At 45.6% G+C, this 576716-nt stretch overlaps 1 protein-coding gene and 1 pseudogene across 1 annotated transcript; one reads left to right on the forward strand and one right to left on the reverse strand.

Annotated features, from left to right (window-relative positions):
• The first annotated feature begins 6512 nt into the window (after nucleotides 1–6512).
• LOC147666124 (mucosa-associated lymphoid tissue lymphoma translocation protein 1-like) lies at nucleotides 6513–322112 on the forward strand. Its single transcript, XM_086949286.1, has 13 exons — nucleotides 6513–6686; nucleotides 74454–74550; nucleotides 89936–89977; nucleotides 127828–127854; nucleotides 146347–146370; nucleotides 148641–148844; nucleotides 202436–202613; nucleotides 205861–205935; nucleotides 277256–277383; nucleotides 280217–280366; nucleotides 308522–308679; nucleotides 313419–313544; nucleotides 319833–322112. The coding sequence occupies exons 1-13, from the start codon at nucleotides 6513–6515 to the stop codon at nucleotides 320292–320294; spliced, it is 1845 nt and encodes a 614-aa protein (XP_086805412.1). The 3' UTR covers nucleotides 320295–322112.
• Nucleotides 322113–334941: 12829 nt separating this feature from the next.
• Nucleotides 334942–336434, reverse strand: LOC147666125 (succinate--CoA ligase [GDP-forming] subunit beta, mitochondrial pseudogene; annotated as a pseudogene).
• Between the last annotated feature and the right edge of the window lie 240282 nt (nucleotides 336435–576716).

A 576716-nucleotide genomic window follows, 5' to 3' on the forward strand; every position in this document is an offset into this window, starting at 1 on the left:
TACCCCCTGCCACCCGCTCTGTCCTAAAACTTATCAGGTTCAAAGCTTGCTGTGCTTCTCCCCTGCCCCCGCTCTGTCCTAACACTTGTTCAAAGCTCGCCATGCTCACTCCTATGCCCCCGCTCTGTCCTAACACTTATCATCCGGTTCAAAGCTCGCCCTCATGCTTACCCCCAGCTCCCTGCTCTGTCCTAGCACTTATCAGGTTAAAGCTCGCCGTGCTTATCCCCCTGTCCCACGCTCTGTCCTAACACTTCTCATCAGATTCCAAGCTCGCCGTGCTTACCCCCTGCCCCCCGCTCTGTCCTAACACTTATCATCAGGTTCAAAGCTCGCCCTGCTTACCCTTCTGCGCCGCTCTGTCCTAACACTTATCAGGTTCAAAGCTCGCCGTGCTTATCCCCTGCCCCCCGCTCTGTCCTAAAACTTATCGTCAGGTTCAAAGCTTGCTGTGCTTCTCCCCAGCCCTGCTCTGTCCTAACACTTGTTCAAAGCTCGCCATGCTCACCCCTATGCCCCCCGCTCTGTCCTAACACTTATCATCAGGTTCGAAGCGCGCCGTGCTTACCCCCCTGCCCCTGCTCTGTCCTAACACTTATCATCAGGTTCAAAGCTCGGCGTGCTTATCTCGCTACCCACGCTCTGTCCTATCACTGATTATCAGGTTCATAGCTCGCCGTGCTTACCCCCCTGCCCCCTGCTCTGTCCTAACACTGATCATACGGTTCAAAGCTCGCTGTGCTTACCCCCCCTGCCCCGCTCTGTCCTAAAACTGATCATACGGTTCAAAGCTCGCCGTGCTTACCCCTGCGCCCCGCTCTGTTCTAACACCTAACACTTATCATCAGGTTCAAAGCTCGCCGTGCTTACCCCCTGCCTCCTCTCTGTCTTAACTCTTATCAGGTTCAAAGCTTGTCCTGCTTATCCCCTGCCCCCCTGCTCTGTCCTAACACTTATCATCAGGTTCAAAGCTCGCCGTGCTTACCCCCCTGCCCCACGCACTGTCCTAACACTTATCAGGTTCACAGCTTGCCGTTATGAAGCACAATATCCTTGGTGCAACAACATCAACTGTTGCATGGCTAAACACTTATAGGGTCCCAAAAGCGAGACCTCTTGGCTATGCCAATGCTTGTGTCTTTAGTATCTGCATTTCATGGTGTGTTACCAACTCCTTGTGGCGGATGCAGTCTACTATCACGCCCTTGACCATGCCATGACACAACTAAGAGGTGGTTGCAGCGTACTGATAATCATGGGGTACTGGGCATTGTACTCCTCTCAATTCGTGGTGATTGCTATCTACATTTAATGTTACTGAACTAGGAGAGTTCGACTGTAACCTTACATACCTGGAACTATGAATTGAAATCGATCAATCTAAATGAGAAATAAACCTGCAAGGCCTAAGCATAAAAACATTTAAAATTAATTAAGTAGGCGTCTGTAATGAGAGATGTGTAGTGTACAAGGATGCTCAAAATCAAACAGACCTCCCACATTTCGCATAATTGAAGTTTAGGCAATAATTTCTTGGTAATGTCTAGTCTATACCAGAGTCGAACCCTGCTCATAATGACTGATTAAATGAAATACTGTTTGGGTGATATACACAAATTCAGTGGACATGAAGTTTGTATAATTTTTGCGATACAGGTTTCCAAAGAACTACAATATTCCTGCAGGAAGATGTAGCTGGCAAAGATTGGATCCCAATCAATTTTCATGTGCAACTTGCAACCAACTGCCGCTGTTTCTGCATATAAGATGCCCTTGTGAACTAGATGTCAATATCATCTTTTACTTTAAGGAGCTATATAAAGCTGTATGGAAGAGAGTAACTGACCATGGGTAGGAAGTTTAGCTCTTCTCCCCGAAATAGTAGTGACCATGTGGGGACGGATGAAGAAAAGCCTGCTCTGCTTGCAAGTGAAGAGTAGCTTGAGCAGGCTGAGAGCCTGTTTTATTTCACCTGAAGAACTAGAAAGACCCTGTTGTTCCGTGAGATTCCAGAAGGACTAGACAGCTAGCTGAGGATTGAAACTTAAAAAGAGGACCCTTCGGTTGTTACTTTTGTCCTATCTGACTTTCTGTCTACTCGAATTTACTGACTGTCAGGTGCTAAAAAGGGTTGGTTAGTGCTCAATTTTGGGTTCTAGGGCACAGTTAAGCTCACAATGGCACCAAAGGTGATAGCCTTTCATTATTGCAGTTTGAGCACAGTGAATGAGCACTCATTGTCTTGGGACTCTTGAAAATGCCTCCACAGACGGCAAGAAAATCCTCAGTTTTGGGTGGAAACATTTGAATGTAATTCTTTGTATGGTCTTTTTATTACCCAGAGGAAGTAAAGAAGAATAAAAGTCCAGTGCTTTTTAAAGGAGCCATCTGGTGATGTCACAATATTTCTCAAAACCGGAGCAGACGTCATCAAACAAAGTAACATCCTGAAATACCTATTGTTGGTTTTGTTAACTATGTGGGGCGGGGTAGTAAACTGTTATTCTCTACACTGGTTGGCTCAAATAAATAAGAGAACGGATTGGACAACACATTTTTGTGTGTTTTTAGTTTGTGCTCTATCTGAATTTCTATTACACACCCCCATCCAAATGTTGGGGCCTGACATTTTTGTGATCTCATTGTAGTACCGGGATCAAGAGGTTTCAGGGACAACAGGCACAACTTTTTGCAAGAATTGTTCTGTACCCCTCTGGCCCTCGATGACCACGGGAACTCGCCTGAAAGCTGTAATCGCTGAAACAAATGGACCTGCCACTTTCAGAGACTTTGGCTGTTCAACCATGTGGACCCGGTCTTCACTTTTTGAGATTTACCCGCAATTGAGCTTTATTAATTGACTATAACTTTAGTGACACTTTAGTTTTTTTGCGTGTGCTTTTTTCTGGCCGTTCTGGATTGGTGTGGGAAACATCTGCAACAGATGGAGTGCCTAGATTTTTGGGCTAGTCGTGATTCCTCACCTAAACTAGATACATTTTGTCGAATAACCACAGTGTTGCAACCTGGGTAGAATGGCTGTGCCTTTCCTTATTACACAGCGCCTAGAGGCTCTCACGGGTGATTAGCGGCGCTTTACAAATCCTATCTAATTGATTGATTGATGACACGTCGGCAAGATGAGTCAGTGAGTTAAATGCTCGCCGGGTTTCCGGGAAGGCTCTCATCCTTCCATCCTTCTGAGGTCCTTAGATGATACCAATAGATAGGGTATTATAACACTTGTTGTTTGCATAACTTAGAAATTGAAAAAATTTATTATGAAATACTATATAGAAACAAGTTATTAGTGATGTGAGGGCAGTGACTCTCTTACTTACCAAGATATAGTAATTTTTGCTCAGAAATGGTTGGCAATTTTTTTCTAACAAAGAACGAATATTGATTATTATCATGTATTTGTTATCACTGTGGCACATGTTTGACAGAAGGAGATTCTGCAAATGCCTAGTTTTTGCTTTAGAAAGTGGTCCATGGTCCTTACTGTGAAATGAGCTCTCTGCATGCATTCAAGCTATGCTTCCATTTGATTAATTCAGAAAATGTAGGTTTTTTGGGCAATTAGCAGGTGTGATTTGCATTATTTACGTTCGTTTGTGGTCTATATGTGGTTCACATTGCGCACCTCACAAATTAAAAATTGAGAGAACAACCCCCCCCCCCCCCCACTGTTTTACAGCAACATTCAATTACGATTTAGTCCAGCGCTGCAGAACACAGAAAATGATTTGTGCGCACAAGAGAAAGGCGAACTGTTTTCATTGAATGTTGTTATTGTGTGAGGTTTTTGTTTTCCCTTTGAGGAGAGCAGCTGTTACAAAATTCTTGGAGTATAAATGTCTTGCAGAGTTATGGTGAAACGTTCCCCATTGTCTTTAATTTCTAACCTGGGGATTAGTTGGAGAACACAGGGTGGATTATTTCTGAAATGTGTTGTGGCTCAGTTACTGTTCTATGGATAGCTTCCACGCTGACCTTGGGCCAAAGTGACCTTTCTCTATGGGAGACAGAATGTAGTGCTTTAATAATAGGAGGATCAGGTGTTCTTCAGTTCCAGGAGATGGACAGTCCGGCCCTTTATTTCTAACCGCTCTGCCTGTGATTCCTCCGGCTATACTACATTGCTGTTGTTACTTTACGTCCTGGCAAACTGCTCATACTATACAATTAAAGAACATTGGCATGCTAATAGGTCTGGGCATTAAGGGTTCTCGCTACAGACATTATTTTAATGATGCCTAATGGAGTGGGGTTTGGGTCAGCACCTTGCTCACAAATGGGTGATTGCCTTGTCTGTCTGTTCCCTGCTCCTTATTGGATGGCTTTCACTCTAATTTTGCGTTGGTCCCTCCTCTGAGGAAAAACAAAAGCATGAAAGTTGGAATTCTTAAGTAATCTCAGTCACTGGTAATTACCGGGGTGCATTCCAGTTTATTGTATGTTTTGACCGCTATGGTACTCTAGGCAGAAACCGACAATATGCAAATGAGCCTTGTCCCAGCGTATCCCGAGCCGCTAGGCCAGGTCCTCTCTAGACAGGGCGAGCAGGAACCCCAGACTAGTTCTGGCCTATTCAGGTATGATCAGGGGGATATAAATTGCATTTTTAACACAGTGAGCATGCTGCTAATCTCAGGCACCGGTAAATACCTGGGGCAACACTGCAGTCTATCTTTTTTCCCCAACTATACCATGCCATAGACTGGCCATATGGAAATCAACCTTGATTCTTCAGCAATGTGAAGAGTCCACCCAACCCCCAGGTCAGGTCCCCAGTGGATGGGAGCACAAGCAACCCCGGGGTAGTTTCAATCGGTGAGATGTTTCTTATTTTTACTTTGATTGACTTGAGTTTAGCCTTTCTCTGCTGACGTTAGGGAACCCTTTTTTTCTCTTTTTTGTTTTTTCTATGCCATTTTGATTTAGCACTCCATGAGAGTACATGTTTGGTCATGCCTCTTGTTTCTATGTCTTTCCACCCCTCGCTGCTACATTCTGAAATACTGAAAGTACAGGTAATAACACTTTCTATATATTCAAGAAGACTGTGGTGTTGAGTGGACTCAACATTGCCAGCGTCTTAAATGTATACAAAACATTATTTTCTATTTTTTCATGGGGAAAGATGCCCAGCCTGGGTTTTCCAAGTGTCACAATTTTAAAATCATCTGGCCTGACAAAGCCAAAAGTAGTGAACAGAGAGCATTTGAAAAGGTAGACTGACTGGCTTTACAAATGTTTGGTTAGTACTGATAGCAAATCTATAATGTTGCTCACACACACACACTCTAGCGCTGAGGCGCCGAACCCCTTTTCAGTGAGTAGCATGCTACTCGGGAACCCGAAGAGGATTAGTGGTGAATTAGTATAGGGAAATATGAAATGAATTTGAGTGATGGACATGTGTGAGTTTTATTTGGATTGAAAAAGGATGGTGGAAGGATAAAAGAGGGAAGGGTTTGCATTTATATAGGCCATCGTACCCCTGATGATGCGTCAATGCGCTTTTCGATGAGTAGTACACTCCTCCGGAACCCAAATAGGATAAGTGGTGATAGGGCAATATGAATTTCATTTGAGCAGTGGACATGCCAGTCTGTTCGCTGGATTGAGAAGGACAGCGGAGGGATAGAAGAGGGAGGGTGTAGAAAGTGTTTATTTGAAGATCATAGCAGCAGGAGGAGGTTTGGGGAGGGGGAAGAGTCAGAGGGAAGTGTTCAGAAGGCTTATTTGGGATATCTGAATGGTAAAAGTGTTTTGAGATGATGCAAGGAGGGGTAGATGAGGGAAGAGTCTAGAATGATGTCCTTGACTTGTCTTAACACTGACGTCAGGAACTAAAAAAGTAAAGGGAAAGGATAGAAACATGTGCCATTGACACCTCATCTCTGGCTGTGCAGGCGGTCAAGCTCTGCCTGAATTCCTGCATTGAGAGATCATCACAAAAAGCTGTCTGTTGTCTATTTGTAGTGGAGAGTGAAAGTGAGCAGACTGACATGATTTATTTTGTCACAGACTGGGAACGTGCCAATAAATTAATTCTAGCACTTGTCCAATGGAACACTGTGGGGAGGATATGACGTAACATCAAGAGCTGCCAAATTTTGAACTGGAAAACCAGGTTTGATTCTCCGCTCCGGGTCAACATTTGTGAATCTGGGCAAATCACTTAACCTCCCTTGCCTACCAAAAAGTCAATGTGTCCTTGTACAATCTAATTGTTGCTCATGTGAAGTGCTTCATTACCTTCAGGTGGAGTTTGCACTATATAAAATTGCAAATAATGTTGAAAGATATTTTATGCATGCTTAACGGCACAGGTATGCGATGCATAGAAAATTAAAAGGCAAAAATATATAATACTTGCAAAATAAAGTATTAGCATTGGATACAAGAAACTATATTTTTCTTTTAATGTATGAGGAGATAACAGCTAGTCAATAAGTAACTGGTGCATTAGACTATTGACATTTGTTCCTGTTGTAGGGAGCATGGCTGGTATTTCTGACAACAGACTGGACATAGTCGTGCAGCCCCAACCTCAGAAGCTGACTGTGGGGGAGACGCTGGTTTTCGAGTGTGCGGCGACTGGGAAACCCCTTCCTAGGTACCAATGGTACAGAAATGGGTGCTTGTTGAAGGAAGGAAACGCCAAGCTCTATAAGGTAGGATGTTGTACAACTTACCTTTTCAAACTGGACTACATCTCATGAGCACAATTAAGTTTGCAAAGTATCAGCCCAGTCCAAATGCACAATAAATACACCGCTCCACTGAACCAGTGACACTCGAACCAAAACATGGGGTTTTATGGTTGATAATTGTCTTTGAAATGAAGGTAAGCTACTGAAGGATTTGGTTCATCACTCTAGTTTTGTGGAAGTGTTCATGATGTGTTACTACTGGGGTATTGTAGTCGTATCTAGGCTGGGGTTACATTTTATTTACACCAGAGTAATTAACGTAATTTTGTGTAACAAAATCTATGTAAAAGTATTGGGATTACTAGTTACTCCACATTGAGTAATTTTGGGGAGAATTTCAACATGATATATACCATTCGGGTAATTTATGACGGCGAAAAGCATTTCATATAGAAGTGCTGGACAGTAGGAGCGACCTCTGACCCTGCTTGCAGGCCAGGTCGCCCCCCTACTGCCAACAGCTCCACCTGTCTGCCTGCTCGACTACTCCACGCCGCTCAGAGCGCGAGTTCGAGCCTTCTGTGCCCGAACTGCCCTGACCACCGCTGCGTCTTGTCCTGTTCCTTGGTGTCTTCCTCCCTGTATTTGTAGCCCTTCTGTTGTCCCCCCCCAACGTCCCCTCGTGCTCCTGCACTCCTTATTTCCTGCTGCTTCCCCCTTGCGGCCCCGCCGCACCGCTCCTGCCTCCCAGCTGCTCCTCCCTCCCTCCCGCCTTAAATGACGACCGTTGCACGGCGCGCCAAAGGCAAGCCCGTCTGCGCCAGTCTGTGCCTGGACCCCGCCCAGCGCCAGGACCCTTGAACCCTGCGAACACCAGAACGCACTGCGACGCCAGCTGCCTCCACGCACTCAATGCCGGCTGAAACCCCACCTGCTTCCAGGCAGCCCCGAAACGGACCCACTGACCCTTCTCCTGCCGCACCTGCAGCTTCACCTGCAACAGAACCACGAAACCTCCAACGACTGGACCCAAACACCTCCGCTGCAGACTCCTCAACACCCGCTCCACACGCAAACACACTGTCGAGCTCTGGGATCTGCTCAACACCTCTCCCCCCCCCCCCCCACGCCACTCCCAGACTAGGCCTTCCTGACCGAGACCTGGTGGGACGACTCCTCGTCGTCCAACTTCGCCATAGCCATCCCGGACGGCCACAAGATCAACACCAGGGACCGCGCCAATGGAATCGGAGGAGGAATAGCCATCGCCCACAAATCCACCCTCAAGATCTCCACCCACGCAGATGACACCCTCAAAGCCGCCGAACACCTGCACTTCCAAATCCAAACCGACCCAAACACCACCCTCAGAGGAGCACTCGTCTACAGACCCCCCGGACCACGGGCCCATTTCAGCGACACCATTCCCGACCTCGCCAGTACCCAGGCACTCGACTCACGGGACCTCAACTTCCACCTCGAGAACGACGACGCAAACTCCTCAACCCTCATCGACAACCTAGCCAACCTCGGCCTCAGACAACTCGTCACCGCACCCACCCACGCCACCAGACACACGCTGGACCCCGTCTTCTCCACTGGCTCCCATGTCACCTTCGACCACACCACCGAACTCCACTGGACCAACCACCGCTGCATTCATTTCACCTTCAAGAAACCAACCACACATCACCGCACACGAAAGCCACCTCGCCGCTGCTGGAGTAAAGTCACCAACGACCAGCTGAACACCACTCTTGCCCAGAACCACCCCCACTGACCCTACCAACGCAGATGTCGCAGCCCGCAACCTCAGACAGTGGATCGAAGACTGCGCCAACACCCTCCCCCCGCTCAAGAAACCACCACACAACCACACCAGCAAAAGAGCCACTTGGTTCACAGACTAGCTCCAGACCTCCAAATGCGCATGCCGGAAACTGGAGAAGACCTGGCTCCACGATCGCACACCGGACATCTACGCAGCCCACAAGGACGCCACTCGCAGACATCACCACCTCATCAGACTAGCAAAGATATCCTCCTTCAGAAACCGCCTAGACAACAACGCACACGCCAGCAAAGAACTCTTCAGCATCATAAAGGAACTCTCCAACACCAACGACATCCCGCCCTCACAAGAACTGTGCGACTCACTAGCCATCTTCTTCCACCGCAAGATCGCTGACATCCACGAAAGCGTCAACACCATGACTGCCCCCACCACGCCAGTCGCCACCCCCCTGCGAACACCACCAGCGCCAACCGCCTGGGCCATCATCAATGACGATGAGACACGCAAGGTCATGAACTCCATCCATTCAGGATCCCCGTCAGACCCTTGCCCACACCACGTATTCAACAAAGCAGACGCAGCCATCGCACCCCAACTACGGCAGGTCATCAACATCTCCTTCGAAAAAGCGACATTCCCGGAAAGCTGGAAGCACTCCAAAATCAACACCCTCCTAAAGAAGCCCAAAGCGGACCCCAAGGACCTCAAGAACTTCCGGCCCATCTCCTTGCTCCCGTTCCCGGCAAAGGTCGTCAAGAAAATCGTCAACATGCAACTGACCCGCCACCTGGAAGACAACACCATCCTAGACCCATCCCAATCCGGATTCAGGCGCAACCCCAGCACTGAGACAGCCCTCATTGCCACCACAGACGACATCAGACTCCAACTAGACAATGGTGTCGTGAATGTATCTAGGACCCTAATTAAATATTCCTGATTCATGCCCTTATGCGGTTATGAAAAATCATGTCCTAATGAAGGCATACGAATCTTACCCATATTCAGCCATAGCCCACGCAGCCCAAATACGGCAAGGCTACTTCCTTAGATTCCTAGAAAGCACAACGAGTTCTTTCGATACACCAAACCTTCAGCAGCCGGGGAATTCCCCATGTCTTTGTTTTGATTTGTCATTGAACTCCTGCGAACACTAAAGGAACAGTCAGTTCTTAGTGACCTCTTTTATTGACGTCTTATGTCCACCTTCCAGGTATAAATATACCAACACTTGCCTTAAGCACACACGGTGGTGTGGAGCAGAGCGGCTATCTACTTATCCGAAGCCCAGCTGATGCGAGAGCCAAAGGAAGCCGCCCCTCCCTTTTGACACACTGGAGAAGCTGACTTTTCTCACGCCGAGAAATCCAGCTCCGGTGTTTTCCAGTCACCCTTGCGGGTTACTGGCAGATCGAGTCCTGAGAAACGAGATACAAGACCTCCTTCATTCTATAACGGAGCTGATTTAAACCTTAAAGAGAATTCTTGATTCAGATTCTTGGCAAAAACCCAACTTAACTTAAAACTGCAACTTACTTACTCCTTCCCACGTATTAGGCTTAGGTCAGGTACACCGGGGTAGGTGTATCTTAGGAGCACCAGTTGAGTTCGTTAGTCAATGTTTTTATGTATGTAGATATTTTATCAGTTTTAAAGTATCATATGGCTAAATTTTTCCCCTAAAATGGAAGATGGTGTGGCACACCCTATTTTAGAAGTAGTTTAAAACTAGATATTTGTTAGAAACTCAGTAAATTGTTTCTGGGCGCCGCAGGGGTCGTCTCTTTGGCTGAGGAGAGACGCAAAAATTGTATACAAGTGACAAGGGAGAGTGGGGGCTTCCCACACTGAGTCCTGTGGTGCTCCAAATGAGGTGACAACCTCACACTTATTCAACAGTAATAAAGTTCAATTTGTTCAGAAAGTTCATCAGAATTGTGTTTAATCCATGAGAGTCATATATTTAACATCATATACACTGTGGTACCATTCTTTCAATGACTCAATTATTTCAGCAAATATATTTCAAGGAAACCAATATCCCAATGCATTTCGGGATTTATATCCCTTCATCAGGGGAATAAGGATCTGCAGAGGAAATAAACATTTGTTTTAGGAAGGGGACTTCACCTTGACCATCGTTATCAAATCGGTGTATAAATAACAGAAAGTAACCAAAAAGTGACACTTGAACCAATTGGAAAAGTGAGCCGGAAAACGTGACTGTGCACTAGCGAGCGCGGTAGAAAATACCAATACTAGATTAAAGATCCCAAGTCCTATGTATCAGTGCAAGATAAATTAAAACGTTTCTCTGAAAACGTGCACCTCATCCTTCTGATTGTAGAAGAACTTTCCAAAGTGATCAATGACCTCGAGAAAGAGATTGGCCAGATTCAACAAAACCTGGAGAAAAATATGAATAAGGACGAGCTAGATAAAGCTCTGGAAGACATCAATGTCCAGCTGGACAAACACACAAAGAAATAAACGACAGAAAAATCAGAAAATATAAAAGAGATACTATGGACTACAAATTAGGGGAGGTGTACAGTTGGGGGGAAGTCTACGCCCAGCGGAGACAACAAAGACCCTCTACCTACCAATCATCAGATGACACCTCATCTGACGGATCTACAATTTAAAAACGGGGCCCACCTCAGGGTAGGACCCAAAGAACAACCCCTCAGGACACAGGCAGCGACAACATCCAGAACATTCCCACTACCTCTGGTGTCCCTTTTTTAGAGAAAGGTGCAGCCGCAAGCGTAGAACCAGGAGGGGCAGAAACCGCAAAAACAACAACAACGTCCATAGCCCAGGCAACCAGGAGCAAAAGAACCTAGTGATAAACATCTCTCAGATACAATTATCGACAAACCAGATAAACGTACCACAAAAAGGGATATATTTTGTTCCCACTTACCATTCTAATGAACTTGAAACGGAAATTTGCGTATTCAAATTCATGCGCAACTTACGACTACGACATTTTTTCACGAATGTGAATCCTCCAACTGGTCAATCGACATCACATGCCTGCAAAGAGTTGAGAAGCAAGAGTTCCTTCATGGCTCCAGTGAGCCACAAGATATTGGATTCTTATGAAACTATCACTCTTAACGCTTTAAGAAAAGTCTTCAAAGAACCACCGCCAAACATCAAGAACTTTAACCCCAGTGAATACAGAACTCTCAGGGAAATCATCAACAACAAAAACATCACTTGTTGTAAAGCGGACAAGGGAGGAGCTATAGTCGTATTGGATCAAGAGTTTTACAATGCCAGCGTAACTACCCATGTGCAAGACAGTCAGCTTTACATGAAATTGATCTCTGACCCCACTGAAGCTTTTGCTAAGATTCTACGAACCATCTTGGAAAAAGCCATGAAAATGGGAACTATCACTGAGGATTTGAAATATCTAATTCATCCACATCCGAAGTGTCCTAGCATCCACATGCTGCCAAAAATTCACAAAAGCCTGCATCAACCACCTTTCAGACCCATAGTATCCACAAAAAATTCCATTCACGAACCAACTGGGAAGTTCGTTGACATGTACCTACAATCTTTGGTGAGAAACATGTCTACTTATATACGAGACTCCACAGATTTTTTAAATCAATTGCATAAAGTGACCTTAAGACCTAATCTTCAGTACACTCTGGTGACCATCGATGTGTGCGCCCTATACACATCCATACCACACAATCGGGGTATTGAAGCAATGGAATCCTTTCTACTGACCAGCCCAATGGATGATGATTTGAAAGTGCTATTACTAGAACTGATGCAATTCATGCTATATCACAGTTATTTCTGTTGGGATAACGAGTTCTACCTGCAACTAGTTGGTACTTCCATGGGCAATTGCGCAGCTCCCAGCTACGCAAATCTGTTCATGCATCGTCTGGAAATCGACAATATTTTGGAAAACGACCAATGGCGGAATAAAATCGTTACCTATTGGAGATACATAGATGACATTTTTCTAATATGGTCTGGTTCTGCTACAGAAATCAATGAATTCATCTCCTACATCAATCAGGTAGACGATCATATCCAATTTACCTACAACACAGATACTACTAGTTTACCTTTCTTGGACATTCAAGTTACCTTGGAGAATACCTGCATAAAGACTTCGTTATACACCAAAAAAACGGATCGGAATAATGCTCTATTATACACCAGTTGTCACCCAATTCCGTTAAAAAAACATTTACCCTTTTCGCAGCTACTCAGAGCCAAAAGGATTTGCTCGGAACCTGATGAATATACACAAATTGAGGAAACCATCCTACAAAAATATCGGGAAAGGAAATATCCTGAGATGTTTGTATCCTGAGGGTTTTTCGACAAAAGTACCCGTGTTGCCACATATATAGGCAGGGATTGTGAAACAATAATTGACTACATATTTCTTTCTTCAGGACTTTTAAAATATGTTATTTCCTATAATGCTATACCGTCTTCTTTTAGTGACCACAATCCAATGGTAATTGAGTTGATAAATGGTTTTTCTCTTTTAAACAAAATCGTTCTGCCACTGGCTGTAGTGGAAGTTAAAGCCAAAGACCAGGGGAGGAGGTTAAAATGGAGTAAGGTGGTCCCAGAGGACTTTTTTAACACCATCATCGTTAAGGCTGCTCATGACTTAAACATTTGTGGAGATCCCCTCTCAAATGGGGTGGAGGTAATAACCTCTTATGAAGCTATCTGCTCCCAAGTAGCCAAAGAACTTACGCCCAAAAGTCGACCAACTAAAAATAAACCGGTAAAGGGCTGGTTTGACCATAAATGCACCAAATCCCATAATCTCCTTAAAAAAGCTCTTCAGGAGCTACCAAGGAACAAAGCTCTGGTTGCTCAGCTTAGAAGAGAGTACACAAGAGCAGTACAGGAAAGGAAAAAAGAAATTAAACCTGATGCGTGGGCTGAGCTTATGGATAAAGCAACCCTAAAAGATAGTGCAAAATTCTGGTCTATTATTAATACGCCCCTGTTTTCCAACACTCAAAATAATGTTTTAGAAGTAAATATAGCAGAAGAGGACTGGTTGAGCCACTTCAAACAAATATATGGAAGTCATTTAGAGCTAGAAATCTTCGTGGACCCAGCCTCAGAACCTCCTGTCATGCCAGTAAGATTTCATTTAGCGGAAGTTGTTAAAGCAATTGAATGCTCAGCAGGACAAAAGGCACCAGGCCCTGATGGGGTTCCCTCAGATATGTACAAGGCAAACCCGTTGTACTGGGCAAATATCTTGACTAACATCTTTAATACATTATGAGACACGCAAGGTCATGAACTCCATCCATTCAGGATCCCCGTCAGACCCTTGCCCACACCACGTATTCAACAAAGCAGACGCAGCCATCGCACCCCAACTACGGCAGGTTATCAACATCTCCTTCGAAAAAGCGACATTCCCGGAAAGCTGGAAGCACTCCAAAATCAACACCCTCCTAAAGAAGCCCAAAGCGGACCCCAAGGACCTCAAGAACTTCCGGCCCATCTCCTTGCTCCCGTTCCCGGCAAAGGTCGTCAAGAAAATCGTCAACATGCAACTGACCCGCCACCTGGAAGACAACACCCTCCTAGACCCATCCCAATCCGGATTCAGGCGCAACCCCAGCACTGAGACAGCCCTCATTGCCGCCACAGACGACATCAGACTCCAACTAGACAATGGTGTCGTGAATGTATCTAGGACCCTAATTAAATATTCCTGATTCATGCCCTTATGCGGTTATGATAAATCATGTCCTAATGAAGGCATACGAATCTTACCCATATTCAGCCATAGCCCACGCAGCCCAAATACGGCAAGGCTACTTCCTTAGATTCCTAGAAAGCACAACGAGTTCTTTCGATACACCAAACCTTCAGCAGCCGGGGAATTCCCCATGTCTTTGTTTTGATTTGTCATTGAACTCCTGCGAACACTAAAGGAACAGTCAGTTCTTAGTGACCTCTTTTATTGACATCTTATGTCCACCTTCCAGGTATAAATATACCAACACTTGCCTTAAGCACACACGGTGGTGTGGAGCAGAGCGGCTATCTACTTATCCGAAGCCCAGCTGATGCGAGAGCCAAAGGAAGCCGCCCCTCCCTTTTGACACACTGGAGAAGCTGACTTTTCTCACGCCGAGAAATCCAGCTCCGGTGTTTTCCAGTCACCCTTGCGGGTTACTGGCAGATCGAGTCCTGAGAAACGAGATACAAGACCTCCTTCATTCTATAACGGAGCTGATTTAAACCTTAAAGAGAATTCTTGATTCAGATTCTTGGCAAAAACCCAACTTAACTTAAAACTGCAACTTACTTACTCATTCCCACGTATTAGGCTTAGGTCAGGTACACCGGGGTAGGTGTATCTTAGGAGCACCAGTTGAGTTCGTTAGTCAATGTTTTTATGTATGTAGATATTTTATCAGTTTTAAAGTATCATATGGCTAAATTTTTCCCCTAAAATGGAAGATGGTGTGGCACACCCTATTTTAGAAGTAGTTTAAAACTAGATATTTGTTAGAAACTCGGTAAATTGTTTCTGGGCGCCGCAGGGGTCGTCTCTTTGGCTGTGGACAGACGCAAAAATTGTATACAAGTGACAAGGGAGAGTGGGGGCTTCCCACACTGAGTCCTGTGGTGCTCCAAATGAGGTGACAACCTCACACTTATTCAACAGTAATAAAGTTCAATTTGTTCAGAAAGTTCATCAGAATTGTGTTTAATCCATGAGAGTCATATATTTAACATCATATACACTGTGGTACCATTCTTTCAATGACTCAATTATTTCAGCAAATATATTTCAAGGAAACCAATATCCCAATGCATTTCGGGATTTATATCCCTTCATCAGGGGAATAAGGATCTGCAGAGGAAATAAACATTTGTTTTAGGAAGGGGACTTCACCTTGACCATCGTTATCAAATCGGTGTATAAATAACAGAAAGTAACCAAAAAGTGACACTTGAACCAATTGGAAAAGTGAGCCGGAAAACGTGACTGTGCACTAGCGAGCGCGGTAGAAAATACCAATACTAGATTAAAGATCCCAAGTCCTATGTATCAGTGCAAGATAAATTAAAACGTTTCTCTGAAAACGTGCACCTCATCCTTCTGATTGTAGAAGAACTTTCCAAAGTGATCAATGACCTCGAGAAAGAGATTGGCCAGATTCAACAAAACCTGGAGAAAAATATGAATAAGGACGAGCTAGATAAAGCTCTGGAAGACATCAATGTCCAGCTGGACAAACACACAAAGAAATAAACGACAGAAAAATCAGAAAATATAAAAGAGATACTATGGACTACAAATTAGGGGAGGTGTACAGTTGGGGGGAAGTCTACGCCCAGCGGAGACAACAAAGACCCTCTACCTACCAATCATCAGATGACACCTCATCTGACGGATCTACAATTTAAAAACGGGGCCCACCTCAGGGTAGGACCCAAAGAACAACCCCTCAGGACACAGGCAGCAACAACATCCAGAACATTCCCACTACCTCTGGTGTCCCTTTTTTAGAGAAAGGTGCAGCCGCAAGCGTAGAACCAGGAGGGGCAGAAACCGCAAAAACAACAACGTCCATAGCCCAGGCAACCAGGAGCACAAGAACCTAGTGATAAACATCTCTCAGATACAATTATCGACAAACCAGATAAACGTACTACAAAAAGGGATATATTTTGTTCCCACTTACCATTCTAATGAACTTGAAACGGAAATTTGCGTATTCAAATTCATGCGCAACTTACGACTACGACATTTTTTCACGAATGTGAATCCTCCAACTGGTCAATCGACATCACATGCCTGCAAAGAGTTGAGAAGCAAGAGTTCCTTCATGGCTCCAGTGAGCCACAAGATATTGGATTCTTATGAAACTATCACTCTTAACGCTTTAAGAAAAGTCTTCAAAGAACCACCGCCAAACATCAAGAACTTTAACCCCAGTGAATACAGAACTCTCAGGGAAATCATCAACAACAAAAACATCACTTGTTGTAAAGCGGACAAGGGAGGAGCTATAGTCGTATTGGATCAAGAGTTTTACAATGCCAGCGTAACTACCCATGTGCAAGACAGTCAGCTTTACATGAAATTGATCTCTGACCCCACTGAAGCTTTTGCTAAGATTCTACGAACCATCTTGGAAAAAGCCATGAAAATGGGAACTATCACTGAGGATTTGAAATATCTAATTCATCCACATCCGAAGTGTCCTAGCATCCACATGCTGCCAAAAATTCACAAAAGCCTGCATCAACCACCTTTCAGACCCATAGTATCCACAAAAAATTCCATTCACGAACCAACTGGGAAGTTCGTTGACATGTACCTACAATCTTTGGTGAGAAACATGTCTACTTATATACGAGACTCCACAGATTTTTTAAATCAATTGCATAAAGTGACCTTAAGACCTAATCTTCAGTACACTCTGGTGACCATCGATGTGTGCGCCCTATACACATCCATACCACACAATCGGGGTATTGAAGCAATGGAATCCTTTCTACTGACCAGCCCAATGGATGATGATTTGAAAGTGCTATTACTAGAACTGATGCAATTCATGCTATATCACAGTTATTTCTGTTGGGATAACGAGTTCTACCTGCAACTAGTTGGTACTTCCATGGGCAATTGCGCAGCTCCCAGCTACGCAAATCTGTTCATGCATCGTCTGGAAATCGACAATATTTTGGAAAACGACCAATGGCGGAATAAAATCGTTACCTATTGGAGATACATAGATGACATTTTTCTAATATGGTCTGGTTCTGCTACAGAAATCAATGAATTCATCTCCTACATCAATCAGGTAGACGATCATATCCAATTTACCTACAACACAGATACTACTAGTTTACCTTTCTTGGACATTCAAGTTACCTTGGAGAATACCTGCATAAAGACTTCGTTATACACCAAAAAAACGGATCGGAATAATGCTCTATTATACACCAGTTGTCACCCAATTCCGTTAAAAAAACATTTACCCTTTTCGCAGCTACTCAGAGCCAAAAGGATTTGCTCGGAACCTGATGAATATACACAAATTGAGGAAACCATCCTACAAAAATATCGGGAAAGGAAATATCCTGAGATGTTTGTATCCTGAGGGTTTTTCGACAAAAGTACCCGTGTTGCCACATATATAGGCAGGGATTGTGAAACAATAATTGACTACATATTTCTTTCTTCAGGACTTTTAAAATATGTTATTTCCTATAATGCTATACCGTCTTCTTTTAGTGACCACAATCCAGTGGTAATTGAGTTGATAAATGGTTTTTCTCTTTTAAACAAAATCGTTCTGCCACTGGCTGTAGTGGAAGTTAAAGCCAAAGACCAGGGGAGGAGGTTAAAATGGAGTAAGGTGGTCCCAGAGGACTTTTTTAACACCATCATCGTTAAGGCTGCTCACGACTTAAACATCTGTGGAGATCCCCTCTCAAATGAGGTGGAGGTAATAACCTCTTATGAAGCTATCTGCTCCCAAGTAGCCAAAGAATTTACGCCCAAAAGTCGACCAACTAAAAATAAACTGGTAAAGGGCTGGTTTGACCATAAATGCACCAAATCCCATAATCTCCTTAAAAAAGCTCTTCAGGAGCTACCAAGGAACAAAGCTCTGGTTGCTCAGCTTAGAAGAGAGTACACAAGAGCAGTACAGGAAAGGAAAAAAGAAATTAAACCTGATGCGTGGGCTGAGCTTATGGATAAAGCAACCCTAAAAGATAGTGCAAAATTCTGGTCTATTATTAATACGCCCCTGTTTTCCAACACTCAAAATAATGTTTTAGAAGTAAATATAGCAGAAGAGGACTGGTTGAGCCACTTCAAACAAATATATGGAAGTCATTTAGAGCTAGAAATCTTCGTGGACCCAGCCTCAGAACCTCCTGTCATGCCAGTAAGATTTCATTTAGCGGAAGTTGTTAAAGCAATTGAATGCTCAGCAGGACAAAAGGCACCAGGCCCTGATGGGGTTCCCTCAGATATGTACAAGGCAAACCCGTTGTACTGGGCAAATATCTTGACTAACATCTTTAATACCTCGGCCTGTGTAGGATTCCCTAAATCTTGGTCTCGATCAACAATAATCCCAGTGTTCATGAAAGGCCAAAGGGGAGACCCTAGATGCTATAGGCCTATATCCTTGCTGGACTCCTCCATAAAAATTCTGGGGAAGGTTATTCTAGCAAGGATAACAGGGTGGGCTACGGACAATAACATACTGTCAGATGCCCAGTATGGCTTTAGAGCGGGAAGGAGCACGGAGGACCAACGTCTGAACCTACACCTAATAATAGCTAAATACACAAAGGCGGCTAGGGGCTCTATTTTTCTGGGTTTCATGGACCGGTCCACGGCTTTTGACCTAGTCAATAGGTCAAAGCTGTGGACAATGCTCCTGGAGCTGGGCCTTGATCGGCCTCTTGTGTATTTCCTGGCCGAGTTGCACAACGACTTAAATGCCTCAATTAGGATGACGAATGAGTGGAAATGCACGTCAAGTTTTAAGTCCGGTAGAGGGGTGCGACAGGGATGCGACAGGGATGCATCTTGGCCCCCATGTTGTTTACGCTGTATGTACACTCGTTGGAGGTCAACGTGTTAACAGCAACTCCAGACATCCCACGCATGGGAGGTACACCGGTTCCGGTGCTCCTATATGCGGACGACGCTGTTCTATTAGCAAGGACCCAGCTAGGCCTGCAAAGATTGCTGGACTCATTTGGGGATTTTATGAAAAGCCTGGATCTGGTGGTAAATAATGGCAAATCTCACGTCATGTCACTGGGTGCCTCTAAAAATAAAGTTAAGTCCTTTTACTGTGGCGGAGAAGTAATCACCAGAGTGAAGGTATTTACCTATTTGGGAGTAGTTTTTGATGATAGGGGTTCATGGTCCCCACAGCTCTCAATAAAGGTAAATGCAGTGAGAAGTTCTTCAGCCGCAGTGTTAGGTTTTGCTAAAAGGCTGGGGGGGAAATCTTATGAGGCGATTTTGGCAATCTATAAGGCCAAGACCATATCTATCTCAAGGTATGGTGCATCAATATGGGGATTTACCAAACCCGACCCCATCCAAACAGAGGAAAACAAATTTCTACGGTCCCTCCTAGGCCTCCCGCAATCTACAGTTGCCCACTCTGTTCATCTTGAATTGGGGATAGGTTACATAGCAGACATAATTAAAATAGCCCCCATTCTGCTATGGATCAAAATCTGGCTGAATCCGAACCTTTCCCTAAATCAAAAGATCCTAAAGGACTGTATCAACCTTGACAATAGGAAAGAAATCCAGTGGTTGTCTTATATAAAAATGTTAGCCATGTATATGGGGCGACATAAGATCTTTTCCAATCCAGAATCTCTATGCAAGGCTGACCTAGAGTGGGTAAAAAATTAACTTTATTAAGTTAAGGGAGGCAGAGCGGGAAGCAGTAGAACTAGGTAAAACATCGGTTAGGGCCCATGTTTTGGTTGCCTTGTCAGCAGCGATGTCACCTTATCTGTCCATAGTGACAAATTCTTTTCATAGATGGCTACTGACAAAATTCCGGCTCAACCAAATACACACTGTATTTTGGGATTTGGAGGGCTGGAGTAGACCTGAAGATGCCGCCCCGTGTAAATGTGACGATTTCTCTCCCCAAGACACCATGCACTTTATGATTTTTTGTCCTTTGTACCATGATGCCAGGAAAAGGTTTATCCTTCCATTACTAAAGAAAATGAATTTTATCCAGTGTAAACTTGCTTTATTGTTTTTACAACTGTTGGAATCCCCGGTAATTATGTTTTGTGTCACCAGCTTTCTTCCCGCGTCTGTAAGAAATAAGAGGGATAGACAGAAAGCTGCACATGAAATCCAACCCTCTTAGTACTATGACAATGTATTCCAATCAATTGCTTCAAATCTAGAAATGATTGTCAATGTTGTTTTAATGAATTTGTACTGTATTTTTATCCTGTATAATACATTTTTAACTAATATTTTTAATGTTTTTCGTACATGTATAGCATACTTTTATGATTTTAAGTAATCGAATAAAGTGGTTTGAATTGACTTGACATATGGCTAAGAAACCATATCAATGCTTTTACAGTATTATTTTATAATACTCCTTTTACTGTACGCACTTTACTTCATGATAAGTATTGCAATTGTAGCAATTCATTTCTCTTGCATGAGAAAGAAGACTGCTCAATAAAATAACACCTTTTATTGAAAACGCCCGTCTCCCTATTCCTCTGCACTCTAGTGAAATAAAGCATGCATGATTGACAGAGTGAAATAGCTGTCTATTGTTTTCACACGACTCTGGAGATACACTCCTTACTCTGGGGGAGCAAAGTTGTCATGTTATATGGTTGTCAGAAGCTAATCCTTTCTTGTCTAAATTAGGGAAGTTAACCCCTCCCTATTCATTCGAGTAAGTTTCTAGTGACCTCTGAGCTAGCTAGCAAAACTAATTTAGTCTAACATAGTCAGTAGAGACCTAGATTACCTTAGTCCTACGTCTACACTGCTGTTTGTTATTCCATTGCGCAGAGCCTATTGGCAATATAGGAACTACACTACAGTGGCGAAACATCAGCCCTCATCCTCCTGGACCGGTCGGCCACCTTTGACACGGTCTGCCATCGCACTCTAAGAACACTCCTCCTAGAATCTGGAATCCAAGAGAAAGCCCTGGAATGGACCACATCCTTCCTCACCGGCAGAACCCAGAGAGTCTGCCTTCCACCCTTCCGCAGCCACCAACATCATCTGCTGCGTCCCCCAGGGCTCATCCCTCAGCCCGACGCTGTTCAACATCTACATGGCCCCCCTCGTACAAGCGGCCCGCCATCACAACCTCAACATCTACGCCGACGACGGCCAACTCATCCTCTCCCTTACCAAGGACTCACTCACCACCAAAACCAACCTCCACAACGGAATGAAGGCCGTCTTCGACTGGATGAGGAACAGCCGGCTGAAGCTGAACTCAGACAAGACGTAGGTCCTCATCCTTGGACCCACCCCCTCAGCCTGGGACAACTGCTGGTGGCCGACCACAATGGGAGCAGCACCAACACCCACCAACCATGCTCGCAACCTAGGCTTCATCTTCGACTCCTCCCTCTCAATGTCAAAACAGGTCAACGCCATCTCCTCCTCCTGCTACATCACCCTCCGCATGCGCCGCAGGATCTACAAGTGGATCCCGACCGAAACAAGAACAACGGTTACACATGCCCTCGTCAGCAGCAGACTGGACTACGGCAACACACTCTACACAGGAATCCCAGCCAAACATCTACGCCGACTACAACGCATTTAAAACGCCTCCGCCCGACTGATCGTCAACGTCCCCCGCCGCAGCCACATCACCCCCCACCTGAGAGATCTACACTGGCTCCCCGTCGACAAGAGGATCACCTTCAAGCTCCTCACACACGCACACAAAGCACTCCACAACGCTGCACCAGCCTACCTGAACAGCAGAATCAGTTTCCACATCCCCACCCGCCTGCTCCGATCCTCCAGCCTCGTCCCCGCATCCATCGCACTACCTCCTGAGGCAGATCCTTCTCCTACATCGCCGCACAGACCTGGAACACCGTCCCTACCTACATACGACAGACCCAAGACCTACTCGCATTCAGAAGACTCCTCAAGACCTGGCTATTCAAACAGTAGCAGCTCCTCCCCCTCTCCCCCCTGCGCCTTGAGACCCTCACGGGTAAGTAGCGTGCCTTACAAGTGCTCTGATTGATTGATTGACCATGTGAAACTACAAATTTGAACATGAACGGCAGTGTTTTGAAAACAAGTGGCAGGTGGTTTTTATTGTGGGTGATCAACAAATATTTCAGGTATATATATATATTTTTTTTTACCCAAGCAGACGGTTAAGGTAACTTTTAAACGCAAAACTGAGAATCTGAACTCGAGCAACTGATAATCAACTTGAAATTACATTTCAAAGTTGAATATTTACCTGCCTGGATTGTTCAGTTCATTTTTTCAGTGTATGATGCACTTAACATCCTTTTTTTTTTTTAGTAATGTCACAGAATTACACTTCTCAAAAGTAGGGGTATGCTGTGCAGACGAGTGATAGACGGAATGCTGAGCAAATCAAACATTCCCCACAGTCAAGAGATTTGGGTTAAATCTATTCTTTTTCTCACCATGCCAGCCCAGTTTGGACCCAGCCATAAGCAATCAGCGATGACCCTGCTCCCCATGGGAACAGTCCAGCCCAAAATGTCAATCAAGGTCCTCCCTGGACCAGAAGCAAGCCTCCTGGGACCAATTTCGGGGTACCGCCTCATATCAGCCAGGCTAGCATGAATCTAGTAGCACAGGGAGCAAGGGACCCACTTCTGGGCTTACACATCCCACTTGGGGTAAAAAATGCTGCTCAAACATATGATGAACAGAATGCTGAATGAATCAAACATTCACCCCCATAAAGCGATCTGGGTTAAATCCATTATTCATTTGCTCACCATACCACCTGAGTTTGGACCCAGTCACATTCAAATCAGTCTTGACCCTGCTTCTCATGGTAACAGTCTAGCCAGAGCAGCCAAGCTTGCATTGGAGGACATTTAAAAAGGTGAGGCCTTTAATGTATTCTAGCTGCTGTGGGTTGTCTGTGCCAGTCGGAGCCACAGTGCAAGAAAACTCTAGGAGCCAATACGTTGCAGTGGATTGTCAATTTTCGGATCACAAAATAAGTTGGAACAGTCATTGCGGCCTAAATGTTATTCTGTCCAGGTTGCAGTCAGAAACATTTTGGGAATCCTGCTGACAACCCCAAACAGTTTTTGACAGTGGTATCCCAGCAGGTTACTAACTGTTTCTGCTTCAAGGCAGGAGTTGGACGGAGTCCCCCCACCATATTTACAAATGGGACTCTGCTCCCCTTAGTACAAGGCTGAGAGATGTCACCTGTGACTTAGCCCGGAGCTGCTTACATTTTTCAAAAGTGTATGTCTGCAACCTGGACTCAGGATGTTTGTAGACACCCCCTCCGTAATCCCCCCCCCCCCCCTCCCCCACTGAGAGCATCCCTTTTATTTGTGAGAACAGCCCAGCGGGAGTTCTGATTTAATCTCTTGTCTGAGGCACAGAGCACTTAAAACCATTAAACCTTCATTCGGCTGCTTAACGAACTGCAAATGTGAAGCACTTCTGGGCTTTGAAGCTGGAAGCTAGATAACGCCAGCAGGAAACAAAGCAGACATTAGGAGAAACTTTAATGTTAAAAAAATACACCCAACACATTTTCCTCGCTTTACGAAAGCAGTTCAACAATGTAATTACCAAGTTACACGTCTATTAAAAACAAATATGGACACTTTTATTCATTTTCAAGCTTAGTTACACAATAATGTTGAAAATTGCATTTGATTTATAAAAAGTGAAAACATAGACGTTCTTTATGATTGTTAATTTGTTGTTTGTGTAAAATAACCCGTTAACTTTTTAGGTGACTATGAGCATAACACCACTTCTTGTGATGCCACTTTGCATGACGTCATTGTGATTTATAGATGATAATAGGTCTCCCCATTATTGTCCTTAGGACTTGTGCACTGTACATGATGGGATGTATTCACAAAGCCATATTCTTAAGTGACTTTGTGAACTGGCCCAAAAACCTCTACAATGGGACTATTCAGGAAGTCTTCGTATACAGTTAATGCAAACAGAAGGGGCTATGCCCCTATTAATAGGGAGTTAAACATTCAGGGCTGATTTGCAAGGAATGCATCGGTGTGCAGAATAGCACTACTGTAGTTCTACTTCCCACGCTCCTAAATATTCTTACGAATCGGCCCCGATGTGTTTGACTCTGTCATGCGCAAACACCTTTTTTTTAATGACGGGAGATGAGGTCTAATAGTTGGAGCTGGCTACCTTTGAGCTTTGGGACCAAGGTTCGAATCACACCTTCTTCAGGCGAGGCCAAGTATTGTGTGATTCTGGTCAAATCACTTACTCTCTCGGTTTCTAAAAAATGTAATGTGTGAGTGGTAGGTGTGTAATCTCCCACTTGATGTACACAATCGAAAATAGTCTCTCACCCCCTCCATACCCCCCCAACAAGTAATGTGCAGCACTTTGTTGCTTCCTAGCTAGACTCGCGCTATATGACTACCAAAACATACATAGATAGATACTTTAGTTTCTAGCGCGGTTACTCCTAGTATATCCGTATCCTGAGAGTACTTTTTGTAGCATTTCCAATAAAAAAAGCTTTCTGGTATGGACGCACTACTGTTAAGGACACACAAACCTTATCTAGTGTAGCTAAAACAGTAAACAAAACTTTTTTGAGATGGTGACTTTCTAAAAGATATTGTTCCAGTTTCATAGTAAGACACTCACTAATTATTTTTAAACACAATCCATCAAGTAACTTTGAATGCGGTAAGAGTTACAATAATTATGACTGAATTGCTCAAAATTACCTACCTGCGGAGCACGTTTGATGATACTTCTGGTGTGCTCCGTGTAGTGTTCTGTAAAAATCCTGAATAAATACATTTTGTTCAGTGAATCTGCAATGGGAATCCTATTCACATCTGAACCTTTCGGTATTCGCCAATATGAGTCAGCTCGCTTTTTAAATTTTTAGTTTATAACGGCCAGATTCATCAAGGTAAGGAATTTTAAGGATTCACTATTAAGGACTCGCAAAACGGGATTCATGTAGGAATCGCAATTGAATTTGCGATTCCCACCGATTCCTTATTTGCGATTAGCTAATTGCTAATCGCAAATAAGGAATGACACCCTGTAGCACCCCTGAAATGTAATCTACATTGGTGTATCGTACACACATGTCCAAAGGACATGTGTGTGTGTAACATGCAACTTAAAAAATTGCATTTAAATGCATTTTTCTAAGTTTTCGCTATTTACCACAAGGTTTGACCTCGCGGTAAATAGCGTCCCATAATTGCGATTTCGCAATTTTAAAAAGGTTCATGAATTGCATTTAAGGAATCTCAAATAGAGATTCCTTAAATGCAATTCCTCGCAAATGTGCGAATTCTTTAATAGCGATTTTTGCATTTGGAATGATGAATCCCAAATGCAAAAATTGCACTCGCAAAGGGCCAGATTCTCAGAATCTGGCCCTTTGCGAGTGCAATTAAGCTTGATGAATCTGGCCGTAAATTGGCAAGCAAAATCTTGTAGTGGCCCTCTTTTTTGTTTTTTTTTGTTTTTTTAGCAGCCAATGTCAATGGTATTTATAAAGCGCAAACAATCATCCCAAATAGGATATCACAGCGCTGTCCTGACAGTAGTGAGCGGTTGACAGAGCCCACACTCATTCATTCGTCTTATCTGAACCACGAAAATATTTATTTTAACAATCTGATGTCTCACACCTTTCATGTTTTCCTTTTTAATTTTATTTTTTATGCTGTAGTATTTTGCATCTGTGGTTCGTTCTAGTCTTAATTGTATAATAGATCTGCCTCGGGTTGCAAGAAAACCCCTGACTTCGCATTTGCACTCTGACCTTTGCACTTTAGTGAGGTCTGGGGCCAATATGCCTGCGTCTATTGTCCCTCTTGTGTGCAGCACATACCTTAAATCACTGGTTTTGTTGTCAAATTAGCATTTGGGGAAATGTTTGACTTCAGGTAACCTCATCTGGTGCAACAGGGCGGGTGTTCAACCCCGGGTCGCTTGCTTAAGGTGCTACAATTTGTGAATACTGCATCTGTCACACTTCCCTAAAATGTATGAATAATGGAAAAGTGTCATTTTTTTTAATAAGACCACGTGCATTTGATGATAAACATTTTTAATGAAATGACTGAAGTGACAAGTTCTACATGGTGGCAGCACATATTATACAGTTGATGTAATTTGCAGTGAAAACGAATTTGAAAATCATTTTGTTTTTTGTTCAAACTATTTTATTGTTATTTAAGAGAGAATACTTTTATAATACATTGCAATACAACATAGCATAAAAAAAATATGCTAAGTTAAAATCGAAGTGTTACAGAATTAAAAAACAGATTTCATATCAAAGATTAATGAACGGGGTTGAAAAAGGAGTTAAAGCATGTCGTTATATAGGCTGAGTTATAATAATATATAAATGAGTGACAATTGTTATATGTTCTAAATTGCATCAGATAATGTTACAAAACCCAGGTAAAAAAGAATAAATAAGATTGCCAGTATAAATATGTTGAGGTCATAGCCAGTCGTGTTGCTTAATAAATAGTATCTCGTAGTAAAGGTAAGAAAATAGGAAAAAGAAGAGAAAGACAGAAAAAAGAAAAGAAGAAAGGAAGAGTTGGGGACAACTGCTTCAATATAAAAAACAACTTAAAGAATAGAAATAAAGGGATACTGAGCTACAATCCCCTGAGAGGACAAATTCATTTAATTGTCCAGTGACCGCCAAACATTACTAGAAATGGAAGGTGAGTAGTTTTTCTCCTAAACAAAAAAGTATGAGCTCCACAAAGTTATGATACCCATGCCCACCAGGTATGATAAGATATAAGATATAAGATGAAAAGATTTCCATTCTGTAAGTATAACTGTAACAGCAATGGATAAAAGTAAATTCAATAACTGCATATCCGTATTATCAAGGGGTAAAGGAATAATTGTAGCCCATGGACCCAATAGAATCAAAGGTAAAGCAAGCTCTAACTAAATGTAAAGATTAGTGATAAAGGTTTCGGGGTTACACCTGAAAAGGATTGTAGTGATGAACATTCAAAAAACATATGTTGATGAGTGCCTACTTCCAAATGACAATTCCAACAAAAAAGCTATACCTTAGTTTCAATATATGTAAACGATCAGGGGTCCAATGTAGGAGATTTATTGTAAAGAATGTAGATTGGATAAGATGAGGACCAATCTTATTACGGAGAGATAACTTCCCAATCAATTGCCAAGTCTTTTGTGAACTATGTTTAAAAATATTTTCAAAATGATGAGACCATTTATCATGTGTGATTGTAGACTGTGAATGAGATGAAGCACATAGGAACTTATATATTCTCGAAGCTGTATGGCCTGAGCGAGACCACATATAGAGAAGTGAGACTGGAATCGAATCTATAGAAAGGGCTACCTTGGAAAGAGCAACCTTTAATTTCAGAAAAGAATAAACATACATATTATTAAGATTACATTCTCTATCAAGAATCCACTTCTTCCGCAAAAGCAAAGCTTCTTTAAAGGCTATCTTAGTCTCCTGAAGTCGAACAACATCGTCAGATAAGCTCTTGCAATAATCTAGGATCTTAGCCCTTTTGACAGGGTGATTCAAAACAAGTACATTAAATAAGACTACATTTAAACCAGTCATAGATAAGCATAAGACAACACAGATAAACTATCTGATATAGAAAAAAGAGAAGGTTAACCAAGAGATCTTCAGATATAGGGGGAAAAGAAGGGTACAAAAATCATAAAACATGAACCGAAGTAGAAGTACCCACAGAAGGAAAGATAGAAAGAGAGGAAGAAAAGACTAGAAAGAACAAAAGAAAGAACAAAAGTACTCCAAAGAAACAGGGAGCATAAAAAAAGTAAAACCCCACCATGGGGTGTCTGTAGTAGACAGTTTGCATGGGGGAAATAACGTGGAGGAGCAACCGTAGAGGCAAACAAACACAATGCAGAACGCTCAACAATAAATATTTCATTAAGCGACGGAACAAATGTAAAAATATTAATATCTACTATACTATCAATAATACATCAATCAGAATAAATACATGTTCCAAAATATATAACATATTTATTCAGTGATTAACATATCATATGCTGACCAAAAAAGTGAGACCACAGTATCGGATAAATATCAAATAAAGGCATTATAAATAACAATATCAGGTAAGTAACTTGTGCAACAGTCTAAGACATAATAAATACTAATAGATGGTGTAGCAATTTGAGGCAATATAAATATCAATATTAAAAATTATAATTCGCAAACCGTTAACGTACCAAACACTACAAAATTGATAGCATCTAGGAATATAGTACATGGATAATTAAGGAGTAAAAATCAAATTCTACATAAGATGTAATTCATGACAAATACATATATATAATGAAAGCAAAAATAATAAAATACATATATAAACAAGCATTTACAATGGAATAGTCTTGTCTTTGTTAAAGTTAGAGCTATTGGCATTGTAAACGTTATTGTTCATTTTTTTTAAACCAATAAATATATGATATTGTCATTTACAATTTCAATAGGTAAGCATTAGAGAGTAGTAGAGAGTATTAGCAGTTAATAGTAGAGAGTGACTAGTTGATTAATAGAGAGTGTACTTGAATAGAGTAGGAGTGAGTTGTAGGCAAAAGTAGTTAGTGAGTAGTGTAGATTAGTGGAGAGTAGTATAGAGTGAGTAGTAGATAGTGTGTAGAGAGCGTGTAGGATTTAGTGAGTAGTAGAGACAGAGTAGTAGTGAGTAATGAAAAGTACTAGATCGAAATAGGTGTAGTGAGATATAGATAGTATATGGAGTAGTATATCTATTTAGTACAGTGAGTAGCGAATGACTTTTAAAATAGAGTATATATTAGAGAGCAGTAGTTAGTACTTTTTAGTATTAGAGTGTAGTAGAGAGTAGAAGAGTGAGTTATAGTGAGTAGTAATGAGTGAGTATTATTTTGTAGATATAGTTATAAGAATAGTTTGAGTAGGGTATTATAAACTGAGTATTAGAGAGTTAGTAGTAGAGAGTGAGTTGTAGAGTGAGTAGTAGATCGTTTTATATAGTGTGTAGTAGAGTAGTAGTGAGTACTATAGAGTAATAGGTATTAATATTGTAGAAAGTTAGTAGTATAATTATTTTGAGTTGTAGAGACAGTTGTAGTTGACAGAGCCACACACACAGAGCCCCCCCCCCCACACACACACACACACACAGAGCCCCACACACACAGCCTACGCTAGCCGAGACCTAAAAAAAATAAAACACACTGAGCCTGGCAGATCGTGTGTTGGTTGCACTGTATTCCCTAGAGCACAGACTTCTGGAGACATCCAAAGGGGCTGGGCTCCTTGAGAACAGAAACAGCTCGACGGTAGGTAGATATGGCCTGTTCATCAGGTAGGTGTCTGTCTTTTGTGTGTCTACTCCTCGAGGCACGGCTATCTCCGTCTTGGGGCACCGTCTGTAATTAGGCCTTCAACCCTTATCCCCCCTTATCCCTCCACACATCTAAACCAAAACAGCCCTGTTTGCACTTCTTTCTTTGGGGATAAACAGGCTTAGTTTAAATCACAAATATCACCTGCTCCACTTCCTACCTGTGTTTTCCCGCCTCCTCCGCTGTTACTGGGCATGAGCAGACAAACTGACTCTGGTGCAGAGAAACAAAACTGAGTGCACACCAAAAAAGCAACAGAAACACACAGCCGGGACAGGGTGAAGACAGTGTATGGAGGGAGATCGAGAGAGGTGCCAGGCACTTTCTGCTCACAGAGCGGTGTATGTAGAGGGACGGAAGGCGAAAGAGGTGCCAGGAATGGTGTGCATGTGCAGAGACACAGGGGAGGAAATGCGGATACCAGCGAACAATGTGTCCAAAAAGAGGGGCATGGGGAAGGGGAGCCTGAGAGTTACCACATACTAAGTGGGTACACGCAAAAGGTCAAAGGTAGAAGAACCGAGAGGTGCCAGGCTCTTTTTGCGTGCATTGCATGACCTCCGACAACATAACTTATGATAAAAAGAGGATATGCAGGATCCGTTACATCATCCTTCATTGCCACCCCAGCCACCCCCCCCAACCCCCAATTATTTAGTAAGGAAAATGCTCTGGGATAAGGTTAGGGATGAGAAATTGATCATCATAATATTGTACCATTCACTATTACTAAGTGCATTAGACACTCTACTGGGCATGGATTGTCATGATAAAGGGAAGTATGCTCTGCCAGAAAGATTTTAGATTGTGCACATTGTAACATTGTGTTAGGAGATGTTAACATTTGCTGCCAGTACTTGACAGTACTGAAAGGACTAAACTGCTGCGGATATAATAGTTCAAGGAGACACTTTAGAACACTTTCCAGTAAATGTTGCACTTGAGAAACTACACATATATGCCCTTCCACACCATAGGGAGATGCACACACATATATCTGTCAGGTTGCAACATCTACATTGTATGCACTCACGTATTTATGTTTTAGTATTTATGCATTATTAGCTCACATGTACATCAGATTCTGATTTCAACATGCTACTGTGTGATGACAAGGAAACCTGAAACATATGCTTTCGTTTTTCTCTCAACAACCACTGTATTGCTTACACAGTGCACATCGTTATAAATATTCTCTATTCCTTATGAATAAAAATAACAAATGGCTTTCCACATATTTCCTGACCGAAACCAAAACTGTTAAATGTGTGCAGAAAACGTGCATGAAATACGCGAGCAATTACACATCTCTTTGCATGACTTGAAGATGCAAACATTTTCCAATCTTTTGACATGCTTTTATATGTGAGCTCATCACTTCCTCAATACCAAGGGAATGGCAGGAGGAGTCGTCGCCACGTAAGGTCAATGCAGCTGTCTGGGAAGTGCTCATACCTCTCAATTGTACAGCTTTAGTCTATGGAGCCAACAACTGGGGCTGAACTGGGAGGCATGTGGTGCTTGCTGGACTGGGGCCTTTACCAGTCCCTGATCTGACAACAATTCTCTACTTTACTTTCCATAGTATTAAAAGCACACCTGAATGAATAGATGTGACCAAAGGCACCGAGGTGAAGGTCGCAGTCAGCGAATTAGATATATTTCCATTCTACTTCTGTCTAAACAGCCTGTCTTGCTGCTGCGGAAGATTCTCCCAGCCTTGACACCCAGGTTAACATTGTTACTGTAACATACACTGCCACCGTGCCAAGCAGCAGGCTGCTCTCGGGCATGCAGGACCTCCTTACAACCCCTGATGCTCCATCGGAACACAAGCGGTGCTGCTCTGTACAAAGACATATTAAATCAGGCCCGTCGTTTAGCACTAATCGGTTAGAACAGAGCCGTTGTTTGGGGCTATTTACTGCATGGGCGCCCATGCCAAAGACAGGGGTGCTCCTGTAAGAAAGGCTTAGAGGCAACGCCGCGAGATTTCTTCGTCTTTCTTTGACATGCATGTGCGGGGGCATTTAGAATTAGGGACAGTGCACATATTTAGGAGACTTGGCTACTGGAATACACATCTGGGGGAGTGTGGCACCGGACTCCTATTTAAGGACTCTAGCATATATATTTACAGGGTTCTAGCACCGTACCCATATCCCAGTAGACCATTTCTTACAGTGAATGGGAACACCAACTTTGCTTGAGCCTTGTCCAGGCTCTGATCTTTTATGGCCATACACTGGTGAAGTATGTCTCCGATGTCCTGTTTCCGGCCATCGGCCTGGTCGGTCCCGTCATGCCTGCCGTGCAGCGGAGGCGGGACACCCCCCCCCTGCACCGAGTGGCCAGCCAGGTTCACTCCAGCCAGAGTCTGCAACATCCTGGACTGCTCGTCCATGCTCTTTCGGCTGCTGATGCTGTGCACCGCAGCCTGATCAATCGCAAGGGGTCTGGGGAGTGGGGCAGTGGCGTGAGTGCACAGGGATCCGGGGAGCATATCTTGCAGTGTCTCCGGGAGAAAAAGAGGCGATCAGGAGCAGCGATGGCAGACCAGACTTGAAGCAAGAAAGTGTGGCCGTGGATGTCGGGGAGTCTCGTTTTAGAAATAGCTTTTGCGAACCTGGCAAGAAGTTGCTTTGAACCCGACAGCGAGAAGCGGTGAACCCTACCGAGAAAATACTTTTTGGAAAAAAAAACATGTGACTCGCACAGGAAAAGCCTGCGTGAATCCCGACACATAAAAAAATCATATGGATCAATCGTGGCACAGTGTGCGAGGCTTTCTGAGCCCCTTTGATCCCTGGCTAGGAGAAAAAGAAAAATCAAGTGAACCCTAACAGCAAAGGTCAGCGAACTCTGACAGAAAATCCGTGCACACCTTGAAAGGAAAATGTGGTAAAAGCGCTGCGACGGGGAAAAGTGAAGCCGAGAGCGGTTTACTTTGTTCGGAGACAGGTGGCCTCCCGCGTCCCCCATTTCCTCAAACGTAAGCACAGGGAGACAATCCCCCATGATAAGACTGGAGGTTTGCAAATGCAAAGCATGATGATGATTTACCTCTATTTTGTCAACGCACCACCTTCATGCCATGCTGGACGAGGAGCTGGGCCACCGCTGCTCCAGTGCCCACGAGGCGCCGGTGACCAGGTCCACTCTGCCCTTCCAGCGCTCCATGGCGGGTCCGGGGATGTGAGAGTGGAGGGACATGCATGAGCCGGGGAACGGCAGAGAATAAATCCCTCACGAGCGCTGGAGTGAATGGATTCCCCTCGCCTCATTTGGAGCCAGCAGTCGCTGCAGCGCCCTCTCCTCTCGCAGGCCAGCCTTGCTAAAACTGTGATGAGGGCCGTAGATGCCTTCTGCTGGAGTATAGGGGGTTGAAGAGTAACGGTGGTGCAAGGAGCAGGGGATGCAACAGAGGGCAGCAGGGGAAGCCTTCTCTGTCTTCCAGGGAAGGGGTGAGGAGGAGCCGGCGGAAGGCGGGCACACAGAGCCCAGCGGCAGCCAGGGAGCGCATCGGCCGGGACTGGAGAGCCGAGGAGGAGAAAGGTGAGAAACGCCATCTGTGTCCCCTATAGGGGTCTGCTGCTGCAGGGAAAACAAGCAAAATGGTGGCAGCAGCTGCGGATGTACGCGTGGTGCGATGCGGTGGCAGTAGACTCTGTAAGCCCCGTCCTTTTGAGACTGGGGGACGTGCTTTGGACTGAGGACGTCACTGAGGGACAGAAACGAAAAAACAAGCCCCCCAATCCGAAAAAGAAGGGGCTTAGATGGTCACTGGGACTTCTCTAATGGCTGGCCAGCATTTAGGCCAGCCAATTGAGAAGAGGGGCGGGGTTAACCCTCGCTGCTAAGAAACATAAAATCTCGCCAGCGAGACTGCGCAAGCTCAACCTACGCTAGCCGAGACCTAAAAATTGTACGTACAAAATGCAGATGTGTATAAGAAAAACAATAGGGGATAAAAACACAGAGCAATAGTAAACACACACAAAAATATGTCATCAGCATAGAATCATAGAAAGACAGGAGGACAAAATCAAGCATTAAGTGGAATAAACGAACAGCATGAATAAAAGAAGAAGCATAAAAAGAGAAAAAGTGAAAAGTAGAAGAGATACTTATTTTATCATAAAAATAGTGAGGAAGAAAAGCCAAGAAAAGACCAACCATCTACAATTTTATACCAAAAAGACTTCATCAATATGAACTTGGAAAGAAGCAACTGAGTAGAAAACAGCAGGAACGAGATTGGAATAAGTCAGAGACATAAAAAAATGATAAGAAAGAGTGAGAAAAAGGGAAAAAAGACACATTGACAGTCCAAAGTTAACAAGATAAAACGGAAATAGTACCAACATATTGTTTTTTTTTTTTTTTTTAATTTTTATTTGGTGATTTACAATTGCAGATACATAAAGAAAGAGAGAACAAAGATTTAGATAAAAACAACAAAAAAAAAGAAAAAATACAACAGTATTATAACAAGGGTTCATAAAAAAAATCATACACATTTCAAAGAAAGAGAGATGTTAAGGATAAAACATAAAGAATAAACAGCAGATGATTAAGGCAGTATAATCTTGATTACATACTTTTAGCCACAATCACTATTATTCATACTCCAATTTTCAGTTGGTTTCCAAATCTCGATACCACGTGCTCTAAGCTTTATCCCTTTACATGCAAAAATCGCCTTTTCTTGATTGTACGTACCTAAAAGCCTAGACAACCAAATCTGAAAGTTAGGGGGATCAACATCCTTCCAGCGGGCTGTTAATATGATTCTATATACAGCTGTACTCAAGAAGAGTGATACTTCTTCCGCCTTAGTATGTTTCAGAGTGTTATCGTAGCCCAAAATATAGAGGGTTGGAGATACGGCTACTGGATGCCCAAACACCTCCTGCCAAAACTCAGCAATCATTATTCGCAGTGCTAGCAATTTATCACAATCATAGAGCATATGTAATAGATTTGCCGCTGCTTTGCCGCACCTTGGACACTCTGAAGTAGGCCTTATCCCCCAAGCGAAAAGTTTAGCGGGAGTGAAATACAAATCAAAAATAGTTTTATATAGTTGGGCTTTCAAATTGGAGGACATAAATAGCTGTGACGATAGTATAAGAGACATGTCGATGTCTACATTGGGATTATTTAGTTTCCTTGACCAGCCCACTTCGGTAGATTCTAAGTCATCTTTTTGGTTTTCAATTAATGTGTCGTAGATGGTACCTATCCTAGTTGAGGCATTAGACAAACGATCGATTAGAGGAATATTATCCAGACAGATATTAACAAGTTTTGAATTTATGATTGTGTTGATTTGTATAAATTTGAATACACTGTTATTAGTGATAGCAAATTTAGATTGAAGTTGTTGGAATCTACTACCATTATTGGGGAGCATAAAATCTCCTATTGTTAATACTCCTAAAGTTTCCCACCGTCTGGAAGTAGCGTCATATGTTTGAGGTGGTAGTATTAAGGAGTGACACAATGAGATATATCTATTGTATTTGGGAATTTTCATATATCTCGAGATTTTCTTCCACGCTACCCAAGCATTTGTTATAACCTTAAATTTAATTTTCTTATAATATGAGGGTTCAATCTGTTTCAGTAGCAAGCCATTAGCAATATCACCGATAGACAACTCGTAGATTGAAGGTATGTGATTGCCCCCCACCTCATATCCCAGTGGTTTAACATGAAATAATACCATCATCTGTTGCAGAAAGGCAGCCCATGAATAAAATCCTAAGTCAGGCAAAGCCAAACCTCCTCTAGTGATGGGTAGGGAGAGCTTCCGGATAGATCTCCTAACCTTACCATATCCCCACACAAATTTACCCATTTGACATTCCAATCCCCTTAGAATACTGTCTTCCACAAGAAGAGGAATCGCTCGAAACAGATATAGAACCCGGGGTAGAACATTCATTTTGGGAAAATTGCCTCTTCCGATGATTGAGAGATGTAGTCCATCAAACCTTTTAAGTTCTTTCTTTATCTTTTGGAGCAGTGGTTCGTAGTTAATTTTTACAATCTCTTCTATTTTGGCCGATATTCGAACTCCCAGATACATAGCAGATTCTACCCTTCTAGGATCAGTAAAGTGGATATTATTTGTGCAAATTACCATCGTTTTATCCCTGTTTAAAGAATATCCTGATAATTGACCAAAGGCTTGAGTAATTTGTTGTATTTCTGATATAGCCTCTGTTGGCTGTGGTGTTATTATAGCCACATCGTCTGCGTAAGCTACTATTTTGGTTTCGTAGGGGCCCAGTATAGCTGGTTTAATTGCCTCAGCCTGTAAAAGTTTAAGAATAAGTGGATTTATGTAGAGGGCAAAAAGAATCGGAGAGCAAGGACATCCCTGCCTAGTCATATGATATAGATATGGTAAAAAATCCAGATTCCTGGCCCATTACCAACACCTTAACCTTGGGTGAGAAATACATTGCTTTAATTGATCTCATAAGGCAAGGTCCAACATTATTCTGATCTAATATTGCCCATAGGAATGCCCATGAAACCCTATCGAAAGCCTTCTCGGCATCCAGGAGGACCATCGACAACTGGCCCCCCGTAGCATTTGCGGCATCAAATAGTGCAATAGCGCGTCGGGTATGGTCCGTAGTATCCTTACCTGGAATAAAACCATGTTGCCAGGGGGAGACCAGACGTTCGATGATCCCCCTGAGCCGATTAGCCAAAATCTTTGAGTACAGTTTTGAGTCAGAATTTATTAGAGAGATAGGTCGATAAGATGAGGGCAGCTGAGGAGGTTTATCTTTCTTTTGAAAAATTACAATATTAGTTTCCTGCCAAGACCTTGGTGAAATGCCACTAGATTGAATCCCAACAAATAAATCATGGAGTAGAGGCGTTACTATATTACCCAATATTTTATAAAACTCGAGTGGTATTTTATCAGGCCCTGCTGTTTTTCCCGCGGCTAACTCTGCGAGAGCAGTTTCCACTTCTATTTGAGTTATTTCTCTTTCTAGATCAAACCTAGTAGCATTATCCAATCCTAGACCGTCTTCGTGCTCGCTTGCCCATTTTGATAGTGTTTCTTCGATTACATTTGATTTTAGAGAGTCCTCATTTTTGTACAATTTCCCATAATAATTTTGAAACACTTCTAAGATAGTTTCAGGTGTTGTAAATACTTGGCCTTCTGATTCAATGCGCGTAATTGAATTAAGAGATTGACTTATAAATAAAAAAAATTAAAAAACTTTGTCGGTACTTTGACGGTACTTTGATGCATTTATTTGAACCAAAGGCAATAAGGAAAGAGATTACATATGGGTCTATATATGGGACATCAGGCAGTAATCCGAAACGATATATGGCCTCTGTGGTAGAGATAGAAATACGTAAAAGTGCCAGGATCTCTCGGACCAAAGGAGAAAATATAGGGGCTTCGTGTTCACTCACTGCTCTAAAAAGAACTGGGGGAGCTGGAATATTTAAAACTAAAACAGATGCCTGGACATTACAAAGAGCTCCCACACGAGTGTTAACCATAGCTGGAGCTAACCTAAGACCTAAAGGATACAAGGTGCGAGCAGTGCAGCCCACAGGGCAATCTATTCAATTACTACCATTAAAACAGACCCGACCCTCAAAGCTATTGCTACTTCCAGTATTTGCAGTCTTTATATCGACAAGAAATATGGCTGGCAATAAATCAAAGACAGGTGCCACAACCTTTAACAGCGATGATAATGGCCCGAAAGCTGCCGGAAATGGAGCATCTGGGGTGTTTGATGAGTCAGTCGGACTGAATATCAATATGAGTGAAGCTACATTGAATACATTAAATACATTAGACTCCTCAGGATCACTAAGTATAGCAAAGCAAGCGCAAACTCAAATTCAAACCCAAGAAATAAAAGCCGTGGCTCAGGGAGATCAAGAGAAATCTGAAAGTCAAGAGAGCTCGAATACTAGAGGAAATCTTAAAGATAACCCACAAGGACTGCAGAAAGTCAAAGAGACACAGCGACGGCCCGAAACCAGGGGTTACAAGGCAACGGAAAACTACGATGAAAATGACGAAGGCAGCATGAGAGCAAGTAAACCAGATGGGAGAGCTAGAGTCGTCAATGAACAGAAGCCCCATAATGAGACCGAAAAATCTAAAAAGAAAACAAAGGAAAAGGAGATAATAAAAATGGTAGAAAAAGAACCAATATGTAGGGAGAACCTGGATCTCCTGGAAAAAAAGGCAAAAAGATTACAAACAATCAAGAATTTAAAAGCTGCAGCCAAAAATACTGGTCACTCAATGGATTCACAACCAAGAATCTCAAACATATTCAGTCCAGCAATTAAAGATAGATTACAGCCCTACTCTCCTAATGAAATAGCTACAATCATGATGGACCAACTTGGTGCCCAAAAAGATGCGGATGCTATTGTAGCCTGATCCAGTCAAGCATCACTTTCAACAGTATCATCAACAGTAGACCAAGAGCAGACCGACGCAAGGAAAGAATTCAATTCGGTTTCTAAAATGGTCTTTGTCTCTAATACAAAATCAGCGATGGAGGGGTATCTCCCAGCAGAAATTTCGGATGGCTCCGAGTCCGAGATCTATGAGACTGGAGTGTCAATCTCCAGTGAATCCAGCGAATCAAGTGAAGAAAGTGTTCCGAGTGAGGAGCCGAGCGTGGAGGAAAATCCCACAAAGGAACCGTATTCACCAGATATTGAAACTAAAAAAGCTCTGATACATGACTCTACATCACTCAAAAAACAGGGAAAAAAAAGAAGTAGACATAAGAGACACCCAAAAATAACTAACGACGAAACAACTGACCCTGGAAGCAACCCAGAATATTTGATAGGGAGAGCTAAACTATCACGCAAAAGTCCCCACCGAAAAGCAACCTTGGAATCCGAAAGGAACAAGAATATTACTGACACTCCAGGTGAAGATGAGAATTTGAGGCACAGGGAGGCCAGGGAGCCCTCACTGAGTGAAGTCCTCAACTCAATTAGAACTTTTCACCATGATGTGAAAAAAGATAGTGAAAGGAACCATGCCGCTATCCAAAAATTGGAAGGTGCTATCAATAAAGTAGGGAGTACATGTTTGGAGATCTCAGACAGAATGAGCTCTATGGAAGTTAGGGCGGAAAATCTGGAATCAGACGTTAGTAATTTACAAATGCAGGCTAAAGACCATGAAGGACTAATCAAGGACCTAATGTCAAAGGTCGAAGATCAAGAGAATCGAGCAAGAAGAAATAATCTCCGATTTCTTGGAATTCCCGAGGGCTCAGAAGGAAGCGACCCAAGAGGCTTCATGTCCAATCTCTTAAAATCATCTTTTCCGGAACTTAAATCTTGGGATATGGACAAGGAAGTGTGTCGTGCACATCGCTTCCCTTTGTCATTACTTAAACGTTTGGATAAATCACCTCAATACCCCAGAGCATTTCTAGTCAATTTCGGAAATTATCTAGTACGCGATACTATATATGACCTGGCTAGACCCACAGCTCAAAGAGAATACAAGGGATATAAATTTTTCACAAGACCGGATTTTGCGCACGCTACTGTAGAACGACGATGGAGAATGAGACAACTGTTCGCTCCCTTTGAAAAACTAGGAGCGACGGTCTTTTTGCAAAATCCGGCATGATTAAAAGTAATTTATAAAAGTATAACATAGAGCTTTACAAGCGAAATCCAGGCAGAGGCCTACCTCAAGGATGTCACAGAGAAAGCGAAACAAAATAATGGCAAATAAATGGAAGAAGAGGATTAGAACGGATTGGATATGATTCAAACTATCTAGTAAAAAATATATGAACACTTTATAGATCAAATATGACTTAAATAATTGGCAATTGAATATAAAGAATATGATAGTACTGATTAGTTATTCACATTTGCTATATGGTTGACTTTTTCTAGGATTGTAAAATAACAGGCAAGGTTCAAGCTCAGGCGTACGGACCACACTGCCATCAACAACTGGGTGAGGCAAAACCCAGGTTGCCTCTAAGGGCGGTAAGAGGGGGGGGTTAGGGGTTGGGGTCAAGAGGTAGGGTGGGGGAAGAAAATGCAGAAATATGGTGATTACAGTTCCAGATGCATTATGAGGAACATAAATGATGACACAAATGTCAATGATGTTAAGGATTTGTCTGATTTACTTCTATTTTTTTTTCCGTATAACAAATGTGTCAATGATGTTAAGGAGTTGATTGATCTGTTTCTACTCTCCTATATGCATAATAGATGTGGAGCTAAATATAATAACACACTGATATGGCTAAGATAAAAATGTGCTCCTGGAATGTGGCAGGACTTAATGATAGGAGCAAAAGGGAAAGAATGTGGGGACTAATAAGGGCAAATGCATTCGATATAATATGTCTTCAGGAGACCCACATCCCATGGGCAGAGCGGGATGTATTGAAGATCTCAGGGTTTAATTTACTGGTATGTACTAGCCAAACTACGAGGACAAGGGGGGTCGCTATAGTAGCAAGATCCTTTTTGGGGGAGGCAACTCGTAAACTAGCTGATCCACTAGGCAGATGGGTGATTGTGGAGCTCAAGTGCGGAATTACTATATGTTCCATCTACGCCCCTAATCAAGATGACCCCGCAATCTTTAACGACTTGGAGATAGAATTAGCATCCTGGCCTCAGGTAATGATCCTATGTGGGGACTTGAACATTTCTTTACCCAGAGCTTGTGCACCACAAAAACAAGTGCGATTTAAATATACTGGTCGTAAGCCTAAAGTTTTTAATGCTGTCTCCCAATTAAAAGAACGTTTAGGTCTGGTTGATTTATGGGATCTAAAACCAGGTCAAGACCCTGGCTATACATATTTTTCTCACCCCCACAATAAATATGTCCGTATCGATTATATTCTAATGTCGAATAACCGGGCAAGCTTGGCTCAAATAAGTAAACTACCAAAAATTATATCGGACCATAATCCTCTATCTCTCACTCTTTACTTAAATGACATGGCCAGACCTCGCTCTAGTTGGTCTTTCGACAAAAGACTGCTTGTAAATAATGAATACGTAGAACATATGAAAAAATGGTCACAGGATTTTTTTTACTCTAACCGATATAGCACATCCAGAAATATGGTATGGGATTGCTTTAAAGCTGGAGCCCGTGGGGAGACAATCAGTTACGTAGCCAGACAGAGGAAGGAGGTGACAAGGCTTAATGAACTACAACTACAAAAATTAGCTGAACTAGAAGAGAAGCATACTAGGCTAATAGCACAAAATGCGGATGGTGGCTCAATTTTAAGAGATATGGCGATACTAAAAGCAGAGAAACAGTAAAATCTCCCAGAGTACGGCCGAATTATTTCAATCCCACCGGAACAAGATCTACGAAATGGGAGATCGGGTGGGTAAACAATTGGCACTTCGAACTCGCCAAAGTCAATCTCTTAATTCAAGTACCAACATATTGAATGTAAACACCAAAAAACATTCATAAAAATGATAAACAGTAGCACCTTTAAAGGAGAAATTAGTTAGTAGAGAATAACTAATATATACCTAACAGTGCATAATTACCAGTACAAAAAGGAACACAAAAGAGCAGTATTAATCACACACTTTATGGTAAGGCACAAAAAACATGGAACCAAATTATCATAAAATGAAGGTCATTAAGGGCGAGTAGTGACAGGAAGAGAATCGGAGTCCATCTGTGATTCAGAATTATTACCCAAGAATGTGGAAAGCTCTGAAGGTTCATAAAAGATCTGTGGGCAACCTCTGAAAGTTATTCTAAAACGTGAAGAACCTGCAAAGCAAAATGCAATATTCATATCTACGAGTCTTCTGCGTAAATTCAAGAAAACTTTACGACGAATGACAGTGTCAATGGCAAAGTCCTGTGATAGTAATATTCTGTGACCTTCCCATTGCAAGGTTTTAATCTTCCTCATTTGGGCCAGAATCTGCTTAGTGTGTTCATGGCGCAGAGGTTTAAAGATCACCGGTCTTGGAGAAGATAACGTTTTATTTAGGCTTAAAAGTCGGAACTCTATGAGCACGCTCTATTTCAAAATCCTTGTGAAATGAAATGTTCAGAACAGTCAATTCATTTTATTGCTGTATATCTAATGCTACACATTATATAAGGTTTTAAAATCGTGCTTAAAAATCCTTATTATTCCAACGAATAGTAAAATATCTGGATAACCTTTAACTATAATGGGAAAGTATAAGTCTATAGCACTTCATACTTTGGATTTGGAGCAGAAAGAAACACACATCCGTTAAATGGGGTGAATATGTTTTTAATTGCATAAAGCCAACGAAAGTTGCTTGCTCCAAACTCTGCATGTAGGCGTCTCACTGCAGGGAATTCACTGGAAAGCTGAACACACTAAATCAAAGAGACAGGAGCTCTTCTGCAAAAGTTAAGTTGTTATCCATGCTATATTTATATCATGTTCTTTAGTATTTCATAAGAGCAGCATAAACTGTAACTCTGATGTGCAAAAGTACTAACAGTGTACTGAAAACTAAACTGACTAGCAAAGAAGAGTATGATAAATTCAAGCTTTTTCAAAGTGTCGAATTTTTAACTGATTTCTGAAAGTGCAAGTGAAGTTTGTGAACCTAAGACTAGTGCCAGAAGATTCTACTCTTTGGTTGTGGAAATTCACAAAATTGATGTACATAAGCGGCGTTCATTTGTCTTTTCCCATTCCCCTCCCTGTACGCACCACGAATGTCGTGAGACGTTGACCGCATCACTCCGCCAGTAAAGGCCCGTGCCCGCATGTACCTGACAGCCATTTTAGGCACCATAGCCTCTTTGCCCGCCCATTGAAATCCCCGGCTTCCCTCCTGCGCGCATTTGAACACCCCCCCCCCCCACTCTCAAATGACCCTCTCCCTCCGCGCACCCTGGCTGCCCCCTCCCTCACATGCACAAGTCCGCATGACCCTGTCCTTGGGAGTCACGGCCGCGCCTGACCAACACCTCCTTTCCTTTCATGAATAACCCCTCTGTTGGTAAACCCTCCCTCCGCGATTGACTGTCCACTCAGGTCCGAAGCCATCGCCTAAGCCGGGAGATACTGTTTACTGCCCCTTATTGTATGGAGTCACTCCTCTTCAAAGGACCCACTATTGATCCTGGCCTCCCCACCCCCTGGGGTACGATCAGGCGCACATATCCTAAGAATCGGCGGAACACTCAGCTGCGTGATTGCCCCCTCCTCTTATCGGCAGGTTAAGGGCCTCTATTGTGGATTATATGTGGGGTGGGATTGACACGAGGATTACGGGGATGTCTTTTCCTTGTTTCACAATGTCGTTATTGTAATAAGGAATGTTTTGTGAGGTATAAAAGGCGATGTCTCAGAGAACTTGTTAGAGCACCTCCCGAAAGACACTGTGTTTCGTGTCCGAAATGACAGGCTCTCCTCATGAGTAATAAATCCTGTTCTTGTGATTCCTGCTTCCAGCGCCCGTCTCTTTATTTGGTAACTATTCAGAATGGGAACTAAGAGGCGTCTTGCGCCAGCCGCCCGGGCATCGATAGTAATATGGGCTCACTTTCAACATGGTAGCCCCTAAGGAAAAGCTCTGTTACTAAACGTGTTAGTCCAAACTTTTTGCTATTAGAGCGTAGAGATGGAGATGCTGAATGAATGCAAAATATATTAACTAAAAAAGAAGAGACCTGTCTATAAAGTTCCTTATGAAGTATGGGTAGACACTTGAAGCAGATGCTGTATTCAACTGGTAACCATTGGGATTGAAATAGAACAGGCCTAATATGCTCCTTGTAAGTAATGTTGGAGATTAAGCGAGCAGCTGCATTCTGGATTAGTTGAAGCCTCCTATTCTTTTTTTTGGGGGGGGGGGGGGGGTGGGGGGGGGGCGGAATGCTAAATAGCAGGAATTAGTGTAGTTCCGATGGAATTGAATTAGTGTAGATATCACTAGTTTGTGAAGACTTTTAGACATAAACAGAATCTGGTTTTAGGAACTTGAGGTGCCAGAAACAGGCACTGGAAATCTCTGCTTCTTAGGTGTTCTGAAGATAAACTTGCATCTAAAATTATGCCTAGATTTTTGGCAATATTTGCTGGGAGGGATTGGAGACACATCCAAGGAGGTCAGAAATTAGGGCTGCAGTTTTCTGTGTAAATCGTGGTAACCAGTAATTTCATTTTGGTGGGGATTCAATTTAAAAAAATGTATAACCTTCAAAATTGAGAATTCGATGCATGCTGGTATTCAGGTTAGTTCAAGTTTGAAAATAATCTGATTGCCATAAGCGTACACATAAAGTTATTAAAAAAAGGGAGAGGGTTAACGGAGAAAGGTCTGGCGCTCTCGCCCCAAGCACATCATTACCTTCTGATGCTATTCAATGTGGAAATGTCTTAGCAAATGGGGGATCTCCTATTCATTGCTTTATTGGAGACCTTCTACATATTCACACAAATAGAGTTCTTTAGTATCTTCTTTCATCTTTATTCAAATTTTAAAATTCTAAACTGATACTTATTCTAAACAACGTCATAGAGTTCATTCAAATGCTACATTACGCTGTCCACAGATGCAGCCAGCACGTGTAACCAGCTTCCTCAGGCTTTATTTTCAATATCTCTTGCTCAACTTCATTAGTGTTAATATTGTAACCCAAATGACATTCTATTATTCCATTTTCCTACAGGCTCTTGTAGCCTATGATATGAATGAATGCATGAATGCGTCTTATAAAGCGCCCAGTGCTGACATGTCGAAACTACTGAGAATAGACACAGTACTCAAGGAGGCCGCCTATCAAAAGAACCGGGTTTTTAATTTTTTCCGAAACAAAAGTTCTGACCTATATAACCTTAACTGAAGCAGCAGATAGTTCCATAGCTTAGATAGCTAAAAGAGCTCCTGCCAATGCGAACGTTCTTCACCCTCGGAACCTACACTAACAGAGACCCTTGGAAGACCTAAGACATCTCTGAGGGGAGTATGGTGTAATAGAGATTGCAGATATGCCGTGCCTGTCTTTCTGAAGATCCTGCAGCAAAAGCAAAGGGCCTTGACGGCAATGCGTTTCGTCACTGGGAGCCTGTGCAATTTGTGAAGTGCTGCGCCCATGGATGCATGTTTCAGAAGGTTTAACAGTAACAGAGTCGCTGAATTTTGAACACAGAGTCTCATAAGCCTAGTCTGAGATACTCCCAGATCTAAGATGTTAGTCATCTAGCAGAGAAATCACTAAAGCTTGGATTATTGTCTAATGAGCAGATACAGGTAGGAGGCTAATAATGTTTTTAAGAGATTTCAGAATTACAAAACACGTTTGCTAAGGCTTTGATTTGACTGTCCAAAGTGAGTTTCGTGTCAAACCAAAAACTCTGGTTATTAAACTTAGGTTTGGCTGTGGAGAAGAATCCAGCGACTCTGGCCATCAAACCGTGGACCAGATTGATGGCTGTTTGCCGAGGATAAGGACCTCCTTTTGACCTACGTTTACCTTCAGGCAGTTTAAATCCATCCACTAAGACACGTCTCACCAGCAAGCCCTCAAAGAATTGGCCCCAGTGACAGAGTTCTGTGAAAGGTGTCATTCAGCTGTGTATCACAGGCTTATGAGACGATTTCAAAACCATAATTCACAATGTTATCTTCTAGGGGGCAAATATATAAGTTGAAAAGAGTAGGGCTCAACCTGGAGCCCTGTGGCGCCCCCTGCGACAGTGGAACCACCTGAAAGGTACGGCCATGCAAAAAAGACACCAACCACCTAAAGGCCTTATGACTGACTTCATACCCCCACAACTGCTCAAGTAAGCAGCTGTGGGATACGGTGTCAAAGGCCACACTCTGACCCAGCAGCAGTAAGCCGCAGTGTCCCCTCCATCCATAATACAATAGCATGTAATGTTTGTGGGCTGTGATTTAATGCATATTGGTACTTAAGGAAAGACTTAAAAATCGTAATCTAGGTTCTCCTGCCAAATTAAATGACATATCTGTGGGTTGGAATATGGGCTATTCTGTTTCAACATTTGATTAAACCACTGAGGAGGATGATTATGTAGAACATTAAATAGGAGAAATCTATATGGGTTACAATTTGTACACTAATGAAGTTTTTCCAGAGCCATAAAAAAACCTTGTGCTCCACAGTGAAGAATCCTTGACCTTTTCTGGTAAATAGTAACATCTTCATTATTCGCCATTATCGCCATATGTCTTGTTGTTTTATAATGCCTCTGCTTTGCTTCTAATGCACAGACATACAAAAGTCATCATCCATGAGATACAGAATCACACAGCTTCTTTCTACCTCTACAGAACACCCCCTCTGAAAATAAACAGCTGGATGAACAAAATCCCCAAAACACGTATCTGTGCAGCGCAGCGCTTCATAACCTCCAACACGACCTGCCCACCGGGGTTTCGTGCCGTGTGCAGTGTGCGCTATGCCAGATTGCGTGATGAGGTCACATAGAACGTAAGAGTGAATGAATGAATGGATGGTGCCGTCTATAGAAGAGTTGAAGACAATAGTGAGAGGGACTGTTGAAGGAAAAATGAGTCATGAGGTGAATTACCTGGTTTGTGATCTAGAAATTGGAACTACGAACAATAATTAAGGTTTGCTCCTTACCAGACACAGACGAGGTTTGTTTACTGAAGATCACCACGTAGGATTACATTTTAGAGATGCTTTAGTTCAAAGTATCTGTGTGGACATAGAGGGGCCAATGGCACACACAGGTTTGATCTGGCTGTGAAAGTAAGTACCAGAAAGGACTAAGAAATATGATAACTACAAATCTGACTAGCTCTTTCCATCAGCTCTGCGGGCACGTGGTATCAGTACCTGCTGCTGAACTGAAAGAGCCCCTTAAAAACTAGGGGAGCCTGATAATGACAGACGGGCAGGAGAAGCTGAGGACACTCAACAGTAGACTGACATTAACAATGGGCATTTCGGGCAGGAAGCAGGTGCGTAGTTTTGGATGGGGGAGTGTTAACCCACTAAAAAATGTATTCTGTGGTAAAAAGTTAGGAGCAGGCGATTCAGTCGGGTATCATGAGGTGTCTGTCAGATTTCACCTAGGATTCTTACATGCACACACAGACTAAAACAAACACACATGCTATATCTCTCTCTTGAAGTTCTTTAAAAAAATGTAGTTATTTTACAAAATATTTTGCTTTAAGTACCACTAACAATCCACACTGCTTTCCCTTATCACTGCTCCTTAAGCCCCTCTCATGTGCTGCTTCTCAGATGTATATTGGGGAGAGAAGAATGTGTTCTAACGGCTAGGGCGGTCGACCTCAAATATGGGGAACCGAGTTCGAGGCTCGGTCCCAAGGGAAACATCCTTTACAATGAATGTTTTACAACGCGGTACCATTACCACGCAGCTTTTACAAAGAAAGTCGTTACAGGATAGGGAATAGTTTAATTTACTATCCACCACCTTCTCTACTATCCAAGGGGACTGGAGTTGGAATAGTAAATTAAACTACTCACTATCCAGCACCCCCCCAATGCAGGTCGTTGTAACGACTTGCGTTGTAAATCCTGCGTCGTAACGGTACGCGTTGTAAAAGCACGCGTTGTACCGTCATACATCTGGTCCCAAAGCTCAACATCCTGTGATCCTGGGCAAATCACTCCCCATGTCTAACAAAAAAAATTTAAAAATTAAAGTGGAAGGAACTGGTGCTCTTGTAAAGCACTCTGATACCTGATACCTTAGGGTCAAGTTTGCGCTATATAAAACTCCCCCCAAAAAAAGAAATTTAAATAGAAGTCAGAGTGATTGTTGGGAAATCTAAAGCACCACCCCACCCCACTCCCCCTCTGTCAACCTTTCTTAGCAAGCTACGCCACTGGCTGGACCTACCAATGGATTTTACCAATTCTGGGTCTTTGGGGAATGCATTTATAATACTTTCCAGGTAGGAACTTTATGGCAATTAGTTCCCTTAACAAGAAGTGGTGATGGGTTAAGATTTGCTCTGGGCAGAAGCAGCACGTGAAGGTAAAGTAACCAGACTGCGGTCCTTGGTTTGTGGTGCATTGAGGCGTGCATCAACTAGTTTACAATACCCAAATGCAAGATTTGATGCTTAGTCGTTTTGCAAGGATTAAAGGCCTGCTCTTGGCGAACCAGTGGTCAATTTCACAAGGATATAAAATATAGATTTTTGTATTTACAGTGTGATGTGGGTAGCATGTTTTTTTACTTTAAAACATAGTCAATTTGCTTTTGATGCAAGTGTCAGCCACTTATAAGTGTGACTGGAATGACATAGAAACAGTGGTGGCCTACTTCAGAGTTCACTGTCCTTTCTGCCCTGAAAAGCAGGCGCTGAGGGTGCAGCCAGGGGCAGCTCCTCCGTTAAGGCAGAGGAGTATCACTCCACAAAATAATTGCCCCTAGATGGAAAAATTAAATTGTTATAAAAGTTCCTTTATTACCCTTTTATTTTTCAAAACCTCAACCCGAGTTGAGCGGCAGGACGCGGGGCGGGTCCTTCCGATTTCTGGTGCTACCAGTCAGGCAGCAGCGGAAAGCAGTGACAGGACACTTATGTTTAAAATACGCATGTCTTTTTGGCTGGCCGTCTTGGGCAGGCCAGCCAGGCGTGCAGTTTAAACTTTTCTAACCCAGTTTAGAGACCGCATAGGGCTCCATTGTCCTCAGGCGCGGTGACAGAGGCCGCTCCCTCCAATCCTGTGCTGCTCTCCTGCAGCATGAGAGCAGTTCCAGGGTTGGTTACTGTAATTTCCTGGAGCCTGCCTGCATTTGGAAGACCCAAACGAAGAGGAGGACGTTGCATCAGGAAGATAAGTGGGATATTTTTTAACTTGTTATTTACTTTGTTTTGTCTACCCCCAACCCCTCCACCCACCCCCCCCCCTCCCCCCATCCTTACATGACAGCCGGCACTGGGTGCAGCCTTTGTTCTGGACTGATGAACCAGCTGTGATTGTGTGGTTATTTGGAATGCAACACATGCCTTATGTTTGTGGTTTGTTGTTACTGTGGCGCGGATGTCCAGGAGCAGCTTGAGCCGTGGTGCACCCTAATGTGCTTTGTAGCAGTGAGACTAGGTTGCCGATTGAATGCGTTCCAAGCCTTGTTATGAGGCAGGTCTTCCTTGGAGAGCACAGCAGTGTAAGGAGGCCCATAGCGAATACATGTTCTACATTTGTGGGAAAGGAAAACTGTTCAATATAATTAAATATCAAAAGGTAAGTATAGACTTTCTATAGCTAACTGCACATATATGTACATTGACAATATATTTCTTCCAGGTGCGCAGAAGTCAATTTAAAAATAGTACATTTATACTAACTTTGGATAGTTTGTCCCTCAATGTTCTGTACCCAATGTTTGTGCATCCTGATATTCCTAGCGTCGATTCGGTAGTCCATTGCAGCCACCATCTACCAGATGGACTGCACAGATACAGGACTAACGCAGACTGGATGGAGACATAAGTGTTCGTTTGCTGTTCATAGGTTTTAAAAAGAAACTTTTTAAAATTGCACTCATCGTAATTGCAGCCAGTTAGGCGTATTTTGAGATTATAAAGTGAGCACAGTATGTTTCAGATTAGGTGCATTTTAAAGGTGGAGCATTACTTGGCGATATCTAAGGTGCTTTGTATATAAGGTGTCTGATCCATGTATGTGCAAAGTCTGTGTTCTGCAAAAATGTTCTAGTGAGTATGGGAAAACATTTAATAGCTGCATTTGTGTTTAACATCTCTTTCCAGTGACGTCACTTCTGGGGTAGTGCCCAGGTCCAGGTCCAACTTTTGAGCTTTTTGGCAGGTCTTAGCCCCTTGGATGACTAGCATGGGGCAATGTTGTGGACTGGTCTTCTATTGAGCAGGAGCCAGTTTGGGCTTGGTTCGTCAGGGGTTTCCTGATGAGGTGAGATTAGGGTTAACACTCCTGCTGCTGCTGCTTGGGACCTGTTGCACTCCTCACCCCCCGCCCTCCTCCCCCATTCCCAAATGCTACATTCATCAAATCCTCTTCCCCACTCTTTGGACTTGTCGGTTGGTCAGCCTAACCTCTAATGCAACCTCTCACAATAGCAAACCAGCTGGCATTGTTTGTATTTGCTCACCGCTGGCATATTAACCTTTTGTGGCTATTGGTGGGCATCCATTTAATCATTTCAAATGCCCTGCTTCCTCATTGTTGTTCATCAAGCGGGCCTATGTCTAACGCTTCATTTTCAGCACTGAATGGTGTACTATTCATTAGAATTGTCTCATGTCTTTTAACAGACCCACAATCATGTTCTTCAGGTGCGGTCTATTATAGTGTTTTTGGAGACATTGGTCCAGTAGGTGTGCAGTGTTCCAGCTTGGCCATTTCCTCCCCAGGTACTTTTCCAGGTTGCCATAGAAGCAGAAGTTCTCAGGTGCCTCCTTTCCTCATTTCAGAGCAGACATTTGGATCTGCTGGTTGCGGTACTCCACATCTCAGTCAAAGAGGACTAAGCTGGGGCAACAACAGTTTTGCAGTGAACATATTTGGTTCTCCAGCAGGCAGCCTCGTCCACCTGTTGAGTGCTGCTGATAGTAACACTGGGTCAATCTCCTCCCTGATTCTTTCCTTGTAGGACCAGTCTGGAGATACTGTCATTGTTGTATGAACCCGTGTGTATTTGCATTTATGTAAAGAAACCACAGGCCCATTTGCAGATATAAATAAGACACACACTGCACTTGACATTTGGCCTGGCAGCCACAAAACACAGCAGGAACGGTAACTAGGAGTGCCCGGTCGGCTGATTTAAATTTTGCACGGGGTCCACATAATACAACATCTTCCTGTTCATTGCTTCAGCACATGGGCACCGTTTCAGAGGAATGTGGCATAGTAAGACGAGTGAGTTGGCTCCTACATACATATGGATATGAAGGTGAGCTCAGTATGCCTGGTGATATACAATTATTACTTTTATGGCCAACCTAGACTCTTCTGTTCTGCTTCAGAACTACTTGTTTTTAGGTTTAGGGCACCTTGAATTCCATCTCTGCTTACAATTTTATGCAAGATTTGTGGCAACATAGTGCATAAGAAATCCGTACACTCTATAAAGGTTGGCACAGGTCTCCAGTCAAGATATTAGAAAGATCTGTTGCTCTACCTCAGTGAATTGTGATGAATTGGTCTGCACAAATGAAGTCTGTGTATAGGCTTGCAATAAGGACAAGCAAATACATTTTGACGATATGCCAGTGGCGGCTGGTATTTACCGGTAGTGAGGGGTGTGGGTTGTGGGGATCAGGGGGGAAAAGGTGGGGTTGGAGTGAAAATAACATTTCTTTTGCTCTCTTCTGCCGCCTCCTCCTCCTCTCAGTCCTCTACGCCCGCAGGGCAGGAAACACCCGACTCCCAGCCTCCCAATAGCCTATCACAATGCTGCAACGCAACGTTGGGATTGGTCTGAGTGCTGTGGATCAGCACTCAGCCAGAGAATGGGAGGCTGGGCATGTTCTCCATGCAGGCTGTAATGCAGCCTGCATGGAGAACATACAAAGTACTCAAGATGGTTTGACCGGCCGAGTTTGCTGGCTAAAGTGTCATGCGCACTAGGAGTGGGCAAACCACTCCTCCCCTGCTCTGTGAGCAGACAAGCCCCGCCCCGGCTGAGCAAGGAGGTAAAAATAAAATGATAATTACAAGGACTTATTATCATTTTATTTTTACCTTTTTTACCTTCTCAGTGGGGGCGACGCCATTGCAATATGCACTTAGGTGTTTCAGAGAGCGCACAGGGACAAGTGTTTATTAATAAATGACACCCCCAAATCGAAAACTAAGCATACCCTTGGATCAAGGCAGTGGCAGCAGAGCAATCCTAGGCACCACCTGGGAGGGGGGTCATGTGGGTGTAACCTCCTTCACGTAGTTAACACTCAACACATCATTCTCAATCTTTCTCAAATTATTTTTTTTATAGGACAGAGAATCAAATACCACACATAAAATCACAAGTATTGACACAGTATAACAGGTAGAAACATAGTATACCAAAAGAAACCTAGTATACCGAACACAAGCCCCAATTACAGTGAGCGAACAAAGCAAAACCAAAGGGGATGATGGACGGAGTGTTGAACATTGCAAGCACTCTCCCCCCAGTCAAATGATCTGGGTTTAATCCATCATCATTCTTTAGCTCACTCTGCCACCCCAGTTCAGACATGGCCATATGCAAATCAGTCTGACCCTGTGCCTCATGGGAACAGTCCAGCCCGAACTGCCAAGCCATGTCTTCCCTGGACCGGAAACGAGCATCCTGGGACCGGTTTCGATTAATCAGCCGTCATCAGTCAGGCTAGCTTGAATCCAGTGGCAAAGTGAGCAAGGGACCCACGTCTGGGCATACCCTGCCGACTTAGGGTGAACAAAGCAAAACCAAAGGGGATGATGGACAGAGTGTTCAACATTTCAAGCACTCACCCCCAGTCAAATGATCTGGGTTTAATCGATCATCATTCTTTAGCTCACTCCGCCACCCCAGTTCAGACGTGGCTATATACAAATCAGTCTGACCCTGTGCCTCATGGCAACAGTCCAGCCCGAACTGCCAAGCCATGTCTTCCCTGGACCGCAAACAAGCATCCTGGGACCGGTTTCTGGCTCATCAGCCTGGCTAGCTTAAATCCAGTGGCAAAGTGAGCAAGGGACCCACATCTGGGCATACCCTGCCAACTTAGGGCGAACAAAGCAAAACCAAAGGGGATGATGGATGGAGTGTTGAACATTGCAAGCACTCACCCCCAGTCAAATGATCTGATCTGTCCATCAACTGTTGTTTTTGCATTTGTCACCCCGAGTGCGACGGGTATGCTCAGTCGTGAGTACTGTGCTCTCCATGCCACTGAAATCAAGCTATGTTGGCTGAAGAGGGGTGAAACCCCGAAACCGGTCCTAGGATGCTTGTTTCCAGTCCAGGGAGGACCTGGCTTAGCAATTTGGGCTGGACTGTTCCCGTGAGGCACAGGGTCAAGACTGATTTGCATATGGCTGGGTTCAAACTGGAATGGCATGGTGAGGAAAACAACAAGGGATTTAGGCCCAGATCTCTGTACTGGGGTGAATGCATGACATTGTTCTGCTTCTGTCCATCAACTGTTGTTTTTGCATTTGTCACCCGAGTGGGACGGGTATGCACAGACGTGCATACCGTGCTGTCCATGCCACTGGAAACAAGCTATCCTGGCTGAAGAGGGGTGTAACCCCGAAACCGGTCCTAGGATGCTTGTTTCCAGTCCAGGGAGGACCTGGCTTGGCAGTTCGTACTGGTTTGTTCCCATGAGGCACAGGGTCAAGACTGATTTGCATATGCTGGGTTCAAACTGGAATGGCATTGTGAGCAAATAACGATGGATTTAGGCCCAGATCTCTGTACTGGGGTGAATGCATGACATTGTTCTGCTTCTGTCCATCAACTGTTGTTTTTGCCTTTGTCACCCCGAGTGGGACGGGTATGCACAGAGGTGCATACCGTGCTGTCCATGCCACTGGAAACAAGCTATCCTGGCTGAAGAGGGGTGTAACCCCGAAACCGGTCCTAGGATGCTTGTTTCCAGTCCAGGGAGGACCTGGCTTGGCAGTTCGTACTGGTTTGTTCCCATGAGGCACAGGGTCAAGACTGATTTGCATATGCTGGGTTCAAACTGGAATGGCATTGTGAGCAAATAACGATGGATTTAGGCCCAGATCTCTGTACTGGGGTGAATGCATGACATTGTTCTGCTTCTGTCCATCAACTGTTGTTTTTGCCTTTGTCACCCCGAGTGGGACGGGTATGCACAGAGGTGCATACCGTGCTGTCCATGCCACTGGAAACAAGCTATCCTGGCTGAAGAGGGGTGTAACCCCGAAACCGGTCCTAGGATGCTTGTTTCCAGTCCAGGGAGGACCTGGATTGGCAGTTCGGGCTGGACTGTTCCCATGAGAAACAGGGTCAAGACTGATTTGCATATGGCTAGGTTCAAACTGGAATGGCATGGTGAGCAAAAAAACAATGGATTTAGGCCCAGATCTCTGTACTGGGGTGAATGTATGACATTGTTCTGACTTCTGTCCATCAACTGTTGTTTTTGCATTTGTCACCCCGAGTGGGACGGGTATGCACAGACGTGAGTACCGTGCTCTCCATGCCACTGGAATCAAGCTATCCTGGTCGAAACCAGTCCTAGGATGCTTGTTTCCAGTCCAGGGAGGACCTGGCTTGGCAGTTTGGGCTGGACTGTTCCCGTGAGGCACAGGGTCAAGACTGATTTGCATATGGCTGGGTTCAAACTGGAATGGCATGGTGAGCACAACAAGGGATTTAGGCCCAGATCGCTATACTAGGGTGAATGCATGACATTGTTCTGCTTCTGTCCATCAACTGTTGTTTTTGCATTTGTCACCCCGAGTGGGACGGGTATGCACAGACGTGCATACCGTGCTGTCCATGCCACTGGAAACAAGCTATCCTGGCTGAAGAGGGGTGTAACCCCGAAACCGGTCCTAGGATGCTTGTTTCCAGTCCAGGTAGGACCTGGCTTGGCAGTTCGTACTGGTTTGTTCCCATGAGGCACAGGGTCAAGACTGATTTGCATATGCTGGGTTCAAACTGGAATGGCATTGTGAGCAAATAACGATGGATTTAGGCCCAGATCTCTGTACTGGGGTGAATGTATGACATTGTTCTGCATTCTGTGCATCAACTGTTGTGTTTGCATTTGTCACCCTTCGTGGGACGGGTATGCTCATATGTGAGTACTGTGCTCTCTATGCCACTGAAATCAAGCTATCTGGCTGAAGAGGGGTGAAACCCCGAAACCGGTCCTATGATGCTTGTTTCCAGTCCAGGGAGGACTTGGCTTGGCAGTTCGGGCTGGACTGTTCCCATGAGGCACATGGTCAAGACTGATTTGCATATGGCTGGGTTCAAACTGGAATGGCATGGTGAGCAAAAAAACGGTGGATTTAGGCCCAGATCTCTGTACTGGGGTGAATGTATGACATTGTTCTGCATTCTGTCCATCAACTGTTGTTTTTGCACCAATTACAGTGGGGACATCTTTTTCGAATCTCTCGTTAGAGGATCTGTCTGAGAAAATGTCTTTCTGCAGACTTTGACTGGCTGATGCACAAGTGATAACCAATTGCACTGAATAATGTGTTAGACCATAAGTCTATTGCCTTTATCACAACAGTATTTCTCCTGGCTTAACAAAGACCAAACCTGAACGAATATTTCAATATGAACGCAGTCTGCTTTTACACTCTGTTGCTAAGCACCTTCTCAGATGACAGGAAAAAAGCAGTGCAGAAGGGGCTTCTCAAATATGTGGTAATCATTATGTCCTTGTGTAACATAACTGGTGCTCATGTAAAGTGCTCCAATACCTTTGGGTCGAGTAATTGCTATACAAATCTGAAAATAACAAATACTCTAATCTTGTCCACAATGCAAGTAGGGTGCCTTCTCCTTGGGTCAAATCATTTACGGTAACGTCGTAAGGGGTATAACGTTCATAAGAGCTGTCCCATTTAAATGACCGTCTCAATTCTCATCCCTTGGTTCTTGCCCAGGATCCAGCTTATCACTGAACTCATAATATCAGTCAGTATAAGAACCACATATAAGAGGCTAGGCAGCATGGTGGCGTGGTATAATAGATGCACTGTGGCGAGCGGTGTTTGACTTCTGGCACAGATTCAATGAAGGCAGTTCAGTTCTGCTTAACCTTTTCGTCCTCAAGGTATTGATATCATGCTTACTATTTGTTGTGGCAGCAATACAAGTCTTCGAGATCACACGTGATGTTTCCGTAGGCACTGAGCCAAGTGTGGTGATCAGTCAGGTCCTTGACCAGAAGATAGCCCTGGAAGATTCATAGCAAAGCAGACTGCAGTTGCTCACTCCCATCAGTGCACATTTAGAAACACCTTTGCATGGTTCCATTCTCAATGGACCCTGACGTCACAACATCCAAAGTTTCTTGTGACACTTTTTTCTTATACTGCACATTTACATTACTAGTAATTTAGCTATCCTTATTGTGGTGGCAGCAAACACCATATCTATGCTTCTAGGATGCACTTTCAGTTGAAAAATTGCCTTTCGCATAGGGATAAGTCATAACTATGTTTGTGCTAGTAGTAGACAGGGGCAGAGGGGGGGATTCCTGCAATATCAGACCACCTTCTTGAGCATTCCTAGGAGCTTGACCAACATTCAAATTGCACAGCGCTCAGTAAAGAGAAGTGTCATTGGGCTATTATAATCCACAATCAACTGCTGTATTGGTGAGGTATTTGACAAACCCCTCGACACCCAACCAGTAGTTATTAGGATGTACTGTACTTCCACTCTGGGGGACTACTAGCTTAGAGATAAGTTGAGCCCTAGAGGCATGCCACATTAATATAAGGTGCATCTGATTGTGCAGCACAGGTGGGCCAGACAGTGTGAGCTCTGTGCAACCCCCTAAAGCAGTTCTTGGTTTGCCTAGAATTGATTGGCAGTGGAACCTTGAGAGGACACTTCAATAAATGGAACATCTGGCACTGATCATACTGTACAACACAGTTTGCAGTGGCTAACTTGTGCAGGTCACTTGCTTTAAAACACCCACTGATGGCCAAAATGTATATATTTGTTTAGACTCCAAAGGTGTAGCTCAACTATGGTTCGTAGCAAGTTGACGACAGATGGAAAAGGAATGTCCATAAGGGGGCTGCGCCAAACAAGGATGGCATAATTGTCAGTGATGCGCCAGATGGGCGTTTTAGCACCATAGATGTTCACATAATCCTTGTGTCTATATTGATGCAATATTTGTATATATTGAGCTATATGGTTAGCAGCAAGTTTGCAGCGGGGTAAAGGAAATGTCAATGGCGATTGTGTATATATAGGAGGCTGTGTGCCAAACAAGGATGGTATAATTGTCAGTTGCAGCCAGATAGGTGCTTCAGCCTTCTAGTATTTGGTGTGCAGTGGAGGCACCTTTTTAATAGTTGTCCAGATACTCCTTGGGTGTATATTGACGCAGGCCATAGGACATACACTGCACAGTGCGGTCATTTGAAGTTCTACAAGTAGACTAACTAGTGCTGGCAGCTTATGGTGTACACTCAGAGGTACAACAGTGGGGTGCACCTTTTCAATATTCAGCTTGAACCAGGGTGCCCTTTAGAAGTATAAGCCACTAATGATTCAGAGGTTTCAGGACCACTTTTAGAGGGCCAGAGGGGCTCGCAGGGGTTACTGGGCTCAACTGTGGTGGTTGAGGCCTTTTAATCCTGATGTCTCGAGGCCCAACCCACTATGGATCACACTCAACTGGGACAACTTCCACTTCTGGGCTCTTAGTGGTAGCTGTGGTTGAGCAGTCAAGGTTTCCTCTGGGTTGATGTAGATACAGGTCAGTGAACTCGACTCATAGTGCAAACGGTACGAACAATGAACCGATGCCCTGTCAAATTCTTGCTTTTATAAGAAAAAGTAGTATTTTATTTCTAACTCTATTTCACATTTTTAACCTTCACTTGTTGCTATTTCTCTTGGCACAGAGAACTTGGAAGCGCTCTTCTTGATATAATTACCCACACAAGTTCCGACCCATATTTCCTCCTTGTAGCGCCTGCCACACCTTTTCGCTCTGTCATTATGCACTTTCCTGTATTGGTCCTGATACCTCAACTTTCACTCTCATCTTGTCATAATCAACATTTCTACAACTTAACCTTGACATCCATGTAGGAGCAACTATTATGCACGGTATTCCACCTTTCATCAGAAAAAATTGAGTCTCTCCTGTGACCCTGTGGGGAGTGGTGTGGTAACGTATCCCGGTTTTGAGTCTACCAGCACAAATTACTGGACAAAGCCATTTGGATACAGTGACCCAACACACAGTTAAAGCTTTCCACGAGTCCATTCCCCCAAGGATCATAAACAGTCGTTCTACACTGCTTAATACCCCACCTCTCCAAGAATTACAAAACTCCTCTGAAACCAACTGGGGGCAATTGTCGGTGACTGTCTGCCACACACCCTTATCTGCAGAACACATCCTCAAAAAGAGCTATCACACCACTAGTCTTCACCTCCCTCACAAAAGCCACTTCCAGCCACTTGGAAAAATTATCACAATCACTATGGCAAATCTTTCATTAGCTCCCAAATAATCAAATGGGCCACAGGTATCAATTGCTACTTTGTCCCAAGCGCATTCAGGCAATGGCACAGGACATATGGAAGTCTCCTGTACGTGATGGGACTTATTGCTACAAGTGCAGGGAATGCAACCCCTAACAAATCTCCCAATCTACCTGTCCATCCCCGACCACCAGAAATCAGCCCTTGCTTTCATCTTCATGGCTGACATTCCGCCATGCTCTTCATGTAGTAATTTCATCAACCTGACTTGCATACCCACTGGTACAACCAACCTTTGGCCCCTTTTCACCACTCCATCAACCACCGACATTTCCTCCCAAACATTTCAAAGCACTGCCAAATACCCCTTCATTTTGCTACGCTGGGCACGGGGCAACATCCTCACTAATTTGCACATAACCGGATCATGCATAACTGCCTCCACCCATTCCGTTTTGCCAATGGCCTTATGTGCATTAGACAGTTCCGCTACACTCCATTCATCCTCTTCCTCTTTTTCCTCACTCTGCAAAGGCAGTCTTGACAAACAGTCAGGATTGATATTTTGAATCCCTGCAACCGATAAAACCACGTAGCAATGCAGGCGTAGCTTTTCCAGCTCCTGCAGTGGAAAACAGATAAATAAGTGGCCGGTGATCGGTACGCAGTTCAAATTCATTTCCCCACACAAAAATCCAGAAGTCTTGTACACCTCCCAGCATGCTAATGACTCTTTCTCCACAGTGGAATAAGAGCTGTCAACACCTTTTAAAGTGTGAGATGCAAAGGCCACCACTCTATCATTAGCCTCATTTTCTTGAATCAAAGCTGCCACCAGACCATAGCATCTGTCATCTGTCACAATAATGGTATGATCATTAGGATCAAATGGTTTGAGCGTGACTGCTTTTACTATTGAATTTGTGACCTTGTCCAGAAAAATCTTACATTCTTTTTCATTATTTCACGTAACACATGTACCTTTTCTGGGAAGTGAAAACACAAATTTGGTGTAGTATTCTGCCAGTCCTAAGAAGGACCTCAGTCGGTCTTTGTCTTGTGGTGACGGAGCCTTCTCAATTGCCTCCACTAATTTAGTTTCAGGTTTAACCTTATTACAATTCTGCATGTGGTCCAGATATTCAACTTTACAGACACTAAATGTGCATTTTTCTCGTCTGATGGTAGACCTGCACCTTCCATTCTTCTCAACACCCCATCAATACATCATCATCGTGTGTTTGTTGAATCTCACCCCACACAAGAACATCATCCTGAAATACAAGGGTACCAGGCATGTGCTGTAAAACTACTTGCATCACTCTCTGGAATACAGCTGTTTCCAAAGCCAAACAGAAAGGCCTTCGAATAAACTGAAAAGCACCTTCATGCATGATGAATGTTAGAATCCTCATGCAACATTATTTGACAATACACATTTGATAAGTCAAGTGTTGTGAAACATCTCCCTCGCTTTTCAATTGTCGAGCATCTCATTAATACGTGGAAGAGGATGCCGATCCACCCATATACCAGCATTGACATCTCAAGTCAACACACATGCAGATCTTTCCTGTAGGTTTCCTCGCATTGACTGTGGGGCTTTACCCTCCAGAAGCCTCTATAGGCTCAATCACACCCTAATTGCACCATCTTTGGAGTTCTTCCTTCAACACCTCCTCAACACCAAAGGTACATTCCACACTTTATGCACCTTATGGGATGTCCCCTCCTTTAGAATTATTCAATGCACGAAATCCTACAAGCAACCTAGTTTTTTCCCTTATAATTCTGAAGTTTGGCAACCTACCCATCACCATTCATGCATCCTGTTGACAGAACTTGTTCAGGATGATTAGGATGTCAAACCATCCCAAGAGCACGTTGCTCTATCCATCCTAATGACTTTCCCTTTCCTACCACATAGATCTTTCCAGGTGCACTTCTACCCTGGAACTCTAGACTTGCCGTAAAATGCCCCAATAGGGGTAATTTCCTCATCAATACCCTTCAGGTTGTACATCAGGAGGATCAAGCTTATATCCTCCCAACCCATTCCACGCATTCTTGTCAGTCAAGGTAAAAGGCGAGCATGAGTCTGCCCATACTTGACCATCTTTGCCTAAAATTTCCACCACACACTTCGAAGGGCAATATTGCAGCTATCTGTCTCGACATTGTCTCGTACTCCCACACATGTAACCTACTCTGACCTTTCCTTGAACTTTCATATTTCCCTTGTTGCTAATGCTTGTTTTCTCTGTGGTTTGCTTTATTGATACACTGTGACAATCCCAATTCTTTATCTTTGGATTCTGACCCCCAAATCTCTTCCATATCATGAGGTGTTCTCCATAGGATTTGCCACCTCCACAGTCTCTTCCAAAGAGGGATATCTGAGGCCTAATAATTTCTCCTGCACCTTAGTACTGTGTACCCTATTTGTTAATTGGTCCCTTATTATTTCATCCCTAAGTTCCTTGAACTTGCACAGAGTAGACAAATGCCTCAACGCTGCCACGTATTGATCTATTGATTCATTTTGTTTCTGTCCCCGAGAAACGAACTTATGTCTCTCCACAACTAAAATAATTTCTTACTAAAATTGCTCACCAAAGCTTTCACCGCCCACTCATATACATCTCTTCATCAGTATAATCACCCTCTGATAGCATAGGAGGAGTTTTCAATATGTTTCTCCCTTCAATTCCTAAGCAATGCTTTGAAATCACTAATTTCCTTTTAGCCACATATATATAACCAAAAAGGCCTCTAAGTAGGTTATCAAAAGCTTCCCTCCAACCCTCCCACATCATACACGATTCACCTGGTTCCAGTAGAAACGCAGGTGGAGGAGGAGTGTTTTGGGAAGTCATACTGTCAATTTGTTAAATGCACCACTTATACTATAAGGAAGTTGAATCAGAGGTGAAAACAACGTCTGAATATTAACCAAATTTCTGAAAACAGATGTTCATACTGTGTGCATCATTGATGCACAATGAAGGGTAACGGCATCACATTCTATCGTGCCAAGGTCCAAAAATATAAGCTGTGCGCATTAGCATTAAGGTTTCAAACCACCTCCCACAAATGCACTGTCCCACTGAATTTCCTGGCGAAACTTGTCAAACATAGAGGTTGTTTTGTTTCAATTAATGTGGAGTGAACAGGTAAGTTTCTTTAGTCAAGCCCGTCGGCTCCCATACATCAGGGCAAAAACATCCAATCGCAGAAGACCGTCCAGTAACCAATGACTTCTCAGTAGGGAAACCTTCTGTCAAACAACAAGAGCTCCCGTGATGACAGCCTTCACAGATGAAGTTCGACACGTCACAGAGAAGAAAAGGAATCCTGAATGCCAATTGACCTTGTGTCGGAGAGAAGCGAATTCTAAATATTTGAAAGACCATGACTGCAGGTACCTATAGTACACTGTACAGGGGCTCATAAGGTGACCCAGTATCCAATTGGAGATGTACCTAGGGTACATGGAGTCCATTTTAAAGAGAAAGCAGATAGCCTGGGGCCCTGATTAGCAGGATCCCAGGCCAACTAAGTCGAAAACCAGCTAAACACTAGGCAAAAAATCTGGGGCAACCATAGTCAGGTATCCACCTTCCTACACAACCCCTCCCCCCCCCGCCCCAAACGAAAGGAGATAAGGCTATCCTTGACCAGGTAAGCCTATATTGCCTAAGTGGCCATATAAGGAAGTACCTGTACTAGCATGGTTACCCCCTGTCTCATGGTGCACTAAGCAATCCCTTACCCTAAGGGTATTATAGGGTCTCCACCATAGGGAATCTCTACCTGTGGTGTGTTTTGGCAAAGTAAAAGGCTGGTGTTGAGATGGAGTACTGAAGTGAGGCTCCTCTAATGTAGGGCTCAGCTTTCTCCAATCACTTTCCACCATATCTGACTTTCTTTCCTTGACTGAGTTGCACTGTGCTCTCAGGGTCAACCACTGGCTACCTAAAGCTGGAGGCTGGGTCCCTTTTGTTGGCCTACTGGAGGGACAGGTCAGGTTTGGGGCCCTTCGGTTCCAGGTTTGGCTGTGCCCAACAGAATCCATCCGGGGGAGGTTCCTAACTAAGTGTAAGGGAGATCCCTCAGGAGTTTTTGAAATGTTCACCTTGATAGGGCTGCTAGCTTTGGTGCCCCTAATCTGCTGATGGGGTGGTTCTTGTGGACAGGGGGGCCTTTGGGGTCCACCACTGGCCTCCCTGACCTCTGAGGCCCTGGGCTGACTGAGGCAGGGTAGAGAGGGGCAGGTTACCTGCTCCAGACTGGGTCCCACCTTGGAAGGGTCCACTGACATCAGGGGCTCTGCCAGGCTAGGCCTGATTACCTCTGGGGCAGTTCCTTTACAAGGGGTAGGGTCAGTTCCCCGAGGAGGCTGACTCTCACCTAATGTCTGGTGGGAGGGGGACTTTTCTTCCTCCCCAATGCTCTCTGTCTGAGTGGAGTAATCCATAGTTTCAGGCTTCACAATACTAAAATCTGTTTGAGTTTGGGCTGTGACCATCACAGCCCTACCAACTTTTTCAGGAAAGAACTCAGTTTGGGTGTGGGCTGTGACCATCACAGCCCTGCCAACCTTTTTAGGGAAGTCTGCCTGAGCTTGGGCTGTGATCATCATAGCCCTTCCAACCTCTTTAGGAAGGAATTCTGCTTGGGCTGGGGCTGTGGCTATCACAGCCCCAATAACCTCTTTTGGAAGGCCTACCATTTTGAAATGGGTTTCTTCTTCTACCTCAGCCCAGGATGAGATCTCTAGATTATTCCCCAGTAGACAATCAACAGGCAAGTTTGTAGACACTGCCACTCTCTTGGGGCCAGTGACACCTCACCAGTTGAGATGTACTACCGCCATGGGATGATCTTTCTGCACTCCATCAATGTTGATCACCTGACAGGTGAACCCAGGTAAAAGTTGTCCTGAGGGAACTAGACTGTCAGTCACCATAGTGATGCTAGCCCCTGTATCTCTGTAGGCTTCAACTTTCTTGCCATTGATGTGGGGCTCCTGCCTGTACTTGTCCAAAGTGTTGGGACAAGCAGTGAAGTTGGCAAATCACATGCCATTTTCACAGACCGGAGTAGCTAAGTTAGGGGACCTGGTTAGGCCAGAGTCCACCTGAGCTCCCAAAGTAAACCCAGCCAAATTCTTGGGGGGACTCCCACCACCTGGGGGATTACTACTAATAGTAACAGGAGGTCTGGGAGTATTACTTGGGGGTATGTTCTCCTCTTATTGTTGGCCTTTGGGCAACTGCTGTCAGTCTTCCAGTATCCAGGCTTTTTACAGTCATGGCAATAAGGTTTCTTCTGGTTAGAGGAAGTGTTTTGGGACCCACCCCCACCACTGGAGTGTTGGGGCCCTGGGGAAGTCTTGTCTTTAAATGTATCCCCACCTTTCTCTTGAGGCTTGGTGGAATCTGTCTTCTGGTCACCACCCTGATTTCCAGGCCTATTCCTGGTTCTGAGCCATTTATCTGCTCTTACCCAATTCCTGGGGAGAGGTCAGATCTGACTCCACCAGGTGCTGGTGTAGAACCTGGTTTTGTCAATTACTTTGGATCTGCTCCCTCATAATCAAATTATACAATCCTGTATAGTCATGTACTTTGCTGCCCAATAACCAGCCCTCCAGAGCCTTAGTAGCACAATCTACAAAATCAGTCCAGTCCTGAGTCTGTCTTCTGGGTATCCCTGAACATCAACCTGTACTGTTCAGTGGTTAAGCCAAACCCATCAATCAGAGCACACTTCAGGACTTTGTAGTTATCAGCATCCCCATCACTAACTGTGAGGAGCTTATCTCTACCTTTTTCTGAAAAGGAGAGCCACAAGATTACTGCCCACTGACTTTGGGGTACCTGCTGTACTTTGCAGGCCCTCTCCAAAGCAGTTATCCACTTGTGGATGTCATCCCCTTCTTTGTAGGGGTGCACAATCTTACTCAGGTGTCTATTGTCATAGGACCTGTCTTTATCCTTAGAGATATTGCTTCCACCAGTGGGCTCTAGCCCACCTAACTTCCTTTCTCTCTCAAAAGCAAGTTTTGATTTGGCTAGGGCAAGTTGCTCTCTCTCAAGTCTGAGATTGACATCCCTCATCTTAGCCTGGTGTTCTCTCCTCTGAGGAGATGTCATTCCCCTCTGAGAACCCCAAGAAGCATTGGAGTGATGGGAATCTCCTGAGTGAGACCTATCCCTCCTATACCTCTGACTAAGCCTACTGAAAGGAATGAATGGGTCTGTCCCATTCTCAGCCCCAAATTGGCTTAGGTTAGCCTGGCTAAGTCTCCTAACTTGGACCTGGCTACCATCCTCTTCCCCAGATTCTTCCTCTACCTCTTCCTCTTCTTCTTCTAGAACAGGGAGGTCAGTAGTATCATCTGCATTCCCTGTAGGATCTGTGCCAGAGGCTTTTAGAGCTTCAGACTCATCTAAGAGCTCTAGGAGTTGCTGAAGTGTAGGGTTAAACCCTTGTTTCAGCTTTCTTGTGGTACACAAGTGTCTCAGTTCCTTGAAACTGAGGATAGCAAATCTGGATGGTGCCTTGGGAGGGTCACTCTCCACAGGTTGGAGTCCACTGGGCTCTCCTGTGCCAGACATTGCTCTAGTTTGTATAACTTTCTAATAAGTGCAATTGTCGTTTTTGTATAAAATTGTTAAAATCAGTCAGGATCTACACTGTTACTATGATGTATTTGCTTTTTAATGAATGTATTTGATGTTTTTTTGCTCCAGTAATATATATGTCACTGTTTTATTGCATCATATAGTTTGACTTGTCAGTTTGAGTCTCTATATGATTTTTATCTATGTTTAATTAAATTTATAATTTTTTAATATACACGTTATCTTTTGGCAATTCTTTTTCTCCATTGGTCCCAGCATGTATGGTCACTTATTGTGGATGGCCTAGGTTTTTGAATTCACATTGGTGATGCACCTACCTACACTAAGTTTTTTCCTACTAAACCTCTCTAGGAGTTGTAGTCAGGGCGTGCTATGCCCTTTTCTCTACAACCACTAAGTTCAGTAGAACTTAAGTATTCTAATCTTGTTTTATATGTACCTATAGGTACCTGTATGATCTTTCAAATGATATTGCAAAGATTACAATTGGTAAAACAGCAAGCTCAAATCCCAACCTCTGCACACCAATGTGAGAAGTTGGCCTGGTATATGATGATCACTATTCTAGTGAGCACCTTGCACCAGTCCAAACAACCCTTATGGTGATGGTTGTAAAGTCAACCTTATAGACCAGCTATCCTAGGGGTAGCATGGACAAAGCAGTCTTAGGCTAAACTCAAGAGGGCATGTGAAGCCAGCTGTTTTACCATATGTAACCCCTTTAATATCAAATGAAAGGACACCACACAGGATATATATATAAAATATATTTTATTTATTACTAGACAAACCCTCTGAACTCTTTGAGGTCAGAGACACAAGCACAATACAAGATATTCAATTAAAATACAATAAGTTGCACAAAATACAGTAGTGCCCTAGGGACACGCTAAACCATATACTAAAATAGTGGTATATGGACCACTACACAAAAAGTGAATAGGCATAGGGCCTAGGGAATCGCTGGGGCTACACTGAGATACCAAGAGTTAGGAAGCAGGAGACCCACGGGAGGCGTGTGCAGTGTCTAATCCAACATGCAATTTACCATAGAGAATGAATGGGAACGTACATGTTACAAACTAGTTCTTTTAGGGTACTTCTGACTGGACTCGGTGAAAGTTACTTGAAACCTAGACAGTTGGATAGTTGATACCCACAGGAGCACCAAAGTACTCGTGTTACCTCACCCACAGGAAGCGGGTGCATAGGTGTAAAAGTGTGTCGGGTTTCGTTGTTGAATCCTATGGAGCCTGGAAGAAAGAAGCTGCGGGCGACCAGGAGAGAAGTGTCCGGAGGTGGTGGATCGAAGATGAAGAGGACCTGAAAGCAAAGGGGACAGAGTCTGGGTCACTAGCCAGTGGCCAGGAAGGAACCAGGAAGGAACCAGGCGATGTTGCGAAGCAATCAGGTGCTGATGGGAAGCTTGTCTCTGCAGCCACGTAGACCAGGAGGCGTTGATGACGACCAGGAGTCGGGCACGGACTGTCCCACGAAGGCTCTCGCTGTCAGCGCTGTCGGCTTCAGGATTAAAGTCAACAAGCCATGGCAAAGGCAACCCACGCAGGAAACTAAGTTGGCTTCTTACTCAAACCAGCAAGATCTGAGGGGCTGCTTCTTTTGAAGGAAGCAAGGGCCAGTCTGGAGCAACCAGACCAGCAGTGTAAATTCAAAGGATCGTCGCCAAGATGGCCACTAGCCAACGGGCAAGTGACCGGGCAGATGCCTCGAGCAGGAAAATGCAAAAAGGCCCCACGCAGAACTCGTGGAGGGTGCAGGGCTGATCTTTGGTGCAGATGCTACTCGGGCTGGGGCTTCTCAATCCCAAATGCACAGCTTCGAGGAGGCCTCGGGGGCTGCACAGTTAGCAGGTCGCAGACTTTTCAAGATGGCCGGCCCCACGTCTCTCGTCGCCTCCATGGGTCTCAGCTTTGCTGGGACTGTGGTTCGGGCGGTTGGATGTCTGGAAGTCCAGTTCTTGTCAGGCTCTGTGCTCGGGCTCCGGCGGGAGGCAGCGACAAAGCAAGCCGTTGATCGCTGGATGGTGCCTGCTTGTGCCGAGAGGTCACTCCTTGACCACAAGGGAGATTCTTCAGTCATCTTCTTTCAAGTAGATCGTCGAAGGTCCAGTTTCGTTTCAGAGTTTCAGTCCGGATTACTCTAAAGTCTTGGGACTCAGCTCCTACCTATATACCAAATCTAGGGGCTGGATTACCTGCTAGGTCCCTCCTATGGGTGGGACCAGGGAAGGGGGTGGTTACACCCCTTTCCCTTTGTCCAGTTTCGTGCCAGAGCTGGGGCTGGAGTGCCCAAGCACCGGTTTGAACTGGACCATGCATGGGACACCTTGTGTGCCCCAGGCAGTGTCTCATTTCTTTCAGCCCTCCCTGCCCCAATACACAAGAGCCTGTCTGGGGTGGTGCTAGCACCTCCCAAGGCAGGAAACCTATTGTCCAAGCCTCCCTCGCTGGAAGGACTCCTAGCAGCAGGAGGTCAGACTTGTTTCTGTGGCAGCAGCATCCATTTTGTGATGCTGAGGCTCTGGTTAACTTTGACCAGGAATAGTAGGAACAACATGTCTTCTCCCTCTAAAAGGGTGGAATGCTACCCCCATCGCCAGAACTGGCGAGGGGGTAATATTCCAAATCGTATGACCCCTTACTCGACATGTTTTGATAAAGCCAAACCAGAGTTAGCATTTAACCGCTGGGTTCATAATGCACCTAAGAGTATATGGTATGGCAATATCCTAGAACAGATATAAGGACATGGTTCCGAAATCTGCAGACAGGCTCAGCTCATGCTAGAGCACCATCTCACATGAAACCAAGCACTCTTCCTCCAGGATTGTTAAGGCCAGCCATAGGAGTGACTTATAGGTATATATGTACCTAGATATAAGGTTAGATATAGGTATACTATATCTAAAGCAAAGGGTGATTACACCACCTTGCCCCAGCTTAGTGATCAGCCATTTGTGTCAATGTGGGTGGCCAGCCAGGGGTGGCATAATACATGCTGCAGCCCCTGGTAGGCCTTGGATGCACCTAAGCCCTGGGTACCTATAGTACACTGTACAGGGGCTCATAAGTCGAAAACCAGCTAAACACTAGGCAAAAAATCTGGGGTAACCATAGTCCGGTATCCACCTTCCTACAGTATGCAGTTCCTCAAGCGGTCACCAAAGGGGGGTAGGGTAACAGGGAGGAGAAGGAGGACGGGGAATTCCTCATGTCGGAACTAGGACCCTCGCACACCCAGCCAGCTAGTTGTCCTGCTTCATCATTTGGGTCTGCTCCTCGTTGGGTCAGCGCTGCAATACCCGATGGGCACCCAATATTGGGCTCTTAAGCGGAGATCTTTAGTTCCTGACTGTTTGAGGTGTAGGTGAGGGGTCTAGGTAAGTGTAGATGTAGTGTAGGGAAGGTGAAGCAAATTGAAGTAAATAACATCGTACGATGTACCGGTCGAGAAGCAGTTGAAGCCCAAGAAGAAGAGACGTGACGGCTTGAAACATGTCTGCTTGTTCTAACCTAAATGATGGCGGTGATGGATGCAAGCAGCAACGAGGCGAGGAATCCTTCATGGTGGTGAGAGCAGGAGTGCTCCTTTGAATGCTCCTGGGCATTTTTGGTTTCTAATATTACACAGTGACCTGGCCATGCAATGGAGCACCATTTCTGAAAAGAAAAGCTGTGGAGTCACACTGTGTTCTCCGCCGAGCACAGCGGTCCCAATGCAAATTCCAGCCTGCAGCGCCATTGCCAATCCTACTAAGGAAGAATATTGCTTTTAATAAATGCAAACTGCCACCGGAACTTAGTAAAGTGAATAATATGATTTACTTCGTTCGACCAAAAGTCCCATAATGCTTACAGATACTTATCTCACAAAGCCCACTGGAGGCAAATTCAAATAAATAACATCTTACGAAGTGACCAGTCGAGAAGCAGTTGAAGCCCAAGAAGAAGAGGCGTGTAGGCCTCGAAACGCGTCGGCTTGTTCTAACCTAAATGATGGTGGTGACGGATGCAAGCAGCAACGAGGCGAGGAATTCTTCACGGTGGGGAGCGCTGGGACCTTTGAATGCTCCAGAGCATTTTTGGTTTCAATATTATTACTCTGTGGCCTGGCCGTGCAAAGGAGCACCATTTCTGCAATGAAAAGCTGTGTAGTCACACTGTGTGCCCCGCCGATCACAGCGGTCCCATTGCAAATTCCAGCCTGCAGCGCCATTGTCAATCCTACTAAGGAAGAATATTGCTTTTAATAAATACAAACTGCCACCCGAACTTACTAAAGTGAATAATATGATTTACTTCGTTGGACCACAAGTCCCATAATGCTTACAGATACTAATCTCGCAAAGCCCACTGGGGGCACAGCGGAGACGCTGTCAGCTATGCTGCGCTTATGTAAAGAGTGCTGCTGCGATTTTGGATTAGAATTCTGTTTTAAATTTGTTTTTAAATCACAATACTTACTTACCTGTACACTCCTTGGCACTGGTCTGATGCGGCTGGTGCTGATTGTTCGGAGGGCCCCCAGGAGATGAACACAATTTCCAGTTGGGTTAGCGCTCTAGCATACGCGCGCCCACCAGTATTTAGGGACCACCTAATGCACACGCGCAGTGGGAGCGCGCAGCTTCAGCGCCGGCGGCAGAGATCGCCCTTCATCATGGGCAGGAAGTGAAAATGACAGCCACACAGGCACTAACCAGCATCCCTCTTTTATTTCCACAACCTGCATGTTGATCATCCTCAATGCATTATGGGACTGGTAATATCCAAAATAATCCCCCAGCAGGGGCGCCGGTAAAGTCACTTGTTACATCAATCAGAATTATATTAAAAGGGGATACACATGTCCCACATCACCACCCTGTGTAGTTACACTTGGCATCTCCTGTTCTGCTTCAGTTGTACATCCAAACAGCGAGCATACCTGCCTGACTCCTTGGCGGTTGAGACTCCCTTGCAGAAATAGTCGCATAGGAATCATCAGCTCAGCGTGACTGATTCATCTGAAAGTCACGCGGACCCCCGCGTTGCAGGTGATGGTGCCTCTCCGTGTCCAAGGGCTGGTCACTAGTTTATTAGATCAAGTTACCCCTATGTGGAGGACACACCCAGGATTGCTCGAACGGCACAGGTAGGTATGCCAGACATCTCCTCCTTAATGGCAGCCAATGGGTTTCGGGCGGAGATTGCCCTTCATCATGGGCAGGAAGGTAAAAATGACGGCCACACAGGCTTTAACCAGCATTCCACTTTTATTTCCACAATCCGCATGTTGATCATCCACAATGAATTATGGGACTGGTAATGTCCGAAATATTCCCCCAGCAGGGGCGTCGTTAAAGTCACTTTTTACATCAATCAGAATTAAATTAAAAGGGGATTCACATGTCCCACATCACCACACTGTGTAATTACTCTCAGCATCTCCTGTTCTGCTTCAGCTGTACATCCAAGCAGCGAGCAGACCCACCTGACTCCCCGGCGGTTGAGACTCCCTCGCAGCAATAGTCACGTCGGAATCATTGGCTCAGCGTGACTGATTCATCTAAAAGTCACGCGGACCCCCGAGTTGCAGGTGATGGTGCCAGGCTTATCTCAGAGGCAGTGTGTAAAGCATTTGCACATAACCAAAAGTAATGCAGTGAAAACACTACAAAAGGAAACCACACCAGTTTTAAAAAAATAACCAATATTTATCTTATGAAACAAGACCAAAATTATAAAAATCCAACATACAATAATCAGAATATGCACTTTATTTATTTATGTATTTATAAAGTTTTATATAGCAAGACTAACCTTTATAATAAAGTTCCTTGAAGTCTGTAGCTCCACTAGGTGTTACCTCGGTGCTGAAAACAACCAAATCCAGCAGTTTTGGTCAATCGCTTCAGTGCGGACCAGCGTCGGTGTCAGAAAACTTGTAAACAGTACATTTGGTCCTGGCCGACTGTGGCGGTGTGGGCTGGTGGCAGCATGCAGTGCCACTTGTCGTGGTGCAGGCAGCAGCTCTGTGGCAGTCGTCGAGTGGCTTCTGTGAGATCCGGTTTGCGGCGCGGGCGGTGCTCGGTGCTGTGATGGCAGTCACGTTGCAAGCTGCGTCATCTGAAAATAGTCTGTCAGGGTCAGGGTAATAACCTGCCAACTAGAGACCCCATTTCTAACAGTAACCATCTCTTCTGTATCATAATCCTCCCTGCCCTCAAATACAGACGACCTCCCAATATTGCTCACATCATTCGCTTTTAGCATCATGAGTAAGACTGTTGAATTTTTCTAATCTACCTGGTAATGTGATTTTTTTTTTAATTTGCTGGCCACCTTTTCTCATGTCACTTAACGCTGTGTATTTGGACTGCTCCTTTTAACCCTATAGATCACCTTTCCTAGAGACATACTGTGATGCAAATAAGAGAAATTGGATTATTAATTGGGGTTTTTGTGTGACCTCGCCAATTATTATTGTCACTAAGCTGGGTCTGGTGGCTTAATGGACTAATGCATCCCTGTAGGTCCTGTGTTCGCCCTTTTGGTCACAGGTTCAATTCCTGTGGGTCCATTCACCCTTTCATCTACCGGAGGTCGATAAAATGAGTACCATTGAGTTGGGTAACAATAAAAATCTGTTATTCAGCACCTTGAGACCCTAGCTTGGGTTTTACAAATACATATGTTATGTTTATTCTGTAACAGGTCCATTTAGGTTACTCTATTCAATTCATTTCGTGGTAACTGTAGTACATAGCAGTCAGGCTTACTTCAATGGAAACAATTGTAAATCATTTATCAGTACAAAATCGGTTAATAAATCGAAAACAAACAAAAGAAAAATCCCACTTCAGTTTTTAAAATTAGAATAAGTTGTACCAAAATGACAAAAATTAGATCGGGGGAACCAGGGGGTATCTGGTCACGGTAAACAGAGTCAAAGTCCAAATTTAAGGCTGATCTCGATAGAACATGGCTTGGGTACAGGGACCAGGTTCTTCCCAGTGAAACGTTTACCTTCTGAGTAGTCTTTTTTTTTCTGAGGGAATTTTCTTGTCCGTGGGCGGGGGTTGGCTGACTCCAGAGGAAGGCTTAACGACGCTCGGGGTGCTGCTCAGCATAAATTATGGTGAAGTACCCCACATTGGGGCTTAGCAACTTTGCTGTAAATGTAAATGTAAATGTATAGGCATTTATATAGCGCACTACTTACCCGTAGGGTCCCAAGGCGCTTCGACCGCTGCGAAACCCTTCCTGGCTTCCCTGAGAGATGGTCCCTTAATGGGTATCTCCAGGGTGAGACCAGGCATCCCCGGCGGTCTGGTGGGGCCGTTAGTGAAGATGAGGCAAGCTAATGCCCAGAGTTGCCGAATGTGATCGCTGATCAGAGTGGGCACCGAGGCGAGAGAATTATCGAGTCCGCTGACCCTGGTCCAGAAACCTGCCGCGCCGGGAATCGAACCCTGGACCCGGGCCGTCCTCTGCTCTCGGGTCTGCCGCCTCTAACCAGTGAGCCACACTACTTCACTACCTGGAAGTTGAACTAGTCTCAGCAGAGCAAACCACCAATGGATGCAAAGTTGGCAGCTGCTATTTGGCGGCGGTCCTCTCGTAGCCTCTGCTTCTTTTATTAAGCAGTTAGAAAAAAAAAGTCAACGTGTTCACTTTTGCAATCTTGAGGGGACGATAGTGCACTCTAACACCAGCTAATGGTCTAGGACCTTTTAGCCACCATTTGGTGATGTCAGACTCAATCTCCCAGAGGTCACCAGCAGGGTCCAGGGCAAATCCAGTTAGTACTGGTCAGCTAGACTCTTCTTTGTTGCAGGCCTTGTGCAGTAGCTTGTTGAGCCCACTCTTCTGCCCAGGGTTCAAGTGGGAGAAGGTCTAGGGCTTAGGCTTCTCTCCACAAGAAGAGCAGCAGGCTCAGTTCTTCTGAGTTCAGCAGGTGCAGTCCTCCTTCTGTTTTCCACAGGTCCAGCAGTGTTCTGAGGAAAGTGGTAAGTGGTGCCACTAGCTCATGGTTGGCGGTGACTCCTTAACAATAAGGGAACAGTTGGCAGGGTCAACCTCACCCACTTTTACATCATTTCCTGGGGGGATTGGCACTAAACAATTCCACAGTGCATGTCTGATCAAATCCAAAATGTCAGAATTTTTCTTCAATGGGTCAGAGCTATGGGCACACCCCTGAGAGGTGTCTAGGTAAAAGAGGAATTTCCTCTGTAAAATCAATTTTGGTTAAGTGCTACCGCCGACTGGGCATGGAGCCAATCTGTCTATTTAGTCAGGGGTAGGGTTACATCTGTCTGTGACAGTGGCTGCCCCTCTGAAACCTATACAGTTGGTGGCCACATACCCCAGGACATCCTGTCAGGACATCCAGGCCCTGGTGTTCCCTTTCCTGAATGCAATTCATATCTCCCAGCATGCTGCATTGTGACAGTTGGAGACTATCTCAGAAAGGGCTACTAGAGGTCTTAGGCAGGAAAATGCCAACTTTCTAAAAGTGTTATTTCCAAAATAGTAATTTAAAATCTAACTTTACCATCAAACTGGATTTTAAATACCTATTAATTTAAGAACTAAGATAATGGATCTAGTTGTTCCCAAACAGAAGTTATACATTCTACGGTGTTCTAATGTCAACCCAGTGCTTTTCTATTGTAGAGCAAGCATTGCTACAGTGAAAAACAACTTTGGACATTTTTAAATGTCAGAACATGAAAAGCTTAAGAACACATGTCCATCTGTTTAAGTAACAAGCACACCAGGCGCATTTAGGGCCTACTTCAGGGGAGAATTTAAAGTATCAAAACGACAGGTTTGGGTCTGGCAAAAGGTTTATTTTGCAGAGAAAAAGCTGCACAGCTAGGCTGTAGTGTAAGGCATAGGGATAGTGTTTCACCAGTATTAAATTTGAGCTGGTGGTTGGTGGTGGGAGGCACTAACCCTTATTTTTGGATACAGGCTCGTATTTTTCGCATGAGATACTTTGTCAGTGGAAGAGAGGGAAAACACAGATCTGAAAGACTGAGGAAGAAAAAGATGGCAAAACTGTCACAAACAGAAAGCAGGGACATGCATGAGTGAGAAAAAGGTTCAAGGCGGGTCTAGTTGTGTATTAAAGACTATCAGCCCTGGAATGCGGCTTGCCCATGGTTAATTGCATTGGTCACTGTCTTTTGAGCAGGCCTTCAGACACCCACCCTCTTTCTTTCTCAAACTAAGCACTGGTTTTCACTTGTGACTTTAGTGTTGGCACATTAAGCACTAGAATCCACTGGTGACATTTAACTTAGTCTCTGGGTCCACAGAGTACCATACACTGGGATTTACAGGTAAGTTAATTATGTCAGTCAGATATTAGCCAATTGCACCTATTCTTTAAGGGTCAGAGCACTTACACTGGACATCGGCGCCCCGGTGTTCAGAGTCTGTAAACCAGTACTAAATCTAACAAAAAGTGGGGTAAGCCTGTGAGGTCCTTTCCTCAAACAATTAATAGTCACACAAGTTCTCTCTTCCTTCCCCATCTTATCAACTCTTTTCCAATCTAAAATGTCAGCCTGTGTTAGTGTTACCCAACACCGAATGCCTTTGCTTTCTTATGCTCAATTCAACAAAAATAGAAACTTCTGCCTAATGAATACTCTCTCTACCATCATGGCCTTCTCTCCTATTCTAAATGATTGTTTCTTCATGAAGACCAGAGGGAGGGTAAGGAGCTACAAATCTTTAAATGCATATATATTTCGCAGTGTTTTATGAATGCATTCCATTTCTAATGTAGTAAATGTCTTTAAACCTGCTGTTCAGTTTTATTAACATTTATTATGATCAAAATAACATCTGTATATGTGTTTGTCTTATTTCCCTATAAAACACGCCATTTTATGTTATACGTACACAGATTGCTTATGTTGCAAAGGATGATCAAGGAGTATACCAGTGTCGTGTATATAATGACCATGGGCACCAAGACAGCAAGGTGGTGGATGTTACCATAGGTAAGTATATGCACACTTATGTCAAATTCTTTCTACTGAGACAACATGTAGGTCTACTTCTATTGGAAAGTTTTCAACCAGCTTAAGGTCGTTGCATTCCCTAGTGTACTGTACAGATTACAAGACCATAGTTGTCATGAACTCGGTTTGTGTATTTATGGACTTATATAATTATACATCCACAGAAGACAACCATCGCTCCCCAGTTAAAGATATGCTGCTTTAACCCAAATAATAAAAAAAAAGAAATGTTAAAGTTTGTTTAAAACATGGGCTTCAAAATTCCTAACAGAGAACAAGGTCTGGGCAATTGACTTGATTTAACTAAAACGAAGTACGTGCAACCCTTCCAACGTTCAGAGGATGTGGTGTTCTCATTGGAAAACAGCAGTTTGCAGCGTCATATGTGGAGTCTGGCTAAAGAGGAACTCGAGGATGCACATTTGTCTCTTAGCATAATGAGTACATCAAGTAATATATTACCTAGATAACCTTCGCCCAGTTGCAAACAATACTTATTGCTTTGATCATGAATATAGGGAAATCAGATCTTCAGTAGTTTCCTCACTATTCACCACTGGGAGGGCCAACCTGCATCTCCCCCAGCTATATGTCCAGGCTTTTCTTTTCATGGACCAAGCTTTTCTATGTTCAGGAAAATGAAGACATCGAGGAACTTGAAATGAAGTCGAAGACCGGAACAACATCCTAATCTTATATAAAATACATGAAGGCAATTGATGGTGGAAGATATCTAATCCTAAAGTAAAGTTAGTATTCAGGATTAACAAAACGCATATGTGCTACCCTTGGCGTGTGTATGCCACGAGACACACTCTTACTGGCACGAGATAACCAGCGTATTGAAGGGAATGACTGAATGTGAATTACATGTGAAATCAGTTATGGCCCGTTGAGGTATTCATCAATCAAGCCGTACTTTACAAGTACCAGGTGACTATCACTCATGAGGGTATCCTGGCGCTAGGCTTCTGGGTTCACTAGAAGAGCCAGGTCTTTAGTTTCTTCCTGAAGTCTGTCAGAGAGGGTGAAGTTCAGAGGTGGAGTGGGGTGGGGATCTTGGACTTGGTGGCGAGATGGGTGAAGGAGTTACCTCTGGTGGGGCTGCAGCAGATGCGAGGGCGAGGTAAGCAGAGCAGAGGTTCCTGAATGGTTGGTGGAAGTTGATGTGCAGTCCTTGTTCGTGTAGGGCTTTGTAGGCATGAGTCAGCAATATGAATTAGCATATTTTCTGGATGGGGAGCAAGTGGAGGTTTATCTGGTGCTGGGTGATGTGGGTCCTTTTGGGCAGGTTGAGGATTAGTCTGGCTGTATCGTTCTGTATTGTCTGGAGTTTTCTCTTGAGTCCACTGGTGGTACCTGCGTAGAGTGGGTTACCGTAGTCCAGGCGGCTGGTGATTAGGGCCTGTATGTTTTTCTGGTGCTTGTGGGGAGTCATTTGAATATTTTGCGAAGCATGCAGAAAATGTGGAAGCAGGCTAGGGAACCGCCGTGAATCTGTTTCATGGAGAGTTTGCTGTCCAGGGTGATGCGGAGGTTGCAGATTTGGTCTTTCTGTGAAGGGGTGAGTCCAAGTTCCACTGGCCACCAGATGTCATTCCAGACAGAGATGTGGCTGCCAAAGATCAGCACTTTGGTTTTGTCCGTGTTGAGCTTGACACAGTTGTTCTTCAACCGGGATTGGAAATTCTTCATTTAGTTGTGAAAGTTGTTCTTCGTTGTGGTAGGGTCTGCTGAGAGCCAGAAGACGAGCTTCATGTCATCAGCATGGGATAGGATGTTGATGTAATGGGTTCTGATGATCTCGGCTTGAGGCGTCATGTAGATGTTGACAAGAGTGGGACTGCGTGATGAATCTTGAGGGAAGCTGCAGATGGTGTTCTTGGGTTGCGAGGTAAAAGGGGAGACTGATTCTTTGCATGCGTCCTGTGAGGAAAGATGCCATCCATCTGAGAGTGTCTTCTTTGATTCCAATCTGGTGCAGTCTTGTGATAAGTGTGTGGTGGGAGTTGTTGAAGGCTGCGGAGAGGTCGAGGAGGATCAGGGCGGACAATTCTCCTCTGTCTAGTAGGGTGTGAACGTCATCTGTCATGTCGATCAGGGCAGTTTCGGTACTATGGTTGGTACTGAAACTGGATTGGGAGGGATCTAGCAGGTTTTATCCTTTCCAGATGTTTGGTGAGTTGGAGGTGGATGGCCTTCTCCAGTACTTTGTCTGGAAATGGGAGAAGCGAGCTAGGGCAGTAGTTCTGGAGATCACTGGGGTCTGTAGAGGATTTCTTGAGGGGAGGTCTGACCTCTGTGTTTACAAGCGTCAGTAAAGGTGGCTGTGGCAATGGATGCTTTGAGGATTCTGGTGAGTTGGTGGCTGATTGCCACGCTTCTGAGGTTGAAAAAGCAGTGGGCATGGTTCGGAGGGAGCCATTTCTGATTTCCCCTCAATTTCATCATACGTAATGAGCTGAGAAATGTATTTATAAAGCGCAAAAATACCCAGAAACAGGCTTCCCGGCAATGACAGACCTCATAACTACTAGGGGTTCTCATTGAAGTATCTAAAAGTCTCTGAAATATCCAACGGTTTTCAAATCTCAAAAAAATTATAATAAAATATAAGACTTAGTGATTAGCTAAAAAGAGGTCTTTTAATTGTTTCCTAAAGCTTAACAAATTGTTATTGGACCTGAACTGTACAGGAAGGGAATTCCATAACTTGTCAGTGAGGAAGAGAAATGTTCTACCTCCCCCGCTTGTGGCTGTATGGGAGGTGATAAGGTGTTGTTGGGCAGGCGGCCTGGATGCATATTTCAGCTTGTGTGGGTTGCATAGGGCCTTGAATTCTGTGCATCTCTTTATGGGAAACCAATGCAGTTGTTCGATAGCCTATTGTCCTGCCGCATTGTGTATTTCCTGTACTTTCTTTATTACATAGGCTGGACTGCCCAGTTGTAATCGGGGTGTGAAAGTATCAATCCTTGAACAACCATCCTACAATACTCCAGTTGCAGCCATCTCAGCGTCTTTCTCAGGGATCTAAGCAGGCCAAAACAGGTGCCCGCTATCTTCTTGGTTTGGGATTTCATTGTCAAATCTTTGTCTAGCATGACTCCTAGGTTCTTTACCTCGTCTTTGGGAGTGGGAGAACCACCTAAACAAGTAGGCCATGTGCTTTGACCCCAAAGCGATGGGTTATTGCCCCCCACCCACACCTCCATTTAGCTAGAGGCAACTTGCCGCCATTCAATTGGCCACCTGTTCTAGACATGTGTTAAGTCTCCTGGAGGTGGAATTAATATCTGGAGACATTGATTTGGGTATTGTGCGCATACGACACCATGGTGAAGCAATGCGCATCAATAATGTCGGACAATTGTTTGACATAAATATTGAAGAGCATGGGCTCAGCGCAGAGCCCTGCGACACTCCACATTCAACTTTCAAAATTTCTGACTGTTTTAGTTTCCAAAAATCAGGGGAAAGATTACTTTAGAAGGCATAAAGTGCGCTGTCAGGTGCTCCTATGCCAACTACGCACAAGTCATTCTCTCCTTCACAAACTAGACTCCTAGTACCTGGATCAAGTTCAATGCCAGCATGACTGTAATCATCCACTGGATGAAAACAAACTGTCGAATGATTTTCAAATGGCTCTCAATCAGAAGCTAGAATGGCGTCCTGCACCTCCTGGTCACAAGCAGGCTGAAGGACTGGAACACTGTCTACGCCGGTATCAACAAAAAACGGACCGGCCGGCTACACACCATTCAGAACTTGGTGGCCCGAATCACACTCAACCGCCCGCGCCACACTCACATCACACCTATAGGAGTGCTACTGGCTCCCTATTTCCAAACGAGCACAATTCAAAGTCCTCACCAACACGTTCAAGGCACTACATTACACTCGCCCAGCATACCTCAACAATCCCATCTGCTTTCAAAAACTTTCAGAACAAATCTGCTTGTCCCTACTCCTTGCAAAATTGAAAGGCATACAGAAAACCAGTTACGGTGGTCGAGCCTTCTCCTACATCGCTCCTAAAGTATGGAACGACCTGTCGCTTGAAACAAGTCTCCTCCTCGACTCTTGAATTCCAGAAGAATCTGAAGACCTGGTTTTTAGAGTAGTCCTCCTAGGCCTTAGGTGTAGCTAGACTCACACCTGCTGAGCTCAAGGACGCCCTCCTGTTGATAGTGCACTCTATAAATCTGTGTAACATAACCAAGTGTTCTCCGGGTTTTTCTTCAAAGAGGTTTTCCTGATGGATCAGCAGTGACCACCTTTTGAAGTAGCCTTTCTTGTCTAAGGATTTTGTTGTTTTATTGGTATGGTTGGTACACCTATTGGATCTACCTCTCAGGTGAATTGAGCTTCATTCTTCTTCGACATGAATGCTTGTTTGAATGTTTGCTTAGCGAGGGTGGCTATGATGTTTTTTTTTGTGTTGACACAAACTGTCCTGTTTTGTGTCCTGTGATTTAGTCGAAGGTCATGTGGGGACCGGAATTCCCTCTAGAACCTGCTGCCATGTGTCCTGATGTGCTTTGGGTGTAATTGTGTGGGGGTGGGGGGGAGGGTGTTTGGTACAGGAAGGCTGCTGTTACACTGATATATTTTATCATATGAAGATTAGTATATGGTTTCATGATTGTAGGGTTCTACCACCCCCAAACCATGCCAGGAGTAGGCTGGAAAGTGACCTGTAAGAGGATGGCGTGGGGTTGTGGTTATTGGATTTTGGTGGGATTATGGGCAAGTGTGAATGTGCACTCCTGCTGTTGAGGCCGTTGTGGTTTAGAGGATACTCTGTACAGAGTATATGAGTACAACATAATTATGTGCTATTGCTGACGTGCATCAAACTGCAAATTGGTAACTCTTCACGATGGAAATACCAATGAATGTAGACACTTCACAGATTATTCATACTAACCATAATTTCCCTCCATCACTGTCACCATTTCTAGATGATTTTGTTTTTAAAGTTTATTGGTATACCAATGAATATAATGGAGAAGTGAAGTGAACTCCCATATAGGTATGGCCATTGCACTCTTATTCAAGTTTCACTTGTGTGCTGCTGAAGATTGTGAAGTGTGTGTGATTTCAGCTACATTCACAAACTTTGAGTAGGATCTGCGTACATGCTTCCTTCTAAAGACCAGGCATGCGGGCAGTGGTGGCCCATGCAGTTAAGCGTGGTAAATTTTACATTCCCTATTCTGTCGTTGGCCACTTTGACCCCGCTACTGCCCCGCCCCGCCCTGCTTAAATGCACAGGCCCCTACTGCATCTGAGAAGTCATAGGTTTGTGTTTAAACAATAGTCTAATACAGTGGTTAATTAGATTATTTTTTAAAGTGCTGGTGCTCTCATCAGGAGGCAGCAGCCACTATCCCATTTCTCCTGTTAGTGCTGCCTAAAACAGAACCAACTACTGGCTATTTTATTTATTTGAAAGTGGGGAGAGGATGTGGCTCAGCGGCCAGAGTTGCCGACTTTGGAGCTGGGATCGAAGTTCAGTCTTGTTGTCTTCTCCACATCCCGTGATTCTGGGCAAATCACGTAATCTCTCCGTGCCTACCATAAATAAATGTGTCCTTAACTGGTGGTCATGAAAAGCGTGTTGATGATGAAGTGCCGGTGCTGAGCACAGGAAACCGCCAGTTCAAATTAAGCACCAGTCTGATATCACAATATCCTTTCAGGCGAATGTGGTAAAGCCGTGAACTGTACAGTTGTCATGGACTGTATGAGAGCTGAAAATGAAACCTTACCGTTGGAATACATTTCATTTTACAGCCGCTCACTTTTATTTGCAATGGCCCCTCTAGCTATGTAGGACTTGACAGACTCCCCTGAATTGGATTTTTTTTGTGCATAGAATACTGAGTAATGCGTTTGTAAACAGTGAGAGTCAAGGGCACCTCTGCCAGAAAATCGCTCAAGGCCGGGCTTTGAAAATTGAGCTTGGACGTTGTGAAAGAAGCTTCAACCTCAAGAGAAACGCACCACAGCGAAGAGCGAAAAGAAATAACTGTAAAAATCTTAGTGTTAAGATAACATTTTTGTTAATTTAAATACTTCTACTCATCTTTATCTTTAAATAAGGGAATACATTATGTCTTGAAAAAAAAGCAAGGCCAGGAAATATGAATTATTGAGAATGGGAGCTGGTACGGTTTTCAGTGATCAATAGCTGTTTTTTTTTCTTTATCCGTAGGAGATCCCTAATCAGGCAGTTTTATTAGTGACACTTGCCAAAAACCTTTCTTCTGCAAGATCGCATAGTTATATTATACAGACCGCATATGCGGTCTGTATAAACCTGCTTGTTTGATTTACACATCCATTATGATTCAAATTTAGCAAAGTTAATGCCCATTTTTTCATTCAGCAGTCAATGCACCTTAATTTCAGCAGATTGAAGAACCCTGGTCAGAGTGAAAGTATCCTCACTCAATCGTTTCACTCGATGTAGTAAATACTGACACCACAAAGTAATTTCAATCTGCGCGACAGAACCTTCCCTGTTCTGTCTGATGGTTTCATGGATTGTAGGGGTACGGCCGGTCTCTGCTTGTTCGTTATCTAAATGCTTCTAGTTTCCACGGCAGTCTGTTTTGCAAATTTCATAACCGGAAATGTAATATTGATTCTACCAGATGCAAAACTTGTGCTCAACCCGGTCCACACATGTGTGAGCTCTGCGAGCCTTCTGTTCCCCAGTTTCAGCCTGTGCACATACCTGGACGCACATGGTCAGCGACTGGCTGCCGCCCCCTCCCATATGGCCACACCAACCCCCGGACACATGAACATGAAACATGGTTATCTTTGGAAGGCGGGGGGTCGCAAAACCCCCCGGCCGTATTTATTAAGGTATAAAAATTAATAAATTTTAATTGCATGGTAAACAATGTATACAAAAAACAGGACATTAGATACAATATTGTCAACAAGTTTGAGAGACTAACCTTAACAGAAACTCTAATACAGATTGTTTCCTAACCAAGTCTAACATCCTAATCTAGATTTTTGTATACTACATTTCTGGCCATATGGCAAGGTCGCTAACCGGTGTCAGGTCCTACTAGCTGCGCCTCACCTAGAGATGTGCGCATGCGCAGCCGGCCCTGATAATTACCCGGTCCACGCCGTCCTACTAGCTGCGCCTCACCTAGAGATGTGCGCATGCGCAGCCGGGGCTGGTAACAACCCGGTCCACACCGTCCTACCAGCTGCGCCTCACCTTAGAGATGTGCGCATGCGCAGCCGGGCCTGGTAATTACCCGGTCCATGCCGTGAACTCCATTTACCCACTAAAGGAGGGCCCTTACTCTGCGCCATCCGGTGACGTCATGAGTATGCGCGCGCGGGGTGGCTACCAGCCTAAGGAAAGCGTGACTACTCCAACCCACGCTCCTTTGAAGCACCAGTTACCTTGCCCCTGAAGTTCTAGGAGGGGCCAATGCCCTCCTCCCCCTGGGCGGGAACCTCCATAGGATGATGCCCGCCCCCTCAGACCTTAAAATAGCTGCTCACCGGTCATGACCGTCCCGTCCATGCCTCCAGTTATGTCCCGAAAAGCACTGGTCTCCTCTCCACACAACTGCTGATCGCGTCGCAGTACTCCCAGCGGTGAGCCCCTGCAGAGGAGAAAAAGAAGAAAATTAAACAGCCCCACGGTGGGGCGAGGAGCGAAACAAAACAAAAAGCCCCGAGCGCGGAGCACGACGCGATATGGGGGGGGGGGGGGGGCGTCCAGGGAACAAGAGGGTCTCCCGGGCGCTCCCCGCCTCTTTATCCATGAGGGGCCGGATGTGGAGTGCTACCCCCCAACCCAGCCCCTCCTGCGGCCCGCCCCCCTGACCCGGATGTCCTATACTACCATCCGGATCAGGGAGGGCGCCAACCAATCGGTGGTGGGGCGCGCCCAGGAGGGCACGCCCCACCACCGAGAAGCATGTAAGGAGGAGGCGGTCGCTGCGCCGCCATGCGGGCGGGGGGGCCAAGGGCCCCCCCTTTTCAGAAGAAAGAAGGCAGGGAAGGAACCCTACCACTGACCGTGGAGTTCAGTCCTGACACATCGCAGAATTTTACATTAGGTCAATGCTTCTGTCGTTTTGCTCCTTAAACTCAAGACTATACACCAAAGGAGGATAGTGATATTTTTTTACAGCAAAATAAATAGGACCAGGGAATTTTCAAGTGTCTGATTCATTCTAAACTCAATTCCCAAAAGAGCGGAGTTACAATACTACTGATTAAAAATATTATTTGGATTACTGATAGTAGCAATCTATATTTAGACAGAAAGAGGGTGGATCAAATGACCTAATCGAATCCCCCCCCCCCCCCCCCCTCCCCCCCCCCCTCTCCAGTGTGGCCTAAAAATCTCATGGGATGCGGTTCATGATGATTGCAAAAACCACAGGTGATGGACAAAATGCAGAACAATGTCATACATTCACCCCAGTACAGACATCTGGGCCTAAATCCATCGTTTTTTTGCACTCCACTCCACGATGGATTTAGGCCCAGATCTCTGTACTGGGGTGAATGTATGACATTGTTCTGCACTCTGTCCATCACCTGTGGTTTTTGCATTTGTCACCCCGAGTGGGATGGGTATTCTCAGACGTGAGTCCCATGCACTCCACACCACTGGATTCAAGCAAGCCGGGCTGAAGACTGCTGGGATGCCAGAAACCGGTCCTCGGAAGCTTGTTTCCGGTCCAGGGAAGGCATGGCTTGGCAGTTCGGGCTGGACTGTTCCCATGAGGCACAGGGTCAAGGCTGATTTGCATATTGCCATGTCTGAACTGGGGTGGTGTGGAGTGCAAAAAAACGATGGATTTAGGCCCAGATGTCTGTACTGGGGTGAATGTATGACATTGTTCTGAATTCTGTCCATCACCTGTGGTTTTTGCAGCGGTTCATGATGATGTCATAGTTTAAAATCAAGTGCCTCTTGAAGAAGAAGCTATTCTTAAAAGTTAATGCCGCATTCTGTGCAGCTGGTTGACCATCATCAATCTCCCCTTTGAAAAACACCAAACTTAATTACCACACTATTTCTGCACAAGTGACTTTCACAATTTGCTTGCTGTTGGTGCAACTGTACAAAGCATTCGAGCTTGCGTGCAGTTTTCCTGTGATTATATTTGCTTGTGAACCGGTTAGATTAACTCTCCAGCCATTCTGTGCCACTGACTTGAGATGTCTGTGACACTGATGGCTAGAGTTTTGGGTACCTGAGCGCAGATGAGCGGCAATTTGTGAAATGATACCCAAATGCTGCTGTCCCATTGGCTGTCTGCTGACACACCCCTGCACATTGACTCATTCTGCAATGTGAGGGGATAAGGCACACTCCTCAACTGTTAAGGTAAGATCACCAATAGCAGGTTGGGCCTGGCCTGAAATGTCCATGATGCTGTGGAGTCAAGTGTTCTTTGACGGTGATCCTTCAATGGAACTGGAGGGTTAACCTTGTGAACAAAATTTTGAACCAATCTCTGAACTTTGTCTTGCCACTGGCCACTTGCTACCCCTTCCTCTCATGATGACAGCTGAAGGACAAGTACATATTTCCACTGTTTAACCTCACTGTGTGGATTTGATAAGCAGTTTAAAGGTTCCTGCACCATCAAGGTCTGCCCCAAGTAGGGGCCTAACGAAAGCTCCTTCAGCGCTGAGGCTTCAAAGCCACCAGGGGCCCCCAACCTTTAAGTGGTAGCCCCCTTCAGTCCAAAGCCAATGATTGTTTGTGAGGTGTGAGAAATCCGGGGACCCCACTTCATATTCTGCTGGTTTACTCCACTTTACCTAAGGGCCCGGTGTTTTTATAATAGCAGACTTGAAGGCCTGGAACCCAGGTGGCTGTCTAATGAATATCATCATAAACGTTCATCAACCCGCATAGGTAATTGTTGACCGTTAATGACTCCCCATGAAAATAATCGCTGCCTTGTATTTTGGTGCAATTTTATAATTGCACTGTGATTGAAATATCATTAAAGAGTTTGTGATTCTGACTAAAGTGGATTTAAAAAAAACGGTTCTTTTCTCATGAACCTGTTTTTCATAATTCTTCCAAATCAATCAGGGCAAAAGACCATCCCAAATGGCTTCTGCCATTCATTTTTTAATTAAAATAACCCCTGGGGTGGGCCAGGGCCCCGGGGTCAATCACAATACATTATGAGGAGGGGGGCATTCTTGGGGCCCCCCTGCCTGAGTTAATTGTAGCCCGAAGGGCCCCATCACCTGGGGGCTCACCAAATTTTGCAAATGGAAAGGGATGTGTGCTGCTCCCCTCTCCAAGCCGATTACAGCCAGGGGACCCCATCCAATGGGGCCCAGCTTACTTTTGAATGGGGAGGAGGCACACAGCCCTTCTCCCCGATCCTCCTTGGGTCCTGGGGGCCACATATGCTGGGACCAGCTCCTTTGTCCCCCCCCCCCCCGACACAATTCTCTGTCTGCAAGACTGCAGGCAGGGAAAACCTGTCTGGTCCAACCCAGACGGTGCTCCAAGAAAAGCAAAAATGCTCCCAGCTGATGGGAGCAGACATTTGCTTTCAGTCCCATTCTTGCGGGCTTGGATACAGAGATTGTTTCCCACCTAGCGATAGCATAGCAAAGAGCGTGCTCACAAGGGGTGAGGAATACCTGCTCCTACTGACCCCAGGATGTGTGCATGCAGGGAACACAGGGGCCACGGGGGTCCTCCCATGGCCCCCAACATTGTGTTGTGGGTTTTCTGGGTTTTCTGGGTGGGCACTGTGGTGCTCACATTAGGCCCCAGGGCATGGCATTCTCCTAGCCACTAGGCTCGGGAATGGCTCGGAAAGGGGGGCCACATGGTCCCTGGGGCCATTTGGGTTCATGAGGGGGGCCACGCACCCTCATACCTTGGAAAGAAGATACTGTCCCAGGGGAGGGGGCCCCTGGGGCCCTTAAATGCACGAAGACTGGAATGCTTGCCCCCTTCACTTAATAAATCAGTATGCCCAGGGTGGATCGGTTCACCAAGTTATTGAAATTCAATTCAATTCAATTCAATTAATTTATATAGCGCGCTACATACCCAGAGGGTCTCAAGGCGCTTGAAGAAGGGTGGGGGATTACTTGTCGAATATCCAGGTTTTAAGTTGCTTTCTGAATGCTAGGTGGTTTTGAGTGAGGCGAAGGTGAATGGGAAGTGAGTTCCAGGTTTTCGCCGCCAGGTAGGAGAAGGATCTTCCTCCCATGGTGGTTTTGTTGATGCGAGGTACAGCAGCAAGGGCTTGGTTGGAGGAGCGCAGCTGGCGGGAGGGGGTGTAGAAGGAAAGTCGTGTGTTGAGGCATTCGGGTCCAAGTTCGTAAAGTGCTTTGTGTGCGTGGGTTAGGAGGCGGAATGTTATCCTCTTATTGACGGGGAGCCAGTGGAGGTTTTTCAGGTGATCAGAAATGTGGTTGTTACGCGGGATGTCTAGTATGAGTCTGGCTGATGCGTTCTGGATGCGTTGGAGTTTTTTCTGAAGTTTTGCGGTGGTACCGGCGTATAGGGTGTTTCCGTAGTCCAGGCGGCTTGTAACCAGTGCGTGGGTGACCGTTTTTCTAGTTTCGGTGGGATCCAGCGAAATGTTTTTTTGAGCATGCGAAGAATGTTGAAGCAAGATGAAGAGATGGCGTTGACTTGTCTGGTCATCGAGAGTGAGGAGTCCAGAATGACGCCCAGGTTCCGTGCGTGGTCTGTTGGGATGGGTGCTTTTCCAAGGGACTCTGGCCACCAAGAGTCGTCCCAGGCAGAGGGGGAGGTACCTAAGATAAGGACTTCTGTTTTGTCGGAATTCAGTTTCAGACGGCTGTGCTTCATCCACTCGGCTACTTCTTTCATTCCTTCATGTAGGTTGGTTTTGGCGGTGTTAGGGTCTTTGGTGAGTGAGAGGATAAGTTGAGTGTCATCAGCGTAGGAGATGATGTTGAGGTTGTGTTGGCGTGCAATGGCCGCGAGGGGGCTCATGTATACGTTGAAGAGGGTGGGACTGAGTGAGGATCCTTGTGGCACGCCGCAAATGACTTCAGTGGCTTCTGACTTGAATGGTGGGAGGCAGACTCTCTGGGTTCTTCCGGCAAGGGGGGCCTTTGCCCCACAGAAATAATTAATCTAACAAGGGTGTCCAGGGGTGGGCACCGGGATACCCAAAATAAAAGTAGAAAAGAAGAAGAAAGGAGCAGCAGGAGCTACTCCTTTATTATTCACAGTCCATTGACGTAGCACCCCATAATGCCATGCGAGGGCTCTTCATATTGTTTTTTTGAATTTGAGCTTGTTCATTTCCTTAAAAAGGGCTGGGGCACCAAAAATCATTTTTAATGTTGCTTAGGGGCTGCTGGGAGTGCAGAAACCTCAAAGCATCCTTTAAAATAAAAAAAACAGTAAGTCTCCTGGGACATTGAATCCAGGACCCCAAGAGAACTTAACATATTTTTCAAAAACACTCCTAGCTGCAGGTCTATACTTTTCAGCTGGAATGCAAGGCCCTGTGGTTATAGTTTTTATGATTGCATTTTTTGTGGGCTGAAATTTTTCAAAAGAAAGGCTCAAGACATGATCTTGTTTTTATTTTTAAAAAAACAAGTCTCTGATTTGTTTCTTTTAACATTTTTCAGCTCACACAATACAACAATAAAAACGTTAAAAGAAAGAGTCAGACAGGTTGAATTTTTTTGTTATTAAACATTGTTATAATCACTATTATCAAACTCTGCATTGTGTGATCTACTAAATATACATCTGAGTAAACATATTGGTGATTTTGGAGGAAGATGATAGATCTGTTTTATATACTGATATTCTCACCCCCTTGATAAAGCTTAAAGGCCCACCTTTTATATTTTGATATTGCGACTCTTTGACAAATCAGTAAGTCTGCCTAAGTATGGCCAGGACTGGTGAGACCAACTACAGGCTATGCATGCCAGAAGGCTGTAAGCAGTGTGGAGTTGCTTGCCTACCAGGGGGTGGATGCAGGACCGAAACCTGTGCATGGCATGGAGTTGGCGTTGTGTGGTAATAAATTGTTACCTTTTTACTTTACATTAAAAAAATCTATAGAAATTCACAGAAAAACCCAAAGGTTAAAGTGAAATTATAATTGGGTATGGTAATAATATCTATCTTTGTTTTTTTTTTTAAAACTCCTAGAAATTCTCTGAAAAAAACAAAGGTTGAAGGGACGTTGTAGTTAGATGAAAATATCACTTAAAACAAACTCATTTGAACTAACAAAACCACTGATGTTCACTAGTTTTATCTCCAATAACTAGAACTTGTGCCCTAAGGTAAGTGCCCTCTCCATGCACTGATAGCTAACCCCATGAATTACATCACTTATGACATATCTATGACATAACTGATATCACTGCTGCATTCAAAATAACATCATTGATGACAACCCTTTCATGCTGACGGCTTGAGTTATAGTTACCTTAAGGCACAAGTTATAGTAAAACAGTAAACCAGCAACAATACACACCCACTATTTCACTACCACAAGTTCACCAAGCATTGAACAATCGGGATAATAAACCACACAACGGCTATTGAAACTTAAACACTTCATAGCCAACTACAACCTTACGAGAAGTGCTACATGGTAAAACATCCCCGTTAAATAGAATCACTAAACAAAGACACTGAGTAATAGTATATTGAGGATGAACAGATATACCATAATACACCCTATCACCTTAAAGCAAACAGTTACATAAACACCACCATATTGACACAAAAGTAGTATTAGAAGCCCATAAATCCATCTAAAAATATAATCATGCACAGTACATCTATCTATGTAACTAATATGTAGACATACAATTACTATTATTGTTAAAGAAACCAGTTCTTACAAAATAACAAACAAGTCCATTACAAATGTAGTCAATATGTTTTCCAAATCAATACTGCAACCAAAGCACTAATTACAAAATAATTAATTATTGTAACTATTTGTTCATATTGAATGTGCTGTTAATAAAATCATCATTTACATCAATAGCAAAATAAAAAAATGTATGTCTACAGGACTATCGTATATCAATCATGTCATCTGAGATGTCGTCAGTGATGGCATAAATGATGTCAGTTAACTTGCCATCCGTCATGTCATGTGAAGTTATGAGCAGTGCATCGAGAGGTCATGAGTTATGGTTAGTTTACCTAAAGATTATTAGCAAATTTCAGTGGTTGTAAGTTTTATTTTGTAAATATAACTTTAAGCATGGATTTTGTTTAGTGAATTTGAGTTTTTTTTTTTTTAAATGTAAGGTACAATAATTTGAATGCTTTATACCCATACCTTCATTTTCACTAAGTGTTTCAGTGAATTTCAGGGCTTTTATTAGATTTAAGTTATGAAAATTAAACTTTTCAAATTTCTTGTATAAAAAATGAGTTAGGATTGCCAAATCTTTGGTCATAATGTGCCTGGTTTATTGCAATATTATTAAACTCAAGAACCAGACCCGTGAGTTATCCTCTGGGCCTGGACGCTATTTGGTTTAGGGAGATTTGGGAACACTGATTTACTCAGAGAATGTTGCAGTCTTTTCTATCCTATGTCGAAATACTAGATGATTTGGAAGTTGGTGCCCTGTGTGCAAATTACCCTTTACATTTATTTTGAAAACCTTGTTCTATATTTCATGTGTTAGGTTTATGCATAACAAGAAGAAATTAAAGTTTTTAACTTGCACTGTCTGTCGATTTTCTATATGCTTTTCAGAAAAAAAATCTCAACGAACCATATAATTTCTGTCCTACTAAAGAACAACAAACACAAAGCAAACTGCAGAGTAGAATTTCTTAATTGTACCTTTGTTTCATTAAGTGTTGAATCCTTCAATTATTTCTGTTACTGCGTTTTGTCGCTCTCTCATTTTCTAAAATTACTATTAACACTTGAGGCCAATATAGCCAAATTAGCTGTTCTTTAACTAACCATGTGTCACATTCATTACAAATCTGTCATCTGATCACATCTGCTCAAAATTGACTATGGTCCAGCTCATCCGGACTGAGCATGCAATGAGTTGTAGTTTCCCTTGCACTTTACTTGTCTTTGCCTACAAGTTCCAGCATGACTAGCGTTCTTTACTGAAAACAGCAAACTGATTGAAAGTCGCTCTCATGACATGAAGCTGCTGCTCGCATTGAAAACATTTGCTCTTCAGTGTACCACATAGTTTTAAACGCAAGATAACTACTGCAATACAATAAATGCTTAATACGATACATCACAATTTATTTTGTTGACTCTTTTGTACTATTTCCAATGAATCATTTTAAATGTTTCTTTCTCTTAACGCTAAGCGGACCACACAAATGCAAGAGCAGCAGTGGAGACCAGCGAAGGTAGTGTAACTCTGCGGCCTGTGGTATGCTCGTGGGCTTTCCATGCTGGCAGCTTTTGGGAAATGGCTTGCATTGGATGAGAGATAGATTTGTGTCACTTTTCCACATGCACTATTGTAAACCAAAAGCATACTGGATAACAGCAAGTTGCTTAGTAAAAAGTTACTTTTTAAAACTCAAGTACAGTTCCTCACACTTTAGTTTTTTTGTCTGGCTAACATGCACAGCTGGGACCAACAATGTGTGGCTGTATCTTACATTTCAAGCAAATAATCATGCCATGTATGTCTATACAGGTTCACCTGAACCTCATGGATTAAAATGGCATGGTTATTTGAAGCTGGCTATGGTGCTTTGCTTGCATTTAATATCTACATTTTTAATGAAAATTTATAATTGTGTGTTTGGGTGAGTTCTCGCTGGGTATCTGACATGTAAGCTCTCAGCTGTATTGGCAGGGGCTCAAAAATGTTGTGTAAAAATGTTCTAAATTTAAGCCTATAATTAGGCTTTCCGGTTTTCAGTTTCTATGTTTGGCAAATTCTGGTAGGGTTTTTTCAGTTTTTTCAATACCTTGACAAAACAGTGGTTATCAGTGGATATACATTTTTGTGCCATTAAAAACAACAGAAACAGTGTTTTTCCGGTGTTAATGGAGTGTTTTGCTTTTAATTATTGCTTCTTTCTGCACTGATAGTGCATGTCTATAGATAGAGTGTGTACTGGGTATATGAGGTACAAATACATTTTTACAAATCAAACTTATTTTAGTACACCATACAATACTTCTTTAGTGAGTCTTTGGTCATGCTCGCTCTTTCCTTCCTATGTAAACGTTTATCTTTGAAAAGGCCCTCTCAACATTGGCACTTTAGACCGGCAAGGCCAAAACAGCCAGTAGACAATTTAACTCTGGCCAATGACATAGCTTTCCATGCCAATACTGGTGCACCTGAAGATTGTGATTGTCCACAACATGTTCTTCAACATATGCGTTGAATTGGGCACATATGCCCTCAGTTATTGAAGTGGTCAAAAATGAAGCAGTACTTTTCAAAGTCTGGAGAAAATTCAGAAGGGATCGAGAACTTGTTAAGAGTACCTCAGTGAGGCTTCATTAACTTCAAATGCCATCATTGGTGAAGGGACATTTCTATGCATCATTTCAAGCCATTTCCAATAGACTGTAAAATAAAATTTCCTGAATTGCTCCTCAACATTATTTTGCCTACCAAGTGGCATGAATTCTAACATGGAGCATTTTGCAGTGCCAACGTCACTAAAAGTGTTGCCCAGCCTATTCTCAAGGAGATGTTTCACATCTACACCAATTTCACTGAACACTTGGTAGACAAGGGTGTTTTCAGACTCTAGTACTTTGATTAGGTCCACTACAGCAGTCATGATTTCCTGTAATAACATAAACATGCAGTAGACTGTACTTTTTTCACATAACTATCAATATGTGACAAAAGTTCATCACAAATCTTGCCTTTGGCATCCTCACCAAGCAAAAATCGCGTTAACGGTTGCCACATGGATAATATGCTATTAAAAGCCTCTAGGACTGGAAGAACTGGCTAAATGACACAGTTGGAATGACTTTCGTTGATGCCACACTAAGCACAAAATGAGAAATATTTGCTTTTTAGTTCCCGGGCATAACGAAATAGTGTACCTGAATAGACTACAAAGTCAATAGCATTCTTCATTAACTCTGAAGATTGTAAAGATGATTTCAGGTTATCAGACAACTTTTTCATATACATAGCTGAATTACTGCAAATACAAACAATATCACTTCAATCTTTAATTATCTTGGTAGGTTCGTTTTCCAGCAGCATTCCAGGTGGCACTGCATTCCATGTTTACCAACATCTGGTGACATGTTTTCACCACTATCTCAGATGCTTGGTGAGAACATTCTTTTCACATACACCGGTCAGTATACCTTGCATTGAATGTTTAAAGCCTGGGGTGTTTGGCAGTTCACCTACAGTCAAAACTGACTCACTAGAACAGGGGGCTGATGTTTCAAGGGGTTTCACCCATTCTCTGTCTGTGAATTGAATTGAATTTGAATTTAAAATACTTGTAAAGCGCTACATTCACCATGCGGTTTCTTGGCGCTATGGAGGCTAAAATAGCAGAGGAGAGGCAGTAGGTGCTGGTGCAAATAAAGAAAAATATGAGGACAATTTACAGAGGGAAGGCCTGATTGAATAGGAAAGTTTTGAGGTCTTTACGGAAAAGAGGGTAGTGCTTGGCCAACCGTAGGTTGTCTGTGGGTAAATGTGATGGTACATATTGGGAAAGATTCTTATGAAACCCGTCATTTTACCTATCAGTGAAATCCAATGTAGCCAAAATATAATTTTGATATTTCCGGTTTCTCTACAGTTTTTAAAATAACTAAATAAAACCTAAAACATGCTTCGAAACACTGCATCTTAAGACCAAAGACCACAAAACTGAAAAAAGCAGAAGGAAGAAGAGACAACATTTTAGTGACATCCCTAAACAACAAATCTCAAGCAGCTTAATGTTAGCCCAGTTTTTCTTGCTGCTGCCTTGTATAACAAAGTTTCATTGCATTGGCCCCTTCAGGAAGAACAAAAAATGACTCTTACACACCATTTCCTTTCTTTAAATGGCACTTAGTTTGTGGTTGCGAAGGTGTTTTTTCCGTGTGTATATGTTTACACCGGTGATGGCTTTCTTCCTTTCGGTGGGATTTTAGCAGTTATTGTAGGTTTACACCTAAAACCAGATAGCCTACCTATAATTTATGAACCTTTCTACTCTTTGATGGCTCACAGAGACCCTTTACAGTATGTGTCAAAACTTGTACAAGCAGTATATTTCCATGCGACCTCCTCCTTCATGTGTAGCCCACATTATTAACCATCATTACAGTCCGTCTGCTAACATAGCCCGCGTGGAAATGTGCATTTGCAATTATTTTCATTTGATTTTTATTCCACATTTTGTAATACTTAAAATGGACTAGTGCCTGCTGGGCTGTAACCGAGTGATTTAAAGCAGTTGGTTTAGGGGTTCCAGGCTGAGAGGGATCTCTTCCATTGGTAAAAAAAAGACTGAGATAATATTTCAGGTACTGTCAATATATGTTCTATGTCATGTAACTAAAACATGTGTACAGTAAATGTCCAGATTGGAGATCAACTTGGAATGTTAAGGGATTTAAGAAAGCTTTCAGTGTAATAAGATGAGACCTACTTTGAAAAGAAATAGATCAGTTGCTGAAGGAAAAGAAATTACAAAACTGATTTTGACATTACAATCAAGCAAATGGGTGTTAGCTAGAACCAACAGGTATGAAAAGTTAATAATAAAATAAAGCCTGTAAGAAACTGGGTTACTGGTTGGGGGCTGGGGAGATCTCGCACCAAAGATATGTTGTGCAGCTGAGGAGATGCATCGGTTTGGAGCAGCCTCGATGCGAGGTCCTGTGTTGTTGTTGAAATTCCCGTCAATGAGGGCCAGCGAAGTCCGGCGTCGAGGATGCATCGTGCATTTGAGGCGATGCGTCTGTTCCAAAGAGCTATTAGGCTGTGATGCAAAAACCTGCTTTGTCGTTGTGGCAGCCTTCAGCAAGAGATTTGCGATGTGATGGCCTGTGTCAGGAAAGCTTCACACAGCAACGTTTCGGATGCCGTCTGCGGGGTCAATATGGAGCCGGTCTACTGAGAGAACCCTTGCAGCAGAGTGGCGATGCATTGGTTCTGCTCGGGTTTGTGCTGCGCAGCAGAGGAGAGGAGTCAGTTCTGCTGGGTCCCCAGATAGGCTGGAAGAGCACCTTCAGAACCCACTTAAAGAGTCCAGGACTGGGGTAGCACCGCTTGGTAGGGTAGGACTCAGAAGTTGCAGAGTCCAGGTGCTGGGTTCATGGTTGTTGGAGTCTTCTGTCCCACCAGGGTCCAGTCAGCAGCCAGACACCTATACCTAGGAGTCAGTCTGGGGTGATGGGTTCAACAGATGCAGGTGTGTAGTGTAGTTCCTATATTCCCATTAGGCTCTGCGCATTGAAATAATATATCCTACGCATTTGACATAGGACTTATGTCTACTAGGTCACTATCGAATATATTAGACTTAATTGTGAGTGGCAGCTAGCTGAGAGGTCACTTGAAACTTTCTTGAATTCACAAGAAGGGATTAGATTCTGATAACCGCATAACCATGACAACTTTGTCTCCCCAAGGTAAAACTGATCTTCAGAGTCGTGGAAACAATAGATAGATATTTTACTCAGTCAATCGTGCATGCTTCGTTTCACCAGAGGTGCAGAGAAATAGAGAGAAGGGCGTTTTCAATAAAAGTATTTATTGAACAGTCTTGTTTCTCATGCAGAAGAGATGAACTGTTACAATCGTAATACTGGCTGTGAAGTATAAAGCGTACAGCAAGAAGAGTGTTACAAAATAATACTGTAAAAGCATGGTATGGTTTCTAAGCGATAACATACATACATGAATAAATAAAGACTAATAGTACTCAACTGATGCTTTAAAATATGCCTACCCCGATGTACCTAACCTAAGTCTAGTACGAAGGAAGAAGTAAGTGTGGTGTAGCATAAGTTTAGTATTCTCTTGCCAAGAATCTATCCAAGATTTCTCTTAGGGTCTAATCGGCTCCGTACCTTGGTATAGAATGAAGGAGGTTTGGTATCGCTCTGTCTCAGGACTCGATTTCCCAACACCCCGCAAGGGGAGCTTGGAAACACTGGAGCTGTATTTCTCGGCAGGAGAAAAAACAGCGTCTCTCTCAGTGCACCTGCTGGAGGGTCGGCTTCCTTCTGCACTTGCTGTAGCAAGATGTGTCGGGCAAGCAGATAGTCAAACTGTTCCAAACCACTGTCTGTTTGCTAGGGCGAGTGTGGGCATATTTATACCTCGAAGGTGCCGAGTTTGACGTAAAGTTGGACATAATAACGTCATGAAAGAGTCTCAGTTCTTTGAAAACTCCTTGAGTTCTTGGAAAAATCAATATTCAAGCAAGGTTAAGTCCCTAACTGGTGAAGCAGAGTTTTCCAAAGAATCGTTGTGGATTTTCGGAACTAGTGTAAGTAACCATGCTGTATTTGTACTGCATGAGCTATGTCTAAATATGGTTATGATTTCTATTCCTATAAAAGGATATGGTGATTTATACCTATTTAAGGGCATGAATCGGGAAAATTACACTAGGGTCCTAAAATGCTATACAACACCCACTCCACTTTATTATGTTCGACATTACTAGATTTTTAAGCACTAAAACATATCTAAAGCATGTGTTTACATTCCCACCTAAAAATACATAAAATGCATTTGAAAATGGTTGTACACTTAAAATGAGCATTTGTACAGTACACATTTAAAAGCAATGATTTCATTGTAAGCATATGATATTAGCAATGTTAACCGAATGAATCACGGAAATTACATTTATGAAATGGCTCTTAGTTACAAAAGAAAAAGTCGAGGCCATCCCATAGCAGAATAAATTAACCCTTTTTTTTTTCTTTTGTGGATTAGGTCAATATTGTTTCTAGGAAGTATTCAAACAATTCTTGTTCTCTAAGAATAATTCTACTTTAAGCAGATTACTTTGTGCCAAAGTTCAGTTTTGGAAAAAAGTCAAATGAATCGTAGAAAAATAGAGTTCCAAAGCTAGACGTTTTTGTTTTGAAAAACGAAGGTCGAATTCAAAGCTGGTAGAACGCTGTGTGCTAATGTCAAAAGTTATTTTCGGTGTCAGGAGAAAACATTAAATCTTCTAGGCTGGCAAAGAAATAGTTTACCACAGTAGGTGAAATTTGAACCACTTCATTAAGTAGATAAATCGTACACAGATAAGAAGCATCGCCGTCAGCGTCAGTTGCATTAGTAATGTTCGCAGGAGATGGTACCTGTGTGCCTGTTCATCCACGTATCTCACCCTCAACTGGAATTACCGGTGAGACCTCAATGAATGCTGTAATCAGGATTGGTAGCCGTTGGGGGAAACACAATGCATGAGCCGTTACCGAACCTAGCAAAGCGTCAACATCCGTTGGCAGAGCTGATGGAAGTGTTAGACAGATGTCCAACATGCATTCCTCTCCACAAAGCAGGCATCGTAGAACAGGTAAAATGCAATCTTGCCAGATTGGTCTGAATGATAGGAACCACGTGGTATTCAGATCTCTCAAACGAGCCAAGCCAAGAACCTGTGTTATGCGTTCACAATACTGCATTGCCAGAAGAGTGTTCTCCATGGTAATCTGGGTATTGCTGGTGACTGGACTTGCCATAACGGAGCAGAAGGAACAAAAATAGTATCCCTGCTACGAGTCCCAAGATGAGGCATGCCGCCGAACACAGAGTGCACAAAGTTTTGAAACATGCCTAGGCTAGGACTGCTTCAAAGGGTGATAACAATCCCGAAAAAAAATCGTCTTAAATACATGTACAATACCACTGGTATCAGACATGTTTAAGATACGACCTAAAATTTCTGCGAAAAATGTATTGGGCAGTTTGTTGATAATAGGGCATGTTTCTCTGTAGAGGACCTTGCAACTTGCAGATCATGCGTCTCTCTGGACGAGGTCAGTGGCACAGTTTTTTGTAAAAGAATGGCTTTCATTCTGCTTAAAGTATCAATTCGTATAGAACAAATGTTCAGTGAAGGCCATAGTGGCGACTCCCTGTCTGCCTTAGTTTTCGGAAACAATACTTGCGTACAGCAAGTGACCCTGGCTGACACACTAACGAGATAGGCTATTCCTGGCATCATTCAACAACAGCTGTGATCATTCAACATTATGTAGCTCCCATTGGAAAGCTGCCTAAAAATTGGATCTATCACTGCTGCCGGGGAACCCTGCAGGTGGCATGATAAGTTTTTTGAAGAACCATCGCAGGCTCCTTGCAAATTAATGCCCTGACATGGAAGTGTACCAGTTAGTGTGATTTTGCATTTTTTACCACTAAGGAATACTTCCTTTTCCCCACTCCAACATTTGTGTGTGTATGGTAAATCCCAGGTCGACTTTATGTATTCTTTACCCAACCTTTCATACAGGCCTGCTGGTATGTGTTTTAAGCAATACTGAAACTGGAAAATCGTCACTGGTATCGTGATGGTGCCATGTATTATCCATTTAACTGCTGGTTTCTCAGAAACGGTTAATGGTAATCTTTCCAGTTTTTCTATGCTCAGCACCGTATAGTCTGCTCCCCTCTGTGCCAAAGAGGTTTGTTTATCTGTAAGGTTAAATCCAGTAAACCATGACGTGGTGTTGATTAGACGCCAGGGCACATAGCCCGAACGCATATTTTGCAAAGTCCAGCCTAGCAGCATTATAGAAGGTAGTTGAGACTGGCCATGTTGTAAAATGAGCAAGTCCTGTTCCATTATGTCTATGGCAGAGGATACAATGCTGTCCAATGAATAAATTCTGGATGACAGAGTTGTTAATCCATTGTCAACTACAGAGAGAGCTTTCTCTAAATTAATACGATCAATTTCTTGTATTCGTTCTGCAGTTTCCACTTGCGTGACTTTCCATGCTTCATTATAAGCAGTGTATATACCGGCGTATATGAAACGTTTGACGTTGTTTGCGAGGTCCTAGTAAGAATTCTCTCAAATCAATGCCATCTTTAAGTAAAGTTAAGTGTTGCTTTATATCTGTGAGTGCGGATTTTTGTAGCCACTCAAGGCACATTTTTCCGATACTGTATGTTGTTGTTATCCCTGGATGTTGACTCTGGACATATCTTGGATCTGGCCTAGTTACTGTAAACCTTTGTATCTTGTTCAGGAGTCTACCTCCTCATCTGTAGTTCTATTACTATCAGGTGTGGGCTTAGGTATGGACAGTTTGTTTAAGTATTTTATCTTAGCCAGGCCAAGACAAGATGTCTATTGAACAGTTTCATTTAAAAACAGAATTTGTTCTGGAATGATGCAGGCTCTAAATAAGGCTTCTAAACCTTGCATTTGCCAGTCTTTTGTGCCCCAGACAGTTTTTGTCTCAATGTTGTCCTTCCAAAAGTCAAAACCTAATGTGGACAATTGAGTATAAAAGGCCGCAAAATAAATTTGCTTAGTATTAGTCAACATACTTTTCATGCCTGTCTTATTAACAAATTTAAAGTAAAATGTTTCTGGATTTGTGATATTAAACCCTGAGAAGTATGGAAATTTTTCATAAAAATTTTCAGAGCTACCCTTTGGTCGCGTTGGACAATGTTCCCATTGATTATAAGTTAAAACATTTTTGGGGTTTGTAGATTTGTGCAAAAGGGATGACCAAAATGATTAAAACAATACATTTCTTCATATTTGATGAACCTTCTAAGTATTCATGTTTTGTAAATTTTGCTGACATTTCTAAGTTTGCCATCATGTTATTAACAGTCTCAAAGATCCAATCATCAGAAAATGTGCTGGGTCAGTCAAGGAAACCTTAAATTGGTGTGGAATCTTCAACAGCTCTACAGGACCATAAATGTCAGTCAGTTCTGTCCCATGCTATACCACCAGGTAGAGGAACGGCTATGATGTTTACTGATGACAGGTCTCTTTGTTCACGATGAGATGATTTTTGTGGCTTCAGGAGCAAGTTGATGTTCTTTTTTGCTGTGCCCATTTTACTATATTTTCTATCTATCAGCTTTCCCAAACTTAAAACAAGAATGAGCCATAGTAGGAAAAATGTACACCTAGCACAATAACTAACACATAGATATGTATTTACAAGCTGGTGAAAAAGTTCTGTTACTTGTTCCTTGAAAGTTTTATTTGCTGGCGTTGTTTCGGGCTCAATGGGATCCTCAGAAAATGTATCAAAGTTGATGAAATAGCCAGAGGCAGTTCTATCAATTGTTGGTATCTTATCCGGATTATTTGAAATCCCTGTAGCTGCTTGTTCCCTTGACATATTAGTATAGTCAGATGCTACATCATTGTAGACGGGAGGTTCTTGACAAACTATTATTTGGGTTTCAAGAGGCACAAGTTCCATGGCTTTGTTGCATAGTCCTTCTTTTCTTACTCCAGATTCTTCAACGGTAAAGAGTCTTTCAGTTTGAACCTCTTGGATAGTAGCAAGATTTGGTCGTCTGCTACATCTTTGGAGTCCACTGGGCCTACTACTTATCGGCCACATGATGTGGTTTTACCAGGTCAATTGATTCAGACCGGTTCTCCTTTCTTGCAGCAAGGGGCGGCAGTAACACTGTTCTTGATCCGTGGACTGCTAGTACAGGTACTGGTTTTCTGTAAGAAGGCCCAAATTCCTTCTCATCTGCTATTTTCTCTCTTGAATAGATCCCCAATCTTTGGAATCCAGACAGGTCTTGCTGGGACAGGTGATTTTTCTTCAGTGGTTGTTTGCTTCTGTATGGTGTTGCTTGGACTTCTTATTGTTTCATTTAAGTCCTGCAAAACAACCAAACAGTCTTTGATATCAAAGGGTTTTTGGTCTACCACTGAAGTATGACGATCAAGGTCTTCGACCATCATTCTAGTATCAAAAAGGATTTCATATGGAGTGATTCCACCCAGAGAATTTCTTGGTAGGTTGTTAAGACTATGTTGGACACTTATTAGATGTTTGACCCACCCGTCACCCGAGCCTAATACCCTAGCTGTTATAGATTGCATTATGTCACTGTTTTTTCTTTCCACTACAGAATTTCCCTCAGGATGGAATGGACTTGAAAACCGCAATGCAACACCCAAGCTGGCCATGGCCTCTTTGTAAGCTCGAGAGCTAAATGCAGGACCCTGGTCAGAATGTAGCGTGGCGATTGCGTATGTGCCGATAAAGACTCGCAAATCTTTTATAACAGTTCGGGTGTCAGCCAAGCGCTGAGGCCACATCCAAATGAATCTTGTGCTAATAGTTGTGGGACCGCTTTTGTCCATAGGTACGTCTGAGTGTGGATAGTCTAATGCTATCTAACAATGGTGTCTGTACTGGGCTGGCTACACTGTAGTCGGGAATCTGGTGGCGCGCTAAGCTGTGATCTCTGTAACAGATATCGCAATTAATTCCAAATTCGTAAATGTGGGCACTCATCCCTGGCCACCAGTACATCTCTTTTAATTCTAGTAGAGATTTTGAGATCCCTTGATGTATCAGACCCTTTCCCATATGTGCTCCTTGAATCAAAGCACCTCTCCGATTCCTGTTTGGAATTACCCTATCCCCCACTCCAGGGATTCGAGCAAAAGGAACGGAGTTGACATTAAATATGTATGTATATTCGAGTGGATAGTTTAGAGGTAACGTTGCACCGCTGCACTTGCTTTTGGCATTGACAGCTAGCATCGTTTCGCCATCTATTTTTGTTTTTGAACGAGTTTACACAGCTGACTTCGCAGCTTCATCAGCCAATGAATTCCCTGCAACGTGAACGCCATCACGCTGATGATTCAGTGTATGAATCACATGAGTCTTTTGTAGTTCTTTCTGTAATAGAACTACTTGTTCCCAAAGCAATTTATGCTTGATTGTGCCACCTTTTGCATCTTTGAAACCGTTTTGAACCCAATTCTGCAAATATTCATTGCAAGATTGGACGCAGTAATACGAATCACACACTGAGTGTTGGGAATTCGTGCTCGGTATTTTCAAGCGTCATCTTAAAAGCCTGTAGTTCAGCTCGATGAGCTGTACAGTCTCTGAGTTTTTGTGACCATAGGTCTGAATTTACCATCGTGCCAGCGACCTTTTAGAATTGCGCATGCAGCACTATAAGCTTGTTTACACCCAAATGCAGGCTGTGCGATCCGTCTGTATAAATTATACATCCGTAATGTTCTAGAGGCAGATTCTCAGTGGGCAGAGGACATTCTTGTTCGTATTGGAGAAATTCTTCAGTCTTCAAGTAGGAGTCAATGTATTCAACGTCTGTTGCAGCAAAAGAATTAACCCATTGTGTCCATCTTGCTTGGATGTAAAGCTTTTGCATTCGGAATGCTTGCCTTTGTCACTGCCTCTAAGGCAGGTACAGGAGTAACGACCTTTATGTGTTTTCCATGCGCGAGGGCTCTCTCTTTTGCTACTGCAGTTTGAATCAATGTCAGAATTTTTTATGTTGAAGTGAATTTTCTTTCAGCTTGTATGTACAAGTGTGATTTGTAAGCTATTGGTACCTTTTCACCTTCATTAAAGGTCAGGTAGGTGAATCCGCATCTTCCTGGAATGATTCGGATTACAAGGTTGCGTACGTTTTCGCGTGTTTGTAAATGTGTTGTTTCAAACATGTCTGTTTGCACTGAACGCAACATTTCTGTGTTTTTGAGTCCAATTAGTTGATTTGAAATCAGGTTTGATTAGTTCGTAGAGAGATTTAACCCTCTCTGCGTATTTTAGAATTTAAGTTCTTCCGAAATTCAGGAATCCTAGTATCAACTAAGTTTTTCAGCGTTTTTGGAGGTTGCAGCATCGCACATTTCACTAAAAAGTTTGCTGCCAGGCTTTTGCGTTCACTCGGAAGTTCGTATCCTAAAAATAGGACGTTGAGGTGGGCAATTCTTGATATCTTAAAATTGAATTTGTACCCTTCAGTGGCGAAGTAAGTATTATGGTGTTCACCCTGTTCAAGTGCATGTCCAAATCGTCTGTAAGATAGATGCCATCGACATAAGATAATGCCTCATCATCATATGTTTGTAGTAACTCTGTTACTCTGGCTGAAAATAACCCTGGACTGTTCTTGAATCCCTGTGGGAGACGACAGAAGTGACACTGTGTCCCCATAATTGAGAAAGCAGTCAAATACTTGCTTTCAGGTGCAATATTTTGACAGAAGAAACCGTTTGAAATATCTAATGTGGTTTTATATTTTGTGCGCACAATGTTATTCATCAGTGCTGCACTGTGTGCATTTTATACTGCAAAGGTTTTGCAACAAGAATTTAAATGTCTGTAATCCAAAACTAGACGATATGTATTGTCTGGTTTGGAGACAGGAAACAAAGGATTCTTCATGGACTAGGTGCATGTTTCAATCACCCCTTGGTATTCAAGTTGATCTAAGATCTCCCTGACCTGTTTTTTAGCTTCTTGCTTAACTGGATACTGCCTCTGAGCAGTAGGTTGAATTTTTTTATTGGATCTTATGGTGAGGAGAGTCCTCATCCCATCCCACATGATTTTTATATAATGCTGGAGCCTGGGCTACAGCTCATTTTCGGGCGTAGGTTTATTTTTTATGAATAGAAATATGGCTTGAGAAGGCTGGCATAATAATGTTTTCACCATGTGGGCACTCCCTGACAAATTTCGGTAGCCAGTATTTTTTAGCTGGAAGAATGTCATAACCCTTTGATAGCTTCTCCCAAAAGAGTTCTCTTTTTTTTCTAGTTATGCCCCCCTCTATCCGGAGTGTTACTTCGTATAACTTATGGGGTACACTAACCCTGGTATCAGTAGTTTCAACCTGAATGTATTCATTCAGGTCCACTGTCTCCAGATGATCCTTCAGGATCCTGCGAGCTATGTTAACTTCTGCTGCGCTGTCCAGCATTGTCTCGGCCTACTCCCCTTTCTTGAGTTGTGTCCTCAAGATCCTCGTTATGTCTGATTTTTAGACTTGCTACCTTCCTTTTGGTGAATTGAGTTTTCTTATTTTTTGGAACGTGTTGATCGTCTTTGGACTTCACACGTTGTTCCTTGTGTTCTGATCGTCCTCTTCTTTTGGATTTCTGCGAGGAAGTCTGAAAGGTACGAGAGGAACGTGTATCAGTATCCTTATCTATCAGGTTTTCTCAAATTATCCCTATTTCTGAGATTATATCTCTTTTCAGAGTGCTCCTTTTTAGGAGACCTAACTCTTGATTGAGAACGCTTCTCTTTAGGAAGTGTCTGTCTAGTATTTTCCCACTTCCTTTTAGGAGTAGTGAGTGTGTTTTAAAAAAACTTTTTCAGGATTTTCTGTCATTTTGGGGTTTACTGGTTTCCTGTAGTGTAGTTCCTAGTTTCCCACTAGGCCCTGCGCATTGGAATAACATAAACAGTAGTATCGACGTAGAAGTGCGGATCTTCCAGGCCTCTACTGACTATGCTAAACTTAATTGGGTTTGTTACCAACTAGCTCAGAGGTCACTGGAAACTTTCTTGACTGAAATAGGAAGTGATCAGCTTCCCTGGCACAGACAAGAAGGGATTCAGTTTTCCAACAACCGTGCAACATGACAACTTTGCTCCTCAGATCAAGAGTCGATCTCTAGGGTCGTGTGAAACAATAGACAGTTATTTTACTCAGTCAGGTTGGTGCAGTTTACTTTCACAATATGTAGAGAATAGAGAGACGGGCGTTTGTCAATAAAGGGTTAACATTTATTGAACAGTCTTTCTTCTCGTACAAGAGAAATGAATTTCTATAATTGCAAGACTTGTTATGATAAAAAGTACGTGCAGTAAGATAAGTATTGCGAAATAATACTGTAAAAGCATTGATATGGTTTCTTAACCATACAATGGTTTAAAAGTAATAAAACATATATACATTCATATATACATTAGACTAAAATACTCAACTGGTGCTTCTAACTACGCCTACCCCAGTGTACCTGACCTAAGCCTAATACGTGGGAGGAGAGTAAGTAAGTAGCTTCAGTTTAAGTTGGTTTTGCCAAGGTTTGCTTCAAGAATTCTCACTAAGGGTTTAGTCAACACCATACCTCTGAATAGAATGATGGAGGTCTGGTATCTCCTTCAGGGAAACTCGGTATCCCAGTCACCCGCAAGGGTAGACCAGAAACACTGGAGCTGGATTTCTCAGCAGGAGAAAGACAGCGTCTCTCTTCAGCGCGTCGAGGAGAAGGAGGGGGGACAGCGTCCGCGGGCAGCTTGCATCTGCTGGGCTCTTGCAGGGGACGGCTGTTCAGCTCCTAGGTTCACCACACCATCGTTCGCGCTTTAGCAGCGATAATGGTATCAGCAGCTTGCAGCGAATAACAGCATACAACGGGCAGACAGCAGCACAGCGTACTGAAGACAGCTAGCAACAGGACCAACAGCAGCATAGCTTCTGAGGAAATAGAAATTTTTAGATAGCCAATGTGTCCCCCACTCGCACCCCATTCATGCACACGTGCCCCATGTATGTCCTGTAATTCCTTTTCCGTGCCTGCCAGGAAGACGCATATGCATTTGCGTCCAACGTTAACATGTCAGTTATACAGTTCTCCAAGAAAACCACGTTAATTAGGCTTCTAGGCCTATGGTGCCAACGTCTTTACATGGTGCACTTTTGAATAAAGCACACGTTTTCTCCATGTTTTTCTGGCTCAGTCGAGCCAGGCCCTTAATTGAGGCTCCGAGTCTCTTCTGTCTCTGAAAGCTGCAGTTTAGGTATGCATCCCTGACCTCTACCTTACATCCTGCCCAGACGAGCGGTGCCCGGCTCGGCCTGGCCTGCCTGCCAAGACGGTATTTTGCCTACAGTTATCTGCTCAGCCTCTGCGAAAACACATTCCAGTCTAGTGAAATAGGTAAACATATTCCCGGCTGCAGAGCAAAGGGCCCTGCCTTCCTGTCTCCATGCAAGTAATTTACTGCACCCGTTACCATGGTAGGCCCATGGCCCCCGTACTTTGCATGAAGATCCATATGCACGCACTAGCATTCAGTGATGAACGGCCTCTGCCCGGGAGACCTTTTACTTCAGATAAAACATCCTCTAAACACAAAATACCAGATATGCTATAGGTGCAGGTCGTTCTGACATCCCAGACATTAGTTTCCTCTACTAGTGCTAAAGTCAAAGCCCCCAGCTCTCCCCAGTTACACGTCATGCTCAGTTGCACGCGCATACGTGCCAAAGGTTTCTGCTGATCCTGCAAACTTTCTCTAAGCATCCACCCACTTGTGACGTTTTCTCTGACTTGTCAAGTGCACGCCTATGTGTTCGCCTTCTTACACGCCTCCTGTTACGCACATGTGTTCTTATCTCTCTCTTTTCACCTGTTACGCCTACTGTATTCATTTCAATTATATGGTTTTACTATATATAATGTGTGATGTTAATAAAATGTTGAATATCCCTTCCTGAACCTTAGTGGTGATGGAACCCGATGTCCAGTGACTCGAGCCACTTAATTAAAGCCCGTATGACTCAGATACCACAGACTCTGCCTCTCATTTGATTGAGCTATCCTTATTGTCATTTAATGTATAGAAAAATAGTCCGGTAATTTTATTTACCACATAAATCTGGCGCCCGAACAGGGACCCCTCCCCTTCCCCACTCGCTGGCGATGTAACGCAGGCCCCTGACCCCTTCTACAGCCGTGACGGATTCCGTGCACACCTGCGGGTTTTCCTGCTATCTCCCTCAGGCCCACGGAGGAGACGGAGACTGCGACTCGGCATCCAGACGAGGCGGTGAGGAATGCGGAGGATCCCGACCAGAGCCCCAAGCCGAGAGAGCAAGGTCCGAGGTATCCGGAGGCCCACCTGTTCCGAAGCGCATGCGTAGTAGAAGTCGTAGCAGTCCAGTCCAGTCCAGTTTCCGAGGCCTTCAGTTTCTGCTTCCCGGTGAGTACCGTTGTTGGGAACGCATCTAGACGGGTTCATTAATTTGTACCCGGTCAAGACGGGTCTGGGTACACAGACCTGGTCCAGACGTGTTCACTTAGGTGGATACGGTATGACGTGTCTCTTTATGAGACCGGTATGTCTGTACTGTTTTAGCAGTGCATCTAGTAATTCAGTATTCTAGAATCTCGAGATTTCCAGAATTGTGTTTTCATGTACTAGGTAGCATCTGTTCGAAAATGTTTTAATGTGTTTAATGTCGTGGTATGAATGATCGTTTGCAATTCATTACTGTGTTTATTGTGTTCACGTTCAAGTCAGTTTAAATATGCCACTGTTCTCGAAATTACGTCAGATAGGAACCAGGAAAGGGATACTCGAAGAAGCAGTTCCCGTCCCGCCTAGGGACACTCCCGGACATTTTATGTACCAGAAACATGGCTTAGATGCCATACTGTACTTAGACTTATGGGTGGACTATACTAGGGATCTGGAAGAGAAGTTTAGATGGCCTGTCTCAGGGACATGGGATGCTGAATGCATCATGAGAATAGAAGAAGCATTATGGAAAAAGAAAGCCAGACAATCCCAGAAAGATGCCATAGAATTATGGCGTAAAGAAGCGCATAGAAGAACAGAGAAAGAAATCAGGAAAGCAGAGAGAAGTAGAGAAGAATCCGAAAAAGCTAAAGAAAGAGAGTTACTAGAAGAAGGTGAACGAGTCAGAATAGAACAATTAGACAGACAAAGAAATGCCCTTATTACAGGTCTGTATCCTGTTCTCGCCGAGGGCCTACCCAAGGCGACCCCTGAAGTACCCCGTAACTTGCCACCACCATTGGTCCCGACTAAACTCCGTCATAAACAGACCGCAGCGGACATTTTCCTTTCTTCCTATTTAGATGATGTTGCTCCAGAGTATACCAATGCACGCGTACCACCTGCTAATAATAATCTTCAGCCTGTTCAGCCTGTTCAAGACTCGATTCCCCCCATTGTCACTTCCCCCACTGTCTCTCCTGCCACTGGTCCTGGCAATCCTTTTTCTACACCTGCAACCCAGAGTCTGCCTACATTACCTACACCTACTTTACCAGCTATGACACCAGTAGCGACAGCACAGCCAGTCGACGGACACGCTTCAGCTTCAGGAGGTCTCCCTATCACCCCGCCTCAAGTAAAACGACTAACACTTAGAGAAGCAGCATTACAACGCACACCCAAAGTAACTACATTCGCAGCCCTTAGACAGTACCTTACTGATTGCAGATATGATCCAGTACCAGGCGAAGACCAGATGATACTATTCTCAATACGTTTACGACGAGTCACAAACTATTTGTCTATTTTACCAAATATGAGAGAACATTTAGATAACATATATCAGTTCATTAGAACGGGGGAGAGACCAGAATGCCTTCACGAGGCCATGGCACACAATAAGGTGGAGACGCAAAATATGATCTTACAGTTTTTGATAAATTGTTTGATAAGGGAACAAGATCGGCCAGGTAAAAGCAAAGAAGAGATGGAAGTCCTGATAAAATGGAGTAACAACATAGCTGATGGTAAACATAGTAAACAAAGTTGTATAGAATCCATGTACAGGAAGATCCGTAAAGAAATTCTAGACATACACGCAAAAGAAAAAGCAGCTAGGGAAGCCGAGAAAGCGGAGGAAGAAATCTCAGAGGACGACGATATAGATGATACAGAAGACACAGATAGAATAGCGTACCTAGGTAGAGCAAGACCTTTTGACAGACCCATACGCCCAGAAAGTAAGAAACGTTTTCTTTCTCCCATACCAGAACAATGTTCTCTTGAGCATTTATTTCAAGCCACTGACAAAGTACTGAAACAACGAATAGGTTACAGTGAACTTAGTACCATGCAAGAACAGGAACTAGCACGGTCAGCAGTTCAATGGGCTGGAAATACTAGCGTATATAAAGATGATTCAGTAGCGCAAACATTTTTTAATCTTTCCCCAGACGAACAGCGGTTAGCTGGTATGTACATGATCCAATATCTCATTACACTATATGAGAGTCAGCATTCTGATCCAGGTCCCCTATACAATATATTGGATGAGTTACTTCTAGGTAGATGGAGAGGCCTAGGTACCGATTTAATTAACGTCATTCTAGAACAACGACACAAATACAGAACTTTCCTGACTCCACATTTCGTTCCTGTTCCACCCCCAGTAAGGAAAACATTTTACATAGATAGACAGAATCCCTTACGAGAAGTTCATCCTGTCCGGAAAACAGACGGTGAGCTTGAACGAGTATTCGTATATACACCCTTGACCAAAATGGAATTATTGGAAATGAAAAAATTAGTGCCCTGTCATGATAAAGATCCAGCAGGGTTCCACCGTGAATTAAAAGACATGCTCCTCATGGGGGAGTGTACATATCCAGATATCCTTAAAATGTTGCCTGCCAGCATTTACGAAAAACTTAAAGAAAAAGAATGGGAGGTGGGAGAGAAAAAGATTGATTGGACGGTATTAGAAAACGAAGAAAATACACAAGTCTCAGGTACTGGTCTCGGGGAAAAAGCCAAAGCATTACCCAAATTATTAATACAGGTTTTGCCAAGATTACTAACTACGAAAAAGGAAGACTGGGATGCAATCTCAGCCTGCAAACAGAAACAAGACGAAGACACTAGTGATTTTTATTCCAGATTCGAGAAATGTTTCATCATTAATAGCGGCTTGAAAACAAGTAGTGAATCATACCCACATCTTTTTGTGACCAAATTAGTTGAGAATTCCTTACCACAGGTTAAAAATAGAGTACTGAAAGTCGAGAGTACATGGCAAGCTAACACCCCTTCTCAAATGTTACAAATGTTACAGTACCATCAGAACCGAATTAGAGAGGAACACGATCATGAACAGAGACGTATTAAGGACACAAAAATGAAAGTACTAGTTGCTCAGTCTGTCCCAGCTGACGGTCAGAAAAAGGGTACAGCACAGCCAGGTCATTCTGCAGTTCCCGTTATAGGGAATTGCAACTACTGTAAGCAGCCAGGTCACTATATAAACAAATGTACCGTTCTGAAATACAATATTGCAACAGGCAGGACGAAAGAAAGACCGCGTCCTCCTAGACAAGAACATGTTCCACAGCATATTCCACAGAACACGCAACCTCCACAGAATGCACAACAGACAGTAGCTGTACCCCAACCCCAACCCATCGCTGCCACGCAACATGTCACGCAACAAATGTACCAGTATGCACAGTCAGATTACCCCGATTATCAGCAGTACTCATGAAACAGCCTAGAGAGGGAGGTTGGCTTGCCCCTTATCGAGGTTCCTGTAGATCAAGAGGGTCCCTATGTACATAGTCAGGTATTACGGAAAGACAGAAAATTTTTGATTGACACAGGGGCGAGCAGAACTACCATCAGTCATGATGAGGTTCCAGGGGCACCCCTCTCAGGCTCACAGAATGTTTCCCTGGGTTTTTCAGGAAAGCCTATTGTTATCGAAGTGTCAAAGCCAGTTTCCCTAGAAGTTGGTCCATTGTCCCGTACTACAGACTTGTTACTTACGAAAGCATGTCCTGAAAATCTGCTTGGTATTAAAACGTTGAAAGCATTAGGAGCAGTAATATGTTGTTCTCCGGAAGGAGTGAGATTGTTTTTACGTGATTTTAAAGGACATTATGTGTTGAGAGATTTTGATCCAAGATTGCAGAATGTACCACAGCATTTATGGGCACAAGGTCCAACTGATGTAGGTTGTATGCACATTACACCATATCGTGTTACTCTCAAGCAAGGAGTTGTACTACCTCGTATCCGACAATACAAATTGTCACCCGAGGCTGTAGCAGCCTTACTGAAAATTATTGACGAGCTGATTGCCCAAGGAGTAGTTGTAGAAACTGACTCCAATGTATGCAATTCTCCAATCATTCCGATTCTTAAACGAACTGACCCAAATGCACCACCAGTCTACAGATTGGTGATCGACCTTCGAGAATTAAATAAATGCATCATTCCCCAGTACCCAGTAGTGCCAGACATTTCTTCCTTATTGACTGCTATTGATTCCGAAGCAGCGTTCTTCACTGTTATCGATCTCAAGAACGCCTTCTTTAGTGTCCCCATTCATCCGGAAAGCCAGTATCTTTTCGGATTCTGTTTAAATGGCCGAAGCTTCAAATTTGCACGTGCACCTCAAGGGTTCACGGAAAGTCCTAGTATTTACAGTCAAGCCCTGAAACGACAACTAGACAGTATTCACATGCCTACTGACACTGCCCTACTCCAATATGTCGATGACCTGTTAATAACAGCACGGACCGAACGTGACTGCGAGCGCGCGTCACTGACTGTCTTGTATTTCTTGGCTGAAAAGGGGCATAAAGTGTCCCCTTCGAAGCTACAATTCTGTGCCCAGCAAGTGGTATACCTTGGACACTTGCTGTCCAAGTGGGGTAGACAGTTGACACCAGACCGCATCCAGTTAATTGCACATCTGCCACAACCCAAGACACAAAAGGAAGTACGGGCCTTCATTGGCCTCACTTCGTACTGCAGACAATGGATTCCTCAGTATGCATATCTAGCCAAACCACTCATACAGTTGACAACACAGGAGGCAGCGACTTCGACTGTCCTCCCTTGGACTCAGGAACATACACAAGCTTTTGACGAATTGAAGAAAGCCCTATGTCAAGCACCTGTTTTAGCGACACCATGTTACAGTAAACCTTTTACACTTTTTGTTACTGAACTCGATGGCACAGCATTATCTGTCCTCACACAAGATCAGGCAGGAAAACACAAGCCTTGTGCTTATTTTTCTAGTACATTAGATCCAGTGGCCCAGGCTCTGCCTGCGTGCCTCAAATCAGTTGCAGCAACAGCTCTAGCAATCAGACAAAGCGACTCAATAGTGTTAGGACATCCCCTGACAGTACAAGTTCCACACTCCGTGGAAGTTCTTCTGAACCGAACCCAGACACAACACCTGACCATAGCAAGACTGACAGGATATGAATTGACATTGTTTCAGCCACACATAGAGATCAGACGTTGCAACACTCTAAACCCTGCCACATTGTTACCCTCGAGCACAATTGACCCTACACCACATGACTGTGTGGAAGTCATCAATACTGTAACAAAACCCAGACAAGACTTGACAGACATTGCATTACCCGACCCAGACCTGACACTTTACGTGGATGGTTCATGTATGAGAACAAGCACGGGAGAGTTAGTGGCCGCATATGCAGTGACCACTGAAACTGAAGTCATAGAAACACATCGTATTGACACATTGTCTGCCCAAGCAGCAGAGCTCATTGCTCTGACCCAAGCCTGCATCCGAGCCAAGAACCTGAAAGTAAACATATATACAGATTCACAGTACCCATTCGGAGTTGTTCACGACTTCGGTATCCTCTGGCAAGAAAGAGGTTTTTTAACTTCTCACGGCGCCAAGATACAACATGGTCCCCTCATTCAAGCTCTGTTAGAAGCAATACACTTACCTGCATCCATTGCTATCATGAAGTGCAAAGCACATACGAAAGTTACTGACACCATTTCCCAGGGTAACGACCTAGCAGATCGAACAGCTAAACATACAGCTCAGACTCAAACAGACATACCGACTGATCCGACAAAGACTGAAGTATCATCACAGACACATTGTATGACAGTGAAGGATCCCACTCTAGATGTACTCGATATACAGACACATGCCACTCCAGACGAAATCAAGAAATGGACTGAACAAGGAGGGATCCAGACAGATCAGGGTTGGATGACGAAGGGAAGAGCCACATGGTTCCTCCCCGAGTCTATGGTTCAAGTTATCATAAATACAGCACATAGTCCAGCACACTTAGGAGAAAAAGCCATGTTAGACAGCATACAGAATCTCTGGTCCAACAAGCATTTACGTGCAGCAGCAAAACAGAAAGTGCGTACCTGCATGATCTGTTGTCAGTTCAATCCAGGCAAAGGCATTCCCGTGGAACAAGGTGGATTCCATCCTCCTGACCATCCTTTCGAAGTCCTCCAGATGGATTATATCCAGATGGACCGAAGTAGAGGATTCAAATATGTCCTTGTAGTTGTATGTGCCCTTTCCAGATGGACAGAAGCATATCCAGTCCCAGATTATACTGCCGTGACCACTGCCAAACAGTTGGTCCGTGAATTTTTCCCTCGATACGGCTTGCCCCGTGTCGTGTACTCAGATAATGGACAGCCATTCTCGTCCGAACTCATGAAACAGGTATCACTCCTGTTAGGTTACCAGTGGAAATTTCACTGTGTACGACACCCCGAAGCAGCTGGCCTCGTCGAGCGACACAATCAGACTCTGAAAACACGATTAGCGAAGGTCTGTGCAGAAAAAGGTGTAGATTGGATAGTAGCCCTGCCAGTTGCCCTCTTTTACATGCGTATGGTAGCTCATTCCAGAACCGGACTATCTCCCTATGAGGTAGTCTTCGGCAGACCTCCCAATATGTGGGGTACGCCTATGCCTCGTAAAATTACAGATGTCGATAGTAACATGCTGACAGATTACCTGGCTTCCTTGATGTCTGCACTTCTATCTTGTCGTTCACAGGTCGCGGCTGCCTTCCCGGACAACACCCAAGTGAAACCGCATGAAATCGTTCCAGGGGACCTGGTTTACGTCCGCAATTTTGATCGCACAAGCCCTCTGGAGCCCAGGTGGAAGCAGCCGAAACTGGTGTTGATGACCACGAGGACCGCGGTGAAAGTTGAAGGAAGAAAAGGGTGGCTCCACTCCAGCCACATTAAGCGATTTCATGGACTGTGTCCAGAGACTGTTTTCAAGGACTGCCCAGTTTCAGACACTGACTCTAAACTCCCCCTGTTAGAAAAAACTCCGCAACAGGAGTACAGAGCTAAGCTAAGGTCTAGTAAGTCAGACAGCGTTTAATTGTTTAAGTCCCCCTCGGGTGAAGCGGTTAGACAGGTTTCTGACATGTATAAGATAGACCCAAGTAGTCAGAGAGATAGGCGAATCGAAAAGAGAGAAAAATATTGCAAAAACCTGCATAGCAGATGCGTCATTACGTTAATTTTTATGTTTATTCTGAGTATCTCGATTATATGCATAAGCTTGATGCTACATGTTTTCTTTCCTCCTCTTGGTTCACATGTACATGCTTTCTCTAATGACTCCGTAGAGCACACTTTCAGCGACCTGCCCCCTCATGAGCTGTCCTATCGATTAGCAATGCGCAATAATACTTTCATTCGTCTGTTACACCATACTCACCAGACCAGCAACGCCACAAATTGCTGGGTATGTGGCCGACTCCCACCTTATCAGAAAAACAAGGGAGCTCTGCCCCTCTTTCCCTACCCGTTTACACATAATGGTTCGTGCGGAGCATGGTTTGCTTTAATGTCTTCCTTAGACAGTAAGTCCAAAGTTTCCCAAGGCAATTGGATATGGGGGAACCTGAATACAGTCATGAATAAAGCATGTTTCCCAGACGCAGACGGTCTTCCCCAAAGGATAGGGACCGATCTAGAAAATGAAGTATATGAATTAGGTAACTTTTTCCTCAATCTCATGATCCTGAACGTCCAGTCCGAGACTAATTCGGACTTGCCGTTTATAACAGTGTTACCAGTGAAAGGCGAATTATGCGTTAGAAAGAATGGTTCAGTACATCTAGGACACAGTGATTGTAATACTGTGGTCGAATTCAGCGATAAAGGAAAGTCTACTTTCAAAGCCTCTCGCCATTCCTATTTTATTTGTGGTCAGACAGCTTATGTACATCTGCCCCTTGATTGGGATGGGACGTGTTATATTGCGTTCCTATTACCATCTGTTTTTCTGGCCCCACCTGATTATCATCGAAATTCACGTCTTGTACATGTAAAACATAGAAGGGAGATCAAGTCCCCAATTGTCGATCAGACTGAGACAACGTGGGAACAATATACAGATTTCAATAAAGGATTCTTTTTCTTTGTAGGTCCTGTCCAAAACAGTAAATTGATACGCAAATTAACCAGAACCTTGGAAGCGGTAGTGAACGAGACTACTTCTGCTTTAGGTAACCTGACCGAAGAGCAGTCTGCTATGAGACTTGTTGTTCTTCAAAATCGCCTTGTCCTTGACGTCATCCTGGCCGATAGGGGCGGGGCTTGTAGAGTGATCGGATCCAGTTGTTGCGTGTTTATTCCTAATAACGCGCCATCCGTGTATGAAGCCATAACAAGGCTCCACGAAATTGCTCACCTGATACACCAGAATCCTGGCACCTGGACTTGGTCCGGTTGGCTCTGGAGTGTGATATCCGCCTGGGGATGGAAAGTGTTATCATTCCTAGGAATAATACTGCTTATTCTATTCAGTTGTTGTCTCTGTCTGCAATGTGGGCCAGCGATTTGTGGCTTGTGCGCCACAGCTTGTATTCCCCGTCCAAGTTCACGTTCCCGTTCCCGAATGAAGAAAGAAGAGCAAATGATGTTATATGAACAGATGGTCTCATGAGAATAGACATATCTTAAAGGGTGAAGTAGGGGCCAAGGGGGGAATGAGGAAATAGAAATTTTTAGGTAGCCAATGTGTCCCCCACTCGCACCCCATTCATGCACACGTGCCCCATGTATGTCCTGTAATTCCTTTTCCGTGCCTGCCAGGAAGACGCATATGCATTTGCGTCCAACGTTAACATGTCAGTTATACAGTTCTCCAAGAAAACCACGTTAATTAGGCTTCTAGGCCTATGGTGCCAACGTCTTTACATGGTGCACTTTTGAATAAAGCACACGTTTTCTCCATGTTTTTCTGGCTCATTCGAGCCAGGCCCTTAATTGAGGCTCCGAGTCTCTTCTGTCTCTGAAAGCTGAAGTTTAGGTATGCATCCCTGACCTCTACCTTACATCCTGCCCAGACGAGCGGTGCCCGGCTCGGCCTGGCCTGCCTGCCAAGACGGTATTTTGCCTACAGTTATCTGCTCAGCCTCTGCGAAAACACATTCTAGTCTAGTGAAATAGGTAAACATATTCCCGGCTGAAGAGCAAAGGGCCCTGCCTTCCTGTCTCCATGCAAGTAATTTACTGCACCCGTTACCATGGTAGGCCCATGGCCCCCGTACTTTGCATGAAGATCCATATGCACGCACTAGCATTCAGTGATGAACGGCCTCTGCCCGAGAGACCTTTTACTTCAGATAAAACATCCTCTAAACACAAAATACCAGATATGTTATAGGTGCAGGTCGTTCTGACATCCCAGACATTAGTCTCCTCTACTAGTGCTAAAGTCAAAGCCCCCAGCTCTCCCCAGTTACACGTCATGCTCAGTTGCGCGCGCATACGTGCCAAAGGTTTCTGCTGATCCTGCAAACTTTCTCTAAGCATCCACCCACTTGTGACGTTTTCTCTGACTTGTCAAGTGCACGCCTATGTGTACGCCTTCTTACACGCCTCCTGTTACGCACATGTGTTCTTATCTCTCTCTTTTCACCTGTTACGCCTACTGTATTCATTTCAATTATATGGTTTTACTATATATAATGTGTGATGTTAATAAAATGTTGAATATCCCTTCCTGAACCTTAGTGGTGATGGAACCCGATGTCCAGTGACTCGAGCCACTTAATTAAAGCCCGTATGACTCAGATACCACGGACTCTGCCTCTCATTTGATTGAGCTATCCTTATTGTCATTTAATGTATAGAAAAATAGTCCGGTAATTTTATTTACCACACTTCAACAGCAATTGCTTAAGGCAACGTTGGTAATATTTATACCTGAAAGGTGCCATGTTTGACGTAAGTTTGCTGGACATAAGACGTCAATTAAAGATGTCACTAGGAAGTGATAGCTATCAGTTGCTCATTAGAGTTCCATTACTAATCAAAACACAGCAAGCGGGGATTTCCAAGTTTGCTGAGTTTTTATCTTGTTGTAGAACTCGGAGTGTTAATCTAGGAATCTCAGATAGTGACTTCTGCTCTGTCATTGCACTAATTGGTTGCAAAGGAAGTGGCAGAGAACTATTCTGGAATGTGGCTCTGTTCGTGTGAGGCCAGAGATGACTTTCTGAATATCGCACTTGAACAGTTATGCCAATATAGGGAATAAATGGATTTATAGCCGAATATGGGCATAAGGTCACAGTATCGATCAGGATCCTAGATAAGCACGCAACATTCCCTCCCAAACTATCTCTACCTAGTTCTTCATAGGATGTTTCTATTATTCTGGAAAGTTCATATGCTTGCTCTGTTACATCGTTCTTTTAATTTTTGGCGGATTGCCACGGATGCTGCTTCACCTTTACTATTAGCTAATATTATAGCTGAGACCTGCTTGAAATCTTTCAGTAATTTCATACCAAGATTTAAAGCAGGCTCTGCCCTGTATTCATTTTGAATCTGTTTCAGGACATCTAGTATCACCGCCATGGATGGAACACCATGTGTTTTTGTGTAGATTGCAGCAAAGACTGTACCCCTAGTGTCACAGTCCTCCAGGTGTGGTGCGATCCCAATTGATAAAAAGATTGTTAGAATCCTGTGTTTCTCATGAGGTGCACTATCGGGAAATACTGCCTCGATCTAAGTAATTTTTTCAGCTAACCAGAATGGAATTTGTTCCCTTTTTGAGGGTAATTTACCAATGACCAATTGAATAGTCTGTGGTGTAATTTTATTTGTGCTCCCCTGATGAAGGGTTTGCTGTGGAATTCTAATAGTCGGTTGGACTGTAAGAGTCCGCATGACATATTGAACCAATTGTCAATGTATTTTGATTAATTGTTTTAACTGAGCTAACAGTTCTAGACCTGTCATTCGTTCTATGGCAGGATGTGGTGTATAGCTGGCTAGTACCGGCCATGTTGCTCCTGCTCTACCTAATGGACCGAGCCTAGTGATTTGATTTTGATGTTGTAGGGCGCCTTTAAACCAGAGCTGATGCTCTTGGTAAGTTAATGGAATTTCAATGTCCTCGAAAGGAACGTATTCCGCTGGATATTCCTTTATCTTATAGAAGTGGAACAAGTGTTGTTGGATTTGCTTGTGGAAAGATAATCCATGAATAGAATACCTCTGTCTGCCGATATTTGTGTGCCTCTATGACAAATATAACTCTACCACCTCTTGGTGATAGGCCATTTTCTATAAGGTTTATAGCTATTGTTTTCCTTAAGTGTTCCAGGATGATTATAGCATCCGGGTCATCTTGTTGGAGACCTGTAATCTCTAAACCCGGTCCAGTATTATTTCCTGCGGATCCACCGTTCTCATCGTCTGTATCCGACATTTTGATAAAAATTTTGCATAGCAGGTTTCAAGGAAACAAAGATAAGGTGCACAATATTTTGGAACACTGTATCCTTCAACGTTGAATCAAACCAAAAACTAATACATAGGATTTTTCATCCTACTTAGTTATGGCGGATGTTTTATCCTTTTACCCACTCCAGATGTCTATTGGAGTATTTTACGGGAAAAAGGGGTCTCTGTGAAAAGCACGACTGAGTTACTATAGTATCTAGCGTTAAATTAGTGCCTTACCAAATGTTGGGCGCCATGTAGTGTAGTTCCTATATTCCCAATAGGCTCTGCGCATTGGAATAATATATCCTATAGATTTGACGTAGGACTTATGTCTACTAGGTCTCTATTGAATACATTAGACTTAATTGTGAGTGCCAGCTAGCTCAGAGGTCACTAGAAACTTTCTCGTATTCACAAGAAGGGATTAGTTTCTGACAACCGCATAAACATGACAACTTTGTTTCCCTAGGATTCAACTGATATTCAGAGTCGTGGAAACAATAGATAGATATGTTACTCAATCGTGCATGCTTCGTTTCACCAGAGGTGCAGAGAAATAGAGAGACGGGCGTTTTCAATAAAAGTATTTATTGAACAGTCTTCTTTCTCATGCAGAAGAAATGAACTGCTACAATCGTAATACTGGCTGTAAAGTATAATGCGTTCAGTAAGAAGAGTATTGTAACATAATACTGTAAAAGCATGGAATAGTTTCTAAGCCATAAAATACATTATGAATAAATAAAGACTAAAAGTGTTCAACTGGTGCTTCTAAAATACGCCTACCTGGATGTACCTAACCTAAGTCTAGTACGAGGGAAGAAGTAAGTGTGGTGTAGCACATGTTTAGTATTCTCTTGCCAAGGATCTATCCAAGTTTTCTCTTAAGGTCTAATCCGCTCCGTACCTTGGTTTAGAATGAAGGAGGTCTGGTATCTCTCTGTCTCAGGACTCGATTTCCCAACACCCGGCAAGGGGAGCTTGGAAATACTGGAGCTGGATTTCTCGGCAGGAGAAAAGACAGCGTCTTCTGGAGGGTCGGCTTCCTTCAGCACTTGCTGTAGCGAGATGCGTCGGGCAAGTAGATAGTCGAACTGCTCCAAACTATTGTGTGTTTGCTAGGGCGAGTGTCTGCATATTTATACCTTGAAGGTGCAGAGTTTGACGTAAAGTTGGACATAATAACGGCATCAAAGAGTCTCCGTTCTTTAAAAACTCCATGAGTTCTTGGACAAATCAATATTCAAGCAAGGGGAAGTCCCTAACTGTTGATGCAGAGTTTTCCAAGAAATCGTTGTGGATTTTCGGAACTAGTGGAAGTAGCCATGCCGTATTTGGACGGCATAGCTATGTCTAAGTATGGTTGATTTCTATCCCTTTATATAAGGGCATGAATCGGGAAAATTACACTAGGGTCCTAAAATGCTATACAACAGGTGAAGTCGTTCTCACCCAGGCAAGAGGGAAGCAGCCAGCTGGTCAGCAGAGCAGCAGTCCTTCAGAGCAGCAGTCTAGCATAGTGACAGCCACCCTTCCTAGCAGTATAGTCACAGGTCCAGAGGTGTACTGACGGGTTGGTGACTGAGGTCCAATATTTATACCTGGACCTTCTTTGAAGTGGGAGAATCTTCTAGCGGTTTCCCTTTGAAGTTCACAAGCTTCCTTATTTCCATGCCCGGGCCCAAGACTAACTATAGGGGGTACACAGTCCTTTGTGTGGAAGAAGGACACAGCCTATTCAAGTGGAAATAAGGCTGTGCCTGGCTCTACCCTTCCATCCTGCCAGTGATGGCCTATCTAGGTTATTGTGTGTGGCTGTCTAGAAAGAATACTCAAAGCACAGCAATCAGCTACACCCTCTAATGTGACCTATAGACATGCTGCAGGCGTTAGGGGGGGAGGGATGCGATAGCTGCAATTCAAAAGCGGCCACACATAGGTCATGTGTGACCTATTTGCCTGTAAGGGGTGAGGGGAAGGTTCGGGGGTGGGCTTAGGGGGGGGCAGGAGGGGTTGGGGGAGGCGAGGGGAGGGATCCAAGGGGGGGAGGGTGAAAGGTATGTACAAGGTTGGCTCACACAGTACATCACATCACAGCACAGCATGGTACAGACTGGATATGTTTTGGTATATATTTGTTTGATAAAACTGGCAATAGGGTGGCAGGAATGCAACACAATATTTTTTAATGGTTATTAAAATTGCTTCGATAAATGTTTGCGGCCTCAACGATGGGAATAAAAGGCAGAGAGTGGCTGCACTTCTAAGAACAATGAGGTTGGATATAGTATGCATGCAAGAGACCCACATTGAAGGGGCTAAAAGTTATTTTTTGGAACAAATGGGCTTTACAGTATTAGCTTTCACAAAACAGGGGACTAAAACTCGTGGGGTGGCCATGTTAGCCAGAAGGGGAGTCACCATCGTTAAAAGGATCTATGGGGGAGGTGGGTACTTCTTGAGTGTTGTATCAAGAATGAGTCATTCACATTGGTTTCCGTTTATGGATCCACTGAGGATGATCCAGCTATCTTTGAGTTTCTGGACTCTGAGCTTCCCCCTAGGCCAGAAACCTATAGTCTGCTGTGGCGATTTTAACATCAGCGGCCTGTCTGGTTTAGGCACCGAGGACGGGCAAGTCTATACTGGCTGCAAGAGGCGGACCTGCCAAGCACTGCTTAATCTGGCATATCACAATTCACTAGCGGACCTATGGGCACGTTGAATCCGGTGATTTCTGGCAGTCGTTTTATTCAGCGCCCCACAGGATTGCCGTTAGATTAGACTACTTCTTGATCTCAAACTCCTTAGTCACTAAGGCAAGGATAGATAAACAACCCAGAATTATATCTGACCTCAACCCTCTAATACTTCCGCTTTAGCTGGGGAGAGTGGATGCTTAAGAAAATATCTGGACGTTTGAGAGGGCTCTGTTGAAAGACGAGAACTACGTTAAGCATATGCTCGGATGGTTCACTACGTTTTGGGAGGTCAATAGAGGTAGTACCCCCCCGGGGATCGTCTGGGACGCCTGTAAGGCTGGCATCAGAGGGGAGACATTAAGTTACACACTACACAGGAATAAGCAGGATAAGATTAGGGTAGAAAGAATTACTAAAAAAGTAACAGAACTGGAGGAAGAGCTGAATATAGCTATAGAAAGGAAGGCGCCCCTGGAGGACATCCTCCTCAGGATCACGTTAAGCAAAGCAGAGGCCTGCAAGTGTATCTCTAGTAAGGCGGCTACAAACTATTTAACCAAAAGGGAAAACTGCTATGAACTCAGTGAGCAAGTAGAGCATATCCTCGCGATCCGGACAAGGCAGAAATTGGCGGCTGGGGGAATCAAAGAGATCTCGGATGGCAAGGGAGGCGTGACTTCAGACCCACTGGAAATAAGGGAGGTTTTTAGGTGTTTTTAGGCAGATCTCTATGATCAAGATCAGATGGCAGATATAACACTTATTAAGGAGTACCTTGAAGGTATTCCACACCCGGTTGTTTCTAAGAGGAAAAAGCTGCACTGGACCTTCCTATAACGCTACAGGAAATAGCCACAGCCCTGGAAAATCTCCCCTCTGGGAAAGAAGCCGGCCCGGATCAGAACCCGGCCGAATTTTATAAAGTTTTTAGAGAATCGCCAAGCAAGGATATTTACACCACACTGGTACAAGCACAACAGGGCTTATCAACTCCAAAATCCTGGGGGAGGGGGGGGGAGAGGTTGATATAATAGGTATATTAAAAAAGGGTAAAATTCCCTTGGATCCGGGTTCTTACAGACCCATTACACTCATGAATGCAGACGCAAAAATATTTTCTAAAGTACTAGCAACAAGGTTAGGCAAGGTGATTGGGAGTCTGGTCAGTCCCACACAGCACGGCTTTATCCCCGGAAGGAGCACAACACAGCTTATAAGACAGATGACAACACTGTTCGATGCAACCGAGGTCTCAGGGGACCCTGCCGCGGCCATAATGTTAGACGCAGAGAAGGCCTTCGACAGGGTCGCCTGGGACTACCTTTGGAAGGCTATGAGGTGGTGCGGAATAGGAGAAGGGTATGTAGGGGCGATGCAGGCCCTGTATAGAGATCCGTCGGCTAGAGTAAAAATTAATAGAGGCTTCACCAACTTGCTGCAGATTAAGCGGGGGACCAGGCAGGGGTGCCCCTCCTCTCCATTACTATTTGCCCTATATGTGGATCCACTGCTACGTAGGCTAGAATACAATTATAAGATCCCACCCATCCTTATGCACGGAAAAGAGTATAAAACTCTTGCGTATGCAGACGACGTCGCCATCATTACGTGGTCCCCATCTGAGGCAGTCAAGGAGATTGAACTGGAGGCCAGGGGTTTTGGGGCAATATCAGGTTACGCGATCAACAGGGCTAAAACTCAGATAGTTAAGAACTTTGCCACCCCTTGCAATGAGGATAGAGTGGTTCCGTTGGCTGTCTATTTAGGGATAAGGATGACATCGGACTTAAATAGCCTGGTAGAGCAGAATATGGAGCCATTATTAAAGAAAGTTAAAGGGGACCTCGAAAGGCTACATAATTTACAACTAACATTAGTGGGCTGTACAAATGTAATAAAAATGCTTATACTGCCGAAATTCCTCTACCTGTTTAGGGCAATACCGCTGTTGTTGGAGCCCAAATGGTTTTGCAGAATAGAACACATACTGAATAGGTTTATCTGGGCCCATGGCAAAACAAGGAGAGCTTATGGCTATATCACTCTGCCTATGGAGAGAGGGGGCTGGGGGCCCTAGATTTTAAAATGTACTACTGGGCGGCGGCCCTCCAATATATGCAGGGGTTAATAGGTGGAGCAGGGATAAGAGCAGGGGACCTGGGAAGTAGCCCCAGGTATACCAACCTATATGCTATCCTGTTGGGGAGTGAAGCAGGGAACGACTTTTTAAACTGCATTGATTTTAGCTACTATAAGCACACAAAGTTTAAGACATTACAAGCGGCATATGAAATCTGGGCTGCTTTTTCCAAGAAGTTCGGCATTGGGAGGTTCAACAGATACACTCATAAGTTAACAAATGTCTCCCTGCCAGTGGAAATATTTAGCGACTCAGTGATGTCGGATTGGGGGATGTGTAGTATTCAGAAAGAAGATGATCTCCTGGGCTCTGACGGATTGCTTCAGTTCTCGGAACTACATTCTAAGTATGGCATAGATAGCAGGAGCTTCTTTAAATACTTACAGGTCAGGAGTTTTATTGATAGCAAAAACGGTGGACCCTTAGAGTTTGGACACAATTGTCTTCTAGATAATATTGAGGGCAGGGGGGACTGCACGATACGCCGGTTTTATGCAGAACTGATTGAAGCCAAATCAGACGACCTTGAGAAATATGCTACAAAACGGGCAGAGAAATTAGGCATCACTCAGGAGGGGTTTCCGGTGTCCCTGGGCTTGGGTTGAACCATACTGTGCTTGGCCCCCCTACAAGCACAACATTACAAGACGATATATTCTTTGTATTACACACCTGCAAGGATAGCACAGTGGGGGGAACTACCTGCCCACGCTGTGACTCCAGTGAGGCGGACATAATTCACATTTTTGCAACATGTCCACAGCTCTTTGCACTTCTTAGGCGATTGAAAAATGTATGGACACCTCATTGGGGATCAAGATCACCCTCGCAGCGGATTTAATCATACTGGGGGTTAATGCAGAACCTGGGGACCCGCATGCAGAATTTCTTTTTATGGCTATGGCGGTGCTACGCATATGTATAGCCAAGTATTGGTTAGATAGGTACCCCCAACTCTTCATCATTGGCTAGCCAGGTTGTTGGCTGCTTATAACCTGGAAACAGCAATCTATGCCAGGAAAGGTCGCAGGGGCAGAATACTAGGGGGGGAAATCTGGAATCCTATCGAGCAGTGGAAAAAGGGATTGAACAGCATACCGAGGTTGGGATGTTTATCTCTATTTATCTGGGGGTTCTGTTGTGCAAGATATGCCGATTGTGTTAAACCGTTCCTGTATTTGTAATTTGTAATTTTTTTTGCCTTGTTTATAATCTGCATCGACCTATTTCTTCTTTTTTTATATTTTCCCTTTTTTCGGTTTGCTGTCTTACTTGATTGAATTTGCAATGCTGTGCCTAAATTACGTAAATTGTGCTTAAATTGTACGTAATATATGTAAAAAGAAATTATAATTTGAATGCACTGTTAAGTATTCTGCTGTGTGGTGTGCTGTGATACCAGGTGAAATAATTATTTTCAGTAAAAAAATTAATTAAAAAAAATAGACACGCTGCATACACTACTAAATGACTAAGCCAGGAAAATGCCAGCTTTCTAAAATTGTCATTTTTAAAACTGTAATATAAAATCCGACTTTATGATAAAAGATGATTTTTAATTGCAATTCCAAAGACACCAAACATGAACTGCTTACCAGTTCCGATTTGGGAGGTGCAGCTTATTACATGTAATAAGGCAACTCAACTGTTATTCTATGGGAGAGGTAGGCCTTGCTGTAGTGAAAACTGGATATAAGGGTGTTTCACTACCAGGACATGTAAAACTTCAATTTAATTATACTACATTTTAATAAATTGCACCATGCCCAATGGGGATATTTAGGGCCTCCCCAAAGGATAACATATATTTATTAAAAAGGCAGGATTGGGCATGGCAAAAGGTTTATTTTGTCAGGTCGAAATGGCAATTTAAATTACCACGTTCCCAGGGGCTTACAAACACATTTAATTTGTCAATTGGAGATAAGCCAATGTTACCATGTTTTAAGGAGTGAGCACATGACCTTTAGCACTGGTTAGCAGTGGTAACATGCACAGAGACCTAGGGCAGGATAAACTGGATCATCAAAAACAGTAGGGGTGAAGTCAAAAGGTTTGGGGGAACAAAGACAAACCATCTTCATAAGCAGGCCTTTTCTGCTTCCTATATTAATTTATTCATGCGGATTTGACAAAGTACACTATTGCTTCAATGAAGTTAAGGTAAAATCATTATTCAATTTCCTGGCATCAGATTTTGACAAGTGTTTTACTATGTTTTTTTGGAAGTTTGATAATGAAATACTGTGAACTAGAAGCATCATTTAGGCCATCAATATGCAAAAGTGTCTGTTCATGGCTTTTCTCATCTTGTTTATTTCCAAGTGTTCATGTCTGTAGTTAAAACCGCAAGCAGCTTTTATAGCCTTAGCTTGTCCAGAATAATATGGCAGAACCTAGGTGTTGGTGATTATCATGTGTTTTCCAAAATGTTCTGCTATTTTGTGCCATTTGCTTTGATATGAGCTTATTATTGTCATCACTGATGGTAGATAAGAGTTTCATTTGAGAGCAATCCGAGCTCGATTGTAGTTCCTAGTCTACCTAAATGTTGTGTAATAGGTAAAGAGATGTATGTTGATTCAATGCCCTATTTTATATGATCTCTTCTCAGTAAATTCTGTATTTGAGGAAATGTATCAAATATGAAATATGAGATTAAAGAAAAACAACATTTACATGGGTATTAAAACATGTATCATGATCTGCATCGGAAATTGGATATGCCTGCAGCTCTTATGAAAATTAGTCTCCAAAGATTTTTTCAAAATGTGTCTCTCTCATGATCAAGGTATTTAAGGGGGTGAATGGGCGAATGTGTCCAAGTTCAAGTGAATTTGTCTTCAATTTGACTTTGGAAATTGTATACATTTTCTGTAGTCGATCAGCGTTTTGGTGAGTGGCTGATCTGTTAATGATGTTCTCCACTCTGTGACTAAACTAAAACTTGAAGAAACAGATATTAGTGCATAAGGATGGCACATAATGAAGTCTGTCAAAATGAGCAAGAAAGAACAATCCACAAAAAGTAATGGACATTGAAAAGATTATTAGTATTATTATTATAACATGAAATATTTTCTTTTCCAAAAAGTACATATTTTGTTTCAAATTGTAAAAGGTATTGTCTTGTAGTTGTCTTCTATTTTCATTTTTACCTATCCATCGTAATTTGCAAGCAATCTTGGTGGTGAAAGTACAGTTATGCTTTTCTGCATCCATTTGTATGCAGACACTACCATAAATGTAAAACATAATGATCGTGTATGTAATTGTTTGCGATGACAGTATATGAAATAAACTGTTGTTTGTATGTGATTCGAAGTCCCCCCACTTAAAACTACCAATGTGTGGTTCAGTGCAGTACCTTTAAAATAAGCATTGGGAAATCCTATAATCCTGGTTTATAAATGAAAGTGCCTCCTCATTGATGGTGTGCATATGAAGTATTGTAGATGGGCGAGTGGGTGTGTACATGAATGAATCACTTGGTGGATGAATGGTTGCAAGAGGGAATGGATGCATGAGTGATGTGTGATTAAGTGCTTAAACTCTTCAATCATTGATGAGGTACTTCCAGTTATAAGCCAATCATGATGGATTTGCCATTGCTCGTTTAAGGCTGATGTTGTTGCTTCTGAAAGGTTAACGTTTTTTCCATGGAGTGAGACTGAGGGGGGATTCTAGTAACATTTACAAACCATACGCCCTTAGTTTGGTCTTGTGGTGTATGAGGTCTCCAGACCTTCCTTGATTGCTATATTGGACCATATTACACAATTACTCGATACAGATACTCACATATATTGTGTTGACTTGCTAAAGCTGTCTGAAGCTGTGTCTAAAGGGAGAATCAGCTCGAGATTAAAAGCTGCAAACTGGCTTTATGTTCACTAAGATCAAAGTAGCAAGGCCTATATTAGGGTTCAGATATTTGCTAACTACATTTTATTGTTGCTGCAGACTATGTCAAAGTAAGTTTATTTCAGTTAATAAAAACTATAATATATTGTACAGAGAGGCCGATAAAATGTTAAAATAGCAAAGTGACTGGATACTAAAATAGACTTCTTTATAACTGATCATAAATGATATTTTCGAGAAAATTTCTTTTTGAAATGTGAAATATAAAGACTCAGATTTGTATACAAATGCAAATAACAGTATGAGCCCTGGCTTTTTCTTATTTCCTTAGCTTTAAAGCAAAACATTTGTATAGGGATAATACCGCAAAACATTAATACAGTAATCCAGTAGAAATACATTGTAAACTAAGATCAGCTAACTCAGAATAGCTTTGAATAGTACTTGTTAAAGTGCATTTGGCAAGATATGACATTTGGGTGATCTCCATAGCTATACATTTGTTCACATACATATACAACGGCAGTGGAAATAAGGTGTTAGGCAATACTGCATTAGGGAAAGCAAAAGTGATGATATTATCATCTATTTAGAATGCTTATCATAAAATCTCCCAGTGTCGTTTGATGCACCCTTATTCCAAGATAAAGTGCAGAGATGTATGTGCCTTCTGGCTTAAGGTTTCTGAAGACCTTATTTTTCATTTGGTTATTTTTATTCGTGATTTGCACTGAAATGTGGCTTTTATTTTTTTAATGTCATATTCGTATTTATTATTTTATTGCACACACATATCGATCCACAACTATTTTGTTATGCCTATTGATCACACCATTATATCTATATTATGCATCCATTTACTTTCGATTGTGCTCATTTAGAAAACATTTCTGTTATACAAATCAATTGGGCTGTCTTACTATTTACCCTCATCGGAGGAGGTGATATTGTCCTCTGAATCTGTTGTGCTTTTAATACCTCTCCTTGTTCTAAATTCTTATTGTCTGTCATATAGAATGTTAATAGAGTTCACAAAGTCTTGCACTTGGCCAGTTACATCTCCTTCCAAGATATTAGTGAGAAATAATATATTTGATATGCTGGACTGTGTGAGACATCCGGTGGTTTCTCCAGTAGTGTGTTTAATAGTGTATATAGTTATTTGAAAATGTCAATAAAACTAATGATGTCTAACATAATCATAATGCCATGTCTCTCTCTTATTCACTCTTAACACAGACCTGCCAATCTCCAAATAAAACACACTGTGAGAGTAGGTGTGGTGGGGTGTTGAGACCATCACTGAGCTAGCTATGAACCTGCTTCTAAGGGGGTGTGGTGTATGAGAGGGGGCAGAACTTTATGCGGGTACCTGCTGTGAGCCACGCTAATCCCCCTTAAACAAATAACAAACCAAGGCTTCAAAGGCAGCCGCTCTTGTCCTGGGGAGGTTGCAAAACAATGATGGACATCACCTGTGCTCAGCCTTACACAGAATTGAGTTTGAAAAACTCTCTGCTGGAGTTTTCAATGTACATGGTCTGCCACTGTGCGATATCGGCTCCTCATTGGGTGGCCATGTGAAAGGAGCTAATATCATGTGACACATGATGGTGCCGTGTGAGTTGACATTTGCTTCCACAACTCCTATTATATCTGATAATTGAGAGAGAAACACTAACAATAGAAATGAAACACGGACAGAAGTGTATTGTTTACTTTTGAGGGACACTTGAATTACCTTATTTATTACTTTATTTTCTAATATAACCAGTAAAAAAGCAAATAGTGAAGATCACTTATTAATACAATGCTTGCAATTGCAATTTTAAGACATTAGGCTACCTGCAGTGGGAATTAAATTAATTGCAGTTATGTAGAATTTCACATTATTATTTGCAGAGTTATTTATATGTGCGGTTTGTGTCTTGAGCACAAATGAACATCTGATTGAGGTGTAAGTCTGGAATTAAAAATTAGAGCTAACAGATGATATTTATATTACTTATGTAGATTTGCTAATTCTTATTTTGTGGATAGATGGTCTGTCATATATAGTTTTTAAGATCATACATGTTAATCTGATTGTACCTAAAGTGTGTAAAAAGTTACCATCCACCATCATTCTGCTTGCTTGCATTTTTTACATTTCTAATGGCAACTGGAATAATTGTCTTGCTTTGGGTGGTTTCTTTGGTTATTTAATGTACCCCATGGTCATATTATGGGAAATATAATTTCTCTTTTTGTGTTTTGATAGATGAATTGACCTACTTCACAAAGATTGGTAAGTAATAAGTTTACATAATTGCTGCGACTCTTCACAATGCAATTGAGACCAATCACACTTGAATTTCTGCCTTTGTTAAAGTGATTTCCAACTACATGCAGTTATTACCTTTATCAACGGGACATAATAAGTTTGTGCTCTCACCATTTTCCAACTGCCAAAAATAAAAATAAAATATATTTTTAAAGGCCTTTTCAGGGAATTGAGGTTTAGTGCATCCTTTATTATGTATACATAAAAATGTCTCCTGTGCACGCAAGTGACATCAGATCATTGTTAAATGATTTACATTTCGAAGTTCAGTTCTTATTTGTTAAAGGCAGTTCAGAAAAAAAGTGGATGCTTCAGTTTGTAAAGGTGAAGCTCATCAGCATACCAGTGAACATTTTCCACACAGAAAATTCTGAAAATATATAAAAATTCGCAATGTCTGGTATTCACTTTGTATATTCATGTACGATAAATTTAGCACAGAACACTCTCCATTATCGCACAGTAAACTCTTCAAATGTACTTTTTTGAACGCTCCATCTCTACTGAAGTAGCATATAGAACCTCAGTAGATGACCTTATAGTAACACTGCATCCTTGGGGTTTATGAAGGCAGGTCCTTGATCAGTCGACCTAGGTTTTGTCTATAGCCCCAAAGCATGTAATCTTATATGGTTTAGATAGGACTGTCAGTACAGTAAGTGTGGAAGGGACCACAAACCTGTGGACTGGCAATCAAGATCTTCTTCAGACCACCTGAAGATCCTGTTTTTAACTGTCTGGTTATGAGATTCCCAGTGTGGATACAACGTTTAAGAACTATTTGGAGATCTGGGTGCCTGGATTGTTCTTGCATTGCCAGTATAATGTTATGACTTTGCAAGAATTGCCTGAGGATTTCAGATTGTAGAGCATGCTAGTAGGACAAGACATGAACTGTCTGACTCCAGACCAGCACTTTCTCAGGCTGTGTGATCTAACAGTTTAGGGACTATTCTGACCCTTTGCAGTCCACACATCTCTCTGGATAGATGTTAAGGGACTGTCAGTAGAACATTCCAAATAAGAACTTTGAGAAATTACATTCTTCTGAATAGATGAGGACTGTTTAATAATTTATTTTACAACAGACACGTTGTGTAGGACCTGTTCCGTGACCCTGACTTATGCAGTATACCTAGATAATTGGAAAGTTTTTGTGATGTTGCTTTATAGACTAAGCATTTCAAGAACTTTTTATTATTTTTAAGGTGAGTCTAAAGCAGCCCAGGGTTAGGGCTTCATGAAGAAGTATAGCAGTGGTTTGGGAACAAGAACTGCCTGTAATTTGAGCTTGCAAAGATGACCAGCTTTACTAGTACTGTTTGTATGATCGGAATAGTGACTGAAGCAGAATGGGGACAAAGGTGTGATTCTCATTACTTCATGGTCCCTCTGAAAGGTGAAGGCTAATGTCTGATTCTGATCAACAGAGTTAAACTTATTCCTCTAGGAAGGAGAAATTCAAAATGATGATGTTGTCCTTGGTATTGGACAATAAGGACTGGATTGCGTTCTTGGACTTGCATGAAACACACTTTCATGTAAAGGTCCTTCAGGAAACACCTTAGATTTGTGCTGGGCCTTCTTTTTGGTCTTATATCAGACCCTCTGCTTTTACCAAATGCCAGGACTTCACAGGTCAGTAATTCATGTATACTTCAACACAACTAGTATCTGCCCACTTGCAAAGCTTACTGTCACTGCTGTTCAACCTGGGGTATGCCATCAATCTATCCAAATCCTGCCTCCAATCAACATAGAGACTATCCTTCATTAGAACAATGCTGGATATTGTTGTTTTGAAGGCCTTTCCCGGCCCCTCAGTGGACCTTAGGCAATTAGGATATCTGATTTCTTTAGACTGAAGGCTGTTCTTTCAGCAGTTTTGTGGTTGTTAGTCTCACTAGCCTTCTCCAATTTACAGGTGCCCTTCACTTGGTTGGATATATGGAGTTTTCTATGGAAAATAGGACTGCAGAGTGCTCAGCATTGGTAGTTCTTTTAGTCAGGGTCTGCAATTCAAAAGAGATTTGGAGTGGTAGATGACACAAAACAATCCTATGGGCAGCAGCCCATTTTGCTCTGTCCCCCACCATTGGTGACAATGGTCGGAGATGCATCATCCCTCAGCTGGGGCAATAACCTGAATATGGTAGAAATCTAGGATGTCTGGTCTCTATTGGATCAACACTGCCACATAAACCTGTTGAGACTCTGGACCATAGAGTTGGCTCTGAATGATGTATTTCTACTTTTAAGCAGGGCTAATTGTAGTCATGTACTCACTGACACCATGATCTCCCTGTGGTACTACAACAGTGAAGGTGGCTTGGGCTCGATGCCTCTCTGTGTAGAGGTGCTTAGGCTCTAACTAGTGCTAATAGGATCTTACTAATGGCTAGTCCTCTAGCAGGGTTCTTCAGTAAGTGAGCAGATGATCTCAGCAGGTGTCATCTTGACTATAACAAATGGTTCCTACACCCACAAATGGTTCAAGGGCTATTCACCAAATCTGGCATGTCCTTGGTAGCTCTTTTGTCCAACTCTAAAAACACTCAGTGTCCTGCGTCTTGTGTGACTCAGATCCCTCCTCCATGTTCCTTGGGAGATGCATTCTAAAGAACGTGAAATGGAACGGAATACAGGCCCTTGAAGGACTGGGTTATTTAGAACCCAGCGGTGCCAGGGCACAACACCTGAAACCTTCGTGGGTAACCTGCTCCGGCGTACAAATCACAGAGACACGGGACACTTCCTTCAGCGTCAAAGATTCAAGGTTTATTTGCTGCAGGGAACACAGAAGTCACAGGAAGTACAACGTATGTAGTTCGGGGAGACTGCTTCAAATTGGTTCTGTGGATCGCTCCTTTTATACAGTTTTTACCCATAAGACAACATGGTACAAAAAAGTTTACAACCCGGTTCCCACCATCATCCCCCAGAGGGGTCGCTTTGGTCACTTTGAAACACATAAGGCCCGGAACATAAGTGCGGAAAACATTTGGCGGTTCCCAACTGTAAAAACCCATCTTCCCACCATTAGCGAATTTCCAATCAGTGGTAAAACAGATCGAAATAGGAACAGGGACAGGTGCAGAGGAAGAGGGAAACAGTGGGGAGATCGGAAAGGGTGTAAAAGGGGAGGTATCGGGAAACACGAGATACAGGCATCAAAGGGACGTGCCTAATGAGATACACGGCTGAGACAATAAGTCCGCGCAGCAAGATGAGCCTCGAGCGGCGCCATCTGCTTTACAGTAGCATCCCCCTCGTCATAAAGACACTTACAAAGAACATGTGTCTTCCGCATATATCTTGGGAGCCCCAGGGTCGCGAAGCGGACAACGTCCGTTCGCTGGCTACTTGAGGGCAAGAGACAAAATGGATGCCGTATCTAAGATGGAACCCGTGGGTACAGATAGAAATACCCACGTAGCAAACGAACAGTTTGGTTTAGCACAGCGAAACTGCGCACACCCACTAAACTCGTCATTTGCGGTTCATAGATACCAGACTCGACTATATTCGTGCGAGTCCAATGCACCACTTACAATTGTCACGGAACCTCAGACGCTCCTTTTGCCCTCATGTAGGCAAGCACTAGTCGGAATCATATTCGATATTCATCAGACCATCGAGATGTTGCTGTAGCATAGCTCTGTCCAACTGAGTCCCCTTGGTAACAGGTGGCTGTCTCATACACGTTGTAGCACAGAGGCCACATAAGGCAGGACCACACTGCACACAAAGGCAACACGTGAACAGGAACACCACAACAACTCCGATAATCATCAGAATTTTCCAACCCCAAGTCGACATCAGGCCCCAAAACCATCCAAGTAGCGTCCAATCCCCTACATCCATGTGTATGGATTCGGAGATTTTATGCAACCTCGAGATGGCTTGATAGACAGTCGGAGCGTTATCTGGAATAAAAATGCAGCAGCTCGAATGGATCACCTTACATACCCCACCTCGATCTGCTAAGATGACATCTAAAACCATACGGTTTTGTAACGTCATAAGTCTATCCGCCTGAAGTTCTGTGGTGATATTACCAAGGGCACTGGCGGTAATATTAGCTGTCGATTCTACCACTCGAGTCAACTGTCTCAGGTTCCTACTATTAACCATAGGTCCCCAAAACGGGAGGAAACCCTTGAAAAAGTCTCCTGCCTCTTGACCGGCAGTATCCTCTTCGCTAATTACGCCTCGCACAACTCTAGTCTTATGATAATCGGCATCTACAGTGAACGTCGGAGGCAACAGATTTGCAATAAAACATGAGCCCATGAAGTCAGCGGGCAACCATGCATATGCGCGATCATAGCAGATAAAGTATGTACCCTTGGCAGCCAGAAACACAGGGGACGAGACCATCGGCAGCATGTAATTTTCAGTGCAAGCACTCTCTCCAAGCCGGGCTTTCGATCTTCGGCCACGACCCATGAGACAAAAATTACCAGTGTGGGGTACGACCCATATTGGAGGCGAGCTTTTAAGCTGCTTTTCGCTGCTGAACGCACTATATTCACCTCTACTTAGGACCCTATAGGCTTGTACCTCTTCTTCGGGAATAAGCGAGGGATCATAGATATCGCTATCTAAATCCTCTATTGCTATCGACAAAGGTTTTTGATACGAGGTAGGACCAGAGTAGGGAGAACGTGGTTCTCGAATGGGGTGGAAACCCAGTGCGCTTCGAAACATTGTCTGAAATGCTCGAGCTGACCCTTGGGAACTATACGGTAACACCAGATATGGGATTCCCTTATCCGTGGTATGTGGCATCAACCCACACACCCAACAATTAGTAGTGTTAACCACTAACTGATGCTGATGAAGGAGCTGAATAAAGGAATTGTTGCGGAACTCTACACGTCTAGCCTGCTCGTGTTCGGGTAACATATGAAAGGAATGGGGAGAAACAGTGGAGGTAAGTTTAGGGTCAGGAGTAGGAGTAGGTGTAGCAGAAGATAAGAAGTAAGACATCGTGTAATACACCCCACCCGCCAATAATGCAGAAGCAGTCAAGAACAATACAAACAGTTGGAATATAAAACATTTGGTACGACTGAGTTGCTGCAGCTTGAATCTGTGAGCCTGAGCTCCTTCCAGATCATTCAGCTTCGAGAATGCCATTCCCTACGACCGTCCGCAACGTTTCTTGACGCACTTCGTTCTGTGTAGCAATAGTCAATCCCTAGGAGTTCCCAGGAACCGACGGCCTTTAACCTAGCGTCAAGACCTACTATCCAGAAGGAAGTACGCGCGCGGCCCTACGGCCTTCAATGCACAATATATATATATATATATATATATATATGCAAAAACAAAGTCTCTCAGCTGTGAAAGCAAAAAAAAGTGTAAGAAATGAAGCTCAATATATATATATAGGAATAACCACAATAATACGAATGTTCAAAACTGATCACGGAAAACGGGATAATGCAGATGTCAATACAGCAAAACAGGATCTTTTATTAGTCTTTAGTGCTAGATCGCAAAAAGTATCGGGTTTTCCCAGGACGTGTCTGCTCGTCAAACAAAGGAGCCGTTGAAGAGGCAGCGTCCTGCTGATCAGTTGAGTGTTCTGGTCTTGAGTCTTTTGGTGACAATTGTTCAACAGTGTCTTTCTGCTGCGCTGAGGATTCTCCAACAGGCTGTGCGTCGCTGAAAGGTACAAACGCCGGCAATCCTTCGGTTTCAGTTGATGCAATGCCTCTCCTTACCCACGGGTCTGCCGGCAAAGGGATAGGGACCCTTTTCGTGTGGGTGGCGTGCACCCAATTCTTACGTCCCTCGAGACGAACAGCAGTCCTCGTGGCCAGGAGCACCTGATAGGGTCCAGTAAACCTCGGGTCCAGATTATTCTTGCGTGAAAAATTTCGAGTCACCACCCAATCTCCGGGCTGGAGCTGGTGGCCTGGACCCTCCGTCTGCGTCGGCAATGCGTCGTAAACCTGTTGGTGAATTAACCTCAGTTTAGCAGTCAAGTCATGAAGATAATCGATCAACATCGGGTACTCAAGATCAGAGAACATTCCTGGCCTAGGAACCCCCCACACATTCGCAGGACGGCCGAACACTATTTCATAGGGACTAAGCCCTATTCGGGAGTGTACAGTCGCCCTAGTTGACAGTAATGCTAAAGGTAAGGCGTCAGGCCACGAAAGACCAGTCGTAGCCTGAATCTTTGCTAGTTTCAGTTTAAGGGTACCATTATACCCCTCAACCAAACCAGCTGACTGGGGATGGTTGGCGCTATGGATTTCTGATTAATTCCAAGGCCCTTACACACACTCTTCATCACACTTCCAACAAACTCACTTCCGTTATCTGACCACACGACTCTAGGCATTCCATACCGAGGAAAATATTCCTTCAGTAGGATTTTCGCAGTAGACAAAGCAGTATTGTCTTTGAGAGGATAGGCCTCAATCCATCGGGAGAATGCGCAAACCACAACTAAAACGTATTTCAGGTTATTACATCGCTCCATATGGATGAAGTCCAATTGGATCACCTCAAAGGGACATGAAGGGGGAGCAAAACTGCCAGGAGGAGTTGGGGTTCCTTTGCCAGGATTGTACATCATGCACACCATACAATTCTTCACCAAACGTTCAGCGCATTTCGTGATACCATCATTCTTCCATACAGGAGACAACAATTTGCAAATACCTTTCGCACTAATATGTGCTAACCCATGCGCCATTGTCACAACGGCCAGCACATACGCATCGGGCAACAACCATCTTTTCTGATCCGACAAATCAATCCAACAACCATTCACATCCAACTTTCCCGTGCTTTCTTTCCACTTCGCCTTTTCAGTCTCGGTGGCCTCATTCTGAATTTCTTTCACGCTTTCAATAGTGTCTTCACACATGCTTGATTCTGTAGGCCACCTAACCGAACTCGTCACATACATTCGAGTGCTAAGGTTCCGGGCAGTCTCCTTAGCAATCTCATCCGCAAACGCATTACCACGACCAACATCATCCGTCACCTTACGATGCGCACTACATTTAACAATCGCTACTTGTTTAGGCAACGTCAGTGCATCCAAAAGATCATTCACGAGCTGGCCATGCTGAATCTTCGTACCATGCGACGTCAAGAAACCTCTCTCTCTCCACAATCGTCCAAAACTATGTGCGACACCAAACGCATATTGGCTGTCGGTAAACACATTCACACGTTTCCCTTTCGCTAACACACATGCTCTAGTGAGAGCGATCAACTCTGCAGCTTGGGCAGAATTCTGATTCAACCTTGCAGTCTCAACAACAGTATTCAACGTTACAACAGCATAAGCAGTAGTCACATCGCCATTCGGCAACTTAAAACATGACCCATCCACATACAATGTACCATCTGGATCTTCCAATGGGGTGTTTTTAAGGTCCACTCGACCTTTTGTTTCTTCCTCTGTCCTCAAGTAGCAATCATGTTCTGCTACTTCATCTGACTCTGCGCTAATTGGTAACAAAGTTGCCGGGTTCAGAACATTACAACGTTTTATTTGAATATGACTTGCCAACAGCGTCAACTCGTACCCAGACAACCTCGCACTCGTCAAGTGCTGAGTTTTCGTACGATTTAAAAGAGTGTCGACTGCATGCGGAACCATCACCGTAAGCATATTATCCATAACCAATCCTGCTGATTGTCGGATGGAGACCGCAGCTGCCGCAGTTGCTCTCAAACAACTCGGCAATGCTCTAGCCACTGGGTCCAAGGTCGAGGAAAAATATGCACATGGACGCTGCTTACCACCAAAAGGTTGCGTCAGGACACTCAAAGCACAACCTTCCCTCTCGTGAACATATAATGTAAACGGCTTACTGTAGTCAGGAGTACCCAACACAGGAGCCGAACACAATGAATCACGCAATTCAGAAAAACTTTTCTGACATTCTTCCGTCCATGGTAAAGGAGTTGAAACATCCTTGCACGTAAGAGCCACCAATGGTTTCGCTAGCAATGAAAAATTAGGAATCCATTGCCTGCAGTACGACGTGATACCTAGAAAGGCACGCACATCTCTTTGGGTTTGTGGCACAGCCATTCGCGCAATCGCTGCAATCCTCTCTGGGGTCAACCTCCTTCCCTCCTTTGACAATAAGTGACCTAAATAGGTTACTTCTTGACAACAATATTGGAGTTTAGAAGGGGACACCTTATGATTCAACTCACAGAGATGTTGCAGCAACGACACCGTAGCAATTTTGCAAATGTCCTGAGTATCAGCAGCCACCAATAAGTCGTCGACGTATTGGATTAAGGCCGCACCGACTGGCAACCTAAACGCATCCAGTTGACCCTTCAAGGCTTGACTGTAAATCGATGGACTTTCACAGTAGCCCTGAGGAGCGCGTTTAAACCGGAAGCTGCGTCCACCGAGAGAGAAACCGAAAAGGTCTCTGCTCTCCTCGGCAATCGGGATGCTGAAAAACGCATTTTTCAAGTCAATCACCGAAAACCATGATGCAGAAGCTGGAATCAGAGTCAGTAGCGCCGTGATGTCAGGCACAACAGGGAATTGAGGAACCACAATTTTATTCACCTCCCGTAAATCGATAACAAAGCGATAAACAGGTGGTTTGGAAGGATCAGTACGTTTAAGAATAGGCAGTACAGGGCTGTTGCACACGTTTCCCCGAGTCTCTTCAATAACATCTTTCTCGATCAGATCATAAATGATCGCTAACAATGCTCGTTCACCATCAAGAGAGATACGATACTGGGGAATACGTGGCAATCGCACATTAGATTTCAACTGAACAACATATGGTGAGATATCAAGTAGGCCCACATCGTTTGGACCCGCTGCCCACAAAGACGCAGGAAGAGAACTCAATTCCGGTGGGAGCTTATCGAGAGACAAATACATGGGAGAGACAACCCTCTCTCCTAACGTAAGCTTTACACCCGCAGGAGAACAATACAAAGTTGCATACAAACGTTTAAGCAAATCCAGACCCAAAAGATTCTCACCACAACCAGTAGTCAAAATCAATGGAGCTTGAAGCTCACGTGGCCCAATTGTAAGGGGCAAAGGTTGCGAAACTGGATTGCTAACAGGGGCGCCAGAGAATCCAACGGAAACATTTGTTAAGCCAGACAAAGGTGCGCCAGGGAGTTTCGAATGCATGATAGAACTTTTCGCTGCACCAGTGTCCAACAGAAAAGGCTCAACGACGCCCGATGTAGCAACTGCGACGTAAGGCCCTCTCTGATCAACCGGAACTGATACCGCTCCCTCTCCTTGTCTTTGGCTGTCCTAGTAATTACTGTCGTCAGTTCCCTGATCGACGTAATAATCGTCTACATTGTACTGCGCAGATCGGCCTTGCGATGATCCACGTTGATCGAAACAATTATTGGAATTAGAGGAATTATCAGAACGATCATTCTGAGCACCGCGACCCCTACCACGTGATACCTGATGTGAACCACCACGACCTCCTTTGGACGAGTTACCACTATCGCGGTCATTCAGAACAGGGCAATTGAATTTAATGTGTCCCTCCTGTCTACAATAAGCACATTGATTATACCCTAACGATGATCTTTGGGAGGAGGAATCATTACGCGGCTGCGATCGATTCGATTGCGACTGCGATCTATTCTGTTGAGACGCATTCTGATTTGAACGCGGAGGATACGCTTGTTGCAACAACACTTTAGTCTTTAGTTCTTTCGTCTTTTTATCAGCACGGTCATTCTCCTCTTTCTCTCTATTCTCATAATATTGTGCTGTAGCCAATATCTGAGCTGAGGTAGAAACGGCCCATGCACTTTCTGAATTCTTTAATTTATTGCTCAAATCGGGCAGTAAGTTCGAAACAAATTTATCCACAAACAATCGCTGACCACCCTCGGTACCCATATCCTGTCCACTATGGTCAATGAATGCTTCCTCGAACCTCGTAAAGAAGTCGGAAACACTCTCGTCCTTCTTTTGCTTACAAGCTGACAATTTGTCCCAGTTCACCCTCATGGCTGGCATAAGAGTTTTCATTAATGTTATTATTCGTTGAGGAAGAGCAGTAATCAGCTGTTCAGGTTTAGCCCCACCAGTCTGTAAACCATCTGCTGCTACAATGGCAGCCCAATCACCACCTAATTCATTCGGATGATTCTCCTGCCGAATCTTAGCCCATACCGGTTGCGGCACAACATTGCCGAATAACATATCGATATCGGCGAGATTCATTACCGTAGCATCTACGAGCTGCGATAATTCTTTATAGTACCCTGTAGGATTTTTGCGAGGGTCAGGCAAAGATTGCTTCACCTGTAACACTTCCGAGCGTTTCCATGGAAGATGTATCCATACCCTCTGAAAATACGGCAAGATAGGTGGAGCGTGAGCGGGATCACCTGGCATCAACACGGGAGGAACTTCACGCATTGGATATTGGCCAGACTCGTCCGGCTATCTTTCAATATCCTCAACAAACAATGCATGAGGTATCGGAGTGGGACGAAAAGATAGCAACCGCTCAACAGCACGTCGAACGTTGGTATCCACTATCAGTCCATTCGAGAACTGGAGCTGAAGATCAGACAGGGCGGTCAGCACCTCGTCAGGCGCATCGGCTGCTATCTGATCATGAAGGAACTTACACATTTCATTAAACACATATCTCTGGGTTGGTATATTGAATTGACAAAATGTTTCGAGAACAACACGGGGTGGACTTCTAAGAGGATTTACCATCCAACCCATCGCCATATTATATAGCGCAACGCGTTCTCTGTTTCCAGGAAGCTGACTACGTCTCTGAGGACCATCGGAACCAGCGGACCCATGAACAGGTCCGAGTGAATGAAAGAAGCTAGCCGCAAGAGGGGTAGTACGAGAACGAGTAGAGGGAGAAGTATAGGACACAGGACTAACGAGTGAAGGAGTGGAAACAGTAGCAACAGCAGGAGTTAACAAAACAGGAGCAGTAGCGGGAGCAGGAGTATGTGGAAGCGGAGGAGCAGTAGGGATAGCAACAGGCAACGGAGCAGGAACAGTCAGAAGAGTGGGTGCAGGTTGAGGAACAGGCGGAGGAAGAATAGGCGGAAGAATAGGTACGGCAGGAACCACAGGAGCTGCGGTACCCTGGACGTACGGAGGTGGCGACTTCATAAGATAAGACATTAAAGGATCCTCAACTGCCTCTTCCTTCTTTTCTGACTCCGTAGGCAAAGCAGGATAACATTTATCTACGGTCATACGCTGTAGTCTATCAAACACTTCCTTATCCTTAACCTCCTTGTCACGCTGAAATTGCTCCGCTTTCTTCACTATGGTAGCAACATTATCTCGCTGATTACGTTTAGTCTGTCTGATTTCTTTCTGTCGGGCTTCTTTACGCCACAACCGAAAGGCATCAAACATGGCCGGCCTTGACTTTCTTTCGAACAATTTAATCTCTAGATTATCTAAGATCGGGGCCTCGAAGCTACCATGTGTTGGCCAACGAAGGTCGCCGTCCTTCTTCGTGTATTTAATCCAATAATCGTTGAAGGTAATTGGGCCTAGCCCATGTTTACTGTACAGTTCATAAGTGGGAGTTCCAACCGGAGGTATCGGACACGAGTCCTCCAGTCGGGAATCCGTACCACAAGGTCTGAAACAACTAATCAAAGTACTACGACCAGGCATCTTGCACACTAGCCGAGTTTCACAAACTTCAAGGGTTACGGGATTTACCAAGTCCCAGCAAAGAACAAAACCCTCGGTTTTTGGCGGCTGCAGTCGTCAAACAACACAACAAAGTACCAAGTACTACAAATGCAATGGAACCATGCAACCACTAAGTAACCACAACCAAGAACTCTGGGAGCGACCCACAAATACTTAACTCAAAGATCGATGGCGTCACCAGGAAGGCCCGTCAATCGTCTCGCTCTACTAAGGTCTACGCCAGGCGCCAAAACAGGTCTACAGTCAGGGCAGCAGTCCGTCGCAGCCGTCAGGAGGCGGGAATCTTCGCGGGAAAAGTCTTCGGGCCACTTATTTCGACAACAGGATCGATGAAGCGGAGTGCACCTTCCCTCGGAGATTTCACACGAAGTTCCTCACGATCGTCGGGCTTGGACCGGTACCACTGATGCAGCCCCACGTTGGGCGCCAACTGAAGGACTGGGTGTTTTAGAACCCAGCGGTGCCAGGGCACAACACCTGAAACCTTCGTGGGTAACCTGCTCCGGCGTACAAATCACAGAGACACGGGACACTTCCTTCGGCGTCAAAGATTCAAGGTTTATTTGCTGCAGGGAACACAGAAGTCACAGGAAGTACAACGTATGTAGTTCGGGGAGACTGCTTCAAATTGGTTCTGTGGATCGCTCCTTTTATACAGTTTTTACCCATAAGACAACATGGTACAAAAAAGTTTACAACCCGGTTCCCACCATCATCCCCCAGAGGGGTCGCTTTGGTCACATTGAAACACATAAGGCCTGGAACATAAGTGCGGAAAACATTTGGCGGTTCCCAACTGTAAAAACCCATCTTCCCACCATTAGCGAATTTCCAATCAGTGGTAAAACAGATCGAAATAGGAACAGGGACAGGTGCAGAGGAAGAGGGAAACAGTGGGGAGATCGGAAAGGGTGTAAAAGGGGAGGTATCGGGAAACACGAGATACAGGCATCAAAGGGACGTGCCTAATGAGATACACGGCTGAGACAATAAGTCCGCGCAGCAAGATGAGCCTCGAGCGGCGCCATCTGCTTTACAGTAGCATCCCCCTCGTCATAAAGACACTTACAAAGAACATGTGTCTTCCGCATATATCTTGGGAGCCCCAGGGTCGCGAAGCGGACAACGTCCGTTCGCTGGCTACTTGAGGGCAAGAGACAAAATGGATGCCGTATCTAAGATGGAACCCGTGGGTACAGATAGAAATACCCACGTAGCAAACGAACAGTTTGGTTTAGCACAGCGAAACTGCGCACACCCACTAAACTCGTCATTTGCGGTTCATAGATACCAGACTCGACTATATTCGTGCGAGTCCAATGCACCACTTACAATTGTCACGGAACCTCACCCTTCTGCTGGACCCAGATTGGGCTCAGAGGGTGTGGAAGTCTAGACCTCTGGCCCAGAACATCTGTATTCCACTACAAGGGAACTCCTGTCCCAGCAAGATAACTTCTCAATCTATACCTGCATGCATCAACAATGAGTGAAACCAACTACGAGGTTTTTACCTTTTAGTGGAAGTGGTGGATGTCATACTGGCTGTATTCAGCCCTTCCACCAAATCTGTGTACTCCGGTTGGAGGGCTTGCTTTGCTATGAGGGGAAGCTTGTTGAACTATTACAGGCAAAGGTTGTCTGTCATTGCCTGCCATTTGCCTTACCTTTGGCCCAGCAAGGATTTGTTTTGGGAATAGTTAAAGGTTACATATTGGCCCTGTTGGCCTTTTACTGCATACCCGATCAGCCTGCATTAATCGAATCAATGGCAATGCCTTCCTCACTCAAGGAATCTTCCCAGAAGATCTCAAGAAAGGCCAAATCACTCCACTTTTTAAGAAACTTACAACAGACCCCAATGACCTGACCATCTGTCAACCCATCGCTCACCTACCAGTCATTGGGAAGATCATAGAAAAAACAGTCTTATGTTCAACTCCAACATCACATGAATGCAAACTATCTTCTGCTAGGCTACCAGTCTGTCTTCAGATCACACTGCAGCATGGAGACTGCAACCTTATACATTGTAGGCAATGCTCTTCTGACCACAGATGAAGATGAATGACCCCTGCCTCCTGATATTGCTGGACCTCTCAACTGCCTTTGAAAGTCAACCATCCCTCCCTCCCTCATATGCACCCTGGAGCGTTCATCAGCAATGTCCTTCACTGATTCACAGCTACTCCTCTTACCTTTTCAGTCAACCTGCCCCATAAGATTCTCATCACCATGTTTCCACACTGTCCCCCCAAATTTTCAAACTCTACAGGCAGTTGCTTTGTGATCTGCTCACGGATACCAGCATCAAGGTTCACCAATACAGTTCTCTTCTTGAAAGTCTCCTCTACTTCGGACATCCATAGCCTCAAACACCATCTGCACTTCACAAGACCTCGATGTCCTTCACCTACCTGAAGGATTTCCAAGAACAATAAGCCAGAAACTCAATTAGCAGCTAAATGACATGAACCTTGAAGGTTTTGAACCCCAACATTCACCAAATACCAAGTCAGTTGGATTCACCTTGGACATCAACCTCATCCTCAAGGAACACTTTGCCAAAAAACACAGACAGTTTGGTACCAGCTCTCTCTTCTAAAAAAAAAATCCAAACAGTTCCAGAAAACGACTTCAGAACTGATTTTAAAGCCCTCATATTCTCACATTTAAATTGTGATGAGGCCCTGGTGCATGGTCTCCCAGATTCAACACTGACTTCCCTTAATGGCAATCTACATGCTGCAGCAGGTTTCATCCAAGACCTGAAGAAATATGATCATATCACATTCGTCTTGATAGAACTTCATTGGCTCCCCTTGCCGGCCCACATCCTCTTCAAAACCAGCTTCATTGTTTACAAGTCCATTATGACTAGCAGTCCTGCTTCTCTTCTGGACAAGCACGCAGTCTCTTTTGCTTTTCAGCACACCTGTGGCAATTACACTATTAGACTACCGACTAAGAAGAATAAGCATGAAAAATCAACGCAGCAGGCCTTTTCCATCTGTGCACCGAGGATCAAGAACAAAATCCCATATCCATCAGGAGCCCCTTAATACTGCTTCAATTTAGTAAAGAGTAGAAGATGCACATATTTAAGGAACTTCAATCAATAATTCATATGAATCGATTTCTGAATTCCAGGCAACAATGTTACACATACGTGACTGGATGAACAATAACCAGTTAAAACTGAACCCAGATAAAAAACAGAAAGGATTCTGATAGGTGGTTCCTTGAACCCCTGGAACGCATATTTCTGGCCGAGTGACCTCCTCTCCCCACCTAACCCTTCTTCCTCAGCTAAAAGTCTGGAGTGATCATCAATGGCGATCTAACTATGAAATCTCAGATAGGAGCCGTGACCTCCACTTGTTTCTTCCAGCTGAGGACGATAAGGAAGATTAAGAGATTACTCACTCGGGAAGCCTAAATCCAGGTGGTTCTAGCCATGGTGATATCTCACCTGGATTATGCCAATTCTCTTTACTTTGGCATTCCGCTCTATCTTACAAAAAAAGTGAAGATGGTTGAAAACCAGGCAGCAAGGCTGATCTTCCATGAACCTAGATGGAAACACATCTCGCCCACTATGAAAGAGCTACACTGGCTCCCCATCTTGCAAAGATGTGCGTTTAAAGTTGGCTGCTCATATTTAAAGCCTTGCATGGTGCTAGCCCTAAATGTATATCCAGACTTGACCAGAAATAGCTACCTGCACGGAGCTTACGCTCTGCCCATAAGAACATTTTAACCATCCCCTCCTGTAAACGAAAACTAATAGACATTTGCAGGTTTGCAGTATTGGCCCCAGCTTATGGAATAATCTTCCGTTAGACTTTAGAACTTGCACGGAATTTGTGAGATTTCGTAGACTTCTTAAAATGTGGCTATTTATCAAAGCCTAAAATTAGACTTGTTGACAACTAATTAAATGAGGTCCCAGCAAAAAATGTTAAGTTCAGCGCCAAGAAACTATTCGGTGTACGAGCACTTTATAAGAAATGTTTAACATAACATAACACTGCATCACTCTGTTTAACTATCCACAAACCATCTACGTCTGCTATCAATCATTGGATTTATACTTGTCTTTGATCCTGTACAGTGCTATGCTGACTTTTGGCAAGGTTTGCATGGTAGAAATACTGCAGACATACATACAAATATCCCTTTCTAATGTATTCCCTAAAAGGACTATCATATCTGTTTTCTCCTGCTCCTGGTAGTATGCTGACGTGGGACCTTAATCTGCTCTTGAGCTTCTTGATGTGTTCTCCTTTTAAGCCTCTTAATAACTACTCTTCAGCTTCCAAAAATAAAATTGTGTTCTGTATTGCAGTCACTTCTGCCTGACACATTAGCAAGCGTCAGGTTTTGTCAATCCATCCTCCATATCCACCCTTTCTTTCACTGGGCACTACTGCATAGACTCTTGGGATCGCAGGCAATGTTGTTTTGCTCGTTCTTTCCTGCAGGACGTCTTGGTGTAAGATAACTCCCCAGAACCACCATCCTCTTAGGAATGGTACTTGTTTGTTATAGATTCAGTGGGTGAAGCATTTGCTTGGTAGACTTATCCATCAGACAAATTACTGACATTTGCGGGGAGGAGGGGTGGAATCACAATGGAGGTCTGCGGTGCCACTTACCAATGTGTAGGAGCTATGGAAACCTTTTCTAGATTCCGTTCAGGACCTAGGAGAATGAGGCAAGGACTCCACCAGAAAAAGCATTACTGAAGATAATTACCTAATTTTTCTGGATACCTGCTGCATAGAAAAAGCCGCAATAGGAACTGCTGGGATATCTTTGCCCCAAACACTCTGGGGTTTAGGTTCCATGTAAGAGACTATCACAAAAGCAACTGATCAGTGACCAGAATCCATTGACATTTCTTGTGCAACATTTCAAGAAATGTGCAGTCACCTAGCTCCAAGCAACTATGTTGGTTTCACATTTCAGCGTCTAGCATTTTTTAACGGGTGAAAACTCAGTGTAATGAATTGAAGCACTGCAGAGCAGTTGAAAGATATGAAAAAGTATAACATAAAAAGGGACAAAAAGACTGCGCTTTATCTACAATTGTAGAATGTATGGCGAGTGACGAGTCTTACGTTGCCAATATTCAGACTAGAAAGAAAGAGTATGATCTATTAATTATATGGCTTCATGGTCTGAAGTCTAGACAGGAGATGAAGGAACATCAAACAACTTAATCTTGTGGAGCTGTAACTCAGAAGGGATAGCCGGACCATTGCTTGGAATAAACAATCAGCAGTGCACGTTTGTTAATGGAATCAAAATTATGTGTAGTTTACTTTTCCATCTCAAAGTGATGTTATTTCATTGTCTGTATAAAGTCAATTTTCTGTATTATGTTTTGCAGTCTGCATGGCCATCCCTTTCTACCCTTTGTTTTGAACCCTCTAGTAACTTAAAGTAACTGTTCACTTGTTGGAACGAAGAGTCTCCTATGTACTCTGCTTGCAGTAAACCCATCTCCTTCTGTGTGTTACTAAGTAACATGCATATCATTATGATTTATTGAATAATGTATTGTTTTGCATTTTCGTCCTAATTACTGGTTGTACTTCTTCAATATTGATTAAATCGTACACAGGACCAAAGCACCTTCTATAGGTTAAGGTTTTAATTAGAAATACAGTTAATGTCCTTGAGATTAAAGTTGATGAATGGTAAACTGTTTAGTTTGTATTTTCCATTCTACAAATACTTTGTTGTAGTAGTGCCTTCAGCATTGATGTTATCCTTCATATTATTTTATTATTGGAATTAGTAATTTTACGTACATCACTCCATTCATAATTTGATTTTAAAAGGAACACCACCATGGTTTATATATGAAGAACTCTAACTTATTTAGGAAAAACTGGTTAACATAACTTCTACCAGTTTATTCCATTTGATAGTCTGGACCATGGTTATCTTGAGTATGGTTTGACAAAAAAGGTTATTTTAAATAACATACTACTCTTAAAGGTCAAGTGTCTAAACTGGTCGCAACCATTTAACCATTTAACCATTTAACTAGTATATTTAAAATTATCTAGCTAGTATGGTATGTTGACTGGCGCTTGGAAAGATAAGTAACCTAAGACTTTTGAGCTGCCCATTAAATCAGGAACAGTTAACTTTTAAAAAATATTGTGAATATAGACTTCTATGTGCGAGTTGTTCTTAAGTGTTTATTTGTGCCCTTAAACATCAGGTGTGACCTAAATTTATTATGATTGGAATTTTTTTAGCTGACTTTCTCACACTAGAAGCGTTTGCTACCCTACAATGGATGGTACAAAAATAATGCACGTTTAAGCTGTATATGTGGTTGTCTTTATTTACATGCAAATAGAAAGAAATATTTGAAAAAAACATCTTAGTTGGACAGTAAGTTTAGGACTGAAATTATAATCGTCTTTAAGTAGAGTAGATTTATAATTAACAGGAGCAAATGTTAATTTTGGGATATGACATTTACGAACCTTAACATGTATTTTTTCTGTTTCACGTTGCCAGCATTAAGCACTGTTCTAGAGTATGGCCATATATTGTACATATTGTTTCAAGATCTTGTTTTACTGTCTGTTTTAATTCATGAATAATTTGTTATTTGAACAGTAAACCTTTAACCTAGAAGCTTTGGTGTAACTTTGATATTTGACAAAACACTCCGTGGATATTTATATGCTGAAATATCATATTTTAAAATTTTCTTTTAGATGAATCAAATGACAGACTCTTTGGTAAGTATTCAAAAGCATGTGTTTCTTTTCCCATCAACATGTCCTACAAAGTGTATGTGGATTTCCCATGTGTAATTGTTCAATGGCTCATGGGTGTTGAACAATTCGATCCTATTTGTGAATCAATAAATGATCCGTGACTAGCACCGCCCAACATAAGTTGAGACTTGAACACCTGATTTTATTTTTTTCAGGCCAACTTCAGCATTTTAGTTTGGCATCCTGTGGCAAGGATGTGTCTGATCCCTACCACTAACTTCTCTTACCTTTACTATGACTCACATTTCTTAATTGGACTTCTAGCGTCCTCCTGGTTCCCTGTTCAATCTTATTTACAGTGCAGTTGTCTTTCAGACTATTTATTCATTCATTCCTTCTCTCCCACAGTATGCCTGTGACACTGCCTATCCTATTCCCATTGTCCCCATTTCCAACATCTATTTCACTGTATTGTGTCTTCCTGTTGAAGTCGTTGCCCATCCATGAATTTCCTCACTCTTTTCTCTCTACATCCGTTTCTGCTGGCTTTCTTTCATGTCTCTGTTTATGTCCTGCACACCTAGTCACCTGTTTTGTTTATTCTTTCTGTTGTCTCTCGATATATTTACCTGATCTAGACACATTCAAAACAAAATACTCAACTTCATCTAAGAGGCAATTGATGGTACAGCTGTGAAATTATGAAACAATTTATGCAAACACAATAGAAAACTAATTGCAAATACTTATAGTATCTTCTCATCCATCTGTTCTAGAACCTCTGCTATCTTGGTTTCAGTTAGTGGTCATCGTGATGTACTGCGCCGACTCATTGAGCAATAAAACCCAACCCTTTCTTTTGACTTATTGATTGACTTGATTTGCTGGACCGCTTTCTAGCTGCAAATATTATCATGCTATTATAGGTGGTGGAGGAACATTAATGACTGGATGAGAGGGGTGAGGTGCTTGCTATGAAATATAATTTATAATACAGATGTGCGTAAATATACTCGATGAGGTCATAGGGTCTCCAATATCTGCTAAATATTGACAGAGTATTTTTTAAATTCTCAACAGAGGAAATGCTATTGAGGATTATTTATTTCAGTGAGTAGCAGAAAAATCATAAAAATGACCTCATCGGAGGCTTTGTCATGGAGTTCTTGACAGTAAAATGATAGAATAAAATATACTCAAGAGAATTCCTTTTCATGCTTGTCTTCTCTATTTTCCTCTGAGCTATTTTCTCCCAACTCAGTTCAGCTGTGCCTCCGCACTACTTGCGCTAATGTAGATAGGCCTAATGCATTGAACTTCACAGCTACTTTAATAATACAAGAACCAGATTACAAATATTCTTTAGTTTACAGAAAGATGAATGTGACATTTCTTGCTATCAATCAAGAAAAATGCGTTCTGGCCAAGACATTAGACATCCAAGCTTCAGAGATGACAATGACAATGACAATGACAATGACCTTTGAAAAAAACCTTCTTGTTTGGACGTTTATGGACTAATCCGGATAAAGTTCTAAGTTAACACCACCCAAGCCTATGGAGAACCATCTTTCAAAGCAGGATATATATTTCCCTCAAGCTTAAAATTTGTCGAGCTCGAAAGCTCTCTCCTGTAATAAATATAGGCTTGATGTACACAACACTGGTCACAAAATACTGGCTGCAAATTGTTATAGAAAAATTTGCAAGATAAGTGTTCAATTTTGTGAACCGACTGATATATTAATAGGTTGGGTTGCAAAATTTCCATTCAGAATGGGTGGCAGTCCACCTGCCTCATTAATATTAATTAATTATGTCGCAAATTGCTTCTATTCTGATGCCTTCTCTGGGATGGTGACCTGCTGGAGTCAGCAGACCAACAAATCTGTGATCCCATTAAATAAAGTACATTGTAAGGAAACGGTAGTCGGTTTAAAAATAGGCTTTTTGTCTGAAAAAGTGGCAAAAAACACTTTTTTTTATTTTTAACATATGCTTCCTTTTTTTAAACCATTTACCACCCAAGCTAGGGAATCTGTACATTTTCAATGTATTACAACTGGATTTCAGTTGCAAAACATTGATATGTTTGATACCAAATTGCAATTTGGAACGGATGCCCTAAAGACATCTCTTCCAAGTTGTAATTTGCTATGTATGTCTAAACCCATTTTGTGACGCTTTCAATATATTTTAAACATGACAGTATTCAGTATTACAGTCTTTTCAAATGGTTTGTTTTCAATGCTTAGTGTATCTGATAATACATGTTTCGGTATTCTTTGCAGCTACAGACAAAGTAGCTTTATTGATTGGAAATATGAGTTACTGGAACCACCCTCAACTCCAGGCACCAATGGTTGATGTATATGAGCTGACCAACCTGCTGAGGCAGCTGGATTTCAAGGTGGTCTCTCTTCTCGATCTCACAGAACCAGAGATGAGGAATGCGGTGGATGAGTTTTTACTTCTGCTGGACAAAGGAGTCTATGGTAAGGAGCCTTGGTGCAGAATATGTGTACTATATGTATGAACATTTCTGTATCTGTGTCCCACTTTTGCTGTATTCACTGTATATAAGTATGCACGCACAGGTATTTGGGTGATAATTAGGAATTGGGGGCCTGCAGGGGCTGCCTATTGTTCTCTCATAGATCTCTTCAATAAGAGCTGGGATACCCAGGTATCACATATTTCCAATATCAATACATATTCAGTTGAAAGCTTGTATAAACAGATTAGATTATAAATATTTGATAGAAAGGAATTAGTTTCTCTCTGCCTTCAGGATTAGACTTAATGTACCAAAGAACAGAGCCTTTAACTTTAGATTGTTTGTGTGCATGTGCAAGTCTGAATCGGGTGGGCGTAGTTCGCGAAGTAGCGGTACGCGAAGCTACGCGAAGTGCACTTCGCACTACGCGAACTTCACGTAGCACTACGCGAGCTGCGTAGTGGCATGTTCGCACTGTGCAAGAAGTGTTTGCAATGATTGCACAGTGCGGACAAGCATCCAGCACTGTGCAATCATTGAAAACGGCATCTTGCACAGTGCGAGCTGTAGTTTTCTGCAGCTCGAGTAGATTATTACTCGAGCTGCAGCTTTCTCAACGCGAACTGGTAGTTTCTCATTGAGAGCGGTCGCTAGCATGCGCAACCACTCACAATGAGAAACCTTACCTCCCCGCGTTGAGAATCTCGCCGGGATGTCATTTTGCTTGCTCACGGTCGCGAACATGACGTTTAGGACCGCGAACAAGCAAAAAATGAGCTCTGCACTACGCTACTCTGCACTACGCGTGTTCGCACTGTGCTACGTGCAGCTCGCGTAGTGCGAAGTTGCACAAACTCCGCGAGCGTAGCGTAGTGCTTTGCCCAGGCTTTACCCAATGCACAGGCCATTGTATGTATTGAGAGAGTTAACAAATGTAATTTAGCTGACCTCAGCTGAATGGAACTCCAAACAGGACACTGCATTCTCCCCTGAAATATATGTGTCAGGCCACAATATAAAGTAGAAGTAAAGATTCTAAGAAGAAGTTGGGGCAGATTTTGGGTAGTCATCATCTGTACTTCTCACCTGCCCAACAGTTTCATCCAGATGGGAATTTGGGCCTTGAAGTATGCACAAGTGGTAGTGTTCCTTTACACAAATGTTACCATGATGTGTGCCTGCGTGCAAGGAGTACTGATGTACCTTTGCAGTAAGAGCTACACTGTCTGTTTTTATGCCAAAGAAGATTGGACAGCAGATACGCTGTCACCAAGCAAAGCTGACTTCATTGAGGGAGAGGTAAGCATCTATTCTCTTTGCTCACCTCCATGCTTTGTTATCATTGTATGATATAATGGATGTGGCTTTGCCCTGATGATATTTGATCTCTCTGCAGTATTATACCTCTTTAGCTACCCATTTTTAACCCCTGAACATGGTGCCCGAGTACTGGCTGTAAATTGGATAAATTAATTGTTGTCCAACAGATTTCAATTGGGTGTCTTATGTCATTGGCAAAGCCACTCTGCTGAGGGGTCTGCCTGTCTTCGACCAGTCACCCATCTTACTGAGTCTCTACCTAGTCCCTTTGGCTCATCGCTTTGCGTGTACACTGCAAATTTCTACATGTATGCTGATGCCTATTTGATCTTGAATGTAATTAAGATAAAGACTCCGCCCAGCTGTCTTGTATATCATGCATTGGAGGGTGAACCTAAATTACTGTAACCTCAAACCATCCAAGTTGGAATTTTTCTTAATCTACACTTTTAGGCCAGGCTGCAATGATCGGCTCTGAGGTCCTTTTATGGGAATGTGCACTTTGCCATATAGTCTATGTATAATGCATGATCAGACCCAGTGAGAGTATTTCCATTACTTCTGTTTCTGCCAATCATGGTAGTTGATGCTTCCAGCCACACAAGAGTATAATTGGGCAACACTATAAATGTTGTCCTACCTCTGTGCATTTTTACCCAAACGTCAGTCACAATGCTGTCCTACCTGGAGTTTCTACAAATGACCATACGGTTCCAAACTTTCTGAAGAAAAGTGTCATACATTGTGCAAAGGGGTTTTCTTCTAAATACTGTGAATGATACACTATGGTTTTATAGCCATGGACCGTCTTTTATCAATGAGAAGCATTGAAATAATATAGGTGCAATCTTTTTGGCATTGGTAAATTATTACACAGTATTCAATTGCCTCTAATGGGTTGAGGAGATCTGTGGCATAATGTAGTCCTCCTAGTTTAGTATGTAAGCTACATTACAATTCTGCTTTTTAAGAGATAGTTTCGTTCTGGCCTGCTCCGTGCAACAAAAAAGTATTTTATCTGAGAGCACAGGTACAAATGTTGAAAGCAGTGATCTGTAAGCCACACACTCCAGTCATGGCTGAATTGGAAAAGGAATCCAAAAGTATTGTTGGCATAGCCATGCTCTTTCCCATAGTGATTCTGTTAAATCCATGTCTTCATAAGCAGCTTCTTTTAGGGAGGGAGAAAGGCCGCAATCTTGCTGGAGCTGTAATTGATTGAGCACCATCATAGCCCGTTCAGTCAGTAGAGCAAACTGGCTCCTGTAAAGAATCTCTCGCTCACTCCTGGTAGCTTTATAAGACAAAAGGAAGGAGGATCACATGTAACCCTTTGGAGACTGGGCTACACCATAAACATATGTGAACAAGGGGAGAAATGGCTCCAGCAGGGTAGATAAACACCAAACCACAAGAACAGTGAGGTTAATAATTTTTGGCCTCTGGTGGAATTGCTTGCCTAGCATAATTCATTCATTTTTTCATCGAACCTTATGAAATCGATCAATAAAAAATTATGAAAGTATTGTTGGGCAAATTAAAGGAAAACACGGATTAGAAGTTAACTTTCTTTTTCAAAGCATTTATTTAATCAATTAATATTTCTAAACAAATAATGATGAGTCACAATACTAGGCGAGCAATTTTGCCAGAGGCCAGAAATTATTAAGTTGGCTGTTATTGAAGTTTGTTGTTTATCTAGCCTGCTGGAGCCATTTTCACTCCTGGTAGGTTGACACATGCAGCTAGACCTTTCACTTAGTGAATAAATGCTGTATGTGTTTAAAGACTAGCCAACAACGAAACAGAAAATAGCAAAATTAACTAGTTTAAATAAAGTTAGTAGAAAAGATAACATTTCGTAAAATTAAAATCGCACAAACGAAGAAAATTGTGCTTAGGGTTCAAAACTTGAACAGGAAAAACATGACACAGCCAAGCTGTGGGGAAAAAGTGTTTGATTTCTATCAAGCCGGAAAGACTATTTAAAGTTGAAAACATATTTGTATTCCTCACGCTTGACCTGGAAGACTACACCTTTTGCAACAGACCTGTGAGTGACTACACGTGGGTAAAGGTTAATGGTTAATCCTGCTGAACGTTTATAACTTCCGACTTAAAAACGTTTTCCTTTTGTTGCTGTTTTTGAGAGACCTCTAGCATACCATTTTGTTAGATTATGAATCCAAAACTATATTGGGGTTCCATAAACATTCCAAAAGATCTCCAGTAAAGAACCCCTTCGCGGGTGCCCGTCAGACATTGCAGCGCCAGTCTGACGAGGAGCAGAACCCATATGATGAAGCATGACAACTAGCTTGCTAGGTGTGTGAGGGTTTTAGTTCCAAAAAGGGAATTCCCCCTTTTTATCCCATTGCTTCCACGCTAGCATCGCAACACTTTTTACCCTTCCCGGGTAACTTTGTACCCTCCTTTGTGTTTTAGCTGTTCTGGGCTTGTACACTGGACCCCGTTAAAAATTGCCCTGTTACGGTTCCCCTCTTTGTTGATAATTACTTAACCCCTTCCATGCGGCCGCGATTCTGCGCCTGTGCGGCAGAATCGCGAGTGGACGGGTTTATGACGGCCCCCAGCCATCATCAGCACACGAGCGCTGTAGTTCATGACGGCTGGGGGCCGTCATCAGCATGGAAGGGGTTAAGAAAAATGTGTCATTTGTGTGGTCACAACATCAGAGATTATGTTTTGAAGCTGTGAAAAGGACATTTCTGTAACTCCTTGTTTGAAATTCTTTATGCCTTTAGCTGTGTGTGTGTTGTCTGTGGATGCCTTTGGGTATGGAATCTCTCAACGTATGAAGAATGAGAAATGGGTGGTGGCGTATGCCTCTCGAACATTAACGTCCTCTGAACAGAACTATTCTGTGATCGAGAAAGAGTTACTCGCTGCAACATGGACTGCTGAGGGATTATGAATGTATGTGTGGGAGAAAAGGTTCAAGATTTGTACTGAGAACAAGCCTCTGGTGAATATTTTGAGACCTGAAGGGGGGGCGGAATTTTATTCCTAGGTTAGCCCTTTTAGCTTCTAAATTGCAAATGTTTTGCTATGAAATTGAGTATATTCCTGGGAAGGAAAATTTGGTTGCTGATGGTCTTTCACGGTTGCCTAATATGGACGTGAATGATATGGTTATGAGGTTATGACCTTTGGTAATATTTCCCCAGAGTGGTCTCCTACATGGTGGCCCAGTCAGATGGGCCCTCCCCCGGTCCCAGCTACCAAGGTCAGGAATCTTGGAGTGATCTTCGACAACAAGCTATCCTTTAGACATCACGTAAACAAGGTAGTTTCAGCTGCATTCTTTATGTTGAAAAAGATCAAAAAAACTCCTGCCGTATTTACCAGCATCAGCAGGAAAAACACTGATTACCACCCTAGTGTTTTCCAAGCTTGACTATGGAAATGCTCTCTTTTTCAACACGCATAAATACATCCTGAATAAGCTTCAATCTGTCCAAAATATGGCAGCACGGATCCTGCTCAACATTCCCAGGCGCCACTACACTTCGGCAGCCATACGCCATCTCCATTGGCTAAGAGTGGAGAGCAGGATCAAATTCAAAGCTTTATGTATCGCCTATAAGGCCATCCATCACACTGGACCGAAGTTCTTAAAAGAGGCATTTCAGGTGTACACCCCTAAAAGGAATTTAAGATCAGCAGCAAGCTGTCTACTGTCTGTTCCCCGTACAAGAACGGCTACTTGGGGTGACAGACGATTTTTGGTAGCAACTCCCATATTGTGGAACTCACTCCCCTCAGACATTAAATCTGCGCCAACCCTCATTGGCTTCCGTAAGGCTTTGAAGACCTGGCTCTTCAATCAATAAGTTCATGTCCTGACTACTGTATTTTAGAGTATCTCACTGCGCCTAGACACCTTAGGGTAGTAGCTGCGCACTAAAAATCCCATAAATAAATAAATGGTGGAAGTTGTAAGCGAATGTGAAGTTGCTTTTACTGTCAAGGATATCTTGTCTATTGAATGTGGGGAGAAGTCAGTGTGTAATCTATTGTCTGAAGAGTCATGGTTGCATGAAATATATAAGGATGTGGTTCTGAGAGAGGTAGAGAAGTATATTGTAGGCGGTTGGCTGAGGGCGTCATCCTTACGAGGGATGTTCTGCCTTTTGGAAGGTGAAGGAAGAGTTATGTATGTCGAATGGTATCATTTTGAGAGGGGGCAAGATTGTGCCTCCATTGGGCCTGCGTAATGATATCATTGAGAAGAGTCATAAGGGTCATTTTGGCAAATCAAGTACCAAAAGACGAATAAAAGAACATTTTGGATGGCCTGGTGTTAACTCAATGGTAGATAATTGGGTCAGGAATTGTGAGGTATGTGGTGCTAACGATAAGGGAACTAAACCTTTGTGTATACCCTTGACCATGGTAGAGTTACCTGAGGGACCGTGGCAAAAGATTGCTATTGATTTTATGGGTCCGTTTTCTGTGGTATCGGCTAAAGATTGTTATGCTATCGTTTTAATTGATTCTTACTCCAAGTGGCCGGAGGTAAGGAAAGTCAGCGTTAAGGAAAAGGTATGCTATAATGAAGTCTAGTGAGAGTGTAATTGATGAGGAGATTAAATCTAAAGACAAGGCATTCCGGGAGCAGACTGTTAGTTCACATGGTGGCAATTACCGTTGGCCTGTTATTGAAGTGGGTCGGATGGTTTGTGTGAGTAATCCTAGAGGTGTATTGAAGGGTGAAGCTGTTTGGTCAGAGCCTTTGAAAGTGCGGAAGGTGTTAGGTAGTGCAGTGGAGCTGGAAGATGAAAGGAGATGGAATCTTCGCAAATTGATTTTGTGTAACGGGCAATATCGTGTTCCTGGTGGAAAGGTGGGTACATGTTGGGGAAGGATTGTGTTATTGAATTTTGCAGTGGTGATGTTGGGTTGGAAGAAGCTACCAGTCACGAGTCTTGTGTTGATATTAATGCTCTGCGTGGAGGTGGCAGGTTGAGTAGACTTCCAGCTGGTTGTGCCGATTTCAAGTTGGGATAATTGTTGTTTGTTTTTCCTTGTTCCTTTTTGTTGTTTTCATTTTCTTTTGTTGTTTTGGTTGTGTGGGTTCTTGTAGGGGATAGGTGGGTAGTATTGGGTCTTTCTGTGTGGGTCGTGTGTTGAATGTGTGCGGGCAGAATGTTGAGGGTGAAGGTTTGGTTAGAGAACGGTTGGGAAGGACGATGAGGGTTGATGAATCTGGTGCTGCTTCTGCTGTGTATGTCAAGTAAAAGTTTATTGACCACCACTAACCGTCTGAAGACCATCTTTCCCACAAAGAGGAAGATGGGTCTTCTAGCAGTCGCGTCCCTAAAGCCTCCAGGAACCACTCAATCTTCCCGCCAGCCACCCAATCTAACCTCCGTGGCCCGGTAAGTCTTTTTTAATGTGGTGCATGTTTGTATGTATGAATGTGTGTGTGTGTGTGTGTGTATATATGTGCGTGAGTGTTTGTATGTGCTTGTGAATGGATGGTTGTTAATGAGTGTGCATGTTAATAAGTGTGACTATGAGTATGTGTCTGTGTGTTGGCCTACCTGTCCCTTGCTCAGGCACTTTACCGGCCACCACTGTTGACCCTGCTGCCATTTTGCGTATTAAAGTAATGAGAAAAGTTTTGGTAGACCGCTAAAGCCAGACCTAAGAATGACACGGATATGCATTAAAAGGAGACACCTACAGGCAAAATTTCTAACATCTTGTGCACAAGCAGCAGACTTCTATTAATCCTTTTTAGCTGCTAAAATAGAACCCGAAAAGAAAAACAAAATTGGCTTTTTGATTACACTGTTTACGAAGGTCAGTGACAACTACTGTTATTTTAAGAATGTGTTTCCTACATGAAAAATACACTGGTTTAGTAAAGGGCATGTTTCCTAATGTAGTACATATTACTTTTGGATCTATATATTTATTACATTTACTTATTTATTACTTTTCTCCTAAGTCAGCATATCCAATGCAGTATCCTATTTTCATCCTATACCGCTTTCAATATATCCTCCTGCTCAACTTTGACTCATCGCAAACCTCTTTCAACTACTCTTTCCAGTGCACTACCCTATCTCGAACCCTATACCTCTATAAATGTATCCATTACTTCCACTCTCTCATTCATACCATACCACTACTATGGTCCCAAAATAACCCTTTCAAGACTCTTCCCTACTCCACCCTTCCTTGCATCATCTAATACCTCTTTTTACTAGTCCGCTCACCCAAAACAAGCCTTTCTAATCCCTCCCTCTAAACTTTCCCCCTCCACCTCCCTTTTACTCATCCCCTCCACCTCCCTTTTACTCATCCCCTCCCTTTTACTCGTCCCCTCCATCTCCCTTTTACTCATCCTTGCCTCCTCCTATAGCTATTCGCTCCAAAACAAAAAACATTTTTACAATTCTTTCCTTCTATCCCTCCACTATCCTTTTCAATCCAAATAACAGACTAACATGTTTACCACTCAAATTTCCTTCATATTTCACTATACTAATTCACCACTAATCCCTTCTGGGTTCCAGAATAGCGTTCTACGCACCACTTCAACCCCCATCAGGGGTGGCAAGCGCTATATAAATACAAACCTTTTTACCTCTTGTACCGTTTCGCTATCCTTCTCAATCCAAATAACTGCCTAACATATCCACCACTCAAATTACTTTCTTATTTCACTATAACAATTTACCACTAACACTGTACAGGTTCCAGAATAGCATTCTACTCACCGAAAAAAAGCACTTTAACCCCCATCAGGGGTAGCAAGCGCTACATAAATGCAAACCTTTTTCCCTTCACTATCCTTCTCAATCCAAATAACTGACTAACATAACCACCACTCAAATGACTTTCCTATTTTCACTAAACTAATTCACCACTAATCCTTTCTGGGTTCTGAATTAGTGTGCTACTCGACGAAAAAGCGCATCAACATCCATCAAGAGTAGCAAGCGCTATGTAAATGCAATCCTTTTTCCCTTTTCTATTCCTCCGCTATCCTTTTCAATCCAAAAACCTGACTAACATATCCACCTCTCAAATTACTTTCATATTTTCACTATACTAATTCACCAGTAATCCTTTATGGGTTCTGGAGTAGTGTGCTACTCGCCGAAAAAGTGCTTCAATGCCTTGTATGGAGTAGTAAGTGCTATATAAATGCAATTACAATACAATACATGTGCCTCCCTGGAAATAGATATCCGCTTTGGTATTTTCAACAAAAATCTTTATACATGGTAGTAATGTAATCGGGGAAAATCCACCTACAGCCGTCCTATTCTTGTGGGCAACGGGTTGATTGAATCACTGGGCGACAGCCAAGCAATTGTACACTAACCTTATTAAATCGTTTTTCCAATTTAGCAAATTGATTTTGCTATAAAAGACTTGTTCCCTGCGTCGTTGATGCCCACGGGGCACTTTATCCTGAGGGCATACAGAGGTGGTGCCATAAGGCGGCGAGATTTACGTAGAGTGACCAACCGTCCGTAAATTTCACAGACCGTCCGTTATTTTAGTATGACATCTGTAAGACCTCCGTAATTTGGGGTCTCAGATGCCTTACGGACATCATACTAAGATCAAATTGGGGCATTTCAGGAGGGTATGCTTTTCCCGTTGGAGAGGCCCCGTGAGTTTAAAGGTTTCCACTCGGGCCTCTTGCACTTATCTTTTAATCTGTAGACTGAGGCTGCCTGCAGCGGTGTCTCCTGGACGCATAGACAGTGGACTGGCGCATTGTGATTCTGAGACTGCAGACGATTATTACTGTTAGAATGAGAATGGGCCCTATTATAGGGACAGCATGTGGTGTGCCTTCTCCTGCACAAATCTTGATTGCAGAAAGGGCCTGATGTCGCTCTGTAAAGCTGCACGCATACAGAAAAACTTTGAAGTGCATGATTGTCTCAGCCTTACATAAACTTATTTTGACATGTACTTAATTTGGTTGTCTATTTACTTCTATACTATTGTGCGACCTCCTCTGATATGTCTATAAAACGTACGTTTTGTCCCAAATGTTTGTCCTGAATTTTTACACTGACCGTCCTGAATTTGCACCCATGTCAGTTGGTCACCCTAGATTTACGGTGGAAGTTCACAGGAGTGTGCAGTTCTTATTTTATGTGCTGTGAAACGGAGCGTGCGTCACGAACCTGGACGACTCGAGTTGCAGCAATCTAGTGTCTGCTGACTTTTTATAGGCCCTGTGTTCACCGGAGGTGTTGACAAGCAATTTAAAACAAAAAGATTGATTCGATTGGACACACAAATCTGCCAGGGCATTTCACGGGCGTTAGGTTTCTGGAATCCAGTGTCTGCTGCTGTCTTTTTTACTGCCCGCTTATGTTTTGTTTTTAACTGATCCAAAGAGTAAATCCCACACAGGGCTCCTCTTTTTAATAAGATTATTATGAGTTGATGTCATTGTGAAAATGCCGAGTGATGTATCGCCTCTAGCAGGCTGTGCTCGGTGTAAGGGGAGCAGCTGTCTGCGCGTTCTGGCCCTCGCTGCACATATTTACCATACCTGTAATAGCACACTCTAAACACACTTGACTGCCAGGAAAGTGACTTTTCAGGCGCCCAGCACGAGGAATGCTGCCGGGAAACAGCGCTGATATGTTAATACAATTAATAATTCTTACAATAGCTGTAAAATTGAAAACAATCAAAAGGTATTTCTTAAAATTAAGTAAGCTGATTTTCGTGTCATGCTTTCGAAAGGCCCACGAAAGTAGGACATTCTAAAACAGTTGCTTAACAGCGATAGAGAAGACAGGAACTCGGCACTGCGGAAGCTGTCTGGCACCAGGAGATAGAGGTTACGCGCTGGAGGATGTTATTGGCTGCTCCGCCCTCAACATTCCAAAGAATATGTTTACTTTCATTAGTAAAAATGAATGCGCTTAAAGGTCCTGTCTGCTTCAGTTATCAATCTGTGGCAGAAAACTCTCCGGATCAGTTCCGACGACTGACTGGCTTGATGTGGTGCTCTTTTGTTGCCGATTCTGGCTTCCAACTTTTACCACAATTTATGTCGCTGCTAGTATTTTTTTGTAAAGGCGCTATGTAGCCATCGCCTCAGGGTCCAAGGGGTACGGTAATATTGGGGGTGTCCCTGAAGATCCCTGAGGCTGCAAGGACCTTCCTAGTGTCTCTCCTGCCTGCCTCCTACAGGAGGCACCAGTACATGGGTGAACGTAGATGGGTGGCGCGGATGTGGCATAACGGCCAGAGCTGCCAACTTTTTGAACTGGCGAACCTGGTCCTAGTATCTGTCTTAGATCAAAACCCTGTGATTCTAGGCGAATCACTTAATCTCCCCAGACCTTGAAAAACCAGCACTGGCAAAGCCAATAGGCCTCGCCTTTCCCAGAGCTATTTATTGGCTTTCCCAATGTCTTTTAGCCATGTTGTACGACAACCTTGCTGCTTTTTAGCAGAAAAAAAGTAAGTGGCTTAGAGTAATGTGGCAACGTGTGGGGTGTCTTGGAGAGAGAAGTGTCATATAGTGGAGGGGTGTGGAGTAGAGTGCAATGTTGGAGTGGAGTGTTGTAGACGGAGTTGCATACAGTAGGGTGAAGAGTGTCGTAGAATGGAGTGACATAGACTAAATTACAGTGTTGGGGAGTGTCATGGAGGGAGATTAGTGTCCGAGTAGCGCAGAGTGGAAGGATGCAGATGGGAGTGGAGTGGCAGGGAGGAGAGTAAAATGGCATAGAGGGAGTTGCATAGTGTGTCGTAGAGTAGAGAGGCATAGAGTATCAAGGAGTGGCATAGAGTGGAGGGTCGTGGAGAATCCTAGAGTAGTGATGTGGAGTACACTGCCGTAGAGCAGAGTGGCATAGACTGGAGTGGAGTAGTTTTTCATGGAGTGTGGTAGAGTGGAGTGGCATAGAGTGGATTAGAGTGTCCTAGAGTTTAGGGGCATAGAGTGGAGTATAGTGTTTAAAGTGGAGGGGCGTAGAGTGGAGTAAAGTGTTGTAGAGTGGAGTACAATGGAGTGGAGTAGAGGGACATAGAGTAGAGTTGTGTGTCAGAGTAGAGTGGTATAGATTAGATTAGATTAGAGTGGAGTGGTGTGTTGTGTTGTAGAGTTGTGTATCACAGAGTGGATGGGCGTGTCATTCAATGTCGTATAGTGGAATGGAGTAGAGTGCAGTGGCATGTTGTGGCGTGTCATAGGGTGGCGTGTTGTGGAGCATCATGGGGGCATAGAGTGGAGTAGTGTGGAGTATACATTGTGTGGTAGAGCACTGCCACTACAAACATCACATTTTCAATTGGCACACAACACGTTTTCAATTGAAATGACCATTACATTTGCACAGACATTTTGTTTTACCGATAAAAATATACAGCAAACAAACTGTAATTTGCGGAAATGCCATCATATAGGGTATTGATTTGTTTTAATCATAATAAAATGTTTGGTTCCACCACGCTTCAAAATTACTTAATTTGTTCTTTCCTAATTCTGAAATATCTGCACAGTTCATGTACAAACGTCTAAATTTTGCTGTGTGGTAGAAAAAAGCCTTTCCTTTCACAAACCCAGCCAGACTTTCACATAAATCTTCTTACTTTGAAGTCAGCAAAAGAAAAGTAAACACCAAGTTGCCTCAAAGAAAGAACCTGACCTTTGGACTCTGTCTTTCAAGTCAAGTCAAGTTTAAATTTGTATAGCGCACTACTCACCCAGAGGGTCTCAAGGCGCTTGAGGGAGGGAGGGAGGGAGCTTTACTTATCAAATATCCAAGTTTTTAGTTGTTTTCTGAAGGAGAGGTGGTTCTGTGTGAGGCGGAGGTGGGTGGGGAGGGAATTCCAGGTCTTGCCTGCTAAGTAGGAGAAGGATCTTCCTCCCATGGTGGATCTTTAAATGCTTTGAATTGCGGCGAGGGCTTGATTGGACGATCGAAGTTGGTGGGTGGGGGTGTAGAAGGACAGGCGCGTGTTGAGGTATTCTGGTCCTAGGTCATGGAGGGCTTTATGTGTGTGAGGAGGCGGAACATTATTCTCTTGTTGATGGGGAGCCAGTGGAGGTTTTTCAGGTGACCGGAAATGTGAGCTTGGCGGGGGATGTCTAGGATGAGTCTGGCTGAGGCATTTTGGATGCGTTGGAGTTTTTTCTGTAGTTTGGATGTGGTTCCGGCGTAAAGGGTGTTTCCGTAGTCTAGTCGGCTTGTGACCAGTGCATGGGTGACCATCTTTCTTGTTTCGGTGGGGATCCAACGGAAGATTTTGTTGAGCATACGTAGGATGTTGAAGCATGATGATGAGACTGCGTTGACTTGTCTGGTCATTGAGAGGGAGGAGTCCAGGATGAAGCCCAGGTAACGTGCGTGGACCGTTGGTATGGGTGCGCTTCCCAGGGCCGGTGGCCACCATGAGTTGTCCCAGGCGGAGGGGGATGATCCTAAGATGAGGACTTCCGTTTTGTCCGAGTTTAGTTTTAAACGGCTGTTCTTCATCCACTCGGCTACTTTTTTCATCCCTTCGTGTAGGTTGGTTTTCGCAGTGTTTGGGTCTTTGGTGAGGGATAGGATCAGCTGAGTGTCGTTTGCGTTGGAGATAATGTTGAGGTTGTGTTGGCGTGCAATGGAAGCGAGGGGACTCATGTATACGTTGAAGAGGGTGGGACTGAGTGAGGATCCTTGGGGTATGCCGCAGATGACTTCGGTGGCCTCTGATCTAAAAGGGGGAAGGCGGACTCTCTGGGTTCTTCCGGCGAGGAACGAGATTATCCAGTCCAATGCTTTTCCTTGTATTCCGACGTTGCCGAGGCGTTGTATAAGGGTGTTATGACAGACTGTGTCAAAGGCTGTGGAGAGGTCAAGAAGGATGAGGGCAGCAGTTTCTCCGTTGTCCAGTAGAGTTCGAATTTTGTCTGTTGCAGCGATGAGGGCGGTCTCGGTGCTGTGTTTGGCTCGGAAGCCGGACTCTGAAGGGTCAAGGGATTTGTTGGATTCGAGGAAGGCGGCAAGTTGACTGTTGACGGCTTTCTCAATGACTTTGGCAGGGAATGGCCGGAGCGAAATGGGGCGGTAGTTTTTAAGTTCAGTGGGGTCTGCTGTAGGGTTCTTCAAGAGGGCGCTGAGTTCGGCGTGTTTCCAGCTTTCCGGGAAGGTGGCGGAGTTGAGGGAGCAGTTGATGACGTCTCGAAGATGGGGTGCGATAATGGCAGGGCCGTTTCTACCACTAGGCAACACTAGGCAACCGCCTAGGGCGGCCAAAGGGGGAGGGCGGCAAAAAAAACAAGCATTGGAAATGCAATAGGTCTCGCATTAGAAAAGTTGGAGTTATTGGTATTGTAAATGACATATGTTATTTATTTGTTGGTTTTTAAAATTGCTAAATTGATGGCTTTGTCATTTACAATGCCAATAGTTATAACTTTTGCGAATGTGACACCTATAGCATTTGGAATGCAACATATTTTGTATTTACGTGACTTAGATGGCAGCTCTTGTCGTTAGGCCACATCTCTAGAGAGCAGGAGAGTGCAGCAGGGGAGAGAAGCACAGCAATGCAATAGGTCTTGCATTAGGTAAGTTTGAGCTATTGGTATTGTAAAGGACACATTTTTTATTTGTGCTTGTTTTGAAAATAGCGAATTAATAGCTTTGTTATTTACAATGCCAATAGTTTTATCTTTTGCAAATGTGACACCTATTGTAACACAATATGTGTTGTGAGGGTGAGTGAGGGTGAGGGTGAGGGGTTGAGGGTGAGGTGTTGAGGGTGAGTGAGGGTGAGGTGTTGAGGGTGAGTGAGGGTGAGGTGTTGAGGGTGAGTGAGGCTGGGTGAGGGGTTAAGGGGGAGGGGTTGAGGGTGAGAGGTTGCGGGTGAGGGAGGGTGAGGGGTTGAGGGTGAGTGAGGGTGAGGTGTTGAGGGTGAGTGAGGGTGGGTGAGGGGTTGAGAGTGAGTGAGGGTGAGTGAGGGTGAGGTGAGGAGTTGAGGGTGGGTGAGGGTGAGGCTGAGGGGTTGAGGTTGAGTGAGAGTGAGGGTGAGTGAGGGGTTGAGGGTGAGGGGTTGAGGGTGAGTGAGGGTGAGGGGTTGAGGGTGAGGTGTTGAGGGTGAGAGAGGGTGAGGGTGAGTGAGGGTGAGGGGTTGAGAGTGAGTGAGGGTGAGTGGGTGAGGTGTTGAGGGTGAGTGAGGGTGAGGGGTTGAGGGTGAGTGAGGGTGAGTGAGGGTGAGTGAGGGGTTGAGGGTGAGTGAGGGTGAGGGGTTGAGGGTGAGTGAGGGTGAGGGATTGAGGGTGAGGGATTGAGGGTGAGGGGTTGAGGGTGAGGGTGAGTGAGGGTGAGGTGTTGAGGGTGAGTGAGGGTGAGGGGTTGAGGGTGAGTGAGGGTGAGGGGTTGAGGGTGAGTGAGGGTGAGGGGTTGAGGGTGAGTGAGGATGAGGGTGAGTGAGGATGAGGGGTTGAGGGTGGGTGAGTGAGGGTGAGTGAGGGTGAGTGAGGGTGAGTGAGGGTGAGTGAGGATGAGGGTGAGTGAGGGTGAGTGAGGGTGAGGGTGAATGTGAGTGAGGGTGAGGGTGAGTGAGGGTGAGTGAGGGTGAGGGTGAATGTGAGTGAGGGTGAGGATGAGGGGTTGAGGGTGAGTGAGGGTGAGGGGTTGAGGGTGAGTGAGGGTGAGGGGTTGAGGGTGAGTGAGGGTGAGTGAAGATGAGGGGTTGAGGGTGGGTGAGGGTGAGTGAGGTGGAGGGTGAGTGAGGTTGAGGGTGAGGGTGAGTGAGGGTGAGGGTGAGTGAGGGTGAGGGTGAGTGAGGGTGAGTGAGGGTGAATGTGAGTGAGGGTGAGGGTGAGTGAGGGTGAGGGTGAGTGAGGGTGAGTGAGGGTGAATGTGAGTGAGGGTGAGTGAGGGTGAGGATGAGGGGTTGAGGGTGAGTGAGGGTGAGGGGTTGAGGGTGAGTGAGGGTGAGGGGTTGAGGGTGAGTGAGGGTGAGTGAGGATGAGGGGTTGAGGGTGGGTGAGGGTGAGTGAGGTTGAGGGTGAGTGAGGGTGAGGGTGAGGGTGAGTGAGGGTGAGTGAGGGTGAGTGAGGGTGAGGGTGAGGGTGAGTGAGGGTGAGTGAGGGTGAGTGAGGGTGAGGGTGAGGGTGAGTGAGGGTGAGTGTGAGTGAGGGTGAGGATGAGGGGTTGAGGGTGAGTGAGGGGTTGAGGGTGAGTGAGGGTGAGGGGTTGAGGGTGAGTGAGGGTGAGGGTGAGTTAGGGTGAGGGGTTGAGGGTGAGTGAGGGTGAGGGTGAGTTAGGGTGAGGGGTTGAGGGTGAGTGAGGGTGAGGTGTTGAGGGTGAGTGAGGGTGAGTTAGTGTGAGGGTGAGTGAGGGGTTGAGGGTGAGTGAGGGGTTGAGGGTGAGTGAGGGTGAGGGGTTGAGGGTGAGTGAGGGTGAGGGTGAGTTAGGGTGAGGGGTTGAGGGTGAGTGAGGGTGAGTTAGGGTGAGGGGTTGAGGGTGAGGTGTTGAGGGTGAGTGAGGGTGAGGCATTGAGGGTGAGTGAGGGTGAGGTGTTGAGGGTGAGGGTGAGTGAGGGTGAGTGAGGGCGAGTGAGGGTGAGTGAAGGTGAGTGAGGGTGAGTGATGGTGTGGGTGAGGGGTTGAGGGTGAGTGAGGGGGTTGAGGGTGAGTGAGGGTGAGGGGTTGAGGGTGAGTGAGGGTGAGGGTGAGGGATTGAGGGTGACTGAGGGTGAGGGATTGAGGGTGAGAGATTGAGGGTGAGGGGTTGAGGGTGAGTGAGGGTGAGTTAGTGTGAGGGTGAGTGAGGGTGAGTGAGGGTGAGTGATGGTGTGGGTGAGGGGTTGAGGGTGAGTGAGGGTGAGGGGGTTGAGGGTGAGTGAGGGTGAGGGGTTGAGGGTGAGTGAGGGTGAGGGTGACTGAGGGTGAGGGATTGAGGGTGACTGAGGGTGAGGGATTGAGGGTGAGAGATTGAGGGTGAGTGAGGGTGAGGATGAGGGGTTGAGGGTGAGTGAGGGTGAGGGGTTGAGGGTGAGTGAGGGTGAGGGGTTGAGGGTGAGTGAGGGTGAGGGGTTGAGGGTGAGTGAGGGTGAGGGTGAGTTAGGGTGAGGGGTTGAGGGTGAGGGTGAGTTAGGGTGAGGGGTTGAGGGTGAGTGAGGGTGAGGTGTTGAGGGTGAGTGAGGGTGAGTTAGTGTGAGGGTGAGTGAGGGGTTGAGGGTGAGGGGTTGAGGGTGAGGTGTTGAGGGTGAGGCATTGAGGGTGAGTGAGGGCGAGGTGTTGAGGGCGAGTGAGGGTGAGGGCGAGTGAGGGCGAGTGAGGGCGAGTGAGGGCGAGTGAGGGCGAGTGAGGGCGAGTGAGGGTGAGTGAGGGTGAGTGATGGTGTGGGTGAGGGGTTGAGGGTGAGTGAGGGTGAGGGGGTTGAGGGTGAGTGAGGGGTTGAGGGTGAGTGAGGGTGAGGGTGAGGGTGACTGAGGGTGAGGGATTGAGGGTGACTGAGGGTGAGGGATTGAGGGTGAGGGGTTGAGGGTGAGTGAGGGTGAGGGTGAGTGAGGATGAGGGGTTGAGGGTGGGTGAGGGTGAGTGAGGTTGAGGGTGAGTGAGTGAGGGTGAGGGTGAGTGAGGGTGAGTGAGGGTGAGTGAGGGTGAGTGAGGGTGAGTGAGGGTGAGTGAGGGTGAGTGAGGGCGAGTGAGGGTGAGTGATGGTGTGGGTGAGGGGTTGAGGGTGAGTGAGGGTGAGGGGGTTGAGGGTGAGTGAGGGTGAGGGGTTGAGGGTGAGTGAGGGTGAGGGTGAGTGAGGGTGAGGGATTGAGGGTGACTGAGGGTGAGGGATTGAGGGTGAGAGATTGAGGGTGAGGGGTTGAGGGTGAGTGAGGGTGAGTTAGTGTGAGGGTGAGTGAGGGTGAGTGAGGGTGAGTGATGGTGTGGGTGAGGGGTTGAGGGTGAGTGAGGGTGAGGGGGTTGAGGGTGAGTGAGGGTGAGGGGTTGAGGGTGAGTGAGGGTGAGGGTGACTGAGGGTGAGGGATTGAGGGTGACTGAGGGTGAGGGATTGAGGGTGAGAGATTGAGGGTGAGTGAGGGTGAGGATGAGGGGTTGAGGGTGAGTGAGGGTGAGGGGTTGAGGGTGAGTGAGGGTGAGGGGTTGAGGGTGAGTGAGGGTGAGGGGTTGAGGGTGAGTGAGGGTGAGGGTGAGTTAGGGTGAGGGGTTGAGGGTGAGGGTGAGTTAGGGTGAGGGGTTGAGGGTGAGTGAGGGTGAGGTGTTGAGGGTGAGTGAGGGTGAGTTAGTGTGAGGGTGAGTGAGGGGTTGAGGGTGAGGTGTTGAGGGTGAGGCATTGAGGGTGAGTGAGGGTGAGGTGTTGAGGGTGAGTGAGGGTGAGGGCGAGTGAGGGCGAGTGAGGGCGAGTGAGGGCGAGTGAGGGTGAGTGATGGTGTGGGTGAGGGGTTGAGGGTGAGTGAGGGTGAGGGGGTTGAGGGTGAGTGAGGGGTTGAGGGTGAGTGAGGGTGAGGGTGAGGGTGACTGAGGGTGAGGGATTGAGGGTGACTGAGGGTGAGGGATTGAGGGTGAGGGGTTGAGGGTGAGTGAGGGTGAGGGTGAGTGAGGATGAGGGGTTGAGGGTGGGTGAGGGTGAGTGAGGTTGAGGGTGAGTGAGTGAGGGTGAGGGTGAGTGAGGGTGAGGGTGAGTGAGGGCGTGTGAGGGCGAGTGAGGGTGAGTGAGGGTGAGTGAGGGTGAGTGATGGTGTGGGTGAGGGGTTGAGGGTGAGTGAGGGTGAGGGGTTGAGGGTGAGTGAGGGTGAGGTATTGAGGGTGAGGGGTTGAGGTTGGGTGAGTGAGGGTGAGGTATTGAGGGTGAGGGGTTGAGGTTGAGTGAGGGTGAGGGTGAGGGGTTGAGGGTGAGTGAGGGTGAGGGGTTGAGGGTGAGTGAGGGTGAGGGTGAGTGAGGATGAGGGGTTGAGTGAGGTTGAGGGTGAGTGAGGTTGAGGGTGAGTGAGGGTAAGGGTGAGTGAGGGTGAGTGAGGGTGAGTGAGGGTGAGTGAGGGTGAGTGAGGGTGAGTGTGAGTGTGAGTGAGGGTGAGGGGTTGAGGGTGAGGGGTTGAGGGTGAGTGAGGGTGAGGGTGAGTTAGGGTGAGGGGTTGAGGGTGGGTGAGGGTGAGTGAGGGTGAGGGGTTGAGGGTGAGTGAGGATGAGTGAGAGTGAGGGTGAGTGAGGGGTTGAGGGTGAGTGAGGGTGAGGGTGAGGGGTTGAGGGTGAGTGAGGGTGAGGGGATGAGGGTGAGTGAGGGTGAGGGTGAGTGAGGGTGAGGGTGAGTGAGGGTGAGGGTGAGTGAGGGTGAGGTGTTGAGGGTGAGTGAGGGTGAGTGAGGGTGAGGGGTTGAGGGTGAGTGAGGGTGAGTGAGGGTGAGGGGTTGAGGGTGAGTGAGGGTGAGTGAGGGTATGTATGTATGTATGTTGAGTTTGAGGGTGAGTGAGGGTGAGGTGTTGAGGGTGAGGGGTTGAGGGTGAGTGAGGGGTTGGGGGTGAGTGAGGGGTTGAGGGTGAGTGAGGGTGAGTGAGGGTGAGGGTGAGGTGTTGAGGGTGAGTGAGGGTGAGGGGTTGAGGGTGGGTGAGGGTGAGTGAGGGTGAGTGAGGGTGAGGGGTTGAGGGTGGGTGAGGGTGAGGGGGTGAGGGGCTGAGGGTGAGTGAGGGTGAGGGGTTGAGGGTGAGTGAGGGTGAGGGGTTGAGGGTGAGTGAGGGTGAGTGAGGGTGAGGGGTTGAGGGTGAGTGAGGGTGAGTGAGGGTGAGGGGTTGAGGGTGGGTGAGGGTGAGGGGGTGAGGGGCTGAGGGTGAGTGAGGGTGAGGGGTTGAGGGTGAGTGAGGGTGAGTGAGGGTGAGGGGTTGAGGGTGAGTGAGGGTGGTTGAGGGTGAGTGAGGGTGAGGGGTTGAGGGTGAGTGAGGGTGAGGGGTTGAGGGTGAGTGAGGGTGAGAGGTTTAGGGTGAGGGGTTGAGGGTGATAGAGGATGAGTGAGAGTGAGGGTGAGTGAGGGGTTGAGGGTGAGTGAGGTTGAGGGTGAGTGAGGGTGAGGTGTTGAGGGTGAGGGTGGGTGAGCGTGAGGGTGAGCGTGAGGGTGAGTGAGGTGTTGAGGGTGAGGAGTTGAGGGTGAGGGGTTGAGGGTGAGTGAGGGTGAGGGGTTGAGGGTGAGTGAGGGTGAGGGGTTGAGGGTGAGTGAGGGTGAGGGGTTGAGGGTGAGTGAGGGTGAGGGTGAGGGGTTGAGGGTGAGTGAGGGTGAGGGGTTGAGGGTGAGTGAGGGTGAGGGTGGGTGAGCGTGAGGGAGGGGTTGAGGGTGACGTGTTGAGGGTGAGTGAGGGTGTGGGTGAGGGGTTGAGGGTGAGTGAGGGTGAGGGGTTGAGGGTGAGTGAGGGTGTGACCATATCCATTCCAGACACTGATAATTAATTGGCGACAAAAGTTATTATTTGACGTGGCATATCTTAATTGCTAGGTTTTTTAATTACTAGTTGATTTTTAATTTTTGTAATAATTTTTTTAAGTATGCACCTCTTAAAAAATAAATAAAAATATTGCTTGTTATGTATTTCCATTTGTAGACCTAGAATAGTTATGGTGCCTTGTATGTAGCTTTAAAAAATAAAAATGTAGACTGCTCAATGTATTTCCGTGAATAGATGCAGGTTGCCTCTTTCTGTCAAATAATATCCCTTGTTCAACTTACTATAGTGGCGCGGCATACTATGAAGCAGAGGAGGACTGACTGTCAGAGTCTTGCTCTTTCCTCTCTTGCCAACAGGGCTACTCCAGAATAAGACCACGAAAACCATAATTTGTGAAACATGGCCATTTGACTCGCAGCCCGGTCAGTGGAGGGGCTCCGCTTTCTGATCCATAGAGGCTGATGCGCAGTCACTTTCTTGAAGAGGAAATGGGGAATAAAAACTTTACTTTTGCAGTGATGTCGATGAACCTGGCTTGATGTCACACTGCTGCATTGTGCTGATTTTCTAAGTAAAAACATGCATAGTGAGGAGCACTAATACGGGTTTGAGATGGTGGAAGAGCTGCTTATCTCTTATGGAGATAGATTATCTGGGGGGAGGAAGGGCTCCTAATGGGAAGTGTAGAGGGGGAGAAATTGAGAAAAAAAAGCTGAGCAGGGAGGGTGTTATTGCGGCTATCTGTTTTCCCGAGGGGAGGAGAAATGCAGGCCTGAGGCAGAGCACACGCTGAGAAGCTTGTGGGAGGGGGGCTGGGCTGCCTTTGATCTGGTAATGCGAGGCAGGCAGGCAGGGGGCTGGTGGCATTGTGCACGAGCTTTTTAGGGCTTGCGCTTGCGCAATGACCTAAAAAGCACATGCACTTGAAGAAATCGCCAGTGGAATCGCCAGTGGTGGATCAACACTGGATAAGCCGTAATAGAGCTTCGCCAGCGATGCGCAGAAGCGCATCAGCAGGCGAGCCCTAAAAATGAGTTTGGGAATCAGAATGGCCTTTGAACTTGAAAGCACATTGGGTAGCGCCTTGCGCCTTGTACAATTTGACGTGACGTCACGTTCGGCGCCACGGGTGTGGGGCCGTGCACGCACAGCTGGCGGAGGCAGAGAGTTCCCACCTGAGGCCCAGCAGGCCGGGCTAGGATCCGGGTTGGCCAACTGCCAGGTAGTTGATAAGTGTATTTTTTAACTAACTACCCTTGCTATTGGAAGACCCAGAACGATCATGGCGCACAGACAATAAGTGTTTTGCAGAAGGGATGCACAAGGTAAGCGGTTCGCATGGAGGTGGTGGGGGTGGAGAGGCGAGGGACGTGATGTAGCTTGATCTAGTTTTGATTAGAGTCCCCTCCCTCAACCGTGCCCCCTCCCCTGCTTGGAGGGGCCTGCGTTATGCCCCTGGTGCCCATTTGGTTTGGATCGTAACTCACGATGTAACCTGCGTTAGAGTGGCTCCCTACGTCTATTCTTCAGGACAGATGGCCCGTTTGAGTTAATGTGTGTATATGTGGTTGTATCTGTAGTTGTGAATGTACGCTGAATGGCGCGGAGGTGTACGTGCGTACGTGTGCATCCATCTCTGGATGCGCGCAGGAGCAGAAATGTCCTCTCTGTATGTGTGCTTCAGTGCCCAGCCACTACTGCCTTTCCAGAGGACCCGTGGATTGCCTTGTGTTGCATTGACGGATTAAACTCACTTCTAGATTCCGGGAATGCTAGGTGTTACCTGCGCTTTCTCAGGCAAGGCCTTTCAAGGGATGGGCTCCGGAGCTCATCTTTCTAACAACACGATCTGGCTGGAGCAGCTGGGACGGCTGAAGTGCTGAGAGGACTCGGTGCTTCAGAACATAGACCCCATATGCTGCAATGCAGGTTTTCTCTGGGCACTTACAGTTCTGGTCACAACCGGCTTGCATTTTCACTGTTAATAGAACATATTTCTTTTACAAGTGGGTTTAAAGTGGGTAGGCAGAGGGACAGTGTTCGACGAAAAAGAGGGGACACATATTGCACGCAATCCTCCAAAATTGGTTACAATATACAATATGCTGCTCTGATTAGAAGCCCTGTTGAACAGCTTCAACATTCCCCAGACATCATTTCCTTCATGTAGAGACATGTAGAATGGCAGAGAGAGAGTTTTGCATACAAGGGAATATGTTAGTGTAACCAGGGCTTAAAGTACACCCTGCCGTCCCTCTGGAGCAGGGTGCCCTCAAATCCTCCAGTGGGCCCACACTGAAGGCCAAGATTTAGAGTGAGATATGGGAGACTCAGTGGCCCTCTTCAAATTCTGCCTGTTGGCCCCACCCTTTTGCATTGCGTCATTGAGTGTAATGCGCTGTAGGGCACGAGGCGGCTGTGTGCTGCACATGGTACCTTTGTATATTTCCTTGTCTAGAACTAGGTATTCCCCAATACTTCCTGGAAAATCCGTTCTTGTCGAAGGAGCAAGTGTGTCACCAAACAGGTTGTGATGCAGGGGTACAGGAGCAAGGGGATTCATAAATGCTATTATGATGGAAGGGCCTTTAATGGTGCAGATGTGATGATGGAATACCTTTCTGCACTTACATTGTTTACGGAAATGTGCTCCCTGTGCTTCCCAGTGAGGAGTGTTGAGTGCGCGGTGTAGTGCAGAAAGATGAACATTCATCCCCGGAGCAGATTGTGGCAGCTTAGAGATGCAGCACAGGTTCGCGGTCACTCGCTTCCATTTCTGTACATTCATGCACCTTGGACCGGAAAACGTGCTTGTCCCTAATGTAGCCAGCGCGAGGCCAGGTGCTGCAGCAATAGGGCTCCAACGCTGTAGGCCCAGAGCGATGATCCAGGTTTAAACCTTCTCTAATCTCAGTTCCTTCGTTAATTGGATGCACCGACCAGAGCCGTAGCCTCCATTAGTGCAGCAGGAGCATTGGCGCTAGGGTTCAGAGGCCCTATGTAGACACCTAAACACACACAAACGATCTCCCTATCTAGACACACGGATTCAAACACACACACACGAACTCCCCATACATCCAAACACACACACACAACTCCCCACAGAGACATCTTCGCAAACCACTCGCACACAACCTTTCTGTAGACCCCATAAACACACATTCACGCAGACACACCCACAAATGCGTGCACACCCCCACACATACACAAACTCCTTTCTAGACACTGAGGCACACACAATGACACACTGACAGACACACTGGTCCAAATTGCAAATAAAGTAAAAGGGAGGGGGCGGCATTTTCCAATTTTTGCCTAGGGCAGCAAAACACCTAGAATCGGCCCTGGATAATGGAGTCTGCTTTGTTGAAAATGTGGTGGGGACATGGGTCGGTTGGCGATCCTGAGTGAATGGTGTTCATCAGGCGGATGGTGTCTTCAGTGGTGATTGGGTTCCAGGCGTAAAGGTTGTTGGAGGGGGGTTTTAGTTCGGAGGTAGGTGGGGTGGGCTGGTCTCCAAAGCTGTTATGTATGTCAGCGATTTTGTTGTGGAAGAACGAGGCTAGAGAGTCGCAGAGGTCTTGGGATGGAGTGATGTCGGTGCCGGCGGTGGGGTTGGTAAACTCTTTGACGATGTTGAATAGTTCTTTGCTGTTGTGGGTGTTGTTGTCGAGTCGATCCTTGAATGCTGATTTCTTGGTGGATCGGATCAGTTGGTGGTGTTTGCGGGTGGCGTTCTTGAAGGTGGCCAGGTTGTCGGGGGTTGGGTTTTTTCGCCAGGCTTTCTCTAGGGTGTGACAGATCTTCTTGGATTTATTAAGGTCATCATTAAACCAGGGGGCTTTTTTGCTGCCTTGTTTGATTTGATGGCTTTTCAAGGGTGCTAATTCGTCAGCGCTGTGGGTGATCGATTGTGTGAGGTTGGTGGCTGCTTGGTTTGGGTCCGATGATTTTGCAGGAGGGTTTTGGTGAAGCGATGTGAAGAGCTGGCCGGTGGTAATTTTATTCCAGTTTCTCCGGGGAATTGGCTGTGGGTGGATGTGGGTCGTAGTCTTTTTGTAGTTGAAGTGAACGCAGCTGTGGTCCGTCCAATGGAGAGCTGTGGTGTGATTAAAGGAGATGTGCTTGCTGTAGGTGAAGATTGGGCCGAGCGGGTGCCTGGCATAGTGGGTGTGGGTGTCAACAAGTTGTTTGAGTCTGAGATTGGCGAGGTTGTCCAGAAGGGTGGTGGTGTTGCTGTCGTTGTTCTTTTCCAGGTGGAAGTTGAGGTCTCCCAGTAGAATGTAGTCCTCAGAGGGGAGGGCGTGCGGGCTGATGAAGTCTGCGATGTCGTCACTGAATTGTGTGCGGGGTCCGGGTGGTCTATAGATGAGGGTGCCTCTGAGTGTGGTCTTCGGGGCGGTGTGAATCTGGAAGTGAAGGTATTCAGCGGTTGTGAGGTTGTCATCGGAACTGGTCGTGATGCGGATGGTGTTCTTATGAACGATGGCGATTCCTCCTCCTGTTTGGTAGATGCGGTCCTTTCGGATGATCTTGTAGTCGTCCGGGATGGCTATGGCGATGTCGGGCGCTGATGAGGCGTTCATCCAGGTTTCTGTGAGAAATGCGACGTTTGGTGAAGTGGTGTCGAGTAGGTTCCAAAGCTCGATGGCGTGTCTGTGGACCGAGCGGGTGTTGAGTAGGATGCACTTCAGGTGGTTAGCGTCAGAGCTTTGCTTGGAGTCTGTGGATTTGGTGTGGGTTCTGATGCAATCGAACTTGCAGGAGTGGCAGGTGAAGGGTCCATGGGTGTGTCCTGGGGCGGCTTGGTAGCAGTCTGGGAGACGGCTGGAGTTGAGTGCTGAGAGGGTTGCGGAATCGTACGTTATGCGGGTGGAGAAGAGTTTGTGGGGGCCATGGGGTCTGGCGCTGGGGGGCGCGACCGCTGCGCGTGAACGCTGCGCGCAAATGCGTTTGTCATAAGTGGATAGAGGAGGGGGGCGGAGCGAGGGAGGAGCAGCTGGGAGGCGGGAGCGGGGTGGAGAGGACGGGCTCCGAGGCACAACAACAACAAAATGGTAGCAAAAGCGAAACCGGAACAGGTAGGGGCACCAATAGGAATTACGCTGTGGGCAGAGGCACTAGCACAATCAGGCAGTAATAATTAAAATCTATCAGGCAATGCAAGCGCTACGATCTAAACTGGCCCAGACACTCATAAAGGCAAAGTGGGCAATTTACACAATGGCAGGATTATCCAAAGGGGCAATGCGAGCAATGCAGGCACCAGTTCAATTAAAGGCAGCAAAGCAATGCGAGCAGCACAACGATACCCAGGAGAGACCAGGGGCCGTGGGGAGCGACCGCTTCTGATGGAGTCAGGATGTGACAAATGTGACACAATATATATAAAATGTAAAGACATGTTTACGGAGCTCGAGCACTCCTGGAAAAGTACAAGAAGCCAGGTAAAAAAGCTACGCTCCACGGGAGGGACTAACTCAAGCTGGACAGCCTAAAACAAATACAGCCAGCAAATAGAAAGCAGGAAACTGAGTTACCAAACAAAACCAATGGTAAGTGGAATGCATTCCCAGAGAAGCTTTCAGATTTCCCTAAGAAGTCTTTAGCAAACCAGACAGCTCTGCTGTTCGGTAGGATTCAATCTAAAACATGACCTTTGCTAATGTAACTGGTGCTCATGTAAAGTGCTCCATTACCTTGCAGTCAAGTTTTCCCTATATAAAACTGCAAACAACAAAAAAGTAACCAATACGGGGGTCTTTTGGAGTTATCTGACATGAATATGATGCAGACAATGATTCCTGTTACATCAACCAAACTAACTGCCAAAAGGGATAGGGGTATGATGCTTCTGTGACCCCATTTCCTAATACATGTGTTGGAAAGGAAATGTTCCCTGCATGGTGACCCATGTGCACCCCTAACCTGAGTGCCCCAAGCTGCATGGATATCTGGATTTCCAGTACTGATTTTTAGTCATGGGCCAACACGAGTCATACATGTGTGGTTTGGCCTAGGCCTGCCTTATGGTAAAGAGGTCTGCTTAGACCGGGAAGGGCGCACCAATCGTTACCCTCGTGAAACTAGAGGGCTATTGCCCTTACCTGAAGTTAAGTGATAAGGTCATGGTGGTGGCAGCATACCAGTTTTGTGTTCACTAGAATCACACATGAACAGGCCTTTTCACCTTTGACATTGGAGTGAGGCCTTCTGGCCCATTTGCGTAAAGTTCTGTGGCTGTGCACTTAATCCTTGGCATGCATGGATGGTGTGCAGTGCTGGACAACATGTGATACTATCGTGCTCTTGCTGAGAAAATGTGTTATACTTGCATGTATGTGCTGAGTTGCACATGTGTGCCTGGGGATGGTACATAACATGGAGGACTGTGGGTTCCATTTTGGAAGGACAGGGCCGGCAGAGGCTGGTGAGGTGACAATTTCATCCCACAGAAAGGTATGGCCGGGATGCCTGTCACCCCCTCCCAACACAATCCCCAAGGATGGGAAGACGGACGCAGTCCTGAACTTTTGGAAGGCGGGAGGGAGTTACCCTCCCGGCCGTATTTATTAAAATATGAAACAAAATTAAAACATTAAAATAACAGTTTCATATCATGTACAATTTTTCATTTATTACATTTACGATGCAGACACGTTCATTGGCTAACCTTAACAAATCTCTAATACAAAGGTTTTCCTAGCCGAGTCTAAACATCCTGCAAATGCATACTTTCTAAATAAAAATTGTACATCCTAGCATTACGGGCCAACGGCAAGGTCGCAACCGGTGTCAGATCCCTACTACCAGAACTCCCCCCTCATGGTGTGAGGGGCGGGCGCACAGAGGACTGTACCTCTGTGCCAACTCCAATTTCCCTTGTCTTTGCGGGGGCCCCCTATTTAACTCGACGCCATCTTAATGGTCGTCCAAGGACTCGTGTGAGGTGTCTAGAAGGTAGCATGGACCCCCCCCACACTGTTTATCATATCCGCCGTCGCGGATATCCTGGCCCCGGGAAATTCGTAGGAGGGGCATCTAGCCGCCTCCTCCCCTGGAAGGGGCCTATGACCGCCTTCCCTTAGGCGACCCCATACTTAGTGGGTGCCGCCTCCCCGTGTGAGGGGCCAATGGCCGCCTCCGCCCGGGCGCTCCCATCCATAATGGGTGGCGCCCCCCCTCTAGGGACCTTGAAATTACTGCTCCCCGATCATGACCTTACCGCCACAGGCCGGATAGTTGACCGGCTATCCGGCCCCCCCACAACTCCTACTAAAGGTCATGCTTTTACAAACCCTTTAACCATGCTATGAAGTCTCCTATGAGTAAGACATTCCCCTCCCGGGACAAATGGACCCCATCTTCGAGATACATGTGATCCCCCCCGAATACATCCATGCGGTATACAGTGCAACTGCGCCGAGCGAAACAACCTACCAAGCTTGTTATTGACCTTCTTTACTGAATGGTTCAGTGCTAATACAGAGAGGCCCCCCCGCCACACCTTCCTGGGAATCATGTGGGACCATGCTATCGTGCACCCCGGGATCCTTCTCGCCAACCAGCTAACAGTAGATAGAACTCGCTCGAGTAGTACTCGCCGACCGAGTGTCACCAAGTCATTGCCTCCCAGATGTACTATGATTACAGACGGCGGTGACCTCGTCCGCCCTAACAGTCCCTCAATAAAACATTGAAATTGGTCAATACAGAGCCCGCCCCTTCCGTGGAAGGTCACCCTGTACCCGTATTCCCCAGCCATGTGAATCATGTCACCTGCTTTGAATACGTCCCCGGCACGTCTCACGTATGAGTGGCCAACGACCCACACCACTCTTTCCTCAGCCGGTGATCTTTGACCGCTGGTCCCCAGGTGTCGGGTCAACTGCACAGTCCGCCCCGCATAGCATGCTTGCGAAACTGTAGACCAAACAGAAGACCAGAAGCGTGAGTGCATGACATTGGCTTCACAACATGTGTAACCGCACATACCTTTTATAACAGTTCGAGGACCATCGTCCCAATTGTTTCACCTCCTCAACACTCTGACCCCTGGCTGTAGCCTCTGTAGCAGCCCCTATCCTAAAGGAATGGGTCCCGAAATCGCCCGGGTCCAAGCCCGCCACTGCGATTGCCATTGTTTGCACCCGCTGAAACTGAAACCTTGTCAGTGGGGTGGCGTCTGTGTCTCAGCAAGCTTCCCCCCCATGCTTCTGCCCTTTGCGCTAAATATTCCTCAACGCACTTCACCGAGCACATGGGGGACCCTCGCATGCGCTGGACAACAATACTGTCTCCCATAGCATCCTGATCGGTCTTGGACCTGGCTATTGTGACCACCATTGAATCACCCTTGATCAGAATGTGTTCCCGACACAGACCTCCCTCCACATCCTTCTTATTTTTTGCAACCAGCTCGCTCACCCGCATAGCCCCATGGAACGCTAATGCGAAAGCGGCCTGGAACAGCACTGCCTCGGACTGGGAGGAACATGTCGCGGGGAGTACCGACATCAGCAGGGACAACCTTTCTAACCCAATCGGGCGCCTTTCGCCTACTCTACGACCCTCAAGGCGTTGCCAACCACGCAGGGCCTTCCTCACCAAAAAGGACGATGTGGGATCCTTGATGCCATGCGCCTGCGCCATGAATGCAATGGCGGCCCGGTGCCTATTGGCCGTTGCCGCTGATCGGCCTGCCCTGTGTAGTGCTACTAAAAACTTTAGGACATACTCCTCTTGCCCCCAATTGTCCCCTCCTGCTGGACCCAAAAATGCACAATAGGAACGAAACTCTCCTTCGTATGCCTTCCTCGTCCTGGGGGCTAGGCTTGCTCCCACGAGGTCCTGTAATCCGGGGCACCGAGTAACCAGAGTGCTTCGGGAAATGGCGCCGCCACTAGGTCCGCGGAAGGGAGATAACCCCTGAAGGCCTGCATGTGAGAACGAGAGAGTGCATCAGCTGCCTGGTTCAGCACACCCGGCACATGCCTCGCCCTAAATTGAACGTTCAATCTCATGCAAAGTAGTACAATTTCCTTCAGTAATCTCAATATCCACTTGCAGCGTGCTGCCTGATTATTTATGCATTCGACTACGGTCATGTTGTCGGACCAAAACACCACTGAGCGATCACGAAACTCATCCGGCCATGCCTTCAGAGCCACAAAAATGGGGAACAACTCAAGAAACCCAATGTTACCTGTGAGCCCACTGGTGTGCCACCACGTCGGCCATGTTTGCGCCGACCATTGATTACCGAAGATGGCGCCAAATCCTACGCTCCCTGCCGAGTCGGTCCACAAATCCAGCTCGTCCGAGGACGCTGGTGGCTTGCCCCACACCACTCGACCGTTGAAATCCGCCAGAAATACCAACCATATGCGCATATCCTGGCGAACCTCTGCAGACAGTCTTGTGCGGTGGTTCCCTTCCTTGAGACCAACCATGGCTTGTGCAATAGAGCGGGAAAAGGGGCGGGCCATTGGTATCACTCTAAGGGCAAAGTTAAGCTGGCCTACTGCTTGCTGTAACTGATGGAGAGTAACTTTCTCTTTGCTAATGCACAGTTCCAGAGAGGCCCTGAATTTCGCTACTTTGTCCCTTGGCAAACGGAAGCATCCCTCCACCGAATCGAGCTCAATTCCAAGAAACTCGAGTGAAGTAGATGGCCCCACCGTCTTCCCCGGTGCCAATGGCACGCCGAACCGCTTCATGAGAGTGCAAAATTCCAGTAACGCCTGCGCACATTCCGTGTCACCGGCTGCCCCCAAGAACAAAAAATCCTCTAGGTAGTGCATAACCTGGGTATAGCCCGTAGCTTTGGTGAACGCCCATTGCAGAAAACAACTGAATTTCTCAAAATAAGCACAAGAGATGGAGCAACCCATTGGCATACATCTATCCATGTAGTAGCGTCCTTGAAACACAAAACCCAACAGACGCTGATCCCGTGGGTGTACCGGGAGCAACCGGAACGCTGACTCGATATCTGACTTCGCCATCAGCACTCCGGGCCCCAGGCGATTCAACATGGCGACGGCCTCATCGAAGGATGCGTACCGCACCGAACAAACTCCTGGGTCAATCGCATCGTTCACCTAAAGACCCCTAGGGGCCGACAAGTTATGAATCAACCTAAACTCACCTGGGTCCTTCTTGGGGACTACTCCCAATGGGGAACAAATGAAATTAGTGACTGGCGGGTGCCTATAAGGGCCAGCGACCCGGCCACGGGCAACCTCCTTTGCAATCTTTCTTTCTACCACCGCCGGATTCTGCTGAACCGACAGTTGGTTTTTACACAGTGATTCCCCCCGAAAATCCCCCGCCGGGATGTGGAAACCATACGAGAAGCCGTCCCGCAACACCCCAGCGGAGACATGATCAAGGTATTCATTTAGCCAGGGGATCATTGCCATGATATCTACGGGGGTAGGTAGCGGTACCCCATGGTCGACATTAGACCTGTTTGGCCCCTCCTCTACCCCCTGTATCACCATTCTTGGCTCTGCACGAACTCTCAGGGTGTGAAGAATGTCCGCACCCTGCACACTCATGCCTGAACTTACATGTCCCTTGTGGCCTCGTGCACTTGCCTCTGTTAAAGTTCCAGCAGACCCCTTTTCTACCCCCGTTCCCACCACTCCTCGGTTGGTGGTCACCAGCGGGGCCTGCTCGAAAGGGCGCCGCCGATTGATGGCGGGAGGGCACCGACCCATTCCCGCCCAGCGAAGACGACTTCGTCGCGCCCGGCAGAAGCTGCTTCTGCCAAGAGATGGAGTCGAGACAATCCTACGTCCGAGATGAATCGTGCTCCTTGGCCTTACGAAACTTACTATCATAACCCATCCATTCATCGCCCTCATACTTTTCATAGAAATCCATTATACGTGCCTGATAGCAGGCCAATTCGGTCAAAACCTCGGGCTTACGTTCCCCAATGATTGCAGTAAACATCGCAAAGGCCTTGGCCCAATTTGAGATCGTCTCATCAACCCTGAACCCCGCCATTTTGGCACGCCACACACTCGGGTGCCACAAATCCTTCTGAGTTTTAACATACTCCATCTCGTGATGGTCAGTCAGGAGAGAAAACATATTCACATACTTATCAGCCCAAATCAATTCTTTCGTGGCCAGCGGAATATGTTGGACCACCTTTTCCCTTCTTGAGGGTAAAGACCCCTCCCTTGCCATTGGCAATGGCTGCTTACCCGATTCCATAGCTGGTCCCGCTGTTTTTCCAACGCCAGCCGCTGGTCCTTCCGAGGGAACCTGTGGGGGGACAAGAGGGAGATTCGCCTTCGCGGCATCTCGCGATTGCTGCAACTGCTTTATTAGTAACTTGGCCTCTTCGGCCGTGTCTCCTGGTGCCGTAGCACCCCCTGTATTTTTGCTGAGCCATGCGGCCAACTGGGCGGCCAACTCCGGAGGCATATCCTCCTCGTTGGTGGGCGTAACTACAACCGGAATCGGTTGGCCCGCGTCCGGGTCGGTACTGGGGCCTCAACTGGACTAACCGGGCTTGCTGGGGTGACTCGGGGACTGGGACCTCCCCCCCTGCCGCCCTATTCCTGACCCTTTTACCTCTCCCAGCGGGGACGACTCCCGGCAATGCTGGTCCTATGACTTTCTTCGGTCTGCCCGTATTGTTCATTGCCGCCATCTGTTTTTTCATGCTCGCCATATCCTTTATCAGCATGCGGAGCATCTGGTCAGTCCCTGACTTCTTTCCGGCCTTCTTGCCAGGCATCGTTGTCGGATGTTCGACCCTTGCTCAACGCGGTCCTGGATCCGAAGGTTCGGAGTCGCTGAAAGAGAAACACAAAATTACAAGTTCTCAAAAATTGCTCCTTGTTCCGTCGAGGGCTCACGTGCAACGAGAAGGTGCAGCTTCCAAGCACAGGAACAAGAGGATGCTTCTTCGGATTGCTGCTCCTTTTATTCCTCTTCGAGAGGGCGTGTACCCTCCTCCGGTACGCCTCCGGGGCGTGGCCAACGGTGTAGGTGTCTAGGACAACCCTTCTTGGGCGGGAAAAGGCGCGCCCCGGCTACGCCGCTTCGGGCATACCAGCCGAGACACGCCCCCCCGCCCAAAATGGCTTCCCGGGGGGATCCGGGCCCCCTACCATATGTTCGGGGGGACCGAGTGGTCGCCCCTTTCCAAGATGTATGTTGCTGACCTTTCTGAGAGCAGTGATGGGATCGGGTCACACACGTTGAAGGGAGAGGAGCAGAGCATCCTTTTTGCACATCAAGTATCTCTTTGATTCCCGGAAGAGATATTGGTCAGTGGGGCATGGGCTCATTGTTAGGGAGATGGTAGGGACTGATAAGGATCTCACTACCAGGGAATCTGATAGCGAGGAATGCTTAGTCCTATGAACTTTTATGGTGCATACTTTAGTGGAGCTTGACAGCCAGGTCTAATCCCCGGTTAATCTCTTGACCTGTGTGGTGGGTCACTCAGAATTTGAACCACTCCCGCTATGGCTGACTGTCCCTTACACAAAGGGCAGTTCATAGAAGAGAGCGCTTCAAAACACGAGTTTCACTATGTTCGAGGCATATGGGCTGCAGATGGTACATTATGAATAGATCGCCATCTGGTGTTGGGCTCGGATGATTGCACTTGTTTTTCTCTTGGAGAAGTCTTTTGTAGTCACAAGGCTGGTGACTCCTCCCTTGGGTGATAGTGCGCATGGGCATCGGCTCCATCCTTAGATTGTTTTTTTCCACCATCGGGTTTGGATGAGGATCGAAGCGCTCCGGATCGACTTCGAGAAAAAGTTATATTTCGGCACGTATTCCCTTTCTAATTCGACGGTATTGTTTACGATTAGAAACCGTCGAACCCGAAGACACGAGATGTCGAGGAGGGAGTCAGATGCAATCCCAGAACTGTTCAAGGTCGAACACTCCGAGGAGGAAGAAGATGAGGACGGGTCGGGCCAGAAGCAGACAAGTCTGATGTCAAAGAAGTCGACGTTCATCAAACCGTGAGTGACGACGTCCCTTTGCCAAAAAACCGACCATAATTGGTGTCGACCCCACCTTCGAGACCGGTCAGACAACCGAAAAAAGTTTCTGACGCTCCGCCTTCTGGCTCGGCAACAAAACCAAAACACTCGGTCTCCCACTATGTCGGATCCGAGAAACGATAGACATCGACATCGACACCGAAGCTCCATACCAAAGAGAGCTGGAAGTCGAAACATTCCATGTCGAAACCGAAACATGCTTCGACGTCGAAGACTCCCTCTACACCGAAAAAATCGTACTTGAGCAAACTCTCGGTGCCGAAAACACATAACACAGAGACACAGAAGCAAAAGCACCTATCGGACCCAAAGGCTTCGGTACCGACACAGGAGCAAGAGATAGATCCAAAACAGAAGACTTTGTTCATTGATCCACAAACTGGCAAGGTGGTGACAAAACCACCTAAAAAGAGGAAGACTCAACCGTTGGAGGGAAAAGCTCCTCCTCCTAAGAAGAGAACAATGGGGACAAATACAACTCCTCCCCTTTCTCCACAGCCTATGGTCACACCCTCTTCTCCTCTTCCTCATACTCTGCCAGCTATCCCTCGACCTTTTACACCACGCCCATCTACACCTCAAACAGATGTAGAAAGTGACACAGGAGATGGGGACCTTCCTGGGGATGATAACAATACTATCCCAGAAGACAGATTCATGGGAAGATTATGATGCAGTGACCGATAATGATAATGACCCTGACCTGTATCCCTTAAAACCCTCTCCCCCTGATGATAATTCGAGTTTTGCACAATTGATTATTAGGGTAGCAAAATACCACAAGGTAGATTTACATACAGAACCTCAGATAGAAGATTTCCTTTTAGAAACACTACCAGCTGCACAAAAATCTTCAGTGACCCTACCATGGCTTAAGGGTCTCCTCACTCACACATCAGATATATTTAAAGATCCTGTGATGGCTAGGGTGTTAAACTCAAAAATTGACAAAAAGTATAAGGCAGCCCCAAAAGAACCAGTATTTATTAAGGGCCAAATACCTCTGGACTCGTTAGTAGTCTCAAATGCTCGTAAGAGGGCGAACTCACTAACAACAGGAGAAGCTCCTCCTCCTGACAAGGAGTCTAAGTTAATAGATGCCTCTGGCAAGAGAGTAGCATCTCAAGCAGCAAACAGCTGGCGCATAGCAAATACTCAAGTACGCTATGATAGAGCTCATTATGATGAGTTAGAGAAACTCATTACACATCTCCCTAAGGAACATAAAAAAAAAGCAGAGCAGCTGATACAAGAAGGGAAGATAATAACCAACACTTCCATTAAGTGCGCCTTAGATGCAGCAGACACTGCGGCAAGATCTATAAACACCAGTATCATGTTAAGAAGACCTGCATAATATGCAGATGTTTGAAAACAACATGGTTGAAAGTCCTAAATATATTTAAGCTGCTCTTTTAATGATAGTTCATACTGAGTTGTGGAGATTTATAGCTTTTACTACTTCCTTTTATTTTATTAGTCATGTGGAGGGATTTGAGTATGATAAAACATCTCCTGGCATTGCTGTCAGTAACCCCTGTTATGCTTTGGGGTTGTTGATGTTCTACTACAATATCACATTTTACATATATTCCCGCCAACATATTGTATCCAGATAATAACTACCACAATATAATGAAGTGAAGATTAGAAGGTAAGTATAGATTTAAGTTTTCAACTCCCCATCTGTTTATCTTGAAAACATACAAATCTTCAAGGTATGTAGATGTTGAATTTAAAATAGCAAATATCTACTAACCTATATGTGCCTTCATGATATTGTATTACTCAACATACGTTCTCGTACTCGAGATACATGATGGTCTGCGTTGCAGACAAATTCGTCTCTAAACAAGTGATTTGGGATCGTACGAAGATCTCTCATAAATATGGAGCTGGATATCTAACTCTGAGAACGGATATTACTCTTTTCTCATGTGGGATGGAATTATCACCACATAAGAAAGGTCTTTACCAAAGATATTGAAGCCTTGAGAAAGCCGCAGGACGATTTCCAATTGTATGCGATGAAACACCTGTTGACTGACAAAAGACATTGTGTTGCCCCGGCATGTGGGCGCTTTAGTCGATGATTCAATGCGCCTGTTGGGGTCCACGTTGACGTGTGGGCCATTGTCTCTTGAAGTGCTGTAGCCAGTGCCCCTGTGTGCCAGGATTACGCCATCATGAAGGATAGGCCATTGCCTGTGCAAGTGTTGTAGACAATGACCCTAAGTGCCAGGACGGGGAAGTTGCTGTAAAGTGTAGGCTGTCGCCTGTGGGAGCACTGTAGTCTGCGATCCATGTGCCTGGACTGGGTGACCATGGAGATAGCACCATTATCTTGGTTGTTGTGCCAGGAATGCACAGGGAGTCTGCCACCAACGTGGGCCCTCCTGGGACTGAGAAAGGCCAAACGCGCCGTTTGGGAAAGGACCACAAGGGTTTGCAGACCATCAGAGGGGGACATGGGACTGGAATCACAGAGTTCCACCCTTGTCTTCCTGTGATTGCTGACTGCCACTGGGTCATGTAAGACTATTCCTGGCCATTGACGTTGCTAAGGACTTGCACAAACTTAGAGCTGATGCGTTGGTGAACTCTTAAGGCAAAGTGTAAACTCTGGGTGAGTGAGACTAATGTGGGCTTCATCTTGGAGTTGCCTCTATTACCCCTCCTGGAAGGTACAAAGGCACTTATGCATCTCACCCCAGATAGTGCTAGCATGCTGACCTTAAAAGGACTGTGTGGATTTTTTAGTGTGCCATACATGTTTTGTGTGCTTACATTATTACTCTTTTTTTCAGAAAGGCTAGTATTTGACTGGATAGTCGTCTTACTGTTGCTACTCTGTGTGTTGAGTTATGAGCCATTGTATGCATAGCACCTAACTTCTCTTAAAGAGCCTTTGACTTCCCGACCCGCACTACCACAGAGTCAAGTGCTGGATGGAGTAGCACATCGTACCACACAAAAGGTGATGGGAGACTGCTTGGAATAAGTCTGAGCACTGGCAAACACTCGTGGTAGCACCTCAACCCATTGTTTTTTTTGCTGACCATGCCACCTCAGTTTGGACCCAGCCATATCCAAATATAACTTGCCTTGCTCCTCATTGGAACAGCTCATCCCAGACTGCCGAGCCAAGTACTCCCTGAACCGGAATCAAGCATCCAAGGACCCGGTTTCGCCCTAGATATGGGCTCCTCAGTTGGGTACACCTTAGCACCAGTAAAACAGTGAGCACAGGACCCACATCTGAGCACACCTATGTCAATTAGGGCAGTACATAAAACACATAAAAGGTAATGGTAGGCTACTTGCATTAAGTCTAACCACTGGCAATAGCTGGGGTAGCACTCTAACCTATCGTTCTTTTGTTCGCCATGCCACCTCAGTTTGGACTCAGCTATATGCAAATCCTGCTTGACCCTGCTCCAGTGGGAAAAGTCCAGCTTGATCTGGCAAGCCAGGTCCTCCCTGAAATGGAACACAAGCCACCCATGACTGGTTTTCCCCTAGTTATGGGCTCATCAGCCCTGTACAGCTTGGTTTAAGGGACACAGTGAGTTACGGGACTCGCGTCTGGGTAGCACATTGCCGAGTTACTCATGATGAATAGTAGGTCAGGCCCAGGGGCATCAGTAGTAAAAGGCCTCAGCATCAGTACCTTCTGCTTGCCCCGTGGCCATCTGTAAGGGTTTCTGACAGTATGGTAGGGTAGTTGGCCTGTAGATGGGCATCCTTTGAGTTTGGAAGTGGGAAAAAAGGGCACCTGATTTAGAAATCTCTCTCTAATCTGGTATGATCTATAGTTTTCTGTCAACGATTGCACCTTTTTACCAATTATTATAAAAGTAAATAATAATTAACTGTTGTGTGCTTTAATTTACCTTTTGAGGGGGAGAAGACCATGGCTATGTTAATCTGTAGTTAATTTTTCGATTGTGTTCTTGAATCTGTGGCAGAGTAACTAGTGATGTTTGCTTTGTATTTAAGTGGACCTGAAGGTAAATAACCCCGGAAAAGTTCGGCCCAGTTTGTCCTATTTATTTGTATTTTAATTACTTTTATTTTTATTTTGTGTAGTTTTTAATGGAATTTTGTTCTCAAAGCTTCCCATTCACTTCACCAACTACATTCACTTTCAAATACAAACGAACATGGAGGAGTATCAGTTATTATTATAAAAATGATCGGAAGTATCTTTATCATTTTAAACCCATAGTGTATACCGTTATGTAATTATTTTTGGGGGGAGTTTTGTATAGCGCAAACTCGACTCCAAGGTCTCAGAGTGCTTTACATGAGCACCAGTTGCATTACAGACTGACACATTCATTTTGTTAGGCATGGGGAGATTAAGTGATTTGCCCAGAATAGCAGGATGTTGAGCGTCTGTGGCATCTTCCGCCTCGGGGGGGGGGGGGGGGGGGGGGGAAGCTCTGCCACACCGGTTCACCCTCGCCTCTTCAGTCACCTTGGAACGCACCGCCAGTGACATCATTTAGAATGTCACAGCTGTGAAGGTTCCAAGGTGAGCGCCAAGGCAGATCAGCTTGAGGAGTGTTGGAGTCAGCTGTGGCTGGGGTCGTCTCGTTCCTACGCATCTTGTGAAAATAAATGCCATCTTCATTTCACCCTCTATCGTTGTCCAACAGCTTACTGAGCCATGGCAGAAGCGAAATTGGACGGTAGTTCGAGAATATGGATGGGTCTAGGCTAGTTTTTTTAAGTAATGCCTTGACCATGGCGCATTTCCACATTAGGGGGACAGTGCAGGTTGAGATGGAGAGATTTAGAACCTCTAAGATGGTGGACTGAACAGCTTCCAAGGCTGCCTTAAGCTGTTGAGACGGAACAACGTCTAACGGGGAGCCCGAAGTGACTCTGCTGACAACTTTGCCAAGCGTCTCGATGTTCAGGGGCTGTAGTTGATCGAGCCCTGGTACATGAGCTAGGTCTATTGTGTCATAGTCCCCCGGTTCGGACTGATTGGAAGGAAAGGCGGTGTAAATGGCCTGTATTTTCTCTTTAAAGAACAACGCCAGTTGATTACAACGTTCAAGGGCCCCTTCCTTCGAGGGAGGAGTTTGTGAAGGGGTGATAAGGGACTTTGCTATTTGGAAGATTTCTTTGGGGGAGTTGGCTGCGGTACTAATTCTGGTAAGATAAAAATTTATCTGGGCCATTTTTATCTCGACTTTGTAACTCCTAATCGCCTTCCTATAGGAGTCTTTTGTTTCTTGCGAGGGATCCTGTCTCCATAGCTTTACCAACTTGTGGCAAGATTGCTTTAATGCTCTCAGTTGGGGGCTAAACCAGGGGGCTGCATTTTTCCTATGGTGTTTTTGGACAATAGCTTTGGGAGGGCCCTTTCCAGTGTTTCCTCAATCCACCTGTTGAAATTGGAGTTGGCCTCCTCAATGTCCGTTCCCATCAGTGGCTTTGCGGCCTCAAGGGATGTCATCCATTCCCCCAGAGGCAGCCTACACCACTTCCGGTCACACACTGCGTTGGAAGGTTGTTCTTCCTGGGTAGTTTTTGTAGCCCAAAATAGGGGAACTAAGAGATGGTCGGACCAAGGGAGGGGAACGGGGTCTCCTGAGGTGAGGTTGTCTAAGTTACTAAAGACTGGGTCCAGAAGATGGCCTTGCGTGGGTAGAAGGCACTTTAGAGTTAGACCAAGGGCCTGAAGGCCAGATAGGAGATTATTGGCAGCAGAATGGGTTGCATCCTCAAGGTGTATATTGAAGTCCCCTAGTGTTGTGAAGTTAGCCATTGCTAACACTCGCTCTGAGGCAAGATCAATGAGTTTGGGAATTAATTCATTTAGCGCCCCAGGGGGGCGATAAATCAGTATGCCCGATAGGCAATCAGTTGAGGATAATTCAAGTGAGAAGGTAAGATTTTCCCCATCTTTAAATTGAGATGGCAGTAGTCGGCATCTATGGGTGTCTTGATAAATAATGGCCAGGCCTCCTCCTCTTCCTGAGCTACGATCCATTCTGCAGATTCCATATCCTGATGGTAGGGCCCGAATAATATCGGGCTCATTTCCTGATTGCAACCAAGTTTCCATTAGGAATAAAGCGTCCAACTTATGTTCCTCGATTAGAAGAGCTAGTTCGGTACAGTGTTTAGGCAGAGATTGACAGTTTAAGAGGGCCAGGTTGTATTGTGTGGTGGAAGTGCGATCTCGGTCTAGGTGATCGTGCGGTTTGAAATGCCCTGGCAATGGCGACATAGTAGCGGGGTCTTTGCGGGATTAAGGGTGTGGTCGCACTCTGTCCTTAATCTAGGCCTTAGCCTATGTAGGGTTGTGCTGCTATATTTCAGAAGGCTTTCCTTGCGCGGACCAGGGATTGTGGCCCCTGGTACCGGCCGGGTGCGGACGGGCGCAGACGGGCTTGCCTTTGGCGAGCCGCCGGCGCGCCCGCTGTGCTGCCGGGGAGGTATGCAAATCATATGCAGGCAGGGGGTGGGAGTGGCCGAATTACTGGAACGGTGATCCCAGGCTTCTCCTAAGATGGCAGCCAAAACTAGCTCTCCCCGCAACAGCACCTACTCGGCTGTACGAGAGAGTGACAGGAAAAGGGACGGAGCATGGTAATAAGCGTCCTTAGCAGATGTAAATTTTTAAAAGCGCCAACACAATTTTTTAAAAACGGCAACACAATTTTTTAAAAACAACAAGTCTCCCGGCTGTGCCTCCGGTGGTCTACGCGCAGCAATTGATCTGTGCGCGAGGCTAAGGGTGGGATTTAAGTACCTGGCAGGGGTGGGAGTGGCCGAATTACTGGAACGGCGATCCCGGGCTTCCCCCAAGATGGCGGCCAAAACTAGCTCTCCCCGCAACAGCACCTACTCGGCTGTACAGGAGAGCGGCAGGAAAAGGGAGGGAGCGAGGTAATAAGCCTCCTTAGCAGATGTAAAATTTTAAAAGCAGCAACACAATTTTGTAAAAACAACAACAAGTCTCCCGGCTGTGCCTCAGGAGGTCTACGCGCAGCAATTGATCTGTGCGCGAGGCTAAGGGCAGGATTTACGTACCTGGCAGGGGTGGGAGTGGCCGAATTACTGGAACCGCGATACCGGCTTCCCCCAAGATGGCGGCCAAAACTAGCTCTCCCCGCAACAGCACCTACTCGGCTGTACAGGAGAGCGGCAGGAAAAGGGAGGGAGCGCGGTAATAAGCGTCCTTAGCAGATGTAAATTTTTAGAAGCAGCAACACAATTTTTTTAAAACAACAACAAGTCTCCCGGCTGTGCCTCAGGAGGTCTAAGCGCAGCGAATCACTTTGTAATTTTGTGTTGAACTGTGTGCTCAAAGTAAATTTAATCATAGGTATGAGTTCCTCTTTTATGAATGTTTCTTTTTTGACTACAAGCTTTTTATTGATTGCGATTTGGAGGTTTCATGTCATTCAAAAGCACCATGGTTTACATATTTGTTGTCCTTGTTTCACGCTAATGTTTTATTCATTGGTCAAGTTGTGTTGTGTATTCACAACAAAGAGGATTCTGGTAGTGTAGATTAGTTCTGGTACAGGGAGGAAAAAAAATCAATTCCATTCATAGACTGGAAGTAACAAATCAATATTGTCAGGTTAAATAACTTTAACTTGCTTTTCTATTTTTTGTATAACAAGATGGATAGACAATACAGAATACCTCACCTACATCCACTTGCTGGTGAGGACCAAGAGCAAGCGAGGGGAAGAAGAAACAGATGGGGACAGTGATAGAAGAGGATTAGACTGTAAAGAGATGGTAAAGGGGGCAGCAAACACCACTGGTCCGGTAGACCTCTTCCACTTAGTGGAGCGGACGGGCGCAGCGGGCGCGCCGTCAGTGCGCCGAAGGCGCGCCTAAGGCAAGCCCGTCTTCGCCCGTCATCGCCAGACCATCGCCTCTCGCCACCCCCCCTGGCTCATCCAGGCCCTGTCAGCGCATACGCTACGACGGTAAGGAACTCCTACATTTGAACCCTTACCAAAAATGCTCTAACACCACTGGCAGTCTAGGTCTTACGCATCTCCACTGCAACCACTGCCACTTCTCTACCAATGCACCCACCAGGGTACGGTGTGACCTACCAATTACCTCAAACCCGCCACTGAGGATACTTCAACTTAACTGCAGATCCCTCGTTAAACATCACCCTGAGGTGAATACGCTTCTTCAGGAGGAAAACCCTGATGTACTGTTTCTATGCGAAACATGGCTACAAGATGACATTACCACCATCCCCAACCTAACGCTCCCAGATGAGTTTAACCTGGTCACCATTAACCGCGAATCTCGCGGTGGCGGCATCGCAATTATCTATAAAAAACAGCTGACCTGTTCTTTTATCAAGGAACCTCTCCAAGACTGTGAATGCGCCCAATTTAAAATTAGTGTGACCCCCCAATTTATGCTAACAGGCCTATACATTTATCGCCCTCCAGGCCAGGCCACTAGATTTATTAATGCCCTCCTCGAAACGGCCACAGTGCTCACCACTAAATTCGCCAACTTCACCATCTTAGGCGACCTAAACTTGCACTTTGATGCGACTGGCGATAATGTCATCACTAATCTTCTCGCAGACCTCTCGGCACTGCAATTTAACTCCCTAGTCCACACCTCTACCCATATAGCTGGACACACTCTAGATCCGATCTTCTCCAACATACAAGAGGCAGCTGCAGAAACCCCCCACCCCAATGGGATGGACGGATCACTATCTTGTTAAACTGAGCGTCCCGGCACCCCAACGTCAAAACAAAACTGAATCCATTCAGCGTCTAAAAAGACCCTGGCACAAACTCTCCCCATCTGCCTTACATGAAACCCTTGGAGAGTTTCAAAACGAAGTCAACCAGGATATAGACGCAACCTACACCTCATTTACCAAACTGGATCAGTAACGGCCTCGACTCTCTTATTCCGGCTAAACTGACTAAAGGACGTAATATACCCTCCAACCCATGGTTCGACGACACCCTTAGGGCAATGCGCAAGGAGTGCAAAAAGGCTGAGCGCCTATGGAGGAAGCTATATGATAATCAGGATAAGGCTAGATATCTATCTAGTCTTAAAACCTACCATAAAGCTATTAGATCCTCCCGCGCTTCTTTTTACTCCAACAAAATTAACTCCAATACAAACCCATCTAGAATCATTTTTAAACTAGTGAAAGAGCTCCAAAACCCTAGAGCGCCCCCTCCAAAAATCTCCTCCCACCAGCAATGTGAGCAGCTCGCAACCTATTTCATTGAAAAAGTCCAGAAAATCTATGCAACCTTTCCACAGACTGCCCCTCCCAATGGAGTTTCTATGTCCACAGCCCCTAACATCCTACCTCTGTCCCAAATTCCTGCCATCACCGCTGCAGACCTGATCAGATTGGGCAAGAAAGTGAAGACTGGTTCCCCAGCCGACCCCATGAGCCCTGCTCATTTCCTGGCCTCGATGGACTTTTTTCTACCCCCCATGCTGAACATCCTCAACCTCTCCTTTTCTACAGGACTTGTACCCATAGCTTGGAAACAAGCATGGGTATCACCAATAATTAAAAAACCTACCCTTGACCCCACCAAGCCTGAAAATTTCCGTCCCATATCCCTTCTCCCCTGGATGTCCAAAATTGCCGAAACCCATGTTAATAATACTCTATCGAAGCATGTGGAAAGTCATGGAATTCTTGATCCCTCCCAAAATGGCTTCCGTGCAGGCCATAGCACGGAGTCCGCCCTACTGGCCACTACGGAGCATCTCCGGATGATTTTGGATTCCGGTCATAGTGCTGCGCTGATTCTTCTTGATCTCAGCGCGGCCTTTGACACGGTATCCCATGACATCCTTTTGAATCGTCTGGAGATGACCGGTGTGACTGGCCTTGCACTTGCATGGCTCCGTTCCTTTCTTAAGGATAGATCCTTCAAGGTGTCGGCTCCTCCGTATCTTTCTAAACCTCACCCCACCGCTCAAGGTGTTCCCCAGGGCTCAGCGTTGAGCCCCTCCCTCTTTAATCTTTACGTCCAGCCACTCACGGACGTGGCTAGAGAGTGGGGGCTCACGCTTGTCTCGTACGCAGATGATACCCAGCTGGTTGTCACCCTATCGGAAAGCCCGTCCCTTGTGGCATCCAACTTTAGAGAAGGTATGACTGCTGTGGCCCGATGGATGACGGACAACTACCTCCAACTCAACGCCGGGAAAACCGAGGTGCTCCTCCTAGGCCGTAACACCAGCCTGTGGAACGAGCACTGGTGGCCGTCATCCCTAGGCGCCACCCCACTCCCCAAAAACTGTGTCAAAAATCTGGGAGTCTGGGTCGATGCCAACCTTAGCTTCCAGTCCCACACAAAAAAGGTGGCCACTACCTGCATAGGCCTTTTAAGGAACCTCAGGCCCATACTTGGGCTCTTCGATTCCAAGGCCCGCCAGCTTATCATCCAGGCTACCATCTTATCACGCCTGGACTACGCTAACGTCCTCCTTTTGGGAGCTAATAAAGCGGAAATTGCTAGGTTCCAACGCATACAAAATGCGGCAGCCAGAACGCTGGTTGGCCTCCCACGCAGATGTTCAGCCAGAGCTACCATTCGTAAGCTCCACTGGCTGCCCTTGGATCGCCGAATCAAATTCAAGGCCTTAGTCACGATCTTTAAGATCGTGAAACAAGGAAACCCCCCTCTACTTCGCAGCCTTGTCAAACCTTACGTTCCTGGCCGTGCCTTACGCTCTGCCAACCAACTCCTCTTAACAATCCCAAGGTTTCGACTCTGCCGGACAGGAGGCCGCTCATTTAGTGTCCTTGCCACCACACTGATCTCCCCCTTAGCATTCGTTCCATCGACTCCCTCCCTGCCTTCCGCAGAGCAATTAAGACTCACCTCTTCCCCGCTCCCTAGTTTTCCTCCCTCCCCCTCTATCCTCAGTTTGCACGTCTGTTCTCAGCGCCGGGACACCCCTTTGCCGGGGTAGCTGTTGCGCTTTACCAAACCCTGAAATAGAAAAATAGAAATAGTGAACTTATGTTGTTGCCTGTTTGGTTATTTGAGGGTACACGCAATATGCATCCGATACATGATCACGTAGGTACACCGGGCATGTCAATTCTTGGAATTCCTTTGTAAGGAACTGTAAGCATGGACCTAGGCTTTGTCAAATTGGAATAGTCTCTGTTCAGACACAGCTGTCAATTTTTACATGCCCAGCACGTCCCAAATTTAATGAAACCAATCGGTGTAATTTGATATTTTGTACGCGCCTGAGCGGGCCAGGAGGGACTGTTTGGCCACACATAAAGTTAAAGTGATAGCCCTTCAACGCACTGATTTCAGGGGATAGGTCAGGGCACTAGGGAGAAGGAAGAGGACATTGTTTGTGAGCCTAGGAAGCACAGTGTCATGGCTTAGATCAATGGCATGAAAGACTTTGCTCCAGTACTGGTGTATCTTAGGGAAGTGCCAAAAAGATGTGTCCGGGTCCCCGCCTGCCCACAACCTCTCCACCAGCTTGCATCCCCTCTGCTTCCACTGAGCTGTAGGTGCTGGAGTGTTTTGCCAATAATGCACCAGTTTGAGGAGTGTCTCTTTGCCGGGGGCACTGCACGACAATGTGTTCGGCCTCTTTCTCGATATCTGACCACTCCTTAGGAGTGAAGGGGCTTTCGCATTCCACTTTCCATCGCAGCTGTGCTCTTTATTTAGTACAGGTTTGCGGGGCTTTGACAAAGTCATAGATATCGGGCAGTAAGTGTTTGTGCGTGTAACGAGTGATAAGCCATTTTTCAAATGGTAGCAATGGGCTGCTAAGGTGTGGATGTATAGAGAGCTGTGTGACCCAGTGTCTAATCGCCGTGTATTGCCATTGTGCTGTTGAGGGTAGTCTATAATTATGTTGGATTTGGTGGAAATCCATTAGCCCTGCATGGTCGAATAGGTCGCCTATTCTCTTGCAACTAGACTGCTTCCACAGTAGACATTCAGAGCCCTGACAACCTGGGGGAAAATCGGGGTACCCAATAATCGGGGTTTGGGAAGAGATGCTGGTGGACCGCTTCTTTGGTAATTGCACCCTATCCCAGGTACCTATGGTAGCCCGAAGTACAGGTGAAATGTTAATTCCAGGTGGCCGGTAAAACTTGGGCAGCTAAGTGCATCTTCCACATATGAATGCTGGCAAATGCCTGATCAATGAACCAGCAGTATATTTCTGTAGTGGGCCTGTCTCATTCCACTAGATAGTGCAGTTGTGCAGCCTCATAATAATGTATCTGGTGAGGGATCTCAAGGCCTCCTTCCGTGGAGACAAGTATGCCTGTTGCTTGGCTATGCATGCCCTTTTCCCCGCCCATATGTAGTTCTCTATAAAGTGTTTCAGTTTGCCTGGAACTTGTGGTGGGGGTTGTAGAGGGACAGTTTGCATAATATGCAATATTTTAGGCAGGAATGTCGTTTTCATTGACGCAAGTCGACTCAACCAGGACAGAGTGTAGTTCTTCCAGTTCTACAAGTCTGCGCGTTTGAGAGAAGAATGTCATAGTTGCTTTCAGCTGTCTGTGTGGGGTGGATATGTAGGGCCAGATACACCACTCCCTGTGTGGCCCATGGGAAGGAAAAGAGGCCCTTACAGGTGGTTTAGGTGGTTCGCAGAACTGTGAGGTTGACTATCTGCGACTACTGAAGGTTGACTTTGAACCCAGGGGCCTTCCCAAAGGCCTCTAATTCATTCATGAGTGAAGGTAGAGAGCTGAAAGGATGTGTCAAAGCTGTCATAGCATCGTCCGGGTAAAGGCCTAGTTTGGGGTCCCTCCCTCGCATGAGAATACCCAAAATTGTGAGGTTTCTATGGATACTTAAGCAACGGGCTCCATATAAAAGGCAAAAAGGAGCAGTGACAAGGGGCATCACTGCCGAGTGCCGCGAGCAGTATCAAAGAGAAGAGATGTTAGGCCATTAACTTGGAAGGTTGTCCTGGGGTCCTGTGCAGCTGCTCCATATTCATTGTATAAACCAATGGCCAAGGCCCACCCTTTGGAGTACCAATTGTAGGTAAGGCCAGTGGACCTGGTCTGATGCCTTTTCATAATCAACTGAAAATAGGAGTGCAGGCACTTGAAATTGTTGAGTTTTGTCCAGGAGGTGGCAGAGACGTTTGGTGTTGTTGCTACAGCCCCTTTCGGGTATAAAACCGGTCTGATCTGGGTCCACAAAATACTTCATATAGGTGGCTAGGCGAGCCGCCAGTATAATAGTGAAGATCTTGATATCTATATTCAAAAGCGGGATTGGCCTATATGATGAGCAGTGCGCTGGATCTTTACCTGGTTTGGGCAGGACCATGATGGTGGCTGCTTTCATGGTATCTGTTAGAGAGCCTGTATCACTGAAAGAATTATACTATTGCGTGAGGATAGGGGCAAATGATGAGGCAGCAAGTTTCAAAAGTTCAAGGGGATAACCCTCCTGCCCTGGGGTTTGCCTAGTTGGAGATGGGAAATCGCTGGCAGAACTTCTTCTATTTGTATGTCACGATCCATATTTAAGTCTTGTTAAGACTCTAGGGCCTAGATGTAGGTAATTTTATTTTACCACTTCTTAAATACTGAATTTTACTGATTCGGTATTTAAGAAGTGGTAAAATAGAGGGGGGGATGTAGGTATTACAGAATCGGTAAATACCGAATCGTTAAGATTCAGTATTTACCGATTCTGTAAATACCGATTCGGTAATGCCCATTGATTCCTATGGGCATTGAAGCCCATAGGAATCAATGGGCATTACCGAATCGATATTTACCGATTCGGTAAATACCGATTCCAGCAAGGGTGCAGGGGGTGTCACTTTGACACCCTCTAGCACCCCAAATACAGGCATGTCTGTCTGTCACATGGCATAGGTGTGCATGCACACCTGGATTCGGTATTTTACCACCCAATTGGATTGGGTGGTAAAATACCGAATCTAAAAGGCCTTTGGGACTCAGAAGAGTCCGACCTACATCTAGAAGTTACCGAATCGGTAAAAATACCGATTCAGTATTTTACCGGTTCGGTAAATTTACTGGTTCGGTAAATTTACTGAATCGGTAAAATTGGCCCCCTACATCCCAAACACCCATTTACCGGTCGGTAACGGCCGAAATCGGCCGTTACCGGCCGGTAAATGGCCACCTACATCTGGCCCTAGGTGTTCTATGGGAGCCTACTCTAAATTGGAAGAAGTAACCCTCTCTGCTAGGTCTTCAGCTGAATATAGATGTACATAGAAATGCTAGGTTAAATGACGTTAAAGATTGGAAAATAACTTGTCACATAATTATTGGGGTGGTTCAACAATGTCAATCTCTGACAGACTTCAAAAAGATGCAAAGGCATACATCTTTGCAACAAGAGACGATCTCAAAGAAAAAGTGCAGCCAGTAAGTCGGAAGCTCATGCTTCATCTCAATTTACAGGGGACTATATCGTATGAAACACCTGTGATGTATCCCTGTCTACAACAGTGTTTAAATTGTCATAGCTGAAGACCAAACCTAAAACCCTAGTTTCAATGAATTTATATTGTAAAACTTCAGGTTGTTGTGGAAAATGAAAGTGGAACGAGATACCCTGTTTGCCGTCGTGCAAAAAACATTGTTGGCATACGACATTGTCTCTCCCCAAAGAGATGCAAGATGCCTCCCCAACTGGTCATAGATTGTCACTGAACATGCCCTGTTCTCCATATTTTAAGCCATTCAGATCACCGGACGGACTCATTACCTGAGGGTGGATGTAGATGGTTTCGGAATCCACAGCTTTATGTGCAAAATAAACGTAAAGATTGTCACAATTTTAGATATCTAAACCTCTGCCCTAGTGTGTTACGATAGTTCCGTGGGCATACAGTGACTGCAGAAGAAGCAGGATCGGGGTAAAAAAAGAGAATACCAATGTATTGGTCCACATCGCAGGAAGAATCTATTTTAGGGACAAACCCCAGACTGAGCTGTCTGTGGACACTTTAGTTAAAAGACCTATGGATATCAAGGACACAGACTGCTCTAGGCAACATGCTGCACTAAACACGACCAAACACAGTTTTCATTAACTGAAGTTTGTGGCCTCTCCAACTTTTTCGATTAGTGATGCCTATTCAAATCAGACACCAAGGACAAGCCACTGAGAAAAGAGAAGAGTGCACCACCTACTTAGACCATAAATAAAACTTGAAAGGAGACAGTGAGCAGAGGTATGTATACCCCAAAACTCACCCCATGGACCCTTAAATGATGGATGATTGTATTTTGGACTCTTTGGTGTAGAAAGTTAGGCCAAAATCAAATCTTCACAACAGGAAACTCTGCGCTCATTATTGGCTACTTATTAATAAAGCACCACTCTTTGACAAGCGTAATAGTCAGCAGGCCGTGGGAGGAGAACAATCTCAATAGGCACGGGATGCCCAAAACCCCCCATTGATAAGATGCCTGGGGACAAGAAACAGTTGCATCCACCTCTGCCGTAGGGCTACCAGAATTACAGGAAAAGTTTGGTAAAGCATATATGAAGTACTGCAGTGGACAAACAAGGGATTCCACCCCCTCCCAACAACACCCCTCAGCTTCTGAAAGCAGTGGAAATGGGGATTAGAAGCATTCTACTTTTCTGCAAACATGTTTCCAGCAAGATTCTGAAAATGATTTCAAATGTAATTGAGGGAAATCAGTAGACCTGAAATGAGGACTATCTCCTAGCGAGTTATCCAATCCCCTAAGGTGGATAGTAGGTATGTTGTCCAGCAGGATTACCATTATCTAGGAAGAGATTGGACCATCCATCTCTTAGTGCTCAGTGATGCATGTTCCCCTATTTGTTTAAGGAAGCTTTCAATAGTGTATTGAATATGCAAAGCACAATGACCTTGATCGAGGATTTCCGTATTGAGAGACAGTTGAATTGATGACAATTTCTTGAGGTTCAAAGATTTGTTTGATCCCTCCATCGACCTTGGGAGAACTTACCAACCTAGCCCGCACACATTGTTTTGAAATGTCTGTTGTCAGAATTATTAGGTAAGGAAGACTTAAAGATCTGTTAGCCCTAACCACTATCTCTTTCTGAATCTTTCTATATCTTCTGCAGTATCTCCAGCAATCCTCCCATAGAGTCCATAATGGCATAGTCAAGCTGTTTGCAGATGCTTTCAGACAGCAAGAGGAATGATGACTTTTGATAGTTCGTCTGGGGGAGTCCTCATTATTATCCTATTCTTACACTGCTCAGACCACTTTGGACAGCAAGATTAAAAATCCGGTGACTAAGATGAGGAAAATGTTTTGGCTTTGATGAGGGCTTGTAGTTGGTGAGTTAGGCTGTGTTTCCTTTTGCTGATGGACAGATTAATGAGTTTGTGGATTTTTTGTATCCAAGTAAAAAGACCACAACCAGAAAGTGGATAATGAAATTAAATGGGCAAGAAACATTCACAAAGCCTCTTTCATTTTCAATAAGTGGAATAGTGTTTCACTTATGTGACCACTGTCACCCGAGGGATGCCATGATTGTTGAAACGTTACTGTCAACGTCCTCACCAGAGGAAATTAGTTATGGCCAAATTAGTGGACATTTGGGGAAAAGCAAGAATTAAAAACCAGAAAAGGTAAATTTTGGCAAAATCTTGTACAAGTTTTAAAAAGTTTAATGCTCCCTGCCAAGGTAATTGTTTAAATCCGATGTTTCATTAATGTAATCAATAATGTGGTGTACGAAAGCTTGAAAGGAGAATAAGAGGAAAAAAAGGAAAGAGGAAGAAAAGAATGAACAATGGTTATAGCAAGATATTGTGGCAAATCCCAGCCAGCTTTCAATTAATTAGATTTCTCTGGACCTTTTTATTCAAATATGTATTCAAGATTGTAAGTCGATGGAAAACATTAGGCAGTTGTAAGCAATTCGGTATGGCACACATTCATTGCTGAAAAAAGTATTCTTTTTAGGCTACGGCAAATATTAATTGCTGAAAATGTGAAACCTTGTGACCTATGATAAACACTAATTGCTACAAATTGTGACCTGTGTAGAAAAGCTAGAACAGCGTCTCTTAAGTTTAAGTAGGATCAGGCCATGGTTTTGGTAGTTGTAAGATAAGGCCTCCTTTTGCCTAACTGTCACCTTGCAGCCTACTAGGAGTTGTGAATGGCTTCCAGGAAAGGGAACAAAAGGGCTTGGATGGGAGGAGGTGTGACCGTCTCCCGACCGAATGGCCTATGCGGATGTGCCCACCAACAGTATAACCTTTAAAGGAGTATTTCCTCTCGCAGGCAGATATACCTCACGCTTAGACCATTGCCCAATTAGTCAGAATGACATCAAACCTTGTGAGAGGAAAACCTGTTCTAAAACTGGTTTCCTGGGGGAATTTCTCATTTCCCTAGACATACCTCAGGGGTGTGCTGTGAGCTCTCACCAGGGGAGGAAACGTTCTGCCATGTTGGATTTTGTCAGAGCAGGGCACTGTGGGTTTGCTTGGGCCCAAACCCTCCAGAAATTGTCAATGCTGGCGGGGTTGCCTCTGTGATTTTTTTCCTATTGTTTAGGCAGCCAACTCCCACCCACAAGCTGGTGGCAGGCCACAAAATGGCACTCCTGGATACCCTTTTCAGAACACATTGAACTGAGGAAGACAGAAGAAGGACTATACCTGCTGAAAAGCGGACATAAAAAAGATGAGTGCATCAGCTGTAACCTGTGCAGAGAAACCCCAACTGATGTACCAATTCCCACCTGATGTACCAATTCCCACTTTAACCAAGTAAAGAAGACCTTTCTGACCCGGTGTAGTTCCGCCATATAACCGCAGTTGGAGCTGCTTTTGTGCTTTTGGAGCTAGATTCATCTAAAAAATTTAAAAAACGTATCTCGGGTTATCTAAGTCAATTTTTTGTCATTTTGGTGTCTATTTGAACATAGCATTTTAACATTTTACTTGTTTTTTTTTAATATAAATTGGAGTGGAATGGTTTTTGTGGTGTATTTTTGACTCATCAAAAGTTTTGTTCTGATAAATGCTTTACAATGTTTCTTCTTACTTAAGCCTGTTTGCTTTGTGTTACAGCGACCTAATGTTTGAGCTCAAATTTAAATGACTGAAACCTAACTAGCCCTAGTAAAGGATTGTTCCATTAATACTTGAAGAGGACTACCATCCACTTCAACGAATAATCCACTTTCTCACAATAGTCATCGGCATTAGATTTGATTAATACCAATAGCTTTTTTACACTATCTGTAGCTTTTGGGGGGTCGCAGGCACACAAGCTGGGTTAGTACCTCTTTTCATGGTATGTACTGTTTCCTGTGTTCTTAAATCTACTAATATGTTTTTAAATACAGTTTCCAACCACTAAAGTTAGTATTGAGACTGTGACCTAAATGAATTTGAGATTAAATAACTTGTGTAAAGTTGCCTCAAATGTTATCACACTCTTTGAAGCCCTTACTACGTAGCACTCCCAAGTGACATACTGTATGTTTGTTAAACGATGAATGTGTTAAATGTAAAGGAGAAGTATGGCCGCACATTGTCTTTGACCTTTTTTATCACTTTCTTCCTTATAGTGCAGAGACTAACAATGATTCTCTCATTAAGCATTTGGTGGACCATTTCTAAAGCAGCCAGAATTGCTTCCTCAGTGATCACCCCTCCTCCTCAGTGGAAGTTCCTCATGTCCATTCCATGTCTCTTCATCCATGATGAGATGTTGCTGACACTGGAAAAACAATAGCAAAAACCAAGTAAAAAAAGATCAACGAGAAAACCAGGTGCAAGAGCAGGAAGATGATAGATACACATGAAAGATCCACTGATGAAAACCATGTCCACCACAATTAAAATTCTTGGACAAACTCCAAGAAGTAAAGGTCTCCCGAATGGCAAAGTTTTTTTGATGTCTGTATGTATGTATTGGAGGTGGGCAAGGCAGCAAATTTACCAGGGCGAGCTGAAACAGGGGTCGGCTCTGTCTACAAGAGTTAGTTTATGGGCTGAACCTTGAAAATATTTGAAACCTAAATCATGCAATAGGCATCATGTTAAAATATGATAAGGTGTCTTTAAAATTAAAAAAAGAGTATTTCCTTAACACATGGAAGTATTCCTCCTTAGTACATCAGATTATACCTCCGCATTGAAAAGTTTTTATTAAAAGTCAGAGAAGATAACTGGGAAATATTCTTGTCTCTGCTCTGAGGATAATGTTGTTAGTGAACTGAAAGACAAGTCAGTAGTAATGTGTGCCCTCTATATGTGGCCTAGATTCTAATCATAGATGGAGCAAATTTATAGGCTACTAAATCATCATAAGAGAGGTTTTTGTACAGCACACATCCTAAACTCTGGTATTTGAAAGTGCTCTTAAATAGGATAATGAACAAATAGGATATTTGCTGAAATAATGTATTTCCCTAGGGTCACAATAGTGTGACAACCAGGGAAGCCTGGATCAATCCCATGTTTTCCAGTTTTAGAGTACAATTTAGCCACTATATAGGTATCTCTTTTTCATGTCAGAGTTTATTATTTTATCCTCCATTCTTTTAGGATGAGATTGGAGCGCAATTGGGAATAGAAATCCACATTTTATTTCTCGCATTATGGTTATACAGACTTTGGTTCAAACCAGGTTTCTCATGGTGCATGGTCGGCATTTGTAGCCACTTGGTCACATCCCCTTCTGTGAAAGCTGGGTTTAGTTTGGGCTCCAGGTTCCAGGAAGACCTCGAGCAGACCCAGAGTTGGCCATTGGGCTTGAGCCTGCCTCAAGCTTTCAGTGGCTCGGCCACCTCTAATATGTAGCCAGTATTTATATAGTGTGAACCTAGCTGAAAGGCAGCAAAGCAATATACAAGATCAAAGACACGGTCAACATGTAATAGAAGTGGTAGTTTGTGTGGACCGTTACTGCATCTTCAAATAGTGTTCTGTAAAGAGGTTAGTCTTTAGCTCTTTTTAAATTTTCATCAGGGTAAGAGCAGTCCTGATTACCTACTTCTGAGATGTATAACCATATTGTGTGTCCTAGCACTCCAAGGTCATCTGCCGGAGGTCCCTGACAAGCACACTAGATCTCCTCCTCCACGAAAGGATGGAACGTATCATCTAGGCCATTGCATGCCTATATCCAGGAAACATAGGGCTATATTTATCACACAGCTCCTTTCCCCACTTAAGTCTCCATGCAGACTGTGAACAAATGATGCCTATGTCAGGGAAAACCGATCACCGCAATCGCCATGAAGAGGTAACGGAACTGCTTAAATGGTCTGTCCTATGTTCTCAGCAAGGCTCGGATTCAGCTGTACGTCACTAAGTGTACACCCCCCCTTTGTAACCACCACCACCACTTTTGGGCTCCTCCCTATGTCTCAAAACAGAAGTGGTTGTTTAGATCCTGCAGACCCTTTTCCGATGCTGGAAAAATGAATGAGCCACATAGGTCATGTATTGGACGGTTTTCCCATCTCATATGGTGGGTCCCCTCATAATACTTAGTAGTAAAAAGACTAGGCAATGCCTACTGTATTGCAGTTATTATGCTGTTAACCATTCCTTATGTTTGTGTGTCTAATGTAGTAATATATAAATGACATGATCTCTATATTGAAAATATTATTATGAATGCAGGAAAGTACTTTGTTGAAAATTATAATTAAAGTGGATATGTGGGAGTGTGCCTTTTTTTTACTACAATATTGCAGGTTCATTAATGTTGTATGTTTCTTGTTTTACAGATGCTTGTATAGTGCACTCATTTGAATGATTTTGCTTTTCATTACAGGTCTATTGTACTATGCTGGGCATGGATATGAAAACTACGGTAACAGTTTTATGGTGCCTGTTGACGCCCCAAACCCATACAGATCTGCAAACTGCCTCTGTGTACAAAGCATCCTGAAGCAGATGCAGGAGAAGGAGACTGGCCTCAATGTATTTCTGCTAGATATGTGCAGAAAAAGGTATTTGGCAGGCTTTTAAGAGTATGAAATTGGTATATGAACACTTTAATTCAGTGGACGTTTATGGCACATACAGTTTAACTTAGCAGCTGGATCGGAAGGGGTATTCGTAACACTAGATATGGGTAGGTTTGCAGGTGGATGTTAATTTTGTGTGTTGAGCAGGTGGTTCTGCTCTGCTTTTTTCTCTAAAAATGTGTTATGCCCACCATGTTCCTGATCAGAACCAAAAGAGATATCATCTAGCAGTTAAGTTATCACCTATGGGTCACTGGGTCTCAGTTTAAGGTCTAATTACGAAGACATTTTAATAAAGTTGGTAATATTGGACAACACGTTGTGGCATTATGTCCATTTCATCACCTATCACTTGCTTCTAGCACTGATGGCGTGGAGTAAATAAAGCTGCTTCATGTGACTCTGGCATTGATCTAGTGTTGAAAGGTAACCATGGAGCAGATTCCCAGCATCCATCTTTGTTTGAATTGACTGCCAGATTTCTCCATTCCTTTTTAGTGTTCCTCTTACCCCGTTCTGTCTCTCTCCTTGCCCAGACCATTCCTAATTTTGACCTGTGGACTTTCCCCTTCCTACCCTTTGCCCATCCCTACACTTGCTCCATTTACACCTTCCTCTCCATATCCATCTCAAATGGAAAACTGCCTTTACGACGGGCAAAGCCATGTGTGCCGTCTAACTGCAAGTTATGCCTTAACCACACATATGCCTTAACCACACATACGCTGCTTAAGGCAGTGTGCGGTCTAGATGCTGGGATGGGCGTGCCCAGGAACAGGAAGGATTGTGAGAGGACGTGGTGAGATAAATGGGGCTGGGGCTGGGTTTTGGGGGGTGGTTCTCTAGTTCTTAAGGGTTGGGGTCGGTTCGCTAGTTCTTAAGGGTTGGGGTCGGTTTTAGGCCTCGGGGTTAGGGTAGGTTTTAGGGCTCTGGGGTGTTGGGGTAGTGTTTAGGGCTCGGGGGGGTTGGATAGTGTTTAGGGCTCGGGTTGGGATACAGTTTAGGACTTGGGTGGGTTGGGGTAGTGTTTAGGGCTCTGCAGTGTTTAGGACTCAGGGTACTATTTAGGGCTCGAGGGGGCGGGGTTGTTTTTAGGACTCAGGGCGGGGGTTTGGGGTGTGACCTTTAACACACATTCATTTACCAGTCGTGCCTTTACCATGAAATTGCATGGTAAAGGCATGCGTGGTAAAGGAATGCGTTGATTAGACGCATCCGTTTTTGGGGTCGCGTAGTGGAGGCACACGCAGTTCTTAATTACAATCATCTGGCATGGTTTCCGCTCCAGTATATATCCCTTCTTCTTTGTCCAAGCTAATGGGGTCCTTCGATGCTCCCCACTTTTCTCGTCCGTGCTCCGCAGTCTCTCCTAACCCACTCTACAATGTCTGAAATTCTGTTCACCTTAGCATTTAGGCCATTAACTTCTTAATTATCTAATCAACAAACTTTGCTTCCTTGTTTCGCTTAATTTGAGCTTGCTTGCTAGGGTGATGGGCATATTGAGTGTAGTAAGTCAGAATGCTGAGCTATAGTTTTTATATGCTCCAGACTTGTTGTGAACACACCAACGCACCTGGATTCTGTAAGGAATTTTTTGTCCATGTTTTGTGGATTGGTCCAATTCTTTCCTCAGAGAAAGTGTGTTTAGTATGTGTGCAATAGCTAAACAAACAGCAATCTAGTTTGAAAAAATGCAACCGATTGCCAAAATTGGGTTAGTGAAAAAAAAAAAATATTCCGAAACAACAAATAATTTCAGATTTCAGATACTCGGGATCCAATGAGTAAACAGGAAAATAGAAATGCATCCACTGCCAAGTTATATCAACCCCCTACCCCCCACCCCCCGTTCAGGATGTCCATTCTTATCCAGACTTTTCGCAGATCCCACAACATTGGTTAATTCTGGTGAGGTTGTGTTTATATCCCACTGATGTTCGGTTTTCCGAATAAAGCTTACACAGTAGAAGATTTGACTTTATGCGCCCTTGATGGGGTCTATACAAACAGACCTGCACATATTATTCTTCAGTAGATTTTACATGTCCCAGAGAAGATTTATTGTCCCGCTTCTGCGTAGATATACTTTTAGACCATGCCAGCCAGCACTGTTTTTTACTCGAATGCTTGATGACCCTTCAGATTGTCATTCTTTAGCTTCGTTTTTCTGGTCATTTCTGAAGAGCAGAAGATCACAGATAGACTGTGTTGCAAGAGAATTGAGTTGATAGTTTTATCTCCATTTTTTTATGAATTGCAATACATTTTTATTTATGATGGACTAAGCTCTTTGAAAAGATATACAATCAAATGACTTTACTTTTGAAGCTGCTATAGTGTTTTATGTTACTCATATTTTTGTTAACTTTTGCATAGTTACTTAGTTTTTAGTGGTTGAATGATAATGTACATCATGACGTCTGTTTATCAATCTTTTAGTTTGATTTTAGGATTGATATTTTAAGCTTACTGTGATATGTAAATGTAAATGTCAATGTAAATGATATGCATCTTACGAACTTTTTGTGCTACGGAGACGTAACGAAATAGTGTTCTGATTGTTTGATCGAGTAAACATTGTCTGGTGGGATGTTCATAAAAAAAGAAAGAACATAATTTTATTTTTATTAAATGAAAAGCTAGTGAAGCTATAGTGCAGGGAAGTGGCACAGTGGATGATGAGCTGTTTGAGGTGCGATCAAATCCCCATTCAGGAGGTTCAAAGCAGGGCCGGCTCTAGGCATGTGCAAGCTGTGCACCTGCACAGGGCCACCAAACCCCAGGGGCCACCACGCCAATATATATCCTTAATACATTAATCCTCTGAGGATGGATACATATTTGCGTGGCGGCCCCTGGCAGGGATTTGGCGGCCTCCGGCTCTGTTCCACTACTAAACACCCTGACCCCCTCCCCTCTTTACTGGCCTGCGCGCTCCGCCACGCCCGGACTACCTCTTCCGGGTCCCCTACCTACGCTCCTTGCCTAGGGCCACCATGAGCCTAGAGCCGGCCCTGTTCAAAGCCTTTGCTGGAGATCATACTGTGACAAGCCTCCAGTCACTGTGGGTACCTATTACGACAGTGCCTCGATGTGCCTATCTCAGCTCGAACATCAGCTTGATCTTGGTTTAAAAGGTATCTGGTAAGAATGCCATTATTTTGTTGCTGGTCTAAATATGCAGTGTTCCGCCTCTTAATTATGCTGTTCCCTTTCTGTTTTATAGGAATGAGTATGATGACACCATACTGATCATGGAAGCCTTACGGGTCACTGCGAATATCGTTTTTGGATATGCCACGTAAGTGAGCTTTACGGCAAGAGCCCTAGAATTTAGTGTTGAAGCCATGAAACTACTTCCTCTGGATCACTGCACTTCCTCTTGCAAGTATCCATTTTGGTACTTCATGGAAATAAATAAATACACACCACTTTTATTGGTCTTTAGCAGTACTCGGTATTATCTCAACAATGCATGGAGACTGTATCACTCACCCCTTGTGTTTGTTATGATGTGTGGTTCTACAAGTCGCTGTTTGTGGGCGAATGGGGAGGACTGTATTGTACTACTGGCTTCTAAATGCAAAGGAGCTAAAAGTGTGAAGTTGTACAGAATTGCAATAAACTGAGAAGAAAAGATAAAAGAATAGGTAATCAACAATTGCAATGGCAGACTCCCAAAACCACACCTCCCACACAGTTCCTTATAGTTAAAGAATGGTGCACTTCATCCAAGGTGTCAGCTGTTGTTTGAATCATCTGCTCAACAGAAATACGTAAGAGTAAACCACAGAATGGTGCACTCACGAAGACATCCAGAATTCTCTTTTTATATTAATTTTCTCCTTATTGAAATTGTAATGTATTTTCATAAATGCAGCCAGGGTAATACCCAACATGTTTCGTTAAGTAAAACTGACCTTCATCAGGACTTATTTTTATATATATACCTCTATAAATAGTTTCACAAGAAGTCCATTCGAATGCTTATCTCGAGACACAATAGTCACCCATTTCATGCTTGTTCCCAAAATGCAACACCTAAATCCATGTATTTCTCCAAAACGTCACAAGGCGAGCGCGTATTTTATGGAAAAAAATACATACTGACCTCTTTTATTGGTCTTTAGCAGTACTCTCTGTTGTCTCAACAAAGCATGGAGACTATACCACTCACCCTTTGTGTTTGGTATGATGCTCTACAAGTACCCGTTTGTGGGAGAATGAGGAGTACCTAAAAATGATGGCAATTATGTAATAATTTTTGACTGACATTTCACAGTCTGGCCTCCAAAGTATCTAGGTTAAATTATATATACATTTTGTAGATGGAAACCAACATTGAAGTACTTAAATCAAAATCAATAGTGTATCCTGCTGCTGAATTTGGCACTAGCTTCAGATTGTGTTTTGATAGTCCTTGAATGCCTTAGAGATCCTAGCCTTGTTTGTGAATATAGGCCTCCTACCTGACCAGCACATGTTTATCTGTCCAGTGCTTCAACACTATAAACTAAGCAAGGCCTCTGGTCATAGGTTTATTACATCTGGTGCCAAACTACTTTGGGATTTGCCACTTGTGTGCAGAGGAATGCTCTTGCTCAGGTTAGATGTAGGTTTCGTTACCCTTAGTCACCGGGAATTGTGCCAGAAAAAATATTTTTTTTTGCTTACTTCAGACTCTTGATAAAAGCTCATGGTTGCATAATTGTCGATTAACAAAGAGTTGTTTTCAGCAATAAGTTGGGGAGAGGATGTAGCTTTACGGCTAGAGCGGTCAACCTCGAAGCTGGGGAACTGGGTTTGAGTCTCGGCAATGACGCTTAACATCCTGTGCAAATCACTTCATCTCCCTCTGCCTAACAAAAATTAATCTGTCCTTCTGTAACAAAACTGGTGCTCATGCAAATCGCTCTGATACCCGATTTCTCTGGTCTAGTTTGCGCTATATAAAACAATTTAAAAAAAAAAAAAAAAAATGTAGGCCTGATGACAGGGCCATTTCCTGGTTGCAAACTCTGCGATTCTCAAAGCCACAGACTTTGCAACTGCAAAATAGTTTTTGGTTATGTACTAAACCCTATTTGTTTTTTGGTAAAGACTTTGCGAATCGCAAATTAGGGTTATCACTTTGTGTCAAACCGCTAGTAGGAAGTTGTGTATATTCTGGAATTCCGAATGGCTCTCTAAACCTGCAAGCGCCTGGATACCCTGTCGGGTGATTAGCTGCGCTTTTCTAAATGCTGATTAATTGCTTGAAAGGGAATTGCTTCCTAATTGTAGATCACAATGAGATGTATCATTTACTTGTTACCACTGTTGTTGTTGCAAATCATATTTACAACAAGGGGTGGTGAGGGACAGAGTCTCTGAATGAAGCAGAAAACTCTCACCCAGTCAAAAGATCAGGGCTAGATCCAACACCGTTTTTTAGCTCACTGCACCATCCCAGTTTCAGAACCTGGCTGTATGCAAATTAGTCTGTTCCTGTCCCAGTGCATGATGGGAACAGGGCAAACCAAACTACAAAAGCCAATTCTTACACTGGGAAGGAAACAAGCTCCCGGGGACCGGTTTCTGGCATTACAGCCGTCTTCGGCCCGGTTTGCTTGAATCCTGATGGTGCAATGAGCAAGGGACTCATGTCTGAGTATACCCTTCCACGCTTAGGGTGGACAAAAATATTTACAACAAGGGGTGGTGAGAGACAGAGTCTCTGAATGAAGCAGAAAACTCTCACCCAGTCAAAAGATCAGGGCTAGATCCAACACCGTTTTTTAGCTCACTGCACCATCCCAGTTTCAGAACCTGGCTGTATGCAAATTAGTCTGTTCCTGTCCCAGTGCATGATGGGAACAGGGCAAACCAAACTACAAAAGCCAATTCTTACACTGGGAAGGAAACAAGCTCCCGGGGACCGGTTTCTGGCATTACAGCCGTCTTCGGCCCGGTTTGCTTGAATCCTGATGGTGCAATGAGCAAGGGACTCATGTCTGAGTATACCCTTCCACGCTTAGGGTGGACAAAAATATTTACAACAAGGGGTGGTGAGGGACAGAGTCTCTGAATGAAGCAGAAAACTCTCACCCAGTCAAAAGATCAGGGCTAGATCCAACACCGTTTTTTAGCTCACTGCACCATCCCAGTTTCAGAACCTGGCTGTATGCAAATTAGTCTGTTCCTGTCCCAGTGCATGATGGGAACAGGGCAAACCAAACTACAAAAGCCAATTCTTACACTGGGAAGGAAACAAGCTCCCGGGGACCGGTTTCTGGCATTACAGCCGTCTTCGGCCCGGTTTGCTTGAATCCTGATGGTGCAATGAGCAAGGGACTCATGTCTGAGTATACCCTTCCACGCTTAGGGTGGACAAAAATATTTACAACAAGGGGTGGTGAGGGACAGAGTCTCTGAATGAAGCAGAAAACTCTCACCCAGTCAAAAGATCAGGGCTAGATCCAACACCGTTTTTTAGCTCACTGCACCATCCCAGTTTCAGAACCTGGCTGTATGCAAATTAGTCTGTTCCTGTCCCAGTGCATGATGGGAACAGGGCAAACCAAACTACAAAAGCCAATTCTTACACTGGGAAGGAAACAAGCTCCCGGGGACCGGTTTCTGGCATTACAGCCGTCTTCGGCCCGGTTTGCTTAAATCCTGATGGTGCAATGAGCAAGGGACTCATGTCTGAGTATACCCTTCCACGCTTAGGGTGGACAAAAATATTTACAACAAGGGGTGGTGAGGGACAGAGTCTCTGAATGAAGCAGAAAACTCTCACCCAGTCAAAAGATCAGGGCTAGATCCAACACCGTTTTTTAGCTCACTGCACCATCCCAGTTTCAGAACCTGGCTGTATGCAAATTAGTCTGTTCCTGTCCCAGTGCATGATGGGAACAGGGCAAACCAAACTACAAAAGCCAATTCTTACACTGGGAAGGAAACAAGCTCCCGGGGACCGGTTTCTGGCATTACAGCCGTCTTCGGCCCGGTTTGCTTGAATCCTGATGGTGCAATGAGCAAGGGACTCATGTCTGAGTATACCCTTCCACGCTTAGGGTGGACAAAAATATTTACAACAAGGGGTGGTGAGGGACAGAGTCTCTGAATGAAGCAGAAAACTCTCACCCAGTCAAAAGATCAGGGCTAGATCCAACACCGTTTTTTAGCTCACTGCACCATCCCAGTTTCAGAACCTGGCTGTATGCAAATTCGTCTGTTCCTGTCCCAGTGCATGATGGGAACAGGGCAAACCAAACTACAAAAGCCAATTCTTACACTGGGAAGGAAACAAGCTCCCGGGGACCGGTTTCTGGCATTACAGCCGTCTTCGGCCCGGTTTGCTTGAATCCTGATGGTGCAATGAGCAAGGGACTCATGTCTGAGTATACCCTTCCACGCTTAGGGTGGACAAAAATATTTACAACAAGGGGTGGTGAGGGACAGAGTCTCTGAATGAAGCAGAAAACTCTCACCCAGTCAAAAGATCAGGGCTAGATCCAACACCGTTTTTTAGCTCACTGCACCATCCCAGTTTCAGAACCTGGCTGTATGCAAATTAGTCTGTTCCTGTCCCAGTACATGATGGGAACAGGGCAAACCAAACTACAAAAGCCAATTCTTACACTGGGAAGGAAACGAGCTCCCGGGGACCGGTTTCTGGCATTACAGCCGTCTTCGGCCCGGTTTGCTTGAATCCTGATGGTGCAATGAGCAAGGGACTCATGTCTGAGTATACCCTTCCACGCTTAGGGTGGACAAAAATATTTACAACAAGGAGTGGTGAGGGACAGAGTCTCAGAATGAAGCAGAAAACTCTCACCCAGTCAAAAGATCAGGGCTAGATCCGAACACCGTTTTTTAGCTCACTGCACCATCCCAGTTTCAGAACCTGGCTGTATGCAAATTAGTCTGTTCCTGTCCCAGTGCATGATGGGAACAGGGCAAACCAAACTACAAAAGCCAATTCTTACACTGGGAAGGAAACAAGCTCCCGGGGACCGGTTTCTGGCATTACAGCCGTCTTCGGCCCGGTTTGCTTGATTCCTGATGGTGCAATGAGCAAGGGACTCATGTCTGAGTATACCCTTCCACGCTTAGGGTGGACAAAAATATTTACAACAAGGGGTGGTGAGGGACAGAGTCTCTGAATGAAGCAGAAAACTCTCACCCAGTCAAAAGATCAGGGCTAGATCCAACACCGTTTTTTAGCTCACTGCACCATCCCAGTTTCAGAACCTGGCTGTATGCAAATTAGTCTGTTCCTGTCCCAGTGCATGATGGGAACAGGGCAAACCAAACTACAAAAGCCAATTCTTACACTGAGAAGGAAACAAGCTCCCGGGGACCGGTTTCTGGCATTACAGCCGTCTTCGGCCCGGTTTGCTTGAATCCTGATGGTGCAATGAGCAAGGGACTCATGTCTGAGTATACCCTTCCACGCTTAGGGTGGACAAAAATATTTACAACAAGGGGTGATGAGGGACAGAGTCTCTGAATGAAGCAGAAAACTCTTACCCAGTCAAAAGATCAGGGCTAGATCCAACACCGTTTTTTAGCTCACTGCACCATCCCAGTTTCAGAACCTGGCTGTATGCAAATTAGTCTGTTCCTGTCCCAGTGCATGATGGGAACAGGGCAAACCAAACTACAAAAGCCAATTCTTACACTGGGAAGAAACAAGCTCCCGGGGACCGGTTTCTGGCATTACAGCCGTCCTCGGCCCGGTTTGCTTGAATCCTGATGGTGCAATGAGCAAGGGACTCATGTCTGAGTATACCCTTCCACGCTTAGGGTGGACAAAAATTTACCCCCTTTTCTGAATCGTTGTTGCAAATCATTCATCAGTTACAGACTCCTCAAAAGAGGTCATAACCCATTTGCAAAGGAGGAGTAGTTCCTAGTTGACAATTTCCCCTTCAGTAATTGTGCTGGATGACCATTAGAGGCGGAGGTGCGCTCACGGGTTAGGCAGTATTCAGAAGACCGCTGCCTTCTCCTTCTGATGTGTTCTCAACTGGGAACTATATTAAAAAAACAGATTATTTCAGGAACGTGGACTGATTTACCCAAAAAGTTTCTCCTTTGTGAATGTGAGTGCAGAGATAGTCGACTACTGTTCCTTGCAGGCCACAATCTCTGTTTGTAAACAAATCAGAGGGGATATTAAATCGCGAATTGATATTCATAAGGCACCTCCTGCTGTGTCTGGAGATTTTGCAACGTGACCTATTCGCACATAGATCAGATTGCAAAAGTAGGGATTGGTTTCAAAAAGATGGGGCACAATTTGTGACCTGTCGTTTTGTACATCGGGCCGTTGTCCTGTCCCTCTCTCTGAAGTGGAGCTGAGCATATTTAATGTTTTAGAATGTAATTTTATCTAATTCACCTTTTCTCGTTCTCATCCATAATGACCTATGTACAGCAGTTTAGGCCTTTTTTCCTTTGGCGATTTTAGGCAATTGTAGTCCAAGTGTGGATTGGCAGCAGTTCTTTGATTAATAGTAATATTGGAACCACTGAGCCACTCCTCTGCAGTGCTCTCCACACTTACCTCCCAGACATACTCATGTTTGTGGGTGAAGCCTGCCCATCGAGTGCCTGCTCCTTTTTGGGCAAATGCATATGGTATGCTGCCATACATTATATCCCAAAATCAGAAGCCAACCTTCAAACCAGGGATTACACATGGCCCTCCTCTTCCATGCGGTCCGTAAGAGCACTCTCCAGCAGGGAATGCATCTCTTGACACACAATATTTAGTTCACCAAGGAGTGTATGCCCTAACCTTTATCAAGAAAGGTAAATATGTTAGTACTCCTACTTTATTTGCCAATAACATGTCTGCCTTTCCCTTTTTCTAAATACATTCTACATACGATGTTTAAAAGCCTAGTTCCAAAGCATTTCTGGAACCGCCCTTCAAGGGGCAGATGGCATCAAATCTCTTACAACCAGCCCTTTTGGCGTTGTCTTTGTAGCACAGACAAGCGCCAGTGCATCTGGTGGTACCTGGTTCAAAGCTCCAAATGTGTCTGCCAAGCAAGCTTGAAACTCTCCTGGTGAAATCAAGTATACTCACCACGGTATCAGTCCAGACACCTGTCAAGTCTTTATCACCCAAAGCTCTGTAGACGTGTTTCGGCAAGCTACTCAGGTGTGTCCCAGAGGCTGTGAAAGTTAAATACCTGATTAAGCACAGCTCTACATAAGTGATGATTTTATCCAGCTAAATGTTTGTGGGAATACATTCGAAATACGTCTACTCTTGCACAGCATTCACCAGCTGATTTGTTATATTAACTGCAATTCAGTTAGGATGAAAATAGCACACAGAATGTTATGTTATGTTATGTTATATTTGTCTTGTATAGCGCACGGCTACTCAAAGAGTGTCCCGGCGCTTTGATGCAAACCTGTATCACAACATAACAGAAAGAAAAAAGCAGAAAAAGGGGGGAAAAGCCTGACTAACCAGCGAAAATGATATCTAAGAAATAAAAAGCCAGGTTTTGAGGCCCTTCCTGAATGCCAGTAAATTTGAAGTGCTGCGCAGTGTCACTGGCAAAGTGTTCCAGAGCTGCAGAGCCAGCAGTCTGAAAGATCGGCCTCCTATGCGTGCCCTTTTTATTCGAGGGACCACGGCAAGAAACAAGGACCCGGACTTCAGGGACCTTGCAGGATGGCAGAAAGTTAGTCTTTTTTGTAAGTATTTTGCTCCTGAGGCATAAAGAGCTTCATGAGCCAGGGTCAAGGCCTTGAAAATTATCCGCTTCCGGATGGGGAGCCAATGAAGTGACTGCAGGAGGCCCGAGGTTCTAGCTCGGCCAGGTAATCCAAAAATGGCCCGTGCTGCCGAGTTCTGGACCACCTGCAGTCGTTGCAGCAGATACTCCGGCAGGCCGAGATAGAGAATATTAGAGTAATCCATTCTCGACCCGATTATGGCCTGCACCGTTATCTTCCTATGTTCCTCCGATAGTATGGGAAGAAACTTGCGAAGCATCCGAAGCAGACCGAAACAGGTGCCAGTAAGACCGGTTCGCAATCTCAAGCCATTATCAATCTTAATCCCCAGGTTCTTGGCCAACTGGGAGGAGCCTGCAGGAGGAAACATATTCGCCGGCCACCATTCCTGCCAATCTGGATCCGATCTGCAACCGAAAAAGAGTACCTCTGATTTATCAGAGTTGCACTTGAGGCTGTTGAGTTGGAACCAATTAAAAACAGCCCCAAGGCAACCCCGGATACTCTCTCCATCAAAATCCGCACCTCTCCCGCACGTGAAAAGGAGCTGGGTGTCATCGGCATAGGAAACAATCTGGGCCCCGAAAGACTCCGCCAGTGCCGCCAGAGGGGTCATAAAGATGTTAAAAAGAGTCGGGCTCAGCACTGAGCCCTGATCGACTCCGACACCCAATGACGGCATTACGGCGGAACTCGAGGAGGCCCAGACCGTTTGCGACGGCCAGCTAAGAAAGATCGAAACCAGCTGAGCACCGCCCCCCTCAGACCGATCTCATGAAGTCTGGCGAGGAGACCCTCGTGGGGGACGGTGTCAAAGGCCGCCGACAGATCGAGCATCACAAGCATCGCTTTGCCACCAGAGTCCAGCACCTCCTTAATAGCCTCCGAAACTTCCAAAAGCACTGTTTCGGTGCTTAAGTTGGTGCGGAAGCCGGATTGAGTGGAGTGCGTTAGATCATGCGATTCCAGATAATTGGAGAGCACCCTATGCGCATGCTTCTTGAGGATCTTGGCAAAAGCGGGCAGGAGCGAGATAGGCCTATAATTAGCCAATACGTCCGAGTCCAGACCGGGCTTTTTAAGCAGAGGGATAATCATCGCCTGCTTCCAGATCTGGGGGACTACACCCTCACTAAGAGAGCGGTTCAAAAGGGGGTTCACGATAGGATTGATGACATCCGCCATTTTAGCCAAAAATTTGGCAGGGCATGCGTCGCGAGGTGATCCCGATTTGAGACAGGCCATCAGATCCAAAGATGAGGAAGCTGAAAGTGGTGAAAGTCTGCCAAAATCGGGACTACACTAGCTGTAGAAACAGGGACACCCTCTGAACAGTAGGAGACTTCAGGCCCCTTCAAAGGAAAGGAATCCTGAATCAACTTAATCTTGGAGGTGAAGAAATTGGCAAGAGCACTCACCCATGCCTCCGTAGGGGGTGCCTGAGTCAAAGGGACACGAGGGGCCATAAATTCCCTTACAATGGCAAATACCTCCTTGCATGAATTGGAGGCTGTCTCAATTTTTCTTGCAAAGTAACCTCTCTTCTCAGAGAGAATGTCGCGATGGTATTCTTTAACGGAGGCTCTGTAGGCGAGTTTTGCCGCCGGATTGTATTTCGCCCGCCACGCTCTTTCTGCCACCTTGCACTGCCGTCGTGAAGCCGCCAGTGCTTCGGTAAACCAGGGAGCGGACGCCCGTTTTACAGTATTACGAGGAGGCCTCACTGGGGCAAGATCATCCAGCCTCTCCGAGAGCCACAGTTGCAACAGCTCTGAATCCCTTTCTAAATCCCCTGTAAGGATCCAAGGGTGAGCCAGACATGCCTGTGTCAGCAGCTCTGGAGTCACCCAATGGAAAGCCCTAGATCCTTGGCAAAACTGCCGGGGAGGAACATTCGATGGTTTTCTTTCCTCCGACACATAGTACTTGACCAGCCTGTGATCTGACCAAAGCACCTGAATAGGTGCTAGCATCTCTATAGAGGTCGTCGAGAAGACCAGATCCAGGATATGGCCCTTTTCATGTGTCGGTCCGCAGTAATAAGGTGAAAGGCCGAGAGGCGCCGTCACATCCATCATTTTAATCGTGTCTACATCCGTTACGTCATCCATATGGATATTGAAGTCGCCTGCCAATATACACTGCTCAGATCTGAGTGCCAGTGTTGAGATTATCGACTGAAGCTCTTCAAAGAAGATGCCTGTCGGCCCCGGGGGTCTGTAGACAAGAAGTCCTTTGAAAGATTGGTGCGGCGATAATACAATGGAGAAAGCGAGGGATTCGCAGCCCATAATAGCCTCCGTAGGAACGGTGGTACAAGTGGCTCGTTTGTTCACCACAAGTGCAACACCCCCTCCTCGCCCTTTCAGTCTATCTTGCATAAGGATATTGTAATCAGGGGAGATAGCTGCGGCAATATCGGGGTTAGAGAACTCCCCAAGCCACGTCTCAGTCAGCATCAGGCACAGAGGTTTTTCTGTTACCAAAAGATCATGAATGTCCAAAGCATGCCGACTGAGAGATCTAGTGTTTAAAAGCAGACAAAGATGCTTAACACTATCTGCCTCCCTATCAAACACAGGAACCTGATTTTTCTGAGGCAGCCATCCACAGTCAGGGCATTGGCTCTTGCCCTTGTGGCGGGCAGGAAACACTTTACAGCAAGAACTCCCCATCTTTTGTAAAGACCGGAGCTCCTGCGCCGAGTATTGTAGCATGATGGTAAGATAAAAAATGAGGATCGCCAGAGACCAGTCCAGCCCGCCGCCCTTGACGCCTCCGGGACGCTGACGGGCACAGACGGGCTGGACTCTGGCGTGACTCCGGCGTCACTACGGCGAGAACGCTGCGCGAAAATGCTGCGCGTAAGAGAGGACGCTTTATATGCAGGCCAGCGTGTCCTTGCGACAGCTGGTCTGCCAGCAGAACTGGCGCCGCCAGGAGTCCAGAAAACTACCCCCAATATGGCGCCCAAACCTGCGAGAGACCAGGGAAACCAGGGACCCGCCAAGCGCGGTGGATATCCGATTATGGTGCAAGTGAGGGAGAGGCGCTCTGCCTAAAAACAAGGTACAAGCACCAGAAATGAAATAAAATGGCAAAACGGGATAATTTTAAAAAACGCTGCTGCGTTATTCCTGTATGCGCTGCAAGCAGTCTTGCGAGTGAGGTAGCTGTCAGGTGGCTAAAGATGGTAGGAAGGAGCCCGCCTATAATGCCCCCTTATATGCAGGCCCGCGTGTCCTTGCGACAGCTGGTCTGCTAGCAGAACTGGCGCCGCCTGGCGTCCAGAAACTACCCCCAATATGGCGCCCAAACCTGCGAGAGACCGGGGAAACCAGGGACCCACCAAGCGCGGTGGATATCCGATTATGGTGCAAGTGAGGGAGAGGTGCTCTGCATAAAAACAAGGTACAAGCAACAGAAATTAAATAAAATGGCAAAACGGGATAATTTTAAAAAACGCTGCTGCGTTATTCCTGTATGCGCTGCAAGCAGTCTTGCGAGTGAGGTAGCTGTCAGGTGACTAAAGATGGTAGGTCTCTTCTGCAAAGTGGTTGGTGCATTTAAAGATAGGGGTGGACTGTCACATCAGTTGCCCATATGGTTCAGGCTACCCAGCCTTGAGCAGGGCTACGAGGACCCGACAAACAGGGATTCTTGGTTGCATTTCCGAATGTCTTATCCTGGTAGGGCTCTCAGTGCTCCTTCGCTGTTGGTGATTGGTTGCATCAGAGCAAACACAAGCGGCCTAACTGCACCAAAGTTTCAATGGCATGTCTGCCTTTGCTACATGCATTCCATTCAGCAGGGCTTTGTTAATACTTCTTGATGGTAAGGGATTACCACAAGGTGTCTCCAGCCTCTTTGTTCCATTTCCGATGAGCCATATAGGCAGATGGGCAAAACATTGCATTGCAGCATTGTGATTGGTCAGTCGAGCCTGGGTGCTTCCTGGTTCCTATTCCTGCTGAGCGGAGGAGGAACTGGAGAGACACGCGGCGATAAGGTAAGTTTTATTTATTTTAACTTTTGTACATTCCCCCTCCTGCCTTGCACCCCCGATTCGTGCCGGCCGCCACTGATGCAGGCATTAGATAATTTGTGTGTGGCAGAGCACCATGCAATTTTTGAAAAACCTTTCCCTATGCCCTTGTGCAATATAGCCAAAGTAGGCACACTGTGTAAGAGGCACTTGAGGAGGAGAGCAGGACTGATCTGCAGAACCAAACGCCGCCCTGGCAAAAAAGCTGAAACTAGTCCAGCTCCCTTCCTCACCTTGCACCATCTCTCTCTTGCCTTCCATCCATTCTTCATCTCTTCCCACTTTCTCCAACTAAGGGAGCTAGGAAAAGTGACCAAGACCCTGGACTCTCAAAACGGCCCTCCGGGGAGGTACGCAATAGAATAAAAGGCATTTCCAGCCCTGTGAGGTGTAGGTTGGGAAGGGAGAGGAAGTGCATTAACTTGCACCCAGTTAGTGCAAACCCCGAGGTTGACATTTTGTAGGGCGCAAGATAGCCTGAGGCTTCCCACCAAGGAACAACCATTCCGAGGCCAGGCTGGTCTGTGGCTGAGGAAATGCTGCTCTATCTTTTTCTGTTCTCCTTTTTCTGGAGAAAAGAGTGAACTCTGAGATTATACCTCTGCTGGAGAGACTGTATTTTAGGTCTTGGCTATAGATAGCTTGGACTCTCTGTAGGCAGTATAATACATGCACTTCGAGTAGGCTTTGGGTTGGCTGCTTGCTCATGATTGGATGGCCTTGTTTTCTTTCTCACTTCCCTGCTTCCGATTCAGTGGCTTTCCTCCTTGTTCTTGTATTTGCCCTGCTGAGGAGTATTTTGGTGCTGCAGTGTTTTGGTTGGTTGATGTCTTCCCCCCACTACTGATGTCATAGCTCGCTTTGCAATGCATCTGGGACTCTCCCTTTCGTTCCCTGCTCCTCATTCTTCCCTTCACCCTCTTCACGCCCCATGCCTAGCACCCACTAGCCCTACCAGTCCCTTTGGTGGGTAGTCCTGTAGAAATATTTTTCTCACCATATCAAATGGTTTCATATACAGTTTGTTACTGTGTCTTGTAAAGTGCAATAATGCCAGTAAAGTGTCCTGGTGCTAAAACTGAATATACTGAATGAAATTAAATCAAGCCCCATGCGGTCATTCTAAACGAGAAGCAGATGCTCAAAACTGGTCACCTCGGATATGTGCTCATCAGGGGTGCCTTCTATTTGGGGAAAGAAAGCATTGGCAGAGCCTGTAGGTTTCACTTCGGACACAGTTTGACTTTCCTAATGCTGGTTTCTGAAGGTGTTGTATGCAGAGGGTATTTGGTTACTTGCTATTGTTGTTTAGTAGATTGGACAAAAGGCAAACTTCTTTTTTACAACAGATTGCATTTTCTTGTCAACACACTTCAGAAGGATTAGATTGCACATGCGTGTATCCCCTGCATCGGATAAGCAGACTGAGAGTAGGCCTTGTTGTGCAAGCAAAACTGGAGACCCCTCATTCTCCTACATCACACCCAAGACATGGAACGACCTCCCTCAACACATCAGAGCCTCCTCCTCCTCCTCACGTATTGCGTTTCGTAATTCCGCCAGTTCTGCAGAGGTACTAATCACTTGACCATCCGTTTCCAGGGTGAAACGAAGACCGAAAGTTTATGAAGTCTTCTTCTTTTTAGTAATATTGCTTATTCATGGTGTATCTAAAAGTTACACTTTTCAAATGTTCCATTAAGAAAGTAGTATGCTTTCGTAGGCAGAATCTGGCTAGTTAACAGTAATGGGACTACTCATTTTTAGGTCGAGCCTACAGGCAGCACATGCACGCTGTCTCTTGCAACGATCTGTTGTTTATAAATAACTCAAAAAGGGGTTGTTAGCCCGCCCATTACACTTCCATCCTACTGCACCAAGAGACGGAAAGCCCCCTTCCCTCAGACTTTGATGCAATTATCCTCAGAACCGGTAGTAGAATTTACAACGGTCTAATAACTCTGGGTGAGGGGCTTAGAGTTGAGGTGCCTCTCGACGTCTGATAGCATGGGCAGAAGCTGCTGTGATGTACATGAGCATCGAGCACCCTTGGCGAAAGGACCAGAGCTGCTATGGAGCCAGGGGAACCAAGCTTGATCCTCAGCATCTGCTCAACCTCCTGTGATTCTAGGCAAATCACTTAACTTCCCTCTGCCTAAAAAACAATGAATGTGAACTTGTGTAATGAAACTGGTGCTCATGTGAAGCACTTCAATACCTTTGGATCAAGTTTGTGGTATATAAAACTTCACCAAAAAAATGCATCCTTACAGTGCCTGTCAGATACATGTTAGAACATTTGCTGGTGTACACCCATGCTTTCCATATTCTTCCTTCCTGCCACTCCATCGTGTTCTACTTCCCTGGGGGCTGTCTCCCCGACCCATGTGTTGCTGTACCCTCGTGAACTGCTTTTCCCCTCTGTTCCCCTCATCTCCTCCTCCTTTACTCTCCACTCCAATCCACTCCACCGTTTTTTTTAATTTTTTTTTGTATTTTGCTTTGTTGTTACTGTGTGTGTTTGACACAAGTAAAACCTTCTGCTCAGGGCCAGCTCTAGTGCTGGGGCACCCTGTGTGATAATGCTTGTTTGTGCCCCCCTATGATCACCTCTGCCACAGATTCCCTCACTATAGACCTTTAACAGTGCCCCTGAAGTCTCCATAACTACCTCTCTCAGATGCATTTAATAAATTTTATAGTGCCACCACCACTCAAACCAGTGTGGGGTGTCAGAGCACTTTACATCACACACACTACACAGAGACAATGAATCATAGGTGTGTAAAACAATATACAGGAAATGTTACATAAGCCAGAGGACAACAAGGTGTGGGAGTCGCATGTGGCCATACTGGTAGGCAGTATAGTTTGAGTGCTTGGTCTAGAGAGGAACAAACACAGAATTTAAAACGTAACACCATGATTGGGGGTTCTCTTTAATAATCAGAATTTAAATTTGCCTAGCTAAGTAACGGTAAGTTTCAATTCTATTAAGGACGCGGAGGCGAGGATTATGCTATACTTTCTTCGCTCTTTATTCCATAACTTTTCACAGTAGCTCGTAAAAAACGGTATAAATGCTTTATATATACCAGAAAACTGGGTAAAGAAAGCATTAACCGCAAAACAAATGGATCTTCAGTGTCCAACAAACTACAACTCCCATCATTCCATGAGTGCGGAGTCCCATAGTAGTCCTTCAACCATGTCCACAACATGTAGATAGGGCTTCCATCTTAGGTCCTCTTCCTTCGCGCGAGTCACGCTCCCATCTTACTGATCTTGTTTCGGACCATCATTCCCTACCAGGAAAAAACACAACAGTGTAAGCGTTAGTAACACAAATGTTGAAGGTACATAGAATAGCAGTACCCTACTCTGAGGTCAACACAATAACAGATATCCAATAAATGATTTACTTACTGCAGTACGGGTGGGAAAAATCATTCGAAGGAAATTGGGTGGGATAATCTTCGCCTCCGTGTCCTTAATAGAATTGAAACTTACAGTTACTTAGCTAGGCAAATTTCGATTCTATGTCAGGACAGGAGGCTTCGGATTATGCCAGTTCAAAGCTTACTTACCACCAAATGTGCAATATCCACTACTGGTTTAAAGTAAAACCTCTTAAAGGTGGAGTCTGAAGACCAATCCGCCGCGCCCATCAGGTCTTCCAGACGCGCCCCCAGGGCAAATGCCTTAGACGCCATCGCTCCCCTAGCTGAATGTGCTCCAAACCGACTAGTGTCAATGCCTGCTTCTTGCATGACCCATCTTACCCATCGAGCAATGGTGGGTGAAGAGACAGCCTTGTGTGGCTTTCTTAATGCAATAAGCAATTGTCACTCGCCCGGAGGGTGAAGTTCCAAGGTCGCATCCTCGTACGCCTTCAGGCACTGAACCACACACAGCTTAGGAGTATCTGCAAACACTGGGTAAGAGATTAACCTCGAGGCTGACTTCGTGCAGCGTCCCACTGTAAATGTGACCCCATCCGGGGAGAAGACTCTTGCCGTGACATCCAAGGCCCGGTCGTCTGACACTCTGCGGCAAGACACCAAACACAGAAGCATGGCCAAGTTGGCCGACAATTCCTTCAAAGAGAGATACTTATTTGGTTGCCAGGATAGAAGTAAATTCAAAACAACATTAACGTCCCAAAGGACCGAATAGCGTGGTTCCGGGGGCAACGAGAGACGTTTACCCCACAGGAGCCAACAAAGGGGTGCTCACCCACTGGCGAACCTTTCACGGGTAATGAGCAGCCGAAATTGCCGAGCACACTGCATTATTAGTGCGATAAGCCAGTCCTTCCGAAGCCAGTTGGGCCAAGAAGTTCAAGATGGGAACAACACCCGCGACCATGGGATCCAAACCCCGTCGAAGACACCAACGCACCCACCTATTCCAGGCGGAACGGTAGCGTTTAGCGGTGCTTGCGGCCCAGGCCTTGGACATAAAATCCTCAGCTTGTCCCGAAAGGCCTGGGAGCGACCAGCGTCGCCTGAAAGTCGCCAGGCCATGGATTGAAGAGACGCTTGAATTATGAGGGGATGTGATTCCTCTTCAGGATTCAGAAGAAGACGATGAAACCGGGTGAGTCGGATTGGAAAATCCCCGGAAAATTCCAGAAGAACTGGAAACCAGACTTGAGACCTCCAAACTGGCGTGATTACCGCTAGGTCTGCCTTCTGCCGGCGTACCTGGGCCGCCATCCGTACCACCATCGAAAAAGGAGGGAACGCATACGCTTTTTCCTGACTCCAATCTTGCAGAAAAGCGTCCGTTGCCTCCACTAGAGGGTTCGGCCTCCATCTGAAGAATCGAGGAAGCTGGTGGTCTAGGCGGGAGGCAAACAGGTCCTCTGAAAAAGGACAACAGAGGTTGTTCAATCGCCCAAACACCCCAACGTCTAACTTCCACTGGCTGGAATCCCGCAGATGCCTGGAATGCCAATCCGCTACCTGGTTGGCTCTGCCTGGCAGATACTCCGCTATTACGGAGACGTGATGCACCAGGCAATAGTCCCAAAATTCCTTCGCCAAATTCACTAGCGCTCGGGACCAAGGACGGCCCAGGTGATTGACGTATCGAACCGCCGAGACATTGTCCATTCGCAGAAGCACACACAAGCGTATTGAATCCCGAGTCCAGCAGTGCACTGCAAAAGACCCCACCAAAAGCTCTGGGCAATTGATGTGCAAAGTTTGTTCCTCTGAAGACCAAGAGCCGCCTGTGGAGATCTCGCCGCAGCGGGCGCCCCAACCTGACCGGCTGGCATCGGATTCTATTATTAGGTCCGGGACGGAGCCAAAAATCGCCTGTCCGTTCCAAGCCTCCATGTGAGTGAGCCACCAAGACATTTTATCCTTCACGTCCGCGGATAGGGGAACCAACTGATCGTAAGGCATACCCCTTCTGAGATGATGCGCCTTGAGGCGTTGGAGAGCCCAGTAATGAAGGGGGCCCGGAAAGATCGCTTGGATGGATGAGGAAAGAAGCCCTACCACCCTGGCGATCTGACGGAGGGAGGTGTGGGACTTCACAATTGTTTGTCGCAAGACATGTCTGATCTTGGCCATCTTCCAAGACGGAAGGCTCAAAGAGGCTTGCAAGGAGTCCACCACGAATCCCAGAAAAATCACTTTCCGAGACTGAGTTAGAACAGACTTGTCTTTGTTGATGACAAAACCTAACCCCTGAAGCAGAGAAACCGTCTGCTGAAGGTGAAGGCCTAGTTGTTCCGGACATTGGGCCATCAAAAGAATGTCGTCCAGGTAGACAATCATCCGAATACCCTGACTCCGCAGGAATTCCACTGCCCGATGAAGAATCTTGGTGAAGCACCAAGGGGTAGAGAAAAGTCCGAACGGAAGGGCCGTGAACTCGAAGGTCTGACCCCCCCAGAAAAACTGCAGGAAACGACGGTGAGGGGGATGGATGGGCACCAATAAGTACACGTCTTTGAGATCGAGGCACACCATCCAATCGCACGGCAGGAGAATATCTCGCAGAAGATGGATCCCCTCCATCTTGAAGTGCCGGTAGACAAACCATCCATTGAACTCTTTGAGGTTGATCACCGGCCTCTTGCCGCCGTCCGTTTATTCCACCAGGAAAAGGTTGCTGAGGAAGCCTGCTGGATGCCGAACTGATCGACTGATGGCCCCCTTGCATAGCAATTCCGAGACCTCCCCGTCGATCAGCTGCGCATCTTCCTCCGAAAACACGAGAGGCCGTGGGGGCCTGACTTGGTAGGGGCAATCGTAGAACTCTATGTGGAAACCGTGGATCGTTTGCAAGACCCATGCGTCTGCCGTGATGGTCGCCCACGCGTCTGAAAACGCCGCTAGCCTGCCGCCAATGCGCACCTGCTCTGCCGGGATAACACTTACCGTCGGAATTGTTGTTGCTGGAGTTATTCTTGAAGCCACCCCGGCCTCGGAAACGTTGACCCCGGGTGGGGTAGAAGTTGTTATAGTTGGCTGAGGTGTTGTACTGCCCTTGCCCGGAGCCTTGACCTTTGGTAAAACTTTGACCGCCATGGCCGGTCGCGAGGCCCCTACCGCGACCGGCCCCACGAGAGAAACGTTGGTGGAAAACCCTCTTAATACTGGACTGGGCCTTGTCCAGAGAGGTGAATGTCGACACGAACTTGCCTAACTCTTTGATAAATGGGTCCCCAAAGAGACCCCCTTTGACCACCGCTCCTGCCTCCGAGGAGGTTAAGCCCCCCAGCTTAGGGTCTAACTTAATTAGAAGCGACCGCCGTCGCTCTGTCGAGAGGGCGCAGTTGGCGTTTCCTAGTAAGATGACTATCCTCTGTGCCCAATTCGACAAGACGTCCGGCAAAATCGGGGCCCTTGACACCTTCGCTTCCTCTGCCATGTCAAGTATTTTCGTAATGGGTCCTATAGCGTCCAGCAGTTTATCCTGACAGGATCGCCAGGAGCGGTCGATACCTTTGCGTGGATCCTTAACGAATTTAGCTAGAAATGTGGCCATTTTAGAATCCAGCTCGGGCGTCATAGCTACCTTTCCCTCCAAAGTAGGGCGGGGGCACTCTCCCCGCAAGCAACTCCGCGCCTCCTTCTCAAGGGGCTTGCGGAGCCGTCCCACAACGAACTTCGCCACCTTGTCTCCAGGAGTCCAGGCCGCGGACCGTGGATGGATGATGTCATCCGGGTCCAGCATCCCTGTGCTATCCTGAGGCAACGCGGTGGTTGAAGTGGACGGTCTCCAACTGCGGACCGAGTCGTCATCATCGTCAGTATCCACTGGTGAAACCACTCCAGGCGAGGAGGGAGCCGTCCCCAAAGACCCCAAGGGTTCCGGGCCCGACTGTGGCGCAGGGGTGGGAGAGGTCGCCTTGGCCAAAAGCTCATCGCGTAGGCATTCAAAGGCATCTCTGTCCACACCCTGCGTCCCCACCGAGTTCCCCTCCCTACCGGGTTTCTTCGGGGGAGGGGGCTCCACTCCCATAGGAGTCGCCGCACCCAGCGCAACTGAGTGACCCAATTTCGCACACTCCTCCACAATGCGGGCAGACAGGCGGTCCTCCATAGGGCCCACTATTTCCGTGCGCATCGGTAAATGGAGCTGTCTACCGCATTATAGAACTCCTCATCATTGAGGTACTGGTACTGTTCCTCCTCTTCATAGTAACCCTCTTGCTCCATGCTCTAAGGACCTGGTGACAGGGGCGTAGGGTTCACAACCAACACAAAGCCCACAGAGGGTGAGGAAGGCCGTTTGAATTGGCCCAGTCAGAAGGTGGCCGGAGGGCCTTCAGTCAATCAGCGCGGTTGGAAACCGGAATGAAGGCAGCACCCCCTTCCTGGCGCGCAGACCCTCCACAGGACCGGGCCTTATCCGCCTCCCAGCGCACCCTCTGGGCAAACAAGAACCCTCAAGGGTATGTGGCCACTAAGGCCTTCGTAGGCCCAATGCGATGCATAAATCGGTAAGTGCTGACAACAACTGCCCGCAGGCGTTTATCGCGGTGAACCCACAGTACAGACCCTGCTCGGGGCGTATGGAAAAAATCGGGGCAATACAGACCCAGAATACTGGGCGTTCCGGTGAGGCGGTGAGGCAAGGCTCCGAGCGACTCTCCTCTCCTCAGCGCGGCTCCTCTGTGACGGAAACCGCACAGAGGAGCAGCGAGACGCCGCAGCGCCCCCTGGTGGTCACGCAGACCACCGCACACTGTGGAAGATCGCGTGAAGGGCGACGGAGCGCTCCCGCGATCAGGAAAGGGACTCTGTGGGACAAAACTATTAATAATAATAAAAATATATCATACAACACCCCACAGAAGTCCCCAGTCAGCGTATAGAATCGCTAGGTTCAGTTAAAGTAACAAAGCCTTAACCCCCATAGAGATGAGAAAAAAGGCACTTAACTGGCTGCGAAGCAGCGAAGGAAGAGGACCTAAGATGGAAGCCCTATCTACATGTTGTGGACATGGTTGAAGGACTACTATGGGACTCTGCACTCATAGAATGATGAGAGTTGTAGTTTGTTGGACACTGAAGATCCATTTGTTTTGCTGTTAATGCTTTCTTTACCTAGTTTTCTGGTGTATATATAAAGGATTTATACAGTTTTTTCTGAGCTGCTGTGAAAAGTTATGAAATAAAGAGCGAAGAAAGCATAGCATAATCCGAAACCTCCGGTCCTGACATAGAATTGATTTCTATCCCAAGGAACCCTTTCTCCAACATTAGGATAATGAAAGACCGTGCGAAAAATCATAATGTTGTAATCTATACCTTGCAGTTTTAATGCAGATCTTAATACCGTTACTGTTCTGTGTTAGGATCATTAAACTGAGGCAGCAAAAGGCTCTCTCACAAATGCAGGGACCCACTGACCTATTTACATTATATGCACTGAGTGATCTGAATGGTATACGTTCTTTGCAGCAGACATATTAACCCTCTGCGCTTCCTAACCACGAGTCAAAACTTCAAATAGACAAACCTCCGACCTGCCGGAAGAACTTTAAATCACTCTGTGTCGTTCTCCCACATTAACAAAGACGTTATCAGATATTCAAGAATAGCCACAAAGAAAAAACAAAGTCGAGCGCTCTCTTTTACTGTATTCGTGCTTTCATGTTCGTCAGGTTAGTGGTTCCAAGGCCGGTCCACCAAAAATAACTAAACTATTGTTACATCATATTACTGAGTATCTGGCAAGATGGGTAAAGATCTGTACAATCTCCCGCTGCAGTTTTCTATAAACATGAATATTGGCGCAGAGAGCTGGACTTTCCCCTGAAACAAATGGAGTGATTTATTGTCAAAGTGCCACCCGACTGACTCAATTAAATTGAACGCCGTGAATTGGACCATAGAAACATCGCTTAGATTCTGCAGTTTTCTAGTATAAATGACATTCATGTCTCAATTTTAGTCACTCTGAAGGTCCGGCTCTTAGTGTGTGCATTGATTGTTTTAGTGAGGGATAAGACAATGTAAAGGGAGAATAAAGAGATGCCAGCTCTTGATTTTTATTGGCATTTGTATGCAACTCTGACGAGGCTCTGCAGCGCTTTAATCATTTTTAAGGAGGCGCGCTGCTGTCGGCGGACTGCTATGGCTTGGCATAGAATTTTCAATTCACTCCTGCCGGAGAGCATCAGACCACCTTTTCCACTGTGAAACTTAGAGAGGAAACAGTAGCCTTAAATCCGTGCTTAATTTGTAAAATATTAAGTGCAGGTGCTCACATTTTTTTAGGAGGCCACACCCACGTCCCCGGCTCCACCCACTTCCTTTATTGGCTCTACCCACATCCACAAGTCTCAACACATAAGAGCCACCTCCTCACTTTTTGAGTTCCGCGAGGAGCTGAAGACCTGGCACTTCACATAAGCACCTCGAGTACCTCACATGTTCACAACCGCCTAAGCACCTGGAACCTCCCTTGGGTGATTAGTGCGCTATACTAACCAATATAACACAATACTCAATACGGGTCTCAAGGCGCTGGGGGCCGTCGTGGAAATCAAGTAAGATATTGCCCAGAATCACATGGTGCTGAGCTGAGCTGCCGCCGGAGCCAGGGATCGAACCGTGAAGCCTGTGCTCCGAAATCAGCTGCCCTGGCCGCTGCACAACACCTCTCCACTCCATTGGTTTGTACAGTGCACTAATCACCCAAGAGGCTATCCAGATGCTTGGGCAGGTGTGAGGTACTCACGGTACATATATAAAGAGCCAAGGCTTCAGCTTGTTGCAGACCTGAAGAAGCACCGGCGTAACGAAAAGTGAGCGGGCCTCCCTGCACGGTACTTAGGGGGCCCCCTCTGGGCTCAATCAGGCGCTCTTACGGCCTGAGTTCAGTGCCGAGGGGGCCCCTTGGAGCTAGGGGCCCCCCCGCACTGCATGGGCTGCGGGGGCCTGTGTTACGCCCCTGTGAAAAAGAGAGGAGGAGGCTCAGATGTGCTGAGGGAGGTTGTTCCATGTGTTGAGTGTGATGTAGGAAAATAGGCGACCTCCAGTTTTGCTTTTGCAGAAGCGGGGAATGTGTGCGAATGAGAGCGAGGCAGAGCATTGGTGTTTGGTGGGTTGGTGAAAGCGTATGCGCCTGTTACATTATTCTGACCTTTAATTGTGTAGGGCTTCTATGTGAGCATGAGAAGTTTGAATTGGCTGCGCTTGTCGATGGGGAGTCAGTGTAGCTTCTTGAGGTGCACTGTGATGTGCCTGTGGCATTTGAGGTCAAGTATAAGTCTTGCAGTGGGGCGTGGCTTAGCCAGCTGCAAGATGGCCGCACCTTGAGTGGGCTCTGCCAGCCAAACCAATAATCCGGCACAATCCTGTGGACTGGGGGCATCTTTTGACCCCCCTGCCTGAACAACATGGCGCCCACACCCTGGGGAGTGCAGATATCGCCACATTTCCTGAATCCCCGCACTGCAGAGGAGTGAAAGTCCCTGTGCGACGCTGTAGCCTGTGTGGTGCAATGTGGCGGGACTGCACTGAGCCCGGAGAACCCAACTGAACGGTCCAAGTAAGTGGGGCGGCTGCAGCCACCGGAGGAAGCTGAGGGCAGTGGTGGGGCGCAGGTGTTGAACAGCGGGCCTTGCCGGGCACAGGCTTGCTCCTGAGTCTGCTGGACCCCGCAACAGGAACACTGTGCTCTCCACGCTCATACGCCCCTCCTCTGTGGGACTGCCTCACAGTGAATACCCGGCGGCCTGGGCGTGGGCCTGTGGGCTGCGGTGGTGAGAGCGGCGAAGAATGTGATGCACCGCCACAAGGGACTTAGGCGGACTGTCCCTGGCGCTGGGACGGAGGCTGCACAAGCTGATTGAGAGAGTCCGCCTCTACGGGGGCTGTTTCGTCATGGCTGCTACACAAGCGACAGTTGTGATGAGAGTATCTTGGGCCCGTCCCCCCTAAGAAGCTGCGCAGGATGGATACATAGGGGTGAACACGGAGCATTCGGGGACATTGGGGCTGGGTCGCACTTGTGAAATTTACCTGATACTGGCTGCGCAGACTACAGCCTGCTAGCGAGACTCACTGTGGAAGATGGCGCCTGCTGATGTGCGAGTGTTCAGCGAAGTGTCTGAGGGGGACTTTAGAACAAAATGAACTGCGGATTGTTCACTTTCTTTCCATAGACTTTATTATACGATCCCCTGAGACATATATCTTTCCTGACTGGGTGGCAGGATCAGGACCGGGTGCTGTGCTCTAGACATTGGTGAACAATAATCCTAGCGGCGCATCATTTGCACGTGGTGTGGATGGCAATCAGTGCCCTGGTGCAGGGCGAGGTGCTGAGAAGAGGCGCTTTGTAGTGTGACAATGGGCTGTGGCCCGACGGCGTTTCTGGGGTGATGAGAAGCCTGGTGACTTGCCGACACTTGTGCCCCATGCTACAATCTGCAGCGTTGGCTCCGCTGTCTGGCCCCTCCCCCCGCAGGACTACATGAGACAGGCGGCTGGTGAGAACTGAATCTGATTGTGAAATTGACCCAGTAGAGCACTTGCCCGGGGGCTACACTTGGACTTATATTCTGGTCCCCCCTCCTGCTGTGCAGGCAACATGGGCAAGGCAGACGCTAAACAATCCAAGTTAACATTTGACAATAGAAGGAAAACTCATCAGGAGGAACCCCCCACCCAGGAGGCGAGTGAACAGTCCACTCAGACTGAGGCTGGCGCAATGCGTGATGATGACTTGAAGGCGCTATTGCTGGAGGTTAAGACCAGCCTCAACACTATAGACTCCAAGCTTAATCAATTGTCTGCTCGCCTCGACCATGTGAAGACCAGTGTGGACACGCATGATACCAAAATAGCGCAGCTTGAGGCAAGAGTGTCTGATGTATTAGCTTGTTCGGGTTCACACGAATCCGTACACCATGGTTCGCGTTATATCACCGACTTGACAGTTTTGCGACCGCCTTTGAGCTTGCACTTCACTCCGGTGAAGCCTTTCACCTCCCCGCAAATAGAAAGTTTTTATACAGAATTAAAGTACCCTGAAGAAGGGCATTAGCCCGAAATACATTGGGCAGAACAAGCTTATACATATGTACTATGAACACAATAGTATGAAATTTTGACAAAATAAAATCAACGTATGATCAAATTCTTCACAAGACTCTTATAAATATCATTGAAAATTTGAAAAGGTGTGCCGATTTGGGGACGTTACTCCTACGGGAGACAACGCTTCTTACTCTACAGTCTTGTACCCTTATGCCCAGGAGGGTTTACCAAACCAGTCACCCACCACCAAGATTACTTTGCTTACTTTAAGTACACTGGAGTCCGACCGTCCACATTCCAATTGGAATATACAGTTGAGGATAAGGTGACAGGGGACAAACAAAAGATGCTCCAAATGGACATGGTGCTAGAACTGATAAAAGCTTGTGCTCCAGAAGAAGCAATCTTCGCATCACGGGCATTCCTGAGTCTACCAGCATCACAAGGATGGAAGACTATGTTGAAGCCCTCCTGCGGGAACTCTTTGGCAACGTACTCTCGACGGTGTTTATAGTGAAAAGGGCACACAGATCCCAGGGCCGTGGCCCCCGCCAGGCAGGCCGGCTGCCCCAATAATTGCCAAACTCTTGAACTACTGCGACACTGTGTTATGCGCGACACACAAAATGGGCGAAATGAGACGCCAAGAGACCGTGCTAGTGTTCTACGCGAACTTTACACTGGCAGGGCATGCTGCCAGCCATGAATTCCTCCTGACCCAAAGAATCCTCCAGAAGCAGGATGTACAATACTCCCGGTTCTACCCCGCCAAACTAAGGATAAAGAAAGGATCGCAGACGCAATTCTTCAGTGACCTCAAGGCCCCGCTGGCATTCACCAAGAAACTGGAAAAGCAGCAACGCAGTGCATCCAAAATCCCTGAGCGTGCTGAAGAGGGAGCAGCAAGCCACAGTGACGAGCTGAACTGACTTGAACTACACACTGGTCTGCATGTAGGTGCCTGAACTGCGGTGACGAAGGTGTATTATGTACTGGCGATAGTGCTGCAACCCTGGAGGTGGAGGTCATCTGCAAACTCAAAACACTTCGCTGTAACAATGCTTGACTATTAACATGGCTTGGACACCCTGTCATGAGGCGGAGGTGGAGCCAGGCCCCCATAACTCCCTTGTTTTTTCAATGTTGGTAGCTGGGCAGAGCGTGGGTGGTTTTTCACAACCTGATTGGGGGGTTGGTGTGGGAGGGCAGGGTGGGGTGGGAATCAGTATGGAATGCAATGTTCTACTGTTTTGTTTCCTCTTGAGGTTGGGGGGTGTACGGGGATTGTTTTCCCAGTGCAAGGCTTGAAACTTAGGAAATATACAATTGTGACTGGAATTTTAATGCTGAGCTATGTGGTGCAATTGATTGCTCTTGCGCCCAAGTCCACGAAGCGGCGGCCTCCAGGCACGCCCAAACGCTACATGATCTTCCTGAAGTGGGTGCAGCACGGCTAAGGTTACCTGCGTCACATGGAATGACTGTGGTCTTAACAATTATCATAAATCTTGACTGGTACATGCATGCCTTGTGCGACAGAGTGGATATATGTATAATGCAAGAAACTCACATGACTGGGTATACTGTGTCTCGGCTAAGTGCCCGATGGTGGGGGGAGTTACTCATCGACATACTTCAGCTACAGCAGAGGAGTTTCGGTGCTATTTAGAAAGGGTCTGCAGTTGACCACTACGCAAACAGAGATTGATAAAGAAGGGAGTTGTGTCATAATAGCGGGGAGACTATATCAGCGGCCACCTATATTAGTAGCAGTATACGGGCCCAACCAGGACGATCCACATTTTTTCCTGCTGGTATGGAGGTTGGTGGCGTGTATGCCTCCTGGAGCTGTGCTGTGGGGAGGAGATTTTAACGTTATTATTATTATTAAAGGAGATTTGTAGTTAGCGCAAATAAACCCGTAGGCATCAAGGCGCTGATGATGGTAAACAGAAAGCTCAAAAATCACCTAAGGAGGAATTAGAGATAGGCTTCTTGAAATAACCAGGTCTTGAGTGCTTTGCAGAACAGAGTGTGGGAAGAGATCCTTGAGGTCGTTAGGGAGCATATTCCAAAGTCTGGGTGCAATGAAGCGAAAGGACCTTCCGCCCCATCTGGCCTTGGATATACGGGGGACAACTAGCAAGCTTTTACAGGAAGAGCGGAGTGCTCTACCAGGGGTGTAATAGGCCACCAGAGCGCGAATAGCCTCCGGTCCAGACTCATTGAGGGCACGGTGTGTAAGGCATAAGGCCTTGAAATTAATCCTCGCCTGCATGGGGAGCCAATGCAGGTTTTTTCTGATGGCGGTGCCCGAGGAGCGTTTGGTGGCACCCACAACAAACCGGGCAGCCGCATTCTGCACAGTCTGGAGGCGCTGGACTAGACCATTGCTAATGCCAAAGTATAGAGCATTGCAATAGTCCAGTCTGGAGGCAATGAGCGCCATTGCTACCTGTTTGCGTGCCTCAGGGGAAAGATAGTGAGTGATTTTTCTTAAAATCCTCAGAGCATTGCAACAGGTGAACACGGTCCTGCTGACCTGCTTGTCTAGCGAGAGAGTGGTGTATAGAATGACCCCAAGGTTGCGGGCAAAAAGGGACGGCAAGGGGCAGGCGCCAAGGACAGAAGGCCACCAGTCCATAGACCAGGTCTCGCTTTTGCCCCCAAAAATGAGGACCTCCGTTTTCTCCCCATTCAGCTTGAGGAAGTTCTTAACCATCCATCCGGCGACCGCCTCCATGCAATTTTTGAAATAAGAGCAGTTATGCTCACAGATTGAGAAATGGAGGCCATAATCTGCGTGTCGTCGGCGTAGGAAAGAACTTCTAGCCCAAAGGATCTTATAAGCCTGGCGAGTGGAGCGGCATAGATGCTAAAAAGCGTCTGGCTCAGTGAGGAGCCCTGAGGGACCCCACACTTCACAGCCTTAATGGGTGACATATACTCGCCTAGCTTAACCCTTTGCTTCCGTTGGTCGTGGAAGGATGTAAGGAGGCTGAGTGCAGAACCCTTGACTCCCAGCTCACTGAGTTGGCTAGCCAGAATGGTAGGGGACAGGGTGGCGAAAGCCGCCGTAAGGTCAAGTAACACCAGTAAGGTGGTCTGACCGGTGTCAACCTTGGAACGGATGCTATCGACAACCACTGTAAGCGCCGACTCGGTGCTGTAAGTCCTACGGAAACCGTGCTGTGAGGGTCGATGGAGTTGGTGCTGTCAAGGAAAGCACTCAGATGGAGAGAGAAAGGGGGCGCTAGGGGGCGCACGAGCTGAATGGCAGCACTCCTGTGAGGCTCCAGCCGCCTGGCTGCTAATATCCTAAATTTATCCTTTTAGCCTGTAGATGCCCGTCTACAAAACGACTCGAGTGTGCACAGTGATGAGATATGGCCTCGGTGTGACTCTGGAGTTCCAGCGCTACAGGGCGGCGGAATGAGAGCTGCTAGAAGTCTGACCGCACCCGACCCCTGGAGCTCGTTGATGCGCCTGGCAGGGCGGACTTTCGCGTGAGGCCGGGGCTTGCCACGAGGAGGAAGGCCGCAGAGGCGCCTGCGGAGCCCTGGTCAGCTGAGGCCGTCGGAGTGACTGCTCGTTGCAGTAAAGGTATGCCGCACCCCCCCCCCCCGTTGCTGATACACCCAGCACCCCCTCAACTCGCGGGGAGAGGACGCCTGAGCCCACGGAGGGGGGGGCGAGTGTGGCTTGCTGGCCTGCACTACGGACCCTGTGGGACGGCACGGGGGATCGGAGTCTTCCGACTTTCCTTCGGCAAGAGGCCTGGGCGGGGAGCGAGCCCGTGGAGCGAGGTCCGCATATCCCTGACAGAGCTGCGAGGGAGGTTCGGACACACACCGCGGCGCTGGAGTGGCGGGCCCGCGCTAGGCATACGGGCGGCGTCGGAGCTGCTCAATTGGGGCCCCCAGCGTATGTGGACCTGGCTGCTATGCCCTGCCGACACTGATGGGCGCTCTGTGAGAGACCAGCCGCCTGCATAGTGAGGAGCGGAATTCCGTATTCAGGCTACCGCGAGATCCCTTAGGGTGTGGCATATCGGAGCGACTGGCGGCTCGGGGGCATCGGGACTGCTGCGGTGAGCTGCGCTGCCCCTACTGGCGAGAGGGACCTACGGACCGCCCCGACATACTGGCGAATGCTGCGGTGACTTTCCCCTGCACGCAGACCTGTCATAATCGGCGGGGGGGCAGGAGAGGGTACTAGCACTGCCCAGCCCCCCTTCTGACCACACACGGGGGATCCACGTTGTGAGGACGACCAAAGGTGCTTGTGCACGGCGAAGGCTTGTCACAGATCCCTCTCTGGCACTCCAGACGGTACACACGAGGTGGCTCCTGCAATCATACTGTGACAGGGCTTGTGGCCACAGACAGGGCTGCTCGAGTTGGGCACAACACGCTTGGTTCAGCCCTTTCCACAGGGGCCTTCGACCAGCAGCATCCTCAGAGATTGCGCCTGGACCTGACACCACACACCTCACCATGGGGAAACCAGATGGTAGGCAGCCGAGACTGTCCTTTGAACCTGCTGCTGCTAAGAAAGTCACGCGTAACACTGCTGGGAGCGGAGGAGACCGCGGGCCCGCCGCTGTGGCCGGCTCTACCACGTCGCCATCCCCGGAGATGCGGCTAATGATGGAGGAGATGTGACAAGGCTTCGCCACTATTGTCGATGAGGTAGACCGACTGTCGTCGAGGATGGATACCGTCGCTCAAAAGATAGAAGTACATGAGGAGCACCTGGTTGAGGCGGAGAGGTGCATCTCGGGAACCGAAGACACAACTGCGTCTCATGAAACGCGACTGTCACGGATGGACAATGTTTTGAGGGTAATCTCTGCGAAAAATGAGGAGTTGGAGGCGCGCAGTCGGATCAACAACATACGGGTCCTTGGTGTGCCGGAATCGACCAACACCGGTCGTATGGAGGACTATGCTGAGAAAATCCTCTTGGCGGCGGTTGGGAAGGACGCTTTCTCCAGCCAATTCATTGTTGAGAGGGCGCACCGGTCCCGTGGTCCGCGCCCCAAGCCAGGAGCCACACCGCGGCCTATAATTGCCCGCTTACTCAACTACAGAGACCGCGACACTGCACTTCGAGCGGCGCGTGCGAATAGACATTTGTCATGTGATGGAGTGAATTTTTCGATATATCCGGACTTCACCGCCATCGTGCAGGAGCAGGGTAGGAAGTTCCTCGAAGTCAAACGGAAGCTTAGAGATATGCAGATAGACTACGCCCTCCTCTATCCGGTCAAACTCAGGGTCACTCATCAGGGCACGCAACACTTTTTCACGACCCCGCAACAAGTGGAGGACTACGTAAAGAAACTGAGGCAAGCTGGCGGGGGGCGACGCAATGCTTACGAGGACGAAGCTGAGGATCATCCAGCGGAACAAGAAGAAAGCTGAGTCCTGATAACTGATTGTACTAGCACGGTGTTGCAGCGGCACACTCAGGTAGACTATACTGTGGTTCTTCTTGGACAGGGGGAGCCATGAGAGACTGACATGCTATTGACGGGCATGCCACTGCAGGTGGTGATGCTAGCCAGGCACCGCCCCTTCTCTCCAACTGTTCCCTTATGAGATGTGGGGGGCAGGTCGGAGATGTGGGGGTGAGTCGGTGCGCACCTTGGATGCCCCTCGAAGGGAGTTCCCCTCTTTGTTTGCTGTTACTTCCGAAAGTGGGTGCTGGGGGCAGTGGGTGGGGATGGAATGCTGGCAAGTTGGGGTTGCTTCAGTGGGTGGGGGGAGGCCAGGGCAGGGGGATGTTTGACTGTTCCTGGGGAGAGGCGGCAAGGGTGCTGTCCCGTACTGGGGAATGTTTGTTTAGTTTTTGTAGGTTTGAGGGAGTTAACCATGGAGAGTATGGGGGGGGATATTTCTCTAAGACCATGCTGGGGTACAGACTGGACACTACAAGAAATGCATGCTACATCGCAGCTGGTTGGTGCTGTTGGTGGCTTGCGTGCTGGATGCCTGAGAGGGCTGGCTAACTTGAGTCTCATCTGGTATGATGGGGGATAATGCATTGAATGGAATTTCAGTGATTTCTTGGAATGTGCGGGGCCTCAATGACGCGAGGAAATGTAGGAATGTACTTGCCTATCTAGATCGTCATCAGGTGCAAATAGCCTTCTTGCAAGAAACCCACCTCCGTCCACGAAGTGAACCACGGTTTGCCAGTAAATGGGCCCTCATTAGGAAATTCTCATCGTACTCTACATATGCTAGAGGGACAGCAGTGCTGATTAAGAAATCACTTGCATTTCAGGAACTTGGGGCGAAATTGGATGTTGAGGGGAGATACGTTGTTTTGTGGGGGAGGTTGGGTACGGAGGTTGTGATACTTGTATGTAAATGTAAATGTATTGGCATTTATATAGCGCACTACTTACCCATAGGGTCCCAAGGCGCTTCGACCACTGCGAAACCCTTCCTGGCTTCCCTGAGAGATGGTCCCTTAATGGGTATCTCCAGGGTGAGACCAGGCATCCCCGGCGGTCTGGTGGGGCCGTTAGTGAAGATGAGGCAAGCTAATGCCCAGAGTTGCCGAGTGTGATCGCTGATCAGAGTGGGCACCGAGGCGAGAGAATTATCGAGTCCACTGACCCTGGTCCAGAAACCTGCCGCGCCGGGAATCGAACCCTGTGTGAACTGCTATGCACCCAACGTGGATACACCAGGGTTTTTCACGACGCTTTGGGAGCACATACTCGAAATTGATGCCACACACATTATCTGGGGTGGAGATTTCAACCTTGCACTCAGGCCGGGCGCAGACAGGTCAGACGGTAGCGGACAGTACAATGTCCAAGCGCGCGATACACTACAGGGGATACTCCTTGAGGCGGGCTTACTGGACAGCTGGAGGTTTACCCATCCTGAGAGCAGAGAGGGCACTCATTTCACAGCACATGCGCGAACATGGGCACGTCTTGATTATTGCTTTATATCGCGGGGGCTGGGGGGTGGAATACGCAAGGTGGAACACTTGCCCAGGACATACTCAGACCACTGCCCGGTTCTGCTTACACTTGCTGTGCCGGGGTTGAATAGGGTTCGTCCACCATGGCGTCTGTTCCCATCGGCCCTACTTGACCTGGTTTTTAAGACTGAGCTTGGCGAAGAGATAGAGGCCTTTTTCCCAAGAAACAAGGGATCGGTGGATAGCATTGAGGTGATCTGGGAGGCATTTAAGGTCACTATCAGGGGGGTAACTATCGCTAAAAGCTGTGGGATATTGAGGGACATAGTCTGCACACTGACCAGGTTGGAGTCGGAACTTAAGGCTCTTGAGGATGGAATGGTAGCAGGGGATGATCCGGCACTGAGGCAGGCCTTCAGGGAGAAGCTGTCGGAGTTTGAGGAGGAAGCAGCCCGGGAGGTGAAGTTCAGGGGAAAATACTGGACAGCCAGGAGGTATTGTGAAGGGGAACGACCAGGTAAAGTTCTAGCTGCCATCACGCGACACCAGCGATTCAGCACTCATATTCTAGAAATCACCAATAAGGAGGGCAGGAGATGTCAGGACACTGGGGGGATACAAGAGGCTTTCCTACATCACTACCAGCAACTATACGCCACACAGCAGGAGGGGGAGGTGGATTTCGGGGACTTTCTGAATGACATTGCACTTTGCTGGCTCACAGATGGTCACCGGGCCTTCCTTGGAGGTCCTCTAGAGGTGGAGGAAATACGGGATGCCATACTGTCCCTGAGCAATGGCAAAGCGTCAGGGCTAGATGGTCTGCCGGCCGAATTTTATAAATGTTATGTGGACACGATGGCGCCAGTCCTCAAGGAAGTTTTTGAAGAATCATTGGAGGTAGGGAGACTCCCGGGGTCGATGAGAGAGGTGGCGATTACCTCGCTGTTGAAACCAGGCAAGGACCCTTTAGATACTGACTCTTACAGACCACTATCTCTCCTTAACTGCGACGCGAAGATTCTGGCGAAAGTATTGGCGGCTAGGTTGTCACTACTCATGACCACAATAGTGCTCCCGGACCAGGCTGGATTTGTGCCGGGGCGGGCCACATCACACAATCTGCGCACCCTATTTTCGCTCATCCCCACCATAGCCCCGGAGATACCGATGGCTGCGGTATTTCTTGATGCCACTAAGGCATTCGACTCGGTGGAGTGGAAGTATCTCATGGCCATACTGGGCAGGATGGGGTTTCCCAAGATATTTATTGCATGGGTGGAGCTGTTATATACCGCACCTGTGGCCAGAGTTGTCATTAATGGGGTGCTCTCCTCCCAAATGCCGATCACGAGGGGAACCAGGCAGGGGTGCCCATTGTCTCCTCTCCTGTTTGCCATATCAATTGAGCCACTGGCGTGCCGGATTCAGCAGTTGCATAAACTTAGCGCACTCAATTGCTTCCGGAGGCAGATAGGGATATCGCTTTACGCTGACGCTTTATGTGAAAGACCCACAACAGAATCTCAACCCGTTGCTACGGGAATTCCTTGTCTTTGGCAGACTGTCCGGAATACACATTAATTGGAAGAAATCGCAACTCTTCCCCCTCACGGCTGCGTTGCAGCACTTCCAGTTAGACTTTCCCCTGGAATGGTGCAGTTCGGACGTACGCTACTTGGGCATCACGATCTCGCTCAAAAGGGAGGAAACGATTAGACTTAACTATGGTGTGGCCATCTCCCAACTGGCCGATAACGTAACATGATGGGCGGCCCTGCCGCTCTCAATGGCGGGCAGGACCTCATTGATAAAGATGGTGGTGCTCCCCCGTTTTTTATACATCTTTCAAAATGTACCCTACTACCCGGGCTCATATTTTTTCAAGAGATTGCGGTCAGAACTACTGCGACTGTTCTGGGGGGGTAGACAGCCACGGTTGCCCTGGTCCACCCTGACGCAGCCGTATGACAAAGGCGGGTTTGACGTTCCGGATTTTGAAACCTACTACTTGAGCGCGCAGGCGCAACATGCATACCAATGGATTCATCCTGAGCCCTTCATGCCACAGGTTGCGGCCGAGGAATGGATTGTGCACCCCCTCCCGCTCAGCGGCATGCTACAGGGCAGAACAGGGGACATTGAGACGCCACCTACCACAGTTACGTGCACTGTGGACGCCTGGAGGAGAGTGACACGGGCACTTGACGCCCCTTTGCTATACTCTCCGGCTATGCCGCTCACGTACCATCCGCAACTGTCCCTGTTACAGGAATCTGGGTTCCGTTTAATGTGCAAACGCTTTAACTTGAACACGTGGGGGGGATATGTTCACCAATGGGCAGTTCCGCACTAAAGACCAGATGTTTCAGAGGGGTTCCCCGACGCCACTGGAGACTTTCTATTTCATTAGACTTAGACAGGGGATGCGAGAGATCCTCCCACATTTTCCAGATGAGCCGGGTGTGGTACTACCCCTGCATGTGCTACTGATATCGGACGGCCGACACCTGGTGTCGAAACTATACACCAACATCAGATCGCACAGAGTGTCTGCTACACCCCGAGCGCGAGACAGTTGGAGTGCAGAACTAGGCACTGAAGTAACTGACGAACAGTGGCAATACTGCTGTTCCGTCACAGCGAGTGTTTCATCTAGCTGCAGACTCAAAATTATCCATTACAAATTTGTACAGAGATTTTATTTCACGCCGGTCAGGAAGTTAAGGCTAAAGTTAGCGGATAATGACAGATGTGCTCGCTGCCGCACAGAGGGAGCAGGATTTCTCCTCCTTGCTTGGGAATGTGGAGCGGTTCAGGAGTACTGGACCCAGGTACATGCGGCGCTTCAAGTCATGACTGATGGTGGGGTTCCACTGGACCCCATTACGATGATACTGGGCTATACTAAAGATGTCCCTAGGGCTTCTCGTAGATTTGTGGATGTGGCGCTCTTATTGGCAAAAGGAGAGTGGCTTGCAGATGGGGGAGAGGCAGGGCTCCGAAGTTTAAGGAATGGATTGCTGATATGACGTACTGTCAGGACCAACACAATATCTATGCTGAGCTTCTGCCTATGCGTTGTCGACCTAGGGATATCTGGAGTCCACTTCAGCTTTATTGGCTGTCTCTAGCGAAACAGAGTGGGAGTTCTGATGACGATAGTTGGAGAGGCGTGTCCTGAACGGGGAATTGGCTAGGGATTGGGTCACAGCTCACTGGGGCATCGGGTTGGGCCCTGCTTGTCCTACCGCTGGGCATCGGGTGAAGACATAATACTGCTAAGCGGCTGTCCTGGGAACACTAAGGGAACTCCTGACAACACACTTCACTGCGTAGCTGCGACATGAAGGTTCCCTAGGCGCTGTGGGTCGGAGCACGGGCAGAGTACCCCTTACGGGCGTTCTCAGTTGGCACGGGGGTATCATCATCACGCCCACAGACTGATCCCCACACCACACAAGGTTGGGTGTATTACACTGTACTCACTGCATCCCGTTGGGAGATATAAATAGGTCCAGAATTTGGTGTGGGCTGGGGGCTTTGCTTACCCTGCTGTGGTCTGAGCTGCTCCTGGAATGACTATGTAAGATTGTCCGATTAGGTCTGAGTGTTTTTTTTTTTTTTTTTAAAGACATGATGAAATCTTGAGGCCTGGTTGCTCTGCTACGATACATGATGCACCGAGAATGACTTCAATGGTATAATTGTTGGCCCCTGCCAGGTCTCGCGATAAATGCATTACTGCACAATGCACACTAGGAATATTGATGTAATACTGTGTATTGACATGGATGCCCGGTCCGATAGCACAGCCACTCGGTACTGTTCAACCATTGCAGATCTGTACTATGTATGTATGTGTTTCATTTGTAAAGAATGTATTTTCCTGATTTCTCCATGAATAAAGGTTTAAAAAAAAAAAAAAAAAAAAAAAAGCACTCAGATGGAGATTAAGATGGGCCTCCAGAAGTTTAGCAGGGAGATGGGAAATGGGACGAAAGTTCTTCAATATCCCAGGGTCCAGGGTAGGTTTTTTCAATAGAGGCTTGACGGTGGCCGGTTTCCAGGTGAGGGGATAAATACGCTCTGAAATGGCCAGATTCATGACCTCCGTCAAAGGGGGCAGAATAGTCTATCTACAGTCTTTAAGGACCTTTAAGGGACATGGGTCTAACGGTGACCCGGACTTAAGCTTGTCCAGCAGCGTGCTGAGGTGTATAGAGGTGATGGGAGGGAACTGGGAAAGGGAATGAGAAGGGGCAGGAACTTGGGCTTCCAAAATAAAAGTCGGAGAGGCGGCAGGTAGGGAACTGGAATTAAGGATTTCCAGGTCTGTGTAGATGTCCGAGATCTTCTCATGGAAGAATGTGGAGATCTGGCCACACAGAGCCTGGGAGGCTGTTATGGGGTCAGGCCTCTGAATAAGGGAAAGGTTATCCACTATCTTAAACAATTCACTAGGAGATTTGAGAGAGGACGTAAGTTTGGAATAGTGAGCCTGTTTTTCTATGAGTACAGCGGCTTTACAGCCTTTGAGAAGGGTTTTATGCTTATCCTTCTCTATGGGGTCCAGATGTGTCCTCCAGAGCCTTTCCTGCCTCCTGCATGCTTGTCTGAGGGTCCTAAGGGATTCAGAGTACCAGGGGGCCGAAGGCCGTTTCCTGGCAGAATAGTGTTGCCGGGCTGGGGCAAGCGAGTTGACAGCCTCCGTCAAGGTATTGGAGAGGTCAAGAGCCGCAGTGTGAACGTCCCCGATAGATCTGGGTTTGAGTGTGGCCAAATAAGGAGTGAGGGAGTCGTTGGTGATCTTCCCAAAGTTCCTTCTCAAAACCCACTTGGTGTGATAGGGCCGAAGGCCGGTAGGAGAAGAGAAGGAAAAATCAAACGGGACAGCAAGGTGGTCCGACCACGACAGGGGGAAGGGGGTACCAGTTAGGAGGCGGGAATCGTTGCTGAATATTCCATCCAGAGTATGCCCAGCTGAATGGGTAGGCCCAGTCACTAGCAACGGCAGGCTGTAGGAGGATAAAGAGTCCAACAAATGGGTAGTATCAGGGGAAGTGTGATTTTCCAAATGGAAATTAAAATCCCCTAAGATGGTTAGACTGGGTCCGTCAATATATGGCTCTAAGATCTTAAGGAGTTCTAAACTGAGTGCAGACCTAGGACCAGGGGGTCTGTAGACCAGTATTCCAGTGAAGGAGATCGTGGGGGAGGGATTGCGAGTAAAGTGCATTGCCTGAAGGCGTTCGGACGAGGAGGACAGATGGACAGTCCGGCATTTTATAGAGCTGTGGTACAATATCCCCAAGCCTCCTCCCACACGACCCACTCTATCCATCCTGGCCAGGGAGTACCCCTCGGGAATAGCATTTATCAGGTCCGGTTCGGACGAACCCGTGGCCCATGTTTCAGTGATAAAAGCCCATGCGGGCTTTCTCTGTGACATAAGATCCCTAAAGGAGATGTTATTTTTGACCAATGAGCGGGAATTCAGAAGGAGACCCGCGTAGGCAGCGGTAGGCAACGGAGATATCCTCATGGAAGGAGGGTAACAGTTAGCAGTATCCGGGGATTTTTGCATAATAGCTGTATCATTACAACCGCATACAAGGGCGTTTGCAAGAGTTTCAGGAGTGGAAGAGTAATGACAGGGCAGCTTAGTGGGTTTAAGAGCTCGCAGGGCAGATGAAGAATATAAGGGTTCACCTGAGGCAGCATGCCTGGCCCCTGGCACCTCCTTGTCGCTGACGGGCGCAGACGGGCTGGACTCTGGCTCGACTCCGGTGCGAATGCGGCGCGACCGCTGATCGCGTCCGCTGCGCGGAGTCATGACCAGTTGTTTAAATACTGGCGACTAGAGCGCCGAACCAAGAGTGCCCAACCAAATATGACCGCTGCCGATTTGCGGCGCCCGGGAGCCTCAGCCCTTAAATCGGCCGAGAGCCGTCCAGGGTGCGTGAGAATCGGTGTAAAATAATATCAGCGGAGCAGAGTGCAAATTCTGCGAAGTCCGTGACACAGCAAAGTGAGTTTTAAAAATAGGAGAAGCGCCACAATAAACTCCGTGTGCGCTGGGAGATAGGAGGGGGAGGGAACGGACACAAAGGGTCAATAAACAGTAACAGGATAAAAGTTATTTTTTAAAAAGCGATGTCAGAGACAATGCCTCCTGGCTTCCGCCTCAGGAGATAAGTGAGCAGCAATCTCGCGTCTGCTCTCAGGGGCTGTTTAAATACTGGCCACTAGAGTACCGAACCAAGAGTGCCCAACCAAATATGGCCGCTGCCGATTTGCGGCGCCCGGGAGCCTCAGCCCTTAAATCGGCCGAGAGCCGCCCAGGGTGCGTGAGAATGAGTGTAAAATAATATCAGCGGAGCAGAGTGCAAATTCTGCGAAGTCCGTGACACAGCAAAGTGAGTTTTAAAAATGGGAGTGCCACGATAAACTCCGTGAGCGCTGGGAGATAGGAGGGGGAGGGAACGGACACAAAGGGTCAATAAACCGTAACAGGATAAAAGTTATTTTTTCAAAAGCGATGTCAGAGACAATGCTTCCCGACTTCCGCCTCAGGAGATAAACGAGCAGAAAACGTTGTGCCAGATAGCCAGCTCCATCACTCTGGGGCTAGACAATATCACCCGCAGGGCGCAGACAAAATTAAGGCCATAATAGAAGATAATTAGTTGGTAGATATATGGAAACGCATGCATGATGGGCAGAGGAGTGGTACTTGTAGCTCCACACACTATGGGTCCTGGTCGCGAATTGACTACTGGCTACTGACGAAAGACGCTGCGACTTGGGCGGTGGCGGCTGACCACCTGCCTAGGACACTCTCTGACCATTCCCCAGTACTCCTGATACTAGCAATTCCGCACGGTGCCTTTACCAAGAACCTCCCCTCACATGCACTTCGCAATGCTGAATTTCGCGTGGAGATTCGCACTGCCACAACAGATTCTTTCGCTAATAATGTGGGATCAGTGGAATCGCCTTACATGCTTTGTGGGTGTTGCGGGCAATTCGAGGCACGCTAAGCAGAATAGAGGCTGAAATTACAAAATTAGAAAGGGACAGGAGGCTGCCCCAAACCCGACCACTCTGTCAGATATTCGGAGGAAAATATCTGAGTATACGGAAGAAGCTGAGAGGGAGGTGAAATATTTGGTGAAAGAGGCAACAGCGCAATGCTGTGGAGAGGGAGGCCGACCCGGTAAGTCTGGTGCAGGGATGCTGCGCAAGCTGCATGCTGCATCTTAAGGCACTGAATTGCAGGACAGCAGTGGCCACTTGGCCACCTCCCGGGAGTCCCTGCTGGGAGTGATGTCCTTATTTTGCAAAACTCTGTACACATTGCCAGTGAAACTGAACTGTTGGCTTATGTCGACCCTATAGAGCTTCTGTGGCTTGGTGCGAGCCATAGGGAGTACCTAGATAACCCGATCACTCCTGAGAAGGTTGCTCATGTTATCTCTGCTCTACCGGCCGGGAAGGCACCGGGCCTTGATGAGCTTACTCCCACCTTTTATAAGGAATACGGGGACCTGCTTATTCCTCATCTCATAGAAATGTTCCATGAATCTCTGGGGGCTGGCATACTTCAACTGTCGCTCCGTGAGGCTCTAATTGTCAAAATCCTGTAGCCGGACAAGCCCCCCGAGTTTTGCGACTCGTACCGGCCTCTGTCTCTCATCAACATTGACGCAAAAGTATATGCAAAGCTTTTAGCTAACCGAATGCAGCCACTTTGCCCCTGATAGCTCGCCTGGACCAGTCAAGTTTCATCCAGGGGTGTGGGACATTTCACAATCTACGCACCATACTTTCGGTGATGCACTATCTCAGCCCTGATGTGAAGGCGGTGGTGGCGCTACTTGAAGCTACAAAGGCGTTTGACACGCTGGAGTGGCAATACTTGTTCATGCAGCTGGCTAGTCTGGGATTTAGTTCCAGTTTTATGCAAAAGATAAGTTTGCTTTACACCCTCCCGATGGCTCAAGTGTCCCTCAATGGACAGATCTCAGAGATTTGCGATAACCAGATGACCCAGGCAGGGACGTCCTCTGTCCCCACTCCTGTTTGCTGTAGCCATGGACCCTCTGGCTGCCAGGTTGCAGCAACATCACGCAGAGCGCAGAATCAGATTTACCACCAGGGGCCTGGTGGTGTCGGCCTATGCAGACGACATCATAATGTACATCAGAGACCCCAGTACTAACGTATACCCAATGACGCGTGAAGTTATACGATTCGGGGGGCACTCTGGAGTGCAGAGCAATTGGAGCAAGTCCATTCTTTTTCCTCTGACTGATTAGAACCACCCCTTACCCCATGGATTATCCCTACAGATGAGCTACTGAGCCTACTAAATACTTGGGGATTTGGTTGAATCGAGATGTGGACGAGGTTTGGAAGTGGTTTGAATCATTGCAAGTGCAGGTGTGGAGGGGATTGCCACTGTCCCTGGCAGACGTATTGAAAAAGTAAATATCATTGTTTTGCCTACATTTTTACATAATTTTTGTAAATGACCCGATCGCCCTCTCAGCGCACTGTTTCAAAAGACTAAGTTCTGGTTTGGTGACGCTGGCTTGCTCGTGCCGCCAGCCTAGGGTCAAATAAAAGACACTAACACGCCCATTGGTGAGGAGCCGAATGGGATCTTCAGATATGCAAGCGTTAGCCTTGTGCGTGCAGGCCAGCTACCTATATTTCTAGCTGTACCCTGCTCCTTTCCAGCTGCATGTGGCAGTGGAAAAAGATAGAGCGGCGGGGCTGTCGCATTCAACAGCGGTATTAGATAAATATAGAGCACCTCGTAATGAAATAGACCCGGTGGAATGTGTGAGTTGGGCTTGGGGTGTACTCCTGCGTCGCGCCGGCCTTATGACTTTGCATGTCCCGTCGGCTCAATTAGCGGAGAATCCACTATTTCCCCCACTTCAAGATAAGGGGATGGCTAACAGAGCCTCGGAACTGGGATTGGCGACTGTGGCGGATTTGTTCCCGATGGGGAGATTCATGACCTTGACACCTAGCCCGATCTTGCGCAGAGTATCAGTGCTTGACACACTACTATCAGCTGCGCGTGACCTGTAGGGCGCTATATACTACTTTCCCAGAGCAGCCCCCAACATTGGAGGCGCTAGAACACATATACACCACATCATCCCCCAAAAACTTGGTTACCAGATTATACTCCGTTGCAATTCGTTCTGCTACATAGGAGGCCTCCTCGGCAAGGTTGGCATTTATTTATTTATATATTTGCGAGTTTATATAGCGCTGGAATCGACTCCAACAGGAGTATCTCTGCGCTTTTGGGCCAGTTCGCATACACAGGGAAGAGGGTGATACTGTAGTTTAGATCTCATATTTAAATAATGCCGTTTTTAGGAGTTTCCTAAATTGTAGGTGGGTAGTGCAGAGTCTAAGGGTCAGTGGAAGTCGATTTCACAAAGTGGGTCCTACTACGGATAGCGCTTTGCCTACGTGTCTAGCTTATTTAATATGTGGTACTACCAGTAGATGGCTAGTGCTGGATCTAAGTGATCTGGAGGGGGTGTAAGAAGTGAATTTATGTTTCAGGTAGGCAGGGCCTTGTCCATTTATGCTTTTATGAATGATACAGCATATTTTAAATTTAGCTCTCTGTCGTATAGAGAGCCAGTGAAGCTGGTTTAAAAGAGGTTTGGATGCTGTTCTAGGAGGGGCATTCAGGACAAGTCGACCCGCCGTGTTCTGGACTACCTGGAGTTTAGCCAACACTCCCTCGTTATCAGATAGAAGCAGGCCATTGCAGTAGTCGATACGGCTCAGAACAAGGGCTTGCACTAGGGTCTTCCTGAAAGTGTCTGGCAATAAAGGGAAAAATTTTCACAACATGCTGATGACATGAAAGCATGAGCCTGCAACAAAGTTACTGTGTTGTCTTAGTGACAGATCCTGATCAAGGCGGATCCCCAAGTTTTTCACGACCTGTTTGGGTTCTGCCAATATCGGAAGGCCACCAATCCGGGGTCCACAGAAGTTTGGCCTCACCGAATAGCATAGCTTCAGTTTTGCTAACGTTGCATTGTAGATAGTTGGTAAACATCCACTGTGCAACTGCCTTCATGCCTGCCGAAAAGGAGTTCTTTAGTTCAGCGGTAAGAGTTTCAAAGGGGAAGAGGACCTGCGTGTCATCCGCGTATGACACAGGGATGAAACCAAATTTTCGCATCACTCTTGCCAGGGGTGCCACATAGATGTTAAAGAGTGTTGGGCTCAGGCAGGAGCCCTGTGGCACCCCTTTGGAAATCTCTACCTCTTCTGATCGATATGCACCCATGGTGACAGTCTGGGTGCGATTGGTTAGAAAACTCATTAACCAGTCAAGGGCTTTGTTTTTAACTCCTACGTTCGACAACCGGTCAATAAGGATGTTATGTGACACGGTGTCGAACGCTACCGACAGATCTAGTAACACTAGGATCACAGAGTACCCTTTGTCCTGAAACATGTGTAGGTCATCAGTAACAGACAGAAGGGTAGACTCTGTACTGTGTTTCGGCCTAAAACCAGATTGGGAGTAGTCTAGGCCGCCAGTAGTTTCAACATAGTTGGAAAGATGTTGGTTTACATATTTTTCTGCAAGCTTACCCAAAAATGGAAGCAGGGAGATGGGTCTGGGGTTTGCTAATTCGGTCCATGGAGTGGCAGTATTTTTCCTGATAGGCCTGACTAGCGCCTGTTTCCATTGCCTTGGGACGGAGCCTGTACTGAGTGACAGATTGATACGTTTTTCCATCGTAGGACATAGGGCCTCCAACAAGGAGGGCATCAGTCTAGCTGGAATTGTATCGTCAGGGCTGCCACTTTTAATTTACACAGTAAGTGCGGACAACTCCTTAGGGGTAATAGGGGGAAAGATGTCTAGAGTATGAGAATGTTGATTGCATTCTGTTTCGCATGAGAGTAGGAACTTGGTACAGAGCTCTCGGAGGCAGTGTGGACAGTCTGTTGTGGGCAGACAGAGACTATCCCCCAATTATAGGCTGCGGTTAATCCATTTTAAGTATCTTAAAAAAATGTACTGTACCTCTCTACAAATGCATAAGCTGGGATTATGCGAAACCTCGAATTGTGCTCGCTGTGCGGCGCAGGATGCATAGTTTCTGCACCTGGCCTGGAGCTGCCCGGAAGTGTCAAAATTCAGGGGCAAGGTGTGTGAGACAATTGGTGCTATAGTGGTTGTTCCTCTTGAGCTGAACCCAGTGACTAGTCTGTTGGGATATGTTGAAAAGATAACTGTAGCGAAACGTAGGCTTGTGGTGATATTGCAGGAGTGTCGGTCCATTGGGGCCGTTGGCCGGCGCCACTGTGTGCTGCATGGCTATGGGATACTGTCTATTGCCAGGAGCAGCCCAATACCTATTGGGAGCTTATTCCTGAGCGTGGTAGGCCTGTAGACATTTGGGAACCTTTCACTGCATACCCACGGGAGATGACTGAGACGGAGCTGATGTCTCAAGCACAGATGGCTTGACGAGGCGGGGCCACTGAGGGCGACAGGCCCATGCGAATGATTGCAATTGTTCTGGAGGCTGCTCTGTGCATGCTGATGTAGGTGGTGGGGGATAGTAGGGCACCAATATTAGAACAACAAAAATGTAAGCATCTCAAGGAATTGCACTTTGTAAAGATGTATATTGAATATATCCCAGCACATGAGCACTTGTTTTGTACTCTGACCAGCCTTAATGTTATTGCATGTTTCTTCTTTTAGAAAAACAATAAAGAAACGTATTTAAAAAAGTTTAAGTCTTGCAGTAGTGTTCTGGATGATCTGGAGTCTGTGCAAGACTTGTTTGGAGATTCCGGCATAGAGAGTGTTTCCGTAGTCCAGCCTGCTGGGGGTGAGTGCTTGCATGATGGTTCTTCTGGTGATCTGAGGCAACTATTTGAGATCTTCAGTTGCATGAATAGGATGTGGAGGCAAGAGGTGCACACTGATTTGACTTGAGCTGCTATGTTGAGCTTGTCTAGGATGATCCCTAGATTTCTTGAGTGGTCTGTGGGTGTGGGTGCCTCCAGATGACGTCCCATGGTGAGATCTTGTTGCCAAAGACCAGTACTTCTGTGTTGTTGGAGTTGAGCTGCAGGCAGTTGGTTTGCACCCAGTCTGCTACTATGGTCATGCCGATTGTGAAGTTGATCCTGGTGGTGGTTGTCTTGTCTGTCAGGGAGAGGATGAGTTGGGTGTCATCGGCATAGGAGATGATGGTGAAGTCTTGTAATCGGATGATGTTGGCGAGTGAATAGAAGTAAAAAATTAGAGACTAGCCTCTAGTCAGAATGTCGGGGAAAGGAATTCAGTCCTTCTCTTGGAGAACGTACTAATATAAATACACAAATTCTATGATGCAACAGTATTTTATTTTGTCTTCATCCACCAGTAAAATAGCAACAGATTCCTGGGAACAAGTTAAATCCCCATGCTCTCACCAGAGCACAATGGACTTAAGTCCTTGAAGGGTTACAGCATTGTTTTCTTATGATCCAAAACTTCCTGTCTTCTTCGTTTCCTCCCAGTGAGCACTTCACTATCAATTGTCTACTACGAAACAAGACTCTAAAGTTGCAACGTCTGCAGCAGAGAGAAGAAACACATCTTGCACAAACAACTTATTTAATGTGAAAAACAGGCCTTTCAGTTTTAAATCATTATTTTCCAGTTAACATGGCATCAACAGTTAGGCTAACTTAATTAAGCATTTTATTTATGTGGAGGCCTATAATATTCAAGTATGGTTATCTACTGCAATCTTTTCATATTAGCAAGTTTTATTTTAGATGCAAACTTGTGCACATTACTAATATGTGATTTTCAAATAAATACGTTTCGCTACAGAAAATCCCCCCCTCTGATGGTGGTTAAAAAACCATTGCAGTTTTTTCATAAATGAATATTTAGAATGCACTCTCATTTTTGGCCTAGTCATTCTTTTTATTTTTGATGGTTTCAGCTTTTTATAGTCTATTCTTTCTCTCTTCCGTTTCTAGTTCTTCTCTGATTTTTCATTTTTTCTTCTTTTAGTTAATGAGCATTTAAATCCTCTATATAAAGCGTATAAGGTTATCATGAAGATACCAATAGTTAGTATATGTTTCAATATGACCCTGAAAACTGTTGCAAGCCAATTCCCAATGGTTGCAACTCCTTTGCCTAAGGTCTCTAATACACTGGAGGTTTCTGAAGGTTCTAATTCAGTTTTCAAATCAGAAATCTTCCTTGAAAATTCTTCTTTTTTACTGTTAGGAATATACGAGTATCAATGTTGAGCTTTCAGCATCTTGAAGACTCTGCCTTTCTCTGCTAACAAGATATCTAAAGCTAATTGATCTTGAAAAACCATGAATCTGATTGCCACTAATTCTGTGTTAACTGCTAGTAAGGCACCAGATGTACTAGTAGCTAATTGATCTACTGCTGTAGATAGCATTCTTCTTTTCTTATCATTTAAGACTACTACTACGGGTGGTATTTTTGCTCCAAAAATATCTTCCACTAATTGTGTCCCATCATTTGTACTGCATGAGTGTCTATGCAGTGGTGACGTTGTTAAAGCTTCTATACAATTTACGTGAAACATCTTTAGAAATCACGCTAAATAGCAAACACCTTACTAATCAGCTGGCAACTGGAAATAACCATCTTCTCAATATACAAAAATAAACTCCAGGAATAACTGCCTCCCACTGTTAATATTTAGATGGGTCCTCCCAAAACTTCAAAAGTGTGTTCACAATTACTAATTCCAATATGCCCTTTCCTGAACCTAATTTCTTCTTTTGTGAACACATAATTTCCCTTTTTGTCTTCTATCAAATTTCAATTTTGGGTAAACCATTTTCTTTTCATATTAATCATATTTCTTCCAGACATTTCTTAAATCATCTTGTTTGTTTTTACTACAGAAACTTTGAGCTCTCCTTTCTTCTAATATTAATATGAATAAATGTCTTTTCTATGGTCTCATTGAACAGTTTAGGTTCTTTTCATAGGCCTTAATAGTGTCTCTAAATGTGGGTGATCTAATGAAATACCATGCACTTACCATATCCTTTGCTGTGGATTGGGATTCTTTCTTTTCTGAAGAGGCACATTCAAAAGAATTGTATCAGAATTCTATCATAGTTGGAAAAATAATATTCAAAATGCTCTTGCCTATTAAATATACTAAGCAAAAAAATACATGAAATTGCATATGACAATGGGATATGGTGGTATGTTGCGTCCTTTGCAGCTGAAGAAGATAGATGTATGCAAACGTATCAGTCCTTAGTATCTAAAACCTTTGTTTACTCCTGAACTGATATAGAATAGGTGTTTCTTATTCTGGTGCACAATTCATGCCAACTAAAAGAAGTATGTTAGCTAATTTAACAAATATTAGTGTGACAATATTTACTATTATACACTTAGCTTTGGTAAGGATACACGTTTGGTTACAGCCAGACCGTAAGTAGAATAATAGCATCTGGCAGTTTAATATTTTGCGTTGACTTCCACTTGTGAAAAGCTTCTAGATTTATCACTTTCAGTTATTTCTTTCAGCTTATATATAGAAAGCTTCATTAGACATCCCTAGGCCTACTCCATCTTCTTCTAAATGTGTTATCCCTACTGTTCTACTGCAACCTTGGCCCTAAGGAAATCTTCTTAATTCTTTTTGTATATTTTTATTAATTGTTCATTACCCGTTTCATTTATTTAAGTCTCCTATTTTCTAGGTTTATGCACAGTTCATTAGGTGTCTTCTCAATTAATTTCGTTTTTGTACTCACTAAATAGTGCTTGTCAAGTTCGAAGATTGTAATGAGTGGTTCAGAAATCTTATTTATCGAATGCTGCTTCCCAGTGTGACATATCAAGGAGGTTTAAATAACTCTGATCTCAGTACATTAGGATTTTGATCTGACAAGTTTTTGGCACATACTCTGCATAGGAAGTGCATTTAGGTGCAGGATAACTTTGACAAAGGCACTCTTGCTCTCTTGGATCTCTTTGGTGTCTGTTGATCTTGTTCTGTTTCGCTTCTACCAAAACACCCTGTTTCTTTAACAATGGTTTTTGGTATTTGTTCAACTGAAACACTTGATTTCAGTTGTCTCCCACCATGTGGCCATTCAGAACACCATGGTGGTCTTTCTCTTCTCACACTCGTTCCTTCATCTGCATCACTTGATTGCTCTGGTGGTGTTTCATTAGATTCTTTGTCAGTTCTCATTTCTTCTTCTCCAGTGTGTGTTGCCACACCCCTTTGCAAGATTTCAGTAACTTGCACCAATATGGATTTTTTCAGTACTCCATCCCCCTCTTGTCCTTTTTGGACGTGCAGGTACTAGAGATCTCAGATTTGGCTCGAAGAACACTACTTCTTCATACGGGTACCTTACTCTGAGTGTGTGGCACATGCACCTAGTTACATACCTCAGCACATTTGACAGCAGTGTTTGTGATTAGGAGGACCTCATACAAGCTTTTCCACCTTGGCTTCAGGCAGGGTTTGCCCTTCACCAAAATACAGTCACCAGGGCTAAGGTTGTGGCATTGCTCCTTATGTGGACAGGAAGTGACTACTCCAACCTGTTGAGAAACTGAATGCACAACATCCGCGAATCCTTTGCACTAATCGAGTATCATGTCGACTGTGATGTTTACAAGCGCATTTGCAGGTGCAGCAGGCAGTCTCATAGAAACACTCCGAAGGATTTAATGAGGTGATAATCCCGTTCTCCTGTCATTGGTGCTTTGGAGACTCATCAAAACCAATGGTAAAGCATCTGGCCCTTTCAATGAAGTTGATGCACTAACTTTGGCAAATCAAGACTTCGAGGTTTTGTTTGCTTGCTCCACTATCCCCGAAACCTTAGGACGATAGCTACAGTGCAATCTCTGTTCCACCTGAAGAGCCACACACATCATTTTATGGTCCTCATTATTGAAATGGGTCCCTCAGTATGACCCCAGAGAAACCAGAAATCCGAACTGCAGTAAGAGTTTTCGTAGCAAACGGTTAGCTACAGTGGGACTTTCATTCCTCTGGGTTGGGTAGGCTTCCACCCATCAGGAGAAAATTCACACTATAACCAGTGGGGCCGGCTGCGGGGGAGGTGGAGGGGTGGATTTCTGCGGACAATGACGAGGGAAAATTAAATAAATGATTAATTTTCCCTCGTCATAGTCTGTCAAAATCCACCCCACCGCTCTTACCTGCACTGGCCGCAGCTGCAATAAAATCCAACTGTATCCTGTTAAAGGGTCCTCCTGATCGTCCAATATGACTAAGTGTTACAGGGGTTCTCCTTCCTACATTCATCTGTTGATACATAACACATCTATGGCATAGTTCTTCAGCTAAAACTTGGAACCTGGGATTGAACCAATTCTGCTTAAACCACCTAACCATTGCATCCCTTCCAAAGTGAGCAGGGCCATGGAAATGTTGTGTCATGGGAAACAATACACTGTCTGCCAACGCTGGTCTTCATTCTGCTGAAATCCAAATATCATTTGCATTTTTAGCACATACTTCTGTGATCCATGTTGATGTTCTGCCTCGGAAACCTCTTCCTGTAACATTTTGATTTCTTCATAAGTGTCAGCTACTGACAACAAAGTAGTGTCTTGTCCATATTAATTTGCATATTCTCTATTAAATGTGCATGCCACAACGGCACAACACTGTTCAACTTCATAAGCATAGCGATTTTCAATAGTGACATAATCATTGCCATTTCGGTGAGTTGCACATTTAACTACTGCAGTTCCTTGGGGGTAACTGCAAGCTTTCAAGTAGTCTCGTTAATTTCCCATTTCTTATTGGGTAGCCTGATGATATCACAAATCTCGTCTGTGACCATAACTGTCCAAAGTCATGGGCCACCAAAGCTGTATTGACTATCTGGAAATATAGTCACTCTCAATTGAGCTGAAAGACAACAAGCTCCTGCAAGGGCAATTAATTCTGCTACTTGTGCAGAGGGAACACCCGGATGCCAGGAGGCTTCTACCACTTCTTGGATTGTGCAAACTTTATAAGCTGCTCTCAAAGTTCCTTCATTGTCTCTTAAACATGAGCCATCCACAAAGATTACATAGTTGGGCTCATCAACAAGTTCATCTTTAATGTCTGGCCCTGGGTTGCTGCATAAATCTGTAACATCTAGAGCAGGGGTCTCCAACCTATTGTGTAGTCAGAGCTACTTCTGGCCAGTGAAAATCGTCGTGAGCTACTGAACCCAAAGCAACTCGCGCATTTTTCCGAGAGACCTCCTCCCCAACGCCCAGTTTCATTGACTTTAAGCCTAATTTCATCAGAGCCCATACTGTGCATTTCTGCCCTCCGTTTCACTCATTTTTTTGTGCCTTTCTGCCCTCTGTGTCACTCGTTTTCCCCATGTTTTTTGTGGCCTTCTGCTCTCGGTTTCACTCGCTTTCCCCTTGTTTTTTGTGGCGTTCTGCCCTCTGTTCCCCTCGTTTTTTGTGGCCTTCTGCTCTGTTTCACTCGTTTTCCCCTTGTTTTTTGTGCCCTTCTGCCCTCTGTTCCCCTCGTTTTTTGTGCCCTTCTGCCGTCTGTTTCACTTGTTTTCCCCTTGTTTTTTGTGGCCTTCTGCCCTCTGTATCCCTTGTTTTTCGTGCCCTTCTGCCCTCTGTTCCCCTCGTTTTTGTGCCCTTCTGCCGTCTGTTTCACTCGTTTTCCCCTTGTTTTTCGTGCCCTTCTGCCCTCTGTTTCACTCATTTTCCACTTGTTTTTCGTGCCCTTCTGCCATCTGTTTACCTTGTTTTTCGTGCCGTTCTGCCATCAATGACGTCACAGGAGGCAGACTCTCAAGAGAAGAGTCTGCAGCTCCAGGAGAGGAGCGTCATCCTCTTCGCCCGCCCCCACCCTCAGCTAAGCTCCAATCCGAGTGGCTGGTTTGGGTGAGAGCGGGGAAATGCAGCCGGAAAAGTCAATAGCCCATGAAGGGCTACACAAGCTACTCCCGGGGTCTCCGCGAGCTACCGGTAGCTCGCGATCGACCGGTTGGAGACCCCGGATCTGGAGAGTCATGTACAATTTCATCCCCATCAATTTAATCACAGGCAATGGTAATAATGTAGCTGAATTTGGCATCTGACATCTTTTCAGTTTGACATTATCAGTAGCAAGTATTTGTTGCTCATACTTCGTAAGTCTGCAGTTTGTCAAATACTGTGTTTTTGTATGAGTGTGCAAAAATCCTCCAAGTGACCGACCATGACTGTAAGAGGATGTCCCATCACTATGCTCTCACATCTCTCAGGACTAACAAAAACTACCACAACCGCTTTAAGGCAGCTGGGTGGTTCTTTGGCAACATGGTCATGCTGTTGAAAATATGCCACAGATCTTCAAAATTCACCATGCATCTGCGAAAGCAATGAGAGAGCGCAGCACTCCCTTTCACTGCAAAACAATGTGAACATCTTACTGTAATCAGACATTCCTAGTGCTGTGGCATGAGAGAAACCTTCTATCAGCTCTAGGAAAGCTTTCAAGAAATCATTTGTCCCATGGAAGCAGATCAAGCACATCTTTGTACCTCAACCTCAGTAAAGGGTTGGCCACTAGAGAAAGTTGAGTACCCACTGTCTACACTAGCCAACCATTCCCAGGAACATCATGACCTCTCTCTCTGGGTGGATTCGCCTTCAGAACTGTCTCACTTTGTTTAAGTAACACCTTTCTCATTCCTTTCTCAATTATATGTCCCAAATAAAGGACATCTTTTTGGACAGTATTGCATTTTTCTCGGGGATACCATGTGCCTCAGCTAAATGGTTTAAAAGAGTAATTGTGTCCAGTTTACAAGCTTCTTGCGTACTTGATGCCACAAGTAGGTCATCAATGTATTGGACAAGGACTGAATTGCAAGGCATCTGCAGAGTCTCAAGATTCTTTTTCAAATCTATTTAAACAGGACTTTTTGTACACCCTTGTGAAACACAAACAGAAATTGACTGTTCTCAAAAGAGAAGAAGGCCTGACAGATCCACAATGGTAAATGACTTGGCAGTGCAGGGAATCTAAAATATTAATATTGCTGGATTTGATACCAAGAGAGAACATGGGACAACTTTGTTATTAATCTTCCGAAAATCCTGTAGAATACTGTATTTCCCATTGGGCTTCTGTAAACCCATAATGGGAGAATTGCAAGGACTCCCAATAATGTCTTTCAGATTCACTGTTTTAGCATATTTTCAATCACTGCCGTTATTCCAGTCACTGTCTCTGGTGTTAGATTATATGGTGGCATTCTCAGAAACACAGCATTTGCTTTTATTGTTATTCAGACCAGTTATACACTTTTGATTAGTTTGCTGTGTTTTCATGAAAAATCCCATATTTCTCCAATCGGGTGGTAAATCCTTCGCAGTTCTCACAGGATATATTTCTGCAGCTATGACACTAACCATCCTTTGCTACTACTTGAGGGAGCGTGGGTTTCTATAACTCAGCTTTTGAGTGTAATCATTAAATGACCCCCTCCACTGGTCGTATGGACATTTGTTGGTGATGAAGAGAAATGAGGAGCAATCTACATAGTCCACAAATCATTAAGACATTAGATTTCAGTCAATAGAGCGAGATAGTTGAGCAAAAGGGTTTTATTTTCAAATCGTATTGCTTTTCTTCTATGTTTTTTTACTAGGCATTAACCTTTGGATTTCAGCCTTAAAAGTTCATACAATCGGTATTTGATTATAAAAAATTAACAAAATATTTGTTAAAATCACAGTAAGTATAGTAATACAGCAAGCGTTTTCCATTAAGGACACTCCCCATTCTAAATAGATTGATATGATGTGGGAAAAAGGTGTCGGTTCAGAAACCCAATGAAGATTTCTGATAAAAGAGAAATGAATGTGCAAGCATGTATCCTTTGCAAATAAGACTGGAAATTATTCACAGCCACAATTCAACAGACATCTACAATTTAGCTAAATAACCTCTAAAGTAGAGAATTAAAAAATCAGAGATGAGCATCTAGTCAGAATGTCGGGCAAAGGAATTCCGTCCTACTCTAGGAACACACACTAATATAAACACACAAATTCTGTATTGCAACAATATTTTCTTTTTTCTTCATCCACCAATAAATAGAATATCAGCGGACTACTGGAACAGGTTCACTCACCGTGGAGTATAAAGGTTACAACCCTGTTTTCTGGTGATCCAACCTCCTTCCCATGAATGATTCTTCATGTTGTCTCTGTCTCCTCCCGGTGAGAATCCCACTATCAGTTGTCTAATACAAAAAAGTGTTAAATCACTATCTAACAGCAGGCTTCTGAAGTTGCAACATCTGCAGCAGAGAAAAGAAAACATCTTTCACACACAACTTATTTAATGTGAAAATCAGGCCTTTCCGTGTTAATGCATTTTTTTCAGTGAAAATGGCAACATCAACAGTTAGGCTAACTTTATTTACGTGAGGCCCTATAACTTTCAAATATGGTTACCTACTCCAAATGTTTCATTTTAGCATGTTTTATTTTAAAAGTAAACTTGTGCACATTACTAATATACAAGTGGTTTTAATAACAAATAAGATTTGCTGCTGCAAAGTCAAGGGAGTTTGGCACAGCAGGAAAACCTTTGTTAAGAGAGATAAGTAGGACCCCTTGATTTTCAAAGCCCACATTTCGTAAGATTTTTACCCTGAGGAAGTGCAGTACACTTGTAGCAACCTGTGGCCCCTGGCAGTAAGCATAGAGCTCTCACATACCCCAGTTACATGCGTAAGTAGCACTTCCAAACCAAGGGCTAAATGTAAAAAGCTTTTTTACGTTCGCACAGATCCCGAATCGCAGCAACAGGGTCTTTGCGAAAAGCAAAAAGGTATTTTTAAATGTACAAAGGCCCAATTGCGAGCCGGTACCATGTCACCGATTCACAATTTAGGTTTGCGTTTCGGTATTAGGAAGGGCCATGTTTAGGGCGTCCCTTCCTAATGACAAATCGCAGTGACCTGTATGAATGTTTAGCGACCGAAATGCGATTGCGAAACGCGATTGCGAAACATTAGCAATGTACCACCAACTTAAAGTTAGTGGTAAACCATTCGCAAGTGGGATGGAGCGCCAAAGGCACCCTTTCCCCTATGTGACTGTTTGAGAAAAATATTTGAGTGCAGGTAGTGGTCCCATGGATCACTGGCTACTCTTCAAAAAAATGAAAAGAAAACTTTTCATTTTTCTATTTGAAATGCATCCTCTTTTCCTTTAATGAAAACAGCCCGCATTTCAAAAACAAAAATTGTTTTATTGAAAAGCAAACACGTAAATGACGGTCTGCTGAGCCCTGCAGGCCACCATCCATGTGATCACTGCAGTTCCCAATGGGTCGCAAACCGAGACCTACCTCATTAATATCGATGAGGTAGTTCTATTTGCGACCCACTGGGAATCGCATAACGTGTAATACACACATTTGTACAAAGATTTGCTAATTGGTAATCATAAACTATTACTACGTGCATCTGGCACGACGTTTTCTATTTTGCATTCTAGTATTGTCTGGTTGATCCCATTTTAAAATATGAACTACAATTCCTACAATGCAAAGTTAAAACCTGGACTGGATGTGCTACTCACTCGAGGATCTGGGAAACTTGAAAACTTTGTAACCAATTGGGCCTTTGCTCAAGAGGAACGTGTCCTGATTTGGGAATGAGCAGTAGGGATGGAGCTGGGTCAGTTTGTGCTCAGACCGTGCTCAGCAACCGTGTGGGCGGAGCCGAGCCGGGCGGTCGTGTTCCATCTCGGCTCCCGGCTCCGGCGCTGCTCGGGAGCTTGGTTTGGCGGTTCCCCAGTGGCCCGGGGGCTGTTTTCTGCACCCATAGGAAGCGGAAGGTGCAGGGCACCTGCGGGGCTGCTCCGATTGCCCCTGGCGCCGCTGTAGCTGGATCTGGGAGGAGACGCGAGGAGGGGACGGCCGCGGGCAAAATGGCGGCCGGAGCCCTGATGAGAGCGCCGATGACCTCAACCCTCTATGGGAGGTACGCTGATGGCCAAATCTGAGGAACGCAGGGGCTGCCTCTATTTGAGGATAGTCTCCGGGGGCCTCTGTAGCGGCAAGACACCGGGGGCGGCCCCGGCTAGAATCTGCCTTCCCCCGCCTGCCTGACCTTAAAATGGCGGCCCGGTGTGACTCCCAGCTAACGATCGGCGCCTTTGCTTGACCATCTGACCCCAGCGCTTGCTGCCTCTCCCAGGGGCGACCCCGCAGGCTCTCTCTGTGTCTCTTGCCTGCGGGGGTGAGCCCTCTTCAGGGATCCCTGGCGGTGACCCTCGCCTGCATCTGCCTCTGCGATCTGCCGGACGTTTGATCTGCCACCCGACGACAACAACCCGGGAGGTAGGATCGCTGGCTGCTCGCTGATTCCTTGCGGAGCCTCCCGCTAACATAGTGCTGCAGCGGCTCCCCCTCGCACCACCCTCCTTGCAACTCGCCTGGACCTTGGAAGGCGGCCGCCAGTGACCGCAGAGCGAGGATGGCCACCACTGGTCTTAACATGCCTGGGCAGCGCCCCATGGCCAACGCGTGACCGCACCAACACCTCCACCACCCTGCGCACTCTCGCGCCCACCGAGCCGGATGACCGCAGGCTCTCCAGGATGGCGACGCACCTGCGGCTGGCTTCCAACTTCGTCCCCCACCTGGGCTTCCACCTTCTCTCCTGGACTTCTTTCTTCATCTCCCCCCCTGGGTTCCCACCTTCCCTCAGGGACTGCTCGACTTGCGTGCTACCCTGAATGACACTTTGCTGCTGTTCTTCGGACAGTTCTCGCTGGACTCTAGCCCTTCCCTCCATACCTTGCATCCCACCCACCATTCCTCTATGCTGTGATTGCATCTTTGACCTATTGCAACAATGCTAAGCTTTGGTATTCGCTGAAGTCCCTACACCATATACCACCCCTATGCGTCTATTAGAATTTAACCAGTCATATCCCTTCCTTTGTGTATTTAGTTGACTCTTATCACTAGTGTGTGCCGTGGACCTTTATACTCTCTACCACTCCTATGTGACCCTTAGAGTATTTCCAGTCATATCCCTCCTGTGTAGATTGAAGATAACTCTAATGACTAGGATCCTATGTGATTTGTAGATTGTATCCAAGTGTATCCCCTCCCTGTGTTTAGAGATATAGCTTTAACGACTAGTTGCCTGTGTGACTGTCGGAGTATAGCCAGGTGTATACCTACCCTCGTGTGAAGAGATACCCTATTCACTAGAACTATCCAAGTGTATCCCCTCCCTGTGTTTAGAGACATAGCTTTAACGACTAGTTGCCTGTGTGACTGTCGGAGTAAAGCCAGGTGTATACCTTCCCTCGTGTGAAGAGATACCCTATTCATTAGAACAAAAAGTAATGTGTTCTTTATGTATTTGTAACTGATTCTATGTAAAATGCTTTGATAACATGTAACGGAACTGGTGCTATGTAAAGCGCTCTGATAACCTAATCGGTTCAAGTTCGCGCTATATAAAACTCTAAAAATAAATAAATAAAGATGGCTGCAGGGCGAGAGACCGCAGGCATCGTGCATTTAAGTGTGGAAGGACAGTGTATCAAAGTGTTACATATCCAAACAGAATACGTGTCTATGACCTCGTAGAGCAGTAGGAAGAAAGGGGGCAGGGCACCCATCCCAGCAAATCAGTTCAGGCATCCGCTTGCATGTGCAGTTTTGCATGTTGATGCTAATGAAAATAACACTGCCAGCAGCTTGGCCCTTCTGGGCAGAAATCTACTCGCTTTGCCAATCTTTTTTTAAATTGCATTCTTAAATTAAGCTCATGACCCTGGTCTGCTCCGGGTTCACCCAATAACTGGTCAAACCGCCAAAGACCTGTACGTGATCTGGGAACAGATTGCCTTTTTCTTACTAAGCTTATACATGTCTCTTCTGCACGCGACATATTTTACTGCAACGATGCACTCCATGAAAGAACAACATCCCATGGTTCCTAACATCTAATATTCATGTTTTTCAATGTGTAATTGCATATTTTGTGTGACGCAGGCATTTAGCGGATGATTTATTATGCACTATTATCCTAGAGTAATCACCAAGTACAAGCTGAGGTTCACACTGACTTCAAACACCTACACGCGAGCTTAACTCTTTTTGACACTTTAATCATCCAATTTAGTTCAGCCTCGCTGCTTTCCACTCCAGCAGTGTCACATTTGCTTAGAATTCTTTTATTAGGTGCACTGTAGGAGGGATTGTTTTCTGGTAGGCATTAAACAAATATTCTAACATCTACTACAGAAAATATTGGGTGAAACCGAGAAAATGCTTGCAATTTCTCTCCCCAGCTGCATAAGTTCTACAGTGCAGTGAGCATCTACAAAGTTGAAGTTACATCTTAACATCAACGAAATACATAATACATAATGCATAATGTGTGTTATTCACTTATTTAACACACTTAAACTATCATCAAATGGGAACATTATATTTGGTGGAGTATTTGCAACCGGGTGCATTTAGGTAACTCGTTCTGATACTGAGTTATATCTATTTCAAAGACGAGTATATTAGATTACTGTTGAATCCGGTGTGATAAAAAGGCAGCTAATATCCATTGAACTCAGCATTCCCTAAAGGGATTATTTACTGGTGATATAGTGTGTATTTCAATCAAAGTTACGGATTGGACTCTCAGTCCTTTTACAATAGATATGAACCATAGCTTTGCTATTCAACATCTACCAAACTCCATTACCAGACCTGATTAAAACATTCAACCTAACCTGTTGCAGCTGTGCAGAAGAGCGGCAAATCGTTCTAAATTTGGATGGCCCAGGAGCACTTCTTAATTTGTGAAAAAAATAATAATAAGTGCCAGGGCTCTCGTCTGGAAGGCCACTGCAGCTTGCACCACACATTTCTCCTGCCATGCTCCCAAAGAGAGTTACAACACAACTACTAACCATTACACTCTTACAAGTGTAACAGTTCGGACTATTTCAGGCTCCCAAAGATATAAAAGTGGATTGGGCAGCATGTATTAGTCATTTTTAATGTCTATTGAATTAATAAATAATTGTTGTTGTGGTAATCTGTAAATTAGCTAGACCACGCCACACTGTGGAAGACTGTCAAGCTCCAGTGTTGACAATTAAGTGCCGGTGCCGAGCACCGGAAACCACTGGATCAAATTAAGCACTGTTCGGGAGACCTCTACAACTCAAAACTTCATAACTGCCTTCAGACCATAAATGCATGGATGATGACATTTAGAGGTAACCATTGATTCAGAACTATCCTTGATACCACATGTCAACAAGGTAGCAAAGAGCATCTTCTATGCACTAAAACACTTCCCATACCAACAAAAACTACAGGCTGTTCTCACACTCGTAATATCCGGTCTTCACTATTTCAAAAGCATATACATTGCTTCACCCAGTATCATCATATGCAAAATATACCTAATACAAAATGCTGCTACAAAACACCTTCACCCTAGAGAAAGCATGACTCCAGTTGTGTAATCACTCCACCAGCTACCAACCGCTAGAAGAGCACTCTGCATTGCCTACACAGATTCCCAAGGGAAAGAGTTGTCACTGAACCAAGTTAAAGTCATGCATTACAAACAAAACAGGACACTGTTTCACACTTGCACCACGGATCGTCATATCAGGCAAGATTCAAAGCATTCAGGAGCACATACACTCCAGAATACAGTTGAAACCATGGCTATTTCCAAGATAACTACTTCATCCCACAACCCTGTGTTAGAACCCAGAATAGTAATTGCACCTTCAAGTACAATCTACAGCTTACAGCCCACTAAGATGGAACAGCTGTGTGAGCACACTACTTTGTATATCGAATTAAGTTAAGAAAAGCTGGCCTATGGTTTGCTGGCTATTATGTAGAAATAACAAAATACATAACAGAGCAGACCAAGTCTTGGGATGGTGTCTAACCATGGGAGTCACTGTGATCCAGGTAGGCGCATGTGTAAGCAGATACTGTTGAAATACATAGGCTATAAACAAAACCCATCAGACCAGCCATTTGCTGGAGTTTACGTCATGTGGGGGTTGTAGCTGAACAATCAAAACCCTTTCCGCATTGGTCGTGCCGGTATAGGGATGAATGTCAGTTCTATAGCTATGAAGATCATCTTGAAGTAATCTGAATACAGTGCTGTGCTACCGTAAAGTGAGAATTCATGAGAATTACAGAGAGTTAAAAAGGACTACTCAGACTTGGACATAAGTGCCAATCAAAGTCTGTGTGACAAGATTAAAAACCGCCAAAGTGGAGAGAACTGACCACTGGCGCGATTTGAACGGTCGACATGTTTCAGCCCATTAGGGAATTACCCTGGCTTTCTTCAGGACCTTGGATATAAATGACTACTGCACCTACAGAGAAATGTGTACAGTGAAAAATAACAAGATGCACTGAAAAAAGTTACATATCTACCAGGAACTTGAGTTATTATGAGTCCACTGGAAGGAAAGAAGCATGTCTTCTTCCTAGCGAAAAAACCAAAAACAGATTGCTTTACAACAGTACTAAGTTGCACACACACCACCACATGGATACACTGAAAAACACATAAAAAGACAACTGCATGAATAATTTGCATTCTGCATTCTTTAAGGGAAGCATATTAGCTATATCACACGGAGGCCTTTCCTCCTAGCGATACTCACCCAGCTTTATGTGGGTGAAGACCTCATCTCACCCGGCAACCGCTCGGGAGTATGAGGCCCCGCTCTATAGTGTAAAGAAAGGAGCGCAGTTAGTACTCAAAACTACTGTGTCCAACCTAATCATTTTACACATCTAACTCAACATACGTGTGCTAGAGAACCCTCCGTCTAAACTTAGAACTATCCATTGCCAGGTGCTCGTGGGACACCTAAAAGGGAACAGCATACGATGTTTCGCAAGTCCCCAAATTATCATGACTCAACAGGATCTTAACCAAACAATCTACAGAACTGAAGGGCACTATTGACTCCTTCCGGTAATTCTTCCTTAGCGTGGAACATGAGGGAGACATAAGCGGAGGGGCCGCCTAACAGATAAACTCAAGGGTGCTGTAAACTCCTTCTAATTATTCCTCCTCAAAGTAGGACATGAAAAAACCGGCCACCTTACAGGTAAACTCACCTGTCCGTCGGTACCCCCGATTTTACATCGAGCGGAAAGGGAGGGAACCGGTATGTCATCCTGCCCTTGTTAAATACCCGACCCTTTGTCGGTTCCTCGATTGTAAGAAATGATTCTCGCGTGATTTGGACAAAAAGGGAGTCAGCGCGATGCAGAACACTGTTCTTTCGCGCATGTGCACTGGAGATGTAAATCGGGCACTTGCACACGCCGCTTGTATTATTAAAAGCGTTTTTCAAAAGAGTTAACAAAACGGAACATTATCCGGAGTGTAAAGATTCCCTTATATTCTATAAAAGAACCGAATTAGATGGAAAGAGTGAACCACACGTATTTGGCAGAACGTTAGCGTTGAAAAGCACGCATGTCCAGCGGGGAGAACACTTGTCCCTTACGTATTTAACAAGGGCAGGATGACATACCGGTTCCCTCCCTTTCCGCTCGATGTAAAATCGGGGGTACCGACGGACAGGAGAGTTTACCTGTAAGGTGGCCGTTTTTTTCATGTCCTACTTTGAGGAGGAATAATTAGAAGGAGTTTACAGCACCCTTGAGTTTACCGGTTATGCGGCCCCTCCGCTTATGTCTCCCTCATGTTCCACGCTAAGGAAGAATTACCGGAAGGAGTCAATAGTGCCCTTCAGTTCTGTAGATTGTTTGGTTAAGACCCTGTTGAGTCATGATAATTTGGGGACTTGCGAAACATCGTATGCTGTTCCCTTTTAGGTGTCCCACGAGCACCTGGCAATGGATAGTTCTAAGTTTAGACGGAGGGTTCTCTAGCACACGTATGTTGAGTTAGATGTGTAAAATGATTAGGTTGGACACAGTAGTTTTGAGTACTAACTGCGCTCCTTTCTTTACACTATAGAGCGGGGCCTCATACTCCCGAGCGGTTGCCGGGTGAGGTGAGGTCTTCACCCACATAAAGCTGGGTGAGTATCGCTAGGAGGAAAGGCCTCCGTGTGATATAGCTAATATGCTTCCCTTAAAGAATGCAGAATGCAAATTATTCATGCAGTTGTCTTTTTATGTGTTTTCCAGTGTATCCATGTGGTGGTGTGTGTGCAACTTAGTACTGTTGTAAAGCAATCTGTTTTTGTTTTTTTCGCTAGGAAGAAGACATGCTTCTTTCCTTCCAGTGGACTCATAATAACTCAAGTTCCTGGTAGATATGTAACTTTTTTCAGTGCATCTTGTTGTTTTTCACTGTACACATTTCTCTGTAGGTGCAGTAGTCATTATTTATATCCAAGGTCCTGAAGAAAGCCAGGGTAATTCCCTAATGGGCTGAAACATGTCGACCGTTCAAATAGCGCCAGTGGTCAGTTCTCTCCACTTTGGCGGTTTTTAATCTTGTCACACAGACTTTGATTGGCACTTATGTCCCAGTCTGAGTAGTCCTTGTTAACTCTCTGTAATTCTCATGAATTCTCACTTTACGGTAGCACAGCACTGTATTCAGATTACTTCAAGATGATCTTCATAGCTATAGAACTGACATTCATCCCTATACCGGCACAACCAATGCGGAAAGGGTTTTGATTGTTCAGCTACAACCCCCACATGACGTAAACTCCAGCAAATGGCTGGTCTGATGGGTTTTGTTTATAGCCTATGTATTTCAACAGTATCTGCTTACACATGCGCCTACCTGGATCACAGTGACTCCCATGGTTAGACACCATCCCAAGACTTGGTCTGTTCTGTTATGTATTTTGTACTTTGTCAGCAGGGGAAGGAGCAGACAGGTCGTTTAAACTTTCCCCTGGACACTCCACACATCCTTCTGTTTTATAGTATTATGTAGAAATGCCAATTTATATACAATCCTTCTGACCCACACTAATACTAATACTAATACCATTAGGCTCAGTGGTCGGCAGCCAATTGAAGCTCATACAGGATACATAATATCTCTTTTACACTGATTAATCCTTTTACGTTCACACAAAACATATCTGTTGTGGGTCTTTCCATCACTTAGTACTTTATCAGCCCTTAAACCAGCTATCAGCAACTGAACAGGCATTGAATAACTAAACAGATCGGCCACATCTTCAGGCCCATTGTAGGACTCCTGCAATCCACCACTGCAGGACCCAAATAAAGTATTTACATCTCACAATGACAGTAACAAAGCTTATCCCTGGAGATCCCCTCTCCATTTCTTTCTCCAACCCTGCCTGCTCAGGACCATGGACCTGTTAATCAAAATATCAGGTTGTACAGCTAAGTACAGTAACCAGCTAAGTATACTATGATCATAATCAATATCATAAAGGGGTCTTCAGAGGTCCTCAATACTGCCACCTTACTCACAACCATAAACTGTGTGTCTCCACCTCACAGATCGTCTTCCATCATACTGCTAGGTGCTGCATCCCTTAACTTGATAACCACCTCTGCGCTCATCATGCACAACATGGAAACACTTTGCTCACAGAATCGAAACCAAAGATAAGACTCTTTAAGCACAGTAGAGGGCTATGTTTTATAGCCACAAATGAGTGATTAAGATTCAATTGTGTTTTTTACCACTTTCACATGCTTTTTTGTTAGACTACAATAGCTTATAGTGTGTTTTGAGTGGAGTACTACATTATAGTTTTTTGTTTCTAAACTTGTCCCAGAAATGTTTTTAGAAAGTGTTAAATGATACATTTGAAAATAAGAAAATTGTCAACAAGCTGAATAGACTTAAAAGATTGAGCGGCCCTACTGCTCACAGTAGGACCACCCCACAAAGTGTATGTTTCCCCATGGTATCACCTTTATCTCTTAGTCATAACAGCATCACCTCTTGAAAACATGTTGTCTCAGTCACACAGTAACAATCGGTCAGCCCATGATTGACCAAGTGAATGTCAACCCGCCTATCATCTTGTGCTTCATCTTCCCTGCTGCACATGGTCTCCTGTTCATTGAGTGCTTTGAGAAGACCACTACCTTACCCGCGCATGAATAGGGTGACCACTTCACTCCACGTCGCACCATTTTTCTATTTAGATCAATGGAAGCAAAACCAAGACTACATGATTGTGCTAGGAAGTGAGAGCCAGAACAACAAACATGGTATCTGTGATGAGTGAAGTGGTGCCCTATCTTTTCTTACATTCACATTTCATCTACTCTTTATCTTCTAAGCAATACATGATAATTTCATCAGTTATGTTTTTCAGCATTTTTCTTTAGTATGTGATATATCCACTAGTATATGGTCACAGCGTGATGAATTAAGCCATCACTTCATGACTTCCATCTCCTCACAAGATCGCATCATTGTGTAGATTGGTATATATAGATGAGGGCCTACGTCATCATCGAGGATCCTGTTGACTGGACTTGCGATGCGAAGTCTGGCATTGAGGCTGCGGCACACAGTCAGGGTGATGCGTCGGTTCAGAGGAGCTGTGATGCGGAGTCCGGCATCGTAGTAGAGGCTGCTAACGGCAAAGGATGCAAGGGCCTGCGCAGAGGATGCCTTGTGCAGCAGTGGTTAAGATGGGCTCCAATTTGGGTCTTTGTGTTGGGTCCATTCCATGCAGCAGTGGCAAAGCTTTGGTTCTGCTTAGGACTGTGCTGCACATTCGTTGAGATTTTGGTCCCACAGGGAGAGCACCTTAAGCCCACTTCCATGGGTCCAGGATTGGGGTGGCACATCTTGGCAGGGTAAACTCATATGTGGCAGGTTCCAAGTGTAAAGGCAAGGTTGTTAGAAGCCTGTTATGTCTCCGAGGCTTCAGATCAGGAGGCCACTAACTATCCCTTGGAGTAACTCTGGGTTCAAGAGATGCATGACCCGTCCTTCTCACCCAGGAAAGAGGGGAGCAGGTCAGCACAGCAGGGCAGCAGTTCCTTCAGAGCGGCAGTCCAGCAGAGTGGCAGTCCTTTCAGCAGCACAACAGTCCTTCCTGTACTGAAGAGTTGGTGTCTGAGGTCCAGTATTTATACACAGTTTTGCCTTTGAAGTGTGGAGAAGCTTACAGAGCCATGCCTTTTAAGTTCACAGGTGAACTGTTGTTTAGGCCCAGACCCCAGACTAACTGCAAGAAATGTGCAGCCCTTTGTGTGAAGACGGGACATAGCCTATTCAAGTGTAAGTGGGGCTGGACCCAGCTCTTTACTCCCATCCTGCCAGTAATGGCCCATCCCGTTTCACCTAAGCTCCCCATTGTGTGTGGCTGTCTGTGAGGAATACACAAAGCCCCACTGTCACCCACATGCAAACATGTGAGCCAGAGACAGGCTGTAAGACCAAATGGCTAAGGCAAGGAAATGCCTACTTTCTAAAAGTGAAATTTAAAATCTGAGGTCACCATAAGTTAGGATTTTAAATTCCAATTCCAGAAACACCAAATATCAACCGATTTCCATTTGAAAATTTCTCTTTATGATAACTCCAATGTTATCCTATGGGAGAGGTAGGCCTTGCAGTATTGACAAAACTAATTTAAGAGTTTTTCACTACCAGGAAATATAAAACTTAAAAGTACATATCCTACTTTTTAAATACAGTGCATCCTGCCCTCTGTGCTGGCCAGGTCCACGCTATGGGTTACTTATATGTATTAAAAAGAAAGGTTTGGGCCTGGCAAAAGGTTAACTTTCTAACAGTGGTTGAAATGCACTCAAGTTACACAATTTTAACAAAATCGTTATACAGGTTACAGCATGGGAAATAGACTTAGCGTGCAGTGCTGTAATGAGCCCTGCCTCAGCTAGTGGAACAAATTTAAAAAACGAGAACACCGAAGTGTACTAGGCTCAGCATGTACTGCTCATGCCCTAGAGCTTCAAAGTGAACAGGATCAATCAAAACTAAACCAAGTCGCCCAGAAATATACAATATAATGCAATTAAAGTTAAAGATAAGATTATAGTTGTTCAGAAAAATGTAATTGCTTGTTGGTCAGTTTGTATTTTACAAATGGTAACAAATATTACATTACATTTGAAAGCAAGGTAAAGCTGATATTCATAGTTTGAACAGGTATTGAGAAACATGACCCAAAGCATTTTGGTTGAAAACACGTGTTAGACCGAGCACCATTGGCGTGGGTCTCCCTTCCATTTTTGCTGTTGTCTCATGTATTTTTGCTGGTGTTAGATGCTTTGAGCACTGTGCCACTGCAGTCCAGTGCCACAGTGCCATTGCTCCCTATTGTAAATTGATGTATAAATCAGTGGTTCCATGTTTGGCTATTTGGTTTACTTGTCAGACCCTAGTACAATTCACTGACAGTGCCCAGGGCGTGTAAATCCAAATGCTGCTGGTGGGCCTGCAGCACTGGTTGTGCCACCTACAGAAGCAGCCTTGTAAAATGTGTCTAAGGTCTGCCATTGCAGAGCCTGCGTGCAGTCTGGTACTGTCATGTTGACTGGGCAAGTGCACCCACTTGCCAGTCCCTAAACCTTCCCTTTTCTTCATGTCAGACACCCTTATGGTAGGCCCAAGGGCAGGGTGCATTGTAAGTATAAGGTAGGACAAACCTGGATGTGTGTGGCATGTCCTAATAGTGGGGCGTCTGATGTTACTGCGCTGCACTGTGAAAGGAAAGGAGACGTCTGGTAAACTGAGTGCTTCAGAACTGGTTTGGACTGGGCAAAGGCACCTCTCCCCTCAGAGAACAAATGATTTTGAGGAATAAGTATTGGGACCCTGATCCCATGAAATTAGATCACTTTTGGACAAACAAGAAGAAACCTCTGCTGAGGAGAGGAACCTGAAGAAACTGAGGAGAGACTATTCCTAAGCTGAAGTGCTGCTTAGGGGATTGGCCTGCAGTGGTTGCCTTAGTGCCAAAGAGAGGAGAAAGGTACGTTGTGCACTTTACTTTCAACTAATGAAGGATCTCCAAGGGCTTGGAACTGCTGAAGTCTCTGGGACAACAGACTTCACCCCCAGCTCCCCAGAGTTCTTTGGAAGGGCCTGCTGCTGTTTTGGGCCTTATGAGGGACTGCGTGTCGCAAGGAGCTGGAAGCGCGACTCAATGAAAACGAAGCGTGTCGCAGTCGCTGCTGCTGCCGTCACACTTCTGAACAAGGATGTCTCCTCTGGAGTTGTCACACTGCACCCCATCGAGAGAAGCGTCTCGCAACGAAGAGGAAGCGCTCGCCGTCGCTGCTGCCTGCCATCGCACCTCTGAACAAGGGTGTTGCCGCTGAAACTGTCACATTGCACTGCATCGAGGAAAGCGCCTCACATCCCCCGAGAAGCTTGCCACCGTCGGAGCTGCTGCCGTCGCATTTCTGAACAAGGATGTCGCGCTGTAGTTGTCGCATCGTACGAAAGATTGACGCAATCGTGGGAAAAGAGTGTCGCAGCTGAAGCTGTTGCCATCGCATTTCTGAACAAGGGTGTCGCCGCTGCAGTCCACGCATCGAACCAAGAACTTCTTGCATCCCCGGAGAAGTCTGCTGCACTTGGAAGATCCTCACATCTTTATTTCCTTACACCTGAACTTTGCTGCATTTACCTTGCTGTGACATTGCTTGACGTTGAAGCGCAATGCATCATAAGGTACATTGACGCAAAGTGTTGCATCTTAAGAACTGAACTGAACTAAGCTAAAACTACCATCTTGAAGTAACAGTTTTGTGTATTTTTGTTGTTTATGGTCTTGTTGTAAATCTATATAAATATACTTATTTTTTATACAAAACCTTGTGTGGTGTCCATCTGTAGTGTTGTCACTGGGTTACTGTATGTGGTCACAAAAGCTTTACACACTGCCTCTGAGATGAGCCTGTCTGCTTGTGCCGAGCTACCAACGGGGTGAGCAGGGGTTATTTAGGAGTGTAATCCCTTATCCTGACTAGATGCAATGGGTCCCTATTTCTCACAACTACCTACCTGTGCCAACTAGAGACCCCCAAATCTAACGCCCTCCTTCCAGGGTAACTGTAAATTCAAAAAATGAAGAGAATCAATTGATTTTGCACTGATAGTCCCCTAAGTTTGATAAGTAAACTCTGCTAAAGGATGATTGGCACTGACACTATGTTCGTTCGAGAAATGTGTACCCGGTACACTGACGGTATTTTCAGGGTTGCAGTGTAGTTTTCAGACAGTCTTTTGTCTGTTCTCATGCATTTGAGCGTATCAACGACGCTGGTTTACAGCATATTTAATTTCCAGTATTTCCCTTGGGACGCACCTACACTCCATGGCGTTGCATCAGGGATTTTGCTTTCCTGCATTTCACATGTAAATCACAAACTGCTATTTCGCCTGTTGCTTTTTTGTTCACTATGATGGGTTTTCTAACTATATGTGATGGTCTGCAGAGTCTGTGAATAGAGTTCTTACTTTGCGTCTTGCTTATCTCGAATCATTGTGCTGATTTTCAAAGGTATCATCACATTTCTCCAACGATCATGGTGTCTGTCACTCATCGTTCCACATTCTATAGCACTATTTACTTTTAATATTTTTGGGGACTCCTTTCTCTCACTGTACATCCTTAGCAGTCATCTGTCATAAGCTATTATCCCTCTGGTATCAAATTGTTACAGTATGCCACTTATGGTCTACAGGATGAGAACGTGGGAAAACCGAATATACCCTTTGAAGCGTGGGTGGTTCAGTGTCAAGTCAAGGTGCCTACAAGGGATTTTGTTTGAAAAATATGATTTCTAAAAAAATTATATTGAAATTACTAGGTTCAGTCTAAACAGATCTTGAGCCAGAAATTCACCGAATTACAAAGTCAATGAATGAACAGTGAAAAACCGAACAAACACGGGGATATCTTTTTGTAAATATACAAATGTATTTTCATATATAAATCAAGTTAAGCAGGGTACAATTAGAAATTGATTCAGCAATAAATCATGAATGAGGTATATTGCAATTTATCCTACAATTCATGAATAAAAACATCCATTCCAATATAATCCAAAAAAGTGACATATCTCCTGGTAAAAATAACAATCACTTAAGTACATTGAAAATTTAGGAAGTGGATGATAGAGTAGACGTTTCGGTCTTTTGTAGCGTTAGTCCGTCAGACCATCTTCAGGATGATGAGTATTGCATCTAGCAAAGACCCTTTTTTTAGGGGGCCTGTTTTCTAAAAATGGACCCTGCACGGTTGATTCAATTTCCAAAGAAATCAGATTCACTCCACATCTTTATTATCAGAGTTATCACTGGTCCGGTAGTTAAGATCTATCCAGCACGATAACAATTTCAAGGAGCGTCAAATTTGCCTCAAGATTCAAATATCTGGACAGTCGATATACTTCCAATTAGCTCGCACAAGGGCGTCAGTCCTGTGGCAACTTGATTTATATATGAAAATACATTTGGATATTTACAAAAAGATAGCCCCGTGTTTGTTCTGTTTTTCTATGTTCATTTATTGAATGTGTAAATCGGTGAATTTCTGGCTCAGGATCTGTTTTGACTGAACCATCTAGTAATTTCAATATAATTAATTAGAAATCATATTTTTCAAATAAAATCCCTTGTAGGCCCTTATGGTCTACTGCAGGTTTGCATTGCATGCAACACGTATTCTGTCTTAACCATCACTCTCCACCTTTCATTGATTGTTTATATGCATAGTTCACTTCAGCACATTTATCACTGTCTTGATCAGCTTTGGTTTAATCTTGAGTTTTCTTTTCCTTACCACGAGTGCTTGCTGATATATGCAGTTTATACATTTTGCCTTGTGTCTGACAAGTGATTTATGTGACTTGTATGTATTTTCCTTATCACCATGGCATCTGAGGTGGTGCTCTTTGCAGATCCACAATTTCGCTCTTTGCAGGGTTAGGAGCATTCAGATAATATCCTGTATAGGTTGATTTACTTCCACATTTGGGATGGTTGCATTTCCATTGTGTTTTCAATAATATGCATGTTTCTGAACCTGAGATGCTGTTTATGCACAATCATTTGATTCTCTTAATTTGTTGAATTTACTGTTACCCCTGATGAAGAGAATTTTCACCCAAAGTGCATTGGTCATATTTCTTTTTAAGAATAACTCTTCAAGCTAAGAATGGCCGCTTTATGTCGCTTACAAGTGTGATGTAACATTTGTACGATATGACTGACCTACAAGCAATTAAATTATTTTGAACAACTATAATCTTTGCTTTAACTGTTATTGTATTGTATTGTAGATTTTCTGGTTACTTGGTTTAGTTTTGATTGGTCTTGTTCACTTCGAAGCCCTAGGGCATGAGCTGTGTGTGCTGAGGCGAGTTCAATTTGGTGACCTAGTTTTTTCAAAAAAGTTTACTTTGCTAGGTCGGCAATGCAGTTGGAATCTGCACACACACACACAGGCTGCAGTGGCAAGTCTGAGACGTGTTTAAAGGGCTACTCAAGGGGCAGGCCCACTAGGAGCATTTAATTGACAGGCCCAGGACACAGGCATTAACACCTTACTAAGAACTTGCAGGTAAATTAAATATGCCAATTGGATACAAGACAATCTAACGTGTTTTAGGGAGAGAGCACAAGCCCCTGATGACCGGTTAGCATTGGTAAAGTGTGCAGAGTCCTAAGGCCAGCAAAAAGGAATTCAGAAGAAACAAGAGGTCTGAAGGCAAAGGGTTAAAGGGAAAACCACACCAAGGATGCCAGGTCTAGCAATTCCCACCTCGGGGTGCGTGCTACACTCCTCTAAGGGCGTTAGCCAGGGCCTGTGTTTTAATTCCTGCAAACCTTTGGTGGCGCGTACATGTTCTTGTATAAGCACTAAAGGAGTACATAGGCTTTACTTGTTTGGACTGAAGATGGAACCATAAGACTATGAGACCAGAGATATCATATTTTCAGCAAGTGTTTTACCTGGCTTTTCTCATGTCCTTCGGATTTCAGTAGGAGATGAGCACACAAATAATAACAATAGTTTTAGCAGATGGGTAGAGTTTGTATTCATTACTGCTTGATACACACACAAAAATTCTACTTGTTTTCTAAAATGTCACTTTGGAGGACCACCCCAAACACTGTTGCTATGTACGGTTTTCATTAAGTCGTTTGAGTGGGTAACTGGATTCTGTATGTGGTTATTCACTGCTATGACTTGGCATCAGCAAAATTAGAAGTTGGTTTCCACTGTTGCTGCATTTTTAGGGGAAGTGCTCACTTTCCCTGTGATTCCTTTTCCTCTTTAACGTCACTACAGACCTGAGGATGGGCGGTAGAGTGAGAGCAGCACGCTGCCTTAATCAATCACTGTATCCCCTACCAGCCAGTTTTTCCTCCTTCCCTTTCCAATATTCGTCCTCTTTGTATGTGGGCCCCTACAGAACACCAGCCCCCCCAACCCCCTAGTCACCGGCAGTCTATGGCTTTCTGTTGGTTCGATGTTTCCCTGCTGTCAAGATTATGACCTCTCACTTAATGGTGCATATTTTCAATACCTATCTAAGTGAGTTTGATCTCCCCATTCTGCAACAAGGTTTTTTGGTAAAAAATAAACATAGCTGCTTTGTTTTGGCATGCTGCAACTTGGTGTTCCATCTTGTTGATGGTGATCTCAAATCCTCCCACTAATAGTCCCCCTCCCAACCACAGGGGTCCTTGTCTCGGATACTTCTTCCTCCAGAGCTTGGGTAAGGGGATATCATACATCCACCTTCGCACAGTGAGGACATGCACAGAGCAGCAAGATGGACAGGCGTTTTTTCAGTTTGGGTCACAGAGAGGGTATGTACAGAGGATGGGGCATGAGTGACAAGAAATCAGGGACTTAATTTTACCTACGGGAAGGAAGGGTAGAGGTGGGCTTATGCTGGGGGTAGTGTGAGAGGATGGCAGGATGCCAGGTGTGGATTTCCTAATTTTGGGTGGTGAAAGCAAGGGGTGGCCAGAGGGTGATAGTGCTGGGTGGCAGGACACCTGGGGCTCAGTTGCATGTAGGGCTCACTTTCCTTGTTTGCACCATGGTGCACCTTCAAACAGGTGCACCGTGCACAAACAGGAAAAGTGTGCCCTATTTTGTTGAATGTGCTGCCCTCAGGACAGCCGCAACCCCGTGCTGCCCTGAGGATCCCATCCAAAGTGAAATGCAGAGCAGCTGCTTCAAAACTGGTTCATGTTTCACTGTGCAGGTGACAACCTGCCTGCAGATAAGGAGAGGAGAGGGATCCCCTTGCGGGTTGGTACAGTGAGTGACTGCACCCGCCTGCAAGGGGATGTCTGTGGGGGTCCGTAGGGCTGCCATCAGGGGGCACACTGACAGTGCACTACCTTTTTGTGGCACACTGTCAGTGTTCCTCCTGACAGCTTTTTTGCCTTTGTGCCCGCATCCATAACATGGTGCGGGTGCACGTCCAACACTATGTTTCTATGCAAATAGGGGAACACCTTCTTCAGATAGCGCTGGCGCTCCCTGTGCGCCAGTGCTGTCAGTAATACAAAAGGGGCTGCACAAGCGTCTGTGGCCTCTTCTGTAATATCAAAGTGCCCCAGGGGCGCACATGCCCGTTGCATCCCTGGGGCACTTTCTATACTACGACCCCTGGCATACCACAGGGTAGAGACTGAGATAGGTGGGACCATGTTCTGGATGGCTCCCCCATTGTTCTTCTCCTGCATAGCTAGTGAAAGTAGAGGTAGATGATTTAGGGAAGAAGGCCATACATAACTTAAAATTATAAATGGGCAAAAAGTGGATGAGGGGATGTTTTTCCAACTTAGGCTCTGAGTGACTTCATTGACAACTCAAGTTCATTTCTCACCTGTTTGTTGTCGTCCATTCCTCATCAGTGAAAAACATCCTTTAGGCATGGTCACCCATCTATAATTCTCGGTTATGCTAGTTATGCATGGTTAGGGGGCGGAGGGTCAGTTTAGTGGTCTGTGCTTCTTGAAAGTATTACAAGTGGTGTTGTCTTTTTCTTTGCACGCTCCTCTCAACTGCAGAATTCACGTAGGTCACAAGCAGATAGGAACCAGTTTTTCAGAACAATTGTATTTTGTTGTACCTAGATAGAATGACGTCTACTTTACAGATGATGTTTGAGCAGGGAAACGGCATTAACAAAGCAGGCTAAACCACGCGTGCCATTACAACGCAAGCGGAGCAAGGCTTGCCTTAACTCTGTATATACCTTGACCACTCATATGCGTTGTTAAGGCTGTCAGCGCTCTAGTTGCAGAGCGGATGGGTGGGTAGAGGAACATGAAAGATCGAGGCAGGAAGAACCGGCACGCGGCTTGGCAAGTAGGACTGGGTTTTAGGGCTCATTGTGGGGTAGTTATTAGTGCTGGGGGCTGGTTTTAGGACTCTGGGCTGGGGTCGGGGTAGTTTTTAGGGCTCTGGGCTGGGTTTTAGGGCTCAGGGCATTGGAAGTGGCAGTTTTCAGGGCTGGGAGACCGTTTTAGGGCTGAGGATGTGGCCTGGAGTCAAGGTAGTTTTCGGGCTGGGAGCCCAGTTATGGGGCTCAGGGTGGGGTGTTGGGATAGTGTTTAGGGCTGGGGCAGGGTGGATTTCAGGGCTGGGGGCATGGTTGTAGGGCTCAGGGAAGGGGGGCTGGGGTGTGATCTTTATCATGCGTATGCCTTTACCAATGATGTCTTTACAAAGAAAATTGTTATAACGGTATGTGTGGTAAAGACTTGGTCGTGGTTGAGACCGCGATGTTTAGACGTGCGTTGTTCTGTCATACAACTGTTTGAGCAAGGTGAGGCATGTTTTGTATTTTTAAGGACTGCATGAAAGTACCACAAGGATGGGCTCTAATTCGTCCCTTTTACCACTGAGCTACTTAGGTAGCATGTCTTCTCTTCTCAGTAATTTTCAGAAGTATCTTGAAATGTCTGGGACTTACTTATGGCATAAAATGTTATTATTCTAGACATTTTAAACTATTTCTGTTTCTTGGCTCAGCAAGGAGCACACTACAAACATGTAATTGAGTTGTCTTTTTTCTCTGGAGTGTTTGCAAAGGGTTAATTGTGAGACGAGGTTCGCAGAATTCTCCCATCTATGAACCTTGAGTCCAGGAACTAAAACTATCAGACGATCCTACTACTCTGACTCTCTTCTCCTAATGTTGGGATGTATGTACTCCACTGTTGCTCATGTGATCACAAACTTGGACCAGCCCGTAACATGCATATTCTCATGCACCTGTGATCATTGTATGTTGCCTGCACAGGTGCCAAGGAGCGGAAGCATTTGAAATCCAGCATTCGGGATTAGCCAATGGAATTTTTATGAAGTTTTTGAAGGAGCGTTTGTTAGAGGACAAAAAGATCACTGTGCTGCTTGATGGGGTTGCAGAAGGTAATTTGTAAGCGGTGTACCCTTATTATGAATTATATCAGTTTCTGAGTAATGGATGTTGCCAGTGAGTAGTACATCTAGTGCTGGGCCTGGCACAGAGAGTTTGTGCTTCTATCTTGCATGTCTGGCAGCCTGACCTCAAAGCAGGGGACCCGTCTAACAATGCAAGATGCTGAGTGAAGGTTGTTCACTTGGGCAAAAAGTCATGGAAACAAACATTGACAAAACCTGTAGATCTGGCGTTAGTTTAATGTATGTACATGGAGGCACATAACGCACAGACCGAGCATGCAAGCAAACCAATACAATCAAAGACTCCTATGTGCACAAAGATCAGCAGTTTTACAGGGATAAGTGCACACAGACCAATAATCCAACATGGCCTGTCCAGCAGGGGGCACAGATTGATGTGAGTCAGGGAAACCGAGAATGATTCACAGTAGAGGGATATGGTGAAGTGCATGAGGGAGGCACTGGGCGATGGGCCTATCTGGAGCACTAGTAACGTACAAGAGAGCAGTATGTAATGTACCTCCTGAGAATACTGGTCGAGGTACCTCACAGGATCCCTGGTTGCTGTTCATGATGAGGTTAGCACTGTATTCATGTGCATGAGACGTGCATTGGTTATCGGATCATTGCATAATTTATAATTCAGGTGCACATGGTGGTTTAGAATGAGGTACATAATTATGAACAACTGAGAGAGCACTACTGTAGTCCCTGTGTCTGAGACCCATTCAGTCAGTCATAGGTTTCTGGCCAGTATCATTTAAAATTAGGAGTTAAAAAAAACATCTATACTTCTAACGGTAAATGCAAAGCAAGTCCCACACTGCAAAGTTCTGATCGCTAAAAAGGAGGAACTGGCTGGAGTTGTTACACATGACACGACATATTTGGTAACTATGTACATTAAATATAAAAAAACGCAAAAGTTGGTGGTAATGGAAATTCTATTTCCAGGGGAAAACATATTTTCTTTGTACGTAATAAAAAGAAACAAGTTGAAATTAAATGTCCCCTGTACGTTGTAAATGTACATCCGTTTAATCAATGCATGAAAACAAAATTGTACTTGAAAGCGTGGCATTCACAAAATAATTTCAGGGCTACTCCAGGGAAAGCGTTGCAGCTTGCCTGGAGTATTCCTGCTATCCTGAATTCGAGATTGTACCCATAATGCACAGGCCTAAGAGCACAGGAGTAAATCTCTAATGTTGTTTAAGAATTGGGCCTTTCACATTTCCATTCTGCTCCTGTGCAGTATTCGTACTACATCCCAAGCTTATTTCCAGGTATGTTTAGAATGGAGCTTAATGGAAAAACGTTTAGTAACTTCATTACTGGACGCTGTTTTCACTGCACCTTATTACCAGTATAACTCTAAATGTCTGCCGAGGACTTGAAAAAATAAAAGAAACTAAGTCCAAGCAGTGTTAAGACCCAAAAGAGCATTTTAAAACGTGCTCGCCAGTTCTTCGTAATCCTTCATACCTAGATCGGAAAATAAACGCCCGTGGTGCAGGGAAGCGCTTAATCTCTTGTAGGCCCTGCTTTGCCTAAGGCCATTATTCGAATGTGACACAGCCATCTCTTTGTGCTCAGCCACTTGCCGAGCGTGAACAGGTTTGTCACATAACAAACTGTGAATAATAGTGTGAGACATCTGTACGTTTTGATGATCTGTCGGTCTCCTTTAACTGTGTAATAAATAGGCCTGTGCAAACTATTTCATATGCCGACCTAATTGTACATAATTCTCGAATTTTTGCATTACGTGAATTGTGAGTAGTTTACACCATTTTGCATAACGCAACAATTCTAATGATTTTTGCCCCCGGGTGACGGGTTCTGGAGCAATAATTCTCCTCGAATAAAAAAAATGTTCCTTCTAGAAACATCCTCCTGCTGTTATTTTGGTTGACTTTTTGGTGCAAGGTATACCATTGCGGAGAAGAGTCTGAGCGAAAATTTCGAAATGTATTTGGCACCATACTGACTCCGGAATCTGGGGATCACTGTTCGATCCCCAGGGCCGGCGGCAGATTAGCCCAGCACCATGTGACTCTGGGCAATAGCTTGCTTAATCTTCCCGACGGCCCCCAGCGCCTAGAGACCCTTACGGGTGATTGTGCGCTTTACAAATGTGGATTATTAAATGGTTTCGCATCCCTCTATTAAATGTGCAACCATGGTCACCTTCTTGATAGAGGTTATGTCTGCTCTGTAGAGCAGCACAGAACTAACTAATGCCCTAGAATATGTTAAAGGTTTCAGTACAATTTGTGTGGTCTGTTTGTGAGGATTTTTCAAATGAGGAGTAATGAATTAATGAGATTGCTTAAATCTGCCTGCCTGTCCAATTTCCCAAAGTATCTGTTCTCTCTGACTTAGCTTAGATAATCTATAGCGCGTTATCAAACTTCTAAATAAAGAAATACGTGTTTATTGTTCTATTAATTTCACTTTCTTCTATCTCGATGTCCCTTATTAAGACATGCAAGAATTACTGGACAGTTAGAATTTTTTTTCTTAAAAGGACGGTCACTTGTTTTTTCACATTTAAACTGCCAGAAAAAGCTAGCTCAGTGAGGCCAGCTCCTAAACAGTCAGCTGCTGGCTACTGATTTGGATCACTGCAAGTCCAGCTAGGCCTGTGAGTTTGACCAGGTGTGTTAAATGGGCGCTATTAAATTGGTTTATAACAAATATTATTCAAGTTCCTAGAGGCGATTTAGGTTGGGGAGAGCACTATAAACTGAGTCCTGGTTATTGGAATGAAGGTTTCCTATTGTGTCTCTTCTGGTAACGTGTTGATGTTTCTTCTCAGACATGGGCAAGTGCCACCTCACCAGAGGCAAGCAGGCCTTGGAGATCCGCAGCAGTCTGTCTGAGAAGAGAGCGCTGACAGACCCCGTACAGCAGTCGGCGTGTTCTACAGAGTCCTTGACAAGGAACATGCAGTGGGCTAAAGCACATGGTAAAGTAAAGTATGCCATCAGCATTGGCAGTTCATGAACATCAGAAGAATCTGTATGAAAGAGGATTTCAGAGGGTTATCAGCGGGAAACGTCCCGTGCAGAGGTGTTAGAGGAGGATTTTAGAAACATCAGCATTTTAGCTATTGTTTAGAGAACTGATATATGCAAGGAAATTGTAAACCTTTTTATAAACTGGTTATCAGTGGAAAACAACGTTTTCCCACTCCAGCTCAGGAAGAAACAGGGAGCTTCTCGAATATTTTGGTTGTGATTTTAAGAGTTTTGGGGACCTTGGGCAAACCATATTTTGGGGGACCCGTGGCAGGACAAATCTGAATTATATTACTCGTTTCCTGCTAATTCAAGTATGCATGAAGTCATACAATTCTAAATTACAATTTTAACGTTTAACAGGGTCACACACAAAAATGTGAAATATGTCTAACCCGGGAGGGAGAGGGGTTCAGATGAAGAAAAGGCCAAAATGGGTCAAAGAGAGAAAATTTGTTTTCCTAAGGGGCCACTTGAAAGGTGGGGTTCTCCACTTTGCCCATGCCTTAAAACCTCTGTGGTGTTTGGGAGATACCTGAATCTCCTCAAATTATAAGTAAGTACTGATCAATCTCGCCAATAGGTTTATGTTTTTTTCTATAATAGAACGTGTGACTTTATTGCGGAGTGAGAGAGTTAACGAAAATTGAGCGGGTGCCCGGATGATGGATGGGTGAGCGGCAGACGTGCAGGTGGGTGGGCATTTAGGAGTGGCTAAGTGTGTGAGAGATTGTGATGATGCATGATGGACGCCTAGATGAATGGAGCCGTAGGTCCCTCTTTCGTTGTCAGCTGGTTGTGTTACGGTTCTAGCGCCGGGACGCCCCGTTGCTGGGGCAGCTGTTTGCGCTTTACAAAACAGGTAACATAACATAACAATGAGTGCGTGAATGGATGAAAGACTGATGGATGAATGCATGGATGAGAGGGCAGATATCTGAAGGAGTAAGTTGCTGGATAGTGATCTCTAAGTACACAATGTGTCACTTGCACTTTACAAAGGCAGACCCTTCAGTCAGACCTCCTTTCACGCCGCTCCAGCCTGTTCAGGCCCATAGGGTCCTCTGTGTCATTACCCAGTCACTCTGTCAAGCGCATCTCCTTTTCCACAATTCTTATATTACATGTAATAGTTGCAAGTATGCAAAGGCAAAGTAATTAAATGCCGTAACATTCTATGACTTATTGGTTGTTCTCATAGTGTAAAAATCACTTGGGCGTCTCATATCATGAGAGTCCCTAAAAGCTGGAACGCTGGAAAAATCCCAGTGTTCTTCAGAATATAATGATGCAATGAACCATTATTTTATAAGTTTCATTTTCATGGACAAAGGGGAGGGGCTGCAAACAATGAAACATTGTTGTTTTTTATCTCGGACAAGAAATGCTGATACCTCCAGCACATTCATTGAATGTTCTTTTTTTAGCCCATGCTTTTAACAATCAGTAGCACTGTAGTGGGTCAACTGTGTGGCCCTCATCTTTTTGTGACACTCATTTTAGCAACCCTGCTAACATGAAAGACTGAGTTAGTAGCAGTCTTAGGTGTTAGAAATGGGGTTTCTGGTTGTCAGAACATGCACCCTGTACGAACAGGAACCACTACTCTAGTCGGGTTAAGCTAGAAATATACTAAAAGATAACCTGTGCTCACCCTCTGGTAGCTTGACACATAGCAGGTAGGCTTATCTAAAGAGCCAATGTGTAAAGTATTTGTGCAACACACACACAGAAACACAATGAAAACCCCACAAAAATACTCCAAACAGGGTTAGAAAAAAATAGATTACATTTTTATGAGTGAAATAAGACCAAAACAACAAAAATCCAATTAGTAGAACCGGAGTCATGAATTTTGAAGAATAAATCAAAAAGTAGAGCTTAGAAGTAAATATCCCTTTGGGGTTACTTGTGGTTGTGCTGAACCGGGCTAAATCCAAAGTTAACCCGTTTACCACGGCGAATATTTCGCCGCAGTGCGGGTGTTCCACGGAGTGGGTGGAGCGGGCTGCATCGGCCGTTCGCAGCACCAGGGAGGTAGTGCTCGCGATGGCCAATGGCCGACGGGAGCATGGAAGGGGTTAAAGCCGACTGCTACGGAGGGCAGGCCGGCTACAGGACTCATGCAGGTCCAGCTGAAAAAATAAGTTGGATGGAGCAAGTGTTGACGTCGAAGGCTCAATGCGTCTCTTTCAATCTGCGCAGGTGATGAAGGCTTTATTAACTTACCCTTTTACGATGCAGGCACTGTCATCATAGAGGCGATGTTGTCAATCCCCTCCTGTGTTAGCATTGAAGGGCAATGCTCGGGTTCCGAGAAGTGCAGTCGTCACTGCAGCGATTTTGTTGGTACCATACAGCAGAATTCACTGTTCAAGGGACCAGGACTAGATGAGCACCTCTTCGCAGGGCAGGATTCATGGATAGCAGAGGCCAGGTGCTGTTGCAGGGTTGAAGGGAGTCTTTGAGGGCTCCGAGACTTCAGGATGGGGGGCTAGCTAGCAAGCCCTTGGAATCACTCTGGGTGCAAGTGAGATGGGCCCATTCCTTGTCCTCAGCAGAGTAGAGATCAGCAGGCAGAAGGGCACCACAACGAAGCAGAAAAGTAATTCTTCCTGTGCAGCAGTTAAGCAGAGTGGCAATCCTTGTAGCACAGTAGTCTTTACTCCTGGCAGAGTTCTTCACAGCTCCAGTAGTATACTGTCTTGGTAGCATCAGAACCCCAGTACGTCTACCCAGTTGTGCCTTTGTAGTGGGGGTGACTTCAAAGAAGGTTGTCTGAAGTGCACAGGCACTTGCTTCCCAGCCTTGGCTCCAGACTATCAGTAGGGGGTAATCAGCCCTTCCTGTGGGAAACAGGACACTGCATATTCAGGTGAAAGTATCCTGCCCAGGAAGAGCTACCAGAATGCAGATAAATGCAGATGAGTTCTTGGTCACACCCACCCTTCCCTTGTTTGAGGCTGTCTAGAGGGAATGCACAAAGTGTAGCTGTCACCCATCCCAGATGTGTATTGTAGACAGGCTGAAAACCACACAGAGAAGGAAGTGCAGAGAAAATGTCCACTTTCTAAAAGTGCAAAAAGAACAATTGATTGTCAGAATGCAGAACCATATCAGAGATCTGGACCTAAATCCATAGTTTTTTTGCTTACCTGCCATTCCAGTTTGAACACAGCCATAAGCAAATCAGTCATGTTCCTGTGCCCAATAGGAACAGTCAAGCCCGAACTACCAGGCCAGGTCCTCCCTGGACTGGAAACAAGCCTCCTACGGTCACTTTCGGGTTTTCACCCCTCATCAGCCAGGATAGCTTGACTCCAGTGGTATGGAGAGCACTGGACCCACGTCTGGGCATACCCGTCCCACTCTGGGGTCACAAATGCAAAAAGAACAATTGATGGTCAGAATGCAGAAAAATATCATACATTCACCCCAGTACAGAGATCTGGGCCTAAATCCATTGCATTTTTGCTCACCATGCCATTCCAGTTTGAACCCAGCCATATGCAAATCAGTCTTGACCCTGCACCCAAAAGGAACAGTCTAGCCCGAAACTGCCAGGCCAGGTCCTCCTTGGACTGGAAACTAGCATCCTAGGACCGGTTCCGGGTTTTCACCACTCATCAACTAGGATAGCTTGACTCCAGAGGCATGAAGGTGATCAAAAGAATGATGGATTTAACCCAGATCTCTTGACTGGGGGTGAATGTTTTGATTTGTTCTGCATTCCGTCCATCAATTGTGTGTCTTTTGCTTTCCCACCCTAAGTGCGCCGGGTGTGTCCAAATGTGGGTCCTGGGCTCACTGTGCAACTGGATTCAAGCTATCCTGGCTGAAGGGGTGAAACCCCAAAACCGGTCTTAGAATGCTTGTTTCTGGTGCAGGGAGGACCTGGCTTGGCAGTTCCGGCTGGACTGGTGCCATGAAGCACAGGGTCAACACTGATTTGCATATTACCAGGTCTAAACTGGGGTGGCATGGTGAGCAAAAGAATGATGGATTTAACCCAGATCTTTTGACTGGGGGGAATGTTTTGATTTCTTCTGCATTCAGTTCATAAGTTGTGTGTCTTTCACTTTCTAAAAAAGGCATTTTTAAAACCGTAATATAAAATCCAACTTTACCATTACAAATGATTTATCATTACCATTACAGAGATATGAAACATGCTGCTCCTACTCCTTTATAACCATGAGTTACAGCGTTAAAGTTTTTGAAGGAATTCCCAATAACCTATGAGAGGAGTAGGCCTCACATTAGTGAAAAACGAATTTAGCTGTTTGTCACTACCAGGACATGTAAAACTTAACAGTGTATGTCCTACCTTTTACTTAGCACCCCGCCCTTAGGGCTACCTAGGGCCTACTTTAGGTGCGACTTATGTGTAATAACCGGTGCGGTTAAGGTTTGGAAAGGGGCTTTAAATGCCATGTTGAAGTGGCAGTAAACTACACACGGACCTTGCAATGGAAGACTTGAGCCAGATTTGAAAGCGTACTTGTGTGGGTGGCACAACCAGTGCTTCAGGCCCACTAGTAGCATTTAATTTAGAGGTCCTTGGCATATAGTATACCACTTTACAAAGGACTTATGAGTAAATGAAATATGCCAAACAGGTTTAAACCAATTATACCCCATTTAGAGGAGACATCACATGCATTTTAGCACTGGGCTATTAGTGATAAAGTACTTGAATGTCCTAAAGCCCACAAAATGAGGGTCAGGAAAAGAGGAGCTGGGTGCTAAAAAGTTTGGGGTGACCCTTTAGAGAGGGACATTTTCCAACACTGGGATGTAGAGAAATAATTTGAAAGTTGTGTATGGTGTGTTATGTTACACAGATATGTAGAGCTCACTGTCACCTGGAAGAGTATCCTGGCACTGGGCAGGTGTGAGCCTAGACAAACCGACAGCCTGGTAGGACTAGTCAAAATGCCAGATATTCAGCTTTATGCAGAATTCAAGCAAGGAGAAGGCTCATATGTAGTAGCAGTTTGTTCCACGCTTTGAGCGATTTAGAAAAGGTTTGACTGCCTGATCGGATTTTCCATATGCGTGGGATGTGTGCAAGTAGGAATAAGGATGAGCGGAGGAGTCTAGAAGGTTTGGGAGTGCTGATGTGAATGTTGAGATTTGCTGTGCCAGTGCTATCTAGTGCCTTGAAGTGTGGATGAGGAGTCTGAATTGTCCTAGTTTTTGAATGGCGAGCCAGTGGAGCTGCTTCAGGTGAAGTGTGATGTAATTGTGGTATGTGAGGTTAAGACTGATTCTGGCCAAAGAGTTCTGAATCTGTCTGCAGCCTTGGAGTGAATTTTGATCATGGCATAGAGGGTGTTCCAGTAGTCCAGCTTTCTTGTGACATTGGAACGCGTGATGGATTTCCGGGTGCTGAGTGAGAGCCATTTGGAAATCTTCCTCCGCATCTTCAGAGTATGGAAGCATGAAGCAGTGACAGCACTGACTTGTGTGGTAATGTTAAGCTTGGTCTGGTGGCAGCCGGGTCGAGTCCCACTGTGACGTTCTGTTCCCGAAGATCACAATTTCGCTCTTTTCGTTGTTCAGCTTCAAACAGTTGGTCCTCACCCAGTGGGCGATTTTAGTCATGCAGGCATTGAACTTGATCTGGGAATTGAATGTCTTGTCTATAAGGGAGAGAATGAGCTATGTGTCGTTGGTGAAGGAGAGGGCATTGATGTTGTGAGAGCAGGTGACTAGAGGGATCGTGTATGCGTTGAAGAGAGTCTGACTCAGGGAGGATCCTTCTAGAACTCTAAAAATGAGTTCGCGGGCATCCTAGGTGTATGGTGGCAGGCTGATTTGGGTCCTTTCAGTCAGAAACAGAAACGGATCCATCGGAATGTGTGTCCTTGGATTCCGATGTTGTGTAGGCATTGGATGATGATGGGGTGGGACACCAGGTCAAGCGCTGTGGCAATATCCAGGAAGATGAGTTCAGCCGTGTCTCCTGTGTCTAGGGACATGCAAATGTCATCTGTGGCGGTGGTGAGGACAATTTCTGTGCTGTGGTTGGGTCTGAAACCGAACTTAGTAGTGTCGAGCCATTGGTGGTCGCTGAAATATATCAGTGAGGCAACTGTTAATGATTTTGTCAAACACTTAACCCCGAATGGTAACAGGGAGATCGTTCTATGGTTGATGAGCATTGAAGGTGCTCTGGAGGGTTTCTTTAACAATGGGATAGCAGTTGCATGTTTCTAAGCATCTGGGAAGGTTACCAAAGACATGGAGGCATTCCGGGTTGGTGTGAGCAAGTATCTGGGAAGGTCACCTAAGACATGTTGTTGGTGTGAGCAAGCATCTGGGAAGGTCACCAAAGACATAGAGGCATTCAGAGTTGCATGGCGCTGATGTGTTGTAGTCCTCATGAGTAAACATGTTTGGGCTAGGAGTCCAATGGGGCAGCTGAGTGGATGGACTTCATTGGGCAACTTTTTCTCCTGGGATGATGGGCCATTGGTTCTATGGATAAGATCGGGAGGTGTTCAGTGAGGTCTCTCAGGTCCAGTTGAGGGTTAAAGTTGCTGTAAATGTCTGCATTTTGTTGCTCAAGAATTGAGAGAGATTGCTGCAGAGGTACTGCGAGGGGGTGATCGAGTTGGAGGCATCCAATGGTAAGGTGAAATCCTTCATGATGGGGAAAATGTATTTGCTTTTGTTGGGGCTGTCATCGATGCAGTTCTCCAGAGCAGCACATTTGATGGTTTGGCTCATATGGTCTTAGCGTCTCAGGGTGGATTTGAACATGCTCCTGTCTGCAGTGTCCTGGCTCATTATCTATTTACGCTCCAGTTGTTTGCAGTTGCATTTCATCACTCTGAATACCTCCATGTACCCAATGGCATGCGGTCTAGTTCTTTTTGTATTGCTGTTTGAGAGGGAGGAGGGGCAGGGACTTAGTGCAACAAGTAATAAAGTTGTTGAAAATCTTGATGGCTATGGGAGATTATCACTGTGTCAGTGGCTGTTGAGAGGTGTGTTCCAGTCTTTGTCAGTGACGATGCTCCAGTTTTGGTGGTCTGGTCTGGCGGTGCTGCGTGTGCATTGGACCAGGATAGGGATGCTGAACTTAATGAGGGTGTAGTCTATCCAGTCGACTGGTGTACGCTCTTCAACTCAGATGTTGTTGAAGGTGGTGAACATATGGTCCAGGAGATGTCCAGTGACATACTTAGTTCCCTTTACTCATTTGGTAAGGCCTAGGCTTCCAAGCTCTTTAACCCCTTCCATGCTGATGACGAACCCCAGCTGTCATGCACTACGGTGCTCGTGTGCTGATGATGGCTGGGGTTCGTCACGGCCCGCCCCTGTTTGTGCTGTTTACAGCACACCTGGGGAATCGAGGCCGCATGGAAAGGGTTAAGTGCTTTTGAGTTGGGGGTCGGCAGAGTCTTCAGGGTAGAAGTTCAGGTCACCAAATAGGATGTAATTGCTAGCGTCGAGGACAAGTGATGCGACAAAGTCCATGATGGTGTCGGTGAAGTGGATGCATGCCTGTGGTGTGGAGCTTAAATGACAGATGCTTAAAGTTGGAGGATTACGTGTCTTTGAAGGTGGAGCAGTTGGTAGCATTCTTGCAGATGATTATGATTTGGGCTTGTGAAGTCTGTCCAACATGGTGATCTTGTGGCCTGAGGGGATGGCTGTGGCAATGTCAGGTGCTGATGCAGGGTTTAAGCCAGGTTTTCATGAGGAAAAGTAGGGCAGGGATGTTGTTGTGCAGCAGGTCCCAGATCTCTGTGCCATGTTTGAGTGAGCGGGTGTCGAGGAGCATGCATGTGAGTACAGAGTGTTGTGGGGGTGGTTGCAGGCCTGTGAGAATGTGAGAAAGTGGGGTATTGGGGCCGTCTGTGAAGGTCGGGTGAGTATTGGGTTTGGGTAAGTGCATGAAAACTTGCAAGAAGCACAGGATCAAACTCCCTCGGTTTTGTGTGGTGCTGCAATGCAGCAGCATAGGGAGTGGAAACAGGTGTGAAGGGTTGCTGTGAGGGGGGAGACGACTAGGGTTCCCCGAGCTGGACATGGTTCAGCTGTGAACAGTGCAGATGATGCGCACTAGGCGTGCAATTGCTGTGGGTCTGCACTGCAGCTGTGATTAAGTAGGCTCTCAGAAGTTGAAGGAGTGATATCACTTCCTGTGCAGATGGATGATGGAATGTGGCAGCCATATTGATAGTATAGAAAATGAAATTTCCTGTACTTTAAAGATTGGCACCACGTTACACCTGCATGCAAGTAAAAGGCATGGAACAGGAGAGAAAGGCTAGGCAGAGAAAAAGATGAGGGGATTGAGAGACCTACAATAACCATAGCAGGGATCCGAGTCAGTGGGATGTCCCACCAAAACATGAATAGTAGGTGGTAACACACAGAGAAGTGAGGGAGTCGGGGGGCAAAAAAGAGCAAGTGCTATGAAAAAGAAAGAGGGACAAATCTCTGGAGGGTGGAGAGTAAGAACATAACTTCGTAAAAATTAGAAAGGAGTCAGTACATGCTCTCCAATGGTGTACTAGATTTATGAAGGAGAAAAAATAATTCCCTGACCTCATCAGGAGGATACAACTTAGCCAGTCAAAACCATGGTAAATCAGAATCCTCCAGGGATGGGACAAGTTCAGGAATAGGAAGGAAAGCCATTGAATGACAGACAAACCACCTAATCAACAGCAAAGGGAATTGATCTTAGGCCCACTGCATGTAATATTGTATATAGCGTTGTCTGCAACAGTCAGCTACAAAGAGACATTTATAGGAGACTGTGCAAGGGAAAAACCTGGTTGCAAAAAACAAGAGTAGAGAACAGTTTCCAGAAAGGTAATGATTCAGTGACAAAACAAGCACGTTTTGAGGAGCAAACCGGGACTTTCCAGTACAGAATGCAGTGAACAATAAATATCTGAAGAATGCGATCAAATGGAAATACAGTAAAGGCGTGTAGATTGAGAACCATTTCTTTTGTATTTGTATGGTAAACTGCATTAGTGTCTGAGTGAAAGGAAGGAGTGGCATGTACTGATCAGGTCAGCCAATGTTCACTCCAGCTGCATTTGTGAATGGAGATGAATATAAGACCCATAAGTGTGAAGAGCCCTCAGATAGAAAGACCTGTCAAAAACACCGAACGGCAGGAAGTTAGGACAAGATGAATCATGAAGCTGATGGAACAGAGAGTTCAAATGACTTGTGTGGAGAGAAAAGTAAAGGCCAATCTGATGCAGCACAGTAAAGGCTCCAGGCTGCTCATTTAGTTTTCAAAAGTCAGGAAACCCCCAAGCCAAAGGGGTGTTAATCAAATTTTCAGAGCTACTAGTCTACTCATTGCACATTCAAAACATTGGCTGTCCCCAAACCACAGATTCTGGGCTACTCTGTATTATTACTCTAAGGCTATCGGGCTACAGCACCGGACAGACTCAACACCAGTGCTGCTGGAGTTGCTCCTTTCATTTTCGAGGTGCTTTGTAGCTGAGGGCTCATTTCATCCTCAGAGCATCCAGCATCCCCAGAGCAGGCCTCACTGAAGTTCCCAGGCCACACGAAAGCTATCAAGAGTGTATTTCTGAGCACTGGCAACAAAACCTGAGCAGAAAATGTGGAGTACCAAATAATAAAACAAAGGATTGTGTCTAGATTTAATCTGCTTTTCACAGTTTAGAGGAACATGTGCTGCAAAATGGTCAATTACAGTGAAAACTAATTATTTTTATTAAATCCCACTACTTATTTTGCTTCATACAGACCTACTAAACTACATGTGGACATTTGAGGTTTGCTGTTTTGCTTAAAAGTTAAAGGCGAGTGCCTATTCCTTTAACAGAGGACCACAAACACATTGGTTGAGACCACTGTATTCCCAAAATGACAAGAATACTGCCCCCTGAACAGAAGCCTTTTATTCTGTAACAGTGTACGTTTACTGTAGGGTGACCAGATGTCCCGGATTTCCCATGAAAGTCCCAGTTTTCAGAGGACTGTTCCAGCGTGCTATCACTTTTCTTAATTTTGAATACGTGTGTGTACCAGTTTTTGGGACAAATGCCAAATCCTCCTGGAAAGGAGAAGTGAAAGGAATGCTCGGCGTCTCTAAAGACTGAAATTGCTTATGTAATTTATCTTTTTGTTTCAGTCAGAGCAGTATGTGGTCAACTGCTTGCACTCAGCAGAGGGGAGAAAGTGGGAGGAGGGAAGGTGTGTTCATGTTAGAGGTCCTGGAAATACATACATGCAAATGTGTGTGTATATATATATCTAATAATGAACCCTAATCAATAATTCTGCCCATGTGATTTAACATGTAGCAAAATGTACCAATGACAGCACAAATGTTGACTCACACCAGTCTTTCTTTTAGTGTTTGAAATTTTTATATAATTTTGTTCCAAACTACATATCCCATAATGCCACCTAAGGCTAATATGGGCTAGTATTTAATGGGAAATGGTAGAAGGACTAACTGACCGTGACCAAAGCCTTGTGTGGCTGAAACGCGTTGGTGGGGTGAAGCGCTGATTAAAAGGCTTCAATAAGGAATCCGGTTGTGCCGCCTCTTTTGTGACAGAAAAGTAATTTTTGGGTCAGGATCCGACCCCTGGGCTGAGCACACACTGTGGAGCGCACTCGATATCTGCTGGATCACATTGTGGCAAACAGTTATGCAGAGAGAAGCGCCCGATTTTCCGCGAGAAAAGGAGACTACTTCCTGAATCACACACCATCGCCCCGACGAGCAGGAGAGCCGTGCGGATGTGCGGAACTGCTGCAGATACACCCGTGACGAGGTTAGTGAACTGAACGAACTGTGTCTTACAATAGCGGGAATCGAAGTGGCCGTGTTTGTACCTGTTTAGAAACGCCGCGTATGTTTATTAAACAAACGGCTGACACTTGCAAACCGAACCGGACCTCAAAGTCTTAAAGGAATAGCGCTCACATATTCACCCTTTAAGTATATGGTGTGAAGGACTCACGAAAGAAATGGAAGCGCAAGTGGCAAAACGCGCCTCCAAAGTGTCTACAATGTTTAAAGCTGGGGCAGCAACGGCTAATATAAACCAGGACACTACAATACCAGATAGAAATAACATAACGCTCAAACAACAAATCAATCTGCTTGAGCGACTCTACAAAAAGGAAATAAACAAAAGCTGGGAAGTGATAGCACTCAAAAATTATGTGGAAGTGAAACGTATCCCACGAGGTCTTCGGATTTTCATTATGCCCACACATCCGGACACAAAAGAGGAACTATTAAATGAATGGATGGAAAATAATACTATATGTTCATTGAATATGATGTGTATATTGATCAAACATGCTAAAATTGACATGGATGAACTGACTAAGAAAATCAAGGAAACAGAAGAAATATTACAAAATGAATCTAACCAAGATGAACTCACCAAACTCGGACCAGAAATGGAAGCCAGATTGGACCATTACGAGAAGGAATTGAGGAAAGAAAAGAACGAAAATTTAAACGTGACGAACAAGACTATTTGTGTGGTAGAATCTTGACATTTGCTAAACGTTATGATAACCTGAAAAAGAATTACCCATTGCACAAACCAGCATCCAGTGCAAGCGAATGAGACATAAGTGAAAACGGAGCAATACGCGAGGTACCCCAGACAAAAAACTTGTCTGTTTTAGACGAAGTAACATTGATGAATCTGGAAAAGAGCATCACCTGAGGCGGAGGAAGGGGAAGAAGACCACACCAAAGAGGCGGACGGGGAAAGACAACACAAGTACAACAAACTCCCTCGCCAGCACCCGAAAAACCCGCAGATCAAAGCAACGCAAGAAGACAATACCCCCTCCGCAACAGGAAATAATCAACCTGATCGTGAATCTCTCCAACTACCAGTTAACTGAAAAAGAAAAAATTGTACTAAATAAAGGATTATCGTTTTGCCCTGAGTCTCACTTTGATTACACGCAAACAAAAATAGATCTATACAAGTTCGTCAGGAAACTTAAATTGGCAAAAATACACGCCAATAAACCTTCAACTCAAAATGGTCAGACAGTCAATGACAACAGTGAAGAAGGTGGGATAATCACTACTATTGAACAGCTACCTGATCTAAGAAGAACCTTTGAAGTGCTATTTGATCAAGAAAGTACAACACTTTCCGATACTCAAATGTTGGAACAAATGGACATTAGAACCAATGAGAAACCAAACACAGGATTAAAAAGAAAGTCCCAGTACTATCTCCTCCTGTCACCTGGAAATAAAATTGATCTCTTCTCAGATGCAATAAATGGACAGCTTGACAAACTAACAAAAATAAGAAACAACAGCAGGAAAAATCTAACATCAAATGAACAAAAAGCAATCAAATCTCTCATGGACAATGAAAAAATTACAATTAAACCCGCCGATAAGGGGGGAAATATTGTGATAATGGAGACATCTGACTATGTTAATGAAGCCATGAGACAGTTAAATGTACAACAAAATTATTCTAAACTCATGAATAATCAGAGTGCTAGAATGTTAAAAGAGATCAAAGAACATCTAAATGAGTGGCACATGAAAAGATTGCTTAATGAGGAAGAAAATACATTTCTGGACACTGACTTTCCAACGACGCCCTGCATATATTTCTTACCTAAGATACACAAAACTCTCATAAATCCTCCAGGCAGACCAATTGTCTCCTCATGCAGCTCCCTATATGAGAATGTCTCAAAATATGTAGATACTTTTCTTGCTCCTATTGCTCAAAGCGTGCCTTCCTACATCAAGGATACAGGAGAATTTTTGAGAACCCGTCTTGGTATAACATGGATTGAAGATTATCTTTTAGTCACAATAGATGTGGTATCGCTATACATATCGATAAGGCATGATGTGGAAATAGAAGCCTGCCAGTACTTCTTGAAACAACGTAGCATCACAACATTGGAACATACGAACATGCTCTTGAAAATGATCCATATGTGTTTAACAAACAATGTTTTCCTGTTTAACAAAGAACTATATAAGCAGGAATGTGGAACTGCCATGGGGATAACTTTTTCACCAAACTATGCAAATGCCACCATGGGCTGGTGGGAAAAGACAATTGCATGGAACACCAATAACCAGCAAGATCTGGATCGCATAATTCTATGGGTACGCTACATAGACGATTTGTTTATAATATGGCCTGGATCAGACACCCAATTTCAAAAATACTTCACCGTACTTAACAACAATAATGTCGGTCTACAATTTACATGCTCCGCAAGTAAAAAACAAATTGACTTTTTGGACACCAAGATTTACATCTCGGAAGGGAAAATAGAAAAATAGAATCCACCTTGTTCCGCAAAAAAACAGCTACTAATAGCGTGTTACATGGGACTAGTTTCCACCTGAAAGCGCTTCTCAACAGTATACCATATGGAGAATACATAAGACTCAAAAGAAATTGTTCTAAAGCTGAAGATGCAGAAATCAAAATGGAAGAAAGTAAGATAAGATTCGCTTCAAGAGGATACGAAGATCGTGTCCTAAAGAAATGCAAAAAGAAGGCAGACAAAAAGACAAGAGCTGAGATTTTGGTAGAAAAACCAAAAACAAACACGGAAAATGATCCACCAAGATTTGTAACTACATATAATAAAGAAAGTGGAATCATCGCCAACAAGATGAAAAAATATTGGCATCTCATATCTAGAGACCAGGATATAGGAGAACTGGTAGGCAAACAACTATCAATAACATATAAGAAGAACATCTCTCTCCAAGATCTCCTAGTGAAAAGCCATTTTCAAATGAAAACACAAACAAATTGGCTAATGGATCAACGCAAAGGATTCCTACAGTGCTCCACCTGTAAAGCATGTAAAATTGGAACTAGTAAGAAAAGCATTGAAGAACCGAATGGCAAAATAATGTACATTGACCAACAAATCACCTGCACATCTAAAAATGTGGTATATGCAATTGAATGCAGATGCGGGATCAAGTACATAGGCAGTACAACATGCATGTTAAAGAGAATCCTGGAACATATCAGGGCAGTGAAGAACAAAAACATGCTGTACGCCACGGCGAAACACATAAATGCTTGCCAAGAAGGAGACTGGAGAACAATGAGATTTTATGGTTTGAAGATGCTAACAAAAATGGAGAGAGGAGGTGACACTGTTCGAAAATTAAGACAAATTGAGTCCCGCCTCATTATCCGACTACGAAAAAAAATCCCAAGAGGTATGAACTTTGAGGAGGACCTCCACATACATCTAGAGTGACTCTGATAGTACCAGCTGAAATGTTCAAATTGCTTAGGGTACTATACCCAAAACTCGAACTAACAGTAACCAGGAACTAATCTAATAATGAACCCTAATGAATAATTCTGCCCATGTGATTTAACATGTAGCAAAATGTACTAATGACAGCACAAATGTTGACTCACACCAGTCTTTTTTATTGTTTGAATTTTTAATATAATTTTGTTCCAAACTACATATCCCATAATGCCACCTAAGGCTAATATGGGCTAGTATTTAATGGGAAATGATAGGACTACCTGACCGTGACCAAAGCCTTGTGTGGCTGAAACGCGTTGGTGGGGTGAAGCGCTGATTAAAAGGCTTCAGTAAGGAATCCGGATGTGCCGCCTCTTTTGTGACAGAAATATATATATATATATATATATATATATATATATATATATATATATATATATATATATATATATATATATATATATATATATACATATATATATACATATATATCCACGCTCCCTGTCCCACTGGAAAATCAGGGCGCGGGCGGGTGCGGTATGCGGTAATGGGTGCCCGCAATAACACTATGCTCAGCTTCAGAACTCGTTTTTCTAAAGAACCGCACTCGTGTAACCAAAGTTTTTGCAGTGCTCACACCATCAAGATTTATTCACAAAGTTTAACAGACGTGTTTCAGCATTACGCCTTCATCAGTGTCAGTTACATTGTGCGAGTTAGCTTGGGATATAGCTACAGACAATCATAGACATGGTTGACGGACTACAGTATTCTCTAGGTCGCGCCATCTTGGAACATGTAAATACATAGTAACATCCTGATGCGTTATAGTAGACACATTGGAAAACTAGATAAATATTGCCGTGTATCGGCATAGCTCCCCGTGTTTGCACATCCGGGGAGATTTTGGGGGCGTAAAACCATACAGCCCCCTCATTTCGAGGTTTCCAACCGTCCATCAAGCCATGTATTGGCGAGTCTTATATTCCAACTTACCCTAGTGCAATTTATTTACAGTGCCACAGCCGAAATGATTCCTTCAATATGTTTACCTTTTTCCCCTGTCTTTGTACAGAGTCTATAGATTATAGAGGGAAACATATAGTAATATAACAAACTTAACTAATATTTACAAATCCATATTGTTTTAGAGTCTCTCACCGGACCACAGTTAATCAGAATAAGATAGGAGTGGTTGATCTCTGTGTACTGGGAGTAGATGTCTCACTTAACTATTTCCCCAGATGTACAGCCAATTCCTCTCCGCTGTTCAATCCCAGTGGTACTTTGGTCATAAGGTCTATAATGTACCTTGATTCCAGGCGCCTCAGTGTCTTTAACCTGTCCCCACCTCTCGAGCTTTCGGGCACAAAGTCTAAGCCAAAGTACTGCAGTTTACTCCTGTCCCTTTGATGTACTTGATCAAAATGTCTTGCGACAGGGTATGCTGGGTCTGCTTTGTCTATTGCCCTTAGATGTTCGAGTACCCTGATTTTTAGTTGGTGAATCGTGCTTCCGATATATTTTAGGCCGCACGGGCAGACCAGGCAGTAGACTGCATAGCTTGTGCTGCATGTCAAAAACTTGTTGATAGATTTAGAAATGCATGCGCCAGGAATATCATATTTCCGCACCCTCTTACTACCTATACAGGCCTTTCATTTTCCGCAGGGGTAAAAACCCCCCAACTCTGCGATTTTGCCTGTCTTTGGCGTGATTTTTTCAAAGTGGCTTTTCACTAGAGAGTCTTTCAGTGACCTTGCTTTCCGATAGGTGATTAAGGGTTTGGCTGGGATATCGTCTTTGAGTATGGGATCAGTTCTCAGAATATGCCAGTTTTTTTGCAATATTGTTCTCAATCCCATAGATTTGCTTGTATACGGTGTTATTAAGCGAAATTTCCCTTCGTTGTTGGATTGTTCATTTGGTGGTTTCGGTTTTAAGAGATCCTCTCTTTTGATTTTTCTTACTCTCTTTAAGGTTTTGGTTAGAGACACAGGATCATATCCTCTTCTGCAGAATCTTTCTATGCAACCCTCCGCTGCCTTCTCAAAGTCCTGCTCTTTACTGCTATTTCTTTTCACTCTGAGCAGTTCGCCGTACGGGATACTTTGTATCAGTCTTTTTGGATGGTTACTGTCGGCTCTCAGAATGGAATTACCCGCTGTCGGTTTGCGGTACAGCGATGTATGTAACCCATCTTGATCTACATTCGCTCTCAGGTCTAGGTAGTCAGCTGTGGTTGAACTTACCGTTCCCGAAAAGTGTAGGTTACAGTTTTCCAATGTGTCTACTATAACGCATCAGGATGTTACTATGTATTTACATGTTCCAAGATGGCGCGACCTAGAGAATACTGTAGTCCGTCAACCATGTCTATGATTGTCTGTAGCTATATCCCAAGCTAACTCGCACAATGTAACTGACACTGATGAAGGCGTAATGCTGAAACGCGTCTGTTAAACTTTGTGAATAAATCTTGATGGTGTGAGCACTGCAAAAACTTTGGTTCCACGAGTGCGGTTCTTTAGAAAAACGAGTTCTGAAGCTGAGCATAATATATATATATCATTTTTTTTTTACATCTGGCCTCCTCCTCCTCTGCTGCCTGAAAGAATGGAAAAATACATTACGTAACTTAATTGCGACTTTAGAGGGGGAAAGCGCACTTTTCAATTTTTCTTTGCAGGATGAGTTTATATAGATATATATTCACTAAAAAAACAAATGTTAAAGTGACGTTTTAGCTAGGCTCAGAATTCACACACACAAAACAAAAGAAATTCAGCAGTTATAGTTACCTGAGATAACTATAACTTACTCCCCCACAATTCACTGCTTATGACCTCACATATTACACCCCTCATGACATGGTCTATTTCTATGGTTTTGTGCATGTGAAATCTGAGCCTAACTATAACTTCCCTGTACCCTTTGGTTTTTGTCATCTTTGGGTGCATTTTCCCTTTTTTACTGTTCTCAGTTTCTATACTCAGACACCAAAAGTGATGCACTGTTGAAAGAATAATCAATGAACAGTGGGGATAAACGATCATAAATATTGCACCAACAAAACCCAGCACTTGGTTTCTAACTCTGAGCTGTGCATAATATATATATGGGACAACTTACATAATGTTTTCACACAAACAAACTGTAGTATTAAAGACATCAAATTCAAGACACTGGGAAAACCTTGGAGCAGAGTTTTGAAAGTATGCGGTCTTTAAATCTGAAACAAAAAAATCCACTTCTTAGAGAAATTACTGATTAGTTTACGCATAAAGAATACCAAGCAAGGGCCGCTCCTCATATTGTTATGCTGTTTTGGGTAAAAGATGCGCCTACATTTGAAACAGACACAGATAACTCTGAACTTTCTTTTATAGAACAGTATCTTACATGTACCATTCCAAAAGACACTCGGGATAAAAGCATAAAGCAGGAGGTACTGCATTTCTATTCACATTCATGTCCAAAATACTGTCAGCCCAAATATTTAATTGTTTTCTTAGCTCCCCATTGAACCTTCATGTTTTTCACAGTCCGATGCCAGTTGTTTCTTCCCAGTTCTCTTTGAAAAAAAAGAAAATTAAAATTACAAAATGGTTGAAAAAATATTCTTAAAAACAAGACTACTTTTTACAAACATTTCAATTGTACCCCTCAAAATTCTCCTAGGACTGCCCTTGTATTTCAACCTGCACTCCTCCTATGTGGTGAATTCATACTGACAAGGGCCTCTTTCATAATGGGATCCCTTAACCTCTTCACCCTTCTCTAGGCCCAGTAGGGCGTTCCTTCCATCACAAGGAATATGACTCTAAAGGCCAGCTCCCCAATCCTTCTCCGAGATCTTCTGTACCTCTAGAGCTACTTCATATCCCTGAAACAATATGTCTATATCAAGCCCCTCCTTACAGTTAGGCACCAGGTCTCTGGGTATATGGACTCTTTGTTCTGCACCGGACACAGTATTCTGCTCCCACAATTGTTGCTAGACTCTAATAGCTATTTGGCCTTCAAGTCCACCTCCTAGACAGTCACATCATGAGCAAACAAGACCCTTTTCTCCTTCAGGGCACTCTCAGCCTCAGCCGTTCTCTCCTGGGTACCCACACGGGCCAGCTCCAGCCTCAGGTCCCTCTCAGCCTGCCTGTCCTTGATCTCCTCCAGGGACTGGGTTTGGAATGAGACACTACTTTCAGCATTGAATCCAGTAGGGAATTATGGCTCTTTGGGAATCTCCTCTCTCCCCTGGAACCTTTGCCCAGTCATTTCTCCACTCATTTCACTCCTTCTCAGAGCCAGTAGACTTAGGGACCATGATTCTAAGGTCAACTACAATCTGGTTTCTTCCTTATGAAGACTGCTGAAGTAGTCCTTTTAAAACTCTTCCTGTGGGGCAGATTGCATTCTGCGGATGGCCTCCTGGACTGTAAGGGCAAACTAGTACTGAAACTTGGGCGTACAGATGAGTAAATGGGTGTATGAATGGTCTTATGGGTGTGTGAGTGAGTGTGGCTGTCACGGGCTATATGAGGGATGAGTGTAACTGGGTCTGTAAGGGCCTTCCGGACTCTGTGAGCATGTGCAAATCACATACTATTACATGTCATACTATAAGCAAACACCCACCTCTAATTTCAAACACATTCATTCATACTAGCGTAATAAAACTAATATACATTTGGTATAGCAATTCTTCTTTCTCCTTTGCTGCTCAATTTATTTTTATTTAAGATTCTCATCTAAGCACTCTTTTATTTTCCCTTCTAGTAGACTGTCTAGAAGCTACACATTTCTTTCACCTTACATACACTCACTATTCATTTTCTAAATATACTTTTATGTATTACAACCTAATTAACATACCTGTAAAAGCTCTCTGCAGTTCTGAGTTTTATTTCTGTGTCTGGTAACATATGTGTTCATTCAAAATCTCGAGTAGGAACTCCTGCAAACCACCTCTCCTCTCAGTAGAAAATCAGATACAATTGCTACCCCTCACCATGTGTTCTTACTTATGCTGCTCTACTTAACAAATTTCAGGCTTCCTTTCATCTTTCTTTTTTGTTATGCCACTTCTAAATGGTCCGTATTGGTTTAACCCTTTCCATATTTCCTGAGAAAAACCCCAATTTGGTTGGGTTTTTTCAGGAATCCGCAGATCCACTGTGATGCTCAATGTGCCCCCCATGTAACTTTGTGGTGAGGTTCACAGATTTACACAGTTGCCATGCTGACCCCTGCTACGGCTCCACAGATCTCACGAGTGACCCACCTCATTTATACCATACACATGAGGTCAGAAAAGCCCTCCCCTGACCCCTTTAGTTAGTAAGCAAGCAGCTTTTCAGCCCTGTGGACTGTTCCCTGAGATATAGAATGGCGGACGCAGCTTTTTTGTCAAGTTGCGGCCAGCCAATCAGGACCTTGCTGTGGTGCGTGAAGCCGCAGATTTACTGTGGGTGGATCCACGGAGGGTCCACATCCCTAGATATAAAAATCTGGTTTTAAGATAATATCTCTACAACGACTTAGCAGATTTTAAACAAATCACAAAAGGGCTCTTTCTATACTAAGAGTTAGCTTTCTGCCAAATTTTATGAAATTACATTTAGCGGTTCAGGCTCTAGTTGCGTTCAAAATTCATATGGGAGTTAACATGGGAAACGCACTCGACCCCGCTGGACAGATCACCCTGAAACGGTCTATGCACAACTTAAATCAGCAGGAAAATACAACAGGAGAAATCCTGTAAACTCAGTTGAGACCTGAGTAATGTAGTAACAAATAATGTCTCAACAGGTAATATTTGAAGGAAAATTAAACAAATGCACAAAGGAGACAAAAAATGAAGATACCCTGAGATTGAATATCACGATCTTTATTAGATGTTGTAGCGGACAGGCATTAACTTCAGACAGCAATACTCTTTTTTTCGATATAGGTGTAATCACAAAAGTGCACAGATAGTGCTGGCTCGTAAAAGGGTGAAGCTGCACAAGTGAGGCAGGTGATATGGTGACAGTTTAGGACATACTGCAACTCATTCAAATCTTGGGGGCAGGATACTAACGTCTCCGCCCAACCGCTGGCTTTTATCAATTGCCAGTCGTGTCCAATCATAAATGTCCAAAAGCTTTTTATGTAAGTTTATCAGTCCACCCCATTTGTACTCCCACTTGAAGGTGTGTACAAAGAAAGAAAAAATGTGGGAAAAGGTCAGAGTACCTCACGTAAGCATCACCAAGGGAGCTGCTGGTAGGTACTCACCAGTTTGCTCATGTTTCTCATCATTAGTAACTTGCTTATCAGTGAAAAAAAAGATCCAGTGTCTAATATAAAAAATAGGAAGTGAAGAAAGAATACAAAGAAAGTTTGCACAGGAAAGTGCTTGTGTCAAACTAGACCCAGTGATAGTGAACAGCGTATCCACACTTCTCCAAACTAAAAATGAGTTGTGACTCACATGCATATGACCCTACTTTATTCAATGCTATTAGCCCACTCAAGATTAAAAAACGAACTGCGTGTTACAGACCACTTTGGCAACAAAGTCAATTTGGATTGTGGAGTACCTCAGGGCTCCTCCATCTCACCACACCTCTTTAACATATACAAACGCCCCCTCATTCATGCACTCAAAAACATGAAATGCATAATCTAAAATTATGCAGATGATTTGCTATTTCTTTTTAGACTTGATGACTCTCCTTTGTATAAGGAAGATTTTCGAAAGTCCATGTATCCACGATTGGATGAACAGTAAACATATTAAACTCAGTGTGAACAAAACCGAGATTGCAGTCACAAAAAGCAAAATTGACTATTAGGATGTCTTATTTTGGCCCTCTGATATGGGAGATCCCCCACTTCTAAATATATCGATAAAAAGCCTCAGAGTTATCATCGTCAGTGAGTTATTGATGATAACTCTAGTTACGTGCAGTCATTTCGTCCTGTTTCCTGTTGCTCCCCAGGATAAAAAAAATCTCTACGTTTCTGGCCTCTGATGCACTTAGCCAAGTTATAATCGCCTTGGTCATATGACGGCTGGACTACTCCTACTCTCTTACTATTGGATTCCCTAAGACTCTTCATAGGCTCCAAGAGGCCCCTAATCAGGCCACTTATCTGATATTTCAGCAGTCTAAACACTGTCATATTACCCAGTCCTTCTAAAGGACCTCCATTGGGTCCCAATGAAGCAAAGGATTGGCTTTAATGTTATGTGTGTTGTTTTTAAAGCTCTTGACGAGAAGCGTCCTGTCTTTATAACCTCTCAACTCATGAAATACATCCCGAACAGGATGATACACTCCTCTTCTAAGAATTTGTTGTATTTACCCAAGTTTAAAAAGAAGAGAATGAGTGGTTTGAGATTTTCTGTCTTGGTCACCCACATCTGGAACTCTTTTCCTCTTAAGATACGGGTGCCCTCAAATTACACAAAGTTTAGACAGGCTCTCAAGACCTGACTTTTCTGGCAAATGTGTGATTAGTGCATCTTCATATTTCTTTATTTAGCAGTCTGATTTTGCTATGTCTCCTCTGGCTTAGCGCCATGAAATTATTTGGTGTTCGTGCAATTATGAAATTTCCTTAACACAATGTAACATAACATCCTGTCTGGTAGTGCAATAGACTTTGCTTTCCTGTTCCAACACTTCTAATATTCAAAGAATAATCTTGAAAAAATGGTGTGCACATAGTCAGTTAGGTTGATGAAACAGCCATTTGAAGGGTCATTCCTGCATTCTCTTTTTTTGGGCATAATATCCGCGCCAAGCCAAGAGTGAAGAATTGGGGAACTGTTAAATTTTGTAATACCTAAAAGCACATACACAAACTGTCCGTGATTTTATCAGAACCTGGAGCATTGGCTATTTTTGGTGTCAGCACTTATACAGAGGCAAATAGGTCAGGATTCCTGCTTGTGATTTGTGACTTGCTGGTAAGGAGGCATCAACTCCGTCTGTGCAGTGATGGAAAAAAGCAAACAAATCATCCTCCGTTATACTGATCTTGAGAATTGCACCTTGGGCCAGATGCAGAGTTTGGTAGATGGGTTACTCCATCACAAACGTGGCAGGTATCCCGTTGGTGGTATTACTTGTGCATTATATCCTATGACACTTCTAATATAGCGGACAGAAAGTCCTATGTGCCAAACTCAAAACCAAGTCAACACATTTTTTCCACCATTGACAACTGTGGGCCATATTCACAAAAGTAATCTGAGACAAAATTCTAACTTTACGACTTTTGGTATTCACAAAGGGCATTTAGGAGTAGTAAAGTTAGGATTCCTAACTGTAGTAAAGTTAGGATTCCTAACTTTACTACTCCTAAATGTCCTTTGTGAATTCCGAAAGTCGAAAGTTAGGATTTTGTCTCAGACTACTTTTGTGAATCGGGCCCTCTGTACCTTAAAGCTTATCATTCGCTCTATCTGCCTTGAGGTGCTCAGTCTTCCAGGTATGTTCCCAGCTGTAAGTTTTCTCTATTTAGCAGGGTTTTATAAGCCTTGCTGCTGGACCACCCTTTCTCTCTATTCTTTCTTTCTGTGGTGGCCAAGAAGATGTTTTTGCTACTCTGCCTTTCCTGACATACCTGGAGGGATTTCCCTTTAAATACTGCATTCCAGTGACAGATTTGGTCAGGAGTAACTCAGTTCTCACAGTAACTCAGTTCTCACACGCATACCTCTACATACTGGTAGGATTTGAGTGATTCAATACATGAGCACCCTAGAATAGCTGTAATGATGGTGTGTATAGTAATAAGTATGTGAACCGTAAAGTATAGTGAAGTGTGAATAGTAAAAAGCATGCAACTTAACTTCCCTGGAGTCCCACTTCCGAGTTCCTTGACTTTTTTCTAAAACGACATTATTTGGTGCAAATTTGCATAATATAACATAACTTGCTGCAAGATATAATATAAAGGGCTCCTGACCACATTTGGAATATTCCTCAATGCCATGTCCATCATAAAGTGCCTGTTAGAGTAAACATTATAAAATGGATTGTGGTAGATTGTGCTGCCTGTTACTAAAGGTATAATGCCAAATGAAATCTCAACTTGCTCCCTTTACCAGCCCACATACCTCTTTTAGTGTTCTGCCTCACCTACAAAGCTGTGAACTAAAAAAAAGACCGTATTTGGCTGGCCAGAATTACATACCAGGCTGTCTGAGGCACAACATACCACATGCAGCAGTAACGTCATGAGGCTTGATGCAAGAAAATGAAGGAAGAAAAGGACAAGATGAAAGGCCTTCTCCTGTGATGCTCCAACTATCTGGAACTCCCTCACCAACCAGATCTGGCAACACTTCTGAACTTCAGAAGGAGCTGAAACCTCTCCTCTCTAAAGAATACCCAAGCCATGCACTACTCTCATGTATGATGGGCCCAGTTGAAAGCCACCTGCCGTAAAACTCTAAACTCATGTTCCTTCTCCCACACCCATGTTCCTTCTCCCACACCTGCATAAATCATTATTTCTTAAGACTTAGATGTGTTTTAGGCAAATCCTCACAAATACATAAAGGCAGAATAAGGTTTTCTCCTTCAGCAAAGAGCAGGTGAGTCGCTCTATGTTTGTTCCTTTCCAGGCTTGGTTTGATGTCCATCACGCTGTACTTTATATTTAAAGCAGGGGTCTCCAAACTGGTCCTGGAGGGCCAGATCCATGCCACATTTTTTGGATATCCCCAATGAGATACATGTAGTAATTTAAAAAATCTGGCATGGATCCGGCCCTCCAGGACCGGTTTGGAGACCCCTGATTTAAAGGATACCTGTTAATTTGACATCAGCAGGTAACCCAAACCAATCCTAACTGTCCATTAAGTGCCTCAGTCCTGTTATAGTGTGATGTATTTCGTGATCCGAGAGAAATTGCCCTACGGCTGAAGTGTGGGACTTTAACCCCTGATCCTGTTGTACTAAGGTCAGCCCCTATTAAAAACAAAATAGTTCTTCTCACTTCCTGCAGGATCTCTAGTTGGGTGTCCCATGTAGGAAGGAGCTTGTGAGTTTGGTGGAGAGTCACAGCTGACTAGGGAATGGTGGCGACATCCGTACAAAAATAAGTCTGCCAAAGTCAGCTCAGCATGGACTGCACTACCTTTGCAAAACGTGCGTTCATTAGTATCTTTCAGACATAATTTAATTATGTTGTCAGACTGGGTCATGTTTGACAAATTGCATAACACTTTAACTTCGAAGGTACAGTGCTAAGGATTCGCTTCTTTCAGGATGTAGCCGAAGGAAGAGCACAGGGCCATAGGAGGCCTTGTCAGAGCTAATGACTGTCTGTAGCAAGACACCAACCAATTTATCAGAGCTAGGATATCCCTGCCTGAATTTTTTCATACAGACAGCCCAATTTCAATATGGCAGGTGGGAAAGTCAGACAAGCACCTCTAACCATCTGCAGAGTTCAATACCAAATGTGCTTGCTTCATGGTCCGAGGCAGTGGGAAACACAGGCCCCCCTACACTCCAGAAAGCAGTGGTCCATCACAAGGTCCAGCCAGTGGAGAATGCACAATTCAGGAAGGAATTTATGTGCAGTTCTACAAAGGGGGGAAGGACCCTTCTCTTTGCAATAACTTAAAAGATCAATCTCAGCACAGCAGGGACACAAAATAGGAGAACGTTCAGGCAAACTGGGATGGGCAGTAGGCAAACACTTTTGTCACCCGTCAGGCAGAGGCAGTCCAGCCCTACAGTCACAAATGGGTGGACCAGAATACAGGTCACATTAGATGTGTTCCCTCTTCATCACAAAAGAACCACAAGTACATCTATATAGGGGGTTGTATCAGGGGCCTCCATCTTGGGAGTCAATTGTGCACATAGGCAATCCTGCAGACACACACAAATGCAATCCACCTGATACTCTAAATTGCTGACTCAGCGCCCCATCAGGGTTATCATTCCTCACCCCAAAGCCTGGCACCACAGCTCATCAGGAACTTAGTAATTAAGTGGCCCTGGACCTCTCCTCCATGGATCACCCATCAATTTACTCCACACGGTGGTAAATAGCAGCTTTGCATATATTGTGGTCAGTTACCCACATCGCTGTTGACTGAACCACAGTTAGTTGTACCAAGGAGGATGGGACCTCCATTTAGCAGTCCATGGAAGTCACACCCCCAAGTACAGGATATACCAGATCTCTGGACCTCCATGGGTTGGGCTCAGTACTGGCCATGCCTAGAAAGGTGGGTGAGGCCATAAGGCCATGTGGAGGCAGCACACTCACGGGGACATCACTGGCGCTTTTTCAGATGGATTGCACACATTATCACTGTAAACCTGCTCTGGAATTCAGTGTTTGTGGGTGAAGCTTGGGTTCCCCAGCACTGCAGTGTAAGGCTGGAGGCTGGGAGATGCCAGTAATATGCAGGTTATCTGTCTGAGCCACAGTAGAGGTGTAAGCCAGCTATGCCCCACCCCCAACAAATTGTGAGCACAGTCTTTAGCAAATAAGAGAATTCAATTTAAATTGCAGGCCCATGTAACTACTACCTCAATGTTTTGCTTGCCAAATGTTGACATTATATGAAAAAAAGTATTACTGTAGTTAGGGGAGCCCTTGAAATAAAAGGGACTATCGTAATTGTCAAGTCTTTGGCCTTTCTAAAGAAGAAATGTTCACCATATGATGAAAATACGCAATCAGGCAGTAAAATTTCCACTAAAGTGAGAAATATGTTTTTTTATTATTGTTGCATACCACCATCTAATGTCCAAGTACCTTTACAGGCTGGAGAGGAAAGGAGGAAGAGGCATTATGTTGGGCAAATGGTTGTTGAAAAGAGTGGAGCTGCTAACTTCTCACATCTTTGAAAATTGTAATTGCCCCCTAAACACAGCAAAATGTAGTTTAATTCAGAAAAATGGTCTTAATACCAGAAATCATTTGGCTATGCACCTTGAAGCCTAATGGTCATCTGCAAGGGCATTATGCTTGATTTGATTTGTTAGTAAAACTCTGTTCAACACTCACAATTCCAATTATGAAATGAGAAAAAGGCATAAAGTTCGTAAAACAATAAGATACTCTACTTTTTGTGTGTATGACTGTATTTCCAAAAAGAAGTCAAATATTCAATTTGGGATGTCTTTCCAGGTCCCATGAGCAGTAGAAGTTATTGTGGGTGTCAGTGCCTAATTTGCACAAACCGAAAAAATGTGCCAGGTCCCTTGTCAGGAGACCATTCCACCATTGTCCCTGCCAAAGCTGCCAATAACAGCATCAATACTCCACTAATCATCCACTCTTAAAAGCATAATAAATCCAGGTCCCCATAGCTATAAAGGTGGCCTGTCTATTAGACATTTTTTATTGTGTATTGAATTAATAAACATCTCTTTTGCTTGTCTTTAAATTCAATTGCGAGCGCCACAGTGTGTCAGTCATCAGTGCCAAGCACCGAAAACCACCAGCTCAAATAAAGCACTGGTGGGCATAAGAGGCATCAGCACTCCCAATAACCTCTTGAACAAAACTCAACACTGGGTAACACTTAAACACCTCAAACTTAACACCCTCAAAACTGAATTCCTATTCATCTTGCCTCCCAACCCCAACTCTAACATCACAGACTGACTCCCACTGCTCACCGCCTTGAACTGTACCCCACATATTGTTGATTCAGCAAAATCCCTAAAAATAACACTAGACCTCTCCATGATGAATCACATCAGCTCCACAACCAGAGGGGCCAATTTCCCTTTCCACTTCTTAAGAAAACTAAAGCCTTTCCTGCCCAATGCTGATCTCAAGATGGTGGTTCATGCTCTTGTGATCTCCAAACTTGACTATGGGAATGCTACCGTTGTTGGCCTACCAAAAATAAAACTAGCACCGCCGAGGGCTACCCTTCATGCTGCTGCACAGCTCATCACAGGCATAAAGAAGAAGAATCACATCACCCCAGCCCTCCACTCTCTGAACTGGCTACCTTATGAATGTACGATCCACTTAACAATAGCATGAATGACATACAAAGCTATCCACCACAACACTCCTCTTTACCTGGCTCAGAAACTGGTGTTATCCAGAAGGAATAGAGCTTCTCATAGTACATCCTCCCTGCTGCTGAAACCCCCATATTTTCACAAAAAGAAACCTATAGGAGATCTTTCTCTGGAATTGCCCTAAGAATTTGGAACTATCTTCTCCCAGAGATTAAGACCATCCCTTCATTTGTTCTTTTAAAAAACTAAGTAAAAATGAGACTACTGAATAATCTCCTTCCTATCTGAGGCGACTATCCATGCTAATTTGATTTCTTTGCTGGTGTTTTCACTATGTCTCTCTCTAGTATCTTTTCATGCTGTATATTCTAGATTTTGCTCTGACACCAACATTTTGGTTTTATTTGTGCTCTATAAAACTTTATAAATAAAAAAAAAGAGTTTTGTGCCCACCTTGTGAAAATACACAATATTCTTACATATCCAGCTAGTTGCCATATGAAGTTTGCTGCTTCCTATGTGTAGGTAAATTTGCATTTTTACAGCAGGAAGTCCATAAAACCTCTTTGAAAACTAAAATTGCTAAATCATGCCTACTGTTTGGTGGAAATACATTACCTGTGTGATATGGCATTGTGCATAGGATTTGCCAGATTGTATATTCCAGCAGCATATTGGTTATGCAAATGATTTGTTGTTACTTGATGTCTAACACCCAGTTTCTTAAAGCTGAAAGCATAGTTTGGTCATTAACAAGTTATCAAGGGGAACCAGTGAATAGTAGTTATGTTTGTACTCCTAAATATTTTTACAAATCTTTCTTTTTAGAGCTTCCTGAAAGCATGTCTTTTGAATTTGACTGTGGAGTTCAAATCCAGCTAGGATTTGCAGCAGAATTCTCTAATGTGATGATCATATACACAAGAATAGTGCAGAAGCCTCCAGAAATTGAGCTTTGTGAGGCGTACGTCACAGACTTCCCACTTGTAAGTTGTACTTCATTTCTAATAAGTTATATTCTCTTTGTTTGGATCTTAAGATCCATTTGTAGAAAGAACATATGTATGATAAGAAAACGTTTTTTATACCATTCTGAAACCCTGCAGACAGTTATGAAATAATTAATTTGTTAGAACTGAATTGATAAAAGGTGTTTGACTTCTTTATGAGTAACGCTTTTTTCCTTCCTCGCAGTTTTTCCCCAGTGTGTGGGGAAAAGCAGCACTTTGTGTCTGGTGATAGGAAATGTGCTACAATTGATGTGTGAGCAGACATTTTAATGCGTGCCTCCTTCTGCACTGACCGTGTCCCTACTTATGCTTTACCCATCTGTTCCATTTTGTCTGCTGGTCTCCCCAGTATTGTATTCTAGCTCAGTTCAGTTTTTGGTATGTACTGCTGGTTTTCGTTTATTTAGTGTGTTGAATTGTGGGATTTGCAGTCCAACTTCTGTAGTTTGTCCCTCTCATTCCTTGGTGACAAATCTGTTTTCCCTCCAAATTTCTCCTTTGCTCTGTGCTTAGGCCTGTGTGCTGAAACAGTGCACCCCCAGCCACCATTTTGTGTTAACAAGCCAGTGAGGCCAGCTCCCCTCCCCCCCCCCACCCCCCCCCCCCCCCCCCAGCAACAGGGATTTTCTACATCAGAGGGTGCTTCTGTGAGCTGTTGAAACTGTATTTACTGGGGCCTGTGCACTTCGTTTTTTGGCCAGCAGGGGGAGTAAAGCTTTATTCAAACAGTATTGTTAGATTTCGAGTTAGTGAAGCCTTTACCTGCTAAAGTCCAAAGTTGTGGCTTGAGCCTGTCTGTCTCGTAGGAGATTCTGAACAGGAGCAAGCAGCTTCCAACTCCCTGGCCAGCAAACCTTGTCTGAGGTTGCTGGGACCTTATATGGTATGCTGATGGTTGGCACATGTGTACACTGATTGGTGGTTGTATCTGGTGTTTCTATTGGGTTAGGGTTAATGTCCTCATTGGCTGGGTATTTGAGGGTTCTGATTGGTTTCTCGGTCTGTGATTCAATCATTGCAGGGTTGGGACTAGGGCTAGGGTTCGCATTTCTATAGGAAGTAGGGACTAGGGCTTCCTATGTTATTGGTTGTTGGGAGTAGGGTGGGACTAGGGCTACGGTTAGACCTTTAATTGGAAGTAGCGATTTAGTGCTTCTGGTGTGATTGGTTGTTGGACCAGTTGTGGGACTAAGAGTAGGGTTAGGCTTTATATTGGAAGTAGGGACTAGGGCTACTTGTACCATTGGCTGCTTGGACTTGGGTTGGGACTAGTGGTAGGACTAAGGCCTTTATTGGATGTCGAGATCAGGATTTTTGAACTGATTGGGTGCTTGGACTAGGGTTAAGATTGGCTGCAAGGTCCTAGTCTCCTATTGGTTCAAGATGTTAGGGCTAGTGTTGTGATTGGATAGTGTTAGGGCTAGGGTTCCCAATGGCTGAAGGGGTCCCCTCATTACTAGGGCTACAAAAAGGGCCAGGCTTAGGGCGTCTCAGCCCGGGCGTCGTGGCTAAGGGTGGAGAGGACAAGGGTAGTTGCCTGTTTGGGCCTGTTAAGGGTGGAGAGGACAAGGGTAGTTGCCTGTTTGGGCCTGTAAAGGGTGGAGAGGACAAGGGTAGTTGCCTGTTTGGGCCTGTTCGAGACTGGTCGGGACTAGGGCCTGAAATGCTGCCCTTTTTCTCTTAAAAAAAAATAAAAAATCCTTCACTCTTTTATCCCTCCACTATCCTTTTTCTATCAAAATTAACAGACTAACATGTTCACTTCTCAAAATCCATGTTCCATATTCAACTATACTATTATACTACCCAAATAACTGAATAACATATCTACTACTCAAATTACTTCATATTTATACTATACTAATTTTCAACACTAATCCTTTATGGGTTCCGGAGTGGCGTGCTACTTGCCAAAAAAGCGCTTCAACACCCATCAGGGGTAACAAGTGCTATATGAATGCAAATCTTTCTTCCCCTTTTATCCATCCGCTATCCTTCTCACGCCAAGTAACACACTAATATCCACCACTGAAATTACCTCATATTTCACCATATTAATTCACCACTAATCCTTTATAGGCTCCCTGAATAGCATGCGTCAACAAGCGAGCGATAAATAAATACAAACCTTTGTCCTACTCTATCCTTCTGCTATCATTCCAAATCCAAATAACTGACTAACCTATCCACCACTTAAAATGTACTTGCATGTTTCACTATACTAATTCAAAACTAATCCTCTGTGGGTCCCGGAGTAGCGTGCTACCCGCCGAAAAAGCGCTTCGATGCCTCGTCAGGGGTAGTAAGCGCTATATAAATGCAAATACAATACAATACTTGCAAATCCACCTTTAGTGAGTATGATTCACATACAAGTTAACATCTAGTATCTGGTTCCATTCAGGCATGGACTTGTTGCCTCTTTTCCTACTCCCTTTCTACTTTTAAGATGAATTTACTGGGCCTACACTCCGGGTGGGGTGTTACATGTAGCTCATGAGCGACATCTCGATATACACATTTCTACTGAGCTCACTGTGCTGATAGAGACATGATATTGGGCCTAATAACAAGATCATCATGAACATAATCACTTAAATGTTTTGCTGAAACTAGACAGCTCATGTCATTATTAGCACCGACATGAAATAATGTTAGGTATTACCTTATCCACCACCCTCTATAGAAAATGGGAATAATATGTGAATTAAAGACATGGAATATGTGATATTGCACATTGCTGTATGTTGCATTGAATTTTGAAATGTTTCGTGTTAGAAATAATGTTTTGCAGAGGTTTGAGTGAAGGCTAAATGAGAACATCAGGGGTCTAACAGGTCTTCAGATCTTGCATAACCTGTGAATTGTCTGCCTTCTGATATTTTTGTTTTAGAGCCTCTTTACACCCCTAATAATTAAAGGAATTTGAAATGTAGCCCACGCTACTAGGTGAGAAGAAAATAATTGATAATTGCCAAAACCAAAACCAGAATATCAATATTTAAGCTTAAATATTACATTTGGAGATTTAACCTCCGGTTTTGTAATGAATCTTGTCTTCATATACAGCAAATAAATACATATTCTAGTTGTCACTAATGTATCCCTCTATCATTCAATACATAGACATAGAATGTGGGAACTCCATATTCCTAGAGGTACAATTTGTTTATTACCTAAAATATGTCTTTCAAACAAGTGAACACAACTGTGCCTTTGGCAAAATTGAAGCCTGTAAAGAGAGGCTGTTGCATGACGGTAGGCTATGAATCTGAAAAGGCTTAGTTTGTTCTTTCTTCTGAGATTTAACAAATCATGTGGGAAAGCTTTGTAGATTTCAAAAGTCAAATTGGTCTTCCAGCATAATGTCACGTTTGCCACTATTTTCCCTCTTATCAAGACGCCACAATAGCGTGCTACATACAGGTTCATCTGTTAACCCACTTTGGCAATTGACTGTACAGTAAAAAAAGTCACCTCCATGTGATTTGGGTTATTGGCCTCTACGCTGAAACAATCTAAAGGTTCTACTTAGTACTTGGCCTTCAATTTTTAATAAACATTGCCTTCTTTTTTTAAGTTCAAAGAAAGTTTATTGAGCAAAAAGAGGTGTCAATACAATAAACATAAATGGTACAGAAAAGAAGCAAAATAAGCTAGAAAAACATTGCATAAATATCAGAAAAAGAAAATAAGTGCACTGGTTATGGAAATAAGTGATGTTATACAAAACAGTAGTAAAATCTGTTATACAGGAAAATATTTAGGAACTATAAGAAACGTTGCCTTCTTAAGAGTACAGGTTCAGGAGCATCATAGTCTTCCTGAGATCCAAGGCCATCATACTGTAATAAGGTAAAGTGGAAACAAAACACTCAACAATATTCTTAAGCAGAAAATGAACTTTCTCAAAATTAGTTATATTTGTATGTTTTTGTGGGTACAGTAAGTATAGTAGCTAACTAAAACATTGCCCATTAAGAATCATTTGAGATATAGTGCATCAGGGCCAGTTGGTCATAGATTGCTAATGCGGGACAATGGACCATGACACAACTATTGGTGCTCTTCTTCTGTCAAATGTGAGGAATATGGCATCAAATAAGAACTGCAGACCCTGTCTTGTATCTTTTGAATGGAAGTCAATCCTATGTTGTCACACTCTATCTTCAAACACTACAATTTGTTTAAAAATTCATCTTTTCACTGAGTCACACACCCAAATGGTAACAGTTTGTACTACATCCACATGGAGCATACACCTGTGTCTAGAAATCTTTGGGAGAATGCATTGGATGCTTACAAGTACAGTTCCTTTCAAGGGTGTGGTTGTGCCTTATAGTTCATTTATATTTATATTTTATCATGATATTATATTTCCAGATATGCACATTGATATACATAATGAGGTGCTCATAATGCATGCATAATATGAAAAATGCAATAGCGCAATATCTTGCAATGTGACTCCTGCACTATCTACATCAAAAGGTATGGATTTTAGTAGGTCATTAAAAAATACGCATATTTGTGTTTTTTCTTTTTTTTTCTTTTGTGGAAGGCAATATGTTAGAACAATGTGTTGTATGCCTAACTAACTTTTAGAGCCAGAGTCTCAGATTCCTTTTGTGCCTGGAACGAAATAATGACAGTCAGCCTGCCAAATTTTTAGATTCTGCATATGTTACTGACTTGTGTTTATTTTGTGTTACCAGGACCTTGACGTGGATCCCAAATTGACCAATAAAGGCACTCCTGAGGAAACTGGCAGCTACTTAGTGTCAAAGGACCTCCCAAAGCACTGTTTGTACACGCGGCTAAGTTCATTACAAAAGTTAAAGGTACATATCTTTGCTGCCTTATTTACTCTGTCCTATACTTGTAATTCTTGTATTTTCAATTATTCCGTTTAAAATGGTGAGGAAAAGTACCGAAATGTAGTTTGATATTTAGGTAAACTTTATAACTATGAATGGATTGGGTTGTGGTTAGTCAAAACGACCTGCTGATTCTACTTGCTAATTTCGAATTGTGTAGGCTGTTTTTGAATAAATAATGTGCTTTTATTGCCACTAATGGTATAGGTGGTGAGCTGTATCAAACTCAGGTCGAGAATAAATTGTATAATTGGCATTCTGTTTTTTTTTTTAAAACCGGTATTCTCATTATTTTGCTCCACCGATTAATGACTTCTTTAGAGTGTGTTAAGTGTCATTTGCTTATCCTGTAGTAACATGCCCAAGTCGAAGCAACTGTGCATTATTAGGGTATTCATAATGAGAATAAATATATATAAAGCATGTAAGACATTAACTCCTCCACCAATATGTTCATTAAAATCAGAGTAAAATGAATTACTCATGGCATCTTCTGCTGTCCCAGGTCATAAAAGTTTCTAGTGTCTCCTTGTGTTTGCTTTGTTTGCCTTAAGTTGGCACGGTATGCCCAGATGTGGGTCCCTTGCTCACTTTGCCACTGGATTCAAGCTAGCCTGGCTGATAAGGGCTGTTAGCCCGAAACCAGTCCCAGATTGTTTGTTTCCAGTCCAGGGAAGACATGGCTTGGTATTTCGAGCTGGACTGTTCCAATGAGGCACAGGGCCAAGACTGATTTGCATATAGCTGTGTCTGAACTGGGGTGGTCAAGTGAGCTAAAGAACGATGATGGATTCAACCCAGATCTGTGACTGGGGGTGCGTGTCTGGAAAGTTTCAGCGCTCCGTCCATCATCTCCTTGTGTTTGCTTCATAATAGTTTCTGCCACTTCTAAGTGCTGTAAATAAACAACTTTACTATTACTCTAAGTTGGGTATGTAAATGTATTTGAGCTTGTATAGCGCACAGCTACCCGCAGTGGGTTTCCCGGCGCTTGCTTAGGGAACCCGTCCTGGTATTCCCCTGCGAGATAACCCATTTTTGGGCATCCCCAAGGTGAAAGCCAGGCATCCCACCGCGAGGGGCCCTTGTGGAGATTAAGCAAGCTATTGCCCAGAGTTGCAGAGTGGGACTCCATGATTGGAATAGGCACCGAGGCGAGAATTGTCAGGTCTGGGGAAATTTGAGCCCAAGACCCGCCGAGGCGGGGAATTGAACCCTGGTCCGGGCCAGACCTCTGCATCAGGGTCTGCCGCTTCAACCACTTGAGCCACACTTCTCCTGGGTATGCCTGTGTGTTAAGACTTAGGCCTCTGTTCAGTTCCGATAATTTTCTACACTGGTATGAATTCATGAAGTCCATGAATTTAAACCAGTTTTAAAGTCAGGACCAAGAATCCAGAAAAGCAACATTTCATTTCTGAGTAATCAGGAAAGTACTTCTAGCAGCAAAAAGGTAGGATGTCATTTTAGATTTCAGCAGAAAAAATGGAAAGTATTAAATAGACAGATGTGTGCCTCCAGCACCCTCCCACACTGCCTAGCAGAACAGTTCATTTCAGTCAGTGCCACTGGAAATATAGAACATGAGAGGACCAAATTATGCAGCAAGAAAATGCAAATTATGTGGCGAAATACAGCATAAAGTGTGATAGTAGTGCGTCATTATTTTGTTTTTTTAGACATGGTAACACTATCTGGGCAAAGGTTTTACCTCATTAGTACTGGTGTAACAACCAAATACAATAATAGACAATTGAAAAATAACTAGCCAACCTTTGCAAAAGACCATTACCTGCGCTGGATACGTATCACCAAATTTGTTTAACTTTTGATCCATTTGAGTTAGAAACTATTTTGTTTCGAAATTCTGCTGAATATGCAGCAGATTATGGATTAAATGGCACATGCAGCAAATTCATAATTGTGTGTAAAATGTAGCATCCACTTAATCACACAATTCCGGTGACCCTGATTATAATTGCCAACTTCAACAAAGGACTCTACATGGCATTAAAAGAAAAATGGATGTTGATTTCCATGACATGCTTGTGGCAGGTAAAGAAGCCTTCCAATTCATTAATAAATACACATTTAATTTGTGTACAACATGTTTAGGAGAAATTAGCTAAAGTGGCTTTTTAACACTTTCATTGAAGAGCATTGCGTGAAACAGGCAGTGCTCAGCAGTGGTGCTGGAACAATTTTCAGAGAGGGGTTGCTGACATCAATGTTATGTTACTGAAGTCATAGGGATTGTGAGAAATCCAAACTTCAAAAAGAACAAAGGTAGAAAATGAGCCGCACGCAAGCAGCAGGAGAGTGGTGAGAATGTGGTTTGTTGCTGGTGGGGCATTTCCAAGCACACTGTTGCAAATGTATGGCTAAACCATGGTGTATTAGCACATTATTATTTACAGCCAACATATTTTCCATTGGAATGGTCATTACATTTGCACAGACATGTAGTTTTTGTGATGAAACTACACAGCACAAGATCAATAATGTGTGGAAATCCGATTTTAGTGACTATTATTTGCTCATCACCAAGTAAAGTGTCAGTTTTGATGCCATTAAAATCTTTGTTGCCAACACACTTCAGGAATATACATAACATCCTGATTCATTTGTTCTTTCCTGCTGCTGCTATGTTTTCAAATATTTGTACAGTTCATGTTCAGGTATTTAAGTTTTGTTGTGTGCTATAAAAGAGTTCACACCCTACAGCCTTTTCTTTAGCACCCCCTACACCTCACCCAGCAAGATTGTCACATAGTTCACTTTAAAAGCTCCTCTGACTTTGCAATTAGAGAAAGACAAGTAAACATCAATCTCCATGTTAAAAGAATGAGCAGCAATTTGTCAGAAGGCAGAGCCTGACATTGGACCTCTGTGACAAGAAAAAAGCTAAATTTAAAGGCATCTGTGTTGTTCATTTACATTCTGAACTCTGTCTTGGCCATGTGGGAGTGCTGCAGCACCCCCTGCAGCCTTACTTCCAGCGAAACGACTGACAGGAAAAACAGCCCTTCAAGTAAATGAATTTCTTCCTTTCTTGCTTTCTTCTTTGGAGAGCTTTAAACAAGTCTCAATAATTGATCTATCTTCACTGTGTCCCGAAAGCTGCGCTCACCCAACTGAAATGTTGATTAAATTCGTTTCCCGCCAGTGGCACGTGTCACTTCATCTGGCTCGAAAGCTGCTTTTAAGGAGACAAAGTCACTAGGGATTTAAGTAATAACTGCTTGAATGCGTCATCCATCGGATCAGAAGCCGGAACTGCAGAGCTCACCAAATTGCAGCCATCTTATGTCACGCACCACTGGAGTCCTTGTGTAATGACACAAATACACAGCCCGTGAAAGAAGCTATTCCAGGGGGAGGGGCACAGCTGCAGGGGCGTGAATACTGCTCCACACATGCCGTGGTATTTGGTGGTGATTTTGAGGTTCCCCCGCTGTACCCGTGATGATCTCGGTTCCTTTAATTGTACAATGCTTGTTTATAATGTTTCGTCTATTTACAGAAAATTAGAGGAGTCAGAGAGGTGCCATTTTAGTGTCCTGTCCGTTACTGTCCGAGTTGCACCGTGAGTCGGTGTTATGGGTGACTTTGTAAGTAAACACATTGAATTATATAGTCGAAGGCACAGTTCGACATAATCAAGTGACAAATTAGCACCGAGAAGGAGCCTCTACCTGCAGGTTGAACATTAAAAAGACACACACTGAAGACTTGTTTTGGCATTAACGGGAAAGCTCAAATTCATGAAAGATGCTCCTGTAAGATTAAATTAATCGTCTTAGGTTCGAGTCCTGACCAGGGCAGCTGAGCTACTTTTGAGGCAGTGTGAAATAAAAGTTGAAACACAGTGATCAAAAGAAAGTTGTAATTTAATGAAAGCCACATGCCAAGTGTAGGAAAAGCAACTCGGATTTAAAGCCTAGGTTATGGTGCTTTCGGTGCAGAGTGCGTGACTTTCAACAGAAAGAACCATTAAGTGGAAGCGAAACAGCACAAAGGGGATGTGGCTGGTTGGCTTACAGAAACAGCGATGGTGTTTAAATACAGTCAACAAAAATAGGCGGGAGAACATGTCAAAACACAGGCTTTCATTGAGCACCAAAAGCAACAGAAAAAGTAGGTGTCTGAATGTGAGCAGTGGAAGGATTCAACTCAGCACCCCACGTGTCTAAAATACTTCTTGCCGGGACAAACGCAAGAATAGGGAGGAACGCCATGGAATTAAGAAGAGAAAACTGAGATCGAAAGCAAAGCCATCCAATCATAAACAAGGGGCATAAACAAGACCTACTCTATGTATATTTGGAACAACAGGTCTAACCAACAGACAGCTAAAATGGTTTGTAGCCGACACCTAAAATAGTAGGTAGGGAAACCTCAAAACGGCATACAATGTGTTTCGGTACAAAACAAAAAAGTCCATTCTTCTGAGCTCCCTGGAAGGTCTGACATCAGTGGTTGATTCATCGAATGTCTCTACACTGAGGTTTTTAAATCTGTTGGCAGTTTTCGCCGTTATCGATCATAATTTCTTGCATGGCTGTCTATGGGTGGTCATACAGGCTGGTTTTTCCATAGAGTGACTGGATTTGTATTTTTTTTCATTCGTTTTTTTTGGCATCCTACCTATCTGACCCTTGCACACGCCATTGAAGATTTCCCCCAAGCGTCTGTTCTTATTCTCAAATTTTTACATTCATGTTTAGCCAAATTAATCCACTCCCGCGGCTTCTGCAAGTAGGACAGTGACACTCATTTGTCATCTGCTAGGATAGCACAGTGTTGTCGGAACCATCTTTCCAAATATGCAGAAGCAGCTCAGGGAGCAGGTGAGTAGTCCTAGTTTAAACTAAATGCAAGTAAAACTGATATTCTGGTACTGAGGAAGACTACTGGACCAGTGAAGTGTCTTTTTCCTGTGCATTAGCCTGGGCCCTGATTCAATGCCAGATTGAACCTCCCAGATGTCCTATTATATCCACATGTACACTCCGCCTGCATTACCTAAAGAATATCTTCTGTTTCTTGGCAAAACTAGTATTTGCAAATGCCATTGACTCCCATGTGTGTCATATTATTTTTTTAATTTGGGGCCCCAAAACACCAATTTAAACAACACTATTTAATCGAGAATCAAGAGGCCTAGAATATTTGCACACACTTTGCTTGCCAAAACAGACTGTTTTCACTGTCTTTCATCGACTCCACCTCCAAGAAAATGTGATTTATTAGAAAAGTGATGTTCCAATATTAATTCCGTTATTAGAGAGTTGGAGGTAGAAATCAGCAAAAAGGGCCTTTCTAGTCTCTACCTCAACTAACAACTACGGCCCTTCACCCTCCTGCTGTCACTCACATTGTCTGAGTTTAATTTGACATGCCCCTTACAGTAGTGGCATAATCGTCATACTTAAAGGAGTGGGTGTCTCGGCAACTGAGATTCAAGTTACGACAAACCACTTGTAGGAGATTGAGGTAGCTGCAATTAATGTAACTACCAAGGTTAAGGAAAGGGAGAAATTAAAAATCCCAGTCATTCCATATTTTTCTGTACTTTTGTATAATTAGAACATTATTGAAAATTCATTTTGTTCTATGTGCCTCTAGCACTCTGGACCTCGAGTTCCCCACAGACCGCCAAGTATCATTCGATAAAGTCCACTATTGCAACATCTGGCTACATTTCTGCCGCCAGACAGCCAAAATAACTCAACTAACAGAGTGATGTTGTACCTTCACGACATTCGTAGAAAGTAGAGGGACTTCTCACCCCTGCAAATATAGCTACAGTACTGCAGAACCTGGCGCAGCAGCATGGAATAGGATTGCCATATCTCATGTTGCTAGTCTGTGGTCTACTTACTACAGATGTTTCCTTCGTTTAAGGTGTGTCCTTTATATACCACTTATTTCATGCTCCACCCTAACGCCTGAATGTACACCTGTCCTGGTTATCTACATATTACTTCTAACCAATATTATAGCAGCCAGGCCCAGGTCAACACTCTATAGTATGTAACTGTTTGATTACCCGCTACTAGTGACATGCATGTATGTAAATATTCTTTCAATTTAAAATAATTGCTTGTATGTTTTTCCTCAAAGTGTTGACTTATTTATGGGAGTTGGTATGTGTTGATATTTCTGCGTTAATTCATGAGTACTTTGCATCATGTGTTGCTTTTTATTTACATACATCTTTCTCTTTGTCTCGACCTTCCCTTTCCATAGGAGCCCTTACTCTTCACAGTTTGCCTGCACTATCAGTATGAAGGAATGGACGAGACTGTTGAGGAGACCAAGCAGGTGGATGTAGGCAAACCTCTCATTGCAAAACTGGACATTTACACTACCTTTAAAAGGAGCAGCTGTCTGCAAACCTGCCAAATGCCTCACAGCCCATGCAACAGCCATGCAGCCGGAGCAGCAGAGCCATATCTCCATGCACAAAATATGCAGTATTCAAATTCACACCTCAGTGTCTACCACCCAGTTCCTATTCCTGCATCAAGTGTCGCACAATCAGAAAATTGGCAGCACAGTGATTATACTAATGCGATGTTCTCAGGCCAAGGGTCCCCACATTATTCTATTTACTCAACTAGTCCAAACATCCCAGTAGAAACTACTGAAGAGATCAGTGATATGATCAACAGCTTTATGGATAGTGTTAGAGTGTCAGATTCTCAGTGAGATATTTCACTGTTGCTCTGGTGACTTGAGTTATAAAACCACTACACTATGAGGATCTGTAAGTGGGACATGCAATACTGTCATGTCAGCTAGCCATGCTCACTTTATACAGTCAATGCTATGTGCAAAATGTCACTGCTTATTATATTGAGCATGCTAAAGTGCCTAAACATTAAGCGTAAAGTTCCTATGTCACAGTTAATAATAAAGATGGTGCTAACTGAAACCTAGTAACAATGAATTACCTCTTCCTTCATCTTCCTCATCCCATTTCGTGATACGGATGATGATCAGAACCCCCTTCACAGAGGGAACTCTGTGCTCAGGCGCAGCTTCAGGCTCCTGATCAAGAGGTTATGGATTTTCTATGGACAGTATTTGACTCCATGCTGTGGACCCCATGCTTTTTCATAGGACCATAGAAGCCCTGCTTTTGAAGGCATGGAAGACCGATGAAACTGGTTGTCTGAGCTTTCTTATTAGGCGTTGTAAACTCATTTTGAAGATGCTTTTCTCCAGGTTCCTGAAGTCAATTCTATCCTAACCAGCAGGGCCTCCAAATTCTTTTTGGCTTCTGAAAAGTCTGACCTGGTTACTCCACCTTTACCGTTCAAACATTGCTGAAAGATTTTCAGTGTCTTTTAGAAAGATGACTATCTCACTGCCTTGTTGGATACAGCAGAACTCAAGACACGCTTAATTTCAGACATTAAATTTGGTCTTCTTTGGTCCTGTACCACTACTCTTGGGTGCCTTTTGCAGCTAGATGTCACCTCCAGAAAGACTTTCATGAAATGAAAGGTGGTCAGTATACTCTAATCACTTGCCTTCTCTTGGCACTAGCCTGTTTTGGCTTGAATTGAATGATCTAATCTAGAAGTCACCGGAGGAATGGACCATTACCCAGGCCTTTTGGGTAGCTCCTCTTCTATTCTGGTTCTATGTCCCTTGCCAAGCACTGAAGAGTTTCTAAAATGGTGTATCGGTTTTGTTTCCAAGCTTCTTTTTAGTTTCCAAACTTCCTCCATTATCAAGAATTAAGCGAGGAAATTGCTGGGTTTTTCCAGAACAAGGTGGAAGCCATCTTCTCAGTCTTTAAACACCTCCCGCAGGGAGAGACAGGAAACTAGATGATGGCAGTCAAGCAAGTTATCACCCCCTACCGCTTTCGATAAATTTGCCCCACTTTCTACAAATGATACAAAAACGCTTCTTGGCTCAATCAGATCAGGGTCTCCCTACGCCCCGTTTGGGCTGATCGGGACTACGGATACGAGCATCATGCTGGTCGGGACTTATCAAGGTTCATGACTCCAATATTATGTAGTGGTGGATCTGACTACGACTCTGTAGACTTTTCAGGAGAAGATATATTGGATTAGATGACACCTGGCAACAACTGTAGTTTTCTGGACGGCAGTAACACGAGGGCTTCTTCAGTACATTATAAAATAGCGACTTTTTCACTCACCATTTATTATTTTGTGATTGGTTTACAATAGCGCATGCCCACATGGGGGCTATATATGAATGTGAGTCCAGATTTGGGAACGACCGCCGCAGACCACGGATCAGTGTACTGCCACTATTGCCTTGAAAAAATCTTTTAGACGAAACACGTGTCGGCAAGTCGTATGCTGGGAAGTTTTAAGAATACTATTTGGACTAAAGATTATCAAGATTACCACATGCGTTGGATCCTTGTTTTTTGACGATTATCACTGTTGTTAATGTCATTTCTATTGCGTTGGAGTGGCTGCTATTGATACCCATTGATTGTAAACACTGGCTTACTGACTTATTAGTGACTGTAGGTGTGCTGGCCGAAGCCCTTTCTTTTGTACTGTTGCTTTATGCACACTTTGGTAGTACTACATACACCTTTGGGTAGTAGGTGTTGCTAGGGTTAATTGAGCACCCATCCTTTAACTCTGATTATTCTATTTACTACTTCCACGTCTAAACTACACTATTAATTATAGTGAGGCTAATGAATGTGCGGACGTTTCTCTTTCTAGAGAACGCTACTACCCATTTTTTGTAAAATTCTCCCTATGCCCCTGTCCAGTACCCGTGGTCAAACTAGCCCTGGAACCTATCGCCACCGCTCTCACATCCGTTTCCAATGCCATGTCCGAAACGGGAGACTTCCCCAATATTTGGAATATAGCTTCAATGCTTCCATTATTGAATAAACACAACCTCGATCCTAGGGACCCAAATAATTTCAGGCCAATATCTTGCCTGCCACTGCCGTCGAAGGTGGTTGAAAAAGTAATGAACTCCCAGCTGAGTGCCTTTCTTTATGAGAAACAGCAGCTAGATCCCACTCAATATGGGTTTAGAGAAGGGTACAGTCCTGAGTTCGCCCTTATAAATTATGCAAGCCCTTGATCAGGGAGGTGAGTTTGCACTAATCATGCTTGATCTCTCTGCGGCCTTTGACATGGTCCACCATGATCACCTGATGGATTGTTTGTTGGAGTGTGAAGTCCAGGGCCAGGCATGGAAGTTACTAAAACCCTTTCTAACCAGCAGAACACAAATAGTGTCCCTAGGGAAATTTTATTCCAAACCTTTCTCTCTGCCGTGTGGAGGACCGCAGGGGTCATCCCTCAGCCCTACCCTTTTTAATGTATACGTGGCACCCTTGGCCCCCCTGATAAGATCCTTTGGCTTCAGTATTACCTCATAGGCAGGCGGCACACAAATTGTTGTGTCACTGCTGCCAGGACAAGAATCAGGGATGAGCAAGAAGTTTCATGACTGCATGGAAGCAGTTAAAATCTGGATGACACAGAATTGCCTGAAACTAAACACAGGCAAAACTGAGATCCTTATGTTTGAAAATAAGGCCAATTTCTGGACCCCAAACTGGTGGCCGGTAGAACTGGGTACCCTCCCTAAACCTACGTGAAAGGCTACAAATCTGGATGTTATAGTGGATGCTAGACTGAACTTTGGGGATCAGATAAATGTCACGGGCTCCGCCACTTTTCACTCTTTTAAACTGATTAAAAAGGTTAAACCATTCCTTCCGTAAGACAGTATACAAACTGTCGTCTTATCCCTCATTTTATCACAGCTGGATTACTGCAACAGGCTTTACTTGAATATCCAAAAGCAGCGCCTAAACAAACGGCAGATCCTGCAAAACGCGGCAGCAAGACTTGTGACAGGTACTTCCAAGTTTGTATCGGTCACCAAGGGAATCAAAAGACTGCCTATCTGGAAACAGATGTGTTTCAAATTTTTATGTACAGTTTTCAAGTTACCACATGGCCTGGGTCCTGAATATTTGAAACAACGGTGTCAAAGGTACACTCCCAAAAGAACTCTGCGCTCACAAGGAGCCAAACTAGCGAGCGTACCACCCACTAAGAAAGCTACTTAGGGGGGGAAGAAGTTTAATCATCTGCGCGGCCAAGGCTTGGAATTACCTCCTTTGGAATCTGAGGAACTCCACTGACCTCCTCGTCTTCAGGAAATAACTTAAATCTTGGCTTTTTATCTTATAGAATTTCCCACTGACAATTTCCCTAGAAATCTTGATCTCAGAAGAGTTAGCTATCAACGGCAGGACACCCCAGGGTAACCGTTGCGCTTTATAAATGTAAATAACATAACATCCCAAGTCCAGGGATATTCACACTTTCCACCAAATGCTTTTGGTGCTCCTCATCTGAGGGCATGGGCAGCCTCATAAGCAACTGACGTCGGCACGCAGGAGTTGCGCCTGTAGGCCGTGCAAGTCATTTCCAGAGTGGAGTGGCGTCAGTGCGGAGGCTCAAGGTGATACCTTTTGGTGTGCAGAGGTACTGCTTAAAGGTTTGCAGAATCCATCTGATGCCTCGGGTGTATTCAAAAAGTGTGGAATCTGCGGCTAGGTTGTCTCTACCAGAAAAAGCATTTATCTAAGGCAAGCAACTTGTTCTTCACTGCATCCTGGTCTGCGCCTTCTTATGATGTCATTTGTTCGCCGTAGCTTTGTACAATTCACTTATGGATGAGGAAGATGGATGTGGAGGTAATGTTCCAATTTATTGCAGATAATCTTAATTACTCCAAGTACTATTCTTTTTTGTCCCAGTCATCTTACCACCCTCTCGTTCCACTTGACGTTCTCCCTTTGACACATTTGGCCCCAGATGGAGATTTTTTTACTTTGCTGGCTACGTTGGGTTTTGTCTGGTGTGAAGTGGTATAGGGCAAAGTGTGGGGCTAGAAAAAGTAGAACGGGAAGAACGACTTACTTCATGGGAATTCCTGAGTAAACAGGAATTCCCAGTCCCAGGAATTCCCAGTCCCAGTCTTGGCACATATGTAAAGACTGGGACGTGGAAGACTAGGACTTAGAATAATGTAGATTACCAGCAAGTAATTGGGATGCTAGTAGCTATTGTGTGTCCACATTGTAGCGGGGCGTTTACAAACATTTTCCTAAAAATTGGCATAGAAATTGTACAAAATAATATATCGCAAGGTATTGTGGGTAATTTCTGTCTGTTGTAGACTGTATAATGTGTTTCTTACAAATCAGTACCAGAGATTGGATCTTCCTGAGAAGTAATGTCTTCATATTTTTTAGTCTATTTTAGATGTTATATTTTTATATGAAATTATATATATATTTATAAATATGTATATTAAAGGAATACATACAGTAGCACTTGATACCTCTTTAAACGGTTACTGCTCAATTTGGGTGTATCTGTTCAGAGACAGAATTTTGATAAATATCATCATTGGGGAAGAGTGGTGAATACTCATAGGAAATGAAGGCCCCCAACTACAAACAGCAGCTTCAAACTCCAAAGCCAGTTGCAAAAAATGCCTCAAGTCACAGTGGTTTTGAGACTTACTGCCAACATATGTGAATATGCAGAGATGGAAGGGAGGCATTTTGTGCACCAAGCTCTGTGGTTTGAAGCTGATGACAGAGTCTTTTTGTTAACAAGCCATAAATAAGGGTATGCTGAGTTGTAGAGCATTTATATAGTCCTCTATATGCTGAGACGTCTCTAGATACTGTCTGGGGAAGAGGGATCATATGAAGAATGAGAGCAATAGAAGCTTGAAGTATATACACACACAAAATAAAGGCATTAATTCTCTCAGTATCACATAGCTAGAGGGACAAACTCATTGCTGTGGGTTCAGTCTTACGGGCACCCTTCAGTTTGGGCCAGCAAATGAACGCTAAAGAACACCACGATATTGGTGTGAATGTTGCACTACATAAGAACAATTGCATGAGACGTGCATAGCGATTTAGATTACAATAGGCAGCAGTCACTTAAAATATGCATGTTATCATAAACAAGCAGTCATCCTTTGAAGATGAATTATTTTATATTTCTGTATATTCTAAATGCATGTCTTACTGTTAAACTGTCTTATGATTGCTTAAAGTGCAAATATGTAAATAAAACTTTCTCTTATGACAAATCAACCATATCGCGCATCAAATTTTTTGGGGGCAAAATGAATCTGAAAAGAGGTGTGTGCGCATAAGTTGGCAGGTGTGTTTATCGACAGTTGCACACCAGCGGTGGCTCCTCCACTATGGCGGAGAAGCATTGCCCCCCCCATCCCAGGAAAAAAAAGAGTTAAACCTGTTATATTTTTCTTGTGCCTAGTCTTGGGAGCAGGACTAGGTCATAACAAGCTGGAGGGGGAGTGGTGGGCACAGCCTTCAATGAGTATGTGGGCTATGTCTGGCCACTAGTCCCAGGCTGGCCAAACCCACATGCACAGTGAAGCTCTTGTAGTGGGCTGGTCCCACAGGTTCTAGTGTAGATATGTAGACACCGTAGACCAAATCAGGTACATGTAGAAGGTGTTTATTAGTTCTCTCCAACCCAAGCTGCATTGCTGTGTTGGAGAGAGCAGGCACAGGCTCCCAGTCTGTCTCGAAGAGCAAATCATCCGCGCTCAAGCCAATCCTGAAGCTGCTCTCAATGGATGAGAGCAACTTCAGGATTGGCCGCAGGGAAGTCTGGGAGCCTGTGCCTGCCTGCAGCGGAGAGGAGTAGAAGAGAGCGATCCTGGAGGGCAGCAGGTACTTTTTTTGTCCCCATCCACTCCCCACCCCCTCCCTCGCCCGTCTCTTTTCCCTGACACAAGATGCTCCTCTTGCACACTTACAGTATCTGTGAAGAACAAAATATTGTTTCATGAGAGAGTTATTTAGCTCTCAAGTGCAAGTAATGCACGGGGGCCTTAGAGTAACCTTATTGATTCAGGCGTATCCCAGAGTTCACAGTAATTCAGTTATCCTCTACACTTGGTAAATCAACTCTTTTGGACTAAGCTTTTCCAAAATAATTTACAGCGGTGTGCATGTCTACGTCATAAATGCCTTAATTTTAACACAAAAGCATTGAATAATGCATTATAAGTAGGGTGTGCTCATCCCATTATAACCTGTTTGCAAAGGAGAGAAGATCATCTTGCATTGTCAGACATTCATTGCTAAAGCTTCACATATAATCTAGGTGCAACGGCCTTTCTTGACTTTCCCTCTAGAAAACTGAGTTTTTCTGTGGGACACTGACATAATTGTAGCAGGAGGCTTGTCCCCCCCCACCCCGGGTAGTTTTGGGGCAGTAGGGGGGAGGGGGAGTGCTGGGCACCAGGACAGGCTTTGGGCTGTTTGGGCTGGGGGAGGGCTCTTGGGCTGTCTTTGGGCTGGAAGGCTATTTTACTGGACATTTTGTGTCACTGCCCACCATTTGTGTGCAGTGACACAGCAGCCGGACTAGGCAGTTGGGGGACGAGTTTTTTGGAGTTCTTGTGTGTAGGCCAGGCTTGCGTCGGTGCGGAGGCGTTGTCAGGAGGATACACGGTGTGGCGGGACTTCCTGGTGATTTGTTGTCTCTGCGAGCGGTGGGCAGCGGCGATTGTTGGCCGGCTTTGCGGTGTCTGGAGCATGGCGGCTTTGAGGGACCCCCGGGTGCAGGAGGTGTTGCGGCTGCTGCAGGAGGCAGGCCGCATGGACGTAGTGCGGCCCGACCTTCAGGTAAGACCACTGCGGCGCGCTGCGAGCGGCGCCACGGCAGCAGTGTGGGCCTGTGAGCCTCCGCGGTCTCGGCCGCGGAAGGCTCCTGGCGGCGGGAAGAGGGGTGATGTAGATGGGGAGGGAGAGAACCGAGGCCACGCTGTGAGGCGTCGTGGCACGCGGGGGCTGGGGGGAGCGGAGGGAGGACAGCTAGCCTGGTGCTCGCATTTGTGGAAGGGGCATGGGGGTAGGGGGGCGGTCGTGGGGGGGGGAGCAGGGACCCGGGTTCTGGACGAGGGGAGATGGCAGTGGTACAGGCAGGGGTGGGGAATGAGGATCCTGGTCGTGGGGGGGGTCAGGTGATTGAGGCGGGGGGCCGCAAGGGCAGCAGGGGGAGGTGCAGATGAGGGGAGAGGGGGAGATTGCAGGGGGGCAGGGTCCCCACTACTGGTGGAGGAATCAGAGGTGGAAGAGGAGGGGGTTGGGGGAGGTTTGGGGGGAAGGTGGGTGGGGAGAGTGAGCTGGACTGAGGGTCCTCGTCTTTAGGGGAGAGGGGGAGCATGGTGGGCCCGAGCAGGTCTCCGTCGCCAAAGGGGGCGAGGGGAGGGGATGTGAGGGGGCAGGGAGGGGCCAGATACCGGGAGGGGGGGAAGGGCAGGGAGATGCGCAGGGGGGTGCGGGCTGAGTTGGAATGACGGGGCTGGGCGGGGCAGGTTGGGGGGTCAGCGGGTCTGCAGTGGTGGGATTGGGGGGTGGGGTGGGGAGCAGGGGGAGCGTGGCACCCGGCGAGGCGGCCATTCAGTGGGCTGGGGGCGAGGAGCACAGTGGTGTTGGGGGAGGAGTGGCGGGTAGGGAGGAGACGAGGGACCCTTTTACCCCGGCATGCTGGAATCCACCTTTTTTCCTTGGCAGAAGATGTTTACGAGGTGCTAGGGTGAGCAGCATGCGGCTCCGCTCCACCGAGAGGATGGGCCGGCTCTGCCTTGTACGGGTGGTTGTGCTCCACCATGGGACCACAGTGGACAGTGGCGGGACAGGTCCCCGCCAGCCCACCCCCCCGAAGGGTCGCCACGGCCGCCGGGGGTACGGGGGTGTCTGTGGAAGCTCATATTTCAGCTTTTGGTGCGAGTGCAGTGGTACAGCGAGGAGAGGATGTGGAGTTGTTGGATCTGATGCAGGTGTGTAGAGAAAAGGCGGGGTTGAGCCGGCTGGAGCCCTGGAGGGCGGCCGGGATTTACCTGGTGATGGAGTGGGGGAGTCTGAGGAGGAGGGGGCGATACGGGAGGAGGGGGGGTGATTGAGTAATCTTGTTGGCAGTGTGTTACAGGTACGATCAAAGCAGGACGCGCCCAGAGTGACGGCCCCCTCAGCTCCACTGGTTAGGCGGCGAGACCCGGCACGGACGCCGACCTTGACACCAGGTAAGGCGGGAGACGGAGTCGGGAGTGGTTCGGGCAAGCGGCGCTGTGCACAGGTGTCGGTGGGGACGGACACTGGAGGTGAGGAGGGGGGACGGCTGGTCAAAGGCCGGTATGTGAAGGACACAGGGGTAGGCACGGACGGCAGGGTGTCGTCGGGTGGCGGCGGATCGGGCGCTAGAGGGGACTCGGTGGCAGGTGGAGCGACGGCGGGGGTAGCCGCAGAGGGGGGGGGGGAAGACTTGTGTGGTGCCGGTGCCCAAACTCCCGTATATGGGGGTGACGAAGCTGCTAGGGGCGCACCTGTCGATAGCTACGAGGGAGAAAATCTGGAAGGGAGAATACATAGACATACTGAAGCTGTTGCACAGGGAGTTGACGTCCAAAGAAGGGTCTAAGGAGGAAGAGCAGGAGTTGGCAAGGCGCCCAAAAGTGCCATTGACGATTGACAATTGGTCAGCGACCTTTATAATATACGCCAGCGTCTATTGTGAAAAATTCCCGGATCGGTCCATAGCGCTGTTTAAGTACATGGGCGTGGTGCGGAGGGCGCAGGTGACATACGGTGGGTACGCCTGGTCACACTATGATGAGGAGTTCCGGGCGCATGGCGGCAGACCCGGAAGCGAAATGGGGGGAGCTGGATTCGGATCTATACCAGCAGGACGATGGGTGGGGCCAAGTTTGGTCGCACCATCTATACGGCCAGGGGTTTGCCGCTGGCCTCGAGCCCCTTTTTTGCCCGCCCCATCCGGGGGGTAGGGGTGGGACAGAATGAGTCGCACGGTCAGAGCGCGATCAGGGCCTGCTGGGATTTCAATAAGGGGGCGTGTGGGCGGACAGTGTGCTGTTTCCGGCACGAGTGCTCAAAGTGCGGGCGGCGTCACCCAGTGGTGCGTTGCTGGGGGTTCAGCTTACCGCCGGGGCAGCAGCCCACGACTGAAGGAGCGCAGAATGGAGGAGCGCAGGGGGGCGGGCGGGGAGGAGGCCGGGGTGGGGCGGAGCCTTGGGAAAAGCCTCATACGCTGGTTAGGCTGGAGTGGATGGAGCCTTGGTTGGCGGCGTATCCGCGGGTGGAGGATGGTGCAGTGTTGAGGATCGGTTTTCGGGAGGGGTTTCGGCTGGGCTATGAGGACCCGCGGATTGCGCGCTGGGCGGACAATCTGAAGTCAGTGAATGCCCATAAGGCGATTGTCCGGGAGAAGCTGTTCAAGGAGGTACGGGAGGGCCGGATGGTGAGCCCCTTTGCGGCACCTCCATTGCCTGGGTTGATCCTCTCCCCTATGGGGGTGGTGCCCAAGAAAGAACCAGGCCAATTTAGGCTGATTTGCACCTGTCTTTGCCCGAGGGAGAGTAGGTGAACGACTACATCTCGGCGGACCTTGCGTCGGTGAGCTACTCGTCAGTGGATGTGGCGCGGCGGCTAGTGTCGTGGGTCGGGCGGGGCGTTATGATGGCGAAGTGCGACATCAAGTGTGCATTCCGTTTGCTTCCGGTACATCCGGGGGATCACCAGTTGCTGGGGATTCAGTTCCTTTCTGGAGTGGGTTTTTTCCAGGCGCACAGGCTCTGAGACAGTGACGCACTACCTGGATGTCTTTTACCTGGTGGGGCGACCCCGTGCGACGGACTTCCAGCAGCAGCTGGACAGTTTGACGGAAATGTTGGGGGACTTTGGGGTTCCCCTGGCACCAGAGAAGATGCACGGTCCCAGCGCTTGGACGCCCCAGGGCAGCAATCGCGCTGTATAAATGCATTTTCATTTCAGTACGGTGTTGTCCTTTCTCGGTAAAGAGCTCGACTCAGCGGCCATGAAAGCACGCCTGCCGGAGGACAAGAGGGCGACAATGGTGGCTTTGGTGGACGTAATGCTGGCAAAGCAAAAAGTGATGGTACGAGAAGTTCAGGTCCCGCTGGGGCATGTTAACTTTGCGTGGTGCGGGCGGGCCGGACTTACTGTCAGAGGTTGGGTTTGGCACTGTCCGGTTTGACCCTGCCTCACCACCATGTGCTCCTATCGGTGGGGATGAAGGAGGATTTGTGCATGTGGCGGGCTTTCCTGGGACGTTTCAATGGGGTGCCCATGGCACCGGCGGAAGACTGGGAATGGGACGTCACGATGTACTCTGATGCGGCGGGTGTTGGCCGTTTCGGCTTGTATTGGGACGGGAGATGGTGCGCGGAGCAGTGGCCGCCGCGGTGGCAGGTGGGGGGGCGTAGTCTTGCTTTCTTGGAATTGTTCCCCTTGGTGGTGGCTGTCACGGTGTGGGCAGCCAACCTGGCGCACCAGAGGGTCTTGTTTCGGGTGGACAACATGTCCGTTGTGCAGGTGGTGAACAGGCAGTTGGTGCCCGACCCGCAGGTCTTGAAGTTGATGAGGGTGTTTGTGCTGCACTGCTTGGAGAATTACATTCTGTTTCATGCTCGTCACATCCTGGGAGTGGACAATGACATTGCGGATGCTTAGTCTCGTTCGCAGTGGGAAAGGTTCCATGGGCTAGCCACGGAGGCGGAGATGGTCAAGACGGCGGTCCCGATGGAGCTCTGGTCGGTAGGAGAGGCCGGGTCTTTCAGCTGGTAAGGGCGTCAGTGGCTGCGTCTACCTGGAAGGCGTACGTGCAGGCCTGGGAGGAGTTCTGGCAATCTGGTGCGGTGAGGCAAGAGGGTCGGTGGCAGCGTGAGGAGCAGGTGGTGCGGTTCATGTTGAAGTTGATGGACAAGGGTTTGTTGCGGGTGACGATCGTGGGCAAGTTGTTGGCGGTGGCGTTTATGGGGAAGCTGTGGTGGGGGTACCCCCCGTCGGCGGGAGAGTTGGGGGCTCAGTTGCTGGAGGAGTGGGAGAGAGAGAGGGGCGAAGGTGCGTCAGCCGATTTCGGTGGCATTACCTGGGGGGTTGATTGGTGCGTTGCCTCTGTGTGCAGGGATGGCTGAGAGACGGTTTTGTTTTCCACAATAATGTCCTGGCTGTTCTTTGGTGCTTTTCAGGTGTCGGATTGTTGGGTGCCGAAAGGAGGGCGGGGAATTCTTTGGGAGGATGTGGAGATACGGGACCGGGAGGTGGCGGTGCGCTTGCGACGCTCCAAGATGGATCAGCGGGGAGTGGGGACCTGGGTAGTGCTGGGCCCGGGAGGACAGGGGGTGGTGTGTCCCGCGTCGTGGGGATGGCAGTTGGTGGCGGATCAGTGTGCATTGGAGGAGGAGGTCTTTACTCGACGATGCAGCGGAAAAGTGACGGCGGCTCAGGCTCTGGGGGTTCTGCGCACGCCCTGGGGTTTATGGGTGCGGACCCGATGGCTTTTGGGACGCATTCCTTTTGGATCGGTGCGGCGACGGAAGCGGCATGGAGGGGGTGGGGGAAGGAGGAGATCAAACGGTTGGGGAGGTGGACATCAGATTGGTATCGGACGTACGTCAGACTGCGGGCGGGGGGAGGGGCGCTGTGAGTTTTTAATGTTCGCCCTCCTTACATGTGTGTCTTTACAGGTGCTGTGGCTGGGCCGGCAGCGGCGGTTTTGAATATCTATATTGTGGGACACTCCTTTGTCAAGAGGGCAGAAAGAGCTGAGTGGGACAGGCACCGAAAACTCGACTTGGATGATGGATTGTTCAGATGTCACTGGCGGGGAAAAGGAGGCATGCGTTGATGCCTTTGCTGAATAATGTGGTCGGGGGCGTGGGCCCGGATGTGGTAGTGATACATCTGGGCGAAAATGACCTGGTGCAGTGTAAGGGCTTAGCGCTGGTTAAGCAGATGAAGAGGGACCTCCTAGAGATTGAGGCAATGGGCGGGTTGTCACTTGATTTGGTCTGAGTTCATACCCCGGCGTTTGTGGAGGGGAGCTGTGCGCCCAGGGGCTATTTACAGGGCGAGGCGGAAGATTAACAGGGAGATGAAGGACATCTGTGCCAGGGAGGGGATAGGTAGAATGGAGCATCCCGAGCTTAGGTACGGGGCGGTGTATTTTTTCAGAGAGGATGGGGTTCACCTTTCTAAGTATGGGATGGAGTTATATATTGTGCAATTGAAGGAGGCGCTGGATGGTGCTTTAAGGGTGTACAGGTATCCGAGGGGGCTGGAGTCCTGGGGGGGGGGTCGAAAGTCTCTATGCGATTTTTGAGTGGCACTTCTCCTAGTTAAGGAAGGGAGGTATTTGCAGGAGGCATGGACTGTTGGTAGGTGGAGGGGGACACTGAGGTCATTTACAGTTGGTAGGTAGGGGGGATGTCTCAGATGGGTTGTTGTATGGTGTTGCAATGTTGGGGATCCGATTAAGGGGTGGGGTTGGGGGATTGTCAGGCAGTTGTTTATTTAGTGAGTTATAGTTTTGTGCGATACAGGCCAAGGATGGAAATATGTAGGGTGCACCTGATTCCAATAAAGCGGCCTTTAGCACACTATTCCTTTGTCTGTGGTCACTGCTCCACCCTCCCCCCTACTGGTGGGCCCCAATGGGGATTTGGGGGGAAGCGGCCGACCAGCGGGAGGCTTGCCCCCCCCCCCGGTAGGCTTGGGGCAGTAGGGGGGAGGGGGTGCTGGACACCAGGACAGGCTTTGAGCTGTTTTGGGCTCGGGAGGGCTCTTGGGCTGTCTTTGGGCTCCCTTTGGGCTGGAAGGCTATTTTACCTGACATTTTGTGTCACTGCCCACCATTTTGGTGTGCAGTGACACAGCAGCCGGACTAGGCAGTTGGGGGACGAGTTGTTTCCCACCCATCCTCCCTTTAAAGGGTTTTTTCTTTACTGGGGCATTTGTGGTAATTTCGGAGTAGTTTTGAAGGGGTTTTGCTGGAAGATGGTGCAGACAGTGGTTGGTTGGTCACAAGGTGACATTTGGTGGTGACGCTGGAACAGGTGCTGGAGCGGGGCTTGTGGGGGCGCTTCTCCTAGTTAAGGAAGGGAGGTATTTGCAGGAGGCCTGGACTGTTGGTAGGTGGAGGGGGACACAGGTCATTTACAGTTGGTAGGTAGGGGGGATGTTGCAGATGGGTTGTTGTATGATGTTTCAATGTTGGGGATCCGATTTAGGAGTGGGTGTGGGGGATTGTCAGGCAGTTGTTTATTTAGTGAGTTATAGTTTTGTGCGGCACAGGCCAAGGATGGAAATATGTAGGGTGCACCTGATTCCAATAAAGTGGCCTTTATCACACTATTCCTTTGTCTGTGGTCACTGATCCCCCCCCCCTACTGGTGGGCCCCAAGAACCAACATTTTGACAGCACTAGTTCAGTCTTTCCGAATCAGATCCTACTGGATGTTGATTGCACACCCTTATGCTTAAAGGCTAAAGTTGATTTATTTGGAATATTAAAACTCTCAGAAATCCAGCAGTACCAGACACAATTAAAAAATGTAAAAGAAAAAATATATATATGTATGTAGCACAGAGAAGATAATATGCTTATACATCTGGCGTTGTTCATCTTTTTCCTTTTTTTGTCGAGTGCAGTACTGTGCTGTAGTCCATCCTTAAACCAAGTATCAAAACATGCTCTGAAACAATCTAACACAGGAGAAAGTAATAATCGTTAATTATGCTTCTTCCTAGAATTGGTCTAAAAAGTGAAGAAACTTTTTAAAATGTGAGTTTTTGTAGAGTTCGCATAACATTTACTTTTTGTTGAAGTGGCAAACCTGGGAAATGTGGACCTTAGGCCAAAAACCCAATCTAAAATGTGTCATCAGCCTCTTATAAGTAATCTCGCTTCTGCTGCATCTGGTTTCACATTAGAGGGATTACCCAACTTTCGGGGGGTGGACTGAGTTGCAGACTCCGCTGCGTATGTTCATTTGTACTAGCAGCTATGCCTGGTCTTTTAATCAGTTGTAGCAGTTATATTACCGTCATACGTACTCCGTATGGTTCATCTGAGTGGAGTAACGCCCGCGAGCTCATTGTCATGCTACTGACCTAATGCTGCAACCCTCATAGCACCGGATGCTTTGTTTAGGGATTGTTTATTGAAGGTGCAATAAAGAGGGTTTAAAAAAAAAGGTCATGCTCCATTTGAGAGAAAAATACAACTTTTTTAAATCCCTAATCTGTCGATCAGCAATCTAGGCATTATAAATGTTTAGTCGGTCCAGATTTGATCAACTTTAGGAATCTGCTACAGGTGCCGCTGCAGTGATCCATCTTTCTTCTCTCTGTCCCTCCCTTTTATATAAAATGTAACATGTAGTGTAAAAGATAACTTCAATTAGTATAGGCAGCAATCTGTAATTCAGCCCATTAAAGTGATAAAAATGTATAGAGCCCTTTGCACCCAATTTGATAAATACAATGGTTAATGAAACATCTAATTGTGATAAGTACATAACTTACATTCACCAAACAATGGGAAGATCGTTGTTTTTCTAAAGATTTTTGTGTCCCAGATGCATCCAAAGAATATAGAAATATGTGCAGTCCTTCCTTAAATATTGTAAAACTGTTTGCTGTGAGTAGAATTTGATAGTACCTATGGATGTCTTTGAAATGTAGCTGTGCTACACAGGCCACTGCTTTCTTAGTGACATCAACAAGGTCACTGGCATCGCTGATTGACTATCCACTGTCATTCAAAATTCTCTTTGTTTCTTGTACATTAGTTCCTTCAAGCCTGACCACCAAGGGCACATTAAGTCCAGGTTCTCATCAAGCCTTGGTAATGCCATTTGCAATAATGGCACAATTCCATCTAAAATAGCTTCAACCTTGGGATCAGCAGTGAGCAATTTGAATGCCTGATAAACTTGGACCTCTTTACCACCACCACCAAAACCCAAGAAGTTTCTGTTTTTCCACCATGAAGTTTAAATATATCAGATGTTGCCATCGCAAGACCTACTCCGTTCACAAAGTAAGCAATGTTTCAATCCCATCCAATGTATTTCAGGTCATAGCTATTTGTTCACTTTCAATGGACTCACTCTGATGTATCATTTATTGCAAATATTTCTTTTTGTCGAAATTCAGCATTAATTTTTGCATCAAAGCAAACAACTTGTCCTTCTGGAATTTCGCTAAAGGGAGCAATTTCCACCTAAGTAGCATCAGCTTTGACATACAGATGGTAACGGGCCCTAATTTAATCCACTGCCTGATGCTGAGGATCTCTTGAAGACCAAATTAGCTGCCATTCTCATTACTTTGCAGTGCTTTTCTCCTTGAAATATATCTAGTTCTTCCTTAGAGATCAGTTCTGGGCTGCCACTTCTTCAATGTCAACAGCTCCCTGTGGGCTACCAACCGAAAAAGGTTTATTACAGGCGCTTTCCATCAAAATTGGCAAGTTGGTTTCCCTCGAAATATCCCGTGCTTCAGCAACCATTACTTTATTGACTTTTACACCTTCCATTGGAGTTTGTTTTGTTGTACGATTATAACCGACCATCTGCTTCATGAGAGTTCTAATGTTATCTGGATTCTTAGTAAGATGCACTCTTCCTTTCAAACCACTGCTGAGTATGACTTTGCCTCTCGCTTTAGCTAATATCTAAGCCTTCAAAACAATTTCAGAAGATTGGGGTCGTTTGTTGCTTCCAGAGCCTCATTTACATTGTCAGCTACAAAGAATCCGAGCTGAGACCCCATGGTCTACCATCAGTTTCTTGCTTTGGTAGTCCTGAAGGTTTAGCCAACTTTGGGAGATTACTTGAACACCTTGGCCATTGCTCACAAAACACCCCCTTGCTACTGTTACAGACAATGTTTCCGGCCTGCCCTCCTGTGAATGCCGCCATCCAGGTGAGTATGCATATTTTGCCTCGACTGATTGGAAAATTATCATGCACATGGTCAACTCAAGAATATTCATTGATCCACACAGAAATGCTTCTTCCATGACGACTGAGGTATGTCATTACTCCAAGCACAAACTCAATGGTACCCTCAAAAACCAGCCCCCCTAGATTGGCCTTGTGACACTCTTGATGAGGTTCTCTCCATGGTGTTAGGTGAACCTCAAAATCAAACTATTGGTTTGAGCAAGATGCCGTCTATAATGAGATAGCTGGGAAAGCCAGTTGATGTAGAGTTCACCTTACCTTCTTATAAGAGAACATAGGTGCCCTAGACGTGAGATTACATGGACCTAAAGACATGACGTTAGGCATGAAGATGTCAGTCTAGAAGTTAAGATCAGGCAAGAAACATTATTATCTGCTGCAGGCATATTGCTATCCGGAAAATCAAGACAACAGTATAATGGTAAAGGAAGGGTAGTAAAGGCCGGAGGCTTATTACAAGGGAGTTCTCTTGAGTCTTCCTTAAATGCTACTAAAAGGAATCTATGAACAAAAATTGAAAAGAAACCGCACCAGGACACCCCTTTCCCGCCTGACCATGTTTAATGATGGGGCAAAAGTTAGAGTACTGCCAAGCGGACCGTATCCATATCTGACACAGTTATTGAATGACAGTGTAATCTCTTGAGTGACTCCATTGTAGGGTTCTCCTCACCATCTCCTTAGAATCGACCACATCTGAGCTGTGTTGAATTTATTGGACAGGTAAAATGGATATTTCCTTCTGTCATATTTACATATTTGTGGATGAAGGGATGGAGATCAAAACATTGTTCAATAGTGCCCATACCCTTTGCACATCAAACATCATCAACTTGGCTTCTTGTTCGAGGCAGTGCTTAGACTCCGTCTACTAAGAAAAATTGAAGTCCAGTTTGTCTCCTGACATAGTTTATGCCACAAATGTTATTTATTGTTGGAGAATAAATGTCTCCCTTCACTGTAATGTGGCTCAACTCATTGAGTATTGCAATATAGGTTTTAATGCATTTTGGAAGTGGCAGATCATTTATATTATTCTTAAATTTACATGAAAAAACTAATGAGTTTTGCTGTTTATTTATAAAAACGTGATAATTATCAGTGAGTTGGTAAAGCTATTTTCCTTTGAGCAGATGTTCATGATTAATGATTGACTTTCACTGGAATTATATTGTCGAATCTATTCATGAACTTACAAATTTGAGGTATGGATGTATTACTGAAGCCACTAATGTTGCAAAATAGTGTTAGTTAATTGGGTCTTTGAGTAGAGAGTTGTGAAATAGAAGGTTCAGACTACCTGCCATGATAAAGTAGAGATATCAATGATTCTTTTACATTATATTAGTGTCATTGTGTTGTGTAAGGTATAGTGCGGATGTGGCTAGTTAACGGCATGTGTAGTGGGTGCTAGTGATTAGTGTGTGCAGCAATGGACAGAGCATATTAGACATTGGTATTCGATCTTGAGCAGTGCCATCATTCTTTTATTCACAAATATGTGGCAGATCTGCTTCTAAGTTGAGTTGTAGAAGTTTTGCCTGAATTGTATAGGGAATCATGTCTGACTACCTTCGTTAGCCGGACCATTTCTGTCAATTATGCTGTTTTGTATACACCCTCTTGCAACATAGGTTGGTGTATGTTTCGTGTGCCACTGTCAGTGTCATCTGTGAAACTGAATCTGATTTTAGATACATACTGGGGTATCAACCTTGTCTTATATATCCTGTGGCCTCCTGATGTGTGCCATTACACACTGATGTGGCTGTTTCTTGTAATGTTGACAGGGCTCTGCTAGGGGCATTCTAACTAGTTTCTGGTGCTTTTCACCTGGTGTATCAGTCTTACTCTTTGCTCTTGTTTTGTCTACTTCGAGACTCTGCTGTAGGGACCGTCTCATTCAAACCCTAAATGCAAAGAGGGGGGCTTATAAGACGAGAGGTTCATTAGCCCGGTCCAAGTCTACCAAGGAACAATAACGTCCAGTAAAAAGAAGCCCGGTCATTTATATATTACTTCAAGTTATATCTTGCATAACGTGAAGTACATACTAGAAGATTTTCCGGCCACGAGGTACAAGTTTTAAAAGATTATTGGGCAGCAATAAGACGCCTGTAGCATGTACTATCTGCATTTCTAGAGTCAGAGACACTGGGATTATTGAAATTTCTACATCAGATACAATCTTAGAATTTCAGAGAATACGAACTGTCCTGTCTTGAAAAAGATGGTGAAATAATTTTAATCCATCGAAACACGTCGACGCACATTTTTATACATAATCTGTAAGAAGGCGAATGTCATTGAGTACTGGGTACCTAGATTTACGCCACAACCACTGCTGTAACCCTGATATGTAACAAATAAGGGGCATATGGAATTTGCCTATGTTATGTACTCTCTTTTTCCATTATTTTTATGTCTTTTTTTAATGTAATGTTCACTTATTTGTGATTATATATTAGAGCTGATAAGTATATCCTTGATGTGACACTATGATATATGGCACTTGTTAGGTATAGGTTTCCCTCTGATTTTAATTTGTACTTTTTATCCTCTGTTTTTATCAATAAGTCAATTTATATTTTTGTAACTTTGACGGTTAATGTTTTTTTTGTGGGAGACGTATAGTACATTTTCCTCGAATGTGATTACGCATGAATGGTGAGTTTATATGAACTAGATTGCAAGACATAGATGAATGGTCAATAAAAAGTTGTTCTAAAATCCAAAGGATACTTCCCTCTTTCTATTGTGCATGCACACAGTCACACGTATTATTTAAACCCCTGTCCAGTCTGCTGTGCAGGCTCGGGTTAGCCCACTTGCACCCAGGTAGTGAGGAATACCTATGTGTGTTCTCACTACCTATGAGGCCTGCTCTTCCAATATGTTAGCATGGAGAAGTGGTTGGCCATACTTGGGGCTGTAATATTGGATTGCAGTGAGCAGCCTCATGATGTTTCCTATCAATGCATTTGCCAGGCCAAACCCTTTCCATTGATAAAGGGAGTTGTGGCATAACTCACTTAGAAATGGCACTTATAGAATATGGGCATTTCCATATACCCAGAATCTTGTGAACCATGGTGCCTGGGTCGTGGGAGCACATCTGTGCATTCCCCAAGTGATGGCCATGAACCATGGGCATATCACAGGAACCGCAGACCTCGGCCATTTGAGGGCCAATTGGGGTAGATTGGAGAGAGAGGTTTTGACGATTGGCCTCTCGGGCTGGATCATGGTCCCACTAAAGATAAAGATCTGCATTCCACAGGCCCATGTCCAACATGTCTACAACTAAGGGGAGACATCTGTGGTTTAAAGGGAAACCCCCCAAATCACCCTGACTTCAAAACCCTGAATCAACAGTATAACTACAGGTGCCATCCTCCAGCAAGAGGTGTGATATGCATGTGGGATGTGGCACTGGAGAACCCGGACTGCTTAGTGCACATTGCCAGAGTACTTATTTGGTCACATGGAGTAGAACTGTCATAATTGTGGCTGGCCTTGGCAGAGGTCCTGCTGAAGTGTGGTGCCCTGAAGTGTGCTCTTTAAGGGCCCTTCCACTGATCTCTTGTTCTCTCGGAGAACTCAGGGGAATCAAAGATCTCCCATGAGGGACCTACACCATCTAACTGTTCCAGCTGAAGATTGGTAGCGCCTCAAGTGCCCACATCAAGTACTGAATAACAACTGGTAGCGTGGTGTGAACATGAAGCTAAGACTTCTCGCTGTAGACCAGATTGACTAGTGCGGAGTCCCAGTAATCTTACCCGCATCTAAGATGTGTGGTTCCTGTAGACGAGGTATCATGGCACTCATAATTGCCTTGTAGGTTATTAGCAAATTTACTGGTTACGGGATCCCACATGGCTCGTTTCGGGGATCATTCTGCATCTCTCTTGTGATACTCCGACTGCATGCTCGATGCATGCAGTATCCGATTCACAGGGTGCTGCCATCTGAGGTGGGGGTGAACCCGTAGTAGTGTGTGCCTAATTTCCAGGGAGCTACAGAATTGCAACTCTTCGCTGTGTGTGTGTGTGTGTGAGAGACCAGAAGTGCCTAATTTCGAGGAAGGTGCAAAATTTGCAACTCAACATGCTTGAAATCTGAAGTGCCTGGTGCGACTCATACCAACGTGCGACTCATGCCAACGTGCACCAGAATCTGTGACCAGATTGCCTAGGCACGACCCGGTTCATCGTATACCGACAAGGGCGCCTCTTCCTATTGAGAGGCTCCCCTGTGTTACTCTCAATTCATTGGTTGTTCCCTTTTTACCCTCATCTTGGTGGGCCAGCTACCCTCTCCACACTTGGCAGCTCCTGAAGGCATCATGGTGCCAGTTAGTAGCGAGAGAGATTGACTGGGTTGAAGAAAGGTTTCTAAACCAGTTTAAAGGCGGGTCAAGAGTCTGCATGACTCCTTTGTGTTTTGAGACCTGTGGGTGAACTTCCTGAGAGGCTGCTAAAGTCCCCTTGTTTATGTCTACCTCCTAATTAAAACTGGTACATATTCCTACCTGCTTCCTGACAACCAAGACTAAGTTTGACTTTGGTCGTGTGTGACCCAGTGTCAGGGAGGCGGGGTTGATTATCTTCCATCCGCCAGTATAGGACAATTTGGGTGCACTTGAGGGTGAAGGGAGGCTTGGGCCACAGAGTCTGCAGAGTGTGAACCATTGACCTGCTGGGTACCAGTGGCACTGCATTAGGGTGTTGAGTGCTTATGTGTGTAAGAGCATTCCATACGGATTGCCTGAAACCAACCTCACTGCTATGCAGTGCGGAGTGAGTGTGTGTGAGTGTGAGTGATTGTGTGCGGACTGCCTGTTATTGACGACACTGTCCGGCGGTGCCACTTCACATGTTGATTGTATGCCAAAAGCACTATAAATTTGTAATTGGATTTACCCGCAGTGCTCTGTCCCACAGTGCTGCTAAAAAAGTGTTCTACTGTTGTGTGTGTGCATATTTTTCATATAGTGCAATGCATAGGGGTGCTCTTTCTAAATTGTAGATGGGGCGTTAGATTAGAAATTGTCCACAGTGTGCATACTATTGAGATCATAACAATATGAGTGGGCCTATTACTGCTTTTAATATTTCCAAATGTGTTTTATGCCCACAAACTATATGATGTTCATGTGATAATGATTGAATATGTGGGTTGAATATAATCATTTTTACGTTCATCCTGTGTGAAGATTCTTTGACACTCAGTGTATTTATCGCTGTTTTCACTTTACAAATTGCTTATAATATAAACCTGACTGCACAATGTCAAGCTATCTACGGGTGAGCACGGGTTGTGTACAGTCAGCGGGTTGTACTTGACAGGAGCAGTAAGTTGTGCCTGGCCGGGGGCCTCCCTTCTGCCAACCAGACACTGCTGGTTCCAACAGTATGCAATTCTGGCTTGTCCATCTTTCTTTTTTGAGGGTAATTCTGTATCTATCTATTCTCTATTGTCATATTTGGTGTTACTTTGAACTTCTCTGCCAGAAGTTCATGTAAGTTGTGCATCTCAATTGCCCTCGGGGACAGTAACATGCTGTGAATATGCTTCTGCTCAGTTCTTCAAATACTGGATGTTTTGTGAATTGTGAAATATGTAATGGTGCTACAACACTATATATGGCTGTATTTCAATGGCCTTTTCTCATTTCAGTTTTTCATAGTTCTGTTTAAGCCTAGTCACTATTTACTAGTACTTCACATTAGAGGTGCTGTCTTAAACGTACTTTTTTAGGACTTTGGTGCATAATTCTGTTGAGCCATTCTTGTTTGAATTGCTATTATGTTGTCACCTCAATAGTTATTACACTGTTATAGACTATTACACACCTTATTCAATCAGGGCTTTAACATGTTTATATTCATTATTCTTTTTGTTTGTAACACTTTAGTTTGCACTAAAATAGAAATTGGTTACTAGAGCAAACTCATTGAATTAAAATACTGTCCTAATCACCACAAACCGATTCATATTAACAATATGGCCCGCATAAATTGCTGGTCAGCTGTCTATCACATAGAGCAGGATGTTACAATCTTAAACCACAATTTAGACCTTTTGAGCTCAACATAAAACTGGTTTATCCTCTCAGCTGGCAGGTGTTGCCCTTCATTCACAAGAATAATGCCATATGCACTACTGGCACCACCCTTGAGTACTTGCCCTCCTAAAGTCTAATCATGGACATTGGACTATCATCCTTGTTACTGTATGTGAATATAGTGTATCACTCTTCCAGTGAAAATTCAAAATTCACGGAACAACGTCTTGACGCTCTACCTTTTCAATGATATTTTTCTGGGAGATTTTAATCTTCTTTGCGGGCTACAAAGAGATTCTGTAGTGACCAATCTGAAATACTTCATGAAAGCTGTAAGAAAATGGGTTACTAATTGGGCTGAATGCAAGTGCACCACAAGTAATAACACCACAAACACAGTTTCAATAATTTAAACCTGGGCTCAACCCCTGGTAGCTATGGCATGGATCAGACAAGCGTAACGTAAGAAAAAGAGTATTTGGCAGTAACAAAGCAGTTGTTAAAAAGTAAAAGCTCAACACAAAAACAAATGTTGCAACCAATTTATAAAACCAGACAAATTGAACATTTTAATGAGCAAAATTACACCTGAACAATAAAAATCCAGTAATGGGAAGCAGGAATATGAATTTTTAAATATTTAAGGCAACAAGTGCCAAGAAAAAAGAAAGTACTTATCAGTTGTCACTGTACAAGGTTGACTGGGATCTATGCACAGTTTCAGGTTGACCATGATGGAACATGAAGTAGATACACCAACCATGTTCACCATCAAAGACCTTCTTACTAAGTCTTCAAAACAGAAGTCCAAATACATCAGCAGGGCAAGGTTGTATTGTATCCACCAAAGTCCTTGCAAAGCTGGAATGCTGTTGTGCAAGGTCCAACTGAAACAGTTTGCTTTGGCACGTGATGCCTGAGTGTGAGAAATTAAAATCTCAGTCGCCAGTTTCTACTTTGGGCATTTATTTTTCATACCCTTGCCTGGTCAAGATTTCCACCTTCACACTTAAGTTTTTTTTTATTAAGCTCAAAATCTTCCAGTTGAGTAAGCCTGAAGCTGTATCGCATGGAATTGAGCACCTTTACAGTGAGGTCCCTCTGACTCTCTAGAGGTTTTGGAAGTTCAAAACATTTCTGAGTGTCAACTTTCAAGAGTTTCTGGGGCAGTTACTCTTGGCCACTTATAAGGCTCCTTGGACCTCGGGGACAGCACTTGGGGGCCAGGGTCCACTTCAGCAGAGGGCACGGGCAAGTTACAGTCCAGGTACTACTGGCCACCTGGGCACGCCCGGAAAATATGCCTCTTGAAGCTTGTTGGGTCACAGTAGTCGCACAGAAGGTCCGCCAACTGACCCTTGGAGACCACTTCTCAGTCCTAGGTTCAAGTGGGAGTGGCCTAGCCTTTCAGGTATCCATACAGGTCAAAGACAGCAGGTCCAGTTCTCTTCTAATTTTTCTTAGGTCTGGATGTGTTCTGATGACATGGGAGAGAGATGCCACTTTTCTCGGATTCATTAGCTGTTGGGAGGGGGCGACACCTGGGAACTCCCGAAATAAGCAGAAAAATGGCAAACCTTCCTACTTTTGAAGCACATCCTGTCTGCCTTACTGAAAACTATCCCACAGTGCACAATTCAAAGTAAAATGCACGATGGCACAGTCTTTGTGCCCTTGTAAGTAACGTGTCACATTTTCCAATACCCAAATCAACAATGCCAAAAAAAGACTGAAAAAGATTTCAAATTTGGTCGAAAACATGTTTTCACAGCCACCTATTAATCCTAGTGTGACTGACAGCAGCCAAACTAGCTACATTTTTACCTCCATAGATCTCCACCATTAGACAAGCTGTTAAATTGCAAGTTAAAAGCAGAATGACTGAATATCTGTCAGGTGGTTGACTTTCAAAACCCATGTGCACAAAGAGATAGCAAACACCAAAAACTAATCCTTCACTGATGACCCAATTCTTGATTTGTTAACAAAAAAGGAAAAAATGCCCAAAATAACAGAAGCATGCATAAACATCATTGAGGCCTTCCTTGAGCAAGCGGAATACAAGATTCTCCAAACTTTGAGCATGTGAAGCTATTTAAAAAAATAAAATGGGTAGAGACATTACAGATCCCATCACCAATCACTAGCTTACCATTTCTGGCACTGCTATTAAAAACTGTGTTGCTGATCTAGTGAAAAGGGACATCATAATTTGGTTGCAAGTTGAGCAAAAGAGAGGAAAAACACAAAAAGGAGAATTAAGAGACAGAGGACAAACGGTGACAAAGGTAGTAAGCAGGAATGAAAAAATAACTTGCAGCAGTAAGGTACTGAATGCCTGGAGGTGGATTAAAAAGGCATGAGGTGGAAGCAGGCCCATGCAGGTTGGTATGTGGCACCTCAGCATTCATTAATTCCTGCTGAGGACTCCAGAGCAAAACTTTGGGTCCCTGCACTTATTTATGAATGTTTACCAATTAAACACTGAGACTGCCTATCTAGTTGCAGATCAGGAGACAGAATGGAAACTGCTGCTTGGGTAGTCAATGAGGACCTAAGCATCTTGGACAGTAGAGAGAGCTGTTTCTTAATCATACTTGCCTTCTCTGCAGCATTCAATACCATTGAGCATATCATGCACCTAGATACTCGACAAAATAGACTTGGTGTTGATGCTGTTTCAATGGTTCCCTTGTACCTCTAGCCAGAAAATAAAAATTCGGGTGTGAAAATACCTTTCTCATTCTTACCCTATCATACCGTATCCATGCTCCACTGTTCTTTCATCTTTATAGGGAACTCTTGCATGGCTTAAAAGTATAAGCTATCGACTATCACGAATAACCTGGTGACAGTCAGCTGGTCCTTGTTAGAGTGCATGAAGAAGTAGTTTCCACAAATTTCCTAAAACAAATAAAAGCAGGCATTACTCAGTACAAACTCATCCTTCAAATGTGATTTTGTTTCCCTATGACAACACCATGAAAAAAAGCAGTCTAGCTTTCCTCGTTTTATTGTTTATTTTACCAATGTTAGCTTAAAAAAGCAAAATCTTTGGGGTTCTTCCTTGAAAACATATTTCATCTAGATGAATACGTAAAAATTGTGTTAAATGTGCTCTAAATAAAGCATTCTCTGGAACAGCACTGTCGTAATTTGACGGTGATCTGGTTAGCGTTAAGCTTTGCTCCACGTATTTTCCTCTTATCTTGACTATAGTTGTCGGATGCCAATTTGTATGTATCGGCGGCCATTTTAGAGAATGCGTTGCCTCTTGGTCAGCATGCCCTTTTGTCCTTCCTCTGTACCACTGACCACTCGAGTTTGCCCAGCAACAGGCTATTTTTAGTAATGGTCAAGCTCACACATGCGCAGTTTAGATTGACCAGTCATCCCTTAGGAATGTTCCGCCAAACTGACCAGTGGTGTTATAGCTCCTCCCACGAGTTGGCTGTGCTCCAAAAATGACCATATATGTACCTAAAACTCTGTAACTGTGTACCGCCTACCTTTTTATTACTGAAAAACTGTATAAAAGAATGTCTTGCACCGATGTTCGGTGTGATACTTCTTGCATTACCGAAGGGTGCTGTAGGAATGTACCACCACCCCATGGGGTCTTAATAAACTTGTCTTTTGCATTTTCTAGTTTCCGTGCCAACAGTTCTTATGGTGTAGAGGGTATTCTGTGGAGTATGTAGGCCTGGAGAACCCAATACCACAAATTGGCGACCACGAAGGGACTCATCGGCGACTCGGATGCCCGAAGGAGAGGTCGTGACGAAGGATTGGAAACTCGCCCTGGACGCGTACGCTGCCTCTGAATGACCCGAGTCTTGGCACCCACGGTGTTTTCTTCCTTTCCTTCTGATCTGACCTTCCAGGTGGTGCCGGTCCTCGACTGAGATCCTGCTCGTTTTGAGTTGTCGTACAGTGCCGATTTGGCTGATTTGATCACAGACCTTGGCAGTTTGAACCTGGATATCTGAGATTTTGGTAAGCTTGTGATTGGTAAGGTAGTCTGCGGACGCTTACCGTGGTTCTATGAATATGTTTTGAGTTAGCTAACATTTGATCCTATGATTTGAACTATATGTGCAGTGCACTTCACATAGGCAGGCATGTAGAGATATTTCTCTAACTTTGTTTGTGTTTGAGCGGCACATTTGTGTGAAGTATAGTAAGTGCCATTTTTGTGGTATCACGTTTCTGTGATACTTTTTGAACATGCCTGTTTTAAGCACACTCCGAGGAATGTGCTGTCTTGGAAATGGTACCACTTATCGATTAAATGAATCTCAGCCGGCTCCCCCAGAGGGGACTCCCAATCGAGAGATGTACATAAAATTTGGCCTTCCCCCTATATTGTACAGTAAATTATGGAATAAATACACCAAATCTGATCCCGAGTTGCAATGGCCACTACATGGGTCGTTTGATTTACGAAAGGTTCAGTTTGTGGAGCAATGTTTGTTTCAGCGCAGGTCTAGACAAGATATGTTTGATTGTGTACGAATGTGGGAGAAAGCAGTGCGTGAACGAATGAAGCGTGAGATAGCCTTGGTGGAAAAAGAGCAGCGCAAGGCTGCTCGAGATAAGGCTTTACAGCTGGAGGATAAGGAGTTGCAGGAAAAGAAAGAGAGGGAGGCACGGCAACGTAATTTGCAAATGAGCGGTCAATTTCCTATTCGGCGTCCGCTTTATCCTGTCCTTACTAATGAAGTTGATGATTTTTCATTACTAGATCGGTGCCCGCCTCCGTATGTTTCGCCTACGGCCCCGGACGAGGACTCGGGCGACGATGGTCGAGGGAGTAAGAGTACGAGGTTAACTGCTGGTGAAGCTGCGGAGTTGCGCAGTTGTGCTCGCAAACTTAATTTGAATAAAATGACTGTCAGAGATTAAAACTGAAAGGAATAAGTGGTCAGAGCGAGAACAGTTGTATTTTTTAAGCGTTTTCGGAGATGAAGTTGTAGATCGATTTAGGAAATATTCGACTGCTCTAGAGCCTAAGGATATATCAGTTCATTGTGAGAATATGCGTAAAGGTTTATTTGTTATTTCAGATGCGGATGAGTTTTTCCAGCGGTTGGTCCAGCTACGAGATGAGGCGTCCAGATTGCGGGAAGCACAAAAAGAATCAGATGTGCCTGCGCCGGGGTCGACGGAGCAATCCAAAGAGTGTTCCATCTTTGGAGCAGATAAGAGTTCTAAAGTTCATGTTATGCCTATGCGTGAAGCCGCACCTTTGTATGTTCCCCCCAAAGGGCAAGGTACCAGTGATGATAAATCGTCCGGGGATGCAAAAGGGTATTTTATATATAATTGGGTGTATACGCCTTGGGGCTATTTCTTCCTGTGTTATGACACTAGTTGATATCGATCTTTTCTTTGGGTTAATACTGCCCCCTGATATGTGGAGAGCAATTCGTAAGTTTGATGACCAAGCGATTTTAGGAGCGGATTGGAAAACTATAGCCCAAGCTGATTTAGACAGGGAACCTGCATGTAAGCCTTGCCAGTTAATTCTAGATCTCCCCACAGCTATTTTGAATAAATTAAAAACGCTTGTTCCCCCTAAAAAGATTGATTGGACTATGTTAGCCTCTTGCAAACAGAAACAGGACGAGTCGGTATCTGACTTCTTTTCACGTTTCAAAGAAGCGTTTCATGATTACAGTGGGCAATTATTAACGGATGATACGGGTAGGCATTTGTTTGTCGATAAGTATGTGGCTAATCTCCTACCGGAGATTGCAAAGCGATTGAAAACTAGTGAAAGTTCCTGGATTACGGCAACCCCTGCATCCTTGTTAACTATGGCTCAGTATTATGAGCGGCAGGAATTAGAGGCTAAAGAACGTACCGATAGGAAAGCGAAGGAGTTAAAGACGAAGGTGATGTTGGCTCAGGTTCGTGCTATGCAGCCAAGAGGGAATGATAGAGGAAGGCGAGGAGGGTATGGTACGTCTTATGGTCGTACCGACATTGCTGAGGACCAATGTGCATACTGTAAAGAGTTTGGGCATTGGGCTGAAGATTGTCCGGTGCTTCGTGAGCAACGTAGTCAGCGTGGTCGAGGAGGTGGAAGGATACGGAATGGTTATTCGGGGGCGAGAGGTGGAGCAAGTGATCGTGGTAGGTTGGAGGCGAGAGGTCGTGGTCAGGATGATCATAATACTTTTGATCGACGGAATCAGTATCAGATATCGGAGCGTGAGAATGTGGAGTCTCAGGATTATGTGCACGCATAGGATTGCGTAGGATGGGGTGTGGAATCGGTTGTAGTGCCAGTAGATCAAAGAGGTCCATATGTATCAGCGGGCGTTTTGGGTTCTACTGATCAGTTTTTGGTTGACACAGGAGCTACTCGCAGTGCTCTGTCTAAAAACTTGGTTCCAAGGGCTCCCCTATCTGGCGAAACGATTGCATGCATAGGGTTCGATGGCACACCCTCTCCAAGCCCACTGTCACAACCTCTTACATTTTGCATTGACAGATTCTTTGGTCTATGTCCATTCTTATTGTCGCCACATCCCCCAGACAATATTGTGGGCATAGATGTGCTTAAATATTTTCGAGCAACAATACGCTGCGCTCCTGAAGGAGTGCGGGTTATTTTGAATGACAATTATCTGGATGTAGGAAGACTATGTACCATGCAGGAAATTGAAGCATTAGCCTCTCTCCCACATACGTTATGGGCTACATCAGACACGGATCTGGGACAGATGCTCATTCCGCCTATTCGAATAACTGTTAAGGAGGGAGTGTCTTTGCCACGTGTACCCCAGTATAAGATATCTAGAGAAGGTGAAATTGCCCTGACGCACATTGTTCAGGATTTGATTATTGCAGGAGTTGTGGAGGAAGTTCCCTACAATGTTTGTAACAGCCCGATTCTTCCGATCCTAAAGAAAGACACTGATGACAAAATCTATTGATTTATTATTGATTTGAGAGAAATAAACAAAATTGTAGTGCCCCAGTACCCGGTGGTGTCTGATATCACCACCTTACTTACTTTGGGCCCCCCCACTGCTACCACGTTTTCTGTAATTGACCTTAAAAATGCCTTCTTTTCCATTCCCATCCATCCCGACAGCAGATATCTATTTGGCTTCACGTTAAATAATAAATCCTATAGATTTTGTCGTGTTCCTCAAGGCTATACAGAAAGTCCTAGCATTTATAGCCAGGCTTTAAAAAGACAGCTTGATTCTTTTGATCTGCAATCTGGAGTAGCTCTTATCCAGTACGTGGATGATCTTTTACTGACTGCAGACACATATGCGCAGTGTGAGGAGAGTACTCTTGCTTTGCTCTCCTTTCTTGCTCAGAACAATCACAAAGTTTCAAGGAAAAAGTTACAATATTTTAGACCAAAGGTGACCTACCTCGGTCATCTTTTGTCTAAGGAGGGACGTGCATTAACATCTGATCGAATTCAAGCAATTTTAGATACACCAGTCCCCCGCACTCAGAGAGATGTGCGTGCCTTTATAGGTTTAACGTCCTTTTGTAGACAGTGGATAATGGGGTTTTCACACATTATAAAACCCTTGTTAGCATTATTGTCCAAAACTACACCAATGCCTCTTGAATGGACAGATGAATGTCAGAATGCTTTCGAACAATTGAGACAAGCCCTTTGTTCTGCACCAGTGTTAGGTACACCAGATTACACAAAGATTTTCACGTTGTATGTGCACGAGAAAGATGGCTGTGCATTGTTGGTGTTAGTGCAGACACACGGGGATAAGCAGAGGCCCTGTGCATACTTTTCGGCAATACTTGATCCTGTGGAACGAGGTTTACCTGGGTATTTCCAAGCAGTTGCAGCAACAGCAGTAGCTATACGGCAGAGTGAGGGAATAGTTTTGTCACACAAATTGTTGGTGTTAGTTCCCCATGCGGTAGATGCTTTGCTAAATCAAACGAAGACCCAGTATCTTACGAGTGCACGTTTAACAGGATATGAGCTTACACTTTTAGCGCCACACATTACACTAAAGAGATGTGCTACCCTGAACCCTGCCACTTTATTGCCGTATCCGGTTGCTGAGGGCCAGGAGGAAGAACACCATGATTGTGTTTTCCTGACTGAAGAACAAACAAAGGGTCGTATCGACTTACAGGATACGCCACTTCCAGATGTGGATGGGGAACTGTGGGTTGATGGATCGTGTTTAAGGCTGCCAGATGGCACAACTTCTGCAGCATATGCGATCACGACACTTAAGACAGTGGTAGAAACAGCACGAATACCACAGAAATCGGCCCAAGCAGCGGAGCTAATAGCTTTGACAAGTGCCTGCGAATTGAGTGCTGGCCTATGTGTGAACATCTACACAGACAGCCGGTACGCCTTCGGAGCAGTGCATGACTTTGGCCTACTCTGGAGAGAGCGCGGGTTTTTGACTTCGCATGGAGTACACATCATGCACGGAGAACTAGTGCGTGATCTCTTGAATGCGTTACTTTGTCCAAAGAAAGTGGCGATAATCAAATGCAGTGCACATAAAAAAGTCACTGACAAAGTGGGACAAGGTAACGCTTTTGCAGACAGTATAGCATGACAAACGGCTATGTTACGAAATGACTCGCCAATGTATGTGGTGAAATCACAGGCTGAGCGATGGCATGATGCTAGAGAGGAGATACTAGACATTCAGAAATCAGCGTCTGAAGCAGAACTCGCAACCTGGGCAGCAGAGGGAGTGCTGGATGATGAGGGTTGTTGGCGAAGTAAAGATATGGAAAGATGGAAATTGACTGCAGCTTACTTGCAAGCGATGGTCCAAATGACACATGGATTGGCACATGTTGGAGCTCTCGCAATTACTCGATTGCTAACACGAGTTTGGGAGCATCCTGAGATTGCCAATACGGCCAAGAGAGTAGTGCAGACCTGTCTGATATGTTTACAGCACAATCCTGCAAAAGGGATGCATACTCCGAAAGGAGGGTTTGTTCCACCTACTGCACTGTTTGAAGTACTGCAAATGGATTACATCCAGCTTGAGCGTTGTAATAACCTTAAGTATGTCTTAGTGGTGGTATGTGCTTTCAGTAAATGGATTGAGGCCTTCCCCACGAATACAGCGTTGACAACAGCTAAGGTTTTGCTCAAAGAGTACTTCCCTCGATACGGCGTTTGTAAATTTTTGTGGAGCGACAATGGTCCTCATTTTGTTGGGAAAATTGTGGAATACGTGATGAAGGGATTGGGAATTCAGCAGAAATTTCATGCTGTGTTCCATCCTCAGTCAGCAGGTCTTGTTGAACGATATAATGCTACTCTGAAATTAAAGCCAGCAAAGATTGTGGCATCCACGTCTTTGAAATGGCCAGATGCCCTGCCATTGGCATTACTATCTATCAGATCAGTGCCTCATTCCCGAACTGGCCTCACACCTTATGAAGTGGTGTTTGGAAGGCCTATGAATATATGGGGAGTTCCTAAGCCTTGATTGTTACATGATGTGCCTTGTATAATGATGAACGATTATTTGGCACGATTAACAAATGATTTACTTTCCATTCATCAACAGGTTCGAGAAGCGCTCCCCGACAATTCCATTGGAGAGGCTCACAATCTTCGTCCTGGGGATCATGTTATGATCCGTTCTTTCGAGAGAACAAGCAGCCTGGAACCGAGGTGGCGTGGTCCTGAACAGGTATTGCTTGCAACTCGTACGGCTGTGCGAGTCACCAACAGGAAGCGGTGGGTGCACTCTACTCACTGCCGCCGTGTCTCTCCGGATCTGGTGAGCCCAACTGTGCTGTCTGATTATCGAGACATCTTGGACGAGGAGAAGAGCCCAGCTGTAACGTCTGCCGAATCGGAGGGAGACTTCCCGGACCATACTGTTTCTGGAAGAGAGAGATACAACTTACGACCACGATAAGCAGTTTTTTTTTTTGGTGCGAGACTGGTTGAGTTACCGCTCTGGGGTTTGTGAAACGGAATCCGGGAATATCAAGGGGGGGGGGGATCTGTTCTGCAAAGTATAGCGACACCCGTCTTGAATCTCGGAGAAGAAACCAACGGCTACCTCGGAGCTCAGCACTCATATTTTTATTTTTTAGTTGTGTTTTTGAGACATTTTGAACTTTGAACTATGGCGTCTTCTGCAGTGCGCGACAAGAGAATTCTTGGTGCAGTATTATTTGTACTGACAATTGTTGTGATAGCCTGGGTAGTAGAACTTGTGGTACTGGTGCGAGAACATTTGTTACCAACTACCCCGATTTCATCTGAACATTTCCATTTTACTCTGCCTTATCATGAAGAGCGACACCGACAAACTTATTTGAACAATAGTTTTATTCAGATTCTGCATCACACCCACAATATGACTAACACTTCGAACTGCTGGGTATGTGGGATGTTGCCTGGACATCAAAAGAAAGGAGGCACACCGCTTATCCCACTCCCGTTTTCCCATAATGGTTCTTGTAATGCCTGGTACACACTCCTATTCACTTTGCGATGGCCAACGAAAGGGGGGCTGCTCTTTCGACTCAACAAGATATGCTACAATGATCGAGATGGCTATCCGCAAGCTGAAGGAACTAAGTTTGAATGGGAGTAGTACCGCCCCGACAACGTGTCAGCACCACGAGTTTATAATAACCAACGGAGTGTCAATATGTCTAGTTCACATGTGATTACTGTTATTGATACCAAAGCTGATCTCTGTGTTCGTAATAAAGGTACAATCCCAGTTGGCAGAAGTGAATGTAACACCCCTCTTACCTTTGAAACTCCAAATGGCATTTCATTTGTGGCCTCCCGAAATACGTATTTTATATGTGGAAATAAAGGCTATCATCGTCTCCCTATAGGATGGTTAGGAACATGTTATATATCTTTTGTATTACCCCCTGTGTTTATTGCCCCTTCTATGTATCATAACAATTACATCCTTTATCACGATTTCATATTGAATAGGGTAAAGAGAGCATTAGTCTTTGAGGACATAGACCAAACGGACACTGCGTTGCAACAATATGTCGATTTTAATTCAGGCCTGTTTTCTTTTGTTGGAGCTGCTCTGAATAGTCGAAAAATACGACGGTTAACTCGTGTTGTAGAAGCTGTTGCCAATGATACTGCTTTTGCGTTAGGAAATTTAACTGAGGAGCTTCAGATAACTAGAATTGTAACGCTTCAGAACAGAATGGTATTAGATGTAGTATTAGCTGATCGTGGAGGAGCATGCCGCATTATCGGAAGTAGTTGTTGTGTATACGTGCCAGATAATTCACCTTCTGTGTATGATGCCATATCCAAATTACATAAAATTGCTGCTGAGATACATCCTGATAATGGTACATGGACATTTTTGGGGTGGTTTTGGTCGATACTTAGTACATGGGGTTGGAAGTTGCTGACGATTCTATGTGTAATAATTGAGATATTATTTTTTTTATGCCTTTGTATCCAGTGTGGCCCTGTATTATGCTCTATGTGCCTTTCTGCTTGTATTCCATCCAAACGAGCTTTTGCTAAACATGAACAAATGATTCATAAAGAAGTAGCACGAATTATGTCTATTGATATAGAAGATGAGTACCCCGATTATGTCCACTATGAGGTAGCTTCAGCTAAACGCTAAAAGGGTCGTCTGTCGTAATTTGACGGTGATTGGGTTAGCGTTAAGCTTTGCTACACGTATTTTCCTCTTATCTTGACTATAGTTGTCGGGCGCCATTTTGTATGTATCGGCGGCCATTTTAGAGAATGCGTTGCCTCATGGTCAGCATGCCCTTTTGTCCTTCTTCTGTACCACTGACCACTCGAGTTTGCCCAGCAACAGGCTATTTTTAGTAATGGTCAAGCTCACACATGCGCAGTTTAGATTGACCAGTCATCACTTAGGAATGTTCCGCCAAACTGACCAGTGGTGTTATAGCTCCTCCCACGAGTTGGCTGTGCTCCGAAAATGACCATATATGTACCTAAAACTCTGTAACTGTGTACCGCCTACCTTTTTATTACTGTAAAACTGTATAAAAGAAGGTCTTGCACCGATGTTCGGTGTGATACTTCTTGCATTACCGAAGGGTGCTGTAGGAATGTACCACCACCCCATGGGGTCTTAATAAACTTGTCTTTTGCATTTTCTAGTTTCCGTGCCAACAGTTCTTATGGTGTAGAGGGTATTCTGCGGAGTATGTAGGCCTGGAGAACCCAATACCACAGCACCTCACCTTTGGACCCCCTTGCCCCACTCCCTGAAGCGCGTGCTTTCAGCAACTGCAAATCTGAATTAAAGAATGTATTACCATAACTCTAAAATAAATTTCCACCCTGCATTCTATGTTGACAGTCTTCTTTTATTACAGTGGCCTATGTCCTCTACGAAATCACGTCTACTTATGTTCTTGTTGAGCATTATTTTCTTTTGCTCTGTTGAAATAGATTAAATACTCTGGTGTGTGTTCCACAACATGGAATTGAGAAACTCACATTAATGTAATTCACGTTTATTGTACTGTTATGATGCCCATGATGTCTTATTTGTCCTAAATAGATGATGTTAAATGAAGAATAAAATTAATATATACCCTTTGGGCTTAAGTCGTTAGCACCTATGTGCATGCTGTCAACTCTACGCTCTTGTTTAATGTAAAGTAGTAAACACTTGATATGTGCAGATATGTGTTTTTCTTGGATTAGGCTCTGTGATTGTGCCATTGTAGTTTACTACATGAATAAATCAGCACCATATATACATTTGAGAAATTATTTGAATGCTGTCAGAACATCTTGTTTTAATAGCTTATGCCATGTGGGTACTACCCAACTAGTTTTTTTATGGACAACTAATTAAATGTTGTCTTTTCTCAGCGCACAGATGTAGATGGGTTCATTTTGCAATTGATGTGGTTTCCCAAATGTAGCCGAACTGCTTCTGTATGTGCGTGATTTCAAGCAATTTTAACTGGCATCACTTTTCCTCATTAAATTTAATGGAAGTAATCCGTGCTCTTCCTCTTTCTGCTTGTGCTACTCTGCAAATGTCAAGTGCTCTGGGGTGTACTTTGCAGGCTTTTGTTTGTCTGTTTCTGCAATACAATCACGATTTAATAATTGCTATTTTTAGTCTATTCCCATGTGTTGACACAGTAATTAAATACAGATTTCTGCCTGCAGTGTTCCTTTATGTTGAAAAATGTAACCATGCTTTCCTGTGTCGCTTTATCCCCTATAGGATTAAACCTTTTTTGTCTATGTATGTTCTCGTAAATTCAGATTTGATAATCCATTGTTCCCTTTCAAGGAATGAGTGGGGAGATACTTCCAGACATTTTGCACATAAAGTTGAAAAGAAAGACTTCGTCAAATTGAAGCTCGTGAACATGTTACAAACTATTGCAATTCATTGTGTATGTGTGAGCAATTCCTTACTAAATTTGGTTCATTAATTGGAGGAATATGCAAAAATAATGTTAGCTATCCAAAAGAAAGCTTGGTGGCATTCTCAGTGGGCGATGCACTAATTCCAAGGTTAATCTGAGGTTGATTTGACCTCAAACCATTGCAGGTGCCTATATGAGACCTACAAGCTTCTGTAGGCACCTGAATCCCAACCAGTGATTTAGATACAACATAGAATCTACACATCTAGTTGTCTAAAACTTTGTGTGGGATTTAATTTGACCAGGAACTTTTGCTATGACTCTATTGTGGTCTCTCCTTTAGAGAGGAGATCAGTAATCAATCCCAAAATTTAAATCTAAAATGGACATTAAAACAACACAATAACCTCATATTCAGGGTGACTTTGATTAGTGTTCCTATACAGCCCTTATCCATGTGTGTGTTTGGTTCAGCCGTGGGTGATTGAGTCATGGGTAAAACACTGTGGTAGAGGAAGAATTAATGCTGAATGTGATACACAACAAGCAGGGCCAAGGTGTTTTGTTTCCAGGGCCATTGATCGGCTGCACAAGTCATCACTTAGAACGCTACTCCTGGAAGCCTATTGAAGAGAGCTATTACTAAATTGGGTTTAAAAAGAAAGGAATTGAAAAAAGCGATATCTCTTCTTGGGTGCCAATATACTTTGGCATGGCCTTGTTTGCTTCATAGTAATATTTTTTAATGGTTAGGATAGTTTGCTATATAGGTATGTTTTTTAGTTTATAACCCTCCTCAAATGTACAATTGTTATTATCCTTTAATTTGGGTTTTAGTTTTGTTTTTTTGTTATGTTTTTGTTTTTATAGTTTGACATTTTTTTTTAATGACTAAGGGCCCGTTTCTAGAGTGTGGCGGAGCGGGTACTCTGTCGCAGCACCAACGGAGTATACCCTCTACACTAAGGTGAAAGTCTACCTACCTCATTTGGAGTGAGGCAGACCTTCAGTATGTAGACTACAGAGACTAATGTGCCTTTGCCGCCAACATTAACCTCTGAGAACCTAACGGACCGGAGCCTGTTAGAGGTTATGCCATTTGTTCACCCAGTCTAAATAGGGTAGAACCTGGAGGTAAGGGGCAATGAAAACTGTAAAATGACTCCCTCGCCAAGGGAGAAAACTCCCATGAGAAGGGTGTCATTGCTTTGTTTTCAAAAACAAAATCCTGCTTTGGATTTCGTTTTTTAAAACAAAAAGAGATATTGAAAGTTTGATCTAGGGCTCTATCATGTTGATCTAGCCCTAGGTCAAACTTTCAATTCATTTGCAAGAAGTACTGTGATGGCTGTTATTGGAAAAGGGTATCTATTCCAATGCACTGAGCTGGCTACGTTCATTCTTAAGCGACCGAACACAATCTGTGCATCTAGGCCAATTCCATTCCAAACCCAGCCCCATCAGCTGCGGTGTCCCGCAGGGGGCCTCACTAAGTCCCACCCTATTTAATGTCTACATTTCATCACTAGCTAAAATTGGTAGGAAGTGGGGCTTTGGCATCTGCTCCGGATGACACGCAGCTGATGGTGGGCCTGGAAGAAAAAACAGATATTACTAAATCTAAGCTGCACAGCTTTCTGTCTGAGATGGCCCAGTGGATGCGCACACACTGCTTAAAGTTGAATGCAAGAAAATCCGAAATCCTACTGTTTGGCGCCGCCAAACGAGTGTGGGACGCCACCTGGTGGCCACCCTCCCTAGGTAATGCACCTACACCCAAACAACACGCAAAAAACCTGGGCATCATTATGGATGACGCCCTGACCATGAAGGAACATGTGTGGTCCCCTCTGTGGCAAAGATTTTGCTATCCTGAAACTGCTAGCCAGACTTTTTTCCCTGGATTCCGTTGGACTGTAGACGATCAGTAACGCAAGCCCTGCTGGGTAGTCTGTTGGATTATGGAAACGCTCTATTTGTAGGTATGAATGAGCACCTATTTACATGACTACGGGTACTGCAGAATGCAGGGGCAAAACTTGTCTGCAATAAGGGGAAGTTTGACTGTCTCAACCTGTTTGAAGAAACTGCATTGGCTGCGGGTGCGCCAAAGAGCAGTATTCAAACTTCCCAGCCACACCCACAAAGCTCTTTACAAAATCGGCCCTAGAATACTCCAGGAGAATATTGAATTATATGTTCCCACTAGGAATTTGCGGTCACTCCAATCAGCCCTTGCCAGAACTAGACGTATCAGCAAAGTAAGGACAGGAGGACGTTCATTCTCCTACTTAGCAGCCAAGAGATGAAATGAGCTCCCCCAAGACCTACGACACACCTCCAACTACCTCCAGTTCCGAAAAAAACTAAAAACACACCTATTCCCTAAACTCTAAGCATCAGCCCTGCAGAATTATCAGCAAATTTGGTTGTCAGCGCCTTGATATCCCTCGGGATGAGTGTCTCGCTCTACAAATAACATTAAATAAATAAATAAATAAATACATGAGATATCCACTGGGCTGGCAGCCGTCTCTAAATTTGGTGTGTGGAGTACACTCGCCATGGCAGAGGTACATACTCCGTCCGCCAAAGTCTAAATCAGAACTTAAATGTGGTCTCCAAAGGGACACAACTCAAGTATATTTTTTTTATACTACTCATTAAAACGGTTTTGAGGTGTATTGCTGCAGTACAAGTCCTACCTAAACACATGTGCTCCACTCCCTGGGTAAAGTTTCTGAAAGAAACTCAAATACCCAGAATCAAAAATCGAAATCTGGGAGAAGCACTCTGCAAGTAGTTAAGATTGTAATTGCTTCATCCCATTAAAAAAGTCACCACAAATTGCTTGTGATCAAGAAAATTCGCTTTATTATCTGCATAGTATGTGAAGTATGAATGTAGCAACTTGTTTCATCCCGTAGACACAGGGACTTCTTCAGGGCATATGGATGCAGCAACTCATAAAGTATTTAAAATCTAATACATCTATGTTTCATAAAGGTAACTGTGTGTGTGTCTCATCCGCTTAGATGTTCATTATGAGTCACACATTACTGTGATAGTTCCCTTAATCATTCCAACAAGGTTATCCTAGGACGTCCTGTTCGGAAACCAACATCTTTTGAACATGTTTTTGACTGTATCTATTCTATTTTGATAAACCCACTCAGAGGGTTTAACTGTTTCCATTACTCCATCCATAAACAAACGTTTTAACTCCTGTTTCACAGCATTTTGTAAATTTAAGTTTATGGGAATATTTCTTACCTTACACACCACGGGGGTAGCAACTTCCTTCAGGCGAATGTGCTGAATATACACCTTAACATCTCCCGCTCGGCCCGAAAACACATCCGTAAATTCTTTAAAATATTTTTTTGCGTGACCATCTGATATGTGAGATCCTATGGACCTTATATTATGCTTCCTGACTTGGGGCACAGAATTAGGATCAAGGTATAATCCTGATAACATTAGATGCAACCAACTTAACTATGTCACCCTCCACTGGTAAATAGATCTTACGTCTGTCACCCCCCGAAATTCAATTTGCACATCAAAGGAATGTATCAACTCCAAAGGTATAACACGTTAACTATAGAGTGTAATATCTGGCTCCTTTTTACTTTCCCCTGAAAGCTTTTTGCTAAATAATCTTCAGAGATTAGAGATCACCTTTCCACAGAATCCATCATCATGGTGACCACTATAACGTTTGTTAAAACCTGGTCAGGTGAATGTTCACAATGATTCCGGATATACAGTTGGCATCATTGAACACTTGTAACACCACTTCTGAGATATCAGAACTTATCATATTGTTTTTTTGGTACATTAGATTGGCAACATATAGCTAAGAGCACCTTTTTTCCCCATACTGCTTACAAATTGCTTCTAGTGCTGGACAATTCAAAAGTGATGAGGACTGCCACATCTGATACATACATTCTTTCCTTTTGTCATTGCGGGATGTGATTATTTTAGAGTGTATGCCATCACCTGTACTGTAGTTGCAGAATCCTTTTCTCTCTGTAACTCGCAAATACATTGCGAGGAATATTTAACATGTTTAGCAATGACCAGGCCTTCGTTAGGACTAGGATTGCTTTTGACCTAGAGCTCTTCATGAATTTTTGTCAGAATTGCATTTGAACATAAATTGATCTCTTTTCCTCTCTTCTGTATTTTCTCCAAATTTACAGGAGGAGTTCTACAAAGATGCAACATAATACTTAACCGTTTCATTATCCCTGTTTTCTCTTAATAAAAATAGTAACGCTGCAATACAATAGAAACTTTTGGCATAAAATGAGCAGCTAAACTTTTAATAGGTTTTTCAAACTCATTAAGAGTGTGTGATGCGTCTCAATCCCTAATCTAGCTAGAAGGAGGTAATCATGTCTCCTCATCAAGAATGCCAGTGGCTCAAATGTGTAACCACAGACCAGATCCGCATACTAAACCTTGAATGGCTGAAATGGTTGAGATTCCATCGATGTAAATAGACTGGGATTCATGGTTACAATTCGAGAATGTTTAATAAACAGTGTTTTAATATATTAATCCATAACAAACTCATGCTATGCTTTAAAAATTGGCAGATTTTATTGATTGTCTTGTTTTTTTATTTTGAAATATTGTTAAGGTTTTAATTAACTAAACAATAAACTTACTTTGAACAATCCCTATCTGCATCTGGCAAGTTTTCAATTATGTCCTGGCCCGCAGCCACTTTGAAGCTTTTTTTTTTTGGGCAGATGATAGATTTGGGCCATATACTATTAAATAGTTTATAAAAGGTTTTTTTCCATTTGTCCCACAGAAGCAGGATTTACCAAGGATGGGTAGAAAAAACCAGAGGCCGAGTAATATTCTGCATTTTATGTAAGTAAGGGTAGTAGAAAAAAGAAACTAAATACAACTAATGTAATAATTTATTTAATAAAATGTCAGCAACAGAAATGAAAGTAAGAGAAGAAAAAAGTCAAGAATGACAGAAGAAAAAAAATTATTTTCCTTATTAAAGAGAATATACAAATAATCCTCAATTAAAAGAAAAACTCTGACACTCAACAAAGTGTCCGATAACTCTGAAATTCCTAAAAAGAAAATAGTGTACCACACAGCTTAGGAAATGGAAAAACTACAAGTTTGTTTGTCGTCAATGTCTGTGCTTGTATGGGGTGCAACCAAAACCAGATGAAGATTCAAGATGAATGTCTTGAGGAAGAAAAGTACCATGCATCCTGTGACAGGTTTTGGGGCATCGCCCCATATCAGCCAAGTTAGCTTGGAACCAGTGGCACAGTGAGCCCAGGATCCACGTCTGGGCATACCTGACGCACTTAGGGTGAGAAAGCAAAAGACACACAGATTATGTTATTTTTGCATTTGTTGCCCAGATTCAAACTATCCTGGCTGAGGAAGGGTGAAACCCCCAAACCGGTCTTAGAATGCTTGTTTCTGGTCCAGCATTTTGGCTTCCTATAGACTGTTTGTTTTATCTCACATCCTGCCTTTCATTGCACTCTGTCCCTCACCACCCTCTGCTTCATTCCATGGTGTGAGGAGGGAACCCAATGATGAAGCATGTCACCTTTGGATGAGTGAGGGTTCTTGTCCTAAAAGAAGTACTTCCTACATTGTAGTTGGGACACTCAGCCAGACACTCCTACTGTAACAGGTCTTTTCTGTATATGGTATCACTCTAGGTGGTTCTACCATGCACAGACTCCAGAGATTACCCCCGAAGTGGACAGGGCTTAATGCAGACCCAAGGTGCTTTTTTTGGTAGTGTGGGTGAGCAGCCTTAGGCCTAACACAGAGGTGTTAGGGTATGCTCTAAAAAGAGGGCCTGTTGCTTTACTTTCCATTAAGTTAGCTTTAGCTATGCCCCTTATTTGTGTTCTTATTATAATTGGTGCTTGTACCGTTTCATGCTACCATACAGAATTGTGCCCTTCATTGTCATAACAGTGCCCTTGATGTTTCCTTGGTATCGTACAGACATTAGCCTTTGTTTAATAATGATTTAAATATGCACCCATCTAGTATAACTGTGTTTCAAGACCTTTGGTTATTGTTAAAAGCACCAGGACCCAAATCGGCATGAGGCGTCACCGCACATGTTGACGCTTCTTCCGTTTGCATGTGTCTAAAATCGACCCCACCCTCCAGCGCCTATAAAAGACACTGCAGTGCAAGAAGCGGTGCTTGTGTTAGTGCTTACGCGCTCACCTGCAATCCAGCGAAATCCTCGGCGACGCTCCTGGGCAAAGGCATCTTCCTGCTGCCAGTGTTCCAGGTGTCATTTCTCAGCGGCTTTCCTCGGCTGAGGCGGCTTCCAGCAGCAAGTATTTCGACCTCTTCAATCTTCCCTGTATCTTCCGGCACCCACCTCCAGCTTCCCTTCTCCATCTGGTTCCTTCTGGTCCCCGACCTCCTGCAATTCGTAAGCAATACCTGCAAAAAAACAAAGACAAACCGGTAACGTTTCTTATTCGGCGAGTGCACCGCCCCAGTAAGTACTTTTGGCCACAATACTAGTCGGATTAAGTGTAATACTTTTTTTAAAAGTGTTTTTCAGCAAAATCGACCAAAGACATTTAACCAAGGCATAAAAGTCACGTGACAGGTTCCGACACAACCACAGTTGGGAATGGGCATTGAACCTTATTAATGTGCTCTAACTTGTTTTGGACTTTGATTTGTTTTTAGTATGAATATATGTAAGGATAAAAAACATTGGTATATCACGGAATCATAAGTTGCTGAAGATTTGCATAAGCAGCATAACCTTGAGCCTTCCAGGTATAGACGAAAGCACAAAATCACCTTATAAAGGGCAGTCTCTTTTATTAAGTGGAGTGGTGTGGCTCACTGTTTAGAGGCGGCAGACCCGGAAGCAGAGGTCGGTCCGGGACCAGGGTTCGATTCCCGACCCAGCAGCATCTTGGGCCATGGTCATCGGACTCGATAATTCTCGCCTCAGTGCCTACTCCAACCATGGGTCCCACTCAGCAACTCTGGGCAATAGCTTGCTTAATCTCTACTAAAGGCCGCATCAGCGCCGGGGATGTTGCTTGTCTTCACCTTGGAGATGCCCAGGAGGGACCATCTCACAGGGAAAGCCAGGATGGGTTCCCCAGCGGTATACAGCGCCGGGAAGCCCCTTTGCTGGGGCAGCTGTGCGCTTTACAAGTATACAACATTTAACATTTATTCATGAATGCATGTATCAAGTTATGTTCTTTTCTCCTTTTGTTTTAGTTTCTTTTAGGTTTTTAGGAAAGAGACAGCTATTTCTCTCCATTATCACTCGACTGGTGACTTAGGAAACACCAGCTTAGAGAGGTACTCATTGGGTTACATTGTTTCTTGTACTGTAGCTTGTTAAGTGTTCAACTTCATAAGACCATCCAGGCAGATTATTAATTGTATGTTTACTGCTCTTTGTTCAGGACCTCTGTTCTTCGCTGAAGACGATTCTTGCTCACGAGTTAGAAGGTCAAGAGCTAGGAAGAGTCAAGAGGAGCAGTGTTCTCTCTTGTTATTTTATCCACTTCCCCCTTCCCTTGGGCTTCTTCTCTTTTCTGCATTATGCTCTAAGCTGTGCAGAGAGAGTAGAGGTTTGAGAGTGGGTGCGAATAGTCATCTGATCTTCTGACAAAACAACTGGATGTGCAGGTGAGTGGGGACTGACAGAAACACAAGCCATAACATCCCTGTTTTGCCAGACGGTGGATGTTAGGGGAGACCCTGAGAGTATCTTTGTAGAAGATATGGCTCAAGCATTAAACAAGGACATTACAGGTAACAAGACAGTCACAACTCTTTTACGATAGAGAGAGAGATACTTTATTGTGCATGGTTATTTAAAACCTTTACAATATAGAGGAAAGGTAATTCAGTTTATAAAACATAGGTCAAATTTAAGCGTGTTAAAACTAAGGTTCCGTCCATAAAACAAAAAACAAAAATACATGGTGAGGTAACAGCAAGACAATTAAAATAAGCTTAACATCATATTGAACAGCCTGTTTATCATAAAAAGTTAAGCAATAGATTCTTCCTCCATGCCGGCCAAAGGAAAATATAATAAAATGCCAGTGTGCAAGAGAGAATGGTTAAATCATAGTAACAGTTCGGGATGTCCCTATTGTATAGTAACGGAGAGTCAAGGTATCGCTCTAGAGGTTGATCTTCAGGGGTACCGTAGGGCTCATCCTTTAGTCCTTTTACGGTACTACTAGATTTTGTTCGTTTCCTTCAAGGTTTTGAAGCGGGCCTCAGCTGTTTCAAGAAATTTTACCATTTGGCAGCTCAGTTGGATATCATCTCCTTTGAAGCAGGCGAGCGCTGCTTGCCTGCAGGTCCGTATCTTACGGATGTTAAAAAGTGGTCGCAAGAAGACGCGTCGTTCTTGGGTGAGTTTGCTACAGGTAGTGATCAAATGGACTATGTTTTCCTTGCCATTCCCACAAAGTCTGCATGTTGTTGGTTAGTGTGGCCATAACCATGGAGGTAAGTGGGCCGCTGACGGCAGTAGCCCTAAGCGAAAGTTCAGGAACTTCTCTTTTTTTTTTTAGTAAAGCCTATCTGCAGATCGGTTTGAGGTGAGGGCATGATATACGATTGAACTGTAAGCCAGCCGTGAGCCTGCTCTGGTAGGGCGGCTTTGTCCTTCCGGACTGTCTTGTTGACCACCTTTTTGAAGATTGCTGTGGAGCCTGGAAGTTCCCAAAGTTGCCGTAAGCCAAGGTCCTCGATGGCGGCCTCCAAATACCGCCTTGCCGGACAGGTTCCTTTATTTTGAAGTTCCTTCCACAGGAGAGCATTTAGGGTATTCGGGTCTCCCCTGCTTACTTTATGCCAGATTTTTATGTAGGCTCCCTTGCGCGCCAGCTCTTCTTTTGGTAACCCGAATTCTAATCTCATTTGGGCAGGCGATGAATACCTTGGAAGGCCAAAGATCATACGAAGCGCCTTTGCCACTGTTCTGTCTACTAAAGGAGCATCCCTCCCTCTCATAGATTCGCTGCCATAAGTGATGGCTGGGATTAACTTTGCCTGTATCACCTTTATGAGAGGAAGTAAGCTTGGGCCAGAAACCATGTTTTTTAAGTTACTAAGTGCCGCCGCAATGGTTAACCCTCTCCTTTTTATGGATTCACATTGTGGCGTTAAATTGTCCTTGCGGTCTATGATGACCCACAGATTTCAATATTCACGGACCATTTCTAGCTTTCTGGATGACAAGAGCCAGTTTTGTGTTGCTTTCTTTTTAGAAAGGTTAATGCACATAACTTTTCATTTCTCGCGGTTGATGGTAAGCCTGTTAGCAGCGGAATAACTTGATGTAATGTCCAGCAGCAGCTGGAGGCCAAAAGGGGTCCGGCTGATGAGTAACAAGTCATCTGCATAGAATAAATTTGAGATCTGGGAGCCCCCTAACTTTGGTGCATGCGAGTTGTATTCATTCAACAACGTAGATAGCTCTCCCATAAAAAGATAACAAAGTATTGGGGCAAGTACACAGGCCTGTTTTACTACTGTGTTTGTTGGAATCTTTCTTGTAAGATAATCGCCCGAGCCCAGCCTAACTTGCACCCATGTTCCGCTGTGTAGGAGGATTAGTTGGTTTATAAGCAGCGGGGGAATGTTCAGCCTGTGTAACTTTTCCCACAGAAGGTTTCTATTGACATGATCGAAAGCTGAGCTATAGTCAATATAGCACAGGTAGAGTGGATGGTTCGCTTCTAAGGCTGCATCAATTAATAAAGAAAGTGCTAGGATATTATTAGAGGTACCCATACCTTTGCAAAAACCTGTTTGGTTTTATGGGATTGCTGAAGCATCAGCTACCCAAGATGACAGTTCCTCTAGAAGCAGACCCGCAAAATATTTTGCTGCATTGTCGAGCAGGGCCACTAGCCGATAATTTTTTGGGTCGTTTTGGTCTCCCTTTTTAAAGATAGGTGCAATAATGGCTCCCCTCCATGATGATGGGATTAATGATGTCTGCAGAATCTTGTCGAACATTGGTTTAAGGGCAGCGGCCCCGTTTTCTGGACCTTGCTTGAACAGTATGGGGGAATCCCGTTTGGTCCCGGGGCCCCCTTCCATCTTCCCTTTGAGATTCTGTTACAGATCAGTGCACACTTAATTACAATTGGTTCACGACAGAGCGTTAATCGATCCTCAGTGTCTTTTGTGAGTTTAGACATTCCTTGGATGTTAGTGTCAGAACAATTGAAGTGTGTGCTAAGAAAGGTTATCCAGTCATCTTCTGGGACATGAGAATTAATGCCTTGACTCCGCACCATAGACAAATGGTTGATCTTTCGCCAAAATTGGGTGCTGTTGTTGGATTTGGCGCTGTGTAAAAGTTTGGCCCACAGGGACTCTTCTGCTTCTCGCTTAAGTCGCCAGAGCAGCCTCCTGCGGTCACGCTTTAACAACCTCAGTTCTTCCTTGGCAGCAGGGTCTGTCCTTACCCTTTGTAACTTTTGGCCGATGAGAGTTTTTAGGTTTTTTAGATCAACGTTGCTTATGAAAGTGTGATTATGATACTGTAGTGTAGTTCCTATTTTCCCAATAGTCTATGCGCATTGGAATAACATAAACAGCAGTGTAGACGTAAGACTGAGGTCATCTAGGTCTCTACTGACTATGTTAAACTTAATTTAGGTTTGCGCCAGGTAGCTCAGAGGTCACTGGAAACTTTCTCTAAGAGGGATGGATAACCTTCCCTGGCTCAGACAAGAAGGGATTCAGTTTCCGACAACCGCATAAACATGACTACTTTGCTCCCTCAGAATAAGAGTATATCTCTAGAGTCGTTTGAAAACAATAGACCATTATTTCACTCAGTCATCAGTGCATACTTGGTTTCACCAGAATGCAGAGAAATGGAGAGACGGGTGTTTTCAATAAAAAGGTGTTATTTATTAAGCAGTCTTCCTTCTCATGCAAGAGAAATGAATTGCCACAATTGCAATACTTAAAGTAAAGTAAAGTGCGTAATGTAAAAGTAGTATTATGAAATAATACTGTAAAAGCATTGATACGGTTTCTCAGCCATATGATACTTTAAAATGGATAAAATATATACATACATATATACATTGGCTAAAAGGCTCATCTGGTGCTTCTAACTAAGCCTACCCCTGTGTACCTGACCTAAGCCTAATACGTGGGAAGGGACAAGGAAGTAGCAGTGTTAAGTTAAGTTGGTTTAAGATAATTTTGCCAAGAATCTGCATCAAGAATTCTCCTAAGGGTTTAGTCAGCTCGCACACTATTAGTGTGGGGAATTCGCGATCAGCATTTTCAAGGTCCATCTTTAAGGTTCTTATTTCAGCTCGCTGAGCCGAACATTTCATGAGTGATTCCGTTTTGGTAATCATTGGTTTGAAACTACCAGAGCGCCAGTGACCTTTAACAATCGTGCACGCTGCATAATAGGATTTTTTTTCTACATCAAAGTGTTGTGCGAATCTGTCCATATAGATTACGCAGGTATATTTTTCTAGAGGCAGAATTTCAGCTGGCAGAGGATATTCCCGTTCATATACTAGATCTAGCTTTTTCAGTTTTGGGTCAAAATAGTATTTGACATCTTCTGTAGCCAAAGAAGTTTCCCATTCTATCCATTTAATACTCCTTTAACCAGGTTACGTGGACTTGTTAACGCCTCAAGGGCTGATTCTGCTGAAAAAAACAGTTATTCTCTTGCCTTGGGCTAGGGCTCTTTCTTTAGCTACAGCAGTTCTAACCGCAGTTAGAATTTTCTCTCTGGATCTTAATTTCATTTCAGCTTCAGTGTACAAATGTGATTTGTAAGCTATAGGTACCGTTTCTCCCTCATTAGAGGTCAGGTATGTGAATCCGCATCTTCCTGGGATGACTCGGATTACAAGATTGCGTTTGTTCTCACGTGTTTGCAATTTTGTTTTAGTTAACATGTCTGTTTGTAGTGATCTCAAAATTTCTGTGTGTTTCTGAGTCCAATTGGTTTGTTTGAAATCTGGTTTTATTAATTCATAGAGAGGTTTAACTCTTTCAGCCTATTGATCAAGAAGGCTTTCAGCCATCCCAGTGCCTTGTTGGTGACTCCAGCTTTGTTTAGACACTGTAGCAAGATGGAGTGTGCTACAGTGTCAAACGCGGCACTGAGATCGAGCATGATGAGGGCCATAGTCTTGCCCCCGTCTGCTCCCTCTCGTAAGGTTTCAGTGGCCCTCAGGAGAGCTGTCTCCGTAGAGAAACCAGATCTGAAACCCGACTGGGATTTATGGAGGACATTATGGGCCTCAAGGTGTTCCATGAGTTGATTATTAGCAATTTTCTCAGCTAACTTGGCCACATAAGGTAGCAAGGATATTGGTCGGAGGTTATCCATTATGTCTTGGCTGATGTTCGGCTTTTTCTTGATGGGTAGCACTACTGCCTGTTTCCATTCCGCCGGTAAGCAAGCAGTGATAAAGGAGATCTGTAGTAAGTGTCTGAGGTGAGGTTCTAATACAGAGAAAGCTTCAGCTAAGATTTTAGGAGGCGCCGGGTCACGAGGAGATCCCGATTTGATTTTGTTGCACAATTTAGACAGGACTTCATAAGGGGAAACTACAAAAGATTTTAGGCACTCAGGAGTATTTACACAGTTGTCATTTTCAGTAAAGTCCATGGCCGACTCTACCTGTTTGGAGAAGCTAGTGTAGATTTTATTAATTTTGCCTGAAAAGTATTGTGCAATTTTATTACAAGATTCTACAGAATCATTTTGGGCGGGGGAAGTCACATCCACTATGGATATTTCTTTATATATCTGAAACAGTTCCCTAGAGGAGTTGCCTGCTCCCATGATACGGGTGTGATAGTGTTCTGCTTTGGCCAGACGTACTGATTTATAGTATTCTCTCTGTGCTGCTTTATACTGCATTTTAGTATCTGCACAGAAGTTCTGGCGCCAGGCTCTCAAGTTTTTTGCATGCCGTCTTCAAGGTCTGCAGTTCTAGGCCAAACCAGGGAGCAGCTTTTTTTGATCTCCTGGCATTGGTCAGGGTGCGACTGGGGGCTGTGATGTCCAGGGCCTTAGTGACGATATTATTTAAGTTCTTGTTAGCTGCCTCACAGTCGTCCCCTTTAGGAGGGCCTTCGTCCTGGGCAATTTGAATGAAAGAGTCTAGTGAGAAGTTCTTCCATTTTCTGCGTTTGTATCGCAGGGATTGATGTTGAAAATGCTCAATTCTGTCAAGTTGAATCGTGATGGGGATGATATAATGATCCGACCAGGGTATGGGTATAGGATCTGAGGTGTAGACTCCCTGCCAATTTCCAAAGATGGGGTCTAGTAAATGCCCTAATTGATGTGATGGTTCTTTGTTTTTTATTTCGAGCTGAACCGAAAGAAGTTCCATTCGAATATCAGCAGCGTCCTTGTCTAAGGGATCTTCAAAATGAGCATTGAGATCTCCTAGCACTAATAGTCTGGATTTCCTTAGTGCTAAATGAGTTATAGCTTCCATTAGGGTAGACGTAAAGTCATACAGTCTGCCAGGTGGTCGATATATCAAGATGCCGGATATGGAATGATTGGGACCAGTGTTGATTTTGAAGGAACCGGCTTCACTGTGATCAACCTGTATGTGTGATAGGGAACAGACTAGAGGGGCTTTCGTAGCTATGGCAATGCCGCCTCCTCTACCGTCCTTCCCATCCAGTCTAGAAAGGGAGTATCCGTGGGGCATGGCCTGGATAATGTCCGGGTCCGAGTAATCATCTAGCCAGGTCTCCGTCAGGAAAAGGATGTTCAGATTTTGGTCCTCAAGTAGATGGAAAATTTCTAGGGCATGCTTGCGTAGAGATCTACAATTAAGTAAGGCTGCTTTGATGGTGAGACCCGTGCTAGTAGCTGGGGCTTGAAAGATGGGTTCAAAGCTGCAGCTCAAACATTTTGTTAGCGACTGGGCAAGCATGGAGTGTTTGCAAGCGGCAAGCGTGTCCGGTTGTAGTGCAAGCAAAGCATGTCTGCCATACCTTATGGTAGTTTGAGTCGATATACCAGGGTCCATGGCCCCGCGCCCCCCGCGTTTACAAAAGTTTATTGATGTGTTTTTGTGTGCTCTTTCATGTGCACCAGGCGCACAATTAAAACAGTCTTGGAAGTACAGGAGACATTTTATTTTGTGGCGCAGAGGCACTGTGAACTTACAGCATCATCAATGCTGCCGACACACAATATATTTACAGGTTTTTTAGGTCAAGCTTGTGCTCCTAAGTATGTATCCCGGTCTAACTTTTTGTGTATGCGTATATGTATACTTGTCTCTCTTCGAAAGTCTTTGTTTTCAGGTATCTGTGGTGACCTCCGTTGGTGTGTGTGTGTTCGTGTTTTTGTTTAGGATGTGATATGTGACTGTAAGTGTGTTTGAGGTCTTCTTTTGCTCCTCACCGAATGTCTGCCTTTCAATTGAAATCACGTCAGCCCAAGTTAAAATGCAGTCTGGCACTTTGAAATGCCCTCAGTGAAACCTGGAGTCTGCTGAGGCTCTTCCCCTGAGCTCTGTGTACAGAAATCAGGTCGGCCCAGTTGCTCACGTGGGTGTCTGTTTTACCAGACATCTAAGTTCTCAGTCACTCAGCACATACTAGCTACCACACCAATGTTTTTCTTTCTTTCTGCCTTCCTTTTTCTTTCTTCCTTCCATTTCCTTCCTTCCTTCCTTCTCTTTCTTTCTTTCTATTTGTTTCTTTCTTTCTTTCCCTTTCTCTCTGTTTTTATTTTTTTCTTTCTCTTTCTTTCTTTTTTTCTCTTTCTCTTTCTTTCCCTTCTTTCTTTCTTTCTCTTTCTTTCTTCCTCTCTTTCTCTCTTTGTTTCTCTTTGTTTCTCTCTTTCCCTTATTTCTTTCTTACTTTCTCTCTTCTTTCTCTTTTATTCTCTCTTTCTTAGTTACTGTTTCCCTATGTCTTTCTTTTTATTTATTTCTCTTTCTTTCTCTTTCTCTATATTTATTTCCCTTTCCTTCTCTCTTTTTCCCTTTCCCTTTCTCTCTTTCTTTCCCTTTCCCTTTCCCTTTCTTTCTTTCCCTTTCTCTTTCTCTTTCTTTTGAGTCAATGGGTTTAAAGAGTAGATAAGGGGGTGGGCAGGTGGGATAGAAGTGGTGTCACCACACTGTAAGGCATACTGACGCATGTTTCTATTCCACCAGCTAAATACAGGGTCTTTCCTGCGTTTCAGTCACGCACTAGTGGGGTTCAAGCGAAGTTCAGAAAAGTGACACCCACTCTAGCGATCGCCCTCACCTTATCTGTCTATATCGCACTCACTCTATCTTTTGCCCTCCCTCTATCTATCGCCCTCACTCTATCAATCTGTCTATCTATCGCCCTCCCTCTATCGCCCTCACTCTATCGCATCACGACAGCATCACTCAGGGGCACCTCAACATCACTATGCTCTACCACAGCATCACTGAACGCCACAGCATCACTCGTCGCCACCACAACATCACTCCGCGCCACCACACCATCAATCTGTGCAACCATTCAACAACAGCTGGTTCAAATATGTTCTCTCAATGTTTCAAGCTTTATTACAAATGTCACAAAAAGATGTTACTATTTCACTTCTGTTCTTGGATTTTCGTCACAATATTATGCACTGAACATAATCTTCACAAAAGTTATTTACAAAAGTTTAAGCTATTGCCATTATAAATTACAATAACTTTTATTTAACCCCTTCGACGCTCATGACGAGCTCAGCTCGTCATGAGTTACGCCTGTCGTCGCGAGATTTTTAAAAAGTCAGCGCACAGCGGGAAAACGCGTAGCGCGCATGGGGTTAAGTATTAATTATTTAAAGAAATTAAAAGCCATTGTTATTTGTAATATCAATACATCTAAGTCACGTAAATGCAACACATATTACATTAGAAATGCGATAGGTGTCACATTTGCGAAAGTTAGGACTAGTGGCATTGTAAATGACAAAGCTATTAATTTAGCTATTTTCAAAAATAACACATAAATTAAAAAAAATCATTTTAAAGACCAATAGCTCAAACTTGCCTAATGCGAGCCCTATTGCATTTTCAATGCTTGTTTCAGAGGGTTCCCTTTGGGGAGATTTGTCTTCTCGGCCTGGAGATCTCTCTCTACACTGAGGAGACCTTCCTCTGGACTGGAAACGTTTTTCCCTGGGAATGGTTTGTTTATTACCTTCCCAGCTCTTTTTTGGAGTTTTTAAATTATTTGTAATAAATGTTTTTTCAGGATTTCTGTTAGTTTGGGGTTTTATCGGTTTCCCTCCCAAACTATCTCTTCCTAGCTCTTCATAGGATTTTTCTATGATTCTGGCAAGGTCCAATGGTTGGTCTGCTATATCTGTTTCCTTCAGTTTCTGGAGGTTCTCTGTCATCCCTTGCCAATTGAACTAATTCTCTATATGCCTTTGTTAATTCTTTCAATTTAACTAGGAGTTGTTCGCTTGACATTATTTCGTAGTCTGGGTGTGTTGCATAGTTGCATAGGCCCAGACTCGTTGCTCCTGGTCTACCTAGTGGACCGAGTCTGGTGATGTGATTATTATGTTTTAGGGCGCCTTTAAACCAGAGCAGGTGCTCTTGGTATTTTAGTGGAATTTCAATCTCCTCGAAAGGAGTGTATTCATCCGGAGGTTCCTCTATTTTGTAATAGTGGAAGTCGTTTGTCGTAGCGTGTGCTGCTGGAAAGTGTATCCATGAATAGAACACCTCTGTCTGCCGATATTCGTGTGCCTCTATCACGAATATGACTGTACCACCTCGCGGTGTCAAGCCATTTTCTATAAGTTTTAGAGTTATAGTTCTCCTTAGATTGACCGGAATGAGTATTTCATCCGGCTCTGTTTCATGAAGACTTGTGTCTTCCTCTAAGAGTCGAGCTGCTAGTCTTACTCGCCCCCTTTCTTCATCACTTTCTGTCATTTTACTGACTGAAAGTTTTCTGTTGCAGATCGAGTTTCAAGGAAACAAAGATTAGGTGCACAATATTTTGGGACACTGTATCCTTCAACTTTGATCAAAACCAGAAACTTATACATAGGATTCTCATCCTACTAAGTTCCTGCGGATATTAACCTTTTACCCACTCCAGACGTCTGTTGGAGTTTTTACGGGAAAAGGGATCTGTGTGAAAAAGCACGACTGAGTTACTCTATTGTCTTGCGTTAGACTATCGCCTTACCAAACGTTGGGTGCCATGTAGTGTAGTTTCTATTTTCCCAATAGGCTCTGCGCATTGGAATAACATAAAGAGCAGTGTAGACGTAGGACTGAGGTTATCTAGGTCTCTACTGACTATGTTAAACTTAATTTGGGTTTGCGCCAGCTAGCTCAGAGGTCACTGGAAACTTTCTCGAATGAAGAGGGATGGATAACCTTCCTGGCTCAGACAAGAAGGGATTCAGTTTCCGACAACCGCATAAACATGACAACTATGCTCCCTCAGAATAAGAGTATATCTCTAGAGTCGGGTGAAAACAATAGACAATTATTTCACTCAGTCATCAGTGCATACTTAGTTTCACCAGAATGCAGAGAAATGGAGAGACGGGTGTTTTCAATAAAAAGGTGTTATTTATTGAGCAGTCTTCCTTCTCATGCAAGAGAAATGAATTGCCACAAGTGCAATACGTAAAGTAAAGTGCGTACAGTAAAAGTAGTATTATGAAATACTGTAAAAGCATTGATACGGTTTCTTAGCCATATGATACTTTAAAATGGATAAAATATATAATACATATATACATTGGCTAAAAGGCTCAACTGGTGCTTCTAACTAAGCCTACCCCGGTGTACCTGACCTAAGCCTAATACGTGGGAAGGGACAAGGAAGTAGCAGTGTTAAGTTAAGTTGGTTTAAGATAATTTTGCCAAGAATCTGCATCAAGAATTTTCCTAAGGGTTTAGTCAGCTCTGTACCTTGGTAATAGAATGTGGGAGGTCTGGTATCTCTTTCCTCAGGACTCGATATTCCAGCAACCTGCAAGGGTAGGCTGGAAACACCGGAGCTGGATTTTCTCGGCTGGAGAAAAAGACAGCGTCTCTCTCAGTGCGTTAAACAGGAGGGGCGGATTCTGCGGGCACTCGCATCAGCTGGGCTCTCGGGCAAGTAGATGGCCGCTCTGCTCCGAACCACCGTGTGTTTGCTTACGGCAACTGTTGGTATTTTATACCTGAAAGGTGCCGGGTTTGACGTAAGGTTGGGCATAAGACGTCACCAAGAACTAACAGTTCTTGCAGGACTTCAGGAGTTCTTGTTCAAATCAAAAAAGCAGGGGGGGGTTTGCCGGGCTGCTGGAGGCTTGGTTTGTTTAAAGAATGCGTTGTGCTTTCTAGGAGTCGATGGGAGTAGCCATGCTGTGCTTTGGATTGCATGGGCTATTACTGAATATGAATCTGATTCTTATGCCTTTGTCAGGACACTATTGATTATAACCTCACAAGGGCATAAATCGGGAATATCGAATTAGGGTCCTAGATAAGAACACAACAATACCGCGTTTGGTTGGCAGCATTGCCCCCTCCTTCATGCTGGTTTTTCCTCTGCGTTTATTCCATATTATTGCGTAATGTTTCTGCAAATTTCTCCCAGCTGACAATTAGGTCTGTTGTTTCATTTTGGGCTTCGCCGAGTACTTGCTTGGCGTAGAGCAGGAGACCCGGAGGATCGTCTGTTCTGCACTTTAACCGCCTATTGTTTGCTGTGTAAACTAGTTCATGCCCAATGGCGCGTACTGGTTTTAGTATTGTATAGGCCTCTAGTGTCACTTCTTGTGGTAAGTGATCACTATAGTCTAATGAACTGATGTGGAAATCAGTTGTCGATTGGAACAAATTACCAGAGAGGAAGGTAAAATCAATTGTTGAACTGGTCGTTGTACTATGGAATGTAGCCGCTTGGGGACGATCCCCTGGGAATCTCCCATTATGCGCTCGAAGACCTAGTTCTTCAAGTGTTGCTAGAAGTCGCTGCGCTGCTTTTGTGCTTCTTCCTCCTGAAGAATTATCCTGAGAGTATTGTTCCAATGCAAATGGGTCCTCGTCGGTGCTGACTTCTATGGCCGGTTTGTTGAGCATGTTCTGATTAAAGTTGCCACTGATAATCAGACTGTTTGTATTCTCTGCGGTTAATAGCTTTATGAGCTCTTCTTTCAGTTGCTGGGCTCCTTGCTTCTTGCCTCGGGATGTAGATAAAGGTTTATTAGAATTATCTACTCTATCTTTCCCTGTTCTCGAATGGAGATTCGTAGTACTTGCATTGCGTTCGAAGGGTCTAGTTTGTATGGTAGTGGCACTACTGTACGCATGCTTCTTAATGAACTGTATGTAACAAGGCCTCCTTTTTTGTGGCCAAATCTTGCGGACTGGATTGGAGAGATAAAATTCAGGGTAAAGCCTGGGAGTGGTGGAGGAGAGTCTGACCAAGTTTCTTGCAGTGCTATGAAGTTGAAGCTTTGCATGTAAAGTTTTAGTTCCGAGTCTATAAGCTTCTCCCCGAGGCCATTGATGTTCCAGGAGCAGAATTTGAGGTTTTTAAAAGATTTCCCAGTTACGGACTTGTCTTGTCAGCGTTTTTCCGACTTGTTGTTTAAGGTCCTGGACAACCAAATCCAGTCTGTTAGTTGCCTCTTTCACAGCGCATTGCTTTCTGAAGCCTTGTTCCTTTCGTTCTAAACTGTCCGGGGTGTTGCTGCAAGCCCCTCGCAGTACGGAGAGCGACTGAGTGTCCTGGTTGGCCCGGTTTTGTGCATTCTGTTGTAGGAAGTCACATGCCAAGGGATCTGGGTATCTAAGTTTTACAAATGGGCGAAGAATTATGCCCCAGCTGATGAGCTTCGCTTGTTCATTGAGCACACTTTCAGCCAACTCTGTTGTGGCCCATACTGTTTTAGTAACTTCCACCCCTGGATGTTCCGGTGAGACTGTGAATTCAACTGACTCCAGATCATTGGTGGATAGGTTTGTTAAGCTGTCAATAGAGTTTGGCAAGCGTAGTATGTTGCCCCTATTTAGGATGTCAAAAGCGCCCCTTGATGTGTATTCCAGGATTAATAAAATTGTGGGATTGCCTGAATGCACCTTTTTCCTGTTAGGGCCTCTCTGTGAGGTTGTATAGGTTGTCTCGACCCCGGGGGGTTCCTCTGCTGGCATTCTCTGGTCAGGGGCCTTTAATTCATCTGCTCCTATTGAAACCTGGTTTGCAGAACTTTCTATTAATGTGGCTTCTGGGGGGTGGTCTGATTGTACCCCATTGCCTACATTGGAGAGAGGTTTTCTATTTCTTGTGGCGTTCAAGTTAATGATCATTTTTTCCCCACGTTCGTTCGGACCCTCGTTGGCATTAGATTTTATGACTTTTGCGCTACTCCTCAGAGCGGGACCGTCAACTTTTTTTGGAGTCGCCATGTTGGAAATATTTATTTTCCAATTCTTTTTCCTTTGGATCGTGTACTACTGATCCTGGTTGGGGAAGGGGCATGAGTCCAGATCCGTGTCTGTTTCGCAGCTCATTACGCCGACTTGTCAAGTATTTGGTCTGGAAGCAAAATGCTGACTTGGTTGTTCTTAACTTTACCTTCAGCCAGGGTGTTTAGCTTTTGCTTGCGGCCCTTCCTCCTTTGTTTTCTTCCCTGCTTTGGGGAGCACCCATGATCCCGTGGGTCATCCTTTTGGGGGGGGTTCCCGTGTAGCTACTGGGTCACTGTTTGTTGGTGGTAGGAGGTCTCCTTCCCTGGGATGTCCTTGTGCTCTTGATAGCGTTATATTTTCCTTTTCCCTTGCCTGCTTTTCTTTTTGTACTTGGGGTAGGTACCCTTCAGTTGATGCCAGAATTCACTTGTTGTTTGTTTGCCATGCACTGTTTTTCCTCTCAAGTTGGCCCATTGGTGGACTGTTTTTTACATCCTCCCTGATGCCCGAGAGGAGGTTATCCATTGCTGCAGGGAGTATAGCCAACTTATGCCGGTACAGTTCGATTGTATGAGTGCTGTCTCCTCTTGTGCCCTTTTAACCAGACTTTTCAGTTCAGCTAACTTGTTATCAATGTTCGGGGCAAAGACTGATAGTGAGTGTAGAACTGTTAACTGGAGGTCCATTTTGTCCGCTTGGTATTGGATGGCATTAATGGCCAGTTGCATTGTATGCAGGAGAGATTCCGATATGTCTACCTTAGCTTGCGGTGTTGTGTTCATGGTGCTGGGTTGTGAGGCATTATGTTTTGGGCTTGTTACTGTCTCTTTTGGAACCGCATGAGAGGGTGTAGTGTAAGAGGCGACCAATTCTTCCCACTCTTCTTGCGTGGGATATGAGGCCCGTGGGTCCGAAGCTTTTGGTGGGATGGAGGCTGAGTTGACCAGAACTGGAAGGGGTTCTCTGGGAGGAATTAGGAGTTGCTCAAACTGTGCTGGATGATGGACGTGTGCCTGGGGTGCGTACAGCTCCAATGCCGTAGAGAGCTTTCCGGCAAGAAAGTCCAGAGACTGCCCCTTTGTTTTATCATCTTGGTCAATGATCATGCCTGTGCGATTGCTACGGTCTGGTTGCTCTTGCCTAAGGTCTTATAATGAGTGTGTCTTTCTTGCAGATAAGGTCCTGTAGTAGTCCGGGGATGCCTTGCCCTGCCATTGTTCCAGGACCTAAGTTCCACAAACTCAGATTACTTGGTGCGCTAGGTACTGATACTGGTGTTACAAGGGCATCTGTTACGTCTGGTATGCTGGGCACCTTGGGAGCCTTTTGTGTCCCTGGATTTTCCTTGAGATCTTGGACGATGCTGTGCCTGTCTTCTGGGAAACTATTTGCTCCAGTTGGTTAGGTACTGTCCTTCAGGGTCCAGTTTATTATAGATCCAGTGCTCAGGGCACTCTGGATAGGGTCTTGCTGCTCTTGTATGCCCTTGCTTTTGATTCTTGCGCCTAGTCCGGGATTGGGTCCTGGCCAAAATCGGGGCCCCGCTTTCTGATGGTTGTAAAGGTCACCCCTCTGTGAAACTCACTGCAGTTTTCACTGTGGTTTTCGCTCTGTGTGAGGTCAGGGCATCCCCTGTCATCGCTGTCTTCTTCTCCGTCTTAGTCGTCTTAATAGTCTTCATCGTCCATCACCTCTGCAGGGGGCTTTCTCTTCAACCCTCTCATTGGCTCTTTCGTTAGCTCTTTCTGAATCTCTTGTTCCGTTCGTGTTTGCGTTGGAAACCGGTAGCATCGGAATTGGCAGGTTATTGGCCTTCCGGGTGTTCAAGCAAAGGATCACGCCAGCGTCCTTTATGAATTAAAATTTTGTGTAAATTTTAGGTTGGTAGCTTGACCCTCTAAGGTATTGTGAAGGTTCAGGGCTGGGATGACCTGGGAGAAAGGGGGTCAGGGGGACAGCCGCACGTTTCCTCCTCCTCCTTCCTTTTCGTCTTCCACTGGCCCTTTCTTCAATTCATCTCTGCCAGCGTTCATAGACTCTGTATTGGGTTTCTTATTGCCCCTATTTGCTCTCCTGGCTCTTTTGGTAGGGTTCAGGGGTACATGTGGATCCGTAGATCTCATGATGATCTCCTGTCTTCCTGCTCCTGTTCCTACTCCTGTTTTCTTTTTCTTCACAGGGTATTGCCCTTGCGTCAGTGCCCTGGTTACGCTAGTTCCTAAGAACCCTGCGTGCCAGAAGTCAGTGGTCAAGTCAGGTGGTGGTGGAGGCAGGACTCAGTTACCGTGGCTTGGTAGGGCTGAATCCAGAAGTAGTTATTGTAGTTTTTGTGGTTGTATTACTGCTACTGTCTGTCACTTAGGCGTAACCACCGGTGCGCCGTATGTGTCTCTCGTGGTGCCTCTTGCGGCTCACTGTGGGTCTAGCCTCAGCCTTCCAACCTCAGCCACAGCCTCGGAGGTCAGCAGGTAACTCCTTTCTCCTTCCTGGTGAGACCGTCCCAACCCAGCCACAACAGCGAAGCGGTGAGGCAGCAGTCTCTCTCCACTTATTACGGCTGCCAGTAGTGGATTAGCTCTTCCCTGAGAGCTCGCTCTGATTGTATGAGGTGTTTCAAAGGCCCCACCACACTGGGAACTCGCGGCACCTGCAAGACAGCGACTTGATACCCAAGGAAGTGGCCACAGCTCGTGCTCCCGCCACACCCGCTGCGTTGGAAGACCGCCTGCGGCTCCTGCCCACCACCTGCACTAGAAAGGTACTTGCGGTACTCGCGGCTCCTGCCGTGATAAAGGCAATTCGCGGCTCCTGCTCCTGCCGTGGGGCAGTTCGCGGCACCCAGAAGTGCCCGGCAGGTGTTGCCGCAATGTAAAGCAATTCACGGCCTCTCCCGAGGACCCCCAGAGGGCGGCTCGTGTATCTTCCCCCGCTGACAAATCCGGCTCACAAAACCACAGAGCTCTCGGATCAGGGAGCTCCAGCAGCAGCAGCAGCCGCGGTAGCCTCGGAGGTACTGGCTCTCCGCCGTCTGTCAGAGTAGAGAGAGGACTGCACAACTCTCTTACAACAATTGCAAATGGAAATTAAGGAGTTAAAACAGGAGAATGTTTCTTTAAGACAAGACTTAGAACATTATAAACCTCGAGACAACCCTTGGGGTAAAGGTTTTCCCTCAACTTTTCGAGAGTCCAGTAAATTGGGTGCCATACCCAAATACACTAGTCCAGAGTCTTCCCCAGTGGAGATCAGTTACTGTACCCCATGCTGTACCATTGGCGGCACCTGAGCGTTTTTATGGGGATAGTAATAAATTTCACATGTTCTTGAATCAATGTCAATTGCATTTTGTTTGCAAACCACAACAGTTTCCGAATGATGCTACCAAAGTGGCTTTTGTGCTTTCCTATTTGGGGGGTACAGCAGCTAATTGGTCTATTCAATACGTAGATAGAGATGATCCCATCCTTCATGATTGGATGTTGTTTAAAAGAACGATGACCCGACTCTTTGCTAAACAGCTGAGCTGTTAAATTTAAAGCAAGGCACAAAAGATTTATTGACCTATCTCACAGCTTTTAATCGTTTACTAACTGAAACACAATGGCCGGAGGAAAAGCATACATCCTTGTTCTACAGGGGGTTGAGAGATGACCATAATGATGCGCTTGTGCACATTGTAGATCTCCCTACAGGGTATTCAGAGTTTGTGGATTTGGTCGTCAAATTAGATCATAGGTTAGGAGAAAGAAAGGGTGATAAGGCGAAATCAGACTTGAGATTTGCTGTTGTAAAGTATGACAAAAAGGATGCTGAGAATAAGTTGCCTGATCCAGAACCCATGCAGATAGGTACCATTAAGGGACCCTTATCCAAGGAAGAGAAAGATAGAAGGAGAAGGCTCCAATTGTGTCTCTATTGTGGTAAGATGGGGCATTTCGCTCAAGATTGTCCAGTAAAACCGAAAACACCCCAGAAGGTAAATGTCTTACAAGAAACTTTGTTTGAAGCAAAAACGAGTAACCTCAATAAAGAAGGAGGTCCCTTGTTCGAGGAAAGGTTGGAAGCAGACCTCAAACTATGCAGCCTATAATTTACCTCATATCCCACGTAATTTTTTAATTCAAGTCATTTTAACCATATCGGCTCAGTTAAGACATTCCTTGCCTGTCTTGCTTGATTCCGGTGCCACTGGTAATTTTGTAGATAATAAATTAGCCAGAACCTTAGGGTTACCCATACAGTGGAAAAGCTGTCCGGAATCAGTCTGCGCAGTAGATGGCTCAGAACTAACCTCAGGGTTAATAACCCAGCAGACTGGACCCATCATTATGGTGTGTCAGAACGGGCATACGGAGACAATCCTCTTTGACCTAATAGATACCCCTACTTTCGGTCTGATTCTAGGAGTACCCTGGTTAGTCACGCACAACCCAAAGATAAACTGGGTAAACAGAACAGTGACTCTGGATTCCGCTTAATGTAAGTCTGGATGTTATCAAGAGGCAGTTGAGGAACATTCGACAGTTGTACACTGTGCTAGTATTAAGTCAGATGTAGTGATTCCTCCAGAATACACTGACTACAAAGATGTTTTTGATCCTGTTAAAGCTAGCGGGTTACCTCCGCATAGGACGTACGATTGCCGGATACATCTCATACCTGGAGCACCGTTGCCTAATCGCAGAGTGTATGCTCTTACTGAGGACTATACAAGATATTTGAGAACTTATCTTGATGATTTATTACAATCCGGCTTCATTCGCCATTCAACTTCTCCAGTCTCTTCTCCGCTGTTTTTTATACCAAAACCAGATGCAGTCGATGCAGGCGCGCAGCCTGCATCGACTATAGAGGGCTTAATAAAGCTACCATAAAGAACAAATACCCACTCCCGTTAATACATGTCCTCTTAGACCAATTACGACATTCCACGGTGTACACTAAGTTGGATTTAACAGGCGCCTACCATTTGGTAAGGGTCAACGAGAACGATGAGTGGAAGACAGCCTTTAAAACCAAGTTTGGTCTGTTAGAGTACACCGTAATGCCGTTTGGATTGTGTAATGCACCAGCGGCATTTCAATTTTTTATCAATGAGGTCTTGCACAAATGTCTAGATATTTGCGTTAATATCTACATTGATGATATCCTTATTTACTCTAAAGATCAAGAGCAACATGTGCAGCAAGTACGAGCAGTTTTAGGAAAATTACAAGGGCATCATCTCTTTGCCAAATTAGAAAAATGTGTTTTAATGCAAACACAGTGGACTTTTTAGGCTATTGCCTATCGCCACAAGATATCATGATGGATGACAAGAAAGTAAGTGCAATCAAGGATTGGCCTGAACCCACTTCCGTTAAAGAAGTGGAGAGGTTCCTGGGGTTTGCAAATTTTTATAGGAGATTCATTACACATTTTGCAGACACAATGGCACCCATCACTAAGTTACTTCAGAAAGGGGAAAGCCTTTGTCTGGAATACTCAAGTTGCACAGGCATTTCAACTCATGGAGCAAAAATGTACATCTGCCCCAGTGTTAAAGCATCCTGATCCTGAGCTTCCATTTTATCTAGAAGCGGATGCTTCACAGGTGGCTCTAGGCGGAGTTCTCTCTCAATGAGATCCAAAAGATGGTCAATTACACCCAATAGCCTTTTATTCAATAAAGCTGCTACCTTGCTGAACAGAACTATACTGTAGCAGAGAGAGAACTGTTGGCAATAAAAGCAGCCTTTACAGAGTGGAGACATCATTTGCTTAGTGCTAAATTCCCAATAACCATCTTTAGTGATCACAAAAATGTACAATTTTTTAGCTCCATAAAAGCCTTGACTCCACGTCAAATGCGTTGGTTAAACTTTTTTATCACCTTTTACTTTGTGATCACATATAGACCTGGCACACAACAGATTCAATCAGATGTCTTGCCCAGGTATGGACATACTACTGAGATAAACCCAGGAAAAGAGGTTCCGCCTCCCATTATACCTCTGCAAAAGATTCTAGCGCCAACTCTCCCAAATGATTTTTTTACAGAAAGTGTACATAGAACATGTCAAAGAACAAATGCATGAGTAGTTAAAAGATAAACGCAACACCATTAAACAAGGTTTGTTATGTCATGATTCTTTATTGTATATTCCAACCACAGAACTCCAAACCCAGGCACTGACTTGGCATCATTCGGCTCCTTTGGTGGGTCATCCAGGATGGGAGAAAACATTAGCAAATCTCCGCAAACACTTCTGATGGTCTTCCATGGAGAAAGATGTCAAAGAATATGTGCTTGTGTGTCATTTTTGTGCTCGACAGAAAACCTTGCACAAGGCCCCTGCCGGACTTCTGCAACCCATGCCTACTCCTACTACCCCTTGGCATCAGCGTTGATTTCATGGTAGGGTTACCTGTAGAGAATAAATGCAACACTATTTTAGTGGTCATAGATTATTTGTCCAAATTGGCACATTTTGTGCCGTTACCCAAGGTACCAACCGAAGCAGAATTCGCGGATATTTTCATTAAGGAAGGTATACGCCTGCATGGTGTACCAAGTAATATAGTTTCAGACAGAGGCAGTCAATTCAGTTCGAAATTTTGGAAAACCTTGTGTAAAAAATTAAAAGTTGATGTTGCATTGTCGTCCGCTTTCCATCCAGAAACGGACGGACAATCTGAAAGGCTGAACCAAACGTTGCTTTAAACGCTAAGGTGTCTAATGACAGAATTTTCTAATAATTGGGTTGGAGCATTACCTGTAGTAGAATTTGTGTACAACAATACCACACATTCTGCTATTCATTGCACACCATTTTACTTCATGCAAGGCTATCACCCAAGAGCAGTGCCACTTGATCTAGACTCCTCACGTCTTTCAAAGGTCACTGAACGTTTACAGTCATTACCGGATATACAAGAAAAGGCTAAAAGACACCTTACTACATACAAAGCTAGAATGAAAAAACAAGCAGATAAGCATAGAATAGAGGCCCCAACATATCAGGTAGGGGATAGAGTGTGGCTCTCTACAAGAAATTTGAACATAGAAGGGTCACGTAAATTACAACCTAGGTATATCAGGCCATTCAGTATAACTGCTCTGATGAATCCAGTGACGGTAAAATTAGACTTGTCTGATGATTTCCCAGTGCATTCCACTTTTCATGTCTCCTTACTCAAACCCTTTAATCCACAAACCAGACCAGAACCACTCCCTCCACCTATTTCAATTCAAGGGCATCTGGAATATGAAGTCTGGCGTATTTTAGATGCAAAAAGGTTGAGGGGGCGGTTGTACTACTTAATAGCATGGAAAGGATATGATGATACTGAAAATTCATGGGAACCGGCTACTCACGTGCATGCCCCAAGACTTCTTAGACAGTTCTATCTCAACAACCCAGCTAAACAACGACCTGTGGGGGGGCCTTTGAGGGGAGTGACTGTTAGGGTATGCTCTAAACAGAGGGCCTGTCCCTTTACTTTTCATTAAGTTAGCTTTAGCTATACCCCTCATTTGTGTTCTTATTATGATTGGTGCTTGTACTGTTTCGTGGTGCCATACAGAATTGTGCCCTTCGTTGTCATAAGTGTTCTTGCTGTTTGCTTGGTATCGTACAGACATTAGGCATTTGTTTTATAATGCTTTAAATATGCACCCATCTAGTATAACTGTGTTTCAAGACCTTGATTATTGTAAAAAGTACCAGGACCCAAAACGGCATGAGGCGTCACCTCACGTGTTAACGCTTCTTCCGTTTACACGTGTCTAAAACTGACCCCACCCTCCAGCACCTATAAAAGACACTGCAGATCAAGAAGCAGTGCTTGTGTTCGTAAGTGTTTACACGCTCACCTGCAATCCAGCGAAATCCTCAGCGACGCTCCTGGGCAAAGGCATCTTCCTGCAGCCAGTGTTCCAGGTGTCATTTCTCGGCAGCTTTACTCGGCTGAGGCGGCTTCCGGCAGCAAGTGTTTCGACCTCTTCAATCTTCCCCGCATCTTCCAGCATTCACCTCCAGCTTCCCTTCTCAGTCTGGTTACTTCCGGTCCCCGACCTCCTGCACTCCGGAAGCAATACCTGCAAAAAAACAAAGACAAACCGGTAACGTTTCTTATTCGGCGAGTGCACCACCCCAGTAAGTACTTTTGGCCACAATACTAGTCGGATTAAGTGTAATACTTTTTTAAAAATAAGCTTTGTTTGAATGTTATTTTAAGACCAAGATCTTCGCAAAAAGGTATGTACATTTTTCAGGAAAAATACTTTAGTCTTTTAAAAGCTAGGTGAATTGATAATGCAATTTTCAAACAGTACAATGTTATACTATGGAGGAAAACAACAATGCTGTTTCATGGGTAAGTATGCAACTTGCAGTTCCAGTCTTCAGGGTTTAAGATCAGCAGAGAGCAAGGTACAGCTAAGCCCCCAGTCTGCACCAGCAGCGACACAGGGGCAGCCGGGTGCAGAGGTAAAATTTAGAAGATGGGCCCAGCGGGTTTCAGTGGAGACTGGTTGCAGGGGCCAAGCTTCGGGGGTTAGAGTAAGCACAGGAGAGGCTACAAGGCAGCACCCAACATACACTAACAGCGGTGGCCAGGTGCAGGGTACAAATACTACGTCAGATTACCAATACTTTCCAATGGAGACACTTGGTTGCACTATTAGGCTGCAGAAGTCGACCCAGATCCTTCATGCAGTAAAACAGTGACAGCAGAGTTAAGTTGAGGTGTTTTGAGTGATAGGGACACCGAGGGTTGAGCTCCCCTAGGCCCAAGGGCTTCGGGTGCAGGGTTGTCCTTTGACGTCGGATTCTTACCAGAGCCAGTCGGGGGGAGGGGGCAGGGATGGGGGGGGAGATAAGCCTTTGGAATCAGTCCGCAAGTGTCGTCATGGAGTCCAGGAGGGATCAGCCAATATTGGATTTGAGGTCAAGATTTCTGGGGAGCCTGTTCTGGATCGGTGTGCCAACTGGACAGGGGCTGGAGGCATCATGTGCAGAGTGGGCAGGACTCTCCATTCCAGAGCGCACCAGAGTCTTCTGTAGATTTTTGGGGGCCATATACACTGTCCTTTGGAATTCTGGTCTTTATCAAAGGTCAGGAAGTCTTCCTCTGGTTCTGGAGGTTGCTGACTGCAGGACAGGTGTTGACTTATTTTGTAGGGTCTTTGAAGCTGGAGACAGCCCGGTAGGGCTGGGGCGAAGTCAGTAGGAATTTTCAGGCTTCACTGCATGGTGTCTTCTTCGTCTTTCTTAGATCTGCAGGTACTTGTTTCAGGGTCTTAAGGAGCCACCTTAATACTAAATTTAGGAGCGTTTTGAGGGAGTTTCAGGTAGGGCCAATGGGCACCTGACATTGTGTGACTACACCCTCAATTATACCACCCTCCTGTGGGAGGGGGCATGGTCCTAGCCATAATTGGAGGACCCCCCCCATCTTCAAGATAGGGGAGATTAAAAGGTGTACTTCACCTCGCCTCCCCCACCTTAGGGGAGGAGTTGGCAGAGGTGGGCACACACCCTCTTTTTCAAGGTTTTCCCACCAAAAGTGGGGATGTAAACTGGGGGTTGCCATTTGCTGTTAGCAGCAGGGACTGGGGGTCGCATTACATAGACAGCAGGCCTTTGAATCTTCACTTTTGAGCGCTGTGTCCATCCTGGGGGAGGAGGTGTGACTTCTCCACCCAGGATGTGCATTGTTTCTGGTCCCAGATAGCAGAGGCTCTTCACCAGGGGTCCAGAAACATGTCTGGTGGTGGCAGGCTGCCTAAAGCCAGTCTGTGGCCACACCAGGATTGGTAGGTTTTCAGGAGTCACCTCTGAGGTGCCCTCTGGGTACATGTTTCAATAAATCCCACACTGGCATTAGTGTGGGTTTATTTAGAGGAGTAGTTTGGTACCGAACACTCCTGTGTACAGGGAAGCCATCAAGGTGTTGGGGCGCTTGAGTAATCGCGTTTCCAGGCCATGTTAGTCTTTATGGCTTCCCTGGAATTTACAATATCTAAAAATTGACTAAAATATGTAGTGGCACATCTGCCCAGGCAGATCTGCCCACATCTTTGATATAGGCACCCTGGTTTAGGGCTGTAAGGCTGCTAGAGGAGTGATGTACCTATACTTTAGGCAGTGCTAGTTGGCATGGCACACTGGCCGTGTGCCATGTCGTTTTGTCAGCACCAGGCCATGCATGCTGCAGTGGCAGTCTGTATGGCCTAGGTGAGGGTTACCCTCTTCTGTCACAATGCCTTAGGTTCCCAGGTACCATTTACTAGGGACTGACAGGGGCCTGAAGGGCCAATTGTGGAACATTTTTAGGGAAGAAGCACTGGCGCAGGGGACCTGGTTGGCAGGGACCCTGTGAGTACAATTGAAACCTTTGGTCAACAAATACCAGGCAAAACGTGGGGGCTAGCCATGTCTGAAGAGGCACTTTCCTACATCAGGTACCAAAAGATTAGTGGATAGTAAATATTAATTATGCCCTGCTACGAGGCACTGCTTATATTCCCGTCTACAGCCAAGCAGTATGCGTTTACTGAATGGATTCACACTAGATCGCGACACAGAGCAGAAACTACGCAGAGGCTACGTGAAGAATAAAGCAACAACTGTTGAAGGTTCACGGCTGAAAGCACGGGACCTTTATTTACAGCACGAGGCTGTTGATCTTTACAAGCTGGGAGTTCAGGTATGGGCGGCAGCTGTAAGCGGAGACGCACATGGGACGTGTTCAAGTTCCTCGAAGCGTCGGCTTTAAAACGTGGGATCTCCGATCGTGACCAGATGTGGTGTTTGCCTCCGATGTACAAACTGCAAAGTAGCAGGAACAATAGGATAATGTTTTATTTTAAAGATGAGAAACTCCATCCACGACAGCTTCCGCACCTAATGTCACCAACAACTGTCTCCAGTGCAAATCACAGCACTCTACATTCCGTTCTGAACTAACCACTTTAATAACACGGGTAGAAAGAGGACCAGACCAATACACTTTGCCTGCTACAGCATCATGGGAACCCTAATGAACAACTGCTCTGTCTAAGACGACCCTGGCCTTCTGAGGTGATAAACCTGGGGTATTACGTGGCTTGCACAGAGCCTGGCACCAGGAGAATTTACCAGCTCTTGGATATGCAGTGATCACCCCTCACATGATGGCACATTGAGCAGACCTCTGGTCTCACCTAGAATGCCAGCACTTAAATCATGTTTTTAGCAGGACCCTGAATACATTTTCACAGCCCTTGTGTATTATGCAATGTGCCATGATGTTTAAGCAGCACTTGAATAATTACTGAGAATCAATTCTGATAGTCTTGTTTTTATGTGACACAACTTTTGATGAAATGTTATGTGGCACAATAGCAATGATGGCCAAACTATCCTACTGAATTATTTATGTTTATTATAGACATACTGAGTCAAAGTACTGGTAGATCAAGTTACTGGTGTCAAAGTAGTTCTAGGTTGAGTTGGTCACTTTTAACCGTGCAAGAAGACGGGAGGGTTTGTATATGCAGTGCTGCACGTTTTGCGTTCACTTTTGGGTTGCGAAGCCTTAATCCTGGCAATATTAAAAGTGAGATTGATGGTGTTTTCCACTAATCAAAGCGCTGGGTCCCTGGAATGAGATAGAAAGTTCACCTTCAAAGTCTGCTTTACTTCCTGGGTAGCTTGATAGAGCAGCCAAGGTCACTCATTTCAAACACTTTTCAAACAGCTAATTTTCCTATTGCTCAAAGAATTTCCCCTATATGTCAGCTGTGTATGTTTTGTGTTGCTTGTGTGTGAAGTACATCCAAATTTGCACTGTATAGTTTTAGTAGTAAACTGTGTGTCTGTGCAAATGTAATGGTCATTTCAATTGCAAAATGTGTTTGTGATGGCAGTGAACTACCACACCATGAAACTCCACTCTATGCCACTCCACTCAACACTGCACTCTATTCTGAACCACTCCGCTTTACACCACTTCACACTGCTGCACTCTGCACCACTTCACTCTTCGCCACTGTACTCTACTCTACCCTGTACCACTCTAGTCTAATCCAATCAATCAATCAATCAGGATATTTGTAAAGCGAACTACATACCCATGAGGGTCTCAAGGTGCTGGGGGGGATGAAGGGTGTGGGGGGCTGCTACTGATCGAAGAGCCAGGTCTTGAGGAGTCTTCGGAAGGCCAGTAGGTCTTGGGTCTGCCGTAAGTTGGTAGGGAGGGTGTTCTAGGTCTTGGCGGCAAGGTGGGAGAAGGATCTGCTGCCGGCGGTCGTTCTTTGGATGCGGGGGACTGTGGCGAGGGCGAGGCCGGTGGAGCGGAGCTGGAGGGTGGGGGTGTAGAAGCTGAGTCGCCTGTAGAGGTATATTGGGCCGGTGTTGTGGAGAGCTTTGTGTGTGTGGGTGAGGAGCTTGAAGGTGATCCTCTTGTTGACGGGGAACCAGTGCAGGTCTCTCAGGTGGGGTGTGATGTGGCTGTGGTGGGGGATGTCCAGGATTAGATGTGCCGAGGCGTTTGGATGCGTTGCAGCCGTCTCAGGAGCTTGGCCGATGTTCCTGCATAGAGGGCATTTCCGGAGTCCAGCCTGCTGCTGACGAGGGCCTGGGTGACTGTTCGTCTAGTTTCGGTGGGAATCCACTTAAAGATCCTGCGGAGCATTCGGAGGGTGTTAAAACAGGATGCAGAGACGGCGTTGACCTGCTTAGTCATGGAGAGGATGGAGTCGACGATGACCTCTAGGTTGTGTGCGTGGTCTGTGGGTGTCGGGTTGTTCCTAGTGTTTTTGGCCACCAGGAGTCGTCCCAAGCTGAAAGGGTAGAGCCTAGGATGAGGACCTTCATATTGTCTGTGTTCAGTTTCAGTCAGCTGATCCTCATCGAATCGGTGACGGCCTTCATTATTTCGTGGAGATTGGTTTTGGCGGTGTGAGGATCTTTGGTGAGGGAGAGGATAAGCTGGATGTCGTCAGCGTAGGAGATGATGTTGAGGTGCCGTTGGGCGATGTGGGCGAGGGGTGCCATTTATATGTTGAACAGCGTTGGGCTTAGGGATGAGCCCTGGGGTATGCCGCAGATGATCTCGGTGGCATCAGAGCAGAAGGGGGGGAGGCGGACGCTCTGGGTTCTGCCGGAGAGGAAAGAGGTGGTCCAGTCCAGGGCCTTCTCTTGGAACCTGGCGTCGTGTAGACGTGTTCGTAAGGTGCGGTGGCAGACCGTGTCGAAGGCAGCTGATAGGTCCAGGAGGATGAGGTCCGCTGTTTCTCCGTTGTCTAGCAGGGTCCTGATGTCGTTGGTGGCGGCGATGAGGGCGGTTTCGGTGCTATGGTTGCTGCGGAACCCGGACTGGGACGGGTCCAGGATGCTGTTCTCCTCGAGGTAGCGGGTCAGTTGCTTGTTGATGGTTTTTTCGATGACCTTCGCCAGGAACGGGAGCAGGGAGATGGGCCAGAAGTTCTTGGGGTCCTTGGGGTCCGCTTTGGGCTTCTTGATTAAGGCGTTGATCTCTGCGTGTTTCCAGCTTTCCGGGAAGGTTGCTGTCTTGAAGGAGATGTTGATTACTTTCCGGAGATGGGGTGCGATGGATGTGCTGGCTTTGTTGAAGATGTGGTGTGGGCATGGGTCTAACGGTGATCCGGAGTGGATGGTGTTCATGATCTTGCTGGTGTCCTTGTCGTTGATGCAGGTCCAGGAGAGCAGGCCTTTGGTGCGGGTGGTGGTCGTGGTGGCGGATGTCTCAGTGGTAGTTGGGGCGGTTGTAAGGTTGAAGCTGTCGTGGATGTCTGCTATCTTGCCAATGCACTTTTCGCTACTGCGCTCTACACTGCTCCGGTCTTGCCACACCAATCTAACCTGCACAATTCCACTGTATGCCACTGTACTCTATGCCACTCTACAATACTGCACTCTACGCCACTGCACTCTAAGCAAATGCACGCTATGTCATTACACTGTACTCTGTAAGAGCCAACGCTATGCCCGCGCAGTCTAAACCAATTCACTGTATGCCACTCTAATCCATTCTGCACCCCTGCAGTCTTTGCCACTGCACTCTACACCACTTTACTCTATGCCATTACACTCTATGCCACTCTACCCTATGCCATCTACCCTGCACCACTCCACGCCACTGCACTCTACATACCTCTACTCCACTCCATGACTCTGCACTCTATACCACTCTACTCTTAAACACTGCACTCTATGCCACTGCACTCTACATCACTATACTCTGCACCACTGCACTCTACTCTGCAACACTGCATTCTAACACTGAACTCTCCGCCACTGTACTCTGCTCTATTCCACACTACTCCGCACTATGCCACTGCAGGCTATGGCACTATACTCTACACCAATCTATGCTACTCAACTCTGTACCATTTTACTCCACTGAACTCTATGCCACTCGACTCTACTCTGCATTCTACACCACTTGATTCTACCCTGTGCCACTGCCATCTGCACCACTCAGCTCTACACTACTCTGCACCCCTCTATGCCACTGTACTCTATGCGACTACTCTTCTGTGCCACTCCGCTCCATGCCACTGCACTCTTCACCACTTTGTGCCACTGCACTCTGTGTCACTGCACTCTACGCCTCAGCACTCTACTATGCACACTCTAATCTACATCACTGCATTCTATGATGCTGCATTGTACCCCACTGAATTCAATGCCACTGCACTCTACACCACTATGCTCTGCAACACTCTACACCAATGCACTGTACACCAGTTCACTCTACTCTAAGCCATTCCACTATATGCCACTCTGTGATCCCACACTATGCCACTCTAATACACAAAACTCACTGCCACTCTACTCTACAACACTCTACTCCACTCTTCACCATTCCACTCTGCTACACTCCATGCCACTCTACTCTAAGCCACTAACCTTTAGCAACATTGAAGATAAACCACGCTGGTGTACAACATGGCTAAACCATATTGGACAAGCCAATAGCTATTGTTTAGGCAAGACCTATTGGCTTTGCCAATGCTCGTTCTTTCTTTCATTAGGTCCCATGGCACCTTTACTAGGTCACTGGTAGCTAGTCGGGTAGGGAGGTAACTGAGTTCCTACCCATTTTCAGCTGGGCAGATGCATCAGGACTGTGAAGCCACTGCATAAAGCTGTATAATGGCTTGCCTCTTACAGTGTAATGGTTTTCGATCTTTTTGAATAAGTTATATTAGATATTAATAGAATGAATCGTTGGTTGTTTTAGTTGGCAGGGCATACCCAACATGAATTGCTCACAGTATAAAATCCCAGAATCACCCGGTTATTTCTTTGCATGCAACTTCTGTTCCAGCTGAAACTTCTACACTTGGCAGCCACCATCTTTCTTCCTCCTTGCTATTCTCAGAAGCATTTCATGTAGCCAAGAGGCACGTAGAACCTTGTAACTTTCAGTGGGCGTTTTGGCATGAGTGCTTCACCGAAAATAACATAGTAGCACATTCCTCTTTTTCACTTGAAATGTGTTGCAGAACAGAAAGGATCTGGAAAGAAGGTAGCTATCAAGCACTGAGCTTCCAACTTTTTAAAGCTGGAACAAAGTGAGAGAGATTACAATGGAAAAATTATAATATTGGGATGATTCTGGGACTTTGTACTGTGGGCCAATCAGTGGCAGCTCCTCTGCAATGGCGGAGGAGCGTCGCCCCACTGACTGCCTCAGAGGCAGCAAATGTAAAACAAAACAATGTTTTTGCATCATTTTATTTTACATTTGCCGGCTCTTAGCCAGCAGTGTTGGGAGGGGCTGGACGAGGCATAGAAGGGAAGAGCAGGAGTGCTATGTGCACTCCACTCCCTCAGGGCTCATGTGTATTTGGCCTGCCGTCTCAGGCCGACCAAAATACACATGCACACTTAGGTTTTCTCTAGCCCAGCTGGGTTGGCGAAACCTTATAGACTCCCTTGTCTGAGCAGGGCGTTTTTTTACCTGCTCAGACCAATCGCCGCTCTGCAGTGCAGGGATTGGACAGGGAGTCTGTCCCAGGGGCTGCTGGGACCAGGCAGGAAGAGGAGAGGTGGCGGGAAGACACGTGCCGCTGGAAGCGGCTTGTGGGGAAAGCAACATTTGTATTTAAAAATTGTATTTCTACAACCTCCCCTCCCCGGCACTACCTCGCCCACCTTTGTTTATGGCGGCCGCCGCTGGAGACATTCACTATTTCAAAACCTTGTTGAGTCAGACTTACTTTTAGTCCATTAGGAATCACGTATGTAATATGTATTGTAAGGAGGAAGGAAAGTTTTTACAATTTTGCCTAATTTAGGCTTGTTTCATTTAGGTGTATTCGAGAGTTTTGTTGAAGGAAATGAGACATTTTCTGCAAGGTGAGTGCCTGAACAGAGTGACTGTAAACTGCGGGGGTAGAGGGTAAACAGTGGGGTCTATGCACAGACACGATTCAAGTATTGTGTGACAGAGGCTGAGAGACCGCCTCTGCTTCTCTTGGCATGGCTGCCCAGCCAATTCCATACTTTCTTGCTGACAGTCCATGGCATTCAGTGCACAACTCCCCTTCTGTTGCACAGCATCCTCTTCAATGGATGAGGGCAATTTGGAGAGTGATGTGAGATGTGCTGAGATGGAAAACGTAAGGGGCAAATGAAAGTGGGGAAAGGTGCAATCATTTGCTTCAAGAAGGATATTCCATGGGTGGTATTGGTGTGTTCTAACGCTACCACCAATGGTTTTTGAAACAATGCCAGATCTACAAGGATTGTCAGTCGTGGCTCTGCATCAAAAATCACACCTCCTTAAAAAGGCACACATTTGGAGAAATGTTTTACTTTCTTCAAACATTTCACTCATTGCATTTGTGTTGCACTGTACAGGACACATCCAATGTGGTAAAAGTGTTTTAAAAAATGCCTAACCCTAGGATTTTGTACTGGAAGGGTATCTTTCTTACAAACCTATGCTAGACATCATGTGCGCACCTGTGCACAAAGATGTAAAGGTACATGCATTGTGCTAGGCTGCCTGTTTGTCACCAGTGCAGCTGTATATATGGCTCTTTGCTGATCTCTCCCCCAGTGCAACAGAGCACAGCTACTTTGGTTACTGTCCTGCGTTGCAGTAACATTTGTTTTTGGACTCCTAGTTAGGCTTTAGAACCCTTCAATTTTTCTCTGTCTTGCCTCGTATGTGAATATGAAAGCAATCAAAGTTTCACCGACAAAAAGAAGCCTGCCGGAGGCGTGTCCAAGATGGCGGCGTGAACGGACGCAGGTCTCCGGAGCTCCCTGCCCGATCCCGCCATTACGCCGAAAAAATCGCCTAAATCTCCCAAAACTTGTGCACAAAGTTGGGGGACAACTGCCTGACCGCGGGGACCTTAGAGCACGACCGATGCCCCGGTGATTGCCACGGTAGAGCCGCCACGGGACTGGGACTCGGCGCTCTGTGACGGCAGCCGCACCGGCAGGCGCACGATTCCTCAAGCGGCTGCCCGGCGGCCTACAGGTCCTTCCTGGGGTGCGGACGACTCAGTGCACCCAGCGGTACCCTGCCGGGCCCGCCCCGCCGCTAAACCTGCGGAGCCTCGGGGGAGCCACCCGCCCAGCCAACACCTCTACCCGGGACTGAGGACCTCGCTGGCCGGCGGCCGTGAAACGCGAGGCCCCGGCTTCGGGCCTACCAGCGGAGCACCAGCACCACTCCCCGCAACACTCCTGAGTAGCGAACTGTGGGCCGAGCTGCCCTGCTGGCGGGGTGTTACGCTGTGCACCCCCCCTGCCAACACAACTGCCGGGGGAAGCGGCGGCTGCCGACTGACCGGCCCAGCAGATGCCTGGAGGGCCCGGTCGGCGACCGTGAGAATCGAGGCCCCGGCTTCGGGCCTAATCCCCGCCCACCTCGAGTTTCCTGGCAGGAAGGCCGGCCCGAGCACCTGAGGAGGCCTGGTACCAGCGAAGCCCCCGATATTGCTCCTCCACGACCTCTGGAGGCCCCCAACGGTCCGGAACAAGGCTGCATGGACCTGAAGGGCCCAGTGGGCCGAGCCTTCGACGCTAAGGCTGCCTGGTGAGCCGGGACCCCCGAGCGCGCTGCGCTCCCACAGGTGAGGAGAGTGGAAGGGGGCACGGGAGGAAATTCGGGGGGCACGATCGAGCCCCCGGCAAAAGACTGGCTATGAGGGCCGACGCTGCATAATACAAGAAGCTGACCCGGGCGCATCCCGTGGGGTGGTGGAGCCACATTCCCTGTGCCTCGATATCTCATTGTGCATGGTGCCTGTCGATCCGGGAGGGCGCCGTCTCTCTACCCCCCCCCGGTTGACGGGTGAGTGGCTTACCGCACCGGCCCTGCCCCAAGCACCACAAGGGGTGGCCACCTGGACACTTGCGCACCCTCTGCCCCCTTACCGCCACCTCGCTGTCCCCCCACCAGGGCCCAAGCTCCATTGACCTACCGCCTGTTGGGGCCCTACATCCTCCCACACCATGGCGGGACAGAGGAATAAGAAGGGGTCGCAGACACTCCCTGAATTACTGGCTAAATCACAGCCCAGGTCTGGCAAGGACCCGCCGTCCCCGGGGACAGGGAAGACACCGCCCACGGCCGTGGATGACCAAGTGCCCATCACCAAATCCTTTTTGGAAACGCTATTCAATTCGCTCCGCGAAGACTTCAAATCTCTAAAGCAGGAGGTTGCAGGAGAAGTCAGGGAACTCCGACGCGATGTAGAGGACCTCGGTGAACGAGTGGTCGCGGTCGAGGAAGCTGACCAAACTAGGAGCGCCGAAATTGAACAACTCCAACTGGAGGTCCTGCGGCTCACTGACCAACAATTAGACCTCCAAGCCCACACTGAGGACCTTGAAAACCGTTCCCGTCGCAACAACATACGGGTCCGGGGGGTCCCTCAGAAAGAAGAAGGGACTGATGTTGCCGCATACCTGCAAGCCCCATTCAGGAGCATCCTAGGGGAAGCAGAAGACTTTACCATCCGCATAGACAGAGCGCACCGGGTGGGGTTGCCTCGTAGAGCCCGGCCCCACCGCCGGACATCCTGGCTTTCCTCCCGGACTTTCCGTTGAAGGAACAGATCCTCCGTCAAGCCCGGCGAGCCCAGCCCATTCAATTTCAGGGTCATTCCTTTGCCCTTTACCAGGATCTCTCTTCCATCACTCTCCAGAAAAGGAAAGAATTCAGACCAGTGACAGACTTTTTACGGCAGAAGGAGGTTCCGTACTCCTGGGGACACCCATTCCGGATAATATTCAAATGGAACGGACGACTGCAGCAGCTGCGGTCTCTCAAAGACACATGTGACCTCCTGGGTCTGGACCAAGTTGACACTGAACCTATATTCAGGAGCTCGCAGGGATCTTCCAGGGGGGGGCTGGCAAACTGTGCATCACAAACGGTCCCCATATCGGCGCCTTAGACCGGATACCTCTGTCATCCCCCGGGAGCGTGAGACGGCGGTGGCGGAGGTGGCCAAAGAAACTTCTCCCCCGGAGTAATGAACGCTTCTACCAGGGAGACTATGCATCGCAAATGCTCTGCCCACACGGTGGGTGGGTCGGGTGGGGAGGCCGGAGAGGCCGCCGTCGGAGATGACCCCTTCAATGTTTTCTACCACGACCCTGTGCGAATCGACAGGATTGGGACTACAGGTTTCAGGGAAGTTGGGACTGGGAGGGGGGAGGCGGTGTTGGGGGATTCATTGCAGAGCCGCCGCTCACGACCACTCTCGCCTATGTATACAGCACTGCATATTTTGGTGGCTCTGGGTTGTTTTGGGGGGCTTGTTGGGCTAGGGGGGGGTTCCAGGGTGGGGACCAGTGTGCCAAACTAGTTCTATCATTGTGCCGGGAGATACCTCACTGATGTGCAGATGCCGAGATGGGTCGCCTGTCTACATACAAGGTCCAGGACTAGGCGCGCAGGGATGCCGAGAAGCACACCGCCTGCTACATACCATCACATATTACTGTAGCGCGACTGCAGTCCACTCTGCGCTGCGACACATGTCCCCTGCACGATGACTAACACTACTCTTAAGGTTATAACACTTAATGTGAAAGGGCTAAACAACCCGATCAAGAGGAGGGCTGTTCTCTCCTATTTGGAGAACTCTGGAGCGTATGTTTGCCTAATACAAGAGACCCATCTCCTGCAAAAAGATTGGCATAGGATGCGCTCACGAGCCTTCCCGCAGCAATTTTTCTCCTCCCTTCCAACGAAAACTGCCGGGGTTGCGATTTTGATATCTAGATCTTTCCAGGGGAGGGTGGGCAACAGGGTGGGGAGATCAAGGGCCGCCTCTTGGTGCACACATTTCAATTGGGGGACGCGACACTCACGATTGGCTCCCTTTATGCCCCAAACACAGGTCAGGAGACCTTCCTGAAAGGCGTCATTTCTGAAGCACTCCAGACCCCGCACACACCTCTACTCCTGGGCGGGGACCTTAATGTTGTTATGGACACGCACGCCGATCGATCCGGGCACCGCTATGGGGGGACTGGGGCTTTGTCATCCAGCGGTCGGGAATGGCTATCGGATACGGGCTTAATAGACCTCTGGAGAGCCCAAGACCCGAACGCCTCACAATTCACATTCTACTCACATGTGCATCGTACCTACGCCAGACTCGATCACTTCCTGGGCTCCTCGGACCTTCTTAAGATTCTTGAGGAGGTCACCATAGTACCAGCGGGCATTTCTGACCATGATGCGGTGGAGCTCTCCCTCACTCTTCGAGCGACCCGCCGTCCCCGTGGCCCATGGCGCCTCCACGAAACCTTGCTACAACGGCCTGATGTCGCTAAATGTATTGGTGATTGAATTGATAACTACCTGTCCACCAACGACACACCCGACGTCTCAGTGACAGCCCTCTGGGGAGCCCTGAAATCGGTTGTACGTGGTGAACTCATAGCCATTGCGGCAGCAGAGGCCAAAGACCTCAAAAGCAAACGGGATGACCTCACGGCACAAGTAGCGGAGCTGGAGCGGGTTCACAGTCGCACCTGCGCCCCCCGTGTGTGGAAACAGTTAAAGGCGGCTCGGGCCCAATTAGCCAGTCTAGATCTTGATAGAGCAGAACTCGCAGCTCTCCGCCTACGACATACTTATTATGTCGGAGGGAATAAAACGGGTCGTTTACTGGCCAGCGCTCTGAAGGCCAAGACCCAGCGGACTAAGATCAATACTCTGATGGGTGCCGACGGTGAGGTGCTCACTGACGACGCCCAGGTAGCCGAGGCATTTCGCTCCTACTATGCTTCCCTATATGGGGAGGAGGAGACCTCATCAAGGGACATCGAGGCCTACCTGGCCACAACGGCCATCACCGCGATCCCAGAGACTACTGCGGAGGCTCTGGACGCCCCTATCCGCCAAGATGAGGTCTTAGCTGCTATATCCCGATTGCGCCCGCTCAAATCCCCGGGGCCGGATGGCTTTTCGGCGGGCTTTTACAAGCTCTTTAACCGGCAGCTGGCCCCGGTGCTTGCCTGCCTTTTCAATTCATTTGAGGGAGTGGGAGCTATACCTCCGGACATGTTGGCCGCTGAATTGGTAGTGCTGCCAAAACCCGGGAAGAAACCCACGCACTGCTCTGCATTTCGTCCTATCTCGCTGTTAAACCTTGACCTGAAGCTTTTTACGGGTATCCTTGCCGCGCGTCTTGGCCCATGCCTCCCCGGAATTTTGGAACCAGATCAGTCTGGCTTTTTGTCCCCAGCCGCCAATGTAGCGATAACACTAAACGGGTGCTCCACCTTATTGATAAATCGCACTTTCAGGCCTCGGACTCGGCGCTGCTCGCTATCGACGCAGAAAAAGCGTTCGATCGCGTGAACTGGAATTACTTACAACATGTACTCTGTCGATTTGGCCTTAGCGACCGATTCTGCTCTCGCATAGCGAACTGCTACCATCACCCACAGGCCAAGGTCCGCTTGGGTAGTTTGCACTCACAACCGTTCGAGATCCAGCGGGGCACCAGGCAGGGGTGTCCCCTCTCCCCCCTCCTCTTTGCGATGTATATCGAGCCGTTAGCACAGAGGGTCCTGGACAACCCAAGGATCGAGGGCATCGACTTCGGACGCGAACCCCATCCTATCAGTCCTATGCAGACGAAGTCATAGCTGCCCTGAATCGACCTGATTCCTCCGTACCCGCCTTTATGGAGGAACTTGCCGCATTCGGAACAGTCTCTGGCTTCGGCATCAATATCGACAAATCCTTAATTTTACCCTTAGTCAAACATGCACGTTCACAGGCCCCAGCTAGGGGTCACGGGAGCGGCCTTCAGCTAGCCACCCAAATACCATACTTGGGGATTACCTTAACTCCCTCAACGGACCTCACGGTCTCCACTAATTATAACACTCTCACCACCCAGATTCGATCGGACCTGGCGAGATGGTCCAAGCAACCTCTTTCCCTGCTGGGGAGGGTGGCGGCAGTGAAAATGTCAATTCTGCCGCGGATTCTATATCTGTTCCAAACAATCCCAGTTATGCCCCCAGCAGGTACTTTGAAAACCCTACAGGATACACTGTCTAGCTTTGTCTGGGAGGGGAAGAGAGCACAAATTCACAAACTACTGACGTATAAGAGCATGGATGAAGGTGGTCTCGGTGTCCCGAACCTTTTGCGATACTTTCAAGCATCACAGCTCCGGTACCTAGTGGAATGGTACCGACCCGAGTCAGAGAAGAGATGGCTCTTCCAGAACAGGGCCATGGCGCGAATGCCGCTTTGGGCAGTTCCATTTCTTGCTAGGCAACATAGGCCGAGATACATGTTGCGATCCCCTATCACACGCACGACTCTACAGGTATGGGACCGGGTGGCACATAAACACGGGTTGACCACTTTTCCCTCCCCTTTTACTCACATATTAGATAACCCTGACTTCCCTCCCGGTGACGGCGCAAACACGTTCCCTCAGTGGTAGGCACGGCGTGTCGAGCTGCAGGTGACCTTTTTGACTTGCAGGGATTTCTCCCCTTCGCGGACATTAAACAAGGGTATGGTATAGAGTACCCTCATTTCTTCCAGTCGACCTTTGAAAAATGGCTGCTTACTAAAAATACAGACAAACACCTCATTTCCGAACTCTATAAAATGCTCACACCACCATCCGCCCCGGCTAAAACACCGAGCCAAAAGCGCTGGGAGGCTGAACTGGGTAGGGCCTTGTCACCCAAAGAATGGGGGTACATATACTATAGAGCCTCACATACCACACGCAACACCAAGGCGAGGGAGACGGCAGTAAAGCTGGCCATGTACTGGCACCTCACCTCACCCCAGCCCGGCTACACAAGTGAAACCCGACGCGCAGCGAGCTCTGCTGCAGGGGGTGTGGGGAAAAGGGTACCCTGACTCACATCCTTTCGGACTGCCCGGAACTGGGAGACTTTTGGAAAATGGTCCTGGATGAGATTGACTCCACCTTTGAGACTGAAGTCCCGAGGTTCCCTGCATACGCTTTGCTAGGTCTGCCTAACGCACTAACATTCCCCTTAAAGTCACTGCAAAGTCGGCAGATGGACATCGCCATGCAGGCAGCCACGCAGCACATATTATCACTATGGGGATCCACGACTAGGCCCACACACACGGGATGGCTCCATAAACTCTGGTTCACCCTTGGGATGGAGCGCATTCATGCCACTCTCACTAACTCAACTGAAGCCTTTCGAAAGACGTGGCTTCCTTTGCTGACCCTCCTGTCCAAGGAGTTCAATGAAATTACATGCCCTAAATACCTTCGGGTCCTACGTCTTACCAGCACCACCGATGACTCTCGGTGACTTCCTGATCGGCCATGCCGAACTTCCGTGGCACACTACTGGTCACATTGGCACTCAGGAGCACACTGGTCGGGGTGGGGGGGGGCTCTGGAGGGGAGGGCAGGGGAGTTCTTGGTTTTTGTTGTTCTCCTTATGTCACTTGATTGCTATACAGCTCCTTTATACTCACGATGTCGAATTGCTTCTTGGGCATATGTACTTTGCTTGTTCTGTCATATTAGGGAAGACATGCTTGTCTGTCCCGCCCGCTATTTATGCCTCTTGCTTGTTATTCTTGCTGAGACGTCTCAATATATGCCTGCTGAAATCTTCAATAAAAACACCTTTGAAACTAAAAAGAAGCCTGCCCTCCACTGGTACTACACTGTTAAAAGAACTCAGAGGGGAACCCATCTGTGCTAGAAACCTTTCCCATCACTAAGTCACATACCCCCCCCCCCCAGGGGTTTCTATGGCCATCCTTCAGTCCAGCGCCACATGTAGGAGTTTGACACGCCGTAAGAAGCCATCAATATTAGTTGGGAGGGACCGGGCAGTGTGCTGATATAGATTCCAGTAGTATTGATAAAACATTTGTTCATGTCAACTCATGTTAGGAGAAGCTGCCCATTTTGATCACCAATGGAGGTGATCACAGAGCGCCCTGAACAGGTAAGGAGCAGTTGTGCCTACAGTCTGACGATCTTATCGCCTTCTTTGTGCGTTTTGGCCTGATCTGCAGCATGGTCTAGACACTGCAGCTTTCCATGCCTTCTGCGAGTTGTTGTAGGAACTGCGAATGGTGTTCTAAGGGTCTGAGTCCTACCACAGTGTTTATCTCAGTGGCATGTAGCTCAGTCTCAATGTTGTGTAATATGTCCAATAAGGATTGGGGAGCCCCCACAGTAGTCTGTATACACAGTCCTCTAACCAATAGCTTGAAGGCCTCCCACTCAATCAATCTTAAGGAAGCCGTATTCACTTTTACTGTGAAGAACTGCCCAATGTGTGCCTCCTTGTCACGTCTAAATGAGATCATGTATATCTTTGTAGTTTGCATGCACCATGTTATGTTATGTTATATTTATTTTTGTATAGCGCACGGCTACTCAAAAAGAGTGTACCGGCGCTTTAATAATAAGACCTGCAGCAGAATAACACAACACTATGATAAAAACAAAATAGAAAACAGAATCAGAAAAGAAAAAGAGGAACAGCCTAGAGGGCAAACAGCCAAGTTTTGAGGCCCTTCCTGAATGCAAGTAAACTAGTGGCTCCATGGAGTGTCAGCGGCAAGGTGTTCCACAGCTGTGGCGCCAGCAATCCAAAGGAGCAGCCTCCAATGTAGGAATGGGAAAGAAAAGCCTAGCCCATTTAATATCGGCCTCAACAGGGTTTTGGTCAGATATACTCTTCAGCACATGCTCCTTAAACTGGAACAGAGGTAGTGTTCCATCGATGCATACAATGCTACAAGTCTAGTAGTAATATTGTGTGTCGGGAGTAAAGCTAATATTCCTGCATGAGGCTGCAAACCAGACATTAACCAACTCCCAGCTGCCATGCCATCTACGCAGCTCACCAGCTGCCCGCTCTGGCAAGGCTTGAGGCAGTGTTGGCATAGATCTGTCTAATGGCGCATCAAGAACAATATTAAAGTCCTCCCCTAATCTCCACAGCACGCCATGCTAGTGGACCAGGGTTTTGATAAGAGTGGTCCAGAATTTAGAGAGCACCGTAAGAGGCGCATAGATGCTACAAGCACTAGTTGTAACCCATTAAGTTTGCCATAGAGGAAAACATATCAGCCCTCAATCAATGTGTCCTCTATTATCAAAGGGACCCCAGCAGTCACCCAGGGGAACCCTAACAAAAGCAGAATAATAGTGGAGTGCTCCTTCCTCGTGTTAATATTGAGTCTCTTGTACGAACACAATCTGTACCCCCCCCCCCCCCCCCGCACCGGTGAGGAATTGACTTTGTAGCTCTTAATGAATGCATTAAGGCCCCTAATGTTCGACATGACAAACTTATATTGCGCCATTTATCAGCAAAAATGCAATTGTCACCAAGGGTCGTGGGCCCAGGTGCTCTAGCCCAATCTCCTCACCCTGTTCCCCCCATCCACAGTCAATAATATGTGAGACACAGACATATCCAAACATAAACACACCCAAATCAAAGAACACCCGCCCATTTGGTTCCGGACAGAGGCCCAACTGACGATCCATGCGATCAATAATCTGCAACAAGCAGTAAAGCCTACATGCTCCCATTAGGCATCTGTAGTGAGTAAAGTGGAGCATGGAAGCCGGTCCTGTTCTCACTGTGCCACTGGATTAAAGCTGGCCTAACTGATGAGGGGTGATACCCCAAAGCTGGTCTCAGGATGCTCATTTTCAGTCCAGGGAGAACCTGACCTGGCAGTTCGCATGAGGAGCCGGGTCAAGACTGATTTGCAAATGGCTTGGTCCAAACTGGGGTGGCATGGTGAGTAAAAAAAACAATGGAATAAACCCAGATCTCTGTGACTGGGGGTAAATGTTTGCATTTTTCAGAATTCCGTTGATCATCTGTTCTTTTTGCATGTATCTGCAATAAGGCAATCACCAACAAGGGTCGAGGGCCCAGTACTCTAGCCCACTCCCAGCCCCCACGCTCCCACCACCCAAAGTCCATGTTATGTTAGGTACAGACATGTCAACATAAACATACCCAAAACACAGAACACCTACCCACTCCTTTCTGGACAGACTTCCCTACTGACAGTTCATGTGATCAATAATCTGCAACAAGCAGTGAAGCCTACATGCCTTCATCAGGCAACTGTAGTAAGGGGGAGCATGAAAGCAGGCCAGCAGCTACACAAGCAAGTTCTGCACCAATCTGCCTGCTTGTCTCATAACATACAATGATGTTATGAACATTCCAATCGCTTATGATATACCACAATGAGCTCCTTTGTCATGATAGTAATCCGGGGTGGGGAGGCACAGCTGCCCAAGCCAAAGTCTCCCCTCCAAAGTCTTCCCTGCATTGGTAGGCAGAGCCAGACAATAGGCTCCCTGGTTGTAGGGATCCTAGTCACAGCGTTACAAAGATGCATACCAGTGTCCCATTCATTAGGTAGTTCAAATGCCAAGGACCAAAGTAGGTCATCAGATGTTTGTGGCATTACCAGGGGAAGGCATGGAGAGCCATTGAGGTTGTCACGATCATCGGTTGGTATGCCCGATGAGGATGAAGAACTGTCAGATATGTACACAGGGGAGCAGCAAACCCCCAGGTATAGATGTAGTTGCTTCAAGAACTTCTTGATAATCTGCAGGCATGTGCCGTGTTTCGGGGATGCCTGTTGGACGATACATTGCTGCTCCACCGTGATCCTGTCCCAGTGGTGAGCGGTGAGTATTCTGCCTCTGTAGCACAGCGATAGGCCTTGTATTGTTCTATCCATTACCAGGCAGTCGTAGGTCCCAGGAAGAAGTGTGAATGCTGCTCTGCTGTTTAGCAGGGAACAAAAGTGTGTACTGAAGCCCCATTTCTCTGAGGTTTATCTTAATCTAGAGGAACGAAGAGCATTTATATTGCACCTCCAAAGTGTGATATGAAAATATCATTACATTAATTTCTATATGGAATTGGTCCACACTTCTCACTGCTTTCAGCACTGTATCATGATCTCTAAAATTTAGAATATGTGTCACCAGTAGTCAGGGTATGCTACCAGGAGCAGGCCGGCGCGCAGGGACTTGGATATGCTTCACCCTAAAGAAAGGTGAGAGGCCCTGAGGCGATACTTCCTACTGGAGTCAATTTTCAGTGTATGTTGTGGTGTTCCACCCTTCAATGCCCTTCGGAGAGCCAACAATGTACAAGTTATTGCAGTGCGCACTTCCCTATCCTTCTTCAGCTCTTCCCTCAAGATACTGCACATGTTCCGAGAGGTCAGACAAGATCTTGGCCTGGTCCACAATTTGCGGGTGGAAAGTTTGGCAGAGGCCACTGTTAGTTTGTACCTTCTCAGATAGTTTACATTGGTCTTCAGGCAAGATGCCCATATCCTGTACCACTGCATCCAGCTTTTGCTCCAAAGCAGAACTGTCCTTCGCAATAGCCTGCAGGATCAGGTCTAATTGGCCTTGGACTGGCTGCCGGGCTGTAAAAGTAAGGCCAGCTGACTCTACTGGGCATGGGCATGGGTCCCATTAATTGGATGTTGGTAGTGCAAGCCTGGTGGCCAATAGCTCTCATAGAGCGACCAATTCAAGGTTGGCTCTTCTTAAATACGTCAATTGGAGGAGCAGCAATGTGGAGCATGTACCGAGGTGCAGTAGAAGCTGAAGGTAGGAGGCAAATGCACTGTCTCAAGGTCCAACAGCCTCCCTCCCCGGGATAGAAAGCCAGATGGCAAGGGAGGGAGCAGCTGGGATGGGGGACCCAACAAACGAGCTGAGCAGCAGCATCAGTGTGGGCCCCAAGCTAATCCAATATTTCAGGCCAGAGAATGTGTGCACTGCAGTTCCTATAAGTACCCGACACGCCTTCTTCCACTCAAGCATAGGCCTGAAAGTGAGGGTGGGCACCAGCAGCAAATAGGGGCAACATCGTCTAGTTTGGCTTCATGAGACCCCCCACGCAAAGGCAGTGCGTAAATGCGGGTCAGCGTGGGGTTGTTATCCCATCTAGTAGGTCCCCTGTAAACTTTGGCAAAGAGCACATTCACGGGCACGCCATCAGACCCACAAGGCCAGGCACAGTCTTGAAGGCCCACACAGCTCCAGGGCCACCACTGGGACCCGGCGCCTGGCCCAGCGACTGCCACACGGCCCCAGCAACCACTCACCTGGGTCGGACACAGTGGGGTCCCAGCAATCACTGGCTAAATTGTTGCAGATCTCCAGGAGACCTATCACCCACGGGCTCAGGAGCACAACCACAGCAAGCCATAGTCGCCAGCTCTCCTTACAACCAGGTTATAAAACGGAGACAGATGCTAGCGGATGGTGCAGGAGTTGTGCAACCTCAGAGTTAAGAGGCAGCCATGCTGGCCCACTAGCCCCCACATCCTTCAATATTTATTCAGAATCATGAGTTTTATGTCAACATGTAGCAGCGCCGGCAACAGGGGTGGGGGGATAGAGGTAGTTAGACATGGAAGGTGGACCTGCATATGTTGCTGAATGGTGACCTAGAGCCCAGACCTTCATATATAGTGGAATATTGAATGGATGGGCTTGACACTGTAGCTGTAGGCCTGATACAGGGACCTTGCGACACTGATTGGACTTCAATAGTTGCTTTGTTGGATTGCTGGAATAATGTCAAGGTTTACTTTATGACTAAATGTCGGGCTCTATGTAATTAAGATGGTCTTTCCTTATGTCTGTTTTTGTTTTGAAACAATAAAAAGATTTAAAGATTTAAAAAAAAAAAAAGTCTTATGTCAACATGCTTAACTTCAAAACATGGTGTACATCAGTCGCACTATCTTCCCTGACCTGCATTCCCTATTAGTGTCAGTGGCTGGGAGTTGTGTCACAAATATTGTACTTAAGCTGTCGGGTTTAGGTTTAAACCTATAATAACTGATAAAACCCTACCGAAAGAGAAATAGCTCTCACCAGTGTAAACATATAAACTCTGAAAAAGCACGTACATAACCACAAATTAAATGCCATTCAAAGAAAGGAATAGGAAAGCGAAAGTCATTTGTTTCTTCCTGAATGGGCCAATACAATGACACTTTGTTGTATGAGCTGGCAGCAAGAAAGACTGAGGTAAAATTCTTCTGCTTGAGTTTTGTTGTTGAGGGATGTCACTGAAATATTGTTTCTTCTTCATTTTGCTTTTTTCAGTTTTGTTGTCTTTCGTCCCAAGATGCAAGGTTTAGAGGCATGTTTTAGGTCTTGTTTAATTATTTTATAAACTGTAGAGAATAAGGACATATCAATATCATATTTGATAATTTTGGCTGTGTTTGATTCTTTCACTGATCAGTCAAATGGCTGGTTTCATAAGAATCTTTCCCAATATGTGCCATCACATTTACCTACAGAAAATTAGTAAAAAACCCTTGATACATTAGCCGCAAGTTTCTAGTGAGTCAGTATTGATAGTAGGTGAATTGCCAACACCTCAGGCTTTAAACATTCAATGCAAGGTATAGTGACAAGTATATGCGAAAAGAGTGCTATCGCCAAGCATCTCGAATAGTTGTGAAAACATGACAGAATGGAACATGGACGCAGTGTCACTTGGAATGCTGCTGCAAAAAGGTTCTTGCTAAGTTTAACAAAGATTGGAGTGATATTGTTTGTATTTGCAGTGATTCAGCTATGTATAAGAAAAAGCTTTGTGATTAACTGTCAAAATCGATTCCGGAGCTGAAGTGCTTCCCTGTAAGAGTTCCTTGCCACTTGTTAGATGGTATCCTGAAAGCATCTTCACAATCTTCAGAGTTAATGAAGAATGCTATTGGAATGAAATTGGATTTATAAAGCGCGTGGCTACCCGTGGGCATCCCATCGCTGTGTGTATGGACGTGGCTAAGGAGAAGGAGTAAGCTAGGGAAAGAGGAAGGTTTATAAGAGTTTCCAGAATTTAAGGAGGTTGGCTTCTTTGCGTATGCTGAGGGGAAGGGAGTTCCAGAGCTTTGCGGCGTTGTGGGAGAAGAGACGTCCACCCGTTCGTGCCTTCTTTATTCTGGGAGAGTTTGCAAGGAAGAGATAATCTGATCTTAACACTCTATTGGCTTTGTAGGGAGTGATCGGACCTCTCAAGATAGGGGGGGGCTTTGCCCTGGAAGATTTTGTGCGATATACATAGGGACTTGAATTTGATTATTTTCCGGATTGGGAGCCAACGGAGGGATGTCAGGGCGGGTTGGCTGAAAATCGTTTTTTGTTCCTGTGAGCAGTCTAGCTGCCGAGTTCTGGATGAGTTGGAGTTTGTTTATGACAGTCTCTGCGACACCTAGATTTAGGGTGTTCCCGTAATCCAGCCTGGAAAGGATGAGACCCTGGATGAGAAGCTTTCTGGAGTGGGGTGGTAAAAGGGGGAGGATTTTCTGTGCGGTGCGAAGTAGGCCGAAGCACACACCCGTGGTTTTCTTGGCTTGGGTTTGAAAGGTGAGGTCCTGGTCGAGCCAGATGCCAAGACTCCTAATTTCTTTTTTGGAAGGGGAGCTGGTCCCATGCATGTCAGCCACATAGATTCGGGGATGGATGTAGCTTTGTAGCCCAACAACATAAGCTCCGTTTTATCTCTGTTGAGCTTAAGTAGGGACTTGTTCATCCAGCTGAAAATGTCTGAGAGACAGGACCATAGGTTTTCAGGAGGGTGGTCTGATTGGTTTAGTGAGATGACCAATTGTCTATCATCTGCGTATGGGATTAGTTTGATCCCGTAGGGGGCGATAATATCCTCCAGTGGGGACATGTATGCATTGAAAAGTGTAGGGCTCAAAGACGAGCCCTGCGGAACCCCACATTGGAGCGGGATTGCACTGGAGCACACACTGCTTTCGAAGACCTGAAAGGGTCTATTTTCTATGAATGACTTTAGCCATGCGAGGGCTGACCCCGTGACTCCCAGGCTACTGAGTCTCTGAATGTGGATACAGTGATCAACCGTATCAAAGGCTGCGCTTAGGTCCAGGAGGATCACAGCTGCTGATCCTCCTGCGTCCAAGATCTCTTTGCCTCTTCGTTCACTGCTATCAGGGCGGTGTTTGTGCCTTGGCTTGACTTTTTAGTCCATTCTGGTGCACTGTTTTGTTATGCGCGGGAACTAAAATGCAAATATTTCTCATTTTCTGCTTTGTGTGGCAGCAAAGAAAGAGTCATCCCAACTCTGTCACTTAGCTGATGGTTCTCAGTCCAAGTGGCTGTGAATGCTATATTACCCATGTGGTAACTGTTTACACAATGCTTACTGAGTGATGATGCCAAAGGCAAGAAATGTGAGGATCTTTGGTCGCAAATTAATAGTGATGTGAAAAAAGTGCACTCTACTAATTCTTAGATTTTTACAGGAAATCATAACTGTTGTAGTGGACATAATAAAACAAAACTAGCCTGAAAGCACCCTTGTCTGCCAAGTGTTCAGCATAATTGGTGTAGATGTGAAGCATCTTCTTGAGAGTAGGCTGGGCGACACCTTTAGTGACTTTGGTACTGCAATATGTTCCATGGCAGAGTGCTTGCCACCTGGAAAACAAAGCAATGTTGAAGAGCAATTCAGGAACTTTTATTTTACAATGTACGAGAAGCAGCTTGCAATGATGCATAGAAATGTCCCTTCACCAACCATGGCATTTGAAGTCAACGAAACCTAACTGTGGTGCACAGTAAAAGTTCTAGATTCCTTCCGTAAAGTGGCATTTTCTCCAGAGTATCAAAAGTGCTGCTTCATTTTTGACCGCTTCAATACCTTGGAGGGCATAAGCGCCCAGTTCAACGCAAATGCTGTAGAACTTGTCCAGAGAACTCCAATCTTCATGTGCACCAGTATAGGCATGGAAAGCTATGTCAGTGGCCAGAGTTAGTGTTAGATTTCGGGGTCTCTAGTTGGCACAGGTAGGCACTTGTGACAAATAGGAACCCTTGCCTCTAGTCAGGGTAAGGGGGATACACTCTTTAGATAACCCCTGCTCACACCCTTGGTAGCTTGGCACGAGCAGACAGGCTTATCAAAGGCAATGTGTAAAGTATTTGCTCCAACACTCACAGTAACACTGTGAAAACACCACAAATGGACTCCACACCAGTTTAGAAAAATAAACGTATTTAATGTAAACTAAACAAGACCAAAACCACAAAAATCCAATATACACAGTTCAAGGATATGATTTTAAAAGAGTTCTTAGGGTTGCGTTAAAATAATCCACAGTTGCGTCTCGTTTAGCCAAAAGTACCTTTAGATACGACAAAAGTTCCAAGTGGAAGCTGCAGCATTGAAAAATAAGCGATGCGTCACTCCTGAGATCAAGGGGATGCGATGCGAAAGCCCCGCTTGACGCAGCACGCATGTTGCGATGACTCCTGTATGTATGCGGAGGGAAGGGATACCTTGTATGGATTCCGGTGCGCAAGTTTCGTTGGAAGCGTCTCGCAAAGGCACAATGCAACGATCTTCGGGACGGCGACAATCTCAGGTGCTGCAGCAGTGTGCAGCGCAGCGTCAATATTCTCCTTTTGTGGCCCCTTGATGCGATGGCCCTGCGACGACACTCGCAGCGACGTGATGCGGTCCGCAAGCAGGCAGTGCGGCGATCTCACCCAGCGATGACAGGCTCTGCGACGATACTCGCAGCGATGGTAATCTTCCCGCACCGGAGCGATGCGTTCCACAAGCGAAGGATGCATCGGTTCTTGCAGCTGCAACAGGAGCTGCAACGATCTCGATCTTCACGGCGGCTGGAATTTCCTCGCACTGTCGGGGATGCGCTCTGCAAGCGAGCGATGCGTGAAACTTTGCAGATTGTCTTTAGTTTCTTCTTGTCCAGCTTCCCAACAACTGGTACAACTTCCAGAGGCACCACAACTGGCCCAAGCACTCGAAGAAGGACATAACTCTCTCAGTAGAGTTCAGGGGTGGAGCTGGGGGTGAAGTCCTTTTGTTCCTGGGACTTCTTAACAGGGAGCCAGCTCTACTCAGGCCCTTGGAGATCTCTTCAAGCAAGGGGACACAGCACAACGCAAAGTCCTTCCCCTCTCCTTGGCAGCAAAGCAACTGCAGGTTAGCCACAAACACACAGCAGGACAGTCCTTCCTCTTCAATCTTCCAGCTTTCTCATTGGCAGAGGTTACTTCTTGATTCCAGAATTTATTTATTTTATTTTAATTTCTTATATAGCGCTGGAATCAATCCCGTAAGGGTATCTCCGCGCTTTGCCAGCCATAGGATCATCAGGTAGTGTGACACAAGGAGTTAAGAGGACAGGAATGCTTCTTGATAAAGAAGGGTCTTTAATGTCTTTCTAAAAAACAGGTGGTTGGTGGTCATTCTTACATCGGTGGGGAGCTTGTTCCATAAGGCAGGTCCAACCGAGGAGAAAGCACGGTCTCCTTGCCTGGATTTCTTTGTAGCAGGGGGTTTTAGGAGGGCTTGATTGCTTGAGCGGAGAGACCTGCTAGGCTGATACAGCTCAAGAGATTGTGACAGGTATTTAGGGCTTGCTCCGTATAGGCACTTGTGGACCGTACAGCATATCTTAAAGTTGATGCGCTGCCGTATAGGGAGCCAATGTAGCTCTTCCAGCAAGGGCCTAGAGGGAGTCCTGGCCGGTACACTCATGACCAATCTCGCCGCTGTGTTCTGGACTACCTGCAAACGACCTACTGCATCTGCTAATGTCAGCAGGCCATTGCAGTAGTCCAGGCGGCTGATGACCAAGGCCTGTACAAGGGTCTTCCTATAGGTGGCAGGGAGATACGGGAAGACACGTCTGAGAAGGCCGATGGTGTGGAAACACAGCCCTGCGATGTAATTGGTGTGTTCCTTTAAGGTCAGTTTTTGGTCCAACTTCACCCCTAGATTCTTAACATGAGGTTTGGATGTGGGTATTGGGGCCAGATCTAATGGCCACCAGTCTGGGGACCAGAGGAGACTCGCCTTGCCAAAGAGCATAACCTCTGTTTTTCCCACAATGCATTGGAGGCAATTCACAGCCATCCAATGTGACACTGCCCTCATACCATCAGCAAAGTTCTCCTTGACTTTAGGGTCAAGGGAGCTGAAAGGGTAGAGGAGCTGGGTGTCATCAGCGTAGGAGACCGGTATGAACCCATACTTCCGCACAATCTCAGCAAGGGGGGCCACATATACATTAAACAATGTAGGGCTAAGGCATGAGCCCTGTGGCACCCCCTTCGTGAGCACCCTTGAGATGGAACGAAAGGGGCCCAAGCTGATAGATTGTGATCTCCCGGAGAGGAAGCTCTCCAACCATGATAAAGCTAAACCTCCAATTCCTACTCCCTGCAAACGGCTGAGAAGGATGTTATGGGACACGGTATCAAAGGCTGCGGACAGGTCCAACAGCACTAGGATCATGGAACCGCCTCTATCCTGTGACATTTTGATCTTATCTGTCACAGAGAGAAGGGCCGATTCAGTGCTGTGGTTGGGCCTGAACCCAGATTGAGATTGGTCCAGGCCCCCTGTCGCCTCGATAAAGCTGGAGATGATGGTGTTAACGTGTTTCTCTGCCAGTTTGCTGATAAAAGGGAGGAGAGAAATTGGGCGAAGGTTGGAGAGTTCTGACCAGGGCAAGGTGGAATTTTTGCGTATAGGGTTCACTACCGCTTCCTTCCAGGATTGTGGGAGTTGTCCCTCAGCAAAGGAGAGGTTCAGCAATTTCTGAATGGAGGGTCCTAATATCTCGTTCAGAGAGGGGATTGGTTTAGCGGGTATCAGGTCAGTAGGAGAGCCGGTCTTCATTTGATTGATAAGTGCAGTCAGATCTTTGATGGTTATTTCAGGGATTACATGAAGGGTTTACCCCGAAGTCACCATTGGGGAGATTTCAGGGACCTCAACATCCAAGGGACCTGAGACTGAGATAATTTTCTTGTATATCCCTTCTATTTTATCCTCGAAGAACTTTGATATTTCATTACAAAGATCTTGAGTGAAAGTATCTGGGCTCTCACACATCACAGGATTAGTGAAGGTCTGTATGATTTTAAATAGTTCTCTTGTAGAGTTGCCCGCCTCTGCAATTTGGGAGGTGAGGCTTATTTTCCTTGCTTTTTTTATATTTTTATAGTAAGTGGTCATAGCCTCCAAGTATCGAATCTTATCTTCCCCATTGCCTGTCCGCCTCCAAAGTTTCTCCATATTTCTACATCCCTGCTTTTCTATTTTAAGGGCCTCAGTGTACCATGCTTCCCTTTTAGCTATGGTAGATTTTTTTACATTTTTCTGGGGAGCCAGGGTGTCAATGGCTGCCGTCAGTGTGGAGTTAAACTTTGAGAGAGCAGTCTCGATGTTATCTGAGTTTGAGAATATTGGCTGTTTCCAGGTTTGTGTGAACCTGGCAGGAGTGACTTTATGCCATGGTCTACGTTTAGTGGACTGCGTGGCAGGGTGATTTATGGGATTAGGTAAATGTAACAAGGAGAAATCTACCATTTTATGATCAGACCAATAAATGTGTTTAGGGGGGTGACAGTGAACATTAGGATGGGTGGTAAAAATCAGATCCAGGGTGTGACCACCTGAGTGAGTAGGTCCACTATTGCGGAGATGCAGACCTAGAAGAGCAAGATCTGTCAAAAATACATTCGTATCAAGGTGATCAGCAATATCGGTGTGAAAATTAAAATCTCCAAGTAGAATAAAATTTCCGTTAACTTTCATGTAGGGGGCTAACAGTTCAGTAAGGGCAAGGGAGAACCCAGCGTTGGGTCCAGGCGGGCGATAGACTAATGCTCCTTTCCAGTGTACCTTGGGGCTGATTTTTAGATGAAAGATCATTACTTCCATGGTAGGTAGCATCACTTGTTCTAAAACTCTAATATTCAATGCATCTCTGTATATTATGGCAGTCCCGCCTCCTACCTTCTCAGGGCGTTCTTGACGAAGGATTTTATATCCCATAGGTATCCCTAAGGTGATAGTAGGGATAGTATGGGGTTTCAGCCATGTTTCAGTCAAGAAACATATCTCAGGCTGAATGCTGTGAATAGTATCCCATAATTGCATATGATGTTTAAGGAGTGATCTAACATTTAACAGAAAGCTTTTCCAGCCTCCCTGAGTGTCTATACTGTCTCTGGGGTGTCCAACAATGATGTTGGAGTGAGTAGCTTGGAATCCGCAATTAATACAGGAAAAGGGGCCCTCGGGACATAATGGCGTTCTATTAGTGCAACTATGTTTCCCCTGGGGTCGTAGCGCCAGAAGAGCATGAGGTGAATACCTGATACAAGGGGCGGTCATAGAGCAGTCCATAGTAACAAGGGGCAGAGTGGTTGGCCCCTGGCCCCGTCCTGTCGCGGACGGGCGCAGACGGGCCACTCTTTGGCTAGTCTTCGGCGTTGTCTTCGGCTCTCCTGCGCGCGATCGCTGCGCGCTCAGGAGGGGGCGAGGGCTAAATAGCCCCGTCAGCCCTGGCCGCTAGAGCGCTAACCGCTCAGCGAGACCGGAAGTGGTGTCCTCCCTCCCCGGAACACAATTACGGGGAAGCGAGCGCTCAGGAAGCTAATGCCTCAGGTGAAATTTCGGCATGTGTGTGCGAGTGTGTGCACTTTTAAATTTCTAGTGTCACAGATGTGTAAATTCTAAAACAATCTTCACGATTTCAGCAAATTAAAATTCTCATTGATTCGCAACACGCAAAAGCTGGTAACACAGGCTGATCGTCCCAAGCAGGCCAGCGGGTCCGGGAAACACTGCCACTGTCCCCCTACCGCAGCCCGGGAAAGCAAAGCTCAGCCTAAATAGCCCCGTCAGCCCTGGCCGCTAGAGCGCTAACCACTCAGCGAGACCGGAAGTGGTGTCCTCCCTCCCTGGAACACAATCACGGGGAAGCGAGCGCTCAGGAAGCTAATGCCTCAGGTGAAATTTCGGCGTGTGTGTGCGAGTGTGTGCACTTTTAAATTTCTAGTGTCACAGATGTGTAAATTCTAAAACAATCTTCACGATTTCAGCACATTAAAATTCTCATTGATTCGCAACACGCAAAAGCTGGTAACACAGGCTGATCGTCCCAAGCAGGCCAGCGGGTCCGGGAAACACTGCCACTGTCCCCCTACCGCCTAGAATGATCTAATTTTCTGCAGTCTGGGGTCCTGTACTCATACCCCAAAAAGTCTTTGTTCCATTTGCAGGAGGGCTCTGAGCGCTGTCTGAACCAGTTCTGGGTGTTCCCTGAACACTTTGTATTCCTGGCTTCTCCTTTCCTTTCAGAGGGAGGGGCAGGGTGGTCAGCTGCCCAGCAGGTGGTGGAGCCATCATTGTGGAAGTCTGGCACATCCCTATTCTGACCAGGTGCTATGTGGTATTGTATATATTCCGTGTTGTGTGTGTGTATGTTTTGTGTATGTGTGGCGCGTGTATGTGTGTGGCGCGTGTCTGTGAATGCTCGTGTGAGGTTGTGGAATGTATGCTTGGAAGAATGTAGTGGGAGGGAGTCGGTTACTGAAGGGGAAGGTGGAGGATGTAGATATGTTCGTGTCGCTGTATTTCTTACTACATAATGGAATAAAGAAGATTTGAAGAACCTCTTCTGTCTACGTGTGTTCCTACTTACAATATATGGCGACGAGCGGGATTTCGCAGCGACATGGAACATTAATTTCCTAAAAAAAAATTTTTTCGGAAATTTCGGATTACTGCTTCATTTCTTAAACTTACATTTTTTTCAATTGAACTTTATTCATCGTTACGACGGAATTGCTTACTGGACTTCTGAGAGGCAAGTTGATGATTTTCTGAACTTTTGTCTTCAGCAACGTTGTCTCTGGTTGTGCATCTTTCAAATGGACTCGCGAGTGAACGTTCTGCGCGTGTAGATCGTCGTAACTCAAGTGAAAACACCCCTGCGACTTCCCGTAGCTGATTGTTTACCTCGACGCGTCAACGTCATCACGCGTCATTGTCATCACGCATAACGTGCGTCCATCTTGAATACATTCTGGTATCCTGGCAACGAGCACTCCGTGTTTGACATTATCCGAGTGCCGATTTCAAAGGAGAAAATATACAAACTTAATGCGCTTTCGACGCTGACAATACCAAGCGCTTGCTGATTTCAAATAAAAAAAAAAAAAGAAATATACAAAATTAATATGTTTGCAACGCCAGTGGTACCAAGTGCATGCTGATTTCAACGCCTACAATACTGTGCTCTACATTGGTAACTGCAACGTTTGGAGTCCATGTAAATCTTTGATGTACATAAATTACTTTTGAGAAAAAATAATTTTAATATAAACTTTGGTGAACATTTTGCCCAAAAGGAATATTTACTGCCAATATTAATTGAACTTTGGTGAACTTTTTGCGCAAGTACTTAGAAGGGAAAAGGAAAAATTTCTCTTTTGTTTAGTTCTAAATTGTTGTATTATTAATTTAATATGTCTTCAATTCATCCACCACCATTTTTTTAGCAGAATCTGGTAAACCTCCTATTGCATGGGATTTATGGCTTGACATGTTTGAAGCTTATGTTGAAGTTTTAGCTGAAGAAGAATCTTCTCAAGAACGGAAGGTGTCCTTACTTAAACATAGATTAGGTGCAGTGGGATTGAGAGAGTTCAAAAACTTACCCAAGATTGAAAATGCTGGTGACATGGGTGTTTACCAATGTGCTGTTAAACAAATGCAGGAGAGATTTGGAAGGAAAATTAATGTTGTCATGGAAAGGTTTAAGTTTTATTCGAGGGTTCAAAAAAGCGATGAGTCTATTGATCAATATGTTTCAGCGTTAAGGGGCTTAGCAGTTACGTGTGAATTTGAAAGTATGACGTATGACCAAGTGTTACGTGATCAGATTCTTATGAGAACTAAATCTAAAAAATTCAAGAAAAGTTATGGTCATCAGGGAGTACTTCATTGAAGAGTGCTATTGAAGTTGCTAGAGGTGTAGAAATTTCTGACCAATGTATTCGTGAGGTCAGAAATGAGAAAAATTAGTCTGATTCTACTTCTGTTAACGTGATAAATAAGAGTGATACATTTAAATCCAAGAGTGATAATAAGTCAACAAATTATTCATCTTTTCCTAATAAGAAGAGTTATGAAAAGAGTTTTGAGAAAAGTAATGAGCTAAAGAAGTTTGCATGTTTTAGATGTGGATCTTCCACTCATCTAGCAAACTATAAGTGGTGTCCTGCTATTGACAAAATATGCACGAATTGTAAAAAAAAAAGGGACATTTCACTAGAGTGTGTCGCAACTTCAAAGCTAAGGTCAATTTTTTACAGGATGATGAGCAAGATGATGTTAATTGTGTCCAAATTGATAACCAAGACAATACCTTCCATGTTGTAGGTGAGATATGTAGTGTACATGACGAATCGGTTAAAGAAACTAGTAAGGTTAAGAAGTTACCATCATGTTTTGTTAACATTGATGGTTTGGAAGTAAAGGTTATGGTAGACTCGTGTGCGTGGTATACCATTATGGGCATGGATTTGTTTAAATCACTTTGGCCCGACAGGTCATTATTGGGACCTGATGTAAATCCTGGAAGTTATACTGGGCACAAAATTCCTTTGGAGGGGTTTATACTAGCCAAAATAAGTTTTGGACACAATTCATGTCAAGGTAAAATCTATGTGGCCAACAAAGGTGCAACTATTTTGGGGTGGCCACACATATTTGATTTAGGTATGAAAATTGACCCTAGGTTGGATTGTCCCGTTTACTCTATTCAGGATGAATGTGTTGAGAGGGATAGTTACTTGAGTCTCCAAGAAAAATTTCCCGATGTATTCTCTAATGGAATTGGTAAAATGGTAGGGTTCAAGCACAGAATTATATTAAGAGAAGGTGCATGTCCTGTTCGGCAAAAACTTAGGAACGTACCGATTAGTTATAGAGAAAAATTGGGTGAAATACTTAAGAAGTTATGCAAGGATGGTATTGTGGAACCAGTTGAAAGTTCAGACTGGGTTTCGCCAGTCGTAATTTCGCTTAAATCCAATGGCGATTTGTGTTTATGTGTCGACCTAAGATGTTTAAATGAAGCTATCTGGGTTGACACATTTCCTCTACCAAATTTGCAAGAACTCACATCCTCTGTCGGTGGATCTTCTTGGTTTTCCAAGATAGATTTGACGAGTGCATATCATCAAATTGTATTGGAGGATGATTCTAAACACTGCACTGCCTTTATTACCACTGAAGGAATGTTTAGGTATAAACGCATGCCATTTGGCCTTGCAAGTGCATCTGCAGTTTTTCAAAGAGAAATGTGTAGGGTCCTACAAGGTATTGAAAATGCCAAAGTGTTCCAAGATGACATTTTAATATATGGAAAGAACAAGGAATGTCATGACAAAAGTTTGTTTGAGGTTCTAAATGCGTTAAGAAGGAGTGGATTGACTATTAAAAATGAAAAATGTGTGTTTGGAAAATCTGAAGTAGAGTATTTAGGGCATGTCATATCCAAAGATGGTATTCGACCTAAGGTTAGTCATGTTGATGCTATTTTAGCTGTCCCTGAACCGACAAGTAAAGAACAATTGATGTGATTCCTAGGATTGACAGAATTCTACTCACGTTTCATTGAAAACTATGCCTCAAAGGTTGAACCTTTAAGATCACTGCTGAAAAGAGGTGCAATGTTTTCGTGGGGTGACCAACAAAGAACATGTTTTGAGAAAGTGAAGAATGAGATAGTTACGACACCATGTCTTAAACCCTTTTTGCCAACTGCTGAATGTATTTTAACTGTGGATGCGTCTGGGTACGGAATTGGTGCTGTATTTTCGCAACATGTTAAATCTGAAAAATGGGTAGTGGCGTATGCTTTGCGTACATTGACTAAAGCGGAACGGAATTATTCTGTAATAGAGAAAGAGTTGTTAGCTGCTTCATGGGCGGCTGAGAGATTCAGGATGTATGTGTGGGGAAGAAAATTTAAGATCTGTACTGATCATAAACCATTGGTGAATATTTTAAGGCCTGAAGGTGGGAAGAACTTGACTCCGAGGTTGGCTCGCTTAGCCTCAAAATTACAAATGTTCAGTTTTGACATAGAATATATTCCGGGTAAAGACAATGTAGTTGCGGATGGGTTGTCAAGATTACCTAATGTAGACTCGACTGACGTTGAGACAAATACTGATTGCGAGATAGCGTTTACCACTAAGGATGTATTTCTTATAGGCGTTAAGGATATTGATAGTGGTGTATCTGAAGCATCTTGGGTGAGTGAGATGGACAAAGATGTGGTTTTGAAGGAAGTGAAATGCTTTATAGTTGAAGGATGGCTAAGGGAATCCAATTTACGTGGGGAGGGTGCTGCGTTTTCGAAGATTAAAGATGAATTATGCATTGTTAATGACATTGTCTTAAGGGGTGACAGAATTGTGCCTCCAGTTGGTTTAAGGAAGAAAATTGCTGAAAGGAGTCATTCAGGACATGGTGGTATGTCCAGTTCAAAAAGGAGGGTCAAGGAGTGGTTTTGGTGGCCAGGTGTTGATTCCATGGTGGATCGATTAGTGAGGGATTGCAAAGTTTGTGGTACTAGTGATAAAGTGGCAAAGCCATTAAGTGTACCCTTAACCATGGTGGAGTTACCTGAATATCCGTGGCAAAAAGTAGCTATTGACTTCATGGGGCCATTTTCTGCCTTATCATCTATGGATTGTTATGCCATTGTACTGGTTGATTACTATTCGAAATGGCCCGAGGTAAGAATGGTAAGTGGGATGACTACAGAGGTGGTCATAGAGTTTTTGGAGGATGTGTTTTCAAGAGAAGGAGTACCAGACGTTTTGGTTTCTGATAATGGTCCCCAGTTTGTGTCACAAAAGATGGAAGAGTTTTTAGTAGAAATGGGCATCAAGCATATCAAATCATCATTGTATCACCCAGAAGGCAACGGTCAAGTTGAGCGCTTCAATAGGGTGGTTAAGGAAGTGATCGAATTAGCATTGAGCGCAGGTCTACCTTGGAGGAAAGCTTTACAAGAAAGATTGACTGCTTATTGTGTGACTCCGCATTCTGCTACAGGGAAGACACCTTTTGAAATTTTGAGAGGTAGAAAACCATTTACTGGGTTGGTTCCTTGGTGGTTAAGGAAGAGGAATAATAAAATACAGTGTAATGGGAAGAATTTTGACGAAGAAGTCAGATCTGAAGTCAAAAGGTACCAAGATCGCAATCAGCAGTATCATGGTAATAAACATGCTTGGCCTTTGGTTAAGATTGGCCAAATGGTTAGAGTGAAGAATCCTAGAAAAGTGCTGAAAGGTGAAAGTGTATGGTCCAAACCTTTGAGAGTAATGAAGGTGTTTGGTAGTGCTGTAGAATTGGAAGATGGTAAAAGATGGAATTTTTGGCAATTGAGTTTTTGCAACGAGAGGAATGGTGTGGTAGGTACACGTTTTGGTGGTGTTGATGATGGGTCGTGTAGCGGTTATATGTTAGGTGACGACTTTGGTCTGGTAAAGGAGAGTAGTGCGGGTAGTTGTAGTACTAGTTGTGATGTGGGGGATATATGACGGTACAACGCGTACCGTCACAACGCATACCTTTACAACGCGGCCGTGACAACGCAAGTCGTTACCACGACTTGCGTTGGGGGGGCGCGGATTTCGAATAGTTTAATTTACTATTCTAACACCAGTCCCCGTGGACCCTAGGGAAGGTGTTAGGATAGTAAATTAACTATTTTTAGACCTTGAGCGCCCTCCAGCGCAAGTCGTGGTAACGACTTGCGTTGTCACAGCCGCGGTGTAAAGGTACCGCGTTGTGAAAACATCGTTGTAAACGATGTTTACCGATGTGGGGAATGGTGTTAGAGATGTTGTTGATGTTGGATCATCTTGTACCAATGTTAGTGTTGAAGGTGGGAATCTTCGCTGCAGTAATAGTATTGAAGGTGGGAATCTTTGCCGTGGTGACAGAGTAAGGAGGGTTCCTGTTCGGTTTTCTGATTTCAAATTAGGATAATTCTTTTTGTGGTAACTTAAGTTTTTGAGGAGGAGGATGTGTGGTATTGTATATATTCCTTGTTGTGTGCGTGTATGTTTCGTGTATGTGTGGCGCGTGTATGTGTGTGGCGCGTGTCTGTGAATGCTCGTGTGAGGTTGTGGAATGTATGCTTGGAAGAATGTAGTGGGAGGGAGTCGGTTACTGAAGGGGAAGGTGGAGGATGTAGATATGTTCGTGTCGCTGTATTCCTTACTACATAATGGAATAAAGAAGATTTGAAGAACCTCTTCTGTCTACGTGTGTTCCTACTTACAATATGCTACCCTCTCCCACCACTCTAGATAGAGATAGAGCTATTCAGCCCAGGGATGGCCCACTCAGCCTCTGGAAGCCACCCAGTCCCTGTTGCTCACAAACAAGACAGTCAATTCACAAACAGGCCAAGGCACACAGAAAGGTCAGACAATAGAACAGCCACTTTCTAAAAGTGCTGTTCTCAAACACAGGATTTAAAAACCACCTTTCAAAAAAGATGTGTTATTACATTCTGAGTTCAGGGATACCAGACTTTTATGTCCTATCTTGCTCCTATAGGAAGATATGCAGATAACCACTGTACATAGCGTTCCCCAGTATAGCCCATAACAAGATAGCCTTACAGGAGTGAAAAATGAAAATGGCTGTAATTCACTACCAGAGCATGTCACCTGCACTAGTACATGCTCTACCTTTCACATACACTGCACCCTGCCCAGTGGGGTACCTTGGGCCTTCCACAGGGGTGTCCAATGTGTACAGAAAGGGAAGGATTAGGCCTGGTCAGTGGGGACACTGGCCAAGTTGACATGGCAGTCCACAGACTGCACACTTGCAATGCGGTGGAAGGCATGAGACACCATTTTAGGGCTACTCATGTGGGTGGCACAATCAGTGCTGCAGGCCCACTAGTAGCATTTAAATCACCAGCCCTGGCACACTTAGTGCACTTTACTGGGGACTTCTTGGTAATATAAATATGCCAATCATGGATAACCAATTACAGTAACAATTTATTCAGGGAGCACTTGCACTTTGACACTGATCAGCAGTGGCAAAGTGCCCAAAGCATCTAAACCAGCAAACACGAAATCCAGCACAGCGCCAAAAATACAGGAGGTAGAGGCAAGAAGTCTGGGGAAACCACGCCAAAGATGCCAGGTCTAACAGTTAGCAAATTGTTTACTGGCTGTTTTGGCATTGCCCGTCTCAAGTGCCAATGTTGAGGGGGCCTTTTCACAGACAAATAGTTTACATGGGAACGAAATAGCGAGCGAACACGACCAAAGACCCACTGAAGAAGTACAGTATGGTGTACTACAATAAATTTGATTTACAAAAATGTATTTGGACCTTATATACACTGTACGTACACTGTCTATATACCATGCATTCAGTGTAGAAAACAAGCAATAACAAAAGCAAAACATTCCATAAACACCTGAAAAACACTGTTTCTATAGATTTTTATGGCATGAAAATGTGTAACCACTGATAACCATTGTTTTTTTAAGCTACTGAAATCACTTGAAAACACTGAAAAACCACCTCCAGAATTTACCAAAAATAGAAACTGAAAACAGGAAATCCTAATTGTACTCCAGAACAATTTAAAAAAGGTTAGCAAGGTCAGGCTACCTGATGTTTATGTTTTGTTTATCAGAGATGAACACTTGAGATTTGGTGTATTGTTGAAATAACATAATTGCCCTTTGATTAATGTGCTAGTGTGGTTGCCTTTGCAAGAAGCTGCGGGTGCCTTGGTCTCAACAAATAGAAGGGATATTGGTGGATTTCAGGTGTGATCTATATGGCAGGTTAAAGAACAAGGAGGAGGAAGTAAGATTCATTGGAACTGGTGGTGTCATGGCAGATCGGTAGATGAGCACACTAGAAAAAGCTTGCTTTATTCAGATAGGATGGCGGGTGCGTGTCATCATGTAGGGTGATCTACTTTTCAATGTACATATTTGTTTCCTTTCCTGAGCTATGCAGTGCAAAAGTGCTTGTGATCACTCCACTAAACAAGGTTTGATTAGCATATACCTAACTGGCATATTTAATTTGCTTATAAGTCCCTTGTAGAGTGGTATACCATACACGCAAAGCTGTATCCTGCGGAAGGATTCTGAGGACTACCTGCTGCTGTGCACTCTGCGAGAGTGCTGCTGTGCCTGAAAGGGCTGCTTCACTGTTTAGATCCTGCCTTGAACCCTCAGAGGCCAGCCCTGCATCTTCACCTCAACCCAGGACTACCGGAGTGACTCTTGGGCTAGTTTTCTGGCCTTCTGTGCAGAGCCTCAGGGACACAAAAGACTCCAACCATCTTTAACCCGCACCTAGATCCAACCTGAGTGAATCCTGAGCCCCCAAGAGGTGTCCCGCCAGTCCTGGACCCTTGGTTGTAGTTATAAGTCTGCCCAGATGGCCAAATCCCAAAACTGAGGAAAAATGTTGGCCAAAAACTGCTCTGAGTACCAGGAGGAGACCGGGACAAACCTGCTTGTTTATCCATCAGTGGTGCATTGCCTGTCGTATTGACTTTTCGGCTTCTCCTGCTACATTCTTCTCCACAGCTGCAAATCCTTTTCAATGAATCTTCGCCAAAGGGGTATCTGACCTAATGGAACTGTCTCAGCTACAGCCCTTGGCCTTGTCCCGCTGGAATTTAACCCTCCATTTCACGGAATAAGTCAGAACGTAGAATTCTTCACCGCAACTAAGATCTAAGGCCATCCAATGACAACGCTCCCTCCTCGGACCCCTCTTGCAGCTTTGACCCTGCTGACCTTTACCCTCTAAGACACTTTTTCTCAGAATAATTTTTAAGTACGAAGGTAAGTGCAGACAGGGCCCAATCCACTTTTCCTGTTTTGTGTTTTCACTCTTACTGTTTGTGTGCTGCATAAATAATGTATGCATTGCCTCTAAGTTAAGCCTGAGGGCTTTTTGTGCCAAGCTACCCAGGGTTAAGCATAGGCTATTTAGTGACTTTTTGTGGTTCACCCTGCAAGGGGTTGTGGCTGTTGCTTGACCAGGGCTCACACCACAGTCATCTAACAACCCAATTTTTCATAGTAATTGTGTGCAATCTGGTTCAAAAGTGCAGGAAGCTCCATCCAAGCCCATTACAATGTTATCCATGCCTAAGCGATCCTAGAGGGGGTGCAGTCCCCCCTGGGCCTCAGGGGCCATTGTTTGATCCCATCCTGAGATAATAATCTTTCTGGCCACACATACGGCCTGTTCTCTTCAGGTCTGTTCTCTCTAACTTCTCAATAACTGATGTTACATGACTGTTTTTCATACAGCATAATTCTAGCCCATGCTTACAAATACAGGCTCAGCAGACCTCACACTGCAGAGCTATACCTCCGGTCAAGGTTTCTCACAGACTTTCAACATTAAAGCTATGTGGCATTATGAGAAACCTATCCGGCTCGGACCTTACACAGCATGCCTCAATTCTCACACAGAAACATATTCAACAACTTGTTAGTTTCAGGAGCCTTCCTCTCCACCCCCAAGGACTGCTGTATCAGACTGCCCATGACAAACTACCTCATGCCATCAGATCAAGCCAGTTAATCATGGCTTTCGAATAGTTGATTCATTCGAAACATGATGGAATATCTGCCTATAAATAAGTCTGTTGACTCCATAGCAGGGAACAACCTATTCCCTGAACACCAAGTGGACTCCTGTCCAGGCATCGAATCTGCCCTCATATCCAACTGGGACTATCTCACAATGGGCATAAATAAAGTGGCATTTTTTACGGCTGGATATATCTTCTACATTAGGCACAGTCCACTTCCTGACTCTACTACAACGGAGCTCTTTTCACCGGCATCTGTCATACACTACTTCTGTTCAAATTCTTAAAACCCCTGCAAAATTCATCAAGTACTTCAACTGAAACTGTTACTATTGTGCTGCTAACACCCATAAAGCTCGAGGAAATTAGACTCATCAAGACTTGACCATTGTCTCTGTGCTGCTGATTAATAGATATCAACCACTTGAAACTCTGCTTTTCAAAAACAGACATCCTAATGCATAGAGAATAAAGGAACAACCACCCTGCATCAATCTGGCCAAAGGAACTCAGCGCACTCTCAACATCACTTGAAGGATAGAATCTCAGAGTGATAATAGATTCCAAATGTTTCCTATGAATCAAGTAAAAAAAATCACCTTCCACACCATATAAACTATTTGATGCATTTTGTTGCATTCAGAGAACCTTGGGAAACTACAAATCACTTTTATCATGTGTAGGAAGGTGGATATCTGACTATGGTTACCCCCAAACTTTTTGCCTGGTGTTTAGCTGGTTTTTGACTTAGTTGGCCTGGGATCCTGCTATTCAGGGCCCCAGGCTGATTGCTCTCTCCTTAAAATGGACTCCATGTACCTTAGGTGCATAACACAATTGGAATTGGTTCACCTTATAGGCCCCTGTAACAGTGTACCATAGGTACCCAGGGCATAGGTGTAGCCAAGGCCTGCCAGGGGCTGCAGCATGTATTGTGCCACCCCTGGCCTGGCCTCCATATTTGACACAACTGGCTGATCACTCAGCTGGGGTAAGTTGGTGTAATCACCTCTTACTTAGGTACAGTATGTCTGTGCCTAACCCTAAACTGGACACATATGTTCCTATCAGCCACTCCTATGGAAGGCCTCATCAATCCTGGAGGCAGAGTGCTTGGAAATATGTGAGATGGTGCTCTGGCATGAGCTGAGCCTGTCTGCAGCTGTCGGGAACAACTCCCTAAGCTGTTCCGGGATATTGCCATACCATATACTCTTAAGTGCATTATAATCCTCGCGGTTAAATGCTATCTTTGGTTTGGCTTTATCAAAACATGTCGAGTAAGGTGTCATACAAATTGGAATACTATCCCCTCGCCAATTCTGGCGACGGGGATAGCATTCCACCCTTCTAGAGGGACACGACATGTGTGTAGCCTTAACCCCGGTTTAAGTTAAACAGAGCCTCAGCTTCACAAAATGGACGCTGACACCACAGACACAAGTCTGGCCTCCTGCTGCTGACCGAAACTCGGCAGATGGTAGCCTGGACAAAGGGTTTCCTGCCTTGGGAGGTGCGAGCACCACCCCAGACAGGATTTTGTGTATTGGGTAGGACAGGGCTGAATAGAATCAGACATGCCCGGGGCACACAAGGTGTCCCCGTGCATAGGCCAGTCCAAACCGGTTCTGGGGCCTTCCAGCCCCAGTCCTGGCACGGAGCTGGACAAAGGAAAGGGGGTGTAACCGCCCCCCTTCCTGGTTCCTCCCAGAGGAGGGACCTAGTAGGTGATCCACCCCCAGTTTGGGAATAAGAGGGGGAGCAGTGCCATTGCACAGCAGATCATCCCGAAATCAACTTTAAACAAGAAGAAGACTGGACTTCGACATTCTGCTGCACAGAAGACTGAAGAGAATCTCCCTTGTGGCCTAGGAGTGGCCACCCTGTGAACACAGGTACCAACCAGCAACTCGACGTCTGCTTTGCCGCCGCCTCCCGCCGGAGACCGAGCCCAGAGCCCGACAAGAACCAGACTCCCAGACCTCTCAGAGCCCGATCCACAGCCCCTGCAAAGAAGGGACCCGTGGAGGCACCGAGTGACGTGGGACCGGACCTCTTGAAAGACACCCGAAAAGCTGACTGCGCAGCTTCTGAGGCATCCTCGACGTTGTGCTTTGGGGATTGAGAACCCCCACCACCGAGCAACCCTTGCACCGAAGATCAGCCCTCCAGCATCTCCACGATCTGCGTGGGGCCCTTTTACATTGTGCCACTCGACGCGCCATCCCGGCCACTAGCCACGTGGTCAGCGGCCATCTTGGCGACGAATCCGAAGATTTACACAGCAGGTCTGGTTGCTCCAGACCTACCCAAGCTCCTGTTAAAAGGAGCACCCGCTCTGACCTTGCTGGTCCGAGTGTTAAGCATCTTTCAACTTCTGCCTGGCTTGCCTTTGCCAAGGCCTGTTTGCTCCGATCGAGGTGCCGACACCGCCAACAGCGAGAAGCCTGCGTGGGACAGCTCGTGACCAACTCCTGGACGTCCTCGACCCCGGGTATCCACGTGGCTGCAGAAAGAAGCTACCCGACAACGCCTGTTTGCACCCGACATCGCCTGGTTCCAATCTGGTTCCACGGTAGTCACTGGCTAGTGACTTTGAACACTGTCCCCTCTGCTTTCAGGTCTTCACATCTTCAGATCCACCCTTGGATCCACCGGAACTCTTCTCATCGAGCCGCCTGCAGCATCTTCAGCTCCAAGCACCATCGACCAGCGTGACGAAACCCGACACAACTTCGACCCTGTGCACCCGCTTCCTGTGGGTGAGGTAACTCAGCTCCGCCGGTGCTCCTGCACTGGTACACATCCCAAGGGCCTGTGTTTTAAGTTTCAGCTCCGTAGGTCACTCGGAAGGTTCCTAACTTTCTAACTTTGTGCTTTTTACGCACCATAGACTTTGCATTGAGAAGTGCGTGCACTTTGAACACTGCACCCGAGTCCCGTGGGCCTTTCCCGACTTAGTCATTGCCAGTCTCGAATAGCTCCAGCGATTCCCAAGGCCCTAGGCCTCTTCACTTTCCTCCTGGTATCTCTTATACCACTTTCTTAGTATATGGTTTAGGTGGCCCCTAGGGCTCATCCATATTGTGCAACTTTTGTGTATTTTAAACTGTCTTGTGATTTAACGCTTGTGCTTCTGTGCTCATAAAGAGTCCAGGGGATTTTATAGTTAATAAATCAATATATATTTTCAATATATATCTGTGTGGTGTCCCTTTCATTTGGTATTCAAGGGGGTTGTGTATGGTATAACAGCTGGCTTCACATGCCTTTCAGAGTTTAGCCTAAGACTGCTTTGTCCACGTTACCACTAGGATAACTGGTCTACAAGGTTGAATTACAACCATCATCATAAGGGTTGCTTGGCATGATACAAAGTGATCACTAAGAATTAGTGAGCATTATATATCAGGCCAACTTCTCACATTGGTGAGCAGCGGATTGGGATCTGAGCTTGCTGTTGTTTTACCATTACAATCTTTGAGATTATCATTTGAAAGATCATACAGGTACCTGCTAGGTACATATAAAACAAGACTAGTATACTTAAGTTCTACTGAACTTAGTTGTTGTAGAGCAAAGGGAGTAGCACACCCTAGCTACAACTACTAGATAGGTTTAGTAGGTAAACACCAGTGTAGGTAGATTGCAACACATCCACCCACACTAGAGCAATGTCTGGAGCAGAGGGGTCCAGTGGACTTACTCCTGTTGAGAGTGACCCTCCAAGGGCACCATCCAAATTTGCTATTTTTCCCTTTAAGGAATTAAGACAGCTTTGTGTCTTAAGGGGTCTGAAGACAGGGCCTTCCCCTACTACAGACCACCTAAGAGAGCTCTTGGATCAGTCTGAGGCTCTAAAGACCTCTAAAGCAAACCCCACAGGGGATGCTGAAGGAGGCCATCCTTCAGAGGATGACACTGTAGACACCCCTGCCCCTATCATCCTGGTAGATGAGGAAGCCTCCACCACTGGAGCTCCTCAGGTAGATGTAGAGGAAGAAGAAGAGGAGGAGGAGGTGGAAAGCAGTGAGTCAGATGATGACAGAGATAGTCAGGTGCTGGTCAGTAGACTGAACCAGGCTAACTTAAGCCAACTTGGGAATGAATCTGGTAACAACCCATTCAGACCCCCAGGTGGGCTTAACCAGGGGCATATGAGGAGGAGGAATCACTCAGGTGAATCCAATACCTCCCATGTCTCTAGAGGCTCTCATGGTCCCTCCAGGAAGGAGATGACTAGCCCTCAGAGAAGGGAACATGAGGCCAAGATGAGAGAGGCTGAGCTTAGGATCCAGAGGCAAGAGTTAGAGGTTGCCCTGGCCAAGGAGAAACTTGCTAGAGCAAGACAGCCTAGAGAGAGTGGATTAGGATCCACTGGTGGCAGCAATATCCAGAAGGATAAAGACAGGTCCTTTGATACAAGAAACCTGAGTAAGATTGTGCCCCCCTACAAATCTGGGGATGATATCCATAAATGGATGACTGCCCTTGAGAGAGCCTGCATGGTACAGCAGATCCCTCAGGAGCAGTGGGCAGCAATCTTGTGGCTCTCCTTCGAAGGTAGAGGCAGAGACAGACTCCTCACAGTTAGTGATGAGGATTCTAGAAACTACATGGTCCTGAAGAGTGCTCTGATTGATGGGTTGGGCTTAACCACTGAACAGTACAGGTTAATGTTCAGAGACACCCAGAAGACACAGACTCAGGACTGGTCTGAATTTGTTGAGTGTGCCACTAAGGCTCTGGAGGGCTGGTTGCTGGGAAGTAAGGTTACTGACTATACAGGATTGTATAATTTAATTATGAGAGAGCAAATCTTAAGTAATTGTCAAAATCAGCTTCTACATCAGCACCTGGTTGACTCTGATCTGACCTCCCCACAAGAATTGGGTAGGAGGGCAGACAAATGGGTCAGAACCAGGATCAGGCCTAAGAACCAGGGTGGTGACCAAAAGAAAGAGACTACCAAGCCTCAAGAGAAGGGTGGGGATAAAAGTAAGGAAAAGACTTCCCCAGGGCCCCAAAACTCCAAGAATGGGGGTGGGTCCCAAGACACTTCTACATCCCAGAAAAAGCCTTATTGTCATACCTGTAAACAGGTGGGGCATTACAAAACAGATAGCTGTTGTCCCAAGAATGGCAATAAGGAGAATATACCTCCAGGTAAGGCTCCAACACCTCCTGTCACTGTTAGCAGTGGTCCCCCAGGTGGTGGGAGCACCCCCAAGAATTTGGGTGGGTTTACTTTTGGAGGACAGGTGGACTCTGGCCTATCCAGGTCCCCTAACTCAGATACTCTTGTCTATGAGACTGGCATGGGGTTTGCCAATTTCACAGCTTGCCCAAACACTTTGAGCAAGTATAGACAGGAGCCCCTCATCAATGGCTTGAAAGTGGAGGCCTTCAGAGACACAGGGGCTAGCATCACCATGGTGGCTGAATGTCTAGTCCCCTCAAGGCAACTTTTACCTGATGCCAGATATCAGGTGACAAACATTGATGGCATAGAAACCAATCATCCCATGGCAGTAGTCAATCTTAGCTGGGGAGGTGTCACTGGCCCAAAGAGAGTGGCAGTGTCAGCAAACTTGCCTGTAGATTGCCTACTGGGTAATGATTTGGAAATCTCAGCCTGGGCTGAGGTTGAACAGCAAACCCATTCTAGAATGGTAAATCTCCATGGAAAGGTTAGTGGGGCTGTAATGGCTACAGCCCCAATTCAAGATGTCCTTCCTGAAAAGGTTGGGAGGGCTGAGCAAACCTCAGCCCCATCTTTAGATAACTTCCCTCCTGGAAAGAGTAGCAGGGCTGTACTAGTAACAGCCCATACCCAAACTGAGTCTCCTCCTGAAAAGGTTGGTGGGGCTGTGATGGCCACAGCCCAAACTCAAACTGATACATGGGTAGTGAAGCCTGAAATGATGGATCACTCCATCCAAACAGAGAGCATGGAGGAGGAAGAGAAATCTCCCCCTCACCAGACTTTAGGAAAGGATCAGCCTCCTCAGGGAACTGATCTTACCCCTGATGAAGGAACTGTCCCAGAGGTTGTTAGGCCTGGCCTGACAGAGCCTCTGATGGCAGTGGACCCTTCTCAGGTGGGACCCAGTCTGGAGCAGGTAACCTGCCCCTCTCTACCTTGCCTTACTCAGCCCAGGGCTGCAGAGGACAAGAAGGACAGTGAGACCCAAAGGGCCCCCCGTCAAATAAAGCACCCCCATCAGCAGATTAGGGGCACCGAAACTAGTAGCCCTAGTGTGGTGCAAGCTTTAAAAACTCCTGAGGGATCCCCCTTAAAAGTAGTTAGGGACCTCCCCCAGATGGATATTGTTGGGCACAGCCAAACCTGGGACCCTAAGGGCCCAAACCTGAACTGTCCCTCCAGTAAGCCAAACAGAGGGACCCAGCCTCCAGCTTTAGGTAGCCAGAGGTTGACCCTGAGAGCACAGTGCAACTCAGTCAGAGAAAGAAAGGCACACATGGTGGAGAGTGATTGGAGGAAGCTGAGCCCTACAGAGGAAACTCACTTCAGTACTCCATCTCAACACCAGCCTTTGACTTTGCAAAGACACACCACAGGTAGAGATTCCCTATGGTGGAGACCCTCAGATACCCTTAGGGTGAGGGATTGCTTAGTGGACCATGAAACAGGGGGTTACCAAGCCAGAGCTGGTTCTTCCTTATATGGCCACTTAGGCAATATAGGCTTACCTGGTCAAGGATAGCCTTATCTCCTTTCGTTTGGGGGGGGGGGGTTATGTAGGAAGGTGGATATCTGACTATGGTTACCCCCAAACTTTTTGCCTGGTGTTTAGCTGGTTTTTGACTTAGTTGGCCTGGGATCCTGCTATTCAGGGCCCCAGGCTGATTGCTCTCTCCCTAAAATGAACTCCATGTACCTTAGGTGCATAACACAATTGGAATTGGTTCACCTTATAGGCCCCTGTAACAGTGTACCATAGGTACCCAGGGCATAGGTGTAGCCAAGGCCTGCCAGGGGCTGCAGCATGTATTGTGCCACCCCTGGCCTGGCCTCCATATTTGACACAACTGGCTGATCACTCAGCTGGGGTAAGTTGGTGTAATCACCTCTTACTTAGGTACAGTATGTCTGTGCCTAACCCTAAACTGGACACATATGTTCCTATCAGCCACTCCTATGGAAGGCCTCATCAATCCTGGAGGCAGAGTGCTTGGAAATATGTGAGATGGTGCTCTGGCATGAGCTGAGCCTGTCTGCAGCTGTCGGGAACAACTCCCTAAGCTGTTCCGGGATATTGCCATACCATATACTCTTAAGTGCATTATAATCCTCGCGGTTAAATGCTATCTTTGGTTTGGCTTTATCAAAACATGTCGAGTAAGGTGTCATACGAATTGGAATACTATCCCCTCGCCAATTCTGGCGACGGGGATAGCATTCCACCCTTCTAGAGGGACACGACATGTGTGTAGCCTTAACCCCGGTTAAAGTTAAACAGAGCCTCAGCTTCACAAAATGGACGCTGCCACCACAGACACAAGTCTGGCCTCCTGCTGCTGACCGAAACTCGGCAGATGGTGGCCTGGACAAAGGGTTTCCTGCCTTGGGAGGTGCGAGCACCACCCCAGACAGGATTTTGTGTATTGGGTAGGACAGGGCTGAATAGAATCAGACATGCCCGGGGCACACAAGGTGTCCCCGTGCATAGGCCAGTCCAAACCGGTTCTGGGGCCTTCCAGCCCCAGTCCTGGCACGGAGCTGGACAAAGGAAAGGGGGTGTAACCGCCCCCCTTCCTGGTTCCTCCCAGAGGAGGGACCTAGTAGGTGATCCACCCCCAGTTTGGGAATAAGAGGGGGAGCAGTGCCATTGCACAGCAGATCATCCCGAAATCAACTTTAAACAAGAAGAAGACTGGACTTCGACATTCTGCTGCACAGAAGACTGAAGAGAATCTCCCTTGTGGCCTAGGAGTGGCCACCCTGTGAACACAGGTACCAACCAGCAACTCGACGTCTGCTTTGCCGCCGCCTCCCGCCGGAGACCGAGCCCAGAGCCCGACAAGAACCAGACTCCCAGACCTCTCAGAGCCCGATCCACAGCCCCTGCAAAGAAGGGACCCGTGGAGGCACCGAGTGACGTGGGACCGGACCTCTTGAAAGACACCCGAAAAGCTGACTGCACAGCTTCTGAGGCATCCTCGACGTTGTGCTTTGGGGATTGAGAACCCCCACCACCGAGCAACCCTTGCAGCGAAGATCAGCCCTCCAGCATCTCCACGATCTGCGTGGGGCCCTTTTACATTGTGCCACTCGACGCGCCATCCCGGCCACTAGCCACGTGGTCAGCGGCCATCTTGGCGACGAATCCGAAGATTTACACAGCAGGTCTGGTTGCTCCAGACCTACCCAAGCTCCTGTTAAAAGGAGCACCTGCTCTGACCTTGCTGGTCCGAGTGTTAAGCATCTTTCAACTTCTGCCTGGCTTGCCTTTGCCAAGGCCTGTTTGCTCCGATCGAGGTGCCGACACCGCCAACAGCGAGAAGCCTGCGTGGGACAGCTCGTGACCGACTCCTGGACGTCCTCGACCCCGGGTATCCACGTGGCTGCAGAAAGAAGCTACCCGACAACGCCTGTTTGCACCCGACATCGCCTGGTTCCAATCTGGTTCCACGGTAGTCACTGGCTAGTGACTTTGAACACTGTCCCCTCTGCTTTCAGGTCTTCACATCTTCAGATCCACCCTTGGATCCACCGGAACTCTTCTCATCGAGCCGCCTGCAGCATCTTCAGCTCCAAGCACCATCGACCAGCGTGACGAAACCCGACACAACTTCGACCCTGTGCACCCGCTTCCTGTGGGTGAGGTAACTCAGCTCCGCCGGTGCTCCTGCACTGGTACACATCCCAAGGGCCTGTGTTTTAAGTTTCAGCTCCGTAGGTCACTCGGAAGGTTCCTAACTTTCTAACTTTGTGCTTTTTACGCACCATAGACTTTGCATTGAGAAGTGCGTGCACTTTGAACACTGCACCGAGTCCCGTGGGCCTTTCCCGACTTAGTCATTGCCAGTCTCGAATAGCTCCAGCGATTCCCAAGGCCCTAGGCCTCTTCACTTTCCTCCTGGTATCTCTTATACCACTTTCTTAGTATATGGTTTAGGTGGCCCCTAGGGCTCATCCATATTGTGCAACTTTTGTGTATTTTAAACTGTCTTGTGATTTAACGCTTGTGCTTCTGTGCTCATAAAGAGTCCAGGGGATTTTATAGTTAATAAATCAATATATATTTTCAATATATATCTGTGTGGTGTCCCTTTCATTTGGTATTCAAGGGGGTTGTGTATGGTATAACAGCTGGCTTCACATGCCTTTCAGAGTTTAGCCTAAGACTGCTTTGTCCACGTTACCACTAGGATAACTGGTCTACAAGGTTGAATTACAACCATCATCATAAGGGTTGCTTGGCATGATACAAAGTGATCACTAAGAATTAGTGAGCATTATATATCAGGCCAACTTCTCACATCATGCTTCTAGTAGACTATGCAAATGATCTTTACCTACTTGGAAAACTGTTAACAATCCAAATTGCAGCAGAACCGCTGCAGCTATATCTGCGCCCATGGGAGTGCATGTTTTGGTATGTAGAGTTGTAGAGCGCACAAATCAACTATGAGGGTATCCAAGCGGTTGAGCAGGGGAGCGGGTGTATGATACCTGCAGAGTTATTTGAAGAGCCAGGTCTTCAGCTTCTTGTGGAATTCAAGAAGTAAGGAGGAGGCCCTGATGTGCAGAGGAGGTCGTTCCATGTTTTAGGGTTCCAAGTACTTCAGTAGGTCCTTGTAGACACACTCTCCCTTCAGGGTACAACTGCATCATTTGCAGTGCCATACCAGGCAAAGCACAATTTGTCATTCAAGCTAAGTTCCAAACATATATCCACATGTTAGAACACTCCATTCTAGAGTCACACCTTGGCTGATCCCCCAACGCCCCCCCCCACACCCCAACTCACAAGAACCAATGCATCAGTGTAACCTCCTTCCAAGTGGAAGGTGAAAAAATATGTAACTCCCTCCCAGCACAGACAAGCAACATTTAAGACCACCTGAAATTCAGGAAGAAAGTAAAAATCTGACTTCTCAATCTAATGATGCAGAATCATACTGACCTACTAATAAAGTCTTCTATTGACTACAATGATAATACAAGCACCAGAGGATTTGGGGATATTTGCACTGAAGACCTAGAACTTAACTATTGACACTGGAACTGACCACGGATGGTAGGGACACATGCATCTGTCTCTCACTCTGCATCATTAGCATAGCAGCACCACTCATTCCACTACTTATCGCACAAGATACAAGTCCCACATAGGCCACACACATAACCAACACACTCCCAACCACAAAAACATATTATATAAAGCTAACATGCTAAATTCCTTGCTCATCCTCACCACACTACTCACTTAAGTATGGCAACCTATGTCGGAAGAATACCTGAGGGCCCGATTCACAGAACTAACAAGACAAAATCCTAAACTTACTACTCCTAAAGTGGGAAAAATCCTAACTTTAAGACTTTTGGTATTCACAGAAGGCATTTAGGAATCCTAAAGTTAGGACTCCTAACTTCTGCGAATACCAAAATGAGTAAATACCTTCTGTGAATACCAAACTGAGTAAGTGCCTTCTGTGAATACCAAAATAGTAGTACGTTTAGGATTTTGTCTTAAGTTAGTTCTGTGAATCGGGCTCACAGTGACCTATGTCAGGTAAAGAGCGCACCTCTGTGGTCACCAAACCCAACACTTAAACAGTTCCCACTTAGACAACATTGTAACTGGTTATTTTTCCAGTCCAGAATGCCCGATGATGTAACATACTATCAGCCCACGAACGCGCTACAGTCCTTATTCAGGCATGTAGTCCCATGTACCTCAACAACCGTGTAAACTCTACAAAACTACCAGAACACCTCTGTTCAGCCACACTCGCACACACCCCCACATACACAAAACTAGATCCTACGGTTGTGCTTCTTCTACCTGAATCCTAGAACCACTTGCCTCTGCTTATCAGAGCAGCAGCCTCAGTTCTTGAATTCTGCAAGAGACTGACAACCTGGCTTCACCTAGCCCCGGCTCCGACCATGCAGCTCTAGCTTTCAGGGCCTGGATACCCTCCCGGCGATGTGTGTGCTATCCGAATAAACATAACCCAACACGACAATCCAGAACATAACAAAACACTAAACGTAATAAAACACAGAACGTTATAAAGGATAGAAAATAAAACACAGACCATAACATAATAGAACATAGCATAACAAAACACATAATATAATACATAGTAATTATATTACAATACATTTGCAAAGACTGAGGCGTTAAAAAGCAGAGGGATCTCTCTGAATATATATATATTAATAGATATATTTTTTTGCATTTGTTCACTTTAAACAGCAGAGACAATATTTCAATGTGGAGAAGTGTGGCTCAACGGTTAGAGGCGGCTGACCCAGAGGCAGAGGTTGGCCCGGGACCAGGGTTCAATTCCCGATGCGGCCAGGTGCAGGACCACGTCAGCGGGCCTGATAAATCTCGCCTCGGTGCCACTCTAACTATGGGGTCCCACGCTGCAACTCTGGACAATAGCTTGCTTAGTCTCCACTCCGGCCCCATCACTGCCGGGGATGCCTGGCTGCACCTAAGCCAGGACGGGTTCCCCAGTGGTACAGCGCAGGGACGCTCCAGGGTAACCACGCGCTCTATAAATCCAACATCCCCAGTGGTACAGCGCAGGGACGCTCCAGGGTAACCACGCGCTCTATAAATCCAACATTCATTCATTCATTCAATCCAGGTTGGCTCACTTATCCTTTCAACCACCTAAGGTCGATAAAATGAGTATCATTTAGTAAGGTATTGTTACACACCAGCTATAAACCCCTCTTGAGAAGGTACACTTTACAAATCCACAATATGTTATATTGAGGTCGATTGCCCATGTGGCAACATTGAAAGGTTTGGCTTCACACTTTAGAACTGCAACACAGGTTGCATTGACCTTGCTGCCTTTGGGCTGCTTGAATTGCATGACTGTTTAAAAATAGTAAGTCACTCAAGTGAGTGGCCAAAGATCACAGTAGGAGTCAGTAAGACGCTCGGAACTCCACACTGTCAGTGATTAAATAGACAGGTTCAGTGCAGTATCATTCTCCTTCCGTTTCAGTCCAACATGCCACAGTAAGGCCCTTGTGATTTAGCAGAGTTTCACTCCGTTGACGTAAGATGGAAACAGAGCCTTGAAACTCTTCACCAGACTTCGCTTCCCCATCTCTTGCTCCCTCTCAGTTCCTGAGCCGCTGGAGTCTGTTTCAAATTAAACTGTGTGTGCGTGGAATTCAAATAAAAATTTTCCCGAATAGGAAACTGACAGACCCCAAAATCATATAAATTGCCTGCACTTATTTCTATGCTGTTCCTGTACACTAGCAGCGGTATAACACCTTTCATTTGGATTTGCAACCACTGACATTCCACCCCAACCACCTACATCGCTCGCTTTTCATCTGCAGTCCTAGCTCTGCAGAGCTCTCAAGTTTGCACCATCCACGCATGAGTACATTTTCCAGTCCTGTTTTTTGACTTTGCATTGTGGGACTTGTAGTCCTGTTTAAGCGATTATAAAATCATCAGGTCGACAAGTCCCAGAATGCACGGCAAAACACCCGGACTGGAACCTACTCCTGCATGGGGCTGAGAACCATAGGAGCTCTTCCTCTGCCAGCCATGGGTGACTAGAGAAACTAGAGGCTCAAACACACTGCCCAGGCAGCCAGCAAACCCCTTTCGAGCCCCCACCCTTCCCTCGTGGATGCCACCTCAATCCCCACCCACAGGCAAGGTGCGCTACATCTTGTTGGACAGAGTGGCAACCCACACTACACCACAGAACTCAAATCAGAAGTAGTTTCTTTTTTGTTTCCCGAACCCTTGTGATGTTCGTGGTTTCTGGGGGTCACAGTGGTGTTGAGTGTCACCAGCAGAGGATCATTGACAGCGGGGTCACTTCTGCTAGAAATCACTACAGGTCATAGACACTGGGGGACACGGAGTCACTCCATGAAAGTGGCCCCAGCACACTGCCACACCAAATAAACACACAGGAAGGTGCAGAACTGGGGTCAACTGCACCCTTAGAAGTGCATGTAAACTTAGGTGTGAGGACAGAGCCAACATGGTGCATTACTGGGGTCATCTCCTGTTTTAGCCTCTCACCATCTGTCTGCTATGAGGGGCAATATGCCAGGGGAAGGAAGGTGAGGATGCTTCCAAGGTAGAAAGTGAAAAGGGACAGTGGTTAGGGCTGGCTGGGGATGGCTCTTAAAATACAAGGGGGCGCCTATCGCACTTTTACCTTCACAAATCTTTCCAAAGGGGGCCCACTCTCTTCCAGAAGAGGTCTGCTTCACACTTTGCAAGATGTCTCATCTGTCAAGTTGGTCTAGGAGAGAGGTTCAAGTCACGGAGGTGAGGCTGATCCTGCAGATCGCTGAAGCTTTCTACCAGCAGCAGCTGATAACTGCAAACATCAAATGCAGTAGCTGAGGTCTTAACCCCTCCCATGCTCATGGCGAGCTGAGCTCGTCATAATGGCTCCAACGCTCGCACGTGGGGCTAATTCCCCAGCTGTGCTGAATGTTCTAAGGAAACGGGTGTGGCCGTGATGAGCTCAGCTCGTCATGAGCACACGGCCACCGTGGCTCATGATGAGCTGAGCTCGTCACGAGCACCGGGGCGTTGTGCGTGCCCCCCAGCACAGCGGGGGAATTACCCCCGCGGCAAAGGCGTTAAGGGCCACTTCAGGTCTAGGAGATCTCTTGATGTGCATTCTGTCATAACCTATGTGTCTAAAATCTCGCTTCATAAATGAGATTCCAAATAGTTGAATGCTTCCTCACTGTGGAGTCAGATCATTAAGCACATATGTTCAATGTATGTTTTCAAGTATTGTTATATTCCATATAGGTACCCTATATAGGCGCAGGTAACATTGCAACCTTTTACCTATATTCTTCCCTACATTACATGCATAACGGTTCTTAGGGGCTGACCTTTTACCTAGGTACAGCATTACATTCAGAACGCGGATTTTCCCTAGTTCGAATCTCATACATTATGCATGAGGTTTCTTGGAAGCACAGCAGGACTACCATCTCCTGTATAATATCTCTGTATAAAGTTCAGGCTAGACGTCATCCTTTAGACCAACACAGTAACACAGCAAGGTAGGACCCCTGGGGAGACCTATGGGTATATATATCATGTCTTGCTTAGAAAGACAGAGGAGACCGAGACTTCCCGGCTGACACACTGACCAGAGACACTGAGGTTCCGGCATGCAGACACTCCAGCTCGCAGTGATCTGACATCCCTCGGGGTGTGTCCAACTCGAGACCAGGACGGGGTACCATATTCTCTCATTCTCAGGTAATGGGGTTGACTAGATCCTAGAGGGATTCTTGGCATAACACTTAGACAGATGCTAGATACATTTAGGTACATCTAGTTAGGGAGGTATCATAGGAGTATGCACTTTTTATCATGTATTTTATGTACCTGTATATATTCATGATTACTGCAAGATGGTAGAACTGTACCATCCCTTTACTTTCGAAGTACTTCTAATCATATATCTCTGCTATTGTCTTTTTTTTTGAGTTTCAAAAACCTTTATTGAGTATTTGCACGTTACATCAATGGAGAATTTTACATCAATCAAATGCAGTTTTAGTGTTCATATAGCTTAATCCTCACCCAGCAAGTCTTGCAAATTACTAATGTTCCCCCCCTCTGTTCAACCCTTTAACAAATACCCTCCCAGCCCTATATGTAGCGGCACAACATTGTATTGTAGAGAACAGCTACACACATTTCCATAGATCGTGGTCCTGAAGGGACTCAGGTTGGTGAGTCCGCTTATACAATTCTTGAATATAGAGAGTTACTTTCTCATTAATGTATGAATAAAGAGCTCTAGGCACTTCCAACTCAATTCCCACACCCATTCGTCCCTTCCTTACTACAGGGCGACAGTGTACCAACTCCATCCATTGTGGCCAATGGTCGTGCTGTGTTCATCTCCCCCATCCCATCTGCATCACCCTCCACCTCCCGGTCTTCATCCATGTCCGACCCCTGTGCTAGGAGGTAAGCAGTCAGTGGCCCCCACATATCTTTCGGCCGTGACTTCATAGGTAAGAGTTCAGCATAGCAGTGCAAATGTTCTTGCCAAGTGGATAAGTCATGTATCCAGTCCTTGAACTTAGGAACCTGACCCCTTCCCCACCTGCAGGCCACCTGGCGCTTCGCAAGTAACAGACCCATTGCCAGATACTTTTTGTGAACTGTGTTTATATCTTGGGTCAGGCCTAGGAGGGCCGCCAGCAGGGTCGGCGGTATCTGCACTCCTATCATAGTTGAAAAACCTTCAAAAACCTGAAACCTCTGACCCTGCTCGCAGGCAGGTCGCTCCCCATGTTGCTGCACGGCTCTGCCTGCATTGTTTTTGCCTAATTTTGTATTTTCCCCCTGTGCCTAACTTGCTTTCTTGCCCAGACTTGTTTTATTCTTCTGTGCCTGTACTTGCTTTCTTGCCCAGACTTGTTTTTATTCCTCTGTGCCTGTACTTGCTTTCTTGCCCAGATTTGATTTTATTCCTCTGTGCCTGTAGTTGCTTTCTTGCCCAGACGTGTTTTTATTTCCCTGTGACTAACTTGCTTTCTTGCCCAGACCTGTTTTTATTCCTCTGTGCCCGTACATTTTTTCTTGCCCAGACTTGTTTTTATTGTACTGTGCCTGTACCTATTTTCTTGCCTAAACTTGCTTTTCCTTCCTGTGCCCAGTTCTCCCGCGGCCCCCGCCTGGATTTCCCGCCCCCAGGTCCCTGCGGCACCACCCCCTGCAATCCCATTCGCCGTCCCGCTCCAGCCTCCCAGCTGCTCCTCCCTCCCGCATCCCCTCATCTGAAGACCACGCAGCGGGCACGCCGCTGGTGCGCCGAAGGCCCGCCTAAGGCAAGCCCGTCTGCGCCCGTCCATCCCTGGACCACGTCCAGAGCCAGGACCCCTGAACCCCGTAAACGACACGACGCCCGGCACCGCTATGATGCCAGAACCCTCCACACACTCAACACCGGACAATCACACACCTGCTTCCTGGCTGCCCCGAAGCACACCCACGGAGCTATCACCTGCCGGAATTGCAGCTTCACAAGCATCCGCCCCACCATGCTGCCGACCAGGAAAGAACCCAACCACCTCAGATGCATCCTTCTCAACACCCGCTCTGCCCGCGAACATGCCGTTGAACTCTGTGACCTACTCGACTTCGCCAGACATCTCCTTTCTGATGAAGACCTGGTTGAACCTCGCCTCGGCACCCGACATAGCCATAGCCGTCCTGGAAGGCTACAAGATCACTCGCAGGGACCGCACCAACGGAACAGGAGGAGGAATCGCCATCATCCACAGGAACACTCTCAGAGTCTCTGCCAACACCGACAACACCCTCAGCACCGCTGAACACCTGCACTAACAGATCCACATGACCCCCAACATCATTCTCAGAGGAACCCTCATCTACAGACCCCCCGGACCATGACCACAGTTCAGCGACTTCATTGCCGACTTCGTCAGCACACACGCCCTTGCCTCCACGGACTACATCCTCCTCGGGGACCTGAGCTTTCACCTCGAGAACAACACCAACACCAACTCCACCACCCTGATCGACAACCTAGCCAACCTCGGACTCAGACAACTCGTCACAACACCCACCCACTCCGCCGGTCACATGCTCGACCCAATCTTCTCCGCAAGCCCCCACGTCTCCTTCAACCACACCACCGAACTGCGTTGGACCGACCATCGCTGCATCCACTTCACCTTCAAGAAACCCACCCCACCCAACAGATGCCTCGCCGCTGTTGGAGCAAAGTCACTAAAGACCAGCTAACCACCACCACCATCCTTACCCAGAGCCCACCCACCGACCCCACCAACCTAGACACCGCCACCCGCAACCTCAGACAGTGGATCAACGACTGCCCCAACACCCTCGCCCGGATCAAGAAACCCTTCAACAGTCACACCAACAAGATAGCCAGCTGGTTCACTGAAGACCTCCAGGCCTCCAAGCAAACCTGCCAAAAGCTGGAGAAGATCTGGCTCCGTGAACGAACACCGGACAGCCACGCAGCCCATAAGAACGCCACCTGCAGACATCATCACCTCATCAGATCCGCCAAAAGGGTCTCCTTCAAAGACCACCTAGACAACAACGCGCACAACAGCAAAGAGCTCTTCAACATCGTGAAGGAACTCTCCAACCCCAGCTCCAACACCAATGACATCCCATCCTCGCAAGACCTGTGCGACTCGCTGGCCACATTCTTCCACCGCAAGATCGCAGATATCCACGACGGCTTCAACGCCACGACCGCCCCGACAACCGAGACCTCTGCCCCCACGACCACCATCCGCACCAACCGCCTGCTCTCCTGGACCAACATCAACGACGATGATTTCATCAAGATCATGAACACCATCCACTTCAGATATCCGTCAGACCCATGCCCACACTACATCTTCAACAAAGCCAGCACAGCCATCGCGCCCCATCTCCGGAAAGTCATCAACAGCTCCTTCAAGACAGCAACCTTCCCGGAGAGCTGGAAGCACGCCAAGATCAATTCCTTACTCAAGAAACCCAAGGTGGACTCCAAGGACCTCAAGAACTTCCGGCCCATCTCCCTGCGCCCGTTCCCGGCAAAGGTCATCGAGAAGACCGTCCACGAACAACTGACCCGCTTCCTCAAAGAGAACAACATCCTGGACCCTTCCCAGTGTGGATTCTGCAGCAACCACAGCACCGAGACTGCCCTCATCGCCGCCACCGATGACATCAAGTCCCTGCTGGCCAATGGAGAAACGGCAGCCCTCATCCTCCTGGACTTGTCAGCCGCCGTCGACAAGGTCTGCCACCACACACTACGAACGCACCTCCACAACGTCGGGATCCAAGAGAAGGCCCTGGACTGGACCACATCCTTCCTCTCGGCAGAACAGAGAGTGCAGTGGCGGCTACACCATAGGGGCGTCGCCCACCTGCTTTCTGGCAGTGCAAGAAGCAGATAACATAAAATGGTGGTTTTACCATTTTATGTCATCTGCTTCTCGCACTGCGAGAAAGCAGAAGTGCCTCTGTGCCTGGTTGTGTGAGGGCGGTGGGTAGTCCTGGTCACAGGCAGGGGGGGGAGTGGCTTACCCACTGTTGTGGGTACAGGCGGTTTGGTCGGCCCTAGGGCCGAACAAAGCAGTCATGCGCAATCCTCCGTTTTCTCTATGTAGGCTACATGCAGCAGCCTACATAGAGAAAATGGCCCAGCTCGGGTGCTCTCCACTGCGCCTTGCCAATCACAACGCTGCCATTGCAGCGTTGTGATTGGCATAGGGCTGGGGAAGGAGGCTGGCTGCTTCCTGTTCCTGACCTGCAGGAAAGAAGGGGGAACATGCAGAGGGACCCGGACCCGAATGCACCATCGCCACACCAGCCAACTGCAGAGGCAGCGCCGACGGTAAGGTAGTTTTTTTGTTTTGTTATTATTATTCCCCCACCCCACCCACGCCCCCCCTCTTCCGAGGAGCATGCCGGCCGCGGCTGGAAACGTGTGAAAGGAAGCAGTGAGCCATGGTAAGTGGAAACATGAAAATTCCATGCAGTTAGATTTAGCATGCATACCATGCGTCTTAAAAAAACCTAAAGTATGCCGATAGGCTACTCGCTTAATCCAGGCTGAGTAATAGCATCGAGAAGTCATTCCTGTTTTCTACTGGGGTCGGTAGACTGATTCTGACACAGAAACAAATTTGTCTCGAAAACTGTCTGAAATAAGTCAATGCAGACTTATGTTATAGGAAGGCGATAGATTCAAATCAACAGGTGATCTCTGTTTCCATCGGCTGAAGGTCAAATAATATAGGAGCAGTCACTGCTCTTGCTGCTGAACCAGTCTGACATTAGAGAAGCCATATTTACTGGTGCTGCAGAGCTTAGGCTAAGCCAGGAGCTGTCCCGCAGTGCCGTTTGTTGCTGAACTTAGTCTTTCACACTCAAGCTGAGTGTCACTAGTCACGTAACTTTTGCACCGAGTTTCACACCAGGGCGATCACATGCCTTGGTGATCTCAGCCTGTCTCATGCTCGAGCAGTCACATTTCTTGTCTCTGAGTTCAATCGCATATCTCAATGTGTTTAGCGTGAGGTAATCTATTTTTCCAGGCAGGCAGCCTGACAGAATGTGTGTGTTTTATTTTCTCACGTCATCCCCTAATGTTTTAAAGATCCACTATGACTGTAGATGGGTTCTGCTCTCTGCTGGGTGGCTGCTGGTGGCTCCATGCTTCACCTGGGCATTCATTCAAATCCAGGCCACTGCACAATGCCCTTCCGCAGTTTTCAAAGGAAAGAGCATAATGTTGTTTTCAAAGCCTGACACCTTACGTGTATTGAACAAATGTAAATTTCACAATGGACTCTGTGACTGTGCCCTCCCTGCTCATGCTCATCTAGTTCAACATAGTTTACAGCCCAACCTGTGTGCTTTGTTTGTTTATGGCTTGACAAATGGCTTGCAGCCTACATTAACTGGTTTGATGAAAGTTGGGTCTTCCAAATGTAAGCCATAGAAATCCAAGCCATTTGTCAGGATATAAATAATAAAAACACAGGGCCTGGTAACAGATTGAGGTGATGGCATCAAGGCCAAACTGCAAAATGTAAAGCACGGCGCACTGCTTCAGTTAGATGTGGGGTTTGTAGAAGGGTCAACGAAGGTTAAACAATTTAAGGTGCTCCTAACAGGTAACGCAACTGTTCTGGTGCGTCCAATAGATTTATGGGGTTGAGTGCGCTACTGGGGTGTAAGCGCATCCCTGTGGTGGGCACACTTGTATGGTCCTGTGTGTATGGCAACAACACAGTAAATTCCAAAAGATTCAAAATGCCAAAAGTTTAGGTGGTTTTCGAATTTTAATTCAAGTTTCCATGTTGTGTATCATATTGTCATCATATGAATTTGTTAATGAGCTTTGTTCTCATCATTAAACATAGAAGAAGCTCCAATGCATTTCGGACCCACCGTCCTTTTTCAAGGAGCACTACAACAAAGAATATACAAACGACAAATCAATTTACTGTCTTCCTATCTAAATCATAAATCACAGTAACTGCGTGACAATGTGCAAATTATGTTAAAAAACCTCATGCGCCCAAAACGGAAAATCGGTGAATAATCCATGTGTGAGAAAGAATCGAAGAAAAAAATGAACTGGAGAGTGAGCGTGAGTTACAAACCGGGTTTCATAAGTGGAACGAGTGGTATGTTTAGGAAGCGTGTGAAGCGGGTGAAGCGCGAGTAACAAATCGAGTTTCAGAAGTGCAACGAGTGGTTGAATCGGGTGAAGAGCCGCTAGCAAGAGCATGCCAAGTGTTACCGGAGTTACCGGGTTAACACGAAAACGAGTAGTTTAAACGGGTTAAGCGCGCCTGGACAGGAGCGTGCAGAGTGTTATCGAGATTACAGAGGTTACGCGGTGAAGAGGGCAGACTTACTTGGTGAAAATGAAAGGTAGTGCACATCGGTCTCCAGATCAGATGATGACAAACCACCTAAACTTTTGGCATTTTGAATCTTTTGGAATTTACTGTGTTGTTGCCATACACACAGGACCATACAAGTGTGCCCACCACAGGGATGCGCTTACACCCCAGTAGCGCACTCAACCCCATAAATCAAGGCCAAACTGGCCATTCCGGGCCTCATGACTTTCCCTTGGAAGGCTGGAAGGGTGTGGGCGGGTTTTGTAGTAGTGCAGCAGTTTTAAAAGCACTGCAGAGTTCCTTGTATATTCAACAGTTTCCAGGCAACAATAAAAGTGCCAAGATGACTCTGGTGATTAATGTACCTCCTGGAGAGAGATCGAAGCTTTGTCTAGTGGCAGTTTTGACTCATCTAAGGTAGCACAGAGGGTCAATATGCCTGCTGCCAAGCACGTGTAATATGCTGATCACAGAACAGTAGTTTATGTTCCTCTCTTTAACAATTGCTTTATTAACCATTTTGCTTTCTCAAATGTGCTTAAAAATGCACCATTTGCCACTATTTTATCAAATTTCCCTGGGGGGGAGAACCCTCTTTATGACGGTCAGACACGTTCGCTATGCTTGCTCGCCGCTGGGCACTCACCATGAACATTTAAGCTCCACCACTTTCAATTGTCACCAGCCACCACTGACAGAGCGTCCGCCTTCCCCCTTTCGCTCCGAAGCCACCAAGATCATCTGCAACGTACCCCAGGGCTCATCCCAACTCTGTTTAACATCTACATGGCACTGCTCCCCCACGTAGCCATGACCTCAACATCATCTCCTACGCCGATGACACCCAGGTGATCCTCTCCCTCACCAAGGACCCCCACACTGCCAAAACCAACCTTCACAAAGGAATGAAGGCTGTCGCTGAATGGATGAGGAACAGCCGACTGAAGCTGAACTCGGACAAGACAGAGGTCCTCATCCTCTGAGCCACCCCTTCGGCCTGGGACGACTCCTGGTGGCCGACCGTACTGGGAACCGTCCCAACACTCGCCTCCACTCCACCCTCTCCATGATTAAACAGGTCAACACCGTCTTCTCCTCCTGCTTCAACACCCTCTGCATGCTCCACAGGATCTACAAGTGGATCCCCACTAAAACGAGAAGAACGGTCACCCAGGCCATTGCCAGCAGCAGGTTGGACTACGGAAATGCCCCCTAGGCAGGAGCCTTGGCCAAACTCCTGAGATGGCTCCAATGCATCCAGAACGCCTCTGCACGCCTGATCCTTGACATCCCTCGCCGCAGCCACATCACACCCCACCTGAGAGACCTGCACCAGCTCCCGGTCAACAAGAGGATAACCTTTAAGCTCCTCACCCATGCACACAAGGCACTCCACAACAATGGACCAACGTACCTCAACAGACGACTCCGCTTCTACACCCCCACCCGCCAGCTCCATTCCGCCGACCTCGCCACCGCCACAGTCCCGCACTTCCGAAGAGCGACCTCCGGCGGCAGATCGTTCTCACACCTTGCCACCAAGACCTGGAACACCCTCCTCATCCACCTACGGCAGACCAAAGACCTGCTGACCTTCAGAAAACTCCTCGAGACCTGGCTTTTTGAGCAGTAGCAGCATTCCCCACCCCAGCGCCTTGAGACCCTCACGGGTGAGTAGTGCGCTTTACAAATGATATGATTGATTGATTGTACCCAGTAGTCCATCACTTGTGGGCATTGCCATGCCTAATAAAGGAAATCCGCCCCTTCCCTCTTGCACCTTGCACATTTGTCGTCCTCCCGCAGGCGGAACTTATGTAGCTTGACCGGGGTGTGGTACAATCTAGGCAAAAATGTTAAATGAATTGGTCGTAATCTACTGCTAGCTTTAACGGCCTCTGTCTGCATGCAACTAATTTCCCATTGCTCATCCGTCAAACCAATCTTCTTCCTGGTTTTCTGCGGTATCCGAGTCTGTCTGTCAGCTAGACCTTGGCGTCTTATGCGATTCAAATGGTATTTTCGTTTGTTTGGTATCGGTGCGCCCCATGATGTTTGTCCGTTACTTACTAGTATGTTAAAGGCGAGATTTTATGGCCTTGTGTCGCCTTCCATTCTACGTCCCGAGGATGCCTCCTCCAGTACCAGCTACGTGGGATCCTCAATATGTTAACCTTTCCAGGCAGTGCACGCTATTGGCATGCGTTTCTCCCAATTCCTGGATTTAGACACACCCAGTTGAGGTTATGAATGTTCAGGTCACTTGCTGTGTCAGATCAGGACCCACACGTGTCACCAGGCACAGCAGAGTGCTATAATGGCGACCCCACCTCTCATTTTTGGTAGCTGCAATGTTGGGCTGCTTGCTGTGGGGGTGGGGTACCGTCCTTCAGCTGCCAGGATTTGTGCTAATACTCCTGCCGATCTCTGCCCGATTCCGTCAGTGCTGCCTCTTACCCCTCTCTTTGTGCCCTTAAATGGCCGCCCTCCAGTGTCAGCCACATGCGCTCTTCAATGCTGCAAACCGACCATGCAGACCACGCTATAAGTCACTCCAAGGGCAGTGTGCACGGCTGCCTTTACCTGGGCCTAGACATCTAGGGATGAGGGTTCACATGTGCGGGACTCATCCTATGTTTCGTCCCGAGCTCACCCGTGTCCTCAGCCGTGACCAATAGTTAAAATGGCGGCTATGTCTCCCGGCCGCGTTGATAACGATGGTGCGTTAAGTGGTGCGCTTATGAGGTACTGTGCGCCCTGGGCCTGAGACAGATCGGATCCTGCAAATTATAGGCTCATAGCTCTAATGGATGTGGAAGTGAAATACTACCCTTCACTAATCCTGGAGGACCTAGTAGAACGGTCTACTAAAAGTAAGCTGATTCCTATGAATCAAACCGGATTTCGCAAGGGGTTCTGTACAACAACTAACATACTTGCTTTGACCATGATTGCAGTAAGGTGTAAACATTTGAATTTAAAATTACAGCTCTGCTTTATTGATTTTAAAGCAGCTTTTGACAGCATAGAGCGAGGACTATTGTGGTGTAAATTGAAGAAAATGGGTCTGCCATTATTCAATTGTATGCGGGAACATGGATACGAATAGAAAATTGCAAGTGGTACGAGAATTTCAAGGAAAATCTACACTGCAGTAGGGCTAAAGCAAAGCTGCGTATTAGCCCCCCACTTATTTAATCTTTTTATGGCGGATCTTTCTATAAAACTAAATGAGATAAATGCTCATCTCCCTCATCTAGGTTCATTGCCGATAACATATCTTTGTTACGCTGATGGTATAGTCCTACTCAGCCAGACACGAGTTGGCTTACAAAGATCACTAAACGAGCTAGCGTCATTTGCAAAAGTCAACACCTTGGTAATCAATATAAAGAAAACAAAGACGATGACTATTGCAAATCGGGCAGGACCCAAATTCCCTGTCAAGCTGTACATTGATGATCGTGTAAATTTGAAAAAAAAAACAATATTTGGAAGCAAAAGGGAATGGTCTAATATACGCATTTTGTGCCTTCTCAAAAAAGATAAAGGGACCATCTTTAAAGCCTTTACTAGATGTAATGGCCGCCAAATTGATGCCGACAGTGGAGTACGCAAGCGTCGTTCTACACGGAACAGATGCTGAACTGTTAATATTCAAGAAAGAGCACACAAAAGGGTCTTTAAGTTACCGCAGAATGCGTCACCAGCACAGGTGAGGTTGGAATTTGGCCTTATCCATGAAGGGATTGGAAGAAACTATGCATATGTCAAGAGTTGGTATAAAATCTGGTTGAGTCGAGCTAACATTTTACACAATGCTTTGTGGCGAGCCCAGGAAGAAGATCAGCACTCCATTAATAGCAAGTTTTTTAAATCGGCCATGGAAGAAACAAAGTCTAAAGAACTTTGGGCACAGTCCCCCTACTTTCCCATTTTTTATAAGGTGGTAAACAAAATGGTGAAAATACATGCATTAATAGAGGATAAAAATACATTTGCAAAGAGGTCGCACTCTTGGATGGTAATACAGTCCTATTCAAAATTACATCCGGCAGAATATTTGAGTACAACATACTCATAGTATCTAAAAAGGAAACTCATGGCCACCAGGAACTACTCAATAAATTCTTATGGAAAACGTCCAGCCTGTGTATTCTGTGTATGTCTGAGACAAACTAAGTGGGCACAAGTGACTGAGCAAAAGGTAGTATATTGTTTCCACGATTCTGCTGGATCAGGGTTGTCATGTTCTGAGGTTGCCAAGAACTATTCTCTCCCCGATAAGAGGTGATTCTAGTGGCACTGTCAGCTAGCTAATACAGATAGGCTAACATACCAGGTGGGGTGCACAGAATCAGTCTGTCACCAGTCCCACAGTTTGTTATTCAAACGTGCAGAACCTATATGGGTATATAGGAACTACACAACAGTATATGTTGGATTTCTTGTTATTATTTTTAACCCCTTCGCTGCTCATGACGAGTGATGGAAACTACTGAAAGCGCAGCACTCGAGGGGGGCTTAGGCGCCCCTTTTGAGCGATCCAAGTCAGGGTCCTTGATACAATTAAAATCCCCACCCCACAATATAGGTAAATGAGAATATTCCATGATCTTAGAGTGCAACGAATGATAGAACTGCAGGTTATCCTGGTTGGGTCCATAAATCCCCACCAACAGCATAGTAAAATGATCCCTACAACATTTAGCCACCACAAACCTACCACCAATGTCTATTTCCAATGCCTGTATTTGTACGCCAGAGTTCCTACTCGTCCATAGGAGCACACCCCTGGCATGAGTTGTAAACCCAGCTGCTACGCACTGAACTTTCATTCGTCGTTGAGATAGCAAACCAGTCTGTGGGGAGATATGGGTCTCTTGTAGTATAGCCACATCTATCTCATGCCTGTGCAGATAAGCTACGACTTACGTATTTTTCTTTGGTCATTGAGAACATAAACATTCCAGGACAGGAAAAGGATAACCGCTGGGGGATTCCTAGTGTTTGGGGGCATGTTTGTATCTATCTATACAACACAACATTGCATGCATTTGGTACCTGAATCCACCGGAATAAATGCAACACCCCCGAAGGGGAATACACATTGGCTGAAATGCAACAATAAACGTCCCCCCAATGACCCACCCACACCATATCAAAAACGTTAGATACAGCAACCACTGTTCCCTCCCACCCAACCCACAGCCCCTTTTAAGATACTACCTGCCAACAGAACAGTATCCCACAAAGCAGAACCCAGGTGTTACACACACAGTGGCAATGGTAACCAACCCCATGATGTTACAGGATAGGCCAGCACCGCCCAACTAGGCATTTCCTATGAGGCACCATATTATTTTACCACAAGTCTGTGCAATACAAAAAGACAAAGAATTTGCATAGCATACAGTTCGACACATCAGACTCATTTTTCATGGGAAGGCTGCGCCTGATGTTGTTCAACAAAGGTAGAGAAGGAACTGAACAATGATGACGAGGAGTGGGATGGTAAAACTGCAACCAGTTTGCTATCTATCTCCGTGCCGTCCGCTGAAGTGTCCAATGCTATGGAAGGAGGAGGAGCCCCACGAGCCCTCTCCGAACTATATTTCTTGAGATCTTTCTGTAATGTGCTCGAGTCCGTTTACAATTTGTATTTGCCATCAAAGTTAACCTTTACTCGAGCCGGGTATAGCATTGCATAGTCCAATTGGACTTCCCTCCTCTTACGTTTGACAGGCCCGAACTTCTTCCGAGCTTCCTGGGCCAGTGGACTGATGTCTGGGAAGAGGGACAACTCCAAACATTCATATTGTAGGGTTGTCAGTTCTCTGGCGCGCTTCAGAGCGGCATCCCTGTCCCGGGAGGTGGTAGACCTCCCGGAGGGGGTCACGGACCTAATGAGCGATGAGCCCGCTCCACTATGAAAACATCGGAGAAGGTGTCACGACCCAAAAGCTGTATCAGAAGATTCTCTATGAACTGTTCCATAGAGCCAGTTGAGGCAGTCTCTGCAAGGCCCATGAGACTCATGTTATTCCTCCTGGAGCATGCCTCCAGGTCCTAGGCTGATCTTTCATAGTCGCCATGAGCTTCTCCATCTGTCTTTACGCAGCCCCCATCTCCGTCTGGGTGTCCTCTGCATAAGAGATCCTGCGCCAATTTAGGTCGATCCTTTCAGCATGCTTGTCCACCCTTTTCGACATCCTGTCCATGCGATACGACGGGGAATCCATTTTAGCGTCTATGGAGGTAAGACTGCGCTGCATTGCCCCTAGTATTTGACGAATGTCCCCATCTGATTTGATTTATGTATTTATAGAGCGCGCGATTGCCCATTGGCGTCTTGGCTCCGGGTAGGTTCAGAGGGACTCGGGATCTGTCAAGACTAAGATCTATCCCGCAGTAAATAGCCACATTTTTACCTCTTTCCTGAAGGAAAGCAGTGATGGGCTACTTTTGACGGAGATTGGGAGGAGGTTCCAGGCCTTAGCTGCCAGAAGGGTGAACCGAGTGGTCAGCAATATCATAATCCGATTTGTCTTCTCTGTGCACGGCTGACTTGCGCTGATCAAAATAGAGCTTCGTCTGAGTTTTATCAGTTTTTCCTATAACCCCGGTAGTCTGGAGCACCCAGCAGCAGCTGTAACTCGTGCAAAATGTCTGCAGGCACAGAGATCCAAAATGGCTGCTGCACCCTATGTATGAGTCCATGGCTTATAAGAACATCTGAATGAGGCCGCAGTGTGAGAAGCGATTGCAGGGAAGAGTCTACTGGGTGCAGTAATAGGGCACAAGTCCATCAGAACTGCAGCTGTTACTAAACAAAGTGCTGGGTTCCGAGGTCACAAGGAACAAAGTCCGATATATCCCAGCCAGGAAGAAGTAACTACGCAATGCACCACACATAGGCCCCAAATCCAGGCAGCACACCCAACCCGTTCCCACAGGGTCAACGTATATAGGTTGAATATGGGCCCCGCCCAGTGACTCACTCCAAGAATGTGTCCGGTGTGCCACCGTGGGACAAGCAGCACTCTCCGACCTCACCTCCTGCTGCCGCCGCAATGACCACACAAGCAGGAGCAGGGCCAGGCAGTGGGCGATTCCGGTCCCCTCCCAATCGGCCTCAAAGTTCATGGCAGGCCCCCTCTGCCTATCAGGCCACGTCCCAGAACCACAGGCACGGAGCAGCAGCTGCCGAAGCGCACGGCGATCACAGCCAACGAGAGATGTGCTGCAATCCAGAGACCTTGGGTGCTGGTAACCGGAGTGGGCTCAGCTGGAGTGGCAAACAGGCAGCGGGAGGGCTCCAAACTAATCAATCAATCATTACATTTGTAAAGCGCGCTACATACCTGTGAGGGTCTCAAGGGTCTGGGGGGTGTAAGGGGGGCTGCTACTGATTGAAGAGCCAGGTCTTGAGAAGTCTTCTGAAGGCCAGCAGGTCCTGGTTCTGTCATAGGCTGGTAGGGAGAGTGTTCCAGGTCTTGGCGGCGAGGTAGGAGAAGGATCTACCGCCGGCGGTGGTTTTTCGGAAGCGTGATACCGTGGCAAGTGCGAGGTTGGCAGAGCGGAGGCTGCAGGTGGGGGTGTAGAAGCTGAGTCGGTCGTTGAGGTATGCTGGTCCGGCGCTGTGTAGGGCTTGTGTGTGTGTCGATGAAGAGTTTGAAGGTGATCCTGTTGTTGACGGGGAGCCAATGCAGGCTTCTCAGGTGGGGTGTGATGTGGCTGCGTCGGGGACGTCGAGGATCAGTCGTGCTGAGGCGTTCAAGATGCGTTGTAGCTGTCTCAGAAGCTTGGTTGTTGTTCCTGTGTAGAGGGCATTCCCGTAGTCCAGCCTGCTGGTGACGAGGGCCTGGGTGACGTTTTTTCTCGTGTCGGAGTGGATCCATTTGAAGATCCTGCGAAGCATTCGGAGGGTGTTGAAGCAGGAAGCGGAGACGGCGTTGACCTGCTTGGTCATGGAGAGGGCGGAGTCGAGGATGACCCCCAGGTTGCGTGCGTGGTCGGTGAGTTCTGGGGCTGTTCCTAGCGATGTTAGCCACCAGGAGTCGTCCCAGGCTGATGGGATGGGACCGAGGAAGAGGACCTCCGTTTTGTCTGAATTCAGCTTCAGCCTGCTGTTCTTCATCCATTCGGCGACGACCTTCATTCCTCTGTGGAGGTTGGCTTTGGCGGTGTGGGGGTCTTTGGTGAGGGATATGATCAGCTGGGTGTCGTCGGCGTAGGAGATGATGTTGAGGTTGTGTTGTCGTGCGACATGGGCGAGTGGTGCCATGTAGATATTGAACAGCATCGGGCTGAGGGATGATCTCTGCGGAATGCCGCAGATGATCTCGGTGGTCTTGGAGTGGAAGGGTGGGAGGCGGACGCTCTGGGTTCTGCCGGAGAGAAAGGATGTGGTCCAGGCCAGGGCCTTTTGTTGGATTTCGGCGTCATGGGGGCGTGCTGTTAGGGTGCGGTGGCAGACCGTGTTGAAGGCTGCTGATAGGTCCAGCAGGATGAGGGCGTCCGTTTCTCCTTTGTCCATAAGGATCCTGATGTCGTAGGTGGCGGCAATGAGGGTGGTCTTGGTGCTGTGGTTGCTGCGGAAGCCGGACTGGGATGGGTCTAGGATGTTGTTGTCTTCGAGGTAGCGGGTCAGCTGTCTGTTGACGATCTTCTCCATGACTTTCGCTGGGAAAGGGAGGAGGGAGATGGGCCGGAAGTTCTTGAGGTTGTTAGAATCCGCTTTGGGTTTCTTCAGTAGGGCGCTGATCTCAGCATGTTTCCAGCTCTCTGGGAAGGTTGCTGTCTCGAAGGAAATGTTGATTGTTTTCCGGAGATGGGGTGCGATGGCTGTGCTGGCTTTGTTGAAAACGTGGTGAGGGCATGGGTCAGATGGGGATCCGGAGTGGATGGAGTTCATGGTCTTGATAATGTCTTCGTCGCTGATGTTGGACCAGGTGGTCAGGCGACTGGTGCGGGTGGTGGTCTCAGGGGTGGTGGTCTCGGTGGTGGTGGTCTCGATGGTGGATGTGGGGGTGGCAGTGTTGAAGCTGTTGTGGATGTTGGTGATCTTGCGATGAAAGAAGGTGGCCAGTGAGTTGCACAGGTCTTGTGATGGTGGAATGTCGTTGGTGATGGAGCTGGGGTTGAAGAGTTCTTTCACGATGTTGAAGAGCTCTTTGCTGTTGTGTGCGTTGTTGTCTAGGCGGTCCTTGAAGGCGGTCCTTGAAGGCGGTCCGGATGAGTTGGTGGTGTGTGCAGGTGGCGATCTTGTGGGGTGTGTAGCTGTCTGGCGTTCGGTCGCGGAACCATCTCTTCTCCAGCTTCCGACAGGTGTGCTTGGAGGTTCGGAGGTCTTCGGTGAACAATGCGGATTTCTTGTTGGTGTGATTGGTGGCAGAGGTCTTGAGTGGGGCGAGGGTGTCGGCGCAGTCGTTGATTCACTGTTAGAGGTTGATGGCGGCGGTGTCAAGTTCGGTGGGGTCTGCGGGTGGTCCCAGGACGAGGGTGTTGGTCAGTTGGTCCTCGGTGACCTTGCCCCAGCAGCGGCGTGGCCTTTGTTGGGTGCGGTGGTGGGTTTCCTGAAGGTGAAGTGGACGCATCTGTGGTCTGTCCAGTGAGGTTCGGTGGTGTGGTTGAAGGAGACGTGGGGACTTGCGGAGAAGATGGGGTCAAGCGTGTGTCCAGTGGCGTGGGTGGGTGTCGTCACAAACTGTTTGAGTCCGAGGTTGGTGAGGTTGTCGATCAGGGCGGTGGAGTTGGCGTCGTTGTTGTTCTCGAGGTGGAAGTTCAAGTCCCCGAGGAGGATGTAGTCCCTGGAGGCGAGGGCGTAAGTGCTGATGAGGTCGTTGATGGAGTCGCTGAACTGTGGTCGAGGTCCAGATGGTCTGTAGACGAGTGTTCCTCTGAGGGTGGTGTTGGAGTCGGTGTGGATCTGGAAGTGCATGTGCTCGGCGGTGGTGAGGGTGTTGTCGGTGTTGGTCGAGACTCTGAGGGTGTCCTTGTGGATGATGGCGATCCCTCCTCCCACTCCGTTGGTGCGGTCTCTATGGGAGATCGTGTAGCCTTCTTAGATGGCAAAGGCGATGTCTGGTGCTGAGGTGGTGTTCAAGCCCTGATCTTTGGACTGGGTAAGAGTGGTCTGCTTAATTCAGACACTCATGGATCAAGCCCTGATCTTTGGACTGGGTAAGAGTGGTCTGCCTAATTCAGACACTCTGTTCATCACCACCCCCTTTTCTGAATCGAGGTGGTGTTCAGCCAGGTTTCCGTCAGGAAGGCGACGTTGGGGGTGGTTGAGTCTAGGAGGTCCCAGAGTTCGATGGCCTGCTTGCGAGCGGAGCGGGTGTTGAGGAGGATGCAGTGGAGGTGGGTGGGTTCTCTGGTTAATGGTTTGGCAGGCCGGATGATGGTGAAGCTGCAGAAACGAAGAAGACGCAACCTTGTATCAAGAATTGCCTCAATCAGCCACAGCCTGTCCGCTTCAGGCCTGATTACGTTGCTCCGCGGAACTCCGGCAGGGGGGCACACGGCAGCCCCAGACTGAGCTTGACGCTGCATAAGTAGGTTATCGAGCAATACCAGTAAGGATTATGCCATTGGATGCCTCGATGGCGCAAATAGATGAAGGATATTGTGGGCGGCTGCCGGAGATCGCTCAGGCTGCGGCCGTCTTCCAGCTAGGCAGGCCACGCCCCCCATCGGTCTACCTGATTAACAGACCATATTCACTGTCAGCATGATACAATGACCTCAGTGTTACAAAGATAAATTTAAAATGCCATTTCTTTAATTCAAAATTGATAAAAGGTGTGGAAAACGATAGCATAGAAAGTAATAAGATAAAGCAAATTTGCATCATGATACCAAAATAAAATTATGACAATACAGCAAAATTAAACAATAACACAAAATAACTCATTACATATAAATTACCAAGAACATGTTTCTTGCCTCATGTGTCAGGGATCGCTTGGTAATTTGTCAGGACCAAAGGGTGTAACTACACCATCTACACATTGGTTGGTTCAGTGATGCTCTCACAGGTGAGCCAAGCACTCAAAAACCTAGCATTGAGGTACCTTTTTATAAGACCAACTCGTTGTGGGTGGTTATCTGACTCCGTCGAGGCCCAGGCGGAGGGAACCTTACAATTAATAATATCAGTTCAGTCTGAATCCGTTAGCCGTGAACCAAACCCTCCCTCCACCTGCTCGGAACACTTCATAACATAGCATGTATATTTGTAAAGCACACGTTCACCAAGTATAGTATATTGTTGCTGAATAACATATGTGTATTGTTACCCAACTAACTTGTATTCATTTTATCAACCTCAGAGGATGAAAGGCAGAATGAACCCGCCTGGGTTTGACTTGATGTCACAAGAGCCCAACCCACAAACAACAACAGCAGCTGAAATTGAAGCATTCTTCCTGTTGTGTCAATTAGTATGGTTGGGATAGGTGTTGAGTGATATATGTGTGTGAATGTATGTTTCAGTGTGCAAGGAGAGATAGGGTAGTGTGTGTTTGGGGGTCATATTATGATACAAAGAATTTCTTTTGTGCAGTTTTCGTGTTATAAAGGCTGTTGTTTGAAATAAAAAGATAGGGGCATATTTACATGTTCTGACGCATCTCTGCAAATCAGCAGGGATGCGCCAGAACAGATGCGTCATGCAATCCCCTCCTTCCGCCATCACAGATGCGGTGCAAGGAAGGGAAGATGTGTGACGCATCTTGTGGCGACGCAACTCCTGCAATGCACAGGGGCCACCCATACTCAACGTGTTGCATCACTCCTTACACCTGCTTCAGGCAGGCGTAAGTATTTGACCCAGCAGCGTCGTAAAACTAACTCAGTGAAATCTGGTAGATTTCACTGCGTCAGTTTTACGTGCTTTCCTGCGAGGGAACGCCCACCCTGCGACCGAACGCCCACATGAAACCTGACGCAGGTTTCATGTGGCGCAGGGCTTTACAACGTGACGCATCTGCCTAGATGCGTCACGTTGTAAATAAGTCGCAACGTGGCGCATTGTTTACACCGCCGCTGCGTCACAAAAGTGACGCAACGGCAGTGTAAAAGTGTCACAAGGGGCTTGTAAATCTCCCCCAATGTGTTTATAACAAGGATATTATATAAATGAAGTAAAAACATATATTGTTGTAGAATTCTGTATAGTGTATTAACAAAAACTGTCTTTGTGTAGAAAATGTTTTTTCATACAATTGATGTGTTAAAAATGTTTGCAAGAAATAAAGAAATAAATGAATGTAAATATTGAAAGGAGTATAATTTGAATGTATTAGGTCATTTTGTGGTCATCCTATAGAGCTTGTTTAAGCCAATATTGGAGAAATACAGGTCTAGTGAGATTCAGCATTTATTCATTATAAAGTACATGTTCACCCAGAAGGGTATCTTGGCACTGAAAAACATATGTTTACTGTAACCCAACTCAATGGCACTCATTTTATCGACCTCAGAAGGATAAAAGACTGACTGAACCGCCTGGATTTGAACATGTGACCCTGAAGTCGAAAACAGACCTCTACAGTAGAGCCATTCTCCACTAAGCCATCAGACCCAGTCCGCCCTGGCGACCAGACTTCCTCAACCGCCTCTCCACTTCTGCACCCTCTGCCCAATTATACTTCAATGCTATGTAAACAACTGATAGAAGGAATGCTGAATAAATCATACATTCGCCCCTAGTCAAGAGATCTGGGTTAAATCCATTGTTCTTTTGCTCACCATGCCACCCCAGTTTAGAGACCCAGCCATATGCAAATCAATCTTGACCCTGTGCCTCATGGGAACAGTCCAGACCAAACTGTCAAGCCAGGTCCTCCCTGGACGGGAAACAAGAATCCTGGGACCTGTTACTGGGTATCAGTGGCGGTGCGTCCATTGGGGGCATTGGGGCGTTGCCCCACTATCCATGGACGACCCCACACGCCACAAATGCATTTAAAGGCTTTTTTTAAAATGCATCGATGTCCTGATAAATAAATCATCTAGCGCACTGCGCGCTACCTGCCCGGAAAAGCCCAGCAGAATCGGGCATCGTATAGGAAGTGGGCCGTGGGGGGCGGGGCTACGGGAGAGAGTGAGAGGAGGCAGTGCACAACAGAGCAGTCGGAGACTCCGAGTAGACAGCGCAACAATGCGCATGTGGAATCCAGGAGTCTTACAAATTTCTACTTGCCCGCGCACGCGCATAGTAGTAGACCTTCCCTCCCCCCCCCCCCCCCCCCCCTCTACGGTACTCGAGACACAGGGACTGCCAGGCAGGGACCCGGGGCCCCCGGTCTCCTAATGGGCAGATAGTAGCCTGCTCGTAGCCCAATCCTGGTGCAGTGTTGCTGTTAACGCTGCGCCAGGATTGGCTGCTGCAGCAGGATGGTGGCGCGCGTGGCTGTTGGCTGCTCTGCTTAGGGACCGCACTGTATGGCCAATCACCATATGGCTAATTCCAGCCCATGTCGAGGTGATTGGCCATTTCTACGCTGTCTGTCACGTCACCGTGCGTGGTGCACTGCTGCCTGGCACAACAACAAGTAGTAAAAAAGAAAGTGAAAGTAGTAAAGTACAGAGAATCACGAACGAACGAAGAGTCTAGTCACAACAAGACCAGTGAGTAGAGAGAGTGACCACCAGCAGCCAGTCTGTCTGTTCATTCCACTCGAGTCGAGTCTCCAGTTCGTCGTCGTTGGTTGTGTGTAAACTAAGTGCGAGCTGAGGGAGTCTCTAGACTGTGCCACAGACTGTACGGGTCCGGACCGCCACACCACCCACCACGACCACGTAAGTCTTTTCCTGTGCCGCCACTCCAGCACTAGCACTGATGATAAGCCTGGCATAATAATGATTGATAATGCATTCTTTTTGATGTGACATGCATGCTGCCATGTTGTCACGCGCACACTCAGCGATTGTGGTGGTGAGACTGGAATGCACACACAGCCGAGATTTGCTGCAGCCTGGGTATGTAATGTAAAAAAGAAACGGCCCTGTAACTGATGTATTATGCTGCTGGCCAAACGATTGGTAAATGGTTGCAAAGCATTGGCGTGGAAGAAATGCGCCCAACTGTTGGCTTAAGCAAGTGAAGTCAGAGATTGCATACTGCCCCCGCGGCCCGTCCCCTAGGCGCTACAGAGCAGCAGACGTAAGTGCTGAGGGAGTCTCTAGAGTCTGACTAGTGACTGTGCCACAGACAGTGTGCTGCAGCCTGCCTACTACGGACGGTCCGGTCCGGACCGCCACACCACCCACCACCACCACGTAAGAAAGGAACTGCTCCCTCTTTCGAGGAACAGGGAGGCACTGGGTCTGCCAAAGCGCGCTGCGTGTCCCCTCCGAGGTTTCTATGATGTTGGAGACAAGCGCGGAGAGCTGGCGCGCGCGTTTCAGGGGACAGCTCTAGGTCGCTGCTTCTGCAAAATGCATGAGATAAACTTGACAAAATCTTTCGGCTTTAACTTCACATGAAATAATGTATTTCAGTCGCAAATGGCTTTTTGCAAAGCAATGAAAACTTGTAAATGCTAATGCTTCTAGAAGTTTATTCTCCCTCATACAGAAATTTACATCCCCCTATCCAACAAGGCTTACAGTGAACCACCCTCAGCCTTTCTATCTGCAGAAGGCAATGCCTATTTTCCATGTGAGGCTGCTGGTGCCCCTTGCCACCCCAGATAATCGTTGTACTCCCCGCCCTTTAGATGTGGTAGCAATCGAGAGATGCTAGGACTGGTACACGTTTTTGTGCAGCTCTGGCCAAACCTGTTATCACCGTTGCTGCACCCTCCAGCCTATTAGTATCTCATGTTTAGCTGTGTGGCTACTAGAGATCTGTTAAATGTGTAGTTTAGCTATATCACAGGTCGTTAGTGGGAAAGGCAAATGAGTTGGATCCCGCCAAAGAGCTTAGTCCTGGGTGTACTAAAGGACTTTTCTGGGTTTTGCTGAGTTGCAGGGATGGGGGAATCATATCGCCCGACGCCCGAACCAATTAGAATGTTATGAAGGGCAAGAAGATTATTGTCTATTTTGTCCGAGGGACAAGTAGACATTAAATCACAAAGAATAAATGAGCTGTGGGCGCTCTCGGGCTCACAGGCAATTGAAATGATGTCAGAAAGCTTTTGACTGGCTGGAAACCCATGACTGGGCTCTATCTAGTCCGTGATTGGCTGGGGGAGTCTTACGCTAGACGCAAGTGTTCTAGCGCGAGTTCCACACTGGTTCAGCCCACCTGCTCTTGGCACTGAGCTGCTTAACTTGAAAGTGCGGGCGCCGAGACACGAAACACTTTTGCGTCTGTCTGGGTCTCAGCGCTGCGGGCCGGTTGGCCTTGTGGCCTCTCTTTCACTGATTGCTGCAGGGCTCGATCGCACTGTCCATTGGGCTCCGTCCTGGGCAGACCACTCATCTTTGGTGCGCTGCGAGGGACTTCCTGGAATCAGGAGATGGAAGTCGCCGTCTCTGACAGTGAATGCTTCACCAGCAGGCGAGTCACTCTAACAATGGGTTTTGCAGAAACGTATGTTAACTGTTATGCTGCATAGAATGGACTGTGATCAGTGGGCGTGGGGGCAGGATCAAATGTGTGGCATGTTAATTTACAGTAAGGCTGGAACTTCTCCACTGCTATCAGCTGATCAGTGAGGCGCCTATTGTAATGCACCCAGTGCAGCGTTAATAATGAGTGAAAACACCATGAATGGAGTCTCACTATTTAGATAAATTGACCTTTACTTTGTCAGTCTTCTTTCATGGACGAGGTCGCATTTGGGGGCACAGAGTTAACGATTATACTTTAACACCTGGCAGTCTTACTGAAAAGGCATCCTTGCAAGATTAAGCGTGCGCTGAAAATAGAAACATTTTTTTAACTGCATCTTTTTCCTGGGGTTAAACAATAAAGCTACATTTTAATAAAAGAAAGGCCACATAATGAAGCAGGCAGAAAGTATTTTCACGTTCCAGGCAATGCTATGTGTGCAGGGTATTTCACAGAGCTCACTGAAACATGGGCCACTCTTAAAGTCTCAAACATCACAATGTCACATTTTAGCCTGGGGTTCTCCGTTCCTAATACCCTCTCGCACAGTCTTTCTTGCCTTTTCCTTACCTCCATCTTCCCTCCATTGCTTCTTGCTTAATCAGTGCCCCCACTTTATTTTTCAAACTTGCCACTGCAGCAGAGGAAAAGTCTCACGTCTGTGTCAATTTCACAGGCTTAATCTGGCAAGAAACCGGTTATTCACAGGCTCATTCATGTTAGCCTGTACCTCTATTTGGTTGCGTTTCCCGTCTCCTGCACCTACTGAAAACCACCCCACCGTGCAAACTGCTCTGGCAGTTTGTACTAAATAAACAGAGCCACTGTAATGAAGCAGCAGAGAAGATCTAAATTATGCGCAGGGTTGACTAAATTATGTGGCTACAAAAAATTAGAAGTATGTAGCAGAAGGCTGCACATTTTTGTATATCGTATTACTTCTTTTTTTTATTTTTATTTTTACATCAGTATAGGTTAACCCTGTCAGTATAAATGTCTTGCCCTATTACTTTCAGATTAACACCCAAATTCACCAATAGCAATAAAAGTGACCAGTCACTACTTGTGATGGGCTTTTCACTGTGTGGCAGGATGGGTTACCCTCTTTTTAGAAACTTTTGATCTGTTTGAGCTAGAATCAACATTTTTGTTAAAATATGCAGTTTAGGCAGCATGATTATGTGGCAAATTACGAGGAAAACGTCTCAGCTGTAGAATCTCATTATTAGAGTGACTCTGTTATAAATCACGCACATACACGTGACCTGCCACCAGTGGGGGACCATCTGTCATTTGCAACGATGTAAAATGGCAAAAATTGCAGAACCGAGGTCAATATAAAGCAGAAATATCAGATTTACATTTGTAGGTCTCACAATCACGTTTTATTGACAACTGCGTGAAATTATACAATATTCCCACCTTAATTTCGTTCAAATGCTGTATTGTTGCATTTTTGTTGCACAGTTGCGTCAGCAGTAAAAATGAGCCCATACCAGAGCCAAGGAAAAGTGGCACTGCCGCCTGTGTGAGTATTCGTCCTATGTAGACATAAAGGCTTGTTTTTCTTTCCCTACATGATTCGACAAGGAGTGTTTTTCCTGTGTGTCTGCCTTTGTGTCTTTTTTATGCGTCTGCCCATTTCGAAATATCCAAGCATCATCTCTTAGACCCTCAGAATGCTCAGCTTCTGAAAAAAATAAAACTGATTGCACACGTTGCTGCAACGTTAAAACCTTATCTTTCACCAGGCTTACCAATACTAGTATGTCAGCATCCAACAACAGAATTATAGGATTTTCCAAGAAGATAACGGGCACATCTGGGTGGGCAGTGGGGGGCTGTGGACATTGGAAGGAGAGAGACAAGTGGCAGAGAACTCGGATTTTAAAGAAAAAAGTGACTACTTCACAAATCTAAGTGAGACAAACTTGCACATCTATTGTGGAGCTGCACCTATTCATGTTTGGGGAGCTTACTGTTCTGGTGCCATTACTATACCACTACTGTGAACAAGAGAACCCTGTTTCTACTGCCTGTGCTGCAAATACTCCTTATGTAGGAGGAGAAAGTGGAGATTTATCAGTGAGTGCACAGTAGTATAATCACACCTCACCTGCCCAGGAATGTAAAAGGAGAGATTGATTTAACTGCCCAGTACTGCCTCTTTAGTATTTGTACTTGTGGATACTGCCTCAGTGAACCACAGCACCTCTGCCCCTAATTTTGGCTGCCCCATGAATCGTTCATAAGCTCCGCCAAAAAGTGCAGTTATTCCCATCCACACGTTTATCAGATCATGTTCACATGTGAGTATTTTTGAAGCCGGACAGCTATGAGTTGGCCCTAGGATGTAGAACACCCTTCTGTCCTACAGGTTCATATTCCGACAGAGTGCAGACTAGTAATTCACTACATTAATTGAAGTATACTTGGCGTAGACTGTCTTTAGTTACTCCTTCTCTACAATTGAAATTGTGTCACATGCATACTGGTTGATAATTGGGTGCAGTGCACACGGACACATCCACCCACATACTGTACAACCTGCCAGAACAGTTGTATTTAAGGATGCATGACCATGCACTGCATAATTGGATTGCGCTTGAAATAATGTTTCACAGTATGTTGCACTGACTACATTGCAGGTTCTCGCCGTGCACACCCACCTTAGTGATTTACGGAATAGATGGGGCAAGCAGATATCTTCCCAGGACAAGTAGATTTCTGTAAAATTTTGTCCACTGGCCAAGTAGATTTTTGACAAATTTCCACACCCCTGTGAGTTGGAAAATCATTTCTTCACCTCCCAGCATATGCAGATTGTTTTCTAGAGAGCGTTGTCAGCCATGATGCAATGTTGTGAGCCTAAAGGTGCAGTAGCTTTTAAGTTGCCTTTATCTCGATGATTCTAAGATTTGTTTTGGTAAGTGGTGGAATGAGAAGGCAGTGCTATTTAGTTTGTTTGTGCTTTCCCAACGACATGTTTGGGTGATGTGTATGAGAGAGTATTCGGTAGCCTGTGTAGGGTTTTCTGTCTGAGAAAGACCAATTATAAGTTCAATATAATCATGTTGTGCAGTTAGATGAGTTGTGGCATATCAGAATGGTGTGGGGTACATGTCGTTTGCCTACTCATTAGGTGGTTGTTTAGTATGTCTTGGATTGGGGGATGTTTATGGCATCATATAGCGCAAATGACAGGCTGGAGAGGAGCAGAAGAGCAAGGTGGGGGTAGACGGCTGGATTTACGCCCTACATACAAATTGGAATGTGTTAAAACACGTCTATGAATATATTCTTTTTATTTGTGATAGTAAGATCAGGAAAAGGTCCTAATTATGTTAATATATTGGAAAAAAGAGTTATTCTCCTAAGCATTCACTGATTTTGTTATTTTTTTCTTCTAGTGTAACTCACTCCCATAGCTTTTGCAGTTCAAATACTAGAAGCAGGCTAGAACTCAGTCTTTAGCATTAAAGGTCTGATAAAGTACAGCAAGGCTGAACTTCAGTCCTTCAGCTAGTACTAGTAGCCTAATTTCACTATAATCAAAATAACCTAAACTCTTTCTGATACTAGGCAATAACCCATTATCATTAAAACTGAGGACCTGGCATGTGATTCTCGACTCTCTCACTCAAAGAAAAACACTTAGAAAGCACAATATCATCCGACATTGGGTCCCCAGTGTCAGGATACAGATGTCTAGTCAAAAATTTCTGGCCGCTGATTGATGGACAATTTAAGGACTTGACTGTATTGGTCTGCCAGAGGTGACGTCGACTTCTTCTAGTAGCCACGTTGCTGCTCATGCAAGTACATCTAAGTAGAAAAGTGCCCTCCAGAAGGAATCCCAACGGAGAAAAGAGCCATAGGGCAAAAAACCTCCAAAGTGGCAGTGAAATTCCTGAATGAGAATTCAAGGTTGGGATTTAGGATAAATTGCACAGAAGAAAATACTTGAGTGACAGAAATGCAGGAATTTAGCAAAGACTGACTTAGCTATCAGTGGAAACAACCAGGAGGGACAGTTGCAATGAACGTGAATGTTAGTAGCTTAAAGCATTGACACTAGGAATGAACTTGATCTTCTTCCTTTTGTAGGCCTAAAAACTGGAAAATCATAGGAATCCATCTTGGTGTGGGAAAGGAGCTTTGGGAGTCTACTTGGTGTCAGCCATTTTGGATAGGGCAAATATAAGCCCACAGTTCCTCACAAGGGAACTCAGGGAAAAGGAAAGCTTGGGGAAATGGTGACGCCAATAGCATCTTTCATGTGCGGCTGCACGGCAAGACTGGTGGGTTGGCTGTCGTAAGGTAAGTGCGAGCGCGCCACGCATGACCTGCCGGTGTCTCTCTGTCTCTCTCGCTAGGCTTCTGCTGGTATCCTGCAACACGTCCTGCCCACTCAATAGCACTTTGGGCATCAGGGTTGGGCGAGGTGTGAGTGGGGGAGCCTCACCCAGACATGCAAGACAGTACATGAGAAGATCAGTCTTAAAGTAACATGAATACACAATACAAACTCCCTCAAACCACAGGTAAAAGAACTGAACGTTTTTCCTGTGCCGCCACTCCAGCACTAGCACTGATAAGCCTGGCATAATGATAATGCATTCTTTTTAATGTGACATGCATGCTGCCATGCTATCACACGCACACTGTCGGCGATTATGGTGGTGAGACTGGAATGCACAGCCGAGATTTGCTGCAGCCTGGGTATGTAATGTAAAAAAAAACGGCCCTGTAACCGATGTAGTATGCTGCTGGCCAAACGATTGGTAAATGGTTGCAGAGCATTGGGGTGGAAGAAACGTGCCCAACTGTTGGCTTAAACTTTGTATCTGTCTTAGGGATCTATACTCACACAATATCCTAGCAAAGCTCTACCATGCACAACTTAATGGCTGAAATCCAAGAGCAGATCGAATGGGAGTGGTGACGTCCAATGTCAGCCACATTCTGTGCCAGGCCACACTGTCCTTCCCTTGTCCATGCGGTCAACATGGCTTTGTGCTGTAGTTATCCCCTTGCACACACAACAAATGTGTTCTCTATGCTGCGTTACTTGAATAATGATTACATCATCTGCACTTATGTGTACGCTGCCCTTAAGTCCGTGTTGCCATTAGGAAAATATTGCCATTAGCCAACAGTAGGCGGGACCTGAAATTAATTTAGTGCACTGCTATGTGAGCAGTTAATAGTCCGTGAAACAACCGTGCCCTGCTCACCCCGTTCACTTAAATGGTGAGTGTGGCAAAGCAGGCCTTTTGGAAATGAAATAATGATGGCTATTCATCTGGGAAAAGTCAATCTGTCACACTGAAGCCTGACATGAAAGATGTAAGAAGCCCTTGGCTGTGAACTGAGGGAAGAGACTAGACCAGCGGGTCTTTGAGTGATGCTGGTCTGGTGCTGCTACAAACAATGCAATGGCAAAGTGTGGTTTGTTTGATATTGCTAATTATAAACCCCCTAGGTGTGCTTCTATTACATATTGATGCACTAAGACGTAGTACACATTAGAGAGCTTTACATAATAACATTCTTGAAGCATATATTGTGGAGGAGTTTAAATACTGGAGTATTTTAAAAGGGCAAGCAAATATTTCACATACTCTAGGGAAGGGTAGTATTACTTAGGCATTTTCACAGATTAGCTGTGTAAATCTGTGTAAGTGGCATTGCAACCAACTGAGTCTGAGTATGTTAATGTGCCACTGTCTGCCACCACCGTGAAGCGCCGCAGCTGAAAGGCGAGCGCAACAGGCCATAACACAGTGTAGATACCAATCATCCAATATCAATGATGGGCTTCTCTCCCAACCATATTGTAAGTATCCTGCTACTATCTCCCCAGAGGGCTCCATCAAGTGTAATCTAATGTTTACCCTTGTAAAATGGACTGATGGTTTTGAAATAAAGAGATTGTCCTCTTAGTAGAGCATAGAAGTATGTTGTAGAGTGCTCCTGTAAAAATGAGTGTGTTTGTGAAATCAAACTGGTGCTCGAGTCATGTAAAGTGCTTCAATGCCTTTGGTGCGAGTTCACGCTATACAAAACCGGGAATAAAATGCACAAAGAGGTAAAGCAAACAACAAATAGACACCCACCCACTTGTACAAAGTGAAAGCAGAATGCCTGCCTGGGTAAATTGCGGCTTTCCGCTTATATTGTGTGATCTTAGGCAAATATTTTATGCTACCAAGACTTATTTCTTCATTGTCACGTATGCAGGTATTTTCAAATATGATTTTATAATATCAGATGTGTGTAAACTACAGAACAAGCATTGGCATAGCCTACAGGTCGCGCCTTTGGGACCTTATAAATGTTTAGCCATGCAACACTTGTTGTTGCGCCAAGGATATTGTTAATGTTTTTCCTAGAGAGAGATCCGAGTTTTGTCTAATGGAAGTTTTGACTCATGGAAAGGTAGCACAGAAGGTTAATGTGCCTGCTGCAAAGAACATGTACCTGATGCAGATCACAAAATGCTATAAATAGGTCAGTGAGTCACTGCATTTGTCAGCTCTTTAATAATGTAATACCTGCACTTTCACAATTGCTTTATTAACCTTCCTGCTTTCTCAAATTTGCTTGGAAATGCTCATTTTTTCCACTATTTTGTCAAAATTTTCGAGGGGGGAAATCCCCCCGAACCCTCCTTGGGTGGGGGTTCGGGCTCGCTCGCTACGCTCGCTCGCTACGGTGCAGTATGATTATCAGTTTCCGCCACACCACTTTCAAATGTCACCAGCCGCCACTGCTGGTTTCTGGGTATTACCCTTCATCAGCCAGGCTAGCTTCAATCCAGTGGCACAGTGAGCAAGGGAGCCAAGTCTGGGCATACCCATCCCTATTAGGGTGAAAAGTGCTACGCAAACAAATGGTTGACAGAATTTGTTTGCGTAGCACTTTTCACCCTAAGTGGGATGGGTATGCCCAAACGTGGGTCCCTTGCTCACTGTGCCACTGGATTCAAGCTAGCCTGGCTGATGAAGGCTAATACCCAGAAACCAGTCCCAGGATGCTTGTTTCCGGTCCAGGGCCCGTAAAGCAGACCCCCCAGGATATCGCGATTTCGCGATTTGCCGCGAAATCGGCACTTTTTAAAAAATGCCGCGATTTTTACAAAAATGCCCGCGAAATCGGCATTTTTTGTAGAAATGGCGGCATTTTTCGCTATATCCTGGGGGGTCTGCTTTATGTGGCTATCGCCTGTGAATTGGGCTAGCAGCCAAGATACTTAGCAGCATTGGAGAGGCACAGCGGGGTGGCAACCCTCACACCTCCAGCCCTTGATGACCTGTTAAGAGGTGCTTCGAAGGTGACTGAGAGGAGGGGGGGGCAGCCCTGACACCTCCAGCCCTTGCTGACCTGTTGAGAGGCGCTGCGAAGGTGACTGAGAGGGAGGGGCTGCAGGCTCAGGAGCAGTGACATCTATTCACATGCAAACAGCCCTGAATGCATCATGTCTCTGCTATTTGGAGGGGGCTCGCACATTCCATTTCTACCCAGGGCCCCAAACATCCGAGACTCGGCCAGATTACACCCCTGATTACACCGAGGCAGCACGTGGTTCTCTTCACAGAGCGTAATTACTGTCACTAAATTGTAAGCAAACCTCGGTTCTTCAACATGCAGTCTATAATGTAAGAAAATAAAGAAATAATGTAAGAAAATAAAGAAATGGCACAATCGCACCCACACTGATTAACAAAGTATGGAGGACAATCACTTCAATCAGTTCTCTTAGAGCATCTCCTGTAAGTACTGTACATCACAGTGGGGGGTGGCATTTTGGACAGAGAGCCTGTCTTCTCGTTGTCTTGTGCAGGAGGGGGCGAGGAGCCCAAGATGATACTAGAATACTGCATGCCCACCCCTGTGCCCACCCTGGTGGATCACGTTCCCTCTCCTGTGATGACTCCTGCTCCTGTCCCCCCATGTGGTGGCTCCAGTCCACCTCCCGCCTGTGATGGCTCCTGTCCCCCCATGTTGTGGCTCCAGGCCACCTACACCTGTGGTGGCTCTTGTCCCCCCCTGTGGTGGATCCTGTCTCCGCCCTGGGTGGCTTCTGTCCCAGTCCTGGAACGGCCCCTGCAGCGAGGGTGAAGTTCTTGATGGGCCTCTTCTCAAAAGGGCTCAGCTCAAGATTAATATGGAAAGGTCGGTGAGTAAGTAAGTGAAGGGATGGTTGGATGGCTGGATGAATTAGTGAAAGGGTGAATGGATGAATGAAAGATTGAATAAATGGATAATGAGAGAGGATGGATGGATTGATGAGAGGGGACGGATGGAGAGAAAATGTAAATAGCTGGATGTATGGGTGGAAGGGTAGCTGGATGATGGATGAGGGGAAAGATGGATGAGGGGAAGGATGATGGATGAGGGGAAGAATGGATGGATGGAGGGGAAGGATGGATGGATGAGGGGAAGGATGGATGATGAGGGGATGGATGGATGGATGGTTGATGAGGGGGTGGGTGAAAGGATGGATGATGAGGGGAAGGGTGGATGGATGGATGAAGAGGGGAAGGGTGGATGGATGGATGATGAGGGGGTGGGTGAAAAAATGGATGGATGATGAGGGAATGGATGGATGATGAGGGGGTGGGTGAAAGGATGGATGGATCGATGAATGATGAGGGGAAGGATGGATGGATGATGAGGGGAAGGATGGATGGATGAAGAGTGGGTGGTAGAAGGATGGATGGATGATGAGGGAAAAGGATGGATGGGTGATAAGGGGAAGGATGGATGATGAGGGGAAGGACAGATGGATGGATGGATGATGGGTGGGTGAAAGGATGGATGGAAGGAAGGATGGCTAAGTGAAAGGGTCGATGGAGAGAGAAAGGGAGGATGGATGGATGACTAAAATAGTGGATGGGTGGAAGGATTAGTAAGTGAAAGGATGGCTGGATTGGTGAAAGGGTAAATGGCTGAATGGATGAGTGAATGGATGGATGGATGGGATGAGGAGTGGATGGATAAGTGTACAGATGGATAGGGTAAAAGGGTGGATGGATAATGGAGATGAGTGAAAGGATGGATGAGGGGATGGATGAAGGGATGGATGAGTGAAATGATAGATGGAAGGATACATGATGGATAGGTTTGCAAACGGTTGAATATGTTTGGAAATGGCTGGGCTTACTTATATACTATTGCGCGACCTCTGATGTGTTAAAACGTACCTATTGTCCTGAAGTTTTGTCCTGAATTTTGACCTCTTGTCCTGAATTTGTGTCCTGAATTTTGACCCTTTGTCCTGAATTTGTACACTCACCGTCCTGAATTTGCACCAACGCCAGTTGGTCACCCTATTCGCGGGCTTGGAGACGGAGCGCCGTGCAGAGATGTCTGTCCCTCAAGATAAACAGACAGAACCACTCAGCCGAGAGAGCTGAGGCGCACACGGGACGGGGTATCTGCAGAGGCGCGCTGGACAAGGGATGAAATCAGAGGGTTGAGCTCACCTATTGCAGACCATTTCCCCCTGGGAGTGAGCCATGGGAAAAATCCTAGAGGCGAGAAATTTAACACGGGCGTCAAGTGGCCCCATGTCATGGGTGTCAACTTCAACCAGTCCCCGCTTTTAAATCGGAGACGATTTGCAGGCTGACATTTTGCAACGAAACTACAAGTACCAACATGCAGTTCGCTACTGTTTAACAAGTGACCACTTGGCGGTTTTGACTGCTCTTTCTCTAGTGTTTAGATCTGTCGAACGGGCATCCGGTGGTATATCAGGTCGTGTTCAAAATACACTGTAAAGGGGCGATAGGTATAGCCATCATTAGTGCAGCAGGTACAGTGGCACCAAGCTCTAAGGCTATTGCAAGACACAAACTGACCTGCAATGGTACGCCTCTTCTGGCGCAGGGCTTTGCAACGTGACGCATCTGGGAGATGCGTCACGTTGTAAATACCCCGCACCATGGTGCATCTTTTGCGCCGCCGCTGCGTCACAAAAGTGACGCAACGGCGGCGTAAAAGCAGCGCAAGGGGCTTGTAAATCTGCCCCAAAGTGTCTACATTGTAAAGAAACCAAATATACATAGCTTCATGTTGTTAAATAACTAAAAAAACTAAGATATCTGTGTTTGTTGTAGGAAAAATGGCCACATAAAATGCCGCAAAATTGCCGCTAAATTTCAATATTTGTGCCGCTAAATTTCCATTTTTGTGCCGCTAAATTTGCTAATCCATGCCGCTATATCCTGGGGGGTCTGGTAAAGGGGTGCGAAGACCCCCTAAGATAAAGCATGACACCAAGGGCCCTTTTGGTGTGTGAGGGATACTTAAGAAACACTATGTGTTTCCAACCAATGTAGGCAATGCACATGACCCTAGATTTAAGTAATCCTCTACCATAATCCTTCAAGGGTGGATGCTATTGTTTATAAATAATTACCAGGGGAGGTCAAATCCACCCCCGGTGTTCGTGTAGGACACCACCTCGCCACGCCCTCGTTTGTTATTTTTAACACTTCAGCTGCTGACCAGGTATCATCAGGAGCCAGGTTTGAATTAGGGCCTGTGCTCAGCATCCTGAGAATTTGGCAATCCAGTGCCATAAAACAAGGACATGTAATGTAGTGTGTGTCCGTTGTGAAGGCTCTTATGTCTTTGGGTAAGGTCTGCCTGTGTAAAACTGCCCAAAATAAAATGTGGCTTCTGCCTGCCACCCGGACTCCAATTATAGCCTCCCAGAATTAAGAACAATGCATAAATCTTTGATGACAGAGAGAGATATCAATCTAGTACCTGAATTGCACAGTGTAAAACTGGAACATCTGGGATCAAATCCCAGCTTCCCCGTTTGATCAAGTTGTGTAATCCTAGGCAAATACTTCCTACCCACCTTTCACAGAGCATCTTTTTTGTTCATTGTCACATATGAGAGTATCTTCAAATACTTGACTTCAGGAGGTGTGTTGTGCAGAAATCTGTCTTGTGTTTGATTTTAAAGCCTATAATGTATCTCTATATGCAATAAGAATATGGACCAGGTATACTTGACTTGCTTCTTAGTAGTACACTAATAGCTTTGTCGTCCGGTTTAGGGCAGGAATGTTTCTCAGTTCATGTTTAACAACTACCCCTATCAGTAAATACTTATTAATAATCTGATGTACGAAGGTGAACCGCTTCTGCCTGTTAAACAAATACACTTTCTTGCATTTTGAAGCTGTTTTAACTTGATCTGTGTTGCATGATTTACATGCCAAATATTTTCAGGGCTCAGCTCGTGTACCGGCTCTTACAGCTAATGCCCATTCTTGTCTCTGGCTCGGCTCCCCCTGTTAAATGTCTTGGTTCACCCACCCCTATCACTGACCCAATGCTAGTATTTGGAAGTGAGTGAAGAATTAAAAGATACAAAGGGGCTGCATGATCCTCCCTTTGATGCTCTAAAAAAAAAAAAAAAAACACCCTCAGTCCCAGTTGGGGAAAAAATGCGTTCGCTATCTGTGTTTCACGGCAACACTGATACAAAATTAGATTTTGCCAGATGCTCAGAAAACTCCCAAGGTACATGGAAGCATGCATGAGCGATGCCGCTCTGTCCTTCAGTCTAGAGGCACGCCAGACAACCCGGCCTCGAAGGCCTCTGTCGGGGAAAACATGGCTCCTCAAACGCGATGTGACAGAGGCCCCGGGAGACGCTCGCGCGCCCGCCCGCTTCAGCAGCTACATCCGGCTTCTGTACGGTGTCTAACCGAAGGTATGTGATGCTTATGTGTCAGCCGTGTGAAAATGAAGGAACTAGACGCTTGCGCTGTCCAACAGGAAGAAATCGTGTCATACAAACAGGTTTAACTCCCGATCCATAGCTGTGGTCTGCGTTGCAGAAAGGATAAAGATTATTCATTCGTATAGGCGGATACTTCACCGGAGCCACGTCAGAGCTCTGTCTAGATAGATGAACGTGGTTTTAATCCCAACACGTTTATGACAAGCGAATGTGGTAAAGGGCTACGCGTCATTGCATTCTGCTCAGGATACTACTGCAATGAAAGTTAACCCGTCCATGTTGTAGAGCGGCCACAGGCATAGGTTTATTTTTCATCCCCTTCTGCGAAATGTTTTCAATGATACCAGACTGCCCTCTGGCGGCTCGCACGTTTATATAAATATGAAACCTGAAATCCATGTGTAACATTATATAAACTTTTATTTGATGTTTCTTTTATCATCATCAGGCCTGCTGCTGCTTTATTATCATCTGTGACTCACGGATGGTATAACATGGTGGCACAATTTTTTTGTGTTTTAAATATTTTATTGTTATATTTGGTGAACCATTTTTAATAAGGATTAGCAAAGTCAATTGATCTCACCTTTAAAAGCTGTTGCCCGATTCTTTGGATTTTACAATATATGTACGTAAGCAATGGAAGGAAACAATCCATCCACGCAGAAATAATGTAAAGAAGAAATTTCCCAAGGGAGGTGCGAACATACGACGATAGAGGCCATCATCGCATTTGCCTGTCTGCCCTGCTCGTCATGGGGACTCCATCCCCCAGTCCATCCCCGGCAGGAGCCGCGCACGCATTCTGACAATTCAATTCAATTCAATTCAAATGATTTATATAGCGCGCTACATACCTAGAGGGTCTCAAGGCGCTTGGAGAAGGGTGGGGGATTACTTGTCGAATATCCAGGTTTTAAGTTGCTTTCTGAATGCTAGGTGGTTCTGAGTGAGGCGAAGGTGAGTGGGAAGTGAGTTCCAGGTTTTGGCTGCCAGGTAGGAGAAGGATCTTCCTCCCATGGTGGTTTTGTTGATGCGAGGTACAGCAGCAAGGGCTTGGTGGGAGGAGCGTAGCTGGCGGGAGGGGGTGTAGAAGGAAAGTCGTGTGTTGAGGCATTCGGGTCCAAGTTCGTAAAGTGCTTTGTGTGCGTGGGTTAGGAGACGGAATGTTATCCTCTTATTGACGGGGAGCCAGTGGAGGTTTTTCAGGTGACCAGAAATGTGGTCTTTACGCGGAATGTCTAGTATGAGTCTGGCTGATGCGTTCTGGATGTGTTGGAGTTTTTTCTGAAGTTTTGCGGTGGTACCGGCGTATAGGGTGTTTCCGTAGTCCAAGCGGCTTGTAACCAGTGCGTGGGTGACCGTTTTTCTAGTTTCGGTGGGGATCCAGCGAAATGTTTTTTTGAGCATGCGAAGGATGTTGAAGCAAGATGAAGAAACGGCGTTGACCTGTCTGGTCATCGAGAGTGAGGAGTCCAGAATGACGCCCAAGTTCCGTGCGTGGTCTGTCGGGATGGGTGCTTTTCCAAGGGACTCTGGCCACCACGAGTCGTCCCAGGCGGAGGGGGAGGTACCTAGGATAAGGACTTCTGTTTTGTCGGAATTCAGTTTCAGACGGCTGAGCTTCATCCACTCGGCTACTTCTCTCATTCCTTTATGTAAGTTTGTTTTGGCGGTGTTAGGGTCTTTGGTGAGTGAGAGGATCAGTTGAGTGTCATCAGCGTAGGAGATGATGTTGAGGTTGTGTTGGCGTGCGATGGCCGTGAGGGGGCTCATGTATACGTTGAAGAGGGTGGGGCTGAGTGAAGATCCTTGTGGCACACCGCAGATGACTTCAGTGGCCTCTGACTTGAATGGTGGGAGGCGGACTATCTGGGTTCTTCCGGCAAGGAACCAGGTGATCCATTCCAGTGCTTTTCCTTGGATTCCTATGTTTCTGAGGCGTTGTAACAGGGTGCTATGACAGACCGTGTCGAAGGCTGCGGAGAGGTCGAGGAGGATGAGGGCGACTGTGTCTCCATTGTCCAGTAGAGTTCGAATGTCGTCTGTTGCTGCGATGAGTGCGGTCTCAGTGCTGTGTTTGGCTCGGAAGCCAGACTGTGAGGAGTCTAGGGATTTGTTGGTTTCGAGGAAGGCGGCGAGCTGGTTGTTGACAGCTTTCTCAATGACTTTGGCCGGGAATGGAAGGAGCGAGATGGGGCGGTAGTTTTTGAGTTCGGTGGGGTCAGCTGTGGGTTTTTTCAGAAGGGCGCTGAGTTCGGCGTGTTTCCAGCTTTCCGGGAAGGTGGCGGAGTTAAGGGAGCAGTTGATGACATCTCGGAGGTGGGGTGCGATGACGGAGTCAGCTTTGTTGAAGATGTGGTGTGGGCATGGGATCCTGAGTGGATGGAGTTCATCAGGCGGATGGTGTCCTCAGTGGAGATTGGGTTCCAGTCAATAAGGATGTTCAAGGGGGGTGGGGATACGGCAGAAGGTAGGGTGGGTTGGTCTCCAGGATGGTTGTCAAAGCTGTTGTGGATGTCTGCTATTTTGTCGTGGAAGAACGAAGCTAGGGAGTCGCAAAGGGCTTGAGAGGGAGTGATGTCGTTGGAGTTGGCAGTGGGGTTGGTAAACTCTTTGACGATGTTGAATAATTCCTTGCTGTTGTGGGCGTTGTTATCAAGTCGGTCTTTGAAAGCGGCTTTCTTGGCGGTTCGGATCAGTTGGTGGTGTATGCGGATGGCGTTTTTTGAATGCGTCCCTGGTGCTGGTGTTTGGGTCTTTTTTCCATGTCTTCTCAAGGGAGCGACAGAGTTTCTTGGATTTCTTAAGATCATCGTTGAACCAGGGGGCGTTTTTGCTGCCTAGTTTGATTTGACGTTTTTTCAGGGGTGCTAGGCTGTCGGCGCTGTTGGTTAGCCATTGAGTGAAGTTAATGGCTGCTTGGTTGGGGTTCGAAGAGTGGGCAGGGGGGTTTTGAAGAAGCGATGAGGAGATCTGGTCGATGGTGATTTTGTTCCAGTTTCTTCGCAGAGTAGGTTGAGGATGGTTGTGGGTTGTGGTCTTTTTGTAGATAAAGTGAACGCAGCTGTGGTCCGTCCAATGGAGAGCTGTGGTGTGACTGAAGGAGATATGTTTGCTGGAGGTAAAGATAGGGTCGAGAGTGTGACCTGCGTGGTGAGTGGGGGTATTAACAAGTTGTTTGAGTCCGAGGTTGGCGAGATTGTCCAGCAGGGTAGTGGTGTTGCTGTCGTTGCTTTTTTCCAGGTGAAAATTGAGGTTTCCCAATAGAATGTAGTCCTCGGAGGGGAGGGCGTGTGGGGTGATAAAGTCAGTGATGTCTTCACTGAATTGTGCACGGGGTCCTGGTGGCCTGTAGAGGAGGGTGCCTCTGAGTGTGGTCTTGGGGTCGGTGTGGATCTGGAAGTGAAGGTGCTCGGCGCTAGCGAGGTTGACGTCTGAGATGGTTGAGATGCGGATGGAGTTCTTATGGACGATAGCGATGCCTCCTCCTGTTTGCTTGGTGCGGTCTTTTCGGATGATCTTGTAACCTTCCCGGATGGCAATGGTGATGTCTGGAGCTGAGGAGGCGTTCATCCATGTTTCTGTTAGGAAGGCGACGTCCGGAGAGATTGTGTCTAGTAGATTCCAGAGGTCGATGGCGTGTCTGTGGACCGAGCGGGTGTTGAGCAGGATGCATTTAAGGTGGTTGGTGTCAGGTCTCTGTTTGGTGTTAGTGGATGAGGAGTTGGGCTTGGTGCTGTCAAACTTGCAGGAGTTGCATGAGAAGGGTCCATGGGTGTGTCCGGGGGCGGCTTGGGCGCAGTTGGGGTGTCGGCCGGGGTTTAGGGCTAAGAGGGTGGAGGCGGCGTATGTAATGCGGGTGGGGTGGGTGGGACGGGGGCCAGGGGTCGTGCGCTGGGCGCGGGCTTGGCGCGGATGGGCGTAGACGGGCTTACCTTTGGCGCACCTTCGGCGCGACCGCAGCGCGTGACCGCTGCGCGTTGGGTCATCTGCCTTAAGTGGATAGTGGAGGGGGCGGAGCGTGGGAGGGTCAGCAGCTGGGAGGCGGTAGCGGGGAGGAGGGGCGGGCCAGGGAACACCTAAACAAAATGGAGGGTCAAAGGGAGAGCAAGGCAGGGGCAGCAGATGCACCACGGCACCGGGGGCACAGACGAAGTCCCAGGAAGTAAATAAAGCCTCAGCAAGTGTCGCGCTGCAAAGTACAGCAGAGCGAGCTTGCAATTTCAGGTGAGGTAGTATGTTTTAAAATCGCGCTACGATGCAGCTCAGTTATAATGTAAATACACAATGAGCACAAATGCACAGCCAAATGCACACTACAGAAGCGCGATGCCAGTTAAATATAATGCGGGTAAAAATAAGCAATCCAGTTAACGATACCACCAGCAAGCCAAAGCACGAGCAGGAGCTGGGATCAGGGAGCGTGGGGGGAGCGACCGTGCTGGAGCAGGTCCAGGCGATCACAGCACGTCACAGGAGGTAGGGAGCCCTCTATTCGTGGGTGGGAGGGTCAGCAGCTGGGAGGCGGTAGCGGGGAGGAGGGGCGGGCCAGGGAACACCTAAACAAAATGGAGGGTCAAAGGGAGAGCAAGGCAGGGGCAGCAGATGCACCACGGCACCGGGGGCACAGACAAAGTCCCAGGAAGTAAATAAAGCCTCAGCAAGTGTTGCGCTGCAAAGTACAGCAGAGCGAGCTTGCAATTTCAGGTGAGGTAGTATGTTCTAAAATCGCGCTACGATGCAGCTCAGTTATAATGTAAATACACAATGAGCACAAATGCACAGCCAAATGCACACTACAGAAGCGCGATGCCAGTTAAATATAATGCGGGTAAAAATAAGCAATCCAGTTAACGATACCACCAGCAAGCCAAAGCACCAGCAGGAGCTGGGATCAGGGGACTCCCACGATGCATGACGCCCAAGGGCTTGCCCGGGCCAAGGGTGGACCCGTCTGCACCCGTCAGCGGCAGGAAGAGGCAGGGCTGCCCCCACCCCCACCCTCCCTCAACTAATATCTTTTAAGAGGCCAGAGGTGAAGGCCCATATATAGTATCTGAACTGATAAGAGCGGGCCCAAGCACTTACCATGGGTAAATGCACTGGGACATTGCCTGCACGCCCCACCACTACCAGCATTGACAGCATGTTAGAAAGGGTTGTTAGCATTGTGTCTAGCGAAATCAAATTAACTGAGCGACGTATGTCCCTGGGAAGTGAGGCTCTATTGAACGGTCCTCTAGCTAGAGGGGCTCCAGCTGACTCTATTCCTGCACTTGCAACTAGCCATGTGTCCGCCATAGCACTCCGTACTCCTTTGCACCTGGGATCAGGTCTCAATAATACAGTACTTCCTAATGGGAGCCCTAAGGAAGATGATACCGCAGAGCAGCAGCTAAATACAGGCACTGCAATGCCAACTGTAGTCCAAGCAGATAAGCGTAAAAGGAAGCCTGGGAAGCCAACTTGCTCAAAAAAGGAAACAACCCATCTGTCCAGTTCATCTCATACTTGTTTGACCTCACGGATACAGCCCGCATCGAATGCTAGCATTCTAGAGGTTGCATCAAACAGGAAGCTAAGTTATTCTATTAATACTCGGACTGAGGACGCTTTTCCCATACTTGAACATAGTGGCCCTGGGGATACCTTCATCAATATCGTTGTAGACACAATCTCTGCACGGATCGAAGACCTGAAAGACATGAATTTTCCCTGCCTACGGAAGTGCCTAGACCATCTGGATACACTTATGAATAAGCTGACCCAACAACAAGAGACAACTCAGACTGTTGCTACCATGGGGAGTATTAATGCATCGATCCCTACTCCATCCCTGCCTACCGGCCCCCTAACCGGAAACTTATGTAGAGCATGTAGTAAAGTCAGGGAGTGCTTTTTACCTAATCCTAATGTTGTGTCAGAATATCCCCTTATTACTCCTGGTGCATTAAACAGGGCTGGGACTTAACGAACATGCCCCCTGTTCTTTTTTCTGAGCCTGTCATCAGCTCAGTCAGTGTGAACCCAAACCTAGGCCACTCACGTAGTAATGTGCCTGATACCCTGAGTAGAAATCCCCTTGAGCCTAATATGGAGGTTTTAGGATTGACACCAGCAGCATGTCACTATGGGCCAGATGTATCAAAGGGTTTTACCCATTCTGTGTCTATGGAAAAATGTGTTCATACATATGGCCCTATGTCTTGGTGTTGGCAGGGGTACCAACCCTTAAGAAAGAACAGGGGGAAACTTGGGGCCAACTGCGCAACACATGTGTGGCCTGGCTATCTAAATATAGGAGGTTTAATGTGTCAAATATTAATGATATCCTCAATTATAAAAACAGTAGGGTGGGTGGTTGCCTCACCTAAGGATATAGAGGGGGACTGTATAGTGATCAACTTTCCCAGACCGTCTATGGTCAGATCACTATTGAAGGCACAGGAGGATACCACCACCAACTCCACACACATTTGGTCATTAACATTGGGTTATTTTTATAAACCGATTTCCGGGCCACCATCAAAAGATCCCCCTTCTTCAATTGTACACAATAGGTTTTTAGAATTGTCCGATTTGGACATTCAGGACTGACTGTTGCCACCACTGGAAACCAACGAGGTCGCCCCTTTACCCAATGCCCCAGTGTATTTATCTGAACCACGCTACTACAGATTCAAACTTAAACCAACTAAGTTGGAATGTCGCTGGCTTAGAGTCAAAAATAACCTTACGGGATTGGTTAGAATTAGTACAATAGCAGGACATTCTTATGTTTCAGGAGACCTGGGCCACACAAAATGTATATATTGATGGGTTTGTATGTTTAAACACTGTTGTCCCAATCCCTAAGCTAGGCCGTCCATCTGGTGGTCTCTCGATTTGGATTAACCTTTCTGCGGGAGGTAGCGTTAAGGTTCTACATACAAAAAATGACAAATTCCAAGCCCTAATATATAAAAGGGAAGTATCTATTTGAATACTCAATTTTTATAATAATGATTTTCATTCTGTACCCAATATAGCTTTTATAAATTTGTTTGACTTCATTACCACCTTACAACATCGTAATGGATTTGATAACATAGCTGGCATTTCTTTGGGGGGCGACTTCAATGCCAACATTTGCTGGGAAACACTACATCCACAGGGCATAGCAGTAGAGTACGTATCTGTAATAGTGGTGAGGAACAAATGGATCATCTGCAAGACCATGATTTAATTAACTTGATGGAAATTGCTGCAACATCTATCAATAATAACCCTCCTGAGCCAACATTCAGAGGTAGGGGCAGTGCCACTACCATAGATTATGTTTTTATTTCCCCCACTCTCGAGGACTGCTTAATAAAAGCTGAGGTTGTCCCCACCACCCATGGCAACCATAACCCTATTACAATAGTGCTGAGAATCTCCCCCAAGCCGACATACAAAAATGAGTGTGGGGCCAGGAATCTGATTCCCAATGCTGACAATCTAAGATTGGTTTGGTAAGGAGTCAACAACACTGATTTGTTCTATACGATGGTAAGGGACTACCCAAGACTAATTGACTCATGCCTGCCACTACAGGACTATAATCCTGAGGTAATTGACGCCTTTACTAAACTTTGCGAGGGTATCAGATCTATACTATCTAAACCAATTGTGGGAGCACTACATCGACCAAGAAGGTTCAACAGCGACAGCTCATTGATTAATAGACAGCTTCACAAGGCACTCTCAAATAACCCCAGATGTCCTTCTCTTATTATATCACTAGGGCAAAAGTATAAGTCAGCTATTTCACATAGGAAGGAAGAACTAGTGAAAAAAATGCCGGGATGCCCTTGCACATGCTGGCACTTTAAAGAATGGGAATGTTTTTTGGGCTGCAGTCAAAGACATGAGATGTATGGGACAATCACTGACCCTGATACATTGCAAAATAACTAGTGAGTCATGGGAAGCTCATTTCTCTATGATTTACAGAGCCCCAATACATAACAAGGATCCCTTTGAGCGCCTGGTCCCCACTGGGATCCCAGTATCTTTATTCAAAGTTGAGGGAGCCATTCAACGGATCTTGAGCAACAAAGATCCTGGACCTGACGGGTTTCCCATTGATCTCATTAAGCACAAACCTGATTTCCGGGCGCAGCTCTTACTAAATGTTTTTAACAACCTAACTAATGCCCCGTTACCAAGTACTTGATCAACTAGTATTATTTTTAAAAAGGGTGACCACTTCCAACCAAGTTGTTATAGACCGATTTCCCTGATAGATAATACTTTGAAAATCATAAGGAGGATCTTGTACAATAAGATCAAAATATGGACCGAGGAAGATTGCATTTTACAACTGTGCCAGTTAGGAGTAAAATAGGTACAATCGAACAATGCCTAAATCCTAATTAGATTATTGGAAAGTATACCATAGTCCAGCGATCCCCAATATACCTGGCTTTTATGGACCTCACCTCAGCTTTCGATTTTGTTAATCGGTCAGGTTTATGGTCCACCCTTTTAGAATATGGTTTTTAGTTAATTTTTTAGCTTACTTGCATAGGGATCTAAAAGCTCGGGTGAGGATTAATAAGGGTGGGGAGGTTTTAAATAACAGAGTTTGCAGAGAGGTCAGGCAGGGGTGTGTTTTTGCCCCTCTTCTTTTCATCTTATACAGCAATGATCTACATAAATCATTGATAGCGCTCACCAACAATGTCTCTAGAATCAATAGCAACACACGCCCCACCCTATTGTATGCCGACGATGCGGTCTTAATGGGCAGCATACCAAATGCCCTACGTATCTTAGCGTTGGGGTTTTATGGATTTTATGGCTAGTTTAGATTTATGCACTAATTAAAAAAATCTTTTATAATGGCTTGGGGCCGAAAAGTATCTCTTAAACTCCATTACTGTTGACAATCAAAGTTTACAACACACCTGCACTTTTCCTTACCTGGGGCTGGTTTTCGCTGCTAATGGTTGCCGGGCTGACCATGTGGTGCACAGTAGGAACACGTTTTCTACGGCTATTAACGCGATTTTTGGCCTTCCCCAGCCAAAAAGGACAGAGGTAATTTTAGCAATTATGACAATTTTTAAATCCCAGTGCATCCCAACTGCAACATATGGTGTAGAGGTCTGGGGTTGCACCAAGAACAACAGCATTCAGTGTAAAGAAAATAGATTTTTTTGAAAACTCTTGGTAGCACCGATTTCTGCTTCACAATATCTCTGTCATAGTGACCTGGAATTGAACTATATTGAAGATTATATAAAGGCTCGCCCTGCTCTATTTTGGCTAGCAATTTGGAAAAACCCAGCAGCGTCTTTCCTTAGAGAGATAATAGGAGATTGCCTTAAGTGTGAGAAGGGAAATACTGTGGCTTGCCGCAGTGAGCGAGAGTTTAAGTAGTGTCAACTATGAACAGCTCTTTTCAAATCCAGCTGAAATAGATAGTTTGAAAAAAAAGGCCTTCTGTCGGCCCTATGCACATATTACAGTAAAGTAAGACATCAAAAGGAGTTCAAGAAAACAACTGTTGTAACCTACCTGTCTATTGAGGATGTCTCTTATATGTCATCTAGTTATCTTTTAAAACCAATAGGCCTCTGGGAAAGGGGACTCCTCTTTCGGTAAGGGACAGGCACAGTAACATTCTTATTCTGTTTCCTTCTTGGGCATAATGCTAATTTAGACCATCTGCCATGCCCATGTGACGGCCGGAGTTGGTAAATGATACTCCATTGTTTCTTCTTCTGGAAATATTATATAAAATATGCAAAATGGCTTTTGATACCATTTAAAAAAAATGTTTTGCCTGTCCATCTTGAAGCTGCTTATATTAAAATACTTAAATTGGAAGACGATTAATCAGTTCTCTGTGTAGGCTTCTTTTTGAAAATGGCAGTACGTGCCCGTAATACAATGTGTACTCTATGAAGGATGTTCTTATTGAATTAATATTTATTCTGTCACTTGACTTAGAGTCTATCGATAGTTGCGACACTACTAAATTAGTAGACGTGCTAAGAAGCCTAGATCTAGAGTAAATTGTCTCTGAGCCTACCCATACTGGGAATCACACTTGGATGGTATTTTTACCAAGTACCCTCAGATAAAATTCAACAGCACATTACCAATGACCTGCGGACCATATTATTTGAATTACTCCCTCATGGACCGGTCATTAGAGAACCGATGAAAAATAGGACAGGCACAGTTCGCCCTTGGAGGCAAATAAATACTCCAGAACTGTGAACCGCTTTACAGTCCCATGATTTCCATATAGACACTGACCCGAATTCAGCAACCTGAAATTTTAATAGCTGGATCGATCAGGCAGCACAAAAATTAGCCCCAGAAACTCGCAAACATACTGGTAAATAAGCACCATCAGCCCCTTGGTATACCACTTAGTTAAAAGAGTTAAAGAAAATATGCAGAGCCAAGGAATGAATCTGGAGGAAGGAATACTCTGAAAAGGATAAAAAACACTATAACGAGGCACTAGCAAACTATAAAGAATCAATAGCCTTAGCAAAATCCAGCTTCTTTACCGAAAAAATCATGGCCTCCAAAAATAATGCTAGAGAACTTTTCAAAACAGTCTCCAAATTAGCTAAATTTGGCAATAGCAAACAGTTCTGTCCCACTAGACAGTTTTGCGACAAACTTGCTGAATTTTTCCTCGACAAGGTAGCCAAAGTCTACGACGATTTCTCAAACAGCAAAGTCAAAACAAAGTCAGACAGGTCTAATGACAACAGGATTACTTACACAAATTCCGCACATTAACACCAGACATAGTAGAGAAGTTAATACTGTCAACTAAGTCGGCATCCCCTTTGGATCCCTGTCTTGCCATGGTTTTTCACATGGCCCCTAACATAATTGCAAACAACTTAACACCTTTTCCAACAACATTTTGGACACAGGTCATTACCCTGCATTCTGGAAAAAATCATTGGTCAGTCCTATCCTGAAAAAGTCAAACCTAGATTCCGGGGAGGTGAGCAATTATTGACCCATTTCCTGCTTACCATTTCCATCTAAAATCCTGGAAAAAGCCCTAAATGAAGAACTACTATCTTTTATAGAGGCAAATGACAAACTTGAGCCGGCGCAACATGGTTTCCGTCCCCGCCATATCACAGAATCTGCATTGATCGCTGCCACAGAGGGCATACATGTCCAACTTGACGGGGGGCCAAAGCCATACTCATTTTACAGGACCTGTCGGCCACATATAATACGGTCGACCACCATATACTTATCCAGCATTTGACCGATATAGGAATCGTAAACAAAGCCTCTGACATTCTCCGTTCCTATTTAACCGATAGAGAACAATCCATAATGATGGGCGAATACAAATCGCACCCCTATGCCTTGCCATGTGGGGTGCCCCAAGGTTCGCCACTTTCCGCTACCTTGTTCAACGTTTACATCACCCATTGGCTAAACGTATACGATCACATGGTTTTACCGTCATATGCTATGCAGACGACACACAAATAGTTGTCTCCTTATCATCCAGACCTGAGAAAGTGGCTACGAGTTTTAATAACTGTATGAGCAACATTATTACCTGTATGTTAGATAACTGCTTAAAGTTAAATACCGGTAAAACGGATGTGGTTATGTTCGGAAGGGATACTTCCATCTGGAACTCTGTCTGGTGGCTGGCAGCAGCAGGGCCTTGCCCTCAGCCTGTGAAACAAGTTAAAAATCTTGGAATCAAGATAGATGACCAGCTTACATTATCCCACCAGGCCTATAGTATTACCTCCTCGTGCTTTTTTACCCTGAAAATTCTTCGAAAGATTCTACCTTTCATCCCCATGGCCCTAAGAAAGACTGTCATTACTGCCTTGGTACTTTCCAAACTTGATTACTGCAATGCACTCTACTTGGGAGCAATAAGGAGTACGATACGCAAACTGAAGACTGTACAGAATGCAGCTGCCTGCCTACTCATTAGGATCCTAATTTTCAGCCTCATAAGCCAAGCTATTCAGGATTTGCACTGGCTGTGAAACATTCTTAACAACAAAGTATTATTTACGACTTACCTGAACAACGAAGTCTGAACCACGACAAATCCTGAACAACGAAGTTCTAAACCACGAAGTCCTTAACCACGACTTTTCCCGGACTGCAATGCAAGCTACTACGTCAGTCTTGGTCTCTGAACCTCGGACTGCTCATGTCAGTCATCTCCGCCCCCCACCCCTTAAATAAACTTGGAAACAGAAGAGAGGCAAACTCTCTGGCACGATGTCAAAGAAAACAGCTGTAGAAAAACAAGTGAACACCACTGTTCCGGAAGATGTTTACTCCAATAATCTTTGCTGGGACTACATCCAATCAGCATTGAGGAGTAAAAGAGTCATCCAATGTGCACAAAAATTAGCCGTTTCCTATTGGTCAGGATGGGTTATCAGGTGCTACATCACAGTGAGACGCCTCCTCAAAATATTAGCCTAATTCAAGAAGAACCGATTTAACTGGCTCTCTCTGATATTAGTTCAGGGCACACTATGGTGCGTGATTCTCCATGCCCCAGATTTTGACAAGATAGCGCTCTATTCTTTTTGAATTAGGCTATGCACGTCCCCCACCCCCAACATGACAACTGGATGGAGATATCAGACTGACGGGCTCAGAGGAAGGTTGGAAAGCAGTCATCCTTCATAATGCCAGAATGGTAATACATTGGGGGAACAAAACACCACGAGTCTCTCCTCCTCCCCATCCATGTTGTCAGGTAGGTGATTTACATTTTATTATAAATCAGTGTCAACATTTTGTAAAAAAAAAATATTTTTAATAATAAAATGATATGACCTTATTATCAAAAATATGCTTAATCGATATTGTTAATGTTTCGTTTTTCTATACATTTTAATTTTAAAGCTTAATATCAATTTTAACAATTAACAATCATTTGTAGTTTGTCAGGTATTAGTAAATATAACTATAAATTTAAATATAAGAAGAAAAAAAAATAGTAAAATGGGTAGTGAGCAATGTAAAAATTTTTTGAAGAAGAATTATTATTACAATAGCGCCATTTAATGGCCAGTCACAAATAGTTTTTTTGTGTGGTTTAGGAAGTCATTATAAAAAACTGTAGTGGTTTAGCATAGCTCGTTGTTCAGCTTTCGTGGTTCAAAAAGTCGTGGTTTAGGAAGTAGTTATTTAGTCATACATTCGCACTGGCTATCTGTCCAGGCAATGATCCAATTTAAATCCATGTGCATTCTGCAAAAGACTCTGAATGGGGCTGGATCAGCTTACCTCAGTCAACATATCAGGCGTCATACTCCTCAGGGTAAACTTATATCAGCATCGGCCTCCCTACTTGTGATTCCAAGGATAAAGACGTTAAAGTGGGGTGGCAGAAGCTTTCTCCACCTGGCCCGAAACTATGGAACACGTTGCCCATCAGTCTTAGAAATCAAACCAATCTGCTGCTGTTCAGGAAAGCTTTGAAAACATGGTTATTCGCTCCTTAATCATTGCCGATCTTACGGTCCTTGCATAGATTTAGGACAGCTAGCGCTAAGACGCCACCAATACAGGCACTCTACGAAACCTTTATTTCATTTCATTTCACTATGATTAACATAAACTAAGTCTGTAGACTTGCCTTTATTCTTTCATAATGATCATGAATGGCATAAATTAAGAGGGCATTAATTGGACAACTGCTCTATCTGTTCATAACATGATGTATTTTTATGAAATATATTATTGCACTTGTTTTTATTGTTCATATGATTAACAAGATTTGTGTATTTTCATGCTGCTATGCGACCTGTTTTTTTATGTATATATATTTATCCGAATAAAGATTCTTGAATTAAATTGAATTGATTATAGAGGAAACTAGTAAAGCCATCGAATATGGAACGGAGAACTGAGATAGACAGATAAGACACCCATGAATGAGTATGGGGCTGCCCATAGCCCACTCTATGTATTGCATTATACACAACGGTTTAGTTGAGCGACTGAGGCATAAGGACCCAAATCCCATGGTTAATGTTACTAACATTAAAATAGTAAAGCATGTCGCAGAATATCCCTAGATGGGCCAAATGGAGAAGACAAAATGGATGCTATGGGGGAAAAACAGCTTTGCTAAGAAAGAAATAAGATGAAAACCTGTCAAAATCCCAACATGAATATAATTGATGGAGACCAACCTCCCCAGGGACACTAAAATAAACTGATGGTTGGAACTCCAAGTCCTCCTGTAGAAACTGCAGAACCATTGGGATATTGCAGGTCTAGGAATGTACAGAGCTGTACTCTTGTTCTGGTAGAACCAGTAGCACTGATAACACTTCAGATTAGATCTTCAAACTGCCTTCTGAAGGTCTTTCCTTTTAATAATCTTAATATCCCGGTCCAATATTGTACTACCAGAAATAACATGTGCTTTTCCCTCTTGATCATTTCCAGCAGCCTGGGCATCTGAAGGAAATGAATGCAGTAGGCACTGGAAATGCAGCAGACTGCAGATCTTGTGGAACTATCTCTCATGATGGCGTGGGAGACAGAGGGATAGATTGTCTCTTTTTCATACGACAGGGAGAGACTCAGTAGTGCAGGAAACGTTCTCAAAACTTTCTCTCAAGACAGAGAGACAGGCACCTCTGACTCTCTCTCTCTATCGCTAATAAGAGAAAAAGAAAGAACGAGGAATTAAATAGAAAATTATTAAGCAGAACAATAGTCAAATCGAAGGTTAGCAGAAGGGTACCCTGATGTCTTACACATGTCTGTGAAAATCTTTCTGTGTTTCAAGGGAAAAAAGTAAAGTGAGAGATCAATTGAAATACATTTCTTCTCAGATGGGCAATACCCTGTGATCTACCATGGGTGTGGGATCCATACGGTATCTGTGATCTCAAAAGGAGGACAAACCTCCCACCCAGAATCAGTTGTCAATAATGATTTTTTTCTACAGGTTGTCCCTGATCAGCTTCAAACTTGGCTGTGGTAGTCCCAACAATCTGATATAAAGGCCTTTGTAAACTGAGAGAGGTGAATACAACCATAGAATTTCAGGTATCCAAAACCTTATGTACATCAGGGAAGAGACAAAACTCTAGTGCCCAGTGAGAAGATATTTACTTAGTTTGGTCTCTAAAAGTGTCACCCAGCCTCCACTCAAGGAGAATTTTCACATCAACACCAATTACACTGAACATTTTTTCGACAAGTGTGTTTTCAGACTCTAGTTTTTTGATTATGTCTACTTCAACAGTCATATTTTCCTGTGAAAATCTAAGAATGCAGTAGAGTGTACTTTTTTCACATCACCATCGTTATGTGACCGAAGATCCTCACATTTCTTGCCTTTGACATCATCACTAAGCAAAAATTCTGTAAACTGCCGCCACACGGATAATATAGCATTCACGGTCTCTAGGACAGAGAACCACCGGCTAAATGACAAAGTGGTGTGACTCTTTCTTTGATGCCACACAAATCACAGACTAAGAAATATTTGCGTTTTAGTTCCCGTGCATAACAAAACAGTGCATCAGAATGAACTACAAAGTCAATAGCATTCTTCATTGACTATGAAGATTGTAAAGATGCTTTCAGCATACCATCTAGCAAGTGGCAAGGATCTCTTACAGGGAAGCACTTCAGCTCAGGTATGGATTTTGAGAGGTCATCACATAACTTTTCCATATACATAGCTGAATCACTAAAAATACAAACAATATCACTCCGATCTTTGTTGAACTTGGTAAGAACGTTTCGCAGAAGCATTCCAAGTGACACTGGTCCATGTTTTCCAAAAGTCCGGTGTCATGTCATATGGCTCTATTTATGCAGACTACTCTTGTGACCTTTGTTTTCGGGGCACAATGGGCAGCTGTAACAGTATACCCCTTACTAGTGCCCATCGCACAGGATTAGGTTTGGTTGGGTTTCTGTGATGAAATATTCACAGTAGGAGTGTGGCATGGACATTGCTAATGGATTCCCATTACCTATTCTCAGGTCTAAACCCCTTCCAATCAATGAGATATTAAAGCCATCTTCTCACTCTTTTGGAATCTAAGATGGCTCTAACTTCATATTCGCAGTGGTCTCTTACTTGAACAGGTGGTGGAGGTGAGGTAGTCAGGTATCTATGTTCATTGCTTTAACCAAAGAAACATGATAGCGACAGAGGTAGTTTCACAGTTACTGGACTACATATTTTCTGAATGGAGAAACGTCCTATGAATCTTATTAAAACCTTTTAGGCAATTGTATGGTGAACAAACAAACTTGGGGCCAGATTTACAAAGAGGTCATGTAACACAGCAAGACAAATTGATCTGCTGCGTTGAGTGACAGGAAAGGAGCAGGAATACATTATATCTACTAAAATATGGCAGATTCCTGCTATCTTCCTGTGCTGCACACTGAGTGCAGCTTAACTCCAATGCAGGCACCCCTGCACCTTAGTAAATCTAGGAAATGCGCCAAAATCCATGGCTAGACGGGTGGGAGGAATCACGTTCCACCCATGGAACACCTTCCCAGTGTAGAGTAACTCCAGGCAGCGACTTGTGCTGCCTTGCGTTACTCTGGATTTGTCAAGCCAGGTAGAGCCACGCAAGGTGGCTTTGTGGGACTTAATAAATCTGACTGAAGATTTTGCGGTGCCTTGTGTGATGCAATGGCAATGCAAGGGCTTTGTAAATCTGATCCTTGCTCTCCAAGTGTATATGTTTTTCTTTTCCATCAATATTTGTCTGCATGGAGTTTGTATCTTTGTTTGGCTTATGTTAGGTTTCCTTGGGCCGTCCCGTGAATATGTGTTAGGTGTTCATGAAAGTCCTGTGCAGCTGGGATCAAAATTGATGTGTGAACATTGATATTCATCAATTGAGGATGGACCCTTGTGACACAGTAAAAAGGGGAGTAGCCTGATTCATTAGTAGAATAGTTCTACACATTCTCATCATTCCATAATGAATCTCCCCAACTGTTTCCATTCGTAGGGTCTGGCAGTGCAAATATTGTTCTAAGCAGTGATTGACCTTCTTAGCAAGGCCATCTGTCTGCAGATGATGAATTGAGGATTACCGTATGTTGCTAAAGTAGGGTGCCAAGCAACAGCCACAATCCGCCAGGGGGAACCACTAAAGTCACTAAATTAACCTGTGCTTAACCCTGTGGTAACTTTGGCACAAAAGCAGTCAGGCTTAACTTAGAGGCAATGTGTAAAGTATTTATGAAGCACACAAACAGACATAAAGTGAAAACATAACACACTCTTAGAAGAAATTTAGACGACAAATGCCTGAAAAGGTAAAGTTTCAGCAGAGGCGGTGTCTGAGGAGCAGGCGACATTTCCGGAGTGCTGCTGTTTGCAGTCACAGTAAACATTTCTATGTTCAGACTTAGTCTCTTTTTGGGAAATCTCCAGCATGTTGAAGTTGCCGGCTGTAGCCGACAATGGCTCAATGAGGCTGATGACCCTTCTCAAAAGCCTGAATAGGATTTGCTGCTGCGGCGAACAATGTAGAGGGAGCTACCGCAAAATGAGGCTGACGATGATGCGCCTTAGGTGGATTGATGAGCAGGCAGGTCGACAACCTCAGAGAGGGCATGGACACTAACCACCCCCAGGCCCTGGTCCTCCTCGACCTCTCCGCCGCCTTTGACACGGTTGACTATTCCATCTTATTTTCCCGTGTCAGGGCGGCGGGGTTGGAGGCTTGGCCTTGGTCTGGCTTTCCTCCTTCTTGAGGGACCGCACCCAGGCAGTGCGCCTGGGCGACTTCTCGGCGGACTTCTGGAAAGTACACTGCGGGGTTCCTCAGGGTTCCTCCCTTTCCCCTCTTTTATTTAACTTGTACATTGCCCCGCTCATTTTTGCCCTTCAGCAAATGGAGGTCTCCGTCTACAATTATGCGGATGACCTTCAGCTTATTTTTACTTTGTCCCCATCCCCCGAGTCCATGGCTAAGTTCCAGTCTGTCATGATTTTTATCCGGGACTGGATGAATCACAACCACCTGAAGTTAAACCCAGACAAAACTGAGCTGGTTTTGACAGGTGGTTGCTCCAGTCCCTGGACCTCTCTTTTCTGGCCCCCTCCCTAGGCCCCCCCCTCTCCATCTTCCTCTGTGAAAACACTTGGGATTAAGTTGAACGATCAACTCACTCTGCACTCCCAGGTCAGCCTAGTGGTATCCTCTTCTTTTCTTTCACTCCGCACCATCCGTAAAGTTTCCCGTTTTTTTTCTTTCTCTGCTTTAAAACTCATAGTCCTGGCGATGGTAATCTCTCGCCTCGACTATGGCAACGCTTTATATTGTGGCATGCCCGCCTACAGTATGCGGCGATTACAGCTGGTCCAAAACCAGGATGCCCGCCTGGTTTATAACCTGGCCAAATCTCACCATGTCACTCCTCTTTTCAAGTCCTTGCACTGGCTCCCTATCCGTTCAAAATGGGCTGTTCAAAATGGGCTGTATTACCTTTCAGGCCCGGGTCGGCGCAGCCCCTGCTTTTATCTCTTCGGAAATCAAAGCCTACGCCCCCGTCAGGGAACTGCACTCATCCTCCCAACAATTGCTGGCAGTTCCCCGCTTTAGGCGTAAAAAGTGGGGGGGCACGAGGTTATCCACATTTGCCCTACCTTTTGGAACTCTCTCCACGCTCACCTAAGATCTTCTACTCAATACTCACACTTCCGAAAGGCGCTAAAAACTTTTCTTTTCTCACAAGCTTTCCCTCAATAACTGTCTTATTCTCTGCCTCCTCCCTGGTTTCTTTTCCTTCTGGGTTCAGTACTCCACAGCGCCATGAAACCGCCAGGTGTATGCGCGCTTTATAAATGTTTTAAACTCAAACTGTTCTTCTTTCAGTTCACAGAGCGGTTGGGAGCCCAAACTTTCCAAGTTTTGGATTTCGGTTATGTGGGCACCTTTAGGACCACTTCCAAGGGTCCAGGACTGGATTGGTACCATTTGGAGAGTCAGGACTCACTCAGGCTGGACCCATACGTGGGTTCAAGATGGAGGTAGGCTTTCTGTCTCTGAGGCTCTGATCAGGGGGCCATCCGATGAGCCCTTGGAGCCACTCTGGTAATCCTAGGTTCAAGAAGTGGAAGAGGGCCCAAGCAGCATGACAGACTTCATGGCAGGCTTCAGGTAGCAGAGCAGTCCTTCCAGGTGCAGCAAAGAAGTCTTCTGAATTACACAGAAGGTCACAGCAGCAAGCAGCCCTCTGAGAGACCTTCAGCAAGCCCAGAAAGTGAACTGACAAGTGAGTCTGAGGGTCCTGTTTTTATATATTGGTACCTTCTCTGAAGTAAGAAAAGTTCCCCCCTACTCTGGAACAAAGAAAAAGGGGGACAAGACTGGGGACCGAGATGGTCAGATGAAGGTAATTCATATGTTCACAGAAATTCAAGTTTTCACACTCAGTAAGGGCATCAATCCTACAGCAGAAGATATGAGCTCCTGGGTGTAGATGAATCCTTCAGTCGAAAGCAAGTGAAGTGGTAACATAATGGCCTTTCCCTTGTTAAAGCCATCTTTGAAATCTTGATGAAGTTCTGCCACCTTAACGCCTTCACCTTCCGAAGCACATTGATTAGAAATGTATTTGCTAAAACCGTATTGTAGACATTGTTCTTTATAGAATAGGGACTGCAGTGTTATTGTTCTCAACATCCAGTTAATACAGGGATTATGTTTGTGTAATCCCGGATTACTTTAAATTGTGGTGCACAAAATAAATAAAATCTACTTTTTTCTACATGACCTTCGAGAATTATCTTGGTCACTTGAGCTGTCTGAGCGGACACTAATACAAATTAAATCAATCTGTTCCGTCAATTGTTTAAATCGTTTCCACTTTAGATTTGTTTACTTCTGGAATTCTCAAGATTTGTTTGCAGGTGATAGCCATAACATTCTTGGTCGCCCGTGAGTCTAACAACATTCTAACACCATGGACACATGAAAATGTCTGCAGGAGTTGTCTTGGTAAATGTTATCAAGTCTGTGGGAGAGCTCCTTTACTGGCATACCCAGAAGTTTGGTCTCAAAAACTACCAGGGGCTGGCGTTTCCCAACTCCTCTTTGGTAACAGTTATGACCTTTGGTTTGGTCTTAGGTTTGTTTGGGCAATCCTTAAGAAAGTTTTGTGCTTTTCCACAAAAAAGTGGTAAGTTGTGATCATGGGGACATTGCCTTTCTTAGACAAGGGGCCTTGTAGCTTCCCAATGCACATGGATTTTGGGATCATCAACCAATTTATTTTCTGTTTTTGTCTCTCTAAGATGATCCATCTTAATACAATCTCCTTTATGTCCAAAAAAGCAATGTTTTAGTTTAACAACTAAATCAATCAATTCCTTGCAGGATTCGAGCGAGTTAACTACTTGGGCTAAAAGGCCTTTTAGTTCATTCTGTAATACTAAATAACAAGCATTTGCGAGAGTTGGAGCAATTGGAATTGTAAATGACAATGCCTTTTATTCATTTGTTTTGAAAACCTGCAAGCGGTGCATAAACACGCAATTTGTACGTATAGTCCTTGCTTACGTCCTTGCTTACGAGAAGCAAGGCTGGCAGTAAAAGAGACTGCAAGACTTGCTTCTCATAAGCAAGAACTATAAGTACAAAGTGCTTGTTTACTCACAGCTTGCAGGTTTTCAAACCCATAAATAAAAGGCATCAAACTCTTGCAAATGCGAGATCTATTGCATTGCAATGCTTGTTCTGACTACTGCTCTGGTTTGGGTCTACCCTTCAGATGACTCTCAGCCTTTTCCAGGAATATCCTCATCATCCACTCCACCTTCTCTAAGCACTCTACTGATAACTTGTGCTCATAGGTGTCATGCGAGGTTGCACATGCTTGTTGAAACAACATGTGCTTCTTTTTTCACTCTCTTACACAGCTTTTTTTCTCATTAACTCCATTATACAGCACTTCTTTTTGTGACTGTTACTGAGTGCCACTGCCTCCACCCCGCTGCCGCCCATTTTAAATACCCCATTGCACAATTATTTCTGTTAGGCGAACACCTCGGCCAGCTTTGCCGCTGGCACCTGCGTGCTGTGGTCAGGCTTGCTCCAGTCTACGCCGGCCCTTGCTAGTTGAACCTCGTGGGCAAGCGGTCGAAGGCTTCCATCACCTTATCTGCGAACACTGAGGAGCGCCGCAGCATCCCCATCCTAGGGAGGGAGGAACCGCCGTCTTCAGGGGCAAGGAGCCGCGGACCCAGAGTGGCCTGGCCGTAATCCAAACTCCATAAATCACTTGTGCTGTGAATGCCAATGATGGAGCGAGGTGGCAAACGCAAAGTTTTGTGTACTCCTCCTGAAGTCAATGTCCCATAACAGTAATGTTTACTAATTGCATGTTTTGTGAAAATAATCAACCATAGAATAAGATGCACACATTATTATTATTTTATTTTTACACACGGGAATACTAATTTTCTTGCATGTCGCAATAAACCTAGCTAATATGTAATGTTATTGTATTGTGAACGAATGTGCTGTTTGATTATAAACAAAACGCTATTTAAATGTGCTTTTTGTACTTGTATTGTGAAAAGAGAAGGTCGATTATGTAGGTATAAACGCATTTGTGTGGCTTATTTGCTAGGTAACAACTATTGGGAAACATTAGTATGGTGGCAGGTAAACAGAATGGGTTTCAATTCAATAACTAACATGAATTTGTGTTTGTTTCTATGATAGTTTCAAAAATTGGCCTCTGAGGCCTAAACAAAATGGACGTGTGGGTGAACTGTGAGCAAGAGCTGAAAAGCGCAGGCGTGCTAAAACCTGCAAGTCAGAGTGAACTGCTTGTGTCAGAGAAAAGTTAAAGGCCGAATATGGCCCGGAACCTAGGATGGGTGCCAAGCATGGACTATGTAATGCTCAAGAGCCTGGGAAAGAGGATGGATGTTGCTAGTCGCGGATGCGCCTAGGCCGCAAACTGAACATAACAAAGACCCTTTATTTTTCCATGACACATAGAAAAAAGTGTGTCGTAATTGTGGGATGATGCTCACCCACTCCGAAAACTGGATATACTTGGGGTGAAATTTTGCTCTCCCACAGACTGTGTGGTATTCCTTTTAGTATACCGTCCACCTAGTACAACCAGTAGGTTCATGGAACCCTTTCTGAAACTGGTTCATGACCACCGCACCCGCTACAAAGGCTTGGTTGTGCTCGGGGATTTTTACTTTCATTGGGAAATTATCCCAAAGGATGGCCAGATCAAACATTGTGAAGAGGCTATGGCATCTCTGGGACTCACTCAGTGGGTGAGGGAGCCTACGCATGAGAAAGGCCATACTCTGGACCTGGTTTGGTCGTCGCTCCCACTCACAGCCCCGTTAGTGGTCTCCCCATATTCCTGGTGGGACCACTATTTAATTGAAGGCCATTACCCTCTCCTCACAAGACAACCGAAAGTTAAACCAGACTGGAAAATGTTGCATAGTTGGAATAAGGTCAAGGCTTCAGATCTGACAACTATTCTATCACATTCTGATTATCCCTCTGCTAAGATGGATGACTTGGAAGCTGAAAGTGACTCCCTGTTATCCATACTGAAGGAGGCCATTGAGGTAGTAGCTCCTGCCCATAAAATCAGATTGATAGATAAGTGCAAGGGAGCAAAATGGTTTAATAATACCCTTAGGGAACAAAAACAAGTTCTTCGCCAACGCGAAAGAGCTTGGCGTAATCCCGTATGCCCTGTGCACGTGCTGCATACATACTGCAGTTCGGAATATATAAAAAAGCCATCCACCAGAGAAAGGCCGAATTTTATGCGGCAACAATTTCGGAGGCAGTTAACCCGCAGAAAGAAGTGTTTAAAGTTTTAAACGATCTGAGGACGGTTAAGGGGCCAAGTCCGACTTTTAATCAGAAGGACTGTCAAGATTTTCAAATCTTTTTCATGGACAAGATCAAGGATATAATTACGGAAATTACTCACACCCCAAATCTTCCATGTTCCATTGAGCCTCCCCCTACACCGCCTAGGCCGATAAAGGACCCTCTGATTCAATTGCCTGCCATCACCAAGGAATCCTTGGTTACTATAATGGGTCGGGTGAACTCAGGCTCTCCAGCGGACCCTTGCCCCCCCAAAATATTTAAATTGGGATGGTCTGGAATGGAGGATAAAGTCCTCACCCTTCTGAACCGCTCCTTGAAGTCGGGATTTGTTCCTTCTAATTTTAAGGAAGCACGGGTGGTCCCGCTCATAAAGAAACCAGGTGCTGACCCAAAAGTCCTAAAGAATTTTAGGCCAATTTCCCAACTGCCTTTTCTGGCCAAAATTCTGGAGCAACATGTTCTACATTTTCTCACCCACTTCCTCGAAAGCAATCATCTGCTTGAGCCCAATCAGGCCGGCTTTAGAGCTCATCACAGCACGGAATTAGTCATGCTTTCCGTGCTGGATGACTTGAGACTTAGGGCTGACAAAAAAACTCTGTGTGCCCTGGTCCTCTTGGACTTATCCGCGGCGTTTGATACCGTTAATCATAGCCAACTATTATCGCGGATTAAGGACCTAGGGATACAGGGCATGGTCTTGACCTGGCTGACTTCTTTTCTTGAAGATCGATCACAGCGAGTCCAACTAGCGGAGCTAGTGTCCGAACCAGCCAAGCTGACCTGTGGTGTGCCCCAGGGGTCAGCCCTCTCACCCCTGCGCCTTAATATCTATCTACAGCCGCTGATAGCCGCACTGAACCGGTTGGACTGCAAGGTCTACAATTATGCCAACGATAGTGAAATCTTGATCCAGATTGAGCACTCATCTACGGCTCACATGAGGATGCAAGGCATTCTCAAGTTTACCATCAACTGGATGTCGGATAATTTTTTGAAAATCAATCCGGAGAAAACCGAAGTCCTGGCAGTCACGACAGCTGCAAGCCCATGGAGTGATCGGTTTTGGCCGGCGGAACTTGGACCCAGCAGTGGCAGTAAAAAGCTTGGGCATCAGAATTGATGCCCTACTGTCCATGACTCAGCAGGTGTCGGCGGTGGTAGGCACATGCGTCAGCCTATTGCGCCAGCTTCGGAAATGATCCTTTCTGTTATCACTCTCTACCCTTAGGCTGGTGGTCTCTGCCCTGATTCTGGCACGCCTGGATTACGGGAACTCTTTATACTATGGCGTACCAAAACATCTCTTAGATAGGCTACAAGTTGTAATGAACAACGCTGCCAGACTTATTTTCAACAAACCCAGGCGAACCCGGGCCACGCCCCTACTACAGGATCTACATTGGTTGCCAATTGCCCAGAGAGCAAAATTTAAGAGCCTCTGTATTGTACATAAGGGCATGTATGGCTCGGCTCCCAGCTATATTAAGGACCATCTTACTACCTACGTGCCAAGTAGGGCCTTGTGATCCGCTGAGGCATGTAATCTGGTTTGCCCCTGGTTTAACCTTGCGTCTAAGGGTGGCAGAGCCTTTTCTAATATCGTCCCTCAGGCGTGGAATCGCCTTCCAGCTAGCCTCAGGAAAGAAACCAATCTTCTTCCTTTCAGGTAGAATCTGAAAACTGTGCTTTTCCTGGAGGCTTGGGGGCCTCTCTGATCGGGTGGCTGTGTGCTTCATTGGTGTTGTGTGTCCGCTGATAGCGCTTAGATACCCCTGGGTGATAAGGCGCTTTATAAGCTTATAATAACATAACATAACATAACATAACTGTCCAATGAGAATCTGAATGAGGACTGACAAGTTACTTTTAGATAGATTAAGTTAGGAGAATTAAGGTATAAAAACCCCTGGATTTGACTAGAAGGGGTCGCTTTTTCAATTTCTATCGGAGATGCTGCCCATTTGCTGACCGATTCCTGGATGTAAGACTCTGTTCTATTTTACTTTGTTTGCTTTGCAGGACTATAAGGATAAGATGAGGGTGTTAGACAGGGATGTTAGGAGAGAATGAAGTTGTAACTATCTGTTCTTTGCTAAAACTTTACTGAAATCTAAACTAAAGCGATTTTTCTTGAGCTCTAAATAAAATGATTATTATTGAAATAAAGTTTGAGATTTCACTAAATAAAGATTTGACTAATGCATAAATGTCAGACATAATAAAGTTTTGCTTTTAATAAAATTTGGAAATGGAATTTTAAAAGCTGGTCTTGTGATATTCCTACGTCTAATTTTCTTTCTAGCAGATCCATTGCCGTTATGGTGGTGTGTCTGAGTAATTCAATGTTTAATAAACTATGGTAAATTGTTTGTTTTAAACTGCAGGTGTAAATAATAAATAGTTAAATAGGTTTAGAGGCTCCACCAAATGTCACAGCATTTCTCCATTATGATTCACCAAAAGCCTTGAAACCAAGTCTGATGTGGGTAGAGTAAAAGCACAGTGTTATGGGCCCCACTGGTGCATGTTTTGTATGTTTAAAGGTTTCAGGGAAATGGTGAGTGATGATTAGAAATAATTTTTGGAGCCGCGCTGTAGCAGTTATTTCTTGGTAGCAGAGTAGTGGTTGCTAAGGAAATTAGCTAGGGTTATGTATAAAGTGCTATATACAATTTGATGTATAAGATTTATGACTAACATCTGTTGAGTTTGTATTACGTTATATGTAGTTTTGAAAAAGCTTCCAAGTGTTGGGTGAAGCCAGTGACTCTGTCTGCAGGCAGAGGAAGTGTCAAGGTAAAGTCGCACAGTGAATTAGTCTGTTTCAAAAAAGTAGTATTGTCATATACTGCGGTGGTATCGTCGTATATCACTGTTTAGGGACTTTAGGTGTGAAAGGATAAATGTATAGTGAAGACAGTCTATGAAATTTCAGCCCTCAAGCATAGGGATCATTCTGTGAATCCTATTAAAACTTACTGCTGGGAGAGTAATAGGTCTTAACCCGAGCTTGACTGAAGGGTAAAAGGAGCGGCGTCTCTTTTTGCTAACAATAGAGGAATTCTGTGGTGGGTTCGATGGGCGCGCTGCCTACTGGTAAACAGAGTTCATGTATATATGAATAGGGTTTTCTGTATGAACGTATGTAAATGTATTTGCAATACGCGTTCAAGTGAAACTATGGGATTGTCTCTAAGGAGGTGAAAAAGATCTCTGTATGTGCTTTCCTAGAGAAACGAGATCGTTATTGCCTGACAGAAGGGTGAGGCCAGTAGTGTTGCTTTATCAGCGAGACAAAAAATTCTGAGGAGATAAGAGTCATCTACTCCGGTTACAGAATACTTGTGTGATTGAAAATTCTATTACTTTATTAGCGAAACAGATTCGTGGAATTGTTTTGTGTAAGTTACTAACTGATTTTGAAAATATCTTGTAAATACGGCTTTCTGAAAAAACCCTGTAAAGGAGGGGTCAGTCGGCGCTGCAGAAGCCGGAGCGCTGGTGACGGCAGAAGTGTCGCGCTGGGATTGGTCCGCGTGACCAAGACTGAGTAGGAGCTGATTGGTTCATCACGGAAAGCAGCAGAAGCTATTGGTTAAGCACTATAGTGACGCATTGTGTTTTTACTGGTGCATTAGTGCGAACCGTGCTGTGATAGGTTGCTGTTACGGAATCAGCAACAGAATAGTACGTGATCTTTTGAGAGAAGGGAAAGTTTACCGAAAATGTCATATTACTATTATGACGATGACAAGAAGAAACCTTCATGGTTTAAAAGACTGAAAAATGTATTTGTAAAAGACAAGGAGTTAGTTACAAGAGAGGGAAAGATACTTCCTTCACCGAAAACACCTGCTTCTTACATGTTGTCAAAATATGGACATCATACGTCTTTTTGGTTGAATAATTGGATACAGTATACCAAGGATGATGGTGTGTTAGCCTTTCCGGAAGGAGGATCATTTGATGTGGCAATTTTGAGAAATTTGAGAGACAAAATAATGAAACTTGAACCAAGACCTAGACCAACTCAGTTTGAAGCATTGGTTGAATGGGAAGATGAAATGCATCAAATGGAAAGTGAGAGGTTGAGCAGGCATCTTAGAGCAAGAGGTAATGGTAGAGATTTGTGGGGAGAGACACATGAGACTAGAATGCAAGATGGAGAGATAGTAATATGTGAGATGTCATGTATCCGGTCAGATTGGTAGAAAAATATGAGGGATGTAAAAGTACAGAGAAGAATATTGATTTAGGAAATCAAAGCTATGGTGACAGTGAATCGGAGGATGCTGTGTTAGAGGAAAGATTAAATAGAAGACCGCCACCATATCAACCAAGTTCTTTACGAACTACCCCGAATGCCCTAATGATAGAAGAAAAAGTTAATGAAACGTCAGGACAACCATCAAATTTCAGAGATTTCCCTGAAAGAATAGAGACAAGATATGTCCAGAGTACACCAATAGGAGAAGCTAGAATTATAGGTACTCCTGTACAAAGTAATGATTCACACAGGATTGTTTTAAGCCCGGAAAGACGAAACAATGAGCAGCCAAGTATGTCTGAATATGAGCGTTCCGCACATGATTTGATTCAGAATCTTACTAAAAATATGGAAGCTGTAACTGTCCCAGTAACAATGGGACCTGTAATACCAGTATTTGATGATCAGAAAATAATAGAGCAGAGATTAACGATTCCATTACAACAAAGCCTGCAGAGAGCAAGAGAAAATACTTATCCAGATTTATCAGAAATAAGGCAGAATACAAGTGTAAATCCACCAGAATTAACTTTTAATAAAAATTTGACAGGTGGATTCCCGACAGGAGCAGAATCTGACTCTGCAACTCCAGAGAGAAGTACAGACAACATAGACTTAACGCAAACGCCTAGAGATCCCTCAGATAGGGAATTGAGTGAATGGATTAAAGCGCTGAAATTAAAAGAGCAGGAGTCAAAAGTGCTAGATGTGGCAAAATTAAAAGTAGATAAGGAAGAATTAATAATTGGAACGATTGGGACAGATAGATTAAAAAATTACCAGGATGATGAGCTCATGTTTTTATGTAAAAGCATAACATGGAGAGCAAAGACAATGTATGATCAATTGGAAGAAGTAGCAAGTGAATATGGAATAGAGTTTGCAAAAATAAAATCTTTGCAGAAAACTTATCGAGTGGATTTTGCAGAAAGAGACATTGAGAACATGAATACTGCTGGAAGATTAATCCAGATAAAAGAATAAATTGTGTTGTGGCGAAAATGGGGTGATATAGGTAAATGGCGAGTCACGTGGGCAAAGAAGAAAGAGGAGAATAGTGCTAAATCAACATTAGCTTTTCCGGTTAGAGAGAAAGAAACAGTGGTAACTGAATTCCCTTTGAGAGAAGTTCCTGGAGGAGGATATGTACATGTTCCTTGGAGCAGACAAGATATACTGTCATTTACAAATGATTTCCCCAGATTAAGAGAAAAACCAGTAGAATGGTATCGAAAAGTTGACAGATTTGTAAAGGTGTCAAAGGTGTTGTGGATTGATTTGGAAGGATTATTTGACATGGTGGTGCCAGCAGATTTATGGACAGAATGTAAAATATCTGGGATTGGCCAAGAGAAGAGTATCCTAGAGATGAGAAAACAGGAGCTCCACCACCGGATGTGATGAGGAAATATGAACAAGTGATAGTTTGGTTGAAAAATAAAATACCTCCAAAAGAAACGAATTGGGTAAAGATAGATAGGACTACCCAAGAGCCGAAAGAAACTGTGCATTCTTTTTATGAAAGGTTGCTATTAGTTTTTAAACAGGATAGTGGTTATGAGGAATTAAGTGAGAAAGACATGAGCCATTTTGTATATAGATTTATATATGGATTGAGACCAGAAATTTCAGGCATGATTAGACATAGCATGATGGATTGGCAGTCGAGTTCAGTAGACAAGGTTCTGACCAAACTCCATTGGCTACCGATTCAGAAACGTATCCAATTCAAAATCTTTTGCACAATACATAGGTGTCTTTTTGGCACCGGTCCCAAATACTTGACTAAAAAATTCAACCTCTATTGCCCAGGACGCTCTTTGCGTTCCAGCAACCTGCAGATACTAGAGGTTCCCAGAATAAAGACAGCCAGACAAGGAGGCCGAGCCCTCTCTTATAAAGGCCCCATTCTTTGGAACACACTCCCTCTCGCCCTGAAACAAACCATCAAACATCTGTCTTTTAGGAAACTTCTAAAAACCCATTTATTCTCTATACCCTAAAAGGAAAAAATGATGAAAAGATCAGCTATATTATAGCGTAAACATTATGTTAGACTCTATCTGGTAGAAGCACAAGCGCGGAGATACCCCTACGGGGGTCGAGTCCGGCGCTATATAAGAACATAAATAAAATAAATAAATTGAGACAAGCAAAATATTGTAGTAAGGAGATTGATGCAAAACAAAAGAAATTAAAAGAGAAAGCTATGTGAGCACAAGTGAAAGTAGCAGAACACCAAGTAGCGCAAATGGAGAACAAGAATACAGGGGATCAAAGTGGGTTTAAAGGCAAATCTAAATTAGTATGGAATATTGATGAAATGAAAAAGAAAATGCCATGTTTTAATTGCGGCAAGTTAGGCATTGGAAAAGAGAATGTAAATGTCTGCCCAGAGTTAATGGGGAACATACATCATTGAATCCTCAGGTGCAGTTTGAGGTAAATCAGCAGCAGTCACAGCAACAGCAGATAGCAAATCAGCAAAGTCAGGTGCCACAACCGCCACTGCCAAATAGTGGAAATCAGCAGAAATACAGTGCAGAGACAGGATTCAGTGAAGGTGAGCAGGTAAAAAGACTGCAAAGAGTAAATGCGTGTCTGCAATATTGGTTGCAAGAAGAGAATGGCAGTGAGCCGGATGAAAGTTTCTGTCGGTGCCTGAGGGAGGAAGAAGAGTGTATGCTTGCAGCCACTCTTGAGGTAGATCAGTCAGGTCCATTTGTGAGCACAAAGGTGAATGATGTGGAAATAACTTTCCTAGTGGACACTGGTGCTACCCGTTCGGCTGTCAGATCAGTGGAAATTCAAAATTTTTCTCTCTCGGGTGAGACAATCCAGGTTGTAGGTGTAGCAAATAGACAAATAAATACTCCTTTGACAAAACCAGTTGAAATAGAGATAGGGACGTACAAAGATATGCATCGGTTTGTGGTGTGCGACAGTAGTTCTGGTAATTTACTAGGTAGGGATATATTGTGTAAGATGAATTGTGCTATATACTGTTCACCAGATGGTATAGAATTGCAGACTCCAGATGAAGATAGTTTGTATAAATTGACAATGCTCATGATTAAGGCAGAACAATATAAACTGTTTCCTGTTTTTGATAAAGAGAACATTCCTGTTGAACTGAAAGAGGCAGTGAAAGAAAGTGTGTGGGATTTCACTGGAAAAGATATAGGTCTGATGAAAGGGGTTGATCCTGTGAAAGTGACCATAAAAGAAGGTTTAAGTTACCCAAATATACCTCAGTATAAAATGACTGCAGAAGTAATTGAAGGAATTACTCCAGTAATTGACAAAATGATTGAGCAAGGAATTTTAAGAGAAATTGAGAGCAGTCCATGTAATTCACCGATTATGGGACTGAAAAAGCCAAACGGAACATTTAGAAATGTGCAGGATTTGAGAAAAGTTAATAAGATTGTTGTTCCATGTTGTCCAATTGTTCCGAATCCAGCAGTGATTTTGTACCAGATACCTCATGATGCAGAATGGTATACAGTGATTGATCTATGCGGCTGTCCTCGGCCAGGACCAGGCCCTAGGCCACCCAGGTGCCACTGGTTCCTGCCTAGTCCCAGAGTGGGGGGTAGTTACCCCTGGCACATAGTAGCCACTCTCCACTCTTCCAGTCTGCAAGACAGGGCTAGACTTCCACTGGTTCTCCAGCCTAGGGTCTCCTCAGGTGGACCAGGAATCTCAGGGAAGGCTCTCCTCCCCCTACCTCTTCTTCTAGGGTTCCTCTTCCTCCTGCGAGGGGTACCCTCAGAACGCTGTTCTCCCAACCTAGGGTTTAACCCCTCAGGTTGCACCAGGGTCAGAGGTGGGCTCTCCTATCCTCTGCAACCCCTTCCAGAGTTCTGCTCCCTCCCAACCGGGGCGGTACCTCTGGAAGAAGAACTGGTCAGGACACTGATTACAGTCGTCCCACCCTTCAGTTCAGGTTGAACCTGAACCTGGCCTCCCAACCTCCGGTCTAAAACCTTTGGTGGAATAAATGCCTGGCACTCCAGGACTTCTGAGGACTCACACACCATCCCCCTGAGGCTGACACATGTGCCGTGTGACTGTCTGTCTGGTGCAGTTCTCCCGTCCCCTGTCCACCTGACAGCGCGTGAAGATCCCCCAGAACACAAGTGGTGTCACCCTGGTCACTACACGGGAACTTAGCCCAACTAGGTAGTCCCTGACCCACTGGTTCTTCCACTGGTAAACTGATCCCCCAATCACTCCTCACTTCGGACTTCTGTGCCCTCCCAACTGGAGTGACACTGCCGGACACTGGAACCCCTGGAGCTCAAGTTACAGATGCTCCAGGTTCCCTAGGCACTAGGAGATCCTCCTCAAGTGGACTAACAGGACAGCCTAGGTCCCCAACCTGGTGTTCCCTCAAGAAACTACCCAGGTTCTGAGAAAGGGCTTTAGGCATCTGGGGACTCTCAGTCACACACTCACTCCTGCTCCACTGAGACGGGTAGTAAGCCCCTGCACCCCCTCACTATACTGGGACCTAGCTGGGCTACTCTGACCCTCCTCCACCACACTGGGCTAGAGGACACCTGACCCACTATCGTTGGAATCACTCACTAATTACTCTAAAGAACCACTAGCACTTTCCCAGCGGTCTGCTTCCGCTGCAAGCTCACATGCCCTAGACAACTCACACCCCAACAGGTGTTGGCACAATCCTGGTGAACAATAACTGAGCAGGTGCTCTTTGACAATCATTCCGTACAATATGTCAAAACCATCTTTCAGGTGAGCCTTTACCCAATCAAACATTGTCCCACAACACTCATCCTCAAAATCTTCCCAAGACTGGTGAGACAGTTTCCTATGTTTCCTGAACTTCAACATGAACTCCTCTTCTGGGGAAACAGGAGCCATGCTTGGGGAATGGGGAGTGGGACATCCAAATATCTGCCACCACTGGACTCAACCCTCCCTGGGGAATCCAGAAAATGATAACTGTTTTCAGGGGATAACCTACCCTCTAGGGTTATCTTCTCCCTGTGCAAGGCCCTTTCAGCCTCTAGCTTGGCATGCTCTAACCTGAGCTGTTCCAACACTAGCTGGTGCTCCCGCTCTTCCCTCCTATCTAACCACTCCTCTGGGGACAGGACAAGGGATGGGGTGCTGCACCTGACACTGGACCCAGCAAGGGACTCCCTATCTATGGGGTCCTCACTATCTGCTGGTGCCCATTCACTGTCATCTTCATCAACTTCATATTCTTCAGGGCTCCCCTCAGACTCACCACCCTCCTGGCGTGCGGCCCGGGCCCTATCTTCCTCACTGCGCTCAAGATCCCATTGACCCTTTTGCCATTCGATCAGGCTGTCCCTAAGCTTGGACTGAGTATCAGACTCTCACCTCCATGCCTCCCTCTTCACAGAATCTGACCAGCTCTAACCTACTGTATCTAAAAAGACCACAGAGATCAAAAGCAGGCTCCATTTTGGCGGATGTTCTCAAGAAGAGATAAACACAAGGAACCTAGGGGTCTGAGCTTAACAGGAGTACACAATTAAAAAAAATTCAGCAAGCTCCCTATCTCAGAGAACTCACTCTCCTTTGTCCAGTGCAACACACCATTCATCCCCACACACCCTCCCCTCGGACTGGTAAGGCAGTTTCTACCACCCCTGATTTCTCAACCTGACCATAAGCGACACAGGTACCAAATTCTGGGAGTAGGGCGGGGAACATATGTACTGGACACAATTACAAAATGACACTAGTCAGGAGAAGAAATAATGGAACTTCACCCAAAAATACAATAATCCCCAAAATGTGGTTATCTAAAAATGCATAGTTTTGTAGTGCGGCCAGTTGCTACTGCAGTACAGCTCAAACGCAAGTCCAAATCCTCACCGCTTGCCACCAATGTTAGAAATGGGATCCCTGGCTGGCCAGGGCTCGCGCCAAAGTCAGTCAGAGACCACCATTCCCAAGTCAGGGCAAGGGAGTTACACACCAAGATAACCCCTGATCACCCTCTAGGTAACGTGACGCAAGCAACAAGGCTAATTTCGGAGGCGATGTGTAAAGCGTTTGCACGCGCACTCAGCAACACACCCAAGGCCAACCACAAAGGAAACTCCACACAAGGTTATATAAAAAATAGCCTTTGTATTATAGCAAAACACATGAAATAAAAACACACACTTTACAAGGTGTCAACAGGCACGGGCAGAATTTACAGGGGATTATTTACAGGACAGGGCCACATGGACCACTGTCGGGGTGTGCACTTTCAGAACTAGCACTTGTTGTAATTAGCACTTTGTAGGAATAATAATACTTATAGGAATAACACTAGCGAATAGAACATATAATGACTGTAGCACTAAAATAGTACATGTAGCACACAACCAGTAATTACTGGTAAAGGGTAAGTACCTCCTACGCAACCCTAACCACCTTAGGAGAATCACGCAGGGAACCAGGACCTTACTAGCAGGACCTATAGAAGGGAAAACAATCACCTAAGCATATAACACATAGCAAAGGGAAAGAAGCAAAACACATGATGCATGAAAACATTCAGAGGTGCAGGTAGAACAATTGCGCAGAAATCACATAAGGCAAGTAAATCACAAGTTGCGCAAGGTGCACATAGGCACAACAACAAGACTGTCCCCCAGGCCAACTGGCCTCTATGGGGCTGAAACGTCCTGTGTCCAAAAGTCAGGGCAGGCTGCGCAGGCAGCCAAGGAACAAGACTAAACGTGGCAACTGCCCACTAAGTGCTGGGCAGCTGTAGTAGACAAAATGTGGCCAACACGGTGGAGCCTAGCAGGCTCTGGCCACCAAAGCACTTGAGCCTCGTGGCTCTGGAACAACTGGGGGGCGAGCGGGAGCGGCCCGCTGACTTCTGGGGCCACTCTACCACACAAGGAACAATGCACAATCCCCCCGATTACGTTGGAGTCCCTCTCGGGGGACTCGAGAACAACTGGGGCGATGGGGAGCCTCTCAGGCTCTAAAACAAATATGCCCCCACGAGCCTTGTGGGCTCTCAAAACAACTGTGGCGCCATGAGCCTCTCGGGGCTCTGCAACAACTGTGGCGCCTTGAGCCTCTCGGGGCTCTAGATTACAAAATGCGGGCGTGGAGCCTCGTGGGCTCGAGAACGGAAATGCCCCTGGGAGCCTCTCTGGCTCTAAAGCAATTGCGGGGCCAAACAGCGGTGGAGCCTAGCGGCTCGAAATAACAATGGCCCCCGGAGCCCTCTCAGGGCCCTACACAAGAATGCCCCCAGGATCGTGGGAGTCCCACTCAGGGGACTATGGATACGCAATGCCCCCTGAGCCCTTGTGGGCGTTAATCACCACGGTGCCTCTCACAGGCAGCCGAGTACACAGGGAGCTTCCCTCCCGGACTTCGCGGCACTCACCGGCTGTCTTCTGGCGGACACTGCGCTCTCCTCCTCACATGGGAGCCTCGCTCCCTGCAGTACTCCGGCGGTCGCTCTGGTGCCGCAGGCGGGCCTCCTCTCCTCCGGGGCCTCGCTGGCGGGCACAGCGCTCTTCCTTCGGCACAGGGCTCCTCCAGTCCACACGTCCCAGTGCGGGGTAGGCTACCGCCTGGGCTTCCGGTTTGTCTTGTCGTCCCGGCCTGCCTGACTTCCGACCGGGCGGCGGCGGAGATTCTTTCTTTTTCACGGGGTGAGCTCCCGTCCAGGGGAGCGGCAATAAATGCGGCAATGAGCGGGGTGGGCACCCGCGGCGCTCAGCTCGCCAAAACACACAAGGGATGCCGGCTGGGCACCGGCCGACGGCCAGTGAAGCGCTCCCAAGCGCTAGTAAAAAAGATAAAGCGCTCTCAAGCGCCAGGGACCAATAGAAAGCGCACCCAAGCGCTATAGGGCAAAGTTTCATCAAACAAAAAGTCCAGCAAAAGTCTTTTAGGTAGGCGGGGGGGAAAGGCTGGGCCCAGAGACAGCTCACTGGGTCTCCATGCAGGGAGGCAGTCCAAGTGGTGGTCCTCCTGGCGCCCAGCAGCAGCAGCAGCCCCCTCAGATAGGATCCTGGAAGAGAACAACCTTCATGGGGACACAGCCCCTTTTTATACACAGTATTCCTTTGTCTCAGGGTGCAGGCTGGGGGAAAAACCAGTCGCAGCTGGTTTTGGAGCACTGTGATGTGCTCAAGTTCAAGTTCAAGTTCGGGCATTTGTATAGCGCACTGCTCACCCAGAGGGACTCAAGGCGCTTGGGGATTTGGTTCATTATTTGTCGAATAGCCCGGTTTTAAGTTCTTTCCTGAAGGAGATGTGATTTTGAGTAAGGCGGAGGTGGGTGGGGAGTGAGTTCCAGGTCTTGGCAGCAAGGAAGGAGAAGGATCTGCCACCCATGGTGGATTTTCGGATGAGCGGGACAGCGGCGAGGGCTTGATTGGACGATCTTAGTTGGCGGGTGGGTTTGTGGAAGGACAGTTGTGTGTTCAGGCATTCGGATCCTAGATTGTAGAGGGCCTTGTGTGCATGGGTGAGAAGGCGGAATGTGATTCTTTTGTTGACGGGAAGCCAGTGGAGGTCTTTTAGGTGTCCGGTGATGTGATCTTGGCGAGGGATGTCTAATATAAGTCTCCCTGATGCGTTTTGGATGCGTTGGAGTTTTTTCTGTAATTTTGCTGTAATTCCGGCGTATAGTGTGTTACCATAATCCAGTCGACTCGTGACCAGTGCGTGGGTGACAGTCTTTCTTGTCTCGAGGGGGATCCAACGGAAGATCTTTTTGAGAATGCGAAGTACGTTGAAGCAGGATGATGAGACTGCGTTGACTTGTCTGGACATCGAGAGAGAGGAGTCTAGGATGAAGCCAAGGTTATGTGCATGGTCTGTGGGTGTGGGTGCTGTGCCCAGAGCGGAAGGCCACCAAGAGTCGTCCCAGGCAGAGGGGGAAGATCCTAGGATGAGCACCTCCATTTTGTCTGAGTTGAGTCCATTCGGCTACTTCTTTCATGCCTTCGTGAAGATTGGTTTTGGCGGTGTTAGGGTCTTTGGTGAGGGAAAGGATTAACTGGGTGTCGTCGGTGTAAGAGATGATGTTAAGGTTGTGTTGACACGCAATGGAGGCGAGTGGACTCATGTAAACGTTGAAGAGGGTGGGACTGAGTGAAGATCCTTGTGGTACGCCACAGACGACTTCAGTGGCCTCAGAGTTGAATGGGGGAAGTCGGACTCTTTGAGTTCTCCCAGTGAGGAATGAGGTGATCCAGTCCAAGGCTTTTCCTTGTATGCCGATGTTGCTGAGGCGTTGTATAAGGGTGCTGTGGCAGACTGTGTCGAAAGCGGCGGAGAGGTCTAGTAGAATGAGGGCCACTGTTTCACCGTTGTCCAGTAGTGTTCGGATGTCGTCAGTCGCTGCAATGAGGGCGGTTTCGGTGCTGTGTTTGGCTCGAAACCCAGATTGAGATGGATCGAGGGAGTTGTTGGATTCAAGGAAGGCGGCGAGCTGGTTGTTGACGGCTTTCTTGATGACTTTGGCCGGCAACCACCCTTTCTATTCACTAGGGAGGCTAGGGTCATTAGACGCACCACAGGGGGCGGAGCCAGCATTGTGTGGGGAAAGCCCAGCCCTATTCAGGACCCAGGTGCACCCCTCCCTCACATCACTCATGCTAATCTCCACTGTCATCACCGGGGCAGACCCATCCAGACTCCTGGAGCCAGGCTCACCAGCCAGCTCCAGCCAATCACACGCCAGCACCCTTACTGCACACACACACCAATGTCTAGAAGTGGCACTTCCACACTAGACACATTCACGCCGCACACATCATTGCACAGCATTCAATCTCACGAGTACGCACATACCAAACTCGAGCCTGTACTCCCCACACATCAGGAATTAACATGGATACACACATCCCCCATGCATTCCTATGGGAGGGCAGGCCAGCCTCCCTACACGAACGCACTTTACCCTGGGACACAGGGAAAAAAGTGCGCAGAGACCAAAAATCACTAACACAGATCATATACTAAAAGCAAAAAGATTAGGGGTGAACCTGCCAGAAGGGCCAAGTCCAACAGGGTTGAAAAAGCCAAATACCAGAAGTGTTGGGTCACAGTTGTTTAATCAAATTGTTGACATGAAATGTGCGGGGTCTCAATAACCCCCCAAAATATGGCATGTGCTGGCATACCTAGAAATGCATAGTATTCAAGTGGCATTTTTGCAAGAAACGCATCTTAAAAAACACACTGAGCAGAATGTAGGGAAGTGATGGGCAGCAGTCAGGGTGGCATCATCGTACTCTAATACTCCAGGGGAGTGCTGATACTAGTGAAAAAAGGGAACACTTTATACTCAACTATAGCCTATATATGTTTAGGCTGCATGAAGACACTGTTTGTAAATATGTATGGCCCTAATGTAGACAATCCTGCATTCTACAATGATGTTTGGAGATGCTCAGGTCATTGCCTTCGTCCATGGCGATATGGGGTGAGGATTAAATGTTTATCTGGATCCACAGCTGGACCGCTCTGCCAACACAGCATGACACGGAGAACAAGCCGCTAGGATAGTAAGGGAAATAAGGGAGGCTGAGGGGTTAATTGACATGTGGAGAAGTCGGAATCCCAATGGAAGGAACCTATGTATCATCTGTGCGCGGCTCATTGTCTAGACTGGATTACTGGCTGGTCTCTAGAGAGGTGTGCACCTGGACGATGGGCATGTCACATCTCGCCAGGACGCTGTCTGACCATGCCTCGCTGTTACTTGAGCTGGCAATACCAACATGCACTAGACTCCCATTTCAATGGAGATTGCAACCATCATCATTGTTAGACCTGGTGTTTCATACTACTATTGTGCAGCCATTACGCATTTCTTTCAGAAGAATGAGGGAACAGTGAAAGAGGATGTGACGCTGTGGGAGGCCTTTACGGTCACTATCTGAGGGGAGTGCATGGGGTTGCAGGCGGGGATCCTGAAATCGCTCCATAATAAGTTACAAGACATTGAGGGCAGGCTTCGCACACTCAAGCGTAGATATGAACAGAGGCCCACAAATGACTTGCTAGCCCAGGTGAACAAATTGGTCTCAGAGCACACAGATATTACTGAGCAGGAGGTACGTCATAGGTCTAGAAGGAGGCAAGCTCTGGCATATGGGGAGGGTGGCAGACCAGGGAGTTCACTTGCCTTCAAATTAGTGCAGCCTAGGGGGCAGGACCACATAGTAGAAATAGTAGACTGAAATTCTGACACACGTCATACGACACCTGATAATATTACAGTGTTTACAGAGTTTTGTGCTATGCTACAAGGGCATCCAACAGTGAGGTTGAGAAACCTAAAAAATCCTCATACTCCTTCTCAGGGGTCTTACCAATAAGTAGTCCATCCAAAAGCAGCAAATAAATCAACAGAGAATCTGAAATATGAAAAGACATCTTTATTACAATTAATTGTGAGGCTACGTCGCCCAGTCACACCTAAAGCAACTGGATGAGGCAGTCTGCCTGAATGGTCTCCGCACAGACCTTTTATACAATTTATTATGCCCTAGGCACACATTCTTTCTTTGAAGTAAATTATTGTTGGTCACTCCCAGGACGTGCACACAAAGCACTGTATGATGACAAACCCACTTTCAAGATAAGTCCAGGCCATAAACAATGTCCACATAATGCGTACATTCTCTAGCTGACAAGGCCGGATAAACCCAAAACATTAAGAACACAGCCCATGTCATAAATAGCTCGTGGAGGCAGGAACAGGAACAGATGGAAGTAAGATAGGCACATTTGTGTGTAGTAAATCTTTACAATGTCCTGTGCTCTGATCTATAATCTTGATCAGTAAAAGGGCAGGAACTGGCTTGGCAAGGTTAGCCTCAAGCAACAGAGACAGCTTTCGCCAGGTCATGCAGAAGTCAGCACAAACCCATGCTAAGGTTATGTCCTCAAATACTTGTTCTCCCATGGTGAGAGCCTACTGTAAGGGCAATGCACAAAATGGCTGCTATTCACAAGATGGAACCCGAGGGTAAAAACAGAACCTTCAAATACACAGTGAATCCATTGGTGTAACATGATGAAAACACTCATGCATACCGCATTCGTCATTTGCGGTTCGCTGATACCAAATTCATAACAGAATCATGATATTTTAAAACACAGGTTTACAATTTTCAGAACCACAAGGTGTCTAGGTATCTTGATGATGTTGCTCTGGATTGGCTGTCCTCTGGCCAGAGAGAATACCTAACTCAGCCCTGGACTGTGGAGGATGTGAAGGAAGCTATTATGTTGCTACTGAATTGGAAGGCAGCTGGGGTAGATGGTCTACCTAGTGAGTTCTATAAAGCTTATATGGAAATTCTTGCCCCAAGACTGCTCGATGAGTACTCAGAAGCATTTGAAAGTAGAGTGTTGCTACCTACCCTTTATGAAACCTTTATAGTAACGCTATTGAAGCCAGATAAAGAAGCAAATAGGTGAGTCATACAAGTCGTAATTGCTTATAAATATTGACACCAAAATTTATGAAGTGGGTGAACCTACTATACACTAGCCAGGATACGCTTAAATAAAGTTGTCTCTGATCCCATAGAGATCTGCAGGGGAACTATGCAGGCTTGCCCTCTCTCCGTGATGTTGTTCTCCTTGGTTTTGGAACCGTTGGCGTGCAAAATCAGGCAATCCCATGGTCAGGCTGCACTGAGGTTCAGACAGCACCCCCTGGCCATATCCCTGTATGCAGACAATATGCTTTTGTATGTGAGAGAACCAGAGATACACTTGGTGTCCCTGATACAGGAGTATGTGCGGTTTGGGGGGTATTCAGGCCTCAGTATCAACTGGGAAAAATCTACAATATTTCCCCTCACACAATGCACCACATGCTATGATCTAGAGTTTCCATTGGCCTGGGTAACTGATCCTGTACTGTACTTGGGTATATGGGTGAACGGAGACCCAGAGGTAGTGGTCTGTATGAATTACAGGCGGACCATCTCAAAATTAACTGATCAAGTTGCCAGATGGATACGACTCCCACTGTTGCTGGTGGACAGAATTGCGGTTGTGCAGATGTCAATACTTCCTAAATTCCTAAATCTGTTTGTGAATATATCAATTGTACTTAACAGCGCACTATTTAAGTCCCTTAAAACATGTTTGCTGACTTTAGTGTGTGCGGGCAAACAGCCAAGATGCAGCCAGGACACCCTAACACATCAGTAGGAGAGAGGAGGGTTTGGTACCCTGGATTTGAGACTATTGTACTTGTGTGAGCAGTCACAATTTGCACACTATTGGCATTTTCCAGAGCGTTATCTTCCACATCTTGCGATGGAAGCAGAAGATGCCCACCCAATCCCGCTTACTGTCATGGTGTTACATAACAGGCCAGAGATTAATAGAAAGGAGATAAATACTGTAGCTAGTACTGCTAAAGCCTGAAGAGAGTTGGGTGTCCGGACGGGCAGGGAATATATTTATGCACCGGCTATGCCAATTGCGGCGCATCCTGGCATATCTGTGGCTCATGATCCCAGGGAGTTGGGAATACTTAACACTGCCGGTGTGACTACTTTAGGAGATCTTTACACCGACTGCCAGTGTATGTCACTGGATGTACTCACGGCTAAACAAACCCTTTACGGCGATGCTGGCCTTTGTATATGCTCGGCTGCGTATGGCTGTCAGGTCATTGCATCCCGAGTTCCCGAAAGACCCAGAGAATTTGAAAGCGCTATAGGTGTTACTGACTACTGGATAATGCAATGGGCTGATAAGCAGATTATATAAGGCATCCCCTAGGGAAAATTCCGTGACTAGTTCTGCAGCCCTAAATAGATGGAAGGGCATGCTTGAGGTACTCCAGCTTGGAAAGAATGAGAGGCATGCTGCGCACTAACCGGGCACCTCACTGCCAACTGTAACCTTCAAATAATCCATTTTATGTTTTTTCAGCAAACGTACAATACACCTGCTCGGTTGCACAGATATGGGTTGCAGGAGGATCCCCAGTGTGTGTGATGTGGTATTGCCACGGCTGACTTTGTGCACCTGGCCTCGGATTGCAAGCTTATTTATGCCTTCTGGGTTCAGGTAACGCAAATGATAATGTAAGAAGTGGAATGGACCCCAAAAGTGTGCCTGCTAGGGCTTAAATTGCTTAAATCAGGGGTCTCCAAACCGGTCCTGGAGGGCCGGATCCATGCCAGATTTTTTAAATTACTACATTTATCTCAATGGGGATATCCAAAAAATCTGGCATGGATCCGGCCCTCCAGGACTGGTTTGGGGACCCCTGGTTTAAATGATGTAACTGAAATCTAGTGGCTGTTACTACACTGCTAGGGAAAAAATTGGTAGCAAAGCATTAGGGTGGTAAAGCGGTGCCTACAATGGCAAGATGGTTGAAGGATGTTGCATTTTGTAGAGAGCAGTTGGACATTTATGCCGAAGAACTACCAGCGGCCTCCAGACCCATGGATATATGGGCCCGGTGTCTGTATTCTTGCAAAAACACTCAGAACTAGTATAATTGTTTGAATATGCATAGAAACTTGACATAGCCTGGTAGGGTGCATAACAACCTGCTAAGATGAGGTATTGATGGGCAGCACACTCGTTTGTGTGGATGATAAGTATTAATGTGATACATGCTGTACTGTAAAGCATGGGTTGTTGTTTTTCTTTTTAGATGTGGCTGTTTATCTGCTTTTTTGTTTCTATTTCTACTGCTCATTGTCAAATGCATATGTGTTATGCAATAAAACAATGTTTTTTTTTATACTACACATAGTTGCAGAATACTCTAAGACTATTAAAGGTGGTGGATAAGTCTAGGGTGATGGGTGATGTGCTTTCAATATACCACATTTTGTATTACATGGACTCAAGACAAATCTCTCCTCCAGGTAACTTAGGGGAGATGGACGAGCTGCCATGATCGCATTACTCCATACTACTGCCTTCTGAAGGCATGTGATGAACACTTCTGAGTATTAGTCACCAGGAGGAATGAATTGTTTCTGCCAACAGTGCCCGGAAGAAGAACGCAATACTGCTTGTGCATGACTGTGTGCCTCAATGTCAGCTCCCGGGGGAAGTAGGGTCGCAGACCAGTCTTCCCCCGTGGCTCTTCGCGCATGGGCTGGAAGGACATGGTGGGGTGGGGGTCAAGGGGCTGGGTAAAGGGAGGGTTTAGGGCGGGATATAAAGTTGCAGAGAGGAGGGCTCATCCTCTACCTGACACCAGGCACCACCGGGGAGGGACAGTTGAAGTCAGTTGAGGTTATTCAGTTTTTGGTGGTGGATCTAGCTAGTTAGGGCAGTGAGCTTAGCATGGGGGAAGATACAGTACAGATAGTGATTAATAGCGCCTACCTGTGTGGATCCGGCAGGAATGGCGACGCCCGACCATGAGGTGGTCAGGGCTGCGCTGTGGGTGCTCGGACAGACAGGCCTCGAGGATTTGTTGTGGCCCGGTGTCCTGGACCAGGCGTGGGTCAGCGTGGTCTGACCCCCGCGGTCCGCTTCGGCTGGAGTTGCTGCAACAGTGGCGGCTTGCCAGAAGGAGCTGTCACCCATTAAGAAATCTGCTGCGGCCAGGGGCAGGGCCAGCTGAAAGAGCTGATGCCCAAAGCGGAGGCCAGAAACAGTGCCTGCCCACCCGGCCCGGGAGAGTGCTGGAGCCGGTATGGAGATAGGGTCTGAGGAGCCCCATAGTGAGGATGCCCCCACGTAGAGGCCTCTCACTGGAGGCAGAAGGAGGGATTACAGTTTGGCCTGGGCCCTGTGACTAAGAAGTACAAAAGGGTGGGGGCCCAGGTTTCACCCTCGACAGAAGCAGGGGACATGGAGGTGGAGGGCCAGTTTCCATTTTGTGAGGGGAGTGGGGGTGTGATTCCCCCCTGTTTTACCCAGGTGGGAGAGGCGGCACCTAGAAGCCAAAATCAGGGAAGAACGCAGGAATTTTCAGGAAACTGAGCAGAAATGGGTGTCGATGTGTGCGGCCAGAGAGAGGGAAGGGCGGAGGCCCCGGGTTGGGGGTTGGGCACCCCCTCACTGGATGTAGAGGCAGATAATGAATAGGTCCCTGAAGAGGAGGTTGAGGTGGGCAGGTGGGTTTGAGTCAAGAACCGGAAACAGACAAGGGGGGGAAAAAGGGACAGCCAGTACAACGGAGAGGCCCGGTCAAGTCAAGTCAAGTCAAAAAGATTTGTATAGCGCGCTACATACCCAGAGGGTCTCAAGGCGCTTGAAGAAGGGTGGGGAGTTACTTGTCGAATATCCACGTTTTGAGTTGCTTTCTGAATGCTAGGTGGTTCTGAGTAAGGCGAAGGTGAGTGGGAAGTGAGTTCCAAGTTTTAGCTGCTAGGTAGGAGAAGGATCTACCTCCCATGGTGGTTTTGTTGATACGAGGTACAGTGGCAAGGGCTTGGTTGGAGGATCGTAGCTGGCGGGAGGGGGTGTAGAAGGAAAGACGTGTGTTGAGGCATTCGGGTCCGATTTCGTAGAGTGCTTTGTGTGCGTGGGTTAGGAGCCGGAAAGTGATCCTCTTATTGACGGGGAGCCAGTGTAGGTTTTTCAGGTGATCAGAGATGTGTTCTTTTGCGCGGAATGTCTAATATGAGCCTGGCTGAGGCGTTCTGGATGCGTTGTAGTTTTTTCTGGAGTTTTGCGGTGATGCCGGCGTAGAGGGTGTTTCCGTAGTCCAGTCGGCTCGTGACCAGAGCGTGGGTGACTGTTTTTCTAGTTTCGGTAGGGATCCAGCGAAATGTTTTTTTGAGCATGCAAAGAATGTTGAAGCAAGATGAAGAAACGGCGTTGACTTGTCTGTTCATCGAGAGTGAGGAATCCAGGATGACGCCCAGGTTCCGTGCGTGGTCCGTCGGGATGGGTGCTTTTCCAAGGGCCTCTGGCCACCAAGAGTCGTCCCAGGCGGAGGGGGAGGTACCTAAGATGAGTACTTCTGTTTTGTCTGAGTTCAGTTTCAGACGGCTGTGCTTCATCCATTCAGCTACTTCTTTCATTCCTTCGTGTAGGTTGGTTTTGGCCGTGTTAGGGTCTCCGGTGAGTGATAGGATCAGTTGAGTGTCGTCGGCGTAGGAGATGATGTTGAGGTTATGTTGGCGTGCGATGGCCGCGAGGGGGCTCATGTAAACGTTGAAGAGGGTGGGACTGAGTGAGGACCCTTGAGGTACGCCGCAGATGACTTCAGTAGCTTCTGACTTGAATGGTGGAAGGCGGACTCTCTGGGTTCTTCCGGAGAGGAACGAGGTGATCCAATCCAGTGCTTTTCCTTGGATTCCGATGTTTTTGAGGCGCTGTAGAAGGGTGCTATGGCAGACTGTGTCGAAGGCTGCGGAGAGGTCGAGGAGGATGAGGGCGACTGTGTCTCCATTGTCCAGTAGAGTTCGAATGTCGTCTGTTGCTGCGATAAGGGCGGTTTCGGTGCTGTGCTTGGCTCGGAAGCCGGACTGTGAGGAGTCGAGAGATTTGTTGGTTTCGAGGAAGGTGGCGAGCTGGTTGTTGACAGCTTTCTCGATGACTTTGGCCGGGAATGGAAGGAGTGAGATAGGGCGATAGTTTTTGAGTTCGGTGGGGTCAGCTGTGGGTTTTTTCAGGAGGGCGCTGAGTTCGGCGTGTTTCCAGCTTTCCGGGAAGATAGCGGAGTTGAGGGAGCAGTTGATGACGTCTCGGAGGTGCGGTGCAATAATGGAGTCTGCTTTGTTAAAGATGTGGTGAGGGCAAGGGTCTGTGGGGGATCCTGAGTGGATAGAGTTCATCAGACGGATGGTGTCCTCAGTGGAGACTGGCTTCCAGTCATTGAGGATGTTCAGGGGGGGTGGGGGTCCTGCAAGGGATTGGGTGGGTTGGTCTCCGGGTTGGTTGTTGAAGCTGTTGTGGATGTCTGCAATTTTGTTGTGGAAGAATGAGGCTAGGGAGTCGCAGAGGGCTTGAGAGGGGGTGATGTCGTTGGAGTTGGCTGAGGGGTTAGTAAATTCCTTGACGATGTTGAATAATTCCTTGCTGTTGTGGGCGTTGTTATCTAGACGGTCCTTGAAGGCTGCTTTCTTGGCATTTCGGATTAGTTGGTGGTGTATGCGGGTGGCGTTTTTGAAGGCGTCTTTGGTGCTGGTGGTTGGGTCTTTTTTCCAGGCCTTCTCGAGGGAGCGACAGAGTTTCTTGGATTTCTTAAGGTCATCGTTGAACCAGGAGGCCTTCTTGCTGCCTAGTTTGAATTGTCGTTTTTTCAGTGGTGCTAGGATATCGGCGCTGTTGGATAACCATTGGGTGAGGTTGGTGGCTGCTTGGTCTGGGTTTGAGGAGTGGGCGGGGGGCTTTTGAAGAAGCGATGAGGAGATCTGGTCGATGGTGATTTTGTTCCAGTTTCTTTGCAGAGTGGGTTGGGGGTGGTTGTTGGATGTGGGCTTGTTGTAGGTGAAGTGAACGCAGCTGTGGTCAGTCCAAAGGAGAGCTGTAGTGTGGCTGAATGAAACATGCTTGCTGGAGGTGAAGATAGGGTCGAGTGTGTGACCTGCGATTTGGGTGGGGGTAGTGACAAGTTGTTTAAGTCCAAGGTTGGCGAGGTTGTCCAAAAGGGTGGTGGTGTTGCGGTCGTTGTTCTTTTCAAGGTGAAAGTTGAGGTCTCCCAAAAGGATATAGTCCTCGGAGGGGAGCGCGTGTGGAGTGATGAAGTCCGTGATGTCTTCACTAAATTGTGCGCGGGGTCCTGGTGGCCTGTAAAGGAGGGTGCCTCTGAGTGTGGTCTTGGGGTCGATGTGGATCTGGAAGTGAAGGTGTTCAGAGTTGGCGAGATTGACGTCTGAGCTAGTTGAGATGCGGATGGAGTTCTTATGGACGATAGCGATGCCTCCTCCTGTGTGACCGGTACGGTCCTTGCAAATGATCTTATAGCCTTCCGGGATGGCAATGGTGATGTCTGGGGCTGAAGAGGCATTCATCCATGTTTCTGTTAGGAAGGCGACGTCCGGAGAGGTGGTGTCGAGTAGATTCCAGAGGTCAATGGCGTGTCTGTGGACCGAGCGGGTGTTGAGCAGGATGCATTGTAGGTGGTTGGGATCGGATATCTGATGTGTGTTCGTAGGTGAGGAGTTGTTCTTGGTGCCGTCGAACTTGCAGGAGTAGCAGGAAAAGGGACCGTGGGTGTGTCCGGGAGCGGCTTGGATGCAGATGGGGGAGCGGCCAGGGTTAAGGGCTAGGAGGGTGGTGGCATCGTAAGTAATGCGGGAAGGGTGGGCATTACGAGGACCAGGGGCTCTGGCGCTGGGCGCGGTCCAGGCGTAGACGGGCTTACCTTTGGCGCACCTTCGGCGTGGCCGTAGCGCGTGGACGCTGCGCGTGGGGACATTGGCCATAAATGGATGGTGGAGGGGGCGGAGCGTGGGAGGGTCAGCTGGGAGGCGGGATCGTGGAGGCGGGTCAGGGGATATCACAACAACAAAATGGAGGGCAGAAACGAAAGTGAAAACAGCGAGGGCACAGCACAATGCACGCCAGCAAGCAGTCTAAGGCTCCTAGGTACAGCAGACTAATTCTCCACTAAAAGCGCTATTCACCAAGCAAAGCACAAAGCGCGATGTAAATGATTGAAACAAAGTATCCAATGCAGCTACAATACCCGCTGTTGTAATCACAGCGCTACAAGCACAAAGCGCGATAAAATGAATGATACAAAGTATCCAATGCAGCTACAATACTCGCTGTTGTAATCACAGCGCTACAAGCACAAAGTGCGATAAAGTGAATGATACAAAAGTATCCAAAACGCTACACGAGCAATATCTTCAAAGCGCGGTTTATCTGTTTGGCGCTACAATACCAGGCGCAGTCTGTAGGTCGTGCTGGGGAGCCTATAGGTTGGAGCAGCCTGGGGGTGGGTAGGAACAAAACCGGCAGGTGAGGCTGGTAGGAGTGGGGTGGCGCCAGCAGGGTGCAAAACGGCTTTGGGACGCTGGTCAGAAGCAGCAGGGGGGTCTGCGGCAGCCTACCCTCCAACGAGGGATCAGGTGATTTCTGCAGCAATGGAGGAATGCAGTGATCTGACTAGAAAGAACGTGAAGGGACAAAAGAGAGCGGTGCCTGAGGAGGTGTGGACGCCAACAGAAGATAAGACTGAAATACTGTTGGATTATGGGGATGAGAGTGATGAGTTGGAAGAGGGTTAGGTGCATGATGATAAAAAACAAGAGTGCAGGGGGCTCTGGGCCAACGGAGAAGGCAACCAAGAAAATTGGTGTTTTACAGGAAGTAAGTGTGGCAACGGACAAGTCGAAGTCAATGGGACAGAAAAATGCCTGTAACAGGGACAAGGAAAAGAAGGTCCACTGAGGTTTTTCAGGTAATGGGGAATGGTGAGCGGCATGGGAAGGGAGGCCTAAGGCCGCTAAGAAAAAGGCATGCAGGTCGGTGGGGGTGGTGGGCGGGTCAGTAAGAGCCTCCGCAATGGACATAGGTGCAGCAGCGGCTCCTGCATTAGGCCCAAAGCAGAGTGGGACAAAGCTTTTAGTGGGCGGGAGTGTCCAGATGGGCAAGGCAGAAGGGAAAGAGGACAAAGGGGACAATAAACCCCATGGGACTGGCAATGCCTTTGTGATCACATCTGTCGGATAAAACAAAACGTAGGATATGGAAACACAAATACGTTGATGTTTTCAAGTTGCTCCATAGGGATATTCAGGCGAAAGAGGGATCAAAAGAAGAGGAGTGGGAGCTGACGATGAGACCAAGGGTTCCCATTAATATGGAGAACTGGACCTCAGCTTTCCTAATATATGCTAGTATTTACTGCAAGAAGCATTTAGACAGAGCGATTGCCTTACTAAAGTATATGTGTATTATACGGAAGGCCCAGATGGCCTTCGGGGGTTTCGTATGATAGAGTTACGATGAGGAGTGTAGGAGAAGGATCAGTGTTAACTCGGATAAGCCATGGGGAGAGGTGGATCAGGAGTTGTGGATGCAGTGGATGTCATCCACACAATCCTCCACATCTACACACACAGCCAACGGCCTGCCAGTGATGTACTGGTCCTTTCCAGTGTGTCCTGCCCAGCCAGGGGTGGGAGAGGCGAGTTTTGGGGCAGTAAGATCAGGCGTCCCACCTAAGCAGGGGAGAGTTACCATGAGATCATGCTGGAATTTCAACAAGGGTGTCTGCTCTAGGCACCCTTGCAAGTTCTAACATGAGTGCTCCAAATGCGGGGGCCAACACCTGCTCATGCAGTGCTTTACCCTGTCCACCCCAGCTGAACAATGCAGGGCCACTAAAAGCAGAGGGCCATCCGGATAAAAGGGCTCCTTACCCCGTTAAGAGCGAGGCCACGGCATCGTGGCTCTCAATTTACCATGACAGAGAGGCTATGGCACGAATACAGTGGGGTTTCAGTGAGGATTTTCGAGTGGGTTATCAAAGTACCATGGAAAGAAGGTGGGAGGACAATTTGAAATCAGCAATAGAATTGCCTGAGGTAGTAGCAGCAAAATTGAGGAAGGAAGTGGAGGAAGGGATGATAGCGGGCCCATTCCCAAATTGGCCCATGAATGACATGATCATATCAACCCTGGTGGTGGTGCCGAAGAAAGAGCCAGGGGAGTACAGGATGATTCACCACTTACCTTGACCTGAAAGGAGGTCAGGCAATGATTTCATTGCGACGGAGGCTCGAGGGTGCTGTACGCCTCAGTCGATGTGGTCTGCCTGGTGATGTTGTGTGGGCAGGGACCATGGCCATTCCGTGCGGTACTGCCACTCCACAGGGTGAGGCTGTCGATAGGAGTCGGGGCATATTTGAGAGTTTGGCAGACGTTTCTGGAGGAATTCAATGGGGTGGCTTTGGATTTCGTGGAGGACAATACGATTTGGCAGGTCCACATTTTTTCAGACGCTGCAGGTGTGTTAGGTTTTGGACATTTTGGGGATGGTCTGTGGTGCACTGAGCAGTGACCTGCACACTGGTTGAGGCAGGAATGGAGTATTGCATTTTTGGAGCTTTTTCCACTTTTGATGGCACTGACGGTGTGGGGTGAGGGACTGCAGAACTGGAAGGTACTGTTACATGTAGACAACATGACTGTGGTGGAACTGGTGAACAGGCAGAATGCGAGTGTTGGACCCGGCCCATTAGGCAGGTTCACCCCTAGACTTTTTGCGTTTTCCTAGCCTATTTATGGAACCTGGTATTGGTGATTTTAGGCCTCTGCGCACTTTTTCACTGTGGTACAGTGTAAAGTGCTTGAGCTCTCTGTGAATGAATGGTGAGTGACCTGCCCTCCCATAGGAATGAATGGGGAATCTGTATGCCCATGGTAGTTCCTGATGCGTGGGGAGTGCAGGGGCGAGTTTGGTATGAGAGAACTCGTGAGAATGAATGCCGCAAAATGATGTATGCGACATGGCTGTGTCTAGTCTAGAAGTCCTACTTTTGGAAGTTGGCATATTTGTGCAAGTTGGTGCTAGCGTGTGATTGGCTGGTGAGCCTGGCCCAGAGTGCATGGGCCTGCTTGTGGATTGACTGTCTGGTTTGAGGATGACAGGGGCTGGAGAGCCCAGGAGGTTGTCTGAGTCAGCCCATGGATGAAAGGCAGCATCTGCTGCCAGGGAAGTGGGAGGAGATGGCACCTGATAGTGAAGGGCTGTTCCTGTGTAACTACAAAGCTGGCTCCACCTCCCGCTGGGCGACTGACACCTCTGTCCCTGATACTGAAGGGGACTTCCCTCTAAACCAGTCCAGCTGGTTCTCACACTGCCTGCTTCAAAGGACTTCAAAGAACTTCAAAGGTTTTGCACTGTATAAAAAGGGGTTGTATCCCCTTCCAAATTGTTCTTGTTTTCAACTTGAATCTGCCAGGGGCATGCTGCTGCTGGGGCTCAGGGGGATCCCTGGGCCCTGCTCAGCTCCTGGACATCTGATGGACTGCTGGGGGACTCTTCCTGGCTGTCCCCCTGCCTGCTGCCTTTCCTAGAGGGCTGATGGATTTTTCCTGCAGGGAGCTTTGTTGCTCCATCTTTATTGTTCCAGGACTGCTGGAGGGCTTGTGGACCAGTGTGGTTGCCTCAGCGCCTGGGAGCGCTGTGGTTTGCTCATAGCGCTAAGGAGCGCTTTATTTTTACTTATAGCGCTGAGCGCGCTTTTGCTGTTGCCCCTAAGCGCTTGGTAGCGCTGGTATTTGGACTTGGGGGGTGCCTAATTCGCCCTGCTGACCCTGGGCGTCATGAAGACATCAAGCCGCAGCTCACCGCCGCGACCCGGGGGCCTGAAGCCGACTGGGGGCTTCGTAAAGCTGGTGCGAAGAGATCGCTCCCTGATTGGCTGTGGAAGCCGGCTGCTCCGGAAATGCCGCGCAGGGATTGGCCGAGCGCTGTTCCAGCCTCGCCGCGTCATTGGGGGCTCGCCGCCAGAGCCGCGATGGGATTGGCCCATCGCTCGTGGCTTCCCCGGGTGACGAGAGGAGGAAGAAAGATGGCCGGTGAACAGGGCTCCCGTGTGTCGAGGGAGCCCTGCCACGAGAGGAGCGAGAGCGGAGGGGGCGCAGGGCACCTGGTCGGTTCCCGCCCCCGTCGCCGGTGAAGCTGCAGCACGAGGAGGGCGCCGAGCGAAGGCCGAGAGCAGCTGAGCTTGCAGGCGGGACTCCGTGATGGAAGAGGAGCCCCGCGCTGCACAGAAGAAGAAGCCGCCGCCCGGAGGAGCCCCGCCCAGGAGAGCCCGGTGAGTTGAAGGGCTGGGGGGCTCCGCGTGGGCCACTGTTGGTGCCTGCTGAAGGCACAGTGACTGCAACGAGCGGCCCCACTTGGCAGCGGGCCGCTCCAGCACCTGGGGGCATTTCGAGAAGTGAACAGAGACAGGGCGGCCCCGAATGGCAGTGGGTCGCCCCAACGCTGAAGAGAGCCTGTAAGGCTCCCGCGAAGGGCATTGATTGTGTTAAGCCCTGCGTGGGCTCAAGAGGCATTTCGTGAATGCAGAGTCAGGGCGGCCCCAATAGGCAGCGGGTCGCCCCAACGTACTAGAGCCCCGAGAGGCTCCCTGACGGCATGTTTTGTGCCAGAGCCTGAGAGCTCCAACGTGGGGGCATCATTGTTTAGAGAGCCTGTGTGGCTCAGAGGGGCCATATGTGTTTTTAAGAGCCTGTGTGGCTCCAACGTTTGTTTTAGAGTCTGTGTGGCTCAGGTGGCGCAGATTTGTTCTGGGGGCTACTGAGAGCCCTGCCACAACTTTTTGATCCCAGCTGTCCAGCACTTTGTGGGCAGCTGCCACGTTTAGGCTTTTTGTACTTTGGACTGGCGCTGCATGGCAGCGCGCCCTGACTTTGGACCCAGGGCATCCTTGCCCCAACAAGGCCAGTTGGCCTAGGGACTGCCACAGGTAGTGGCTTATGTAGTGTAGGCGCAATGTGATTTCTATGCTTCTAAATAGTAATTGCCTACTGTGTGTTTTTGCGCTATTGATTTATTAGGCACCTCTGAATGTTTATGCATTATGTGTCTTCCTTTCCATGCGCTGCACCTCTGAATGTTTAGTCATCATGTGTCTTCTTGCGCTGCACCCCTGAATGTATTTTATTGCATCATGTGCCCTATTCTTAACACCTCTGAATGTGTTACTGCACCATGTGTCTTCCTTTCCATGCGCTGCACCTCTGAATGTTTAGTCATCATGTGTCTTCTTGCGCTGCACCCCTGAATGTAGTTTATTGCATCATGTGCTCTATTCTTACTCCTCTGAATGTAGGTTATTGCATCATGGGTAATGTGTCCTTTTCCTAGACCCCTAAATGTGGTTATTCTTAGGTGGTTGTCTTTTCTACTCCTCTGAATGTAGGTTTATTGCATCATGAGTAATGTATTCTTTCTTAGACCCCTAATGCTGTGTGATACTTAGGTGGTTCTTCTTTCTTAGTACAGGTGGTCCTAGTAAGGTCCTGGTTCCTGTTACCAGTGGTTACTGGTTGTTATCTTTGTGATTACCATTTTATGTTTTATTATTTCTTATTCTAGAAGTGCTATATCTGACTATGACAGTGGCCCTTGTGGCCCTGTCTTGTGTACATAATCCCTGTGAATATTGCCCGTGCCAGTTGGCACCATGTATATGTGTGATTTTATCTGATGTGTTTTTACAATACAAAAGTTATTTTTATAATAACCTTGTGTGGAGTCTCTTCTGTGGTGTGCCTAGTATGTTGTTGCTGTTGTGCGCTGGCGCAAATGCCTTACACATTGCCTCCGAGTTTAGCCTTACTGCTTGTGCCAAGCTACCAAGGGGGTGAGCAGAGGTTATCTTGGCGTGTGACTTCCTTGCCCTGACTAGAATGGTGGTTTCTGCCTGGCTTTGGCGATAGGAATGAATGGGGAATCTGTATGCCCATGGTAGTTCCTGATGCGTGGGGAGTGCAGGGGCGAGTTTGGTATGAGAGAACTCGTGAGAATGAATGCCGCAAAATGATGTATGCGACATGGCTGTGTCTAGTCTAGAAGTCCTACTTTTGGAAGTTGGCATATTTGTGCAAGTTGGTGCTAGCGTGTGATTGGCTGGTGAGCCTGGCCCAGAGTGCATGGGCCTGCTTGTGGATTGACTGTCTGGTTTGAGGATGACAGGGGCTGGAGAGCCCAGGAGGTTGTCTGAGTCAGCCCATGGATGAAAGGCAGCATCTGCTGCCAGGGAAGTGGGAGGAGATGGCACCTGATAGTGAAGGGCTGTTCCTGTGTAACTACAAAGCTGGCTCCACCTCCCGCTGGGCGACTGACACCTCTGTCCCTGATACTGAAGGGGACTTCCCTCTAAACCAGTCCAGCTGGTTCTCACACTGCCTGCTTCAAAGGACTTCAAAGAACTTCAAAGGTTTTGCACTGTATAAAAAGGGGTTGTATCCCCTTCCAAATTGTTCTTGTTTTCAACTTGAATCTGCCAGGGGCATGCTGCTGCTGGGGCTCAGGGGGATCCCTGGGCCCTGCTCAGCTCCTGGACATCTGATGGACTGCTGGGGGACTCTTCCTGGCTGTCCCCCTGCCTGCTGCCTTTCCTAGAGGGCTGATGGATTTTTCCTGCAGGGAGCTTTGTTGCTCCATCTTTATTGTTCCAGGACTGCTGGAGGGCTTGTGGACCAGTGTGGTTGCCTCAGCGCCTGGGAGCGCTGTGGTTTGCTCATAGCGCTAAGGAGGCTTTATTTTTACTTATAGCGCTGAGCGCGCTTTTGCTGTTGCCCCTAAGCGCTTGGTAGCGCTGGTATTTGGACTTGGGGGGTGCCTAATTCGCCCTGCTGACCCTGGGCGTCATGAAGACATCAAGCCGCAGCTCACCGCCGCGACCCGGGGGCCTGAAGCCGACTGGGGGCTTCGTAAAGCTGGTGCGAAGAGATCGCTCCCTGATTGGCTGTGGAAGCCGGCTGCTCCGGAAATGCCGCGCAGGGATTGGCCGAGCGCTGTTCCAGCCTCGCCGCGTCATTGGGGGCTCGCCGCCAGAGCCGCGATGGGATTGGCCCATCGCTCGTGGCTTCCCCGGGTGACGAGAGGAGGAAGAAAGATGGCCGGTGAACAGGGCTCCCGTGTGTCGAGGGAGCCCTGCCACGAGAGGAGCGAGAGCGGAGGGGGCGCAGGGCACCTGGTCGGTTCCCGCCCCCGTCGCCGGTGAAGCTGCAGCACGAGGAGGGCGCCGAGCGAAGGCCGAGAGCAGCTGAGCTTGCAGGCGGGACTCCGTGATGGAAGAGGAGCCCCGCGCTGCACAGAAGAAGAAGCCGCCGCCCGGAGGAGCCCCGCCCAGGAGAGCCCGGTGAGTTGAAGGGCTGGGGGGCTCCGCGTGGGCCACTGTTGGTGCCTGCTGAAGGCACAGTGACTGCAACGAGCGGCCCCACTTGGCAGCGGGCCGCTCCAGCACCTGGGGGCATTTCGAGAAGTGAACAGAGACAGGGCGGCCCCGAATGGCAGTGGGTCGCCCCAACGCTGAAGAGAGCCTGTAAGGCTCCCGCGAAGGGCATTGATTGTGTTAAGCCCTGCGTGGGCTCAAGAGGCATTTCGTGAATGCAGAGTCAGGGCGGCCCCAATAGGCAGCGGGTCGCCCCAACGTACTAGAGCCCCGAGAGGCTCCCTGACGGCATGTTTTGTGCCAGAGCCTGAGAGCTCCAACGTGGGGGCATCATTGTTTAGAGAGCCTGTGTGGCTCAGAGGGGCCATATGTGTTTTTAAGAGCCTGTGTGGCTCCAACGTTTGTTTTAGAGTCTGTGTGGCTCAGGTGGCGCAGATTTGTTCTGGGGGCTACTGAGAGCCCTGCCACAACTTTTTGATCCCAGCTGTCCAGCACTTTGTGGGCAGCTGCCACGTTTAGGCTTTTTGTACTTTGGACTGGCGCTGCATGGCAGCGCGCCCTGACTTTGGACCCAGGGCATCCTTGCCCCAACAAGGCCAGTTGGCCTAGGGACTGCCACAGGTAGTGGCTTATGTAGTGTAGGCGCAATGTGATTTCTATGCTTCTAAATAGTAATTGCCTACTGTGTGTTTTTGCGCTATTGATTTATTAGGCACCTCTGAATGTTTATGCATTATGTGTCTTCCTTTCCATGCGCTGCACCTCTGAATGTTTAGTCATCATGTGTCTTCTTGCGCTGCACCCCTGAATGTATTTTATTGCATCATGTGCCCTATTCTTAACACCTCTGAATGTGTTACTGCACCATGTGTCTTCCTTTCCATGCGCTGCACCTCTGAATGTTTAGTCATCATGTGTCTTCTTGCGCTGCACCCCTGAATGTAGTTTATTGCATCATGTGCTCTATTCTTACTCCTCTGAATGTAGGTTATTGCATCATGGGTAATGTGTCCTTTTCCTAGACCCCTAAATGTGGTTATTCTTAGGTGGTTGTCTTTTCTACTCCTCTGAATGTAGGTTTATTGCATCATGAGTAATGTATTCTTTCTTAGACCCCTAATGCTGTGTGATACTTAGGTGGTTCTTCTTTCTTAGTACAGGTGGTCCTAGTAAGGTCCTGGTTCCTGTTACCAGTGGTTACTGGTTGTTATCTTTGTGATTACCATTTTATGTTTTATTATTTCTTATTCTAGAAGTGCTATATCTGACTATGACAGTGGCCCTTGTGGCCCTGTCTTGTGTACATAATCCCTGTGAATATTGCCCGTGCCAGTTGGCACCATGTATATGTGTGATTTTATCTGATGTGTTTTTACAATACAAAAGTTATTTTTATAATAACCTTGTGTGGAGTCTCTTCTGTGGTGTGCCTAGTATGTTGTTGCTGTTGTGCGCTGGCGCAAATGCCTTACACATTGCCTCCGAGTTTAGCCTTACTGCTTGTGCCAAGCTACCAAGGGGGTGAGCAGAGGTTATCTTGGCGTGTGACTTCCTTGCCCTGACTAGAATGGTGGTTTCTGCCTGGCTTTGGCGTCAGCCTTAGCCTACCAGAAATAGCCAGTTCTAACAGCGAGGGACTTGAGGGTCTTGCGGCTTTTGCTCAGGTTTTTTGAGGCTGAATATGTTTTTTTATGGTTCACCTCAGGTTCCCGGTGCCACTGCACCTGCGCTGCCCACAATACATTGTTTGTGTCCCTTGGAATAATGAAAACCGTGCAGCTTACGCACCTGATCTCAGTGGCCTGCCCCCAACGGAGATGTGATGTCGGCAGTAGTATAGCCAGGGAGTTGTGGGCTTCAGTATAAGAAAGTAAGTGGGTCCCAAGGTTGCTTTTTAAATGATAAAACATATCAGTAACCCGGGTTCCCCTCAGGCCTCCTGGGCCTCGGTGCTACCGCACCTGCTGCACCACATTAAGCCACGCCACCCTGTCCTGCATTCACTGGTGCTGCTCCTACCCAGTGCTCATGCATGTTCACTATACAAGAGGGGCAGCTAACTCGCAAAGACTCAGTGAGAAAGTTCATCTAACCACCCAATTACACGAGAACTGGTACAACGGAAATCACGTTCAAGAGCCAGTCAGAAGCACAACAAGCTGTAATCCGCTGAATACTTATACAATATTGTAAAAGCGTCTTCTCTTTCACTTCTTCCTCGTCATGCCCATCTAATTCCGGGTAGATGAGGTCTAACAGAAGACAGTGATAATGGGAGCACGCCTCAGGATACCCAATACAACTCATTTCTGGAATGGATCTCTGCGCTCCTCATCCACAGGTGTCGTTGGGTGAATGGGTCAAGGGTGGGTCACTTTCTCCGGCCACTAAAATGTGCCAAAAACTCAACCTGACCCCCGGCCTTTAAAGTTTGATTCCATCATAAAGCACACAACTCAGGAAGAGGGGTAAAGCTAATAGGCTGCATCATGTATACTGTATCATGCACATACCCGAAAGGCAGACACACAGCTGCAGACAAAGTAACACACCTGCAGATATCAACATATGCGCACACACAGATCAAAAAACATACATATAGCAATACATAAAACAACAACACGCCTGGAGGTATTCCTGCACTCAGATCAACAGGCATAAGTAAAGACGCGTATTGACGGATAAAAATCATACAGGCTCACACATAGACATAGACAGCAAAGTAGCACTTATAGACCCATATCACACACATGCAGACATACAGAGAGACACAGACAGCATGCACCCAGGCCTACCTGCAGGCACCAGTGGGAGGATGAATGAATGCATTAGCATGCCGGCAGTTGCCTGACTCAAGAAGTACGTGAGTAAACGTGGCTGCACATGTGTGAGTGTAGATCTGTGGAAAATGATATGACAAATTAATCGATGTATGAAAAACAAAAAATATGCTTTGGAGTATATGGTGTTGATTTTTGTTTTCCTGCAATTAAGAATTTAAAGTTTCTCCATTTTACTACATTTTTGGTCAACTGAATTGTTTTCTAGACCTCACAAACAAACACATGTCTGAAAAAGAATAATAGATGTGAGCCACGAAAACAGACTCGTTTTTTTTCCCCAATGCGACAATCTCAGGCTGCAAGGGGAGGCAGCAGGGGGGAGGAGGGGAGCTGCTCAATTCCCTTGCGAGAGTGATAATTGCTACCATATGGCAGCACTCGCTCCCGCAAGTGAATCACCAGAAGTGCACACGCTGCCATTGAAGGCAATGGAACGCGTGCACCTTTTTGGCTGAAAAGCCAAAGCGATAGCTAAAGGTCTTTTTGTCTATGTAGCGCATGTGCGTTGTGTAGTCGAGACCTAAAAGGCTGTTAAAACAAGAGAGAGAGCCTTATTTCTGGGGAACTGATACACAGAGAATCTGCTCAGTATGTACATGTCCCTCACTGAACAAGGGATTCAAGACTGGTCACACCCAAAACATGCCACAAATTAAGGCTACCAAACCAAATCTAGTTTTTATATTCACGAAAGCTCCACTGCTTGTAAAATTGTTTTAAACCATCTCATTTCCTTTCTATAAATCCACTCTATTGACTTGTAACAAGGTTGTTGACCCAGTTATTACTAAAGACAGTAATCTGGAACTTATATAGCCCATATGGCAATATCACCCCTGTGTAAACAGCTATGGGCGAGTGATGTGCAATAGTGTGAGGGCTAAGAGAGCTGGGTTACCAATAGGAAGACCGGTAGGAAGTGACGTTGTCTCGCCAGGATATTAACTTAACATGAGGTTTCATTATCCTACCACTAGTCACAGCACGCTGATTGGGTTGCGGTAGCAGAAAGCAATGGTTCAGTAATGATGCAAAGTAAGTAAAACCTATATTTCTAGGTCTGTTCATTGCAGAGGTCAGTCAGCATTTCCCCATAGTTTGAAACACACGAGGCACTTAAAACAGAATGTTTTTATCACTTGAGAAAAGAGCCCTAGATGGTTGGCATGTGGATATCTCAGTTTGTATGTAGCATGGGGCGATTCCGAGCTTACATGTAAACAATTGTCATATGACATTTAAAGTGAATTCTAGCATCTAGCAGGAGCCGAGGAATGGTTTATCTGGCTCAGGAGCCATGACACTTTTTTGAAGCCAATGGGCTAGGTATACTCTTGTGTTTTAAACCTATACAATACTAATATTTGCCATATCTACGTAAAGGGCATTTGAACAGTCTTAAGTTCTACAGCCATAGCCATAGGTTAAGTAGAGCTCCAATGGAGACGACCTTCTAATCAGGGCACAAGTCCTAAAAAAAGAAGTGGGTGGACTAACCAAGTAAGGCACTATACAAGTCACATCACGTGACATTGTGCATGGCATTACAGGAAGTAGCATCACGACCCATGACCTCTCAGGAAGTGACATTATGGGAAGTGACATCAGATCTCATGAACTCGCACATATATATGTTTAGCGGGTATATGATTAGTACATTTGATCACTTTACGAGATGTAACAAATAAAAGCTGATCACTACTTACGCCTGTTATTTCAGTTCCCTGTCTTTGGAATTAACAGTCCAAATGGGGATGAAGTTTGGTGTTTCACTAACTACAGTAGATAAACCAATACGTGCTACTAGCTTGCCACACACAATGCCCCCAAGAGGTTGTCACCCACATTTAGCAGCAGATATCTCTCATGTTCTTATTCCTGCTATAACTATATCTAAACCAACCTCACATTTACCAATGCAGTCAACGAATAGCCCTCCATGGAATCAGTGCCACCAGAATACCCACAAGAATTCCATCCATCACTTTGTCGTATACTTCAGTTTGATTTCACTAGTGGCATTATAAGCATCGGAGGGAGCCCTCAATATTCCTAAATTCATGTTTTCAACCTATTCATTTTAACAACTGCAGTGATGTAATCTGTAGTACTAAGGTGAAACATTTCCGATTGTTACTAAAGTACATTTTTTTTAAATTGTGAAGGACCTTTATCATATATTGATATAGCTTTATTTATATGACATATATTTTCATAACTCTGCTGATGCGGGGTTCCTAGAGCCAAGCCAGAGCCTTTGCTCAGCTCTCCCTGTTAATATAGTGGTTCACCCATCAATATTTAGACTGCAGTGATTTGATGTCACTGTTGCTGTAGACGATAAATCCGACACTATCAGGTCAAGACCTGACTAAAAAAGATTAAAGGGGTGTCCCACCCCATCCCACTGAAGCTACGTCCCAGGGTTGAAACAGTTTTGCATCTTTGTTACTGCAGTGTGTGTAATCCTTATAGCAGTGCAGGAATTGGAAAATCTTTACTTTGCAAACCCATAATTTGGGGGTCACTGTGTGGCAATAGAAAGGGGGGTAGATTCACAATGGGTGTAGCCATGGAAAGCAGTCTGACGGTCAATTTATACATTTTTTTTAAACAAATATGTTACAAAAACTATTGGCAACAAGGAGAACATGACAGTAAATCTGTTCTGGCTTGATTGGTTACAAAGACTAGATTTTAAAATATCTTATTGGAGTTAAGGCACCTGCTCCTGAGATCTTTATGTGCCCAGTAAATTTCATGGAATAATAGTAGTGGTAAGATTAACTCTGGTGGTTAATACACTTGCTCGAGAGAAGAAAGTTTGTCTAGTCACAGTTTTGACTCAAAACAGCATAGTTGGTTAATGTGTTTTCTGTATAGCACACCTTAGAAATGCAGATTACAGTTTTTAGTTTTATGTAAAAAATGTAAGTGGGCTACTGATTTTAACACAGATCCTTTTGTCGCTTGCAGTTCATAAATTGTAACTCTTCTATTATAGCACATTATTCTATGATTGACATGTGACTGCGACAACTTGCGTTCCTCACTGTCTGTAACACAGCCTCATATTTCCCTATACTATAACACCACTAATCCTTGTCGGGTTCCGGACTAGTGTGCTACTAACCAAAAATCGCTTTGACGTCTTGTCGGGGGTAGTAAGCTCTATATAAATACAGTTACAATCCTGCACATTGATTTACAAACCTGTATGATTTATCGTCAATTTAAAGTGGGTGTATATGACACCCTACTTGGAAGGAGTAGCATTATTAAAGAATTAACTCTAAAAAAATAGCGATGTTGCAATTTTTGTGTGTGTAAATACTCATCCAGACCAATACAGCCGACATTCTTAAAGCGCATGCATATCCATAGCAATTAAAAGTGGCAGCTCCTCCGCTGGGGCGGAGGAGCGTTGCCCCACTGCTACAGCAGCAAGCTGAATACAAAAACTAAAATGATAATAAAGTTAATTATTATAATTTTTTTTTTTTATTCAGCTTGCTGTTGAAGCAGTGGGGCGGGGCTGGACTCCCCGCATCACAGGAGTGTTGTCAGCACCTAAAGTGCGCATGCCACTTTAGTCAGTGGTCTCGGCCAGCCAAAGTGCCGTACACACTGCATGTTCTCCACCCAGGCTGTATTACAGCCTCTGTCTGAGTGCCGAACCTCGGTGCTCAGACCAATCACAGCGATGCTAAGGTAGCATTGTGATTAGTCAGGGGATTCTAGGAGGCTGTTTGCTTCCTGCCGGGAGAATATCGGAGAAGGACAAAGAGGCAGAGGCCAGGTTAAGCCCGCTGCACAGTTACCTTCACAAGTCCAGTGTGAAGGATGCCAACTACGTTGGCGTGGATAGCGAGGAGCAGGCCAAGCATTGCAGACAGTCATTGCCGGAGCACAAAGAGACGGTAGTTGCTGGAGCTTTGCACTGGCGATCATAGCAGTCTGTCACTGTCAGTGCGAAATGCAGGTCTCGCATTGCCTATCATCGCAGATAGTTGCTGTCAGTGCAGAGAGCAGCTGCCGCTGGATATTTTATTGGTGGTCATTGCTGACGGACATTTCTCAGAGTAAAGAGGTCACTTTGCACTTGCAAGTAGTCCAAAGGCTCTGTGTCTTCACCTTTTCTGCAGAAGTAGTTCATACTGATGACAGTTAAGGTTTCAGGACCTTGGGGGGGCTGTCTTTGGGATTTGAACTTACTCCAGCAGAGACCAGCAGCCGGGCTCAGGTAGATCTAGTTGTTGCTGGTCAGCTGGGCAGTTTCAATGAGGCCTCTGGAAGCTTGTTGTACACCTGTAGTTCATACAGGATCCTTGGACCCATTAAGGTTAGCCTTGGTTTAAGGCTGGCAAGTCTAATCTTCTTCAGTCAACAGGACAGTCCATCTTCTGAATAATCCACAGCTCCTGGGGTGTACTGATGAGAGGTTCTGAAGATGCTGCATGTGTTCCTGGTGCCAGTCATTGTATAGGAAATTACCTGTCCTACCCCAAAATCTGGTTCTGGTCAGATCTTATCCTTACCCAGTGTTGGGGTGACTAAGGCAAGGGCAGGTCTTGTGTCAGGTGTGCTGCAGGCGGGCCCTGTGAAATGTAATCAAAGCAGAGTAAAACTCCTTTTCAACCATTCTGGCAAGAAGACCCTCTCCCCTTACATTTAGGCTTCCTTTGTTGCCCTGTCTGGAATTATTATGCAAAACATCACAGCAGAGTATAGACATTCAAAGTCATTTGACCCGGGATAAGGCAGAAAGTCACATTTGGTTTGGGTCAGATGAAATGAAATGAAATGAAATTAAATGAAAAGGGGATTTGTAGAGCGGGGTTGCTGCCCTGGGGCGTCCAAGCGCTACAGAAAAGAAATGGTGCTACCTGCATGACACAGTCGTCACAGAGAATCAGTTATGTATATTAAAAAGAAAAGTCTTGAGTTGCTTACGGAAAGAAAGCAGATTGGGGTTGGACCTAAGTTGGAGTGGAAGCGAGTTCCACAACTTAGCCGTATTGTAAGAAAACGACCTACCACCTGCTCTGGTTCTCCTGACTCGGGGAACTGTGGCCAGAAAGGCGTGACTTGAGCGAAGTTGTTTACTGGGGTGATATGGCGTAATCAACGCATGGCTAATCGCCGGGACCGTCTGCCAATAGGCTTGGTGGGAGATGCACATCGCTTTAAAAGTGATTCTTTCCCTCACCGGGGGCCAATGTAGGCTCCTGAGCCCGGGTTTTGCTGACATCCTGCGGGGCAACTGAAGCAACGTCCATGCAGCGCAGTTCTGAATGATTTGCAGTTTCTGCAGTGTATGGTCGGGTGCACCTAGGTACAGGGCATTGCTAAAGTCCAATCGAGACTGGATCAGGCCCTGGACGACTATCTGTTTAGCTTCCACAGGAAGAAGTGGGAGAACTTTTTTCAAAAGCCTGAGAAGACCAAAACAAATTGCCGATAGCTTGGTTGCCTGGGTGCTAAAAGTCAAAGACTTATCCAACCATACACCCAGGCTTTTTATATTATCCTTAGGTATGGGTGGCGTGCCCAGGCTGGAGGGCCAAAGGGAGTCAATAGTGAGCAAGGCAGGAGGACCAAGGAGCATCAGCTCAGTTTTATCTCCATTAAGCTTAAGGCAGGATGTCGTCATCCAACTTTTTTCTTCCTCCAGACAATTCATCAGACCACTCTGTGCTGACTGGCCATTTTACTGCGCAAGGGAGACCACTAGCTGCGTATCGTCCGCATATGTAATGATCTTAAAGCCATATGGCCGGACGACCTCAGCCAGTGGTCTCATATAAACGTTGAATAATGTAGGGCTCAATGATGAGCCCTGCGGTACCCCGCAGTTCAGAGGTTTACTGGAGTAGACAATGTCTCCCTCAAAGACCTGAAAGATCCTGTTGCTTAAAAACGATCTGAGCCAGGTTATTGCCATCCCTGAAATTCCCAAGCTAAGGAGACGACGCAGTAGCATATTGTGGTTAACCGTGTCGAACGCTGCGCTCAGATCGAGGAGGACCACTGCCAGTGACTGCCAGTAGAGCGGCCTCCGTCCCATGTGTAGGGAGGAAACCAGCCTGGGTGGCATCAAGCAGTTGGTTACTCTCGAGAAAGTTCGTTAGATGTATATTAATATATTTTTCAAGGATTTTGCTCACCCAGGGTAGCAGAGAGATAGGGCGATAGTTGTTAAAATTGCTGGGATCTAAGTTCGGCTTCTTTAAAAGTGTGCGCACCATGGCTTGTTTCCAGGTGGAGGGAACTATACCAGAAGACAGGAAGGCATTGAGTAAGCTCATAATGATGGGAAGAACAACATGGATGGCCGAAACCAGTATTTCCGGGGGAGCTGGGTCACATGAGGAGCCTGACTTTACTTGAAAGCATCAACTGTTCAAGAGTCTCCTTATAATTGCCAACATTCTAAAAGTGGCATTTTCAGAATAGTAATTTAAAATCCGACATAACCATTAAAGAGGATTTTAAATTACAATTCATTTGAGTGTAAACAGGATATCTCTATCAGGTCCTAAACTGAAGTTAGCACTTATTAAGTGTAGTAAAGTGTGTTAGAAAATGTGTCATTAGTTGTGTGGTCTGCAAAAGTAATGGGTCTACGTTTGTCCTTCCCCAGGAACCAAACACTCCACTGTAGCACTTGACTCTCACAGGGTAGTGAGGCAGAGCAGTCCAAACCCTACTCAACCATCAGTTGAGTAGGGTATCAACACTCCAACCATCCTATCCTACATTTGATGGAAACTGTAATATAGCCTGCAAACAATTCAACGAATGGTTGGATAATGCAGTCAAATCGACAGTCCCACGAAAAAAGGTTACTCTGAAAAGAAAAACCCCCTCTCAACCATGGTACTCGGAAGCACTAAAGGCTCAAAAACAGACGTGCAGAAGAGCAGAGAAAAAGTGGGGAACCAACTATGATACCCACCTCAGACAAAAATACAAAGCTACCTTAGCCAGCTACAAGAAACTAATAATAACAGAAAAAAGTAAATACTTCATCCAGAAAATCAATGAGTCTAAAAACTCTAGCAAAACCCTCTTTGATGCTGTTAAAAAATTATCAAAATTTGACAATAACAACTCAGAAGTACTGTTATCAGACTTCTGTAACGTACTAGGTGAATTCTTTGTTAGCAAAGTATCATCAGTCTACGACTCTTAAAATCACAGCACGGAGACGGCAGAAAAGGATACATCACACTTAATAAATCCAGTGAAACAACCAGTCCAAACCACATCGTTCCTCTTCACTCCCCCTACAGCAGAACAGATCCAGAAAGAGGTTCACACCACTAACTCAGGGAGCCCAACGGACCCCTGTCCACCCAAAATAATGCAAATCTGCTCCGAACAGCTGAGCCTAGTGTTAGAAAAACTATTCTCCCAAATTATCAATACCAACATCTTCCCAGATGACTGGAAAATGATATCAATCAGGCCGCTGCTAAAAAAAAACAAACCTAGACTGCGAAACTCCTAATAATTACAGACCAATAGCCAGGATCCCTTTTGCCGCAAAAGTTTTCGAGAAACTGTTAAACAAACAGTTATCCCGATATCTGATGGACGGCAACTGGTTGGACCATTCTCAGTTCGGTTTCCGCGAGGCACATGGAACAGAGACTGCTCTGATTACAGCAGTGGAGGAACTTAGGCAAGTGCTGGACAATGGATCGAAGGCCGCCTTGGTACTACTCGACCTATCAGCGGCCTTCGATACAGTCAGCCACGAGATCCTTATAACATGCCTGAAAGCAGCACAAATACATGACTCAGCTTGTGCCCTCATTACCTACTACTTAGAGAATAGAACTTTCTCAGTAGAATTGGGAGAAGCGAAATCCAATCTATTCAACCTGCCATGCGGAGTCCCGCAGGGCTCCTCGATGAGCCCCACTCTTTTTAATCTATATGTGGCCCCCCTTGCACAAATAATAAGGAACTGTGGTTTCACCCCAATATCCTACGCCGACGATACCCAAATCGTGGTGTCAATTAGTAGGGATGTTGAGGACACAGCAGAAAAATTTCAACACTGCATGGTACAGATTAGCCAATGGATGAGAATGAACTGCCTAAAACTTAACGGGGACAAGAGTGAGGTTATGATACTAGGAGGGGACACAAATATATGGTCCCCCTCATGGTGGCCAAAAGATCTGGGAAGGTGCCCCGAATCATCAGAAAAGGTGAAAAACCTGGGAATCACTCTAGACACCAATCTCTCATTCGATGCCCAAGCCAGTAAGCTGGCATCATCACTTTGGTACATGGTAAAAATGATCAAAAAAATTCTACCTTACCTACTGCATGATTCGCGCAAGACAGTGGTGACAGCATTGGCCTTGTCCAGACTGGACTACGGGAACGGCCTATATGCCGGAGCCAGGAAGAAAATCCTACTCAAACTTCAACGCCTGCAGAATGCAGCAGCCAGGTTGATACTTGGAATACCAAAGTTTGAAACAATCAACCACAAACTAAAAAACCTGCATTGGCTACCAATTACAATTAGGATACAATTTAAATCACTATGCCTAGAATACAAGGCAATCAACGGAACCGGATCACAATTTCTAAAATCCCATCTAAAACACTATGAGCCAAATAGACTTCTTAGATCCGGCCAAAAGAAACTCATCAGGGTCCCGAGATTCAGGAGAGCCAACTGGGGCGGAAGAATCTTCTTGGTACACACAGCAAGAATCTGGAACCAACTACCACTAGACATAAAAATCAGCCCATCCTTGAAATCCTTTAGAAAGGAAGTTAAAACTTGGCTTTTCTCTGCACAGCTCTAATCAACATCTTCAAGAGCCAGTGGTACATTTCAGCATCAAGACGCCTTCGGGCATTCGCGCGCTCTACAAATAGATAAATCAAATCAAATCAAAGTAGGTGGTGTGGGCTAGTAATCACCATTCACTGATACACAATAATATCACTTAATAAATGATTGTCCAGTCTGTGCTTTTTCTTTTGATGAAGGAATAGTAAATGTGTATACACACATACTACTCAATATTATGCAGCACTTAACAAATATACACAAGCTGATGGAAATACTTCTTAATTACATTACATACACATTCTTACTCCTCCCCAAGGGAGGTCTAGTAGCACAACTCACATGTCTAAACATTATCTTGTGCCTCACTGCAAGGATTGAACATAACTTGGAGTAAGAGCACGTAATACTGGCACTAAAGGAAGCCAGTGTCATCCTCATTATCTCAACAAGCATTTCATCATAGCAATTGAAGGAAGTGACCCGATTAGGGCCACCCGGGTCACTCGCCAACACCTCTCAGCCTACCATACAAATGAAGAGTTAGTCAGACAGTAAAGAATACAAACCAAAGTGATTTATTAGTCATGCACTCGAGCAGAGTCCTGTCAGACCAGTCTCCTTGCATTGCTGCAGAAGGGACTGGCCTCAGACAACATGGTAAGGGAAAAAGTTAATTTCCAGTACCCAGACATGGGGCTAAGGTTATGGCCTAAGCTGATAACACTCAGCTTCTTTTCACTTGGGATAAGAATGGGGACTCTGTCTCCTCTGTATAACACTGTTTGTCTTCCATTTTTAAATAGCTAGCCGGTGAGCAACTGAAGTGTAACGAAGAGAAGTCAGAGATCCTCCTAGTTGGGAAATGTCCTCCCAATTTTAAGGAAACTCTCTGGCCGCCTGAGTTCCCCCTCCCCACTTCTACAGGCAAGCCCACTAAGAACCTGGGGGTGTGGTTTGAGGAGAACCTGTCTTTCTCCACCCATATCAGGAAACTTGTGGGGACCTGCTTTGGCCTTTTGAAAACATTAAGGAAATTTCTCCCTCTCTTGCACAGGGTGGCAAAAGAAACTGTCATCTGCACCCTCATTCTGTCTCCACTCGACTATGCCAATGCTCTTCTGGTGGGCATTCCGGACCTTCTGCTAAAAAAGCTCCAGGTGTTCCAAAATGCGACAGCCAGACTTCTTCTTGAGATTCCTTCCAGGAAGAGCGCGAGTCCTCACTTACGCTCTTTGTACTGGCTTCCAGTGGCCGTTCGGGTCAAATTCAAAGTTTTAGGTGTGGCCCACCTTGCTCTTCATGGTCATGGCTCAACTTACCTACAAAAATGGCTCTCTTTTCATGCCCCCACGCGACATCTGCGCTCCACGTTTCAGCGTTCTGCTCATGTTCCGCGCTTCAAATGTAAGAGGCTTGGAGGTAGCTCTTTTGCCTGGAAGGTGGCGGTGGCTTGGAATGCTCTTCCTCTCAGCCTTCTGAATACTCAGGATCCATTGATTTTCAAGAAGAACCTGAAAACATATCTCTTCGCTTAATACCAGACAATGGCCCCCCTTGGTTACGCACCCGGACACTTTCGAGTATCTGTGTGCGGTATAAATTTATTTAACATAACATAACATGCCCAGAGTGGATTTTTCCAGTTGGGAGCTAATAAACAACGGAGATATACAAAGATGAGTTACAATCCTGAGACCGGGCACACATTATCTTGTATTCAAGGTTAATCTGCCTGCCCTCACCCCTCTGAGCGGTGGGAGTGGGCCTCTCTAGTCAGAAAGGTATGCACTAATAAAACATTCTATTCATTAGCATAGCAAACTCAACCTTGGAGAAATGCACGTACAGAGGACACATTGGCAGCTGCTTTTCGGTAAAGCAGACACAAAGTGAGACAGTTGTTAGTTTAGATCATGGTTTAAAATAGTGGCTAAATACAAATTGCGCAGCAAATTCCAACCTAAATCATACAGTGCATGGGTACTTTGGAAAAAACAAGTTTTCTAGTCCAACTCAATAAGTGCAATAATTACATATAACCATGATTAGTACAACTCCCGGTAATCATGGAAGAAATTTTGAGGGAAGTTAAAATTATCCTCACCTCAGGGGGGGGGGGCAGGCTAAGACACCACTAACTACCATCCTAGATAGAAGCACTGATAGCAGTCAATCAGCCAAACAGGAGGAGCAAACCAGAAGAATTCACCCCCAAAAGGCTGTGGATGCAAGAGTAGGCAAGAGAGAAATGCACATTGACCAAAGAAGAGATCCTAATGCTCATAGGGATTTGAAACACATGTTGAGCCCAATTCAAGATGAAAACCACGCACTGCCCCAAATGACAAAAAGAGAGTGGAAGCGCATCAGGAAGGACAGGAATAAAACCCACCTAAGACACGCAGGCTCTATAAACGTAACTATATCCTCAACACATGAAGGCAAAGAGGGCAAGGTAGAAACCACCTGAGTAGATAGCTCTTGGCTGATCAAATTGGTGCCTGTAATCAACACGCCTGATACCGGGCTCTTACCACTAGAAGGGCACCAACCATTCGATATGGAGGATACCCTTACTATTACCAACTTAGCAAAATTGGGCAAATTGGCACCAGCAATATGGGGATTCTGGCAATAGAAAGATTCCCATAAGGTGGGCTGCTAGGCCAGAAACTCAAACTCCAGCTCTAATAGATCAGCCGCCCGGCCCGCAGAAACATAGTTGCAGCCAGTGGAAAATGCAGCCTAGGTGCAGGAAGAGGGACCACTGTTGGGCAAACAGGAACAGTAACAGTCAAGTGGTGGGAACTAAATGGTACGCCCACTGGTTATCTAAGATCGAGTGGCTACAAATATATTTTGATGGACTATAATGATTTGGGACATTGTTATAATGGATCCCTGAATTTAAATCTAGGGGCCCACAGGATGTATTAAATCATACAAGTTTTTTAAAACTAATAAAAGCCTCTCCAGGTCTAGACCAGGTAATATCAGACAATATTCTTGCCATAAAGTTCCTGCCAGTAAAAGGGAGACAGCACTTGGACCCTACCATTGTCACCTTTGCAGCCTCAGTTCTTCCTGCCCAGGTCCTAGAGAGGAAAAATCTTCTGAAAGCCATGGGGCATAGAATTAATAGCTGACCAAGTGGACAGATATCTTCACCTGCTATCAAAGAAGCAGCACCCTGACAGGAATACTGACTCCATTGTGTCAGCATTAAGAGGGGTGAATGAGGGGTACACCCTTACAGGCCACTACAAAGACGGGCAGCCTAACATCACAATTCAAATAACCAGAGGAGAGGGACACTCTCAGCAGCAAAGAATTACAAGAAAGCGCAAATCTCAAGACAACTAGTGCTGGCTGGCCTCAGTTTTATCTCAGGCAGCAACCCGCAAAGATTGAATAGCAGCCCAGCCGGTTGTCTCTGAATGGGATGGCCTAACTATATGCTGCTGGAACATAGATGGTCTACAGACAAAAGACCCCGCCGTTGAACACTACCTAGGTGCATTTGATATAACAATGATTCAGGAGACTTGGGGCCAAGTCAGTGTCCCACTCAGAGGATATGAAGAATTCAATAAGCTGGCCAAGAAAAGTAGCACTTTTGGAAGGAGAAAAGGTAGCCTGGTGATTTACATTAACACCGCCTGTCTGCCGAGATCACAGACCTCTACATGGATGAACCATGCCTCTTGGCCCTTTGTATTGACGGTTTGCCAAGCATCCACACGAATCCCTTGTCCTCATAAATGTGTATATGAATCCTAAGAGGAAGACTCTAACAGCAGACAAGCTTGCCGCACACATGCTTCATCTAAAAAATACATACTATCCACCATATTGACTAATCTCAGGAGATTTTAGTGTCAATTTATTTTATCATCCAAGTGAGAAGCATACAGAGGTAGTTGGACCTTTCCCATCCCAAAATATGTCACATTATAATCAAAAGGATAAGATTGGCGAGAAACTAGTCAAAGGCGTGCGAGCTAATAGGCCTGCTTGCTCTGAATGGTCGTAAGCCAGGAGATATCCCTCAAGCATGGAGCATTGCATTGGGCAAGTCGGTCTCCTTTTTAGATTATACACTGGTGAACCCTCCACTATACAACCAAGTGCGGGATTTTAGAATATCTCACTGTGAGGAAAGTGATCGTCACCCGCAGGTAATCACGGTAGAAACCTCTTCGCGCCAACATGAAGTAGCAACAGCTCTACAGGGAGAGACAGACAGTGAAAATCTGAAATTCCTGAAGTGGAGCTGAAGCTCAGTCAAAAGTCAAGCAGAGGAAGTGGTGGCCATCCTGGAGAACATGGCCAAAGAGGGCACAAACCTTATTCAAGCAGAGGGAGCATTTGCAAAGGAAATGATAAATATCTTGCAGTGGAGCGAATAAGAGAGCCCATCTGAGGGGACAACATAAAAGTATATTTATGCCACAATCTGTTCGACTGAGAAGAGCCATTGTGGGCAGACTCCTTAGGCAACTACAACAAACTCCTGAGGATACGAACCTACTAAAAATTCTGCATAAGGAAAGAGACTACTAAAAAGGGAGACATGGGCCTTCAAAAAATCAAAACAGGAAGTGCTGTAGGCCTAACAGCTATATGCCTCAAAGTCAAATTACTCCCAAAAATTCTGGAAACTTATAGCAACATTGAAAAAGGCCAAGAGCAGCCGACAATGCAAATATAAGTGAGGGTGGTTGAGTCGAACGTCTGAAGTGTCACTTTAAAGGAAGCACCTTTGATGCAACAAGTTTAAATTGGCCCCAGGGGGTCAACTGGGTTGCTGAGCCTCTGGAACATCCAGCATATACACCAGCGGAGATAACTAATATAATTGAAAAATCTCAGTCTGATCGTGCCCTTGACGCACATGGGATACCACATGCGCTTCTTAAACACTTGACTATGAGATGGGCAATCTTTCTGGCAGAAATGTTTAATTCCATTTTTGACAAAAGGAATCACCCTGGGGTGTTGGAAAGGTTCAATAATCCACCACATCTTTAAGGGAAGTGCTGAATCCTCACTGAGCAATTATCGCATAACTGTGCTTTTGGGCGGAGATCTTAAGTATTTCTCTGCACTACCAATTCATGTTCTGAAAGTATGGGCATCAGACACTAGCAGACTCCCATTCAAGCAAAACAGGATTTACAAAGAGCCAAGGCACCGTAACGAACCTTTTTGCAGGGGGACTGATCCTCATTAGAGCTAAGGCCACAGGCACCTCTCTTTATATGTGCTTTGTTGACTTCAGGGCAGCATTTGACTGTGTATCACGAGGCAGGTTATGAGCAAAACTTCAATAGTGGGGAATCCCATCCAACATATTGAGAGCAAATAGGCTGCTATATTCAAACAGGTGGGTTAAGATTAATATCAGGGATGGTATCCACTTGTCAAGAAAAATGAAAACATCAACCGGACTAAAATAGTTTGCGTTTTAGCACCTCTTCTCTTTAATCTATATATTTCTGACCTCAATGTGGACTGAGATGGCCAGATATCTCTCGCCCGAGCCTTGGTGGCCAGCAACTGTCCAATATTCTGTATACGGACAATCTGCTATTGTTTAGTAACACCACAATAGCCCTACAGAGATTACTGAACTGCCTTAGATCATACGCAGAGGGCAATGAGCTGGAAATCGATTGCTAAAAGACGAAAGTCAGCTCCCTTAATTGCTGCATTTTAAATCAATGCAAATGGCACCTTAGCGGACACACAATTGATGAAACACCTGCATATGTGTATCTAGAAGTCAATATAGATGCAAGAGCCATGTATGCACCCCAAAGAGAGGCAACGAAAGGAAAAGTGCAGGCCCTTAACCATGCCTTTACAACACTAGCAAGATCCATTCTGGGGCACAATCTCAAACCACTAATAGCAGTAATGAAGGCTAAACTCCTACAACCCTCTAATATGGATCGGAAATTACTGCAAGATCAGAGGCCAGTCTGCTTGACAAAATCACTATACGATCTTATAAACAAGTCTTCTGGCTACCTACATCTGCATAGCACACCCAAGTCAGGCTGGAGTTCCCACTGACAAAGCAGTCTGTTGCCAGGACTGCAGCATTTTTTTTATTGCTGTCACAAATTACGGTTAGCAGCCGAAGGTACACTGATGATCTAGTCTGGTCTGAAATCAACCTCCAAAGGCGGAACACTGAATATAAAAAAACACCGTGAAAAAAGCATCGAAATGCTTGAGTTGGGCAACATATGGGATCTTAATATATTCAGCCAAGCATTCAGAAGAGCAGTAAATAATTCATTAAATTGCCAAGCTGGGTGGACGATAAAGATTTGCAGCCAGATTCATCAAGCTGAAATCGGCTCCCAAAGGGCCAGATTCTGAGAATCTGGCCCTTTGCGAGCGCTATTTTTGCATTTGGGATTCATCATCCCAAATGCAAAAATCGCAATTCAGAAAAATTGTCAATCCTTTATCATATGGAAAAAGTGCCAAATTCTACCATCCTATTGTGCCAGTAGTAGTATAAAGATTGTTCGTGTGCCGGGATTAAAAAATCTTATGCCTGCACTCTGCCCACATTGATGTCAATTGACAATTTGCAGTTGTATGAGCCTTTTAATTAGTGTGACTTTTCTTCGCCTGTACGCACCAACTATCAACTCTGATGGATATACAGAGTTTGGACTTAGGAACTCAATGAAAGCAACCAGCATTAGCAGTGAACTTTTAGCCTGATTTTTACAAAATCCTGGAAGGACAAATCTTGAGTCAAAAGATTTAGAGAACATGACACATGGATTGAGTGATAATCCGATACCGTTGTCATAACCAAGTGTTGAGAAGCCTGAAGAAGGAAGTTGGACCTTTGTAAGCCCTCTGAAACGCCTCGCTTTTTCTTGGCTTATGAATACACGTTATGTTTGTGTTAACTGATAGAATTTAAAAACACATTACTGAATCTATTGTTGTATGCCATTGTGTTCTTCTCCGGGTGCCTGCTCCCACCCGGGCACCCCGCTTGCATCAGCAAAATTGGAGAACAGGTCAAGGAGCCCACCCCCAGCTGCCCTCGCCAGCTCCCTAAGCGACCAGCACACTAGCATGCTGCTGCATGAACTGGCAGCTTCAGTCTGGTCTGCCCGCTTCTGTGGGCAGTCTAACACTGTGTGGCTGGCCTTCCCACTCCCCCTAGACAAAGACGCGGGGAGTGGGGAAGATGGGCCACATGGAGGGACTGCAGCAGCACTTCTCTCCCCTTTTCTCTAAGGATCCTGAGACCCAGAGATGGGGATCTGGGCCCTCCCTGCTCATGCGGGCAGCGCAATAGCGTTCTTGTTCCCCTTCCTTTTTTGAGGCCCAGTGATGAGGTCTTGGGCCCCCTTTTGCTTCAGCTGGGGTAGTGCGATGGTGCACCCTCATCTCTTCTCATTACAGGGCACAGAGATATCGTGGGAGAGGCCCACTGCGCTTCCCTTGGGGCAGCCTCCAGGCCCTGGTCCACCCCAGAGGCAATCCGAATTATGGCCAAAGCTCACCAAAACATTAAATAACCAACACTCTGGCCCCAGCTGCCGATTTTAATGATTTTGGTCTTGTTTTGCTCCTGATGGCGAGTGGCTAGGGCTCGCCACCAGGAACAAAAAGAGACCACAACCATTTTGCTCCTGGTGGCGAGCCCTAGCCACTTGGAACACTTTCCTCAGGCCTCCCAACCTAAAAGACAACAAACTTTGAAATTAGCTGGTTTCTTTGGCTCTCTGCACCAGCTTCCACTTTGATTTTCCTCTGGATTTCTCACCTTCCTGCACAGAAGCCCAGTCTTCCCCCCAGTTGGTCCTCAGGAGGTCGAAGGGGACAAGTCCCCCTGGTCCTGGAGTCAATCAGAGGCAGAGACTTTAGTCCAGATGATAGTCAGGGTTTTTTTTCCTTGCAATTGTCAATGGCGTCAGCCTCCAGTCCAGGTGTTTAGCAGAAATGTACATCCAAGAGAAAGCTCTTCCCCATACTCAAGACCTGGCAGGAGTGTCCAGCAGGGTTGCACCTCTGGCCTATCTTGAGGTGCCACATCACCTCTCTACCCTTGTTTCAAACTTACTGCAGAGCCTTCTGGGATACTTCTGGATGATGTCGCAGAGGAGTCATTTGCCACATGTGCTCTGGAGGCCTCAGCTCCACCCCTCGCTGATATCAGGGAAAAACCCATATCTACCCTAAACCTTCAAAATTCCCTTGCCACCCAATAACCCATAACTACCCTAAACCTTAAAAATTCACTTACCACACAAAAACCCATAACCAGACTGTCTTACCTATATGAAATGTTTTTTTACACAAGAGTCACCCTAACAAACACATAAGCTAATTGTAGTTTCTTGATTAACTATTTTCATACCCGATTGCTAGCTCAATCTTCAACAGGATAAACAAACTTAGAAATTGTGCCAAAAGCAAAGCACTCCTAAACTCATATTGAAAAATACATGCAGTATGTTTAAAGAACAGATAACAATAACATTGTCTTATAATTATTCTGTGACAAAAGCTTGTCAAAAAAGGGGCCTGAAACAGAATACTAAACTGTCTTCTGTCATTTCTTTAATCCAGGTATAAACCACTGGTCATGGAAATCCACAAACAAATTAGAAAGATGCTGCCTTTCATTTATTGTTACAAGATTGTCGAATGAAGAAGGAAGACATACAATCCTCGTTTAAGACTTTAAAGCTTTTATTGCTCCAGCAACTTTTAAAGCTTGGCTCAACAGCAAATCACTCCAACCTTACCTCTGATAAGGAATCTGACATTTGGCAAGAGTGAACAGCAAAAGTTTCAGGATGCAGTGCACTTTGTTAATTTTCCTCCAAGTTGACGTCTGAGATTATGGCTGACTTTCAAGAACATGAACTGTCTTCAGAAGAGGACAAGAAACCTGAGGATGATCAGGGCCCATCTGTGACTCCTTCCCCTGCTTTGCTTTGAATTTGATCCAGACTTTCAAATGAGGTCAGTTTAACTCTTTATTGGCTCAAGATAATCCTATACCTCTAATTGCTGCAAATGTAAGTTAATGTTGGCAATCTCTAAAGAGTGATTCACCACAAACACCCCACAATTTACCAAACCTTGATTCATATGTCTATTGCCCTGAGTCCTGGCACTAGTCCAGTGCCTGATCCCCACCAGGTGGCGGGCACAGGAGATGTGGCTTACAGATGGCTGACTACCTTGCTTAGCTCAGTGACCCCACTCTTTCTGATCGAGGCTCACATCATGAAACATGTTAGGCCAGTAGCGGTCACTGGAATAGCAGGACCAGGTCTTCTTTGTCTTTGAGTCAGATTGCTTGGGAATGCAACCAAAAGCAGTTGATAAACAACTACCATATGGGAAATTTGAAGACAACTCAGAAGAAAGTGTTTTAGAAGAGGGTAAGCCCATGACAAGGTTAATGTGTGGAATCCATGTATTTAACCTAGAGGATTTAACATGATGCCAAAGTAATCACCAGGAAGGATGGATCCACTCTGCCTTCCGGGCATCCCCAGTCCCCAGGTGTGCATCTCCTCTTTGGCTGTTCACCACAAACGACCAGGGCCGGACTGGGAACTGAAAGCAGCCCTGGCAAATTTTGCCAGACCAGCCCCCATCCCGCACGTAGCGAGCCCGCCCCCGTCCGGCGCGTACCGCACGAGCGCAGGAGCGTGCCCGACGGCCACTAGGGGGTTTGGGGGGTTCTCCCCCCAAGAAATTTTTGAAAAACTATAGACCAAAATGCTTTTTATAGCACATTTTCATTACATATTCAAATTATATCAACCTTCAAAGAACAGTAAACAGTAGATGATGACCTTAAAGAACATCAGGTTACCCATAGGCATTCTGTCAGAGAGCACCAAAAATAGACACAAGTAGTGAATCAGAGAGAACTATCTAGCAGTAGCACCTAGGGCACAGAGGCCAGACACTATTGAAACATCAAACCAATGCAGTGAAACTCTTAATAATGATTACAATTATTCCTATGAATTTAAGCAGTTTGTGCAAGATCAGTTGTTCAGGGTACACATGTTCTGAATAGTGATGAGGCTCCCTGCCCCCTCTACCCCAACATCCAGGCGGATCCGCCAAGGAGGTCTGACCACTCATGAAAAACAAATTAAGACATCTGCATAATACATTCATTGACAAAACATATTGTATAGAAACGCTGGGAGCATGAACAAGCACTGACTGCGGGAATAGGTCTGGCTATGTTTTTATGTGGGGAGGAGAGAGAGGGGAGAAGTTAGGGGGAGAGAGAGGGAAACAGAAGAAGAGAAAGGGAGAAGTAGAGGGAGAAAAAGAGGAAGAGAGTGAGAGAGAGGAAGGAGGGAAATGAGAAAGATGGGGAGAGGGATGGAAAGAGAGAGGGGCGAGAGAAAGAAAGTGGGAGGGAGGGAGAGAGGGGAGACAGACAGGGAGAGAGGGGGAGAAATACAGGGATAGAAAACAGAGGGAGAGAGAGAGAGAGAGGGAGAGGGATATATATATATATATATATATATATATATATCACACGGTTCCCTTTTCTGTCCGCATTTGTCTTTTCTTCTACCTTTCATCTCTAAACCCCCGACTGGCTCCGCTTCAGCTACCTATGGGGCAACATGCATTCCAGATAGAGCACAACTGTGGTACCTGTATGCCTCAATATTGACAGCAGGCAACACTTTAACCAAAAGGTACACAGTCATACAGACGTTTTAAGTTTATGGACATGAGATAAATGCACATCCACCGAGTCTGAAAGTGAAATGGAACACATTACACAGTCTGTGCTCATCCCAACACCAGCCAAGGATCCAGCCTTCCTGGACCAAAATTGGACACCTCTGATTCAGCATTTCAAAACTTGTTGTAAACTACAGCAGATCCAAAAGAAGAGACAGCTTTTTTGACATTACGTTTGTCAGCCTCACTTTCCTTTGCTCCTCAAAGTACAAACAAATGCGTGATCACACGATTACCTCCAAGATTTAAACACAACTGGATGTTTAGTCAAAAATATGTACATTTCACTGTTAGTAGTTATCACTAAGGCACATGATATGGCAATTTCAACGGACAACCGTTGAAACTGCTGCTTACATGAAGGCCATCCAATCGGAGCCCTCATTTGAACCTTGCCCCACCACACCTTAATCAAATAACTCCTACTGATTAGCGAAGCACTAACGCAGATCCTCAATGTCTCCACTGACTCAGCCACATTTCTGGACACAGGGCAACATGCCACCATCACACCCAGGCTCAAAAAGCCATTGGCTGACCCAGCCACGCTCTCTCCAACTAAAGATCCATCACACTCCTACTAAACCCGGCCATGTCTAAGAGAAACTGAATAACTGAGGCTTCAGCTCCTCGACACCATGCAGTCTGGCTTCAGGCCCAACTAGAGTGCAGAAACAACATTCATTGTCGCCACAGATGGCATCCAATCCACATGATCCCTTACAGAGGCGACACGACAGCCCCAATTCTACCGGGCCTCTCTGCAGCTTACACCTCATCCTGATCATTACCAGGACGAGATTGACATCCAAGGACCCGCTCTCCTCTGGATGCACTCCTTCTTAATGGATAGAACACAAGCTGTTAGCCTGTAACCTAATTCCTCCAAAGCCTGCAAACTCATCTGTGGAGTGCCGTAAGGTTCATTGTTCAACCCCACCATCTTCAACACAAGCATGAACCCTTTGGCCAATGTCATCCACAAACACAATATCAACATCCTCTCTTACCCCAACAACACACAACTCATACTCTCCCTATCAGAGAAGAACTTCAACACAAGAAACAAGTTTACCACCTGTATAACCATAGTCGCTAACTGGATGAAAGGTAACTGTGTCTCAAGCTTAACTCCAACAAGAGAGAAGTAGTGGTCTTCGGCAAGGACAGCTCACCAGGGGACTCCAACTGGTGGCCGGTCAAATTTGAACCCACACTCACACCCAGTACCTTTGCCCGGAACCTCGGAATCAAAATCAACAGCAAACTGGACATGACCAGACAACTCAACATGGTCACTGCATCCTGCTTCCACACAAGAAGATGCAGAGGAAAATCTTCAAATGACTCCGAAACAGCAGCAAAAATAAAACCGATGCCCTAGTCACCAACAAGTTGAACTCTGAAAACACTCTCTAAGCTGGGATCACCAAGCAACTCACCAGAAGCATAAAAACTACCCAGAACTCAGCAGCCACACTCACCATCAACCTCCCACACAGAACTCTCATCACACAATAAATGTGCTCATTTCAAACTCCTAACACACTTTCAAGGCATTACACAACTTAAGCTCCACCTACCTGAACAATCGCATTGCCTTCCATCAACCATGCACTCACCTCCACTCTGCAGGACTCCTACTCACCGACATCCCGTGCATACACAAAAGTAGATAGGGAGGACAGACATTCTCTTTCGTTTCTGTAATGACTCCCACTCCGCATAAGAACGTCCTCCTCTCTAATCAAATTCCACAAGAAGCTGAAAACCTGGCTTTTCAATTAGACAACATATCATAGGCAGGGCAAGGCACACACACCTGCACAGCACCAGGATATTTGTGCTGGTGATAGTGCGGTCTACAAATACACATAAAAGAGAGGGGACATCTGGACTGAGGTATATCAAAGCAAACTTTACAAGCAGCCGACGCCCCCCTCAAAGGAAAACATACCTCAGATGGGACAGGATTTGCCAAAAGTGAATGAACCCTCACGCTTGCTGGAATTTGCCCAAACAGAACCACCGGCTTTGTGAGTTAAACATTAAAAAGCACACACCTCTCAATTTAGGTGCAGTCATCATCTAGCACACTCCTTAAGTATGGGAAACATCTTCAATCTGGGCTTGCTACAGACTGGCCAGACCGAAGCTATAAGAAGGCATAAAGGTCTGAACACCTGGAATATCCAAAGGGAGTGGGATTACTATATTTTGTCCTGTGCACCGTTTTCTGTGTGCCCAAGGCTGTTTGAGTGACAGTGCCAAGCCCACATTACGAGTGACTGTTTAAAATGCCTGCTATTTCCCTACACCGGAATTACGGTTTCTGGGAGTTTGGCAACTCCAGTGGTGGAGAAATAATGGGGATTACATGGTTTGGTGAGAATAACATTTGCCAGTCCCACGGCAATTCCTGGATGTTTTCACCTGGAGAATTGCGATGCTTCATGCAGCTGATGTCGTCGTGCGCAATACCAAGACTTATGTTTGCGACTGGCTTGGTAAGGTTGGGGGGGAACATGGGTTTGTGAGTATAAGAGTCACTAATTCTAATAATTATTATGAAAGTTGCTAAACCTTGCTGATATGTTAATTACATCTAGAGAACCCTAATGGTTATTTCCAATTCAGCATAATGGTCTTTATTCTCAATACTGCCTTATAGACACTGTCTGAGGGTCATTATTTTTAATCTGTGTGATGGTTTTATGTATTCGTCTGTCTAAACTTCGTTATCTCCAATCCTACTTGATATGGTGATTATTTCTAATACTGTACGACGGATATTATTTCTAACACTGTCCCGTATGGTCATTATTTCCAATCCTATCTGCTAGGATATTTACTATTAATTCTGCTAAAGCCTGAGTGGGACATCGTGTGTGTGAGATTGTGGTTTACTTTTTCTGTGGCAGAGCTGTAAATAGCAAGGTCAAGATGGTATAAAGTTTGCAAAGTATTGTAGGAGAGCACTTAAATCCTTAAGGGTCTTGGTGCTAGGAAGGAAGTAAACTGAGGTACAGTGGTTACCAAGGTATGAGCTGAAGATGAGTTTTCAGCGGGTTCCTAAATGGGATGGTAGATTCTGTAGTTTTGGTGTGTGGCATGAGTGAATTCCAGATACGAGATGCAAGGAATGAAAAAGAGAGACAACCATCTTTGGATTTATGTACATCACCAGACACATTTAGTAAATAAAGATTAGAAGAGCGGAGAGCTGTGGAAGGAAAATACATTAAATACGTAGACGTTCAATATGGAGAAGTGCTGTATGCCCTCCGGTGCACCAGTGAGAGGGCTTTGAACATGACCATGGTTTTCCACAAAGTCGTGTGTTTGAATGTATTTCTCACAGGTTTGATTTCTCAAGTGGTGCTTCCGTTTTTTTTATGCTTACAGGCAGGCAGCTTGTGTGGGATTTTGTCTGCGAGTGCGTTGGTGCAACGAATGATCCGCTAATTGCATGCATGTCGAAGTGAAAGAAGCAAGCAGCGCGACGTGACTATGTACCTGATAAGTTATAACCTCTAGTCTTGGGCCGAGAGGTTATAACTTATCAGGTAGGTACATAGTCACGTCACGCTGCTTGCTTCTTTCAGTGGGGGGGGGGGGGCAGAAAAACGGACTCGCCTCACTCAGGCCTGCTGACTGCTGTTGATGGGGTGGCAGTGGCACTGTGGCAGACACAGGGGGGTCGGGCTAGGCGGCGGCGCTAGCCACTGCCAGTAGCCAGTAAAATAAAATTATGGTCGAAACGGACTCACCTCACTCAGGCCTGTGACTGCTGTTGGTGGGGACACTACACAGGGGGGTCGCGCTAGCCACTGTCTGGCTATAAAATTATGGCCGCTTCACGCACCTCTGCTCCTCTCGTCAGTCACGGGCAGTTAGATGTCCAATGCGCAGGCGGGAAATGGGGTACACTAGCCGCACCCTAGAGAGGCGCACCGCGCGCAGACGCGGCAGAGGAGGAGACGGGGGGTGGGGGCATTCTGCGCTCTGCGCACAGGCACCTCCTCCCCCGTTTATGTTAGGTTGCACATCAGGATTCAGCAGACAGCAGCACCACTTGCTGCAGTGCTGTGTCAATCAAGCTTGCTGGCGGCGGCGCTAGTATTCGGGGGCGGGGCAGGGAACTGTAAATTATTTGGAAGTCTGAGAGTCTCTGAGAGAGTGAGACTCTCAGACATGATGTGACTTCTTCTTCTCCCAGGCTGGCCTGAACTAAGTTAGTGACGCTGTTGTGGCTGGGGCCGATTTTCAGTCCGCCCGTCACAGGCTGTAACGGGCGGACTGAAAATCGGCCCCCAGACACAAAACCGGCCCCCAGACACAAAACCGGCCCCCCACCCCCTCCAGCCTACCGGGGGATTGCCCGGTGCCCAGACTCACCAGTCCGGGCCTGCAAACGACTCCATGTTGGCTGCCAAGACTTTGGAGGCCGTGTGGCTCTTTGCTCCGGCAGGGAGTGTTGCAGCCCCTTGGTAGTACTTTCACCACGTATGTGGGTTTGAGAAAGACTGTCCACCACTATGCCCCTTTCTAGCAACTGCCTCACACCTCTAGGGACCAGCTGTCAGGGAATGGAAACAGGCCATGAGGGGTGGACTCTTCTCAGTGTGCTCTGTTATAGATTTAAGGTACCTTTGCAAATTATTTTCATTTGAAAACTGTGGGACATTGGAGTAGAAACTATCTGAAATTCGTGGAGGCAATTGGTGGCAGCTCATATAAATATTGGACATGTTTTTATAGAAATATCGTATTAATAGGTGATTCAATAGATTCTGTAGTCCAATTTACTTACACTTCATGATGTGTTATCCAATTCCACGAAATGCCACTGGAGGGCAGCCCATTCATTCTGTGTATTTACTTGTTAGGAAAACAGTAGCTAAAACATTTCTGAATGCTGAGCTAGGGATTATAATAGCAATTTTGTCTTGAGCTAAGACCAGGATTGCTGCAATAATAATACACATATTGCAAAAGCCCTTTTGTGGTGCTTTGTTTGCACTTAATTTGGAGGCAGAATTTAAAGCCAAAAGAAACAGGGAATCATATACATCCCTGTCCAGCAGTGGAGCACAGGGTGATGTGCTGCAGGGAAGCAGAGGTTATGTGTGCATCATGAGAGCACATAGTGGTGTGCAGCAATCACATACATGGTGGTTGCAACCCAGGATAGCAGAGTGATGTGCAGCAGGGGGTCACATGATAATGTGTGTAGTAGAGGAGCAGAACACATGGTGACGTACAATGCATGAACACATGATGATGTGCAGGAAGGGAGCTCAGAATGATGTATGCCGCAAGACAGAACAGTCATATGCAGCAGGTGAACTTGAGGTGATGTGCCACAAGGGGTTACAGGTTTATGTAGGCAGCATGGGAGTGGAGTTCATGGTGATACGTAACAAGCGTGGACAGGCGAGTACGCAGCAAGGGAGCACATGCGGGTGTGCAGCAGCAGAGCACAGGGTGATGTGCATCAGATGATCACGGAGTAATATGTACAGCAGGGTGTCACAGAGTAATATGTGCATCAGATGATCACAGAGTAATATGTGCATCAGATGATCACAGAGTAAATGTACAGCAGGGTGTCGCAGGGTAATATATGCAGCAGGGTGTCGCTGGGTAATATATGCAGCAGGGTGTCGCAGAGTAATATGTGCAGCAGGGTGTCGCAGGGTAATATATGCAGCAGGGTGTCGCAGAGTAATATGTGCAGCAGGGTTTCGCAGGGTAATATGTACAGCAGGGTGTCTCAGAGTAATATGTGCAGTTGGGTGTCGCAGGGTAATATATGAAGCAGGGTGTCGCAGAGTAATATGTGCAGCAGGGTGTCGCAGAGTAATATATACAGCAGGGTGTCGCAGAGTAATATGTGCAGTAGGGTGTCACAGAGTAATATGTGCATCAGATGATCACAGAGTAATATGTGCATCAGATGATCACAGAGTAAATGTACAGCAGGGTGTCGCAGGGTAATATATGCAGCAGGGTGTCGCTGGGTAATATATGCAGCAGGGTGTCGCAGAGTAATATGTGCAGCAGGGTGTCGCAGGGTAATATATGCAGCAGGGTGTCGCAGAGTAATATGTGCAGCAGGGTTTCGCAGGGTAATATGTACAGCAGGGTGTCTCAGAGTAATATGTGCAGTAGGGTGTCGCAGGGTAATATATGAAGCAGGGTGTCGCAGAGTAATATGTGCAGCAGGGTGTCGCAGAGTAATATATACAGCAGGGTGTCGCAGAGTAATATGTGCAGTAGGGTGTCGCAGGGTAATATGTGCAGTAGGGTGTCGCAGGGTAATATATGCAGCAGGGTGTCGCAGAGTAATATGTACAGCAGGGTGTCGTAGAGTAATATGTGCAGTAGGGTGTCGCAGGGTAATATATGCAGCAGGGTGTCGCAGAGTAATATGTGCAGCAGGGTGTCGCAGAGTAATATGTACAGCAGGGTGTCGCAGAGTAATATGTACAGCAGGGTGTCGCAGAGTAATATGTGCAGCAGGGTGTCGCAGAGTAATATGTACAGCAGGGTGTCGCAGAGTAATATGTACAGCAGGGTGTCGCAGAGTAATATGTACAGCAGGGTGTCGCAGAGTAATATGTGCAGCAGGGTGTCGCAGGGTAATATGTACAGCAGGGTGTCGCAGAGTAATATGTGCAGAAGGGTGTCGCAGGGTAATATATGCAGCAGGGTGTCGCAGAGTAATATGTGCAGCAGGGTGTCGCAGAGTAATATGTACAGCAGGGTGTCGCAGAGTAATATGTACAGCAGGGTGTCGCAGAGTAATATGTGCAGTAGGGTGTCGCAGGGTAATATATGCAGCAGGGTGTCGCAGAGTAATATGTGCAGCAGGGTGTCGCAGAGTAATATGTACAGCAGGGTGTCGCAGAGTAATATGTGCAGCAGGGTGTCGCAGGGTAATATATGCAGCAGGGTGTCGCAGAGTAATATGTGCAGCAGGGTTTCGCAGAGTAATATGTACAGCAGGGTGTCGCAGAGTAATATGTGCAGCAGGGTGTCACAGAGTAATATGTGCAGCAGGGTGTCGCAGAGTAATATGTGCAGTAGGGTGTCGCAGAGTAATATGTACATTACGGTGTCGCAGGGTAATATGTACATTACGGTGTTGCAGGGTAATATGTACAACAAGTGAACAGAAAACGGTGTACAGAAAGAGGGCAAATGATTGTATGCAGCCAGGCAGCACAGGATGATGTGTGCATCAGGGAGCTTATGGCTGTGTGCAGCAGGGGAGCTCAGAGCAATGTGTGCAGCAGGGAAGTAATCATGATTTAATGAATGGGGGCACTAGAAGTTATGCAATAGTGCAGCTCCAGGAGGTGTGCAGCAAGGGAGCACAGGATGATGGGTAGCAAAGAAGCGCAGAATGATGTGTCTAGCAAGGCAGCACATTGTATTGTATTGTAATACGGTTTTATAGAGCGCTTAGCTACCCAAAGGGTTCCCAGTGCTGCATGAATAAGAGCTTGCATCCGCCATCCTTTGATGACTAGGGCTAGTAGGGATATAGACAGGTTTTAAGCAATTTTTAGAATCAACTCTCATTGGGAGGATTTCTTAACTACGTAGGCATTGAGTTCCATGTTTTGGGGGTTAGGTGAGAGAAAGATCCCTGTGTCTGGTCTTGTTAATGTGTGGGACCATCAACAGTCTTGAATTGGAGAATCTCAAAATCTGAATTGGAGGTGCAAGGTGACAAAAGACCCTGATCAAAGGAGGTCCATTGTGGTTGATTTCCCAGTGTGCTAGACACTGTGCCTTAAATTGTATTCTTTCCTCCACTGGGAGTCAGTGCAAAGTGGTCAAGGCACTTGTTGCAGAAGTGTATTTGGGCAGTTTAAAAATGGTCCTTGCTGCCGCATTTTGGATTACCTGTAATCTCCTATTTACCGATTTAGGTGAACCTGTGAACAGGGAATTCCCTTAGTCAAGGAAGGAAAGAATAAGCTTCTGAACCACTGTTCTCCTAGTTTGTTTGGATAACAGGTGGAGGAGTTTGCGTAGAGTTCTCAGCATTGCAAAGCAGGATGTGGTAAACTTTTTTGCATAGGCTTCCATGGATAGGGAACTATCCAGCCAGATGCCCAAACTTTTTATGGGGGAGGATGGAATGGGTGAGTTCCCAGGCATTCTGGCCAACCGAGCGAAGTTTGTGGATTTGACTTGTTCCCCAAAAGCATCATCTTGGCTTTCTATCTGTTTAGTTTCAGCAAGCCGTTCGCCATCCACCATGCTATTTTCTCTAGGCAATGGGCCAGTTGCTGTTGTGTACCTGTATCTGGGGCAAGGGACATGACCAGTTGCATGTCGTTGGCATAGGAGACAGTTGACAGCCCAAATTCTTTGAGGATGTCTGTCAATGGCCACACATGAATGTTGAAAAGTGTGGAGCTAAATGCAGATCCCTGTGGGACATCACACTTCAAGGGAATGACCTCTGAGAACCAAGGGCTTCACAGATCCGGAAGGCCCTATCCGTTAGGGATGAAGAAAAGAGATAGGTTTTGATTGATGTGCTTTTCAAATAATGTCCCCATAGCTGGAAGCAGGGATATGGATCTATAGTTCCTGGGGCAGGTGGGTCACGATTAGGTTTCTTAAAAGTGGTTTGACCACTGCATGTTTCCAGGCCAAGGGTACTGTGCCAGTAGAAAGTGATAAATTAAGGAGAGCCAAGAGAATGGGGAAACATTATTTTGCTCCTTGAAGGACAATGTGGGGTGTGGCCAGGTCTAGAGGGGAGCCTGATTTAACCTTTCCAATTAAAGCTGGGAGTACTTCTCTGGTGATCAGGTGAAAGATTGGTGAGGATTATCATCTACTCAGACATAGTATGAGCCTCATTTATTTATTTTTTGCATTTTACAGCGCGCTGTTACCCGAAGGTGTCCTGGTGCTAGATGAATACTCCTAGAGGGTCAGGCCAGTATCAGGTTAATGTGTAAATAGCCAAGTTTTAATGCCTCTCCTAAAGGTCATCAGATCAGTCATGTTCCTTAAGGCAAGGGGCAAGGCATTCCAGGCCTTCGTTTCCCCCAGAACGAAACTCCTGCCTCCCCACTGTGTCTTTTTTATACGAGGAACCTTGACCAGGCGCTGCTCAGCTGACCTCAAGGGTCTGGGAGGAAGATACCATTGAAAGTACTGCTTCAGGCAGGCAGGCCGAAGGCCTTGCAAGGCCTTGAAGACCAAACAAAGGACTTGAAAGGTGATCCGCTTCCGTACTGGCAGCCAATGTAATTTTACTATTTCGGCTGAGATGGAGGGAAACTTTGGTATGCCCGTCAACAGTCTGGCTGCTGCATTTTGCAACACCTGCATTTTATTAAGAAGCCCCTGTTGAGCATTCAAAAGCAGGCTGTTGCAGTAGTCTAGACGTGACAACACTAATGCTGTAATAACTGTTTTTTTACTGCTCTCGGGTAGGAAAGGGAGAATCTTCTGTATCATTTTAAGTATAAAATATACTGATGATGCTATGGCATTGACCTGGGGCCTAAAGGTGAGCTGCTCATCATTAAGGACACCTAAGTTCTTCACCTTAGCGACTGGAATAGGGGGGGAGCCCATCTCCTCCGGCCACCAACGATGACTCCAAAAGTCCTCCTTCCCCCCAAATAGAATAACCTCAGTTTTGGCTGTATTTAATTTGATGTATATGGCCTAGTGTGTTGAATCACTAGGACTCTGACACGCACTACAAACAATATTTTACCTTTAGACCATTCAAATTTATTTATAACAATGTTTTGAAACCAAAAGTTATATTACAATTCCATGTTGTACTTTATACATTTCTTCATACAAAATCAATGACGTAGTTCATAAAAAATGGTGTGAATTAGCATCAAAAACAACAGTTTTTACATCAACCCATGTGAGAAAAAGAAAGAAAAACCCAATGCATTTCGGGGCATATATTGCCCCTTCGTCGGGGGTCTAAAAGAAAAAGAAGGATACAAACAAGGAGTACATTATTCAACTGTTTTGCAGACTGATAGTTATTTATCCTATGCATGGATTTTATTACCATGGCTTACCTATAAAACGTGAGTCGATGTATAGCCTGTAAGAGGTTTACTTAACCTATTTATTGGCTTTCTGAAAAAACAAACCACGAAACGTCATGCTTGGTTGTATATTTTCAAAAATTGTGTATTATCCTACTGGTTTAAGCTAAAAGTCGTTACCTGTAAATATAGTAAATATCGCATCTGAAAAATAAGGGAACATAAGAATCTTAGCAACTTGCCCAGCGAATACTACTAGATAGATATACCGATGCGGAAAGGTAGTAATCAAGGCTCACCTGTATCTTACATGGGTCTCGCGGACATGCCGGAGACCTATTGCGGAATAAATAGCCTTAATTAATAAACTATAGCGCATCGAATGCTGACATTCTGGTTGAGAAAATAAGAAGCGCCCATTACCTGCGAGCCTAGTATAGTGAACGTCGGTCTCGCTGTTGTGTCCGTTCACGATGCTAAAATAACAGAGAGACGAAGGCTGTTAGAACTGCCTTTGACTCCTAACGAAATATTATATACACTGTTGAAAAGTCCGTGCGTTTCGCTTACCTTTAAACTAATTTACGTTCCACACAAGAAAAGGTGCTCGCCATCTCCTTCACCAAACGAGGACTGTGGTGGGTGTGATGGTCCTATGCCTGTTTTTACTAACGTATTGCCGTCAATGAACAGCGACGGCGGACTTGTCACAAGTTGAATTCTGCATCCGCTTTTTTTTATAAAAGCGATAAGCTTTATTTGTCTTGCTATATTTAAGACAAATGAATATAGTTATTTAATTGCGCGCAAAATGACGAAAAAAGCATTTATGTGACTACAACCAATGTGACTCTGAGCCTTCATCATCTCCTCCGGCCACCAACGATGACTCCAAAAGTCCTCCTTCCCCCCAAATAGAATAACCTCAGTTTTGGCTGTATTTAATTTGAGGCAATTATTGGCCCTCCACCTACTCACTGCCAACATACATTCCTGGATTTGCATAGCAAGACCTTCTTCCTTCCCGGGTAACAGTGATACCACGATTTGTGTGTCATCTGCATAAGATGTTAAATCAAAACCAAAGGACCTGACAATCGGGGCCAGCGAGGTGACATAAATATTAAACAGTGTGGGGCTAAGGGATGAGCCCTGGGGAACCCCACAGGGCAACGCAAAAGGTTTTGATGCGTATTTACCCAATGCCACACACTGGTCTCGGTTAGTAAGGAAGGCTTTCAAGATGTCCCACGCTTTCCCTTGCCCCCCACAGGCTCTCAACCAGTCCATCAGAATCCCATGATGTACCGTATCGAAGGTCGCGGATAGGTCCAAAAGGTCCAATACCGCTCTGCCTCAAAAATCCAACACTTCTCTGATTTCCTCCGTTGCTTAATCAGAGCAGACTCAGTACTGTGACCAGCTCTGAAACCGTGCTGGGAGGGATCTAGGGCTTGGATGGCCCCTAGAAAGGCACTAAGTTTAAGGTTCATCATTTTTTCAACTAGTTTGTCTGGTAGCTGCAGCCTAGATATGGGACGATAGTTGTTAGGGACCATTATATCCAGGTTGGCTTTTTTTAGTAGAGGAAGGACGGAGGCATGTTTCCAGCAGGATGGAAAAAGTCTGGTCGCAAACATGTTGTTAAAGAGCCGCGGCAATAGGTACATGCGCCATTTTGGCAACCGTTGCCAACATGGGTCACATGGGGATCCTGATCTCAACATCAAGATCAATTTAGTTGTCTCCTCCAGCCTCACCAGAGCAAACTGCTCAAGCCTGGACCCCTGGACCTCTCCCACTTCAATAGACTGACTAGGGATAAGGGGATCGCTCTTATCTACATCCTGAAAGCCCCTAAAAATTGAATCCACTTTAGCCTGAAAAAACTTGGCCAAGGCCTCGCATAACTCTTGGCTAGGTTGAGGACCTGGCACTTTCGGAGTTGCGAGGCAGGACACTGTTCTAAATAGTTCCTTTGTTGAGTTACTGGCCAGATTGATCTGGTTTGTAAAGTAATCTTGTTTGGCCACACAATCATTTTCTTATAGTCAAGAAGGCTCTGGTTTAAATTTGCCTTATCTACTTCCTTATACCCTTTCCGCCATTCCCTCTCCAAGTTTTTACAGCCCAATTTCTGCCTTCTAAGGTCATCAGTGTACCAATGAGTCTTTGTCATGCACGAAGGAATGAGAGAGGTAGCCGAGTGGATGACGACCAGCCGCCTAAAACTGAACTCGGACAAGACGGAGGTCCTCATCCTGGGCTCTTCCCCCTCCGCCTGGGACGACTCCTGGTGGCCCCCCGCCCTGGGCACCGCACCCAAACCGACAGACCATGCACGCAACCTGGGCTTCATCCTGGACTCCTCCCTCTCCATGACCAGACAAGTCAACAACGTCTCCTCGGCGTGCTTCAACATCCTACGCATGCTACGGAAGATTTTCCGGTGGATCCCCACCGAGACCAGGAAGACCGTCACCCAGGCCCTCGTCACCAGCCGACTGGACTACGGCAACGCCCTCTACGCCGGTACCACCGCCAAGCTCCAGAAGAGACTCCAGCGGATCCAGAACGCCTCAGCCAGACTCATCCTCGACATCCCACGAACCAGCCACATCACCGGACATCTGAGAGACCTTCACTGGCTCCCCGTCAACAAAAGAATCACCTTCCGCCTCCTCACCCACGCACACAAAGCCCTACACGACCAAGGCCCGAGCTACCTCAACAGCCGGATCAACTTCTACGCACCCAAACGCCACCTCCGATCAGCCAACCACGCCCTCGCCGCCGTCCCCCGCATCCGAAGAACGACTACAGGAGGAAGGTCCTTCTCCTACCTGGCCGCCAAGACCTGGAACTCCCTCCCTCCCGACCTGCGCCTGACCCAAGACCACCTCTCCTTCAGGAAGAAGCTGAAGACCTGGCTGTTCGAGCAGTAGCGGCCCCCCCCCCCCAGCGCCTTGAGACCCTACGGGTATGTAGCGCGCTCTACAAGTGTCACTGATTGATTGATTGATAGGGCAGTGCCACAGGAAGATTGCCCACCCTTTTACAGTTGGCCTCCTGCCATTTGAGATAATCCTGCCCAGACCGGGTGGGAGGAAAATTTGGATAGCCTATGAAGGGAGTGAGGGCAGACACAGGACTAGATAGACCATGGGTTACCTGAACCCTATCCCATATATTCATCATGGCTCACAAAAATGGTGAAATGTACACCCCAACTGGGTGGTGTCGTCTGGGGACCCAGGGCACTTTCCATACATGTATAACCCGCAATTGCACAGTCGATAAAACACCAGTGCTTTTCCGACATTTGCTTATATCATTCGATCATGGACCCCAGCTAAGCCGATTGACAGTACCGCACTAAGTGTGGAACCTCCATCCCTCCGTCCTCCTTTATTTATTTTATTTTATTTTAAAAGTTTTATATAGCGCTAGCTTGACCCGTAGGCAACAGAGCGCTTTAGATACACACTGTAAAACAGAAGGAAATTGCATTGCATAGTAGGAAGGCAGTAAGGAATTAAAACAGAGATAAAAAAAAAATACAACATGAAAAATAGGTAAACAATGAAGGGGAGGGAGAGAAAACAAACGCAAGTGGCTAACACAGTCCGCTCACCAACTATCCTTGAATGTTAAGAGAGAGAGGAGTCAACTCGGATATTGAAGTCTAGGTTAGTTGACGTTGGTCAGGAAAGTATTTGTTAAGGAGATGGAGTTTCAGGTCCCTTTTGAAACAGGAGAAGGAGGGGTTGCATCCAAGGGCTCTAGGGAGAGCATTCCGCATCCTGGGAGCGTTGACAGAAAACGATCGGTACTGGGTGGTTTTCTTTTTCAGTTTCAGAGGGATAAGAAGGTGTGAGTTGGAGCGTCTCAGAGTTCTGGATTGACCTTCTCTTACCAGTTTGTTGTTCAGGTAGTTGGGGGCCGGAGAGTGAAGGGTTTTGTGTGTGATGCAGGCTAGGTTGTAAATACACCTCTCTTCCATCGGAGGCCAGTTGAGGGAGTTGAGAGCTGGGGTGATGTGTTCAAATCTTTTTACTCCAGATATGAGTCGAGCGGCCATGTTCAGCACTGCCCTTAGTGGGGCTAGGTGAGCTTCTGGAGTCCCTGTTAGGATGGCGTTCCCGTAGTCGATTTTAGAGAGAACTAGGGATTGAACTACTGTCCTGAGGTCATCATCAGGGGTGGGTGGAAACTTGACAGGAATGCGCATGCGCAGGCTCCCGCGCATTCGCAGTTTCAAGAAGAAGGTGCGATAGATCAGGAAAATGACCCCGCGATAAGGTAAGTGTTATTAAATGTTATTTCAGGCTTTAATTATTGTTTAATATTGCGGGCGGGAGGAGGGCAGGAGGAGCGGCAGGAGGCGGGCGGCCAACTTCCGTTCTGCCCCCGAGTGTGCGGAGATTTGTCCTGCTTCTCCCCCTTCTTTGCAGAAGGTGGAAGGGGCAAATCTCCACCCATTCTGTGGGCAGAACGGAAATGTCCGCCCACCCCTAGTCATCATGGGGAAGAAAATGTTTCAATTTCTTGAGGTGTTTTAGTGAGAAAAGAGCACCTTTTGCAGAGTTTTTGATGTGGGCCTCTATTGATAAGTTCTTGTCAAAGGTGAGGCTAAGAGACTTAACTGAGTCGGATAGGACAAGGGGGCAGTTTAGGGCAACCAGATTCTTGAGCCTCTCTTGGATTGGTCGGTGGTTGCTTTTTGGGGAGAATAGGATTAGTTCCGTTTTATCTGGGTTGAGCTTTAAGTGGTTAGGGTTGAACCAAGTTTGGATCTCGGTTAGAGTGACATTGAGGTGCCGGATGTCGCTGGGAGACTTGATTTTAAAATAGATTTAGGTGTCATCAGCGTAAAGGTGGTAATTCTCTCCAGCTTTTTCCAAGATGATTGTGAGCGGCTCCATGAAGAGATTGAAGAGGGACGGGGAGAGGATCGAGCCTTGCAGGACCCCAAGTGTGACTTTTGTTGGCTTTGAGAGACAGGAGTTGATTTTAATTTGTTGCGAGTGGTGTTGAAGGAAGGAGGTGAACCATTTTAGTACTGTGCCATTAATGCCGGAGCGCTTCGACAAGGTCTCCAGAAGAGCTGGATGATTTACTGTGTCAAATGCCACTGACAGGTCAATGAGGATGAGTAGGCAGGCCTCACCTTCATCTAAAGCCTTGTGAATATGTCAGAGATGTTGAGCATAGCTGTTTCAGTGCTACAGCCTTTCCTGAATCCTGATTTAAAGGTGTCGAGGAGGTGGAACTCATCAATGTGGTTGTTGAGTTGGTGGAGAATGCATTTCTCCAATGTTTTTGCAAGGAACGGGAGGTTGGAGATAGGTCTGAGGTTGTTAATATCATTAGGGTCGGCCCCTGGTTTCTTGAGAATGGGTGTGATTTGTCCTAGTTGAAGGGAGTCTGGGACATAGCCTGAGATGAGAGAGGCGTTGATGATTTTTGTCCACAACGTGGAAAGGGTATGGTTGAGTTCTTTTATAATTGTGGATGGAGGGGTTCCATAGTGTGGAAAGAAGGTTTTAGGTTAGAAATTATACTGAAGGCCTTGTTTTCCGACATTTGCTCAAAGTCTGACCAATGCACATTGTTTTTGAGCTGGAGGCAGACCTGATTGTCATTGGTAAGAACTCTTTCTGATTGGTTAAGGGTGGTTAAAGGGGGGAAGGTTAAGTGGGGAGGAGGGTTTGCAGTTTGGATGACGAATTGATCAATTTTTTAGACTTTATTACTGAAGAAGGTGGCAATTTCTTCACATCGCTCTTTGGTGGCTTTGATTTCGTGAGAGGGAGTGCAATTTGTTTGGCTTTTGACAATGTTGAAGAGTTCTTTCTGTCTGTTTTTCACCAGATCTAGCTGGCTGCAGAAGAAAGACGCCTTTTCACTAAATATGTGTATTTTGTATGCTAGCCGAGCAGATCTAAGTTACGCTAGGTGCAAGGATAAAGGGTTTAGGCTCCACAACCTTTCCGTTTGTCTGAGTTGACGCCTTTCGTTATTAAGATTCATGTTGAACCAGGGTTTAGTTTTGGTTCGCCTCATTTGTTTGAGTTTGAGTGGAGCTACTTGGTCTAAAACCACTGTCATTATTGAGTTAAAGTGTGTAGTGAGGTCATCGGCCTGTTTCAAGTACGTTTGGGGCGCACCATTCAGTCTTTCTTTCCACCCCAAACAAAGTACACCAGCAAGTGTTGCAGTTTGACCAGAACCTGGGAGGGGAGTTTCAGTGGCAGGGTCTGCATTACGTACAGTAAGCGGGGGAGTAATGTCATCTTTATAATGGCCAGCCTGCCGGCCCAGCCAGGACAGTGTGAGCCTTCTCCAGTATTAAAGCTCTGTCCGAATGCTGAACAGTTGGACATCGCTCGCCGTACGGTCAACCATATGGAATATCTGGAGGCCCAGATAGGCAATACCTGCTGTAGCCCACCCAAAGGAAAACCCTGCCTTTAAACGCCCCAAGTCAGGCGTGAGGAATGGTTAGGCTAAGAGCTTGCATCTTCTGTATATTAAAGCCTGAGACTAGTCCGAATTCGTCAAACTCCTGCTTGTGGGGAGGCAGGGAAGTGAGCGTTTGAGTGAGGAAGAGCACGACATCGTTGGCATAGAGAGGGATTTTATGTTCCCTGTCCCCCAGATGAATCCTGATGATTGCGCAGTTTTGGCGTATTTCCTCCGCTAAAGGCTCCCGATATAGAGCAAAAAAAAGGAGTTACAGGGGGCACCACTGTTGGGTTTGTCTCCAAATCTTAAAGGGTCAGGACCGGACCCCATTCACGCTAATTGTTGCCTCTGGTGCATTGTAGGTGCTGTTTACTAAGCATGGGCGGAAAATCCGTTCCGCTCGCGGATTTCGCGGATTTTCGGTAAATTCGCAATCCGCGAGATTTGCGAATTTCCCGCAAAATCCGCGAACGGAAGTCCGCGAACGGGGATTGGGTCAAAAGTTCAAGCTGACTTTTGTAACTCTTTTAGAATGGCGCCAGCAAGCTGCTAGAGCCATTCTAAAATAGTTACAAAAGTCAGCTTCAACAGGAAGCTCTAATAGATAAAGTAAAGCAGGTGCTGCTCAAATTCAGTTACACAATCATTAATCACCCCAAACTTGGGGTGATTAATGATTGCGTAACTTAATTTGACCTTCAACTGGAGCACCTGCCTTACTTTATCTATTAGGGCTTCCTGTTGAAGCTATTTCTAGCTATTTTAGAATGGCGCTGGCAGCTTGCCGGCGCCATTCTAAGTGGGGCTGAGGGCAGAAGGGCACAAAAGTGGGACAGAGGGCAGAAGGGGACAAAAAATGAGTGGGGCAGAGGGCAGAAGGGCACAGAAACAAGTGGTACAGAGGGCAGATGGGCATAAAAAACAAGAGGGTGGCAGTGATTAAGCAGGCAAAAAAAAAAACCCCGCAAAATTGCAAAGCGCCCCGCGAACACCCGCGAACACGCAAAGCGCCTCGAGAATACCCGCGAACACGCAAAAATAAAAAAATCCGCAAATTCGTGCGAATTCGCGAATTTTGCGGATTGCCAATTCGCAAATTCGCGAATTGCCAATTCGCAAAATTCGCCCATGCTTACTGTTTACCCACTGCAAAAACCGTGTCCCCAAGCCAAACCTTGCCAGGGCCAGACGCAGGTAGGGCCAGTGGACCTGATCAAAGGCTTTCTTGGCATCCACTGCTAAGAACAAGGTTGACTTCTGGGAGCGCCGGATTTTGTGAGGAAGGTGACACACTCATCTTGTGCCATCACTACAACTATGTTCCGGTATGAATCCGGACTGGTCCAGATCCACCAGCCCCTGCATATAGGGTGCATAACGAGCTGCTAGTATGCTAGTGAAGATTTTCAGGTCAACGTTTAGCAAAGAGATGGGGCGATAGGAGGCGCACTTCATCAGATCCTTGCCCCTCTTTGGCAGAACCACAACTGTCATCATGTGCATGGAGGGAGCAATGGATCCATCTTCGCTGAATGAGTTGAAGAGTCGTGCAAGCAGCAGCGCCAGTTAAAATTCAGAGGAAAATCCATCTTGCCCAGGTGCCTTACCCGATGCGAGTCCCTTAATTGCCCGCATCACCTCATCTGGTTTGATGTCTGCATCCAGTTTATCTGCCTCCACTGCTGGGAGTGAGGCTACTGGTACCCGAGACACATATGTTGCTGCTGCTTTGTCTTCCAGGGGATCCGAGGTATAGAGGGCAGTGTAGAATTTTTTGAATTCGAGGGCTATAAGATTGTCCGTTTGACTTTTATCTCAGTGGAGGGTCTCAATCTCTGCAATGCGGTGGTTATTTATTTGGGCACGAATTTGATATGCCAGAAGTTTCCCGGCCTTATTCTTCCCTCATAATAGCACTGTTTAGTATGTAAGAGTGAGTATTCGGCCCAAATGAAATCCAACACTTTAAGTTGTTTATGAGCCTTGGTGAGTTGACTGCGGGTTTGAATGATGCCTGTGCGACGGTTCACTGTCTCCAATTCTTTGATCCGACCCTCCAATTGTTCCCTTTTTTTACCTTCCGAACTGAATTTAGCTTGACTGCTATTGCAAGAAAGTTACCACGAATTACCAGTTTTAGAGTATCCCACAGCAAATGAGCAGGGGTAAGACCGTCATTGTTGGTGTGCAAAAAGGTTTGTATGGCCCTTAGTACCTCCTTGATGATTGCATCATAAGTAAGCAATTTGTGATTAAGTCTCCACACCCTCTACCTATAATCGTCTCCCTCTAGCTTCCAGGAGAGACTGATAGGGGAATGATCCGAAAGTGAGGCTGTACCTATGGCGGTGTCTAGTATCCCTGAGGTAACGCACAAGTTTGTTGGAAAGAAATCCAAGTGAGCATAGGACTGATGCACTGCTGAGAAAAAAGTGTAGTCTCGGGCAGTGGGGTTGTGCTTTTGCCAGACATCCACCAGCCCCACCTCCGCCAGTCACTGTGTCATAGAACTAAAAGTGCCCCAGAGTGGTCAATCCTCTGAGTGGATTTGTCTAGTGCAGCGTCTTGCACTATGTTGTAGTCACCTCCCACTATGAGGTTCTCATCTGAGATTTTCAGAATCAAGCTCAGAGCCTCTCTGAGAAACATCTCTTGGCCATCATTTGGGCCTTATACAGATGCTAGTGTGTAGATGTGTCCCACGATTACCACTCTCAATGTCAGCAACCTCCCGGGTATCTCTGCATGAGTGTTTAATATCTTACTGGGGAAGTGTGTTGCAAATATAATTGCCACCCCTGCTCTCTTCCCTGACATGGAGGAAAAGAAATTGGAAATCGAACCATCTTGACCGGAGGCGTTTCCAGTCTGCGCATATCATAGGGAGAGTCCCTAAGATGAGTCAGAAGCGCGCGCCACTGTACTGGTGAATTAAGGCCTCGGCCATTAAGGCTCACTATCAAGGTGCTAAGGGGACCCATTGGGTACCCTGGTGTGCCATATGGGGGATCCACCTCCCTTCAAAAGCAAGAAACCATTTCCTCTTGTTTTCCCCATGGTGTTGGGAGCCACCTACCCATTCCGGCCCAAATGACATCCCCACCTGAGTGATGCACGAAAAGGGAGTAGGACCCACACATGCCTGCAGCTGTCCCCTATTTGTAGCGGGCCCTAGCCCCACCCAGCCACATCTTTTGGTGTACAGTGTAGGTCTTGGGGCCGAGCCCTTGGCAGCGTGCATCCAGAAATACTCCCCCCCAGGATCATAGAGAAGCAGGTAGATCTCTCACATTTTATATCGCCAAGAGGCGCCCATAAACTCTCAGTTCCTATCTGGGAGGAGAATGCGTCAAAGAGGCGCAAGAAATAGAAGAAGAGCTAGTGATGGAAAGGGGAAATGGGCAAGGAAGTATCAGCAACAAGAAAACTGCCTACAGGTGGGCAACAATAGCACCTTAGTGTAAGGGTCCGTCTGGCAGGCAACAGTGTACTTCCATATTCAAGTACAGTTGGTATGGGGCAGGCTCCGCCTATGGTGGCCGATCTCACTGTGTCATCCCTGTGTACGCGGGTGACCGGCAGGTACTGGCAGTTGGCCATTAATATTCGGGGCATGGTCAGTCTCTCGATTGCTCTCCCCCGCCATCTCTGTCCTGCAGCTGTTTAAATAGGGCCTTTCATTCCTGTTGACTTTCCATTTCTGAGGGTCGTGAGCGTGAGTCCTTCCCTGAGCTGTGTCTCCATCTCAGCTTCAACACCTGCTCTGTCCCTGTGTCTCTAGGAGGGCGGTCCTTTGTTCCTCTGGCTTCCAAGTCGATTCCCAGCGCTGCCTGTGCTTCTTTCAAGGAACGCACTGCATGGGTTTCTTTATTCCAGACGAAGAGTAATCTAAAGGGGGGCCCCCACCTGTATCGGACTTCTTGCTCTGGAAGGAAGGCGGTGGCTGGTCGCAGAGTTCTGCGTCATTGGAGCGTTAGTTAGGAAAGGTCTTGGTAGATGCCAACTTGTAGGCATTCAAATGAGATATTCACCTTACCTCGAGTAGCTGCCATGATGATTTCTTTTTGCCTATAGGAGTAGAGGCACATGAATATGTCTTGTGTGTTTGTCGCCGGACGGCCTGCCTGATGCGTGCGGTCCAGGATAATCTCCCCGTCCCCCAACATCGGGACAACGTGGATAAAAAGCCAGACCACAAAGTCCTTCAGTCTCCCGGCATCTGCGCGAAGTGGAACTCCTTTGATGTGGATATTGGAGCACCGGGACCTATTTTTCTAATCTTCCCGCCGCAGGCATATGTCCTTGTTGCGCTCTGGCAATTCCAGCAGCTCCCGTGCCTGCACGCTGAGCTATTCCTCCCTGCCATCACCAGCCTTCTCTAGTGCGTCCACGCGGCCCCTCAATTCACCAATGTCAGCTGTCACCTATTTTAGGTCGGTTGAAACCTCTTGTCGCAGCCCCACAAAGTCCTCTCTTAGCGTGGAGAACAGGTGCTCCAAGAATTGACAGGTGACCGGCTCCTCCTTCTCCCGTTCGGGCTGGTCCGTGTCTCCTTCTCGTTTATGGGAGGGTGGTAAATCTGCAGCATGTACATCAGCTCTTTTTCCCCTGGGCTTCTGCAGGAGGCCCTTGATGTTCGCCTCCTTTTTGGAGTGGTTGGATGCCATTTTATTAGGGTATCCGGCCACCAGGTGCAATGGGCAAACCCCATGTCCTCAACCACCTGCTGCAGCGTATACCGGGCTCTAAGGTGTCTCAGCCTGTCTGTGTCCTCTACTGTATCTGCCATGCATGACCCTCGCCGTGAGCCCTGGCCCTGCTGTGTCGGCTCCTCCCTTGCGACCTCTTCTGGGCCTGTCAGGCCTCTCGCCACCCAGTCCAGGGGTGCCCTGGTCTTTATCTCGTTTGACTCTCATAACGAGCTCAGCTCATCATGAGGCACAGTGGAGATGTGCTCATGATGAGCTGAGCTCGTCATAACCGCCGCGGAACGCCTATGCGGGGATAATTTCCCTCCTGTGCAGGGCGTTCCATTGAGTGGGCGGAGTCATGATGAGCTCAGCTCGTCATGAGCACAGCTCTGCTGTGCAGCATGACGAGCTCAGCTCGTCACGAGCACCGCAGCGCCGCGCGGGAATTAGCCCCGCTGGGAAGGGGTTAAAGCCTAATTAGTGTGGGCCTTCTTCCAGGACGTCCTGCAGGCCCTGCTGGTTGTATTGGACGGTCGTCTCTGACCACCCACCGCTCCCAGAGTTGTCCCAGACTCCTCTTGGAACCCGTCCCCACCTCCTCCACTAGTCTAGGGAGTACACCGGTGGCTACGTGGGCCTCGCCCCCGCACCAAGCCCCTTTTCTTCTGCTATGGCTTGGTCCTCCCGCCAATGCCTGCCTGCTGCCCCTGCTGCCGGCTCCAGCGGGTTCAAAATGCTGCGGCCCGACTGGTGACAGGTCTGCCTAGGCGGTGCTCGGTGTCCAATGCCCTGCGCTCTCTCCACTGGCTCCCTGTGGAGCAGAGGATTAGATTCAAGGTTCTCTGCCTTGCATTTAAAATCCTCAAGGGTACTTCCCCACAAATTTTGGAGAAACTGCTGATCCCCTATGTCCCCTCTCGCACTCTTAGATCGCTAGGCCACAACTTAGCAGTGGTCCCGCGTTTTAAGTTGAGCAGAATTGGTGGCCGCTCCTTTCGAGTCCTGGCAGCGAGCTGGTGGAATTCTCTTCCTCCACAAATCCGGGCCATCGATGAGCTCCTTCAGTTTAGACGGGCTATCAAGACCTTCTTATTTGTTTAGCTCATCTGTTGTGTCTCTTCTCCTTTCTGCCTTCTTTTAATGCTGTGTTGTGTTTACCTTCTCAAAGCGCCAGGACGCCCCTTTGCTGGGGCAGCTGTGCGCGGTACAAATAAAAATAACATAACATAACACTACACTCTGCAGGGGATCACTGCACTTGCTCCGTCAGGGGGTCCGGCTCCTCTGGAGTCTTTTCCAAGTGCACTGCTGGTGGTTGGGGAAGGCCCGGCCAACTCCGGGGCCCGCTGTCTGCGTCCCTCCTTCTCTCTCTCAGGGTTTGCTACGGCTCCGGCCATCCGCCTGCTGCCACCTGACAATATACATTTATTATATTTTTTAAACAATAACTTTTAAATAGAGGTATTTTTGAAGAAGATTAAATATTTCCATATATATATATATATATATACCTTAATTTAAAACATTGTATTTACATTTTCACTATGTATATTACAATTTCATTTCAATTCTTTATTCGATTTCACACATTGAAACCATAAAAGCACAAGATAAAATAAACGAAATATATAAATATAAAAGAAAATATAAAATATATTAAATACAGTCCACACAGAGATATACCAGATTTTACAGTAATATATGCAATTAAGAATCACAAAATTACTATGGCTCCATTAACCTATCGATGATGCCAAATAAACTAATGACTCTAAATGATGCAATAGGTCCTCGCACATAATCCAATTTATAAATAAAGAAGGAAGATAGACAGGCAAGGTGCATGATACAAGAGATAGTGTCAGCTTTCAAGCTTGTCACAGCTAGCTCTAAGCCTGATAGCAGATTTTTTTTTAATTCTGCACGTAAAAAGCAGTGCTACCTGACAATATTTGTAAAAAAATTAAAAGCGGGTCATACTTGCCTGAAATTAGCCTTTCTCAAAATGGTGGTTAAAAAGGACTTCCTGGGGTATTATCAATGAACAAAACAACGTAAAATTATCCTTAATCATCGCAACCACAGGTCGACAAGATTTGTCCCTTTTTCTGACCCCTGGGGTGGGCTAGGAAGAGATGGAAAAGGTTTGTCGCGTTCTAATCTAGGACCCCGATCAATACTGTGACCTTAGGCCCCTATACAGCTATAATCCATTTATTCCCCTATAATGGCATAAACGATCAAGAGTAGTATTTCAGAAACTCGTCTCTGGCCTAACACGATCAGAGCCACATTTCAGAATCTCTTCCTCTGCACCTCATTAGAGCAAAAGACACAGCAGAAGCCACTATCTAAGATTCCTCGATTACACTCCGAGTTCTTCAACAAGATAAAACTCAGCAACCTGGGAAATCCCCGCTTGCTATGTTTTGATTAGTAATAGAACTCTAATGAGCACTGAGAGACGATCACTTCCTACTGACATCTTTATTGACGTCTTATGTCCAAAAACCTACGTCAAACAAGGCACCTTTCAGGTATAAATATTACCAACGTTGCCTTAAGCAAACGCTGCCTCAACGACATCGATGATAGCGATGGTGTGGTGAACATAGGAGCAGAACAGCTGTCCCCTGCAGAGCCCAGCAGATACAAGCTGCCCACGGACGCTGCCCCTCCTCCTCCTCGACACGCTGAGAGAGACGCTGTCCTTTCTCTTGCCGAGAAAATCCAGCTCTGGAGTTTCCAGCCTACTCTTGCGAGTGACTGGGATATCGAGTCCTGGAAGGAGATACAAGACCTCCAACATTCTATCCCAGAGGTATGGTGTTGACTAAACCCTTAGAGAGAATTCTTGAAGCAAACCTTGGCAAAACCAACTTAACTAAAACTGCTACTTACTTACTCCCTCCCAAGTATTAGGCTTAGGTCAGGTACACAGGGGTAGGCGTAGTTAGAAGCACCAGTTGAGTACGTTAGTCAAATGTATATATGAATGTATATATTTTATTCATTTTAACCATTGTATGGCTAAGAAACCATATCAATGCTTTTACAGTATTATTTCGCAATCCTCATTTTACTGTACGCACTTTTTATAATAACTAGTCTTGCAATTGTGGCAATTCATTTCTCTTGCATGAGAAGAAAGACTGTTCAATAAATAATACCTTTTTATTGAAAACGCCCGTCTCAGCATCTTGGTGAAAGTAATCTGCACAACTGACTGAGTAAAATAACTGTCTATTGTTTCACACGACTCTAGAGATTGACTCTTATTCTAAGGAGCAAAGTTGTCATGTTTATGCGGTTGTTTGAAAACTGAATCCCTTCTTGTCTGTACCAGGGAAGCTGATCACTTCCTATTCAGTCAAGAAAGTTTCCAGTGACCTCTGAGCTAGTTGGTAACAAACCCAATTAAGTTTAGCATAGTCAGTGGAGACCTGGAAGATCCGCACTTCTACGTCCATACTACTGTTTATGTTATTCCAATGCGCAGGGCCTATTGGGAAAATAGGAACTACACTACATGGCGCCCAACGTTTGGTAAGGCAATAAAACTAATGCAAGACGTTAGAGTAACTCAGTCGTGCATTTTTCACACAGACCCCTTTCTACCGTAAATACTCCAGTAGACGTCTGGAGTGGGTGAAAGGTTAAAATCCGCCCGAACTTAGTAGGAAGAGATTCCTATGTAAAGCTCTGGTTTATTCAACGTTGAAGGATACAGTGTTCCAAAATATTGTGCACCTAATCTTTGTCTCCTTGGAGACCTGCTCTGCAAACCTTGCATTTATACAATGCCAGGAAAAAACGGAACCGCTGCACCCGCAGTAAATGCGACTCAGCAGGGTCCCGATGAAACTAATGAACCGGGTGCGATAACCATCCCAGTCAACATAAGAAAATCTATAACGTTAAAACTTATAGAAAATGGACTGACCACACAAGGTGGCACAGTCGTCTTCGTGATAGAGGCACACGAATATCGGCAGACAGAGGTATTCTATTCATGGATAAAATTTCCAGCGGCAAACGCTGCAACACCCGAGTTCCACTATTACAAAATAGGGGATCCACCGGAAGAGTACGCTCCTTTCGAGGAGATTGAAATCCCATTAAAATTCCAAGAGCACCTGCTCTGGTTTAAAGGCGCTCTAAAACACAATGATCATATTACCAGGCTCGGTCCACTAGGTAGACCAGGAGCAACGTGGCCGGTTCTAGCCAGCTACACACCACATCCAGACATTGCAAAAATGTCAAAAGAAGAGCTGCTAGTACAGCTAAAAACATTAATTAAAATACATAGGCAATGAGTCCAATATGTAATGCGGACTGCTACAGTCAAAACAGCTGTTAATACACCACAGCTGACCCCTCATCAGGGGAACACCAATAAAATTACACCACAGAACATACAGTCATGTCTTGGTAAAACACTCATAAAACGGGAACAAATTCCTTTCTGGTTAGCGCAGAAAAGCACTCAAATAGAGGCAGTATTTCCGAATACTACCCCTATTGAGAAACACAGGATTCTGACTATCTGCCTTCCAATGGGGGTCGCACCACACGTGGCGGACTGTGACACTTGGGGTACAGTCTTTGCTTCCATTTACACAAAAACACATGGTGTTCCGTCAATGGCGGTAATACCAGAAATGCTAAAACAGATTCAGAATGAATACGGTCCAGAACCTGCTTTAACTCTTGGTATGAAATTACTGAAAGACTTCAAGCAGGTCTCGGCTATATTACTAGCCAATATAAAAGGAGAAGCAGCATCTGTGGCGATCCGCCAGAAATTGAAGGAAACAGATATAACAGATCAACCAATTGAGCTTGCCAGAATTATAGAAAAATGTTATGAAGAGCTAGGTAGAGACAGCTTGGGTGGAAAACCAGTAAAGTCCCAACTGCTCGAAAATCCTGAAAAATTATTAATTAAAAATAATTCAAACACTACTAAAAAGAGCTGGGATGGAAATAAACAATCCACTACCAAAGAAAATTTTTTCCAGTCCAGAGGAAGGTCTCCTCGACGGAGGGAAAGAACTCCGACTCGAGAACACCAGTCTCCCCAGAGGGAGCCCTCTGAGAAAAGATATAACCTTAGAAATAGGGATAATTTGAAGAACCCTGATAGATATCAAAGTATTGATACACGTCCCTCTCGATCTTTTTCGCAGAAATCGGAAAGAAGAGGACGGTCAGACCCAGGGGAGCACGCCAAGTCCAAAGACAAGGAACCTGCTCAAAGTAAAAAAATCTCAATTTCCAAGAAAGAAGGTAACCGGTATTAGAGTAATCGAACATGCCGAGAATACTGAGGACATAGTTGAAAAACGGGGAGTGGGCACAGACAATGTGCAGCAGAAATCACCATAGCTCGCAAGATCCTGATGAGTCATCTGGAGACAGTGGACACGAATGAATACATTCAGGTTGAAACTGCCGACACCAGAGTTAGCGAGCCCCATAAGATATACAAAATAACACTGCGTATAGAGGGTGATAAGACTAGGAAAATAAGGGGTCTATTTTGGGATAAACTCTCAAAAGGCTATGACATTCTGTTAGCTGAAAAAGATTGGCCCCCAGAGTTTGTCAGGGAGTGCCCTCGTGGCGAAGAAATGATTATGCCTGCCTTCTCGAATCACATTCCGATTCACAAAAAATATACTTATGCAAGGAAATGGGAAGTAGCCCAGGCACCAGCATTATATAAAAATCACATAGGATGGGATGAGGACTCTCCTCCTCACAAAATCCAGTTAAAAAGTCAACCGACTGCACAAAGGCAGTATCCAATTAAGCAAGAAGCTAAAAAACAAGTCAGGGAGATTTTAGATCAACTTGAATACCAGGGGGTGATTGAAACATGCACCTCTCAAATGAACAATCCTTTGTTTCCTGTCTCCAAACCAGACAATTCATATTGTCTAGTTTTGGACTACAGACACCTTAATGCATGTTGCAAAACATTTGCAGTACACAATTCGCATAGTGCTGCACTAATGAATAACATAGTTAGGAAAAAATATAAAACGACATTAGACATATCTAATGGTTTCTTTTGTCAAAACATTGCACCAGAAAGCAGATACTTGACCGCTTTCTCAGTAATGGGGTCACAGAAACATTTTTGTAGGCTCCTACAGGGATTCAAGAATAGCCCAGGACTATTCTCAGCCAGAGTAACAGAGTTACTACAAATGTATGATGATGAGGCATTATCTTATGTAGATGATATCTATCTCACAGACGACGACTTGGATACTCACTTGAGAAGAGTGAACACCATTATACTTGGGTTCGCAGCAGAGGGTTACAAATTCAACTTTAATAAGTCTCGAATTGCCCATCTGACAGTATTATTTTTAGGATACGAATTATCAAGTGAAGGGAAAAGTCTAGGGGACAACTTCTTAGAGAAGTGCGCTGTACTCCAAGCACCAAAAACGCTGAAGAACTTACAATCCATTCTAGGTTTTCTGAATTTCGGAAGAACTTACATTCTAAATTATGCGGAGAGGGTTAAACCTCTCTATGAATTAATTAATCCTGATTTTAAACCAATCAACTGGACTCAAAAACACACAGAAATTTTGAGATCACTGCAAACAGACATGTTAGCAAAAACAAAATTAGATACACGTGACAATACACGCAATCTTGTAATCCGAGTCATCCCAGGAAGATGCGGATTCACGTACCTAACCTCTAATGAGGGAGAAAAGGTACGAATTTCAATTAAATCTCACTTGTACACACAAGCAGAAAACCCATTCAGTCCAACAGAAAATACTGTGAAAGCAGTAGAAACTGCATCAGAGAATGAACGAGAACTAGCACATGGCAAAAGGATTAATATCCTCACAGCGGAATCCGCCTTCGAGGCGCTATTCAGCCCAGTAAACCTGCCTACAGTGTCACTGGATCCGAAATGGATACAGTGTGTAAATTCTCTTGGAGCGGAAGATGTGAAATACTATTTCGCCCCGCAATTCGAAAAACTGAATGATTTGACATATGAAGAAGAATATCCTCTGCCAATCGAACTTCTGCCTCTCCCACAGTAGGCCTGTATAATCTATACAGATAGATTTGTACAGCATTTCAACGTAGAGAACAAATCCTACGATGCAGCCTGTGCGATTGTTAAAGGTCGTTGGCTGTGCGGTAAATTCAGGCCAAAAATAACAAAAACTGAATCAGTAAGAAACTGTTCGGCTCAGCGAGCTGAAATCAGATCTTTAAAGATGGCGCTTGAAAATGCAGAACGTGAATTCCCGACACTAATCGTGTGCGATTCGCATTTTTGCGTCAACTCTTACAATAATAAGTTGCAGAGCTGGATTCAAAATGATTATAAAGATGACACAGGTGCCACAATCAAGCATAAAATGCTTTGGAAACAGGTAGCTCTTTTACAAAAAGAACTACAAAAGACTCACGTGATACACACTCTGAGTCATCAACGTGATGGCGTTCACGTTGCAGGGAATTCATTGGCTAATACAGCCACAGCGGAAGCAACTAAACCGGCTTCCGTAGCCACAAAAAAGCGTTCAGAAAAATACATAGACGGGGAACCATGCTGGCAGTAAAAACGTCCGTGAAAGGCGACTGTGCAGCACTACCCATGAACTATCCACTCAATTA

The sequence above is a fragment of the Lissotriton vulgaris genome, unplaced genomic scaffold, assembly GCF_964263255.1.
Source record: "Lissotriton vulgaris unplaced genomic scaffold, aLisVul1.2 SCAFFOLD_1362, whole genome shotgun sequence".
Classification (NCBI taxonomy): Eukaryota; Metazoa; Chordata; class Amphibia; order Caudata; family Salamandridae; genus Lissotriton; species Lissotriton vulgaris.

Excerpts from the sequence above, each read along its gene's own strand:
- LOC147666124 (XM_086949286.1), top strand. The coding sequence starts at position 6,513 with ATGGCTGGTATTTCTGACAACAGACTGGACATAGTCGTGCAGCCCCAA. Across the intron at positions 74,551-89,935 it reads GGTGGTGGATGTTACCATAG|CGGACCACACAAATGCAAGA; the intron begins GTAAGTATATGC and ends CTTAACGCTAAG. Across the intron at positions 313,545-319,832 it reads GTTCATTACAAAAGTTAAAG|GAGCCCTTACTCTTCACAGT; the intron begins GTACATATCTTT and ends CCCTTTCCATAG.